Source organism: Cupressus sempervirens, chromosome 2, assembly GCF_028749045.1.
Source record: "Cupressus sempervirens isolate cs-2001-9-10 chromosome 2, ASM2874904v1, whole genome shotgun sequence".
Lineage (NCBI taxonomy): Eukaryota > Viridiplantae > Streptophyta > Pinopsida > Cupressales > Cupressaceae > Cupressus > Cupressus sempervirens.
This window is the reverse complement of record NC_143119.1, coordinates 297,040,861-297,595,945: the sequence shown is the minus strand read 5'-3', so window position 1 is coordinate 297,595,945 and position 555,085 is coordinate 297,040,861. Positions and strand designations below refer to the sequence as shown.

General features: G+C 35.4%; 2 protein-coding genes and 4 pseudogenes across 2 annotated transcripts; 1 reads left to right on the top strand and 5 right to left on the bottom strand.

Moving 5' to 3' along the window:
* Positions 1-9,302: 9,302 nt before the first annotated feature.
* Positions 9,303-18,503, bottom strand: LOC149572255 (aspartic proteinase nepenthesin-1-like; annotated as a pseudogene).
* A 32,094-nt stretch (positions 18,504-50,597) lies between these two features.
* LOC149572254 (aspartic proteinase nepenthesin-1-like) lies at positions 50,598-51,460 on the bottom strand (annotated as a pseudogene).
* A 72,563-nt stretch (positions 51,461-124,023) lies between these two features.
* On the bottom strand, positions 124,024-380,203 carry ISA1 (isoamylase 1). The gene is made up of 18 exons (XM_089813482.1): positions 379,454-380,203; positions 351,603-351,785; positions 351,017-351,109; positions 309,241-309,393; positions 271,110-271,201; positions 265,071-265,212; positions 264,880-264,987; positions 264,549-264,634; positions 220,446-220,517; positions 220,141-220,267; positions 218,267-218,353; positions 194,169-194,261; positions 142,853-143,011; positions 125,822-125,905; positions 125,130-125,210; positions 124,906-124,988; positions 124,698-124,815; positions 124,024-124,436 (listed from the first exon to the last, which is right to left on the bottom strand). The coding sequence occupies exons 1-18, from the start codon at positions 379,841-379,843 to the stop codon at positions 124,173-124,175; spliced, it is 2,415 nt and encodes an 804-aa protein (XP_089669608.1). The 5' UTR covers positions 379,844-380,203; the 3' UTR covers positions 124,024-124,172.
* Positions 346,049-347,600, bottom strand: LOC149572253 (uncharacterized). Its single transcript, XM_089813483.1, has 3 exons — positions 346,861-347,600; positions 346,447-346,733; positions 346,049-346,310 (listed from the first exon to the last, which is right to left on the bottom strand). The coding sequence occupies exons 1-3, from the start codon at positions 347,583-347,585 to the stop codon at positions 346,183-346,185; spliced, it is 1,140 nt and encodes a 379-aa protein (XP_089669609.1). The 5' UTR covers positions 347,586-347,600; the 3' UTR covers positions 346,049-346,182.
* On the top strand, positions 359,242-365,866 carry LOC149572252 (putative LRR receptor-like serine/threonine-protein kinase At1g29720; annotated as a pseudogene).
* A 132,945-nt stretch (positions 380,204-513,148) lies between the features above and the next one.
* LOC149572250 (homeobox-leucine zipper protein HOX32-like) lies at positions 513,149-549,395 on the bottom strand (annotated as a pseudogene).
* Positions 549,396-555,085: the final 5,690 nt, after the last annotated feature.

Sequence of the window (555,085 nt, the reverse complement as noted above, 5' to 3'; positions counted from 1 at the left end):
AGTAGAAATGAAACAAAATATTACTCTAACATACCATTCATGATGTCATTCATGAATGTAATCTGAGGCAGGGTGATATCTGAGGCCCTACTCACCCCAGTTAATCGACTTTTTATTACATCCATAATACATCTCCAATGGCTCTCTTGAATGAAATCTCGTCGTAGTCCTTGACTCTTGGTACCTTTCACAACAGACTCAAATTCCTCTAGTGTGAGATTGTGTTCCACCAATTTTACCCAATACTCCTTACATTATTATGGCAACTTGTGATTCATGGTGACCACTTTGCAACCTCCTTGGCCAGGAATGCCAAGTACTTGCTGAAATCTCAAGCTTTGAAGGAGACTATCATCCGATGCTTCTTTTATACAAATGTGCTTGTTCGGTTGTTCCTTTTGTAGGTTTCAATCATAGTTCGTAGGATTGTCTCAAACAACCTAATGGAGAACACGTGGAGTTGTATAGCCCAATGGATTTGGGCACGAATCAAAATTTGCTTAATTAGGTCTGTATCCATCATTTTTTGTCACTATATCTCTGGCACTCACTACCATTCAACCCTTTGAACTGAACTATGAGATGTGATAGGTCAGCCTTCACCTTTTGTTTCTTGTTGCTTGATGTTATCGGCCCTGCAACTCTTACTCTAAAAGCTAACACTTGCATTATTTTCCATACTAGTTTCCTTCAACTAGTCTTTCCATTGCCTTCTCTTCCCTGCGGAATGTACACTAACCAATTAACAGTCCCTTATGTTGTCTTTATTGTAACACCGATGGTTAGGGCTTCATGATTGTTCTTTGCGAATGGTTTTGTTTGTGGTTGTCTTTTACTCCTCCTTTTTGCTTCTATCTTAATGCGGGATCCCTAGAATCTTCCTTGTTCTACGAAAGTGTATGCAAAAAATGTTTTTCATACTGTTTTGTTCTTCCCTAGGGTTGCTCCTCCTCATTTTCCCTTTCTCCGCAGATGGTTTTTGTAAGTACTCCATGAGTCCTTATTTTATACTCCACCACCATGTTTTCTAACTTCTATTCTGCGGGTTCTTTTTTGCCTCTATTTTGTTGTTCATCTATGGTAGTTCCTCCACTGTCACTTATAACCAACAATTGTCGCGGGAGAATGACCCTTCCTCATACTGTGACAAACACTTAATATGTGGTCACGTCCAAGGGAAATTTCTTGTGGGGCATTTCTATAGACACTTGTCGCAGGACACTTTGTCCATAGGTGTCTTCCACGGGACACTTGTATCCACGGGACAAGCCTATCCGTGGGACACTCCAACAATTTTTTATTTAGCTAGATTTTAGCTACTATCACCCTCGGTCATGCCTTCATGTCATTCATGATAAATTTTTAGCTTAGATCCATTGATGGCATTAGGGATTTCTCGTCCATTGAGGGTACATGGTTTTATGGAGCCATTGTCGCCTACTTCTTTGATTTTATACGATCTAAGCCATTTAACCTTAAATTTCCCTAGTTTTATCTCGATATCAAAGCACTAGTTGACCTGGTTGGAACCTTGTTCTTTTCAAATCTTTATCATGCCATGCCTTTCGATAGGTTTGGGCCACCTTTGTTGCCCATTGCATTGTTAATCTATGTTCATCTTATTTGTTCAATTGATATAGGCGTTCATGTAGAATTTCCATATCTCTGAGTCTATTATTAATTGCAATTTGCAGACTTGGGATCATGAATTTGGTCGATACCATGGCTTCTTGGCCAAAGATTAACTGGAATGATGTCTGCCCAGTTGTGACTTTGAATGTTGTGTGGTAGGCCCACAGCATCGAAGACAACTTTTCTTCCCAATCTACCTATTCTACTCCACATGATTTATATATGATGGCCACAAGGATTTTATTTGTCACTTCCACCTAGCTATTAGCTCATGGGTAATATGGACTTGACAATGAATGAAAAATCTTGAATTCTATTGTTAGCAATCTAATCACACAATTCACAAAGTGACTCCCTCTATCACTTGTCAACTGGATGGGTATGTCATACCATGTGATGATCTGTTCATACAAAAACTTTGTTGTACTTATTGCAAAGTTATCGGGTAGTGCTTGTGCCTCTATCCATTTTGTTAAATACTCAGTGGCCACCACCACATCGGCAACGCTGGACCCTATTTGCCTTTAGCGGACCCACGAAGTCTAGTCCCTGACGTTCAAACAACTCTTGGGTGTGGGGCGGGTTTAATGGCACGAAGTCCCTCTTCAGTGGTTTGTTAGCTCTCTGACATGTATCGCAGCTTGACACCCATTCTCGTGCATCATTGTAAAGTGTGGGCCACCATAACCCAGCAAGTAGGACCTTCCCTATCGTTGTGTTGGGTCCCATGTTGCTACTTGCTAGACCTTCATGTGCTTCCCTCATAACACTCTACACTTCTTCTTCCATTACACATCACCTCGGCACTCGATCAGGACCCATCTTGTATAGGAGACCATTTATCAATTGGAAAGTCTGGCTCCTTAACACTAGCTTCCATGATTCGCCTAGTGACATCTCTTCAAAAATTGAGACATCGATAGATACTCCCCGATAGACTTGTACCATCCTAGAAGAATGACAATTATGAAGAAGTGTTCATCTAGAAAATCATCATTGACCTTGTTCAATGGCTCTCTGGACCTTATTCGGGAGAGTTTGTCTACAATGACATGACTCTTCCCGGGTCGCACAATGATGGTGAAGGTGAACTCTTGCAATAGAAACAACCATCTGCTAATCTTGCCTTGGATAATTGGTTTGTTCACTAGGTACATCAATGCCTAGTGGTCCACGTAAAAGGTAAATGGTGTAGCCAATAGGTAATGTCAAAAATTTTGTACCAAGTACACCATCTCGAGAGCCTCCTTTTCAGTGGTACTATGATTCTTCTCAGTCTTTGAAAGTAGTTAGCTTGTGAAATATACTGGAAGATCCAGGCCATGGCCGCCAGTTTGTGCCAATGTTGCACCAATGGCGAAGTTTGAAGCATCCACGTGGACGTGGAATTCCTTGTCCCAGATTGGATATGCCAATATGGGCACCTCCAACAATCTATTCTTCAGTCCTATGAAGGTAGTCTCCTACTCTGAACTCCAAACATAGGGTTCTCCCTTCTATGTCAACTTGTCTAGAGGAAGAGAAATTCGGGCATAGTTCTTTATAAACTGTCTATAATATCCAATTGTGCCCGAGAAAATACTTGACTATAGTTACCTCCATCGGGGCTTCCAATTCCATGATCACCCTTACTTTATTAGGGAAAGCCTTCAATCCTAACTTGCAAACAATGTGCCCAAGTAGTTTGCATTGAGGAACCATGAACCGACACTTTTTAGGATTCAATGCCAACCTTACCCACCAACACCTCTCCATACATTCCTGGAGTGCCTTCAAGAGGTTGTTCTATCCACTGAAGATGGACCAATCATCCAAAAATGCTCGTAATTGGTGACACCCACTTGCTTGTTTGGACCTTGAATATTATGTTGTCTTCTAACATTTGTTTTATTTCCTCATCTATGCATGTTGCATAGTTCTTGTTCATTATGTTCAGTTGCTTCCACACAGGTATGCCTCCGAGTACCAAGGGTATGCGGTGCACACACATTTCTAGCGAAACCCCTTTTAAATCCTTGTAAGTCCAAGCAAATACATCTTTATACTCCATAAATATTTTAAATGTCGTCGCCTTTAGTATCGAGTTCCAGTCGTCTCCAACAAGTATGTTCCTTAGATTCTCTGCATCGCCAAGATTAGTAGCCTCTACTGACGGCTCTTTATATCTTATAGCTTTCCCTTCAAAGCAATGGGTGGGACTCTTGTTGATCTCTGTGTTAGCTTCTTTGTATTCCATGAACTTCGATGGAAATACCTCCTTCTCATCTTCAGGCTCCTCGATGCCAAGCATGTAAGAATGGAAGTGTTCATAAACTTCCATATGCCAATGGAAAAGTCCATTCAGCGAACTAGTCTCATCTCTTGAACATTCGTCCACTTCTAAAATGCCTTCATTGTTCAGATCCAAAATGACTCTTCCCTCATCTATTTGATTTTCCTTGTTTGACTCAGACTCTAATGATGACATCATTTCTTCACTTACTATTTGAGTTCAGAGATTAATGACAAACTTTTGCTCTCCACTTTCTATCGACAAAATACTTTTCTTCCAATTATGATTCACTTTAACAACCACCAACCATCCTCTTCCAATAATGACATCATATCCCTTTTTTTAAGGGAATCACCACAAAATCTAGCACAAATGGTTGTATCCCGATGGTTACCTGTTGAGCCACTAGGGTCCCTAAGGGCTTCATCCCCTGCTAGTCGACATCAAGAAGGTTGAATGTGGGCGGCCATAGGGTAGGTTTGCCTAGTTTCTTCCATGTCTCTTCAAGGAGAACATTCACCCTAGACCCACCATCCAAGATGGTGTCCATCAGAATGGTTTTGAGGATTCCCATCTCTACCACCTTATTGTCAGCAACATGGGATCTATGGCCAACCCTCCTAGTATAGTTGGTTGTACCTTCATCTTTGACGAGTTTGCGTGGGCATTCAATAATGTCATCCTTAGTTGTGGTACTATTTGTAATAGGTCTTGAAGCCTAATAGGCACCTCCATTTGCAGCATCTGATTCACCAAGTTGTTCTCCCCCTTCGATTGTCTAGGAATAGTATCTTTCATATCCTTCATTGCCCTTTCTATGTCTTCCCAGGCCTCCCACAGTGCCTACTTCTCCATGCGGGGGTTAGGATAGGTGGCCTTCTTAGCCTGCTTGTAGGTGACAACAAGTACTTTTTCCTCATCAATGTTAAGGAGGTTTACTTTTTTTGGGTAGTTGGCGTCTTCGTAGTTCCCTGGACCACACCATCAACATAATTTTTAAGGAGTGTCATTCTTTAGACACTCTCTAGCGAAGTGGCCCCATTGGTTACATGTCTGACATTAGATTATGGGCCTTCCCTTGGGATCATACTATATCTGATTCCTATTGTAATTGTCACCCCGTCCTCCTTAGTGGTTATTTTTATAGCTACCAAATGTGGCATTGTTGTTGTCTTTGGTCTCATTATTAGTGCTAGAGGTAGATGGTTGTTCTTGTGTGAACAATATCTGTTGACTTCATGTCTTCATGTTGAATGGACACTCCTTAGTAGAATGACCCAAGATCTTATAGGTATCACACATTGCCTTCTTAGGGTACGCTCCCTTTGGGTGACCTTTTTATTTGCAATCTATACACCATATTTATCCTTTCTCTATCTGACCAATGACTCCCTTCATGGACTTGAACTCCTTCCTCATTCGCTCCAAGCCCTTTTGGAGGGTTTGTACTTTCTTGCTAGGTTCTTCCATGCTATTGGCACTACTTTTCTCGTTAGAGGACTCATCACTCTCAGAGGATGATGATGATTTACTTTTCTTCTTTTCTTTTTCTTTATCATCTTGCCCTCACCTTCTAAGTTCAAGGCACGGTCATAGGCATCTTTATATGATGTAGGTGGAACTATCTTCATTTTCCTTCTTAATGCCCTGCGGAGTCCTTTGACAAACCAACATTTCTTTAGTTCATCCACAAGGTTGAGTACGCATCCACCTAAGGAGATATTTGAGCCTTCGATTGTAGGCTTGAACAGTGTCCTTTTTCCCTTTTTTATAGTTGTAGATCTCCGCGACAACCTCATTGTCATCCCATAGCAGGTGGAATTCTGCTTGGAATTGTTTCGTTAGATCATCCCAAGTGGAGGTCTTTGCCTTGTCCATGTCAAAGAATAAATCCACTGCTACTCCCCATAGGTTGGCTAGAAAATGGTTCAACCACTCATCGACTTTGGTGACAGAGTTGGTGGTCCATATGGTTTCACATGTATGACAATGTTGTATGACATCTTCCTTATCGTCGCCTGTGAACTTCGAGAGTTTTTGCTTTTAAGACATGGTGTTTCTTGTCCTTTGATGACCACTGGATCGTGTCCCAAAATTATTAGGAGTTGGTCCCGGTGGGTTACTCTGACCACCGTGTAGTGTCCCTTCGACACTTTCTTGTGCTTTGGTGTCTTATGTTGGCCTCGCCTCCCCTCTTACTTCTTCATGGGTTCCCTCATGTAGTGGTGTATGGGATGAATGCAAAAATTATTCTCTTGTCTCCTCTAGCACCATTAATCTATGTTGTGTTTCCTTGAGCAACTCCTTGTTGCTTCGTACTCACTGTTTCGGCAAATTGTGGCACCCTTCGGTAGTTTCGACGCCTTTCGTACGGTTGCCTTCAATCACCCTTGGTGATTCCTTCGACTGCCCCACAGTCTGATCTTTTACGAGTTATCTTAGTCACTACCTTCATTTGACTTAGATTAAATCTCCCCACACAGATTGCAATTCGTCAACATCCTCCCTCAAGTTCCTATTTTTGTTTTAAAGATTGGGCATTTGACATATACCATTATATAAAAATAAAATAAAACACTCTTTTATTTATTTAATTTGTATACATCATGTGTCAACTCATGTGACAGTTGCAGACTCTTGAGTGATCTCAGTACCACGGCTCAAAAGCTCATGGTTCCATTTTGCTACGTTGTGCATCTCTCTCCTCATAGAAATTCTTGAGGGTCTCCTAACAGTGATCCTCATGTTCCACTTCTTCCTTGTGTCTCTTCTATGCCAGGTATACGTGTGCAATTAGATGGGGGAGTTGGTCTAAGAATCTGTTCATGGTTGGGCTTGCATGCATAGCATCCCACACATTATTTGGTGTAACGTCGCTCTCCACGGCTTCTCTCTATACGAAGGTTTCCAGGCTTACACGGTATAGGATGTGAAATTATTGGGCTGCCTCATGCTTATCTTCTAGAATTTTTGTTTCATCGTCCTTATTCATTTTTTGGTTGTTTTGTATAGTTGTTCTCATTTATCCTCTACCTTCCATACTACACCAAATTCGAACTAGCAATGGCGCCAAATGTTTATCCCATAGGTGAACAAGAAAGAAGCATATAATAACTTATCAAAGTAGAACACTATTCATTAATCAAGTGCTTCCTTACATATCAATAATTTTCCATTCAATAATGCCAAATACATAAGTGAAAGCCACATTTATAATATTTGATATAGTGCTTATGAAATGACACAACCCTGTCTACACTAGTAACCACCTAACTACCCATTTTGCTGGACAACTTAATCTACATCTTCATTAAAATTTTCACTATATCAATAAAAAAATTAATCATAAACAAAAAAATTCTATTGACATACACTCACAAAGATCCTCGTGGAAACAATAAGTTGGTGATGCTATAGTCACCTATCAATTCATATGCATGTATCTTCTAGTTATATATTCCATCTTGTTAAGGAGATTTGTGATTGAGAGTACATGGAGATTGATGAGGAATAGGTTGTTAAAGTACGTAACTAAGGCCTAAATCATTGGAATTCTATCACAAGACTTGTTACATATCAAGTTAATATCTTGGTGATCCTCATGCATAGATGATTAATACTATCATATGATTTATCATTAGTACTCACTTAAGAAAAAGCTTAAATGACATTGAAAGTAATTAGGATTCAAAACCATTCTAGGCACTTTTTATTAAGATAGATTTGATACAAATGTGTGTCATTTCTTCATTGTTGATGTTGTTCTTTACATTGCATGTACCTCCTTCTATATTGAGGATTATGTATGGGCCCCATTCAAATTTGTTTTCTAATCATATACACAAGGAAGTGGTTCTAATAGGTGGCTCATCTTATGGAGTTGGAGAAGTAAGTATTTTGAAGAAGTGTGACTAAGATATGTGCAATTGTTTTATAAAATATGAGATGTATTGAGTTTATGATTTGTTTCATAGCTAAAAATGGTTTATCAAAATGCTAAGAAAGGTGAAAAAATTGGTACTTGTTGCCATAAGGGAAGACCATCTTAATTTTTCTTTAGATAAGTTCATCTCTAACTCTCTTTGTTTATGTAATTTATGCCTAATGTATACTAAGAGGAGGACTGCAAAAATAGACAATAGAGGAAACAACGAGGATCTAAGTTCACTATAAGACCCATATTTCTATTTTCTCATTTCCCTCTAAATTATGAAATACGGTAAAATTAGTTCTGCAACTATTTTTTATTGTGTAAATCTATTTTCGAAATTGTAAAATTACCTTGCTTACTTGTATGAATTAAGAAACTAGGATAAAGATGATAATTGTTAAGGTAATAATAAATATTTATTATCTCTACTAACTATTTAACATTTGTGAACTCTAAAAATGTATCAAGCCCATCTTCACTATTTAATCTTGTTTATCAATTTCCCCTTAGTATCATGTTGTTTTCAGCATCATTGATTAGAAAGAAAGACACTTAAAGAGTAAGAGAGGTGTTTAAAGAGTGAGGTTGGTGTTATTGTTATGTTTTCTCTAAAGGGTAGCCCAAGTTTTCCAATCACTGGGTCACAAATAACGATGAGAGGAATGTAAGATGATTGGGTCATTTTTAACCATTTGATGGTCCATTAAAGAAAACTTTCCATGGAATAATTTCATTCTCAAGCTATAATGTTGCATTTTCAAAACGAAAACAATTAAAAGTGAAAAAATGTCACTCACCAAACCAATTCACATAAAAATTAATCAACTATTAAATACAGTTCTTGTCGGCTAAGATCACAGTTGACAAAAAAATTGAAGATGAGAAATCTCTGAGCATTTTTGTTAATCTATTTGGTTAGAAAGTTTAACGCAAAGTACCCTTTCGATCTAGATTATGTTACTCAAATTTCATGAATGAGAGATCATCGATCAATTGGAACCAATCAAGAGATGAGCATCTATCAAATGAGATTAATGAATCTTTTTGGAATTGGGATTGCTTGATACCTTTGAGGAAAATCTATTTTTAAACTTGCAGACTCTGCATCTATCATAGCATGTCTCACCATATTTCTCAGCCAAAATTAACTTCCCTTGGTCTTTCATATCCAACTTGGTCCTTGGCACTTTGAATAATGCATCTCAATTTGTGTTGAATACCAATATGTGCAATGTGATACAGATCAAGCAAGATTGGATTGACAAAATGCAAGGGATTTCCATAGAGATAGTCTATATAGGGGATCTTTCTTAGAATAGCGCTTGCAATACATGTCATTTGTATGGAGATGAAGTCATGGTGAAGTTAATAGTTGGAATCAAAACCAAATTAAAAATGTCACTATTTTGTATGTTTGTATACCACAAGATAGGTGAATGAATTTGGGCCCAAGGGTTTATAGACTGATTAAATTTCAAAAGCCGCATTGGGAATCCTTAGCAATTAGTTCCCCACACTAATCACCTGCAATGAAATATAGTAGTAACTTGATTTCCCTATAAATAATTTACACTGTAAAAGGCATTTTCTAGAAATCAACTTTGAAATGAAAATAAATTGAACTTGAGTTGAAAGTGCATTTTTGGATAACGTATGCTAGATCTAAAAATAGAGTGCTTATACCTTCATAAACCATCTTGATTTAAAAATTCTTATGAAGATTCTTGATTTTGACTTGTACACGACTTTGAAAAGAGAAGATCATGGAGACATTCACAAATGCATAAATATACAAATACTTATACTCCTCAATGCATTGATGTTTTCTCTCTATATAGAAGTGGAAAGTTATAGTTGGGAGCTTGACTTGAAATTGTTGTATATCAAAATGATGGATCATACATTGCTTATATATCTCTCCTAATTGTTTTATTAGGTACAAAACTCAAAGTACATTGATGTGGATTTAATATTCTTTCTCAATCACATTCCTTGAGTTGTCATCCTTTTGAGGATTCTACCACATTGTTCATGTATGTTGTCCATCATTTCACATTTTTTGAGAAAATGTCCACAGGAGCATTTCTAAATATAATAACCAAGTCCATAAATTTTGGCATTAAAGCTTTCATTTTATGTAGATAACAAAGATGTTGGGGAAAACGATGAAATAGATTTTGCAAATATATGGTCTACTTGTTTGGAAATTTTCTAAGGTTGATTCATATCTATTATGTGCATATTTTTGTTCTTTCACCCCTCAAAATGACCTCTCTTTGATACCTTATGTCAAACTAATCATATGTTGCAACTATGCTTCTTTACTGTTCACTATTTTCTACTTCTGGCTTACATTTCTTGAGAGTTTTTAAAGCCTTTTTAACAAATCTATTTTTTGTATATCATTACATTAAATGAGGTCAGATTTCCAAGTTTTGCATGCATGACAAGCACACATTGAGACATTCATTTACCAAATTTTGTCCAATGACTTCCTCTTTGTGTTGTGCAAAACTAGTTTTATACCTAGAAAAAACATCTTTTTGGAAATTTGATGTTTCCAAGGAATTCATTTTGTAGATATAAATGACATCTCGTCATTGCAAAATGCAACATATATTTGAGGTATTTCTATATTGAATGTAACTTAATTTTATGTTTATATGTTAATTCCTATCGACATCGTGTTGAAATTTTATTAGGGAAAGTGTTAATAATATATTTTTCTCCTTCCATTCTTTCAAATTGCCCATGGCACGATCTCAATCTCATCCCTTTTTGATGTTGAGGACCTTGCACTCATGAAGACTTGATTCCTGGTTTTCTCTTTATGAGTCATTCAACTTTACCAATAGACCCGTTGGTCTAGTTTTCACTTCAAAATTAATCCTAAATGTATCTCTAAGTGAATTTTCTAGTTCCCTTTGTGAATATTAGGTTTTTGTATTTAATTTTTTACCCCTAGAAGAACCCTAACTTTTATTTAACTAAGTGTTGCCCTAGAAAGCCTTTGGATTATGTTCACATAACATTCCCTTTCAAAACAAGGAGTGCGTGGGAAAAATATTTTATTTACCCCTTTCATTTTCTTCTTGGGTACCTTTTGAAAAGTTGTTTGCATTACCTAAACATTATCCTATATCTTTGAAATAATTCTAAACCTAGGCTTTCATTTTAATATTTATGCAGGTTATGTCTTATGTTGAAAATCAGTCCAAACATAGTGATCCTTGATCTTCCTTAAGATCAAGGGTTGTTACTTTATTGCCAAAGGAAAATACAAGATCTTTACCTATGGTGACATAGCGACATGAGGACACGTGTTTGTGGGACCAAGTTAGAAGCACAAACATTCAATGGAAGATCCTGCACCATTGATCAGTTTGTAAATCAACGAGCCTCACTTTGTTGCCAAATGAAGTTGATTGCTTTTTATCATTGTGACATAGTGAGAATCCAACATGTGGCCATGTGGGTCCTTCTTCCCTTGAAGCTAGTAGGTGTGTCAGAAATGTAATAGGTGTCTGTCTCCCATTCATTCTATGTAGAAAAGGGCCAATATTTCAATATAACTCTTTCCTCATTGATTTCATATTTGATCAAAGGCTATCACTATGTCATTATTTAGAATTGAACGATCAATACCCAAAGTGACACAACAAGCATTTGACACGTATAAAGTGGCAAGACCAGCCTTTGAAAAAATTATCGTAGGTTCCATGTCATCAAAAGGGTGTCTAGATGTCAGTCTTCAATTCACCATGAGCTATGTACTTAGACAAAAATGAGATGTGGGTTTGCACCATCAAATCTTTTCATGATCAACAATGGTTTCTTTGTCACCAAAAGAAATTACAATATATTTACCCTTGGCGACATAGCGATAGGGAGACACATATCCGACAGGTCCACTTTGTTTATGTTATGATCATCATGTTTTATACTGTATGATGCAAGATGAATCTAGGGTCATCGCTTTGTCACCAAAGGAAGTTACATGTTGTTTACTCTTGGAAACATAGTGAGAGAGTGACACGTCGCATGGTGGGCCACCTTTAGAGGAGTTTTGTAGCATCACTTTGATTGTCTGATGTACACAAAATCAAGGGTTGTCATTATGTTGCCAAGAGGATTTGTTAGTTTTTTATTCTTAGCGACATAGCGAGAACTTGACACATGTCCAGATGTGTAAATAAATAATGTGTAATTTTCCAGTGAGGAGAAAAGGTGCACACATGGAAGAGTTTAATTGGTATGATTTCCAACTAGGAAGGATTAAAGCCAAGTCATAAAATGTTTTATTCCTTAATTGTCAATTTTTAAAAAAATTGTCAGATTTTTCAAAAATCAACAGCTTGTTTTCAAATTTGAAAGGTAATTCCACTCTGTTTCTCTGTTATCCATTTATGAGAGTTAAATCTCCTTGTGCAAAATAAAACAAGGAATATAATGCATAAAGTTGAAGAATTTCTTTTCCTACTAGGTTGAATTGTGAAAATTTTCTATATCAATGATTCATTATAGCATTTAGAGAAGAAATAAGAAAGGCAAGTAAGTATCGCAATCTACATATAATTCAAAGAATTCTAGTTTCTTTGCATTATTGACTAATATGCCTCCAAAAAAGGGTTTTTCTAGGAAAGTTGAATGTGCCAGTAGAAATATCCATGATGATTTCTTGGAACAATTGAGTGAATCCACAAATGAATTAGCCCAAATAAAGAAAATAGTTCCTATAAGTTACCCTAGACTCCGAGTTGTAGATGGATTGTTTGATAAGGGAAATTGGACTAGGGATGCCATAACTTCTTAAACAGGGCTCCAATGTTTTAAAAAAGGTTCTTAGAGAGGAAACTGTTTGCTCCTCATGGGAATATTTGGAATTTTGTTTTAGGTAAGTTAGTAGTTCCTAGGGTTTTCATGGACTTGGACCTTCTCACAGCTATAGCCCGAAATTATGACCCAATAGCTAGGATGGTGAGGAGAATAGATGGGGAATGTTTAATGAAAATCACTATAGAAGAAATGTAGGAAGTTTTTGGAATGGAGCCAATCATGGATTATCATGAGGTCATTGATTTTGAGGGATTAGAGAAGGAGTACGTGTCTCATAAAGATCAAATCAGGTAAGGGGCATTGAGAGGACACTTGGCTACAATTGGTACTTTGAATTTTGTTACAACACCAACTAAAGAGCCTTTCAAGAAGTAGTTTTTCAATTCTAGGGCCATAGACATCTACATGACTTCGTGCAAAATTTTTGGTGAAGATGAACAAGAGTATATGCCAATAAAGTTCATGTATATGATGACACAAATCTCTTCTTTTGGTGTGGATATAATTTTTGGTTTTGAATCCAATCTAATAGAGGAAATTCATAAAAGGTCTAATTGGGATTGCAAAGGGAAAAATTGAGAAAACCTTTGGCTAGTATTCTTTATTGATGCATATGTTCTTGTATAAAGGTGTTACCTTCTTTGAAAAGGAAATGGAGTTGAACAAAGAATATGAGGGAGAATCTTTGCTAGTTCAATTGTGGAGCACATATATGACCTGGGATGCAAAGGAGGCTAGTTTTGTGAGATTAGATAGATACTTCACATCTAGGTTGAGGAGCCTATTTTTAAAGGATAATCCTAGGATACCTAAAGCATTGCTAGATTTCATCAGGCCTATGGATAACACTACTAGTTTGAAGGTTTCCCATAATTGGGTAGATATCATACCATACCCTATGTCAACAATATTCAGAGTATATGAATTCCAAGGAACTCCGCATGTGCTTCCCTATTAGGTACCTCTTAAGGTGGGAATAGCTAAAATGTTATGACAGATAGGTGGATTAGAGGAAGCACAAATGATTGGTTGATCTAGGGGCTTCATTTTCCCATCTTGTACAGTTGTCCATCAATTCATAATCACAAAAGGTGGTTGTTTGTTTTTGTATAAATTCTTAGACCCATACACAATGGTTGTCTATCATGATCGTTTCAATGATAGTGAAGGATTTTTTGAGATATTCAGACAAAGGGCTAAGGTTAGTGCTAAAAAAAATCAACCCTACTTCCCTGAAGATGTAATAAGAAATGAATTCTCTCTCTAGGAACAAGAGATCAAGAAGGAGAAATGAAGAGTTTATTCAAGGGTTTTAGAATTTATTACTTGTTTTGAAAAAGATTACAAGCCTTTAAAAGATGCAAAGATAGAGGTAGATAAATTGAATAAGTTAATGATCACTTTTCCAGAGATTATGGAGGCAATGAATGAAAAAAAATACATTTTTTTATCAATTCTTATCCTGACAAGGTCTGATAAATAATGAAGAAATTCTCTTTTACCCTTACAGTAGGATTAGGGAAATTGGTTATTCATAGGAGATCTAGCTACAATATCATTAAGAATGAAGAGCCTACAATTGACAAGGGTAAACAAATAGTTGGATCAACTAGTATTGTTATGGAAGAGAGGCCTGAAGAACCAAAGCCCAAGATGCAAAATATAGAAGAAAAACAATTGTCCCAAATAGAAGAATACTCACCCACTCAATCCCCATTACATATAGGAGATGAACAACTCACTAAGGAGCAAATGGAGCAATTAGGATCCCAAGGGGGAGTTTTATTACTATTTTAGAATTAGAAGAAGGGAATCCTCAAGAGCCTCCCATGCCTAGCCTTGAGCTAACTATTGTTGATTATAGAGGAAGGGAATTGGACCTTGTAGTAAAACAAGTTAGTCATAAATTTCTTTTTGGTGACAATTTTGTTAAATCAAGAGCCTTTTATTAGTTTGCATGGAGAACACATATTGAACTATTTGAAGAAAGATGTAATAAGAGGAAGGTAGAGCAACTAGAAATGGAAGAAGCAACTCTACAAGATCAAACAAAAGAGGAAATGATGCAAGAATTTAGAGCTTTAACCCCTCAGGAGAGAAGAAAAATGATAAGATCATCTGGGGTTTTTCTCTTGCCAAATTGGGACATCGCAGATGCAATGGTTTTCAACACTGTTACCACGAAGTTAAGTGCAGATGAAAAGGTACAAAAGGAGTTGAAAGGTGCTAAATTCAGTAAGGATCATGCTATATTAGTGATTTGGTCTATGAGAAGAGGATCCAAAGCTAGTTCCTCCCAACCTAATGATACTAACTTGATGGGAAAATTAATTGTAAAAAGGATAGAGGATACTCTAAATGAGGAGGCCAAAGAGCTAGATGTTGGAACAACCAACCTCACCCTAGCCACAACCTTGAGGGAGAAAAAGGAAAAAATAGAATTACAAGAAAAATATGAACAAGTTTTAGTGGCTTATAATAAAGAAGTACAAAAAAGAATGGAGCTTGAGATTAAGATGACAAAGAAGTGCATCAGAAGTGGTCCCCATGAAAGAAATGTTCATGATACAAATCATTTTGTTGTACCCATTTTTGTCTTTTATGATAGTAACTTTTGTAAATATCTTTCTGTCTTAAGGACAATTTTTAGTACTCTCTAGGTTGAAAGCTTGTTGCATCTCATACTATATAAATGAAATCTCAAGGCTAGAAAAAAGGGTCCAAACATTTGTGCAATTTTAGTTTTTGCTAGTTTTATTCGGTCCAATTTCCTTGATGAAAATTTTATGATGTATTTTCTCTGCAAGTCTAAAAATACATTAACATTTTAAGATCATGTTGTCTTGTCTTGAGTTGTTTTGAGTATTATCTCAGTATTATATAATTTTCAAAGAAAATTAATACAAGGATGAAATATCACCATATATGTTTTCTCTGAATCTTGTCTCCATTGTTATTAACTGGTTATTTTGAGGTTGTATGAGCAAAGCTTATTCAATTTGATGCAACTAGGATAGGTTGTATGTCAATTCACTGTTGCTTTTAATTCAACAAATTAATTAAATGCTTTAGCGAATATGATAGGATTTCTAGGCAGTAAGAAGGATATGCATAAGAATAAGTTTTAGGGAGAATTGTTGATAATATTGATTGCAATGAAATCAATTAGGTCAAGAGGTTGGGTAGACTTTGAATTCCAGTGGATTAGACACTGATCAATTATCTCAATTTGCATATGAAGATATCATGGATAAGCATCAAGTAAAATCTTAAAATCAAAATCAATTTTACTTTAAATATATGAAGAGTATCATAGCTTGTCAATACTTGATTTCATTCAATATTTGTGTTTTAAGTTAGCTATTGTTACTCGTAATTACATGTAAATCTAAGAAGAATTATGACCAAACATCTGCTAGACGGGATGAGTATTGTAATAAGATATCAATAGATGAATGAAGTGTGAAGATAGAATCAAGTTTTGAATCCATTTATCCCTTAGGTGCACCTGCCTTGGTTTTGCAGAGCCTACAGAGTAGAAACTATTTATGATTTTGTTGAAGTTGGGTCCAGATTGAAGACCTCTTAGTTGAGTATAGGAAATAGATAGTCCTTAGAATAAATTGCTATTCACTATCTTGGTATCAAGTAATTTGTTCCTTGGTAGTGTGAAAACACCAACAAGACCAAAGACCCTTTGACAAATTTCTATCTTAATAGATAAAGTCAAATAGTTCCTATGCTCATTAATTTTGGATAAATATCAACACACCCTTTCAAAGATAAAGACACAAATTTTAGTTTGGAAATGCTTCATTTACATAGTAAAGATGCTCAGTGAAAATAGACACATCAAAGTCACAAGTTACGTAGTTTGATTGCCAACACAGGGTTAGGAAGGATGGTAAGGAAATAAATGACTCACGATGATGCTTATGTGGCCCAAAGTTAGTCAAATGGATACACCGAATGTGCTATTCCCACATAACAATTTTCTACTCTATGTGTATGGGTTGAGGAGGGAGCTTTAGAGATACAAATATAACACTTTGAGATGGGAGAGATAGGGGAAGAGATCCAATAACTTTCTAGGCTAACTTCATGCATCTAGAGCTTCTAATTTGTACATTGAAATTTGCTGAATTTTTTGGTGAACCTTCATAGGTGTCTAAAGAGTTTAAAGCTAAGGTCTTGACATTTTTCCATTTACAAAGCTCACTATAGAAGTCGTAGAGTGTGAAGGTGTCAAAAAATGTCATTTCAAAAAGTTTGCCTGGAACTCATTATGTTCACCCCCCAATAACCAGTCACCAAAAAATAGTACTTTTTCACAAATGGACCAATCAAAAACCAAGAAAGATAAAATGACCTACTATTATTACATGTGTGATAGACTCTTAGTACAAGTCTTAACAACTACTAGTACATGTGTTATCATTTTTTGAGGCTTTTTAAAAATGGTAATTGGGAGACATGGGCAACTAATGGGTCTCTTCCCCTATAATAGAAACATAGAGGGTGAAAAAATGGAAATGTTAGTATCCCTTCTATTTGGGAGCGTCTATCCATAAAGCGTCTCCTCCATCATAAGCATGAATTTCTTTGATGCCATTCTCAGTGATGCAAGTCATTGATGCTTACATTGGTGATGACACCAATATAAATTATGACAATGCCAAGAGATAACTTGCTACCTTCTTTGCCTATGTCACACACAAGACTAGGGATGTGTGTATATCTTTATTAATTTTAAACACTACAAATATGGTTGTATCAATTTCCCAAAACACTATCATGACCAATGGGAATATTGTGCTTTTGTAGCTATGTGTATACTGAAGAGATTGATGGTACATTGAAGGATTGCTACATTTGAACCAACACTAAGTATCCATGTTGCACAAAAATGTTACTTCCTCGATAAGGACCATGATGACTCTACTATTCAAATACCTGCAGAAAACTCCCACATTGTTGTTTAGTTTCAAGCAAGGCCAAATTACCAAAGAAAATGGTGCTAGATTTTGAAGGGGAATCGATGAGACAATAGGAGAATTTGTAATCGAAGGATTTTCCAAGCTAGGTGATCAAAGAAAGTGGCCCTCTTCCCAAACCAACAATTCCACTCACTTGATCAAATCCTTTTACTTCATTACCAAGGTTGCACCTAAACAAAACTTGCACCTTTGAAGCCCTAATTTTTGATTTGGGGGAGCCAAAAGTGAAAATCTGAGAGGAAAGAATTCCCCCATTAATGGAGAAATCACCAGAAGTGTAAGTGTAGTCACAGGACTTAGATTTGCACGACAATTCAGGAAGAGCTTGGGTTGAATAGAGGGTATGAGAATATGAGAGCTTTTTGTAAGAGGAGGGTAGAGTGAGATCAAAAAGGGTTGTGGATTATGCAAAGCAATCAATGCAAGGTTTGCATTGAGTCCATGTCAAATCGCTTCCTGTGTCTACAATGCCTGCAATGGCTACCCTTGGAGTACCAATTGCCAATTTCATCACAAATTCCCCATTTCCCCTATTTACAGCTACTCCCAAATCTGTCACCTCCATTTTTCCAATGCATCTACCATTAAAGCTCTTCAACCTCTGCTTTCTTCTTTTCACTGCTCATTCCAGCCATTAAATCCAACTGATGTTATGTGTTGAGAAGAGTGGAGAATCAATATGCACCAGTTCTGCTCTGAATCCATTCATTTCCACACTATTGTTCTTCAATTCAGAAGAGCTTGTTGCAACTATAGAATAAACAATTCCTATGCAAACATTATGGCAAAGATTCAACTCAATTCAACCTACTATGATCAACATTGGTTTCTTCATTTCAAAGAATTCAAAAGAATATTTGAGCTTGTTATTGTCAGAGACCTAACACTCGGTGATGATGGTAATGGTATAGGGTTCATGAAATGAGCTCACAGATATTCCTTGTCTAGTGTACAATATCTAGTTTTTAAACATGTGTACATGTACCACCACAATGAGTAGCTGAGGATTTTGGGTGTCCCAATTTAATTGAGTATTGAAGACAATGGTTTGGATAGGATTAATGGCTAAGATTGATTTGATGGTCGTCCAACTCTCTTGGTGATTTTCAATCGTGAAATGTCTAAATCAAGTCTCTCATCTCATAAAGGGAATGCCTTTGGCGTAAATATAATTGATACAAAATGATATTACAATTACATGCATAAAGTCAAACTAAATAAAAAAAATACAAGTTTACAAAATGAAATCATATAATTTTGTGCAAAGCGTATTGATTATCATTTATGTTCTAATAATCATTTATTTAATTTGGCTTATTAAAAGACTTCTAACCTATTAGTGCCTAACTTGCCTATGCACCTCTAGTCTTCACAATGGAATTGGAGATATGAGTTTAACACTATTTGGAATGTCATCATTGAGTTGAGGATTGCACATTTTACTTGGAGTGTTTTTTTCTACAGTTTTCCTTTGGGAACTCAACTCAAGCATTTGGGTATTCTTGACCTGATGTAACACCCTACCACACAACCCAAAAAAAAAAACCTATTATGTCATAAGTTTGCTAATTTTATTTTTTCTAAAGTTTAAAACAACAAGAGATAACATAGCGAAAGCAAGATGTAATGCCCTGCTCGGAGATCCTTGGAACAAGGATTCAATACAAGCCAAGATATTTTTTTTACAAGTATCAATGCACATGTCAACATCATATAAGGATCACATAGATCACAATGGAAGACTTCACCAACAATCTGAGCAACCAACAAATCTCCAAATGCCACTACCGAACAAAACGACTGACAATGGGAGATGCATAACTAAATTTGAATCTGAACATTACGAATTCAAAATGCGACTCTAAAGGATTGAAGAACACCTAAGAGGGTACCCAAAATGCTTCCCAAAAAGTCCAAGTCTTACCGAAAAGTGCCCACTATCTACCCACACAAGTTTTTGCAAAAGCCAAACAATACTTTAAAACAACATTGGGTGATACTTTATAGTATTGTGCAATATTTCTCAAGAAGAAGGGTGACACTTCTCTTAAGGATGTACGATACATTACAAGTATTGTACGATACTTATTCTAAGGGGATGGGATACTGGAAAGTATCGCATGACAAAAATCAAAGAGACATGCGACACAATCAGGGAATGCACGACAGAACTCCAATGGGCATGCAACACTTTATTGTATCACACCAAGCTGACACATGGTTGGCCAGGAAAGTAAGAAAACTACTCGAAGGGTCAAAATGAGGAATAAAATAGGAAAACAAACCTCCACACTAGGGAGTGCCAGATCCACATAGATCAAGGAGTGAACCTTCGAGTGCATAATCAACAATATGCCAAGGAACAAGAAAGAGGAACATCTATCCATCTAAATCATAGAAATAACAGAATGTACTGAAAGCAACATGGCAGTGAACATAAGAAACAATACAATCCACAAAAAAACTAAGTACGTGGTTCCTCCCAACCGTTAATAGCATCATAAGACCATCATGGGTCCTAGCCATCCCTTGCGCGTAACATCCTCAACCACTGATCAAATCCTCGGTACTATCATAATAGGGATGTCACTACTAAAACATACTACAATATAAGCATAAGGAAATCTAACATGATAGTAGTAAAGCATAAGATAATCCAATATCACAATTCACATCATCTAGTCATATGCTAAACATCATAATATGGGAATGCATCAAATAAACTAACATCATCTAAACATGGTATCCAAGCATTCCAATGAAAGCATAAATCACAAGAAAGCATACTCTAGAACCCGAAGTACCAAGTGGAAACATCTAGCAATGGTTGCACTAGGATAAAAGACCATCTCTGTACACTGGTCCCTAGTAGTGGTGAAGGTAGCTATGCCTCCCAACCATGTGGCACCCGTAGGTCCACACCCATCATGTTGATGGAGATAATGATCTAACCACAAACACATATAAAGCACAACATCAATGGCTAACACTCAAGCTAGATAGTATGATGATAGTAACCAAGAACCTAAGACAATGCAAGTCGTACATGTCCTGGTCAGACACTCATAAGGCTACTAAGTAGGGGTTGACATCATGGAGAGTCACTTGGCATCGACAAGCCCAAGCTAATACTGGTAACTCTCCACTTCCCAATGGAAGGAGGACATCCCGAATCCTTTTTATTATCTTTAAGTTTTATTAACACTCACACATTTTATTTAGTTATCACTTGATTACAAAGCTTCTACAAACCAACCCTTAAGAAATAGACACCGGGCTATGAAGATAGAAGCCCCCTCCATATGCTACCCTACCCTACCCATGCTCATCCTATGACAAGTTCCCGTGGGCATGCATACTCCCATCCCAACCCTAATGATCATAACTTTTGGAAGTACCATGGAAGATTGGGCCTTGCAAGTCACCCGAAAAATGTACGCACACGTATTTGTGTGTGGCACACCACCATCATGAAGATCATAACACAAAAACTTAATGCAAAAAAAACACTCAACCAAAAATAACTCAGGAGGATGGATTCTACATGAATCCCAAGAACCATTAAAACCATACCTCGTGAAATCACTTTATCGGCCTCAATCTGAGAATATGGATTCTACACGAATCCTAGTGTCCACGAAACAAAAGCAAAGGTCCAAAAGAAACCATAACATCAAGTATAAAATCACTCAACCGAACACAAAGTTGAGAGTACGGGTGTGACATGCATCCCAATACAACATAAAAGTGCAATAGTAGTTTGACTGATATCCAAATGGATCATCGAGGTCCAAGACCCACATTGTCCCAAGGAAAATTGAGAAAATAGGGCAACATGCAAAACAAGGTAAAAACCCCAAAATTTTGGAAAACTTTGAAATTAAAACCCATTTGACCTTTGGGTACAAAAACCCCAAAAATCCAAAAATAATTAAGTTCAGACATCGTATGCAAAAATGGCCAGCATAACAATGCAAAACCCCAAACTCTCATCTTGAAAAAAAATAAAATGTTCATACTCGACCAATCGGGTAGAACTAGCACATAGAAACGTAGGGGAACACTAGTTCTCAGCCTCCAAACAAACGGCTATCAAAAAAAAAAAGTAGAAATGGAGCTGAAACAATAAAATGGGAAAGCTCTACCTCATATTTAAAAGGGGAAAACAAGAATTTGAACCATAAAATAAATAGCCCACAGAAGTAGCTAGAAAATGCAGCAATCCAAGGTTTCCCTAAGCTGGATCCAACGAGCTCAACCTCGCGACGAACCCTCACCCGTAGCTCACATAATGAACAAAACAATAAATTCTCATGAAGAGGACTTTGGGTTTTACTCTCCAACTTTCTAATTCAAAAGTGAGAAGTCAAGAATTAAATTCATTTTTGGATACTTATTCACTTTTCGAGTGAATAATCGATTAGGGCAAATAACTAGCCAACCTAGTTAAACTCCAAATCAACCCAAAAAAAAAGAGGCTATTCCTAGAAATAGGAATTCATTTATGGAAAAGCTGCCAAAAACTAAAATAAATCAATTAAAAGCTCGAAAACCCAAAAACATAGAAATCTCATTAACAACTTTTGCGACAATGCGAACCTCTAAATGCACAAACACACTAACTGGTCAAATCACATAATGCAAATGAGTTCGGATTTAATAATCATTGAAAGGATTAATTTATTAATTAAAATAAGGATACGTCAACCATACAGGGACGACATTGGTAAAATATGAATGGCTAAATCACTAACTCCATGTGCCACTACCAGGGATATAAATCTTGCACACTAAACAACATGATCAAGTGTAATTGCATATAATAACATAGTCGAAGCAATAAATGCATTAAATTACCTAATTTAACCATTTATTTAATTATATCAAAATAATCTATTTACATCACTCACGTTCGCATTAACCATAATAATGCAGGAATGAAGCAAATAACCATAGCATTAAATCCATCACATAACATAATCAGTGATATGTCCAAATACTAGATAACCAGATATCATCATAAAATACACTGTCATCTCAAAATGGCATCATCATGCAATATGATCAACTGAACAACATAGTAGTCTAACATCTATGATACTGAAATCCAAGTATAACATCTGACCCTTAGGTCATCTCACATGTAAAACATAACATAAGTAGATATCTGCAGCACATAACCAATGAATCCAACATGGACAGCCCATTTCTAATTATTTAAGCATTTAATAATGGTTGTTAACACAACATGAAAAGGAACTTAAAACACATAAGTGAACACCATCATATACATGACTAACCACTGCTATAGGAACCTAGTCTAGTGTAGCATGGTAATATTACATAGTGCAATCTCTACACACATCTCAGGGTAATCATGGAACAACCTCATGATACCACATCAATGCTAGTAACCACTGGCATAAACCTCAGTGAACCGTAAATCACATCATAGTCTCATAAATCAGCCACAACATAATCAAAGCAACAGATACAAAAACATAAATCAAATAACCTCAATGGTGTAGACCACTCATGGTCACAATCATGATCCCATCTCAACAAAAGATCAAAAAGGTTACATCCATTAGGATGACATAAAGAAGTCAAATGGGAGAGGCACTACATCATCCCCCCCAAAGACTAGGCTTACTCTTGGAAGTCTGCAATCCAAGAATAGAAACCAAAACACATCAGGAACCAAAAATCAAATCCGAGCAAAAGGAATGACTCAACAAATTGCCCACAAGTCAAATCAGATCACTCCAACATTCTCAAACCATCACGTCAACCTTAAAATAGGTCAAACATAAGAGAAAAGTTGTCACATTGACACAAGGTCCTCCAACAAGGAGCCTTCCATGTGCTAGGAAAGACCCATCTAGCCATAAAGTCAACAATACAAGGTAAGGAAAAAGCCACTCTACCTCGTCAAAAAGTACCCAATTACAACATGCACCTACCATGTGACCACAATTTAAGGTCAAAACACAACACACTCCCAACAAGAGTTGGAATCATGGGGAAAAATTATCCCAAAATTCCCAAGAACACTATCATGTCACAAATGAACATCCTTGAATCCACGTAAACTCACCCTTAGAACAAAGAGGATAATAGTTTACAACAAAATTACACACTCCAAAAGACTACTCTCCACCAAGCATAGGAGCACAACACCTCTCCAAGGTACAAAAGCTCAACTACCACTGGAAACTAGGGTTACACAACCCAACCAGACAAGATATCACCTTTCTATAAGGTTGCAAAGACTTTCATTAGTGGACACAATCGTGCACAATCTTCATACTAACTCATAAGATGGTAACATGTGTCCAATGATACCATGTCCCTCCAACACCATGCTAGGAATACCACACCCAACCTATCACTAAACTCAATCTCCAACCTCAAGTCAATGGTCAATGAGAAAATCTGATTGAGACAATCCTCTTGAAGAAACAAGCTTAGGGAGAAACAAACTACAAAGTATTAGGACTGAGAGGGAGTCTCACTCTCAACCTCTGCACTAAATTAGCCCAAGACGCATTAGGGAACTCATAATTCTAGCAACCGTCAACATACTCACTTGAAAACACTAACTGAGCTAGTGGCATAACCACGCTAGCCTGCTCTCACAAGAGAGAAAACAATACAAAGATGCACCAAGATCAACATCCAAAAAGGAGAATCAAGACCCATCAAAGAACTGAGTCACCCCCAAATGACAAGGCAACATCAATCTCAAACAAGGAATGCTCACAAACCACACTTCACCTCACAAGGGTGGGTCGATGCAATAGGAAACACACAAACCCAAGCATGAACTCCAACAAGTATCTAGTAGATTATGAAGACTAGATAAATCTTCCATTAATAATAACATGAAGAGTTAAACTTCTCCAATGGCCATAAATATGAGATGTCATGATTGAATTGGCCTCTACTCGATAAAGGGTACTCGAAACATCAATCTGAACCTTCAGAAGTGTGAAAGAGTTGTTTGTTGTTCCCTAGGCAAAATTTTGCATTAGCACAATCTCGTGTGAAGTCTCTCAACAACCCAGGTGAGAAAGTGCATGACCACTAGATTCTCACGCAAAATTTCAAATCAACACAAAAACTTCCTTCACTCTGGAGGCCATAACTTTTACGTCCAGACTCGGATTGACTCCATTCAAAAGCATCAAAAAGATATCGACGAGGCCTACAACATGATGGAGCTTAGAGAGTCCTAAACCTTGAGAGTTGAATCACCACTCAAGACAAACCAACATAGGCAAAAATAATAGTCTTGATCACCAAGACAAGCAACAGACCAAACATCCCAAAACTACTCAAGAACACACATGCCTAGAACAACATAAGACATGGAAAGAAAGGTAATTCACACACTAAAACCATCATTGCTTCTCTTTCATAATTTCATTAGTTAAACCTAACATAAGCACTAATGCACAATGAAATGGAAAGGTTTTCAAAGAAAGGGTTCAAGAGTCACCATAAAACAAGTACAAATCTTTCAATTTCTTTCAAGAATAACATTACGTTTACTCATCTTTTAAACCATCCAATTATATTAACAACTTTAAATCTATCAAAGACACACTAGCATGTTCTCCATGATATTATCCCTTATATGTACTACCAGAGGTTCAAGATGAACATGGTAGAATCAAAACACACAACTGGGTAGAAATTAAAACATATTCAAAATAGTCATCAAGAACCAAAACAAAAAGCCCAAATGGGGAATTATCAATTCCAACAATAAATATCAAAAAGTGCACATTTCAACAATAAGTCAAATGTGACAACTATCACAAAGAGAGCGATGGATAAAATTTGATGACTATTCCAAGAGAGGAAAATACTGAAAACCAATGCTAGCCCAACAACATGAGGAGAGTACCTCCAACCAAATAAAATAAGACATCAACCAATTCACCTTACATGTGATGACTGAGGACAGTCACACAAGAGGGATAAATCAGTGCACAATGCTAAGGATTACATCATCCTAGCAATGTTAGAGAACACAATCACACACATCAAGCAGTATACCATCAATAATCTTATGCATGTGCAGAAAATAATAATTTCCTTAATTATTTTTCCATGCAATACAACATTTAAATATTCATCAATTTAATACAATTTACATAAGCTTATAAAGCATTTAGATTGGGGACTTAAGTCATTAACCCAAGGATATAATGAAAAACCTACTCTTTTGCAATGATTCACAATAAACACTCATTTCTTAATGAAAGGAACCATTTCATTACTATAACGATATAACATAGAATCACAAATAAAATTCATTTATTTACTTACAATTAGGAGGAAAAAAATAGGGAAACAATGCACCTTTCTCCACAAGGAGAAACAAAAGAGGCACTCAAAGCCAACACATGGACACCAATCAGTGGTTCCATCCAAAAAGGTCACACATGCAACCAATGAAACAAAGGCACCTCAATTCCATCTACAAAACAAGGGAAGACTCACTTCCTTCTCCTCATACTGATCTAGTTGCATCCACTGGACAAGCAAGTCCATCACAAGTAGATACCAAAGCAACAAATATCACGAGTTCTCACCAAGACACTCGTACTCACACATGAAGCATCAACCACATGGGCAACATATACACAGAGATCCCAATGTTTGAACATGGACTCTGATACTAGATGTAATGCCCCTCTCAGAGATCCTTGGAACAAGGATTCAATACAAGCCAAGATATTTTTTCTTTTACAAGTATGAATGCACATGTGAACATCATACATGGATCACATAGATCGCAATGGAAGACTTCACCAACAATCCAAGCAACCAACGAATCTCCAAATGCCACTATTGAACAAAATGATTGACAATGGGAGACGCATAACTAAATCCAAATTGGAACATTATGAATTCAAAATGCAACTCCAAAGGATTGAAGAACACCTAAGAGGGTACCCAAAATGCTTCCCAAAAAGTCTAGGTCTTACCAAAAAGAGCCCGCTATCCGCTTGCACAGGTTTTTGCAAAAGCCAAGGGGTACTTTAAAACAAAACTGGGTGATACTTTATAGTATCGTGCAATATTTCCCAAGAAGGAGGGAAACACTTTTAGGGATTGGTGACACTTCTCCTAAGGATGTATGATACATTACAAGTATCGTACGATACTTCTTCTAAGGAGGTGCGAAATTGGAAAGTGTTGCACGACAAAACTCCAAGAGGCATGCGACACAATTAAAGAAGGCATGACAAAACTACAATGGGCATGCAACACTTTATTGTATCACACCATGCTGACACATGGTTTCCCAGAAAAGAAAGAAAGCTACTCTAAGGGTCAAAATGATGAATAAGATGGGAAAAAAAACCTCCACACCGAGGAGTACCAGATCCACATAGATTGAGGAGTGAACCCTCGAGTGCATAATCAACAATATGCCAAGGAAAAAGAAAGAGGAACATCTATCCATCTAAATCATAGAAATAATAGAACGTATTGAAAGCAACATTGTAGTGAACATAAGCAACAATGCAATGTACAAAACAACTAAGTACGTAGTTCCTCCCAATCATCAATAGCATCATAAGACCATCGTGGGTCCTAGCCATTCCCCACATGTAACATCCCAAGCCACCAATTAGATCATTGGTACTATCATAATATAGATGTCACTATTAAAATATGCTACAATATAAGCATAAGGAAATCTAACATGCTAGTAGTAAAGCATAAGACAATTCAATACCGCAATTCACATCATCTGGTCATATGCTAAACACCATAATATGGGAAAGTATCAAATAAACTAACATCATCTAAACATGATATCCAAGCATTCCAATGAAAGCATAAATCACAAGAAAGCATATTTCGCAATCCAAATTACCAAGTGGAAACATCTAGCAATGGTTGCACTAGGATAAAAGACCATCTTTGTACACCAATCTCTAGCAGTGATGAAGGTAGCTATGCCTTCCAACCACATGTCACCCGTAGGTCCACACCCATCATTCTGATGGAGATAATGATCCAACCACAAATACACATAAAGCACAACATCCATGGCTAACACTCATGCCAGATAGTATGATGACTATAACCAAGAACCTAAGATAATGCAAGTGGTACAGGTCCTGGTCAGACACTCATAAGGCTACTAAGTAGGGGCTAACATCATGGAGAGTCACTTGGCATCGACAAGCCCAAGCTCATACTAGCAGCTCTCCACTTCCCAATGGAAGGAGCACATCCTGAATCCTTTTTATTATCTTTAAGTTTTATTAACACTCACACATTTTATTTAGTTATCACTTGATTACAAAGCTTCTACACGCCAGCCCTCAAGAAATAGACATTGGGTTGCGAAGATAGAAGCCCCCTCCATATGCTACCCTACCCTGCCCATGCTCATCCTATGACAAGTTCCTGTTGGCATGCATACTCCCATCCCAACCCCAAAGATCATAACTTCTGGAAGTACCACGGAAGATTGGGCCTCGCAAGTCACCTGACAAATGTACGTGCACGTACTTGTGTGTGGTGCACCATCATCAAGAAGATCATAACACAAGGACTGGATGAGAACACAATGTAAAAAAAAACACTCAAGTGAAAACAACTCGGGAGGATGGATTCTACACGAATCCCAAGAACCATTAAAACCATACATCGTGAAACCACTCTACCGGCCTCAATCTGAGAGTATGGATTCTACATGAATCCCAATGATGTAACAAGACCAAACATCATGAAATCACTCAACCAGCCTCAATTCAGGAGTATGGATTCTACATGAATCCTAGTGTCCATGAAATAAAAGCAAAGGTCTAAAAGAAACCATAACATCAAGTATAAAATCACTCAATTGAACACAAAGTCAAGAGTACGGGTGTGACACACATCCCAATGCAACATAAAAGTGTAATAGTGGTATGACTGATATCCAAATGGATCATCTAGGTCCACGACCCACATTGTGCCAAGAAAACCTAAGAAAATAGGGTGACACACAAAATGAGGTAAAAACCTCAAAATTTTGGGAAACTTTAAAATTAAAACCCATTTGACCTTTGGGTACAAAAATCTCAAAAATCAAAAAATAATTAAGTTTGGACATGGTATGCAAAAAATAGCCAGCATAATGACATAAAACCCCAAACCCTCATCTCGAAAACTAGGGAAATGTTCATACCCACCCAACCAAGTAGAACTAGCACATAGAAACAAAGGGGAACACTAGTTCTCAGCCTCCAAACAAACAACTACCAAAAAAAAAAGTAGAAGCAAAGCCAAAACAATAAAATGGGAAAGCTCTACCTCACAACCAAAAGGGAAAAACAAGAATCTGAACCATAAAATAAATAGCCTGCAGAAGTAGCTAAAAAATGTGACAATCCAAGGTTTCCCCAAGCTGGATCTAATGAGCTCAACCTCGTGATGATCCCATGCTTGTAGCTCCCACAATGAACAAAATAGTAAATCCTCATGAAGAGGATTTTGGGTTTTACTCTCCAACTTTCTAATTCAAAAGTGAGAAGTCGGGAATTAAATTCCTTTTTGGATACTTATTCACTTTTCAAGTGAATAATCGATTAGGGTAAATAACTAGCCAACCTATTTAAACCTCGAATCAACCCAAACGAAAATAGGCTATTCCTAGAAATAGGAATTCATCTATGGAAAAGTTGCTAGAAATAAAAATAAATCAATTAAAATTTTTGAAAACCCACAAACATAGAAATCTCCTTAACAACTTTCGTGACAATGCGAACCTCTAAATGCACAAACACACTAACTGGTCAAATCACATAATGCAAATGAGTTTGGATTTAATAATCACCAACAGGATTAATTTATCAATTAAAATGAGGATATGTCGAATATACAGGGATGACATTGGTAAAATATGAATGGTTGAATCACTAACTCCATGTGCTAGTGCTAGGGATATAAATCCTACACACTAAACAACACAATCAAGTGCAATTGCATATAATAACATAGCCGAAGCAATAAATGCATTAAATTACCTAATTTAATCATTTATTTAATTATATCAAAATAATCTATTTACATCACTCATGTTCACATAACAATGCAGAAATGAAGCAAATAACCATAGCATTAAATCCATTGCATAAAAATATCAGTGATATGTCCAAATACCAGATAACCAAATATCATCATAAAACACATTGTCATCTCAAAATGGCATCATCATGCAATATGATCAACTGAACAACATAGTAGTCTAACATCTATTATTTAGAAATCCAAGTATAAGATCTGACCCTCAACTCACCTCACATGTAAAACATAACATAAGTAGATATCCACAACACATAACCAATGAATCCAACATGGACAATCCATTTCTAATTATTTAAGCATTTAATAATGGTTGTTGACACAACATGAAAAGGCACTTAAAACACATAAGTGAACACCATCATATACATGACTAACCACTGCTACAGGAACCTAGTCTAGTGTAGCATGGTAATAGTAGATAGTGTAATCTCTGCACACATCTCTGGGTAATCATAGAACAACCTTATGATTCCACATTGATCCTGGTAACTATTGGCTTAAACCTCAGTGAACCATAAATCACATCATAGTCTCATAAATCAGCCAAAGCATAATCAAAGCAATAGCTACAAAAACATAAATCAAATCACCTCAACAGTGTAGACCACTCATGGTCACAATCATGATCCCATATCAATGAAAGATCAACAAGGTTGCATCCATTAGGATGATTTACAAAAGTCAAATGGGAGAGGCACTACACAATAACTCACATACATACAAAGAAATATATTTAAAATTGCATCACTTAAGGGTTCCATGATGTTGAATCACATACATAAGTTTTATAAATATTAAATCTGATACATAACAAAATCCACATCAAAGAATAACCATAAGTACAAATCAAATGAAATAATATACAAATACATAAGATTATACATGGCATAACCATAATGCATAATCATCCTCTATACAAGTCATAGGGTATGAAATGCTAAAATAATATACATCATGAATAGATACAACATCTAATAAGATCTCTAATAATCAAGTACATTGCATTAGAGTATGACCAAAGAACATAATCACAAGATTAGAAGAATAAGACAACTGCACAAGTACATCCAACAACAACATCCAGCTGTCAGATCTCAATGGTATAAGAAACACTACCACCCGACCTCATGGAACCTAAATGGCCCACTCCCACTATGCTAAGGAGATAATCTCAAGTCTCATATGGATATCAATCCAAGAGTTGTAATCAAAATCTAGGTCAAGGAAATCCTAATAGCAATATATCTCAAAGGTACCAAGTACACACATAACATCTAATCCTAGAGGCAACAAAGACACGTAGGAAACCTACTATGTAAGTGGGCAAGTGTCATTGCATGAGCCAACTCTAAGGTTATCCTGACAACCTCTCTAGACTCTGCCCCCTAGTGATCTATGCAGCATCAATATCCTTTCATATAGACAAAGCATACCAACAAGGCAAGGTTGTAACCAAGCATCCTCTACTTCCATCCTATTCTGTTCTAGCACTCAAGGCATGGGCGAGGTAAAACACTGACTCTTGTTAATTCATTTAAACCCATTTAATGAAATGTTATCACTTATTAATACAACTTATAATGGGTTACCCAAGCAACCTCTTTAGGGCTCCGGCCTCCATTGCAAGCCACTTCCCAACATACAAATAGATAAACTACCCTAAGTTCATAAAATCACAATATTCACCTCAATCCTATACAAGCAACTAGAAAGCACTAATAACTAACTTATCAAAAACCTCATCACAGAAGTACATGAATGCATCACAATGGTTGGGAATAAAAAATTGTGACAAAATATTATACATAAAATCATCATAGAGCAAACACCTCCCAAGCATCTAGTAGACATACCTAACTAGTCAAGACTAGGTTTAACACAAACCCAACACAAAATAAATTATACATCCCATCAAGTATTTAAACAAGTGTAACTATATAGTTAATATGGTTTGTCAATATAATATTACAAAAATTGATTCACAATAAGGTTTTCAAGTTTTTGTTTTCAAAAGTCACATTTGCTAAGGTTTTCCAAGTACACAGTATTCTAAGAGACCCAACATTCCATTAAAAACACCTTAGTATTAAAATGCATGTTCATATAAAATGAACTATTTCTAAAATAATAATATGAATTTTAAATAAAAAATTCTTAAATAACAATTGAAATTACAACTAATCTTTTTTTTAATATATATTTATTAAATAATAAACTATATAACAAAGTTATTTTAATTAAATATTATTAATATTTAACAATAATTATTAAATTAATAATAATAATAATTAAATTATTAATAAAATAATATGTATTAATATATTAAATAATATAATATAATAAAAAAATTTATTATTATTATTATTATTTAAAAATTGTAATAAAAATAAAAATGAATTTAACATTACCAAATCCCCAAAATATGGGGTGTGGCCAAAGTCGCATTGCCAAAGGCAACATACGATGCCTTGGCAACGACAAACTATCTTCTGATAGTTACACAATGCCTTGATAGGACACCTATTCTTTGGGATAGTAACTACCGATGGTAGCTGGGGGTGGGGGATGGGGTCCCACCCCACAAAAAAAAGAAGAAGAAGATCCCCAATTAAAATTTGCAGTATTATTACCACATCAATAATTTTATTACTGTGGTATTAATACATATTTTTTCATACATTTTCAATATAGTTTTCTAAAAAATCTAATTTTCGAATAATAGTTTTCGATTGATCTCTCACAAACATTTTAGTAACGAAGAACACGAATTTCTCAAACAAGGGTTTCAACCAAAATCGATCTCTGAAACAAGATACACAAACAAACACGAAGAAGACAGAGGGAAAATTCAAAGCAATCTATTGTGATAAATTCAACAAAGTTCCTACCTTGATTTGATGCTAAATAGACAACCGCTCAGAAGTTACAAAAATTCCTATTTCTCGAAACCTTTTCCGGAAACTTGCTCCTCCAAACCTGCGTGTGGAAAAATGAGCTCTAATTTCTTAATAAAGAGCTTTCTCCTTTAGGGTTTCTATTTTACGAACACGCAAATCCTTTTCTTTATTATTTTAATTTCATATGCAAACTTTTTTTTTGTTTTAATTTAAAATAAACTTTATTTAATATATTCTCTCTTGCTTTTATTAAATAATAAGATGCATTTAAAAAGTATATTTATTATTTTAACTAATAATAATATTTAGAGTTTATTATTAAAATGAAACTCCTAAATTAATTATTATTAAATAAAATAAATGTAATTATGCCAAAAAAGGATTTTTAATTAAATCTTTTAAATTTAATTTTTTTATTTAATTAATTTCTCACGTAATTAAATATAATTAAAAATTGATTTCTCTTTATAAAAAAATTATTAAATTAAATCATTTAATAATATCTCTAGTTGATTTAATTTAAGCTAAAAATCACAATAGACCCACATATCTGAATAAGAAAACCTATCTATAAAATAAAGTACATATTCAAACTTAAGGGAGAAAATCTTGAATTCACATCACTTGACAAATTTAGAAGGGTGAATAACTCAGATACTTGTGTTGAAAATAATTGTTCAATTGTATATTGTCTTTGATGTTATACAAAATTTCAAGTCTTTACTAGTTAGTGTTTGTCGAGCTCACTTGAGCGATGAAGACAATTTCCAGTATTTGCCGAGCATTCCAGAGATAATCAAGTTTGAAGATAGTATCTATCGAGTTCACTCAAGCGCCAAAGAGAAGTTGGCAAGGAACCAGTGTTAACCAAGCACACTTGGTTACCTAAGGAATTCAATTCAAGATGTAGAGTTAATCGAGTTCATGTAGTTAACAAATGAAGTTTGAAGAAAGTCTTTTTTGAGTTAGTGTTGATTGAGCTAGGTCAGCTAACGAAGGATTTTTTTGAATCAACATATTTAGTTTAAATTCAAAGTATAGCCGCCTTATGGGATGAATATTAAAAATTGTAAGTGTATTGAAGCCAACTTGGCAAGGTAAAAGATATAAGGTCAAGTTGTGGGATTGAAAAGAGAAAAAGCATGTGATTGAAAAGATAAACCAAGGAAGCGAATTGGAAGAATCATAGAGCATCCTAAGTTGACCATGCTACAAAGCTTTATCCAATCAAGGAGGATAAAGTATTCAAGTCAAAAGATAGATTTGAAATCAACAATTCAGTTGTATCAACAATCAAGTCGTATCATTTTTACTCTTTAATAATTGTAGCAATGTATCAAATCTCTTAATAGAGTTATCTTAACAACTATTTTCCAAATCCTCTAATAAGGTGGCATTTCTAGGTTGAAGTATCTAAAGACCTCTAACAAGGCCAATCCTAATAGGGTGATTAAATCTTTTAACAGGGTCGCACCTAACAGTGTGTTTTGTAACCTTTAACATGGTTGGCTCCTAATAGGGCTCACTTCAAAAGAGTGAAAAACAATAACTAGTTGCAATTGGTGGTTTTTTCCAAATTGAGTTTCCACATTAAGTCCTGGTGTCATATGTGTTCATGTTATTTTCTTTATGTTTTTGCAACAAATTTAATTGTGGTTAATCGTATTAAACATCTCAAATTCCTTACTCATTTTCTCAAAAAAAGATTTACACAAATCATCATTTCTAGTAAATAATGTATTATCCACAAAGATTTCTACCAACACAACCTTCTTATCTAGTCCTTCTTTGATGTATAGGTTGTTGTCATTAGTTATTTGAAAACCAATCTTTATGAGATACTTGTGCAATCTCTCATACCATTCTCTAGGGGCTTGTTTAAGATATGTGTTCATGTTATTTACTTTATGCTTCTACAACAAAGTTAATTGTGGTTAATCACATTAAACATCTCAAATTCCTTACTCATTTCCTCATATAAAGATTTGCACAAATCATCATTTCCAGTAAATAATGTATCATCCACAAAGATTTCTACCAACACAATCTTCTTATCTAGTCCTTTGATGTATAGGTTGTTGTTGTTGTTGTCATTAGTTCTTTGAAAACCAATCTTTATGAGATACTTATGCAATCTCTCATACCATGCTCTGGGGGCTTGTTTGAGACCATACAAAGCTTTGTGTAATCTGCAAACCATGTCCCTTTTTCTAGGATGAATGAAGCCTTCTGATTGCTCTATGTAGTCTTCCTCTTCTAAGATTCCATTCATGAATGTTGACTTTACATCCATCTGATATAATTTGAATCCTTTGTGTGAAAAATATGTAAGGAGTGTTCTAACACCTTCTAGTCTAGCAACAAGGGCAAAAGTTTCTCCATAGTCAACACCTTCCCCTTGAGCATAACCCTTGCAAACTAGCCTTACCTTGTTGCTTGAAACTTCTCCATTTTTATTCAACTTATTTATGAATACCCATTTTGTGCCAATTACATTCTAATCCTTGGGTCTAGGAACAAGAGTCCAAGTCTTATTCCTTTCAATCTGATCAATTTATTCATTCATTGGTTCAATCCAACTTTCATTTTCTAATGCATATTTGATAGATCTAGGATCAAATTTAGTAAGAAAACATGTACCTTTTAATTTGTTCCTTGTCATTGTACCAACTGACTTATCTCCAATAATTTTCTTAGGTGTATGATGACTTCTGACATATCCATCAAGTTTAGGCTCCTTCTTTCTAGATTCACTAGGTTCACCATGATCTTCTAAATCATGCTCGGGTCCCACTGACTGTGACTCAGATCCATGAGACTGCGACTCAATTTCCATTGGCTGCAACTCAGGTTCTTTTGATGACTTGGGTTGCACTAGCTACAACTCAAGTTGAATTGGAGATTTTGGGGACTTGGGTGGTGAAAATTGCTAACTTCCAATTGCATTAGGTAAAGTGTCAGTCTCATAGTAAACAATGTTTTTATAGTTTTTAGGTTCCTTACTACTTTGTTCTTCACTCCTTTTTGCAAACTCATCAATCTTCACATGTGCACTTTCTATAGCTTTATGAGTAGATAGATTCAAACATCTGTATGCCTTGCTCTTATTTGAGTATCCAAGAAACATGCCTTCATCACTTTTCACATCAAATCTTCCTTTTCTAGACTTCTTCAAAATATAACATTTATTGCCAAATACTTTGAAGTAACACACATTAGGTTTATAGCCATACCATAATTCATAAGGTGTTTTCTCTTAATCTTTCTTCAACTATACTCGGTTCAAGGTATGAACTGTAGTGCTAATTGCTTCCTTCCAATATTTGATACAAGCATTCTTCTCTATCATCAGGGTCCTTTCACAATCCATAATTGATATATTCCTTCTTTTAGCAATGCCATTGTGTTGATGTATGCCAAGTGTAGACAATTTCCTTTTGATTCCTCTTTCATTGAATTTATTAGAAATGAATTCTCTTGATCTATCTAATCTTAAACATTTTTGTTTCTTTCTTGTTTCTTTCCCCACTCTAGCTAGATATTGTTTGAACTTTTGAAAAGCTTCTAATTTATCCTTTAGGTACATAACAGTCATCATTCTAGAATAATCATCAACAAATGAAATAAAGTACTTATCTCCTATGTAGCTTTCTGTGCCAGTAGGTCCACAAAGGTCTGTATGAACCATTTCTAGTACTTCTTCAAAATGATAGTTTTTTCTTTTAAAGCTTCTCTTTCCCATCTTTCCAATTTGACAATTCTTGCACATACCCATGTCTAGTTTCTTGAGATTTGGAATGCCTCTAACCCTTTTGTTCTTGCTTATGTTTACTAGGTTATCAAAGTTTACATGACATAACTAGCTTTCTTCTACTTGAGCAATGAAACATGAACTTCCATTAAGATCTAGGTAAAATAGATAACCTTTTGTTTTCTTGCCAGTACCAACTAGATTTCCTTTTCCATCCAATATATTGGCCTTTCCATTCATGAATTCTACCTTAAATCCAATGCTATTCAATTGAGTCACACTAAGTAGATTATGCTTCAGTCCTTCAACCCAAAAAGCATTATCACATATGAGATCATTGGTTAGTGCAATACAACCTTTACCTTTCACATAACATGGTTCATCATTTCCAAATCTAACACTTCCACTATTATAGTGTACCGAGTTCTCAAATTTAGATTTGTCACCAGTCATATGGTGAGAACAACCACTATTAATAATCCATGTATCATTCTTACTAATATGTGAGATAAGTGTCATCTTATCATCCTCATCATTTGATTCATCTTTACAACAATGTAGACCATTTCATCTTCTTCTTCACTACTATCAGAATCTTTATCAATGTAAAAAGATTTCTTACCTTTGTCCTTGTAGTCCTTGTAGCTTTTGAAATCCTTCTTGCCTTTGTATTTATCATATTTATTTCCTTCTTTGCCTTCTATATTTGGACACTTTATAACAATGTGACCAGCTTCTTCACAAGAAAAGCAGATCAAAGGAATTTTACCTTTGTACTTTCCTTTTCCCTTGGGAAGTCTTCTTGCAAGTAGTGCTTCAATGACTTCAAGATCTTCATTAGAACCATCTTCATCCTCACCATAAAATTGCCTTTTAGATTTTTCATCTTTCTTCTTGATTGATAGCTTGGGTAGAAATGCAGAGTCAAGGTTGCTAGAGTTAGGGACATAATTATTAAAGTTATCTAACTCAAATGCTATTAGCCTTCCCACTAGTGCATCCAATGATGTATCATTCTCAGGATCACATCTCATCTCTTGAATCGCTAAAAATCTAATTGAATATATAAGAAGAAGTGTTCTGAGAACCTTGCTTACCACTATCTCATCTTCTATCTTTCCTACAGAGGATTTGGTTGCACACACATTGGCTTTGATTCTATCACTGTATTTTGCAATGTTCTCATCCTCTCTTGTCCTCATTTGATCAAATTGTCCTTTGAGACTTTCTACCTTAGCTCTTATGACATTACCATCTCCTCCATAGATGGCTTTTAGCTTGATCCACATTTCATAAGCAATACCATAGTCTTTGAGTTCATCAAATTCAACATAGTTGAGATTTGAGGCAATATCAATCATCATGATGTTATGATTCTTCTTTTCTGTAATTTCTTTAATAGTCATAGTTCTAGTAGGTGGCACATACTTGGTGTCTAGGTACTTTAGTCTTGAGTCTCTAATGGTTGCCAAATGCAATCTCATGAGTTCCTGCCATGCCTTGCAGTTAACTTTGTTTAGCTCAAGGATCTCCCTTCTATAAGACATCTTGATCTTTAGCATAGGTCCTTGAAACCTTCTCTACAAGCACCAAAAGCTTTGATACCAATTGTTGAAAATATAAGAGGAGTAACTAAGAGGGGAGGGGTGAATTAGTTACCACAAAAAATAATCCTAGATCCCTTAGATGTCAATACAAATCAAAACCAAACTCTGCTAAAACTGAAAATACTGTTGTAACTCGATTAGCACTAAATCACTCGACAAATACTTAGAACTATTGTTACTCAGAAATCACTAACGTAAATTTTTTTGAGACATTTAATGTGATTTACCTTAATTAACTTAGTTGTAGAATAAAACAAAGAACATGAACACATATGACACCACAATTTAATGTGGAAACCCAATTTGGCAAAAACCACCAATTGCAACTAGTTACTATTTTTCACTCTTCTAAAGTGTGCCTTGTTAGGAGCCAACCCTATTAAAGGTTACAAAACACACTATTAGGTGTGACCCTATTAAATGATTTATTCACCCTATTAGGAGTGGCCTTGTTAGAGGTCTTTAGACACTTTAATCTAGAAATGCCACCTTGTTAGAACATTTGGCAAATAGTTGTTAAGCTAACTCTGTTAAGAGATTTGATACATTGCTACAATTATTAAAGAGTAACAATAATACAACCTGATTGTTGATGCAACTAATTGCTGATTCTAGATCTCTGTTCTAGCTTGAATATTTGGTCCTCCTTGATCGGATAAAGCTTTGCAGCTCGGTCAACTCAAGATACTCTGATATCCTTCCAATTCACTTCCTTGATTTATCTTTCTAATTCCATGCTTATATTTTTTAGTCCCACAAATTGACCTTATATCTTTTTCTTTTTTAAGTAAGCTTGAAAACACTTATAAATATTCAATATTCATCCCATAAGTTGGCTATACTTAACAAATAAATTCATCAAACTAAATATGTTGATTCAAGAAAATCCTTTGTTAGCCAACCCAACTCAGTCAACACTAACTCAAAAAAGACTTTCTTCAGACTTCCTTTGTTAACCACATGAACTTGGTTAACACTACATCTTGAACTAGATTCCTTTGGTAACCAAGTGAGCTCGGTTAACAATGGTTCTATGCCAACTTCTCTTACGTGCCCTAGTGAACTCGACAGACATTGTCTTTCTACAACTTCCTTTGGTGCTTGAATGAACTTGGTAGATGTTGTCTTCAAACTTGATTCTCTCTGGAATGCTTAATAGACATTGGAAAATGTCTTCATTTCTTGAGTGAGCTCGGAAGACATTGACTGGTAAAGATTTGACATTTTGTATAACATCAAAGACGATATACAATTGAACAATTATTTTCAACACTTGGGTAGTCATTTGGTAAGGTTCCTTGTAGATTGTTTTTGCCCCTAGTGCTAGACCAATATGGAAATATATATCCCTTTTTGGAGGCATCCCTTTGATCTCCTTGGGATATACATTCACAAATTCTTCTAGCAAGGTATGGTCAAGTTTTGTTTCTACTATTCCTTGTTTAGGGTTATTGATTGTTACTACAAACAATTGACATCTTTTCCTCATGATTCATTTTAACTAGATAGCTAATATAATTTGCAAAGAAATGGATATTTTCAACCCTATAATCTTTCTTTCCCTTCTAGAACCATCCTTACATATAATCTCCTTCTTTCTATAATCTATGTTGGATTCATGAGTTCTCAACCAATCCATGCCTAAAATTATTCCATAAGAGCCTAGTGGGATAACTCAAAGTTCTACCTTTGTTGAAAATGGTCCTAGGTTTATTTCACACTCTTCTACCACCAGGTTTGTGGACATTTTAGTTCCTAAGGCCAATTCTACCTTCCACTTTTCACCTTGCTCCTTAGCCTCTAACCTGCACATACTTACTAAGACAAGAAAAATGAAAGAATCTGTAGCTTTTGAATCAATTAATATAGATATTATTTTGTTGTTCAACACATTTGAGATTTCTACCACTGTACCCTAAAAATTTGCTTGTTACTAGTCTAGGACTACAAAAATATGGTGTGAACACCTAACATTTCCCACTGTGGGTTATGAGACTTTTTGTTTCTAAGTGTAAGTTTGATTTGATTTTCTTCGAACAACTTGCTACATAGTGCCCTTGATGGCCACAAGAAAAATACCTTGTATTTTTGCCAAAGTTTCGGGAAGGAGCACTGGATTGATGGACACTCCCTTTATCATTATTATTGGATTTTTTTCCATGAGTTGTATTTTATATTTTTCTTATCATTCTCATTCTTTCCTTTATTGTTATAAAACTTTTTCCTTTTCTAAAATTTTTAACCTCCCCTAAAAGATGAATTTGCTCGGGAGTCTACTGCCCCATAATTGTTTATGTTTTGAGTATTTTGGCTGCCTACATTACCTCACATTCCTATCATCATATTTATTTCCACTAAAAAGGCTTTAGCTACAACATCCCTTAGTGTCTTACGCTCAAATACTTCTACCCCTCCATATTTGTGATCATTGAGGCCTTTGATGAAGTGTTGCACTAACATAGGGCCATCTTCTTGATGAAGACACAACCAAAGACCAAATGAACACACAGGAAAAGGGAAATATTATTTCCAATGAAAAATTCCCTATGGGTTTACAATAGTATGATTCTAGAGAAAGAAATCTTCCACACAGTACCTTCTCTCTAACTCCATTGGGAATTGCCTTTACAATGCCATAAATGTTCTTAAATAGACCCCAATTCATTTAGGGTTAGGAATACATTCTAGAATACGCCAGTTGGCATCCACCACCAAAATAGAAGGTTCTAGAAGTCACGTTAGAAGTTGGTGTAAAATTAGAATAACCCAGAAATGGTAGTCCAACTTTCGGGAGGCATAACTTTTGATTTGGGACTCCGATTGACAAATCGTTTACATTTTTGGAAAGCTCTCAAAGCGTGCTACAGCCCTATGGACCATACTTTCTAATCCTCCATATTTTGGCCCTATATGAGGCCGTTTAGTGCCCCATATCTGACTTTGAAGCACTCTTAGGAGGTCTCTAGGAAACTTAAAACTGCAATAACTTTCTAATTGTAAAGTCTTTTGACCCGATTCTTTTTCTAAAGCACTTTAAATTACAAGTATAATCCTCCCTCCAAATTACACCCTCTAAGTCATCATAATTTTGACTCTATTACAAAATAACCCATTTTCTACATTTACACGTATCCCAAGGTGCTTAAAAACTCTAACCCAAAAAACTAATAGTGGAACTATGAGAGTTGGAACCTTTATTTGACTCAAATGGGTATCCAAAAATAAAAAACACATTAAATAGAAACTATCTCTAAGCATATTTTTGGGTGATACAAAATTGCCCTTACACCATTGGATGCTCTTGCATCACTTCTCTATAGCCAGATAATGGTTTGAGTTAATAAAATTTTCTTTCATATTCCTCTACCATTATGTTCTTTTGTTTAAGCTAATGGAACTCTTCTTATTTATGCAATCTCCATTGATCAGAGAGATATCTATCCCTGAAAGTCTTTAAGAGCATCTCCCTAGATTTGTTATCCACATCCACTTGTAACCTTTCCTCTTCCTAACACCACCAGTTTGATGTGTTCTTCTTAAAAACATTATAACACACCTATCCTTCACATTAATATTGAATGAGTACATAGTAAAACATCATTCTAGGTCAAAGAGCCAAGTTTGTGCTAAAAACCCACCTTCATTTCCATAGAACTAAGGTTTTTCATCTAGGTCAAAACATGTGTTTGATGGTCTTCTAAGTTCCTTTTCCTAGGGATTCTTTCTTGTTCCCTATGACCACATGTTTGGGAATGATTATTTTCTTCCCTATTCATCCTAGTTTCCATTTGGTCTAATCTTTCCATCATTTCTTGCATCAATCTCCTAAGTTGTATTGCTTCATTTTCCTCCCCATGACTTCCACTACCTATATTCCTATTGCTCTCTTTGGGAGCTCACATGTTCAGATCTTGGAGGTGAGTTGTTTACTCTACCCCTTCTAGACCTTCCATCATTTCTCACATCAATCTCCTAAGTTTTACTACTTTGTTTTCCTCCCCATGACTTCCACTGCCTATATTACTACTGCTTTCTTTGAGATCTCACATGTTTAGATCTTGGGGGTGAGTTATTTACTCTACCCCTTTCAACCCTTTATGTTTTGGGAGGCATCTTGAAGTTTCAAAATTTCATAGATTAGGTAAGAGATGTTTTCCCTAAGGCAAGTTCAACCTAGGGCTTTCATACCAAATGTAATGCTCCTATCGAAGAACCTAATGAAATTAAGGTAATCTTCCTAAGAGTTCACATTTTTTTTTGATAGGTTCCCTTACTATTGAAACTTATTCTAAATGAAAACTTAAACTCAAGAAAGGTATATATATTAACCATAACATTAATAAACTTAAGAGCATAAAATTATTGAAATAAGAAATAATAGACCTTATATTGAAACATATTATTACTTCAAGTTCACATAGAGTCAAAATGATTCATATACAAACATTTCCTTTACAAAAGATAAATAACAAATTTCCCCCTTGAGGATATATATACAAAATATCATCTCTAAGAAGCCAACCATCATACATGGCTTTTGTTTTAAATATATAAATATTTTTCCTTTTACACTATAAATCATTGATTTACCATGAATTACATCACATCAAATTTCATTACATTAACCATTTATCTAGTGCAAGCATCAAGTACATCATTATTTTTCTTCAACATTATCCAAGCATTTATCTCAAAAGTACTTTAACATTAAGCCAAGAGAAAGCCACCCTAAGGAACCACCCCCAAAGCTAGGAGACAAACCATGATCCAAGGGCATAAGGAAAACTTAATATTTAACCTTGAGAAAGCAATGATAAAGGTTAAAACATAAAGGATCACAAGATACTTCAAAATTACAAGAACAAGAGTGAAGGGTGTATCAACCACTAGGTGAATGTCATTGTACCTTCCTATATGTTGGGATCCACTCCTTGGGCTTAAGTCTATCATGTCATGCAAAACATCTTTTCCCCGAGTACTCCAATGGCGATAGGCACAACCAAGTAATGTTGGGATCAACCCCGTGAGCTTAGGGACCTAAAGAATGTGTAGTGAGTCCCTACTCTGAGTACTCCAACAAGACTTCCACAATTATCTTATTAAGTGTGAATACCCATGCCCAACCCATAGTTAATTTATTAATTATGCTATCACTTGTTTACTCACTCATATTGGAGCCAACTTGTGCATGGCTCAAGTATCCTAGCATAGGATTTCTTGGCCACCACTTATGGGCCCTAACACCTATGGTGAGCCACTCACCTAGGGCTTCTACATTACTCAACATTTACCACTCAAAGCATGTTCATACAAGAAGTGTCATCATAGAAAAAAAATGCACTAAAATAACAAGTATGAATTAGAAAACAATCAAAAGATCCACTTCAAAATACACCCAAATGATAAAGCAATTGTAAAACTGCACATATATTCTCTATATCTATGAATTTTTTGCATTTCACTATTATTTCATTAAAATTGTGAATGTATTCATAAAAAATGCGCACTAGTATCATAAACATATGCAAATGTTTCATTTTCACTAGACTTGCACATCCATTCAACAAAACTGCACATAGGTGATGCATAATTGTGCTTTAGTTATATCTGCACTTTGGTTCAATCATGTTGCAGATACATTAAAAATGGTTGCACATTTGTTTAACTAGGCTGATAGAAAGGTTGACAGGTAGTAGTTTGAAATGCCACACATATAAATTGTATAGTTGCACATGTGTGCAGTATAACTGTGCATGTGTGTAGCATACTTGCACATTTGTTCTAGTGGTCTCAAAAAAATATAATGAAGGCTCTAAATTGAATTTTAGGACTTGTTAGGATGTAGGAGGGTTTACCAGTGCTTCCTGGGCTAAGATCGCAGGCTGAAATCTCCCCAACCATTCCTATTCAAGGAATTCAACTCCAAGCTTTCTCACAAAACATGACTCCCACACAATGACTCCACTATAAATAACCATGTTATGCAATCATACAAAATTTCAAACACAACATACTGAGACATAATTACACACTCAACAATAGTTTATTAGTTTTATCCTTCTTATCCATGAATTATAAAGTTTCCAAATAAAATGAACTAACATGACTTACTTGGGTTCCTGTGTAGGGATGAAGTGAGGTCTTGAGTGTGTGAGGGTGCAAGCTTCTAGCCTCCAATCCAAGTCTTGGTGTATACCTCCTTCCTTTCCCCAATCCCAAGTGTCTCCTTGTGCCAGTTTCTTCTAGATTTTTTGTAGGTTTAAATCTCCAAGATTATTTGACTACAAATATTTCTCGTTATTTGGTTGCCAGGAAAGTACTTATTTTATAGGAGGTTGAAGTCATTCATGGATATTTTTTCCCATTGGAAACAACTTGTATAAGGTTTGATTAGATAAATCTATTTTATTTTTAAAAAAAAAGTATTTTTTTTTGTAAATTAATTAATGTCTCCCATAGGTTCCTAGTTACCAAACTCTAGTGAGAGAGAGAGAGAGAGAGAGAGAGAGAGAGAGAGAGAGAGAGAGAGATTCAAGAAGGTTCTATGATGTAGTGATTGAGTTGTGAGGTTCTCCCTCCAAGGTCTCGAGCTTAAATACTTTGTCATTCACTTTTTACCCTTTGTGAAGTCTATTGTAGATTCAACACCTCATCCTAAAGGAACCTCTTGAAGAGTTAAGTAGGAGAGTTGGTTGAGGGTGGGATTGAATGAGTGGTAGGTTCGAGGTTCAAATATTTTTACATATTTTATTTTGGTTAATATTACTTTAACTATTTCTTTATGCAATAAATCTCATACACAGACATAATATATATGTTTATTTATTTGGGCATATACGTGTGCACCCATATATACTTGAATAAAGAACCAAGACAATATGCACATAAAGACCAAAATAAATCATTAAATCTTTTAAAACAAGAATCTTCCCCTAGCTCCCAAAATTATGATAATTGACTCTCCTATAAGAAAATTCCTAGGCTTAAAATGCCCATATGGATCATGGTGCTATCTATGGATCAATAATTATTATTGAGGCTTTTGTACCTATACCTACACAAACCTCCATCAAAACTACAAGTAAAAACATATCCACAAAATCTCATGATAAGCATCTTACAATACTATAAGCTTTGAATGGGTTAGCAGGGTTAGAGTCCATAACACATAAGGTAAATCTCATCTATATATGTCCATGGATAAATAATGTTTCTCTAGTATCATATGTAAGGTAACATCACATCTCCTATCTCTAGTACAAAAATGTGAATCCAGTACATAACAAATCAAGTCACTGGGGTGGGCACTATGACTCATATCGGAGAACAAAAGACACTATCAAAGAAAGCAATAGGGAGAATTTTATCAGAAGACTAGAACACTATTGGTACAAAGGAATACTATTAGAATAAAGGAACATTCCAAAAAATAAAGTAAATGGGTTAAAGCAAGAATAGTTTGGTAAAATTGAGGCACAATCACTAAGGAGTAAGATTCATTGAATCTAGATAGAGGACAAAGTGAAGGACACAAGTCAAAGAATCAGAGAAAATGGTTCATGGAAATAGGTGAAGATATTTAAGTGATAAATTCGAGGAAGTTTTGGAAAATGGAAGTAAAGTTAGTTTTATAAAAAATAATAAAACAAGATTTGAGGACGACACCCAAGGTCAAAACATTTATGGAATATTTTAGAGGAAGTCTCCTAGAACCCTAATAAGGTTTAGGTAAAAGAAAATTAATAAATAAGAGATCAATTAGAGAGGTTATAGGTTGTTGAAGGATACTAAAAAGAGTAAGATATAAGTAACAATTACAAAATTGTGGAGCAGTTATAGAGAAAAGTAGTTGTAAAGAAGAGGAAGAGCATAAAGAATCTAAAAATATTTTGGAAGAGGCAATAATAGGTAAACAATCATGTTGATTTATTCCTAACAATTTAGTAATAGGATTATGAATTCCTTTAATGGGGTAGTCTCTAACCAGACTTAGGATTTCCATTTGGAACTTATTGTAAATCTTTTAATAGGATGAACACTACATAAGTGGGATAAAATATCTTAATAAAATGGCCTCTAACATAATTTTAGATACTTTTACAAGGTATCAATCACTCCTAACAAGGTGAAGTCATATAGAAGATGACATTATTGTAAGCTCTTAACTGAGCACCTTATTACTACAATGATGAGTTGTGGGTTCCATCACCACCACATGTATTCCCTCTAACTAGGGTTTTCTAGAAGACCAAAATAATGAGTTATGTAGACAAATTTACATTTTAGTAATAAGTAACAAGTTATTTCATATCGGTAATATAGTTGCTTGTGCAACAAAAATCAGTGAAAGTGAAATATAGTTTATCAATTTATGGTTAAATGTTAAAAAGGTGAAAAGTTTGTGGTATTGATTCACCCCCCTCCCCTCCTCTTATTTCCTTACTTGAATCTATCCAACAATTGGTATTAGAGCACAATATTCTAGAGAAAATGTTTAACAACTTAAGAGTAGATATAGGGAAATGGAAAGCTATAGGTATCAAAAGAAACTAGAAGAAGCTCTAGAAGATGCTAATGAGAATATAAAAGATCTAAGAAACAAATTGAAGAGAAGACCTAATTTTTAAAGAGGGAGGAATTTTTGAAATGGTCATAGCTAAGGCTTGGTGACCTTGAAAAACTATCTAAAGGAAGTCTCAATTTTGAGAAAGCTAATGATGCTATTGCAAATCTATTGAGAAAGAACAATGACATAATTGGGCAAATTTTCCAGATGAAGAGAGAACAAGAAGGTCAATCTTTAAGGAAAACTAAAGTATATGATAATATGAGAGATACTGAAAGTGCCAAAGGAATCTTGGAATTAGAAAAGAGAAATGTTGAAGAAATAATTAGAAACAAAGAATCACTCATGTAGAGACAAAGACATGAAATCCAAGCACAAAATTAAAAGTGATAAGGAATAGGTGACAATAACCTACAATTACAAGTAGAAAATCAGAGACTAAAGAAAGAGAATGAATAACTAAAGAACAATCTAAAAGTTAAAAAAGAAATCAATGAAAGACTCATCAATTAAGAATAAAGTATGAAAAAGATTGATGAACAACTAAAAGGTTAGAGGAAATCTTATGATACAACAAGATAGGATATATAGGTAACAAAAAAATTGAAGTTAGAGAATTAATAAAATATAGAACTAAGAAACATGTACATATGTTTGAAGAATCTGACAATATGCAAGGTAAGAAGCCCTATTAACCTACCTATTACAATCGTGAAATTTTTGGTCATACTGCAAATTTTTGTAGAAGAAGACAAGTGAATATTATAAGAGGTACTTCTTTTAATGGTTATTTTTATAACTAAAGTAAGTATGGTCACAAAGCCTATGAATATAGATCTAGAATAGTCAGTGGGACATCTAAGAAAAAATTTACTAGATACTATTATAAATATAATTACTATGGATATAAACATGAGGAATACAAAACCAAGATGCCACCAACAAGGAAGTTTAACAAATTGGTGAACTATATGAGAAAAGAAGGCAACAATCCTATTGTGTGTTTTAAATGTGGAAAAGCATGGCATCTAACATTATAATGTAGATTGGGAGATAATGGAAGGGAATCTAAATCCTGGAGAGAAATGGGATTTTCATGTTATATTTGTCAAAAATTTGGTCATGTAGCATACAATTGTAGATATCGGTTCTCTACAAACAAAGATAATAAAGGAAAATGAATTGTCAACCAAGAACAAGTCAGAGAAGAAATAGCAAATATGGGTATACAAGGATGAAGATGAAATCTCAATAGAAGATACTTTGTCATTAGGCATGGGGAATTCATCTACCAACTAAAAAAGTAAGTAAATACTTAGGGACTTAGGACTTCATTGAATTAGGTCAATCAATCCCTTGGATCATTAGAGTTGCAACACCTATTAGCATAATTAGATGCATTGGTGATAAAAGTAGTAATGGAAGATAGTAGTAACTTGATTTCCCTATAAATAACCTACACTGTAAAAGCATTTTCTAGAAATCAACTTTGAAATAAAAATAAATTGAACTTGAGTTGAAAGTGCATTTTTGGATAACATATGCTAGATCTAAAAATAGAGTGATTATACCTTCATAAACTATCATGATTTAAAAATTCTTATGAAGATTCTTGATGTTAACTTGTACAGGACTTCGAAAAGAGGATATCACGGAGACGTTCACAAATGCATAAATATGCAAATACTTATACTCCTTAATGTGTTAATGTTTTTTCTCTATATAGAAATGGAAAATTATAGTTAGGAGCTTGACTTGAACTTGTTGTATATAGAAATGATGGATTATACATTGCCTAAATATCTCTCCTAATTGTTTTATGATGTACAAAACTCAAAGTACATTGACGTGGATTTAATATTCTTTCTCAATCACATTCCTTGAATTATCTTATTGAGGATTCTGCCACATTGTTCATGTATGTTGTCCATCATTTCACATTTTTTGAGGAAATTTCCACTAGAGAATTTCTAAATATAATAACCAAGTCCATACATTTTGTCATCAAAGCTTTCATTTCATGTAGATAGCAAAGATGTTGGGGAAAATGATGAATTTGACTTTGCAAATATATGGTCTACTTGTTTGGAAATTTTCTAAGGTTGATTCATATCTATTATGTGCATATTTTTGTTCTTTCACCCCTCAAAATGACCTCTCTTTGATACCTTATGTCAAACTAATCATATGTTGTAGCTATGCTTCTTCACTGTTCACTATTTTGTATTTCTAGCTTACATTTCTTGAGAGTTTTTAAAGTCTTTTTAACAAATTTATCATTTGTATATCACTACATTAAATGAGGTCACATTTCCAAGTTTTTCATCCATGATAACCACACATTGAGACATTCATTTACCAAACTTTGTCCAATGACTTCCTCTTTGTGTTGTGCAAAATTGGTTTTACACCTACAAAAAATATCTTTTTGAAAGTTTGATGTTTCAAAGGAATTCATTTTGTAGATATAAATGTCATCTCGTCATTGCACAATGGAACATATATTTATGGTATTCCTATATTGAATATAACTTAATTTGATGTTTATATGTTAATTCCTATCAACATCGTGTTGAAGTTTTATTAGGGAAAGTGTTAATAATATATTTTTCTTTTTCCATTCTGTCAAATTTGCCCAAGGCACAATTTTGACCTCATCCCTTTTTGATGTCGAGGGCCTTGCACTCATGAAGACTTGATTCTTGGTTTTCTCTTTATGAGTCATTCAACTTTACCAATAGAACAAGGACCCTTTGATAAATGTCTATCTTAATAGATAGTTAAAGAGTTCCTATGCTCATTAATTTTGGATAAATATTAGCACACCCTTTTCAAGATAAAGACACAAATTTTAGTTTGGAAATGCTTCATTTGCATAATAAAGATGCTCGATAAAAACAAACACATCAAAGTCATAAGTTATGTAGTTTGAATGCTAGCATATGGCCAAGAACAATGGTAAGGAAAGAAATGAGTCATGATGATGCTTATGTGGCCCAGATTTAGTCAAATGGAAACACCGAATGTGCTACCCCTACATAACAATTTTCTAGTCTATGCATATGGGTTGAGGAGGGGGGTTTAGAGATACAAATATAACACTTCGAGATGGGAGAGATAGGGGAAGAGATCCAATAGCTTCCTAGGCTAACTTCATGCATCTAGATTTTCTAATTTGTACATTGAAATTTGATAAACTTTTTGGTGAACCTTTGTAGGTGCCTGAAGAGTTTAAAGCTAAGGTTTTGGCATTTTTGCATTTATGAATCTCTTTGTAGAAGTTGTAGAGTGTGAAACTATCAAAAAGTGTCATTTCAAAAAGTTCACCTAGAACCTGTTATGTTCACCCCCCAATAACTAGTCACCAAAAAAAATACTTTTTCACAAACGGACCAATCAAAAACCAAGAAAGCTAAAAAATGACCTACTAATAGTACATGTGTGACTAACTATTAGTACAAGTCTTACTGGTTACTAGTTAATGTGTTATCATTTTTTGAGGCTTTTAAAAAATGGTAAATGGGAGATATGGGAAACTAATGGGTCTCTTCCCCTATAATAGAAATATAGAGGGTGAAAAAATGGAAATGTTAGTATCTCTTCTATTTGTGAACGTCTGTCCATAGAGCATCTCCTCTGTCATAAGAATGGATTTCTTTGACACCATTCTTAGCAATCTAGGTCATCGATGCCTACTCTAGCTGTGACACCACTATAAATTATGATAATGCCAAGAGATAACTCGCTACATTCTTTGCCCATGTCATGCACGAGACTGGGGATGTGCATATATCTTTATTAATTTTAAACACTACAAATACAATTGTATCAATTTCTCGAAACATTGTCATGACTGATGGAATATTGTGCCTTTGCAGCTATGTGTATACTAAAGAGATTGATGGTGCATTGAAGGATTGTTGTGATTGAACCAACAATGAGTATCCATACTTTTTCAATAGGGACCACGATGACTCTACTATTCAATTACCTGCAAAACAATCCCTTATTGATGTTTAGTTTCAAGCAAGGCCAAATTGCCAAAGAAAATGGTGCTAGATTTTGAAGGGGAATCAATTAGACAATAGGAGAATTTTTAATCAAGGGATTTTCCAAGTTAGGTGATTAAAGAAAGTGGCTCTCTTCCAAAACAAACAATTCCACTCACTTGATCAAATCCTCTTCCTTCATTTTCAAGGCCACACCTGAACAAAACTTCCACCTTTGGAGCCTTAATTTTTGATTTGGGGGAACCAAAAGTGAAAATCTCAGAGGAAAGAATTCCTACAGTGATGGAGAAATTTCCATAAGTGTAATTGTACTCATAGGACTTAGATTTGCATGACAATTTGAGAAGATCTTGGGTGGAACAAAGGGTATGAGAATAAGGGAGCTTTTTGTAAGAGGAGGATAGAGTGTGATAAAAAATGGTTGTGGATTGTGCAAAGCAATCGATGCAAGGTTTGCATTGAGTCTATGTCAAATCGCTTCCTGTGTCTATAATGCCTGCAATGGCTACCCTTGGAGTACCAATTGCTAACTTCATCACAAATTCCCCATTTCCCCTGTTTACAGCCTCTCCCACATCTGCTGCTTCCATTTTTCAATGCATCTGCCATTACAGCTCTCCAACCTTTACTTGCTTCTTTTCACTACTCATTCTAGCCATTCAATCCAACTGATGTTATGTATTGAGTAGAGTGTAGAATCGATATGCACCAATTCTTCTCTGAATCCATTCATTCCAACACTATTGTTGTTCAATTCAGAAGATCTTATTGCAACTATAGAATAAACAATTCCTATGCAAACATTACAGAAAAGATTCAACTCAATTTGACCTGCCCTGATTAACATTGGTTTCTTCATTTGAAAGAATTCAGAAGAATATTTGATCTTGTTATTGTCAGAGACGCAACACGCGGTGACAATGGTAATGGTATAGGGTCCATGAAATGAGCTCATAGATAACCCTTGTATGGTGTACAATATCTAGTCTCTAAATATGTGTACATGAACTGCCACAACAGTAATGTGAGTAGTTGAGAATTTTGGGTGTCCCAATTTAATTGATTGTTGATGATAATGGCTTGGACATGTTTAATGGCTAAGATTGATTTGATGGTCGTCGAACCCTCTTAATGACTTTTGACTATGGATTATATAAATTAGGTCTCTCATCTCATTTAGGAAATGCCTTCAGTGTAAATATAATTGATACAAAATGATATTACAATTACATGCATAAAGTTAAATTAAATAAAAAATACAAGTGTACGTAATGAAATCATATAATTTTGTGTAAAGTATATTGGTTATCATTTATATTCTAATAATTATTTATTTAATTTGGCTTATTAAAAGACTTCTAACCTATTGGTGCCTCACTTTCCTATGCACCTCCAGTCTTCGCAGTAGAATTGGAGATACAAGTTTAACACTATTTGGAATGTCATCACTGAGTTGAGGATTTCACACTTTACTTGGTGTGTCTTTTTCTAGGGTTTACCTTTGAGACCTCAGCTCAAGCATTTGGGTATTCTTGACTTGATTTAACACCCTTCCAGGAAACCCAAAAGAAATTAACCTATTATGTCACTAAGTTCGCTAAAAAAGCTTTCTTATAAAGATTAAAACAACAAAAGGCAACATAATGAAAGAAATAAGTCACATACACACAAAGAAATACATTAATAGTTACATCACTTAAGGGTTCCATGACATTGAATCACATACATAAGTTTTCTTAAGATTAAATCCGATACATAACAAAATCCACATCATATAATAACCATAAATACAAATCAAATGAAATAATATACAAATACATAAGATGCTACATGTCATAACCAAAATGCATAATCATTCTCTGTACAAGTCATAGGGTATGAAATGCTAAAAGAATATACATCTTGAATAGATACAACATCTCATAAGATCTCCAATAATCAAGTACAATACATCAAAGTATGACTAAAGAACATAATCATAAGATTAGAAGAATAGGACAACTACACATCTAGCAACAACATCCAACTATCGAATCTCAATGGTATAAGAAACACTACCACCCAACCTCGTGGAACCTAAATGGTCCACTCCCACCATGCCGAGGAGATAATCTCAAGTCCCATACATATAACAATCCAAGAGTCATAATCAAAATCTAGGTAAAGGAAATCTTGATAGCAATTTATCTCAAAGGTACCAAGTACACACATAACATCTAAACCAGAGACAACAAAGACATGTAGAAAACCTACTATTAAAGAGGGAAAGTGTCATTGCATGAGCCAAGTTGAATGTTATCCTAATAGCCTCTTTGAAATTTTCCCTCCTAGTGATTCTATGTGGCATGGGCAAGGTAAAACACTGACTCTTGTTAATTCATTTTATGCCATTTAATGAAATGTCTTCACTTATTAATACAACTTATAATGGGTTACCCAAGCAACCTCTTAAGGGCTCCGGTCTCCATTGCAAGCCACTTCCCATCATACACATAGATAACCTACCCTAAGCTCATAAAATCACAATATTCACCTTAGTCCTATACAATAAACTAGAAAGCGCCAAAAGATAACTAAATGAAACCTCAGAGGCTATACCAAGAAAATCACACTATTCACCTCAGTCCTATACAAGAAACTAGAAAGCACTAATAAATAACTTATCAAAAACCTCATCATAGAAGCACGTGAATATATCACAATGGTTGGGAATAAAAAATTGTGACAAAATAATATACATAACATCATTATAGATTAAACACCTCCCAAGCCTCTAGTATACATATCTAACTAGTGAAGACTAGGTTTAACCCAAACCCCAACACAAAATATATTATACATCCCATCAAGTATTTAAGTGTAACCATATAGTTAATATGGTTTGTCAATATAATATTATAAAAATTGATTCACAATGAGCTTTTCAAGTTTTTCTTTTCAAAAGTAACATTTGCTAAGGTTTTTTGAGTACATAGTTTTCCAAGAGACCCAACATTCCATTAAAAACACCTTAGTATTTAAACCCATGTTCATATAAAATTCAAACTATTTCTAAAACAATAATCCAAATTTTAAATAAAAATAATCCTTAAATAACAATTGAAATTACAACTAATTTTGAATTGAAGGGTACAATTCCCCTATATACAAGATTTGCAATGAATTATGTTTTTAATTGATCAAAGGGTGGGGGCATGCTCTTAATTGTTGAGCTGTCATTTTGTATGATGCTTAACAACAAGAATCCTTTCAAACTCCTCTCTTGAAAAGTTAATTTGGGATCAACTCCAAGGTTTTGGGTGGTCTTGTGACCTATTGGAATCTGCTCAGTTGAAGATAAATGTGTTAGTTCACAAATAGGCCTTTTCTAGTTCGAACCAATTTTGGATAAGATGACCAATCTGCTTGCTATTTCAAAATCCACAAAAGGAATGTGTTTTTGTATTTTCTATTTTTTTAAATTTTAAATGAATGTAATATAACAATGCAACTCTATGAGTTTCTAATTTAACCAAGGGTTTGTAAAAGAAAATAGCAAAGATAGGGTAATGAGAAGTTTAAGCAGATAACTTGAAAAGTAAATTCCTAACAAACATAAGCTACATAAAAAATACGTCTATGAGTTAAGCCTTTGAAAAGATCGATAGATAACCACTGAAAATAGGAGCAACACTTCATCAATTCCACTGATGCAATTGTCAATGGGAATTCATACCCGTAAGATGTTTCACTTTTCATCAGATCGCAAGGCCACAGAAAGTGCACTCATGCGAGAAAAAAAGCTACGCAACAACAATATGGTGATCTCTTCTCCAACTAGGTATGTCAATGAAATTTGTAAACGCGTGAAAAATACTATAACTAAAATATCACTCAATCAAAATAATAGAATAAAACTATTGGCTCAATTACACTCCATGAATATACCTTCACAAAATACAACACACTCAAGCAAGAATAACTACACTTAGAATGAGAGCACCAATAGCATATATTATTGCATCAAAATGACGATGGCTTGGAATATAAATTACCTTCCTGAATTTATAAGAAATTCTCTCCTCAATTTGTGTTGAGAGTGAGAGATCTCTTTATGAAAACATATGCTTCTAAACTAATAATTTTTATTTATTTATGTACAAAATGACTCTCTAATTGGTGCTAAGTAGGACTTCACCCTTTTTTATATCATTTAATGAGTGCATGAGCCTTTACATGTCTTAAAACAAAGAAAGCATAAGAGAATAAGAAGAAGAAAGCCATTAGATGATGTAGGATTCTCTAGAGATGCCAAAAATAGAAGCTTCATCTTCACAAGGTGTTTGTAGGAGTTAAACTACTGCCAAAATGCATTTTCGATGCATGGAAAGCTCTAAATTTGGATCTAATAGTTAACTGTCAATGTACCTCTGAAGAAGTGCACCTTGCACACCTGCACACTTGCGCACCTTGGGAGAAATTTGTGCAAGGTGCTTAATTCACCAAAAAATCAAAGTTTTTGATTTTAAAATGGTTTCTAGGTTTTCCTCAAATGGGGTTTTAGATCACTTTTGTGTACTTACTATAATCCTTTTGATGATTTATGCCCTCTTTATAGCCAAAAACTTTCGTAGACCTAAACTCCTTTTGTTTCTAAAATCCCAAGGCATCTGTGTTGAATCTTGTCATTAATAGTTGCATAAGATGAAGAACCTATTCTAGTTCATGATTCCAACCTCTGTATCTTTGATCTTTAGTGTAAATTTCTTGATTCTTTCTTCTCTTCGACTACCTGATCCTTCCCAGTTAGAGACCAAATGATCTGAATTAGACAAAATGATAAAATCTTTAAAGCTTTTTCATACTTTTTTACAAGTTTTTCTAGGTCTTTTTAACTGGCTTTTTTGGAGGTCTTCTACTCAAAATTTCAAGTTGAAACCTTCGTTGGTCCCTAAAATTGGGTAGTCAAAGGCTCTCTATTTTAGGGATTGAAATTAGATTTTTAGTTCTTCTTTCCAAAAGTGTAAACAATTTTGAATTTTGAGCTCCAGGTCTAACGTTATGACCCCAACAAGTTAATGATGCATTTTCATCTACACAAAGAAGAAAACATTAATTATCTTGTATTGAAAAACCCAAAGGAGGACTCCCAAGGACTCAAACTGACAAAATTGTGTCAACACGAGTCAAAATAGTGGATTTTTCTCCAAAAAACTAGTTTTTCACACCAAGGCACCTTGGAAGAAGTGCAAGTGCACAAATTTACCTTAGCAAATTGGAAAAGTGCATAGTTGTGCACTAGTACACATGCACACCTTGACAAGGTGCACATGGTGCACAATTGTGCACATGTGCATCTTAGCATTTTGCAAGTTAGAAAAGGGGTAGGATCTTAAGTGCACACCTTTGAAGGTGTGCAAATTTTAAGGTGTACACTTCTGAGTGTGTGCACATGTGCACATCCCTAGAATGGGGTGAAGTGTGCACTTGCACACTTGGCACACCTATGCACCTTGTCAAGGTGTGCATGTGTGCTAGTGCACATGGGCACACTTTAAAAGTACATTAAAATCTTTAAAATTGACACTTTTTCTCCTATCTGATTACCTGACCCTTCCCAATTAGAGGTTAGGGTTTAATCTAGACCTAGGACAAGATCCAAAATGACTGAGGCTTTAGAATAGATGCCTCATAGGGAAATTTCAAACTAGGGGGTCCCCATTTTGTGACTCAAAATGGGGCATGCATTGTGAAACCACAACATTAACCTAAGAGAAAAAGAGGATTTAACCAAGTTACTCATAACTATAAGTAACTCAGGTGGGTTTATGGTCTACAACTAACACTACTCCTACTCCTAAATGCACATTAAACCTATTGAATGCAACCAACAACAAGAAAGTAGAAAAGATTAAATGATGCAGTAAGACTCAGCTTACCCTGCCAAGTTGAAACAACTCTCAGATTGCCCCTATCTTGAACAATTTCTCACTAACTAGACCCACTCTTTGGTACTGTATGAAATGCATCCAAGGAAAAGACAAAAATACATGTGAAAGATAACAGTATGACTACTATCATTGTTAACACTTATCAACTGTCTGATCAACTAGACATTAACAACTTTATATGAACTTATTCTATAATTCTAAGAAGAAATTAATCTACATGCATGTTAGCTCGACAAATAAGAGATAGTAAAAGGAAAAGACACTCACAAACACCATCAAATACCTCCCTATAACCTTTTGATTCTCACTCAATAGTCCCAGCTACAGGGGGAAAGATTGTAGAATAAATTGTCGATCCTTTACATTATCTATTAATATTACATATATAGGCCCCCTCTTAGGGTTCTTATCCAGTTAAAAATTCACTAGTTACCTCAAAGAAAGAAAGTAGAAATGGTCAAAAACCCTCAAAACCCTAATAGTTTGTGTCAGCCTCCCAATTAGATCAATAACTTGGTTTACAAACACAACTCACAGATTAGACATCCAAAATGAGCAGTTATATTTCTAATAGAGAAGGTTCATTTAAATTTTCAACCCGAGGACATATACTTGAAAAAAGTCTGCAAAGTATATGCACCATGAAACTCTCTAAGTTATTTTATCATTGCAAAAATAAACTATAACAGTGCTGAAAATAAATCTAAGTACACAGTAATGGCTGCAGGAACTGTATACTACAAACTACAACTTTTCATATATGTCTGCATCTATATCTCCCTCTCTACCTCTACCTCTATTTCTACCTCTAACAACCCTCTCACAACTTAACAAGTTTCCCCATCATCCTTTTAAATAAGGAAGAATCTTATTACAAAACTAATGACAAAGTGCTGAATTTCAGTTCCACATTTTCAGTAGTCCACTCAAATGCATGGCTCTGCTTCATTATTGAAAATTATGCAAAACCACTTTACCATGTTATTCTCCTCCTTTTAAAATTTCCAAATAATTTTTAAAATCTTAATTTCATTAAGTAATGTGAAAGTTATGGTCATTTTGCTGAAAGTGGTTTTATGCTGCTTGAAAACGCGCCACTTCTTCCTCAACCAAATTCTGATGCGTGTTGCTCATTAACTTCTTCGAACCAACTCAAACGCTCAAAAGGGTTTATGCTCCTTCTTATTAAATTTACAAAACTGAAAGCCATTCTTAATTTCATTAAGAATTGAGAAATATATGCCTATTTTTTTGGAACTGGTTTTTAACTTTTTCTTTATTTCCTGCACTTGCTGAATATTGACAAGTGTCAACTTTCTTTTCCTTCTTTCCAGCTGCATGAACAACCCAAATAACTCAAATACAACATGTTAACCACCTAACCACCTCAAAAATATTATTATTCAATGTTAACCATTTTTCACAATAAATCATCATTTCTAGCATCAACTAGCTATACATGCAATTGTTAATCAATACATCATTTATCATAATTAATGCTTCATAAACCAAGTTAATATGTGGAAATGGCTTGGATATATATTGAAACTATGGGTTAAAGTGTTATAAAAAATGGATATAGATATGACATTTTTTAGGCTCATTAGTTTGGCATCATTACATGGTTTTGGTAATGTTCCTAAATTTGGATTTGACAACCTATTATTCCTTATTAACCTCTAGCATCCTCCATGGCTTCTACAATTCATTATCATTTTGGAATGTGCTTTAAATGTTTCATTTTCCCTTACTGGTTCAAAAATACCCTTCACACCACCTTTTCCATTTCATATTTCTAGTCATTTCTTTGATTATAAATCTCTTTCATCAATGTACCATCTTCAATTACCAAATTGATTATCAAGATTGGTCTTCGTGCTTTAACTGGGCCTTTAACTTTATCCTTCCTTCGTTGAGAAAATGGATGACCATGATTAATCCAGATCAATGATCATGATTGAGTCTTCGCGCTTTGACTGGAAACCATGTGTTAATAAATTGGGTCCACACCCCCATGTGGCATTACTCTATTTGATTTGGGTCCACACATTTTTCTTTTCAACCATTTCATGAGCATCGTTCACTTCCTCAAAATCTACGACCAAGAACACTTGAGCTCTTTGCCTTTATAATCTGAATCTACAGTTCCCGTTTACAAGTCAATTTTGATCCTTTTAATGTTTGGCCTGAATTAGATTTGAGCATGGACAAGTTTTATTATTTTGGAGACTTTATCCAAAAAAATTATCCTTCAACATTTAGGCTTGAAACACAACTAGGGTCATTTGACCTTTGTTGATCGAACGGTGTGTAACACTTGTTAAGGATGTTGATACCATAATAGCTATTATGTCAAGTATGCCACATGTCCTCTTTCTAGAGTATATGTGAATAAAAGATGACTCTTGCCCAAAATTAGCCCAAAATTCATTTGGAGTCATTGATCTAAGTTGATTGAACGATGGTTAACCCGATGCCTTGTCTCACAGTTTTTTTTTAGAACCTGCCCATTGATTTGTGCTTGGGTGGATGATCACAATGCATTGTCAAAGTGGGCCCATCCTTTATGAACAAATGAGATCAATGACTCCTGTCTCATGGAACTTAACTGGTTATGCATCTTTTTCTTATGGGACAACGAGGATTGTTTGATCAAATTAAACGTTAGTTTGAGCTTACAAGAATCTTGCAGGCCCTTTGACTTTTCAATCTCAATTCTCATGTGTCGATCTTCATACATCTAAAATTTTGGATCGATCAATGTGTTGGGACTCTTGAAACACGAAAACATCTAACTAGAGATTGACTATTCAACCTTCTGACCACATAAACATTAGATTAAAAATACTAATGTTGATTAAACCTCCATCTGATGATCTAGATTAATTCTTTGAATAGTTTGAATTTTCTACCTTTGCCACATAGATATGAAGATCAAATCTGCATTGTTGATTCAGTTCCTCATGCAAAAATTAGAGTTGACCATAGGATTCATCATTGCTGATTAGTTCATTTTCTTACTTTCTCTAAGTGACTTTGTGCTTGATTTTATTGAACTTGATTTCCATTCCTCAATCACCAAGATAAACTCTTTGACTTTGACCATGTAGTTCTATGTTGTCTTATTCTCTTGTGTTCATGTGATCTTCTTGTCCAACTGGAACCTTTCTCAAAAAGAGAATTCATTGAACATATATTAGAGTTTATCAGAGAGATAAATTTCTTCTCATCTTAAGGATATGCTTGACACTTGCCCACCCATCTAAAATCACCTAGTGGACTGATAAGCATTGTTTTCCCACTTAGATAGGCTTTGAATGGGAGGAGATGGGAGAGAAAGCATCCTAGTGACCACTTAGACATGAACCTTGACTTGTTTGATCTTGAATTGACAAAAAAAAGGAGTTTAAAACTATGAGACTGAAAGTGGACCAACATATGGATAACTAAGTTAATATCAGTAAAGAAAAATCATGTCGGATAAGAACATTTAATATTTGGTACAAATAGTCATTGAACAATGTTTTGCTACTATATATGAGAATATCTATTTTACTATTTTCACATTTCTTCAAGAGCTATTGTACAAACATAGATCATTGCCAATTTAATATGTAATTGAGAAAATCATCATTTAAAAGGAATTTGAAGGTATCAAATTGATCTAGTTGCAAACCCTAGTTGTACAAAACTTTTGAAGAAATTGAAGAAGTGAGGAAAAATTGTGAACAAGACTCAAGAATTTATCATGGCACGAACATCCTAGTGATGATCAAGAAGACACAACAATGTGGAACTAAATACTAACTACATCCATTGAAAGCTATACATAAAAACAAAGCTGAAGCTTTATCTTCGATCCCACGAAGAGTCATGTTGACTGAAGATATTATAAACTTTACTCATTGTAAATTAATTGAACTTGGCAATGTGGACATCAATGAATCCTACAAGGAAATGTGTGATAACAATGGAAAAATGAAGGAAGAATTTTGACATATGGAGACCAAAGGATTGATACATATTATTCATCGACCTAAGACATTCAAAAATGAATGGATCAGATACATGTTGAGTTAAATCCATGGAGAATACATTTGGGTGGAAAGAGAACAATCAATTAAAATTACAAAAGAGATCATTCATGCAATAATTGGTTTATCAACTGCCAAAGGGGAATGCATTATGCAATTGGATCCCAAAAGAAAAATAGAGGAATTGACAAAATACAAGAAAGATCATGGATCAATTACTCTAGGTAGTATTATAGATTAAGAGGTAAGATTTTCCTCAATGGTTATTGGTTATAAAATCTATTAGTTGAGTCAATTAGACAACATACTGGGAGGAGTGGTAGAAGTTGCACATGAAACAACTAAATGAGGAAACATATATGATCTAGAAAATATGGTGTGGAATCAACTGATGGTGAACTTGAGAAAGATAAAACCAAACAAAAGGTAAGAAATGAATTTTAGAGCATTATTGGTATGTATCTTCCTCTATCCAAAAAAACTATTTTTTGGGTATTGATAAAGTAAAGCGGAATTTAGATAGAACAACAATTTATCTGATAGATAAATATATAAGTTAATTGGGAGGAAAATTCAATACAATTATGTGGACACATTTCAAATAATTTCAGGAGAAAAATGCATAACAGATATAGGATTCCACCTCATGTTTTGGAAAAATATAATAATGACATGTGCTTTCTAGTGAAGATACATTCATGCATAATCGAAGTTGTAGAGTTGAGGACATCATGGATACCACCCCTAGGATATGATGCAAATGAAAATTAATTAATATCAAGTATCGATAAATTACTAAGTCTACCAAAGGACATGGAAGTAACAAAATTTGGAACATATGATGAAGTTTATAAGAGGGTAACATTAGAACAAAATAAACCATATGATGAGAAAGGTGAAGGAAGTAGCAAGATAAGAAGACAAAAATCTATAGTGATACTAAAGAAATTCTAAGATAAAGAGAAAAATAACTAAAAGACATCCTACCAACAAAGAAGTTGAGGATGATACACTTGCAAAAAGAATGAGATCTAAGACTTCTAGAGCTACCACATCACAACCTAGAACAAGAACAAGAAGCCAGAGGAGAACATCAACTAACTAAGGAAATTGGAGGAAGGATACCTCACATGATGAAGTAGAAAAAGGTAAAGAACATATAAGAATAACAAGAACAACCATACATATTTTTGAACCCATCAAGGAATAGGGAACTCTCACACTAATAAGTGTAATAGATTATGGTCCGATGAAGATGAAAAGATGATAGAAGATACAATAATATATTTTTAATTTTCACAGATCTAAAAGATTTCCCAATGAACTTAGGCACATTATTCCTAATGAATTACTTGACAAAATCATGATAAGATGATGAAGAAATAGAAATTTCTTCCACAAGTCAAATACATTGATAGGAAAAGATACCATTCAAAAAGAAGATAAAAATAAAGAAGATCAACCTATTAAAATCCAAGATGACATTGATGAGATGATGAGAAAGAAGAATAGGATGATAAAAAATAGTTAGAAAAAGAGGAGAAGGAAATCATAGAAACATAAACACATACAAATATTAAAACTGAGGAGGGACAAACCATCAATAAGGAATGGGTCCCAAGTACTATCAATAAACAAATAGAATATATAGAGAAAAGAAAAAGAAAAATGGTTGAAACAGAAGAAGTAGAAGTGACAAGAACCATAAATGGAATAATCACGATCATTGATTATAAAGAGAAAAGAAAAAGAAAAGCATAATAAGGTTAAGAGGATGAAGACATTGATAATGACCCCAAATATTTCATTCTAAAGGGAAATCAAAATGAACTGAGTTACAAAGAGAAATAATATTATTAGTTGAATTAATAAATATATTATTAAAGCATCTCATGATTTAATGAGAGAGAGAGAGAGAGAGAGAGAGAGAGAGAGAGAGAGAGAGAGAGAGAACATAAATTTAATAAAATTAATTTTAATTAAATTGCATAAAGCTTATGCATGAAATTAAAATATAATAAATTAAATAAAGAGAGAAAGCTAATTATTTAAATTAAGATATTTTGTAATTAAATATCTAAAAGAGTTGTGCATGAAAAGGTAAAAAGGTAGTAAAGTAATAAACAATAATTGATAAATGAGTTCCCTCTCATGATTGCACAATCAGAGCCCCAAATTAAGGGAGAACTCAGTGTGTGATTTTTCCACATTGATGTTTTTGTTTTAGAACAATAACACATTGAATGGTTTTGAAGCTAAGTTAAATTTGTTGTTTGAAATCTATTACAAGAAACACGATTTTTTTGATTTAGTTGAATGTAAATTTCTATTGTTTTGAGAGTCGTACCAGTTAATGAGAGTCTTTTAGACTCGCCACGATCTACTTTATGGAATCGCAGTGAATTGTGTAAATATGTTGTTATCTCTTTTCATGTTTTGTGTTTTATTCATTTATGTCTATGGCCACATGGAAGAAAGCTATTGAATTTGGTGAATATCTTTATATATTCACTGAGATGCTAAAAATTGCATGATTAATATATGATGGTGTTAAAGTTTGGTTTGAACCATAAATTTGCATATTCAAAAATGACAATGAAGGTCATGTTTAATGTTTTGCATGTTATCGGGTTCTAAAATAATGCATGTAGAAGAGGTGGTATAAATCTGAAAAATGGATTTAAGTTGCTGGGTAGTTAGTCTCCATGTATTTTAATATAAATGAGGAAGTGGTCGGGTTGCACGAATTTGATGCGAAAAAATTAAAATGTTTTGATAGGAGGTTAAGAAAGTTCATGTCGCATGTTAGTTTTCAATGGGTATTGAGAAAATTAGTTGTTTAAAAATTTGAAATAGGTAGAAAATTGACCCTGGAAGGTGTATGTGCCCCTTGATGTAACTTAGTTGAGTGATTGATTTCCTCCTAAGTTTTCCAAGGTGAGGCTCTACATCATTTTCGGTATCAGAGCTTAGGGAAAGGTTTGGGAAAAAGTGGTTGTGTGTGTTTGTGCAGTTATAACAGGTTGAGAGAAGAATTTGAGAAGAAGTACAAGAGACTAGGCAAAAAGAAAAGATTCTAGGTGAGGCAAAATGGAGCAAGGGGATGTAGCTTTAATAGCGGGGTTGTACCTCTTTAGAAGGAATCAATAGAGAAAGGATTCACAACTGAGGAGAGAGGAAAAGAATAAAAGAGAAGAAGAAATGAGAAAACAAAGAGAAGAGGCAAGCAAGATAAAAGAGGAGATAAAAAGTTTGAGAAGGAAACTTGAAAAGAATGAAGCTAAGTTGAAAGAAAATAAAGTGCAACAAGAAGAAGTGCAGCAAGTAACTGTTGATGAGAGGAGTAAAGAGAAAAGTCCTATGAGATTTGAGTGTGAACAATTTGTGGATGGAACAGTAATGTGTCCTTTGAAAATAGAGAAGAGTACAATGTTGAAAGGTATTCCTATGAAAGAGAGTTTGGAGGAAAATGATGAAGCCTTAAAATTATATGGTGAAGTGAACTACCAAGAGGAATGGCATGAGGATGAAGATAAAGATTGTGTAGCAGCAAGTTCTTAAGAAAAATCTAATTTATGGGAAGAGTTTACAGCCATCATAGGATAATGGAAAAGGAATGGTGGTAGTATGGAGACTCAGCATGAAGAAGTTTCCAAAGAGGAGATATCTATTGATGTTATGGAAAAGGAAGATGAGACTAAATATGTTTATGGGAAGGTAAAAAATTCTGATTATGTTTATGACAAGGTTGAAGAAATTCAAATTGAGAAATATGTTTTGGTTCAAAGAGAAGAGACTATAGAAAAGTTGGTTGTGAGCTATGAAAGGGATCAAATATTTGTGTATCCTCTATGTATGGAGATATGGCATGTTTGTGAGGACAAGGAAGAGGTATTTCATTGGAAAGTATATTTGGCGGAGTTACAAATGTATGCAGTAGTAAAGATCTTACATATGATAAAGTTATTACTGGAAATTAATTATCAACAACAAATAGTTTTTATGTTACGAAACAAAGACAAACCAAAGATTAAGATGAAGAAGGAAAAACAAATACAAATGAGTCAAGGCCAAGAAAATACAAGATTGCAATTGGAAGATGAATATAAGCTGAAAGTAAAGATGAAGAAATGTTTTTCTTTTCTAATATTTATTTTTGTAGGTGTTTATAAGAAGACTCAAAGGAGACACGATATTCAGTATTTAGTTAAATGGAAGAGCACACCTGCACTAGAAGATATTTAGATGGATGAGGAACAAAGCAACAAGCATGGTTCATTACTACAACACCTCATCTCAAGAGGACTTGAGATTCATTCTATAGGGGAGTATGCTACAGTGGCAGACTAGATAGTTTCTGCTACATGAACTAACATGATTAAAGATGCTACAAGAAGTTATGTAGAAAGTTAATGTCATGTTTTAAATTTTAAATGTTTGTAATGAAGTCCAATGATGTGGTGGCATAAATGGAATAACGATCATATAAGCTCTCCAATTATAGCCACTTAGGACAAAGTGAGTTTTCATTTTAGTTTAAGTCAATTTTCTTTAAAATGTGTTTAATAATTAAGCCAACTAGAAATTGATAGCTATAGGAAACTTAAAACAATTGGAAAAAAATCAATCTTTCATGATTCCAAAATGGGTTTCAATTTCTTATTTTTAGTATGGACATTTCAGATTCCCAGTCGAAAAAGATGGGAAAGTATTCTAAAAGGCATATATTTAAATGTAAAGGAGATTGAGTTTTAGCAAGAGAAATAGTAAGTTTGAGTTTTTTTTTGATTTTGGTGAATTTGTGTTCAGAACAACAACAATTGAATGGTTTTGAAGTTAAGTTAAATTTGTTGATTGAAATCTATTACAAGAAGCATGATTTTTCTAATTTGCTTGAATGTAAATTTCTACTATTTTGAGAGTTATACCAATTAATTAGATTTTTTTAGACTCATCGCGATCTACTTCCTGGAATCGTAGTGAATTGTATAAATATGTTGTTATCTCTTTTCATGTTTTGTGTTTCATTCATTTATTGGTGAATATCTTTATATATTCACTGAGATGCTAAAAATTGCATGATTAATATATGATGGTGGGAAAGTTTGGTTTGAACCATAAATTTGCAGATTCAAAACTGATAATGAAGGTCATGATTAATGATTTGCATGTTATTAGGCTCTAAAATAATGCATGCAAAAAAGGCGGTATAAATCGAAAAATGGATTTAAATTGCTAGGTAGTTAGTCTCCATGTATTTTAATATAAAAGAGGAAGTGGTCGAGTTGCACTAATTTGATGCAGGAAATCGAAATGTGGTGATAGGAGGTTAAGAAAGTTCATGTCGCATGTAAGTTTTTAGTGGGTATTGAGAGAATCGGTTGTTTAAAAATCTAAAATAGGTAGAAAATTGATCCTGGAAGGTTTATGTATCTCTTGATGTAACTTAGTTGAGTGATTAATTTCCTTCCAAGTTTTCCAAGGCGAGGCTTTGCATCATTTTTGGTTCACTATTTTTTAGGATAATTGGCTTATGTTAGGATTTTGACTTAAGAGTTATCTCCCCACTTATACCATTGAAATACCACTATAGTGTACACTCACCTTGTCAATTTAGGGCAGTTGATACTCGGTACCTACAATCTGCATAAAATCTACGCATGTACAAACACAATATTCTAAACTAAATAGGCAATGGTAGGAAGTGGTTTGTTGTGTAGATCCTAACTAGTAGGTCACTACAAATCCCTTCCTCAACCACATCAGAAACATCAAATTGAAAGTCAAAGAACAAAGTCAAACTCTAGGGTCAAAGTCACAAATTCATGTCATTTGACAAATTCAAAAAGGTGAAACTAACTCAGATACTTGTCCCATTTTCTAGGACAATTGGCTTAGGTTAGGATTTGGACTCAAGATTTATCTCTCCACTTATACCATTGAAATACCGTGATAGTGTACACTTATCTTGGAAATTCAGAGAAGTCGATACTTGGTACCTACAATCTACATAAAATCCACACATGTACAAACACAATATTCTAAACTAAATAGGCAATTGTAGGAAGTGGTTTATCATGTAGATCCTGATTAGTAGGTGACTACAACTCCCTTCCTCAACCACATTAGAAACATCAAACATAAAGAAAAAATACACCATACACATGCAAGTATGGGGTAAGTATCCACAAAAATTGCATAAAAATCATTCATCTAACTAACATCATTAAATAATTGAAAGTCAATACATGAACATATATATCATAATTGAACAATCATGAGATAACTAAAATAACTAAGTAACTCAATATATATATCAACTAAATATGAAATACATTTAATCTAATCCAGTAACCAAGTACCAATTATCATAAAATACAATAAAAAAATTGGCCTAAAAGAATCTGACACTACAACAAAAAAGTCAAGTAGGGGTAGGCATTACACTCTATTTATAGAGAGAGATGGTCAGAAGAAAAGGTTATCATGTATGAGAACCTAAGGAAGACAAGGAGTCTAGGGTATTGCTTCATTCAGTAGCCAAATAGAAGAGATTAATATTGGCAAGCAAAGCGAGAAGGCTTAATAGTATGAATGCTTAAAGGGTGAAAAAACTATTAGAGATGAAGTGTGTGGAATCCAAGTAGAATGGAGGACTGAAAAAAAGATTTGTAACCTGCAAGTGAGTTGTAATTTGTTATCAAATCAAGCCTTACTGTTACTTTCTAATCATTGTATTAGTTTAGGGTAAATCCTTTAGATTAAGGTTGACCTAATAGTCATTTGTAAATCCTTTAGCTAGGTGACATCCCAAGTGAATGATGTAAATTTTTCTAACAAGGCTCACTCCTAACAAGGTGATTGAAATCTTCTAACTAGGTCACATTTAACAGTGTGTATTGTAACCTTTAACAAGGTTGGTCTTTCATAGGGCATCACTTCAAAAGAGTGAGAATTAGTAGCATGTTACTAGTGGTTTTTTCCAAATTAGGTTTCCACATAAAATCCATGTGCCAAATGTGTTATTAAATCTATTATGTTTCATGTTGACATTTTTGCAAAGTTATTTTGACCTAAGATAGTAACCTACAAAGTTTAAGTATTGTATGATCTAATGGATGCATGCATAATAAGGTTTTATGGATGTGGGTTCACTAAGCTATGAAATTTTTTATTTATACATATGGATCTTGAATAGCTAATTCACCCCCCCTCTTAGTTATTCTAAAGAATTCCAATAATTGGTATCATAGTTATTTGCTTAAGAGGACTAGTTTGAAGGTACTAGAAGCAAAAGATCAAGATATCAAAAAGAGAGGTACCCAAGCTTAATAAGGACAACTTCCCTGCATGGTAAAGTCTGATGAAGCTACACCTAGGAGGTCTTGGAGATCATGCACAATCTACCAAAATCAATAAGCATGTCAATCCTACTAGAGCCCCAACTATTTAAGATTTGAAAAAGAAGAAAGAACATAAATAGGCAATGTTGGAGATTGCCCCTGCCCTAAGTTATTCTGAGTTTAATAATATCAAGGGTTGTGATAGTGCAAAGAAGATGTGAGATTCTCTTCACACCATTTATGAAGGAGACACAAATGTTCTGAGAGCCAAATCTAAAAGTCGTAGAGGTAAGTTCAATGATATGAGAATGGAAGAAGGTGAAAATGTTGCTCAATATTGCTCTAGAATAAAAGATTTTGTTAATTCTATAAGAGGAGCTACTAGTGTTATTAACGATGATACTATATTAAGAAAAGTACTGAGAACACTGCTACCTCTCTATGCTATTAAACTTTCTACCATTCAAGAGCTTAGATGTATATTAGGTTCTAATTTGACTCTGGAAGGTTTGGTAGGTAGGCTCATTGCCTTTGAGCTCTCTAATTTTGATAATTTCAAACTTGACAATGTTGAATCTGCTTTTAAAGCTAATTTGTCATTGAAGGAACCTAAAGAGAAGAATAAAAAGGTAGAATATGTTTCCAGTGACAATGATATGAATGAGGAAGATGAAGAATAGCTTGAAGCACTGCCAGCAAGGAGATTTCATAGAGGCAAAGGAAAATTTAAAGGTAAGTTACCTATCCTATGTTTTAATTATAATGAGGTTGGTCATATTTCTAATAAATGTCCAGAGAAGAACTCTAAAAGTGGAGATAAATACAGAAGTAAAATAAAAAGAGATGAGGACAACAAAGATTACAAAGACAAAGGCAAGAAGTCTTGGTACATTGTTGAAGAAGAAACCAAAGATAGATTTGATGATCATGATAATGAAGTGGTGTGTGCTGCAATGAAATATGAATTTGATGAGGATAAGGCAAAAACATTGGCATCTTATGTGAAAAAAATGACAGATGGATCATTGATAGTGGGTGTTCACATCACATGACTAGAGATAAAAGTAAGTTCATTACCCTAAATTATTATGATAGAAATAGTGTAAGATTTGGTAATGATGTACCCTATCTGATAATAGGAAAAGGATCTATCAAACTCACATAAAAGATTTTATATGAAAATGCTTATTATGTTGAAGGACTTAACTATAATTTGTTGAGTGTGTCACAACTAAATAGTTCAGGTTGCAAGGTTGAGTTTAAGAACAAGATAGCTAAGATCTATGATACTGATGGAAAACTAATTGGGAAAGGTGATCAAACTAGAGGTAATCTATTTTATCTTGATATGGATAAAGCTATTTGTCTTGTTGTAGATTTTGATGATGTGTCTGCCTAAGCTGAAGAAATGTGACAATATAATTTACAACAATGTTAGTTAGGCAAGATGAAAAAATATAGCTTTAAGAGTAAGAATCACAACTCTAAAAGGAATTTTGGAGATTGTTCATATTGACTTGTTTGGACCAATTAATGTGCAAAGCTACAAGGGTGACAAGTACATTATGTTATTTTTTGATGATTATTCTAGGATGATGACAATTATGTTTCAAAATTTGATGCTTTCCAAATGGTTAAGTGGTACTTAGCAAGTGTTGATAAGGAGATAGGTAAAAGCTTGAAATGTTTGAGATCTAACAAAGGAGGAGAATTCACATCAAATGAGTTTGAGATGTTTTGTAATGACAAAGGAATCAAAAGACATACATCTACACCTAGGGTCATGGCTATACAACCACGAAAATGCACTCCCTTTACATTGTTTTTTCTAACTTTTCAAAAAAAATTCTAAGTCCTCTCCTTCGTAAGAAAGTGCATTTTCATGGCTGTATAGACGTTGCCTACACCTAGGACCCCTCCATAAAATGGAATTTCTGAAAGGAGGAACATATCTATAATGAAATGTGCTAGGACACTCATGATGGAGACTAATATTGCTTTGAAACATTGGAGAGAGATTATAAGTACAATTGTCTATACCTTGAACCATGTGCAAGTCAACCTTTTGAATTATGGGATGGAAACTCACCCAATGTAAAACATTTTAAGGTATTTGGAAGCAAGTTCTATATTCATAAAGATTTTATAAATGGTAAATTAGATGCTAAAAGTGAAGAAGTGATATTTCTTGGCTATTCCACAAGAAGTAAAACTTATAAGTGTTTAAATACTAACACTAACAAAGTTGTGGAAAGTGCAAATGTGAAGTTCAATGAATATACATAGGTACATGAGGTTGAACCTATAAAGAAACCAGATGAATGAAAATATTTTGTATACTTTTATGAGGGTATGCATACTGATGAAGATGTTGTAAATCAAGTTGCAAATCAACAACGTGTTTTAATGACTGCCAAGTCAAATACAATGAATTTTGAGTTGCATTCAGGAACCGAGCTACAATTAGGTGCCAAGTTGCAGAATAAAGCTAAGACACATTCTGATTTTGAGATTAGTGTACATGAAATAAATGTTGAATTATTTGATAGATAAGTACATAGCGATTCAAAAATTGACATATCTAATGAGGAAAATAGAGTAGAACCAAGATTGTCAAAGTATGTCAAAAGACATCACATTGCTAAACAAATTATTGGAGATAGAGATGCTAGACCCATGACAAGGAGCAAGATAAGAAGTGATACATGTTTTCTAAGCATGCATGAACCTAAGTTAGTGAAAGATGCCTTAGAAAATGAGGATTGGAGTAAAGACATGAAAGAAGAGATTGAACAAATTGAGAAAAATAATAAGTGGACTCTATTTCCCAGACTAGAAGACAAAAATGTGATTAGAATCAAGTGGGTGTATAGAAACAAGTTAGATGATAATGGTGAAGTCACAAGGAATAAGGCAAGATTAATTTGCATGGGGTATGAACAAGAAGAAGGGATAGACTATGGAGAAACATTTTCCCCTATTGCAAGATTATGAGTAAGAACTTTGCTTGCTTACTCTACATACAAAGGTTTCAAAGTTTATAAAATGGATGTGAAATCTGCATTTTTGAATTACATATTAGAAGAAGAGGTCTATATAGAACAACCATAAGGATTTGTTGATGCTAAAAATAAGAACATGGTATGTAGACTACACAAAGCTTTATGTGGTTTAAAGAATTTTTCAAGAGCATGGTATGAAAAGCTTCACAACTATCTTGTGAAAGTTAGATTTGAAAGGACTAATGATAACAACAATCTGTACTTGAAGACAAAAGGAGGTAAAGATATTTTACTAGCTGAATTTTTTGTTGATGATATCATATTTGGAGGTCAAGATGGATTCTATAAAGCATTTGCAAATGGAATGAACAAAGAATTTGAGATGTCTATGTTTGGAGAGATCAAGTTCTTTGTTGGTTTGCAAGTATATCAGATGAAATATGGTACATACATTAATTAGTCTAAGTGTGTGAAGAAAATATTGAAAATTTTTAGATTGGAATATTCAAAAACAATTAGCACACATATGATGACATGGCACAAGTTGTCAAAGAATGATGATTCAGTTGATGTGAATTAAACATTGCATAGGTCTATGATTGGCTATACTGTAAACCTACCATTGCATTATCTATTGGGATAGTTGCAAGATTCTTTGCTAGTCCTAAGGAGAATCATTTGATGGCTATTAAGAGAATAATGACATATCTAAAAGGAATAGAAGACTATGGTCTATACTATAAGAAAAATGAGAAGTTTGAGTTGAGAGCCTACACTAATGCTAATTGGGCTAAAAAAATTGATAACAGAAAGAGCACTAGTGGAGGAAAATTTTTCTTAGGAAAGAGGTTGGTCACCTGGACCAATAAGAAACAAAATTGCATATCTCAATCTATTGCTGAGGCTAAGTATGTTGTTGTTGTAGTAAATTGTACAAACATTGTATGGATCAAACAACTACTGAAAGGTATGAAGGAAGAAATCACTGAACCTATGATACTTTATTGTGATAATACAAGTGCTATAAATATATCAAATAACCCTATGATGCACACAAAGGCTAAGCACATTTCAATGAAGTATCATTACTTGAGAGAGTTAGTTCAAGACAAAGAAGTGAAGATGGAATATGTGAATACAAAAGAGTAGACAGTTGATATCTTCACAAAAGCATTACCTAAGGATGCTCATGAGTATCTAAGAGGTAAACTAGGGGTGATACTCCTATCCAAAGCTACTTAAAAAGCTAAGTAGTGCCCTGCATCAACTAGAGCTAAATTTTGTATCTTACACATTGATGCAGTGGATATTACTTTCGGAGCTACCTAAAGTAATGAAGGAACTGTAATAAAAGATTAGTCACAAGTAAGGTGAAATAGGGCAAAATTGAAATTGTTAACATCTGCATGTTGAGATGACAAGTCTTTGGCATTGTTGTCAAAGAGGGAGAAATAGACAGAGGGATAATATAGAATACCAATCAAAGGGAGAAATATGGAATATCTACTCAAAGGGAGAGAGGAAAATATAAGAACAGAGTAGAGATACTTGAATATCAGAATGAGGGAGTGATCAAGAGGGAGTCATAAGGATGAGTTGATTGTCTATTGATCAGAATAGAATTTTATAGCCTATATAGAAGATGAAAGCTGCTAATAGAGGGAGAGATTTCAATACAAGGAATTATTTTCTTTTTGGTATTGTTGTTGGTAAAGTTTGCCATCAATGCCAAAGAGGGAGATTGTTGATATGGGATTATTTTGAAGTGAGGAACCTGTAATAGAACAATCACTATTTTGTCATTGATGTCAAACCTGCTACTTGCTGGTAAGACAACTTCCTAGTTCATTTGAGTACTATCATTTGTTTGATTGATGAAGAGGTTTTCATCAAATATGATAACGAGAGCACCTAGAGGAAAAGTTGAGTATATGAAAAAGGAGTACAAAGATAAATTAAGATAGTGATGATATAGTGTATTGATTATCTACTTAGGGTTGCAAAGGTTGGATACACTAATTAAGTCTAGAAGAACAAGTACAAAGAATTGAGTTTCCCAAGCTTGACCGAGTGGACAGTAGGTGTTGAACAAAGTTAGTGCAAGTTGACCAAGAAATCAGCTAGAGCTAAGTAAAGTGAAAATTCAGTGTATGCCGGGTGAACTTAGTGTAAGCCAAGTAAAGTTTAGTTGATGTTGAGCACCAATAAACTTTAGTGTTTGTCGAGTTATCTAGTGGAAGATGAGTGGAAGAACTATATGGAAGCTAAGTAACAACATATTGATGTTGAGTGCACGTATTCATGTTAAATCATCAATTTCATGAATTTGAGCTGACTATTTTATTTTCTTGAATTGTGTGAAGTGTGTGGAAGATAACTATGATGAGTTGGTGGCACAAAATTCAAGGTAAACCATTTTGAGGTGAATTCAAAGAGGATTGAGGAACCAAATGGAAAAGTGGGTAGATTCATTGTATCCTACCTAATCCTACCTAACCCTAAAATGGATGATTGGGGTTGAACGACAAAAGATCTTAAATCTCTATTTATAGAGAGGGTTAGTAAGAAGAAAAGGTTGTCATGTATGAGAACCTAAGGAAGACAAGGAGTCTAGGGTATCGCTTCATTCAGTGGCCAAATAGAAGAGATTACTATTGGCAAGCAAAGCAAGAATGCTTATTAGTATGGATGCTTAAAGGGTGAACAAACTATTAGAGCTGAAGTGTGTGAAAGCCAAGAAGAATGGATGACTAAAACATAGATCTATAATTTGCAAGTGAGTTGGAATTTGTGCTATTACTTTCTAATCATTGTATTAGTCTATGGTAAATCCTTTGGATTAAGGTTGACCTAACAGTCATTTGTAAATCCTTTAGCCAGGTGACATTCCAAGAGAATGATTCAAAGTCCTCTAAAAAGGGCCTCTCCTAACAGTGTGATTGAAATCCTCTAACTAGGTCACATTTAATAGTGTGTATTGTAACCTTTGATGAGGTTGGCCTTTCACAGGGTATCACTTCAAAAGAATGAGAATTAGTAGCATGTTATTGGTGGTTTTTCCCAAATTGGGTTTTCATGTAAAATCCATGTGTCAAATGTGTTATTGAATCTATTATGTTTCATATTTACATTTCTGAAAAGTTATTTTGACCTAGGACAGTAACCTACAAAGTTTAAGTATTGTATGATCTAAGGATGCATACATAATAAGGTTTTATTAATATGGGTTCAGTAAGATTTGAAATTTTTTATTGGTACATTTGGACCCTGGATAATTGATTCACTCCTCCTCTTATTTATTCTAAAGAATTCCAATAGAATGTTCTACAAGAGTATCTAGATAGGTTAAGAAGATGAAATAGTTTGAAGACAAAGAATGTGAGCTTGAAGAGATTTATGCCCTTATTTCTAAGAGATTACCTAAAGGCATTGGTAACTATGAAAGAAAATTACCTCTTAAATAAATTTTATTTCAATATGATTGGTCATATTTCTTCAAGGTTTTTGGAAAGACTTCCAAAGCATAGACCTAGGAAAGTCCAACCTAGATATCAGAAGAAAGGTTACTATGAGATATGTGAAGGTGTGAGAGATGATGAGTCTGACAATGGTGACTTAGAAGATGGTGAATAGGTATTTATTTCTATCAAGGAAGAATATAATCTAGTTTTTATTGGTTCTACAAGCTACATGAATGAGGAAAGAGATTTAGCTATGCATGTTGAATAGAAGGACTAACTGATGATAGATAATAGATGATCACATCATATGATAGATGGAAAATTTGTGAGTTTGGAAATGTATGCTGGTGTGGTTGTAATATTTGGTGATGATACTTGTTGTCTAATGAGTAATACAGAATTCATTACCCTTGATTGTAAGAACAATATTGATGATGTCTTTATGTTGAAGTCTAAAACATAATCTCTTGTGTTGAACAATTAGTTGACAAGGGTTATGATCTGCAATTCAAGAATGGGAAATATTAAATTTAGGAAGTTTAGTTGCTCAAATTTATCAAGTACAAAAAATAAAGTTAATTAAAACACTCATACAATATAGTATACAACACTAAAATATAACCAATAAAACTATACAAGTTTAATTAACACAAATAGGGCCATAAATAATAGTCTAAAATACAAGAGAGTTAAATGTCTAAGTTTTAACTTTAAGTTTAATTGTTTAGACATCTAATGGGCATACAATACTCCTGGAGATCCAAGTGTAGAAACTTGTGCTCTGATACCAAATGTAATGCCCCACTAGGGGACCCAAGAGAGATTAACCTAGATAATGCAACTAAGTTTATTGAAATTTTTAAAGAGTGTACAAACAATAATGTGATAAATAATGTGGAAGCAAATAACAATAAGATAAAAAAAAATGCATACATTGTAACTCAAATATGGATTATAAATCATAAGGGTTTCATAACGTAGAATTATGTATATATTAAATTCCACTAAGTATAATTAATAAACATAACTCACATAATATAGATGAATGCCTAAGAACATCAACACATATGAGAATCACAAATCCCACTAATACAATATCCAACTACATAAAACTCTACATCCACAACATATGTCATAAGGTATGAGATACAAATGAAATTATATTTACATCTTGTAGAGATATCATAACCAATACGTAAACTAATATACAAGAGTAAGATGAGAAGATATAAAAAATCTCCAAGATGAATCATGATGATGTAACTTCTATAAGGATCATCCAATGCCAGCATAGGAAGTCAGAATATATCTCAATAGTAAAGATTAACTACTATCTAACCTCATGAAACCAAATGAAGGCCCACTCCCTCTGTGTTGAGGATATATCAAAAAAATCCATACAAGTAATCAATCACAAACCAATCTCAAGCATTAGAGGATGGAATCCTAAAAATTGTCTAATCTCAAGATCAATACTCAACTATATAGGTAGTACACACTAAACCAGAGGCAACAACACATCTAAGAAGCCTAAGATGTATATATGTAAGTGTAAGTACATATGTCTAACCCTTGAGTTTTGTCTTCGAATCCTCTTTGGACCTTGACACTCAAGTGACCATATATGATATCAATAAAGCTCTCATATAAACAAGGCTACTAACCATGTGAGAACTCAATCACACATCTCATCTCACTTCCACCTAGTCAAGACCTCAATCAAGTACTCATGCATGGTCAAGAAACATATCTTATTAATTTATTTTAAAACTTCCCATTTAATGTATCATGTTACCACTTTACTAAGTTACTTAGATTGTGGCAACCACTTGTTGGCCCCAACGATTATTGCAAGCCACTCTCATCCATACACCTAGATAACTTGCCCCAAGCTCATAAAATATAAAGAATCTCGTAAATTGAATAATAATAATGAATCCATAAGAAGATAAAAGGAACAAACATAGGTCCTCAAACCATAATATGAAAAGTCCAAGATAGGTCCTCAAATTGTCACATAACACACTCTCAAAGGTACAAAATACATGAACTTAGAACATTGGTTTGGAAAGAATAATAATGACTAAAATATAAATAGAAAATAACTCATAGAACTATTGTCACTAAAACTAGACACTTCCCTAGCTTCTGTGTACAACCCTTATGGCTAACATAAACCCTACAAATATGAATAAACACACATACAATCACATAATTTATTCTTGATAAATAAATGTTTACTATTTTCTAAGGTTTGGTTTGGCTATAAACATTCATATTAAACCTCATTAAATATAATTCATATCATTATTTATATCTATATTTTTTTCCTAAAAACTATAATTGTTAAAAATATAATTTCAATTTTTTTCTTCTAAAAATAGATTCTTTCCTAAAAATATAAGTATCTAAAAATACCTTTTTAACAGAAATTTATAAAAATCAAGATATCAATAGATAGAATCTCTAAAAGATAGATATTTCTAAAAATAAAAGTTTATAAAAATTACATGCAAACTCTAAACATCTGAGCCATAACTTGATTAATTCTTTCAATAATCACAAAAAATTCTCAAATCTCATACTAACACAAAGAACATGATGCAGGAGCATCAAGCTTGAATTTTCTTGGAATTATGGTTTTCATGATTGGGGATGTGTTTGAGGACTATTGAGGAGCCTTTCCTCAATTGTGCATGGGGATTGGATGGATCGTGTTGAGTTAGAGCCGTTTTATCTTGCAACTGGAGTTGTATTTTCTGGTTTTCGCAGGATACTTATGGGTTGTGTAAATAATTGTAAATAATTACTCTTAATTAAGATAGGATGTGCCTTTCAAGGATTGTAGAGGGTCTATATTAATAAATTTAGTTAAAGACACAAGTCCTAATTCATTATGAGTTGGGAGATATGACCATTCTCTTGGGGTATCGATTTTCTTTCAGTTTACACATTTGATTTTCGCACGTGACTTTCAGGATGTGTAGAAAATTATCCTTAAGGGATCAGAATTTTGCACTTGGGTTATTAAAGAGGACCTAAAATAATATATTGGGTTAAGAGCACAAATCTTAATTCAATCAGTGTGAGGAGATATCACGATTTTTCTTGGGTATCAATTTTCAGCCAGTTTTCGTGAAAGGTGCAGAGTTTTTCATCTTATGCAGTCTTTTATGATGAAATGGGATCTTTTTAAGTTAGATAAATTTTATTGGGTCATGTGTGGACCTAAATATAACTTGGTATTGAATTTTTATAATGTTTTCTATAGTTTTGGTTTACTCTTCCAAGGTGGACCCATAATGTAATTAAATGCTTGACTAGCCAACTTGTGACTTAACTAGCTATATAAGGAGCTTGAGTTTGTAGAAATCATTATGATGGAGGATTAAGGTGGATTATTTGAGAATTCCACATCCTTATTAGAGGAGTATCTAAGATAGAAAATTTGGAGAAGAGCTAGTGGATGTGGTTTAGAAAAAAGGAGGTTGCTTGGTGGCTTATGAGCACAAGTTGAGATCTTGGAGTTTTCTACTAGATTTTTGTTGTGTTATAGATCTAGGCTAGCTAGGATTTGAGTTGGATCTTGAGGGATCTTATAAAAATATTGTAATTTCTTTGTATTTGGCCATAACCGGGAAGGCCTTACAGCCTAACACATTGATTGTAATAAGTTGTTTTATGAATAAAGAGTTGTGAATTGGTATCAGATATTGTGTTATTGTTTATTTTCCAATGTGTGGTTATTTTCTAGGGGCTAGGACATCTCCATTGGGGATTCTACTACCTTGCACTACACCAAGTGGTATCAGGGAGAAGGTTGTTCCTAACCATGTAGATAGATCACCAAAGTTGAGGTAGTTTGCACCAGGACCTTGGGAGGACATGTAGATGGATCTATGGTTGTGAAGATGGAAGGTTGATCTTGTTCGGGAAGATTGATATATTTGTGATTTATTGCAAAGGGTTTGCAAAAATATTGGGAGATGGCCCCAAGAGTATTAGACCCTGGTATGATTGCGAGTCTCCATAATGTGGTTAACAAGAGGTTTTCTAAGGTATCCACTCAGTTTGAAACTAGCTTGGATGATCGAGTTAAGGATGGGGTGATGAAGGCATTCCATAGATGTTTGTGGAGATGGAGTCTACGAATATGGAAGAGAGTTGTTTGGCTAGTTAGAAGACTTGTTCAAGAGAGAAGATGACATTGTAAGGTTGAGGTGGAAGTTAGTTTTGTTGATTAGTTTGTGGAGTTTGATGCAGACCATGTAGAGAAACTTGAGGCTGTTGCTGAGGATATCCCTAACCTTGTTGATGTTGGGATAGATATTTGTTTTCATGATTGGTTGGTTGAGTCTGATATGGAAATTTTAGAGCACTTGGTCATGGATAATTAGGCTACTATTGGTGATGAGTTACATGTTGTAGAGCATCTTGTTGTGAGCAATGAGATTGTTGATAATGAGGATTTTCATATGGATGAGGATATGAATATGGTTGCTGAGTTGATTGAGAATATGAATGTTCTAGTTGATGTGGAGTTTGATGTTGTTGATGTGGATCCACTAGTTGCTGATTTGGTTTTGGATCTACATGATACTACGGGTTTGTATGTTCTTGATTTTACAGTGGTTGACATGGCTAAGGATTTACATGTTGTTCTTATTAGATATTAGAGATTACATGTTTATAACTTGGTTTTGAAGTTACATGATATCGCTAACATGGATTTCATATTTGAGGATATTGTTGTTGCTGGTTGTGATTAGTTGTAGAGATTATTGGTGAATCATTATGTTTAGTTTGTTCTTGGGAGTGAGCATGCTGATTGGGTTGCTGAGATTTACTTGATTCTGATGTTTCAATGGATGAAATGTAGAAGGTTTATTTTCATATTTTTTCTATTAAATTTTATGGAGTGGAAGCCTTTGGTAAAGATGAAGTTGGTTGTAGATCTTTCTTTGGGCATCAAAGTATGGGACATACTTTTCTATTTACTTGGGGAGTATGATGCAGGAGCATCAATCTTGGATTTTGTTGGAATTATGGTTTGTGTGATTTGGGATGTGTTTGAGGAATATTGGAGAGAATTTCCTCATTTTTGCATTGGGATTGGATGGATCGTGTTGAAGTTAGAGCCATCTTAGCTTGCGACTGGAGATGTATTTTCTGGTTTCTGTAGGCTACTTGTAGGTAGTGTAAATAATTATCCTTAATTAATGGGAGGATTATCCTTTCAATTATTGGAGAGTTATTATATTAATACCTTCAATTAAAGGTGCAAGTCCTAATTCATTATGAGTTGGGAGATATGACCATTCTCCTGGGGTATCAATTTTCTTTCAGTTTACACATCTGATTTCTATGCGTGGCTTTCAGGATGTGTAAAACATTATCCTTAAGGGATCAACCTTTGAGAACTTGAGTTCTTAAAGAGTACCTAAAATAATATATTGGGTTAAGAGTGTAGGTCTTAATTCAATTGGGGTGACGAGATATCACGATTTTGCTCGGGTATTGATTTTGGTCCAGTTTTCACAAAATATGTGGAGTTTTTCATCTTGCACGGTTTCGTATGATGAAGTGAGATCTTGTCAAATTAGGGACATGTTATTGGGTCATGAAGGACCTAAATATAACTTTCCACTTATTTTTATTCATGTTTTCAATAGTTTTATTTTACTCTTCCAAGGTTGACATATAATGTAATTAAATGTTTGACTAGCCGACTTGTGGTTTAGCTAGCTATATAAGGAGCTTGAGTTAATGTAAAAATCATTATGGTGGAGGATGAAGGTGGATTATTTGAGGATTTAAAATCCTTAGTAGAAGAGTATCTAAGATAGCAAATTTGGAGAAGAGCTAGTGACTGTGGTTTACAAACAAGGAGGTTGTTTGGTGGCTTACAAGCATAAGTTGAGATCTTGTAGGTTTCTACTAGATTGTTATAGATCTAGGCTATCTAGGATTTGTATTGGATCTTGAGGGATCTTGTAGAACTATTGTAATTTTTTTGTATTTGGCCATAACTGGGAAGGCTTTATAGCCCGACACATTGACTGTAATAAGTTGTTTTATGAATAAAGAGTTGTGAATTAGTATCAGAACTTGTGTTATTGTTTATTTTCTATTTTGTGGTTATTTTATGGGGGCTAGGACATCTCCATTGGGGATTCTCCTACCTTGCACTGCATTAGAACATAATAATCAAAATTGAAGAAAGAAAATTTCAAATAATCAACTTCAAAAATAAAGAGACCAACCTTAACCCAAAAATTAAAGTTCTTTCTTTTTCTTAAATTGATATTATAAATGTTTCAAAACCCTATCTCAAAACTATAAAGCAATCTGAAAAGAAGAGAGAACAAATTTTCACCCAAAAATTCTAGCTTTGAATTACTTCCCAAGCCTCTGTGTAGAACCCTTATAGCTAACACAAATCCCACAATACTCCACAAATACGAGTAAACACACATACAATCACATAATTTGTTCTTGATAAATGAAATTTTACTATTTTCTAAGGTTTGGTTTGGCTCTAAACATTCACACAAAACCTCATTAAATAAAATTCTTATCATTATTTATATCTATATTTTTTTCTAAAAACTATAATTGTTAAAAATATAATTATTTTTCTTCTAAAAATTGATTCTTTTCTAAAAATATAAATATCTAAAAATAGTTTTTAAAATTGATATTTCTAAAAATAGTTTTTAAAATAGAAATTTCTAAAAATAAAGATATTTAAAAATAGAATCTCGAAACAATAAATATTTATTAAAATAGAGTTTATAAAAATTACATGCAAACTCTAAATATCATAATCGTAACTTGATTAATTCTTTCAACAATCACAAAAAAATCTTAAATCTCATACTAGCACAAAGATCACAATAATCAAAATTGAAGAAAGAAAACATCAAATAATCAGCTCCAAAAATAAAGAGACCAACTCTAACCCAAAAATGAAAGTTCTTCTTTTTCTTAAATTAAAATTACAAAGGTTTTGAAACCCTATCTCAAAACTATAAAGAAATTTGAAAAGAAGAGACAACAAAATTTCACTCAAAAATTCCAACTTTGAATTACTTCCCAAGCCTCTGTGTACAATGGTTATAGCTAACATAAATACCACAATACTCCACAAGTACCAATAAACACACATATAATCACATAATTTGTTGTTGATAAATAAAAGTTTACTATTTTCTAAGGTTTGGTTCATATAAAATATCATTAAATAAAATTCTTATCATTATTTATATCTATATTTTTTCCTAAAAACTATAATTGCTCTAAATATATATATTTTTTCTAAAAATATATTCTTTAAAAAAAAATAAAAAAATAAAAAAATAGAGTTTATAAAAATTACATTCAAACTCTAAACATCATACCATAACTTGATTAATTCTTTCAATAATAATAAAAAATTCTTAAATCTCACATTGGCACAAAGAACACAATAATTGAAATTGAAGAGAGAAAACTTCAAATAATCAACTCCAAAAATAAAGAGACCAACTCCAACCCAAAAATTAAAGTTCTTTCTTTTTTCTTAAATTGAAATTACAAAGGTTTCAAAACCCTATCTCAAAACTATAAAGCAATTTGAAAAGAAGAGAGAACAAATTTTCACCTAAAAATTCTAACTTTGAATTACTTTTCCTTTTCTCCAAAAAGTCTTCCACCTCATAATAATGAATCCCTACAATGACAATCTCATCTAATTTATAGAAAAATCTATTAGATTTTGTGAAAACAGGGCACAACCTTCAATTTTTTTTTTGAATATTTTAATAATCCAATTCTTAAGTTAAGTCACTTAACTCAACTTTATTTTTAAAAGAATAAGTTCTAATTTTATAATAAAGTAAATTTTAAGCTAGATTATTGAATTTTAATTAGTTTATAATAAAAAAATCAACTAATAACCACTCAACTTGATTTCTTAATGTGTAATTAATTATTAATTCTTATTTAATTAATGTGCATTCAAAAAGCATAATTCTAACTTAATTTAGAATTAATATTTTTAGCACAATATTATGGAATAAGTATGATTAAATTATAATTAACAACTCTAGATAAATATAATATGCAATTTGATTTTCAAAATTAATTCATATTATTTGTGCAACTAAATTAAGATTTTTGATTTAATAATTAATCAAATATTTTAATTCCACAATTAGACTTTTAATTACGCCTTTTAAATTAGATAAAGGTATTTAATTACTTTACCACACTCAAATGTTTTAAAATTTAATACTCCAATAATCATAAGATTTAATTATTCCGGAGTCATAATTAATTTTAATAAATTCATTTCACGAGGTAAACATACAACAAAACTCACATGAAAATAACTCAAAAGACTATCATGTTCAAGGCTAGATTCATGAATTTATGTCACATTCACAAATTTGAATAGGTAGTCAATCATATACTTGTTCATATTTCAAGACAATGATGGCTTAGGATAGTATTGAACCTATATATTATCCCCTTTCCTACCATTGAGATATTGTGATAGAGCACACTCATCCTAACAATTCAGGAAAGTCGATGCCCGTTCCCTACAAACTGCATAAAAAACAAACATGTACAAATATGTATGTACACACACACACACACATACACATACATATGTACATATATGTACATATATAGATATATATTTACATATATGTACATATGTATGTGTATATGTGTGTGTGTGTGTGTGTGTGTGTGTGTGCACACACACACACACACACACACACACACACACACACACACACACACACACACATATATATGTACATATATATATATGTATGTATGTACATATATAAATTATATATGTACATATATACATATATATATGTACATATATACATATATATATGTACATCTATACATATATATATTTATATATATACATATATATATGTACATATATATATATATATACATATATATATGTACATATATATATATATATGTACATATATATATATATATGTACATATATATATATATATACATATATATATGTACATATATATATATATATATATATATATATATATATATATATATATATGTACATATATATATGTATATATATATATATATATATGTACATATATATATATATATATGTACATATGTACATACATATATACATATATCTATGTGCATATATATGTATATATGTACATATGTGTGTGTGTGTGTGTGTGTGTGTGTGTGTGTATAAAAACAATGGTAGGAAGTAGTAATTTGTGTGGATCCTAACTCACATGTGACTACAAATCCCTTCCTCAAGAAAATTAGACACATTATGCAGAGATGTAAAACAAACACACACACACACACACACACAAGTATAGGGTAAATAATATGTAGTCATAAACATAAAGCATCACAACTTATGCATAACCCTCATGAAAATAACCAACTCACACAATAATAGTTGTTCAAAATATTTTAACATCAATACTGAAAAGTGAAATATGGGAGGCGTATTACATGAGTTAATGACTTGTGTACCAAAATTTTCATATTTCTCATAATCTCTTGAGGAATTACATAACTTATGGATGTGTAGAATCTTGTGAAAGTTGTTAAATTCAATTGTATCATGCATTATGTTCTTACATAGCACCATATTTATTTCACATTGAGTGCAATAAAGCAATAGTGGCCTTAGAGAGTAATCAAAATATTTATGTAATATTAGTATTGTTTCCATAGCCTTGGGAGGAATGTATGTAATACCTTGTGTTGTTATAACTATTTTGAATGGTGTGCTCATGGTTGTGCATTGAGCATATGTATGTGGACAGTCTTAATAATTATTTTGTTTAAACACCTTGCATTATGCAATTATTGTATTGCATAGAAATTGTAGATGGTAGTCTTAAGAAATAACATTGTTGCTTGTATTAGTGTCTCAATGTTGCATATTGTTGGAATTTTTAATTCCTCTCCCATTTGATTTCTGTAAGTCATCCTAATGGATGCAAACTTGATGATATTTCTTCATAAGTGATCATGATTGGGACCCATGAGTGGTCTACACCCTTGGGGTGATTTGATTCTATTGTTGCATTAGCTAGTTGTTTATGCTTTTGCCTGATTGATGAGATTATGGTTCAAGATTATCAATGTATATTATTAGATTTATTATGACCTATTTATGCTATGAATATTTATATTATTCTTGCAGTAAAAATTTATTATGGTTCAAATGAATAATTTAAATATATTATTTGAATACAATTAATTAAATGATTATTTATGCAATTTAGCACATTGTTGCTTTGACTATATAATTATCGTGCATCTACACTTGATCAAGTTATTTAGTATGCAAGATTTATATCCCCAATAGTGATATGTGGAGTTAGTGATTCAATTGTTAATACTAAGCCAATGTCGTCCCTGTATGGGTGATGTATCCTATTCATTAAAATAATAAACCCTCTAGTTAATTAGTAAAATCCGGATTCATTATGCATTTGTGATTAGACCTGTGAGTGTGTTTATGTATTTAGAAATCCGCAGTGGACGCAAAAGTTATTAAAATATTGCGGTTTAATAGTTTAATGAGAATTTTGTAATTGATTTAATTTATTTTAATTTATCGGCCAATTTGTCATAGTTGTATTCCAATTTAATTGAAATTACCTAATTTTATTTAGGTTAAGGGAGCCAATTAAATTATTTAATTTAAATAATCTAATTTATACATCACTTTGTAAAAGTGCATATATTAGTTAAAAGTGAGTTTATTCTCACTTCTCACTTTTCAAATTTAGGATTTTTTTGGAGCAAATCCTCCAAAACTGTCTTGTGAGCATTTTGAGATTTGTTCATTGTGAGAGCTATGCTCATGGGATCATTACAAGAATAGGCTCATTGGATTTAGAGTGGGAAAACTCCTTCTTTGCCAAGAATTTCATCATTTTTGGTGCTCCTGTTATTTTGTGGCATCCATTCTTGTTTTGGCCATTTGGCTATGAAGCAGGGCTCTCTCGTTTATTGTTTTGGCTTTGTTTTAGTTCTTGTGTTTAATAATAAAATGATTGGAGGTTGAGAACCAATGTTCCCCTCTGTTGTGGTATGCTAGTTCTACTTGATTGGAAAGGTACACGTACTTAAGCATTTTTGTGGGTTTTAATTTAATGTCTTATGTCATTATGATCGCTATTTTTGCATACGAGCTTGGAAATTGATTTTTATTTGATTTTTGGGAGTTTGGAAACCATTTGGATAATGGGTTTTTAATTTCATCAAATTTTGAAAATGTTGATTTTTTAGCAATTTTCACATTGCCTCGTTTTATGTGCTACCAAGTTTTCTTAGGTATTTATTGACATTTGTTTTGGTTGTTGATCTCAAATTTTGTTAGGTTTACAATCAAACCTTAGTTGATTCGTGTAGAATCCATACTCCCGAATCTAGGCCAATTGAGTGAGTTCATGATGTTTGGTGGTTTGTTTCTTTATTGGAGTTCATGTCGAGTCCACACTCCTGGATATAGGCCGGTCGAGTGAGATTGATATAATTTATCATTTTTTTCATTTCTCATATCCAACCCTTGCATTAGTATTATGTGATTACATTCATGAAGTTGGTTGTGCCCATATACGAGCACATGCACATGCATATGACGAGATCTTGTGAGACTGAACTTTTGGATATACGTTGGTTGAGGGATTGTTAATTTGGGGATTTGGTTGGGAACTTGCATTGACTTTGGGAACTAATCATGTGATGAGCATGGGTATGTAGGGTAGGTGGTGGAGTGGCTTTTCTCATGTACCTCGATATATATTCTGACAAGATAGTGTGAATAATTTCTAACAAGTGATAACTAATAAATGGGTAATAAAACTCAATGATAAGATAAGAAAGCATCTATGTGATTAATCCAAGGGTATGTGCCTGTGCGATTAATCTGAGGGTATGGTGTGATGGTTTTCTAAGGGATTCATTTCGTACTGGTATGATGGTTTCCCAAGGGATTTGTTTTGCACCATATTTAGCTTGGGCTTTTTTATGCCAAATGACTTACACTCCATTTGAGTCCATACTTCATTATCTTTAGTGGGTATGACCAATGACCTGATGGACTACATTGGTTTCATGGACATATAGATGTTGGTATCATATACTTTATTGGCATGTGTGTTATCCATGGGTTATTGTTTTATGTAATTGTGGTTGGTTCATTATCTCTATGAGCATGGCGGGTGTGGGAATGTGGGTACCACATAGTTGGGATGCATAACTACCTATAGCACTATTGGGAACTAGTGTACAAAGATGATCTACTTCCAATTTGAGGCCGGTGGTGGATATTCACTTGCTACTTCAGTGTATCCAAAGTATGTTCCCTTGTGATTTATGCTTTACTTTGGATGCATTTGATATCATGTTTAAATGATGTTTAATATGTTACTTGACGCATTCCTTTATCATGATGTTTTATCATAGTTCTTAGTTGAGCCTTCTTATAATTTCTTTGGACTAGTGATGCTATTGGTAGATTAGCATGTTAGATATTCTTGTTTCATGTGATGTTATTGGATGGTTACTAGAAAGAAATATGTCATGAGACAACTCCAATGATCTTGTTGGAAAATTGAGGTTCATGGTTAGGGGTATGGTTAGGATCCCTGAGGTCTCATGATTCCATTATGGTAGGGAGGAAACAAGTACAATTTATTGGATTTGATTGCATCATATGCTCTCTCTTTCCTTCTTGAGATGTTGCTTATGCACATTTATCTTGTGAGGATATTGATTTGCTTCACTATAATGCAACTTATCATGGTTTAGAGTAGCATGTTATTTATGTGAGTTATATAGATCTTCTTTATGATTTTGATGATCTTGAGTGTTTGTTCCTCGAGTTTGGTGGTTCTGGTACTCCTTGGTGTGGAGGTTCTAACCTTGTTTGCTTCCTAGTTCAACCTTTTAACCTTTGTATTGTTCATGGATGATAGGAGGGCAACATCTCATACAATACTAGTGAAGTATCATCCTAAGTTAGTAGAAGTATCACACTAAAATTATATGAAATGTCATATGATACTGGTGAAGTATCGTACAATAGTAATGAGAAGTATCATATTGCTTCTTTAGGAGCTTGGGTCATATATACAATATATCATTTAATCATAGGTGGCATACTTTTCTTCCTTATAATTAAAATATATCATTTAAGTATAAGTGGCATACTCTTCTTCCTCTTCTTCCTTATACTTTAGATATATTTTATATATATGCTGATTCATTTGATATAGGTTTAAACTCTCTAGGAGTTAAGATAAAAATTCAAAGATTTTAAAGTTGACAAGATTTCAAACTTAGTCTTATTTCAAGAGTTTAGGGTTTAGCATTTGTCCTTCAACATTGTGTTCAGTAGATGAGTGGTTGTACCTTGAGCCCTCAACTTTTTTAGGACCTCTTGAGGGCCTCTATTTACCATTTCTTGATTATGTTATGGTTAGTTGAAAATGGACTTGTATGTTTAACCATGCTAGGAACTTCTACTCTGGGCTTAAAAAGAACATCTTTTATGGGATTGATAGTTCACCATTTCCCTCTTGGGATCTGTGGATGTTATCCATGTCTCCTTTGGGTATTCTCATGGTTTGTGTGATCTTTGATTTTGAGCTATGATTTTGTGCTTGGGGATCTTTGGAAGTGTTTGTAACACTTCAACATGTGTAAGTGAACATGTGAGTTTAGCCATGTTCCCTATTTTATTATCTTGATTAGATGTTTCATTCTTGCACTTGGATATTTTATGTTGTTTTTAAGTAACTTATCTCTAGGACAAAATTATTTAGTGCATGTTTTATCCTTGTGTTCCAAGGATCTCCAGGCGGGTCATTACATAATTAAATATGGTTTATTATTTGTTGTGTTCTCTAGTGTTGTAGGTATGTTGTATTCCTTGGTATTGTTTAACAACTACTCTCTTATGTGTGATTGATAGTATTCAAAATGTTACATGAATGTATTTCATGTTTGGTAATTTGCTCTATGATATTCCTCACGAGCCCCCTCTCCATCTCATCCTCTCCCCCACCCGTTGTCACCTCTTCTCCTTTTCCCACATTTAAGAGGTAGTTAGAGATATTAATAGTAGTAGAACTCTAGATGAGGAAGGATTCCTAGTTGAATTCTTCAAGCTGGTTATCTCTATTTTGGATCCCTTTCTTACATTACTCTTTAATCAAGTGGTTTGTGTTGGCTTTCCTGACTCTTGGTCAGGACATATTATCTATCCAATCCATAAATCTTGGCTACCTTTCAACCTCAAGAACTATAGAACCATCATGGTTGGGCATACCTTTGCCAAAATCTATGTGACTGTGCTGAATGGTATTTTGTCTAGAGAGCTTGATCATCAACATTGTTAGGCTAGAGGTCAGGTTGGATTTTGTACAAATTTTTAGACCACTAATCACATTTTGACCTTATGAGCCATCATTGAGGAGGCTTGCCACTGCTCGACAAAATTTTACTATTGTTTTGTTGACTTTCGCAAAGCTTTTGACTCTATTCCTTGAGCAGCTCTCTTTTAGTGTCTTAGGGACATTAGGATCTCAAAGATTCTCCTTACAACTATTATGAGGTTATACAAGTGTATTGTGGGCAGATTCAGGACTCCATAAGGCTTCTCTGACCTTATCCAGAGTACGATTAGGGCGAAATAGGGCTGCCCTCTATCCACCACTCTCTTTGGCATCTACATCAATGAGCTTGAGGTATTTCTCTGTGATTTTTTGCTCCCTAGTGATGGTTGTTACTTACATCAGGTGTTGATCTCTATTGTTCTATTTGTTGATGATGTGATTCTCCTAGCATCTTCCTATGATGGTCTTCAACGGCTCCTTAATGGCTTGGCCTCTTTCTATGACTCACGTAAGCTAGTTGTAAATCTGGGCAAGACTCAAGTTATGTTCTTTAATTCTTTGAGGACATCACACCTCCATTTTTACTTCTAGGATACCAAGATCAAGATTTCATCTTCATATACGTACTTGGGGGTTAAGTTTTCTAGACTTCAATTCAACCTGAGACTAGACATGTAGCCCAGAGTCAACAAGGGGCTCGAATCCCTCACTATTCTTGAGAGACAATGCTTTTGACACCACTTCTAGGACACCATGACTAAGATGTCCTTTCTTGATTCCCTAGTCAAGCCGACTATCCTCTATGGCTCTACTATTTGGGGACCCTCCCTCTTGGAGTTTGATTGGGCCTCTATTGAGAGAGTCCAGACTCTTTTCCTTTGGCACATTATCAGATGCCACTGATCCACTCCGCACAACATTATTCTGATAGATTTTGGTGCTCGCCCTTTCGGATTGGGGACCATCTTTATTTAGTTTGGCTTCTGCACCTGATCTGAAGCTTTGCTGATTCCTTCGATGGTCATCATAGATATTCCTACTTGGATTACTATTCCTCTATGGAGGTTGTGGGTTTGGACTTTGGGCACAGGTCTCATTGCTGGTACACCTAGGTCTTTTCCCTCTTGGGTTTGATTGGTATTAGTTTGGATCATCTTCCCCCCTTTCAATTTTCTCTAGATGCTCCAACCCATCTTCTTCCACCTTAGTGAGAGTTGAATGAGCATGTTAGACTTGACATCTATAGATAGTATGTTATCACAACTTGGAGGAATTCCCTAGGTGGGCTCCACCCACAGATGGCCTTCTATGAAAAGCATTTTCTTGATATCCAAGATGAGATCATCTTATGCCCCTGGTATCTCACTCATTTTTGGACTCACACTCTTAACATCTCCTTGGGATCTTTTAGAGTGAGATCTCATTGACTATGTATTCAATTTGATCACCAGATCAGCAGGGAGGATAGGATCTATTGACTTTGTCACCTCAGGGAGGTTGAGACTGAGTCTCACTTTATTTTTTGTTGTCCTATTTACTATGAGATCTGAGGGAGATTCAACTATTTGTTCAGAGAGTGTCGGTCTCTTTCCTCATTCTTCACATATATTGACCAACACTGTCTTGCACTCTATCTTCATGAGACCATGCAGCTTCATGAGCACACTATGTAGCTCTAGCTTTTCTTGACATCAACCCCTACATAGCTCATCACCTCTTTCTTCAGTCCTATAGTCCCTACCTAAGGATTGAAATAGCCTCCCTATACTATCTTGGTTCACACGAGATTTGTGAGACCCCGCAGAGATCACACTCGACAGTGACCTTCCAAAGTACCTGATTGCTCTAATGCTCACCTTTCCATTATGGACTACTTCTTGCCTGTGAGGAGTTCTTAGTTGTTGTTGTTCCTTTTCTTGGTTCTTTTGTTGTTTTGCTTTCACATTCTTTACGTGGACACCATTTGGTGCTCCCCCTTGCTGGCATTTTCCCTTTGTACTGTTTCTAGTCCCTTAGACCCTCGTTGATCTCCTATTATACATTAATAAATTTATCTTATCTTATCTTATCTTATCTATTCATTTTATGGATTAGAATCCATGTGATGTATGGGATAGCATTGAATTAAACATTTTATGTATCTTGTACTAGTCACTAAGATTCTCTATCTATTTATTTGTGACACCATTACAATTGGCCTATTGTTGAATCATATGCACTTTTGGATTTTGATGTTGGAATTATTGATTCTCCCATTTGGGTTTTCTCTTTTTAAATTCATGTTTTTTTTGAATCTTTGGTTACTTTATGTTGTTGTTAAGTAACTTAAGGAAAAAATAATTTAGTGCATGTTTTATCCTTGTGTTCCAAGGATCTACAAGTGGGGCATTACAAAATTAAATATGATTTATTATTTGGTGTGTTGTCTAATGTTGTAGGTATGTTGTATTCCTTGGTATTGTTTAACAGTTACTCTCTTATGTGTGATTGATAGTAGTCAAAATATTACATGAATGTATTTCATGTTTGGTGATTTATTCTATTCATTTGATGGATTAGAATCCATGTGATGTGGGATAGGATTTAATTACAAATTTTATGTATCTTGTACTAGTCACCAAGATTCTCTATCTATCTATTTGTGACACCATCACACTTGGCTTATTGCTGAATTCTATGCATTTTTAAATTTTGATGTTGGAATTCTTGATTCTCCCATTTGGGTTTTTTCTTTTCAAATTCATGGTAATTTTTTTGAATCTTTGGCACTGCTAGCCCTATTTTGAATCTTTGGTTACTTTATGTTGTTATTAAGTAACTTATCTTAAGGAAAAAATAATTTAGTGCATGTTTTATCCTTGTGTTCCAAGTATCTCTGGGCAGGGCATTACAAAATCACATATGATTTATTATTTGGTGTGTTATCTAATGTTGTAGGTATGTTGTATTCCTTGGTATTGTTTAACAATTACTCTCTAATGTGTTATTGATAGTAGTCAAAATGTTACATGAATGTATTTCATGTTTGGTGATTTATTCTATTCATTTGATGGATTAGAATTCATGTGATGCATGAGATAACACTGAATTAATTTTTTTATGTAACTTGCACTAATAACTAAGGTTATTTATCTATTTATTTGCGACACCATCTCACTATTGGAAATCTGATTGAAAAGATCATTGTTGAAGATCAAAGAGGGAGATTGTTGTTAAAAGAATGTTTTCAATCATTGTTTTGTCATTGATATCAAACCTACTACTTGTAAGAATGACATTTGCTTATAAGATCTAAGTACTATCACTTAGTTGATTGATGAAGAGGATTTAATGAACAAGATGTAACAAGAGAACCTAAGGGAAAGGTTGAGTTATGATGTTGTAATAAAGTGCAAGGATAAGTTAAGACAATGATTAAATGATGTATTGATAGCATACTCAAAGACACAAAGGTTGGTCACACTTAGAAACATTGGAGGAAGAAGTTGTAACAAGGTTGACTACAAAGCTTAAACTAAGATCTTTAGTGGGTGTTGAGCAAGTTAGTTAAAGCCGAGCAAATTTTTAGTTGAAGTTGAGTAATATAAAATTCTAGTGTGTGCCGAGTGAAGATTAGGTGTTGAGCATCAGAAAAAACACAGTTGATGCCAAGTAACACAATATGTGTCGAGTACTAGTATTTCAATAGTGTCGAGCTGCTACATTATTTCAAATAATGAAGATTCACCAAATCTAAGCTGACATAGTGGTTACATTAAATTTTGTGAATGAGTTGGAGGATAAGGATGATGAGTTGGTGGCACAGAATCCTATGTAAACCATTTTTGAGCGAATTCTAAAGGATTATTCAAGAATTTTCTAGAGGAAACAAAATATGGGTTTGATGAAATGAATCCTACCTAATCCATGCAAATTAAAATTAAAGGATGGAAGAATCAAGTGGGAAAAGGAACTCCAAGACTTCTATTTAAGAATTCATAGACCAAGAAGCAAAGAGTTGCTGATATTGTTTCTGCTAAAGAGCCAAATCTATGAAGTAGTTAGAAGGGTGTCAAGGAGGAGGCATCTAGGAGAAGGAAGAGCACAGAGGCTCTACTTCTATGAGTGGTCATGAAGATATGATTGCACTAGTACATTGAGTATGGAGACTCAAAGAGACTAAGCTTGAAAGGAGGGCAAGCTATTAGAGTTGTAGAAATCGAAGGCCAGGCAAGGGTATGAGTTGAGAAGTGATATGAGATTTGCAAGATAAGTTGTATGTTGTAGTTAGGTCAAGATTTTCTAATACTCCCTAGCAATTGTATTAGATCTAAAAATCCCATGGACTTAGGTTGGTTTAATAGGAATTTGTAAATCCTTTAATAGGGTGGCATTCCAAGTGAATGTTTTAAAGTCCTCTAACCAAGACCACTTCTAACAGGGTGGTTAAATCCTCTAACAAGGTCATATTTAACAATGTGTTGTAAGCCTTTAATAGGGTAGGCCTTTCATAGGGCATCACTTCAGAAGAGTGAGAATTGAGTAGCATGTTACTGGTGGTTTTTTTCAAATTGGGTTTCCACGTAAATCACTATGTTATGTGTTGATCTCTTATGTGTTATGCTTGCATGTTGATTTACAGTAACTTGCTGATTAGTATAGTTAAAGATTCAATGAATGAATAGTTGAATGGGCTCACTATACTTAGTGAAAAGTTTGAATAAGACATTTGGACCTTGAATAATTGGTTCACCCTCCCTCTCAGTTAGTCTAAAGCATTTTTAACAATTGGTATCAGAGCCATCTGCTGATTTAGTTTCAAGGTACTAGAAGCAGGAAGATCAAGATGTCCAAGAGAGAAGTTCCCAAGCTCAACAAAGATAACTTTTCTGCATGGAAGAGTATGATGAAATTGCACCTTGGATCAATAGGTGACTATGCACAAACCTCAATTGTAATAGAACATGTAAATCCAGTAGGACCTCTTATTGCAGATGATTTGAATAAAAAGAAGGAGCACAATCAAGCAACGCTGGAGATTGCCTCTGCACTTAATTATGCAGAATATGATGACATCAAAGACTGTGACACTAGATTCAAGATGTGGAAAACCTTATCAAAAATCTATGGAGGAGATCAGAATGTCTAGAGAGCAAAGAGAGAAAGCCTAAGAAGAAAGTTTGATGACACGAAAATGGAGGAGGGAGGTGAAAATGCTACTCAGTATGCTGCAAAAATGAAAGAAGTGGTAAGTGCAATAAGAAGTCTAGGTGGTCAATTGGAAGAAGAAACAACCATCAACAAATACTTAAGAACTCTGCTCCCTATCTATGCTATTGGAGTTTTAGCCATCCAAGAGCTAAGGTGTGTACATGGAAACACACTAACCTTTGAAGGAATAGTGGGAAGACTTACTGCATTTGAGCTATCCAATTTTGATAACTACAGACCTAAGAACCTTGAATTTTCTTTCAAGGCCAAGATGACAAAAAAGACACTAAGGATGAGACATCAAGCAAAAATAGAAGAAAAGGAAAACATGCATCTAGTGACAGCAGCGCAGATGAGGAAGATGTGGAACAATTAGAAGCACTACTAGCTAGGAGATTCCATAGAGGTAAAGGTAAATTCAAAGGTAAGCTCCCTATCATATGATTCAATTGCAATGAAGTAGGTCATATTGCTGCAAGATGTACATAGAAGAAGAACTAAAAAGAATGAAACAAGTATAGGAACAAGATAGAAGATGATAACAACGATTATAAGGAGAAAGGCAAGAGATGCTACATTGTTGAAGAAGATTCTGATGAAAATGATGATGAAGTAGTCTATGTGGCCATGAAGGATGAATCAAATAATGATGAAGATGAAGCAACAACATTGGTTACCTATGTGAACAAAAATGACAAGTGGATCATAGACAGTGGATGCTCACATCACATGACAGGAGATAAAAGTAAGTTCATTACCTTTACTCAATATGATGAAAATAGTTGAATTTGGAAAAAAAACTGCCAAGATCTATCACATTGATGAAAATTTGATAGGAAAAGGTGAACAAATTTTACCTAGATATGGAAGATGCAACATGTCTTGTTGTTAGACTTGATGATGCGTGGTTGTGGCATAAAAGGCTGTGTCATGTTAACTTTGATAATTTGATTAGCATCAACAAGAAGAACAAAGTCAGATGATTGCCCAAATTGAAGAAACCTAAAAACACAATGTGTAAACAATGTCAACTAGGGAAAATGACTAAGTCTAGTTTTAAAAGCAAAAAATACACTTCCAATGAAGTACTAGAGTTAGTCCATACAGAATTATGTGGTCCAATAGAAGTGCAAAGCTACCTAGGAGACATATATATAATGCTATGTGTAGATGGCTATTCTAGGATGATGATTGCTATGTTTTTAAAGCAAAAATCTAATGCATTTAAAATGTTTAAGTGGTATCTGGGCAGATTTGAGAAGGAAATAGGAAAGAACTTGAAATGCCTAAGGTCAAATAGAGGAGGTGAGTTCACATCAAAAGAATTTGAAATATTTTGCAATGACAAAGGCATCAAAAGGAAAACATCAGCACCAAGAAATCCACCACAAAATGGTACTACTGAAAGAAGGAATAGGTCAATGATTGACTATGCTAGAACTTTGATGATGAAGAAAAATGTTGCACTAAAGTACTGGAGAGAAGCTGTAAGTACTACAGTCTACACACTAAATAGAGTTCAAGTCAAGAAAGGTACAAATGCAAGACCTTTTGAATTGTGGTATGGTCACTCACCTAATGTTAAACATTTTAAAGTATTTGGTTGTAAATGCTATATTCTAAAAGATAATAGAAATGACAAGTTTGATGCAAAAAGTGATGAAGGCATATTCCTTGGATACTCCACTAGAAGTAAGGCATATAAGTGTTTGGATACTAACACTACCAAGATTGTGGAGAGTGCAAATGTAAACTTTGATGAGCATGCAAAAGTTCAGGTTGATGAGTCCAAGCAAACAGAGGATTATAGATCCTTTGTATACTTCTATGAAGGAATGACTATTGAAGACAATGCTGCAAATCAAGTTGGGAATCAACAACAAATTACAGTATCTGTTGAGTCTCAACTAGTGAATGTCAAGTTGCAGAATGTAGAAGATGCTCATTCTGATTCTGAAAATAGTATACATGAAAGGAATGATGAAGTTCTAGATGAAGAAGAAAAACAATGACTTTGAAGCCGAAGGATCAAATATGGAAAGAAGGATAGAACCAAGATTAGCCAAGTATGTTAGAAGACATCACCCTGCAGATCAAATCATTGGTGACAAGGATGTCAAACCAATGACAAGGAATAAGCTCAGGAATGAATCATGTCTGTTGAGCAAGGTTGAACCTAAAACAGTGAAAGATGCACTACAAGATGATGACTGGTATAAAGCCATGGAAGAAAAGATAGATTAGATTGAGAAGAATAAAACACGGTCTCTAGTTCCAAGACCAGCTGATAAGAATGTGATTGTTACCAAATGGGTGTTTAGAAACAAACTTGATAAGAATGGAGAAATAACAAGAAACAAAGCTAGACTAGTTTGCAAAGGCTATGCACATGAAGAAGGGCTTGATTATGGGGAGACATTTGCCCCTATTGCAAGAATGGAAGGAGTAAGAACATTACTTTCATATGCTGCATATAAAAGTTTCAAAGTGTACCAAATGGATGTAAAGCCTTCTTTTCTGAATGGTATACTGGAAGAGGAAGTCTACATAGAACAACCAAAGGGATTTGTAGATGAGAAGAATAAGGACATGGTCTGCAAACTACACAAGAAACCTTATGGATTGAAGCAAGCACCTAGGGCATGGTATGAGAGACTGCACAAATATCTTGTGAAGATAGGATTTGAGAGAATAGATGACAACAACAACTTGTACATCAAAGCTGAAAAAGGTAAAGACATTTTGATATCAGAGATCTTTGTTGATGATATAATATTTGGAGGTAAAGATGTACTTTGCAAAGATTTTGCTAATCAAATGAAGCATGAATTTGAGATGTCAATGTTTGGAAAAATTAAATTCCTTATTGGATTACAAGTAGATCAATTGAAGCATGAAATATTTGTGACCCAATCCAAATACATCAAGGAGGTACTCAAAAAATTTGTGTTAGAAGACTCAAAACCAGTCAACACACTTATGGCAACTGGACATAATCTATCCAAGAATGATGAATCTGCTGAAGTGTATCAGACATTGTATAGATCAATGATTGGAAAGCTGCAATATGTTGTACATAGTAGACCAGACATTGCATTAGCTATTGGAATAGTGGCAAGATTTTCTGAAAATCCAAGAGAAAATCACTTAATGGCAGTAAAGAGAATACTGAGATACCTGAAAGGAACTGATGACTTTGGTTTGTACTACAAAAGGAGTGATAAATTTGAACTCAGAGCCTACATTGATGCAGATTGGGGAGGTAACATTGATGATAGAAAAAACACCAGTGGAGGAGGACTTTTCTTAGGAAAAAGGTTGATTGCATGGACTAGCAAAAAGCAAAGTTGCACCTCACAGTTCACTACTGGAGCTGAGTATGTTGCAGCTTCTATAAATTGTACCAATATTATATGGATCAAACATTTGTTGCAAGGTATGAAGGAAGAGGTAACTGAGCCTGTGATACTTTCTTGTGATAATACAAGTGCTATTAACATATCAAAGAATCCTACAATGCATGCTAAAACCAAGCATATTGCAATCAAGTATCACTATGTAAGAGAGTTGGTGGAAGACAAACAAGTGAAGATGGAATATGTTAGCTCAAAGGAACAGATTGCTAACATCTTCACAAAAGCACTACCTAAAGATGCTTTTGAGTATCTTAGAGGTAAGTTAGGGGTGATACCCCTAGCTAAGGCTACTTGAAGCACAAGCAAGTATGCCCTACATCAAATAAGCTGATTAATGAAGATTTCACACATTGATGCAAAGGATGTTTACTTTAGGATTCATTTCTAAAGTAGTAGAAGTGCTGAAATTTCAAATTAGTCACAAGCAAGGTGACAGAGGGAGAAATTGAATGAACCTGTAAAAGCTACACTTGCATACTAAGATGCTAATATGTCTTTGGCATTGTTGTCAAAGAGGGAGAAATAACAAAAAATTGATCAACAATTCTTGAAGATGGAGAATCAAAAAAGAGGGAGAAGTTGTGAGATATTGATCAAATGAAGATAGAAGGAGATGTTGATTAGAACAATAGAAGATGAGCAATACAGAGGGAGAAAGATAAAGAACAAGGATACAACAAAAAATAGGGAGAAGCAGAAATAAAACAATCAGAATAATAGAAGGAGATGTGAAGCTACAATTTACTTTTTGGCATTTGACTTACTGTTCTAACCTAGCTAGCATTTGGTTAAATAGTTTAGTCTGATGGTTGATTAGTTTGGTTTGCCATCAATGCCAAAGAGGGAGATTGTTGGAAATCTGATTGAAAAGATCATTGTTGAAGATCAAAGAGGGAGATTGTTGTTAAAAGAATGTTTTCAATCATTGTTTTGTCATTGATGTCAAACTTGCTACTTGTACGAATGATATTTTCTTATAAGATCCAAGTACTATCACTTAGTTGATTGATGAAGAGGATTTGATGAACAAGATGTAACAAGAGAACCTAAGGGAAAGGTTGAGTTATGATGTTGTAATGAAGTGCAAGGATAAGTTAAGACAATGGTTAAATGATGTATTGATAGCATACTCAAAGACACAAAGGTTGGTCACACTTAGAAACATTGGAGGAAGAAGTTGTAACAAGGTTGATTTCAAAGCTTAAACTAAGATCTTTAGTGGGTGCCGAGCAAGTTAGTTGAAGCCAGGAAAATTCTCAGTTGAAGCCAAGTAACAAGAAATTCTAGTGTGTGCCAAGTGATCTTCAGGTGCTGAGTGAAGATCAAGTGCCAAGCATCAAAAATTTCTTAGTTGGTGCCAAGTGATCTTCAGGTGCCGAGTGAAGATTAGGTGCCGAGCATCATAAATTTCTTAGTTGGTGCTGAGTGATCTTCAGGTGCCAAGCATTAGGAAAAACACAGTTGATGCTAAGTAACACAGTATGTGCCAAGCACTAGTATTTCAATAGTGTCGAGCTGCTACATTATTTCAAATAACAAAGATCTGCCAAATCTAAGCTAACATAGTGGTTACATTGAATTTTGTGAATGAGTTAGAAGATAAGGATGATGAGCTGGTGGCACAGAATCCTATGTAAACCTTTTTTGAGCAAATTATAAAGGATTATTCAAGAAGTTTCTAGAGGAAAAAAAATATGGATTAGATGCAATGAATCCTACCTAATCCATGCGAATTAAAATTAAAGGATGGAAGAATCGAGCGGGAAAAGGAACTCCAAGACTTCTATTTAAGAAGTCATAAACCAAGAAGCAAAGAGCTGCTGATATTGTTGCTGCTGAAGAGCCAAATCTACGAAGTAGTTAGAAGAGTGTCAAGAAGGAGACATCTAGGAGAAGGAAGAGTACAGAGGCTCTACTTCTATGAGTGGTCATGAAGAGATGATTGTATTGGTACATTGAGCATGGAGACTCAAGGAGACTAAGATTGAAAGGAGGGCAAGCTACCAGAGTTGTAGAGATTGAAGGCCAGGAAAGGGTATGAGCTAAGAAGTGATCTGAGATCTGCAAGATAAGTTGTATGTTGTAGTCAGGTCAAGATTTTCTAATACTCTTTAACAATTGTATTAGATCTGAAAATCCTATGGACTTAGGTTGGTTTAATAGCCATTTGTAAATCCTTTAACAAGGTGGCATTCCAAGTGAATGTTCTAAAGTCCTCTAATCAGGCCCACTTCTAATAGGGTGGTTAAATCCTCTAACAAGGTCACATTTAACAATGTGTTGTAAGCCTTTAATAGGGTAGGCCTTTCACAAGGCATCACTTTAGAAGAGTGAGAATTGAGTAGCATGTTACTGGTGGTTTTTCCCAAATTAGGTTTCCACGTAAATCACTGTGTTATGTGTTGATCTCTTATGTGTTATCCTTGCATGTTGATTTACAGTAACTTGCTGATTAGTAAAGTTAAAGCTTGAATGAATGAATAGTTGAATGGGCTCACTATACTTAGTGAAAAGTTTGAATAGGACATTTGGACCTTGAATAACTAATTCACTCCCCCTCTCAGTTACTCTAAAGCATTTCTAACATTCACTTGGACTGTTTTTGAATTGTATGCATTTTGGGATTTTGATGTTGGAATTGTTGATTCCCCATTTGGGTTTTCTCTTTTCAAATCATGGTATTTTTTTAAATCTTTGGCACTACTGGCCTTATTTTGTATTTTCTTTAATTATATCATGTTTAGTGTGGACCTTTGATAGTATGTGTAATACAATACCCCTCTTATCTTAACAAGTATTAAGCGGGGTTTAGAAGATAGTATAAGTACACTCAGAATCGGTTGGGAGATCATATTACTTTTGGTACTCCTTGATTCCACAATTTTACAAATTCATGCATAGGTAATACTATAAGATAATATCTCACATTATTTACACAAAAGAATGATACATATTTACTCTAAAAATAGTAATAAACCAAGTTCTTATGCTATAATATGTTTATACTTATTATACATATTCTTTCTTTCTTATGATGTTAGATATTGATTTGCATTAGACAATTGATCATGCTCTATATAAGATCTTTAGGAGATTAAGTATATGGTTGAATTGTATTTGATTTATATGTTGTTCTAGATTCATTATTTATGCTTTCAGTACCTTGTTTATAATGTTTTGATTATTATTTGTTCTTAAGCTATCCCAACTAACCCATGTGTGTGTTTACTCTTCTTGGTGTTTTTTTTGGATGAGGGGAGACAATTGTAGTCACTTCTTTGGGAGATCTACACCATGTCACACTCCTCCTTCCTTGTTTGTCACTCTTTGTATGTATATATGCATATATATTATATCTTGTCAGTTGGTGATGCAGGTGTATATAGGTTCCAAGCATCGACTCCGCCTAACTACATAGGTCTAAGCATGTCTCAATATCCTTGAACTAGTTGTTGTTAAAAGGAGATGGAACCATGATCCATATAGGAACCCTTATATCCTTAGAAACCTAATGGGAAGCCAATCACCTAGTCTAGGGATTTTATTTTTATCATTTATTTGTATGGTTTGATCAGTGGATTCTAGTGTTTAGAATTATGTGTTCATGATCTAGATATTTGTATTTTCATATAAATTGTCTATGATATTTGTTTGGTATATTTATGTAAGCATATCTAGGTGCACATATATATACCTATATAAATATACCTTGTTACATAGCTCATGCATCTAAGTATTTGTGTATGTTATAAATTGTTGTGAGCAATATATTTATACACTTAGATATAAAGAGAAATATATTGTAATATTAAAAATTAAATTAAAAGGGATAAAATAAAAAGTATAAGTATTTAGAAAACACGTTATAACATGCATTTAAGAGAAAAAGGCAATATGTGTTAATCATGTGGAAGAATATGAGATCAAAACATAAATATAATGACAAGGAAAAAAAAAGGGTTACAGAGCACTAGAGAGGGTATTTACATCATATTTGGACCATTTATTCACTATATACCCCTAAAATGCCTAAATAACTTATAAAATTGTAGTTAATTACATAAACTAAGGCAACTTTGGATTTTGGAATCACTTATATTTTAAAGGGTGGTGTCTTTTGCCTAAAGGGATATGAAAGCTATTCAAGAACATCTAAATGTGATTTAAAATGTAAATATGAGGGAGGAGGGGGGTGTGGGGGTGGGTTGGGATGGATGAAAGTTAGAAGAGAGTTTGGTTGTGCATTTTATGAATATTTTTATGGAGAAAAATGAATGATATGTGAGGGTGAGTATAATTCTTTTAAGGATTTTTAAGTTTCTTTCCACTTTGGAAGAGAGATTGTATATGATAATTTAAATGGTTAACAAAGGGATTTATTACCATTTGATTTCTTTTCCTTCCATGGATATTTGTGAAAGTGGACAGGGTTTGAATGATGCATCTCAAATGGATTTATTTTATTCTATTTGTCTCCTTGCTCTTGCTTCCATTGAATCTTCGTAGAACTCGAGGTATGGATTGAAATTATTAATTACATTATTTATCTAATAAAAAATAGATCTATTTATATGTTATCTTTATGTACTATAATTGTATACTCAATTCCTTGAGTTATTTAGATGTTTTGAGTTTCTATTTGTGAAAATTGCTATGTATTTTCCTATGGTATTCAGTCACTAGTTTTTGGAGATACATTATTTTTTGTTACAGGGTTGTTGGTAACTCGAGTCATGGAATATTATATTGTGATATCTTTCTTGTGTTCTTATCCATGTTTTGTTATCCATGCTACATGTTTCTATAATATGCTTTGGAAATATATATGCTTGATTTAGGGCTCATGTCAAATTGTTATGTGAGGTGTACCATTTAAGTTTAGCGTTAAAAATTCTTGTAAAGATATATGGTTATAGTTCTTGTGCCTTTTTTTATCATTTATGCATTGTGATGCTTATATAATGTGGTAAGGTTTTGTTTAAACTAGGGACATGAGACCCTAAGAATGTTGTGCTCTTAAATTTCTACGGTTTTGGTTTTGGATTTTTTAGTAGGGTAGAGGCCCTAGGTGAGTGGCTCACCATAGGTGCTGGACCAGTTAGTGGTCATTGGAGAATCCTATGTAGTAGAGACTAGAACTTGAGCAGGCTAGATCTACATGTGAGTTTTTACTCAAGTAAAAACATTAATTAAATAAATGGGTTTTTGGGTTTTTTTTAATAAACTAATCAGTAAGAGAAATTTGAGGCACACTTATCATGTTGGAGTATTGGAACTATATCTAATATTTTATAAGGCCTTGATGCACTATGGTGACAATGGTTCATGAGGTTGATCCCAACATTAAGGAAAGTGTTATAAGGTCACATACACCCCATTGGAGTATTGAGACCATATGTCATTCTGTATAAGACCTGGACGTGACAAGATGACATTGGTTCAGGAGGTTGATCCCAACATATTGAGGGGTATGTGATGAAACTCACTTAGATGCAGTTGAACCCCTAACTTTTCTTTTGTCTCTAGTTGTCCATTTGCCTTGTGATTTCATTTTGGGGCATTATTCTTTGTATGGATATATGTTACCTTTGTACTTTAATTTTGGGGTATAAGCCTTAGATTACCCTAGAACCTATGTAGACCACTATCTTATCGCCTAGCTAGGAGAGTGGACCATTTATGGCTCCAAGTGGTTGGGTGGTAAATATTTTCAAGGGACTATATATGATTATATTCATTGTGCTTTTTTATCGTTTATGCATTGTGATGCTTATATAATGTGGCAAGCTTTTGTTTAAACTAGGGGCATGAGACCCTAAGAATGTTGTGCTCTTAAATTTCTACGATTTTGGTTTTGGACTTTTTAGTAGGGTAGAAGCCCTAGGTGAGTGGCTAACCATAGGTGTTGGGACCAAGAAGTGGTCACTAGAGAATCCTATGTAGTAGAGACTAGGACCTTGAGTGGGTTGGCTCTACATGTGAGTTTTAATTAAATAAATGGGTTATTGGGGGTTTCTATTAATGCATTAATCAATGAGAGATATTTGAGGCACACTTATCGTGTTGGAGTACTGGAACTATATGTCATATTGTATAAGGCCTTTATCTAGTATGGTGACAATGGTTCATGAGGTTGATCCCACCATAAGGAAAGTGCGATAAGGTCACATATGCCCCGTTGGAATACTAAGACCATATGTCATTTTGTATAAGGCCTGGATGCAGTAGGATGACATCGGTTCAGGAGGTTGAGCCCAACACATTGAGGGGTATGTGATGACACTAACCTAGATGCGGTTGAACCCCTAACTTTGCTTTTTCCTTTGGTTGTCCATTTGCCTTGTGATTTCATTTTGGGGCATTATTCTTTGTAGGGCTTTATGTTACCTTTGTACTTTAATTTTGGGATATAACCCTTAGATTACCCTAGAACATATGTGGACCATGGTCTTATCTCCTAGCTCAAAGAGTGGACCATTTATGGCTCCAAGTGGTTGGGTGGTAAATATTTTTGAGGGACTATTCGAGTTTTCATGGATGACTTATATGGATCCTTGTTGAGTAGTTGTTAAAGATTAATTCTTGAAGTCTACATAGTTGCATCTCATTGGAGGAAATCTATATAATATTGTAATATAAACTCTTGAAGAAAGTAAAAGATCATATGTATGTGTATTATGAATTAAAAAGCTATGTAAAAGGGTAATGGGTATCTCTCCGAGAAATAAAGGGAAATGGGAGCATATTATATTATTTCAAAAGATGAATGAGATTATTATGATTCCATGGCATTGTATATTTCCTTGTATTTAGATGAATGTATAATGAACAAATACTCTTCATAACGTTATCAAATGAACAATCTAAGTAATTAGCAAATAAAAGATGATTAAGTTTACATGTATGGTTGATGGTTTAAATCTATTTCATGTATCTTTATTGCACATTTAATAGATACATTTGATTACATGTATTAAGACATTAGTTCCTAGTTTTGAAATGGATATTAGGATAAATAATGTACCAAATCATAAGTAGACGTGAAACTAATAGACTGTTTAACTTGAGTAAGGATAAAATGTTAGAAAGTGACATTAGGGAACTTGTTAGGACTTTACACCTGTGATTAAGTGAACTAAGAAAGAAAAGAATGTTAAAAAAATTTATTCACCAAACTTTTGTATCAATTTGTCTTACCCTTTCAGGTTCTCGGTTCCCTAGCAGGACATTATGTGTAAGGAAAATATCATAGAGAATGTAACATGTGTGTGTGTGTGTGTGTGTGTGTGTGTGTGTATTGTTGTTAACTATTAGGATGTTAGATTAGAATGTATTTTATTTGAATTATGAATAATATATGAAAATAAGTGCAAGTTATCAATGTTATATATGTATATTGACAAAATTTGAATTAAGGTTGCATCAAAACGTAAATCTTCTTTGTTTGGATGTTATTATATGTATTATAAAACTAATTAAAAGATGCTTACCATTTTAGAGTGAGATTGAAAATTGTGTTACCATTATGTAAATTTTTAGGGAATGAATGGTTAATCTTTTACAAACATCACTTTGGAGCTCTAGTTACAATCATAATGTGATTATTTTTCTTAGTAAATGATAAGGCACATCTTTTGTAGATACGATTGATCTTGAATACTTATATTGGATTATGTATTGATTTGTGAGTGAATTCTTCTCTGTGTTCTTATGTTGATTCTAGTTTTCTTTCTTACTTGTTATTTTGAATATTTCTTGCTCAACATTATTAGCCTTGGATGGATGGGTGTGAATTAGTCCATCTATGTTGTTCAACCCTTGTTTCCAACTCAAGAATATTTCTTTATTTTATGTTTTCCTCTCTGGTAGCAATTGTGGAGATGCTTTTATGCACCATTCTTTTGGTTATTTGATTGCTAGTGGGTGTTCTTTGGGCCACTTTTTTTTGTGGGTCCCCTAACTTCTGATGGGGACACAACCCAACAACAGAATGGACACAATAGAAAAGGGAAATTATATTAACTGAGAAGATAAGCTAGTACAAACAGTGCAGAGAAAATAAACTTCAAAACATGACCTACGGGCTTACAATAGCATAAATCTGGAGAATATTTCTCCTTTTAGCACCTCCTCTCAAGCTCCAATCCGAACTACTTTTTACAATGCCAGAAATCTCCTTAAATAGACCCCGGAGGGTTAAGGACTAGGAGTACATTCTAGAAAGTGCTAGTAGGCATCCATCGACAAAATAGAAGGTTCCAGAAGCTGCGTTAGAAGTCGGTGCAAATCTAGAAGATTCCAGAAACAGTAGCCGAACTTCCGGGAGACATAACTTTTGAACCGTAGCTCCGATTGACGAACCGTTTACATTTTCGGAAAGCTCTCGAAGCGCTCTACAGCCCTATGGACCAGCTTCGCTCGTCCCCCATTTTTTGACCCTTTTCGAGGTCATTTAATGCCCCAAACCTGACTTTGAAGCATTCTTAGGAGGTCTCCAAAACCCGAAAAATTGCAATAACTTTCAAACCGTGGGGCCTATTGACCTGATTCTTTTTATGGAATGCTCTAAATCATGATTACATTCATCTGGCCAATTCACACCTAGTTTACCGAAATGATGGCCCAAATACATGCTCCTATTTTTTCAGAATTTTCAAACGCACTGATAGTTGAACTATGAGAGTTGGAACCTTTATTTGAGCCAAATGGGTATCCAAAAATGTAAAGACATGAAACAGAAACTAAGTCTAAGTACATTTTTTTGGGTGACACAGGATTGCCCTTATACCTCTGGATGCTCCTGCATCAACTTCTCTTGTAGCTGGCATTGGGTGGGGAAGAGAATCTCATTTTCTTTGATTCGAAAATCCATAGCCCATATCTTTATTTGATTATATATATGTTTATTATATCTACTATGTTGTCCCTCTTTATGAGATTATGTGTTAGACATCAAATTTTATCAAATGATTTCTTGGTAGTTACGCTACTCTTGGCTTAAAGGTAGAAAATGATATGATCTTAGAGGATGTATATTTCCATCTTGATCTTGGTTATGGATGTGAGTTTAGGATGATGAGCCCCATTAGGATTGAGTTCTTGCATTGTCAACAATAAAGTCAAGATCTAGATGAGTTGGGTAACCCTTGTTTTAGCTATAGTTGGCTTAGATTTCAACACCACTATCAAATTATAAACTCTTTAATTTCTTATCACAAGAGAGGAACCGAGAATATATGTAGATCATTGACAAGAAATTTGCAATCATTTCTTGAAGTAGCCAATCATCAAATTTTAATGAAAAGAAAGTAATTCATGAAACAAATAGTCACAATGTAGACTAGACAGAAAAATTACTCTTCAACAAGATGACTATCATACACTAAAGAACCAACAACCTTGAAGCTAGTGCCTTTGATTCAATACATTATCCTCAACCACCTCCCCAAAGATGCATAGACAAATAATTCATTATAATTAAATGTGAAGCAATTTAGTATAATAATTGAAAAATCTTAAGCTACAAATTCCATAAAAGTGATTATGACTTGAAAACTTGACAGTGGGTAGAAAATATCTATCAAATTAAAAAACCTTAAACCACACAACCATAAGACACAATGTGGTTAAAGTCAAAGAAATTACTGTCATAGCCATAAGGAGATGCATTGATTCAACACTAGAGAGTTTCTTCAACCTTTCAAATGGGAATTTGAGGACAAACATTAGGGCCACACAACATCTAGATCATGTAGACAATTACAAAGGTGATTGCAACATGTACAAACACGACAAAAATCAAGAGTATAAACACCTTGGTTCTAGATAGATACACTATTATTTGACGAGCCTTTAAAATTCTTTCGCTATCTCTAACCACCACATTGACATGACACAAATTCTCTCAAACATATCTCAATATAAATTTTATGAATAGAAATAATTTATCTCCTATAATCACCAATCATCAATTACCATAGAACATACCCTATTATCCATCTTAGTTTTAATACACATTGTCATGCATTAGTTGACAATAATGACAAGACATATTACCAACAATCGACCCATTCGCCAATGGTGATGCTGAACAATATATATGTACAAAAACTACATCGATACATACTATACTCTTTCACAAATATCTCTCTCCCTTGTACATCAAGTATAAAGAATACAACATCTACCACATGTACAACATATACTCCCCTTATTAATGAGAATATATTTTAAATTTCCCCCATAAGATGTAGATTCCAAAAGAAAATGTATATACATATTTGTATGCATATAGATATAGATATAGATATATATATACATATACATATACATATACATATACATATACATATACATATACATATACATATGATCTCAAAATAATTCTAACAAAAAGAAACCATCTCAACCTATTTTTTCTGCACTCTTAGACAATAGGATGTCTTTATATTTCACCCTTAGATCTATCATATTTACATATGCCTTTGCTGAGGTGAGAATCTAGTTTTAACATTCAAACTACATGTCCTCAATTATATCAATATCGTCTAAATGTTAGAATGTTTAGAACAACTAAAAGAGGGGGTGAATCAATTATCCATGGTCCAGATGTACCAATTCAACAAATCAGCACTTCAACTACTTCAGATCTTGACATCCATTAGCTCGACCTCTATAGTAAACTTTCAGTAGCATAAGCTAGCAGTCCACTATCCTAGATATAACATAATTGTAGAATGTAAATATTAAAAGTAAACCATCACAAATAACATCCACACAAGTTTAACACTAGGATTTAACATGGAAACTCAATTTGGAAAAAAACCACCAATGACATGTCACCAAAGTTTTCACTCTTCTAAATTGAGCTATGTTAGGAGCCAACACTGTTAAAGGTTACAAAACACACTATTAAATGTGACCTTGTTAAAGGATTTAATCACCCTATTAGGAGTGGCCTTGTTAGAGGACTTTAGAACATTCCATTAGAATGCCACCTTGATTAAAGGATTTACATATGACTATTAGGTCAACCTTGATTAAAGGATTTCAATACTGATATAATGGTTAGAAAATAACAAGAAGGTTTTATCTAACAAGTGCAACTCACTTTTCGAATACATATCATAGTTCGGCTCACATGTTGATCCACTGATTGGCCTTCATTGTTATCTTTGTCTCTAATCTACTTGACAACCCTTCAAGCAGCCACTCTTCACTTCTTCACAACTCTTCCTAGCCTCCTACTCAAATTCACCAATCAATATCATCAACAATTGCTACAACCTTGTTAGGTTAGCAGTTGTACCTCCTTAAATAGGTAACTCTAATCTTTTGCACGTAAACACCACCGTAGATACTAGGATTTGGTTGGATTCATCGAATCCTTCCAACACTTTGTTTCCTCTTTTTTGTTCTAGAAAATTCTCCTCAAATCTTTACATAGAAATGTACAAACATGGTTTCCCTTGATTTAAATGTTCTAGGTCATCCATCATTATCTTCAACATGCTTTACATATTCCAAGAAATCAACTTGGCTGAAAATCATGGTTCTCTCCTAAATTGTTAAATGTTGTCCCTCCGTGAACACTATGTTTTGATGCTCGATCATCAGTGGGTTACTCTATCACTACTAACATTCTTGTTCAACACATACACTAATGCTCGATCAATACATATGCTCAATTGACACTACTTTTGCTTAACATATACTACCACTTGGTCGACACTAGCAACACCCAACATATACTTCAAGTTCCTTAATCTTCTACTCTGCTGCTCAGTCAAGCCCATGCATTTAGTCAATCTTTGATCACTTCTTCAAGGGTTCAATACAACTGTCTTCTTCACTTATAACATGATAAAACAATCACTTTATCATGTCAAAATCTAACTAATCAAGCACTCATTGTAGTTTCCTCACATAACTCAATCTTTTCTCTAGGTACTATTGTTATGACCTACTTTTCAAATCCTTTTCATCAATCATCTAGATATGACACTCAAATTAGATAGCAAACTATCTTACCAATAATATTTGACATCAATGAGAAAATAACAATTGTTGCAATTGTAGTTTCCAACAATCTCCCTCTTTGGCATTGATGGCAACACTTCTACTTACCATGAAATCCAAAACATGTACTACTTCAAGCAATCTCCCTCTATGTTTAGTATCATATCTTCATCAATATCCTTAGTTGCATTCTGATTCTCATCTCTATGTCCAATAATTTCTCTTTTTCAGTTTCATTCTAATTCTCATCAATGCAACTTTGATATGCAACACATAAGTTCCATCTATCATATCAGAAAATGAAATCAATCAGATTCTTCTGTATTGCTTGCAACACCTTGCATACATTTCAATTCTTTGCAACATCTCTTGTTGAATACTCTTGCTCCCTCTTTCATGTATGATTTTTGTTCACTTGATATACTTTGCCTTTTTCTCTTGTTACTCCATGGTAACTAAAAATCTCTCACTCTTTGACAACAACGCCAAAGACACTTCATTTGTCTCTTATATCTTGATCATGTAGATATCTTTATGTCATTACTAAATTCATCATCTGTCACATGTGGATGACTGATACATCATTCTATTTCTTTTCCTTGACTACTTTAGGAAACTCCTAAAGTAGGGCTATCTGCATCAACTTGTAAGATATTTCGATCAACACATTTGATGTAAAGCTCCATCTCAAGTAACCTTGTCTAGGGGAATCACCTCTAATTTTTCTTTTAGATATTCATGAGAATCCTTGGGTAATGCCTTAGTGAAAATATCAACTATTTTCTCTGTAGTGTTCACATACACCAATCTCACTTTTTTGTCTTGAACTAGCTCTCTCAAGTAATGATACTTGATAGCAATATCCCTTTTCTTTGTGTGCATCAGAAGATTCTTTGATATGTTTATAGCACTAGTGTTATCACAATAGATAACAACTGGATCAATGATCTCTTTCTTCATTCCTTTCAACAACTGCTTGATTCATATGATGTTTGAATAATTCATCGCCGCTGCCACATTTTCAACTTCAGTTGTTGATTGAGAAATACAATCCTTCTTCTTGCTTGTCCATGAAACTAGTCTCTTTCTTAGAAAGCAAACTCCTCCACTCGTACTCTTTATGTCATCAGCATTGCCTACCTAATCAACATGTGTACACTTTCAATTCAAACTTGTCATTCATTTTGTAATATAAGTCATAGCGGGGCGGCCGATGAGGAGGGTTTTCAAGCTGAGCTCTTCAAGCTCGGTACCTCAATCTTGGGTCCCTTCCTTTGTACACTCTTCAATAGAGTAGTTTGTATTGGGTTTCGAGACTCTTGGTCGACACACGCTATCCACCCGATCCGTAAGTCTGGGTTGGTTTCAGACCTTGGCAACTATAGGACCATCATGATCGAGCATACATTTGCCAAACTCTATGCCACAACTTTGAATACCATTTTCTCTAGAGAGCTTGACATGAGTGGGTGCAGGGCCAAGGGCCAAGCAGGCTTTCAGGTAGACTACCAGACCACGAACCATATTTTCACACTGCGAGCTATTATTGAGGAGGCTCGCCACCGCAAGATGGAAGTCTACTGTTGTTTTGTGAACTTTTGTAAGGATTTTGACTCCATCCCTCGTGCGGCCCTTTTTCAGAGGCTTAGAGGTATTGGTATCTCTGAGATCTTACTAACAATGATCATGAGGTTATATGAGAAGGTGGTTGTTAGCCTCAAGACCCTCTAGGTCCTCTCCGATCCTATCTAGAGCACTATTAGGGTGAAGCAGGGTTGCCCACTTACAACCACCTTGTTCAAGATCTACATTGATTAGCTTGAGGCTTTTCTCAACAACTCCTCATCCCTGAGTGGCAGCTGCCATCTACACTAGGTACTGATCTCCGTCCTTTTTGTTGGTGATGTGGCTCTTCTAACTTCTTCTCGCGAGGGGCTTCAAATGCTCCTTGATAGACTTGCATCTTTTTGTGACTTGAGACAGCTGGTTGTGAACCTTGAGAAGACCTGTGTTATGGTCTTCAACAGTCTGAAGACCTCACATCTCCATTTCCACTTCCAAGGTCGAGAAGTTGAGATTGCTTCATCTTACACATACCTTGGGGTTAAGTTTTTTGGGCCTCGTTTCAGCTTGCGACCAACCATTCAGCCTCGGATTTGTAAAAGCTTGGGTTCCTTTGCCATGCTCAAGAGACAGTGCTTTACACATCACTTCTAAGACACCTCGACTAAGTTATCCCTCTTGGATTCCTTAATTAGACCCACAATGCTCTATGGTTCACGGGTATGGGGGCCTTCCCTGCTAGACTCAGATTAGGCCTTGATCGAATCCAAATTTTGCTCCTCCATCGAATTATCAGATGCCAGAGATCCATCCCCCACAATTTTATTTTGGCTGAATTTAGTGCCCACCCTTTCAAATTGGTGGCCATTTTCAACTAGATCTGGTTCCTCCACTGACTTCGTGGCTTTTTGGACTCTACTGAAGGCTAACACAAATACCCTTACTTGGCATATTACTCTTAGTTGCTATTATAGACTCTGATCCTGCCTCCAGGGCCCGTTGTTGGTATGCTCAGGCTACTATCCTACTGAGATCGATTGGGATAGACATCAACCGTCTCCCTCCCTACCAGTTCTCATTGGATGCTCCAGCTCACCTCCTCCCCTCTCGACAGGAGTTGAACAAATATGTTAGAATCAACATCTATAGACATTATATTATCCAAACCTAGGTCAATCCTCTAGGGGGATTTCACCTGATGATGACATTCTATGCCGAACACTTCTTGGATATTCAAGATGGGATCATTTGGCACCCTGACTACTTACATAGACTGTGGACCCCTGCCCTACGCATCTCTCTTGACTCCTTCATGGTGGGCTCTCCCAATTCCAGATTCAGACCGACCACTATATCGTTAGAGAGGATCAGGTTTGTAGACTTTGTACCATCGCAGCTGTAGAATCTGAGACCCAATTCCTTTTCAGACACCCCATATACTATGAGATCAAAGGGAGATAATATTGTTTGTTTAGAGAGTGTAGATCTCTCTCGAACTTCTTTAAGTACATAGACCAGTGTTGCCTTGTGCTCTATCTTCATGAAGCTATGCAACTTCCTGACCACATTTTGTAGTTACCTTCCCCCATGGGACAGACCCACGTACAACTTATCACAACTTTCTTCTTGCCTTTATCTCTTGCCTGGGGTACGAAGAAACCATATAGTTTACCTAACATTGACCACTCTAGATTAGTGAAACCCCATAATGCTCCTCTTCGCTAGCAACACTCCTCCCACAACATCCAGCAACGGAACAAAGCCCCTGTTTGTCCTCATCCATCTCATTCATTATTGTCCTTCCCTTCAAGGAAGGATCCCTAATCCTATTTGGGGTGACTAGTGCTCTCTTCTTCTTCTTCTTCTTTTCTAGGTTTGTGCTTGCTCTTTTATTGGCACTATGTGGTGTTCCATCTAATGCTATCTTATTGGTTGTAAGCTTCCAATCCCATAGACCCGTGTTGTGGTCTCTTGTTGGACATTAATATATTTATCCTACCTTATCTTATCTGTATCATAGCCTTCAATTCCTTTCAGATATCTTAGTATCCTTTTTGCTACCATCATATGATTCTCCTTATGACTTGTAGAAAATCTTGCAACAATCCCAATAGCTAATGCAATATCAGGTCTGATGTGAACAACATATTGTAGTCTCCCAATCATTGATCTATACAATATTTGGTTCACATTAGTAGAATCATCAATCTTGAATAATTTATGTCATGTGGGAATGGGTGTACTAATTGGTATTGAATCCTCCATTCCAAAAGTCTTCAATATCTCCTTGATGTATTTTGATTGAGTAATGAAGATACCTTGCTTCATTTGATATACTTGCAAACCAACAAAACATTTAATATCAGCAAACATAGAAATTTCAAATCCCTTTTTTCATTTCATCTACAAATGATTTGCATAATGCTTCCTTTCCTGCAAATATGATATCATCAAAAAAGATTTCAGATAACAATATCTCATTGTTACTACTGGTCTTCAAGTATAGATTATTGTTATCATTAGTTCTTGCAAATTCAATCTTCACCAAATAATTGTGCAACCTTTCATACCATATTCTAGCGGTTTGTTTTAAACCATATAGAGCCTTGTGCAACTTACATATTACATTCTTTTTATTGGGATCTACAAATCCTTTAGGCTATTTAATGTAAACTTCTTCAAGTATTCCATTCAAAAATGCAAATTTGACATCTATTTGGTACACCTTAAGAATATGCAAGTAGTGTTCTAACTCCTCCTAATCTTGCAATTGGGGCAAATGTTTCCCCATAATCAATTCATTTTTCTTGTGCATATCCTTTGCATACCAATCTAGTTGTGTTCCTTGTGACTTCACCTTTTCGATACGCTTGATCTTGAATGCCCACTTTGTTCCAATAACATTCTAGTCCTTAGGTCTAGGTACTAGTGCCCATGTTTTGTTCTTCTCTATATGCTCAATTTCTTCATCCATTGCTTGAATCCAATCCTCATTCTCCAAAGCTTCTTTTACTCATTTAGACTCAAATTCACAAAGTAAACATGTCTCACTTCCGAGTCTTTTCCTTGTCATAACTCCAGATTATTTGTCTCCAATGATTTGCTCAGGTGCGTGGTGTCTTATCACATATTTTGCTAGTTTTTCTTTCCTTCTCTCTTCTTGCATAGGTCCATTTTGTCTCTTTGGTCTAGGTTCTAGTTTAGGTTCTGTTTGCTCGACATTGTCTCCCTGATGTTCGACATCTTCCGTATGTCTCTTGGCATCATTTTGCTGTTGCTCGACAACCATAGTGTGTAGCTCGACAATCTGTTGTTCCAACCTGACATTCACATTTTGTTGTTGATTCACAAAGTTTTTCTCTTGTTCAATTAGGGTGTTGGGAGCACCTTCATTCACATATATGAATGTTCTCTAATATCCAGGTTCCTTTTCACATTCAACTTCATTCTTCTCTACATATTCATCGACTTTCACGTTTGCACTTTCCACAAATTTGTTAGTGTTAGTATTCAAACACTTATAAGCTTTGCTCTTAGTGAAATATCCTAGGAATATACCTTCCTCAGTTTTAGCATCAAGTTTTCCATTTCTGCTATCCTTGAGTATATATAACATTTGCTTCCAAAAACTTTAAAATACTTCACATTAGGTGCATATCCATACGATAACTCAAAGGGTGTAACATTTGTACCTTTCTTGACTTGCACTTTGTTCAAAGTATAAATTGTTGTACTTACAACTTCTCTCCAGTGTTTTTGTGATACATTCTTCTCCATCATCAATGTTCTAGCACAATCCACGATTGATCTATTTCTTTTTTCAACTATTTCATTTTGGGGAGGGGTCCTAGGCATTGGCATTTGCCTTTTGATTCCTCTATCATTGCAGAATATTGTGAATTCATTAGAGATGAATTCTCCACCTCTCTCAGATCTCAAGCACTTCAAACTCTTATCTGTTTCCTTTCCAGCTCTAGCCAAAGACCACTTAAACAACTGAAAAACATCAAATTTCTCTTTAAGAAACATCTCAATCATCATCCTAGATTAGTCATCAATAAATAGAATGAAATATTTGTCTCCACAATAGCTTTGAACATCAATAGGTCCACAAAGGTTAGTATGAACCAATTCCAAAATATCATTAGATGAATATGTCTTGCTCTTGAAACTAGACTTTGTCATTTTTTCGAATTGACATTATTTACACATAACATTATAAGGTTTTTTCAATTTTGGAAAACCTCTTACTAATGCTTACCAAATTGTCAAAGTTTCACATAACATAATCTCTTATGCCATAACCATATATCTTCATATTGTGCAAACAAACATGTTTCATCAGATAAATCCAGATAGAACAAATTACCTCTTGTTTGATCACCACTTCCAATCAGTTCACTACTAGCATCATATATCTTGAACTTCTTGTGATGGAATTCAACCCTGTATCCTAATTTGTTCAACCGTGAAACACTCAACAAGATATAGTTAAGTCCTTCAACCTAATAAACATTGTCACACTTGATCTTATTAGTCCATTGTATTGATCATTTACCTTTCAAAAGACATGGTGTATCATTAACAAACTTGACACAACTACCCTTGTATGGTTCCATGGTTTCAAATTTACTTTTATCACCAATCATGTGATTTGAACAACCACTATCAATTATCCACCTATCACCTTTACTCGCATAGGAGATTAAAGCAATTTTCTTATCTTTATCAAAATCTGCTTTCATAGCAACATAGCCAACTTCTTCATCATTACTTTTTGATTCATTATCAGTTTCTTCTTCAACAATGTAACAAGATTTCTTACATTTGTCTTTGTAGTCCTCGTTTCTCCTATCGTCTCAGTCATCTCTTCTTCCTTTTTACTTGCTTTCTTTTCTTTCATCTTTGTCTTCTCTGTCAGGTCATCTTGCAACAATATGACTAACTTTGTTACATGAAAAAACAAACTACAAGAAATTTACCTTTGTATTTTTCTCTACCTCTTGAAAGTCTTCTAGCCATCAGTGCTTCAATCTCATTAAGTTCATCATCGGATACATCACTGTCACTTTTCACACATCTTTCTTTTCCTTTCTTACTAAGAACTAATTGTGATTTAAAAGTAGATTCAATAATAGTAGGGGTGAAATTATCAAAATTTGACATCTCAAAAGCAATAAGCTTGCCAATCACACTTTTTAGAGTTAGATTATTACTAGGAGTACATCTCAATTTTTGTATTGCAAAAACTCTAATAACATAAATAGGAAGTAGAGTTCTCAATACCTTGTTGATCAAAGTCTCATTATCAATTGTCCCATTTGCTCCTCTTATAACATTAACGACGTCTTCAATTCTTCCACAATACTAGACAATATTCTCACCTTCCATAATTCTCATTTCATTAAACTTACCTCTCAAGCTTTTTGGTTTTTCCCTCAAGACATTTTGTCTCCTCCATAGATGGTCTGTAGTGTATCCCACATTTCCCTTGCAATTTTGCCGTCTTTTATGTCATCAAGCTCAATGTAGGTTAGGTTTGATGCAATCTCCAACATAGCTTGGTTGTGTTCTTGCTTCTCCTTCAACTATTGAGCTATTAAAAGAAAAACCGTTATCTCCACATATGCATTATCCACAAAATGTATTGCACCATCTCCAATTCCTGCTAGATGTAGCCTCATCAAAATTTGTCATGCAAGGAAGTTCTCTTTGTTTAACCTTGACACCTCTTTTTTGTACATCTTGATCTTTAGCTTCAAGTACCTTCAAACTTTTCTCTACAAGCACCAATGCTCTGATACCAATTATTAGAATGTTTAGAATAATTGAGGAGTGGGGAGGTGGGGGGTTCATCAGTTATCCAAGGTCCATATGTACCAATTCAACAAATAAACACTTCAACTACTTTAGATCTTAACATCTATTAGCTCAACCTCTATAGCAAACTTTTTGTAACATAAACTACCAGTCCACTGTCCTAATAATAACAGACTCGTAGAATGTAAAACATTAACATCAAATCATCACAAATAACATCCACACAAATTTAACACTAGAATTTAACATGGAAACCCAATTCAGGAAAAACCACCAGTAACATGTCACCAATCTTTCACCTTTTTGAAGTGAGCTCTGTTAGGAGCCGACCCTATTAAAGGTTACAAAACACTGTTAAATGTGACCTTGTTAAAAGATTTATTCATCCTGTCAGGAGTGGCCTTGTTAAAGGACTTTAGAACATTCCATTAGAATGCCACCTTGATTAAAGGATTTACATATGACTATAAGGTCAACCTTGATTAAAGGAGTTTAGTACTAATACAATGGTTAGAAAGTAATAGTTGGGTTTGATCTAACAAGTACAACTCACTTTGCAAATACAGATCAGAGTTCGACTCACATGTTAATCCACTCATTGGCCTTGATTGTCATTTATGTCTCTGATATGCTTGAAAACTCTTTAATCAATCACTCTTCACTTCTTCACAACTCTTCTAGCCTCCTACTCAACTTCACCAAGCAATAACATCAACAGCTTCTCCAACCTTGTTAAGTTAGCTCTTGTACCTCCTTAAATAGGTAATTATGATCTTTTGTCACTTAAACACCACCATAGATCTTAGGGTTTGATTAGATTCATCGAACCCTTCCAACATTTCATTTCCTCTTTTTTTTTCTAGAAACTTCTCCAAACTTCTCCTTGAATCCTTGCCTAGAAACATGCAAACATAGTTTCCCTTGATTTATATGTTCCAGATCATCCATCCTTATCTTCAACACGCTTTACAAATTCCAAGAAATCAACCTTATCAGCTGAAAATCACAGTTTTCTCATAAATTGTTAAATGTCGTCCCTCGACCAACACTGTGTTTTGACGCTTGGTCTTTACTGGGTTACTCGGTCGCTACTAACATTCTTGTTTAGCACATACACTAACGCCCAGTCAATATAGATGTTTAGTCAACACTACTTTTGCTTAGCATTTTACTGGCACTCGGTCAACACTAGCATCACTTGACATATACTTCAAGTTCCTTAATCTTCTGCTCTATTGCTCAGTAAAGCCTATGCATTTAGTCAATCTTTGATCACTTCTTCAAGGCTTCAGTACAACTGTCTTCTTCACTTGTAGCATGATAAAACAATCACTTTATCTTATCAAAGTCTAACTAATCAAGCGTCCATTGTAGTTTCCTCATGTAACTCAATCTTTCCTCTAGGTACTATTGTTATGACCAACTTTTCAAATCCTCTCCATCAATCATCTAGATACGACACTCAAATCAAATCTCAAACTATCTTACCAACAAAGTTTGACATTAATGACAACATAACAATTGTTCCAATTGTAGTTTCCAACACCAAAGCCTTCATTTTATATTATGTTTGTTCAACTCCTCTCAAAGTACCAGAGAAATAAGTTTGCCTCAAATCCAATACTCCTTTTAGCATACACAACTATTTCTTTATCTAATCTACTTATTCATCTAGTAAGAATATTTTTTCATGAACTAGTCAATATATTACTTGATTTTCTTCTGAAATCTAAGCACCTAATGTAAAATTAATACAACACAACATCATTAGTACAACCTTTGTACTTATTCAAATTATCCTATAGAGAAATGTGTGTTAGAATATTGATCAAAGACTTTGACCATTCTCTTCTCTGTTATCCTTCTTAGAGTTTCTTCCTCCAAATTCTTCTCGACACAGGTTAAATGATACTTAAACGAGTTCACTAATATCTTTAGCCTTGTATTACCTAACTATACCATTAATCAAACTTGTTTTCTTTACATTTTCTTACACTAATTCATTTCTTTCCAAAGCATGAAAAAAATCTCGGAACTAAAATTAATGTGGAGGGTAAATACTAGACAAGTCAATTTTCTCATCATGTGTTGGTATTGTAAAAATTATGGGGTTACCATACGCTAAAATTTCATTTGAAGACCCAATTGGTCTTTGAAGGCTTCAAAATATCCTTCATCTCGTGCTTCTCATCAACCATTGTAGAAACCTTCTCATGAACATTTATTTTTCTCCCTCTCCACTATTAGTAGTTCTTTTAGTACTAGGCTCATATACATTTATGAGATTTTTTTAATCATTTTATTTTGCACAATGATCAATACTATCCAGAGGAAGAATATATTCCTCATTTTCTTATTCTACAATAGGTGTATAAGTAGAGGTTGTCTTCCTTGTTTCGGTCTTATCATCTACTTCATGTGTGTATGCACGTGTGCAATAGAGAAGTGTTATAATTATTGTACATAGGATTATAATCCTTAGTCATTATTTTACCTTTTTAAACTCTTTCAAAACTTTCATAATGATTCTTTCTATTTCTTTCTTTACTTGTTCTATATCTTCCTCTCTCATGCTCACAAGAGCGTTAAATTTTTATTTTGATCTCATTTCTTGAGCCTATCTTAAAAATTCTTTGTCCTTTCCTGCTTTTAACAATGCAGTGTTGCCTTCCATAAAAGATTTCTTACTTTTTTCTCAAGTTTTAATGCTTTGTTTCTCTTTTATGTCAGCACATATATGAGACACACTAGAAGTTTATCCTAAATGACACTTAATCTTAGGTTGCAATTCATCATGTACATTATGATAACCTACTCTATAATTCATGTGTGTATAATTAATGGGAAGATATGGCCTTAGTGCATTCCCTAGACCTCAATGGAAGGAGATGGAATTGGGGACCATGTTACACTATTGTTAATCCGTGACACCACTTGGCACTACTTCACGAAGGCTTTGCATTGCGACCTTTGAAAAATGAAAACCCAATTGCAATTGTGAAAAGCTTTTAATATATCCAAACATTGCTAAGCTAATTTCCGATACAACCATAATATTCCACGCCTTCTTGGAACAACTTAATTGCATGTTTGTAGATTATTTTTGTGTCGAGGAAATTCAATTCTCGTCAAAATCACCTTTGAGGAGATTGCATAGTTGATATGTTTTTCTTGGTCAATTGCTTAGGCATTACAATTAATCAAGTTGCATTCAAACTTCTGAGCATCATTTTGTTCCTCCATAAACCTTCTATTACAACCTGCAATATCTATTTTAAGAGGGCTCAATAATTCAATAAACACAATTAACCTAGGGAACTTATATTTCTCAATGAGACAATCTCTCCGATTTGATATTTGATTGGTCTCCATGTTCTGAAAGAGGAATGGGAAGATAGGACCTGCCTAGACACGACAACAATTGAGACAGAACATCACTTTGTCATGGAATGCCCGATGTACAACGACATCAGATCCAACTATTCAGAGATGTTAGAAAACAACAATATTGGCCACCTCTTCGAAGAAAAGCAATTAGATAAGACCGCAAACCTGATCATCAAAATGCATTGAAGAAGAGAAGAATTAGTCAAAGGATCACAACTAGATTAGGCTAGTTATTAGCAAGCGAGTCCCATAGGCTGCTTTGGCCTCGTGGACGTTATTAAAATCCTTCATTCATTCATTACAAGAGCCCACAAGAAATTCAGTACTTATTACATAATTTCGGTAGGCATTTGAATACTCCTTTTTGATGATGCAACATTTTTTCTAAATTGAATTAGCTTGTCTATTTATGAATAATTTGTGAACGCATCATTTATTTGAATCTACTTATTTGATCAATGTCTCACAAGTCAATACCTCCAATAGCATCCTTGCCTATATCTAAATCCCCTTGCATAAATTCATATATTGCGATATTGCCGTTTTCATGAGCACAATTCCATCAGTTTGAATCATTTTATTTGATCCATCTCTTACAAGATACAATACCTTATATAGCACCATTGCCAATATTTGAATCCCCTTGTTTATTCCAGTAACACAAGAGCACTGCCTCCAGGAGCACTCTCCCCTTTCCTGCATGGATCGGATGTTCATCAGCTGCCACGTACCTAATTTATAACTGCTCAATGGAGAGTTCTATAATTCTTTAGACTGGGTGAGAGAATTGCCTAATACTCCGGAGTTCGAAGCCTTCATTCCCACTTAAGATGATTCAGCACTGTCATAAACTTGTAATTCTCATGATCTTCAATGCCGAGGACTGAGTGAAGCCAGTCTCAAATCTGAGTCTGGGCTTACGTGATTTTTAGTATTTTTTTTTTCTAATTGGATTTCATGGCTATTAGAGTTTGTGCCATTTTTTCTGCAATTTCTTTTTGTTAGAATCAATACTTATATCCAATTTCGATACATGATATGTTTTTCCAATTTGGATAGAATCTAGAAATTGTATTCTCGTCCTCTAGGATTTATGGCGTATTACCCAGTATGACAGGACTTTTGGAAAAGTTGATGTTTACTCACAGAATACTTGTCAGGCAGTTCTGTTCTGTGTTTGCATGAGGAAATTTATAACCCAAGATTCTTGAAATTTATAAGAAAAGAAAAGAATTTAATAACTACTCATACCAAAAGATTGATAGTATTGTAAAGCACTCCTAGTTGGATTCATTTACTTAGATATTGGACAAAATATGAATACCTTTTTGTCCCATATTCCAGCGTATCTGAGTTTCCTCAAATCCCTGCTCTGCTGGTTAAATGAAGAATCATATCTTATCTTTCTGCCCTTGTCTTTTTTAAGAATTTGAGATTTGTTGGGCACACTTAAGCTTCCATTGATCCAAGATATGATTTGCACTATTTCAATTGGATAATCTATGACATATCTATCATCTGGTCCATGCAATTCTCAGTAGCTCTAGCTGTCAAGTTACTTGCTTTGATTAATAGAAAATTTTGAATGCAACGGATACATTAATGGATTCCTTTTTTTAGTCTTGGCTCAAATCTAGTGACACATTGGACTTACGGTTCATTTTTCCTCTTGCTGCAGATGTTTCCACGATAGCAATGGATGCATGTGGAGTGGGTTCATATTCTTTTTCTTGTTAGCTTGTTACAAATAGGCTAGGTTATGTACGAGTGGAGCTAGCTTGGAGAGGTTAGTGGTTGCTTTGTCACTACCTTGAATGATTTCCATGTTGTCTATTCACTGATCAGTGAGGGCCTATAATCTGAATTGCTAAGTTCATTGGTTTGATCCTTCTCCATCGCTTACATATACCTTTCAAAATTTATGTGTACCCTAAGTCCGAATTGATGTTTTGATTCATTCATTAAATTGAGAGGTGTTTCTCTTCTTATTTGGTGCAGTATTTTCCACTTTCCCTCTAGAAAGTCCCCACAATAACACATTAAGACATTCATTATAAGTAGCGATAACCTACTTTGCATTTAATCCATACTGGTTTTTCCGTCGCTATTCTCATCTTTAGTTGGGAAACTGAGCTTTAGCATGGTCCTGTGGACGTCGTGTTGAATAAGCACAAAAAGATCTTTTCAGACCCTATTTCAAACAGTACGATTAGAATTTCTGAGATAGTTTGTATGTGGAGGGTATGGACGATGAGGCCATGGCCTCCTCTGGGGAGGATAGTCTGATTCTGTATAGAGGCAAACTGGGGTAATCTACTCAAAGCACAGAAGGGGTTTCAGCTACAATCCAAACACCCCTAGTTTTCTGAATACCTGAGCTTACCAGATAAAGACAGGAGGCCTAATAGCTTTACAGCCCTGTTAGCCTCTTTGAATGTTCCATTAGGTTTTTGTTCTACTCTACATGTCTTAAATATCATTAGATTTGCAAACATGTAAAGTAGAATAATAACCAATAGGTTCAAAATTTAATTTACATAGTTTCTGCAGCAATGTCTTTCAAAAATTCAGTTCATACTTTATTGTCATCCTCCATTCATAGTACGAGGGTATGGATAATTTTGAGTTTCTCTAATTCAGTTGTTAATATTCATGCAACTAGGATATCCACACAGAATATAAAAGAGAACAATGATACTAGCAATGTCTTTCCAATTCAGTTTATACTTATTGTCATCTTCTGTTCGTAATATGAGTGTATGGATAACTTTTGCTCTAACCCTGAGTGTATGCATAGCTTTAAGTTGCTCTAATACAACTTTTACTAATCATGCCACTAAGATATCTGCACAGAATATAGAAGAGAACAATGATTCCTATGTTAGTCAGACAAAACAAAATGAATTAATCAGAACCAATAAATCTAGTGAAACACAGAACTACCACTGGGCCACATCCAGATATGGCGCTTCTCAACATTCATAATTATGAGACATCACTAATATAGCACCCCATATATCATCTCCTCCATCTACCCCCAAACATATAAAGCTAATTAATACGCATGAATACAAGTATGCTATTTTTATATATGACAACTATGCATTGCTTTGTAGAAAATTAAACATCATAAAATGAGTCAAATTCTAATAGATCCTGAAAGCGCTTAAAGATTCATATCAACACCCCATGCATTACCTTAAATGCGATCTAACCAAATCTATTATTCTCTCAAGCTAAATAACTCAGCCACAAACAAACTATGTCATCAGGAGTCGTCTTTATTGGGATCCATTTAAATCCTTTGTCCCATGAGCTAGATCACTAAACCTCTACCTCGCACATCATGGCCAGAACAAATCATGTAGACATCCAATCTGAATAGTCTTGTAGATGTGGAATATTAAGGGTACTACAATTCAGAATCTTCATCCAAGACTGTATATGTTGTGACTTAATGAATCCTGTGGACTGCTGCAAACAAATTATATGGAAATGAGCATAGAGGAATCTAATATTCAGGGAGATCTAAATCTTAGGGCTTTCTAATCCTCGGGAATAATATACTCGTAGGAAAAAGCAATTCAGACTTTCTTATTTGCTAATTTAAAATTTTAATTCCACAGCTTAATATGTAATTTTAAATATCAGAAGTCCTCTTTAGTTACCCAGCTTTGACTTAAAGCAGTGTAAGTACTTTTATTTCTTTTGATTTTAGTTGGTTATCCGTTATTTAGTAACAGGTTTCTGCCAACAATATAGCACAAAGCCTAGTTCTCATCATGATGTTACCAACTCCAAGCAATCATTAACGATTATGAATTATAGGACATGAAAATAAACACAGACTATATGATTAAAACTAGCATATTTGTTGCCTCCCTGTGCTTAAAACTTTACATGCAAGATTACCACATATAATTTACAGAAACAGTTTGACTATAGACAGGTCAGATACAGCATGAAGACATGCACCACATTTTAGGAATTTCCATCCATAGATAAAACAAGAATTATGGAAGAGTAGCTTAACATTGGATATACCCCGGCATTGAGAAACTGATCATATTGTTTAACGACTATTGCCCTATTTGGTAGATCATCAACAAGAAAATCATATGGAGAGACTTTGCTTGTATCAACATAAGGTTCCCATCTAAAACCCGGTCGTTCAGGTAAAGTGATAATGACTGGAAGATGACTGGTATTAAATGCAACATAAAGCTCTATTCTTTTTGAATCAACCTGTCAACAATCAGAATGTACAATTAAGCCTTTGAGAAATATTTTAAAAAGCATAAGAGATACTACCTCAAATTTGCCTCCTTTGTGCAGATTGATAGGACTTAAAGCTTACCTATTTCAATGAGTTGCTTCACTATACACAAGCACTAAGCATTTAAAACTCCAGTTTAGCAAAAACACAGTACAATTAATTTAACTGGATGGGCTTCAATTGTAGACATATTATTAAAAATTATTGCTCAGTGCAACTGAGATACATACCATGGTGAATGCAACGAACCGACTTGACTCGGACCAATCTGGTGTCTCAGGCTGGTGACCATGCCATTGCAGTCGTTCTGCAGTTGGGAAATCGTCTAACCCAAGTGATTCACATTCCCTATCAAAACAACCATAATGAGCATGCGAAATAATAAAACATATATTTCAGTGTCAATTTATTTTTTCCATGGAAAATATGATTAACCACCTCCGGAACATTGCCATAAGACAACAGAATTTAAAAAATTCAGCCTGAGAAGTGCCTTTCTTGTCCCAGCGAAAATAATTCACCTGTATCACATGAGACCACATCAACAGCAACCCATATGTTAAGTATATATCCAGTTGGCTAATATTGAAATTTTCTATTAATGAATACATTCCAATTGAATGAAAAAGAATTAAATCCAACTGCAACTATTTTCACCATACATTATTATCATGGCAGTAGGTGTTGTTGTTGCCTCCTTTTGTGTGGCCATATTCATCACCCATGGTTAGCATTGGTACACCCTGGTAACAAGAGCCAGGAGATATTGAGCTAAATTATGATCCATATTTACTTTGAAGTTTAAAAGGATATAAATTTCCATTTTTTGTTAACTCCACTTCCAACCCAGCAGAAGCTTGTAAAACTTAATCTCTATTATTTTCTCATCTTCTGGTGCTAAGGGTCTAAAACGGTTCAATTTTATGCTATCCCTGACTCTTTTCTTTACATAGTCCCTAAAATGCAGAGGTCTGAAACCACCCAGTCAATCCTCAGCATCATAGGATTACACAACCTCAGTGTATGGACCCTTTATTCTAACCCATGACCATATCTTAATCTCTATTATTTTCTCATCTTCAGTTGCTAAAACTGTTCAAACATATGCTATCACTGGCTCCTTCCTTTAGAAAGTCCCTAAAATGCAGAGGTCTGAAACCACCCTGTGAATCCCCAGCATCGTAGGATTACACAACTTCAGCAAGTGCACCTTTTATTTTAACCTATGCCTATATCTTAAGAGGGCTTTAATTTAATGTTCACATCAGAAAGAAAAGGTTACCATGGTGTACATATGCAACGAGGAAAAAAAACCCCATGTTTCCAGTCAACCTTAAGTGGGCTTATACCTTACCTGAGAAACCATGAGACAAACAATGAAGTTCCGCATTTGTCTCTGTCTTAGTCGTTGAACAGGAAGACCCACAAGTTCGCCTTCCTGAAAATTAAAACAAAAATCAAATTATATTTAAAAGAAGACTTTTGCTAATTATTATTATAGGAAAATATTAAAAATCATAATTTAACTATATTAGTAAAGCTAATTTAAAACAAACAACTCATAAGACACCCAAAATCTTGAATTTTAAAACGTAAAAAGATTATTTTCCTTGAGCATGATGAAATTTTATATTCAGAAACACTAAAAAAATGACAGAACCAATAACTATTTTAAACTTTCTCAAGAAATCTCAGGCTATCATAGCATATGAACTCTAAATGCCAAATCTGTAACAAAAAGCAGGTACGATGTAATGGTAAAATTTTGTTAACCTTGAGCTGTAAGAATTCAACATTAGTTATAAACTTATACCCACAATAATAGTGTATTGTTCAGAGGCAATTACAACGAAATATTATTAGGATATATTGAGCCATCCAGAGCCAAACATCTTGTTTGACGAGTTTCATCAGAGTGAGTCCCCAATATAAAGTTGCACTGGAGCACATTATTCAGCTGAGACTGCAGAATATAAAAACCTATGAGCTGGGATTGGCAGGTTGGTTTCCAGATGCTTTTGATTCGGTTGTCATAGGTTTATATATTCTAGTTTAAAAAAATTTGACTATCCGGTTGCATAATGACTTAAGCCCAGATGCAGGCAGCATATGGGAAGCCAAACAGTGAATACTTAAAACATATACAAACACAAGCATGTTCAGCTGTATACACACAAATGTTATCATAAGCACATGACAGTTCTAGTTAAATTTATGCCACACAAAAAAGGAAAACATCAAGATATCAACTAGAATAGGCACAGTCCACCTTGAATTGTTGCCATGAAGGGGAAGGGATAATCATAAAATAAAATTGCAGAACAAAACGTGCTGGAACTAATATATCACAATTATAACACATGCCAATATGACAATAGTCATAGCTTTTGTGTATTTTGTATATCAAAGTGCAGTTTTTCAATGCTTCATCAATTACAGGTATATGGCTGCAGTAGAGACTTTCAAGAAAAATAATACAAGCGCAACAGTTCCCTTCAAAAACAAAAAAACAACGAGCATACAGGTTCAACGTCTTTAACAAAAGACTCTCAGTCATTATTAACATATATTTAACTTTTGAATAAATGCAAATCTTAGCAGCAGCTAGGAGTGTACATAAGCATCAGCACCTACCAATGGGACTAGCATATCACTCAAAGATGTTCCAGGAAGCAGTAGCGGATTATTCAACACATGCTGTAAAGAGTTTGTTCAGCATTGGCATCATCACTATCTTGATAAGGAGTCTGTGGTGCACACCTATCACTTTGTCTTTGGGATTTTTAGCTGGCGCAGGAGATCAATGGCCATGCCCTGACAGGTTTTCATCACTGTAGACTCACTACCATGTACCATAGACTCACAAATTTGACAAAGGAGTAGTTAAGAGGAGGCACTAGCTTTGCAAGTTTACTGCAAAGCTTCAAAACACTGCAACACCAGTGATTTCTTTATCCAAGTGAGGATGTCAATTTTACTGGGAGAAAGATTATGGGTCTGTTTTACAAAAGCTGTAGTAAAAGATTTGAAATTTAGCACTAGCATCATGACTGTCTTGATAAGGAGTCTGTAGTGCACACCTATAACTTGTGTATTTGGGATTTTTAGCTGGTGCAGGAGATCAATGGCCAGACCCTGACAGGTTTTCACCACCACCATTACTGCAGACTCGCTACCATGTACCATAGACTCACAAATTTGACAAAGGAGTAGTTAGAGGAAGCACACCTATAACTTGTGTATTTGGGATTTTTAGCTGGTGCAGGAGATCAATGGCCAGATTCTGACAGGTTTTCACCACCACCATTACTGCAGACTCACTACCATGTACCATAGACTCACAAATTTGACAAAGGAGTAGTTAGAGGAAGCACTATCTTTGCAAGTTTACTGCAAAGCTTCAAAACACTGCAACACCAGTGATTTCTTTATCCAAGTGAGGATGTCAACTTTACTGGGAGAACAAAAGTTGTAGTAGAAGATTTGTGCAATGCCAACATTTGGCATGCTGATTGTCTTTTGAAATTGAGGCATCTCCCAAGTGTAGTGCTCATGCAAAAAGGTCAGATCAAAGTTGGTGAGTACATGCCAAATTGTCTAGCTAAAAGCTTGCAAAAGCTCTTTTGGGAAGTACTTGCCATGTTTTTGGTAAGTTTATTCAAACAACTTGGTGGGTTGGTGCCACTAACTCAGTCAGTCCCGCCCAAACAAGAAAAACAAATCATTTTTATAAAAAAAATATGTCAAATACCTAATTTCTCCCTAGTGATAAAATTGTGAAAATGGTGCGTGACATGAAGATTTGTGTGGTTTGAAAGGCCTGATAGCAATATCACAATTTGACATGCTGTGGAAAATATCCCTTATCAACACTATTGCTGTTCATGCATTAAGTGATCTACATTGAGTCTGGGCAGTGATTTATGGTATGGAAATACTTTGTAATATCATCAAGTGAAAACATAGAATCACTCTGCTATTATTGTATTTCAGTATTAATGATCCAAGATTGGTTCCAATTTCTCTATTGTTATTACAGTAGTTGCAATATAGGAAATTCCTGTGTTGTGTCAATTCTATATCTATCCCAACTACTGTAAACTCGGAAATAATCAGGAAAAAATCATAAGTCTTCACCTAGGGGTTAGCCATTACAGTTTCTATGCCACCCAACCCACATTTACAGGTAGAGAGGAGGTTCAAGTTGTATTAGGAGACCAGGTTCCTAAAGGAAGAAATGAGGGCTGGATATGCTAAATATGTCACTGTCTGATTGGAGATATGTGTCATTTTGACATTACAGTTTATATATCAGAAGAACAGGGGTGGTGGAGGAAATGAGAGTAGGGGTCTTCTTGTGCAAAGAGGCTATCAACAAACCTTGCAAAAGGAGAATCTTCCACATTACGATTCAGGTTTATATGATATCAAATATCTATCACTTGACCTTGTGGATTGCATAAACTGTTTACAGATCCAATTTATGATCTCAATCTCCCATTGGAGATATGTGACATTTCAACATTGAGCAATTCATGAATTAGAAGAGGGGCGGTAGAAGAATTGAGAACAGAGGTCCTATTGTGCATAGGTATGACCAACAAACCTCAGGAAAGATGAATCTTACACATTGTGGTTTGAGGTCTCAAGATATCAAATTTCCATCTCTTAATCTTGTGAATGGCATAACTGTTGGCAATTTGGCTAAGGGTAGTTGATAGGGTTGTCATTTATGGCAACATATCACTCATTTTGAGATGGCAGAACTTAAGTTTAAGTTTGGAGCTTGTAAACTTAGAAAATTGACTAAGTATAATTCAGAGTAATAGGGAACAGATAGAGTTTTGTTTGGTGAGCTTCACTAGAAGCACATAAAGTTATGCGGGCTTAGAGGAAGGTAGCACAAACACCAGAGATCACACGTGCAAGACCGTGGAAAGAAATGTTAAGTTTTGGGCAAGTTATGAACAGTTTACTAGAAACAGGTTTGACAGGACAGAACGGGGTAAACATCAGAGTATTGGCATTTTGGTTAAGAAATTATTTTGGCTTGCCAAAATAATTACTTGACAAGGTTGGGACAACATCCTCGATGTTAACCCACACCTGACAGAAGTCAGTTTTGAGTTTTGGTTAACATGCAAGCATTGCAAGGCCGATAGACTAAAGAATTTGGTATAAAGGGCTCATCTTTTGTTTAGCGAAGTATGGCATTGTATTGTAATGATATAATGTTTATATGCACACTTCGTATGATTGATATAGATGTGAATTTGATGTATGAAGAAGCGCAGAGCAGTATTATGATTGTTTTGTGAAGAGGAACAAGGACTGATCAGACATTGAAGATATCAGCAGCATTCAAGTTTTGGTAGTACTCTACATTACTTGTAAAGTTGTATATCTTTGTATGAGCACTAACGTCCTATTTTGTATTCTAATTACAACTCCTAATAGGGTTGAGGCTTCTAACAAGGCCTAGTCTTCTAACAAGGACATATACACCATATGGATGTAATAGACTCCTAACAAGGTCAATATCTTTCACAAGAAACTTTTGATTAGTGGATCATTTTGCGGGTACCATCCCCACTGGGGTTTTCCCTTGGCTAGGGTTTCCCTAGTTAACAAACAACGGTGTTATGAGTTACATAGTGTTATGCTTATGTTTACTTTTCAATTTGATCATCTATGCAAGTTTAAAGATTGTTAATATTATCCATAATTGGGCAAAGGTTTGTATAACAATGATTCACACCCCCCCACTATTCCCTATTTCTAACAATTGGTATCAGAGCACAGCTACTCAAGGAAGGCCTAATAGCTTGAGTAAGATCACTATGGATTGAGAGCACTTGCAGAAGAATCTTGAAGAACTCTCTTGAGGAACTAGACATAGTTGCTAATGAAAGGAACAAGTTGAAGATCAAGCTTAAGGATGCACAAGACATTATTCAGAAGTTTAAAGATCAGATTGAGAGCACAAGATCTAAGAAAGAACTAGTTGAACAAATCAAGGATCGTGAGTCAGCTACAAAGCTTATGAAGGAGAATGAGATTCTAAACATGAACTTTGAATTACAACTTTGAAGATGAGTACGATGGAAGATGAGAAGAAGAGTCAATCAAATTTGAGATTTGGGACTGCAGATCTGAAATCTCAACTTACTAAGGTGACATCTGAATTTTGAGACTACAGAATTACAGTTTGCAGAACTTGAGAAATACAACATTATTCTTAAAGGAGAACTTACACAAACCAAGCAACATCTTGAGAAGTTGTACAGAAGCACTGAGAAATTTGATGAGCACATCGTGACACAAATACCTGTTGGAGATAAAATAGGAATTGGCTATGTTGAAGGAGAGTCATCTAAAGGATCTGAAATCAACGAAGAACAAGAAATTGTGAACCATCAACCTAGTCAACAAGAAGATCTAAGAAAAGAAGCACCAAACCAACCTAAAGAATCTAAACATCCAAGGAGACAAATCAATGGAAGAAGTTCTGCATGTAATGAACCTAGACACATGAAGGACTACACAGGTAAGTATTATAAACCCTTTTTTGGTTATTGTTATAATTGCTTTATTTATGGTCATAGATCTAATGAATGTAGGAAACCAAGATTTAATAATAGAATGCATGAAAGGACTAACAATGTAGCAAGTAGACCTTTGGGAGTAAACAACATCATTACCATGGAGTTATGTATTATAAATGCAACAACTTTGGACATATTCTAGACAGTTCAGACTACAGACTAATCAGTTTGAACCTAGATATGGAAAAAGAGTTATGACATGTCAGATTTGCAATAACTTAGGACATACAAAAAGCTTTTGCAGATTGAATAGTTTTAACAACATGAGGAACATGAGATCACAGAATATGAGAACACCTAATCCTAGAAGAAACATGAACAACAGTGCAAGGAAGAATGAGAATATAAAGGGAAAACAAGTAGAAAGCATTGATATGACATTTGTTAGAGAAGGAACACTTGCAAATACTAAAGTATGGGTTGAAAAGCCTACGATACATCTAAGAACAAGATGGGAACAATACCCACTAGATCGACTTAATGAAGCACACCAATGACATTGAAGACAGATAAAGCAAGAGAAAGTTGAAGAGTCACCAAGGAAAACAAAAAGAGTAGAAGAAATAGCACAACATCCAGGCCCTTAGAAGAAGCCTAGGATTGAAATTGTTTATAAGGGCAGAAAGAGTCAAGATGAGCCTAAAGTTCCACCTGCAGTGAAGCTTAAGATGAAACAACAGATATCAAAGCCGCAAGATCAACCCAAGCCTAGCAAGAGAAAGAGAAATTGGAAACCATTGATTGGAAGAATGAATCAAATGATTATGGATGATGGAAATTTAGATCAATTAAGGAAGTACTATGACAACTATGATCCCAATTAGATGAGAAATCATGATATACTTGTTATCAAGTATATGACTAAATTCAAGCAATATCCCATTAATCTTCATGGCACTTTACCTGAAGATATGTACAACAGATTATACACCTCAAGACTTAGAGCAGTTGAGGAAGATAAGAAGTCAACAGAGGCCACCATTCATAAATTTTGTGATATTGAAAACCAGAAGCAGATGGACAACATTCTTAAGAGGTCAGAGCCACTCTTGAAGAAGATGACACTAATTTTGATTATGGGAGGTCACTATGATGAGGTTAAAGCAAAAACTGAGGCAGCAGTACATCAAGTACTTAGTGAACCAAGAATCTTGCTCACCACCAAAGTAGATGGCACACAAATTGAAGACACCACTTTACCTGCTAAGAACACAATTGATCAACAAGATGGAAGCACGACAATTAATGTGTAATGTTTCGCTGTTTGTCTACCCCTCTGGAACATATCTGTACCAGTATATCCTAACAAATGTCGGAATCAATTTGTCCTATTACACATGGAAGAAGGCCTGAAAGAGGCTGTACGGAATGAGGTTGTACGATAGCTGCTGGGAGGCCAAATTGATGGCCGTACGGTGGAGAGAATGCAGTACAATATCTTCAGATTTTGGTCCTACGGTGTCAATGCAGGTCTGTACGGAGGGAGGGAGCAATAAGGCTGTATGGATAGAAGGTATGGGAAGTCGTATGGTGGAAGTGTTTCAGAACAGTCGTACGGTAGAAAAAGGGAGACCGTACGATGACCTTGGGTTGAACTTGGAGGTTGTACGGTGTACGATAGTGGTTTGGAATGGAAGGCAGGAGTCCATACGGTTACAGAGTGATTGTAGACCAATAGATAGTATGAACAAACAATGAGATTTAATGCAGATAAACAATAGATGGAATTACACAGAACAAGAGTAGAACCAATTAACAACAATGATAATTCGCAATATGATGGTGCTTCGATTTGCCAGATTCGAGCAAAGTGTTATAGGTGACGAAATAGGGTGAGGGTTGAATCCCATTGAAACCGGACAATCCAAATAGGAAAAGTCTTTCACTTCCAAAATGGCTAACAACAGAAAACTCCAACAGGAATTCACAATATAGAGAAAATAATCCAAATTGCGTACTACAAGCCATGCTTTAATACCTGTTGAGGAAAACTTCCCACGGGTGTACAAAGATAGTTGGCAGAAACACAAATTACGAAAACAAAACAAAAATGGGTATGAGATATATTAAATCAATCGGCCCATTAACAAAAGTTTGATTAATAATTATATTTTATGACGGGGATATTACAGTCCTCCCGTCCCAAAGTTTTCTTGTCCTCAAGAAAATGCAATGCTGAATGCTGTAGAATGTGCTCACCTTCCTAGGTTGTGTCGTCCAGTGGCAAGTGTTTCCAGCATACTAAATATTCCTTCACCGTTTAGTTCCACAGGGTCTTCTCACGTACTTCAATAATCTTTGCTGGTTCCAATATGAGCTTTCCTTCTTCATTGAGCGACGGAAGGTCTGTAGCTACTATGACGTTCTGTCCCATAGCTTTCTTCAGGCAGAAAACGTGAAAAACGTTATGAATACGGCTCCCCTCCAAAAGTTCCAGCTCATAGGCGACTTCACCAATGCAATGCACTACACGAAAAGGACCATAAAAATGTGGCTTCAGTTTTCCTTTTCCCCTTTTTTCAATGAGGATTGTTAGTATGGTTGGAGCCTGAGGTAAACCAAGTCTCCTACTTCGAAACTCCTCTCTGATTAGTGTCTGTTGGTGTACATCTTTTGTTGATTTTGTGCCCGTTGTAAGTTTTCCTTCAGGTATCTTAGGATGTCCTGTCCCTCTTGAAGCCAGTTTCTCGCCCTTGGTGAGCGACTATCTCCCAGAACTATGTCGAAGAAGGAAACGGGTTCGTACCCGTATAGAGCTTTGAATGGGTCCATCCTAACGGACATGTGGTACATGGTATTGTAACAATATTCCCCTAGCTGTATCCATTTGACTCACACCTGTTGTGCCAAAACGTAGTTTCGAAGGTAACCTTCGAGCCATTTGTTCACAATCTCCGTTTGTTTGTTTGTCTAAGGGTGGTAACTAGTACTTGGTGACAATTTTGTCCTTGCCAACCGAAACAGTTCTGTCCAGAAGATACTAATGAATCGCCCATCCCAATCACTGACAATGTTTCCGAGTAACCCGTACAGACGAAAGACTTCTCTAAAAAACTGATCGGCAACTTGTGTGGCCTAAAAATTTGAGGGGATGGCGAAGAAATGTGCATACTTTGTCAATTTGTCAACCACCACGAAGATATAATCCTTTCCGTTCACCTTGGGAAGTCCAATTATGAAATCCATCGAGATACTTTCCCACTTATGTTCTAGAATTAGTAGAGGTTGTAGTAACCTAGCAGGTAAAGTATGTTCCGATTTGTTTCGTTGGCAGACCGCACACTCCCTTACATATTGCAATACGTCTAGTTTAAGTCATTTCCATGAAAACCTCTCCTTGAGACATTCGTATATTTTGAGGAAGCCCAGGTGTAATGCCAAAGGTGAGTTGTGTACCTCCTTCAATATTTTCTCCTTCAATTTCGATTCCGACACTAAAAATATCCGATTCTTATAGTAAATGATGTCATCCACCACTTTGTACCGATCATCTTGGGCGCTGCCATCCATTAGCTCACAGGCAAATGTGTTTTTGGAATATTCTACCAACAAATGTGCTTTCCAATCAACTGAAATTTGGGTTAGTAAGTAGATGGTGGGTTTCTTGGACAGAGCATCTGCAACCACATTGTTCTTTCCTTTCACATATTCAATGTCAAAATCAAAAGCCTAAACCTTGCTTACCCATTTTTGTTTCCTTTCGTTCAAATCCCTTTCCTCCAAAAAATATCTTAAACTATTGTGATCTGTACGAATGACAAACTTGGCACCCACAAGATACTATCAGAACTTGGTTAATGCGTGTACTAACATCTCTTTGTCGTAGATGGAATATAAGCATTCTGCTTGTGTAAGCTTCCTACTCTCATAGGCTATGGGGTGTCTATCTTGCATCAATACTGTGCCAATGCCTTCTCCGGATGCGTCGCACTCCATAATGAATGGTCGAGTGAAATCAGGTAAAGCAAGCACAAGACAAGTGCTCGTTGCTTCCTTCAGCTTATCAAAAGTGAGTTGTGTCATTTCATTGCAATGGAAGGACACCTTTATTGTTAGATCTGTTAGTAGTGCGCTGAGCCGATAGAAACCCTTTACAAACTTCCAATAATAACTACATAGTTCAAAAACTCCTTGCAACTCTATAAGTGATTTTGGGGGAGGCCAATCAAGGATAGCCTGAATCTTCTCCTGATGAACTTGAACACCATATTTAATGACAACATGTCCCAAGTACAATAATTCTGTCATACCGAATTCACACTTGGATTGCTTGGCGAACAAAGACTGATTTTTCATGATCCTTAGGACTTCATCCACATGCTTCAAGTGTTCTTCCCATGTCCTGCTATAAATAAGAATATCATCAAAAAATACTAGCAAGTACTTATGCAATTGTTTGTTGAAGATGCGATTCATGCATGATTGGAATCTAGTGGGTGCATTTGTTAATTCGAATGGCATGACTCGGAACTCATAGTGCTCGTAGTGACAACGAAAAGCCATCTTTTCCACATCTTCCTCCCTCATGCAAATCTGATGGTATCCGGAACGAACATCTATTTTTGAAAAATAGACCGTGCCATGTAATTCATCCAACAACTCATCTATCCTTGGAATGGGATATCTATTCTTTATTGTTTTTTGTTCAACGCACGGTAGTCCACACACATGCGCATCGTCAAGTCCTTTTTGACCAATATCACTGATGACACAAAGGGGCTAGAACTGGGACAGATCCATCCTTTCTCTACTAATTCCTGAATCGTCTTTTTAGTCTCATCTTTGAATTTCTTGGGATGGCGATAGGATGTGGTTATGACTGGCTTGGCCCTTGCTTCCAACTCGATAGTATGTTCAAACCCTCAATGAGGCGGTTTGCCAGGAGGAATGTCTATAAAAACTTTATCATGTTCACTTAAAATATTCTAGAGATCATCACCATGGGGAGGTGTTCGTTGCCCTTTTATAGGTCCTGTCCAAACAAAACAATGTGCAGCCCAAGCAACATCATCATGCTGAAAAATTACCTCCATCCGATGCGCAGAAACTTCCTTCAAACCCTCACTTGCCATTTTGCGGAGAACAACCTTCTTTCCATCGGCAACAAAAGTGAAATCCATCTGTTTGAAGCATTGAGTGTATTCATCAAGTGTCTCCATCCACTGTATGCACAAAACAACTTCCATGTCATCAAGGTCCACTATGAAGAAATCCTCGATCACCGTGTGATTTGCCATTGTGATACATAGCTTTGGAACAAGGTGCGTAGGGAAGAAGAGTTCCTCCGACGACCTTGACTTGGAATCCTGTGTGCGTCTCCATAGGTAGACCTCTTCGCTTCACCAAAGAGGAGTTTATGAAGTTTAGAGTAGCCCCGCTAGTGAGCATCACCATAACCCTTTGTCCTTGAAGAGTTCCCCGTACATGAAACACCGTGCACCTCGGGCTACCGGCTAGGGCGATAGTTCCTCCGTGTCGTACCAATGCTACAATTATTTCTGTACGGTAACTAACCATGTTAGTGTCATTATGTTGGTTGTCTTCAGAGGGTATTTCTTCTTGTTCGTCCTCATCATTGGACAAGACCTCAATGTAGTGGATCTTTCCTTTTCCGAGGCATTTGTGCCCAGGTTCCCATGGCCCTTTGCAGATGAAACATAGTTTTTTCCTACGGAGCTCCTGTCTGATAGCTTCGTCCACGTACGACTTTCTCGGTGGAGGTTTGTTATCTTTGTCCCTCAGAAACATCGCGGTTTGGAATGTGAGTAACTTTGTGAGGATGACGCCGTTGATGATGCCATACTCCTTGCCTTCTTAATGGCTTCCGATAGGGTGGTAGGACTGAACCTTTTTACCTAACCCTTCAGTGGTTCTGTCAGTCCGTCCATGAAGAGCACTATTTGTCTTCTTTCAGAAGTGTCCATGACCAAAACAAAGAGTTTCTGAAATTCTGTAATGTACTAGTTGACTGAACTAGTTTGCTTCAGTTGTGCCAAATCTTTGAAATTGAGTTCCGGATCTTTACCGCCAAATCGATCTAGCAATCTCTCAGTGAATTCTGCATAGGTATTTATTTGATCATGCCCCAGTGTGATGGTGCCATGATGCCACCCTTCATGCATAACTCCCTCCAAGTGTAATGCCGCGAATTTAATTGCTTCTTCTGGCATAGGATTAAGCTGGAAGTAAGTATTGGCCTTCATTACCCACACTTACACAGATATGGATCCAGATCTGTCAAATGGAGACAAATTTAGCTTACTCAACTTTCTCCTAAGATCATTGTTAAAATATCCTCTATTTCTGCTTCCCAGATATCTCATTCTCAGATCTGCATAATCTTTGTAGGATATATCTTCCTCCAAATTCGCATTCTTTCAGTCTTCTCTTAGCTATTCTTGCATTTCTTCAAAGGTCGACTGCTTCCCTCCGGTTGGTGCCTCTGTCCATGTGGGAAAAGACGGCATGGAAGGTCGAGAGCATGCTAGATGAGGGTTTTCTTTACTCGACACCGAGTCTATGCTGTGACCATTTTGTTCTCCGAATATTTTATTGTTTGCCAACTTCTTGAGGGTCTCTTCCATGAGTCACTAAGTATCATTGATTTGTGTTTGATTCCTTGCAAGTTCTCTCAATAGCGCCACGAGTTTGGCGGCTATGGGTTCCAGTTCAGAAACCACTCTATCAACGAAATGGGTTCTTCTTCTCTTTCGGCTATAAACTCTCATTCATCGTCCATAGGCTATCAGAATTGAAGCTTTGATACCAATGTAATGTTTCATTGTTTGTCTACCCCTCTAGAACAAATCCGTACTAGTATAGCTTGACGAATGCTGGAATCAATTTGTCCTATTACACACGAGAGAAGGCCTGAAAGAGGCCATACAGTAGCTACTGGGAGGCCAAATTGATGGCCGTATGGTGGAGAGAAAATGTAGTATGGTATCTTCAGATTCTGGTCGTATGCTGTCAATGCAAATCCATATGGTGTCAACGCAGGTCCGTATGGAGGGAGGGGGAGCAACAAGGCCATATGGATAGGAGGTATGGGTGGTTGTACGGTGGAAGTGTTTTAGAACAGTCATATTGTAGAATAAGGGAGGTCATACGATGAGCTTGGGTTGAACTTGGAGGCCGTACAGTGTATGGTAGTGGTTTGGAATGGAAGGCAGGAGTTCGTACGGTTACAGAGTGATTGCAAACCAATAGGTAGTATGAACAAACAACAAGATTTAATGCAGATAAACAATAGATGGAATTACACAGAACAAGAGAGTAGAACCAATTAAACACAAAGATAATTCGCAATATAATGGTGCTTCGATTTGCCAGACCCGAGCGAAGTGTTACAGGTGACGGAATAGGGTGAGGGTTGAATCCCACTGAAACCGGACAAACCAAATAGAGAAGTTGTTTCACTTCCGAAATGGCTAACAACAGAGAACTCCAACAGGAATTCGCAATACGGAGAAAATAATCCAAATTGCATACCTAATGACTACCTACAAGCCGTGCTTTAATACCCATCAGGGAAAACTTCCCACGGGTGTACAAAGATAGCCAACGGCAACACAAACTATGGAAACAAAACAAAAATGCGTCCGAGATATATTAAATCAATCGGCCCATTAACAAAAGTTTGATTAATAATTATATTTTATGACGGGGATATCACATAATGAATTTCAGATTACAATTGATACCATTGAGGACCCCTTCAAAAGCCAATCAAAATTTCCTGCTTGCAATTTGGTAAGTGACAATGTTTAAGATTATGCCAGTGATGAGAAGGAAGAGAAGGAAAGAGAAGGTCATTAGGACCAAAACATTTTGCGAAGTGAGGAAACACCTAAAGGACTTTTCTTGACTTGGCCTTATCCAAGTATATTCACATTGGCACTAGTTTTGAGAGCATAGACTCTAGTTTGAATGGACAGAGACAAGAGGACAAACAACAAGATATCACAGTTACTGATTTATCAGTACCATCTGCACAGCCACTAGAGCAACAAGAAGAGGAAAAGACAGTGTAAAAGGAAGAGAAAAAGGAGGGAAATGATGAAATGGATCAAGAATCAGAGCAGAGAACAGAGGATACTCAGAACAAACAGATAGAGATCTTGCAGACTCTTGCAAAAAAATTAGCAAGGATACACCAAGCACTTCAAAATCACCTTTTGAAGGATTATTTGCCAAGTTGGGAAATGACACCGCAGGCTTAATGGCTGAGGTCATGGATGTGGAGAGATATATTCAGATTACTGCATTTCACTCTCCAAGATAGCAGAGAAGTCTAGTAAGTTGAGCAAGAATGCTCAAAATGTTTTAGAGAAGGTAACTAAGAGGTTATAAAGCACAATTCCATTTTCTACACAGCTCACAAAGCAAGATGTTGAAAAGAAAGCTGAAAAAGTGTACAACACTTGAGGAGGCAACAAATATGAAGGTACATGCTGAACATGATGCAAAGTTATTGAATATAGTATGTGACAATATTAGAAATGACTTAACTATATTGGATGTTTGTATCAAAGAAATGAGAAGATGCATATTATAGGGTAAGGATTTGTATGTGAAATGTGCTTTAGCCCATAAGTATACCCAAGGCATCTCTAAAGCTATCAAAGATAAGAAAGTTGAATTAGAAAGAATGACTGAAGAATTGAAGAAACAAGATGCGGAGATCATTGAATTCGAGAAAAGAATCAGTAAGCCATATGATGAGTGATAAAGAAGGAATCCTAAAAAGATTCAACTTACTAAGAGAGCACCTAATTCTAAAAATTGATTTAGTGCAGAAGGAATTGGATACACTGTTAGAAGCAAAGGCATCATATGAAAAATTTGCTTATCCTGACTTAAATGCAGCAGTTGGAGCAGCTTATTGCTTGTGTGGAGTCACAAGCATTGGTATAGTTGTCAAAAATTCTTAGGACACAAACTTTGAAAACCTCAAGAAGAAATTTCCTGATTGTATGACACTTTTGATCACATTTTCAGTTTGAGGAAGAAGAAGGCACCGAAGTTTTGATATATACATAAATTTAGAGTCGCCTTTGTCATTGATGTCAAAGGGGGAGTGATGGGCAAGAAAAAATGTAAGTATACATTACATATGCATGATGGACATATTGTAAGGGGGAGTCAGATAGAGTATAATCATAAGGGGAGCACAATATATAATAATGATGGTACAAATTTTAAATGATCCACAATTTTGTAAATTTTCACAAGGCCACAATTTTTGCAATTTTGAGATTTTGAGTACTTAGCCAATTTTCCCCATATGTTGCCATCAATGCCAAAGGGGGAGATTGTTGGCAATTTGGCAAAGTGCAGTTGATAGGGTTGTCATTTATGGCAACATATCACTCATTTTGAGCTGGTATACTTAAAAAATTGACTAAACATACTTAATGCTAAGTTTGGAGTTGGTATACTTAAAAAATTGACTAAATATAATTTAGAGTAACAAGGAATAGATAGAGAGTTTTGTTCAGCAAGCTTCACTATAAGCACATAAAATTATGCAGGCTTAGAGGAAGGTATTATAGACACCAGAGATCACACATGCAAGACAGAAAAAAGAAATGTTAAGTTTTGGGCAGTTTACCAGAAACAGGTTTGACAGGACAGAACAGGGTAAACATCATAGTATTGGCATTTTGGTTAAGGAATTATCTTGGCTTGCAAAAATAATTACTTGAAAAGGTTGGGATGACATCATAGATGTTAATCCATATGTGGCAGAAGTTAGCTTTGAGTTTTGGGTAACGTGCAAGCATTGCAAGGCCGACAGACTAAAGAATTTGGTATAAAGGACTTATCTTTTGTTTAACGAAGTATGGCATTGTATTGCAATGATATAATGTTTATATGCACGCTTTGTATGATTGATACAGATGCAAATCTGATGTATAAAGCAAAGTACAATAGTGTTATGATTGTTTTGCAAAGAGGAACAAGGACTGTACAGATATTGAAGATATTAGCAACAGTCAAGTTTTGGTATTACTCTACATTACTTGTAAAGTTGTAGATGCTTTATATTAGCAGTGAGCTCCTATTTTGTATTATAATAACTCCTAATGGGGTTGAGGCTTTTAACAAGGCCTAGTACTCTAACAAGGACAGATACACTATACAAATGTAATAGACTCCGAACAGGGTCAATATCTTTCACGCAATACTTTTGACTAGTGGAGCATTTTGTATGTATCATTCTCACCAGGGTTTTTCCTTGGCCAGGTTTTCCCTAGTTAACAAACAATGATGTTATGAGTTACACTGTGTTATGCTTATGCTTACTTTTTAGTTTGATCATCAATGCAAGTTTTAAGATTCTTAATGACATTCAGAGTTGGGGAAAGGTTTGTGGAACACTGATTCGCCCCCCAGTATTCCCTATTTCTGACTATAACTTGTTTAGAAATCCAATTCATGATACAAAGCTCTAACAACACAATACAAATTTCACTAGAGATAGTCCCTCCTGTTCACCAACAAACAATATCTCCTCAACGACTCTTATGGGTGCAAACTACAATATCAAGTGTTAAACATTACACAACATAAAGGAAAAATGAAAAGTAGGGAATAAAACTTGCAAGGAACACACACAAACATGATTGCACCAACAAAAGAACCTAGATAAATGCTTAAGTGTGAAAACTCCAGCAAACACAAGTGGTTTTCTCCTCATCCTACTACCTCAGTAAATTTCACAGATTTTAGAAATGCTTTCAACCTTAATTGGAGACATCAAAATGTGTTCAAGCTCTTTCAATCTCATTATGTAAACCTTGCCACTCAAAATCCTTATCGTTTTTCCTTATAGTCAACTATAAACATGAAAAATGAGGGTTGCATGATGGCCTAACACTTCTAATTTTGGGTTTGCAGAATATTTAACACTCATCTATCTTCCCATGGCACTAAAGTGGAAGAAAAAAGATCAAAAAAGTTGATTCAAGAACGAAACCCTTCAAATTCCACTCACTATCTACGTCCAAATTCACCAATTTTTCTAAAAAAAGTATTTAGCAAACTGCATAATATCTTAGCTTGTGTCTTGGTTAATGATGATTCTTCTGCAGTCACTGACACTTCTGCCACCTAAAACAACCAGAAATAAGCATCGTTTTAGATTTTAAACATAGGACTGAAGTATACAACTTGTTTTGAAGAACCCTTAGATGCTCAAGATTACCTCAATCACTGCTTCAAAATGTTACCAATCTCTCTCTCATTATACAATGGCATTTTTACAATGATAACCTTGTTCTAGGCCATCTAATACCTTGCCTTGACCTGGAGACCCAGCATAGCTTGACCGGAGTTTCAGATAAGGTCTTTAGACATTTGAGTGTCTTTCTTTCATTGATTTGTTTTAACTAATGTATTCTCCAAAATAATTTATTAGAACAATATTACAACTAATATAATAAATTAACTCTTCATATGATTTATGTGAAAACTCAAGCAAAGCATTTTAAAATCAAAACCTAAAATTACAACAAACTCTTTACCATATTTGAAAATCTTCATGATAAGAAACATAATTGTGATCCATTAACACCAATTAAATAGGGTAATGTATTTTACAAATGTTTACTAATCCTAAGAAGACTAGTAATATATAATAATACTTGGCGCACAAAATGAAAAAAAAAAAAGAAAAGAGATATCTTTACAGATTCCCAATAATTAATGTGATTCAAATGATAGAAAGATCCTAGATAACATTTAGTTTCATAAAAGGCATACAGCAGAAATGTTACCTCTCCACAGTTCCAGCTATTATTATGGTCATCGCCATCATTATTGTCTTCACCATTTGCCAAGTTGTGCTTTTGATTGTATGATACAAGATCTGCTAGCGAAAATCCATCATGGGCACACACAAAGTTGACACTATGCCATGGCCTCCTTCCTCCTTCCTAAAGAATAAATGCTTTTCATAAATAAGAGAAGCACCATTGCAGAGACCATTAAACAAGATAAATATATAAATAACAGTCAGCTGAATCGACTAAACCATACAACATTAATTAATCAATATACACAGCTTCTAAATAGATGAACTAATTAGGTTAAAATTTATAACATTAGGGAAAAAAATTATTGCATGTCAACCACTAGGCTCAAGTAGCTCATCTGTATTCTTGACCTCTCGTCATACAACAATTTTGGACCTTACTGATGCTACTACCACAATTGTCCATCATTTTCATTGACAATGTGACATAGATAGTTTACAATAGATTCTAAAAAGCCTATGAGCAAATTTCCAATATCATCTTCTGCCCACTTGTATTACTATCATATCTCCCTTATCAGCATCGTTGCAACCTCATGTTTGTCAATTTGTATCATACCACCCATACCAGCACTTTTGCGACCACACCTTTTTGATGTCCCTATACTTTACCTAAGGGGTGGCAGACCGTGAACACTTCTAAATGGGCAGTGAATAGAGATAGAGAATTTGTAGCTAGCATTTAGAAGTTCAAGTAGATAGTTTTGCATATTCTAATTAATAAAGCCAGTGGCATCGGGATCAACATAAAGATCCTATCAAGGAAAACTGTCTAGAATTTTTCTACCCAGGATCCGGTGTAGTATGGGCAATAAGGTGCAGTATTAAGATTGTTTTGAGATCAGCAGATGTTATTCGACAATAAGAACATTTGATAACATCATATCAAGCATGTTACTAATCTGACTATCGTGCTGACAATATCTTTATTGGTCCTGCAAATCTCTACTCAAGCATATCCAAAGAATGAACCTGGATAATAAATCGAGAAAAGTAATCTGGATGGTCACTATCCACATCACTGTTAAGAATTATGCTTATATATATATATATATATATATATATATATATATATATATATATACCATTGAATACATCATGATTGACTTCATTCCAGATATTGATCATCATTGAGATAAAATGGTATAGGGCGTATGATGCATATTGAAGATATGAAAGTGATCTAGCAATGATCAGAGATCATAATATCAATGCCATGCAGATCTATATATCGTAGAGTATATTCATGATTATATCAGGCAAGGATAGCAATCATTATAATTGCTGCACATTCATTGATTACCTTGTATGGACAACATAGTCCCCAAGGAAGTATGGCACCAATCAGCAATCATAATGATGTCATCATTTACAAATATGCAGACGTAACATACATGTTTATTGTGACCAAAGTCTCTGTAATGATCCCACTGTGTCAAGAGATGGTGACAGAAGAAGCAAACTGTAAGTTAAACAATTATTATACTCACCATAATATCAGTTATTCATGTTCAAGAAGACAGTAACAAATCAACCAAACAAATACTATCCTTATTGCAGCTCAAGGAAAGAATAACTTAAGTACAAATAAACTAATGCAGTGATTAGAAGGAAAGGTGTGATCCCTAAAAGTTTGTTAATCATTAGCCAAAGAGATGTTATCTGTTAATGAAGAGTTGCAACTTTCCTCGTCATGATATATAAATGAAGTTTCAACAGTGTTGTTGGGAGATGCATCTGCCCCCCTCCGAGACGCTTCTCGGAGATGGAGACGAATCTCCAAGACTTTTAAAGTTTCCAGAGACTTTGAAAAGGGTGGGAGACTTCATGACGGAGTCTCCAAAAGTCTCCTCATCTCCAAACCAAAAAAATGGAGTCTCCTACGCATCTCCGCCTTTAAAATAAATTTTAAAACATAGTATTATCATAATACTAGATACCGTATAGATTCCAATTTTTGTTTACAGTTCAGTTTTTTGTTTGCATATCAGCAATTTAGCATCAAACTATATATTTTTGAATTTCAAATTTCAATATGTAATGAATCTGCCATTATTAATCTGATACGATGATCATATACAGTATTCAGAAATCACATATGACTATGAGATATGAAATGTGTTTTTTGAAATGTGCAAACTTCTACTGTTGAGTGTAAATATTTATAACTTTCCAATGTTCATCATTGTTTTCAACGCACTATGTTATGAATCTATGGTATTTCTAGGGAATTTTAAAATTATATTAAAAACAAAAATTGATGTCTCCAAAAGTACCCCTGTATCCTGTTTGAAAAATAGCTGTACAAGTGCCAGTACCAGTACTGGAGACCTCCAAGTCTCCTGGTAACCTAGGCACTAACCAATCATTTAAGAGGTTCTTTCAGTCCAGCCAAGAATATGTGAGTGTCTGTCTTCGTCTATTCTTGTCACTCGTACTGATATTCTTTCAAATTCATTAATGTAATTTTCGACTATCCCATAATATTTAATATGTGTAACCCTTTTGAAATCTTCTTGGGGATGTTTTCTAATGAATCTTTTCATAAATCTGTGTGAATTCTTTATATGAGGTAAAACTATCATGGTCGTGGGTGTTTTTCCTCTGGTGCCACCATTCACGTGCTATGCCTGCTAGATGAAGAATGGCAAATTGGAGTGCATCTTCCTCAGTCATGGGGTTGAATGTTAGGTGAGTGTTCAATGTTTGTAGCCAATCATATGCCGTGATCTTTTCCAATCCATCAAAGTTCAGAACATTCATCTTATTTGTTTTATGTTTAAGATCCTTATTAACATGTGTCCTCGGTGTTTCTTTTCTCTTATCTTCACAAAATTCCCTAAATGATTCTATTGCCCTAATATGAGGTTCTAGTTCTACATATGATCTTGCCATATCCTCAATTTGATTCAAGGGTTAATCTATCCCTTCTTCCTCTCTTAATAACCCTCCCCTACATAAGAATGCGGGTTGCGGTACCTCGGCCCATGAAGACATATTGTTATTTTTTGAGTGATTTAAGCCAATGTCTCTTATATGCGTCAGTTGACCTTTCAGATTATTACTGATTGAAATCCCCACATGTTGCAGTGCTTGGAGACGTGTTTGGTTAGATTTTTCCATTTGATTAATTGGTGTTTGATTGTTTTGCTCCATGTATGATCTCATTTCATTTTCTAACTCGTTTACAGTGGTTCTCTTTGTTCTTGCTTCGTGAGTTTCCATAATTCTCTATTCACATGATGGTGGGATTATGCTCTTGTGCCACTTGTAATGATCCCTACCAAAAATACATGTTTCATGACAAGAAAGGAAAACATAATGAATGCTCTACCAAAATACATGTTTCATGAAAGGAATTAAAAACATGAACCATCTATTAAGCTGACAATAGTGATCCTATTAACTAGATAGATATTTCTTAGGCATTTTCCATTTCTATAATGAAGCTAGAATTACTGTGCTCGGGTAGAAATAGGCTCCAAGCTCCCTTATGAATAAAGCTAGTTTTGGGAATCTTCTCTTCATTATGCCCAAATCACACTACCTTTCACAAACTCCCACTTCATTAGAAATATGGAAAGACCTAGTTTGAATATTTGAATAGTTATGGTATTGAGATATGCAATGACTCATTCAAATTGAATATTTAGTCTTAATGCATGTGTGAGTTAGCATTAGAGCTTTCATGGTCTTAATACTAGTTACTACTATTAACTTGTGATGTTTCCTTGTATTAGAAGGTTATTCTTGAAAATATTCAATTGGCTTGTAAAAATCATAATCTCATATTATCAACAATATTATAGTAGTTTCAAAATATTTTTATCGAACTTATATATTAATTGTTATGCATAGTTTAAATACCATGTTATTATATATGAAAGCGTATGTGTTAATCATTTTTAAAAAAGGTCAGTCGGATTATATGAGGGAGACATACCTTTAAAATATTATTTTGGGTCCACTCTTAAGCTTGGGTTATATGAACCTCGCCGACCGGTTTAAGAATCGTGTTGATCGGGATTTAGAGGGTCCATACTCTTGTGACCTAACAGAGTAATGTCACATCAGTTGTCTTGCCGATTACTTGGGTAGTGTACAATGTGATATACTTTCCTTGTTTGTGTTTTTCGATTTTTAATCATCCAAATTTGCTTATTGCCTTTATTTCTATGCAATGTGATTCAATAATGTTGTGCTTTCCAATTATTAATCATTCAAATTTGCTTATTGCCTTTAAATCCGTGCAATGTGATTCGATAATGTTGTTGACTATAAGTTCAATGAGAATCTCCTTTGATTGGTCTTCCTTGCTAACTGTATATTCAATAGTGATCTAATTCGATTATTCCTTTATAATGTGGCTTATGTCCTATTTATATGGTGGGGTAACGTGTGAGGGAAAGATACGTTCATCCATTCAATGTGCTACTTAGTTAAATGTAATTAATAAGTGTTTTGAATTATCTTAGAGTTTGATCTTGTCAATGTTGATTACTAATAATTACATTTTAATAGCAATTAACAATAAATCAAAGTAATTATGTTTTAGTAATGATTATATTTAATTGATAAAGTAATGACAATTATATTTTAACAATTTATAACATAAGTTAAATCAAATGTATTATTAAAATCTGTGTATACATTATTGGGGATTTGTGACAAAATGGCAACGATACAGGTTCTCTTTGTTAGAAAGGACAAGGTTGTTACACCAAAAGATCGACCTATCAATGCCCGATACAACCAATAGTCTTATAGAACCACAGGAGGCGATTAAGCCATGTCGCAAATCTTGCGAGGGACTTTGGCCCACTACTAACAATGCCCCTCCCAACGTCACTTGCCGTGGCCTGTGAGATTCGAACTTGTGGCCAAGCTCTGATACCCATTATTAGAAAGGACAAGGTGGTTGTTACACCAAAAGATCGACCTATCAATGCCCGATACAACCAATAGTCTTATAGAACCACATGAGGCGATTAAGCCATGTCGCGAATCCTGTGAGGGGAGCTGGCCCACTGCCAACACACTCTTGGCAATACTCTCTAGAATTTCCAATTGCACAACCCATTGCAGCCCCAACTACCACATGAGCAACTAGTAGGAATCACATTGCTCTTTCCTTTATAGAAGCATGTCCACAAATTATGGACTTCAATTCTGAGAAATGACAGATGTGTAACACGCTGCCAAGGAAATAGTAAGGACAAGACTAAATGTTACTAAACTTAGTGAATAATTTTTTGTTGAATTTCTTTTTCTTTTTCGTTAAAATCACTACCAAGTGTAGACGCTCATAAATGGTTTGCGTCTATTGTTTAATCACTTTTTCATATTAACTCGTCCTATTTTCTCATTTCACTAATTCAAATCTTTTGGCCAATTTGATTATCATTCACACATATTGTGATAATATCCTTCATCATTCGTATCCCCTTTCAAATCAATTGCAGATCATTTCGGAATCGGTCTCTATTTTACCCGAACTTTCTGAAATTCAACCCGAAACCATTTCAACATCATTAGAATCATCCCAAATCAACCCGAGATCATCCCAAATCAGTCCTAATCAACCCAAAACATGTCAAACATCTCAAATCAATCATCATTTGTCCAACCCTAGGCAATGTCATGTCCCTCAGTGCCTTGGCAACCTATCAATCTATCAAACCTATCAAATCTGACCTTAGCACTGTCATGTCCCTCAGAGCTAGGTAAAACTGTCAATTTCAACATTCAATCATTGACATTGTTGAGTCCTTCAGTGTCGGATTGTAACCCTGCCAATCAATTTTATAACATTGACATTGTCCATCAATGTTATTACGATCAACTCTATTAATCAATTTTGATTCTGCAACATTTAAAATGTCCGTTAAAATGTTACATGTTCTTAATCCATGTCATGTGTCCTTGGCATGTTATCAATTCTAATCAATCAATCAATTTGATCATGGCTTTGATCTACCCACCATCATCTTAGTCGATCTACATAATTATCGCATTTCATCAAAGGGATAATCTTGCATTTATTTCATCAAATTGGCCAATCATTTACTAATTTATCCTATAGGATTAGATAACCCATGATCTTATCCTATGTTCATTCAATCATTTTCATCCCACATTACTAATTATTCTTCCTAACTAACATTCTCAATTAATTGATTCATCGGTGCAAACTATGGAAATTCTCAATTTCTTAAGTCCTATTTTCCACCTCCAATTTCCATTTGTGTGTATATATGAATTTTTAATTCAACTATTCCACCTATTCTTGACACATGGACATGACGCGTCATAGATATTATCCCTACATTTGGCTAAAATATGTCATATTTGATGTATTTTATTCCTTACACGTCTATAATAAGCCTCCATTGTCATAGATTCTTGGCTACTAGTGGCTTTGAGGTGTCATATGCACGTCATAGATTCTCTTCCACTTTTAGCCATGTTGACTTTCATGCGTCATAGAATCCTACAAGTGGCTTTGAGGTGTCATATGCACGTCATAGATTCTCCTTCACTTTTAGCCATGTTGACTTTCATGTGTTATAGAATCTTATATTTGGCATATTGTGTCATGGTTGTCATAGATATTCTAAGGAATATCATGCCAAGTTGCACATTCAAAGTGATGAGTGTCCATCCTCTCATTCAATTCTCTCCTCTTGCACTTTGGCTATAAATTGAGCCATCTTGCTCTCATTTTTTATTCTTAAGAACATCCCTAGAATCCTTTAAGAGCCATATCTCTTAGAATCCATTAGGCCTTCTAGTACTCTCAATAGCATCATCATAGCATTAGTCTTTGCTTTCAATTGTATAGGCACTATAGGCGATTGGAGCTACATCAAATGGAGAAGAACGGACATGGGAGCTACAATTGTAGAGGGAGTTTCATTTCTTTTATTTGCTTTATGCTTCAATTGGTTTTCCTGGTAGATTAGAAGGGTTTAGTGTATGTTTATTGAGTTTTATTGGTTGCTCATAGTATGCTAGGTTTTGATGGAACTCTAAAATTTTGGCAAATTTTAGAGTCCTAAGCACTGTGTCAAAGAAAGAATTTTCAGATCTTACACACTACTTATATTCAATCAATATGCTTCATAACATTGAAAGGTCGTCATCAGAAGAATATGGAAAAGGAAGTTTCATATAAGCACACATTTCGCATTTCCACACTATTCAAGTGCCTTGATATCAGACACATCATGATGAACCTTCTGATGATGCTCTGCTAAGGGTTATCCATTTTCTCTCCAACATTTTGGTTCCAAGATGCACAGATGTTTCAAAGCCTTATATTGATACAAGCCTCATGTAGCAAATAGGTCTATTACTAATTGTGTGAAAGGTGTGTATTCATCACATTGAAGGAACAAATAGCATGATGTTGGGTTGACAGCAGACAATTATGCTTGTGGTGATCAAATGGCAGAACATTCTATTCAGCACAAAGATTCAGAGACATATCAATTCTCTACAGACTGATATACTCTTAATAGAAGGAAGCCTCAGTGAGTTTAATAAGCTTGGGCAGTGAAATGCTGGAATTGACATTGCTGTTGATCAAGAACATATGAATTGTCAGGACTTGGATAGTCCTGACACAGAAAATTCACTATATTATTGCAAATGTGGACTGTTGTTCAGGCACCTCTGATCAGTCTGGTAAAGAAACTTTTTGCTCTGCATAATGGGATTTTTTGTGTTGTCAAAAGAAGTTCAGTTCTCTACAACCTGAGACTTCTAACTCAGAAAATTAAGTAGCAGTGGCATCAGTGATTTCTTAACATCCATAGCTGACAGTTATTTTCAGCTTCCTACAGGACGCTTCTCTTAATTCAGAAATAAATATCTGACACACAACTGGTAGAGCATTGCAGTCATAATTGTTAGCAGCAGATTTATCTCATATTAAGCTCACTGCAATGATATTACCAGACATTTTCCACATTTAATCATAATGAACTTTGGTCAAAATTTCAGATCAGGACATCACCTTTCACATAATTATTTTCAGAATAATTAGACGGTATTGACAGATGGTGGAGCATGAGGCAAAATAGGTGTATCAGAAATGGCATTGAGAACAAGAACCACATCACGATCTTACAGTCATCATACTAACTGATATTGAGGCTGAGTGAAAATTACAATTCAATGGCAGTGGTAGATTGTTCGATGAACTCTAAAAAAAGGATATATTTATGGAGTAATGTCATCCTTGCAAAATTCGGAATCTACAGATCTATTAATTTGTGACAGCCCACAAATGTAATCTTCAGCGTTAGAGACTGGAAGAGTTACAAAGATTATAAATTGGAAAATACAAACATGGCAGAATATATATCCGACATGGACCAAAAGACTGAGCTTTTACTATAAAGAGGAGTCATCAGTATTTGCACTCTAATGATAAAATTGGAGTTTTACGGCATTGAAAACCATCTGAAAATGTTTTACTTTTTCCATCTAGTAGATTGCCGGCATATAGCATAGTGAGATTGGCATATGGACAACATATTGAAAGCTTATGTGAACCAATACTGGAGAAGACAGAGACGTAAGGCACACATAAGCTCCTCCCGATAAATTGTTATGAATATTTCGCCATCCATGGGCTTGGCCAACACAAAAGGCTCTCCAGAATTCCATTTAAAGCAGGCAGTATGCAACCACCAAGAACATACATAACAGTACATATATAATGGTTTCTTCAAACTATTGGCATTGTCATAGTCAACAGAGATGTGTCGACTATCCTCCTGCACCTCCCAGTGATAAAGAGACTCTTTAGTTTCTATGTCTGCAGGGCTGCTGAAGCATTGTTTCTCACGATTCGATATCTGATGATGTTTTGTGTTCCTTGCAGATGTGGAGGCGTATGCGGGAGAGGAGAAACATGGCCCAACAATTATATCGTAAGTCAGCTTCAGACAAAGATATGATGGGAGTATAATATCTTCACACACCACATGCCGCCCAGTCCACAATTGCGTCCAAGAATTCATGAGTTTATCTCCCGTTCGGACTAGCCATGGGCTGGAAATACACAGAGAAAATAAAATGAAGATACTCCTATGTCTTGGATACCCCGCGACAAGTCTTTGTCAAAATATGGATTTGTTTCACCGAAAAATCTCTGAAAACTTATTATATATTCCTAGCCGCCTTTATTTCATATCGTAAATCATTAAGTTATTATTATCGTTTAGGCAGTTGTGATTAGGAAATGGGGAGAGATGTGCCAGTTCATACTTACGCCTTTTCACATTTATAAATATAAGATGCAAAATCATACAATTCATATATACTTTCCACAAAATTGCATACTATACCGAGAGTAGGCATTGACTCAGGCAACGCGCGCCGGCCCAATTCATCATATTGTTCGTGAGATTTAGACACAGTATGCTCTGACAGTGCCAGTCGCAGGAGGAAGACGAGGGAAATAAAATAACTGCATGGAATAGTAAATAAATGATTGTACTTGGAACATCGCGTAAAAGGGAAGGATATTCGCCAGTGTCATTATTATACGTGATGAAATGGTAAAGTTTATAGTAATGGGGGTAGAAAAGATAGGGCACTAAGCATCTAAGGGCACAGTGGGACCAGGACATCACATCGGAGCATCAGAGTGGAACCAGGCAGTAGACAGGCTCGTTTCCAAAGGAAAAACAAGGCTGGGCCCAGCCCGCAGCAAGATAGGGGTAGGCTTTTAAGCCAGGGGTTTCCAGGTGCACTTTCCGACTTTTTTTGTTTTATATATTTGCTCTTGTTAGTTTTGTTTCGTCCTTCTTTCCTTTGATCAATGGAAAAACCAATTGTGGATACACAAACAATGGGAAAACAAACGGTGGATATGCAAGCATTGGGAAAACAAACCATATCATTGGTAAAAAACGGTCAAGAAATTCTGGTGCACTTTGAAACTAACCCTTTAGGTCAAGTCAAAATGGCATCACTCGGCAAGATAGGGAAATATATTTGGGTCAACGTTATACAGTTCAAGGGCATTTTAAAACGTAGACTTGCTCGCTTGAAAGGGTCACATAGAAAGCAAAAACACAGGCAGAGATTGCATAAACCAGAGAAGAAACAAAAAGATGTTGTCAAAATGTACCCCCCTCCACACTTAGATGGTGACAGTCATTTGCGTGGTAGCAGCAACTTTGTCGATTCTGTCACTTACAGCCCTACCTCCACACCTCTCGCATGGTGCCCAGATCTTTATGTACAAGAACTATTGAGGGCCAAGAGGAGGTTGGAACTCCTAGAGGCTAAGGAACAAGAAAGTTATCGTAATATGTAGGTGTTAATTGCAGCAAATAAAACTCTTGCAGATAATAACAACATTTTAAAAGCTCAAATCTCAACGCTGCAAGAAACACTTTTAGCAGGGAAGCTTGAATGGCAGAACATGAAGGATGAATGGAAAAATCTGAATGCTACATTGGAAACAAACAAGGTCACAACAAATATCGAGTCATCTCATTATAAGGAGAGACCGATTTTTCACACTAATTCGTTGGGAAAGGCAGGGGTTGAAGAGGAGAGGAGAAGTTTTTCAGAAGTCACCAAAACTTGGGACAAAAACAGCAAACACCTTGATATGGCAAGAGAAGAGGCAAAGATTCGTGTGAACACACAAGACGGAGAGGTCAAGGAAAGGCAGCGTAGGGCATCCAATATAATTATCAAAGGGATAAAAGATTATGGGGAAGGCGAACACACTCTCGATTTAACGAGGGATTTCCTACAAGATGTGTTGTTGTGGCAAGGACAAATTTGTCAAGCTTGGAGGGTTGGCAAACCACAAGTTGAGAGAAATAGGCCAATCAAGGTAGTCATGCCCAGCATTAGCGACAAACAAAATTTACTTAACAAAAAACAGCTCTTGAGGGGTTCTCGCTTTGTTATAGAGGAGGATTTAACCATGAGACAACAAGTAGAAAGAAGAATGGAAATGGAAAAAATCAGAACAGCTAGAAATGAAGGCAAAAGAGCTTGGATGTTCAAGGGAAAAGCAATTATTGCTCATTTTGGCTACCGCTCCAATGAAGGGCAGCAAGAAGGCAACAAAGGTGTGACAACAAACACATTAGCATGCAGCGATACAACAAGATCAGCAATCACGCTTAGTGATAATAACTCAACTTCGAGTCTTTCACATCAAAACAAATAGCAATCAAACTTAACCCAGGCGTCCTTAAGTCTAGTTTGTTGGAATTGTAGAGGTTATCCATGGAGACGTGGGCCTGGGTTAGGACCTATTGCGGAAGACAAAGACATTATTTGTCTCATAGAGACACATGAGCATGAGGGATGTAAGACCCCATTGTTTGAAGGCTACTGGAAGATGGCAGTGTGGAATGAGGTAGTGGGAAATGGTAAAGGTTATGGAGGTATAATGGTTCTAGTAAAAGAAAGGGAAGGTCGTGCCATTCAGTTGGAAAAGACTGATTCTAATAAACAATTCATATGGCTCAAAATTGTGGAAAATAACACTCTTATCAGGAATGCAGCCTGTTACTTTGCTCCACAAGTATCTAAAACTTATAAAAAGTGTGGTTTAGATCACAATGACCCCTATGCTGCGTTAAAGAAAGATGTTGCTATTTTTTCGTAGCATGGGGATGTTCTTCTTGTTGGAGATTTCAATGCTAGGACAACAAATTGGCAAGCAAGTATTTTCAGCTCCAAAGTAAATGATAACCCTATTTGGCTCACAGAAGAAACAAATCATCAATGGGAAAGAATATCCGAAGATGCTAAAGGCTGCAATCGTTTTGGGGAAGAATTGATCACTCTATGTGGCACATTTGATCTCATAATTTGTAATGGTTTGGCTAGATGGGCTAAGTCAGGCACTTTCACTTGCAACACATACAACGGAGCAAGTGCGGTAGATTATTTAATTTGTTCGCAGAATTTGTATGAAAATATTGAAGAAGTTGCAATTGGAGAACACATTTGGGATCTCAAATCAGATCATAGACCGCTATACGTAAATTTGTATTGGGCAAAGGATAGGCGGATTGAAGCAAAAACCCAAGGCCCTCATTACCCCCCTTCTCAGGGCAGAATTTTGTTAACTTCAGAAAACAGTAACACTTTCAGAACTACTCTTGAGGAACTTTGTATAGGACACCCTCTGTATAAACATGGTGTTAACAGTTATGATTTATCAAATTTGATTCATGAGGCTCTTTCAAAATGCAAGAGAGCAAAACATAGAAAATCTGAAACTAATTGTTTTCCAGCCAATGCTTGGTTTGATAAGGAATGCAAGAGGGCTAGAAGAAACCTACGGGAGTCAAATAAAACTAACCTTGACATTAAGGCCTACAAACAGATCCTAAAGAAGAAAAAAACTGATTTTATGTTCACAAGGAGAGAGGAGTTAATTTTCTTGGGCAGAAATAACCCCAAACGTTTTTGGAAAGAACTCCAACCAAGGAGAAAACAAACTGAAAATAATAATATTATTGCCACCCAATGGTTTGAATATGCTAAGAAACTTTATGAACAAGAGGGTGGAGTGGGACAGCCACCTTTGGTCAATGATGATACAAATCTTTTCACTGTGCAAGAGATAGAGGCAGGGATTAAGAAGTTAGGTGGAGGTAAAGCAAAAGACCTTGTTGCGCTCAAAGCAAAAGACCTTGTTGCGCTCCAAGCAGAATATCTGAAGTGGGGTATGAAAACTCTTGCACCACACATCACTGAAATTTTCAACAAAATTTGCCAAGAAGGGTTTCCGAAAGATTGGACAATTAGCCTTGCAATACCACTTTTTAAGAGTGGTGATATTAACAATCCCTCCAACTACAGGACTATAATGATCAATCCCCTCTTTGCTAAACTTTTTGGCAGCATGATAGAAACTAGGATCAGGAAATGGGCAGAAGAAAACCACAAACGTGCTAAAGGGCAAGCTGGTTTTAGGCCAAAGCACTCGACAGTGGATCACTGTGTCACTTTGAGACACATTATTGAAAAAGAATGGGAGGAAAAGGAAGAAGTATTTTATTGCTTTGTCGACTTTAAAAAGGCTTTTGACACTGTCCCGAGAGACAAGCTTTGGTTTAGGATGGAAGAATTGGGGATTCCTATGCATCTCAGAGCTGTTGTTCATAGGATGTACGAAGAGGTGAAAGTTAAAATCAGAACTTCAGATGGCATTTCAGAATGTTTTAGGAGCGATATTGGGGTCAAACAGAGCTGCCCTTTATCTCCTACTTTGTTTGGTTTATATATTGACAAACTGGAAGAGTGGTTAAACATGCAAAAGGGTGAAGGCATTCAGCTAGGTGAATTTGTAATAAAGCTGCTCCTATATGCGGACAATCTCATTTTAATTGCCAAATCTGCCTATGGTTTGCAAGATCATCTATCTTCTCTTGAGCGCTTTTGCGAAATGGTGGGGATGCAGGTCAATATCAGCAAGACTAAGGTTATGATTTTCTCTAATAATAAAAAACAACACCAACATGAATTTTATTACAATGGAAGTGTTCTTGAAGAAGTTGCGGAGTATAAATACCTTGGCATCGATTTCAACAAAAAACTAAGCTGGTCTAGCTGCAGGTATAAAAGGATATTAGGTGGGTGGAAGGCTTTTTATGCTCTTCAGAATAGGTGCCGTGAAGCAAAGTTGTGGGATTGGAAAACTATTCAAACTTTGTTCGGTCTTCTTGTGCTGCCAGTTGTTCTTTACGGGTGTGAATTATGGGCCAGCAACACTACTATAGCACAATGGAAACAAATCGAAGGAATCCAAAAGCGCTTGATCACAAGCAAGTTTAAAATCAAAAGCACTGTTCCATATGATATCATGCTAAGTGAAATGGGGGCTGCTCCTATTGAGGCACTTGCTATGGTTCGCCTTCTAAGTTATCTAAAAAGAATCGAAAAAATGGAAGAGGATAGATGGCCTAAAGTGGTCTTTAGTGACACACTATGTCAGCGAAAAAGGACATGGATGCAACAAAACATCAAATGGATGAGTAAATGGAATATTCAATTCAATATGTGCCCCACAAATAATAAAGAAATAAAGGTCTTTGTCATGGAGAAATTCTACAAGAGAAATTGGAGAAGCGAGATCAGAAGGAAGAAATTATATTATATAAATGAGTTCAACCTCGCTTGTGATCAACTCCAAAAAGCATACATAGGAGCCAACATTTCTTGGAGGGCTAAAATTCTTATTGCTCAGCTGAGAACCAACTCTCACCAACTTCGTTGTGAGACCGGACGTTGGAAGAGGCCAAAGGAGGCTTGGGAAGAAAGAATTCGCAGATTCTGCAATTCTGGGAAAGTGGAAACTGAACAGCACTTTATTTTAGAATGTGAAGCCTACAAGAGTAGTAGAGATAAATTTGCGGACACTATATGTGACAGTTCTTGGCATAACCTATTCAACGAAGAGTACATTGAGCAATTGGGTGGACTCATCATCATCCTACACAAGCAACGAACATTGTTACTTAAGTCTGCTTGAGTTGTCTTGCTGTCCCATAGGCTATTTTTAGCTTCGTGGACGTTAAAATTTTAGCTATCTATCTACACATGCCTATTTGATGAATTATAATCTTTCATTGGCAAATGAATGAGTTTTTGAACTAAGCCTTTGGATTGTGGATTATTGAATAAATTCTTATGCCTTTCTGGAGTCAAACTGCATTGGATAGATAATCCATAAGGAGTGTTTCTAGTGCAATTTTATTTCTGGCATGATCAGTAAGAAATATTTATTTTATTTTATTTGCATGAAGCTTTAGAGTTAAAATATTATATAGTTTCGTCCTTAATATTTTTTTTTAATTTTATAAATAATTTATATGATAGATAAGTGGACAGGATCAATTATAGCATTTTAAAATTGATCATAGATATTGAGAAATATTTAATTGTTTCTGAATCTATGTCTGGTTTGTCTCCGAACCACAAGAGTTAAAGTACATTCTAAACTATTTTAAAATTGCGTCCATATATTTGATCTGTCACATCTTGACTACTAAATTGTTTATAATAAATGTGCGTAGAATTTTATAAAGTTGTATGTTTTAAACTTATAATATTGACTCTATCACCCTTCGACACTAGTCTTTTTATTTTTCATAATTCACAATCCATATGCTGGAAATTATTTCATATCTTCCCTTTGAGGAATTAATCTATTCTTTTGTTGCATTAATCCATACTTATCCTTATTTCAAAAACATTCATGTATTGATTCGTTATTCTTAATTTGTAATTTGCAAATTTGAAGTTTTCTATAATTCTTGCCATTTGGAAAACTTTCATTGTATTCATGCTCTAACCAATTTGCTTTAAGCATCTTGGATTTAAGGTTGTTGTCCAAGATTAGGTACACCTACCTTGGTTTGCAGAGCCAAAAGCACAAGAGATTTGGATCGCATTGATCAATCCCGTCAAGTTGGCCATAACTGGTTAGATATCCCAGCATCGAGTTGGCAAGACTCGTAGGATTCCAATTTGCGGTTTTGGGAACCAACAAGTTCCAAAACTAGTTTTCTAGTCCTACAAGGGGTGCTGGCCAACTGCCAACACACTCTTGGCAACACTCTTTGGAATTTCCAATTGCATAACCCATTGCAGCCCCATCTACCACATGAGGAACTAGTAGGAATCACATTGCTCTTTCCTTTATGGACTTCAACTCTGAGAAATGACAGATGTGTAACACTCTGCCAAGGAAATAGGAAGGACAAGACTAAATATTACTAAGTTTAGTGAATAATTTTTTTGTTGAATTTCTTTTTCTTTTTAATTAAAATCACTACTAAGTACACAAAGGAACATAGTACTTAGGAACAATAATTAGAGGAAAACCTATGAAGTGTTTTATTTACAACTCGAAGCATCGCTAATAATCTGTTAGGGTTGAAGAGATATTACATCCTCCACCCTATAAGTAGACTTACTCATAGAAGTCAGCATTATCTTGTCATTAGTACCAATGGTTACTAACCCAAGCAAATGCCTATGACAAATAAACATAGTTTTCTCTTATGATTTCAAAGTCAAAATTTTCATATAAGAAGTTATCATAATATATGCCTATACCCATGTCTATTATCATGTGTTATCTATCATAACCACTTCCTTCATTCAGTATTTTATGAAAAGTCCTTCCTTCCTAGTAATTCTGAAATTCTAGTCTGTGTATTAACACGATTTACCTAGAAACCTTTATTTTTCCTAACTTTTGAAATCAAGAAAATATACCAAGACAAAATATTAAGTGGATATCCCTAAATGATCCGCAAGATAAAGTATCTCCGAGTTCAATTAATTTTTTATGCGACCAATTTGATCACAAATTACCTTTTACTAAACCTAGGAAAGGGACATGAATATCTAGTCCTTAGTTTCTTAAAAACAAAAAGGACAGCCCTGTAGCATAGTTAACCCTTACACTAGGAAACATAATAGTCACATAATTCTGAAAAATATTCTTACAAAGAACACAATCCAACTAGTTAAAGATAATTGTTTTTTACCCAAGGAAAACAATCACAACCATTGCTACAAGTTGTTACAAACTTAAAGAGTTTTTCTTAAACTTTACTATTTTACTTCTACATTTCACTAGCTAAAGGAGTTCTTTTAAACATGTTATTTGTAAAATTAAACATAAACTTATTTGAAAGAATATCCTTCTAATCCCATCTAATCCTTTGATCATAATTAATTCTTTAGTTGTCTCCAACATTCCCAATTGAAGCAGTTTAACTTACTATACATTCTTTGTGACACACTAGGGAATTTCCGATTCATCTTTCAACTTAAAATTAAGTACAACTTCGATATTATCAATTTGTTTTCTTATACATTGTTGTAGTTATTTTTATACAAGACATTGTTATTTACCTTAAAACTCAAGTGATAAGTATATCTACAATTCTATTTGATCTATTTCAACAAGGGACATATTCTATAATCCTATTGTATTCTTACATTCTATTTGAGTTACCCAATTTTCAAATTTATCTTAAAAATATTTCTATAGTAAGGAAAACTTCTAGAAGAAAACTAACATGTTAGTGACTTTCCTAATAAACACGGTTCCAAGATAGTTTAGAACTTTCCTAGAGAGAGAGAGAGGGAGAGAGCCTTTAGTCTAATTGTTTTTCAAAAATTATATTTACCAATTGCTCAATTCAAACAAGAATGCAATCTATCCACAACTTCTCGTTGCTTAAAGAGATAAGTCATTACCCTACGCCAATATATTTTCCTTTTATACTGAAGATAGGGATTAAAATGTATACACTCCCTAAGATATTTATCAAGCATTACTATCAATGTAATTCTTTACTAAAGTCAAAACAAGATATATTGTTGGTTGAATTAACTTACAAATCCACAATCCTCTAAAACTAGTTGGTTTTGTCGGGCTAGCATACATAGTTGGAACTTGGATATTTACTAGTCTTAGATGTAGTCTTAGGATCTCCTAATTCTATAGCTTTTCTTCCAAGAATGCATACAAAAGGATGATTATCCATTAACAGTGTATTATTGCATTCTCATAGTTTCCCTTATACTATGTGTAACTACTTAATATCAACATTCATAAATCAAAGGAACACAACTCAAGGTTTCAAAAAAGCTATATTATCCTGCAGAATAGTGAAAACAACTCCAAAAGTAAAATATTTCACATTTATAATGAAGTAGTTCAAGAAGGCAAGGTGCTTAAAATTTTAAGTTAACTTAGCAATCTTCAAATGGTAGAAGCATAAGATACACTAACGAACCCTTAAGTTTCGCATAATTTAGAAGAAATAGGACATAATTATCTATAGACCTTAACCGAATTCTTATGGCCTAGGATGTCATACTTTAATGTTTGAAAATGTAAGTCCATCATGACTAATGAAGAATCTGTTTTTCATTTATAATAGCAATTCAGAAAACATTAAAAGGGTTCTACCCACTACTAAGGTTATGAATGAGCCATATTCAAATCCCAAGAGTTCCCGGTATAGAATTCTAGGGCTCTGGTACCAAATGTAACACCCTCTAAAGGAAATATGAAGGACAACACTAAATGTTACTAAGTTTAGTGATTTTAAAATTAAAAAGAAATTCTTTTTCTTTTTCAATAAAATCACTACCAAGCTAAACCAAGGAACATAGTACTTAGGAACAATAATTAGAGGAAAACCTACCAAGTATTCTATTTACGACTCAAAGCATCACTAATAATTTGTCAAGGTTGGAGGGGCATTAAAGTTAAGAAGGATTAATATGATTTGGGAAAATAAGCTCTCTGGATATCGAGATGAATGCTGACCAAAATGAAGGTCAGCTATTCGAAGGATGCAACAAGAATCACAATATATCTCTAGTGCATACAACATACATACTTTAGTTTGACGATTTAAGGGCGGGAAGAATATGAAAAGGTTGTTATTACATAAGGAGACAATAACCAACCCATAAAAGAAGATACAATCGCCAAAAACGCATGAAGCATAAAAAAAGCGTAGGAAAATTCTCACCGGGATGAATAATGTCAATTGCACATGCATTAAGTTAGAAGGAAACCAATATAGCAGTGCCGAAACGGTATCATATTGCATGAAATTTCTTTACATTTTCTTGTTTGTGACCATAATACTACTACATACTTTGAAACATTTCCTGCATGTTCCTGCTTGTGCTCAGGCTTTTGCTTTTGTATATGCTCGAGCTCTACAACCTAAAAAATTGTCATCAAAAGAGAAGTTTTCAAATACAAATCCACACGATCAATGCACGACTCTAGAATCATTCCTCTTCTTATGATTATGCAAATAGTCATCAATGGAGCAATGATAACTATTTGCATGTCAACATTTCACTTTGTTCATGCATGGCCATGGGACAAAACTTTAGCCAAGCAATTTGATGATTTGATATTTTACACCAAATGGACCAACCTATAATCTTTGGCCCTTCAATTTATTAAATATCTATAGTTGAACACCCAAAAAGTTGGCTCTAATATACAAGTGCATGTTAACAAATGTAGATGTTCATGCAAAATTTCATACAAAAATCTTAGAAAACTGTAGAGCCATTAAAGATCCCTAGATAAACGAAAGCAATGACAGGCATCCTTATATGTTGTAATGGAACCTAGCTTTGATACCATGTTAAGTTTTACCAAGAAATAAAGTTAAGCAGCAATAAGGAAGAGCGCAAATAGATACAAGAGACACAACAGATTATCCTAGGAAAACCCTTTTGGATGAAGGGAAAAACCCAACCACACAACAGAATGTCACTTTTATTAATCATAAAATGTTTTGATATACAATACTTTTCACTTGATAGAATATATAAAGAATAGAGAGACTCTTCACATTACAACCAAAGGTCTCTATGATTTCCCAAAACACGGCTCTTTGTATTTCCATATGCATGCCTCAACACCTATAATAAGACACATGTCTCAATATTTAATATTATCTCAATTATTATCACAAATGTCCTCTTCAACTGAAGGTGACCAATAACGATCATATTCCTAAAGCTAGAGATAAAGATCTCTATTGCAGTTACAATCTTCAATAGATTCCTTGTAGCTATTGCTCCCTTCAAATGAGTCATCATCATTTGACCAGTTCTTCTTTGTTGAGGTCTTGTTGTCACTCTCTATATGCATGGCTCTATTGTAAGTATCATCATATGACATGGGCAAGTCAACCTCCATCCTCTTCCTCAGAGAGGATTTTAGTCCCTCCACAAACCACCATTTCTTCAATCCATCCATTGATTGATTCTCCATCTTCCCTAATAACTCCTCCAGCCACCAACTGTAGGCCCTTACAGTTTCGTGTTTACTTTACTTCGTGCTGTATATCTCGGCAACAATCTCATTATTGTCCCAAATTAGGTTAAACTCGGCCTCAAATACCACCTTCAATTCACCCATATGCTAACCTTGGTTTTGTTGACTTTCGAGAACTAGTTGGTTGTTGCCTCATGTAGTGTGTACGAGAATAATACTACCCAATCATCTTGGTTGGTTTGCCCATTGGCCGACCATATCATTTCACATGTCTTACACTATCATACGAGACCTCTAATCCATTGCCTATAAACTTTTGCAATTTTTGATGTTTTGACATGGTATCTGCTTCGTGTGACCTACTTCATATACTGCTTTGCTTACCACATCAAGAACAAGGTCCGGTTGAAATTGCTCCCAAATTTGGTGCACTTGACCTAAACAAATCATTTTGACTAGGATACCCTTGTGTCCTCTCGACAACCTCATTTGGGATTGTATCCCCTTCGTGTTTGTCTTCTTCTATGTGCTCCACACTCTGTGTTCTACTAGCCTTTCATCCCTTCGGTATGGAATTTCTAGTTCTACTCCTCGACAGTCCCTACTTCCTTGTTGTGTAAGGGCTTGGTGTCCTAATCGGCGTTGAGCATTTTAATCAATTTAAATACCTTGTTACCTTGTTACCTTCTGTCAATGTCTTTGAGATGCGTCTCCTAGGGGGGAGACGAGTCTTCCCGTAACACTGTTTAGTGCACTAAAACCAGAAAATCTTGAAGATGCCTATGAAGCAGCACTAATTTGGACTCTTCATCAAATAATAGAAGAAGCAACCATAACGAGACATTCCATAGCAGAGATGAATCCTACCCAAGGGATAGTTTTTGCAATAGAGAGGAACCTCTTACAGAAAAGGAAAGAGAGATACTAAGAAGGAAGAAATAGTGCTATACATGTCAAAGACCATGGGAAAGAGGACACATTTGTAGAAATGTAAATATGGAAAGGAGGAAGACATATTTTAAATGGGTGGTAGGACATAAATGTCAAAAAAGAGGAAGAGCACACAATATTGAAATTGCCTCTGATGGAAAAGATCATCACTCAAGCAAGAAGTCAAGACAAGAAGAGGATCGGGACAAAGAAATTGGGATAGTGTCCGCTTTCACAAAATCAACTAAGCACCAAGTGTTAAGAATCAAAAGCACTTGTCAAGGGAAAAAAGTGGTAACCTTAATTGATAGCGGATCATCCCACATCTTTATTGACGAAAGGCTGATTGCAAAAATGAGGTTGAAAACCCAGAACTTCAAAGCGTTTACAGCAGTTCAAGCCACGGGATCCCTAGTAAGATGCACAAAATTAATTCCCCAACAAGAATTTATGTTGGGTAACCATCAAGGAAGGCTTACATGTAGTAACACTAAACAGTGATAAAATCTTAGGATCACCTTGGATTTGCTCCTTGGGATGCTTTAAGTTCTATCTCTCTAATTTAAAAATCCAGTTTATGCATGAAGGTCAAGAAAAAACCTTAGAAGGAATCCCTGATGGATCACTCTAATTAGTTTCATGTAAAACCATTGAGAGAATATTTAGGCATGGGTGAGGTGAGTGGGTTGCCCAATGTCTAGTCTTGGATAAAGCTATAGAAAAGAGACCAACTATCCATATCGATATACAACTTATCCTTAAAAGGCACCAAAAGGTATTGGATGGCATTCTGTCGGGCTTACTCCCAAAAAGAGGTTTTGAGCATATCTTAGAATTAGGTAAAGGAACAAAACTAGTAATCAACACCCCCTATAGGCATCCACAAAAATAGAAGGATGAAATTGAAAAGATAATAATGAACTCCTGGAGATGGGCCACATACAACCAAGTTCCAACCCCTTCGCATCATCGGTAGTACCTGTCAAAAAGAAAGATGGAACAATGCGTATGTGCATAAATTACAAAGCTGTAATGTCCCCATTTCCAAGATTTATTTTTTATAATAATAATAATAAAGTTAATATGAGATAAATAAATCAATAAATATAATTTATAATTATGATTGCATTTGATAAAGTAAATAAACAATGATACCCAATTGAACTTAATAAACAATATTAAAATAAAAATAATAAATAATAAATAAACAAATATTAAATAAATATCATTTATTGTTATCCTATATCAAATGGATATAATATTATATTATATCAATTGATGAAACATTGAATAAAGAAAGAAAGAAATAATAATAATTATAAACTTTATATTATTCATAATAATAATAATTATAAACACTGATTACATTAATGTCTATAAACACTTAAATATAAATCAATAACTAAATCGATACATTTAAATTAAACAAATATTGCTAGGCATATCAAAGGACACGTCTACTCACAGCCGAATCAATAGTATTAATGATGATAGGAGTTGAATAGGAGAAAAAAATCGAGGAAGACAAATCGAAGGGAGGATTTCGAATAGGGAAGGAAAGAAGCGTTTTTACCTGTCGGTTACTATCCACTGTAACGGCAGGCACCAAATTATGTGCGGGAGATTCCATGTGCGAAGATAAGTAGAAGAATACATTTCAGGAAAGAGGAAAAAAGGAGGTAGAACGTCTAAGAACAAAAGGGATAGAAGGCAGGCATCGTCCACTCCCAAAACACGTCACCAATCTACTAAACGTGGACAACACAACAAAGGAAATTGATAACAAGTTGTCACCTGAGATTAAGCAAGCTCACCTCCTACAAGGCACGTCAACGCATAAGACAAGGAATTCCCAAAAGTGTTTTGTAGCAATAACCTTAACACGACAAGTTCATCTTTAGAAGGAATCAAACAGTTAGAACTCAACATTTTCACTTTCCAATTCAACATTACATTATCCCATCACAAAAGAAGGATTAATCAGTCATCATAGTTTAAGAAGGAGAGATACGATTATCAAAGGGGAAATAGCTATCAAATTGGGATCATTACGGATAGCAGATGCAAAATAATCTTTCCTCAGTGAGAAAGCACTTCGATAGTAAATACAAATAATAATCTTGTCCAATAATTTTAAAAAAATCTCTTTAGTATGCAATAGAATGACGAGTGAGATAAGCAACGAGCTTGGTAACATCAAAGGGCCAAATTATCACAAGGAAGTTTGATCAATAGTTGTTGGTATCTGAAGAAGTCAACTGATAAGATTCAAAGAACCAATACAACTCAATAGTGTGATTTTATATAGATTAAAGAATAATAATTGATATAAGACTATCCAGCATATAACTATTGCAAATGTCAGATATCTTCCCTGATAAATAAGATTGGACTCTTTACAAATTAAAATCTAAGTATAAAACATATATTTTTCGAGGGAGTCCCATATTGGGAACATTACAAGAGCATTAAACAAGAAAACTATCAAGAATCGCAACTCCCATCCCAAGAGTAGATGAACTCATTGATCAGCTTGATGGAGCCAAATACTTTTCAAAAATAGACTTGAGATCAAGATATCACCAAATAAGAATGAGAGGAAGATGTACCCAGAACAACATTCAGGTGTCATTATGGGCATTTTGAGATTTTGGTCTTGCCATTTGGACTTACTAATGCTCCAGTCACTTTCCAATCAGGTATGAATCACACATTCTGAAAACAATTAGGAAAGTTCTTATTTATATTCTTTGATGATATCCTTATTTATAGACGAACATGGGAAGAACACCTCCAACATGTCGAAAAAGTACGAAGTATCTTAGAATCCAAGTCCTTATATGCTAAAGCCTCAAAATGTGAGTTTGGACTAAAGGAAATTCTCTGTCTAGGACACAAGATCAATGAAGGAGTTAACGTAGATGAAGGGAAGATTAAAGCAATAAAGGAATGGCAAAAACCTAAAACCTTAACACAACTTTGAGGTTTTGTAGGATTTTGTAGTTACTGTAGAAGATTTGTAAGAGGGTTTTGCAAGATAGCTGCCCCATTAACAATTTTAACTCAAAAAGGAGCCTTCCAATGTAGCAAGACCGCACAACGAGCTTTTGAAAGACTTAACGAAGCTATGAGTTCATGCCTGGTATTGGCCATTCCGAACTTTTACCAATCCTTCAAACTGCAAAGTGATGCTTCAGGAAAGGGAATTGGAGCAGTTCTTATGCTCAATAAACACACTATAGCCTTTGAAAGTCGTAAGCTGATAGAAAATGAATGCCACTACTCTATCTATGATAAGGAAATGTTAGCTATCATGCTTGCATTAGTTAAACTAAGACAATATTTGGTTTGTGGGAAGTTCAACATTAAGAGTGCTCATAACAGTTTACGATTTTTTATGAACGAAAAGGATCTCAATAATTGACAACGAAAATGGGTAAGCAAGATATAAGCATATAACTTTGACATTGAATATGTTAAAGGCTCTAATAATGTTGTTGCAAATGACTTATCTCGTCAAGTACATGCGAACTCCATAGTAAGCATCACCGAGGATTGGAAAGAAGATATCATTATAGAATATGCTAAAGATCCCTTCACAAGTGCAATAATAGAAGGGAAATCTCCAAGTGAATATACGATAATGGAAGAACTCATATTATACAAAGGAAGGATAGTTCTTACAGCCAACTCCAAAATCAAAAGAAGAAATTTGAAAGAATATCATAACAATCCTTTGTTAGGACACCCTGGATTTTATAAGACCTACAAACAAATTAGAGTAAAATATTCATGGAAAGGACTCAAGAAGGAAATTAGGAAGTACTTTCAAGAATGTATCACATGCCAAAAGAACAAAATTGAGAATAATCACCCATCTGGTCTTCTGCAACCATTACCAATTCCGAATCAAAAGTGGGAAAACATATCCATGGAATTCATCACTAGGTTACCCAAGGTTCAGGATAAGGATTGCATTTGTGTGGTAGTAGATAAACTGAGTATGCACATTTCCTTGTGATATCCACTTACTACAAGGCACCTCAGTTAGCATTGATATTTTTCAAAGAAGTCTTCAGATTGCATGGATTATCAAAGAATATTGTCAGTCACAAAGATAGTAAATTTCTGGGCCTATTCTGGCAAGAACCCTTCGAACTAGCAGGAACCGACTTAACTCCAAGCACAAGTTATCACCCCCAGACAGATGGGAAAACTGAGATTGTTAACAAATGGATAGAAGGATATCTCACAAATTATGTAATGAGACAGCAAAATGCATGGGTCAAATGACTACATCTAGGAGAATGTTGCTATAACAATGCTCATCATATATATGTCTACTAAAATGAGTCCATTTAAGGCATTGTACGGGTAACAGGTATCCACATTTGGAGACTTGATCATTCAAGGAAACAATGTACCAGGAGCGAAAGACTTTGTCCAACAACATTTTGATATCATGAACACCCTTAAGGATAATTTGCATCATGCTCAAAATCAACAAAAAAAATATGCAGACCGAAAGGGTGTGGAAATAGTATTCGAGGTCGGTGACTTAGTATTCCTAAGATTAAAACCCTACAAACAATCAACTCTTAAAGAAAATGGAGCAGAAAAATTGAAGTCGTGTTTCTATGGACCCTACAAAATTAGAAGAAAAATACGAGTAGCCTATGAGATCGAATTACTTGACAATAGTAGAATTCACAACATCTTTATGTGTCTAGACTCGAGAAGGTTTTGGCATTACAAATTAGTCCATGTGCCGACTTGCCACAATTGGATGATGAAGGGAAACTAATTTTAGAGCCCAAAGCCATCCTCAATAAAAGAGAAAGGAGATTAAGGAACTAGACTATTCCTGAATACATGATTAAATGGAAAAACCTATCAGAAGAAGATGCTACATGGATGGGAAAACAAATCATGTCTCATCCCAAATTGCTTCAGGACAAGCAAATTCAGGAGGGGTGGACTGTTACAGACCACCAATAATGTATATACAAATTTTAATAATACATTTGATTTAACTTATGTTATTAATTGTTAAAATATAATTGTCATTATTTTATCAATTAAATGTAATCATAACTAAAACATAATTACTTTGATTTATTGTTAATTATTATTAAAATGTAATTATTACTAATCAACATTGACAAGATCAAAAAAAGATAATTCAAAACACTTATTAATTATGTTTAACTAAGTAGCACATGGAATCGACAGAAATGTAGTTTCCTTGCACGTCACTCCACCATATAAATAGTACACAACCCATGATGTATAGGAATCATCGAATCACATCACTATTGAATATACAGTGAGCAAGGAACACCAATTGAAAGGGGTTCCCCACTGAATGTACAATCAGCAACATTATCGAATCACATTGCACAGAAATAAAAGCAATAAGAAAATTTGGATCACTAAAAATCAGAAAACACAAACAAGTATATAACATCGTACATTGCTGGCACAGCTGATATGACATTACTCTGCCAAGTCACAAGAGTACGGACCCTCTGAATCCCGGTCAGCACAATTCTCAAACCAGTTGCTGTGGCTCATATAATCTAAGCTTAAGGGTAGGCCCAAAATAATATTTTACAGGTATGTCTCCCACTTATATGATTTGACCGACCTCCTTTTTAAAAAGTGATTAACACATGTTTTCATTTATAATAACATGGTATTTAAACTATGCATAACCATTAATATATAAGTTCAATAAATGTATTTTGAAACTATTATAATACTATTGATAATATGAGATTATGAATTTTACAAGTCAATTAAATATCTTCAAGAATAACGTTCTAATACAAGGAAACATCACAAGTTAATAGTAGTAACTAGGATAAGACCATGAAAGCTCTAATACTAACTCACACATGCATTACGACTAAATATTCAATTTGGATGAGTCATCGCATATCTTAGTAACATAACTATTCAAATTCAAACTAGGTCTTTCCGTATTACTAATGAAGAGGGAGTTTGTGAAAGGTAGAGTAATTCGGGCACAGTGAGGAGAAGATCCCCAAAACAGGCTTTGTTCATGAGGGAGCCTCTTGGAGCCTGTTTCTACCCGACTATAGTAATTCTACCATTCATTATAGAAATGGAAAGTGCCTTAGAAGGATTCATCTAGTTAATAGGACCACTATTGTTAGCTTAATAGATGGTTCAAGTTTTTAATTCCTTTTCATGAAACATATATTTTGGTAGAGATCATTACATTATGTTTTCTTAATTCCTTATCATGAAACATATATTTTTGGTAGGGATCATTACACATTTCCTCTCCCACCCATTTCTGACACTAGAGGCATTTCTTTTCCCTCAATCCCTGCTACCATATTCCTTGAACCATTCCAAAATAGCTTGTCAAAGTCGAAGCATTTTATCCATGAACATTTTCTTTTGTTTGAGCGCATATTCTATGATCCCGGTGAGAGATATTTATCGAGGCGATGAGCACATGTTCTAAGATCTTGGTGAATGATATTTTAGCGGCTTATGGCAATTGCTAGCTGGAGTTATAACTCTGATGGATGTCAGTGGTGGAAACAAATTCATCCTTTCTATTATTTCCCGCTCTTTTCATGATATCAAATGTTTTAATCTCCTTGAAGTAATTTCAAAAGCCCCATATGAAACGTTTTGACTATGGATGGATTGGGTTAATTCTTTACTTTGCCAAGTGTTGTTTATGGATACTAGATCATCTTGCATATTTACTGTATATGCAGAAAAGGATTATGTTCTAGGACATTTGTTGTGTAAGTCCTAGCTATTATCTTCTTCCAACAATTTATTTAGCATCACCTCTAATGAGGTTTCGTACATGTCTATGTGAAAGAGATAAGTATTTTATGATATTGATTTTTGTCATTTCACAATGAATAGTGCATGACTTTAATATTGATCTCTATTAGAGTTGATTTATGAGTCATTAATATCTCTTTTGGTTGCATGGTGCAACAAGATAAGGACTACATATTTAGAGGGAGATATTGAGCTCTAGGGGGACGTTATATCAACTATCTTATTGTGGTGATCAAAGTTGAGAGGGAGTCCTTATAGAAACCCTGCCAGCCTTATAAATGCTGTTAATGTTTTTGGTATTCTAGAAATTGAAACTCTTGTTGGAAATGAAACTCAACTATGTCTTTCCTTATTGATTATGAGTTCTTATTCATGCAAAATTAATAATTAATACTTGTAAGAACAACCTTGAAAATCCTTTCAATTATGAGGAAAATCATAGTGAACATCATGTAGAGAGAGTCCATGATATCATGTTAAGAGATTTTGTGATGTAAGCTAGTTGGCAGCCTTGTAGGCTTGCAATGTTGAGAGATTTCATGACAACATCCTGTTAAGAGAGTCCATGATGTAAGAGTCTCGCAAGCTCGTCATGCTAAAAGATTCCATGATAACATTACATAGATAGATGGAATGATGTAAGCCAGTTGGGAGACTTCTTAGTTTTTCATGTTGAGTGATTCCATGAATTATGTTATGCTGAGATATTGTTTTTTTTATGAGAATCTATGACATTTGTCAAGTATTGACACACTTGATGTAGTGCAAGGAAAGAGAATCCCCATAGGAGATGTCCTGGCCCCCAACAAATAGCCACACAATACAAGAATAACAATAACTCAAAGATTTAGATCAAAAAAAAATTCACATAATAGAATAATCAGATTTACATCTAACATGCCCAGTTGTAAGGCCTTCTAGATCACAACCAATTAGATAAGCAATTGCAATAACAGTTCTGCAAGACCTCGCAACATCCAAACCCCAGCTAGCCCAGACCCACTATCTGGCAAAAACCCCGTCAAGAATCTAAACTTGTGCTCGCAAGCCACCAAGCAACCTTCTTGTTTCCTAAGCCCGCACTTAGCTACTAGTTCACTAAACTTCGCTCCTCTTAGCTACCTCATCTTCTCCATGCCAAAATCGAATGACTCTAGAGTCCTAGACATCACAAGACCCTCTACTTATACTTAACTGAGCCACATGTCAGCATAGCAAGTTACATTAAATAAACACTCCCATTAAATGAACACTCAAGCCCCAAGTTAGCTTAGCAGATTAAATAACACTTAGGACAAGCTCCAAGTTTACAATGCATGACTAACTCATAAGATAAAATGGCGTTATACGGCCTTAGACATAGGACCATACGCAATCCAATGATCCACATCTATGAGCACACAAGCCATCGCACGGACCAAAGCTCGTGGAAACAATCTCCAAAGTTTGCCTAGGAAATAGGGTCACATTAGCAACAACCACCAAAAGAGCTCTAACGCCAATATGATCACTCCAATCCTTATGCACACATAGGAAAAGGTCCACAAAATCCAAGCTTGATGCTCCTACAAGATTGCCCACTACCCCAGGATGCTCCTGCATTAGACACCCCAGGTGCAAAAAGATGTTCTTAATATCTAGAAGAACATCTTACAGGGTTCAACACAAAAACCCCGAAGTGGTCCTTTACATACATTTCTTCCACCACATCAACTTGTACACTCTTTCCTTTGTTCCACTTTCAAAACTCCTTTCCTATAACTATCATCTTCACATCTGTCTTTGGTGTGCCACATGTCTGTTTCCCATGTTGATCTCTAAACCGTTGACAATCCTTCAACTCAACTCACTTACCAATACTCATGTTCCTCCTACCAAGTTCTGCATTTTGCAAAGGAATCAGTGAAAAATTCCTACCACCCTTCTCATGAGTAAACACATTCTTGACACAATCATGCATTGCACTGCAATCATACTGCCACAGTCTACTCATGTCCACAATATAACACAACACCTAATCAACATACTATCCAATCAGGGAATTAACAAGACATTGATCCCTCACTTCTAAAGTATGTTCATCTTGTAACCAACTAATTCTATAAGGAGAAGGATGTCTTACTCTCTTCAAACCAAGTTTTTAAGTGATGTCTTACTCTTTTCAAACCAAGTTTTTGAGTATCTCCTCACCAACTAGGTTATCAGTACTACCCTCATCCACAATCACATTCCAACATTTAGCTCTAGATTTACACTGAGTCCTAAACAAATTCCTCCTTTCCAACATCTTTTTAGCTAGCAACACTCGCCAAACTAGCAAGTTCTCCTCCCACTTGGGCTCATTCATCGAGTGATCACCCTCATTTACTACAACGATTCTTTGATCACCAGCCTTTTGGGAATATTCAAAAGATCTATGTCCTCCTTCACCACATCTGAAACAAGAACCTTTAAATCCACCTCTACCTGCTCTTCTCCTTTGCTCAAAAGGTTTCGGTTCATCCTCAGTAATTTGTTTGTTCTTCACTTAATATTCCTGCTTCTCCTTCACTCGAGATACCTTGATGTCTTCTCTTCAACTTATCTTCTGCCCTTAGAGCATACTGATAAGCATCCTCAACTGAATCAATCTTTGGCATACTAATCTCATCCTGAATATTGATTCTCAAACCACTAAAATATCTAGCCACCTTTTCCTTAGATAGTTCTCTATGTCCAGACTAAATTGTTAACTTATAAAACTCCTTGGTATAATCCTTCATAGTCATATCCTTCTACTTCAGATTTTGCAATCTCTTAAACAACTCAAGTTCATAATCAACAACAATGAACTTAGCCTTCAACTTAGTCACCATCAATCTCCACCTAGTGATCTTCATTTCACCTTCCTCTTCTCTATCTCTTTGCAATTCTTTCCACCGCAAAGCAGCACGGCCTTTCAACTTAGTCTGTGCCAACCTCACTCTAAGAGGATCTTCAATATTATCTAATTCAAAGTAATCTTCCAACTCACCAATCCAATCAATCAGGTCTTCAGGATTCAAAGTACCTGAGAAATTAGAAACATCCATCTTGTGCTTCAACTTTAATTGAGCTCTAGATCTATCCAACTGACTAGTTTTGTCTTCCACAGATCTCTCCATGCAATCAACTCTATCTTCACCACTTGATCCAACAACCTCATACTCTTCAGTGGCTTCTTCATAACCATCTTTCGTACCTATGTTCCTTGGTACACCAACTATAGCTCTCATGATCCCAGCGATCGTATCATTCTTCATCTACTCCATCTCAGATTTGCAATCTGATCTAACCTTCTTTGAAACCTTAGTCTCCACAACATCACAGGGATCTGCAATCACCCTAGGGTCCAATCTTCTCAGAAGCATCTTCCAAGATCTTTATAAACCCTTTGCAACAAATCCCTAATATTTACTAATTAGATCAAACCTTTGCTTTGCTTAGCTAATTATTTAATCATTCCCTTACATGTTAATTGCTAAATGCATTATGCATTATCTGCTAAGTTAATTCTTTAATCACTCATTAACACAACCAAGCAGATAGAGAGTTCTTATAGGGGAAGGAGTAATTCGGTCATGTTGAGGCAAAGATCCCCAAAATGGGCTTTGTTCATGAGGGAGCTTGAGATAGATTGTTTCCTCTACCATCCGCCTTAGGTTTGCCGGTTAGGAGAGGAATGAAGAATTAAGGCTTGTATGTATTAAAAGTGAACTATTATTTCTAATTATGGCATTGACAGAGATTTGGGATTCTCTTATATGAAACAAACATAATGCAAACCCTATTTAAGAATTATAGAGAAAATCAAGACCCTAGTAGGGGTTATTACATACCCATACAACATGAAGACACGAAGTGCACAAGTGGTCTTCGTAAAGTAATAACAATCCATGACACGACAGCTAAACAATACAATTGCATCGTTTGGTTGTAATAGAAACAATAGAAGAGGCAAAAAAAATAACACTAATAATAATAATAACAACCGTAGCTGGATACAATACGATGCTAAGTGTCATCTTATAATTCAATGTCGGACTTGTAACCAATGGGGGTACTTCACTTGAGATTACAAGGAGAGCCCCCAACATCTCTGCACATGAAGTAGTTCTAGCAAACACGAGGACACAAATTGACCAGAGCCAAGAGTGAACCTGTTGAATATTGGCAAGTGAGAAAGGGGTGTTGGCACTCACAAGGGCACAAGAAAAGAAAGACATGCACCCATACCCTCGTATCGAAAAGAATAGGTTACAAAAGGCCAAGGCTAACATTGAGAGAGAGCTGATGTAATGTTTCGTTCGTCGCTTTGTACCTAATAGCCAGTTTCAAAACATCAAATGGTTGTACAGTTTGGAATTGTAGATAAACTGTACGGAAGGAAGGTATGGGTCATACAGTCTCTAGGACAGATGTACGCTGAACATGAGCAGATAGTGTGGGCCGTACGGAAGACACAATTGGTCGTACGATAGAGAAGGGATAGGTTGTACAGTGTTTTAGGCTGAGGGAAGTCGTATGGTGAGGTTTCACACTCCATATGGTGATGATTAATGGATTTGTCCCATTGCTCGTAGATCGTGTATAGGTAGAGGGTGACGGAATGTGATTACTACGCCAGAGTATTTTACACATCCACACAAAAACACCACTCGTTACCAATAACTATTGTAGACGATTGCACATAGAGAAATAAGTATAATACTTCAAATTTACCAAATACAAATGATAGATAAAATGTCACTTGGATTTGCCAAATCTAAGCCAGGGAGTACACAAATGGAAGAGGATCAGGGTTGAATCCCACCGAAACCGGAAAAGCCAAGTAGGGAAGATCTCGCACTTCCGAAATGGCGAATAAAAGAGAATCCCAACAGGAATTTGCAATACAAATAATAAACCAAATCACCTAATAACAACTACCTACAAACCATGCTTAAATACCCATCAGGGAAACTAATCTGAGGTTGTACAAAGATAGCCGACAGCCATACCTACCTACCGAAACAAAAATTAAAATGGGTCCAAGATATACTAAATCAATCGGCCCATTAACAAAGGTTTGATTAATTATTTATTTTATGACGGGAACATTACAGTCCTCCCATCCCATACTTTGCTTGTCCTCGAGCAAATGCAATATTGGATGCTGCAGAATGTGTTCGCCATCCCAAGTCGCGTCGTCCACAAGCAAGTGTTTCTAGTGTACTAAGTATTCCTTCACAATACGGTTCCGTAGGGTCTTCTCACGAAGATCAATGATCTCGGCCGGTTCCAATATGAGCTTCCCTTTTTCATTGAGCGACGGAAGGTCTGTTGTTACCGTGATGTTCTGTCCTTGAGCTTTCTTTAGGCAAGAAACATGAAAAACGTTAGGAATGGCTCCCCTCTGGAACTTCCAGCGCATAGGCAACTTTACTAATGTGGTGAGCTACACCATAAGTTTCATAAAATTGTGGCTTTAGTTTTTCTTTCCCTTTTTCCTTCAATGAGGATTGCCTGTATGGCTGAAGTCTGAGATAGACCAAAATCTTCCACTTCGAAAAAAACTCTCGATTTGGTGTCTATCGAAATAAATCTTTTGTTGATTATGCACCCTTTGTAAGTTCTCTTTGAAGCATCTTAGGATGTACTACCCTTCCTGAAGCTAGTCCCTCGCCCTTGTTGCGCGACTGTCACACAACACTATGTCGATAAATGAAAGGAGTTCATACCTGTATAGTGCTTTGAAGGGTGCCATCTCGATGGACATGTGGTAAGTGGTACTGTAACAGTATTCCCTTAGATGCATCCATTTGACCCATGCTCATTGTTGTGCCAAAACGTAGTTCTGAAGGTAGCCTTCAAGCCACTTGTTCACAATCTCCATCTGTCCTTTTGTCTGAGGGTGGTAGCTAGTACTTGGTGACATTTTTGTCCCTACCAACCGAAACAATTCTGTCTAGAAATTACTGATAAATCGACCATCCCGGTCACTAACAATGTTTTAGAGTAACTTGTGTAGACGTAAGACTTCTTTGAAAAATAATTCGGCTACCTGTGTAGCCTGGAAATCTGAAGAGATGGCAAAGAAGTGTGCATACTTCATTAGTCTGTCTACTACCATGAAGATACAATCCTTTCCATTCATCTTGGGAAGTCTAGTAATGAAGTCCATTGAGAAACTTTCCCACTTCTGTTCCGATATAGGCAAAGGTTGCAGTAGCTTGGCGGGTAGAGTATATTCGGATTTGTTTTGCTAGCAGACTGCACACTCTCTTACATACTACAATACATCTCTTTTAAGACCTTTCCATGAAAACCTGTCCTTGAGTTGTCTGTAAGTTTTGAGGAACCTTGGGTGTCCAGCGAAGGGTGAGGCATGTATCTCCTTCAAGATTTTTTCCTTCAGTTTGGATTCAGGCAATAAGTATATCCAATCCTTATAGTAAATGATGTAATCTACCACTTTGTACCAATCATCCTCAGTGTTGTCGTCCATTGGTTCATAGGCAAATGTGTTTTTGGAATATTCCACCAATAAATGTGCTTTCCAATAAGCTGAAATTTGAGTCAGTAAGCAAATGGCGGGTTTCCTAGACAATGCATTTGCAACCACATTGTTCTTTCCCTTCACATATTCAATGTCAAAATCAAAAGCCTAAATCTTGCTTACCCATTTTTGTTGCCTCTTGTTCAAATCTCGTTGCTCCAAAAAATACCTCAAGCTATTATGATTAGTACGAAAGACAAACTTGGCACCCACCAGATACTGTCAGAACTTAGTGCATGTACGATGGCCAACATCTCTGTCATAAATGGAATATAGATGCTTTGCTTGTGTAAGCTTCCGACTCTCATAGGCTATGGGGTGTCTATCTTCTATCAATACTGCGCCAATGCATTCTCCAGACGCGTCACACTGAGTGAAGTCAAGTAAGGCGAGCATTAGACAAGCGCTCATTACTTCTTTCAACTTATCAAAAGTGTGTTGCACCTTTTCATTCCACTTGAAGGAGCCCATTTTTGTGAGATTTGTTAATGGTGTGCTAAACTGAAAGAATCGTTTTACAAACCTCCGATAATAACTGCACAGTCCAAAAAACCCTCGAAACTCAGAGAGCAATTTCTTTTTTTTTGGGGGGAAGGGGAATCAAGGATAGCCTAAATCTTCTCCTGGTGAACCTGCACCCCATATTTACTAACAACATGCCCTAAGTACAATATTTCTATCATCCCGAATTCACACCTATATTGCTTGGGGAACAAGGATTGAGCCCTCATGATCCTTAGGACTTCATCTAAATGCTCCAGGTGTTCTTCCCACATTTTTCTATAAATAAGGATATCATCAAAGAATACCAATAAGTACTTACGCAATTATTTGTTGAAGATGTGATTCATGCATGACTGGAAAGTAGCCAGTGCATTCGTTAATCCGAACGACATGGCTAGGAACTCATAACGTCCATGGTGACAACGAGACGTCATCTTCTCTACGTCTTCTTCCCTCATGCAGATCTGATGGTCTCCGGAACGGAGATCTATTTTTGAAAAATAAACCGCACCATGTAATTCATCCAACAATTCATCGATCTTGGGAATAGGATATATATTTTTTAATGTCTTTTTGTTTAACACATGATAGTCCACACACATGTGCATCGTTCGATCCTTTTTAACCAATACTACTGAAGATGCAAAGGGGCTAGAACTGGGACGGATGCATCCTTTCTCAAGCATTTCTTGAATCATCTTTTCGATCTCATTTTGAATTTCTTAGGATGGCGGTAGGGTGTGGTTCTAACTGGTTTGGCACCTGCTTCCAACTCGATGGTATGCCAAGAGGAATGTCTATAAAAACTTTATCATCAACACTCAAGATATTCTGAAGATCATCATCTTGGTGACGTGTCTATTGTCCTTTTACAAGTTCTACCAAAACAAAATAGTGTGCAACCCATGCAATGTCATCATGCCGAAAAATTGCCTCCATCCACTCTACCAAAACTTCCTTCGGTCCCTTGTTGGCCATCCCATGGAGAACTACCCTTTTTCCATCGACAACAAAAGTGATGTCCATCCGTTTAAAGCTCTGAGTGTATTCATCAAGCGTCTCCATCCACTGTATGCCTAGAATAACCTCCATATCATCTAGGTCCACTATAAAGAAATCCCCCATCACAGTGTGGTTACCCATGGTGATGCTCAGTTGGGGAACAAGGTGCACACAAGGCAAAAGTGTCCCTCTGCCGACCTTGACCTAAAATCCTGCGTGCGTCTCAATAAGTAGAGCTCTTCTTTTCACCAAAGATGAGTTTATGAAGTTTAGAGTGGCTCCACTATCGAGCATCACAATGACCCTTTGTCCTTGAAGGGTTCCCTGTACAAAAAATACCGTACACCTCAAACTCCCGGCTAAGGCAATGGTTCCTCCACGCCGTACCAATGCTACAATTCTCTTCGTACAGTTCAGATTAACCATATTTGTGTCCTCATGTGGGTGGTCATCATCTGAAGGTATATCCTCTTGATCATCCTCATCATCGAATACAACTACATTGTAGTGTATTTTTCCTTTACCGAGGCATCTGTGCCCAGGTTCCCATGGTCCCTTGCAGTTGAAACATAGTTTCTTCCTTCAGAGCTCCTGTCTGGTAGCTTCGTCCAATGACAACTTCGATAGTGGTTTATTATCTATTCTTAGGAAACACCAATAGTTTCGAATGTCAGTAACCTCGAGAGGATGATGTCAATGATGATGCCATGCTCTATGCCTTCTTTATAGCCTCCGAAAGGGTGGCAAGATTCAAACCTTTTACCCAACTCCTAAGTGGTTCCGTCAGTCCATCCTTGAAAAGCACTATCTGTCTCCTTTCTGAAATGTCCATGACCAAAACAGAGTTTCTGAAATTCCGTGATGTAGTGGCCGACTGATCCTGTTTGCCTCAGTTGTGCCAATTCTTTGAAATTAAGTTCTGAATCTTTACCATCAAATCAATCTATCAATCTTTCAGTGAATTCCACATAAGTATTTATTTGGTCATGCCCTAGTGTGGTGGTGTTATGATGCCACCATTCATGCGCCACTCTCTCCAAGTGTAGTGCTGTAAGTTTGATTGCTTCTTCTTCTGGCATTGGATTAAGCTAGAAGTAAGTATTGACCTTCATTACCCACGCTTGAGCAGATATGGATCCGGATCTATCAAATGGTGACAGATTTACATTACTCAACTTCCTTCTGAGATCATCATTAGAATATTCCTAGTTTCTGCCTCCAGAATATCTCATTCTCATTTCTGCATAATCTTTGTAGGATATATCCTCCTCCAAATTTGCATTCTTCCAGTCTTCTCTCAAATGTTCTTGAACTTCCTCAAAGGTTGTTTGCTTTCCTCGATGTGGTACCTCCGTACATGGAGAGAGACGACATGGAAGGTCAAGAATGTGTTGGATAAGGGTTTGCCTTACTCGACACCGAGTCCGCAATATGACCATTTTGTTCACCCGATATTTTATTGTCTGCCAATTTCTTGAGAGTTTCCTCCATAAGTCACTGAGTATCATTGATCTACGCCTGATTCCTCGAAAGTTCTCTTGGTAGCACCAAGAGTTCAACAGCAATGGGTTCTTATTCCGCCATTCTATCAACCGAATGGGATCTTCTTTTCTTTCGTCTATAAACTCTCTAATACCACTGTAATGTTGCATTCATTGCGTTGTACCTGGTAGCTAGTCAGAGAACACCGAATGGTCGTACGAAAGGAAGGTATGGGTCGTATGGTCTCTGGGAGAAATGTACGGTGAACATGAGAAAATGGTGTGGGTCGTACAGTATTGGGTGGGTGGCCGTATTGGAGACAAAGTTGGTTGTACGGCAGAAAAGGGACATGTTGTATGGTGTTTTAGGCCTTGGTTGTACGATATGGCCATATGGTGTTTTAGGCTAAGGAAGGTCGTACGGTGAGGTTTCACACTCTGTATAGTGATGGTTAATGGATCTGTGCAATTGCCAGTAGATGGTGTATGGGGTGGAGGGTGATGGAATGTGATTGCTATGCCAGAGTATTTTACGTATCCACTCAGAAAGACCACTCGTTACCAATAACAATTACAGACGATTGCACACAGAAAAATAACAATAGTAATTCAAATTTACCAGATACAAATGATAGATAAAATGTCGCGGATTTGCAAGATCTAAGCCAGGTAGTACACCAACGGAAGAGGGTGAGGTTTGAATCCCACCGAAACTGGAAAAGCCAAGTAGGGAAGATCTCTCACTTCCGAAATGGCAAATAATAGAGAATCCTAACAAGAATTCGCAATACAAATAATAAACCAAATCAGCTAATAACAACTACCTCCAACTCATGCCAAAATACCCGTTGGAGAAACCTTTCCGAGGGTGGACAAAGATAGCCGTTGGCTATACCTACCTATAGAAACAAAAATAAAAATGGCTCCGAGATATACTAAATCAATCAACCCATTAACAAAGGTTTAATTAATTATTTATTTTATGATGGGAACATTACAACTGATGGCAAAGAGAAAGGAAAAAATGATATTGCAAATACTTCGCTACATACAAAGTTTTAGAAAAACATTTTAAGACGAGTGTTACAAACGAAATTGCCAATAAAACTAAAGAACATCTTCAATGCTATGCCTCGACTAAGAGTTGTTGTCCTGAGCGCCACACATGTGCCTACCTATACATCAATAACCCATACATAGTTCCCATAAGCTCTTTAGCAAACCCAATGCTCCTCACTGTGAACTATGGAAGGCACCCTGCCATGGTGGCGACAAGCATATTGGGTACCATCTTCATGGACACCATTGTGGGTGTAGGCTCAGGGGCGAATGTGTTACCAAAGGACACATGGAAGAAATTGGGGAAGTCGACACTGTGGCCATCAACAATCTAGTGGGTATTGACCAACACATTATTGAGCCGATTGGAACCTTGATGGCACAAAGGGTAACCATTGGTATACAACCTTTCATCCTAGATTTAGTGGTAATAGCACTAAAGAAGAAAGTTTACGATATTATCCTACAGAGAAGGGGGTTCATCACAAACAAGGTCAACCAAAACTGGAAGCAAAATATGTTATCTATGGAGAGTGAAAAAATATATTTGAGTTGAAAACACAAGTAGATGAGGGAAGACAACGGATCGAGTTAAATGAATTAGGCATCCTAGAGTTGGAAGGGTGTGCACAGGATGAGGTGGACTCACTGAATGGGCTCTCCCATTAAAGAATGGAAGATTATGATCTTTTTCATCTATCATGTAACATGTTACAAATAGAGGAAGGGGAGCAAGACATCTTTCCCCCTGAGTACGCAGATACAAAAAAGGGTAGCTTGAGTGACTGAGACAATGGCGCAACAATTTGCAAAAGATCAACCCATAAGGTAAGAGGTGTCTAAATTAAAGTCTACTAATCTCAGGGATGAAACCAACCCGAAGAACATACTTGTACAGGGTGATTGGAATCTAGTGCTAAAAGCAACAACCTTCAAAATTATTATGGAGTATAAGGAAACATTTGTGTGGAAATACACGGACTTGAACAGGGCCCCATAGGAAATGCGCGTTCATAGGATATCACTCGTACCAAGAGCACAACCAACATGGAAGAGGCCATATCAAATGAACAAGAGCTACGTTGCAAAGGTGTATGATGAAATTGAATGGATGGTTGATGTGGGCATTATATCTCGTGTGTACAAAGAGAGTGGGTCCCACCCACAGTAATTTCATAGGAGGAGGTGAGTCAAATTTGCATTTGTGTGGACTTTCGGTGCTTGAATGCGGTCACCATCATGAACCAATTCAATGCATTTTATTGATAGTATTCTTGAGTAGGTAGGACACAAAATGTACTCGTTTGTTTACGATTTCTTAGGGTACAACGAAACCTCCATTGCAAAGGACAAGTTCAAGTAATACATTTGTGGTTGAGGAAAACATGTATGCCTACAACCAAGTGTTGTTTTGGTTGGGCAATGCCCCTGCAACCTTCCAATGGATTATCTTGCATATTTTTGATAAGATGTCTCTAGGGAATTTCAAGGTATTTCTAGATGATTGGTCCATCTATAGTGAACAAGACACACACTTGGTGGCCTTCAGGTTATATATGGATCATTGTAAGAAAGCTCAACTTGCACTGAATCAGAAGAAATACAAGTTTATGGTGCTTCAAGGGAAGTTGCTCAGGGACACATTGTGTCTAAGGTTGGATTGAAGATGAATCAAGACAAAGTAAGAGTCCTCCTTAAGATAGAGTCCCCTACGAATGTCACTAGAGTCAAGTCCCTTCTTGTGCACAATGGGACTACCAGAAGTTCATTGAGAACTTTGCACAAATTTTCTAGCCGCTATATAAGTTGACAAGGAAGTGTGGGCCATACGCATGGGAGACGACAAAAGGAGAGCTCTTCGAGGAGCTCAAAACAAGGATGGTAGTACGACCTATTTTGGCATATCCAAACTCAATGAGTTCCAAGTTCATATGGATGCCTTCAATTAGCTACCAGTGCCACATTAGCACAAGTAGGGGATCATGGGCTAGATCATCCAATCTGCTTTGCAAGTAGATTGTTAATTAAAAGTGGAAAAATAACACAATGGAGAGGGAAGCCCTCGAGATGGTGTATGCAATGAAAAAGTTGTCACTACCTACTCGCAACCTTTGTAATATTCCCAACAATAGAAAAATACAATATTTATATTTTTAGTTATAATAGATAGGCATCTAATATAAGATCAATTAAATATATTAGAATAACAAAATATAGTTGTCAATACATACAATCAAATAATATTTATTAGATAAATAATCGGTTAACACAAGAAAAATAATAATAAGATACCATAATAGTTACTATGTACTATTTTCACAATAAAAATATTAGATTAAATGAATAAGTATTAGAAATTAATATAATTAATATATCACACACCACTTCGAATAGTCGTGTCCAAAACGTACTACCATATATTTAAGTGGACAACTATACTAAATGGAGGGGGTATCGAAAGAAAAAATATCTCTCAGATCATTTGTTAAACAAAGGGGTGATTTTTCATATTCGTCAAGCCCATTATTATATGGAGCAAAATAAAATAACCCCGCTAGAAAATATATGAAGAAAAAGCAATCTTAAATGAGCGGATCGAAAATGAGAAAATAAAGTGCAAAGTAAAATGAGGGCAAATTAAGTATAAGGTATTATTATATAGAGCAAATAAAATAACCCCGCTAATAAATATATGAAGAAAAAGCAATCTTAAATGAGCGGATGGAAAATGAGAAAATAAAGTGCAAAGTAAAATGAGGGCAAATTAAGTATAAGGTATCTTCCATATTAAGGATTTCATATGTGGATTTCATATTATAGTCAAACCTTGACTTTGAAAAAGGTGAGGAGATAAATCATAAGATGAAACCCGAAATTGTAGGGAGTGCATAAAAGGTACATAATGCAAAGTTAAGTGATTTTATTAATTAGAAGGTTGCTTTATTTATTAAATAAATTTTATTATATGATTATATATATTATTATATTATTAAAAGATGTTATAATTCATTTTTAAGTGGTATTTAGAAATATAAATAAATAAATTATTTGGTTTGTATAATTTTTCACAAAATAAATTAAGAACCTATAGTGCCAGTACAAGGACTTGATCACCTATATAAATGGTTTCATGCCAGTATAGAGTTAGGAGTCGTCTTTATGTAAATGGCTAAGATGGGATTGATGAAATCTTGTAGTGCCAGTGTAGGAAGTGAGATCCTCGTATAAATGGCTATCGTGCCAATGTGAGAATGAGTAACCCAGTATAAATGGCTAGATGAGAACAAGATATAGTTAGAAATAAGGAGAAAATAATATATTTCTACCTTTTAGTATTTAATCCTAACATTTATTTTGCAAGTATTAGTGTCCCAATCTAACCCTAATAGTGGGGACATTACAATGGTATCAGAGCAATGGTCTTGCCATCCTGTAGGGTAAGTGCAATTATAAATATTTCAACCAATAAAATATCAAACTATTGAATACAATGGATAAAAAACCTAGAAAAGTAATGAATGTACAAGTGATTCATTGTCAAGACGGGAGAGGAAAAGTGAATCCACTCGAGATAGGTAGATTCCAAGATAGGTAAAGACATGAGTTCTAATGCCCTGAGGAAAGAGTCTAAGATGGGTAAGGACATGGTTTCGAATTCCTCCAGGAAAGAGTCCAAGATAGGTAAGAACATGATTCCAAAATCTCTAAGGAAAGAATCCAAGATGGTATGAACATGCCGTCCCAATGCCTTGAGGGAGCCTACTTGTAGATAGGTATCTAGCGCCCTCTAACATTGATATTTTCATCCTCTTAAGGAGGTAAGGCATGAAACACAAAAGAACTTGAGTTCAATATGCTAAACTATTCAATATATTTCATTAAATGAATCATCAAGGAGGATATATTGAAACTATAAGGATCAGTCAATACTTTATCTTTTGATCCATTCACCATCTAATCATGAAGTCATTAATCAAATTACTCTTTAGGTACCTCATAAGCCTAATTATGAAATTCATACTATAAATCTAATCACTTAACACATTTGATAAATACACTTCTCAATTTATCTTGTAAACTCGTGGTTGTGTTAAATAAAAACTGTATAAGAAGATATAACGAATCAATTGGAAATTGGAATTGCTTGAGGACAAGCAATTTTGAAAAGGTAGAACTGTAATATTCCCAACAATGGAAAAATATAATAATTATATTTTTAGTTATAATTGATGGGCATCTAATATAAGATCAATTAAATATATTAGAATAATAAAATATAGTTGTCAATACATACAATCAAATAATATTTATTAGTTCCTGCCACATGGTAGGATACTACAGCATTCAGGTGCATGTTATGTGCAAATTAATATCTACCAATGGTAAAATAGTATCAAATTCTAGCACACTATTTTCCAATGTTGTTTATTTTTCTCACAATTTTCTATAATATAAATTTACAATATTGTCAATTTCTTATTGGCTCGTACTTTGAACAGTAGGGTTTTCACTCTCTTTTGACGTACGAAAAAGTATGTATTTTAGTTGTCTTTATTATATATTCAATGCTATGTTGTTTTAACAGTGGACATAGTACAATAATTACCATTTTCTTCGCTCATAGCTTGGACTCTCTAATTTTCATAATTTGAACTATCTTGTCATCTGATTTTCTTCGCTCATACATTGGCTCGTTGAAAAATGGTTAAGAAAACCAAACCAAAATATTTGGTTATGTGGATTGCATTCATGGCATGACATGTTTAGTAATAGATGACGCCATTTCTGTTTTCCAGTTGGGAAAGATGTGGTCCTGATGCGGCACAGCTATCCAGCAATGAAATTGGTTGTGGCTGGATGTCCATGCCTCATGCGCGGCATCTTATACTTATTTATGACAGGTGCAGTCACTCCTGTCCACTTCCGTCATTTTTAATTAATAAAACAATATAGTGCTTAAATGTTGGATTTATAATTATTTTATTAACCAAAGCTCCATCACCTTATACCTAGATTTTTTTATACTTCCTTTTTTCAATCAAATCATCCATAGGAATGGATGGCATTTAATTTGTCTAGTATGTATAACAATTTTTTTATTGATTTAAAAAATAAAAGATAAAAAAATTATAATTATTATAAACGGCCAAGGCCTTGATTAATTTTATTAATATAGAAAACAAAGTACAATAGCTTATCTCCGTTCAAATGGGCATTGGTAGGAAAGAACAGAGAAGAAAACCTCCAATCTAGCCTGGGACAGATCTCCTATATTATTACATCTTTAAAGGGGCATACCCTAGTCTAAATTCCAGTACAAAATTATAAATTACAAAATATATCAATCAATCATACTTGAATTATTATGATTCACCAAGGTTAGAGAACATATAACCAAAATCTCAAAATAGTGCTACATCCTATGATACCACAAGTCCTAATTCCTAACAATGTAACAAAAATTTCTAAACCTCATAAATTTGATAATCACAGTTACCAAATGAATCACCAAGAGAAAGAAACTTGAAAAATTACTAAATTAGCAGAACGGAACACAAAACAGCTAAAACCTGCAAAAACTACATCTATCAAAATCACAATCTACCTCAATCAATTGGAAGAGAATGAGGAAGAAATTGATCCCACACAGATACACAGATTACAACAAGACTAAACAGATAAGCAAGACAAAATAATAACAAAGAAGAGAAACAAAGGGGACAAAAAAGGCTAGCAGGACCAGAAGTTTACTCACTCCAAGCCACAAGCTCGAAATCAACAACAGCCCAAAGCAACCAGAAAGGATGCAGACAAGACCACGAAGACCACCCAACCGAGCAACTAAACCCGCAAAAGGGCCCAAACAAACAAAAGAACGAAACAAGAAAAGACAAGACCTAAGAACACAAACCTAAGAACATGAAACCAGAAAAGGAGATCAGAAGGGAAGAACAGCAAACCAATAGCCAAAGGATCCAAAAAGAACACGAATGAGGGACCTCATCCCCATTAGATTTGAACCTTGATGGCAAGGATAACAACTTAACCATCACAACAAGCCACTATTGGCGTTTTCAAATATGCTTTAACTTGTAATACCGCTTGTAGAATTTTATGTGTATTTCAAGTTACCTTCTCAATGCATATGTATATGATATTAAGACACATGTCTCAATAGAGACATGTCTCTTTAATTCATATTTGTTATCAATAACATTTTCTTATTATCATAATTAAGTATATGATAATAACTTATATATATTATATGAGTTAAGTATATATCTCATATATACATAAAGTGTATATATATATATTCAGTGAGTTTTACCCAATTGAAACTACGCTAACATTAACATAACGTGTCTCTGACAGATATGATTGGAGTTTAGGGTGGACATAAAAGTCAGCTTTTTAGTACCAACATTGCAATATTATAGTTTCATTCTCAATTGGTACATTTACTCACATATTCGACAATTGTAGAGAAGGCTAAAAATTGAAAAGACAACCAAAAAGTTGTCCATGGAGCAGAAGCAAAAACTTGCAATTAGTGTGCCAATGAAATTTGAAAATTTCCCTTTTTTTAAATTGTCCCTTGTCCCTTCACAAACAACCAAAAAGTACCACCATATTGGAAACACGTCCCACTGCCCTTGTCCCCATCCCCAAAACATGAGGTTTTTGATTCTAGGGTTTGCACTTTGCATCCAAAGGCATGAAAGTACAATCCAAAGCATTGGTAGAAAGGATACACTTGGAAAAAATGGAATATCATTACTATCCATAAGAACTATCACCTGTAACTATTGTGATTTGAGGATGAGCAAGGCCATTAGTCACCTCAACTACCACCTCACACACATCTTAGTCACAACATTAAATTATGTTCAAACATGATGCCAAAGATTGAATAAAGAAGAAAGTGGCCTCACATTGACAAATTGAAAGGACTAGAAAGGATGAGGACAATTACAACTAATGAAACAAAGTAAACAGAACATGGAAACCAAAGATAGATATTACAAAGAAAGTGGATTTAATTGTGGTCAACAGATTTGTGTTAAATGCATTATATAAAGTTAGAACAAAATCTAGTCCTAAAAATGTATGTTCCATGGAACAAACCCTTAGGTGCATATCTTGATAAAAGATCACACATAAGTGTAAGAGTTGGTGTGAGATGGAGCAACACGTTTTGCAAGTGCATCACCTTGCAAAACATGTAATGCCCCCAATACAATTAAAAGTAAATGCTCGTATAGCCCCGAATTTAATAAAAATATCTTTCAGGCCCCTTTTTATTTTATTAGTTGGTGTTTTGTTGTGTCATCCTATTTCTAACCCTTTGGGAAGTTTCCTAGAGCTCATTTATAAGGCCAAGTTTGGCATAGTTGTAGGCATGGTGAATTTGATATTTTCTTTGTATTTGCAAATTCTAGTTGGAGTTCAACTTGTTCACTTTTTTGGAGGTGCCAGAGCCATCCTACTCCAGCACTTTGCAGCTTCCATGGGAATCATCACTCACCTTATTCTGCCTACGAATCTCAGCTACCATAATCACGGATATATTTTGTGTGAAATTCTATATTTGTTCCTCTGTGTGATCGTACCTCATTATAATTGTGCAATTTATCAAACATTGTCTTCTAGATTTGGTATAAACAATAGCAGTAGGTTCCTTATCTTGATCGCGCCCATGTCCATGTGCCTTATCTATGTTTGGAGGTGTGCTTTGTCCGTAGGTGTGCCTTGCCTACACCCAAAGATGTGTCATGTCTGCATCCACAAGTGTGGCTTCTCTGCCTATGTAATTTCCCCATTTTTGTCAGCATTGGAGTTTCATGAATTAGCCTATTATTGTGATCCTCGTAGGCTAATTATTGTGGATAGAGGGTCTTCTGAGGCAGTGGCTTGGCTTGGGAGGATCTTGTCTTCTCCACAATTCAGTAAGCTATGGGTTGGTCTTTGTTTGGCTGAAATTGGACTTTGTTTGGGCTTAGTTTTGTGTACTGACTATTTGTGGTAAGTGGTGTGTTGATTGAGATGGACCCTTTCTATTTTTGGAAAGTGCATTTGGTCACATTGAGAAATAATAGGTATGATTCCTATTTCAAACGACATATTTAAATGATGAGTATTTTGGGAGTTATTATATTTTTAGTGGCCAAATTATTTTTAAATTATTAAATGGCTTATTATAAAATTATAATTTAACTTTATAATTTCACTTAAGTTGAGGGTTGAGTTATCATTGGAAAGAGCCATTTATTAATTAGTTAAGCCAAGTCAAGTGAGAGAATGTAATGGAAGCTTCTAATTAATGTCGTGTGGTGAAGCTTCTTGAGTGAAGTTACATTTTGGCAAAGAAAAGGGCATCTGGAGGTTATAAATACACGCCCATTCGTTGAGAAAAACAAGTGTCAATATTTATTTGCTTTTATTGTCTTTATGGTGTTTTTTGAATTCTGATTTTTGTGCCATTCCTGAAATATGAGAGCCTGAATTTTGAGTTGTTCCATTGGATCTACAGTTGAAGTATTGTAGATTCAAATCTAAGATTTTGTTCTGAGTTGCATTGTCAATTGTGCTGAGGTATACAATTGGCCATCTCTCCTACTGTATTTTCCTGTGGCTAAGGAGAAGTCTATTGCTAAAGGTTGTGATCACTCCATTTCCATTGCTTCCATGTGGGATATTGGTGGAAGACTGGTGTCTATTTACTGCATAAGCCACTCTGACTTTTGGTGGTCTATTGCTGCTCTTAGTGTTCAGCCATAACAAGTGTTCATGGCTCTATCGACAGTAAGTTTGTGTATAAGATTAGTCTTTGCATTCTGATTGTATACGGATTGATGGTTTGGCATGCAAAGCAAGGACTGTGGAATGGCTGCAATTAGACCAAATGCTGGAAGTTAATAGGTTTGTTAATTTGTAATTGCTTCAATATTGTTGCAGCAGTAGTATATGAAAAAACTAAATTTATTTTGTATAGAATTAAATTTGAATTTCTAAATGATAATTGGAAGGTCAATATGTCAGTGCCCTATTAATTTTCGTATTAATTATTTAATTACTCGTGAACTATTGGAGGATGATTGCCAAGTGTTTGATTAAATGTCAAATTATGGAGTTGTAAAAGAAATTGGCTGATTGTGTAAGTTATAACCAGCTGGGGTTATTACAGTGGTATCAAAGCTTGCTTGCAAAATGTTTGACAAAATGTCAAACAACTGAATTATAAAGAATTTGCTGTTTGACGAAGTTATAACAGGTTGAGGTTATTACAACCTAAGGTGACAGAAAGGTCGTATGTTGAAGGACTTGTGTTGGTTCTACAAAGGTGGTTTGTGCTGTCTATATGTAGTGGCATTGACCACTTGAGAAAGTGTCGTAAATCGTACGAGATATTAGAAATTATCTGTAACATGTTAATATCTTTGAAGCAAATGTTTGCAAGCCAACAATGGGTGGATTCCACTTCCTCAAAAAAGACAACTAGACAAAGAGTCACAAAGACAATTTCTTAATTCCAAAGAGTACTATAATATTATCATCAAAGTATGTTCAAACTTCTACTGGAACTTTAAATTATATCAATCAATTTTACTTTACTAATTTGTAATTACAAGATATTTTGAAGTTTTACTTTGAATAACAATTCTAATCTGCGCGTAAATGTTAAATCCTTTATTCAAGATTGTCCTTGACAATTGAGAGATAAACTTAATGGTTTACATTTTTTAGGCCATGGACTAGACTGATAAGGCCATCCAAGAACCAAAACTATTGCAAGGGAGAAAGAAAAATATTTTAAACTCTGTTTAAATGTCAGCAATTGGAGGCAAAACAATCCACTCCACCAACCCATTCTTGTACCAAGGTACTATCTCAGCTCCAATTTTTTTCCTTAGATGACTTTAGAGATGTTAATGGAAGGTCCTGGAGGGCCTTTCAACATGTAACATGAAGATGTCACTTGAGGCTCAAGTCACCTTGTAATTATGGAGATGTAAATATATGGGCATGTTCAAGGGAGATGCACTAAAAACCACTCAAGATAAGATAAGATAATAATATTGATGTCCAACAAAAAACCACAAGGGTTTATGGGACTGAGCATACAAACAAAAGAGTCAACCAAAGTAGGAGCACCAAACAATGTTCGAGAAGAAATGAAACAAGAAAAACCAAGGTAAGGACTAGGTATCCTTCCTTGGTACAAAGAAATCGATACAGAAGGGTATAACCGTGGACAATCCAGACTCTTAGATTGTCGCCAAGAACCGCTAGAGGAGCGTCGCTGCTTGGAAAGACTGGTGCAATGTCTCACCTATCTAGAGTGAGTGATACTGGATGGCCTTTTTGCACCCCATGGTGGAGACAGGGGGGAGAAAAAGGCGGTGATGAGCTGATCTGAGATATGACACTAAGGTAGAGTGATTGCAGGGTGTGCTCACGGAGCTAGGTGGCCTCCCAAAGATAAAGTGCAAGGCACCGATGGTCAATATAGTTGAAGAACGCCGAAAGAGAAAAGCAATCTGTGAATAGGTAGTAAAATCTAGCTCTAATCTCATAGTAGATAGGACAACGAAATTTAAAAAGAGTCTCAGTCTCAACCTCCAACAAAGTACACAACCGAGAGATCCGATCATCACTATCCATATGGTGATCGGTCTGGACTCGAAGACGATGGGAGCCAACTCTGAAGGAGCCCAAGGAGAAATGTAGGGCGAACAATAATTCCCTTCTGAATCTCAAGAAAATGCTCAACATAAAAGGCCATCTTTGGACATAATCCACGTAGAGGATTATGCCAAGTAGTGATAATGTATTGTCTATAGATATCCTGTCTGACATGCTCATTCAACTCCTGTCGTGAGGGCAAGAGGTGAGTAGAAGCATCCAACAAAAATTGGTAAGGAAGAAGACGATCAATCTCAATCTCAATCGAACTCAACAGAGAGATGGCCTGGGCGTACCAACAGCGAGATCTAGTACTAGTATTGGATCTCATAACCATAACAAAAGAATAGTAGGCCAGATAAGAGTAACTATGTTAGTCGACAGCCGAATCCGACAAACCCCGAAGCAAATGGAGAAACCAAATCAAGTAAAAAATGGCCACAAGTTTGAAAGGATGAGCTCCATACTCAGCCAAGATAATGATGTGGGGGGTGAGCCTGTGACATCAAATGATACGTCGTAAAAGCAACGTTTGAACACGCTCTCTAGAGGCCCAATTTGAGAGAAGAGAAGGTCCCCAAACCACCAGGTCATAGAGAACAGTCGGCCGAACCAAGTAGTCCAAGAGGGACAGCTTGAACAAAATGTCCTGAAAATGATCTCTGAAACATTGTCTTTCAAGCGTGGCCAAGGAACCTATGCCCTTACCAACTCTGGACTGAATAGCCGGTCTCAAGCTAAAGCAGGGTCCCAAGAACTTCACCCCGAGATACATGTAAGAAGTAATCTCAACCTCCTGCCCCTAAAAGAAGAAATGAAGATGAGAAATCTTTAATCAGTTAAAAATCATAAACCGAGTCTTATTCAAATTGACCACGAGTTGACGCTGATCACAAAAGGAAGCCAAACCATCAAGGAGTCTCTGTAAATTGTTGGGAGAAGAGGCCAGAAGAACCACATCATCTACAAAAAGGAGAACGAAGATCAAAACCTGATGCAAATAGCATCCATCGTTGAGTTGTGAGGAGTTCATAAGGAAGTCCTCGAGCTTGTCGATATATAGCCCAAACAAGGTGGGAGAATGGGGGCAAGACTGCTTGACCCCAATGGTGCTCTGGATCGGAACAGAAAAGCCCTCAGGAGTCTTGAATCCACCAATCACCTTCTCGTATAGTCTCATAATAGTAGTCAACAGCATATCTGAGATCCCAATCTCACTAAGTCTCTAAAATAGGGCCATCCTAGGAACATAATAAAAAGCCTTCCGAAAGTCCACAAAACAGTAAACTTTCTCAGAGCGGTGCCTAGTCTCCTCAATAATGGCCCACAACGTGAAGATATGATCAATAGTCTGGTAGTCCGCATGAAAACTGGATTGACCTCTTGCTCTATGGCCTCTTCTGTCAAGCTCTCTGGATAGCATAGTGTTCAGAGCAGTGGCATAAAGTTTGGCGAATGTATGTCTGAGCATGATGGTCCTATAGTAGCCAGGATCGGAAGCAAGCCCAGACTTATGAATAGGGTAAATCAAATATTGGGACTAGGACTCACGAAAACTAGTGCAGACCACTCTATTAAAGAGTTTAAAAAGTTCAGCTTGGAAATCTTCCTTGTCAGCTGCTCTACTGCATCTCATGGAGCGAATGGCCTAAAGAAAAAAATAACAAAAAATATCAATCCTATCTTCACTTGCCTTGTAAAATTTAAAGCATTAATTTATGAAATTATTCAATTTGTAAATGCCTTCTTTGAAACTACTTGGTGAGAGTATTTGATCAGAAAACCCCAGATCCTCAAAACTTAGCCCTTGAATATTTTCCCTTCCTTGTAAGACTTATGGATGTGGGAGCAACTAAAGTTAGTTTATGTCCATTTATACAAATCAGCACAAGTTCACATTGATGTGAGGCAATGACATCACCTCTGCACCATAAAGCTTTTACCATCATGCAAAAAAGCTGGATACCACTATCATGATCTACTTGAAATGGATGACACTAATCTGTATAGACATTAGACTATCAAGATCCCACATTTGCAACAAATGACATTACTGAATTTGAAAGACATATTGAAGACAGCTACTTGGGGGATAACTTCTATTTGGTTTTTGATATAAATTGCATATGCCTTAATGTGTCAAAACATATATTTCGCATTGAGCCAGATTTAGTCCTTAATCGTAGCATGCAGTTTTCTTTATTGTTCACAATACTCTCTAACTTCTAGTATGTTGTTGAATTTTCTATTTATGTGTACATACTACATCCACACAATTGCATGGTGTATATGAGTGCATTTTTGACATGGAGGAAATGCTAGATGTTCTAAGAAATCAGATAGAAGAGACACCATATACATGATACATTAGATCTGTCAAATAGTGGAAAAATACCTGATATAAATGTGGACTCCCACAAAGGCATTGAGCAAAAGCTCCTGCAAGTCCATCTGTGCCCTTGATAAACTGGCGTGTTATGTCTCGATACTGCCAAAATCATCATAAAGGCATGTCTCAATAAAAAAATGTTAGACAAGAAATTGATTCGACAGTTTACACTTTCTAGTCTAGCAATATGCATGAATGATATATCATTAGACAAATTCATAAAATTGAAATAATTTAAGTCTGGAAGAATAACATTTTAACAAATTGTAAAAGATAATTTAATGACTGTTTGTGTCTGTGACTATAAAAACTGAATATATTATAGCCCTAGTGTTTGCTATGAACAACTTAAAGATAAATTTTGTGGACCCTTATTTAAATAAAGCTGGCCTGGAAAATAAAGTGGCCGCATATCACCTAGAACAAGGGAATTAGGAGAAGAAACTAAAATTACAAATCGATAAAAGACTCTTAAAGCTATAAGGCAGCCCACAATGGAGAAAATAGGAGGGTATTATAATTACAAAACTTTGAAATTCCAAAGATCCATTGAAAGGAAAACAAAGGAATGGCCTTACCTTCCCTAGGAATTCCAAGACACAAGCCACAAAGAGAAGGATAAATATATTCACACAAAGCCCATTGAACAGGGCAGCTGCAAAACAGATCAGTGTCTACATCTAGATGGCACCAAAAATGGAAAATTTCTAGGACACCCTTTTCCAAGATTATTGATAAAGCATTTTCTCTACTACTACAAGCAGTAAATTTGTTGCAGCCAAGAAAACCAAGCACCCTCATTACATAATTTCAAAATTCATAAAAACGTTTTACAATGTAAAAATAAAGTCCTCTGCCATATCGTCTTTTACAAAATTATAAGAAATAACTATATTTTAAATTGGGCCCAATGACTTTCATCTCAAATGGGCAAAATAAATATTATTTTAGGTCCTATGTAATATTTTTAAAGTGTCTTTTAAACTTTTACAAATGTAATTCTAAAAGTGGAAATTTTTAGAGTGAAAAGGCAAAATGAATAAAAATTAAATAAAATAGAGGGCCCAAAGTTAAGCACCTGAAAAGCAAGGTCAAGCCGCAAAGCAAATCATTCAATTACGCATTGGCATTCACTATTCCTTCCAATTTAGAGTTTGGTGTATTTAAGGATGAAACCCCTCTTGGATTTCCCAAGTTCGATTTCAAGACCAAACCTCTCATCTCCATTTGAGGAGATTCTATTCAAAAATCATACTTAGGCTTATAAACTGAAGTCATGTCAGCTTGCTATAGTGCACCTACAAGGGTTTATTCGAGATTTCAACTTGCGGAAATTTGGGTTGGTTAATATTTGCAAGAAACTTAGATAAAGATATTTTATTGGCTTTTTGAAAGGCATTTTCAGATTCGTAGCAATATCACACTATGTTGAACAAAATCATTTATTACAGTCATATATTTATCGATTTCCATAGTTTCAATTTTCAAAGCCAATCAGCAGTTTGGTTTAAAGAATATTCTTACAAAGACCAATTTGTAAACAGAAGATCTGTGTTGACAGATTATATACGTTTTGGTGCATAGTTTATATTAGATGATTTGTATACAATCATCATAAGTGCATACAATCGGCAGGACATAAGCGCATACAATCGGCAACATCTTTGAAGCTGACATACACTTGTTGCCCACAGCAGTTGGGGTTGGACGTAGTCTTACATTTGACATTAAAAAAATAAGTTAATATAGTCATATCTTTTCGGTAATCGAAATATCAAGTGAAATCATTGTTACAAAGGATTTGTTATGTCCGTTTGAAAAATTATCCTCTGTAGTTTATTGGTACATAGTAGAGTTCTGTTCCATGTACTTGATATTTCCATGTTCATATCATTTCGTACAACTTCATCTTTATACGAACATTGATTTTCATAATAATTAGGGCTTGGAATTAACTGTAAGTTATTATTCTTACTGAATGCACCAAATCATACAAGTTACGTAATACATAACTTGTATGATTTGGTGCACTCAGTAAGAATAATAACTTACAGTTAGCAGCGGAGTCAGGACTTGTTTTAAACAGTAATACTAAATGAAGAGCAATTGTGCTTTTCACAATAGCAATGGAGACCTCAAATTGTGTCATTCTAGTTGATCATTGGATCAGTTAATTGTTTTACAATTACCAATTATTAAATATCATTAGCACCACAATGCAGTCACTTATTCCTAACAGAAGTTCTACTTGATTACTGCTGTTGAGCAAATCAGAAAATTCAGAGATTTATTCTGGTTGTTCATACTTTAATTTCCATTATGCAGTTGTATGGTTAGGAAATAATTGACATTCGACTTGGGTAATTTTCTGCAATAGATACTCTATTTTCCAGTTATAAGAAATGTACAAAAAAATTACATATTTCCAAAAATCTTCTGAAGGAAACATTACAATCCCATTCCTTCAGAATATAAAAAGACCCAAGAGACTCTAAAGTTATTAAGAACATCAGTAATGTTCTCCAACAAAATCATTGGAGAGTGCAGCTGCAGAGAAGATCAGTTACTTGATTAAGGTGATACTTATCATATAAAATTTAAAAACAAGCTATTTCTAGAATTGTTGAGACACATTTCACCTTTTTCTGAGGAGTTACTCCAGTGAAAAGCTGTAAAATTAGTGCAACCAGCATACTAAGGGGTTAACTTCTATAATGATCAATGATGATCCACTTCCCTCATCCAATACATGCTGACATGTTTATCTATAAAGTAAGTCTACTTGTTGTCACAATAACCAAAGTTAAAAAGTCAGAAGCAATGGTCCTACATGGTAATGCAGTTGTGTGAAATGGCCGAGGAGTTGACATGCTTAAGAGATCCATGGAGCTATGAAGAACTAGTCTGAACTACTTATCTTGTCCAATGAAATAATATTGCACAGTGGGAAGCACTTCCCAAAAACTGACAGCCCCTTTCTTCTAAACAAGAGTGAATCTGTTGTCATGATCATTAACGAAGTTCTGATTTATCTCTTTACTTTTCTAATACACCAATTGTGATTATATTGATCTTATTCATAGGCTGTGCGAGACAAAAATCATAAGATAGATCCAACATAGACAGGCTTAAGCTAATATTTATCTACGAAAATAGGCATATCTGTCTATAGAAAAAAACAAGGACATGTCAAAGAGATGAACTGAGTCAGAAGAAGATAAAGGATTGTACTGGTGATATGTATTGGTGTTGATCCAGTAGGATCTCTGAATATGACTTTACTGATACCCCTATGCCCTTTCCCATGGTATATGATAATTGTCAGCTTATGTTTTAGGATCTACAATACTGTTGAACAGTCTCTAGAGATCATTTGTATCTCCAAGATCATGAATTCATCTTATTTCATCAAAGGCCACACACATATTTCTGCTGCATGAGAAAATCTAAACAAATCAAAGATGGAATTATCATTTGACTTTGTTAGGATTTCAAATACCAACCCAAACCACTAAGTTACAGTCAACAACAAATAATGCAGCCAAGTCCTGATGGTGTTACTTCCTTTATGCATAAAGGAGAATTGACCTCGTTATGACCAATACAGTGATGTCGCTCAGCTTAAACATCAAAATGTAGATACTTAAATGGAAGCTCAACCATTTTAACTTCTGTAATAGTTTTTCAGCCTACGCAGATTTGTAACATTATTATACATGTCTTCTAAGTTACCGTGTTAAGCTGTTCAGGCCTGGGTTCTGGTGCAAGTCCAATCCAGGATCTTAACCAGTCCAGGTTTGTCCCTCGGTTCGTCTTGGTTCCTAGGGGTTCAGGTGCACCAAAACCAAGGTTGCACGGTGACGGGTGTACTTGGGTACTTAGGGTACTGGCACAGCTATTTTTCAACATAAGCAGGTACTTGGGTACTTTAAACTTTATTTTAATATAATTTTATATTTATAGAAAATCTGAAATTATGAGTCATGACAATGGTTTTTCAAAACAAGAATAGTGAAAACTTTGCAAACATTAAATGCACTGTTTTCAGTTTCAGATTTGCAATATGTTTGTAATAATAATATATGATAAATGTTTCCATGCATAACATTGAAGGCAAACTTTAAACATGACCAAGAAGATCGTGAATCATATAATAATGACATATTGCAAATGATAAACTTCTGACTATAAAGTATACTATTAATCAATATTGTATCAAAGTTTCAAACTAATTACATATTGAATTGAGCTTCATAAACAACAAGCTGATACACAAACAAAAAATTGAAACGAAAATCAGAAGTCTTAATCAAAGGGCTTAGCTCTGATGCTTTCCATTGAGTACCCGGTACTTGGGGTACATGTACCTACTACTGTGTACATGGCTATGCGTACCAGAGGTGTCGGTATGTGCACCCATGTCACCTAGACCAAAACCCACAACTTGGATGTCTTGGTTCACCGGCGATAAACTCGGTGATACCTAGGGGAAATCATGGTAGTGAGTGTTTATTGTACAGGGTAAACAGATACATATCGCATGTAGTATAGTAAGATATAACATAGAACAGATACTTTATTCATATACGCAATATACACTCCAAGTACAATGCTTACAATGATAATGATTATGATGATGTCTCAATAGTCTCTTCTAGACGGTATACATATACTTTCCCAAAAGGGTGTCTCAACCATCACGCGCCCTTTCGGATACAATTCTACCCGTTGGCTATAACATAGAATTTACCGACAACATCATCCCCCCCAAAAAGTAAAGTCGTCTCCGAACGACAAAATAAAAACAACCCTTACAAATAAACTTAAATTACACTAAAACAATTAATTACATCAATGTTTAGACACTAAGAAAAGGGATGCATCCTTGGTGTAGTAGTCGTCCATGCTCTAAGCTCATTCAACTTTGCTCGTAGCTTATACACTTGCTCCTTTCATACTTTCAATTCTGCTTCAGCCTACATCTAAAGCTTCAAAGCAGATTGCATCATTTCAGCAATCTCTCCAAGCTCTCTCTCTCTCTCTCCTCTGCCACCCACTCCTTTGCTGCCAACTGTTCCTTCTCCACTGCCACCTTCTATAGCTGACTCTGTCAGGCTAACAGTGCTGCCCTCTCAGATTCCCAGGCTGCCCTCTCCGCAGCTAGCCTAGTAGCTGACTTCTTCCGAGCCCTCTCTGCTGCTACTTGGTCTACCTGGCTCCTCCGAAGGGTGCAATATGCATCCCTGTGTATCTCAACTATCTCCTGAGTTAAAGCCTCTACTTGGCTCTCCATACCTAGATCTCTTGTAGAGGCCCAATCCTAGTGCATCCTTGCAGTCTCCACACTTAGCCATCCTTGCTCCTCAAAACAAACTGTAAAGCTCGTTGGACATCCTAATCTCATGAAGGATATCACTCTCTCCAGCTCCTTTACTACTAAATCTAAGGCTTGCATCTCTGTAGAGGCCACTAGTTCACAAGCCAGAGTCGCTATATCAACGAAGAGTCCCTCTCTTGTCACTGTTTCTAGCGCTACTGGAGTCTACTGCTGAGCACCCACAACCCTCTCTACTGCTTCTGCCATCCACTCAACAGCACTATGTGGTAGTCCATCAGTTTGTGTCGGTTGACGCTCCTCCACCCGTGCCTGTAGAGGATCTTCCTCTGGAGCTACTTCTCGTGTAGGTGTGAAGGTATGTCACTCGGGGTGCTGGTGTACGGTGAAACCTCATACTTAGGTACATGCTCAAACTCTAGGTTCTGCTCTCTCTGTCTAGCTCTACAAGCGATGCTAACAATGTTGTATCCACTGTAACCACTACATTTGAACCCACTACGTCCAAATGAACACCTGACGTCCTCACACCCTCGCCTATTGGTATCTCCATCACTCCTTCCTGAGTCTCCATCTCCTCATCAGGTACTAGCACCCCGACCCCTGCCTCTAGTATAGCTGGCAAAACCTCTTGAGCAAGCTCAATCATTACCTCTAGAACAGTTGTCTCCGTCGATGACGGATGTGCCTCTACTAATGTGTAATGTCCCGTTTAGGACATTTACAGATCTTCTCCAATTTGTATCGTTTCCATTATATTTTCATCTGATTTGCTACTTTATTCCCCTAAGCCTTCATGATAATTCATATCTCCCATATCTTCATCTATCATTTGTTCTTCTATTTATATATATTATTACTAGTGAATAGTCGTGAATGGTTGCATACCTTCAAATAATAATTAACTAGTTGTTATGGTTAAGGTTTAATAGTTATTAATTAACATATATTTAACAATATATATTAATATATATTATATGTATAACATTTATTAATTATTAAATTTCCTTGTTTCTAGTGTATCCTTAGGATTATGAATAATATAAGCTATTTAGACAACATAATAATGCTATCACCATTCATTTAGTACTATCCTTATTTATTATCATTATCATAAGATTCTTATATTGGTAGATATATATTATAATATTACTATATTAGTAGAATTATATTATCATTAGTAAATGATAATATATTATCATTATATTTAAATATATCATAAAATGTATTAGATGATTTATATCATATATTTATCTATATAAATATATTAAATTAATAGAATATTATTGTTTAACTCTTATTAAAACCTAGTCTAAAACTGGGTACATCACATAATGCCTCTGGAATGGATAGTGCCTCTGCAGCAGGCCAAATCGCATCTAGGGCCGGAGTCATTACCACTGGCTATCTAAACTAACCAAACCTTGAAATGTTGTGTATACCTACTTGGACCAAGTGTGTCGTCGCTGAGAGTGCACGGTGTGGAATTCTCAACGATGTAACTGTAATTACTTCTACTTCCTCATCCTCTTCATCCTCCCTATCGGTCTCACTCTCCTCAAAAGAAGTCTCCTCGTGACCACTGTCAGTATTTCTGTCGTCCGGTCTCGGTCGTTTCTATTGGACCGTGGTCTTGGTGCCAAGTGTATTGAGATGCCTCCACTGCAAGCAATGCTAACAATGTTGTATCCACCATAACCACTACCTCTGAACCCACTATGTCCAAATGAACACCCAACGTCCTCACACCCTCGCCTGTCAATATCTCCATCACTCCTTCCTGAGTGTCCATCTCCTCATCACGTACTAGCACCCCGACCCCTACCTCTAGTATAATTGGCAAAACCTCTCAAGCAGGGTCCATTGTTACCTCTAGAACGGTTGTCTCCATCGGTGACGAATGTGCCTCTGCTAATGCCTCTAGAATGGATAGTGCCTTTGCAATAGGCCGAATCACATCTCGGGTCGGAATCATTACCAATGGCTATCTGAACTAACCAAACCCTAAAATGCCGTGTATACCTACTGGGACTAAGTGTGTCGTCGCTGAGAGTGCACGGTGTGGAAATCTCAACGATGTAAGTGTAATTACTTCTACCTCCTCGTCCTCTTCATCCTCCCTGTCGGTCTCACTCTCCTCAAAATAAGTCTCCTCACGACCACTGTCAGTATTTCTGCCGTCTGGTCTCGGTCGTTTCTGTCCGACCGTGGTCTTGGTGCCAAGTGTATTGAGATGCCTCCACTGCACAATTAGGGGTTCGCTTGCCGCAAGTGGTCCCAGTTTGACCTCCAATGCATCAATGGGGATCATCCGCATCATTGCCTCCAAGAATAGCCCAATGGCATAGTGTGGCATATAGAATGTCTTGTGCTGCAGTGTCATAAATTCGTACATCCGTTCTGCCAACAATGTAGCCCAGTCGTACACTTCCATTCAGAATCCTGTTCATCATTGCCACCTGTGAGAATGAAATGTTTGAAGCACGACTAGATCTTGTGAGGTGACTTTTTACTACAGCGATAAGACAACGTCAATGCCCTTCCTGCACCTTGGATTTCTTCAATCCTCTACCCTTTGACGTGTCCGTGAGAGTTTCTTGCTCCGTCTACATCAAATCCCCACATATCAGATGTATCAGTTGTGTCTTTAACTCTCGACTCAACTTTTTCAGTTTGTTGTCTATTTTCCTTCCCCCTTGTGCGTAACCAAGTATCCTGAATACCCGTGTGAAGTCCATCGATTTGAATGATATTACCAAGTGGCATCCAAGATAGCCAAACGTGCTGGTTTGAGAGAACCTATTGTACGTTTCTATCATGAGGCAAAAAAACCCTTCATAATCTCGAAAACAAAATACAGGCATTTGTATTACCCATTCAACCTGTGCCTTTCAAATGCTAGCCTTCACTAGATGGTTATCAAGTGTCTCCTGCCACCACTTCTTGCATTCTGCTCCATTTAACCCTTCAAATGAAACATTTTGCAGTGTGGTATTATCTGCAGTAGCCAGTTGTGCTATTTGCTTCCCTTTCTTTTTGCTTGGTCCTATACTTGTGCCTCCTGCAACACGTACTTCAGATCATAAAGTCATTACGTTCCTATTCATGGTTGTAGTTGTTGAATCTTCTTCCAATTTCCTTTCCCAATCCCTTTTACTAGCTGAACGCATAATTGTCACCTATTTGTCTTATTGTGCAAAGAGGGTAAAATCCGTTACAAATTATTTCCAAGGTGTCCGTACGGATTCTAGCTCTTGTTGCCGAATCAAGACGGTGCTTTGCTTCTAGTAACTCTTTATTCTTCTAGGTTGTATTGTCTATCTCTTTCTCTTATCCTGACTGTTGGGTTCTCCCAAGGCCGTACCTCCGTACGATATTATTAATAGACTCCTTCCTTCTATACGACACTATACCTTCATTTTGTGTCCGTACGGTATGTTTATTGTCTCCATCTATGTATGTGTTGCTTGTATGGTGTACGATGATGTTCTATGACTCTTCTTTAATACCGTGTGGTGTACAACATTCTCCTTCCCACTCCTCTGTAATACCATACGGTCGTACAGTAGTACATGCTTATTTCCTGGCAATTCTATATTCTTCCCAGCTATACGGTGATGTTTACGCTCGACATGTAGGTCTTATGGTCATATGGAAGTAATATCATTGGTCTACTTCCCGTCAATCACCGTACAATGCTTTTTACTTGACTGTACAGTACAAAACGATCTTTATGCCTCTACACTACTTTCCCATGACCGTATGATGTGTTCCTATCCTTTTTATTGTGGTTCGTACAGTAATATTGTCAATTTTCCCTTTTTGAAACGTACGGTCCGTACGGTAATGGCCCCACAACCTTGTTTTTGTCATACGGCCATACAACCATCCTCCTTCTAACTATATTCCTTGGTTGCTCGACTGCTTCTCTTTCCGCACAGTGTTTGCCTTACTACAATACGGCTAACAATTTAATGTACTGTATTGACTCCTTTTTAAACTTTTCCATCGTATGGTTACTCCAGTTATGCATTACTATGGAAATGTTTAACACTATATTATTATTTATACTTATTTATTATACATATATACACTATCTATTATTACTTTTATACTCTCTCTGAGTTTTTCGTTAGCGGAGGCATGTTTTTTCTTATATAATCAATTTTCAGCTTCGACCCATTCACTACATCGGCCACCTCCTTCCTATCGATCGTCCATAGTTTTATTGCTCCATTATCACCAACTTCAAGGATTTTATATGGCCCGACCCACCTTACTTTAAATTTGCTTGGTTTGATCTTGTTGTGACCATTATATTTCAATACTAGTTGGCCTAGTTGAAATCTGTTCAACTTCAAGTGCTTGTCATGCCATGCCTTACACCTATTCTATGTAACTTTTGTGGCCCATTGTGCTTGCAGTTGTCGCTCATCAAGTCTATTTAAATTATACAATCTTTTGCTCAGGCTTTCCATATCTCCTAGCTTGTTTTCAATCATGATTCTTAAACTTGGTACCATGAATTTCGTCGATACCACAGCCTCCTGTCCATACATCAACCGAAATGGAATGTATCCCGTGGTTACCTTGTATGAAGTATGCTACGTCCATAACGCTGATGGTAGCTTTTCTTCCCAATCTTCTCCCTCAATTGCGCAAGACTTATAAATCACTCCGACAAGGATCTTATTAGTGGCTTATGCTTGTGTGTTAGCTCTCGAGTAGTACGGGCTCGACAAAGAATGGTAAATTTTGAATTCTATAGTGAGCAGTTAGATTACGTGATTGACAGTGTGTCCCCCATGGTCTTTTGTCAATTGCAGCGGAATCTCGTACCTTGAGATTATCTACTCATAGAGTTGTCTGGTAGTTACCTGTGCCTCCACCCACTTGGTTAGATATTTTGTAGCCACCATGATGTACCTACATCTTCTAGTTTTACTTACCTTAAGGGGTCTGACAAAGTCCAACCCCCATATTTCAAATAGCTCTTCTGCCTGTAAAGGATTAAGAGGCATGAAGTCCCTCTTATGTGGTTTCCCAACTCTCTGACATGTGTCACATGCAACAGCGCACTCCCTGGCATCATTGTGCACAGTTGGCCATCATAAACCTGCCAGAGGTATCTCCCGCGCAGTTGTATCCAGCCCCATGTGTCCTCTTGTTGGTCCCTCGTGCGCTTCCTTCACTTTCGATATTTTCTCCTCCAGAACGCATCGCCTTAAAATTTGGTTGGGTCCCATTTTGAACAGTAACCCTTTGATCAATTGAAATATCTGACTCCTTAGAATCAATTTCCTTCTCTCGTTCGGCAACATTTCGCTAGGAAACTATCCCGTCGAGAGATACTCTCCGATACACATGTACCAAGATGGTGGTAAGGCAATCTGAAATAGTTGTGCTTTAGAAAATCATCATTGAACCCCTCCAGTGGCTCTCTTGATTTTATCCTCGACAAGTGATCCGCACTTACATGACTCTTTCCTGGCAGTACCACAATCTTGAATGTAAATTCCTACAATAGTAATAGCCATCTACTTATCTCTCCCTATATGATCGGCTTGTTCACAAGATATAACAATGCTTGATGATCCACATAAAATATGAACAGTGTTGCCAGTAAATAATGCCTAAATTTTTGTACTGCATACATCATTTCGAGTGCTTCTTGTTTCTGTCGTACTGCAATTTTTCTCTGCTTTAGATAGCAGTCTACTTGCAAAATATACTGAATGATCCAATCCATGGTCACTTGTCTATGTCAATGTTGCTCCAATCGCGTATTTCAATGCATCAACACGAACATGAAACTCCTTATCCTAGTTCGGATAAGCCAAGATCGGTGATGTGGGCAACCTTGTTTTTAGTCCATCGAAAGCCTTATTCTACTTCGCTTCCCATTTACAAAGTTTGCCCTTGCAGGTTATTTTGTCAAGCGGGTAGGATATTTTTGCAAAGTTCTTGATGAACCTACAGTAGTATCCAATATGTCCGAGGAACAATTTTACCTCTCTCACATCCGTTGATGGTGGCATTTCCAAAATTACCCAAACTTTGTCAAGATCCATCATCAACCCTTCTTTGCAGACTGTTTCCTAATAGCTTCCCCTATGGCACCATGAACCTTCATTTCTTTGGATTCAATGCTAGTCTCAGCCGCCTGCATCTTTCCATGCATTCGCCGAGTGTTGTTATATGCTTATCTTCTGCACTCATCCATAACATATCCTTTTGCAACGCTCGAACCTTCTTACTTGATTCTTCATCGCTGCAGCTACTTTTGGAATATGAATTGTCTAAGTCCAACGATTTGTGCTTCTTTTTTTTGCTCATTTTCTACTCACTCTCCAGATCCATCGCCCGATTATACGCATCTATGTACGATGTTGGAGCTACAATTTTCATCTTCTTTTCTTTTTTAGTGTTGGTCGTAGCCCTTCAACAAACCATATTTTCTTTAATTTGTCTGCCGATGGCCTCTCCATCTTCCCCACCAACTCTTTCAGCCTTCTTGCATATACATGGATCGCTTCATTCTTTCCCTGCTTCGTACTATATATTTCTGCCACAATTTCATTATCGTCTCTTAGTAGTCGAAACTCTACTATGAATTCCTTCCTGACTTTTGTCCATGTAGTTAATTTTTGTGGATCGACATCCGAAAACCAATCAATCGCTACATCCCGTAGGCTCCCCGGGAACTATCGGACACAGTCATCCTGATCTATTAGACCATTCGCCTATCTACTTGGATTTGTCGTCCCATCACCGTTGAACTTCGGCAATTTTTCCTTTGGTCCTGCCATTGATACTTTCTTCTAAAGTGGTGGTACCTGTTGTGTACCTACGTTGTTTTGAGTACCTGCGTTGTTCTGAGCACCCGTGTTGTTCTGCACAACTGTGTTGCTTCAGACAACTAACCTACTGTGGACAACCACGTTACCCAATGAGAAAAGATCTTCCTCAAGCTAAGTTGTTTGATTCTCTACTTGTATCCATTCTTCGAGTGTATCGTGAACGAAGAGTTCACTCCACGCTTATGCTCCTTCAGCACTTCGATCCATGCAAGTTACTTCCATTCCATTTGGATTCTCTAACCTCGGCGTATACAAGTTAAGGAACTCCTCCCTTGTCTCTTCCACCAAATTCAAACGTTGTTGAGTTTCTTCAAGCAATTCCTCGACACTCCTCGGTCTACTAGGTGAATGCACTTCCTCCGTCTGTGCTCCTTCACTTCCTCGGTGTCCGTCAGTAAGTTGTTGAAGCTTTTGTCTACCTGTTGTGTTAAAATTAATACTTCCTATGTTGTGCATATCTCGTCCTTATCTTTTACCTTATTCCTATCTTCATTAAGCAAATTCAGCATTAATCTTCATAACACTTCCTTTATTCCAGGATTGACTAGCAGCAGTGCCAAATGCTTAGCATACAAGGTAAACGGATACTTATCGAATGTAGTACAATATGATATAACACAAAACAGATACTTTATTCATATACGCAATATGCACTCCAAGTACAATGCCTACGATGATAATGATTATGATGATGTCTAAATAGTCCCTTTTCGACAGTGTACATATACTTTCTCGAAGGGGTGACTCAACCGTCACGCGCCCTTTCAGATACAATTCTACCCGTTGGCTATAAAAGCAGCTATAAAAATAAGCCACACTTGCCCAAAAAGCAGCTTTTGAAAACATTAAAAAACCAATCCAACCATAATAGCTCATTTTTGTGCATTTTTGCTCGTTCCATTCATATTTCATCAAAACTCTGTCATTTTTTACCACTTTTTCTCAAGCTTGTTTTGAAGGTTGCTATGTTTTTCTTCAAAGATGAACACTAGAAAGGAGTGAGACACACAACAAAGGCTTAAAATTGTTGCAGAAGAAAGATTTAGGAATCTAAGGTGAATGAATTTCTATTTTTTTCAAATTTTTAAAAAGAATTTAAGTTCTTAAAATAAATTAAAGGAGTTTTGAATTGTTTCAAACTTTATACACATTAAGGGGTTATAATGCCGAATTTCTTTTCACTTTTTTTTCAATGATGTCTTGACATTTCCATTTTAAGTTCATTACTCATTCACAATGGCTCAGGCTGCAAGTGGAAGTTCTACTTCAATTGCATAGATCCCTTTTGCAATTTATCGAAATTCACAACTTTGGAATTATAAACTGATTAAGCAAATAATTGGTGGTTGGGGTAATCTTTGGTGGTTTAACCACTACAACATAGAGTATATGAGCTCATGCTTTTAGGCAAAAGCTCACTTATGTGCCATGCCTAGATATGGAATGAAAGTTTGTAAGGGGTCAATTAAGAAAGGGCTGTCAAACGGTCCAATCTTGCAATATATTAAAGAACAAGATGAAACAAACCAAGAGATTATTCATCGCCTTGCCAAGAGAAGCTTGAAGGCCTCCTAGTGTTCTGGGAAAAAAAGTCAGCCCACATCCTTTCATGTTGTAACGTACCAATTCCAAGGTGGCACTAAAATGTAACCATAGTTGAACTCAGCATTTTGGGTACCCACTCTATGCTTTACTATCACAACTATATGGCACTTAATGAACATTCTGCCCACACACATAGGGAAAAACAAGGCTCGGCACTTGGCCTTTGGCATTCAATCTTCAGGACTCCTTCTTTAACACTCAACCTTCAGTGGCACCCAGCACTCAGCGTTGGGCATTCTTTTGGCATCCGTTTGTGCTTGACACTCAGTACCCTTCAGCAATGTTGTCATAGTCCTCCAATTCAATCTGCAGTATTACTGGAAGGCTTCACAACTGACAGTAACACAATGTGCACACAGATCCAACAAACAATAATGTATAAATTTTATCAATATATCTTCACCAAAGCAAATATATTTATCTTGGAGATAATCTCCAAATTTTTCTCCAAAAAAAACTTTACAAATTTGCATATATAGGCAGTTTAGGGTGAGGAGCCACTCCCACCAAACTGCAAATGTCAGACTAGGAAGGGTCTTTCAACTCTGAAATGGCACACTAGAAACCTCACTTATACAAAAGATATAGGTAACTACATGATGATTGCATATGATGCCAGCAACCTCCTTGCAAAGGGCTCCAAGAACTATCTAGAAGGTCAACATATTTTACTATTTTGGCCCTTGCTTTATTTTATAACTAAACTAATTAATTAAAGAAGTCCTTCATAATATCATTTAAATTTTGGGACCAATTAATTTACTTAATTAATTAATTCACCTTCTATTAATTTGGAGACGTTACACATGCCAATGTCACAACCTTCTCAACCAAAACTTGTTACATAAAAAAGAGGCCCATAGGATAGGCCCTTAAAAAGTAAAATTAGGAAGGTTGTATATTAGAGTTGTGCCCGTTGCCTTTATGAGAATGGGCTTTCTTTCAACATTGTTAGATCATCTTATTAGCAGGACATGGTGACTGGGCTTTGCAATGCACCTTGTTACATCCCAATTTTTGCCCTAAAAGTTTAAAGCTAAATATAGCCGTTGAATCAAAATATTTTTTCTTGTTCAAGTGAAATTAGTTCATAATAGTCGTTGTTATATCATGGTAGTTATAGCCATTATTTATTTATTCATGTTCATGGGAAATTGAAGCAGTTATATTTTAGCCATTACATCGATCTAATTATCATATGAAACCGAGTCAGTTAAATCTAGCCGTTGTGTTCATGTGAAATGAAGTCGGTTAAATTTAGCCATTGTACATTTATGATGAATGAGTTAGTATTTATAATGAAATTTCCTAACGATTTTATCTAACAAATTATGAATCATGAATTGATGTTTTGGCAAGAATGTTGATTTAAAGGTTGAAGGATGAAGACCAGAGAGAGAGGGGAAGCATTACGAAATGAGGTCATCAGAATGGGATGGTCATAAGATTCAGTCATCAGGAATGACAGGTTTGACCTAAAAATCACCTTGGCAAGTTTATTAGCACTTGACAATAAATTTCTTGGTGGAATCCGCATGAGCTAAAATTAAAAACTAAAAACAATATAAATATTAAAAATAAACAAAGCTCTTAACTTGCTTAAATTTATCAATAATAATCTTACTTACTATTATTTTACTCTCTCGATTAAGATCATAAATAAATAAATACAAAGTGGCACCATTACATTAGAATTATTAATCCAATAATGCCACCTTGCATATACGTATTTATAAACTTAATGAAGATTATAAAATAATATAAAATAATACTATTAATTTGACCCTTCATCTTTCCTCTTCATTTCTTTTTCTTTTTCCCTCTTTTCTTATTTGTTCTTTTCAAAACGAATTGATAAAGAATTCGAAATGTAATCTTGTAACGGCAGGAAGCCGTAAGGACAAGTTTAACTTAATAAATATTACATAGCCTTGTTGTGTACTGACATTCCCTGAATCCGACTCTCTACTTTTCCATGTGACTTCTCTCTGTGAGTTATTTTTATCTGCTAAGGTGTCGTCAATATCTGTTTTCCATCATTTTTCATCCCATCACCTCCTGTATGCCCGTGGGAGTCTGAGAAGGAAGTGTTGAACTCAATAATAGCAAATCAACCGTAGAGCTTTGTGTCACGTAAGAACTTGATTTGCAATTCCTTTTTTTTTTTTCTTTTATCATGTCTATGCTGAGTCAACTTTGTACTATTTCTTTTTGTTTATGCCTTCCAAATAAAAATATAGCAAGCCGTTTATCATATGTATTATTTTGAGTAGTTGTAATCTTTCTTAGAGTCCGTGTTCTCATCCACGTGAACAGCAACACAACAAAACCTCAGTTGAGTACAAACCTATGTCTAGAGCAATACAAACCAGTCATATGTTTAGTCTAAATAAGTATGCCAATTCTTGTGAATAAAGTCTAAAGATTCATCTTTAAAACTTTACTTCTAATCTCTGAAAAAGTGACACAATAACTGATAACAGTATAAGAGCACCAAGGATATCACTCAGCCAATGCCAGAAAAGGTGATGACGGTGCAAGCTTGCAAATAAGGATAAATGTTCAGGCACCAATGAGTCACCGGCATGATGGCCCGAATTATGGTGATGAGGTGTAGATGAACCTGTTAAAAGAAAAACAAGAATGAAATCAGTAACTGAAACTACACAAATAAATCTAATGCATTTAGCTCATGCAATTCCACTTTAGAGAATTAGTTGTCAAGTTGAGTGGTGGAGAACGGGTTATAAACCCACATCTGAAATCCTTGGCCAGGGTGGTATTAGGCAGACTTGCCACAACAAATTGATCGCGTTGTTGTCCTGATGCTTCAGTTAGTCATCCGAATAGCGATTGGGACCTCAACCCACCTAAATACTCCAATGGCTGGATCAATGAACGTCCCATGCCCAACCTCAATGTAGGGAAGAAAATTCTATTAATTTAGAACCTGTGGGGATAAGTAAAAAGGTCCGCGGTTGGGAGGTTAAGCCTATGATAATGCTTCTCCTCTCACCAAAGTCAAAGCTCGGACAACCAATTTATAAAGTCGGCCAACTAAAAACAGTATGTTCTAATTAACCTTTAAATTAGTGTTTTCTTTTCAAGCTGAAAGTTTCTTTTACTGAAAAGTTAGACGTTATCCTAAAAATCTAGTTAGTTGTTCATGAGCATTTAACTACATTTTCATTTCTTTAATCTATGGTTAGTTTAGATTTATTTTCAGTTGATTACATCAAATATTATTTAATGACAAACTTGATCGAATAGAATGGCAATGTAGAATAATTTCAGTTTCTAACCGTTATTGAATTTTATGTCACTGTGAATTATAAATCAGTTAGTTTAATACTGAAAATTAGTTAGTAAGAAATCCAGCTGTTACACACCTCCTGATTATGTTGGTTTCAATATGGAAAAGTATGAACCACCTTATTGACAAAAGAGAATGCTTTAGTACAAACATCATTGAGAGTGATCAAAGATCAATAGCCAAATATAGGTGTGTATATAATTTTGGATGGATGCAAGGATTGCAAAAAGAAGGCGTTGATCAATGAAATAGGAGTGTCTCCTAAGGGTTAAAAATCTTAAAGGCAGTGGATTCTAAGGGACAAGTGGAAGATGCAAGTTGCATTGCATATATCCTCATAAAATACATTGAGATGATGGAACCTACAATTGTTGTCCAAGTCATGCCAAACAACGCTAAAAATTGTAGAGCAATTGGGTCAATAGTGGAGGCTACATATAATTAAACTTTTTTGACACTACAGGTAGTCTACTATCTCAACACAGTCATGCAAAAGATTGGAACACAAATTGAATGGGTCGAACCATAGTTGGAAAACTCGTCAAAGGCAAAAACTCACCAAGCCCCCCAAAAGTTTAATCGGGAAAAACTCAGCGATTTTAATAAAAAAACTCAAGAAAACTCGAGAACCTAAACAAACGGCTGAAATTTAATTAAAAATACATTTAATTTGAAAAATTTAATGAGAAGATGCATCTAATAAGTTAATTAAAGAGAATACAAAAGAAACAAGCAGAGTTTAGATATATATAAATGCATAGTGCGTACAAAATTGCATTCTCATGCAGAATGCTCATGGTAGGAAGCAAAATAGTAAAAAGTTTCAATTTGTCCAACTAGAAGTAAATACTAAAAGTCTAAATACATCAATACAATCACATCTTAATCTTTCCAATTGCACTAGCAGGAATGTGAGGGGGTCTAGTCCTCAAAGAAGTGCCCCGCACTGGGACAGGTCGTGAGCTGCGTGACTGTGAACTCTGTGGTTGTGCCCCCTCACTCAACATCCCTACTGACTGGCTTGGCGTCCTGGAAGAGGATGTATCTCCTCCTATATGTGGCATCGGTAATGCCTCATCCTCTGAGCCTAAATCATCATCGTCCTCGTGCTCATCCTCAATGTCATCCATTGTGTAATGAAAATCAGTTCCAACGTCCCCCTCCATGGCCTGCCTCTCCAAATCAGTGATCTCATCTGGTGTAAACAATGGACCTGGCTCCTACGCTGTCGAATCAGAATATGGATCTATCTCATCTAGATCAAGTGGACCAAGTAGTGCTGAACTCCGTGCCTTTTCTATGCGCAACTTAAGATTATAGTACACATAAAAAAGGTCATTAAGCCGTTTTTGAGTCATTCTATTTCTTTTCTTTGTGTGGATGGACTCAAATAAGCTCCAATTGCACTCACAATGGGATGAGCTACAAGGTTGACATAGGACTCTAAGAGCAAAATTCTTTAAATTGGGGGTATTGCCACCCCAACTTGCCCACCAAGAATCTGCAAAACAAAATATAAAAAGTTATAAAGCAATGAAAAAAGATAATAAAAAACACAACTTATCAATTTGCAAAAGTCTTAAAGTTTGACGCTTTACCAGGTGTTTGAGTAGATCTTGCTCTCTTTGCTAGCATAGAAGAGAACAAATTACCCTTCAATTCCACAGACCTGTTGTTCGGTCACAATAAGGTCTCTTTCCGCTTCATTGGATATCATTCTCTCAATGCATTTAGAGAGACCTTCCATGACCTCTCCATTAGAATCTGAGTAGGAATCATCAGCCCTAAAACAAATAGAAAATGATATCCAGTCTTACTACACAACCTTAAAAAGTAAAGTAAAATAAAGTCTTAGTAAAATCTCAACTTCAAGGACAATCATAGTACTGAATATGGGTTGAGGAAGTAGCCTACTACATGAATGGGTTGGTGGAGCATATTGTTCCACCTCTTATCAATTATTTCCCAAATGGGGTCAAATCTGAGTCTATCCCCATGATAGTAATTTCTAACAACCTCTTTGGCCCTATCCATGGCCTCATAAAGACCTCCCACTGAGGATTGTTGCCCATCACATATGCGCAAGACTCTAACCAGGGGCATAGACATCTACATTTGAAATTTGAAAAATACAAATTAGTTAATAACATAGTAAGTTATGAATTAATAATGAAAATTGAATCAATTAAAAATATAATGTTTTAATTCTTGAAGTTACCTCCACAATCTCCTTAGCCTTTACAAAAAAGCTATCATCAAAGACTATCCGTGCCACAGCCTCTCCTTCGGGCTTCTTTGAGTAAGATGAAGCAACCCAATCAGCACACACAAACATTTGTTTCAGAGCCAATATGTGGTCGAGAATACTTTGCAACGTCAAGAACATCATTGCAAACCTTGTCATAGCGGGTCTCACCAAATCTTTGCCTTTAGTGGTCTTTCTCATCAAACTGAGAACCCATGGGTGATTATAGATATATTTGGTGACTCGCCTAGCATCTATCTCTCTTCCCACCTCCATGACAACATTCTCCAACATTAAAGCCAATGTGTGCGCATTTTTCACTTTGTTGGAGGCGTCAACAGATTTCCAAAACACCGCATCATCTTTGCAAGCAACCAAGAAATTAATAATGGTTTTACTTCTTCCATCTGTCCACGAATCAAATAAAATGGTGCAGCCATACTTCTTCCACTCTTTCTTTTGGTCTTCTATGAATACTCTTGCCCTACCAACCACATTGTCAAGCAACCTACAAAATTTATGTGTAATAAAGTGTTAGTAAAAAATAGGAAATAACAATTAAGATTTAAAATATAACAATGAACTGAAGTGAATCACAATTATTTAAAATTAGTAAACAGTAAAATACTAAATACTAACCTTCCACTCATATCCTTGTGATTAGGCGGCTTGTACCCTTTGCCCGATATTGAAATTGCATTCACCATATTGACCCAATAGGGACTATCAGCCGCATTCATTGAGATATTGTTGAAAAACCAAAAATCAGTTGCTACAATATCAGTTTGCTCATGCACCTCCTTTAACCATCCAGTGCCCTCTAATGATGGCTATGATCCAGTTGTGTTCCTAGGCACAAAATAACTCCCTATCCCTGATGTGGATGGTGATGAAGAACTAGGACCTATAGAAGAAGTAGAATTGGCAAAAGAGACATTTTGCTTGCGGATCCGTGGGCCACGAAGAGATCCTGGTATGTTCTCAAGTGCTTCTTCTTCTTCTTGCATATCAAAAGGAGCTCCTTTAGATTCAGCTATGGCTGCCCTCATGGCTAATTTCTCCCTCTCCCTATTCAATATTTTCTCTTCAGCAGCTGCAAGTAGGGCATTGATGAATCTTTTTTCTTCTTCACTTACCTTGAGACAAGGATTTGAATCATGTTTCTTTATGCCTACAAGGTGGTATTTGAAGCAGTTTATGCCTCCAGAAATAAGCCTCTCACATGGAATGCATATCACCTTCCCAACATCATTTGTAGCTTCATAGGCATACCGCCATGCCTTATCTCTTGCATTTTTTGGCCGAGTGCCTATATATCCAGATGGGCATGGTGTTTGTGGCCACTCTTCTTGCGGGTTTGTCATGTTTATTTAATGCTTGACCGCTGCCTTACACATAAATTTATAGAAAAATGAATAAACAAAGTTAGAACAACTAGGGTTTGTTTTTAGAAAATCTTACATGTTACTAAAAAAAATTGTGAAACATAGAGCTGAATGTCTTTCAAATGATTCAAACATAGAGCTAAAATGCTTTTAAATGATTTGAAATCATTTACAAACAACAACAAAAACAATAGAACATTTGTTAAAACTATAAAAAGTTTTCACACTATGATAAAATGAACATACCTTGAAAGAAATTTGTCTTGTAAAACAAGTTAGAATCTTCTAAAATCCACTCAAATCCACCTTGAATCACTTGCAATCAGCTAAGAATGTCTCCAAACCTTCTTCTCTCCACACCTCAAGGCTCTAGAGAACACAAATGCAACAAACAATAAGAAAAAAATGGGTTTTTGCCCTTTTAAGCCGTCACAGGCCGCGGGCCAGGCAGATCGCGAGTTTTTACTAAAAACTCGCCGAGTAGTCGGCAATTAATTGGTGATTAATCGTTTCCAACCGGGTTTTTGAATTCGCGAGTTAAGTGGCAAAAAACTGGTCGGGCTGAAAAGATCAGCGATTCTTTAAAACTCGCCGAGTATTCAACGATTTTTCCATCTATGGGTCAAACAAGTTTACATGGAGGCTAAGGAGATCAAACTGTTTGTCACTGATCACCACTTGTCAAAAGCAATACTTCGGACCTACATGTTGAAGTTGAAGGTAATTCAAATTTTTCATTTTTTTTTTATGGTTGATAAATGATGGGCATTTTTTATGCCACATTAGGTTGCCTAAACATGATTTGCATCTCATACAATCATCTTAAGACAATTTATTAAGCTGTGACTCGTGAGAGACCTTGACTGCTCTGCGTATCAACACCTTGTAGGGTGTATGGAGGCAATCAAACAAAAAACCCAAAAAGTATAAGCATGGATCCTTGATGATGAATGGTAGGATTGTGAAAAGTATTTTTGAGTTTCATTGAGCCCAATCATGAACATGATTAGGTATTGTGATACTTATGCCCGTGTTTGTGTGAAATTTATGATGGCATGGACACAATGGCGGAGAACATAAGAATAACAATAGGGACTGAGAAACATGACACAACGGATGCATTTTTTAAAGTTCTGGCATGAATTATTGTTGGCCATACGAACAAGATGACAACCCCCTTACATCTCTTAGCATTTGTTTTGTCACCAAGGTTTCACAGCCAAGAGATACTAGCATATTCACAACTCTTTTCCTTATTTACCATGACAATGGCAAAAATAAAGATTTTAAACACCATATACAGATATTAAAAAAAATACAAATTGAGCCCTATTGAATAATACTCCAATAATAAGAATTCTAGTTTGACCTTTTATTTTCCACACTAGCAATAGACGTAGGATGTATTCATGAAATATTATTCCTTCAAACTTCAATTACTCTGTTGGAATATTTACTGGCCAAGCTGTGGGAAAATTCAGGAACTTCACTCAACCTCTCTGATAGTTTTCTCTTAAAAAATATCCATTTTTATTCCTAAATCAATCTTCAAATTTGTCTCCAAAATAGACTTCATCCATCACAAATCCATCTTTTTTGGAAGTGATAGGTTTTTGTCCAAACATTTTGTCAACTTTTTAAAGGTTTCCATCCTCAGAAATCATAAATTTCCATTCCAATTCACCATATCTAATCAATAAGCATGCTTTGCTACAACCCCAAGAAATTCCTTATAAAGGTCTCTAGGAAACATCTAGAAAATTAGATCAAGTTTAATTTTTGTCACAGATAGAGCAATTTAATTAATGAAGTGACTTGTTTTATTATTTTCAATTTATTTTAAGATTAAATCTTTGTTACCAGATTTGCTCTTGGACCTAGGAATTCCCAGTTCAGTTTTCTCAAAAATACAATCTCTTATCAGATTCAGTCAAAAGTCTACCGCAGAGACCAAAATTTGCTCGGAATTCTTGCAGATGAACCCGGGCAGAATTTAGACGAGTTTTGGGCGACTTTGGTTCGAGCAAAGGAACCCGGAAAGGATTTTGCATAATTTTGAAAAAAATTGGTTCAAAAAGACCTTTTGTTTGACTATTTCAAAAAGTTCTTTTTGCCAATTCAGGTCTAGGCAACCCTCCAACCCTAAAAGTGACCACTAAAAAGACCAAAAAGGTTGTTTTATATGTCATTTGGACTATAACATTAATATAATAGTGGTGTATTTTGCTATGTTGCTTTAATATTAGCACAGTTGTAAATGAACTTATTTGCTGCCACATATAGATATTTTATAATAAAAAACATATACTCTTGTACGGATGGACCCAAAACGAATCCAAACCTAACTCAAAATATTTAGAACGAATTTTAAACTCAAATCCAAACCGGCAACATAGCATTAAATTAATCAATTAAAGTCATCCCTTTAGGAAAAATATTAAAATCTTGAAAACTTGATTAATTTGATTCACTTTTTATAAACTTAAGACATTAGAATGCTTAGGTCTAACGGTTACACACAATTTTTTCGCTTAACCCAAAGTATGAGGAGGCTGTAAAATTTGCAACCCTTCATCTGGAAGGCATAGCACACAAGCGATCGTACTATGGATTGTTTATTTGAGGGCAGAGTTTGATAAGTTCGTGCATCGATTTCAACCAAAGGCTTATAGACTAATTTGACAGAAACGACTCCGAGTTTTCAAAAAATACAGCATAGTGGACAGCTATATCACAAAGTTTCAGAGATATTTGTCAAATGGCATATAGTTATAATGCCAAATAAGGAACCTGAGATCTTTAGCAAGTGGCTACAGAAGTAAAATAGGTACCTTGAAAGGTTTTCAATTGGCAGATTTCCAACTTTTGACAGCAGAAAAAGACCTGTTTTAATCACCAAAATCAGCAGTGCTTCACTTCATCATAAACCTATTTTCAGTGGTTTAGAATAGAGAAGTTTAATATTTAACTGGCCATTTTAAATTTTAACCTATCCATGTGTCCATATATTTACTAGCAATATGTCTTCCTGCAGTTAGAAGCCATGGCGGAAAGTTGTTGAACTGCCTCACCATGATATTGTATTGAAAATTACAATCAAAAACAACAATTCACAATTACTATTGTCTGGGTAATTCTCTTGCTTTCACATTGTCAAGGATATATTTAGGAATATTAATATTCCTCATAAGGAAACAATAAGAATGTTTTCACCAATCACAGATGCTCTCTTACAGGGCTGTACAGTATCACAATCGTCATTTTGTAAGTTTGGTACAAATACAAAATAGTGAAAATTGCATTTTCTCAAAAAAAATCATAAACATCTTAACCATTTAGAAATTAATGGAAAATAAAATACCTGCCCATTCCACTCTGACCAAATGCCCCAATGAGGAAAGTTTCCTACTTGATAAAGGCCGCCTGTGTCCCATGCTTCAGCTATAAGCTGCTCCAAAAAATATAAGGAAACGAAAATCAACATAAATGAATAAATGGTTTTATATTCATGGACCATAACATGTGACTAGTGGATCATATAGACATCTAGATTCTACAAATCAAGAAAATTTGAGGAGTGAATATTGCATTAAAGGAGATAGGCTTGATTTGCTCTTATTGTATCTTAATCGGCTAAATCATAAATATACTCAAACTAGCATAGCTGATAATTCTACAAAGATACAAATAAAAAAGACCTAATCCAAAAAATGTGACAAAACAGCTAAAACATAACATTATGTTAGTTAGTATAGTTCATTTTCTGAAACCAGTTCTCACGATGCCTTAGTACACATCGAGTGGATACATGTTGAGCAATCAATTTGATAAGTTTCAACTTTTAGTCTGTTAACAATAAAAATAAGTTCCTTGCAAGATAGGGCAGTGTTGGATTCCCTTTCTGAAACGGCTGATCCACATAGGCAAGCACAGCAACCTCACATAAGTTTTATCTTCTTGGGTCATTCTTCTATCTACTTTCCCAGTGTCTGCCTCCCTAGCTTGGAGAAATGGCTCTACAAGTGAATATACAATCTCTTCAAGCTATGCTGCTCTAAGCGGGGAATACCTGGCATCTGCTGAAGGATAATTTCGAACTAATATGGCAACCTGCTATATGGCCCAAGGTGACTTTCTTTGTATGCCTAGTGTTAAATGAAGAGCCTAAACTAGAGATAGGTTCATGAAACATGATTTTTATGCCCAATTTTGCTGCGTATTGTGTTGGCCAATGAAATGACAATTATCCACTTATTTTTCCAATACCCATGGGCTGTCTCCTTATGTCAGTTTGTATCCACAGTGTTTAATCTTCCATTGGTCAGCATTCAGCGTTTTAAATGGCTAACTAAAGCATGGTGAAGGCATTTGCAAGGATATCAGTTGTTTTTGGGAGAATATCAAAATGAATATACCTAAATCTATCAAGGCTACCATTTGTCTACCTCAACTTCTAACTCCAAAATGGGAGCATCTATTTGAATTTTGAACAGCTCTCTTTGCAACTCAAGACTTTAACAATAAATGTTCTTCAACCTTTAAACAAAAGTCAGTTGGATACACCTAGCACAACTCTTTTGTGTATGGTAAGTTGAACACTGGTGCTACCATGAGGGTCAACTTGGGTCAGGCTAGTATGGGAGGAATTTGTATATATTCAGATAAATTGGCAGCCTTCTTTGCTGAAAAAATGGGACATACAACCACTAATTTAGCAAAGATCAATGTTGTTTATAAAATGACACAATAAACTTTCAAAATTGTGTGGCAGAAATTCCAAACTGAATCCAATTCAAAGGTGATCATCAGCTTCTTATCCAATCATAAGGGATTCCATAGCAAAAGTTGGCTGCAAGAGAATCTGGAAAATTAAAGCTTGCAAGTCAAGTTCCAGGAGGCTCAATTCAACAATATCCTAGACAACACAATAAAGTAGCTAATAGGTTCGCCAGTTAGGCTCTTGACAACTACAATCTAATATGTTAAGGTTTTCCCTCTCAGTAGTGGTAGACCAAGCTTCGAGAGGATCTCAGAAAGATTCTGGACTCTGGTTTTTCCTAATGAATTTTAATATGTATCATTTTCTTTATATTCCCCAGCTTTGGAGTAATTGCTTCCAGGCATTGCATAGTTAAATATGTACACTTATAATGCTATCTAATATGATGAGGTTCTTATTTTACAGAAACAAATAAATAAGTTCAAAATATATGATAGCGTAATTTAAAAATTCACCTTGACCCCACGAAGGACTGGATCATTGCTAATCATATCAATTAAGGGAGGTTCATTTAGAGGTGTTCCCGTTGTTAAGAAATCTCCTTCAATATCATTGCCGAAAACATTCTCCCCGTTCCATAAGCTTTAGAACCATAAACCAATAGTCAATTATTTGTGACTAAGAAGCAATCAGAAAAACTAGAGATTGACATTTGTTATTCATGAATCACTATTCTAACCATTACAGAAAGCAACTACATATTATTGATTAAAAAAGAATCTTAAGATTCTTCTCTTGGCAACTCTATAAAGACAATGACCTGCTAGCCCGTGTCATGATTGAAGCAAGATCAAACCGGAAACCATCAATATGCATTTCAATAACCCAGTACCTGCAAATACCAAAATTTAAGTCAAGAGTTGCACCATAGTATCTCAAATTCCAACCCAGCAAAGGTCATAAGGAAAATATAATAAAAAACAGCATACATATAAATAAAAGGCCCACATCAAATTCCACAACTCTTCCATTCATCTCCAGTCTTTCTTGGCCCACAGGAGAAATCTATTTCAAGAGAAACTTCAATTGTTGCATACTAATGATTTGAGTCAATCATTAACATTTTTACATTAATCAACCCTAGGCGTTTTTTATGCTGAATCAGATTCAGGTAAAAGGAAAGGGAGCTGAATTAGAAAGGAAATCCGAAATAAAAGCATCTAATAAATCAGAGTGGTCATTTATTTCTGATTGTCCACCAATCAATGACTTGAGTGTCTATGACTCCTACAGAATAACATCCATGAAAACATTGACCTTTGTAGTGATTCTAAGAACATACAACCAAAGCTCATGAAGGCCACAACAAAATGATGTAATAATATTTATGATATTAATAGTGATGCAATGAGTGGTCGAGTGACTCCTACAGAATAACATCCATGAAACCATATAGCTTTGTAGTTGTAGCAACAACTTACAAAACAAAATTCATGAAGGCCACAATAAACTAATGTAAGAAGATTTACAATGATATAATGATGCAATAACGAACTAATCTAATCTGTTAAACTATTTAGTAAATGGCACAAAAGAAGCCACAATGAGGAGAACAAATTGGACTGGAGCAAAGTTTGGCATAAAAGATGAACTAAACCAACTGATGGAAAAGGATTGAAGAAGAATTTCAAATGTATGAAGAGATAGCATCCCATTTATTGCTATCCTTGGAATCATAGGTGCAAATTGTTAGATAACAAATTTGTCCTTTTCGATACAGATGAATTTTGAATCTTATCTGTAATGTCCCCATTTTGGAGGTAATTTGATTTAATTAATTTAATTAATTAAGTTGTCCAAAATAATGAATATTTTATGAGGATGACTAATTAATTATTTTAATGAAATAAATAAGTGGTATTAAGTTAATTATTTATAAAGTTATCAAATAAATAAATATAACAAGGTAACTTTATATTTAATTAATTTAATAAAGTGACTTGAATTATAAAATATCTTATAAAGTCACTTAATAAATAAAATAAAATAATATTCTAGAAGTTTCTGGAGAAAGTGGAGAAAAAGAATAAATAGGCATCCTAGGATTCATTCTCACCAGGCAGATTTGTTGTTGTTGATGTTGATGTTTGATAGTTGTGGAGCCTAGGGTTTCTGCAGTTGTCTTTGGCCATTGACAACAAAAACTCTCAACTGGTGAGCAATTTTGAGGGTGTGAAATATCACTTGAATTATTGCAAAGTTCAAGAAGTTGCTTCAGACTTTCTACTTGTACTTCAAAGCAAACTTTTATGGCCCTTGGCCAAATTTTGGTGGTATCGATTTGAGGAAATCTATTGCAGATTTTGGAGGCATTTTTGAGTTTTGGAATTTCATCATTGGGTCGATTTCATTTATTGCACATTGCTGTTATAGTTACCAGTCTTTTTCAGATTGTAATGGAGGACAATTTTGCATATCATATTCAGATTTTTGCTTGTATGGCCTCATTCGGGTATTGTTTCTTTGTGGGTATTTGAGCATTCATCTTGGCAGAGCTTGGCAATTGTTTTGCAATATTTTGGAGTAGCTACCAGGTTGCTAGTAAATAATTTCAGTGGTATGATATACTATAGAAAGGGCACCATTGGCAAGACATTTTGGTTCATAGCTCATCATTGAAGCATCCTATGGTTCTAGGTATTGTTGCATTCAATTGCTATCACCGAGACAATCATTTCAAGAACAAATTCGAAGAGCCTAGAGTCTGCATTTATTTATCTAAAGTATTGTCAGGCAAGAATAGGGGAGACACTTCAAGGGAGTTGATTTCTTCATTTGGAGGGGTCTTCATCATCAACAAGTGTTACAATCAAGTCTCCAGCTCTTCTACAATTTGTGTACCAGGTTTCTCAAGTCAATTGTTGCATATATATTGCATTTTAGATTTCATACTAAGGCTGCATTTGTACTCAGAAAATTACATAGTATGCATATGTTGTAATGCCAAGAGTCTTGGCCATTTCATACTAGCATTGTAGTTGACATTACATGTGCAATAAAGGAGACACAAGTTGCTGGTTTGATATAGTTGGAATTGAATATGTTTCTATCATTCATGATCAGCTTATTAGTTTGCATGCCAATTGTTTGACAAAATGTCAATTGGTTGTAGGTTCTCTTTTTGGCATAAATAATGTTATAATTTTGCATACCAAGTGTTTGTATTAATGCCACTCGGTTGTAAGTGCATTAATGCGATCCTAAGTTGCATCCAAAGTGTTTGTCATAATTACTAGTTGTTGTAGCTGCATCTTGCAAGTAGTTTCAGTCACATATATGCATTGAATATTGTCAAAATAAGTTACACATTAATGTTAGGTCATTGTTTAGTCAATTTTGAGTCTTTTTGCAAGCATTCTCATTGATGCTAATTGAAGAAAAGAGTCATTAAAGAAAACTGAAATGTTATATCAGTCATATGACCCTTGTATGTGAAGTGTTTGACAAAATTTCCAAGGCAAAAAATCAAAAGTTTTCAATTAGATTTGAGCAAGGTCATTACATTATCAAACCACAAAGTGAGGGAAAACATATTAATAGCAATTGGGTCAGTCATCCTTTAATTTCCCTCTGAATTTTCTCAAGTTACAACTCACTTTCAAATTAGGTTTTTACATTTCCAAAATTATAAAGTGGGGGTATGCTTTTAACGAAACAGCAGGAAAGAGAATTTACTTTTATCCATAGCCATTAAGATAAATGCAATAAGAATCCATCTTGAACAACTATATGGGATAGGGGTTGGGCATGATATTATAGATCCAGATCTATGGGGCAAGGGAGAATGGAGACATAGATATCCGGATGGAGAATCCAATCTCCCCCAGAGAAAGAAGGCAGAAAAGTTCTCGCCAATCTACCAATCCTGTGGACTCTAGTCCTTCAAATCCATCTCTCCAATAACCAACCCCCAGGAAAAGTATAGTTCCCACCCCCATTGTTCCCACCTTTCAGCCTACTATATGATAGACAGGGATCTCACTTTAGGACTGAATACGGAAAAAATGATGAATTTCACCCAATAATCCAACACACAGATTGATATATTAGTGTATATGAATATAATCTTACAAATAAAACATTTCAGCAGAATGAGAAAGGAAATTAATGCTTAGAAAGAAGATAACACACTCACAAAGAAAGATAATCATTAGACATAAATTGTAACAGACAGGCTTGCAATAAATATCATAACATGGGAATTCAAATTTACAGCCACACAAACTTGTAAACTCCTTCCAAACGGGAATATGAAAGATCCCGGATGGATCTCTGCTGCTAATCTGCTGTAGCTTTATTATATGTTTTCTTTTTAATTTTCTTTTTCCTATTTATTAAAGTTTTCTTGCAGAACTAGACGGAAATGCAGAAGAGTTGTTTGTTTTTGCGTTTTTGATGATTATTCAACATAGAAATGAGAAGGAGCAAATGATATGAAAAGAGTCTGAAAATAAATAACAATATGCAGCAAAATCAGAATTGATACAAATCGTACCAGGCAGATCTCTGAATTATAGAGCCAAATAAAGGATCCAGTGCATTTTCCCTAACAATGACACCAAACTGGCTAATGGAAAAGGACTGTGAACATGCAAACGTCTGCTGCTGATTATCCGACTCTCTATATTTCAAAGTGCTGCAAATGGCGGCTACTGCTGCAAGGCTCACTTTCCCATGTACCAATAATCGTACCCAGCTAAACAATACTGCAAACCTAAGCTGAAATGGCGTCCTCCTTCCCTGATAACAGCTGATACCACTGAAAATTCCAAGACCAAATACTGCTGAGGGTTACGTCCCAGCCAGTAAATACCCTGGGGTTTGCGTCCTAGAATAAAATCGTCCAAGCAGAGCAAATTTGTAAACAAGTTTAAAATGCATAATATGAATGAGGAATGGTGCCTCCATCTCCTTATAACCCTTCCAAAGCAAATCGAACCCTAAAGTGACTCCAAAAGGCATTGGGTTACAAAAGTGATTTAAGTCTTATTTTAAAGTGGCAATGTTACTAAAAATGACCCTTTTTCTCCATAGGCATAAATCCATTCACTGAATCACCCTGAGACCAAAGAGAAAGATTTAGAAAAGTTCAAGACCTTTCCAATGAGCTATCACACCAAGGGGTACGCATCCAAATGAGGTCAAAATTCCCCTTATTACTCCAAAATGGCTATTAACTTAGCCTTATTTAATTATTAAACGCTAACTTAGGAAATATTAAAAATATAACCCAAATAGCTACAAAATGCCCAGCTGACATCACAAACCATAAAATCATCCTGTCACCTGTCTGTGACTAAAGTCGGAAATCAAGGATCCACTGGCAGTCTCATCCCTAAAATCTAGGGATGCTCCTAAATTTTAGGAAACAAGCTCTATCCCTCTGAAACTGAACCCAAAGAGCAAACTCATGGAAACCCAACCCTGTGCATGATCATACCTCCTAAAAAGTAGGAATGAACCCCATAAATATAGGAACTGTCTCCTAAAAACAAGGAACGTCTCCCAACTGCTCAATAAACGCCAGAACACCAAGTCCCCAACACTGAATAACCATACTGGGTCTCTATCCAACCCTGTCAGCCTACAAGACCCCATAATAAGCTGACTCACATGTCTCTGCTAGATTGAGCTAGAGTGGGGACATGATAGAATAACTTCTGTTAAAAACAATAGTCCACCAAGATAATTGAGAGGGGAGGGGGTGAATCAGTTATCCAATAATTAAAACATTTATCAACCTTAAATAATCTTAACCATTCAACCAAAGTAATCAGTAACCATAACAAAATGCACATATACAATTACACCATATATGTTAACTAGGGAAACCCTTGATCAGAGGGAAAACCCCGGTGGGAATGATGCCCACAAGATGATGTACTAATATAAATATTCCTTGTTAGAGGATGGACCTTGTTAGGAGTCTATTACAACATTTAGTATATATGAGTCCCTATTAGGAGACTTTGAATCCATGTTAGGAGATCCCAACCCTGTTAGGAGTTGTGGAAGACAGAAGGACCCACTGTCCAAACAGCTTCTAGGGCAAGACCACTGAACTCACTGTCCAACTGATCTCTCAACTATTCCTTGCAGAATAACTGTCTGTACTGAACTTCAACTTCTTTCCTAAGTCCTGTCAACTGAACCAATCACTGTCAAACCTTGTAGACTAGGTCATGAACCTCGGATCCAAGTAGCAAACTTTAGATCATATACTAAAACCTCTACAACGAAATTTCCTTCACTTTCGCTCTACTCTGCTTAACTTCACATTTCGCTCTTTGTGTTGCTTACAATCATAGATGGAAAACTCGCCGAGTTTCCTAGCTCGACGAGTTTTTCACCAGTTAACTCGCCGATTTAAAAACTCGCCAGTCTGGTAAAAACTCGCCGATTAATCGGCAAAAAAGTCGAGTTTTTATTAAAAACTCACGATTTACTGGTGAAAGTTTTGCCCGCGGCCTGTGACGGGTTAAAGCAGCAGTGAGTGTGTTTTTTCTCATTCTTTCTTGTATTTGCATTGTTTAGAGCCTTGAGGAGTGAAGAGAAGAAGGCTTGGAGGCATTCTTGGCTGATTGCAAGTGATTCAAGGCGGATTTGAGTGGATTGTAGAGGATTCTAAGTTCTAACCGATTTTAGAAGAGTAATTTCTTTCCAGGTATGTTCATCTTATCATAGTTTGAAAACTTTTTATAGTTTTATAACAAATGTTCTTTTGTTTTTGTTGTTGTTTGTAAATGTTTTCAAATCATTTTAAATCATTTTAAATCATTTGAAACCCTAGCTTCTAAGGATATGGTTGAAGTTTGAAGTTTGAATCATTTTGAATCATTTGAAACCCTAGCTTCTAAGTTCTAACTTTGTTTATTCATTTTTCAATAAATTTGTGTGTAGTGCAGTGGTCAAGCATTAAAAAAACATGACAAATCCGCAATAAGAGTGGCCACAAACACCATGCCCTTCTGGATATATAGGCACTCGGCCTAAAAATGCAAGAGATAAGACATGGCGGTTTGCCTATGACGCTCCAAATGATGTTGGAAAAATGATATGCATTCCATGTGAGAGAATTATTTCTGGAGGCATAAACCGCCTCAAATACCACCTTGCAGGCATAAAGAAACATGATTCAAATCCTTGTTTCAAGGTAACAGATAAAGAAAAAAGATTCATCAATGCCCTACTTGCAGCTGCTGAAGAGAAAAAATTGAATAGGGGGAGGGCAAAATTAGCTATGAGGGCAGCCATAGCTGAATCTGAAGGAGCTCCTTTTGATATGCAAGAGGAAGAAGAAGCACTTGAGAACATACCAAGATCTCTTCGTGGCCCACGGATCCGCAAACAAAATTTCTCTTTTACCGGTTCCACTTCTTCTACATCTCCTACTTCTTCATCACCATCCGGATCCCCATCAGGGATAGGGGGTTATTTTGTGCCCAGGAACACACTTGGGGCACAGCCATCATTAGAGGGCATTGCATGGTTTAAGGAGGTGCATGAGCAAACTGATATTGCAGCATCTGATTTTTTGTTTTTCAACAATATCTCAATGAATGTCGTTGATAGTCCCTATTGGGTCAATATGATCAATGCAATAACAATATCAGGCAAAGGGTACAAGGCGCCTAATTGCAAGGATATGAGTTGAAGGTTAGTATTTTACTATTTAAATTTTAGTAATTGTAAATAATTGTGATTCACTTTAGTTCATTGTTATATTTTAAATCTTAATTGTTATAACTTATTTCCTATTTTTTACTAACACTTACACTTGATTTAATATTACACCTAAATTTTGTAGGTTGCTTGACAAAGCAGTTGGTAGGGCAACATTATTGATAGAAGACCAAAAGAAAGAGTGGAAGAAGTATGGTTGCACCATTTTATCTAATGGGTGGACAGATGGAAGAAGTAGAACCATTATTAATTTCTTGGTTGCTTGCAAAGATGATGTGGTGTTTTGGAAATCTGTCGATGCCTCCAACAAAGTGAAAAATGCAGCAACATTGGCTTTAATGTTGGAGAATGTTGTCATGGAGGTGAGAATAGAGAATGTGGTGCAAATAATCACGGATAATGCAGCAGCATATGTGGCAACAGGTAAATTTAATTTTTTTTATTCGAATAAATATGAATCATAAATGTAATGCTATGGTATTATTCAATTTATATTTGATGTAATTTGTAAATACTAAATATGGAAAGTTTGTTACTGATTATTGATTTTTTGCTAATCTTTTAAGTAGAATCCACCAAGAGAGGCATCCCACACTTTTTTGGTCACCTTGTGCAGCACATGTCCTTGACCTTCCTTTGGAGGACATAGGAAAACTTGATTGGGTGAGTCCAATTGTGGAAGATGTTAGGCGAGTCATGAAATATGTCTATAATCACCCATGGGTTATCAGTTTGATGAGAAAAGCCACTAAAGGCAAAGATTTGATGAGACCTGCTATGACAAGGTTTGCAACGGTCTTCTTGACATTGCAAAGTATTCTTGAACACATATTGGCTTTGAAGCAAATGTTTGTGTGTGCTGAATGGGTTGCTTCACCTTACTCAAAGAAGCCCGAATGAGAGGCTGTGGCACGGATAGTCTTTGATGATAGCTTTTTTGCAAAGGCTAAGGAGATTGTGGAGGTAACTTCAAAAATCAAAACATTATATTTTTAGTTTATTCAAGTTTCATTATCAATTCAAAACTTACTATGTTATTAACTAATTTGTATTTTTCAAATTTCAAATGTAGATGTCTTTGCCCCTAGTTTTAGTCTTGCGCATATGTGATGGGCAGCAATCCCCAATGGGAGGTCTTTATGAGGCCATGGATAGGGCGAAAAAGGCTGTTAGAAGTTACTATCATGTGGACAGTCTTAGATTTGACGCCATTTGGGAAATAATTGATGGGAGGTGGAACAATATGCTCCACCAACCTATTCATGTAGCAGGCTACTTCCTCAATCCCAAATTCAGGTACTATGAATCATGATAATTGATTGTCCTTGAAGTTGGGATTTCACTAAGACTTTATTTTACTTTACTTTTTAAGGTTGTGTAGTAAGACTTCATATCATTTTCTATTTGTTTTAGGGCTGATGATTCCTACTTAGATCCTAATGGAGAGGTCATGGAAGGTCTCTCTAAATGCATTGAGAGAATGATATCAAGTGAAGAGGAGAGAGACCTTATTGTGACCGAACAACAAATCTATGTGGAATCGAGGGGTCCTTTGTTCTCTTCTATGCTAGCAAAGAGAGCAAGATTTACTCAAGCACTAGGTAAAGCGTCAAACTTTAAAACTTTTGCTAATTGATAAGTTGTGCTTTTGATTTTTTTTTTTATTGCTTTATAACTTTTTTTATTTTGTTTTGCAGATGCTTGGTGGGCAAGTTGGGGTAGCAATACCCCCAATTTAAGGAAATTTGCTCTCAGAGTCCTACCCCAACCTTGTAGCTCATCCCATTGTGAGCGCAATTGGAGCTTATTTGAGTCCATCCACACAAAAAAAAGAAACAGAATGACTCAAAAACGGCTTAATGACCTTGTTTATGTGCACTATAATCTTAAGTTGCGCATAAAAAGGCACAGCTCTTAGAACTACCTGGTCCACTTGATCTAGATGAGATAGATCCTTATTATGATTGGACAGCATAGGAGCCAAGTCCATTGTTTGCACCAGATGAGATCGCTGATTTGGAGAGGCAGGCCATGGAGGGGGAGGCTGACGCTGATTTTCAGTTCACTATGATGACATTGAGGATAAGGACGAGGACGAGGATGAGGATGATTCAGGCTAGGATCAGGCATTATCATTATGAGGAGATGCATCCTCTTCTAGGATGCCAAGCCAGTCAGTAAGGACGTCGAGCAAGGGGGCACAGCCACAGAGTTCACAGTCACGCAGCTCACGCCCTATCCCAGTGCGGGGCACTTCTTCTAGGACTAGACCCCCTCGCTTTCCTGCTAGTGCAAGTGGAAAGAGGAAGATGTGATTGAGTCATTGACATTGTATTGATGTATTTAGACTTTTAGTATTTACTTCTAGTTTGATAGATTGAAACTATTTACTATTTTGCTTCCTACGATGAGCATTCCGCATGAGAATGCAATTTTGTACGCACTATGCATTTATATATATCTAAACTCTGTTTGTTTCTTTTGTATTGTCTTTAATTAACTTATTAGATGCATCTTCTCATTAAATTTTGCAAAATAAATGTATTTTTAATTAAATTTCAACGGTTTTTTAAGTTCCCGAGTTTTTTTTTTAAATCGCCGAGTTTTTCCCGATTAAACTTTTGGGGGGCTTGGAGAGCTTTTGCCTTTGGCGAGTTTTCCAACTATGCTTACAATCATTCACATTTCATCCATAAATGATAAAAGAAAGTGTCCTTCCTTTAGACCGAATCCATAAAACAATTCCCTAAGTCGGTTGTTATACCTTCTCAATTAATTATTATAGGACCACATTAATAACACGTTACACTTAGCGATAACATTAATCTTTTGCCTTGTAACTCGAATAACTTTCCATACATGTAATATTATGACAAGCAAGCTTAACCACATCATCTCCAACATGTCTTCTTCACATCTTTATCTTCGGCTTCTCAGAATAAAAACTCTGAGAAGACAAATAACAAGTTTACCAGAACAAGCTTCTGTAAACTCTCTCAGAACAATCTTCACCGAAACTTGCATAACTTCTTCCAGACTTAATATCTTATGCTTCCGAGGTTAGCTGCATATACTAGACACTTAGTATAATCTCCCTTTAACCTCGCCAGTGAAAGTACTCAACGATCTGTCCATACCAACTTTATTTTTACTGTTGTTCTTCTGTCAGATACCACAGAAAACTACTATGTTGACATCAATGACAAACACAGTCATGAATGTAACATATCATTATGATGATCTAATCATGTTACTAAAATACTTCCCCATAGAAATATCATCAGCATTCATGCTTTCAACAATCTCCCCCTTTGGCATTGATGGCAACATAGATGAAAAACATCTAATTCAAAAAATACCAACTACAAAAGACTATTAACCTTTCTTTTCAAATCCTCTTCATCATTGATATACCTCAAAGTGCTTTATATCAAACTGATACTTCTTCCAAACTATTTTTCATGTTGTACTTCTCCCTCATTGACATCAATGTCAAAGGTTTCAACAACCATCAAACTCTGTAACAATTGTTTTTGACCTGCTCAAGTGTCCAAAGACACTATTCAATTACAAAACAACATAAAAAGAATCCTAGACGACTCTATCCATCATAGATACTCCCCCATACAGGAAACATCAACATTCAGTCCAAACAAACAATAGTGCTCTATTACACTGGACTGATGCACTCTTGCAAAATCTATTCTGATGTAGGAAGGGGCATGACCCCTACCATACCTCACAAATACAATACATGACAATATAGAATGCAATATTGGATTCTTAGACATATTTATACTAGATACTTGATAGAAATCCAAACTCTAGTGCTCCTTTTAGGTATCTAAATATCCTTTTGACTGCTACATAATGTGCTTCTCTGGGATCAACTTGAAATCTTGCAACAATTCCAACTCCATTTTCTATATCTGGCCTTGTGTGAGTCAGATATTGCAATCCTCCGATCATAGATTTGTACTTGTTCTACTCAACAGTAGGTATCTCATCCTTTGTAGATAACTTGTGTCCAGTTACCATAGGTGTTCCAACTAGTTTACATGTTTCCAAACCAAACCTTTTCAGTAAATATTTCGAATAATTAGTCTGAGATATAAAGATTCCTTCGTTGTCCTACACGATCTATAATCCTAGAAAATGTTTCATTTCTCCTATCATGCTCAATCTCGAATTCCTTCTTCATTTCTTCTGCAAACTTCTCACTTTCATCATCATTTCCTCCAAATATGATATCATCAACAAACATTACCAAAATCATCAATCCATCATCAATTTCTTTCCAATAGAGATTACTATTTTCCATACCTTTGCTAAATCCAAGTTTTGTCAAATGCTTGTCCAACCTTGCATACCAAGTTCTGGGTGCTTGCTTTAAGCCATACAATGCTTTCTTCAATTTGTATACTATGACCTTGTCATCTAGTAAAGGACAACCTTCAAGCTGTTCTATGTATACCTCTTCTTCAAGTTCTCCATTCAAGAATGCTGACTTGACATCCATTTGATACACTTTGAATTTCTTATATGCTGCATATGCTAAGAATAACCTTACTGCTTCTATTCTTGCCAAAAAAGCATACCCTTTGTCATAGTCTATTCCTCCTTGCCTTGTTCCTTACAACTTCACCTTGTTCATTCATCTTGTTCCTAAATACCCATTTTGTTCCTATCAAATTCTTGTTTGTTGGTCTAGGAACCAATTCCCATGTCTCATTCTTTACTCTCTGATTCAATTCTTCTTTCATAGCTTGCTTGCAATAGTCATCTTTACATGCTTCATCTGCATTCGTTGGTTCAACTTGAGATATCAAACATAGTTCTTCATTGATTCTGCATCTTGTCATTACACCTTTATCTCTGCTTCCGATGGTTTGCTCAGGTGGATGATTCTTTGTCATATTTTTACCCGAAGTAAGAGTTAGCTCTCCTTCATTCTGCAAATCATTGTTAGTCTCAAAGAATAATTCATCATTCTTTGGTTTAGTAACAACATCATCATCTAAATTGTAATCAAATACTCTTTCTTGTATCCTAAATTTCTCATCAACTCTTACATTTGCACTATCAACAAGAGTCTTAATTCTCAGATTATAACATTTATAAGCCTTGCTCTCCAATGAATAACCAATAAACATACCTTCATCACTTCTAGCATCAAACTTACCAATATCATCATCTCTTTTGATATAACATTTACTACCAAAAATTCTGAAATATTTAACTGTAGGTAAGTAACCAAACCACAGTTCATGAGGGATCTTGTTTGTGTTTTTTTTGACTTGTACTCTATTTATAGTGTAGACTGTTGTATTTATAGTTTCTCTCCAAAACATCTTGGATACATCATTCTCAGCTAACATAGCTCTTGTTGCTGATGTTACTGACCTATTTCTTCTCTCTGTTATGCCATTCTATTCAGGGGCTCTCGGAGCTGATAATTGTCTTTTGATTTCATTAGCTTGACAAAAGATGTTAAACTCGTTTGAAGTAAACTCTCCTCCTCTATCTACTCTTAAACATTTAATCTTCATACTTGATTCATTGTCAACTCTATTCTTGAATATCTTCAACTTGTCAAATGTCTCAAATTTTTCTTTAAGAAATGCAACCCACATCATTCTAGAAAAATCATCAACTAAAATCATGAAATACCTTTAACCATAGAATCCTTTAGTCTACGTAAGACCACTAAGATCTGTATGTACAATCTCCAATTTTGTTGTCGTAGTAAACTTCGTGCTCGGAAGATTTTTGTTATGCTTTGCCAATACACACTCTTTGCAAATTGTGTTAGTAGGATTAACAATCTTAGGCGAGTCTCTCACTGAAAAAATACTACTAGTCTTCACAATGTTGTCAAAGTTTATATGACAAAATCTCTTATGCCATAACCAACTGTCGTCTACCTTTGCAACCAAACATGTCATTTCAGTAGGATTCAACTGAAATACATTACCTCTAGATTTGGTTCCTGTTCCAATTACCTTTCCATCTTTGTCTTTGATCATGGATGTCTTCTCTATGAACTGTAACTAATAGCCTTTATCCACTAGTTGTCCAACACTCAAAAGATTGTGCTTCAAACCATCAACAAAATATGCATCCTCAGTGTTGGTTTTACCATCAAAAGTTATAGATCCAATACCTTTAACATGACACACTACATTGTTTCCAACTCTGACAATGCCTCCATTATGACTTTTGAAGTCAACAGATTTGTTCATATCACCAATCATATGATGTGAACAACCACTGTCAATTGTCCAATCAGATTTCTTTTCAATCTATGATACCAAAGCTATTTTCTCTGCACTTCCTTCTTTAATTGCTACAAATCTTATTTCATCATCACTAACACTTACTACTTATTCATCATAATCTTCTTCATTTGCATATAAACACTCTCTCTCTTCTAGGTTTGAAATTTCCTTTATACTTTTTCTCTCTTTTAGGACACATAGATACATAATAACCAAATTCATTGCAAGTCCAACATTTAAAGATTTTCTTACCATCATTTTCGCTTCTTACCAAAAGGGCTACTCCTATCCTTTTGTCCTCATCAAATCTGCTATTGCTAGCAAAGTCTCCTCTAGCACTTGTGCTCCTTGATAAACTAGGTCGAATATTCAAGGCACTGAAACTTGTTTTTGTTCTAGTCAATTCTCTAAACTGTCTAAGTTCAGTCTCAACTGCTTCAAGTCTCCCAAGCAATGTCTCCTTTGTGAAATCTTTGGTACAAGATATCAGCAGCTGTATCATTTGAATTGCTTGCTTAACTTCAGATCACACAATAAAACCTCGGCAATGAAGTTTCCTTCACTTTCGCTCTGCTCTGCTTAACTTCGCATTCAACTCTTTGTGCTGCTTAAAATCATTCACATTTCATCCATACATGATAAAGAAAAGTGTCCTTCCTTTATACCGAATCCATAAAACAATTCCCTGAGTCAATTGTTACACCTTCTCAATTAATTATTATAAGACCATATTAAGAACACGTTACACTTAGCGATAACATTAATTTTTCAACTTATAACTCAAATAACTTTCCATACGTGTAATATTATGATGAGCGAGCTTAACCACGTCATCTCCAACATATCTTCTTCAAATCGTTATCTTCGGCTTCTCAGAATAACAACTCTGATAAGACATATAACAAGTTTACTAGAACAAGTTTCTGTAAACTCTATCTCAAAATAGTCTTCACCAAAACTTGCATAACGTCTTTCAGACTTAATTCGTATGCTTCCAAAGTTAGATGCATATACTAGACACTTAGTATAATCTCCTTTTGACCTTGCTAGTGAAAGTACTGTAATGTCCCCTTTTTAGCATTCATAGCATGATGTTGTCGTTAGCCTATTTCCCCACGGTCCCGTAGGCTAACCAGGACATTAAAGGGGCTTAGAGGTCATTTGGCGTAGATAGTTTCAGTTGCAGGTCTTTCTAAGGGGTTTTGAGGCAACTTTGGGCATACTTACTATTTATAGTAAGTCATCTTGGGCATGGGTGAACATCCAGTAGCAGCGGTATGTCGATGGTAATTGTTTAAAATCAGCAAGAAGACTTGTTTATCATTGATAAGATTTGTTTTGCATTGATAAAGCTATTTTATAAAGTTAAATTTAAATATTTAACTTTATTAATGCATAGACTATAGTTTGTGGGAAACATCTAAATTAAAAGAGTCCCTTTTATTTTATAACACATTGGAGACATAAGTTACATAAAGGGAGTTATGTTTTATCTCACATTGAAAAAACGAAGGATGGAGCTCTTGTGAGAACACTATAAAAGAAATGGAAGAGTTTCTTTTAAGCATACTTGAAAATATCAAAGAAATTGGAAAATTTTCTGGAGATTATGTCTCAATAGTTTGGAGGACGAAATCCCTTCAAGCTTAAAATCTTGACGTCATTGAAAGATATGGTCTTGAGATTCAACATAGTAGCAGTCCGAAAAAGCGGAACCGAAAAAGCAGGCGGAAAAAGCGGGTATGAAAAAGCAGTCCGAAAAAGCAGAACCAAAAAAGCAGGCCGAAAAAGCAATTCGAAAAAAGCAAAACAAAAGGGGCAGCATTGAAGGAAATTATTACAGCCATCTACAACCAGGTTCTTTGTTAGTATTGCTTTTTAGGGTGTTATAAGTTTCAGCTGTAAGTGTGCATTGTACCAGCATTATCATTTGGTAATCCATGTAAATGCCAAAGTCTTGGCCATATTTCATGATCCTTGTATTTTTTATTGCAATTAAGAAGATAATAGTTGCTGGTGTTATTTAAGCAATTTACTATCATTATTTATCAGCTAGTTAGTTTGCATACCAACTGTTTGTAAAAATGCCAGTTGGCTGTAAGCGTTTATTTCTCATGCTTAGATCATATATATGCACTGAATATTGTCAAAATTAGTAGCACACTCATGTTAGGTCATTGTATAGTCCATTGTAGTCTTCTAGCACAATATTCTCATTGATGCAAATTGAAAAAAAAGTCATTTGAAGCTAGCTGAAATACTATATCAGTCATACGTCCCTTGCATGTGAATTGTTTGATGAAATTCCTTGAGCTTTCATCAGCATTTTTTGAAGGCAGATTTGAGGAGGGTTATTATAGTGGTATCAGAGCTTACTTGCAAAGTGTTTGACAAAATGTCAAACAACTGAAGTATAAAGATTTTTGGTGTTTGAAGAAGTTATAACCTATTGGAGTTATTACAGTGGTATCAGAGCAGTTTCCTGCCATCCTGTAGAGGTCTTATTGGGAATTTAGAATAGCCGGATAAAGAGAAAAATGTTTGACAAAATGAATGCCGGTCCAGATCAGGGAAAGGAAAGATTCTTACAATTATTAGACACCTTAGCACAGGGACAGCGATCAGCAGAGCAAAGAGCACAGGAACAAAGTCAGAGATTTGAGCTTATGATGCAGATGATGGCTTGTCAAATGGGGTTGAATGTTAATGTGGGTGGAGGAAATAATCTGAATGGTAATAATCAAGATGGGGCACATAATGGAGGCGAACAAGTTGGGAACAATTTCGGTCATGCACCCCAACAAACTAGGACAGTGAGTTCGCGGCCCATGATTCCCATATTTCCTCCTAGAGCTCCAGAGCAACCCGTACCAGAGCCCCAGATCACTAATATACAGGACCAGCTGAGGAGAGATTGGGAAGCCGGAGGTCCAAATTTTATTGCTGCAATTACCTTTAGGGAGTATATAGATGTGCGGATGAAGCATATGCCATGTGGACATGACAAGAACCAGAGCTATGAGCTACAGAAGAAAGTAGGGAAACTTCAGTTACCATATTATGATGGCTCGGGGAAGTCTACAGCAAGAGCTTGGGTTCAAAAGCTTGACACATACTTTCAAATGAACCCTATGCCTGAGAAAGAAGCTATTAAGTATGCAGCAATTCACCTGGATGGGTTAGCACACAAGTGGTGGCATCATGGTATGGTCACTATGGGTCATGCACACATTACCTCATATGTGGAGTTTTCGGAGAGACTGATTGAATGCTTTGATAGGCCTAAGGATCATACCTTCCCTATGACAGGCAGAAACTTGTATGAGGAGCTTAACAGACATGTAGATTCGATACAGAGAGACTTCAACACATCTTCAAGTAATGGTTTATCTGCATCATCTTCACAGGCAAAAGGGGTTTTAGATGTTGTGCAGGTTGAGCCAGTTGCATCAGAAGGTGATATCATAGGCACATCGGATTGCATGATTGACACAGATAGTGATTCCAGTACAATTGGGCTGGATGAAGTTACAGCAGTTGAGGATACTGTCATGTTTGAGGATAGTACAGTTGATCAGAAAGTGAGCATTCAGGACTTTGCAGAAAATGAGTATCAAGCACAGTTGGATGCTTCTTCACATGAGATAGAGGCTAGTAGCTCTTCACTTGGTTTGGCAAGCCAACTGAAGACAAGGGACAAGGATATTGTCGCAACTTTATCTCATCATGACAGGATGTATGGATTGATTGAGAATCACATTTGGATGATTCAATTGCAGGAGAGAGAGAAAGGAGTCACAACAGGTTCTTCTTGTGACGACTTACAGCAGATCAAGGAAGGCATGGAGGCAATGAAGGTAAGTTACATACACCGACTTTCAGATCGCGATCATCTCCTTAATCTTGCAGGGATCTATTTAGATGCATTGAAGAAGGAGGAGGAGGAGGTTGACCAGCTTTCTCATGACCTAGAGGATACTCGGAATTCCTTGGTGTGTATTCAATTGGCTCTCCGGGATTTTGAGAGACATGTGGACGAGCTTTGTCTTGAGGTGAGCTCAGTTCGGGAGTTAGCGCTTATAGCAGGGACTCAGTTCTCTTTTACAGCCAGGTCGCATGTTGATGATTTCTCAAAGATGACAGAGTTTACAGGAGAGTCCCAAGATCTAATTATTACAGACGACACCTAGGGGGATGTTGTGGATAGTTTTGAGGACTTAGTTTCCTCAACAATTTTTTATGGTACGGAGGGGTTGGACAGCGATGCTACAGTTTTTGATACTACGTACGTTGATATGAGCTTTGGAGTTGATTCGCAGGATATGGATGGTAATAGTCTATAGACCAGTAACTTTGAGGATGCTCCTTTAGACAGTGTGTCAAAAGAGGTTTGTAGGAGACAGTCTAGCCAGTGCCATCATGTGTCTAGTCAGTTGAGAGTTAGTGAGCGAGACATTCCTATCGCTTGCCAGCATTTCGACGCTGCTCGTCAGTTGTTAGCAGTTTATGGCTGGGGTTGTCCTACTAGTGATAGCAGGGAGGTAATTATCTTTCCTTGACAGAGATCCACTCTTTATGGGAGGCTATTCGGATTCTGAGAAAGGATTATATGCAGTTGGTAGCCGACAGAGATTATCTTATGGAGTGGGGGAGTACAACATACGATGCATTATTGGCCAAGGAAGATGAGGTGAGTGAGCTTACTCAGCAGCTCGAGGTGACTTATGAGATTCTTGAGAGTACACAGTTGGCTTTCGAGGAGTCACGGTTTCATTTGGCTAAGGTGACCATAGAGTTAGAGAGACTGCAGTCTTTACCAGATTCTGTACAGTCACAAGCTGTGGTGTCTGGTGATCCGAGGATGTCCATGGTCGAGATTGTTAGAGACAGTAGAGATGGGGATGCATCCATCCTTAATACTAACATTGGCATATCGGTTCCGTTCCTACTAGAGTCAGGTTCAGTTGAGTTGGGTGCTATAGCAGATTGTTGTGGTATGCCTGACATGGTGGTGGCCTCTAGTACTGATGGCACGGAGACTAGAGATGTTGTATCAAAGATCATGTGTGATGTTGGTGAGCCAGCAATTGGCATGGTTCCTGCTAGTGATACTACTCGCTTGGCGATGTCTTCGAAGGTAGTAATCAATTCCAGCTTGGTTAGTGATCGATTGCAGTTAGTTTCATCTGGGTTGCAGTCTGAGCCACTGACTAAGATTGGCGCATTCTATCGGCATTACACTGTGAGGTATGCTCATCAATTTACCTTTGATGACCATGTTGATGAGATGATGATATGGAGATATACTTTGATTCCTAGTGCTTGTCATCAGTTATGGGATGGTTTGATGCCACAGGATGACAGTTGTGATGGGCATGACATGGCAATAGGTTCTGCGGTTGATAGCTTGATAATACATGACTTAGAGCAGGAGTTTGGGAGTGATGCTTCAGCGGTTGTTGTTATTGATTCTACTCCTTTGGTTATGACATCTCCTGACTTAGCTGGTGATCAGTCACAGTGGGTTTTATCACTTGTTCATGGTGAGCTGTTGACTGGGGTTGGTTCTTTTTATCAGCATTATACTGCAAGGTATGTACATCAGTTAGCATTTGATCCTTGTGTTGAGGAGTTGGTGGTAGGCAGATTTGGTTTGGGTTCCATTTCTTGTTGTTTATCTTGTGATGTCTTTTCACCATCAGCGGTGCATGGGAGTTATGGTTATGAGACAGTGGCCCGTAATCTATAGAGTTGTGTTAACTGCAGTAGATGTACAGTGTGTGGATTCTTTGTATTTGTTGCAGTTTCATGTGGGAGTGGTCACCATTGTTGCAGAGTTGGATTGTACATTCCATATAGACCAGTGGGATGCGTTGATGGTATTTACTGTGTTGGCAGTTTGGGTTATCTACTCTACTTGGGTTCTGATATTTCGAGAGCTTGTTTCTCATGGGTTCCTGACTTTGGAGTTTGGGTGAGTTGTATTCGCCAATTTGATTATGGATTCCTCTTGGTTAATTTTCAGAGGTTGTTGCAGGAGCCTATGTTGACTAACAGCAGTATAGTTCATGACTACATTTGGGATCCAGGTGGATTGATTGGGTTGTTGTTCGGCCATTGCTTAGGGACAAGCAATTTTGGGAAGGGCGGACTGTAATGTCCCCTTTTTAGCATTCATAGCATGATGTTGTCGTTAGCCTATTTCCCCACGGTCCTGTAGGCTAACCAGGACATTAAAGGGGCTTAGAGGCCATTTGGCGTAGATAGTTTCAGTTTGCATTGATAAAGCTATTTTATAAAGTTAAATTTAAATATTTAACTTTATTAATGCATAAACTATAGTTTGTGAAAAATATTTAAATTAAAACAGTCCCCTTTATTTTATAACACATTGGAGACATAAGTTACATAAAGGGAGTTATATTTTGTCTCACATTGAGAAAACGAAGGATGGAGCTCTTGTGAGAACACTATAAAAGAAATGGAAGAGCTTCTTTTAAGCCTGCTTGGAAATATCAAAGAAATTGGAAAATTTTCTGGAGATTATGTCTCAATAGTTTGGAGGACGAAATCCCTTCAAGCTGAAAATCTTGACACCATTGAAAGATATGGTCTTGAGATTCAACATAGTAGCAGTCCGAAAAAGCAGAACCGAAAAAGCAGGCTGAAAAAGCGGGTACGGAAAACCAATCCGAAAAAAGCGAAACCGAAAAAGCAAGCGGAAAAAGCGGGTATGAAAAAGCAGTCCGAAAAAGGACCAAAAAAGCAAGCCGAAAAAGCAAAGCAAAAGGGGCAGCATTGAAGGAAATTATTACAGCCATCTATAACCAGGTTCTTTGTTAGTATTGCTTTTTAGGGTGTTATAAGTTTCAACTGTAAGTGTGCATTGTACCAGCATTATCATTTGGTAATCCATGTAAATGCCAAAGTCTTGGCCATTTTTCATGAGCATTGTATTTTTCATTGCAATTAAGAAGATAATAGTTGCTAGTATCATTTAAGCAATTTACTATCATTATTTATCAGCTAGTTAGTTTGCATACCAACTATTTGTAAAAATGTCAGTTGGCTGTAAGTGTTCATTTCTCATGCTTAGATCATATATATGCACTGAATATTGTCAAAATTAGTAGCACACTCATGTTAGGTCATTGTGTAGTCCATTGTAGTCTTCTAGCACAAGATTCTCATTGATGCAAATTGAAAAAAAAGTCATTTGAAGCTAGCTGAAATACTATATCAGTCATACGTCCCTTGCATGTGAATTGTTTGATGAAATTCCTTGAGCTTTCATCAACTTTTTTTGAGGGCAGATTTGAGGAGGTTATTACAGCGGTATCAGAGCTTACTTGCAAAGTGTTTAACGAAATGTCAAACAACTGAAGTATAAAGATTTTTGGTGTTTGAAGAAGTTATAACCTATTGGGGTTATTACAAGTACTCAATGATCTGTCCGTACCAACTTGATCTTTACTGTTGTTCTTCTATCACATACAACAGAAAACAGCTATGCTGACATCAATGACAAACACAGTCATGAATGTAACATATCATATGATAATGATCTAATCATGTTTCTACAATACTCCCCCATAGGAATATCATCGACATTCATGCTTTGAACAACTTTATCATACACTTTTTTTTAACCAAGTTTCACAATCACAAAAAAATATGATGGGGATCAAAATTCAAAATCCTTACCAATCGATAGGTTGAGGCAACAAACAAAATATTGTATCGGTTATTTACAAATCATGTGGAGTAGAGCAAAAGGACTAGGAGGAAAATTTGCCTTCAGTCTTGTGGACAAATGGTACTACCAATGAGGCAACAGCTGGTAAGATGCCCTTCCGCCCACTATACGACTAGAAACTCGTTGTGCCAATGGAATTTATGGTACCAAGTTCCAAGATAGAAATAGAAACAAGTTGGGCAATATGGAGAGTCAAAGGGAACGTTTGTACACATTTAATAAGCTTGATGAGCGCCAAATGATGGCACAATGGGCAACGGATGTAGACCAGCAACAATGGAAGGCATGGCATGACAAGCACCTGAGGAGGATGAGATTTCAACGTGGTCAACTAATGCTAAAGTATAATGGATGAAAGGAGATCACACCAAGCAAATTCAAAGTTAGATGGTTGGGCCCATACAAAGTCAAGGAAGTTGCAAAGAACAAGACGATCAAGTTATGGACTCCTGATGACAAGGAATTCCTTAAGGCAATGAACAAATCGAAACTAAGAATATATCATGAAAGGTGTCAAAAAGACCCAATTCAACTCTGGAGGTCGGTTAGAAAGTGAATGAAATATTAAAAAAAGGACAAAAAGGATAAAAAATGGAAAAAAAGGGAGAATTGTTACACTGTATGGGCAACTGAGGTCACCATATAGTTGGCCCCATCCTATGGGAAACCAAGGTCATCGTACAGTGGCCACACCGCGCAAGTGACCAAGGTCATCGTATGTTGGACACACTGTGTGGGTGCCCATGTCCTCGTACGTTGTGTGGTGACTGAACAGACGAAACAGAAATAATCGCGAGCTGGTGGATGGAAACACAAGTATGGTCGTGTATGATGTATGGAGGTTATAAAAAGATCGTTCAAGTCAAAAAAAAAAATTTCTATATGACTAATGTAGGTGCAAAACATAAACATATAAGGTCTAGTGCAAAGATGATGTTGAATTCATCAAAGCACAACACACAGGGTAGTCACACAGTGAATGAATAATGTAAAATAGAGTTTCGTCGAAAGAACAACTGCAGGTGCAAGGTCAACAATAAAGAGCTGCGAGTTAGAGTTGGCAAAGGTCGCATGCAAGTCTAGACAACAAGGGCTTGCAATACAAAACAAATACCTATGGAAGTGCCTCGGATGAAATACTAAGCACCAAGTTCAAAGGCCTGCGGAGACAAAATAGCATATAGTTATAAAATCTCAGCAAACTAAATAATGACACAGAGAAGACTCAAAGTACTAGAGCTAGTGGCAAAATGCCTACAACATAAGTGCAAATAAGGTGAGGTGCCTATGGTGGTAAGAAGGCCAAGTGTGTAAGAAACACAAGGAGAAAAAGGTCATGTGTCGTACGATAATGACAACTTTGAGAAAACACAAAACAACAGCAAAGTACCAAGGCTACGAGAAGAGAAGGCAATGGTGGTTGCACGACAAAAAATAAACAAGTTCAAATTACTTCTGGTGTCCATAGACCAACTTCTTGAATGAGGAAAGAAGCATAATAGTTACGTGCACATACATGCCTCATGCGAGAGAGAAGTTTTGTGTACTTCTGGGATAAGCTTGATAAGTTGGAGAATGAAACCTCAGCTGAAAAGGAATTTCAGCGTCAGCTTGATTTGTATCCTGACATATTCCTCCCTTTGAGAGAGAAGTTTGAGGTGAAAGCCATCGTTTTCACACTCTGGGATGAGTCATGGTAGATCCACCCTCTAATATGTTTCGTGGTGGATGTCATGAGTATGATTCCATGACACTTGTTATTATGGATACTATTGTAAGGTGATGACTTCACAATAGCTTAACCTTACTATCATGATGGATATCATGTGACTTGATATCCGTGGACATGTCACGAGAGTTCATCTCTTACATAATATTAACTAAGTTATATTACTGAGATATTTCATGGTGGATATTATACAACGTAATACTCGTGGAAATAACACGAGTAGATATTCTTTTAATAGGCATCATGTAATTCGAAGCTAGTGTAAAATGCCAGAAATGATGTTGTTAGTATGGTGAATATTATGTGACTTGATATCCATGGACATGCCATTACTCCTAATGTCATCATAGTCGACATCATATCATGATGGATATCATGTGACTTGATATCTGTGGACATATCATGATAATATCTCTTAGACATTTTGATAGATATTATGACACTTGATAGCATTTGGTAGATCATAATGATCTTTAAGAGATAATCATGGTGGATATTGTATCCATGGATATACCATGATTTATCATCCATATGGTGGACATCATGAGACTTGATGTCACTACACATACCATAATATGGATTTTGGACTTATGAAGAATGTCATGTGACTTGTCTTAAGTATATAATATCTCTTGATATCACGAGTAGGGTGATATCTCTTCTCACGATAAATGGATTTATTGTGCTACATACTTAGGATAGATTTTTATCTTCCCTAGCTAAAAGGGAGTGTTGAAATGGTAGCTTCAGTCAGACAATTATGTATGATAACTATCAGTAGAATGATTTATATATATATATATATATATATATACACACACACACATTGTGTATATTGACAGATATACATATTAAAAGTTTAACTTTATATCATTATATTTAACATATTTGTAAAACTATTTATCATCCATAATGGTCTGATTATCATTTATATTATTTCAAGTATAATCTAGATTTTCAATCTGCATTTTGATCGATATTGATTAAAGCAGTGCCATTGCTATTTATAAGTATCAATACATAATCGATAAAAAGAAAATTTGCATTGATTAAGAATCAGATTCAAATCTGATTAAGCCTTGTAATTCTGCCGATAACTATCAGGCCTGAGAGAATATGTTATTTGTTTGGAACAGTGCATATACTAATCACCACTTATTAAGGAATATAATTATCGATGGAGAGACATATCTCTCCACATGGAGAGTGGAGAGACATGTCTATCCACCAATATGTCTTGTCAAACATATATAAATATTCAAATGCAGATTGAATCATGACACGTACCGAAATCCATAAGTGCAAGTCATAAGCATTCAATTTATATATTCAGATATTTGTTCCACAGTCTGAAATAACTGAAGCATTATCAGATCAAGAATATTTATGTTGTGAAATATCATTGCATTCCCATTCTGATTGTAATATGTGACAAATCATTACTCGACATGGATATTGTTCAAGAAATAGAAAATTAAAAGATGTATATATTCTAATCTGCAATAGATGTAATCTACATTAACAGTTATTAATGAAAAATAAATCGTCTTTGGCAACTAGGGATTCATTTTACTAACAGTAAGACACTCCTCATAGGCCAGCACTCCTGGTGGAACTATCTTCCGACGCCTTGGAAAGACATGAGCATTATTTTGGTTTTTTGAGTGCGGACTACAATCTTTTGACATCACATGGCCATAAATCCAATAAGGATAGTGGTGACAAGAACTTTAGCAAGGAACACATTCATGGTGGGTTGATAAGTACAAGGCAAAGATTGAAACTTAAAATTGCCAACCATCTGATTTTATATCAGCAAATGAAGACAGGCATGAATCAATCTGTGTTGATAGAACACTCTTGTGATGTTGATACCTTAATTGGGTATGGTGATGGAATAACTTCAAGATATGAAATGCTACAAGATAGGACTTCCAAGTCTTTGAAATTGATCGCCCCATAACTTTGGGGACCCCCCTTTTTAGGCAAGCCTTGGCAATTTTCGTGGTTTTTTTAGGAATTTGTTCAATTGCCTTAGCAAAATTTGGAAGTTGTCTAGAGGTTTCGAATTGAAAATTTTATACCTTGGATGCCTTCGGGCTAGGAGGAATTTGATTTGGTTTAGTTTTCACTTGGTGCAAAACTTGATTTTCCGGGACAAGTAATTTTATCCTTTGGCCAAACAGAATTCAAAAACAAAAAACGAAAAAAAGAAAACATTTTTTTGATGTTTAAAACGAATAACTGGCATGATAAAATTGCAAATTTTTGGACTTCGATGATTTTTTGAAAATTTGAAATAATTGTACACGCTTGAGCATTTTCAAAATGAATTTGTTAGATTTAGTCATTTCGGAAAATTTTGAAATTTCTTTGATGAAAAAAAATTATTTTGATAGTGAAATTGAAATTGGAGTTTGAATTTTGACTACTAGGGAAATGATTTATTTTGTTTAGAAAAAAAAAACAAATTAAAATTGTATTGCAAAATTGAAGTTGGATTATATTACAAAATCTCATTAAATTGGTTGAAATTTAGCCTAGAGGATTTTAGAAATATTAAAGAAAATTGGTAAATTAGAATTCAATATTGATTTTGGCTTGCTAAATTCGATTTTAATGATATTTTAATTGCCAAAACGTTATTAAATGAAAATTTTGACATCTCCTAAGCTTACCTTGTTTCTAGTTTCCAATTTTTGATCAAAACTAGCAATTAAATAAGCCAATTTCACTATGGGCTAAATAATTTTAATGTTGGATTTAAATATGGGCCATTAATTAAGGGGCTAATTTAATTTTTTTTTTTCCTCCAGGAAGGTTGGCCCACTTGGAGAGGCAAAAAGTGTGGTATAAGAGGGGCTTCCCCTCCTCTTATTTTCTCATTCCTTTTTCCTCCTCCTTGGGTGTGGGATTTTTCTTCTAAGGGAAGCGAATTTCCAGCTTGGCCGATTTTTGGGAAAGATTTTTCCATTTCTTGGCGGCATTTTTCTCTTTCTTGCTTGGGCGAATTTTTGCCCTAGGATGATTTTTGGAGCAAATCTAATTTTTTCCAGCTTGGGCGATTTTTTTGAAGTCTGATTTCTCCATCTTTGGCAGTGATTTCTCCTTCTAGAATTGGGCAATCTTATTTATTGAACAGGCTATATGATTTAAAGTCTGATTTTTGGCAAGTGTAGGTAATTTCGAGGAACTCGAAATTCTGATTTTTGCTTGGGCATCATTATTTGCAAGGAGGATTGAAATTTCGAGATCTGATCCAAACTTGAAGAGGGTCCGGTTATTGGTAAAGGCAGATTTAAGATAAAATTCTATTCGTTTTTTAGAGGTGAAGATTGGTTTCAAAGGCGGATTCTATTCCTTGTTCTTGCTTGGTTCGTTTCCCTTATTTTCTTCTTACACTCATCATCCACCACTTCATCATTCCATTGATAGGCTGAAGTTGGGAGATATAAGTGTACATTTCATGATAGGACACTTGGAGAGGCAGAATTAAGCTAAACCATCGTAGGATTGAAGTTGGGAGATATAAGTGTAGTCCATCTTAAGGTAACAAAGAGGCGTAAATAAGTGGTAGTCCCACCCATAGGTTGAAGTTTGGAGATTGATAAATGTAGAGATAAAACTTGGAGAGGCAGAAATAAGCTAGATTCCATCAATAGAAAGAATGTTGGAGATTGATAAGTGTAGTCCATATCATTTAGAACGAAGGGGCAAAAATAAGTGTTTAGGATGGTAGATGTTAATGCAAGCAAGAACCCAAAAGGAATGAATACCAAAAAAGACAAGGAAGACATGATGCCTAGGACCACCTTCTTCTTGAAAGTGAGGCGAATAAATGACACCAATATTGATACAGTGAACATGATACAGTTAAAGGACAAATTGAAAGAAGGACAATCCCCCATGGCGAAGAAGATCTACAAGAGCGAAATTGTACACGCGGCGGCTTTCCCTCCTACCTTGCCTTCTTCGGAATTGGTAATGAAGTGTGCATCCCAGTTTGATATTGTTACCAAGTCCATCATTTTTGATGAAGAGAAGAGAGTGTTAGCCAACATCAATGGACAAGTGGTCGAAAAAGTGTTTAATATTCCCCAATATAAAGGCATGACAGTGGTAATGATGGATCAGGTGGCCAAGTTATTTCAGGATAACCAAGAGGCTTACTTCATTCATCTAAAGCAGAATTAGTTACACGAAGGCAAGAAAGAAGTTACCAAGTTATCAGAGCTCACCAAGTCAGATTTCAAATCAGAGTACGGCAATCTTATTGTGCTTTTAAGCCGAATCATGAGTGTGGCTCAAGGTATGCAATTCGAGAACTAGATGTACTACTTTATTGATGAAATTGAAAATGGAAAGAGAAAATTTGATTGGGCTAGAATTATAAGTGAACATTTAGAGTTGCAACTTAGGATAGCACAAAATCAAAAGCAATTCTATATGGGATCCTATCTTTTCTCTCTGATTGTGAGACTATATGAAAATCCTAGACTTAAGGCCTTAGGAGTAATTGGCAATGGGTCGGGGCAATATTTGGTGCATGAGTGTTATCCACAGCTTCATTTGCACAACACCAAAGACTACAAGATGTTTTATGACGCCTTTTCCATGAAGATGGTAAGGATATTACAAGGGACACTTGCTAGAAGGCTCTCATCGGATGCGGAAGCAAAAGTTAAGAAGTATGGGAGTTGGTTCATCCAATTTCCACAATTCACATATATTAGAGTGGCAGGAAGTACAGTTTGTCCCAAGAGACTTCCAAGGTATTCACCTGACAAGATAGTTTTGATGGAGTTGGCTAGGCAACTTCAGCATTATGACAAAATGATGAAACTTAAAGGTGAGACAAGGATTACCTTCTCATTTGGAATAGGCAATGATACTTGCCCCAATCCTGTCGCTTTTGCAGCTGCAGAGAAAGAGTTAAAATGTTATCATCTATGATGGTATAGAGCAAGACAAGGATTCGATCATAATGGTCTTATCACAGCATCTCATGAAAACACATTCAAACATATTCCTACTATAGAAGATTTTTGGGCCAATGCACAGGATTCATGTGAGCAAGCTAGCGTTCTCGAGATTGTCAGTGGGCATGATGAGGGCAATCAGATGGAGAGGCCTTGATATTCCTGATCAACTGGAAGATGATGAAAATGTGCTAAGAGAAGATTATGATACAGTGGATGGAACAGAGTTAGGTCTAGTGGATTGGGATGATCATTAGGATCTTTCTTTAGAGGCAGTTACAAGGACAGTCAATCTACACACTGAGTCGTGGTACAATAAGAAGTTACAACAATTACAAAGTCAAAAGGTATGCCTTACTTATGAGATGTAACTAGAGGAAGAAGGTCTAGCGGAGTCATTCGGACAGAAAGGTGGGGACAATAGCCAGCAACAAAGAGTAGTTAAGAGCAAGAAGAGAAATTTGGAGGTTGAGATGAGTAAAGAACATCAGGAACCTCCAACAAAGAGACAGAATGCAGCACCGTCACAGGAGAGCATAATTGAGGCTAGAGGCCAAGATGATAATACAAGTGGACAAGGGGTCGCAGTAGAGGTGAGCTCTGATTCGGAATCAAGTAGCGAGCAACATGATGAATTTAGCTAAACTCAAGATGAAGCACACGCTTTTCCCTCCCATGAAGGAAGTCAACAACAGGCTAGCCAAGTTCATCGCTTTGGCTAAAAAGATGAAAGAGAAGGGTAGAATTATATTAGATCATTTGATGTAAGCCCAAGTGGCAATTTCTCCTTCTTGGGTAGGATAGGTGTCTAATTCTAATTGGCTACCATTTTGGTGCCTTCTCATTGGTTGCCACTTTTCCCTTTTTTTCATTGGTCCACTAATGAGTTGGCGTCTTCTCATTGGCCGATGGGGTGGCAACCCTAATTAGGGTTTCTAGGCTCTAATATGGATCATTGATTTTGCCTCTTAATCTCTACCGTTGGTTGTAATTTTGGCCTCAATATAAGGCCATTTGCTCTCATTTGTAAAGGGTTTGTTGGGTGTATATTTTGCAACCAACAATTTTGGGTAAAAATTCAGTCGCAAAATAGGATGACCAGCCACAACATGTGAGACAAAGTCTCTCCTACTTTAAAGGGAAGGCTCCCCCTTCTCACCGTTCCTTGGATCAACCCAAGGTAAGCAAGAAGTTGAGAGATCTCGTAAACAAGGTGTTACTAATATCCTTTCTTCTTAACTTTCAAGAAATGATCCACTTACTCGTAGAACAAATAATGGGCAAGGTAAATCTCTAACTACACTTCTATCAAGAGCTGGAAACAGTGATACCGATAAATCTTCAGTAACTCAAAGGCCAACTAAAAATGTATCGGTTTGGCTCTAAGTCCGGTCGTACTTCTATATGGAAAAACTTTACAATTAGGGCACAAAGACTCATAAAAGTAAAAATACTACTATTTTGCGAATCAAGAAGAAAATATAAGCTACAGACAAAGCTTCTAGCTATACACTTTCACAATTGCTCTTGGTCAAAGCTCTGGCTTCAATTGTTTTTTAACTCTTTTCTATTTAATTCACTCGAACAATTACCAATAACACAAGACAATATGAATCAAAGACAACTTGGATGAATTATAGACAAAGCTTACAATTTACACAAATAACAATCTCACTTCATCAAAGTTAAATCTCAAATGCTCCTTTGTATTCACTTTCTCTCAAAATAGTGCTTACAAAAACAAAGTTATGCTGGCACAATTTCTCCAGAGTTTTCTTGCACAAATGATAATGATGATTTTACAATGAGGGGACACTTTTTTATAAAGGCAAAAAAGTTGAGAAAAAGGTGGAAGAAAAAGTGGGAGCAACTCAACCAACTTTGACCAAGTGTAACTACAAAAACTAAAAGGTTACATGCAACTCGCATTACATCTTTTGCATACACATGTAACTCACATTACACACATCTTCATGCAATGCAACCTCTCCAACCACAAATATGAAAAAAGAAAGAAGACAAAAGAGAAGGAAACAATCCTAGGGATTGTCCTAAAAGGGCCTTGTACTTGGTGATGCAATCCCAAATGATAACAGGATTGGGAGTTTTTGTACCTTGTACCGCTGCATTCACCTTGGTAACCTCTAACTTTGATGAATTGTTCATTGTCATTTGAAAACTTGATGTGATCCAGCTTTTCTTGCTCAAGTTGTCATGAATTCTCCTTTGTAGATCAGCACAACTGGAGTCTCTAAAACTTTGAAAAACTTCTTAATGATGTCCAGATGTACACTCAGAACAACTTTCCATCAACACTTTTAATTCTTTTCTTTTTTTTGAAATAAAGTGCTTGGCACATGGGAATGCGTGCAAATGGAGATTGCTAATTTTCGAACGTGACTTAGGATCTTCAAGATGTCATTGCACGAAAAATGATTACATGTAAATGCAACATGTAATGAGGAATGGAAAGTGAGATGATATGCAAATGCAGATGGAGGACGAGCTTTTACATGTAAGTGCAAATGGAAGATGAGGTGCAAAGCATGGAAAGATGCAAAAAAAGGAAAAGTATGCATTTGCTCATGTAAGCAATGCGTATGAGGAGATGGAAATGAAAAATGGAGGTGAGATAATGAATTTTATAGTGACTTTTGGAGAAAATGAGAAGTCAAAGTACACGGGAAGCAAAAATGACATCTTTTTGTCTTTTCAAAATTTGACTTTTGATCAAAATCGGACCTTTTGGATGCAATTACACATAACGCATTTCGTGCAATCGTGTCATGCGAATGGAAGCGAAAAATGAGATGGAAGAAAATGGAAACGGAAAATGGAATTACATGCATGTGCGGATCGCGAATGAGGTGAAAAACATGTAATCGCATTTGTCGGATGAGATGTAAGATGTAATGATATGGAAATGGAATGTGAAAAATGATAACGCTTTTGCATGTAATGAAAGAAAAACAAGTTTTTGGGGAAAAAAACTTGTAACTTCTCCAAATGGAGAAAAACCGACAAACAAGCACACAAAACCAAAACAAAAGAAAAAACATACCTTTGAAAACAACTCAAAACATGCCGAGATGCAATGCACTCCAAAGTTAAATTCGAATTTGGAACTTGGAGAAGAACCAAAAATATCAAAATGAAGGAGAAATTCATATTTAAAGGAAAAATGCACATTCTAAAGCAAAGATTTTTACAAATGGCATCCATTCAACGATTTCATGCATAAAATCAGCAAAGATAAGCATGAATTAAAATGCAAGAAAGAAGAGGTCCACTTACATGAAGAATAAGTGCCCAAAATGAAGGAAAAGATGCTCTTTGTTTGAAATCTTCTTCAAAAATGGTGAGAACTTTTCCAATCTTCAAAATTCGAATGATGAAAAGCAGCAAATAAGGAGATTATTGTGCAAGACGCCAAAACGTGCCCTAGATTGTCTCCTTTTTGCAATGTTTCGAAGATTTCAATCCCTTAAGATGTTTTTGCAAAAACATCTTCTTCCAAGAAAAAAACGTGATTTTCCAATCAAGTCGATTTGTTGTTTAAACACCAAAATGATGATCACAATGCAATGTAATTAGCTAATGAGGTAAAAACGATTTGATTCCAAGCAAAAACATGATCCAACTTTGAAGATTTATGAAGTTTTATGCAAACTCGTGCCCTAGATTGGGAGATTTGAACACGTTTTTGAGCTCAATAAACTGATTTTTAACGAGGGCAAAATGATCACCACTCCAAAGCACCTTGAATGCAAGTGATTTCATCCAAATCCATGGAGAAAATCTCTAGTTATGATCAAAATCGGAGGTTTTTGGAGCAAGAACATATTTTCTTCACAAAATAGGACATTTTCATGTTCATTACATATTTTAAAACATGTTGGAAGGTAAAATCGGACCTTTTAGAGTCCATTGCATGTTTTAAAATGTCTTCATGCATAATCTCACTTTTTGAAGCTCATTGCGTATTTTAAAATGTGTAAGAGTCCAAAATCGGACCTTTTGGAGTCACTTACATGTTTTAAAAACACACTTTTTTGATGCACAAGCACAAAAAATCAGCTTTTCATGTCATTGCATCAAAAAGGTCCACTTTTACAAGCTTTTGATGGTATGGCATGAAAAATGTCCTCAAAGTGAGTTTTTATATGCAATAACATGAAAAGTTTCCACTTTTCATAGTTTTTTACATGCATGTGCACATAAAAAGTCCACTTTAAGGCTTTTAAGTTATGCATTTCACTTATTTTTATAAAAATGTCATCAATATGGATAAAAAATAACATTTATGCATCATATTAATCAATATAATTCCTAAACATTAAGTTAAAGTGACATTTATATAAGTATTTGATTTAAAAATCAAAAATTTAAAAAGTAACTATATAGTTCTATAGTCACTTTAAGTGAAAAATTAAAAAGTAACTCAACTTAAAATTATAACATAAAGCGCACTATAGTCACTTTAAGTTATAAATTTAAATGAAAAGTAACTTCAAAACATAACAAAAAGTGAGTAAATGTTATATTTTTAAAAAAGTGAATGTCAAAATGAAAATATATCATTTTTTTTAATCCATGTTGTTGCACCTAAAATGTCCACTTTTGAGGCACTAAAATGACCATGTCTCTTGACTGACAACTCCGATTGACCCCTAGGTTAGACCGAATCAAAGGGAAAAACGAAAAGCATGACATGAGCAAATCCAAAGGACCAAAAACAAGCAAACGCAAACTCAAGAAAAGAATGTACTATGAAGGCTTCAAAAATCAAGCAAAAGCTTGACAGAAAGCAAAACAAAAACGACTTGACGACAGTATTTAGTAAAACAATTTGATATTTGAATTAAAATGGATCAATCAATCAACATTAAGCAATTGAATATCAAATTCAAGCTTAGAGAAACGCGAAACTAGCTTGAAAAAGTTTTGTGCTGTTACCTACACTTTGTAGTGACAAAATGCAGGACAAGGTTAACGAAAATTGTTGCTAAGATGATACCAAAATTGTTTCTTTATCATTGTTGTGACTTGCATGGTGATTAAGAACACTTGGTGTTATTGCATGGTTTCTACTTCCAATAGTTAAAGTTAGATTCCCTTGAAGTTGTTAAAGTAGATTTTATTTTCAAGAAGTTGTTAAGAGTAAGAGTAGATGGATAGTTGTATGGTGATATTAGTGGATGTTTTATAGGGATCTATAAACTAGGCCACTAGCATCCTAGTGGCTGATTAGGAAGCCCTGCATGGTAATCTAGTCTTTTTTCCTTCAATCATTGCATCTATGGAGGTAGAGCCACTAGTAAGCTTTCATCAAATTCGATCCCCTTCCATTTGCTAATCTTTCCATTTATAGGAGTAGGAGTAGAGCAGCAAGTAGCTGAGTAGTCGGAGTTCATTCTTAGAAAGTTAGAAAAGGAGAAATACCATTGGCACACATACCCTCCATCATCATCACCATCAACATCATTTGGCACTATTATACATTGCAAAGCTAGATTCATCACCATCACACGAAAGTCCGACAATCCTTGAGTGAACAACGTAAGGCTGCCTACATGATTAACCAGCAAATCACATTAATATAACTGAGTTAATATCCACAGGTGTAAGGAACATTGGAGTTTTTCTCATGTCCTCATGAGTATTTACTTTTCAAGAGAGGGATTGAGTGTTTGATATTCCATATCAAGTATTCAATCGCTATATGTTATGTAGTGGTACAAAACTAACATCAACACTATACTATTATAGACTTCAAAGGCAATGAAAGAAATTGTACAATCAGTCCTAAATCTCAGATTAAGGACAGCCACACTATATCTCTTTAGACTTGTGATTTATCTGCCTGTACTCATGAGAAAGTGAGTAATATTGACTCTCAAGTTAATGGTGTACAAGATGCAGGTTAGACGTAATATTTTTTATAATAAATCTTTTGAGAAGACTAAATTTGTTCACTTCAGGATAGCAGTATTAAATCATTCCCAAAGAATGAATGAGAGTTGGCTTATGAAGGCAAGTAATGCCAAGTTGATGACTCATTTGTTAGGATAGTGTCTCAACCTTTGAGTCCAAACATGTTATTTATTTATTTATTTATTTTATGTGCTGAGAGTTACTGCATACTTAGGCTCTCTTAACGGCAACCACCAGTATTTCGAGTCTCTCCATCTCAATCCCATTCCGCATTATTTATTTTGCATATTCACTAATACTGTAAAAACTGCCATTAAATCTTCAACGTGTAGCTTAAAGATCACAGGTTTACAGTCATAAATATAATGCATGACCATTAAATTCTGAGTTCAATTTCTAGTTCAGACTTGCTGGAAGTTATGGCATCTTTGGTTGGCATAGCCATTTCATAGCAGTATTTTCGGCAAAATAAGTTTAATGACGATACAATAATAATTTTGCTTGAGGACTTGTTTACATAACAACTGTTTGACGAAATCCTTGTTAGCCCAAAGTCAATATTTTAATCCACATCCAGCAGAGATTATTACAGATTTTGATCTGAGTCATTTTAGGACTGTACTCTCCTTGGGTCTACTCCAACTTTTGAGTTGTTCTTTTTCTATTCTGATTTAAATTTCACCCTTTATTCTTTAAGTTTCACAATTTTCATATTGCATTTCACCTTAGTCTGCTAAAATTTGCAACTGTCTGCTAAAAATCAGGTTATTTCAAGGAGTACTTATAATTCACTTCAATTATGCTTGATTGGCCTTAACCAGATGCAACTCGACTTTCAATCAATCCAATTTCGTCCTTAATGCTTAGTCAAATCACCTCCAATTCTAAATTTCGTCCTTGACTGCTCAAGTTTGCACTTTGATTTGTATTTGTATTGTGTTTGACAGGTGTTCATGAACCTTTATTTATACCCCTTGAATGGAGAGTTGACCCTCTTGGAATAGAAGGCCAACATTGCCTTTAAAATGACAAAAAAAAAATTAACTTTCCTGAATCACGTTTCATCACTTTGCTTTTGCAATTTTTAAATTTCATCCACCTCTTAGGGTGGAAATCAAACCCCTATTTGTTGGGTGGAAATGAGAAAGGGTCATGGATTTGTTTGGATGGAAATGAAGAAAGGTCAGAGAGATTTTATGGGTTCAAATGAAGGGAGGTCATGGATTTGGAGGACAGAATTTTGCTCATGAAAAAATAGGGAGGAAAATTGACTAAGCCTAGGAATTTTAGGTGGATGCCTTGCTCATAATAAAGTTTGAGAGAAGAAAAACTCTCTTGCAATTCGAGGGGGGAAATTTGGTAAGACAATGGAATTTCAAGTACATAGAATTTCAAGTACAGAATTGATCATGTCATGTAAAAATGGGTGGAATGTTTCCCTTTTTAAAGATTTTTACAGTGGAAAATCAATCTTCTTGTGAAATTTGCAAGAAGAAATTTGATAGGCTTACGAAAAGAAAATGGTTGGAAATTCAATCTAGCCATGGAATTGAGGGTAGAAAAATAGGGCCCTCTTGAAATAATGAGTGGAAAATCGGCCCAAGCAAGGAATTTAGACAAGAATTTGCATTTCCAGTTGGAATTAACTTCTCAATTTTCATTTTCATTTTCTATTTTTCTTTGCATGTAGGTTTTTATATCGAATTTCAGTTTCCCTTGGTGGAAATTCGCTCAAGCTTTAAATGTCAAGGGAAATTTTGACTTGGAAACAAAATAGTGAGTGGAAATTCACCCAATTTATGGAATTGAGGAGCAGAAAATTTGAGTCATCACACTAACTCCCATTTCTGGCTTCAACAAGTCCCTAAAAATAATCCCAAATTACATCCTACAAGTCTATAAGATCTTCCACTTCCAAAATGGCAAACCATCCCGAACTCCATCAGGAATTCACTATACAATAAAAATAATCCCAAATAACATCCTAAAACAACCTACAAACTGGCCTTATAAAGGGCTCCTGGAAAGCTTCCCAAAGGATTACAAATAAAACCTCGACCAACAAGCTTTAATTACTATTTTATTATTTGGGCCATTTATTAATTAAATAGGTCTTTGTGATATTATTTAATTTTTAAGACGTTTTAATTAATTAACCTAATTACTCTATTTTATTAGAAATTGGGGACATTACAAATCCTCGTCGCCCAAAGATTTGCTTGCCCTCAAGCAATCCATCATCTAACAGTTTGCCCATTGCAGCTCCAAGATCCCAAACCAAGCGTGGACATTGATAGCTATATCTACTGAAGTCTTCATGCCACATCATATCATGTACACACACTCGGATATAGGTGAGAAAAATAAATATCCATTAAGCTTTCGCGGCACCACTCTAATATAAACATGGTCTTGCCTCGAGTAATTAGGATCCCATTGAGACAGCTCAATGATCAGATTCGAAGTCTTATATCATCATGATCATAAATTTCTTTAGGGATCTCATAACTTAGGTACAACTTATAGTTTCCATGAGGATGCCACTCACGCAAAGTGGTGGCAATCATGTATGCCTCATGCCCGGCCAAATGGTAAACTCCATATTCAACCAACTATAAAGATTGCTTCTGCAAATAATCCTCGATCAAGTTTGCATATTCAACCAACTACCTGTAAAGCCTACTTATTTGGAGAGCCACTCGGAGAACCCATATTTCCATCTAGTTTATCGTTGGGTGTTGGTTCGACGATATTCGTGCAAGTATCTCGTTTAGAATACTTTCCTTCATCTTGTACTTGAGTACCAAATAAATTTTGTCTTTGTGGTAAATGATGTCGCCAACCACCTCGTATTTGTCATCTTGCACTTGACCATCCAACAGTTGGCATGCAAAAGTATTCTTGGAATATTCAACCAACAAATGTGTCTTCCCATCAATTCAAAACCATATGGCATTGTTGGGTGCCATAGTGTGATCCGAGTCCAAATTTTCAATTCTTCCAACAGGCTAGTAGAATCACTAGCTTTGATGACACTGTAATGTCTCAAAGGTGATCTCTATCTGAAGGTAATCTTGGTACGAAGGGGATCTTGGCCTGAAGGCTATCTCAGTCCAAAGGGGGTCTCAATCCAAAGGTGATCTCTGTCCGAAGGTGATCTGAGCTCCAAAGGTGATCTAGGCCCAAAGGTGATCTCAGTTTGAGGGCAATCGTGGGCCGAAGGATATCTCGGTCTGAAGGAAACCTTGAGTCGAAGGCTATCTTGGTCCGAAGGCAATCTCAACCCAAAGGCTATCTCGGCTCAAAGGAAATCTCAACCCGAACGCTATCTTGGCTTGAAGGCTATCTTGATACAGAGGTAATATTGGTCTAACGGGGATCTCGGTCTAAAAGGCTATCTCGGTCCAAAGGGAATCTCGATACCAGGGGACCTCAAAGACTACCAATCGTACAATGATGTTGGCTTGGTCATACAGGTGGTGTGAACAATCATATGGTGGTACTGTAAAAGTCGTATGGTGGGAGTGAGTAAGGGGTTTTGTGTCACAGAATGCTGAAAATGGAAAAAACGTATTGTGCGGAGGGAAAATATGTATTGGGAATTTGGGATAGACTTTTCGAAGCTACAAATGGGAGTTAGTGTGAAGCCCACAATCCCAAATAGATATGATTCACCTCAATGCCAAACACTTACAAGATACTTGCCAAATTGTGATTTGATAGCCAAAGAGAGAGATGTATGCAATTTGTCACAAAACAAAGAAATATATTCTCAACAAAGATAGCACTCTTGATGTGCCAGGTCCAAAGCAAAGTAATACACAGAATCCTAATAGAGTAAGGGTTGAATCCCACCGAAACGGAACTAGCCAAGTAGAAGATCTTCCACTTCCAAAATAGAAAACAATATTGCACTCCAACAGGGATTTGTGGTACAATAAAAATAATCCCAAATCACATCCTACAACAACCTACAAACTGGCCTTACAAAGGGCTTCAGGGAAGCTTCCCAAAGGATTACAAATAGAACCCTAGCCAACAAACTTTAATTATTATTTTATTATTTGGGCCCTTTATTAATTAAATAAGTCCTTGTGATATTATTTAATTTTTAGTACTATTTAATCAATTAACCTAATTAAAATATTTTATTAAAAACTGGAGACATTACATGGTACAGAACCAGTTGTATGTTGGTAGGTGTAGTGTCTCTCCCATTTGATTTTTGTAAATCATCCTAATGGACGCAACCGTGATGATCTTACCTTGTGATTGATCATGATTGGGGACCATGAGTGGTCTACACCCTTGGGGTGACTAGATTATGTTATTTGATCAACAAGAATAATTATGCTTATACCTAATTTTCGAGATTAAGATGTATGTGATGGTTTCACTGAGGTTCTGTCAGTGCTAACCTGAATTTATATGGTATCACGATGTTGTTTTGTGATTCCCCTTAGATGTGTGCAATGATTGCATTGTGTGTTATTTGTCCTATTGCACTTGACTAGGTTCCTACAGGAGTGTTTACTCATGTGTTTGACCATGTTGACTTATATGTTTCCCATTTATGTTGTTGGGTAATTGTAATTACTTCCATTGTTAAACGCTTAAATAATTAGAAAATGAGCTATCCATATTAGAATCATGGAATTATGTGTTACAAATATTTACCTTGTTCATTTCAATAATTTATGCAAATGGGTTATTTAAATGAACTTAATTAAATGTCTTAAATAGATGCTTTAATGGGATATTTAAATGAAATAAATTAGATGCTTTAATTACGTAATTTCGCGTAAATGTTGCTTCGGCTATTATTATTGTGCATCTATGCTTGATTGTGTTTGTTTATTGCACATGACTTACATCCCCAACAGTGGCACGTGGATTTAGTGATCAGACCTTTCATGTTGAGCCAATATCATCCTTGTATGGGCAATGTATCTTTATTATTATTATTTTAACCCTGCAGTAATTGGTAAATCCGGATTCATTATGCATGTGTCTAGAGCCATAGCTGCCACGGAAAATATTAATTAAATGTTGGTTTAATGGGTTACAAGGATTTTCTTTAATTGTTTATTTATTTTATTTACCAGCTAATTTGTCATAGTTGAATTCCAATTTAATTGGAGTTGCTTGATTTTATTTGGGTTAAGGGAGCTAATGAGATTATTTAATTTAAACAATCTCATTTATATGTCACTTTGTAAAAGTGCATATATTGGCAAAAAAGTGAGTCTATTCTCACCTCTCACATTTTAATTCAAGGTTTTTGGAGCAATTCCTCCAAAACCCCTTGTGATCTTTTTAGTGTTTTGTTTGTTGCGTGAGTCATGCTCGTGGAATCACCGTTAGAATAGGCTCGTTGGATTCAGAGCAGGAAACTCCTCCTTTGCCGAGCGTTTGATCGACTTTGGCACCTTTGTTATTTTCTGGCGTCAGTTCCCATTTCTACCCTTTTGGCTATGAGCTAAGGCCTTTATGTTTTAATAGTTTTGACCTGTTTCAGCTTTTTTTTTTATAGTAAATCGGTTGGAGGTTGAGAACTAGAGTTCCCCTTCGTTTTGGTATGCTAGTTCTACCTAGTTTGGCGGGTACGAACATTTGATTGTTTTCTAGGATTTTAATTTGAAGCTTTGTCCCATTATGTCGGTCGTTTTTACTTATGAGCTTGGAACTCATTTTTTATTCGATATTCAAGAGGTTGGAAACTATTTGGATAATGGGTTTTAATTTTGTCGATTTTCGACAACGTTTAATTTTTAGTGATCTTTACCTCGCCTCATTTTGTGTGCCACCTAGTTTTCTTGGGTATTTCTTGGCACTTGATTTGGTCATGGATTACGAATGTATGTTAGGTTTCCAATCCGACCATAGTTTTAATTTATCCTCATCAGGATTCATATAGAATTCATACTCTTGGATTAGGCTAACTGAGTGAGTGCATGATGCTTGGTGATTTGTTACCTTATTGGGATTCATGCCGAATCCATACTCCCACATATAGACTAGTTGAATGAGCTTGTTATGATTGCATCACTGTTGCATTTCTTTTATCCAACCCTTGCATTGGTATTCTGTGATTATATTCGTGAAGTTGGTTGTGCCCACACACGAGCACATGCATGTACGTATGAAGAGATCTTGCGAGACCTGAACTCTTGAATATAGGCCGGTTGAGGAATTGTTCATTTGGGGGTTGGGTTGGGAACTTGCATTGCCTACTGGCATTCATCGTGTGAAGAGCATCAGTTTGTAGGGTAGACATGTGGAGTGGCTTCTCTCGTGTTACCTGACCCGAAAGTGGCCGATAAGGTAACATGCAGAGGTTTTAACAAGTGATAACCAAAATTAATAAATGGGATAATAAAACTTAATGATGAGATAAGTGAACACCTATACATCTCTGATGCATCAATGCCAGGGTGTGGTGTCTGTACCTCTGCAATCTTCTAGGGAAGCTATTGCGAGGGCACGATGCAATGGCCTCCCGAGGGAGACGAGTTTCGCACCAGGTGTGATGGCCTCCCAAGGGGAGTTGAGTTTCGCATCATATACAACTTGGGCTTTCCAAGCCAAGCGACTTACACTCCACTAGATCCCTACATAGTTATCCTATAGTCGGTTTGACCAGTGACTTGATGTGTTGCACTGTCTTCATGAGCATATAAATGTTGGTATTATACTTGATTGGTGTGTGTGTGTGTTAGCCATAGGTGATTGTCTTAAATGATTTTGGTCAGGTCATTATCTCCATCAGCACAGCGGGAGTAGGCCTACAAATACTACGTGGTTGGGAGGCGTAGCTACCTATACCACTGTCGGGGACTGGTATACAGAGATGGACTAGTTTTTTTAGGCCAGTGCTAGATGCTCACTTGGTACTTCGGTGTATCTGGAGTATGTTTCCTTGTAATTTATATTTTACTTTAGGATGCATGGGTATCATGTTTTAGATGATGCTTAGTATGTTTACTTATTGCATTCCCTTACCATGATGTTAGATCTTATTGATTTTTTAATGTTCTTACCACTACTATGGATTGGTGATGCGATTGGTAGATTAGGATGTTAGATGTATTTGTTCATGTGATGTTTATTGATGGTTATTGGTAAGAAAACTCAGGAGACAACTCCAACGACCTTGTTGACAAATTGAGATTCATGCTTGAGGATAAGATTAGGATCCTTGGGCTCTCATGATGCCATTATGGTAGGGAGGAAAAGAGCATGGTTGTTGTTATTCGGTTGTATCTCTTGTTTGTAGATTTCATTTTCTGCAACGTTGTTTATGCACCTTTGAATATTAATGACATTGATCTAATGGATGTATATATTGAGATGTGTATCCTTATCTTCATTTAAGTTCTTAGATTTATTTTTATGCTCTCGGGTGATCATTCCATGATTTATGTGGATCCAGTACACCTCGATGGGGAAATATCATGTTTTCACGCGTTCCTTCTTGCATTCTTTTCTTTCTGTAGATTTATTTATGTACTCACACGGAAGAGCTAAGTCTCGCGCAAGTGTGTGTATGCCCGTATGGCGGAATAAAGTCTCGCGAGCCTAGTTGGGTGTCTCGCCTGGTTCATGAAGAATACAATCCTGTCTCGCGCGAGAATTGAGGTTGTTTTGTCACATGGGAAACAGTGAGTGTTCCACACACTTCAAGAAGATGTAACTTATACTTTTGGATACCCTTTTTTGTCTTGCGTCTTCTCGGAACAGAACAAATCAATTATAGGGTGTATAAAATATATCATTTAAGAATAAGTTGGATATATTTTATAGATGCAATGATTCATTTGAGATAGGTTCCAACCCTCTACGAGTTAAGATAAAGATTCTAGAAAATTTCAAGTATTCAGAATTTCAGACTTAGTCGGATTTTTAGGCTTCAAGATTTCAAACTTAGCCAATGTCAGGGTTCAGCATTTGTCTTTCAGCATGGTGGCCAGTAAATGTGTGCGTGTAACCTTGAGCCCTCGCCTTGTACATGACCATTTGAGGGTCTATACTTATAATTCTTAATTATGTTATGGTTAGTTGGATATGGACTTGTATGTTTAACCATGCTAGGAACTTTTACTCTAAGCTTGAAAAGAACATCTCCTTTGGGTATTCTCAATGGCTCGTGTGATCTTTGGTTTGTAAGTTATGGTTTAGTGCCTGAAAATCTTTGGAAGTGTTTGTAAAGCTTCCGCTTGTGTAAGTGAACATGTGAGTTTAGCCATGTTCCCTATTTTAATAACTCGATTAGATGTTTCATTCTTGCACTTGGTTACTTTATGTTGTCGTTAAGTAACTTATCTTTAGAGGGAGAAAAAATTTATTCAGTGCATATTTTCTCTGTGTTCCAAGGATCTTCGCGCAGGGCATTACAGTATGCTACACTCGCCCATCATCACGCAATCAACATTCATGGTTGCATATAAGTCATAAATTTTCTTTCATATTCCATTTATTCCACAAGTTTCATGCCAGCCATACATTTCTATATTCCACCATCATTGTACAATCATATTCCAATTTACATCTTTTATTTGTGGTTATGATAATTACCAGGAAACTGTGATGTCTTATAAATAAGACAGTTTCCTTGTGATAACAAGGAATACCACTGCTTGGTATTGATTACCATTCTTCACATGCATATCTCAGATATATTTCATATCTACATCCATATTTGATTTTTCTTTCTTAGTTGATCAGCTATAGAAATTATTAAAATAGATTAAGTCAATAACCTGAATGTCTTAATCGACCAAGTCAATGGCTTGGATATCTTTATTTGACTAAGTTAAGTCAAGTGGTATAATGTACTAATCAATGATATGAAGAGATACCCTTTGTATAACAAACCAATTTGTTTATGATTTGGAAGAGATACATCTCTTCAATAATCATGAGGTGCAATCTGTTCGATATTGCAAGATATAAAGAGTTCAAACTCACTCCATGAGTCATCATCAAGTATTTAATATTATATTTTTATTCTATATGGATTCTCTCTGCTTAGATAGCATTACCTTACGGCATCTCTAGTACAAGTTCATAAAGCTTTATTCAGAGATGGCATCTACACAGTGCATATATATATATATATATATATATATATATATATATATAGAGAGAGAGAGAGAGAGAGTTTCAGACACAGCCATCGTCGTTGTTGCAAGGACATAGTTACAGATCAGAGACCGAACCCATATTGCTATAGCAATATCACTTTCAGACTTTGTATATATTAAGGGCCATTACTGGAAACAGCAAGCATATATAATGATTGTCTGCACAATCTTTTTATCATTTCACATGGTAAGAGATAGTTGTCATTCTATGTACCAAAGCTGTATATCAGACATTGCAGTTGTTATGATCAACTTCACAATTCTATATCAGATACTGCAAATTTAAGATATTGTCATTTTGCATCAAATGTATTTTACAATCGCATTAATATTTCATTGACTTCCACTATCTGCATCAATTCATACATTGTTAACATAGTAAGAAAATTAGATCATAGTGATTGTCCCTGCAGATCCAGAAAGGGACATTACACTTCATTCTAAACCCTAATCTATCATACTTGATTAGAAAGAAGGGATATCTCTTGATACTCAACATTATCCTTCCAGCTTTGATTAACTCTTCTGATAGTATCCACTCCTTTTGAATGGCTGTGATGTTGTATACATACAATATACAACTTCAGAAAAGTGATACACTTCATTTTAAATGCTTTAGTCCTATTGTCTCTTTCTTTATTTGAAAGCAAATTTGCATTCATGCCATGCTAAAGCCTAAAAAACCTACATATCTTATCTGCACTGTCACATCTGACTAACATAAAATAATCGACAGAAACAACAAAGCAACATATATTATTCAACATAATCACAATGGAAATAAAAACATTTGTATCATATAAAATGTAAAAACTTATACAACAAAGAATGTAGAATGGAGAGATGCAAGATGAAAGACGAGAAAAGTGAAAACATTTAAATATCTCAATAATCTATCATTGAGTCCTCAATCCCATAAATCCATGGCCTAAACAAATTTATTTTGATAAAGAATACAACATATTATATCTAAGAAGTCAATACTCAAATGACTTAGATATAAGGAAGAAGTTCAATTTTCAAACAAAAAGAGAAAAACAAAACAAATTTTAACATTTAACAAACTTATTCTCTCTAGAAAGCCCTTTCCTTTCTTCTAAATTGTCCAGTCCGTGTTCTGAATTTTCCATAGCAAAATAGGGATATAGAAGTGTCAGCTCAAGAAAACAAATAAGAAGTCACTAATTCAGCAGATGATATTTAAATTGTAGTTCAAAAGCCTATAGATGGAGATAAACACATGTGAGCAAGATGCATAGCTGCAGCAGATGAATACGTTCCATGATTTTGTGACTGGTTTTCATGCTAGCTCTCTAACTAATATGCAAAAGCGTACCCAAGGGTCATCAGTTCTTGGGCACCTGAGGCAATCCACTATAAAGCGGCGAACTATTGGATGATTGCAATTGAATGTGTTGCCACAGCCAGAATAATTATAGAACTCGCCCTGCACACCAATTTTCATTGTGGCAAGTTACAAAATGAATAAACATCAAAGCCCATTTCTTGCCCTGAAATATGTAGCCAAATGACTTAAACAAAACAATAATAAATGAAAAAAAAACTAGAACCAAAAATCAATATGGTACTAAAGATACACACGTGCTTGAAACTCTTAATTCAACATAAACCATTTGAGGCTCAATATATAGTTTTGTTTTTTTATAATGTGACAAAAAAACATTAACTCACCCTAGGTGCAAGCATGTAATACACACTATTATCCAGGCCTCTAAAAGATAATGTTGGACCCATATCGTTTCCTTCTGCAGTATGGTTGAATACCACATCCATGAACACCTATCAAAGGTAATGAATGAAAGACTAAGGTTAATGAGAAGAGAGCATGCTAAGAAACAAGGATGTTATGTACAATTGCCCACCTCAATCCCATGCTTGTGTGCTTCTCTTACAAGTGTTTTGAACTCTTTAATTGCATCATGTCCACAATTCCTTACACCTGAGGCAGCATATCGGATCATTGGAGAAAAATAGTTTATAGTTGAATACCCCCAAAAATTCATCCTGTAAGGCAATTTATCAAGAAAAAAATCAATGACATGAAACATGTGACAATAAGTAATGTACAGTTCAACTTTGACCATGTTTAATTAAGATAATTTAATGTCAAGTGATCTACAATATATTGTGCCTTATTTTCATTTGAATGAACCAAAACCATCTACATCTGAAGTCCCATTAAAAATTAATTATTATTGGTTCAACTATCTGTAATCTAAATGTGTATTCATTAGCGTGTCCAAAGTTCGTAAAATGATCCTGACAAATGCAGCTGGATGTTGGGTGATAACTGTTGGGTGATAACTGTGCTGTACAAAAATATGACAATGGTATTTTGACTACTAGTATCTCTACCTCCATAATTCATTGGTTTCTTTCTCCAATTCCAATTCTTTCATCATTTGGAGATGTCTTCCCAAAGTGCTTGTACCATTCCCCATACATTATCACTATTGTTGTTAGAAAACCTTTCTATATTTTTCTTTTACTACACAAGGATATTTTATCTTTAACTTCTAAGCCAATTATCTAATTGTATGCTTCAGAATAGGACATGAGTGGTACTACCTTCATCTTTTTTTTCAATTATGGAAGTAGACCTTCACGAAACCACAAGTTTTTTAGAATGTTAACCAATTCTATTTCAAATTTTAATAATGATTCTTTGAGTCTATAATTATTAGCTCGTACGTCTTTATGTTTACCTTGTTTCAAATTGTAAATTTCTACTTTTATTTCACTATCATCACAAAGCCACTTAAATTTTTCTTCGTGGCCTTTAATCTCTCCATGCATTTTGAGATGCTTGGTCAATTTCTATGTACCAATCAATCACTAAACCTCGCAAGCTGGTTCTAAAATATTGTATAGCCAAACTTCTTTATCATCTTACCTATTTGTCATCTAGATTGTTTCACGGGTCTTACAATGTCGTACAAAATCCCATGATCCATCACTTGTAAAATTATGCAAATTTTTCTTTTCTCCACCAGGGTTTGCCTTGGTTTTATTATGATGCAAACTTAATGCATGGACAATATTTGTTAGAGAATTTTGCTAAACACATTACAATGTATCTCTCACACTCTCGGCGACATAGAAATATTCAACTCTTCCTTTAGCGTCAACCCTCCACTAGACTATTTCGTATTCAAATTTTATTTTATACACCCTTGGCTCAACTTCTCCTTTAGTTGACAACCTTTCAATACCCTAAAGGCTACTCATACAATTCTATAAAAGAATGTAAGTTTTTCTTGTAATGTTCCGAAGGCGAACTCGACTTGTGGGCGAACTCGACTTGTGGACGATCTCAACCCGAATGCAATATTGGTCCGAAGGGGATTGCTCTGATACCACTGTAATGTTACGACCTAGCCGTGCGGTAGCCGTACAACCTGACTGGAGAAAACTACCATCTGCATGTTGCAACGCGGGATCCGTACGGTACAAGAGGGTGTACCAAGCAAGTCGTACAGTGGAGGTGTTGCCAGGAGTGGTATGGAGGAGTCCGTATGGAAGATGTGAAGGTCGTACATTACAAATGGAGTATTTGTACGATGGAGATACTTGATGCACCATACGGTGGATCTAAAAATGAAGGGTCGTACAAAGGGTAGACAGCCTTAGGGAGTGGCAGAAGGTTGTACAATCAAACTAGGTGGCTGTACAGTGGCCTTGGGAAGGCTGTATGGTATAGGAGTGGTGTCGAATAAGATGATGTGAAGTGTGCTTCTGAAGTGGGGGTTGTACAATGAGCTTTAGGGATTGAACTAGGAGGCCATACAGTGTACAGTAGTGGCTGGAAATGGATGGCAGAAATCCGTACGGGTGATGTACAGAGAGTGATTGCAGACCAATAAATAGTGTGAACAAATAGCAAGATTTAATGCAGATAAACAATAGATGGAATTACACAGGACAAGAGAGTAGATCAAATTAAACACAATGAATACTCACAATATGATGGCGCTCCGACTTGCCAGATCCAAGCGAGTGTTACAGGCAACGGAATAGGGTGAGGGTTGAATCCCACTGAAACCAAACAAACCAAATAGGGAAGGTCTTTCACTTCCGAAATGGCAAACAACAAAGAACTCTAACAGGAATTCGCAGTACAGAGAAAATAATCCAAATTGCATACCTACGACTAACTACAAGCCGTGCTTAGATACCTATCAAAGAAAACATTTCTGAGGGTGTACAAAGATAGCTGACGACAACACTTACCAACGGAAACTAAAATAAAAAATAGGTCTAAGATATATTAAAATCAATCGAAACCACAAATACAAATAAATTAACTTGGGCCCCATAATAATTAACTAAAGTAACTAACTAAAGGTCCTTTTATTATATTATTTAAATTCTGGGGCCAATTAATTAATTAATTTAATTTAATTATTACATTAAAATTTGGGGACATTACAAATCCTTGCCAGCCAAAGATTGCTTGTCCTCAAGCTATACACAAACTCCAGGATCCCAAACCATGCGCGGATGCAGATTGCTATATCTGCTAAAAACTCCATGCTTCTTCAGGATCGCAAATTCAATTGAGATGAGTAGCCCGACATTCGGGCTCCGCTACACCACTCTGATATAAACATTGTTATATCCAAGACCACCAGGATCCCAAGGGTGTCAATCATTAAACACATTGGTGTTCAAATCCATCATCTTCATGTAATCATCGATCTCCTTAGAAACTTCACAACACATGTAGATTCTATTATTTTATGAGGAAGCACTTCACACGAAAAAATTGTAGTCATGCACGACTTAGGCAACACTGAAGAGTAAACTCCATATTCAACCAACTGTGGTTGCTCCGGCAAGGAATCGTCCATAGCATCTCCAGGAAGTTGAACAACCACTGATGGAACCTTCTCATTTGGAAGGCCACTGACAGATCCCAAATTTCATCAAGATGATCATTGAATATTGGTTTGACAATATTTGTGTTGTTATCTTCCTCCAGCATCCATTCCTTCATCTTCGATTCGAGTACCAAATAGATTTTACCTTCGTGGTAAATGATATCGTCAACCACCTTGTATCTGTCATCCTACACTTGTCCATCCAATAGTTGGCACGCAAAAGTATTCTTGGAGTATTCGACTAACAAATGTGCTCTCCAATCAGCTGGAAATTAAGCCATAGTGTTATCCAAGTCAAAGCTCTTCATTCTCCAAATAGGCTGGTAGAATCACCAACTCAAATACCACTGTAATGTTCCGACCTAACCGTGCGGTAGCCATACAACCCGACTGGAGAAAATTACTGTCTGTATGTAGCAACATGGGATCCATACAATACAAGAGGGTATACCAAGCAAGTCGTATGGTGGAGGTGTTGTCAGGAGTGGTATGGAGGAGTCTGTATGGAAGATGTGAAGGTTGTACACTGCAAATGGAGTGTTCCTACGGTGGAGATACTTGATGGGTTGTACGGTAAATCTGAAATCAAGGGTGGTACAGAGGGTAGACAGCTATAGGGAGTAGCAGGAGGCCATACGGTCAAACTAGGTGGTTGTACGGTGGTCTTGGGAAGGTCATACTGTATAGAAGTGGTGCCGAATAGGATGATGTGAAGTGTGCTACCAAAGTGGGGGTCGTACGGTGAGCTTTGGGGATTGCACTGGGAGGCCGTACGATGTACGGTAGTGGCTGGAAGTGGATGGAAGGAATGCATATGGGTGATGTACATAGAGTGATTGCAAACCAATAGATAGTGTGAACAAATAGCAAGATTTAATGTACATAAACAATAGATGGAATTACATAGGACAAGAGAGTAGATCAAATTAAACACAATGAATATTCACAATATGATGGTGCTCCGACTTGCCAGATCTGAGTGAAGTGTTACAGGCGACGGAATAGGGTGAGAGTTGAATCCCACCGAAATTGAAAAAACCAAATAGGCAACGTCTTTCACTTCCAAAATGGCAAACAATAGAGAACTCCAACAGGAATTCGCAGTACAGAGAAAATAATCCAAATTGCATAACTATGACTACCTACATGCCGTGATTAAATACCCGTCGGGGAAAACCTTTCCGAGGGTGTACAAAGATAGCCGATGACAACACTTACCAACAGAAACTAAAATAAAAAATAGGTCTGAGATATATTAAATCAATCAGAACCACAAATACAAATATTAACTTGGGCCCCATATTGATTAATTAAAGTAATTAATTAAAGGTCCTTTTATTATATTATTTAAATTCTGAATAATTTATTCAATTTAATTATTACATTAAAAATTGGGGACATTACATTTCTCCCAACTTCTCTTGTCTAGAGGCAGTTGTCTTGACTTTTTTAATTGACTATGTTCTCAGGAAGGACTATGACTTGTGAATCATATGGTTCTATTTTCCTCAAGTATTTCTCATATAATCTTCGTCTCAATCCCTTTACACAATGATGCTTAAAGATTGCTTGATCTCATTATGTTGAGCTCCTTGTGGCCTCTTCCTGCCTTCATTGGTATCTGAGGGCATAAATTGCTCAAAAAAGATACAAATTTATTCAACAACAACAACACCAAATATTCACTATGCCATCTGATAAAACATATATATGAATCAATAATTGAAATTGCAGTGCATGTCAGATAGAAGAGTAAAATATATTTTTATTTGCACGTGAAGTTATTATAGAAGGGCAGAGATGGTCGGCCAAGAATTAGAGTTGATCTGAGTAGATCATGCTACTTTCCTTGATGATATACAATTTGTTTAAGATACCCAACACTTTCCAAGAGGAACACAACCATCAACCAACCAATGCTTATAACTATCCAATGCCAAATAACATTTAATACATAATTAGATAGCCAATATTATCAAAACATAATAATAGACATTGTCTACTTACTACAACTATAATGGATACAATAGTAATGACTATTTCTGCCAAGGTCTAGAAAAGGAAACTAGTGCTGCCATGAAAGTAGTTGACAAGTGCTCATCGTAGGACAAGGAATATATCTTCAATCTCAATAAATCATCCCTATTATTCAGGGTCTAGAATCAGTACACCTGAAACTACAAAGAACTACCTAGCTATGTTAAAGGGCCTAATAGATATGAAGGGTCATATCATCAAGCATTTAATGGAAAACTCCTCTTCATTAATGGGCATAATAAATCCTCTTCACTCTTTGTCAAACTAGAGCATTGGGCTCTAAAGTATCCCCATATATAGCTGTGAATATCCTAAAGAATTATATCAGAAACTTGTTACATTCTGTGCAGATATTCAAAACATATTCTCTCAAATACAATGTCTATAGTTGCAGCATTGCTAGACTTGAGCAACAGCCCCACAAGATATGGTTCTGGCAACCTAGTCTACCGGTAACAATATCTGTGGATATTATACAGTTTGTAGCAATATGATTATTGCTGAATAGCTATATCAATATTTTCATTATTATGGTCCAACTTTGTAGATAAACCATATTTTCAAGTAGAGCCTATTCTTGATAAGAAGTTTAAGACCAATTTTGGAAACTCTAAAGCTCAATGGAATGCCCCTAATCAGTGATTATCTGCTGACAAACAAGCTATTTTGAGAACCTTGTTTTTCATACTACTTCTAAATATATAAATGTTCTTAAATTATTCCATTCACGGATATCATAGTGACAATGTAAATATTTGTAAATACATTTATTAAGCTCGATATTTTCAAAAGAGAAAAGGATACTCATGACATGGTAACTATAAAGAAATCTGTATTCTAACCATGGAAAAAGATCAAATGTGATCTTTCAGTGATGTGTATATTAGAGGGGGGGGCAAGTATCTCAATGTGACAATTATTTGTTTCTTCAGCAACAAACTAAACTAAAATGAAAACTCAATATGGTAGGTTTAAGTCACGTACTTGTAGTCACCCATAACAGAGTTGTATGAGTAATACTCTAACTCATTAAATTCTTGACAGGGCATAAGTTCAATGGCCTTAACTCCCAATTCCTGTTCATGAAAAAAAAAAATTAGTGAAGATAAACATTTAGGTACAATACCAATTGTTAAATAAATATACATCAAACAGTATGGCCAAGCATAGGCATTTTAGTAAATCTCAAACAACCTCAGAATATTTCTAGTGCGGATTAAATGTATAATTGCTGATAAAATGCTCGACTTCCATAAGAAGATTCAAGAAACTAGCTACTGATAACATATTCTTTTCACTCATCATTACAAATGAAATTGTGAAACATTTGTTCAAGAATCCAGAGGCACTGGACAGAAAAAGAAACTTTAGAATGAAACTATACTATATTAATGATGAACTCTAAACTGGATTATCAACTTTCTTCCTGTGAGTATATGGTACTGGGTTCAAACTTCAAGCTATGAAACTAATAGGAAACAAACAAAAATGGAGAAGTTCTATCACACCAATTTCAATATAAACCAAAGGTTGCAAGTCATTAACATGTAGAAAACCAATAAAAAATAGAAAATCATTTCACGAAGCACTCTATATGTTAAGTAGAAGAATTGTAAGAACACAATATAAAGGCTATACCCCAGCCAACAAGACATAGCACAACCTCAGAATATTTCTAGTGCGGGTTAATGTATAATTGCTGATAAAATGCTCGACTTCCATACGAAGATTTAAGAAACTAGCTACTGATAACATATTCTTTTCACTTATCATTACAAATGAAATTGTGAAACATTTGTTCAAGAATCCAGAGGCATTGGACAGAAAAAGAAGCATTAAAATGAAACTATACTATATTAAGATAAACTCTAAACTCAATTATCAACTTTCTTCCTGTGAGTATATGGTACTGGGTTCAAACTTCAAGCTATGAAACTAATAGGAAACAAAAATGGAGAAGTTCTATCACACCAATTTCAATATAAACCAAAGGTTGCAAGTCATTAACATGTAGAACACCAATAAAAAATAGAAAATCATTTCACGTAGCATTCTATATGTTAAGTAGAAGAATTGTAAGAACAAAATATAAAGGCTATACCCCAGCCAACAAGACATAGCACCATGTCAACAAAGTGTGAAGGGGTTGTAGAGGAATTATACAAGGAAAATTGTCAAGACCACAATATCAAACTTTCATCTACCATAAGTGTCTGAAATCTAGTAATAAATGGTCCGTCTGCAACACCACTATTTTTATTAATGAATGACAAGGATGTTGGAACATGGGTAAGTGATAATTAATCATGCAACCCCACTAGTCTGTTGATGGATGATCATAAGCACATTGAAATGCTAATTGGAAATAGTCGGGGATGCAACAGTATTTGTAGTTTTTAGGAACAAATGCAATGTATTAGCATCATAAAATATACAATATTTCCTAGTATACTAGAATGGGCTCATCTGAGAGTTGTGTTATTCATGCCATTTGCTAATACAAGTTCCACAATCTCGATAAAGAACTGAGATGCTAGAGGCAATGGGAACAAATAATAAAAGAAAAACAAGTGTATGATCTTGTCGTTGAAATATCCCAAACACACAACAGCAAAAGAAACATATGAAACCATGACATGTCTGAACAGAAAATGGGCACTGATTGAAATTTTATTCAGAACTGAAACTGATTATAATAGCTTGAATACTGAAATTGTGTGCACCTTGGCCTACAAAAGATGAATCCGTGTTCAAAAGCACGGAAAAAGAATATCAACATATCTGAATTGAAGAGGACTCCTTGGATATCCACATGTGCGGCACATTACTGTGAGTTCTGAATCCTGACTACAGAATCATGTGCTGCCCCATAGCACCTCTTTTCTGGTCGGTTGCAAAATGCCAGATTATTTAGACTTGTTCACTGGTAATAATAAGACTTGATTGCTTTGCAAAACCTTCAATTGGATGGTAATTTGTATTGCAAAATCTTGCTGCTTGTATGACCTCCAACTGTATTTAACATGGTATCTATATTGGCTTTCAATATGTCACAATGGTTCAAACTGTTTCTATCACAAGCTGTCTCTTATCTTAGATTCCATGGGGTATAGCTCCCTATCATAACAATAGTACAAATCTCTGAACATCCTCATGTTTCTTCAATCTAGGTACACATTGCTATAACAATATAACAAAAAGCCGAACATCTATTATCTGAGATTTATTATATTGTTATGACAGTGATTTATCTTATATATTGTTAGCATTCTTCTCTTCATTGTTAATCTAATTGCCAAACAATATTAACAATTTATGTTAGCAATTTATATTGATAATGTGTTAGCCAACTAGGCACATATTATCTATGCATGTAGTTCCTAGATTGAAGCAGAGTCTATCCATACATACATGCTTGCATAGTTGGCTAAAACATTATGAAGTACAGTGTGAGTTGCACTGATCTGATGTGGCATAGGTCTAAGAAGATAGTGTTTCAAGACAGATTATGGAGATTGGATATTTTGGCTTAGTAAATTGAATTGTCTTATCGACTGAATTACTTAGCAATAGCTCCCTATCATAACAATAGTACAAATCTCCAAACATCCTTATGTTTCTTCAATCTAGGTACACATTGTTATCACAATATAACAAATCGCCGAACATGTATTATCTGAGATTTATAATATTGTTATGACAGCGATTTATCTTATATATGGTTAGCATTCTTCTCTTAATCATTAATGTAACTGCCAAACAATATTAACAATTTATGTTAGCAATTTATATTATCAAATGTGTTAGCCAACTAGGCACATATTATCTATGCGTGTAGTTCCTAGATTGAAGCAAAGCCTATCCATACATACATACATACATATATATACACCCACACAACAAACCTTATCAGAGTCGCATTAAAACTTGCATTGGTTTGATATAAACAACCATAATAACAGCATTTCTACAAGTCATTACACATTTGAACCATAAAAATCACAATCCATCCCTCTTTAGATGCAGATCAATTTATCATATCAGAAGATCAAAAACTAGAAATATATATGATTGGTTTCAACCAAACTCTTCTTATAAATTGATACCATGGAAGAATGGGCCTTCAAATGTTTAAATTAGTTTGGGATCAGTTTATTAAATTATGTACAAATCTCCATAGAATAGGAGCATCTTGCAATTGAAACAGTCCCAAATACCAAGGGGCCTAACAGGTTACATTACAGTAATATCAGAGCATGAGCCTGCCATCCTGCCGGGTAAACATAAAACAAGCAACTTAACCAAAGAATGTGATTAAGAAACAAAGTCGAATGGATGGTGACAAATATTATACATGGATGATAAAGCACAATTTGTTAAAGGGTATCTAAAAAAGACACTGATGTAAAAAAGGGAGATTGATTAGATGAAGAGAGGGATACATACAGGATTCCATGCAGAAATAAAGTAGACTTAGTGTTGGCAAGTGAATGCCCAGAGACAAATCAGATGTTGTCATTGATGGCCACATACTTCATTGGCATGGTCAGCTCTGTTGGTTATTAGTTTTGATATGATTAGCATGTGAAAAATACCTAAGTCAGGGAAAGAAATATAGAGCAGTCGGACGATTTTGGTGAGCGACAGCAGAAGACTTATCAGGTAAGGATGTAATTTTGGGAATGTGATATATATGTATCTGAGCTACTATTATGATTGTGAGTGTTAGTATGAAGTACTGTGTGAGTTGCACTGATCCGATGTGGCATAGGTCTAAGAAAATAGTGTTTCAAGACAGATTCTGGCAATCAGATATTTTGGCTTAGCAAATTGAATTGTCTTATCAACTCAATTACTTAGCAATGTTGGGACGACATTCATATACTTAACTCTTGGATAGCACGGTTTGATAGTATATTTGGTCAGTGTGTGAACACATTTTGTGAAACCTAGTTGAAGCCAAAAGAAATAAAGAATCAGAATGGTATGAAGGAAGGTATTTTGCTATGCGAGGATATATTGATGTAATAGTAATGTATTGCTATGCTATTGTCATGTGCAGGACTGGATACTGAATGTCAGAACAAAGTAGATGTGAATTTCATTGGAACTACTCAAGCATTATGATGCTATGTGTAGTTCAAGTGTTGTTGTAATAATTCATTGTATTGGTTAGTGATTCCTTGAAGGTGGCTTTAACATTCATTCTTGAGCAGTGAGTTCTTTTTTTATTCTCTCAACTCCTGATAGGGTTGTAGACCTTTAACAAGGTCTTGTCTCCTAGCAGGGACTTAGCCATGCAAGCAAAATTTGAAGCTTCCACTCTGCAAAGTTAGTTGAGGAAGAAAGCGTTGAGCCTAAACCATTGGAAGTATCGGATTCACTGTTGGCAATGTTCTATGTATCTGAGATAACTCATGCACCATAGAGAGTTACAAGAACCACTAGAAGAACACCTCCTGCCAAGGTAGAAGAGAAGAAGAAAGAGGCAGCCCTTATTATGGCAGCGTCAATAAGACATTCTAGAACACCTAGACTCAAAGCCATGGCTAAGGGACCAAGACCTAAGAAGAGTAAGATAATTGAGTCGCCACCTGAGGAGCCTATAGAGAAAAAGTCTAGGACAGAAGAGAAAAGAGTGGAAGAGAAGACAAAATGGAAACCAGACATGAAGAAGATAGTTGACAGAATTGAAAATCAAGCACTGGTCAATCAATTGAACAAGTATTATGACAAGTATAATTCTTATGAGCAAAAGATTTTAGAAGATTCTATTATAACTTACCTTTTGAATTTCAAAAGAAACCTTATAGAAATTCAAGGCAGCATTCCAGATGATTTGTTTTAGAAACTTGATGTAAGAAGACAAAGAGCCCTAGAGGAATACCAGAGACTAAGAGAAGATATTACATGATTTCTGTACTTCAATAACCTCTGAGGAAATGAATAGAATCCTCAAGAGGGCTAAGGATTAAATAAGATCCAACATGAGGATCATCAAGATCATGGCAGGGAAATATGAAAAGATTGGAAAGGAAATCAAGGAAGCCATTTCTCAAGTATTTCTGGGAATTGATTATAAATGTACACTTGTACCACAGGCGAAGGGGATATCCATCAAAGACCAATTAGAGAATCCTACTGAGCCCAAGGACAGTGAGCAATGTAAAGATGAAACTGATGATGTTAGTAATATGAAATTGATAATGTTAATCCGTTCTTTAGTACGATTCAACAACTTTATTTCTTTGTAACAGAGGTACCAATTACGTTAGATGAATCTAAGGAAGAGCAAGAGAAAGATGCTTTCATGGGTTAATTTACTTCAAACGAACAGATCAGAGAAATAATGCCTGAATCCCAAGATATGATTAAGGAAGAAGAGGTAGAGCGGGAAAGGGAGGAGAAAGAGAAGGAAGACATAATGACTGAAGTAGAGATAAGGTAAGTGATTATGAAAGTAAACTTTCAGTAATCACTCTTGATGAGGCAGTCTATGATACTGATCAATTGGATTCTAGATCTCCTAATTACTGAACCTCATGTCCCTACTGATAAGGGAAATGCATCTGATAAGGCAGATTGAGTGACAAAGAAAACAGAAAGTCTCTTGGAGACTCCCATTACTTCAGAAAAGATTGAAACAAAGGCAATGTTGGTAAGTTACCTTAGCAAGGCACTCTCAAGTGTTGAGAAAGGTGAAGACCTTGAAACTTCTGACGAAGATTGGTTGATGAAAATTTCTCTGATGGCCTTTGTAAAGGCTAAGGAAATGTCTGAGAAGAAATCAGAAAACAAGGCAAGAGTGTTGAGCAGAACACTGGATACCATGAACAAGCTATTGCCTATTCCATATACATTTCAGGGCAGTGATGTTGTAGATCATTTAGATAAGGTACTTAATGATTTTGATACTCATTTTCAGACTGTAGAGAAGGTAGCAGAAATGAAGGTATGCAAAGAATATAAGGCTAAGCGACTTTCAAACGTATGTGCTTCCATAGTTAGTGACACTAAGCTAGCTAATGAGCATATTAAGGATGTAGCTTGTATCTCTAAAGGGAAAAAGATGCATATTCATCTTATAAAATCAGATAAGTATGTAGCAGATCTTGAGAAACTCGTTAAAGAGGATGAGGAATGCTCGAAGAAACTGGCAAAATATATGAATCATCTAATCAAGCAGTTTCAGATTTTGATAAGGAAGTGTGCAAGATAATGGCCAAAATTGGCATACTTCAGCATGAGAATGATTAAATTCTGAGGAGATTTGCAGAGTTAAAGAGTCTTCTCAATCCTAAACTCAAAGTCATGCAGAAAGAACTTGTTCTGTTAGAAACTACTCAGAAATCATATGTTGCATTCAATCCAATAGACCTTGAGGCAGCAGAGATAGCTGCATATGCACTATGTGGTGAAATTCAGGTTCCAGAGTCCTTGAAGAAGTCATGGTGTGATGTCCCCTTTCTAGAGTGTAATTTAATGATAATAAGGATTAAAATTTAAATATAAAAGTAAATAGTTAAATAATGAGAAAATATATATAATTAGACGAAGTGAATATTAATGCATTATAATTTATAACTATTCAAATCATAATTATAATGGAAGAGTATGTTATATTATAAGAATATACAAAATAACAGTATTGAATTGGCAACAAGTAAAAGAAGAACTGGCTAGGTTTAAATTGGTTGAATGTGAGGGGCGTGGTGCAGTGTTAAGGAACGTTCCCCGTCATTGGAGAAATCATCATGTGAGGAAGTTTGTTGGTGGGATGTGAGAGGTTTAGTGTTTTTTGATACTATTTTTTGGCACTTTTGAAGAAATTTGGAGCAGAATGGAGATTCAAGGGAAATTTATGCTAACGTTAAAGATGGGTCGAATAGATACCAGCCAACAGTGAGGTTGTGTCACTGATGGAACCCAGTGAAATCATGGGGCTCATATTGAACGATTCAGGTGCAGCAAACAAGATAGACGAAGTTCAAAGACAATGTCGGCAACAATCCATGGATTAACATAATATTTTGAAAGCACTAGTTTGGTTATATGTTTTGATGGTTGGTTTGAACCAGAGCCACGAATGATGGTTTTAAATTATATGTGAATTTCAAATATGGATGTAGTTAGAATTTCAATAGATTGGTAGGGTTGTTTAGGGGTGTGGTAGGAGGAAGCGTAGTGATTTCTGGAGGATAGTTGTTTTTTCAGTTGTATGGAGGTTTGCACTATGTATTTTCCTTTTATCAATAATATATATACCTATTGTTGATGTTTCGTAGCTGCAGTCAGATAAAACTATGGCTAAATATAATTATATATGAGATATAATTATATATAAGATATAAGTTTATTATGTGAGAGAAATTAATAAGATAAGTATATATATATAAAACTATGATTATATTTATTATAATATTAGTTATCAAATTATTAATTAATGAATAGACATGTCCCATGAAGGGACATGTCTCTTCATATGATTTTCTCATTATAAATAAGAGGTTGCTGCCATTTGGAACACACATAACAAATATTATGGCAGTGCTTAGTACATTGGCAGCGACCCTCTGAAAACTAACATGGTATCATAGCCATGTTCCTTCTATAAAGTCTAAACAGCTTGAAGGTAGCTCAACAAAAGATTTCACAGAGATGCTAATGGGCAAATTTACAGAGCAGCAGCAATGAAAATAAGAATCACCTCTGTCCAAAACAAACACAGTGAATGCAAATAAAGGAGGTTTAAACAAGCAGTAAGAAGAGTTTCTGAAGCGTCGATATGTATTATCAAAATCAAAAGTCATTGCAAGGTTTAAGTGCAGGAAATAGAGAACGGGTTCTGCACACGGGCTAGTTGAAGTGAAAGGTGTTTACGTTTTTCAAATACTATTATTCAGATAAAGAGTTGAGTGAAGATCTGGTTTGTGCTGGAATTTTTTGACACGGCTGAGATTATCGCTCATCCATCTTTGTCTATATGCATCAAACGAGGGTATCAATGTATTCAACATTTCTAATATGCATATGATCTCTATTGTTGGAGAGAGATAAGATCGCATTCCTCGCAGTTGGTCTTGATCTGTATCTTGTACGCTCACGAAATTTACGTTGAGTGACTTTGTCTCCGAAAGACTCCTATTAATATTTTTTTATACTCTTCCCTATTACCGTAACCATTGGAAAATTGGTGTAGTATTTCTTGATTTCGCATGCCACAATATAATACGCAGATCTTTCAGGATGTCACAAATCTTTTCTAATGCTTCAATCAACTTACGCCTTGTATGGTCACATGTGGAGGATCGCTTGCCAAGAGAAGCCAAATCATTGAGTAGAGTGGAGATGAAAACAAAGATTTTCTCAATGCCTTGCTGTATTCAAGAGGCGAGAACCTTGCATAGTACAGTTTTACAGAGTGTCAGGCACATAGACTGCAGAACAAGCTGATTTCATTGACCGTGCCTTGACTGTAGCCACACGCTGATCCAAACTGATAACGTGCTGTTTGGGGAAGCCTTTGGACACTGACCCAATAATCATACAACACTCTGCAAGCCCTCAAATCCCAATAAGCCCCAGTTGAAATAGAAAGAAAAAAAACAAAGTGGTACCCGATAATTCTGAAGAAAAGGGACCTGATTACTATTGATGGGACTGGGGCAGATATCCAATGCATGATGAATTGATCATAAATTGAATAAACTGCAGATAATAAAAAAAATAAGAAGTGGGTGGAAGCATATGATTATAAAGTGTTAAACAATGTTACCCCAGTACTGGGGTACGTTGGGATGGCGGGACGGCGAAATGACTTTCCGAGATGGGGGAAAAATGGGCCTCATTTTCAGGAAGGGGGGGGGATGGCCAGGGGATGGTGGCAAGGGGAGGATGAGGCAAGGAGGAGTGTTGTATGGTATACATATATTACTTGAAATGCTTGTTATGAAATGATGTTTCAGTAAAACATACCAAATTAAAATACTTGAACATAGCCAAATCGCAACATAAACTAGAACAATTGAACATTCAACATAGTAACATATTACATACCCACTAGTAACATTCAAAAAACAAAAGTCAAATAGAAATCCACATCCCCATACTAGCGGCAGCATGGTTGTGGAATGGCGGAGGTGGGAGTACTTGGGTACATGAGTACCCGGTGTGAGGACATCTCGGGGATGGGTACTTCGAGGTTTGGAAGGGGGGTGCAAGTCCCTATGTAACATTGGGGTTAAGGGCATGGGACACCAACCAAATCATGGTGGGTATGAAGTATGTTTTATTTCTAATATTCATTTCATAAATATATGATTATAAAAGATACATGTGGTAATATATATATATATATGAATGAATGTATACTACCAATATCAAGAAACTTTTAAAATTGAAAAGTTCTAGTAATAATAATTGATATTTTATGAGATCAGTATAATATCTTATGGGAGAGATTGATCTAAAGATAACAGTGAGAATGATATAATCACCATTAGACTAACACGACTATGTTTACTATAATCTCTACAATGTTGGTGTTTGAGATTAATGATCTCCATTTGATGAATGTGTCTAAGATTAAGTATTCTCCAAAAAATGTCAGAATAATCTAAGAAATTTTACAAGTGTACAAAATATAAAAGATATAAATAGTTTAAAATTATAATTTCAGAGGGAGTATTTATATTAGCATTAAGAGGACAAACCAAGAAGTACAAAAGATTGTATTAGAGATACTGATATGCAGATAAGTATTTCCTTGAGTATCACATTTGTATATTCATTTTAGTCTCTCTCTTATTCATATTTCTATACGTAAGAGTTATTTGCCTTGATCTTTTCCTCTGAGAATGTTCTTGCAGGAAAAGGGAGATTGATATAAGATTCAGAAGGAGTCTGACACTTCATCAAAGGCCCAACATTGGGTAAGGAGCACAAAAGCTTGATGTTCAAGGAGTCTGACACATCCGTTTGAAGGAGTAGATAGAGGATATGATTCAACCTTCGGTGATTCAGAGGGAGTAAACCATGTTGAGATTGATTCTCCAGTGATCATTAAGTTGTAGCAGTCAAGAGGACTATGATTCATGAATATACCTCGTGACTGTGATTTTTAATGGGCTTACCCCCTATGTACATCATGAGGAAGTAATGACTTCAAAATGATGTCACTTGTATTTGTAGAAGTTACTGAAAGGTGGTGATCTTACAATAACTTAATTTTCTATTATGATATCTTACGATATCAATGTAGATCATGATAGAGTATACTTTTGCATGTTGAATGTTTAAATGGTAAGCATTATGAGAATGTATGTGCACATACCTTATAAACATTTTTTGAATATATGGCGAATGTTATGAAAATTGATGTTCTAGAGGCCATTACACAGAGTGCGTGGTGAATATCATACAACTTGATTTCTGGAGGCCATTACTCACAGTACTTGGTGAATATCTTGCATCTCATTCTAGAGACCATTACTCAAAGTATCTGGTGAATATCATTTGTTGATATTCTAGAGACCAATACTTAATTGTGATATCAAAATGGTGAATATCACATGTTTATGTTCTACAGACCATTACCTTATTCAGTACATGGTGAATATCAAGTGTTGATATTTTGGAGACCATTACTAAAAGTATTTGGTGAATATCATATGTTGATATTCTGAAGGCCAATACTCATGATATCAAATGTGATATCAAAATAGTAGAAATATTTTAATCAAATATTTCCTTAATGTGTCATTTGTCAAGATTGCTAGTGGTGTAATATGTCTTGTGTTCATCCTCCCTAGCTAAGAGGGAGTGTTGATGTTTGGTAGCTACAGTCGGATAAAACTATATCTATATATAATTATATATGAGATATAATTACATATAAGTTTATTATGTGAGAGATATTAGAATATTAATTATATATACATAACTATGATTATATTTATTATAATATTAATTATCAAACTAATGAATAGACATGTCCCATGAAGGCACATGTCTCTTCTTATCATTTTCTCATTATAAATAAGAGGCCGCTGCCATTTGGAACACACATACCAAATATTATGGCAGTGCTTAGTACATTGGCAGCGACCCTCCAAAAACTAACACCTATTACCAACCAAAAAAAAATGAAACAATAATATAATGTAGGATAAAGTTATAAATGAATTCAATAATGCAAAAATTAAAATATATCAATAACTAATATAATAATAAAATATTATTAAACCCACTATAGTATCATTGAAGAGTTGTGTTTCACAGGCTGTTGATTGAAATCAATACATAATCATGTCTGTGATACTTAGAGATTCATGGCAGAAGGTTCCATGTGATCTGCATACACCATTCAATAGTTAGCATCAATATTAAGGAGTGCAAGAGGCCCTTACAAGGAGTATATCCATCATACTCGCGTTTGGAAATGGACTTATATGGAAGAAGATAAGAAATATAGGATAGGGTTATATGAAAGCTGGAACCGACCTTTAGGAATTATCAACGGACACAAATCATCTCAAAAGGATGAGTAAGGAATCAATGCTATCAAAGCCAATTAGTTATCAAGTCCTAGATTCTGATTGAAAGGAATTTCAGGATGTTGGATATGCAGATTGGCCAAAATCTCAGAAAAGGGATTCAAGTCAAGGGGCTCCTGAAATATGTTAAGGTTGAAAGGTTCTTCCTCTGAGGAGGATGAAGATGTAGGCAGGTTTTAAGTAACATCAGCAAAGGGGTTCTCCTCTTTTTCTTTGTCTTCTTCTTGCACAAAGACTTCTCCTAACTAGATATTGGGGTTATTGGAAAGAAATCTCTCCTACTAATGTAGCTTCAATGATTCAATACTAACTTAGAGTGGGATGAAGCTTCAAAAATGTTGAATACAAAAAACTAAAGGTTACATGAAATGATCTAGACACTTGACTCATGACGGCAATAGGTCTTTAGCTAGACAGCATCCCCAGGAATGCTGCCAAAAATGTAGGCCTTTCCAAATGGATTAATAACTAGGTACAACTCCATACTCACAGATTGGACATCTTCACTGAGCAAGCTATCTGTCCTATGGCAAGGTTCACTCAATATGTCAACCCAGGGGCATAAGCTTGAAATGGTTTTGCACAATATATGCACTAAGTTTCCATTCTAGCCAACTAACTATTGCGTGTAAAGTAAAGTTGCAGGAAAGTAAGTGCTTGGAATTAAACTTATCTAAGTCCCATCTACAAAGCATAACTAATCATGAAAACTAACTGAATTCAAGTTCACTAGGCAAGAACTACTCTGCCTGCTTTGGCTGCAGGAAGAGACACAGGAATTGTTTTTCTGTGGCAGCAAGTATAGACAAAGGAACGAACAGCAACTATGAAAACAATTAAAATGTGAAGGATCGCTCCCCAAGTGGGCCTCCTTGTGTGAATGAATCCAAGTTCTTCAACACACTATATACTTGGAATAACCATAGCTTTATTCATATAAATGAACTTGATTAGACATAGTATCATGAAACTAGAAGCTATATTGCTGAAAATAATTACATCAATATCAATGTATTGTTGATTGATTTCTCCTTAACTAGATTACATACGAAGAGTGCTTTAGCAACTTATTTTTAATAAAACTTACAACTTTGATGTATTGACCACTTCCAACAAAATGCGTGGATGCAATTATTACATTAAAGCACAAATGAGAAACTTCCTCAACAAAAAAAGAGACAATCTTCTTCTTATCCATGGGAGAGAATATTCTTCTTCTTATCCATGGGAGAGAATATAGGACAACTACTTGCTAGATCTATTATACATTAAAACATCACTAACGGATCCAACCAAGAAGTGGCTGAATCAACTCAGTCTTCAATCTTGTCCTTACTTCTGTCTCCATGTTGAATGACTTAGTCCAAGAATTTGATGACATCCACAGAATTTCTGGCTAGTTCTTCTTCCTTGTTGATCTGTACTTGCAACGATGGGTTAGGAGCACAACACATGCAGATACATTCATTTCCACATTGCATTCATTCAGTAAATCTCAAATCTCATAAATATGCATACATCACATGGTTGCAAGAGAATAAACTACTTGGTTGCAGGAACCCATTAAGCTTCAATCATTCACAAATGAATAACAGAAAGATAACTATGGTTTAAAACATCAAGTATTCTTCTAAAAGCAGATATAAGTCTATAGCTTAATATGTTCAAAGTCTTAGACCTATAATAGTAGAAGAGTCTTCAAACACCATAAAACTTATAACAGTTTTAAAACAAAGCAGCAGAAACATAGATAAACTTGGCCATTATTTTCGCTTGTGACATGCTCAAAAACCCTCACTTCCATCGTAGGGTTATTCTTACATCTAGCACCTTATGCAGCTTATTATCAATACCCCTCAAACCCATTTGGATCTCCAATCCCAAACCTCCACTAGTTAGTGTGATCTCTTGCCATATAAAAATTTTGATCACAATGAGGGGGTCTCGGACTGCAGGCCAGAATCAAGAACTTAAACAAGTAAAATTAAACCTATTAAACTTTAATTCAAGTACCTTGCTATCAAATGTATGTAACTTTACATTTTGTATATTCCTTTAAAAAACTATATTAAGAAAGCTTACAAAAGAGTTGTACAGTTGTTATCAGCATATAAATATGGCATGACTTTTAATACATTGTGGCATCACTAGATAATATGGACACCTCTGTGTGTTTTCTTGCGAAGAAAAGGTAGATATCATTTTTATTACAGAAGTAACTGGTAAATACTTGCTTGTTATTAACAGAGACCGAGAGGTCAATTTATACAAAAGAATAAAGCGATGTTTCTCTAGGAAACTATCAAAAAGAATAAAAATATTCTATTCTAACAGATAAAGCTAAAAAAGTGAAAGCTAACTAAAGCTAACTAGATATTTACAATAGATAACCATTAACTAATAATAGACGACTTATCTATTATTGTAATACCCTCCCTTAATGGTTAATCTATCTAGAACACCAAGCTATCCTTTGAATCTAACAAACTTATCAGGACCAAGAGGCTTGGTGAGAATGTCTGCAATCTGATCTGTGGTAGGAACATACTGCAGATCTATAGTCCCGTCTTCAACCAGCTATCGTATGTAATGACAATGAACATCCACATGCTTAGTTCGTTCATGGAAGATTGGATTCTGTGCTAACTTGATAACGCCTTCGTTATCAACAACCAGACGAGTCAGTCCTGCTGGTGACATCTACATATCCCCAAGCATCCGACGAAGCCAAACAGCTTCACATCTTGCCTTAACAGTCCCTCTGTATTCAGCCTCTGTAGAAGAGAGAGAAACTGCCTGCTGCTTCTTGTTGGTCCATGTGACTACACCAGATCCCAAACTGAACACATATCCAAAAGTTGACTTTTTATCATCAACAGAACCTGCCCAATCTGAATCTGTGAACCCACTGAGTTTAGGATTAGAACTCCGAGAGTACAAAAGTCCATAATTTGAAGTGCCCTTCACATAACGAAGCACACGATTTGCTGCCATCCCATGATCAGCTTAGGAGCCGTCATAAAGCGTGAAATATAGCTGACTGCGAAGCTGATATCAGGCCTAGTAGCTGAGAGGTAGATGAGGCTACCTACCAGTTGCCTATATGTAGTATCATCAAAGGAAGGAGAATCAGACTTTGCTGATAACTTGAGACCTTTCTCCATAGGTGTAGATGCAGGTTTGCAATCCTGCATTCAAAATTTGTCTAACAGAGATGAATATACCAGAAGGTTGTTGCCTAACTTCAACACCCAAGCAATAATGCACGAGTCCAAGGTCAGTGATATCAAAAGACTGGCATAAGTTCTGTTTGATTCCCTGAATCAAAGATGCCGAACTGCCAGTGATGATCAGATCATCCACATAGATAACCAAAAGAAGGATGTCATTGTCAGTAGTCTTGATGTACAGATTTGACTCTGAAGAACTCCTCTTGAAGCCTTAATCACTGAGATACTTATCAATCTTGATGTACCGTGCCCGAGGGGCCTGCTTCAAACCATAGAGAGCTTTTACCAATCTAAGAACTTGATGGTCTTTACCAGCAATCGTGAAACCAAGAGGCTGTGTAGACCTCTTCATAGAGATCACAATTCAGGAAAGCACTCTTTACGTCCATCTGATGGACCTTCCAGCCAAACTGTGCTGCCATGGCTAGGACTAATCTGATGGTGCTCATCTTTGCAGTAGAAGCAAAGGTCTCCTCATAATCAATGCCCTGACGCTGAGAAAAGCCCTTCGCCACTAAACAAGCTTTGTAATTATCCAAAGTACCATCTGATTTGTATTTGATTTTGTAGACCCATTTGCAGCCAATGGGTTTCTTCCCTGGTGCAATATGAGAAAGGACCCAAGTGTTGTTCTTCAGCAGCCTCTGGTGTTCAGATGTCATGGCCTGTTCCCACTCTGGAATTCCTTTAACCTCAGAATATGTTTGAGGTTCAAACACACTGTGAATGTTGCCCATAAGAGCAAAGTTAACAGAATCTGTAGTTTTGCTCTTTTTCTGAGCAGTTCTCCCATTAATGAGCTCATCATCATGAAGATCAGCAAGTGTCTTAGCCCACCACTTAGGCCGGATAGGAGAATGACCAACAGTAGTACTAGAAGATGCTTGATCAGCAGGAGCCTCATTAGAAGAAGCTGGATCAAACTCAGGTGAAGCATCTACAAAGCGAGGTGATCTTGCAAGAGAAGCCGGAGGTGTCTGTATAGGTATCACTGGAATAACTGGAGCTGCAGGAGCTAGTGGAGCCCCCCCATCAAGTGGACCTAATGGAAGCCGAACTCCCAAATCATGAGCCTACATAGGCTGGTCTGCTAGATCAAGAACATGAAAAACAGGCATGAATGGTCCTCGTTGCTTATCAAAGACTACATCACGACTGTAGATGAGACGAGATGTCTCAACATCAATCAAGCGGTAGGCTTTGTGAAGACTACTATATCCAGCAAGCATCAGTTTCTGACTCTTGGCATCCAACTTGGTGCGTGAAGCATCAAGGATCCAGACAAAAGCAAGAGAGCCAGAAACCTTCAAGTGATTGATTCTAGGCTTGTAACCTGACCAGGCCTCTTCCGGAGTTTTACCTTTGACTGCCACTATGGATCACTGGTTCAACAGATAAACAGCAGTATTAACTACTTCTGCCCAAAACTGCTCCGGAACATGTTTGTGTTCAAGCATGGAACGAGCCACCTCGATGATTGTCCTATTCCAACATTCAACTACACTATTTTGTTGTGGCGTGTGCGGTGTGGTGAACTGGAGTTGGATGCCATGTGTATCCAAGAAGCTGGAGAAAGCATTAGAACAAAGTTCCCCCCCATTGTCTGATCTAAGAGTAATAATAGATTTCCCAGACTCTTTTTCAACTAAGGGTTTAAACTTCTGAAATACAGTAAATGCATCTGATTTCTTTTTAAGGAAATATACCCACATTTTTCTACTGAAATCATCTACAAACAATAGAAAATACTTGGACCCAAGAACAGAAGGAGTGGCCATAGGGCCGTAGATATCGGCATGAACAAGCTGAAGTACTTGAGAAGCTCGCCAAGAATCGCGACTAGGGAAAGGTGTGCGATATTGCTTCCCAGCCTGACATGCGTCACAAACTCCAAGGTGTTGAGTCTGAATCTCTGGCAAACCAAGAACAAGCTCATCTTGAGCAAGCTGTGAGAGATAATGCACATTTAAGTGCCCATATCGTTGATGCCAAAGTGTGCTGACAAAAGATCATCGAGCAGCCATAGCTAAGTCCTGAGAATCACCAGAATTAGTAAGTCTGAAATGCCCATGATCCTCAAGATCTACTGCAAAAGTAGACTTAGTCGCCTGATCAGTGATGGTGCACTGATGTGAATTGAAGGTAACTGCCAATTGTGGAGAATGTCGCAGGAACTGACTGACTAAGAGTAGATTGAGTTCCATCCCTGGAACATAGTACACATCAAGGAATATGAGATTCCTCCCCACAGATTGAATCTGAATGTTGCCTTTACCGACAACTGTGTACTCTTCTCCGCCACCAAAAATAACAGAGTCTGAATAAGGCCGGTAGTCAGTAAACCAGTCTCTGCGGTGAGTGAAATGACGAGAGGCACCTGAATCAATGTACTAGGTAGACGACTTAAAATGATCTGTAGGTCTTTTAGCCATAAAGGCGTAAAAAGAAAATTCCGCCTGCTTAGTGTGCTCTGCACTATTTGCTTTGGGTTGCAAACCTGATTGCTTAGACTGGGCAGCTAAGCATTTCCGACATTCAACCTTCATGTGACCATACTTGTGGCAGTAGTTGCATTGAATGTTCTTCTTTCTGGTACCATTGGATTCTGCAGCAGAAGACTTCTGCTGAGATGGTTGCTAAAACTTGCCCTTATCCTTTTGAAAGGATTTCGCAGCAAAGGCTTGCTCAATGGAGGTGGAACTGGAGCTACTACCGAACTGTTGTTTCCACCGATCTTGCTGAAGCATTAGGGTGCAGATATCAGTGAACTTCAGATCAACACCAGTAGATGTGATGTTGAGTCTCGATAAAATGCTCATAGGATTTTGGTAAACTCTGAAAAGTGATTACCACAATATTCTCTTCCTCCATCTTGCGACCGATGGCAAGTAGTTGATCACGAATTTCCTAAATCCTATTCAAGTGTGCGTGGAGCGTAGTGCGCTCATCCATGACAATAGAAAACAAAGTGCTTTTCAGAAAGAAGGCTTTGCTCCTGTCAGAAGTCTCATGAAGGCCCTTCAAATGTGTCCAGATTTCGGCAGTTGTCTTGCCAGATGGAATCTGAGAAAGCTACTCATCAACTACAGATAATTTGAGAAGCATCACTGCCTCTCAATTATTCAAATCCCATGTATCTTGATTAGGACCCGGAGAAGTAGGATGCTTCGTAACACCCAAAACAAGTTGATCAGTGTTCCGATATTCGAAGATTGCAATGATGCGCTACTTCTAGGTTCCATAATTGCGACCCTTGAATTTGGAGTTATGCTCGAGCAGAATATTTGTCAGAGATGCCATGACACGTTTTTCAATGAAAAACTGTGAAAATCTACGAAGGCACGTTATTTGAGGCAAAAATATAGAAGACCCAAAAGAATCAGAGAATGACCCAGAAGAGAGCTCGAAAAACCCAAAAGGAATCTACTGTCGTTTTTTGGATCCGCTGGCTCGAAAATCGAGGCATGAAAAATGAGGCACCCAGAAAAAACGAACCCAGTTGAGCTCTCGAAAAACCCACCAAGAATCTGTAAACAAAAAAAATTTCCTACCCCAAAAATTAGGGTTTTGAGCCAAAAAACCAGTCAACTGATATGAAGGTCAAAGCAACAGAAAAATGGTGTTTGCAGGTCTGAAAATGACGATTTTGATCAAAACAAGGACATTTTTGTTTGAGACAGCATAGGCAAGGAGATTTTAGCAAAAAAAACTGTGATTTCACCCTCTATAATGTTGTTCCGTGACTGCAGAAAAAACAGATGCCAAAACTAAAACCCTAGCTCGCAATTTTCAAATGTGATGAGGATCCGAGTTGCAGAAAAACAACCTCCAGATCTGCGATTTCTAGTAGACCTTTTTTCTAAGAAACCACTAAAAAAAAAAGTGAACAACCGAATTCTTCATAAAAACGAAAAACCCTAGCTTGAGTTTTAGACAGTTTCGAATTTCTCCAGGTAGAAAACCCTAGGCGGGTTTTTGAGAAATTCGACTAAAATTTTTTTTTGAAAAAAATTAAACAAATAATTTCCAGAAGAAATTATTAATTTTTCCAAAAAATTTGAAGTATTAGCTTTGATACCATATTATGGAAGTAATTGGTAAATACTTGCTTGTTATTAACAGAGACCGAGAGGTCAATTTATACAAAAGAATAAAGCGATGTTTCTCTAGGAAACTATCAAAAAGAATAAAAATATTATATTCTAACAGATAAAGCTAAAAAAGCGAAAGCTAACTAAAGTTAATTAGATATTTACAATAGATAATCATTAACTAATAATAGATGACTTATCTATTATTGTAATAATTTCATGGAGATGTCTCAGAAAGTCGAGGTTGATGGAGATCAATATAGGACAGACAGTAGTCGCTCTTGTTGATGTTATAGCGTCAGGAGCTATCTTTCCTTCCTAAATTTGAAATATATTAAAAAAAAAATTTAAAAAATTTAAAGACAACAAAGGGTCTTGCGTTGAAGAGTCAAGACAATGAAGGATCAAGACAACAAAGGGTATTCACTTAGTAATGGTAAGACAATGAATTGTCAAGGCAATTTTATATATTCTTCCAATAGGAATTCATATAGAGATTCAAATTACTTGCTTCATTGTGATGCTTATGTAGGAGAATTCAAGCTACTGGTTCTATAATCTTTGTTGAGTGATAGTATCAAATGGATATTTCATTTATTGTCTGCAGATCATAGTGGTGATGATAATTGCTTCAGTTTTGACCTAGTTTTTTGGGTACTATAAAGCAGTCTTCTGCTCTTTCATTAATATATAAGTTATATTTGTGGCTAGGTTTTTCTCCCTCAAGTTGGAAGGTTTTCACAGGATAATTAGTTGTGCTTTTGTTCATTTATTTTGTATGTTATTTTTCTTTATTTTTGGTATGAATCTCCAACATGGTATCAGAACAAGTATTATGTCCTACAAGCTGTAGAAGAAATCGTTCATACATATGTTGATCCTTGCAATGTTCTCAAGTTCTCTCAAGTAAATTTTCTTGTTGAATTGTGTTTTGTTTGAATATTATTTTCATTGATTCATCGTGTTGATGACATCGAATATTCTTGACCATATCACATAGCATTTATCTTAACTGTCTCTACTGAAGATGTTGGTATTGGCCTGCAATGCAATCAAGCTTTAAGTGAGATTTTCGTCCATGTACGCATCTTCTTTAGTTTACCTTCATTTTCTTCAATGGCCTTCATATTCCTCCTCCAACTCAGGCATCAGTTGTTATAACTTCTGTCACTTTCCCTCATACTCAATGTTATGTCGTGGATGGTGACACAAGTTTAAAGTTCAAGTGCATCACAGTTTCTATGGTTTATGTAGCATCTTTATATGCGATTGCTGCTGGTTTCTTGTATTGGAACAAGCATGGGATGACTCAACCTCATGACTCCTTATGGTTGATGTGTCTCCCGATTATGTCTCATGTGAATACAACTTTCATCTTTACTGTTGTTGGTTCATGTAGTGAAGTGCCGTCTCTTTTCCTTCCATGAAGGAGTCTATTCAAACTTGGTCGGCCTTTGTTAGCAATGGTCGGTTGACTCTTGTTGTGTAATTTTCAGAATGTACAGCAAAAAGGATGTGCATGTCTTGTTTCAGAAACATTGAATGGGATTTTTGTTTTTCTACTGTAGAACTATGTGTTTTGATTATTATTGACCGATTGTTACATGATTGATTTAGGAGTGTTAGATATTATCATTCTCAAAAGTATCTGTAAGATACTTTGTAAGATTGAATATTTTGCATTTGGGTTGCAAGTTTGATCAAACTGAGTATTAGACTTATTAATTGATTATTAAGTGTCAACAATCATAAGCTTGAGATAATTGTATTTGTTTTAGCCAGTGTTACGGGACTCCGAGAGTCCGAGCAGGACTCTATGAGTCCAAGGCACAGTTAGCCTTTCCAAGGCAAATGGCCTCTAGACTCAGAGTCGGCCGAATCTAAGCAAAGTCCACGTGGACTCGAGGAGTCTCAAGCTCAGGACTCTCGCTGGCGACTGAGGCCAAAAAGTGAAAAAGAAAACATTAAAACGAAAAGTTAAATTGCATTTTTTTAGTTTGTATAACATCTATTTGACCTAAAAAGGTCATTCCACCATTTGCTAATGCTTGTGATAGAGAGGAAAGAGTTAGAGAAGAGTATTGGGGTTTTGAGAGAGAAATTAGCGAACTTGTTGGCTCTCCCATATCGATTATTGATGGTTTGTGCAACTTTGTAGCTTGCACTTAAGCATTAAGAAGAGCTTAAGGAAGCATTTGGAGGAGGCTTCTACAAACTTACTTGCATTTCTATTGTTTGTGCAAATTTGAAGAGGTAAGCAACAAGTCGCATTTCTTTGTGTTGTTTTGTAAATTGTTTTACATTCATATTTTTTACTTTCCATTTTGTTTACACTTGTTTTAGTCTCTACTTCTAGTATCTACTATTTAGATTTATTCTAATTTATCTTGATGACAAACTTGATAAGGAAGAAGGCCCTAAAGTTTAAAAATCTGATTTAATGCTAACTTTTTTCTATTTATAATATATTCATATTGCAGCAGCAAACAAATTGACATCATGCCTCAAGGTGAGCCTTGTGGAAGTGGAACTAGGGTTGCATGTATCCCTAATGGAGACCCAGTTGCAATAGCAAGGGATAGGGCTTGGAAACATGTCATCTTGGGCCACAAAAAGGGAATTGTTACATGTTGGCATTACAGTGTAATATATAACAAGGGAGGCATAAATAGATTGAAATATCACCTAGCAAATATACCTAGGCGTGATGCTAAAAAATGCAAAGACATACCCCAAGATGTTATGCGAGACATGCAAGCTCTTCTAGAGGAAAAAATGGAGAAATAAGAATTAAAAAAGAAGGAACAAGAAGAAATGACACAACTAGCCAAACAAGGATCTTCTAGTTTTCACTCTCCATTATCCCCTACTCCACCTGCTGCTGCTACTGCTTCTATGAGTGTGACCATTGGGCCTCGCATTCATCTGCAAAGATCGACACTTGATTCCATCTTTGTTCTATGCACGGCTCTAGGTGCACAACCATTGCTTGAGAGCATGAGTTGGAACAAGGAGAAGCATGATAATGCAAAATTGGCACTTGGAGACTTCACCTACAACAACATTTCATTCATTGCAGCAAGGTACTTATTTATTTAAATTTAAATTTATGTCTTACTTCTCTTGCTTTCAAGTTTCACGAGACAATAATATGCGATGTCATTGATAGACATTGGCACAATCTACTTCACAGGCCTATACATGTAGCAACCTACTTCCTTAATCCAGCATACCAATTCAGCCCACATTTCAAGGCTGATGATGAGGTGTGGAGCGGCCTCCATCATATTTTAGAGAAAATGTCACTTGATTTGAGAGTTGGAACAATTATAGTCCATGAGATTGAGTTGTTTAAGAAAGCTCAAGGAGACTTATTTGTAGGGGAGTTTGTGCAAGAAAAATAGGACAGAATTGATGCCTGGTAAAAATCTATGATTCTACATCCTAATTTCTAATTCTATTACCATTTTAATTTCATACAGTCAAAGTTATTGAATTGATCTAAAATTTTCTTTTTTTAGATGCATAGTGGGAGATGTTTGGCACTAAGGTGCCAAATTTACAGAGAATTGCGATTTGCATCTAGAGCCAGCCCTCTAGTGCATCAGGATGCAAACGTAATTGGAGTCTATTCGAGCATATACATTCGAAGAAGCGCAATAGGTTGGCAGTGCAAAAATTGAACGATCTTGTCTTTGTTCATGTTAATAATTGGTAGCTTTAGTTGGATAAACTATACTGCAAAAAAAAAAAAAAAAATATATATATATATATATATATATATATATATATATATATATATATATATATATATATATATATATATATATATTAATATATTTAATATATGAGATATTTATTTGTCATTATATTAATTACATTCTAATGAATAAGCATGTCCCGTGAATAGACATCTGTATCCATACTTCATCCTATATTAGAGAGATGACTGCCATTTGGAAAGTACATAAAAAATACAATGGCAGTGCTATTCTGTTTGCAGCAAATCCTAGTGAAATCAACATGGTATTAGACCCAACTACAAATGTAACTTAAATGAATTTCTACATAACTACGGGAGTATAATAACACGTTAGGGTGGAAATTGGAATTTTTTGTTTTCAAAGATAGACACTGTTAATGCTGTATTTTCCTTTGGTCTAAATCAAAATTCAATATTTTTATGTTCAAGTTGACACAAATGTTTGTCCAGCTATGTCCAATGTTATTATGTTGCTCACAAGTAGTTCCATGACATTGCGAAATCCATCAAAGCCTTCTTTTGTAGAGAAAAATGAAAGTTGTGCTTCAACATCGCAGATATATCTAAAGAGCAAGATAAGTAGAGCAATCGGTTGGGACTATTAGCGAAGTACATGAATGTATAAGGGGACGAAGGCTCACGTTAGTTATTTAAAGCATAAATGGTTGAACTATAGTGATTATGCTTGGAGAGAATGGAAGGAAGTGTCTTCACTGTGGAGTTGCACCATGTTCAGATCTATGACATCCTACATAAACTAAGTGAGCTGCCCCGTGTGAGTAGGAGCTCGGGATTTATGGTCTCTATACACACCACTTGCCAAGAGCACTGTTATATGTATGCCGGAAAGGGTGATTGGGAGAGAGCCTCACAAAGAATCTCAGTTGTGGTGGTATGATTGTAGAAATCAAATCTAATCGCGTAAGATGCATTATGTGTACTGATTGAAATCCTTGTGCACTATGCAACAAGGATTTAGTTGCGTTGGAACAAAATAAGCAATGTCATCAAATCAAGATGTCTCTTGTTGGTTCCATAGTGAGATGTAATCTAAGAGGAAACCATCTCCATGGTCGGCTTTGAGACTACAACATAAGCGGAATATACGAAATATAGAGACGATGATGATATAGGGATAAATGTCCTCTGGTGACAATAAAATCTGGAAATGGAAAACGTATTTAAATGTCTTTCACTAATGACAACTCAAGGAAACTGAAATAGTTTTATAACACGCACTTGATGCTTTATCTATCAAGATTAAAAGAAAAAGCCACACAAGGAATTGGGAGCTAGTAATATCATCTATCGCTAAATTTTTATGGCTAAGACGATTTGCAAATTCTGGTGGTTTTGGGTTCATTGAATAATTAAAGAAGTGATTATATAAATAATAATAATATGCTTATAATTCCAAACCATTCCAAATAGTTTGAAACTCAACGACTGAAACTTTCATAGCAAGATGTACTTTCATAGCAAGATGTCATTGTTGATTAATTATACATTGTTGATTGTGTAATATGTTGGTGGGACATGATTCTTGCCTGATATGTTTCACCTTGGGATTCTCTAATCCCTCAATAACGAGAATTGAGGACCCACCACGAACCAATAATTGTGGATGAAGTTAAAATCAAAGTACTTGTATGCCTGCGATATATTGTGGGGGAAAAGGTTGGAGATAAAATAAGAAACAGAGACCATATATCCAGTCAGCGAATGGTCTACCCAAAGCGCTAAATATTCATGAAGGATGAAAATTGATTCATGCGTTATATTTCCTATATGGGCTCACCTTATGAAAGGAAATATTTAAAACACAAGGACGAAAGCATATGGAATTCAGATTCAGAGGGAGTATGGCATCTTCAAAGAGGTCAAAAGGTTGATGAACTCAAGCTTCAAAGGGAGCAAATGGGTTCAGTCAACTTGTGACAATCTCGATCATAGTGATTGAGAAGGAGTTTCATTGTTGAAGGTGAAACACTTATGAGGTAAACTTGATTTAATTGATTATTATCCTAATGAAATCATTTAATGTCTTATGGACCCTGTGTATATCATGAGGAAGTGACGACTTCCAAATGGTTATTACTTGTATTTGTTGATGTTATTGGAAGATGACAATCTTCAATAACTTAATCTTCTATCATGATAGACATCTTGTGATGGCTGAAACAAATCATTACAAATGATTTCTAGCATGGTGGATTCAATTCCTTAATCAAACCATGACATTCTAGATTGTGATAGACATCGTGTGATGGTTGAAACCAATCACAATAGATTATGAATGTTCCTATGGTAAGTGCACATTACCTTTGAACAATTTTGAGTTATGGTGAATATCATGAGACTTGATATTCTTGGTCAGACCATATCTCTAATATCATATTGAGATGATATCTAAAACTGGGTATCATGTGCTAGGTGGTTCCTTCATATCACGAGTTAGGTGATATGTAAAACTAGGTATCACGTGTTAGGTGGTTCCTCATATCAAGTGTCAGATGATATGTAAAACTAGGTATCACAAGTTAGGTGATTCCTCGTATCACATGTTAGGTAATATGTAAAACTAGGTATTATATGTTAGATGATACTTCATATCATGTGTTATGCGATCACAAGATATGTAATATGATTATATCATTTATCTTCCCTAGCTAAGAGGGAGTGTTGATGTTTGTAGCATCGATCAGATGTCAAATGAGTTGACATTCAAATGTCAAATGAGTTGACATTCAAATGTCAAATGAGTTGATATTCAAGAAATCAGATGTCAAATGAGTTGACATTCAGATGTCAAATGAGTTCGCATTCAAATATCAAATGAGTTGATATTCAAGAAACTAGAAAGTCAAATGAGTTGACTTTCAAATGTCAAATGAGTTGACATATGTCAAATTAGTTGGCATTCAATAAACTGGGAAGTCAAATGAGTTTACATTCTAGACACCATTATTTACGTTGAGGCAATATGTTATTCATATTGTGTATGAATCTTGTTTATCCTCTCTAGCTAAGACGGAGTGTTAATAATTGGTAGCTTTAGTTGGATAAACTATAGTCCAAATGAGATCTAATATATATATTGATATATTAAATATATGAGATATTTATTTGTCATTATATTAATTACATTCTAATGAATAGACATGTCCAATGAAGAGACGTGTCTATCCATACTTCATCCTATATTAGAGAGATGGCTGTAATTTGAAAAGTACCTACCAAATGCAATGGCAATGCTATTACATTTGCAGCAAATCCTAATGAAATCAACAGTTCACTACAACCTTCGCCTTCACCATAGACAAATCTTGGGCACCGATTGTATTAGAGAATGTTGATCCACATGCAGAGTGGTACACAGAGATTGCTGATCTTATCTTCAATGATGAAGACGTGGAGTGGGTTGATCAAGTGGATCAAGAGGCTGAGGTAGTAGCAACGGCAGTCAAGTAGGCTAGAGCAAGGGGAGACAGAGTGCATGACCCTGAGGCTAGGAGTGATGGATCCGAGTCTGATGATGAGGATTATGTGGGTGAGGTTGAGGATGAGGATGATGTTCATCCCCAAACAGAAGGAGAGAGGATGGCTCTACAATCTTCCATGACTTATCTTAGGCGTACTTGTAGGAGGACATAGGCTACTATGAGCCTTAGTCTTCTACACTCTAGTTGTTATTTTGATATATGTTTTGAACTTTTGATACCATGGATTTCGTAATCCATGAATATTGTAGACATTTGACACTGCAGTGACACTATGGTTATTACTTTAAGTTTATATTGTAATTTGTGTTATTCAGTTTTTTTTCCTTCAAAAATTCACTTTTATACTTATGTGATCTATGCAAAATTGTGTATGTGTCTTAAGTAACTTCTATTTATCTCAATTATTGTGTATTTGATGTTAATTGACTTAACGATGCATGAAAAAATCTTAAAATCCTTAAAAATCTTTGAATTTCATGAGTTTTTAATTTTCCAAGTCCGATTTTGACTACTTTCTGAGTTAGAGGCAAGTCAAAGTCCCGTAACACTGGTCTTTGGCATACAATAAAGGATCTATATTTTTGTGGGCTAGGTTTCTCACCCTCAAGTGGAGGGTTTTCCAGGGATAGTTTTGTGTCCTTTGTTATTGTGTTTATCTATGGATTGTATTATAACATTTTGGTTCATAAAACTTAACATTAAGAATGTTAGTGGTGCGAGCATTTGATAATTTTACACATCAATATGATGGGAAATAAAAAGGTTAATCCCACTCCTACAAAAAACTTCAGTACGACTCATTTTTTTGTGCAGAGAATCAATACTTATTATGTTGACAGATGATGTTTTATTGTGATCTGCCTGAATATATGGAAGTTGTGCAAGGAAATATAAACGCGTCAGTCAAATGTTAAAGAGTAAATAGAAAATACACTGCCAGATTAAATTGAACATACATGCCATTAGAATCAATAATTTGTTAAATATTATTGTTGGTGTTGAAGTTGTAGCTTCAGTTGGATAAATTCGATCTGAGATTCATTGTTATTATTGGTAAATAATCATTTTCTATATATATGTATTCATGTAATAATAATAGTATATAATATATATATATATATATATAATACATATATATAAATCAGTGTTACAGGACTTGGACTCGCCTCTGACTCGGAAAGTCAAAATCCGACTCAGACTCGGACTCGACGACCGGACTCAGCCAGGACTCGGCAAGGACTCAGAAAATCATACAAGTATAATAACAAACTTTTGAAGGAAAAAATTGAATAACATAATATAAAGTTGAAGATTTAAGATTTAAGATTCAATCCTTAATAGATTCTTGACATGCCACATCATTTTCAGAATTCATATACATTGTAAAAAACATCTTCCGGAAATCTCTATCTTTTAAAAAAAAAAAAAATTTAAAATTTAAATTTTTTTTTTTAAATTTAAAAAATCAGAGTCCTGGGCTCTGGACTCGCCCAAGACTCGGCAGAGTCCTTGGACTCGGCGAGTCCACGTGGACTCTGCCAGGACTCGGCCGAGTTCGAGTCCAGAGGCAGATTGCCTCGGAAACATGGACTCTGCCTCGGACTCGCAGAGTCTTGGCATGACTCGACGAGTCCTGTAACATTGATATATATATATATATATATATATATATATATATATATATATATATATATATATTCCTATACATATGCATATGTATATACATATATACGTATATATAGATATATATTATACTAATTATTATGAAATATATATATATATATATAAATTAATAATGATGATTAAACCTTGGGAGACATGTCTCTTCATGAAACATGTCTCCTCCTCTCATATTTATATGAGATCCAAATCTGCATTTGGAATATATCAATTACAATGGTCATATTATTACATTTGCAGAAAAGATCCATGTTAATCATCATGGTATCAAAGACTGGTCACAAATGTAAAAAATTATAAGTTAACCAATTTTTTTAAATATATGCTCAAAATTTCAAATATTTGAAGTTAAGCGTGGATTGCCCACAAAATTGATGAGACTCGAAGAAATCAAACCTTAGAGAAATGCTTAAATCGTAGGAAATCTGCGATATTGTAATCTATGGGTTGTGTCTTATACTAATTACTCAAGAATGAAAGTCGATTCATTGAGTATTCATCTTGGCACATTGATAAAATGGTTATTAAATATAGTAAGACTACAATGGATAGTGATCGAATTCATATTGGATATCTCTCTATCTCTTTTATTTTTGATCAAGAAGAGCTTGAAGTGGGTGACTTCATACCACATGAAATTAAAACTGCAGTGGATAGCACTCGAATTCATATTGCCATATTTTCCAGAAGCTATGTTGAATTGCCTTGATTTAGTAGAGTTGTTGCATATGTTAAAGACTCAAGCTGCAATTATTCCTATTTTCTATTATGTCCAGCCTGCTGAACTCAAATGTAGGGATTATATACTGACGCCTTTTCTAGGTATAAAACTAAAGGTGAATACAAGCCAAAAACACTTGAGAACTGGAGACAAGCACTCCATGATGCTTCCTTTCATAGAGGCTACGAATACAAGATGTAGAAATCCTTTTTAGAAATATAAATAAATTGTGAATCGCATATACAACAGGAGATGAAGAATGTCAAGGTGCCCTTGGATGTAGCTCCATATTCAGCTAGACTAGATGATGCCATAAAAGCCTTTGAAGATACAGTAGTCGATCTGCTCTAGCCCATGAAAAGGCACATATGAGTTGTCATAGTCAATCAAATATCGGAGGGAGGTGATGACAAGTCTCCAGGTCAAATGCACCACATACAAAGATGCAACGAAAATGAGTCAATAATAATACAAAAATTAGACAAGACAAATTTAGTTTGTCATATTCAAAGATGAAGGAAACACAATAAGAAAAGAAAAAATTTATTAAAAAAAGGATACAGTATGGTTTGGACTCTTCACGGGATGGTATCTATTAATTTATTTGTATTGAAAATCTCTCACGACGCACATAAAGACAAATACCATGATGTGAATTGTCCTTAATATTCCATGAAACTTCACATTCGGAGTTCATAAGGCAGAGACTTAAAATTTCAAAAACATTGAAGGTTGTGTTTTCTCCAATGACATCCATCAAATCTCTAAAAATATATATTTGTATTTGACTTGGACATAATATCGTTGAAGAATGTATTAATAGCGGAGAGATACAAAGATCATATTATTAACTTTGTTCTTCGTCAATATAAGAAATTCTTTACAGCTGCGATGTTGAAAGATGAGTGAGTCACACACTTGTTACAGACTAGGATTCAATGGAAAGAGGCAAAGGGTCATCCAAACAATCTATAGTTGTACCAAAGTTGTGAAGTCTCCATCAGAGACAAATTTGGAGTAATATGTTTATTTACAATTCTAACACTTTTTATTCATTGCGAGGATATTATATTAGCTTATCTGAAAATGGCGCAAAGTATTTTAAGTCATGGAATAAGGAGTAAAAACATAATGAGACGAATCATTCCTATATTCTAGTAAGGGAAGGAATTATCATTAAGGATAAGTGAAAAGGTATTAAGAAGTGATTAATAAGTTGCATCAAATAAAAGAAGATATTAATAAAGCAAGACATGCGTATTTCCATCAAAGAGAAAGGGAAGTAATATGTAGCGCTTTGGATTGTAAAGGAGTATGAAAAGCAACGTGGACCCATCATATTGAAAGGTATTACTCATCCCAAGTTAACTCCAGTGGAAGGGACATTACTTATTCCTATTGGTAGAGGTCGTTGAAGAAATATTTTTACATGCAATGTATATTTTCCTATGGACTTCGTTGTTGCAAGACATTGAAAAATGAAAGATATTCCATATGTTTTTGTTTGAAGGACAAGTAGAATTTTTTCCATGGAAGAAGCATTTGCATTTATTCTCCATTGAATAATGCATGAATATATTCACAAAATCATTGGTTGATAATTAAATTATGTACGTTGATGAAGCAATAATACAAATTGATATGCAAACCACATTAGTATTTAGAGAATTCATGAGGACATTCATATCTTAGATTGTTTTCAAAGACATGAAACAAGTTGGCGAATATGGAAGGAAGACACATCGACATTAACCTTGTATATAAAAGGAAAAGAAACAAGTGAGATGTCAAGGCATGAGAAAGAGGTTGAAATATGTGGCCAAAATTTATTATTATAAATAAAATAAAGAGAAGAAGATCGCATATATTGTTAGGGTCATGCTTCAGTCCCTGCTTCATGCTGCAACTTGAGCTTAGAACTTCGCCCTCCTATGCCTACAAGGCCCTAAACGCAACATCTTTAAATTTTCTAGACTGCAAGTTCAACTTGGAGGGGGGAATAAAATGGAATGAATGAGAATCTTACATTATGGGGGGGAATAATAACAAATGGTCCATTCTCATTTGAACCATCTTTAGAAAGGAGATGTTCCATTCTTAAATGTCTATGGGCCCTCATGTGCATATAAGTATTCTTATCTTTTACATTTATCTACTCATTGAAGTCTATCTCTTATTTGTAATTCTACACATACTATAAGGTTATTTGTCTTGATCTTTTCCTTTATGTTTGAGGATGTTCTTACAGGAAAAGAAAGCTGGTACTTTACACATGCTACTAGATATTGTGCAAACTCAATCTAATAATAGTAGCTCCAAAGACCCTTATGATCAAGATGGATAAAATGAGGCTCTTGAAGCAAACATCCTTGATGATTGAGGTTATGAGATTCTTCCATATTAAGAGGGAGTATGACACTTCTTCAATGAGAATCTTACATTATGGGGGGGAATAATAAGAAATGTTCCATTCTCATTTGAACCATCTTTAGAAAGGAGATGTTCCATTCTTAAATGTCTATGGACCCTCATGTGCATATAAGTATTCTTATCTTTTACATTTATCTACTCATTGAAGTCTATCTCTTATTTGTAATTCTACACATACTATAAGGTTATTTCTCTTGATCTTTTCCTTCATGTTTGAGGATGTTCTTACAGGAAAAGAAAGTTGGTACTTTACACATGCTACTAGATATTGTGCAAACTCAATCTAATAATAGTAGCTCCAAAGACCCTTATGATCAAGATGGATAAAATGAGGCTCTTGAAGCAAACATCTTTGATGATTGAGGTTATGAGATTCTTCCACATTAAGAGGGAGTATGACACTTCTTCAAAGGCAGTGCAAGAGCTTAGAAGATTGATACTCAGAGAGAGTCTAGAAATACGTGTATGACTACATTATTTTGATGGGCCTACTCTTGAGTGAATCATGAGAAAGTACTGACTTATCGCTAGAAAATCAAAAGATTGATATCAGATTAAGAATGAGTTTGACAGGCATCCTTGGGTGAAGAGAGCTTCTGAGAAAGTAACTAGAGGACCTGACATCCCAGGATCGATGTTCAAAGGGAGAATTTTGAGGTACAATCCTTTGTAAATGATATCTTCTCTTTGAGGAGAAGTTCTAAGTAAAATTTATTGTAATGTATTCTTCTCTATGAGATAGAATTGAGGTGAATGCTTTTGTACCACCCTTTGACTTGGTTCATGGTGGTTACGATTTCACATATGATATGTAATGAAAGGTGATGATCTTTCATTGACATATACAAAAAGAAGGTAACCATTGTAAGGTGATGATCTTATAAATGGTAGACCTGTCATGACAGACTTCATTAAGTTGTTTTCCTAGAGTGTTGGAAGTCATGATAATGAACGTATCAACCAGAAGGTAGCTATTGTAAGGTGGCGACTTTATCAATGGTTGACCTATCTCCTAACACCAAAATGTGTTGGAGCAAGTGTTATCATGGTTCTTCGGGCTAGATTTTTCCAGACACATGATAACCAACTTATCATGGTTCTTCGAGACGGATTTTGCCAAACACCTTGATAATCAACTCATCATGGTTCTTCGGGCCAAATTTTGCTGGACACCATGAAAATCAACTTGTTATGGTTCTTCAGGCCAGATCTTGTTGGACACCATAACTTAAATCTAACATAGACACACTTTAAGGTGGTATTCAAATCTTGTATTATAATTGCTGAAATTCTCTCCTTGCTAAAGAGGGAGTGTTGAGAAATTTAGCCTCATAGTGAATTGAAGTAAATTTCATATGTAATATATGTTAATATGTGTGTGTGTGTGTGTTGATGGATTTATGTTGATATCCTTATATATGTCATTCCAGGAATATCATACCGAGTCGATATCTCTTCATATACTTGAGACCACAAGGTATTCTACAAATCCTCCCTAGCTAAGAGGGAGTGTTAAAGTTGTAGCTTCAGTTGGATGAATTCAATTCGAGATTCATTGTTGTTATTGGTAAATCATCATTTTCTATATATACATATTCATGTAATAATAATATATAGTATATTATATATATATATATACACACACACAAGCACACACATATATATTATACATATACATATATTATTATATATACATATGAATATACATATATACATATATATTATATACTAATTATTATTATGAAATATATATATATATATATAATGAGATTAAACCTTGGAGACATGTCTCTTCATGAAACATGTCTCCTCTCATATTTATATGAGATCCAAATCTGCATTTGGAATATATCAATTACAATGGTCATATTATTACATTTGCAAAAAATATCCATGTTAATCAACACTCGGGACATTGTAAAATAAGGTGGTCTTATATTTTGGCACATGATTTTCATATTCTAGGGGTTGAAATCATAATTCAAAGGCATGAGGCAGGGACATATGGAGTTTGGTTCTTTACTGTTATGCGAGGTAACATTGAGGCCTATAGAATTGAAATATTTGTCTTAGAGAGTTCTTGATTGAACGACATTTCATCTTCAAAGTTATGGGAACCAAATTGAAGAAGATGGTATTGGTGGATATGTTCTCCAGTTTTGAGCTGTTGTGTTTTGATAATTGTCGTTGTGCGTTACAAATTAGAAGCTTAATTGGAGGATGAAATTGCTTGGTTTCTGGGAACTGTATATGTTGGGCATTTTATATCACTTGTTGAATGGGACATCTTATTGTCAAAACCTGTGGATGTTGGTAATGTCGTGTTATTTGTGAGACCTATTGGCGTTCTTCAAATATGCAGGCAGGAGTATTGATAATGTTAGTGGGGGATTTATTTGCAGTAGCAAGACATTGAATTGAATGTAATTGGAAACCGTTTGCAGAAGACTTTATTGAGGGAGCACCATACCTGTACGGGGAAGGTGTCTGGAAAACCATTCAAGGAATCTTTTTGTTCATGATTGAAGGTGCCACTCCATCCTTCCTTTCCAATTTCAAAGCTTCAATACTCATTGCTTTAAGAATCAGTGTTCGGAGTTGATATACACAGCTAACAACAAACCAGCCATTCATATTGCTGGAATGGGAGTTTGGTACAATTGAGAGTAGTTCATTTATACTTAATAATCTGCAGTAGATATTTGTACCTATCTAGCATCAGCAATAAAAATTGCAATCAGGGGAGAGTTACAGGAACCTTGTGATTTCGAAGCAGCTGCCTGTACTTGGCCCAAGGTTATTGATAGGTTGAGTCTCTTATAGGTTATCTGAATCTTATAATTTTCATGTGACTTGTGGATCACTATTTCTTGATTTGGTCTTCTTGGCTAGAAGTAATGCTTCACCAGCATAAAGGTAATGCACTAGTTTTTCTGCATTACGGAACAGACCTTTCCAAAGAGAAAATTATGGCCAAGTACCTGAGAAACATTGTCAAGGCATTCTCCACATATGCCTTCTATGAGCTATGTATAATGGATGGGAAAGAGAAAGTTGTATGCCTGAACAAGATGTGGTTTCTTAGACAAAGATGATCATGGGGCAAGCACAGGAAAAGCGGAGTGCAGAGCCTCTGGAGCTTGATAAAGGAGAGATAGCAGTATCAGGCGTACAGCTAGATGCGGAAACATGATTCAGTGTTCTTCCTGCATGTGTAACTTTGGCTATAGAAGATTCACCATTATTTTTTCCTAGGTTGCAAAATAGAAATATTCAACACATGTGGGAAATTAAAGGCAAAGCCCACAATGTCCTTCAATTCACCAAAACACTCGTACTGTGTTCTCTCTCAGAATTCACACGGTGCCAGACTTGTACAAGAGAAATTGTTTCAGTAGGATGTATGTCTCAATGGATGTTTATTCTTGTTGCTTTTGCTATATGCGATTCTAAAGTCAGACAAATTTGCAGATAAGTCCTATTATCAAGTCTACTATTGTGACTGATTGGAGAGTTATATTTTGATTCAGGATATTTTATTTTATTATATGTGGATAGATCTGTGACAAGATCATGTAATTTTATTGAGAGAAGTATTAAAGATTACAGTTGTCGTAGGTCAATAATTATGATTGTGACGTAATGAGACGATCTGTAATTGTCGTTATTCATATTATTTGATTTTTAGCTCAAATATTCTAATGGAAGCTGTCTTCTATTATAAGGTTTGATGTTTTAAATTTATCACCCAGACTTTCTAAATGTTAGCTGTTAATAATGATACCTTTGGTCAGATAAACATGAATGATAATTATCAATAGAATGATCTATGATTCTCTGCCTTTATGTATATCAATATCTGTTGAGTATATTGATATACATACATACATAATTAAATATTAAACCAGAAATCATTATATTGATTATTTGTGAAGTAAATTATCATTCGTGATAATCTCATTATTGTTACTGTTTATTCCAAGTACTAATCTGTAGTTATCGATCTGCATTTACTCAATCTTGAAGATCATTATCTTTTCCATTTAGATAAGTATCGATTTAATTGATATTGACATGAATCACTACCATCGATAATGTATATATTGCAGGGATTACAGATCAGGTTCATATCTGACTAAGGTTACTAATCACCGATAACAATCAATTATTACTATTAGTTTGAATAAGAGATACCGATTGTGAAACGGTATATAGACACGATGGTGGAGAGACATGTCTCCACATATGTGGAGACATATAACCATCATCGGGTCTCTCCAAATTAATATATATATTCAAATCTGATCGATGAAGTGAGATGTATCGAAATCATTAGTGTAAATCATTTGGAGATCAATCTCTCTTTTCTATATTCAGAAATCTGAGACAAATTCAGAAATAAATAAAGTATTATCAACATCAGAATCATCTACATTTCTTGGGACATAGCATTGTCTCATTATCCTGATAGCAATCTGCAAAGAAATATTAGTAAGAGCATTATTCTAGAGAAAATAAAATTGAAAATAACTATATTCCTAATCAAAAATAAATCTAATCTACTTTAACATTAGCAATTGAACATTATTTACAGATAAAGACACTACAGTGATATAATTCAAGACTTACTGAACTGGCATTATTAAGGAAACCTTGGCAGAATTAAGAAAGCCATCACATTGGGCATTTGTGTTGTATTTACTATTGTATCAGTTACTGAAAATGGAAACCAAATCTCATCAACAAATGCACTAAATATTCATCTTGCATGAGGTCTGGGCAAGAATTTACGAACAGTGGGCTGGCATCTGGATGTGACCGCAATCCGTGGGTTCTTTCTTTACATTGGGCAAAGCATGTCTAATATATTGCCTGCTTTGGGTGTGCAAATACTCTGCTGTGACTCTTCCTTCATATCAGGTTTGAGATTTATTGACATTAGAATCTATTCATAACCATCTGATACAAGCATGGTCAAAGGAAGAGATTTAAACCAGAGGCAATCAAGGTGACCTATCAAAGGGTTAATGCACTAGAAAATATGATGAAGTCGAACCTGGAGAATACTATTAATGATATAGTGGGAGAACTTCATGAGCTGAAGAGAGGGGATTTCTTTAAGATCAAGAAGATTTAAAGGGAGCTTGAGTGGCAGATAGACAATGCCAAGTCCTTTGCAGAGGATCAGCAAGCTCAAGTAATGTGGCTTCAAAATCTCCTTGTTTAGTCAAATATTAGAGCCAATTGTAATTTCTCTGTCATTCCAGTGTGACAATGTTGCCCTTGTTGAGAGGGAGTCTCAACTATGTGTTCTTTAATGCATATTTCTCTGAGATGGAGATGTATCAGGTAAAATCCATTAAGATATATTGCTCTTTAATGCAGTTTTCTCTAAGATGAAGAAATATGGGGCAAAAGCCCTTGAGAGATGTTGCTGCTCTTTCCACACATGGGAGTAGCCATGGTGGACATCAAGTTGAGTGATTTTGTAATGGGCACTTGTGTATATGCTTCTTTCCACACATTGGAGTAATCATGGTGGACGTCATATTGAGCGACTCTATCACATTATCACATTGAGAGATTCCATGATAAAACTATTTTCAACAAATGAGTGAACCATTATGGGTATCATGTTGAGTGACCGACTTCATGACATTATCATGTTGAAAGAGTCTCTGATAAATTATTTTCCACAAATGGGTGTTACCATTGTGGGTGCCAGTGAGAAACTCCATGACAGGGAGATCTGGAAAGATACCTTCCTAGCTAAGAGGGAGTGTTAATGTTATTGCATCAGGAGCTATCTTTCCTTCCTAAATTTGAAATATATAAATTATCTATGTTTTATTAAAGACATCAAAGGATCCTCACTTTGAAGGGACAAGACATTGAAGAGTCAAGACAATGAAGGGTCTTCACTTTGTAAAGGCAAGGCAATTTTATATATTCTTCTAGGATGAATTCGTATAGAAATACACAGATTGAGACTCCTTGTTTCATTGTGATCTATATGTAGGAGAATTCAAGTTGTTGGTTCTATATTCTTTACTGGGTGATTGTATCAAATATATATTTTATTTACTGTCTACAAATCATAAGGGTGATGATCATTGCTTCAGTTTTGACCTAGCCTTTGGGCCCTGGGCATTGTAAAAGAAATTTCTGCTCTATCATTAATATACAAGTGATATATATTTGTGACTAGGTTTTTCTCCCTCGAGTTGGAGGGTTTTCCCAGGATAATTTGCTGTATTTTGTTCATTTATTTTGTTTTCTGTCTATCGTAATTTCTGCTTTAAATCTCCAACAATTTTAAGTTTCCAGAAGGTAGAATGGTAAATAATGACAATGTTTAAGAATATAATTTCGAATCAAACAGCTATAACAGTGCTGGTATGTTCATAATTAAAAACAGCAGTGATTTCATTATTTGCATGAATAACAATGATATGAAAGCAAATAAATAGAGATGAACTACTCAAAATAAGTCAAGTGAGACAAATCAGCAGTGAAGAGGTGCCACGTAATGAGGAAAGTGATTCATGACAGCAATAGCATTATCCAATACAAGTTAGACAAATGATGAAATTTATATGCAATGCAGAGACTCATTATAATAAAGGTGTGGTTTAATTATTGTTTATGAGAAAAAAAAAAATATGTGCTAACCATTTCTATAATCAAAGAGGTGTGATGCTTTTGAGGAAAGCACAACTCTTGAGAGAGCATTGTGTCCCTCTAAGAAAGTCACATTCTTTGAGTGAAATATGAAGATATACAAGGAGAGAAGAATGAGAGATGAATATGCGTATGTTTTGCTATGTAAAGACAATCAAGAAGATATATACACACCGGATTCAGATAGGGCAACATAGTTTTAAAAAAAATTCAGAGTTGAGGAGAAGAAAATGTGAGGAAGTAACAACAGTTAAATGAAGATTGCGATTTAAAATCAAGTATTCATAGAGCTACCAAAGAAAATTATAGCAGATTATTTTTGAGGTTGGTGCCTCTAGTATATTTGTATGCTCTTCACATATAAAACTACAAAAAGGAGCCAAAACTATTTCTATGGATTTATTATAAAGAAAACATCAAAAAAGAACATGATTCCTAATTATAATCAGAAGGAGAGTAGACCTTTAAGTGTTCCAGTTTTTCAACTAGACCAAGGTATGTCCCTGGATGATTAACATTGCTTGATCCATGTTTGGTAAAACCACGAACATGCATTTCATAAATAAAGAGGTCTTTTTGTGGAAGTTTCAGGGGCAAGTCCCCTTGCCAATCAAACTGAAATCACAACCAAATCATAAGAATCAATCATATTTCTTTTGAACAAAAAATTAAAATGTTAACTAGTTGCATTAAAAAAAATATATGAAACTCTAACTCATCCATTTAACTTCACGAGGGAAAAATGAAATAGAAAATTAAGTATAACTACTTCAACTACAGAATATTTGGTTGTATAGTGTCATAAATAAATATAAGTAGACACTTGGATCCCTTTGAACTTGCTAACCATTATAGGCATCCACCGTCCTAAACTCATTTTGCACACATATGAAAAATGTAGTTAGCTAGGGGTAATAGATAATTTCTATTTAGTGCATATAATTCTTCTATTGCAATGAAAATGAGAATGGCATGTGCTTTAGCCGCTATCAGGGAATTTATGCAAGTTCTCATCCTAATTGTTGTGGGCTTGATTATTAAAACTAGTATCAACAGTTTCCAGAATCTACCCTAGTCTCAAGCTATTTGTATAATATTCAATTCTCATGTTAGCAGAAAATAGGAAATAGGTACCAAAAGATCCCTTCAAAAATATCTATTATTTAGTACAGAAATCAATAAATGACTTTAATGTACAAAATACAAAATATGACAAATCAACGGATGCCAAAATGTCATCACCAAACAGTTTAAATGATATACAAATCAAGATTTAAAAGATAACTATACCTATGACAAAATGAATAGAGATGTTTCTCATAATAGATGTCTTCTATAACTTCCCCACACGGATATTATTTCATGGGAAATGGGAAAATAAACACTACAAAGGAGCTATTCAATTTTTTGTAGCACAATTTGTAAGTATTCAAGAGCAATATCCCATAAATAATAAAAAGGACATATTCACAACTTGCAAAATAGAATACAACCACAAATTAATTAATTGAGGGAATTGCCCAAAGATTCCAATACCACTATAATTAATAAGAGACCAGAATTTAAATTATATGACAAACAAATAGGCATGGCCTCTATTAAATACTTCCAAGACTTCCCAATATTTACCTAGACTTAGCAAGTCACAAGGCAGGCAACCCTAAATGAGTTGGGGAGACTCGGCGGCCCAATACCTACCATACTTGCTAGAATAAAAGAATGTTTATGGAAAGACTCGGCAAAAGGTGGTTAAAGAGAAAGTCATGACAAAAAACCAATTGACAACAACAAATTTGTCTTCTACACCCTAAAAGCAACTTCATTTCATTTTCAAGCCAAAAGATAAGGAAATAAGAGAGTTTTGAGCCAAAATTGGATTGCATTGAAGGGAAACCAACAAGAAGATCGAACAAAAATCAATGGTTGAATTATATTCAGGCAGGTATGTAGCTACGTTTCTTGCATCTAAAGAAGTCTAAACAAGATGGGGGAAAGCTCACCAATGATTTCAAGCAAGATTTAAGAGGGTTTGTATTTTAAAGCTTTTTCAAACAAAAATTTGATCTCTTTTACATTTTTCCCCTTTTTGTATTTTGTTGGGGGTTTGTATTTTAAAGCTTTTTCAAACAAAAATTTGATCTCTCTTTTACATTTTTTTCCTTTTTGTATTTTGTTTTAGTAGGACCAAAGAACATATCCTAGGTTTCTTTTTGTTGAACAAACCCTAGGTGCTTTCGTACAATGAGATTTTCTTTTATAGTTGCAATCTCTAGACTTTCCATATTAGTTTTATTATAAACCATTAATGTCAATTTTTTTCTATTTATACGTTACTGCAGCATTCTTTAATGTTAAAAATAGGATCATTTTATCTTAGTTGTAACTTGAAATAGCACTTATGTATTTTCTGTGTGGTTCAAACAAACTAACGAGAATCGAAATCGGATCAGAATCAGCAAGGCCAAATCGAATCACAAATCAGCCATAAATCAGAATCGAATCGGCTATGAATCGATGTATTTAACAAACCTTGAAATTTAGAGATTTTAACAATTTAAAACTTATTTCATGCACCCTCTATCAAATATTACTTAAACACACTATAACATCATCAAATAGAATCTAACACACATATACAAGGAACATAAATGATAAATCCATCACATATGTAAAGTACAAAGTTTAGCTTAAGTAAATAGAAATCAAAGGATCATAATGAGTCACGACATAGATATATAGAATTCTAAATGTTGTCAAATCATAAATGTATGTAAGATAAAGATCCATAAAACCAATGACATCAAATCATAAACGTCTATAAGATGAAGATATATGAAACATATGTCTATCTATAAACAAAATGAAAAGACAAGTCTATCTGCTCTAGATCTAGCTCAAGTCTATCTCTCACTTTTCCTCTCTTTTTGTCATACTCAACAAATAGAAGGCCTTGTAGCGTTATAAGAAAAAGAAATGTGAAAAAAATCATTAAAAATGTTATTTTTACTGTTTTTAAGTTACCCAATTTGGCTGCCTGATTTTTCCAGTCGATTCATGGCAATTCATGCCAAGAAATTGTTGATTTGATTCACTAATTCACAAAAAATTGCCTAGCTTGAATCGAACCACCGAATCGCGTGAATCGCCACAATTCTCGTTACTATGGTTTCAAGTTACCTTCTCAATGCATATGTATAAGATATTAAGAGGCATGTCTACATAGAGACATGTCTCTTTAATTCTTATAAGTTATCAATAACATTTTGCCTATTATCATGATTATATGATAATAAATTTTATATATATATATATATATAATGACTGAAGTATATATCTCATATATACATAGAATATATATATATATATATATATATCTTCGCTGAGCTTTATCCAAATGAAACTACAATAACATTAACAGTCCCTCTTAGTTAAGAAGGATAAACACATAAGTAAACATTACACCATTGGTAATATTTAGAAATCATACATCAAGGAAATCTTTGATCAAAAGATTTCCATTAAATAATATCATATGGGTAATTGGCCTTTCAGAATATCAACACATGAGATTCACCAAATACTCTTTTGACATCATATTAGATAAGACGAGTATTGGCCTATCAAAACATCAATCAAATGATATTCACCAAGTACTCTAAGTAATGGCCTATCATAATAGAAAATCATATTCACCAAGTACTCAATGCAATAATGTCCTATCAGAATATCAAGGCAAGATATTCACCAATAACCTATCATATATCTATACAAACAACTTATAGACAGTCAATTAAATGGCATCTAACACTTAGTTGTTGATTTACAAGATAAAGCCTTTCATGATTTCTTTCAACACTAATGCAAAATGTATATCATGATTTAAGTTATTGTAAGATCGTCACCTTCCAATAAATTCTGCAAGTACAAGTGATAATCATTTGGAAGTCGTCACTTCCACATGATGTACACAGGGGGCAAGCCATACATACATGACATTAGAAGATCACATGAAGTCACCACAGATACTATTATGCGGTGTTGTCATGGAATCTACCATGAAACATATCAAAGAATAAGGTTTCTCATCTTTAAAATATCTCTCATAGACAAGAATGTATTACAAGCGATTCCACTTGGAAAATCTTCTTCATGAAGAAACACTAACCTTTTGACCTCCTTGTCAAGGTTACTAATAAAGTGCTACCTCTAAGTTTGATATCAACTTTTCTGACCTCTTAGTACAAGGTTCTCTCCGTTGAAGTGTCAGACTCACTTTGAATCTGTTATCATCCTTCTAACCTCTTGGAAACAAGTTGTGCCATGCTCCCCTAGTTCAATAGGTATCCTAATAGCATAAGACCTTATAGCCTACATACATGAAACTTTATCACATGAATCATGGTCCTTTAAATTCTTTAGTTTTCGATCACTAGAGAATCCATTTCGACATGGTCTACTCCCTCTAAATAAATATGACCAAGATCATCAAAAGTTTGACTGAAGTATATCATCTATTTGCTCCCTCTCTTTGTCCAAGATTGCCTCTAATGAACTGTCAAGGTCCCTCTTGATAAAGAAGGATACTCATAATCTTAATCATCAAAGAGATTTTCTTAAAGAGCCTCACTTTCTCTTGCATGATATTCAAATGACTAATGAATCCCAGATCAAAACATCTTTGGAGCCACTGTTATAAGATTGAGTCTTGCACAATATTTGGTATCATGCCTAATGTACCAACCTTCTTTTCCTTGAAGAAGGTACAAGAATTGAACATCTGCTTCAAGATGGTTCAAGTGGGAATGAAACATTGTTTATTGTATTTCCCCCCACAATGTATAATTCCCACTTTTATATCATTGAACAATTTTTCTTCACATCACATATCCCAGACTCCTTTCTATTCTTCTTTGTCTTCTTTACAAAGAATCAATCTTGGGGATCAATGAAAAAAACAAGAGTATAACAAAGAAAATAACTCTTATATTACATGCATGGATAATGTTAAGAGTTTAACAGCAATATGCAAACAAAATTAGTATCCAGAAGGTAGTAACTAACAATTCTTATCTCAATATGCTTAGCCTATATGAAACAACTGAGAAGAATCTTGGTTGTATGTGACAACCTACGGTTCTATAATATGCATAAGTCATCCCACCACATCAACATATAGTCTTAAGTGTTATAATCATCATTAATCCGCCAATACCGTCTTTATCATAAGTTTATCACATGAGGCAATACTATTTATTTGCCTATCATTTTACTTTGTTTCCTTCTTTTGGGAAACTAACAATATTATGTACATTCTTCTCAAGCATTGATGTAATTATCCTATCAACTTTGGCTCTATTAAAATATAGATCATTGTCTTCTAAACACGTTGGATTAGCACGCGATATTCATGGGAAGATCAAGGATTATGTTGAGAATTTTAGAATGTGCAAAATAATTTCATATTTTTGCTAGGGAAATTTGGACAGAAGAAACACGTGTGCCACATTCTTTTGCTATCTCTGACCAATAATAAGTCGTCACATATAACATTTGAGCCACGACCACCTGTCAGGTTGTTATAATCCAGCAGGTTCTAAAAATACTATGCAGGCACTTTGGGCATTATAGAATAAGAGTCGATGTGCCAAGAAGTTTTTGAAACTCGTACCAGATTGAAGCATATCTTATAAACCTCCTTTCAATGTTACCGCACAACATTCAACACAACAATTCATTGGGTTAGATTATCTATGAATTAACGTTCTGGTACCGTGGATAGATGTTTTCCAAGAACAATACCAAAAAACATTTGTGACTTTCACAATGAATCGTGTCAACTCAAAATAACTGTTTTACCAAAGGTAGATTATCATGTTAGATTATGTGCTATCATTAATTTGTCTTTATAAAATGGTTACTGTCGTCTAAAGCTTTTCCTGCGTTAAACCAACATCGTTCACACTTAGGTCACTGCGAGGAATTTTCCTAGTATTTATTTGCAGCTGTTGGATATGGTTGATGCACCCATATTTGGCAATATGGATTCAATCACTGACTTCCGTCTGTGCTTTTCCAGTATTTTTTATGATCTTCGGACTTTCTTAATGCCTTATTGTATTCCTTTTGCGTCCACTAAGACACAACATCACTCAACCCATTAAACTTCTAAAAAAAATCTGAGTGCGATCCCTTAAGCCCAGTTAAGAATATCTGATGCATTCATTCTCAGGACAGTATTATTGGTCAGATTGTAGTATTTTAATAAATTCTTCCACAAATAATATTCTTTATCTCTCCATTAATTTAGGCGATGGAATTATATGTGGGATTTTGCAGTATATGTTTTGGTAAATACTAAATTATATATCTGTGTCTAGTGTCCAGAGATTAAGCCACCCAAGAAATATGTCTATAGTACACAGACTTTGATAATTCCAAGTGCAGATGAAATATTCAGGTGCGCCTTCTACAAATAAATGTACTAAATCTTCACACTGAATCTCTCTCTATTGTTTTGCCCAGTATCTTCAACCCAATTATATAATATATAAAATAAATAAATAAGGCAGCCCCCACATATAACGTCAGTAATGATCTTTGGAGATAACATAATCATAAAGCTTCCCATAAATACAAAGGCATTACATCTTCAAAGTATCCTTAAAGTAATTTCGCAACTTTAATATTCACCAAACCGCATCCAACCATATATCATAAAGTTACCTTTATTTACGCCAGTTCTCAAATTTAATATTGGATGCCAAAGCCACCATGAGTAATATTATTATCCTGAAAACTATACCGATATATAGTTCAGCAGAGACATTTTCAATTCATAGTCAGGCACTATCAAATCAATGAGGCAATGACAGATTACACCAAATTTGCAGTCTATGATCACCAAATTGTAAACCTGCTCTGATATTTCTGGATATAATTGGTCTAGTTCCAATTGCAATCAAAGATGCTAGGGAATTCTTTACAATCATCGTCTATCATGTAGCTTCCAACCCAAAATGAAGACTGTACAAGTCCGCACACCCTTAATCTAACTAAAGAAACTCTTTGGAAATTTCCCAAAGAGAATTGTGTCATCTGGCTCTGTACCATGTTAAAAATAGGATCGTTTTATCTTAGTTGTAACTTGTAATAGCACTTATGTGGTTTCTGTGTGTTTCAAGTTACCTTCTCAATGCATATGGATAAGATAGGAATATGGATTAGATATTAAGAGGCATGTCTACGTAGAGACATGTCTCTTTAATTCTTATTAGTTATCAATAACATTTGCTTATTATCATGATTAATCATATGATAATAAATTTATATCTATACATATATACATACATATATATATATATATATATATATATATATATACACATATGTATACATATATATATACACATATATATGTATAGATATATATGTATACATATGTATATGTATACATATGTATATGTATACATATATATATATATATATATATATATATATATATATATATATATATTCAATGAGCTTTATCTGAATGAAACTACACTAACATTAACATTTAGATTTATAAACCATAAATATCACAGTATACAAAAGTTAACACCCTAGTTAGAAGTGACTCTTGTTGGAAACAAGCTATCCCTAGGCAGAAGAAAGGAGAGAGCTTATTTTTATTGCAAAATAACTATGCTTGCGGGAACCATTAACAAATTAAAATAACATCTAGCATATATATATCCTACAAAAATCCCAATAGAGATAAATACTTCTAGTATTGTACGATGGTAATAGAACATGAGAATATTTGAACATGTATGGCAATAGGTACGTGTCCATACGATAGAGCTTAGATTTCAATAAAACATTGAATGGTGGTATTAATGTGAGTTTGTTCCACTACAACGTGCAGAATCAAATAGTCAATTTTGCAAGATGAAACATCAAACACCCAATCCTCTCTTATTATAAGGTCACTCTCATACTAAGCTTGCAAGGTAAGATCATGAAATGATTTCAAGGTTCCATTAACTCTGGATACTCGCTTAGTGATATAATGTGATTTGTTGGTAATCACTTAGGTGACTTACGTTATTCATTCAATGGATGTCAACTCTCAACTTCTTAAAACATTCCCAATCAACTGAATTGTAAGGAAAGAAAAACTCAATTTAACACTAAGAAAGCAGGATAATGTTGATGATAGCGAGAACCTCTAACCAACCCTTGCTTCGCCAAATCAACTAGGCATAGGAGGGTGTTATCTCCTATGAAATTAAGAATGATTTTCACACTAGCAATGCTCATCCAACTACCCTATGAAGGCACAATCTAAATGAACATCTCCAATAGAAGCTAAACACTTGCAATTAGGCCCAAACTAACATTACACCTTTAATTATGATCAGCAAGTTACAAAAGGTATGAACACTAACTTCACCATTGATTACCATTCCAGAATATCTTCCATTCAATCTACTTCTATTAACATGAAATAAAATCTAATCTGAGAGAAGCAAAGAGCCATGCAATACGCCAAAAAGATTGTGTATATCAACCATGAAGACCAACAATGAATAAAGAACAATTTTGGTGGTACTTTGGCAAAAATTCTCCAACACCAAATGATGTGAGCAAGACTTTATATAGAGAGCTCAATTACAATGAATGGTCAAGATTGATTTCAAATCAAGGGCCAAGATTAATCCGCATAAGCTTTAATTAGGGTTTCAATGACCATAACTACAAATATTAAATGCCCACTCAATTACAATTAGGCACCACCATGTAGACCAAAAGAATAATTACATTGATTTCCAAGAACCAATGAGAAAATTCAAATGCATAACAACCGGCTAAGGTGCAATGAAAAGCTGACCAATGAGAAGGGAGCATTCGTAGAAGAAGCCACCAACTGGTAGACCAATGAGAAAATTGAAATGCTTCCAAAAGCCAACTAGAAAAAAGAACGTGTGGACCTATGCCACTTGGGGCCAAATTGGTCAATCATAATTAGACATTTATTAATAAACCGATGAGCAAATTTAGCACCATGTGGGCCTATGCCATCTCATCACCTTGGGAGTTGTGCTTCTCATCCTCATCCTCCATTTCACACTCAATGAAAGGACACAATCTCATTAATCATCTCAGTACAACACTTTACATGTTTTTATTGGCTGAGCAAAGGGCTGCCACCTCAACAAACTCATCTAGAAACATGATAAATACCCCCTACTTGCTATCATTGTTAAGCTTTAATTGTAATGGCACATATTCTTAATTGCTTCATCTTTTTTGCCCTAGAGACTCTCTCTCTTGTCTCAATGTAATGTCCTACCCTGTTATACTAGTTTGTTGTTCACTAACTCTACAATGATTTCTGCCAACTGTTGATGTTTTTCCAATATGGAACTTGTATCGTTTCCTTGTTGTTACAAATAGAGACTTGGTTTTTGTGTTTGTTTTAATTCTTTCACCTCATACAGATAAATGTCAACTAACAGGTATATATAACTATTAACAGAACAACTGTATGATATTAAAATGGAATAGCAATTTATTACAATTTCTTTCTTGTTGCATGTGATGGAGTATCATCTATGATCCCACTTCTACAACCATTCTAGAAGGACCCTTCATGAACAAGGAACAAAATCTTCTCACCAACCGAACACCAGTCTGCAATTTCTGAGCTAGCTAGTAATTCCAACAATCTGTGTAACATCCCAATCTTGGTATTCGTTTGGTCATGGAGGCAATCTTCATGACAGTAATATATAATCCCAAACATAGTTCAACTTATGTATCCAACCCTCTCCCATAAGAGCAACTCCACAACCACACAGTTCCTGATTTTGTTTTCACGTCACATGATATCCTAGATGTTTCTCTGCATATGACTATGTGAAATCGTCACCTCAACCCCTCCTAGCATACATCTATAATCTTAGACCACTCCAATGATTTTCTCTTCTTCCACTCGTTGCTCTTTCCAGTTTGACACCAACCATCTCCCACTAATTCCACACACCAAGACTCAAGACACTCAGGTACCATGGCATCAAGTCTATTAGCTCAATGGATATTATGTCCCAATGGCCCAAAGTTGTATAAAAAAGATATTTGTAAAAACTCTACCTTCTTCGCACAACCTAAAAAATTTCGCTACACTCAATAATTTCTCTTCTCTTTGCATGTCCGCTATGACTACCTCAACGCCTATTTCGACTAATGTGGCTCCTCATCTTCTGTAATGCCCACATATTTCCAAATTAATCTTTTCATCCTCAACCTTAATTATTTTCGTTTCCATCGTTCCCATTTCAAGTGGCCTCGATGTTGTCATATTCTCAAAATATTTTGTGAGAGCTACCAAGTATAGTACGGGAATTAATATTTAACATTGGTTCATAGTTTATAAAGGCTACCATCTTAACCAATATTAAAATATTTAATTTGAATGGTCCCTTATAATCTTGACTTCAAATATATTAAAAATGTGGCAAATAAGCTCGGAATCCTATGTATTTTAGCTCGTCAAAAATGGCTTGACAATATGCATTTGTTTACAACCTCCATGAGGACACAACAAGATTCCTTTGAAGCCTTAGCTAGCCCTTGGGATCACAAGAGTAGGGCTAACAACTAGTCTCGGTGGCCAACTCAAAGAGGGGCCATTACAATCCACCCCCCTTGAAATTACTTGTCCTCAAGTGGTCTCAATTCTGAATGCTGCAAGATGGCCTCGCTCTTCCATGTAACATCCTCACGCGGCAGATCCTTCCATTGCACTAAATATTCCCTAATAGTCCTTTCTCAGAGCATACACTCTCTAGTATCAAGAATTGCCTCATTAACAATACCAATTTCCCTTCATCGTCTAGGGGAGACGACTCTATTGAAGGTGTCACATTAAGTCTCAATGCCTACTTGAGGTGTGACACGTGAAAGACATTATGTATCTTGCTATCCACTTGTAACTCTAGCTCAAATGCCACCTTTCCAACCTCCCATTCAACCTAAAAGGCCCATAATGTCACAGCTTCAGCTTCTCCACTCCACTCCTCTTAAGTGAGAACTGCTGGTAGGGTAGTTGTTAGCCAACCGGATGGGTCTGGCGGTGTTTTTGTAGCCGACGGATTGACTGTTGTCGGTGTTTTGTATTTTGTAGCCGACGGGTAAATAGTTTGTAGCGGATATAATGTTGTGGCCAACAGACTCCTTCGGGAAGGTTCGGCGGTAATATTTATATCCCGTCTGGGATCATTGTAAAGCATCATTCATCTACTATTGCGAATATAATTCTGCTGTTCGTGTTCATTGTCTGTATGCGTTCATTTTCTTTACCTGTACGGTAAACATTTGGCGTCGTTGCCTTATGAATCTGGAAGGTGGGAGGAATGAAGATTAATGCCAAATCAGCTTAACAAAGATCGGAATAAGGCGAAGGGAGAAGATGGAATCCGTACTGCGCAAGAGAATTTAATTCTGGCACAGCAAGCCGAACGCCAACGAAGATTTCAGAAGATTGCCGACGGAAACCGAAGTGTGGAGGAATTGTTGGAGGAGACTCGGCAGCGGGTGGAATTGGTGGAAGAAGCACGGGAGGAGTTCTTGAACTTGTGTTCGCCAAGGGAGGAAAACTCTGACGGAAGAGCATCAACTTGCACGGCTCATAGTGTCGACGGAGCACGAGCGTGGAGTGATCTCTTCGTCCAAGATAGACTTCCGCGGGAAACAATTTCAGAGGATCTTTCTACTTCACCAAGGTTCGCAGCTATTGACACCTCCGGTGCGGGAGTGCCGACCGCCAGTGTGGAAGTGTCGACCGCCAGTGTGGGAGTGTCGATTGCCAATGTAGGAGTGCAGACCTCCGGTGTAATAGTGCAGACCTCCAATGTTGCGATGGCGAGATCCAAAGAGAAACTGCCAAAGTTCAATGGCGATGGTACGGCCGATCCCACTCGACATTGTAAGACATGTGAAACGATCTGGAGGGCAAATGGCATAATTGATGAAGACGACTGGATGAGACAATTTTCGGCAACCGTACGGGGCGTGGCAATTGATTGATTTTCGGATACGGATCCACAAAAGCTAAATAGCTGGGATAACATTAAAAAGGAGTTCCTGGCGAAATTTAAACTCTTGCGGGATGATAATGAAATCGTAGCAGAAATTTTCAATACCAAACAAGGGAAGCACGAAACTATCAATGTCTACGCCAGGAGATTAAAAGACTTAATAAACAAAATGGAAAGCAAGCCGGCGGACGGATTGCAGAAAAGATGGTTCGTGGACTGCCTACGATCGGAATTGCGGAGGAAAATGAAAATTGTGCCACCGTCGTCGTATGTGGACGCGTATAACAAAGCACTGGACCTTGAAAGTGAGCAGAAGACAAAAAAGAAGAAAACTAGCTCCTCTGATTCGGATGACGACGAGCCTGACGGAGATGATAGTAGCGACGACGAAGGCAGTAGCAAGAAGGTTCGTGCCCTACAGAAGGATATGGTTCACATGATGAAGGAATTTAAAAACATGCAGAAGGAGCCAAAAGGTAGTGAGCTGTGGTGCATGGAGTGTAAGGCAGACGGGCATACTAAAGGATTGTGTCCAAAGAACCAATTCTGTGACATTTGTCAAATCATGGGCCATTCGACAAAGGAGTGCCCCTTTAACATGAAGACAAGAGGATCTCCGCAGGTGTTTCTCACACAGGAGGCTTCCCCATCGGGTAGCAGCGGAAACACGAATACCACCGGTGCTACATCCGAAGGATACAGGAATAATAACAGAGGGCAAAATAACAACAATGCAAACAATAACAATAATAATGGTAGCCGAAGTCGAACTCAGTATGATGCAAACGGACGGCCGATCGTTCAATGCCGAGCGTGTAATTTGTGGGGTCATTTTGTGCGGGATTGTATAACGGCAAACACACCAAAATTATTATGCAAATGGTGCGGACCCGACGATCACGAAGATTCCAAGTGTCCAAAGTCTGGAGTAAACTTGATCACTGTCGACACGGATGTAGAGGAGGTTCTGGCAATTACACGGAAGCAAGCAGAGGAAAAGAGGAGATTGGGGGAAGCGCAGGCGGAAATTGCAAAGGCATCGTCGGCAGGGACATCTCAGTTGAAGGATATCACCGGCACATTGGCAAGGAACTTCGCAGAACAAAACATTGTACGACAGGTCTTACAAACGGAGATATCGGTCAAGATAAGTGACCTCCTTCTCACAATGCCCCAGTTACGGACGGCCATTCTGAATCATACACCATTTCCGAAAGCACCGGAGGACACAGGAAGGGATAGTAGGGAAGTGATGACAACAGACCCAATGCTGTTGGCACTCACCTCCGGACGGCATTTGGCGGTCGTCGAGATGGGGATTTTGGGAAATGTTTTGACAGAGACAATTGTTGACGGAGGGTCCGGCGTGAATGTCTTACCGGAGGATACCTGGAAGAAGTTGGGGAAGCCGACGCTATGGCCACCTACATTCCAGTTGCTCACGGCGAACCAGCACGGGATCAAACCGTTAGGAACCTTGAGGGCACAACCGATAATCATTGGTACGCAACCATTTTTATTGAATTTCGTAGTCATTCCATTGAAAAGAAAAGGATATGATGCTATTCTGGGACGAGATTGGTTGGTGCAAGCAAAAGTAAAACATGATTGGAAACGAAATACCCTATCAATGGAGCACGGAGGCAAAAGATTCACAATTGACTTGCATACACAAATGGTCGGTGAGGAGGCAGTATCGTCAGATTTAGAGAGTGACGACGAAGCAAAGAGGAGAATGGAACCAGACGAAGGAGTATTGAGACTTGATGGAGGATCGAATGACGACGACCTGGACTCGATGAATGGCTTGTTCCACTAGCAGATAGAAGACTACAAACTGTTTCCGAGTTGCAATATGTTAACGGTCGACGAACGTGACAAAACACAGGAAAATGAATGTCCGGAGGAATGCAGGGAAGCGGGAGAAGGAAAAGCTGCCATGGTTGAAGCTAAGGGGAAGAACATACAGTTTGAACACAAAAAAATGAAAGATCCCACTGTCTGGTACATGGTGAATAGACCGCGCGGAAAGAAAAGGTTACACCGCAGCATAAAATTAGTGGAAGGGCACCGATAGCAAGGAAATAATCCAGTTGCGCGACGATCGCAGGCACAGTGGGCGACGGAGGTGGCACAGAACAAACGTAAGGCGTACGACAATCAAAATGAAATCAAAGTGGAAAAGTTTCAGGGCAGATGGGTTGGACCATATCAAATTCGAAAGGTCGGCGACAATGGAGCGATCAGATTATCAACTTTGGACGGGCAGAAGGTACCTCCGGCAGTCAACAGATCCAAATTCAAAATATATGGTGCCAGGAAGACTCCGTCGCTATCACAAGATGGCCTGCTGACTCCATCATCGTTGCAGAATGGCGACGCCTGGAGGCAAAATGGAGGTACCTCTGTTATTTGATTTCTTTGAAACACAAAAAAAATAAAAATAAAAAAAATAAAAAAATTTAAAAGAAAAAAAATAAAAAATTAAAATTAAATAAAAAAATTAAAATTAAAATTAAAAAAATTAAAAATTAAAAATTAAAAAATTAAAAAATAAATAAAAACAACGGGGGCCCCACAGACAGAAAGGCCCCATGGGCAAGTCTGTCCGCGAGCGTAACAGACAGAGGCCCCGCGGGCAATAGCTGTCCGCGGGCGACAAAGGAAAGACCCCGCGGACAATTTGTCCGTGGGTTAATAAAAACCCCGCAAGCAACCTATCCGCGAGCTCTCAAAACTTGACGCCCTCCGCCGAAGCAGGCCCCGCGGACTTTAACATTTTTTTGTTTTTTCCTCCGGAACCTCCTAAAACCTCTTTTGCGTGTGCAGTCTTCGCCAATAAATAGTAAGGCCGCGGGCTTAAAAGAAAACAGTCTCACCAGAAGTCTCCGCCGATAAAAGGAAGAGAGACCGCGGGCATAGAACTTAGAAAACTCCTCCGGCCAACAGACTTCTCTGTGGGAATACAAGATTTCGATGCGCTTTCTTGGGTTTTCTCTGTGCTTCAATTGAACAACGTAATTGGCATCGGCATACGAGGGAAGGTTGTTCTCGGGCAGTTGGCCATCATTCTTTTGCTGATTGGCGGTTCTCAATTTGTGCGCTCGCCAGTTTCCATCCAGAGGATTAGGATTTCCGCCAAGAGTTTCGAGAGGCACACTAATTGAAAACAGAGAAAGCAGCACAGGTGGCTATCAAGGTCAGCTTTAAGAGACAATATTGTGTTAGCAAAGGCTATAGGCACAGGACGAAGTGAAGTGATGTGACAGAAGCAGATTTTTCTTGTTGTAGTCACTCTGATGATATTTTTTGTTTGTTAAATTGTCTCAGATATCTTGTAATTGTCGTTCGGAGACGACTTTTCTTTTTGGGGAGGATAGTGTTAGCCGACTGGATGGGTCTGGCGGTGTTTTTGTAGCCGACGGATTGACTGTCGTCGGTGTTTTGTATTTTGTAGCCGACGGGTAAATAGTTTGTAGCGGATGTAATGTTGTGGCCGATAGACTCCTTCGAGAAGGTTCGGCGGTAATATTTATATCCCGTCTGGGATCATTGTAAAGCATCATTCATCTACTATTGCGAACATAATTCTGTTGTTCGTGTTCATTGTCTGTATGCATTCATTTTCTTTACCTGTACGGTAAACAGTAGTAGCATGAGATAAACCATGTCTCCTACCTCAAATGGTCACTCAACTCTATGTTGGTTTGCATATTGTTTTTGCTAGTTTTGTGCCTTATGCATATTTTCTCTCAAAGACCTTGCAATATCCTCGTTCTCCTACAGTAAATCCTTGGCCTGAGGCACTCTCCTATCACTAACAAACAAGTCTAAGTAGTTTGGAGGATCATACCTATAGTGACGCAGTGCAAGGCAAGAGAATCCCCAAAGGAGATGTCCTGGCCCCCAGCAATTACCACACAGTGCAAACACAAGATAACAATAATGCAAGATCTAATACCAAATCACAATTCTTTATTTATAAAATAACACCAAATCACAACTTTTTATTTATAAAATAATTGTTTACATGCAATATGCCCGGCTATAAGGCCTTTTGGGTTAGGGCCAAATAAAACAACAAATACAATAACAGTTCTGCAAGATCCCACAAGATCCAACTCACAACACTAATCCCAGCAAGTCCAGATCTGCACTCTGGTATTAACCTCCAAGGAAGATCTCAACTTGTGCTCGCAAGCCCACCAAGCAATCTCCTTGTTTTCCAAGCCACAGCTACTAGCTCTTCTCACAAACTCGCAACTCCCCCACAATCCTGCCGTAAACTGCCTCACATTCGACGCTCTATCCATAGACTCAGGAAAACTCACCCTTAAGCTACTCTCCAGACTCACTCCTCTAAAATGAATGAATCACTCCATGAATGAATGACTAAAAGACTCCACAAGACCCCTTATACCCAACTAAGCCACAAGTTGGCCTAACAATTACAAATTAAATAAACCCCTTGCATTAAATGCAAATTTAAGCCACAAGTCGGCTCACAACAAACATTAAATACAAAAATGTTAACCCTCGCATTAACCCGCAGTTAACAAGTGATAACTACACAAAAATACTTAGGACAAACCCCAAGTTTACAACCAAGACCACACCTAGGTTCACACACACTCCCAGATCGATCCACGACACGATCACATGCCACATGCATTAAATGCACCAAGAACTCTAGTCGGCACCAACACACTACCAAGTGATAGCAAACTCCCAAGCAAGTCGAACTCCCAATACATGTCGCGCACAACAGACCATGTCGAACTCAAAGACCATGCCGAGCTCCCAGAGCATGCTGAGCACCAGTCCCTCTACGACCGAGTACCAGTCCAAGAACCCTCCAAAGCAACTACTGAGCCTCCTCCCATGAACTCCAAAGCAGTCACCAAGCAAACCCAAGATGCTTCTACATCATATAGAGAGCCATGAATGGTGTCATCTAGATAGACATGTGATATGTGGTGTTGTAGTAATACTCACCAAGGTGTAATCACTTCACCCATGTCTTTTGTTGTCTTGCTATGTAATTGCAAAGATATCCCTCAACCCATTTATTTACTATCCCAATTTGTTCATCAATTTAAGGGTGGTAGCTAGTGCTCGAGGTGAGCTAACTCCCACATAATCTAAAAAGATCCTACCAAAAAGACTCATGAAGCTGACATCCCAATCACTAACAATAGTATGTGGCAACCCATGCAACCTAAATATCTCCTTGAAGAATAACTCAGCCACCTGTATTATTGTATATGTAGATGCAATGGAAAAGAAATGTGTGAACTTTGTCAAATGATCTACCACCACATAAATATCGTCCTTGCCTTGGACCTTAGGCAAGCAAGTGAGAAAATCTAATATACGTTGTCCCACTTCCTCTTCGGAATTGCCAAAGGCAGCAACAACCCACTTGGAAAAAAGTGCTCATGCTTATTCTATTGACAAATTGCAAACTCCCTCACATATTCGAATACATTTGTTTTGAACCCCTTCCATGTAAAGTGCTCTCACCTGTTAGTATGTCTTAAAATATCCCTAATGCCTTGTCACAGGTGAGCCATGAAAGGCCCACAAAATCTTTTGCTTAATAGAAGATCCAAGTACCAACTATATCTGATTCTTATACATGATCAGATCATTCACCACACAATAGCCCTCATCCTGTGCAATACCAGCAATGATACTCATAGTCCACTTGTCCTTTGCATATTCTGCTGAAATCAGCTCTCTCTAATCATTTGATATAGATGCCAAAGCACATAAGTGAGATCTCCAAGACAATCGGTCAGCAACTATGTTTTTCTTCTATTTCATGAAAACAATGTCAAAGTCATACGACTGTAATTTGCTGACCCATTTTTGTTGTCTATCATTGAATTCCTTCTCGCCAAGAAAATGCTTTATGTTGTTATGATTTGTTTCAACTGTGAATTTGTTTTCCACAAAATATTGTCTAAACTTAGCCAACATGTGCATCATGGCTAATATCTCCTTGTCACAAATGTACCTCTTCTCAGCACCTCTTAGTTTCCTACTCTCAAAAGCAATAGGGTGCTTATCTTCCCTTCAAAACACTCCAACCCTTCTCCTAAAGCATCGCAATGTAAGTTGAATGACTTGTCAAAATCTGGAGTTGCTAAAATTGGGTAAGTACTCATCAACACTTTGAACATGTCGAAACACTATTGTGAACTATTTATCCACTCAAATGCATCCATCCAAGTGAAATCTATGAGAGGAGGTGTTAACTACGAATACCCTTCACAAAGCAGTGATAAAACCCACATAACCCCATGAATCCCCTAAGACATTATAAATTCATGGTGTCAATCCATAATAGCTTGGATCTTCTGAGGATCCACTTCAACACCCACAACACTAATGATAAGTCCTAGATATAACAACTCAATCATCCCAAACTCACATTTACATATTTTAGCATACAAGGACTCTCATCAAGAATGCTAAATACAATATCAAGGTGCTTCAAATGCTCCTTGCTCGGTACAATATCAAGGTGCTTCAATTGCTCCTCCAAAGTCTTACTATAGATAAGAACATCATCGAAGAAAATCAACACAAAACTCCTCAGTTGATCCCTGATTGTCTAGTTCATGCACGACTAAAAGTTGGTGCATTAGTCAAGCCAAAAGCATGATTAAGAGCTCAAAGTGCCCATAATGGCTCCTAAAAAAATTCTTCTCTATGTCATCCTCTGGCACATATCTGGTGACACCTTGACCTCAAACCTATCTTTGAAACGTAGCAAGTTCCATACAACTCATCAATAAGCTCATATATACAGGGAATTGGAAACCTATTTTTTGTCGTCCTCGTTTAATTCCTTGTAGTCTATGCACATCTGAAAAGTCTCATCCTTCATTTCAACTAAATCAACTACTAAAGCAAATGGACTCTTACTAGGTTTAATATGTCCCATCTCAAGTAGCTCTTTAATTGCTTTTTCAATTGCATCCTTATATTTCTTTGGATGCATGTAGGGAGTAATAATCATCGATTTAGCTCCTTCCTCAAGCTCTATCACATGCTCTATCCCCTTTTCAGTTGGCCTACCAAATGGGTATATCTTTAAACACTTTAAGAGTGTTTTATCAAAAGCTCCTAAACCTACGGGGGATAATCATGTTTCTGTTGCACAACCTCCTCTAGCATCATTACAATCCCTGTTGCCCATTATACCTGCTCGTGCTGAATCAATCTTTCCATCTATCTAAGTGATACTACCTCGAGCCCCGCATCTAATAGAGCTCTAATTACGACCTACTTACCTTGACGCTCAAAATTCATGTCAATTCTGCCAAGGTTGAAAGTCAACTCATGAAGTGACTTCATCCAAGTAATGCCAAGAATACAATCATAGTCCTCCATGTCAACAACGACAAAATTCCCAACCATATCATACTCCCGCATACGTAAGTGCATGCCATTAATAACATGATTGTTGTGCAATGTGTGACCACTAACTAATATCACTTTAAAGCCTTTGTGTCCCTCTGTGTAAAGTCATGTCCTCTTAACCAACTTCTCTGATACGAAATTATGCGCAACACCTATATCCATCAAGGTGATCACTCGCTTCCCCTATTTTACACTTCTCACTCTAAATGTTATCACTTGATCATCACTTGAGACTTGTGCAATTGTTTTCCTATCACTTGATTCACCTATTGAGGGTTTTGACTCCTTAATGTCCTTTGAATCAGATCATGTATCATCATCCTCTGAAAAAGATTCATCTACTAAAAAGTACTCTATTTGGGCTGCTTTGGCCTCCATAGGACATTGTGAGATAGGTCACATGGTTCTCTGCATTGGAAGCATACTTTCTTCCTCAAATAATTAAGCTGATCATAATCCAATCTTTTTGTTTCATTCTTAGGCTAGGGGGGATTGCTTTTGGATTGTTTTCTTATCCTTGTTTTTTTTTTGAAGTAGATCCCTTAGTCTAAAATTTATCTCCAGAAGATGAAGGCTCCATGTCTCTAGCCTTTTTATCGGCTTCCTACAATGTGACTCAGCTTATCCCCTTAATCCATCCCTTCAAAGGCTCTGCAAGGCCATCCATGAATAGCACCAATAACCTCCTCTGAAAGATATTCGTGACCAAAACTAAATGCATCTAAAACTCCACAAGGTAAGTATCTCTTGAACCCTGTTGTTTAAGTTGAGTTAGTTCCTTAAAATGCAACTCGAGGTCCTTTTCAAAATGATCAATCAGCATCTCTTTAAAATCAATCCAAGAAGTAATTGATTATGGCCCCCATAGTGACCATACCATGGTGTTACCACTCATGCTAGACCATCCAAATACAATGTTGAGAATCTAATCCATACTTTGAACACTCATCCCTCATGGATTCGTTGTTGTAACTCAAATCTCAAAGATTTCATGGATTCAATCTCATTGAAGATTTCATGTTGCCGAGCACTCTTCAAGATATGCCAGAATTTCTATAAAGAATGAAGACATCCATTAAAGAAGGCGTGATTCGAATCAAAGAAGCAATAATTCATTTGGTCTCCATTTTCCCAATGATTGTCCGAGGACCTGAGTTTGTGTGGGAATGCACCAAGCACTTTAATTCAAAAGACAAGCAAAAGGAAAAAAAAATTTAAAGGTGCTGATAAAAAGTTATTTCGAGTTTACATCTAGACACCTTCAAGAAGGTTTTCAAAGTGTCAAAGATTCCAGAATGTGCCAATCTACAAAAGAGAATTCACGACAACTTGAGCGAGAAAAGCTTGATCACATCAAGTTTTCAAATTACCACAGATAATTCATCACAGAGAGTCGGAGGCTATCAAAAGACATAATACCATGATTATCAAGGTGGATGCAGTAACACAAAATACAGGAACTTCTGATTTTGTGATCGTCCTAGATAGCATCGCCAAGTACAAGGCCCTTCAAAACAATCCCTAGAATTGTTTTACTTCTCTTTCGTCTTCTTTCTACATGTAATACAATTTACATGTGTAATGACATGTAATCCAATAATTTCTCTTGTTAGTTAGACAAGGTCAAAGTTGGTTGAGTTGCTCTCACTTTTTCCTCCACTTTTTTCTCAACTCCTTTGCCTATATATAGGAGTGCCCCCTCATTGTAAAAACCATCTTTTGTTGTATGCAAGAAAGCTCTGCCAAACTTGTGCAAGCATAATTTTGATTGTGTAGTACGAACTTGGGAGAAAAGTGAATAAAACAAGCAATTGGATCCAAAGCTTTGACTAGAAGCAATTGTGATCGAGCAAATTAGAAGCTTTGATTATAATTTGTGCCTATTATCTTTGATTCATGTTGTTATTGCGAGTTCAACAATAGAGAGTAGTAAGTTGAGAAGCAATCAGAGCCGAAGCTTTGACTAGGAGCGGTTGTGGTAATACATAGACTAGACGCTTTGACTATAGCTTGCATTAGCATCTCAAATTCACAAAAAATAGTTGGAATTTCCCTAATTCTAGAAGTCTTTGCGCCCCAATGGTAGAGGCTTTTCTTACAGAATAGAGATCATCTACTTCTGGAAGTCTTTGCACCCCAATGGTAGTGATTCTTCTTATAAATTAGACAAACAGAACTTTGAGCGAAACCGGTACGCTTTCAATCAACCTTTGAATTGATGTTGGTTTATCGATATCACCATTTCTAGCGACTAGACAGAAGTGTAGTTAGAGATTTTATCTTGTGCCCATTATTCGCTCCGCGGGTAAGTGGATTCTTTCCTAAAAGTTAAGAGGAAAGAATATTGGTAACACCCCTTACAAAATCTCTCAACATCTTGCTTACCTTGAGTTGATCCAAGAAATGGTGAAAAGGGGGAGCATTCCCTTTAATGTAGGAGAGACTTGGGTTTATATGTTGTGGTTGGTCTACCTATTTTGCAACTCGATTTTACCCAAAATTGTCGGTTGCAAAATATCCACCCAACAGTTTTTTGGCGACTCTACTGGGGACTCGACGCGCATTTGAGAACCTCATGCTTTCATTTGAAGCATACCCATGTCCTTTTTCATTGTAAATATTCTTTGTAATTGTTTCATGCATTTACCAAGGTCATGTAAATGGCCCAAGGTCCTTGGGGAAATGGATTTGGACCGTTGAATCTAGCTCCACCTCTACATGATCTTCCTGATAGCTCACCAAACAACTTTCCCAAGTTTTTTGGTGATGAACATATTGTTGCTTTCTACATTGCATGCAGAGTTGATGCTATTGAACATGAGGACGTGTCTGTTAGGTTGCTCGTGGAAACTCTACAAAGGAGTGGTTGCTGACTGGTTTTACAATTTACCACCACATACTATCACACGCTGGGCTACCCTCATAGCCATGTTTGAGGAAAGGTTCAAGCCTCCTGAAGATGTCCATTCATTGTTGGCCCAACTTATTCAACTAAAGAAATCATCTCACATGCCTATGCATGAATTTGTTGCTCATTTCAACAAAATGATACAAAGAATTCCAGTTGTTGCTCAACCTACAACTGCCAATTTGAAGTGTTTGTATGTCAATGCTCAAATTCCTGAAGTTTGTTTTCTATTGAGAGAAGCCTTGACTACTCTCACAGTTGCACAGACATTGGCGATTGAAATTGAATATGATCTTACTCTAGCTGGGAAGATAATAATTGAGGCAAATGGGTTTTAGGAAAGTCATTATTCTTCTAATTCATGTTCTTCCAGTAAAAGCACAAATCCTGCGGTGCAGAGGATAGAAAATGAGTTACTTGCCCTCAAAAAGAAAAGAGTTGAAGGGATGTTCTTCATTCCTCGAGAAGATGTACAAAGGAGGTCTTTTCAAACTATTCATCATAGTTTTATTGTTGAGAATTGACAAAAATTGGTTTCACCATAAAAGAAGCTTGGTTTTGAGGGACCATTAGCGAAGACAACAATGACGCATCTTGTGTTTGAAGCTAGTCATCTTGCTATTCTCTTCTAGGAAGAGGAAGAAGACATAGCTAGTGACTCTCATATCTGGTGCACATAGTCTCAAAAGGCCAGTGATGAAAAGATGAGGAAGGAAAAAAATTCTTCAAATGTTCAAAATAATTATGTCATTGAAGTGGACATGCAAGCAAGTTGCAAATGATGTATTTGTGTCTCAAGGTCATGAACTTGAGTAAACTTTAAATAATTGTTCTACCCCGAAGCTTGTGAGTAATATGTTAAGGCAGGTAGTGCAATCATGTCATTACTACAATCACATCAGCAAGGTTTTCTTGATCATTCTGAGGTGCCAATAATTGATGAACCAGTAAAGCAAATTGTAGTTGGCAAGAACTCAAAATTTGTTCGATCAAGAGTATGTCCAATCTGACATCTTGCTTGGTTGAAGGCTAATGGAAAGCTAGAGATTCCACATGTACCTGAACATGAAAATACCATTTAAGAAGACTGTTCAGTTTCCGAGGAGTAATCTCAATTCATGGACCTTTCTTGGAGCAGTGGTACACGTGATTCATCTCAAAAGGATGTTTTCTTCTATTTCTTCCAAGAGGTGTTACATTAGGCCTTGACATTATTGCTCCAATTGTTCATGTTCCATCAATATGAAGTTTCCTGTGAGCATGTAAGGTACCACAAGCTACTGAAAAAAGGTAGCTATCTTGTTGAGCCAATAAATGGTTTCATCTGAGAGTTTGCATTATCAGCTAGTTTTAATTAGGTAGGATTTTCTTTTCTTTTGATAAGTGCGCTTGCACATTTTTGTTTTACTAGATTTTCTTTGCTTTAGTCGCATTAGTTTTGTTTTGTTTTTGGTCGCTCGACTCTATAGCCCAATGGAGTGGATGAAGGCACTTAGAGATCTAGATTTTATATTACTCGTTGTTTTCAAGAACAAACAAGTAACATTCCTCAGACAAAGTCGGTTGTTGACCTGCATTTTGTCAACACAAAACGTAGGTAACAGTACGAAACTTTTCAACTTAGTTTCGCATTTCTTTGAGTTTAGTTCATTATTTAATTGGTTAGTATTGATCAATCAATCAACAAAATAATGAATCCTTTTACTCAAGGCTTTCATCAAGTCTTTTTAGTTTTTCTATTTGTTGCGCCTATGCTTGATTTTTGAAGCCTTCAACATCCATTTTCGCATTTTTTATTGTGTTTGTTGGCTTTTGGTCCTTTGGTTTTGCTCAAGTCATTAGTTTCGATTTTCCCTTTGATTTGTTCTTAGGGCTTAATCGGAGTTGGCAATCAAAAGATATGACCATTTTAGTGCCCAAAAAGTGGACTTTCCAGGTACAACTGCACGAATTAAAATTTCATGTTATATTTTGAAGTTGACATTCACTTTTTGAAAAATATAACAAAATTCACTCTATGTTATGTTTTTTAGTTACTTTATCATTTTAATTTTTCAATTAAAGTAACCATAGAGCACTTTATGTCATATTTTTAAGTTAAGTTGTTTTTTTATTTTTCACTTAAGTGACTATATTATCTATATAGTTTGATTTAATTTTTGAATTTTAATTCAAACATCTTAGTTAATATTACTTTTTGAATGATATGTGCACATTATATATTTATTATTTATGTAGTGTAAATATTATTTATGATCCATTTAAGTCATATTTCATCAAAAATTAAGTTGACATGTGCTTAATTCATCACTTAAGTTGTGCATACCATGTCTACAAGCACATTTACATCAAAATATGTAATTGCCTCTAGAAACCACGATTTCATATGAAAAGCAATTTTTAAACACATAACTCCCAAAAGGTGAGACATGCATATTTAAATGTTTTCAAAACATGTAGTCACCTCCCAAAAGGTGTGATTTTGCACTAAGTGTCATTTGTAATCAAATTTTAAAATATGCACATGCACCCAAAAGGTGTGATTTGCATTTGGTTTTCTATTACGTCTTTGAAAGATGTAATGCACCCCAAAAGGTGTGATTTTACTCTTGGACTCCATTACATGTTTTTAGAACATGTATATGCACTCCAAAAGTGTGATTTGAATAAGGAGACTCCATTACATATTTCTAAAACATGTAATCTCTTCCAAAAGGTGTGATTTTCCTTGAAATACATGCATATGCCCTCATAGAACCCGAAATTGAAGATTCAAGGGCAAAAAAACTTGATGTTTTCCTCCTCCCAGAACACATTTTTCATCAAAAATGCTTAGATCTGCCCATATGATGGCTTGAAATTCATCACAAAGGGGTTGTTTTTAAGTTTTATGCATTTGGGGGTCATGATTTTGCATATCCAAGACAAAAATGGCCTAGATTTTTGCATTTATGAGCCACATTTTTGTGAAAAATGGCAAGATTTGGGGCAATTTTGATCACATTTTGGCTCAAATAGAAGTCGTTTTGAGGTTTTGATCCATATATTTGCTATTGAAGAACACATTTTTGCCTTTAAAGGTCAAAAACACTTCATTTCATGCTCTCTATGAATCACGGTTTTACTATAAACGCCCAGAAAATTGGATATTTTATCCACTTTTATGTGTTTTGAAGCCATGTTTTTGCTTTTGGATGCATATACATTCATTTGGGAAGTCTTTTTTGCATTCCCAAGCCAAAAACGATCAATTTATATGCATTTGTGAGCAACGTTTTTGCAAAAACGACCCAGATTTTTGCATGAAAATGACACATTTTCATTAAAAACACTCAAAAAATGACATTTCCAGCCCATACGTTTGGATCAATAGAGGTCGTTTTTTAGTTTTAATGCATGTTATTGCCTTTGAGACCACATTTTTGGCATTCTCATGTCAAATTCGACCCTTCATTGCTCATTAATATTCTTTGAATGCAAGTGTGGAAGAAGTCGAATTATTGTTTGAGAATCCGGAATTGGAGGAGAATCGGTCTTCAAAATCTATGATTCTTGCGATTTTGGCTCTTTGATCTCCATGTGGACTTTTTCAAAATTGCTCATCAATCGAAGCTCATCTTGCTATTTACATGCATATTTTAGCTTGAACTTGCACACTTATCCATATATATGCAATGAAAAGAGCATTTTTCCTTTAAATATGATGAAAACTCTCATTTTCACACTTCTGGAGTTTTCTCAAATTGCAAATTTGAATTTGTACTTGAAAGCAACATGCTTGTTGACATGTTTGAGTTTAAAACCAAAGGTATGTGTTTTTTTGTGCTTGTTTTCGTTGTTTGTTTGCTTGCTTTCTCATTTTTCTTCTTTTGGAAGAAATTGTAAGTTATTTCCCAAGAGCTTGAGCACGTTTCACTTCACTCCATCTTTCCACATTTCATGCAAGTGCATCATTTCATTCCACATCCATCATTACATGTCATAGCACATTGCATCTCATTCCCCACATGTGATTACATGTAATCTCATTCTCCATCCGCAATTACATGTAATCTCATCTTTCATCTGCATTTAAATGTAATTCCATCCTTCATATGCATTTTCATATAAACCTATTTTCCAAAGCCACTTACATATAATCTCATCCTTTGAACTTAATTACATGTTTGTATCGAGTCATAATTACATATAAATCACTTTACATGCGATTTCATCTTGAGAACTCAATTTTGATAAAGGTCACTCTTTTAAACACCAAAGTCGCCACTTGCACACATCCATATCTATCCTAAGTTGCATTCTCAGCCATACCCACAAAAAACCATCATTGCTCATATGAAATCCATCCTTCCAAATCCAACTTTGGCCCTTTTCATGCAAATACATATGCTTTCCGGTTCATTTCCAGCCATCATACGTCTTCCATAAGTATCTAATCCATACTTCGAACACTCATTCCTCATGGATTTGTTGTTGTAACTCAAATCTCAAAGCGTTCATGGATTTAATCGCATTGAAACTTTCATGTTGCAGCGCACTTCAAGATATGCTAGAATTTCTATAAAGAATGAAGACATCCAGTAAAGAAGGCGTACTTCGAATCAAAGAAGCAGTAATTCATTTGGTATTCATTTTCCCAATGATTGTTTGAGAACCTGAGTTTGTGCACAAAAAAGAAAAAAAAACAAAGGTGTTGATAGAAAGTTATCTTGAGTTTACATCCGGACACCTTCAAAAAGGTTTTCAGAGTGACAGAGATTCCAGAATGTGTCAATCTACAATGGAGAATTCACGACAACTTGAGTAAAAAAAGCTTGATCATGTCAAGCTTTCAAATGACAACGGATAACTCATCAAAGAGAGTTCAAAGGCTATCAAAGATGTAACACCATGATTATCAAGGTGAATGCAGTTGCACAAACTAAAGGAACTCCCAATCCTGTGATCATTTGGGATAGCATCGCCAAGTGCAAGGCCTTTCAAAACAATCCCTGGGATTGTTTTACTTCGCTTCCTTCTTCTTTCTTCTCTATTTCATGTTTGTAGATTGGAGAGGATGTATTACATGAAAATGTGTAATTACATGTAATACGATTTACATGTGTAATGATATGTAATCTAATAATTTCTCTTGTTAGTTAGACCGGGTCAAAGTTGGTTGAGTTGCTCCCACCTTTGATCACTCTATGTGGCACATTTGATCTCATAATTTGTAATGGTTTGGCTAGATGGGCTAAGTCGAGCAATTTCACTTGCAACACATACAACGGGGCAAGTGTGGTAGATTATGTAATTTGTTAGCAGAATTTGTATGAAAATATTGAAGAAGTTGAAATTGGAGAGCACATTTGGGATCTCAAATCAGATTATAGACCGCTGTACGTAAATTTGTATTGGGCAAAGGATAGGCGGATTGGAGCAAAAATCCAAAGCCCTCAATACCCCCCTTCTTAGGGCAGACTTTTTTTCACTTCAGAAAATAGTAACACTTTCAGAGCTACTCTTGAGGAACTTTGTATGGGACACCCTATGTATAAACATGGTGTTAACAGTCATAATTTATCAAATTTGATTCATGAGGCTCTTTCAAAATGCAAGAGAGCAAAAAATAGAGAATCTAAAACTAATTGTTTTCCAGCCAATGCTTGGTTTGATAAGGAATGCAAGAGGATTAGGAGAAACCTAAGGGAGTCAAATAAAACTAACCTTGACATTAAGGCCTACAAACAGATCCTAAAGAAGAAAAAAACCGATTTTATGTTCACAAGGAGAGAGGCGCTAATTTTCTTGGGCAGAAATAACTCCAAACGTTTTTGGAAAGAACTCCAACCAAGGAGAAAGCAAACTGAAAATAATATTAGTGCCACCCAATGGTTTGAATATGCTAAGAAACTTTATGAACGAGAGGGTGGAGTGGGACAGCCACCTTTGGTCAACGATGATACAAATCTTTTCACTGTGCAAGATATAGAGACAGGGATTAAGAAGTTATGTGGAGGTAAAGCAAAAGACGTTGTTGCGCTCCAAGCAGGATATCTGAAGTGGGGTATGAAAACTCTTGAACCGCACATCACTGAAATTTTCAACAAAATCTGCCAAGAAGGGTTTCCGAAAGATTGGACAATCAGCCTTGCAATACCACTTTTTAAGAGTGGTGATGTTAATAATCCCTCCAACTACAGGACTATAATGATCAATCGCCTCTTTGCTAAACTTTTTGGCAGCATGATAGAAGCTAGGATTAGCAAATGGGTAGAAGAAAACCATAAACGTGCTAAAGGGCAAGCTGGTTTTAGGCCAAAGCACTCGACAGTGGATCACAGTGTCACTTTGAGATGCATTATTGAAAAAGAGTGGGAGAAAAAGGAAGAGGTTTTTTATTGCTTTGTTGACTTTAAAAAGGCTTTTGACACCGTCCCAAGAGACAAGCTTTGGTTCAAGATGGAAGAATTGGGGATTCCTATGCATCTCAAAGCTGCCGTTCATAGGATGTATGAAGAGGTGAAAGTCAAAATCATAACTTTAGATGGCATTTCAGAATGTTTTAGGAGCGATATCAGGGTCAAACAAGGCTCCCCTTTATCTCCTACTTTGTTTGGTTTATATATTGATAAACTAGAAGAGTGGTTAAACATGTAAAAGGGTGAAAGCATTCAGCTAGGTGAATTTGTTATAAAGCTGCTCCTATATGCGGACGATCTCATTTTAATTGTCAAATCTGCCTGTGGTTTGCAAGATCATCTATCTTCTCTTGAGCGCTTTTGCGGATTGGTGGGGATGCAGGTCAATATCAGCAAGACTAAAGTTATGATTTTCTCTAATAATAAAAAACAGCATCAACATGAATTTTATTATAATGGAAGTGTTCTTGAAGAAGTTGCGGCGTATAAATACCTTGGCATCGATTTCAACAAAAAACTAAGCTGGTCTAGCTACAAGTATAAAAGGATATTAAGTGGGTGGAAGGCTTTTATGCTCTTCAGAATAGGTGTCGTGAAGCGAAGTTGTGGGATTGGAAAACTATTCAAACATTGTTCGGTCTTCTTGTGCTGCCAGTTGTTCTTTACGGGTGTGAATTATGGGCCAGCAACACTAGTATAGCACAATGGAAACAAATCGAAGGAATCCAAAAGCACTTGATCACAAGCAAGTTTAAAATCAAAAGCATTGTTCCATATGATATCATGCTAAGTGAAATGCGGGCTGCTCCTATCGAGGCACTTGCTATGGTTCGCCTTCTAAGCTATTTAAAAAGAATCGAAAAAATGGAAGAGGATAAATGGCCTAAAGTTGTCTTTAGTGACACACTATGTAAGCAAAAAAGGATATGGATGCAACAAAACATCAAATGGATGAGTAAATGGAATATTCAATTCAATATGTGCCCCACAAATAATAAAGAAATAAAGGTCTTTGTTATGGAGAAATTCTACAAGAGAAATTGGGGAAGCGAGATTGGGAGGAAGAAACTATATTATATAAATGAGTTCAACCCCACTTGTGATCAATTTCAAAAAGCATACATAGGAGCCAACATTTCTTGGAGGGCTAAAATTCTTATTGCTCAACTGAGAGCCAACTCTCACCAACTTCATTGTGAGACTAGGCGTTGGAAGAGGCCAAAGGAGGCTTGGGAAGAGAGAATTTGCAGATTCTGCAATTCTAGGAAAGTGGAAACTGAACAGCACTTTATTTTAGAATGTGAGGCCTACAAGAGTAGCAGAGATAAATTTGCGGATACTATATGTGACAGTTCTTGGCATAACCTATTCAACAAAGAGTACATTGAGCAATTGGGTGGACTCATCATCATCCTGCACAAGAAGCGAATAGTGCTACTTAAGTCTACTTGAGTTGTCTTGCTGTCCCATAGGCTATTTTTAGCCTCGTGGACATTAAAATTTTATCTATCTATCTATCTTTTCTCAACTCCTTTGCCTATATAAAGGAGTGCCCCCTCATTGTGAAAATCATCTTTTGTTGTATGCAAGAAAGCTCTGCCCAACTTGTGCAAGCATTACTTTGATTGTGTAGTATGAATTTGGGGGAAAAGTGAATAAAAGAAGCAGTTGGACTCAAAGCTTTGTCTGGAAGCAATTGTGATAAAGCAAATTAGAAAATTTGACTGTAATTTGTACCTATTGTCTTTGATTCATATTGTTATTGTGTGTTCAATAATAGAGCGTAGTGAATCGAGATGCAATCAAAGCCGAAGCTTTGACTGGGGGCGGTTGTAGTGGTAATACATAGACTAGAAGCTTTGATTATAGCTTGTGTTGGCATCTCAAATTCACGAAAAATAGTTAGAATTTCCCTACTTTTGGAAGTCTTTGCACCCCAATGGTAGTGATTTTTCTTATAAATTAGACAAACGAGATTGAGAGTCAAACCGGTACACTTTCAATCAGCCTTTGAGTTGGTGTTGGTTTACCGATATCACCATTTCCAGCTACTACATAGAAGTGCAGTCAGAGATTTCATCTTGCGTGTTATTCGCTCCGCGTGTAAATGGATTCTTTATTGAAAGTTGACAGGAAAGAATGTTAATAACCCCCCTTACAAAATCTCTCAACTTCTTGCTTACCTTGAGTTGATCCAAGGAACGGTGAGAAGAGGGAGCCTCCCCTTTAATGTAGGAGAGACTTGGTCTCATAAATTGTGGCTGGTCTACCTATTTTGCAGCTAGATTTTACCCAAAACTACCGGTTGCAAAATATCCACCCAACATATATGATCTTTCATCTTGTTGGGTGCATGTTTCAATCTGATTGTTCTTGCTTGGGCTGATATCAAATATGCTTTGAGCGCTTGCAAATGATTATTAAGATGTCTAAGCAGCTAACTAATTTGCAAAAGCAACTTATAATGTCTCTCTAGATAGATATTGGTGCTGGACTACCTAGCGATTTGGCTTCTCCCTACTCAAATTTTGGCTTGTAAGTGGTCTTAGCCAAACCATTGAAGAATAAGGGCTTAGACAAGTCCATAAGGTGTGTTTAAGTAGGTTAGGGCGGGTTGACAAGAGGAGTTAAGTTGTCTTTGGCATTTGGACTCAAATAGGACATAGGTGAGCAAATGTTGCTTAGGAGTGAAAACCTGGGCAAAGGGGTTGACCTTGATTACAAATGGGTGGAATAGAATAAAATGTCCTTACTTAGTCCTAAAGGATCAAATTAGACAGATTTGGGGTTCTAGGAAAAATTATAAGCAAAAAAGCAAAAAGTTGCTCATGACAACTTTGCAACTTTGCAAAGTTGTCATGACAACATTGACAGCTTTTGTGCAACTTTGCACATAGGAGTTATTTGGTAGTTTCTACAACTGCCACAAGTGCACAAGGCTTATATAAGGCCATGCCACGCCCAAGACAAGGGTTGGCATTGATATTTGTATGGAGGCAAAGTGAGTTAATAGCAATTTTTCAAGTAATTTACCACAATGCGGTTGGAAACTACTCCTCCAGAGTCCTAGGGATTGAACTAGTGGTTTTTACAATATGTATAGTTAGTTCTTATTGTTTTCTTATGGAATCCATTCTTGGTTTTGCAAATTAGTTGATTTTGATAGGAGTTAGGAATTGTTCTTAATTTGGCCAGTTTGCTGGTTTGTACAAATCTAGTTGTGGAAATATGGCTCCAACTTGACTTCCAATGGTTGAATCCTCATGGCCACTTGGAATCAAGTAGATAACTGTATATACATTGTAAATATGCAATTTTGTGGTGTATGGAGTGGGATAGCTATTTTTACCACCAAGCCCTAGGCAAGCCCTAGTGTGCCCGAGAAGGTAACTTGGTGATTGCAAGAGCAAACAAATGGAGAAGGTGCATTGGTTTGTGCCAATCAGGTTGTGATTTGTGTAGCTCATAAGGTGAAGGAGCCTAGGACTGGATTTGGGCAGGGGTTGAATCCATTTGGTCAATTTAATCCTCTAGAAACAAACTGACTGCAGCGAACCCCTAAAACCCTTAAAAATAGGATCATTTTGGTATGTTGTGTTACGGATGAGTTGGGGGTCCTAAACCAATTGAATCTTGGAGGTTTCCCAAAAGGGTATCAGGTTCCTAAGTTAATTTGTGGGCCTGTTAAGGAGTTTGGGAAGTTAAGGATCAAATTCCCTATTAGGAGACCTAGCTGGGGCAAAAAGGCTACAAGGCCAATTAGTAAATCTGACGAGATCATTAATGAGTAGAAGCATATGGCCACCAAGAAAACCACAAGAACCTTGGAAAGAGTTAGCATTGAAGCCTTGAATGCTCACTTGGTCAGAGAAAGTCCTGATTTCTTGAAACAACAAGTTGGACACCTACAATGCATGGGTGTGTTTGCAAGGGTAGAAGAGTAGATTAAATTGATTGGTGAGGATCAGAGAGTAAGAGGGATAGAAGAGAGGTTATCCCTTGGATTATGGTGAAGAAAGAGACCCTAAGAAGCTAGGAGAGAGCGGGCCTAGTGTGGACCTAAAGAAAGAGTGGTTTAGGTCTTGGTGGTTGGATCCACCCCATCACATATGTAGGACCTACACATTAAAATGTGTACCTACTATAGATAGACATTAATACAAACACTTCGCATGCAACTTTTACGAGCTGGAAAAGATTTTGTTTCATATAAGAAATATACACAAGTTCTTCTATGCCAAAACATACCCAAGGGCCAAAAAGACAAGTTTTTTATTGAAGTCCGGAAACACACATTTATCCAAGAATGTGACAATCGAAAGTGATCAATCAGCTTATTCATTGACCTCTCCACCATCAAATCAACTAAATTCCCACACCATTGCAACCATCCATAGTGGTGATAAGAAAGCAACCAAATGCTGGGCAGTTCGGCCTTGATACCTAACACCAAAGTTGTAACTGCTCGCGTGAGGCTTGGGATTGGTACAGCAGCCTCAAATACTCTATAATCAGTCTTCAGTAATGTTGCAAATCGCAGCTACTGGCCTGCCATAGCTAGAGCTGGAATAACTTCATTTGATGCTCAAACCTTCTAGAAACCCTTTGATTGTTAACTAATTAACATAGCTTGGACCTCTAAATCAAGCTGACTGATGAGCACTATTTCAACTCATCTTTCACAGTCTCAGAATTGCATAAGCACTCGAAAATTAACGTCCTCCAATGCTGAATAGAGTAGAAAACTTAGGTTATAGGCTCAATGCCCAAGAACTTCATCAACAAAAGCAAACAAACCAAATGCATAATGAATTAATTTTCTCCTTGGCTTTTTATAATATCCATATGAAGTTTGATCCAGAATCTTCAACAATAAGTCACTTTAATGACAACTTCATTTGCCTTTTGATGCACAATTGACTTTATAAAACAAACTTATGTCCTCCTTGGTTAAGCTGCCCACTTTAATGATATATTTACTGCACATCAATGATGTCCTTGGCCCATTTCATTTTACAAAATTTATAGAGTTAATTAATAAATTTATAATACAACCATTAATAAATAATCATTTATGTCATTATAATTTTAATATCTCATTGGATACTCATTATCTCTTTGTTTCGTCTAGACCTAGAGGTCAACCAATGTTTCCATTGCGCATCCAAATGCCTTATTGAAAATGTTTAGGGTCCATCTTTATCACCCTTGGCTTACTATACTAGTAAATCTCGGAATACCTGATCAAACAAAGGAGCCAAGGGTCATCACTACAACTAAGGCCGGTCTAGGTGCTTTGCCAAAGATATAAATACTAGATAAGTGACTTACTATAAATAGTAAGTATACCAAACTGACCCAAACGAAGAGAAATCTTGAACACTTCTGATCTCTAAAAGGGAAGGGGAATCATATTCTACTGACTAGGACCCTCTAACCAGCTGGCTTAGCCTACAAGGACCAATGATAGGCTAAACCAAACCAGCAACCATGGTAAGCTTAAAAGGGGGCATTACATGAGGCACTATCCAAGATGAGAGGTATACAGTGATCAATGATCTCAAATTTTATAAGGGCACTATCTACTTGGTGCCTTCCTCGCACGATAAGGTGATGATTTTGAGGACATTCCATGATGCGCCATTGGCTGGACATCTAGATTTCTTTAAGACATACAAGAAAATTCGAGATAGGTTCACATGGATAGGACTCAAGAATGGAGCCTTTATGTATGTTAGAAAATGTTGAGGTTGCTAGCAGAACAAAAATGAGCATACCTTTCAAGTTGGTTTACACCGGCCCTTACCCACAAGATTGCCCAAAGTTCAAAGTAAGGATTGAATTTGCTTAGTGGTTGACAGGTTGAAAAACATTGTACATTTCTTTGCTATTACGGCCACCTTTAGAGCAGCACAAGTGGCAGACTTGTTCTTCAGAGAGACCTTTAGACATCATGGGATAGTAAAAACAATGTGAGTGACAAAGACAACAAGTTCCTGAGTTTGTTTCGGCAAGAAGTCTTCAAATTAAGTAGTTGAGCTCACTCCGAACACAATTATCACTCACAGACCAATATCCAAACGGAAATTGTAAACAAGTGGCTTGAAGGGTATCTCAAGAATAACATATCAGGACAGTAGAAGGCATGGCTCAGATGGTTGCAAATAGGCAAGTATTGTTATAATACCAATTACCAAATGATCATTAAGATGACTCAGTTTATGGTCCAATATGAGTACAAGACCTGTAGCTTTACGGACTTACTTTTCAGTGATAGCAGTGCCCAAGACAAAGGATTTGTTGCAAGAAAGTAAGGACATCTTGAGGTCATTGAAGGAGAATATCCAGCACGTGCACAACCAACAGAATTTGTATTCTAATCAACACAAATTTGAGTACAGCTTCAAGGTGGGAGACATGGTTTATCTGAGGCTTCAATTCTACAAGAAAACTATACTTCGGAAAAATCATGCAGAGAAACTTAATCCTCGATTTTATGGCCCATTCAAAGTTTCTCAGTGCATTGGAGAGGTCACCTACAAGCTAGAATTAACAAGAAGATGAGCTCAAAATGTATTCCATGTCTCAAGGGTCAAGAAGGCTCTGGGGTCATTATGTGATTTTATCAGCAAAGTTACCGCCATAGTTGGAAAACTCGCCAAGCCCCCCAAAAGTTTAATCGGGAAAAACTCGTCAACTTTAAAAAAAATCTCAAGAAAACTCGAGAACCTAAAAAATTGCTAAAATTTAATTAAAAATACATTTATTTTGCAAAATTTAATGAGAAGATGCATCTAATAAGTTAATTAAAGAGAATACAAAAGAAACAAGCAAAGTTTAGATATATATAAATGCATAGTGCATACAAAATTGCATTCTCATGCGGAATGCTCAAGGCAGGAAGCAAAATAGTAAATACTTTCAATCTGTCAAACTAGAAGTAAATACTAAAAGTCTAAATACATCAATACAATCACATCTTCCTCTTTCCAGTTGCACTAGCAGGAAAGCGAGGGGGTCTAGTCCTCGAAGAAGTGCCCCGCACTAGGATAGGGCATGAGCTGCGTGACTGTGAACTCTGTGGTTGTGCCTCCTCGCTTGACATCCCTACTGACTGGCTCGGCGTCCTGGAAGAGGATGTATCTCCTCCTATATGTGGCACTAGTAATGCCTCATCCTCTAAGCCTAAATCATCATCGTCCTCGTCCTTGTCCTCAATATCATCCATTGTGAAATGAAAATCAGTTCCAGCAACCCCCTCCATGGCCTGCCTCTCCAAATCAGCAATCTCCTCTGGTGTAAACAATGGACCTGGCTCCTGTGCTATCCAATCAGAATAAGGATCTATCTCATCTAGATCAAGTGGACCAGGCAGTGCTGAACAAGGTGTCTTTTTTATGCGCAACTTAAGATTATAATGCACATAAACAAGGTCATTAAGCCGTTTTTTAGTCATTGTGTTTCTTTTCTTTGTGTGGATGGATCAAATAAGCTCCAACTGTGCTCATGGGATGAGCTACAAGGTTGGTGTAGGACTCTGAGAGCAAAATTCTTTAAATTGGGGGTATTGCCACCCCAACTTGCCCACCAAGAATCTACAAAACAAAATATAAAAAGTTATAAAGCAATGAAAAAAGATGATAAAAAACACAACTTATCAATTTGAAGAAGTTTTAAAGTTTGATGCTTTACTTGGTGCTTGAGTAGATCTTGCTCTCTTTGCTAGCATAGAAGAGAACAAATTACCCCTCGATTCCACATAGACTTGTTGTTCGGTCACAATAAGGTCTCTTTCCGCTTCATTGGATATCATTCTCTCAATGCATTTAGAGAGACCTTCCATGACCTCTCCGTTAGGATCTAAGTAGGAATCATCAGCCCTAAAAAAAATAGAAAATGATATCAAGTCTTACTACACAACCTTAAAAAGTACAGTAAAATAAAGTCTTAGTAAAATCTCAACTTCAAGGACAATCATAGTACCTGAATATGGGGTTGAGGAAGTAGCCTGCAGCATGAATGGGTTGGTGGAGCATATTGTTCCACCTCCTATCAATTATTTCCCAAATGGGGTCAAATCTGAGTCTGTCCCCATGATAGTAATTTCCAACAACCTCTTTGGCCCTATCCATGGCCTCATAAAGACCTCCCAGTGGGGATTGTTGCCTATCACATATGTGCAAGACTCTAACCAGGGGCATAGACATCTACATTTGAAATTTGAAAAATACAAATTAGTTAATAACATAGTAAGTTATGAATTAATAATGAAACTTGAATCAATTAAAAATATGATGTTTTAATTCTTAAAGTTACCTCCACAATCTCCTTAGCCTTTGCAAAAAAACTATCATCAAAGACTATCCGTGCCACAAAGTCTCCTTCGGGCTTGTTTGAGTAAGATGAAGCAACCCAATCAGCACAAAAACATTTGTTTCAGAGCCAATATGTGGTTGCGAATACTTTGAAACGTCAAGAACACCGTTGCAAACCTTGTCATAGCGAGTCTCACCAAATCTTTGCCTTTAGTGATCTTTCTCATCAAAATGAGAACCCGTGGGTGATTATAGATATATTTGGTGACTCACCTAGCATCTTCCACAACTAGACTCACCCAATTAAGTTTTCCTATGTCCTCCAAAAGAAGGTCAAGGACATGTGCTACACAAGGTGACCAAAAAAGTGTGGAATGCCTCTCTTGGAGGATTCTACCTAAAAGATTAGTAAAAAATCAATAATTAGTTACAAACTTTACATATTTAGTATTACTATTTGCATTAAATCTAAATTGAATAATACCATAGCATTACATTCATGATTCATATTGAACATAAAAAATTAAATTTACCTTCTACTGCATTATCTGTGATTATTTGCACCACATTGTCTACTCCCATCTCCATGACAACATTCTCCAACATTAAAGCCAATGTGTGTGCATTTTTCACTTTGTTGGAGGCGTCAACAGATTTCCAAAACACCACATCATCTTTGCAAGCAACCGAGAAATTAATAATGGTTCTACTTCTTCCATCTGTCCACCCATCAGATAAAATGGTGCAGCCATACTTCTTCCACTCTTTCTTTTGGTCCTCTATCAATACTCTTTCCCTACCAACCGTATTGTCAAGCAACCTGCAAAATTTATGTGTAAGTGTTAGTAAAAAATAGGAAATAACGATTAAGATTTAAAATATAACAATGAACTGAAGTGAATCACAATTATTTACAATTACTAAATAGTAAAATAATAAATACTAACCTTCCACTCATATCCTTGTGATTAGGCGGCTTGTACCCTTTGCCCGATATTGAAATTGCATTCACCATATTGACCCAATAGGGACTATCAGCCACATTCATTGAGATATTGTTGAAAAACCAAAAATCAACTGCTGCAATATCAATTTGCTCATGCACCTCCTTGAACCATCCAGTGCGCTCTAATGATGGATGTGATCCAGTTGTGTTCCTGGGCACAAAATAACTCCCTATCCTTGATGTGGATGGTGATGAAGAACTAGGACCTGTAGAAGAAGTGGAACCGACAAAAGAGACATTTTGTTTGCGGATCCGTGGGCCACAAAGAGATCCTGGTATGTTCTCAAGTGCTTCTTCTTCTTCTTGCATATCAAAAGGAGCTCCTTGAGATTCAACTATGGCTGCCCTCATAGCTAATTTCGCCCTCTCCCTATTCAATTTTTTCTCTTCGGCAGCTGCAAGTAGGGCATTGATGAATCTTTTTTCTTCTTCACTTACCTTGAGACAAGCATTTGAATCATGTTTCTTTATGCCAAAAAGGTGGTATTTGAAGCGGTTTATGCCTCCTAAAATAACTCTCTCACATGGAATGTGTATCACCTTCCCAACATCATTTAGAGCTTCATAGGCATACCGCCATGCCTTATCTCTTGCATTTTTAGGCCGAGTGCCTATATATTCAGATGTGCATGGTGTTTGTGGCCACTCTTCGTGCGGGTTTGTCATTTTTTTTAATGCTTGACCGCTGCCCTACACATTAATTTATAGAAAAATGAATAAACAAAGTTAGAACTTAGAAGTTAGAGTTTAGAACAACTAGGGTTTCAAATGATTCAAAGTTCAAACATAGAGTTAAAATGATTTTAAATGATTTGAAATCATTTACAAACAACAACAAAAACAATAGAATATTTGTCAAAACTATAAAAAGCTTTCAAACTATGATAAAATGAACATACTTGGAAATAAATTTGTCTTCTAAAACCCGTTAGAATCCTCTAAAATCCACTCAAATCCGCCTTGAATCACTTGCAATTAGCTAAGAATGCCTCCAAACCTTCTTCTCTCCACACCTCAAGGCTCTAGACAACACAAATGCAACAAACAATGAGAAAAAAATGATTTTTTGCCCTTTTAAGCCGTCACAGGCCGCGGGCCAGGCAAAGCGCGAGTTTTAACGAAAAACTTGCTGACGACTTGTCGAGTAAATGGCAATTAATCGCATCCCGGCCGAGTTTTTTTTTGGGCGAGTTAAGTTGCCAAACACTTGCCGAGCCAAAAAACTCGGCGAGTGTTTGAAACTTGCCAAGTACTCTGCGAGTTTTCCATCTATGGTTACCACCACTAGATGAAGAGAGGAAATTGACATTGGCCCCAGAGGCTATCAGGGACTCTAGAGAGAAGACGAATTGGAAGAGGACCATCAAGGAGTACCTAGTCAAATGGATGAAGCTACTAGTGAAAGATGCCACATGCGCAAATGAATAGATCCTGCAGCATTCGAAAATGAAATTGCTTTAGGACAAACAATATTAGGAAGAGCAGATTGTAATGTCCCTTTTCTAGCATAGGTGATATTACATTGTCATTAGTCCATTTTTCCATAGTCTCATAGGCTAACCAGGATATTTAAAGGATCTTGAGAACATTTGGCTAAGAATTTCAGTTGCAAGCAAATCCAAGGTGTTCTGGTGTGGTTTTGGAATACTTGCTATCTACAGTATGTCAATTGGGCTAGTTCAGCATCCTCAGTGACTCCTAGATGGTATCATGTCAATGGTAATTGTTTTAATATCGACAAGAGGTTTTAATAGTCATCGGACTTATTTATTTGTTTATCAATAGAATTAGGTTATGAAGTTAAATTGAATTATTTACCTTTATTAATATGGGAATTAAGGTCAAAAGGCAAAGTGATTAAAAAATTAAATGTTCCCCTTTATTAATGGTACTAGTACATCAATTGGAACAAAAAAAGTTATAAAATATAAAAAGAAGCATTTATGTTCATCCCACATTGGTTGTTGAAGGTGTGTGGTCTCTCTTACGGATGTTATAAAAGACTCTTGAAAGTTCCTTTTGAGTATACTGGATTGAAGTCAAAATTTATGAATTGTTTGGAGAGTTTATCTTCAAGAGTTTGTGAGAAAGCAATACCTCATGAGCAACAATCTCTACATTAGTGGACATTAACTTTCCACAGTCCATTACAATTATGTTGTGTGTTTCTGGATTTTACTGTGTCCATTTTATTTGCACCAACATTTCGGATCGTACTCAATGATCCATCATCAGGATGAAGAGAGCTGCATGAACAGAGTGATAATTGATTATGATCCGAAACGTTGATGCAAATAAAATTGAGATGGTAAAATCCAGAAACACAACATAATAATCTCTACATTGTTGAAAGATACATTCTGGGGATTCAATTGGAGCTCACAATCTGGTAAAAACCATAAACCAAGGGCTCTTAAACCGGGTTTGAACTTCATAGAAAAATTAGTGGAGTTTGTGAAGGAGTTTAGAGGTTCTGTTTACCAGTCAAAAATTGGAGGGCGATTTCAGGAGAGAATTGAAGGGTTTATTCGCTGTAAACAGGCGCATAGTGGGCCCTACCAGACATCTGGGTTGTGCTCATAGTTATAGCTACATTAATACCACTGCTGGCAATCCCTAATTATCCTTGCCGTCTTCCACATAGCTCAAGTTTGTGCCTTAGAATGCCAATACAGTGAATGAAGAGGGATTATCGATATTTTGAGTTTGTGCCTCTAAAGTGATGTAGCTGTCCTTTGGCAGGCCATACCTGTGCATAAAGTGAATGGACAGTACTTTGGGTTTCAAAGTACAGATTTATATTCAATATCAGAGGTTGGGACTGCAATTTAAGGATATGCTGTAATTTGAATGAGCAGATTTCTACGTAAATGTACAAAAATATAACAAGCTGGGTTGACTAGCTGTTTTGGTTCATGAAATTAGTAGGGAAATTGTTTACATTTACATTTCGGTCAGCAGTTGCACGCTAAGTCACAAGGTTTGAGTTCGAGTTCGAGTTCGAGTTCGACAACCATGAAGGAAAAAGTTTGGCAAGGCAAAAAAATTGAAAAAAAATAGACAATAAATTCGCCTTCTATAATTTTCAAAAAAATAGAATATATATCCTTGATTCCTAACTATGGGAGTGTTTAACTTTGTGGAGATGATTATAGACTGATATTTTTTTTCACTTTTCTTTGCTAATAAAAAGAATAATAATAATATTTTTTTCCAATCTTTACTAATAAAATAAAATTGTGAATATTACAGAAATAAAAAATAATAATAAAATATTGTTATAATAAATTAATTAATAACCATAAATAAACATACACAATATTAATATCTTATTGATAATAAATAAATAAATATACATAAATTATACACAATATATAAATGTTTTTGTACATTAAATACATACAGATACAAATATTTTACTGATAATACGGAAATAATAAACATAAAATTTATTATCATAATCTTTTTTTATGGGTATTTATTATCATAATCTTATATAATATTAAAACATAATAATAAAAATAACAATGATTATTATAATCTTATTAAACTTGCCAACCTCAATAAATAAATGCAAATGTTATTGAAGTGAGACCATTGGGCGCAAATGGCCATTGCAGATGACACAGGATTTGTAAATAGGGAGCGAATGGAGCAGACAAAGAGTAAAGAAAACGCAAACAGAAATGGAGTAGATGAATGGCAGGAGGCTGAAGTAGACGAATGCCATCAGACACAACCCTCCAACAGCACTGCAATATTCAACAACACCGTGATATTCAGACAATCATTTCTGCCCTAACCAAGCTTCATATACGCAGGTGAAGGGTATTGTTTTAGAAGCTTTTAAAACCCAGAAACCCCAAAACAGCTTCATAGGAATTTAATGACGAATTTAAACATTTTTTTTTCCTTTTTCACGAATTGACCAAATTTCAAACCTGAAGCCGAAAATTCAGCGAACCCTGTGACTAAGGTTGTAAGCTTTGTTGAATGTATTTCAATGTCAAAAACTCTGATTCATGTCTAAAAAAATCAAACAAAAAAATCAATCCAAGAGAGCCTATTATAATCATATAATTTTTAAAAATTCATACCTCATCATCAGGAACAGGCACCATACCAGCCATTTGAGGCCAACAATTTCCTCCAGGTCCTAAAACCCCATACTCTTCTCTGCTAATTATTGCCTACATAATTCCATACCGACAACATATTATTTTTGAAACCTTCTTCAAAGAAAACATCGATGATTATGATGTACCAGTCTATTTATTGTCTAAAGGTGTCTCTCTAAACAACTTTTTCTAAATCTTCCAAAAAAAAACATAGGAGACACCCAACTGAATTCATTACAAGAAATTTACCAACGAGCCCTACAGCATAAAAAAAATTATTATCCAAGTTTTGAGCACTCACAAAAGGATCAAAATAATAGAATCCTGACATTAGTTTTACTTCTGGAAGATAACTATTTTCCATTGTGAAGAACAATTGTCCAAATAATTGACAATGAAAAAATCTTTTGTAGCATTGGGAGTTTAAAACAATAACATAATCAAATATTATACATTTTTGTAAATATTAATTGAAATGAACATGATTTACAAGAATGGCACTAATGTTGTCAAAAACAGAATGCATTTTTCATATATCACGAAAAGAAATCTGCCATCAACATACCCTAGCATAAGGATCAAGCAATATGCATGATTGGTCGTAGCGATGTCCTTCTTCAGGACAATACTCTCCATCAACTTGATAACCATACAGCATACCATCAAACTTTCCAGCAAGGAATGTGTGCCATACATCTCCTGTTTTGTTAAGCAAGGGATCAAGAGGAATTTTCTTGGTTACCTTACCCTGCCATAAAAAGTGAAACATTGAAACTTTAGCAAAATCTTCAGTAAAATAAATTTATGAGTAAATTTGTTTTTATAAGTAATAAAACCAACCTGCTATCCAAAAGTACAAAGAAGTGATTAAAGAGATTTAAAATTAATAAATGACATAATTCGCATTAAAACTGAATAGTTTTTTATAAAATTAGAAGGCCAATTGGCTGAGTCAAATTCTTGGTTAATTTTGGATATTTTAACTTGTCGTGTTTCGGGCAAAAAATCACTCTTCTTCAAGAGGTTAACTCAGCAGGTCCATGTTTAGAACTTCTTCGAGCACAGCAAAGAAAAGGCCCATTGAGCAAAAACAAAATATTTTACATCGATGCCTCCAATTTTTGCTCTCCAATGCAGAAAACCCTCCCCAACAGAAAACACACCATTAGCAATAAATATTCATTGAGGAAAGAAGATCGAAAGAGAATTTTAGGTGACCTTGGAAGGCAAATCCGAAGCACAGGTGGGTTTTTCATTTTCCATATTTTTCTTTTTTTAAAACATTTTGATTGCATCTAGGTTTCAAAAGTTCATCAATCTAAGTAGTACATTTATAGATATAAATTCCATGAAATAAGATTCATCACCATTTTTTGCAGCTTTTTAGCTTTTTCATAACTGTCTTTCCATATCCAACCTTTCTTTAAATTTTATACCATTTTATTCTGGAGAAAATGTTTAGAATCTTTAAATCAGATTAACTTTTTACTGGTTAAAACTTTAAAGTAATCTACATTGATTTAATCTAGTTGGTCAATATGCTTCCCCAGTGAGTGTTGCTCGCAACTGAAAAAGTTCTCATCCTGAGAAGTTATGTTTCGTTCATCAGAAACAAGTATTCTCTGTTTGTTTTTATCAGTTTCCCCTTTAGTCTTTTCCTACCATTTTCCCTTTTAGTTTTCCTATTGCCATTGTTCGCACATTAATTTTGATGAGACACATGCACTTATTAATGTCGTAGTAACTACCATGTCACATGTTTGATTCAGTCTTCATCATTTCCAAAATTCCTTTTCGTCTCAATTGACTTGTGGAATTATTGGATTTGCTTTCTGGTATTTGTTTACAGCGGTTGGGTTTTCAACTCCAAAAACACTACCAACAAACAAGTTGATGATTATTAAATTTGATAAAATTGTGCAATATAGAAATAACAGATGAAAAGGATTCTTACCCTCGGCTAAATTAGGGTGAGTAAAATGTTTTTAATGCTAAGTTTTTCTTGTTTTTGCCATACAAGTGTAAGTGCACCAAAAATCAAGCTTTTATATTTATTTTTTACGGTTGGGAGCTTTAAGGTAGATGTCTGATATAATGAATCTTACATTATCAATATAAAACATTAAAAAATAATAATAAATTTAAATAATATAAGATAATGAAATATAATATAAAATATATTGTCATAATATAACAATAAAATAATATTAAAATTCACAAATTTCACAATACAACAATAATATAAGATGGTATAATAACATTCAAATATAATATTAAATTGTTATATTGTAATGTTCCCTTCCTAATTTGCCCGAGAATCTCAATTGCAAAAAATTGGGGTTAGGGTTGCATCTAACTATGTAAGATCTCTTTAAATGATTTTCTAACTTCCAATTATCAAGGTTAGACAAGATCACATCATATTCAAATAATATCAAGAATATTATACAAACACATTGGATTTGGAGGAAGAAAGATGATGCAATGCAATCTCACTCTCCTCCACAGAAGCAAAGTATCGAGTTGTTGTTAAGGTAGCTTGTTAGGTCGTTTGGCTTTGTCAGATGCTTACAAATATGCATTTATCTCAAGTAGGTCCGACTCCCTTGCTCTTTGATAATTAGGGAGTTTTCAAACTTACCAAGAATTCGGTCTTCCATGAAAGAACCAAACATGTGGGTGTTCATTGTCATTGCATCCGACACTTGGTTGAAAACGAGACATTTTAGTTGCAGTACGTTCCGACAGTGGATCAGACTGTAGACATTCTCACCAAACCTTTTGGTCTAGATAAGTTTGCTAAATTCAAGGGCCAGTTTGGTGTTGTTGATAGATTGACCATTAGGGGAGGGTATTAGAATATTATTTAATTACTTTAATGGTCATCTAATTAATATTTGTAAATCTTTGTAGATAAGATGACACAATCAAGAAGATGAGTGACCTTGCAGCTAGATTAAACTACACTAGAAATGGTTGAACAAACTAACAAGCAATGAACAACAAAGGAAGAAAATCACTGGATTACCATCAAGTTGGCCTGCAAATGTAGCTATTACATCATCATTGTCAATATACAACTGAAATAAGACAGATACATTCACTACCTTCACAGTTGATCATTCCTCAAAATTATAAAACTTCAAATGAACTCTAGTTACCTCAATTGCTTCCATTGAATATCTTCTAATCATCTAGCATCCATGTCATCTAGCATTACTCAAACAAGGACTACCAACCTACTTATATGCAAGATCATCAACCATAAGTCAACTTATCCAATCATTAATTTCCAAGAAAAAGGAAACGTATTACAAATAGATAGGTTGGGACCCAAATCCATAAGAACAACCCCAAATGGATACATTGTGTTGTGCGAACAAACAAGAGACACATTGTGTCATGCGAACATACAAGAGTGTTGATCAAATGTATTGCTACATAGAACAATGTGCCATTACGCATTGCATGTCGTGAATCTTCACCACAAGCCGCAACTCGCCACCTTGGCCATTAGAATAGGAAAGCCAATATGAGACCAAACCAATCTTAAGACAACTTCATCTAGAAACATTAGAACAAGATGTGAAGCTAGACAAAGGATCTCGATGATGCCTAGACCATGCTCCAAAAGGTTACATAAGAAAATGAGCCAACTAGATCGATTGCAACCTAAAACAAGGAAGACTATCCAAATGAACAGTAAACAGATAAACTGAAAGGACATATTTTAGGTGATGCGAGATTACCAATGACCCAAGGATGCTCCTACATCAAACACCCTAGGTGAACAGAAGATGTTCCATAAAAGGAACTTATGCACATCTGACAAGATTCAGAACATAAATCCCATGCTCATTCTTGACCCACATATCCTCTTCATTAGGAAGGAAATGATTGTGTCAACTCTACAAATCTTGAAGAATACATTCCATCATCAAGTACCTTACTATTATTGCTTCCACAACCATTCTTTTGGCAAATTTTACCACAACAAATCTTTCATTTGCTATCACTTTGGCAATCACCAAAGTAATACCTATTTCAACTTTTGTTGTTCAATTCCACCTCTGACATTATTCAACAAGTTTGTGCTTTCTAATCCACCCACAAGACTTTATTGCTCATATGATACCATTCCACCAGTAACCTATTGTGACATCATCTAGTTGTCACCAATGTTCAAGTTCACCGGTTCACATTTACTCATCAAATTCTTTAACCAATGCACAACCTTAGTAACCTTTTCAGCCACCTGTTGCAAATCCATCACCTTCTGATCTGAAGCAATCTGATCTCCTAAGGTGTAAGTTCTTATCATGCTTAGCTTCTTAGCTTCCATTCGTTCCTCATTTAAAGAACATAAAGTAAGTCTTCTACCATCTTTGATGATAGAAACAACATTCCTTTAACAATCATGAATAGCACAAATGTCATATTTTCAAGGTCTACCCAATAAAACATGGCAAGTACTCATATTAATTGCATCAGACAATAACTCATCCTGGTAAGGTCTAATGTTGAAATTAATCTAACATTTCTTTCACTTCCACCATATGATCATCTTGAAACCAATTCATCCACCAAGGACAAGAATGTTTGAGATTCCTCAATCCTAAATTCTATACCATTCCTTGAATACAAGGTTATTAGTAATTCCACCATCCATAATCACTTTGTAACATTTGCCTCCGAAATTACAAATAATTTGAAACAATTGCCTTCTTTGCATAAGCTCCGGTTCTTTTTTGCTTAACTCTTCTAAACATCAGAGATTCTCCCATCTTAGGTGCAACTTCTCTTTCAATAAGTTCATCTTTCTTGGCTTGTTCCTCATGTTCCCCTCGATTTTGTTTTCTTTTGCTAGTAGCAACCAAACATTGAAAAGTTTCATGTCCAACATTCTCACATTTGAAATAACTACCTTTGAATTCTCCATTAGCTCTGCCCTTTCCACGAATCTTTTAATCAAATTCCTCTTCCATAACAAGTTTATCTTTGCCCTTATCAACAACTGGTTTATCACTAGCCCTAGGGCTAAGTTGTCTCTTTCTCAACTTATCTTCTACCTTCAAGAAATGTTGATAAGCATCTTCAATTGTACTAATCCTCAACATACTTAACTCATCTTGAATGTTAAGTCTCAAACCAGTAATATACCTAGCCAACTTTTCCTTAAATGACTCTCGATGTCTGGATGTGCTTGTCATCTTGTAGAACTACTTTGTATGCGCTTTAATTGTCAACTCCTTTATATGCACTTTAATTGTCAAACCCTTTAATTTAAGTTCTACAATCTCTTAAACGATTGCAGTTCATAATCCTCTAGTATGAACTTGGCTTCAAGTATAGAAACCATAACTCTTCATCTAGCGATCTTAGGTTCACCATTATCTTCCCTATCTTTCTACAATTTTTTCCACCATAAGGTAGCATGACCCTTCAACTTAGTTTGTGCTAACCTAACTCTCTGTGGATCTCTAATATCTTCAAGCTCAAAGTAATCCTCTAGTGCATTATCCAATCTATCAATTCCTCCAAATCTAAAGAACCTGAAAAGCAAGCAACTTCATTTCTATGACTTATACCCATTTGTACAATTGCTCTCAACAATTTTTCTTCTTCAATAGGAATATCAACTTCAACTATCTCCAAATCTTCAGCAGCTTTCTCAAATTCATCTTCAATAGCAAGGTTTCTCCTAGCCCCAGCTAGAGCGTTATGGATCTCAATCCTTATCTCATTTCTAAAATCCTCCATTTTCTCTAGTCTTCTAGAATTCATCCTTCTAGGCGACATGTTTACCAAGATGCCAAACTTCAAATTTGCACATTTGGTAATCTAATTACAAGTGTTGATTGCCCTAACCCAATCTGACAAGCTACCAACACCAACAGTCTGTCTCAAACAACTAGGTCTATTTGGTTACCAGGAGACTTCCACTTGTCAACCAACCAATCCTTCTTGTGCAACCCTCTGCAATTGCAGGTTAGACTTGATCTTTTGCCACCCCACAACCACGTTCACAAGTGTGCACTCCAATTTTCCAACCAACCAATCTTTCTCTTGCCATCTTCCACTATCCTCTTGTTGAAGTGGATCAAATCCTCAACTTTTGCTACTCTACAACAACAAAGCATGCAAATCAGAAACATCAAATTCCAAGTGCTTGTTCATCTCTAACGTAAACCATATTGTAATACCACTTGATGCAGTCAAGGAGAGAGAATCCCTAAAGGACATGTCTAACCTTGAAGTTAGATTAAACCATGACGAAAATGCCCAAACAAACTAACAAGAAAGGAACAACAAAGGAAGAAAATTACTAAATTATCATCAAGTAGGCTTGTAAATGTAGTTATTGCATTGCCATTGTCAATATAAAATTGCAATAAGACAGATACATTCACTTCCTTCGGCAACCTATTCACAAGTGATCATTCCTCAAAATTATTTAACTTCAAATAGACACCAGTTATCTCAATTACTTCTATCAAATATCCTCTAATCATCTAGCATCCTTGCCATCTAGCACTATTCAAACAAGAACTACTAACCTACTTATATTCAAGATCGCCAACCACAAGTCAGTTTGTCCGATCAATAATTTCCAAGACAAAGGAAACATATTACAAACAGATAGGTCAAGACCCAAATCCATGAGAACCCTAAATTGATACATCGTGTCATGAAAACATACAAGAAGATCGATCAAACGTATTACAACATAGAACAATGTGTCATTATACGTCGCATGTTGTAAATCTTCATTGCAAGTCGTAACCCACCACCCTGACCATTAGAACTGGAAAACCAATATAGGATCAAACCAAACTTAAGATAACTTCATCTAGAAAAATCATAACAAGATTTGAAGCTAGACAAAGGATCTTCATGATGTAGACCACGAGATAAGGATCGCATAAGAAAACAAGCCAACTAGATTGATCGTAACCTAAAACAATAGGAAAAATTGTCCAAATGAACTAGTAAACAAATAAACTGCTAAAATAAATAAATAAATAAATAAAATATTGGGTGATGCAAGATTGTCAACAACCCAAGGATGCTCCTACATCATATGATCATTTCTTAAGTTTCTTATTATAAACTTTCTATTCTTGTAACTGTTGGGACTCAAAATTGAAGCCCTAATTTCGAGTACCATCCTGAAAATCAAGCCCAATAAGCGCTTTTTAATGATGTTTACCCGGCTGTTTGTTTGAGGCCTAAGAGGTGTTTAATGTTTCTAACACCTTGCATTCAGTATATCTACTCATCCCATGAAAATAAGTTGCCATTCTGAGTCATTCTATGAAGTTCTGTTTTGAACAATGTCCAAATCTGCATTTTTGCCGTCTCAAACAGCTTCCAAGAGGCCTTGTTTGCATTTGAATATCTTGCACCCAGCAATATTTCATGACTCGCCGCTTTAGGAATGTTTAATATCCATACCAAAGAACCTATGTTTTAGATTTCGAGTCGTTTCAATATGTTTTGACTAAATTTTGAATTGCTCAAAGTTGGTTGTTTATTGTTGTCCTGCTGATGCAAATTGTTCAAAATTTTGAGAGGCCCTGTTTGACTTGATATAACTTTGACCCAAATGACCAAAATGAGAAATTATCTTTTGCATTGCATTCTAGAGGTCAAAGACTTGCTATGTTTCAGTTTTGAGCTTATGATGAATCCATTTGATCAGTTTTCAAATGCAATTTCAAGTGCAATTTATGATGTTTTATTGGTGTCAATAAATACAGATTGGTCGATACTCCTGTTCGTGATGTCATAACTCTGAATCCATGATAGGTGAGATCGAATGGATTGTATTGATGCGTTCTACTTTGAAAAGACTTCAGGTGTGCCAGTTTGTAAGTCTTGACGACTCCGTCTGCACACTTTCCCAGGTCCATTCTGTTTGCAAAAAATGCCTTTCTGCCAGTTTTTCCAATTCTGCAAAATCAAAGTAGCCTACTTTGACCACTCGCCAAACATGCCTAGTTATTCGTCATGAGTCCTAATCACAGATTTATATTGTCCTCATGACGGTGAACGAATACCCCAATTTTCATTTCCCCAAGTGTCAGTTTGCCCTGTTTTCAAAGCCGAATCCAAATGCATTTTATGGTTTCCTACATGTTTTCTTGCAAGCAGTTCTGAGAAGGCAACTTCGACAATCAATATCTTTTGACTGAGAATTCGTCATGAGACGAGATTCGACAGGGTAAGAGTACGTGGAACAGAGAATCAAAGCTCCTATTTTCAGAGTCCGGTCAAGTGTTTTTGTCGGTTTTTAAGGCCGGTCAAAAGACCTCCTGGCACGAAGTTGACAATTTGAAAAAAGAGGCATATTGAAAATAATCAATTTAGTGGACACATGCCTAAAACCTTTTCCAGATTCAAGGTTTTGATTGATTTTCAAGCATCTAGCAACTACTTCGAGGGTGACATACCGGATTTTATGGCTAAATGGAGGAAGATTTCAATCTTGAGACTTGAAGCTACCTCTCGAAGGGTCCAATTCCATCTAAATTTTCAAGCTTGATTAATTTGAAGGATTTGAGAATAACTAATCTAACTGGTGGTTTATCAGATTTGTCATTTGTGACCAAACTGAAGAAATTAAGAATATTAGTGCTATGAAATGCCTTGATTTATGGAGTTATTCTACCAGTTATTGGAGAATTCCAGCATTGTAAGACATTATACCTTGGAAACAATAACTTGACAAGAAACCTTAAACCATTGTTTGAACTTCGGGGAGAAATGTCTTGTAGACTTGTCTTTCAACGACTATTCAAAAGATTTTCCTTCATGGGTGACTCCATACACAAAAAAGAATTTGATAGGGAATTCATTTAACTTCAGTCTTTCTGAAGAAAGAAATGAAGCTTATCTTCAACAAAATTTCCAATGCAACAAAAGAGATCAACATTATGGTTTGGCTATTAACTGCGGAGATGAGCCATGGAATGCTTCTAGCCCATACCTAAATTATGAAGGAGATGAAAATTCATTAGGTCCTTCATCATTCTTCTTGAGTCCTAAAAAAATGGGTTATCAGTAACACAAGGCATTTTATGGATAATTCAAAAAAAAGACATTACCAAAGAACATGCTCAACCTACAGTTTTACACAAGAAATAGTAAAACTTACAAGACCGCATGGTCTTCTCCTACTTCCTTGAGATACTTTGGATTGTACCTTCACAATGGACCATATAAAATACAACTCCACTTTGCTGAGATAGAGTTTTCCAGTGACAAATCATTTTCAAGTCTTGGAAGGTGCATCTTTGATGTCTATATTCAGGTGTATATTTGACAACATTTTAAACATTTTAAAGCTTATACAGGGAACTAGGAAATTTAATAATTTCAACATTGAAGAAACTGCTAGAGACCCCGAAAAGAATTTACAGGTGGTAAACAGAACAAAGTTCCTATGATTGTTGGCGTAGTTTTCGGGGTATTAATTTCTCTAGCCTTGGCAGTGTGCTTGTCATTCATCTTTATGAAGAAAAGAAAGGAGATCCATAATGAATTTAATGATGCTCATCTGGGTAAAGAATTGACAAACATGAAAGCAATTCCCAATCATTTCTGTCTAGAAGACGTAAGAAATGCCACATGTGATTTTCATTCCAAGAATAAGATAGGAGAAGGTGGCTTTGGCGTTGTTTGTTTTTAGGGGTATCCTCCACGATGAAAATATGGTGGCAGTAAAGCAAATGTTTTCTAAATCAGCACATGGGAATCATGAATTCCTAAATGAAGTAGCTACTATCTCTGCAGTGTAGCATCCCAATCTGGTAAGACTCTATGGTTGTCGTATTGGAGGGAAACAGCTGATCCTGGTATATGAATACATTGTGAACAACAGTCCAGCTTGTGTTTTATTTGGTCCCCAAGAATTCAGGCTTAATCTTAATTGGCGTGCACAATATAATATTTGCCTTGGAATTGCACACGGTTTGGCATATTTTCATGAAGAGTGCATCGTTTGGAGAACTACTATAGCTGCAGCAGGAAAGGTGATGCAGAGATTTTATTCAAATGCAATTCCAGTTGTTCTCAATGAACCATGGGAGGGAGAGATTGAGATCATGGATTCGGTTGGGATAGTTCTGAATTGGAATCATCCATTCCTACCATTCCATTGCCATTTCAAATACCTAATTGCCATCAAATTTTTGCTCTTGCTAATTCATCTGACACATGGTTGGATAATAATTTGATCAATTCATCGGCTTCAATGTGTGCTGCGGATGAAAGAGACAAGAAAACCAAAGTAAAAAAAACATGGGCAGTGTAAATAGCAGTTGACATATATATGCAATGAAGCAAAAACCGACCAAAAGGGAAAGCCGCATGGAAGAGGAGACATATATGAAAGTTTTCTCTGATGTCTTTTGAACACGACACGGCATGTAGGGAGCTCCATGGCATTGAAAGACAGAGCACAAAGCATTGATGCATTAAACGTCTCCATCACGGTAGGAAGACGAAAGACAAGAGCCCCTCCTATAAATGCATTAAGACTGTAAGGAGTTGTGCCAGAATGATGGAGACACCATGAATGAGGAGCAGAGCACGTTTCAAAAGCCACATAGAGGTTAATGGTTTTGAAAGAAGACACCATCTACCGGAAGGAGGTAGTCATTTAGGTAAAGGTCTTATCTAGACCATTATCCCACATTTCATGCGGTAGTGAGCTTTTTCGCTATTTAAAAGCTCTAGCACTAGGATAAAAAGTGTCTTAAAAGACACTGGATTTTGTAAGCCACACAAAGTAAACTCATGGTGGACCCCAACCAGCCGAAAGGAAAAACAAGTTAAATTTTGAAAAAGTGCACTGATGTAATCAGATGATGTGGAAATCCTGACAAATCGCGAAATGACACGTGGCAGTTGACTGGATCTGATGGACGAATCGGATTGCAACAAGTGGCAGAGTCTTCTAGACATGGTGCAGAAATCGAGGCACTGATGTGGCGAAAAATGACACGTGTCACGTGGTCACTATGTCGCAATGACGTGGCAAAATGCTGACTCATCATGCGACATAGCGACCGATGACGTGGCAGGCTAAGTTGGCACAGTGACATGGCGATGCTGACTGGATGATGACGTGTCCGAAAATGCCACGTGTCGCGACGTCGTTATGTCGCAATGATGTGGCACAATGCTTACTAGGATAGCAACATGGCGACCAGTGACATGGCACTGGCATGGTGCAATGATGTGGCCACCACGTGGCGAAATAGGTAACCAATGAAGTAGTGACAAGTAGCGTGTGTTAGGTGACTATGCAAGAATCCAACAAATCACACATCGACACGTGTCAAGGCCGGTCAAATATGTTTGACCCGAATGGAAATTCTAGATGGAATATCTTAGAAATTGGAAAGTGAATATTTCATTATATTTTTCTTCAAAATCACATTAGGGGCTTTTAAATCAAAATGGCTTATAAGATAAAGTTTTAAACTTTAGAAAATATTAAATATTTGCAAATAATGTTGTCTGAAGCCATAGAAGGAGCCTATTTTTCATTTTAAGATTCTGGGTGTTTTCGATAAGCGGATATGGCACTATTATATATCATCGGAATCAGAAGAGAACGAACTTTTTGTTTCTAGAGTTTGTTTTCGCACAAGGGGTCACTGGTTCAAGTTATGCAAGGATTTTTCTCAGGTGCCCAGTATTCAATTTCATTCAGTTGGGGCAATCCAAATTTGATTTCTATAGAAATGGTGAACTGATTGAATGGAAAAGGCAGCATGAATGCACTTATGGGCGAATTTTGTCACATCCAAATCAGTTGAGTCAAGGTATCATCAGCATTTTATGATGCATTTCAGAAATTTTAGTAGCAGAATGGTTTTCATCTTGAGAAAGAGATATTTCGGGTTTGTTAAAAAACAATGATGAAAATCAAATCAAATCTCATGGGTAGAAAGATGAGAGAGGCATTACAATTGTAGGGAATGAGGATTCAAGTGGACACATGTTACCTTCAAACAACATCAATAGATACCAAAACTCAAGGCAGATCATAACGATAGAAGCCAAGGAGAGCCTCACAACTACCCCCTATCAAACAAGGTCAATGAAAGATCATAGGAGAACACTTAATGCTTTGATGGCTATACCTTTATGGTTCTTCTGAAGGTTAGCTCTACTTCGACAAATCCAAGCAGAATTGCACATTAAATGTTGGAGATAATTATAGTTGCTTGACACGTCTCATATTTGAAAGATCGCAATATATTCATGTCAAAAGGACTGATGAAGGGTTTTTCTTTTTCTTGTGTTTGGTACACGTTCTGGCCCGAAGTAAAATAAAAAAGAATTTGTAATGTTCCCTATCCCAGATTATACCCTACAATGCAAATGAAATAACTAGAGTCAGGAATAGTGTATCACCAACTGGAATATTTCTTCCACTTTGCTTTGGGAGTGAGTCCTGCATCCACCAAATAAGATACAGTGCACATACCAATATATAGATATATACAATTGTCATGTAATCTTTGCAAAACCTATAATTATATAGATGCATAACTTCTAGTATTAGAATAATAAACTGTCCTCTGTAAATATTTTGTAGCCGACAGGGTGTTGTCGTCGGTAAAGATTTTGTAGCCGACGGGTTGATATCGTCAATAAAGATTTTGTAGCCGACGGGTAGATTAGGATTATTATGTAGCCGACGGACCCATTCAGGAAGGTTCAATGGGAAGTATTTATACCCCATCTAGGATCATTGTAAATCATCTTATAGAAGCATTATGTAATCTTTTGGCATATGCGAATAATAAAAGGAGTTCTATTGTTCTTATCTATTGTCTTTGTGCGTTAATCATTTGATCTATGCGATAAACATTTGGCGCCGTTGCCTGATGGACCTGGAACAAAGGCTGGAATGACGACTAATGCCGAATTAGTTAAACAAAAATAAGAATAAGCCGAAGGATAAAGATGAAATCCGCACAGCTCAAGGAAATTTAATTTTGGCACAACAGGCCGAGCGCCGAAGGAGGTTTCAGAAGATTGTCGACGAACACCGTGGCGCTAAGGAATTGTTGGAGGAGACTCACCAGCGCGTGGAATTGGTGGAGAAAGCAAGAGAGGAATTTTTGAACTTATATTCGCCGAGGGAAGAGAATCCAGACGGAAGGGAATTAACTCGCACGGCTCGAAGTGCCGAGGGAGCACGAGCGTGAAGTGAACTCTTCGTCCGCGATACACTTTCGAAACAGGAAGACCCTTCTTCACCAGAGAACACAACTGCCGGAGATAAGACAACTGTTGAAGAGAGCGCCGGTGTGGGAGTGCATATCGCCAGTGTGGGAGTACAGATCGCCCATGTGGGAGTGCAAAGCCAATATGTGCGAGTGCAAAGCGCCAGTGTGGGAGTGAACAGCACCAGTGTTGTAGGACCAAACAACGCCCGTGCACAAAATTCAATAGTAATGGCGGGACCAAAGGAAAAGCTGCCGAAGTTTGATGGCGATGGTATGGCCGATCCAATCCGACATTGTAAAACATGTGAAACGATTTGGAGGGCAAATGGCATAACAGATACAAATGAATGGGTCCGACAATTTCTGGCAACCCTATAGGGTGTCGAAATTGATTGGTTCGCTGACGCAAATCCACAAAAGTTAAACAGTTGGGACAACATCAAGGAGTTTATCACAAAATTTCAACTGTTGCACAACGACAATGAAATTGTGGCAGAGATATACAACACAAAGCAGGGAAAGAATGAAACTGTCCGAGTATACGCCAGGAAATTAAAAGACTTAATAAATAAAATGGAGAATAAGACGACAGATGGGCTACAGAAAAGATGGTTCATTGAAGTTCTACGCCCGAAGTTGCGAAAGAAGATGAAGATTGTGCCGCTGTCGTCATACATTGAAGCACACAATCGGGCCATGAACCTAGAAAGTGAGCAACAGACAAAAAAAAAAGAGTAGTTCATCCGATTCAGATGATGACGCGTCCTCGGGAGAAGATAGCAACAATAATGAAAACAGCAGCAAAAAGGTCCGAGCTCTCCAAAAGGACATGATTCGCATTATGAAGGAATTTAAAAACATGCAGAAAGAAACGAAGGGAAGTGAACTATGGTGCACGAAATGTAAGGTGGAAGGTCACACAAAGGGATCCTGTCCAAAGAACCAGTTCTGCGAGATCTGCCAGATCATGGGACATTCCATAAAAGAATGCCTCTTCAATATGAAAACCAGAGGACCTCAACAAGTGCTCCTGACACAGGCAGCTTCCACATCAGAAGGGAACGGAAACACAAACATTGATGGTGCCACTTCGAGTGGGTACAGAAACAATAACAGAGGGCAAAACAACAACAATGCAAACAATAACAATAACAATGGCAGCCAAAGTTGAATTTAGTACGATGCAAACTGTCGACCGATGGTTCAATGTCGAGCATGTAATTTGTGGGGCCACTTTGCCCGGGATTGTACAACGGCAAACACACCAAAATTATTATGTAGGTGGTGCGGACCCGACAATCATCAAGATGCCAAGTGCCTGAAGTCTAGAGTGAATCTGATCACCGTCGAGACGAATGAAAAGGAGGTGCTAGCAATCACGCGGAAACAAGCAAAACTATACCTCGACCTAGCGGAAAAAAAGAAGAGGCTAGAGGAAGTATGGAAGGAAATTGAGAAAGCAACACAGGCGAAGACATCTCAATTGAAGGACACCGCGGGCACCTCACCAAGGAATTGCGGAGGAACAAAGCATTGTATGGCAGATACTACAAATGGAGGTACCCATCAAAATCAATGATCTGTTGATCACAATGCCTCAGCTGTGATCGGCACTCACAAATATCATGCCAACTGCTAAGTTACCAGGAGAACCAGGAAGAAGGAAGGAAATTGCCATCGGTGGAGAAGACCCAATGTTGTTAGCCCTCACATTCGGACGGCATCCGACAGTCGTCAAGATGTGGATTTTGGGAAATGTGCTGACGGATACAATTGTCGACAGAGGGTTCGGCGAGAATGTCTTACCCGAGGATACCTGGAAAAGGTTGGGACAACCGACGTTGTGGCCAACTACATTCCAGTTGTTGACAGCGGACCAACACGGCATTAAACCTCTCTGCGTCTTGATGGCACCACTGGTGACAATTGGCACATAGTCGTTCCTGCTTGACTTTGTCGTGATCCCGCTAAAGAGAAAAGGATACGACGCCGTTCTAGGCCGCGGATGGCTTATTCAAGCCACAAAGTTAAACACAACTGGAAGAAAAACACTCACTTGAAAGCAAAGGGCAGAAATTCGTCATTGATTTGCACACCCAGATGGTGGGGGAAAAAGCTTCGTCATCAGATTTTGAAGAAGAAGATGAAGGGAGGCAACATATGGAACCAGATCAGGAGGGAGTCCTACGGTTGGAAGGAGGATCAACAGACGACGATTTGGATTCTATCAACGGTCTTTACCACTGGCAGATAGAGGACTATGAACTCTTTTCGCGCTGTAATATGTTAAAGGTGGACAAAGGTGAGAAAGAAGAGGAAAATGAATGTTCGAAGAAATACAGAGAAGCGAAAGAAGGAAAGGCGATTATGGCTAAAGTTGAACGGAAGAACATACAGTACAAACCCAGAATAAGGAAAGATCCCACCGTATGACTGCGCAGAAAGAAAAGGTTACGACGAACCACTGATATATTAGAAGGGTGCCAGCAGCAAGGAAAACACATCATACGATCTACAGAGGAAACAAAGAGAATAGGCTTGATAAAAACTTCAGCAATACAGAGTGAAGGTTCTAAAGTCAAGAATGCAGTTATTGACGGCAAGGGATGGTAGCCAACGAAATTGCAGGCACAATGGGCTACAGAGGTGACACCGAACAAACGCAAAACGCGGCGTGATAAGCACCTGGAACTTAATAGGTTTCAGCCGGGGTAGTTGGTGTTGAAGTATGATGGACAAAATAAAACAAGAAAGTTTAAGGTCAGGTGGATCGGGCCATACCAGATCCGAGAGGTAGGTGACAATGGAGCAATAAAATTGTGGACTTTGGACGGACAAGCAGTGCCTCAAGCAGTGAACAGGTCGAAGCTGAAGAGGTACTATGCCAGGAAGATTCCCACGTCGTCGCAAAATGACGAAGCTTAAACGAATCTGTCATCGTCGCAGAATGGCCAAGTCTGAACGACTCCCTCGTCATTGCAAAATGGCGAAGTCTGGAGGGAAAATTAAGTTTGTTGTATTTGAGAGAAGAAAAAAAAACAAAAAAAAAAAAAAAATTTAAAAGAAAGAGCAAGTGTGGCCCCGCAAACAGCTCCGCAGGCACCTGTTCCACGACAAGGTGTTCCATGGACAGCTCCGCGGACAACCCCGCGGATACCTTTTTTGCAAACGAGGTTTTCCACGTGTGATCCTCCCGCGGGTGTCACGGCTTAACTTTCTCCTCCGCGGACGTTTTGTTGTACAAGATGACTTCCTATTTCCCGCGGGTTGCATCTTGTTTGTCCGCGGCCTCATCTTGTTTGCCCGCAGCTTCACTTTATTCACCTACGGCTTAAATTTTTCTCCCCTGCGGACATTGTATTATGCAGGTGGCTTTCTAATTTTCGTGCAATTGTTTTTTTTACCGCACCTTGTTCATTATTCCCATGGATGGTCTTCTCTATGCTTCCGTAGAGGTGTTTATAAGTTCGGCGGTAGGTGTTATAAATCCTATGGAATGAGCTGTCAATTCTCGTGGCTGATGTTGTAACCTTCCACAGATGCATCTTAAAGCAACAGGTGAATACGACACATTATAGAGGCAAAACAGATGAAAAAGGCACAGCAACAGACGAGCAAAGGAAGGAGTAAAAAAATAAATAAATAAAACAATGACAGATTGAAACAATTCGGAATGAGAAACACAATGTCAAAGGGAAGGGAAAACATAAGCAATTGCTAAAAAGAGTGTGGAATTGGAAGAAATCACGAAAATAGTGTGTTCCATGCAATTTTGTGTGGGTTTTGGAGTGCTAATTTGGTCTTGGCAGTGATTCGACCCCACCCTGTATCACGACAGAGAGTGCGCCCGAGGCGCTGCCCCGGCACCTCGCAAGGGCGCTGCCCCTCGACCCCGCTAACCCCCAGTCGCTGCGGTTATCAGTCATGGGAAGTTTGACCAGTTGATGAGACATGGAGCTGCTGCAGGCATGGAGTGTCTGTGTACCAGAGGCACTTGGAGTAGGTGTTGAACGTGAGGCTGTCCTGGTGGATGCGTAGAGAGCTCGGGAGGAGCTGATCATCCAATTGAAAGCAGTTCAGCGACCCTTGGCTCACGGTACCCAGGAGTTGGAAGCAGAGAAAGCAGCATGGGTGGCTATCAAGGTCAGCTTGCTTAAGGAGATAGTATTGCGTTAGCAAAGGCTGCAGATGCAACGTGATTTGGAGACTAGTTTGGTGCAGGCACGGGATGAATGTGAAAGTGATGTGACAGAAACAGATCTATCTTGTTGTAGTTAGTCAGTTAATGTATTTTTGTTTGTTAATTTGTCTCAGATATTTTGTAATTGTCGTCTGGAGACGACTTTTTCTTTGGGGGGGATGATGTCGTTTGTAAATATTGTATAGTCGACAGGGTGTTGTCATTGGTAAAGATTTTGTAGCCGATGGGTTGATGTCATCGGTAAAGATTTTGTAGCCGACAGGTAGATTAGGATTATTATGTAGCCGACGGACCCCTTCGGGAAGGTTCGATGGGAAGTATTTATACCCCGTCTGGGATCATTGTAAATCATCTTATCATAAGCATTATGTAATCTTTTGGCATATGCGAATAATAAAAGGAGTTCTGCTGTTCTTATCTATTGTCTGTGTGCATTAATCATTTGATCTATGCGGTAAACATAAACTACATAGGGGGTCTACTCATAGCAACTCTATTCTGATGAATTATCTCCTCACAATTAGAGCTTTTGTATTATATAGTCCATGCCCATTTCATCGCCTTTGAATGGTGTAGCTCATGCCCATTCCACCACAGGCTTCCTGCCTTTGTATGATGCAGCATGGCCCATTCCACTGCAAGCTTATCCTTGCCCTTTGTATGATGTAGCACAAGCATTCCGCCAAAGGAGATATCTATCTTGTGAGGAAATGGTCTGATTCAGAGAAATGCATATAATATCCTAGCCTAACTACTCATCTCATATGATTATTCGTTATAGTTTAAAATTTATACAGAATCTGATCCTTTGAATTTTGTATATAAAATTGCATGCAGGGAATTAAGAGAAAACAGTGTCTATATATTTCAAATGAATACACGTCTATAGAAATGGAGACTATTTATATTCTCAACATGCCAGTTTAATCCTGTTACCTTCAAAGTTTATGTACTTGTATGATTGAATCGAATAGTGTCTTACCTTTGGGATTTAACAGTGATCCCCAGTATACCAGTTATGTGAATTTTCTACTACTCCATTTTTGTCATAGGTGTGTATTGTTTCTGGTGTTTAATGTTATTGTGGCCCGATATAGTTTAATTTATGCCGATTGTCCTCCTTTTTGTCTTTTTCCTGGTTATCTGAATCTTGGTGTTTTCCTTACTCTAAGATCCCAATGGGGAAGTGGAACTTCCCTCATATATTCAGGTAAGCAATCACATTCGTTTGGGGACTGCATTTAGCATGACTCTTGAATGGGTCGATCAATATTTGATCCACTTAACTACTGTGGGCTCCTTTAAATATCAAAAATCAAATATAATTGTTGTTAAGCATATTTGTGTATTAATATTAAATTACATTGTTATTAGTATATTGAATATAATATAATATAAATGTGTTAATGATAAATGTCAAATGAATTGTTATTAAATGAATATAAATATTATCGAGTTTACATTATTAAGGTACCAAACATAATAATATATAAATGTTATCATTGACGAATATTTGAATATATATATACATTCCCAAGTTGAAACCAATTTTTAAATTCAAGGGTATATGACAGAGTTGTGTGGAAAGCGGGCAGCTTTATGGCAAAGGTCGAAGGTAGATGTTCCTATTGTTTGGCATGACATCTACTGCTTGTGCATCAGCTTGGCATGGGCAGTGCTTTAAAGAATATGCAGCCAAGCCTATGAAGCATGGCAGATACATATGTTGGGAACATATATGTAGAGATCATGGATCAGACTGAATGTCAGAGTCCTATTTCTAAGCCTTGTCTATATTTTGTGCCCCCAATATTAAAACTGTTTGGGCAGTCTGATGAAATTTCAGAGCTTGCAGAGTTTTCCATAAGGATGCTTCCCCAATTATTTCAATATGCTCCGAGTTTCCCCATTCAGAAATTTTCAGTCTCCAAGAAAGGTCATAGCTATGGCCCCTTTTGCAGTGATTGCCAATCAAGATGCTCTTCACATCCTGTGCCCAGTCCATCCTTTGAGCTTCGAAGCTACATTGTCGGAATTGTTAATTGTTCCTGTGGCCCACCAGTCCCGTTATATGCACCTTTCCACTAGACTGGAACGCCCCGTATTTCGTCTACTTCTCTACCAAAGATATGGTAATGTCTCATAAGCCTCTCTCGCCCAACAAGCAACATGCACCACAATTATCAAAGGTGCTCGAGATGCCCACCATGATTGTCCCCAAAGGATTCCAACCCATACATGGTCCACCACACTCCAAACAAATGCACAAACGGAGACAACAATGTTTCCAAAGATCATGATGCAACAACCAAACCACCATGGTCAAGACAAATTAAGACTTTGTTGTGGAACAGCAAATCGTCCCAAAAACATCTACTCGACCACAATTACAAAGAAAGAAAAATAATCTGCAGATCCATACTATTTCCAAATGGATGAACATTAGCTAAAGATTGCATTTTGTGCTAATAGATAATACTTGCTGGTATTGGGCAACACTATGATCGATGCGACTATGTCCTCCACAACAAATAGTTTCCCTACAAAACAACACTACCACTCTGCTCTCCTGGAACTTATATTGGCTCTAATACTATGTTAGAGATCCATATCAGAAATGAGAATAAACAGCAAACAAAATAAGTGAACAAAAGACACAGCAAATTACCCTGGGAAAACCCTCCAACTTGAGGGAGGAAAACCCAGCCACAAATATATCACCTATATATTAATTAAAAAAAGACTGCTTTACAATGCCCAAAACTAGGCCAAAACTGAAGCAATGATCATCACCCCTATGATCTACGGATGATAAATGAAATATTCATTTGATACAATCACTCAGCAAAGAATCTCAAACCAGCAGCTTGAATACTCCTACATATATCTCACAGTGAAAGAAGGAATAAATAAATCTATATGAATTCCTCCTGGAAAAACATATAAAATTGTCTAGACCCTTCATTGTCTTGTCAATACAAAGTGAAGACACTTATTGTCTTGACCCTTCAAAGTGAGGACCCTTCAATGTCTTTAGTAAAAATAGATTATTTATATATTTCAAATTTATGAAAGAAAGATAGCTCCCGACGCTATAACATCAACACCTATGAAATATTGACTGACTAAAAATCAAAATGTAAACAAACACGAGTAACAACACGGCAACATGGTTCAATCAAGAGGTAAGATCGAATATGATTACAAGAATCTTGGCAAAGATATGGATAGGTATCCAACAAATACTAGCAGGAATAAATTGCAAGCTGTTGGAGATTGTAGTTGCGATAGAGATCTTTATCTCTAGAAATATGAACGTTATTATCATTATGGACACCTTCAGCAGAAAAGGAGGCTTATGATTAAATTGTAAAATCAAGGAGACCTATGATTAAATTGTAAAATCGAGGAGACATGCGTTGAGGCATGGAAATATGAAGAGTTGTATTTGAAAACAAGGAGTTATGTTTTGGAAATTGAAGAGACCTTCGGTTGGCATATGAAGAGTACCTCTTTTGTTACAATTATTGCATCAAGCGAAGGACTTTGTACACTTGAATTTATTATCAATAAAATGATCTTTTGTCGTGTGGCTGGGTTTTTCCCTTAATTCTAGAAGGGTTTTCCCAGGATAATCCTATGTGTTTCTTGTATCTTTTCAGTCTTCCTTATTGTTGTTTATCTTTGTTCCTGGGTTAAATCCAACATGGTTTCAAACCAATAAGGATATTATACGATTGATATGATAGTTGTGAGAGAATTTATTCATGTCTCTTTAGGAGCATTCTCAATTCTCCTTTGTGTTTGCATGTGCAATATTTGCTTTCTCTCTCGATGATTCTAGAAGTGGACAATATTAGAGAATGTAGCCAAGCATGAGCAGGATCTATATTATGGCAGAGATCCCTTCTATCCTGAAGATTTACGGCATCTTTTGAAGTTATCCGTCTTCTTCACGAGGCATATCTAAGTAAGTCTTGATGATATCGTGGCATCTCTCCTTTAGCCAATATTGTCATTTTTGGTTCTAGCAAAGGTCTCAGTTGTTGCTGGTTTTTTCTATGTTGTTTGATTCTCAATCAAGAGAAACCATAGACATTATGAGGAGCGAGTTGCTTCAACGGCATGGAGAGCGATATGAGCATGCATGATTGGGATTCACATACTCAGACGGTGCATGATCAGGATACATATACACAAACCATGCATGATTAGGAGTTGCAATCAAGATCATATTATTCCACTCCCTTCATCTATCAAAAAGTTTGATAAAAGTTCTCATTCATATGCTTTTCATTATCATATTTCTATGGCAAATGGTGTTTAAGCTGCTGACGAAGAGAGACCGGGAGATAGTGCCTTATACAACTTCTCAGATATTTTTTGATGTTGTGGATTAAGCCAGATATATGAACTATTTGTCAAGCTCATATTTTACCTTTGTATTAATCATGGCGAGAGCTCTAAGTGTTGCATGGCAAAATGAAGGAGCGAGAAATTTTTTCGTCATCAATTTTGTATAATTCTTTGTCTGTAGCAGAGGTTGTCTTATCTTAACGGAAATTGCCTTAGTAAAAAAGGAATCATGCATTTTTGGCATTTCTTTTATTAAATAAATGTATCTTTTCTGTACCGGCAATTTCTTAATCATGACTGTCAGTTGAGTTTCAAGATAATCAAGTATTGCTCAAAGAGGAAGTTGGGTCTATGCTGGGAGGAAATATGAAGTCACATCTGTGCTAGGAGGAAATATGAAGTCGGGTATGTGCTAGGAGGAAATATGAAGTCGGGTCTATGCTGGGAGAAAACTCGACCATCTCCAGTTGTGTCGAGGATGATACAGCATTCATTCAGAGTGTGAGATTGTATCTTCAATCAGTGGATTCATTGTGCTATGAGATATTGTTTTGGAGTGATCTCTCCAACAAATAGAACAACCTCTTGTTCAAGGATAATGACCTAAGCTTTGGTCAATAGGATTTTTTTGATGAGTTTGATATGATTTTACCACCATATGCAATGACTTGGCATCGTGAGCTTACTAGTTGGTGTATGCCAAAAGAACAATCATGTATGTTGGAGATTACATGAGTTTCTCTCTGCTTGGCACAAGGGAAAGAGGATTCGAAATGGCTTCAAACGTCAACAATAGTTTACTGTCTGACTGTCCTCCCTTATGATTTATCTCTAGTTGAAATAACCTTCATATTTTCAGAATATTATTTATTTTTGAGCTTAATCTTTTGTTTTAACTGATTTGGAGTCATAGATGACACCTATCAGTCAGTTCTTGGCAATGAAATTTTTGTGTTGAGTCTTCACAGGTTGTGCTTGCATGAGCGAATTTGAACGATATACGTCTCCTATTCGCCTCCTTTGCAAAGCATGAAGATAAGTTTCAATTAATTATTTAGTATAATGGATTGGATTGCCTCCAACATAAATATGAGTATTTAATGCATTGATCATAATACTTCTATTACTAGTAATATTGTTTTCTTACAATATTCATTTCTATTTAATAGATTTATCTCTCTTGGTTGCAATACTAGGATGCAATAAGAAGCTATGTGATGAGGTGATATTATGAACATGATGATGTTTCTTCATTGATGATTAATATTTGCGTTTAGAGGAAGCTAGTGATTTAGAGGGAGATGTTCAGCTTCAAAGGGAGATGTTCTTGGTTGACATGGAGTCTTTATAGTATCCCCTCCTTTCTTATACATGCTATTTTTGAGAATCTTGTTGGAAAAGAGTTTCAGCTATGATTTCCATTTATAATAGGTTTTTGAGACTCTTGATGGAAACAAGTCTTAATTGTGATTGCATTTATTGTTGACTATGAGTTCTTATCCATAATAGTTATAAGGTCAACCCCATAACTCTTTCACTCTGGGAGTGAACATCATGTTGAGAGAGTCCATGATGACATCACGTTGAGAGATTTCGTGATGGAAGTTGGAAGTCATGTTGAGAGAGTCCATGATTGTATGGCGTTGAGAGTCCGTGATAAAATGCTGGTTGTAAACCTTACTAAATTGTCATGTTGAGAGAGTCCATGACAGCATCACATTGAGTGAGTCTGTGATGAAAGTTGATTATGTTTCTTTCAGGTTTGTCATGTTAAGAGATTCCATGACAACATCATGTTGAGCGAGTCCATGATGAAAAGTGAATGTGATCTTTGCAGGGTTTTTTTCATGTTGAGTGATTCCATGATTATGAGTAATCGTTATCTATCATGTTGAGTGATTCCATGATCATTAACAATGAGTAAATTGTTCTCTTAGTGTCATGTTGAGAGATTCCATGACAACATCATGATTAAAGTTGGTTGTGTTTCTTGCAGAGTTTTTTATGTTGAGTTATTCCATGAATTTTATAGGATCTAGTGATTAGATTTTATCATTAACAATTTGGTTGCAGCCCTGTTTGACTATTCAGCTAAAGATCTCTCTCTAGCTGAGGGGATGTGTTGGAGATTGTATCTACGATAGAGATCTTAATCTTTAGAAATTTGGACGATATTATCGTTATGGACACCTTCAGCTGAAGACGACACTTATGATTAAATTGTAATATTAAACATAAAGACGTGTCATTCGACATGCGTTGAGGCATGGAAATACAAAAAGTTGTATTTGAAAATAAAGAGTTATGTTTTGGAAATTGAAGAGACCTTCGATTGGCATATGAAGAGTCTCTCTTTTGTTATAACTATCGCATCAAGCAAAGGACATTGTACACTTGAATCTATTATCAATAAAATGATCTTTTGTAGTGTGGCTGGGATTTTCCCTTCATTCTAGAAGGGTTTTCCCAACATAATCTTGTGTGTTTCTTGTATCTTTTGGGTCTTCCTTATTGCTGTTTATCTCTGTTCCTGCGTTAAATCCAACACAAGGAACATTACAGAGACCAAGTAAATTGTCATTTCCAAGAAAAATCAAAAGTCTAGTTGAGAATTTTGAGGTAAATCAAGTAGAGTCCTAGTTGGGGGACATTACAATAGTAGAGAAGAGTTATTATATCAAAATGGTTCCATACCATTGCACATGTTCAATCACCATTTATAATGATAAAGACGAGATGAAAGGTGCAAAGTGAAGGGGAAATACTCTCTAAGCTCCAAAATATCTCATGGATGATGTTGTGGGATCCTAGTGTTTCAACTAAATCCAATAGACAGATTGCAGGAAAAAATCATTATAGATCAGTCCATGAAGGTCTAACATTTCAACTAAATCCAATAGACAGATTGCCAGTAAAAATCATTATAGAACAGTCCATGAAGCTCTAAGATGTCTAAAGTTGAGGTTGATTATGAGCCTGTTGTTGTAAATTCTTGTGATGCATATTTTAGCACAATGGAGGAATAAGTAGCTATTTTTGAAATACATATTTCCAGTATTGGAGAGTACATTGACTCTTATAACAATTCTTAAGGTACAGAAAATCAGATTTATATAATAGGGTGAAGTTAAAGGAGTTTCTTGTTAAACTTGTCTAATGCTAGTGCATATACACAAGTAGAAAAGCAAGTTGCTAAAGGAACAAAGATGGATAAAACGGAATTTTGTAAATTTCTTTGGAAAGATGTGGTTCAGATTTGGAATTGGAGTGCATGTACAAAAGGTTTGAATGGATATCTTTGGTGGTTTCATAGCAGTGTCACTCAGGAATTTGACCATTCAAGATTGCATAGTGTCTCTCAGTGTAAGATGTTACACCTGATAGAAAAAGGATCCAAGTTTGGTATACAATTTTCATGAAAAAACATTGTGCATTAGGACCTTGGAGTTCTATGCTCGTAACTGCTTGAGGACAAGCAATTCTGGGAGGGAGGATTCATCATGTCTCCTTTTGTTAAAAATTGGTTTTTGGTCAATATTAACCCATTTTATTCTTCTATGGGTTAATTATAAAAGATTAAAGAGAATAATTAATTTAGTATTTATGAATGTCCAAAGACTATCACTATCAAAAGGGCGCTCAAATATCAAATTACATATTTGGAAACACTTACTAGGAACTTGGATTTTGTGCCAAATTAGAAATATATCTAATTACCACTTTCTCGCCAAGAGTGGAGTCAGAAGTTGAAATATTTCTAATTAATGGTTTTCCCACCAAGCACAAATTTGGAAAGTAAGAGTGGAGTGGGAAATTGAATTGTTGATCTGATAGTTTCTGGATTAGATTGTGTAGAAAAATTTTCATCAACGTTTTGAATCACACTATGTGATCCATCATCAGGATATGCAAGAGAACATAAGAAGGAAAATGGTAAATTGCAGACCTAGATCAAATAAGGAGGAAAGGGGAAGAGAGAGAAAGAAACACACAAAACCAAGAGCAAATTTGGAAAGTAAGAGTGGAGTGGAAATTTGTAATATTTCTAGTTAATGATGTTCCCTTCACATCTGCCAAGGGCAAGATAAATACAAAGAATATTTGAGAACTGGGACTTTATGCCATTTCTACTTCTCAATTTCTCAAATGAAACCCCATAGTTCACAGAGAGCAATTTCATCTAGAGGCTGCATTCAAGCTTCAAGACTATAGCAATTTCTAAAGTTTTTTATTTTGTGTTTTAAGTTTTTAACGACATCATTAATATTGATGCAGTCATTCTATATGTGTTTGGAGGGGATTGATGTTGTTATTGATCTCGTATCAGATCATAGACTATGTATTTGATTTTCATTTGGAAATCAAACGAAATCTATGTACTTGTTTGTGTGGTTACAGTGGCTATTAAAAAAACTTGTCAGTTTTTCTGTCATATCCCCCCATTTGAAACCCTAATTACATCATCCCCATTTTGAAATAAGATTTAATAAAAAACAAATAATAAAACTAAAATATTTTTAAAAAATAACAATAGTAAAATAAGAATAAATAAATAATATAATATAAACTATCATAAAGATAATAGATTATTAATATAATAATATAATTTTAAACAATAATATTATTATAGTAATTAAATAAAAAGACCTTTGATGTCCATCAAGAAAATACCATCACGATAATCTCATCAAAGTAATGTATAACAATGAAATAGGGAAAGCCTATTTAATTAAGTAGCAATTCTAATTGAAAAAAGTTGAGATAAGGAAAATCATTAATTAAGAAATGTAAAAGGAAATCAGCGATAACAAACAATCATTAATACTATTTATTAAATAGAATACACAATTCCTACTGAATCTACAATTAATCAGCGATTATGTGCAAATCTCAAAGAGTGTATAGGAAGGGAAAATGTTTCAAAGCACAAGTCTGCAGTAATCTGATGACATCCGCCTTGGCCATAGAAGATGAATATGTCAAGTATTGAAGGCTCTAAGTGCACAAATGAAAATCGGGAAACCATCTAAACAATGTTACAAACCCAAAACAATAGAAATCACAACGACCACATTTATCAGGAGAAGACGTTACCAATATCACTGAAGGATGGGTATAACTGCATTCTCATCAACCATTAACATTAATAGTTTTAGCAGTCATAATCAAACATATCGATGATTGGAGGAAGCCTGAAATCACGTGAACAGTGTTATGGGCAGAGATTAATATTGAAATGGGGCAACCAGTAATGCTTATCATGACAAATATGAAAAGGCATGGGACATGACTTATCAATCCCAACATCGGATTTAACAAGACATTCTACCTCATTCATTCAAAAGAAAAAAAAGACATCAATCTGAAACAGCATATTAAGAAAATCCAGATACAATCAGGTTAGAGAACCCTTTATAAATATATTTTCATATTTGGAAATGCTGAGAGGAAGCACCTGCTGTTCATAGATTGAACAGTATAAGCACAGCTCAGAATAGTAACACGTTACCTAAAGTTACAATTCTTCATTTGCGTATTTAAATTACTATATCAGCAATAGTAAAACCAGTTGCTGGAAGCTAGACAGAACAATTGCAGGAAGAGTGTTTATATATCAGAAGGGTCATCATTGTACATAATTATATGAAGCAGCAAATCTGTCGCTATGTGACAACAAGATCATATATCAAGCATCAATATATTTGCCATCATATTAGACATAGTGAGGACGTTGTCATATTACATACATATATTGTTGATTCAATCGGAATTAGCAGTTGAGATTGGTATAAATTCTGTTACTTAGATTAAGATATGAAAATTCAACAGAGTGAGAGAGAGAAATTGAAGCAGTTGTCCTGATATTCCAAGTTAATGAACTCGGGGGTATTCCGTTCTTGTGAAATGAAATTTGAATACATTAATGATGCTGCTGTAATAGATCAGTTTCAGACTTGATTATAGGATGCACGCTTAGAAAAATCATGTTGATTGGTGTTACAAAAAGTTCCATTAAATTAAGCCCTTTCTATCCAAGAGTAGCTAGCTAGTTTGGGTTTGTTTCAATGAAGTTTTGTGTAATATTTATGAATTTATTTTCCAGATTTAAGAGTATTATTAAATTTTGGGTTGAAGACATTACAGCCTACTCGAGCATGTTACATCAATGCCGGTGTCGCAACTTAGTCCTGATCATTAATTTGCCACTATGATAATCTAATCCCAGCCTAAACCCCACATTTCAGTCCAATAATTGCATTAAGAGAAATGCTCTTATAATTTCACGATGTGAAGCAATCATCATTCCCAGAAACTTGAAAACACTTGCATCCATGATTTAACTTTATTCCTATACCTCTCCCACTAATGCACAAGCTCTTCAGCACCAAACCTACTCAAACGTGTTACAGCAGTGCTGATGGTAGCAACAGATTGTTCCATACATTTAATCCACCACCATTACAAGCTGAATCCCGACCTTCACCGCAAGTTTCATCGCAATAACCAATTAGAGTGAAATTTTCTTACATTAAATCCATGAATTAACTTTATTCCTACAAAGTCTAACCAAAAATATTATCATACACCGACAGTAAAACTGCAATTAACCTTGTGCAAATCAGAAAGGGCAAAGAAGCATATAGTCACGGAAGTTGCTCGAGAGGAATGAACAGCAAAGTTAACCCCTCCATCTCTCGCCGTGGCACCGAACGGAAGCGGGCTACCTTTCAAAACCTTCACAGCAAAACCCTCCTCTTTCACGGCCACACTTCCGCCAGTCTCCGTCTCTGTTCTAACGCTTCTGACAGCAACCTCCATCGTCTTCACCTCATGTCCACCCTCAAAACCGCCTCTGAGGATATAACATTGGTGTTTTCTTGGGGCTGAATTGCATAGAACAGGCTTGTAGGCTCTCAAATTCTTCGACTTAAACAGGTGGCCGTGAGCAATTGCAGGCACATTATATACAACACAATGCGTAGCTCCCATCTTTAGCATTTTTCATTCCATGATAAATCTGCAGCCAAAATGCCTGAATTTGAGCTCAAATGAAAGCCCCTGAAACTTATGACGGTGTGAATTAGGGAAGACGAGGAACTTCAAAAAGAGTGTGAGATTGAGATAGCGTGAAGAAGCGGCTGAGATTATTTATTAATCACGTGGCTGCGCCTTTGAAAGCAATGGTTGCTAGCTCACAGATGTGATATTCTGTTTTTGTTGCTTTCACTTTGCTCTTTATGCTCTTTGAGCCCATCCCTCCATTTACACATTTTAGCCTGCGTTCTGAAACATCCGAAGATGGAATAGCACGCTCACTGCTATCACCCTTATAACTGCAACGTTAAGGGACACGTGTACATGAAGTTCGGTATATTTTTATGTTTAAATATGGGATAAGTTTTGAGTTTGATCTATTGAAGAAATAAATTTATATGAATAGATATAAAAAACTATGTACAACCGAGGCAAAGCATAGAAGAAAATAATATGAATTTTATGCAATAGTAAAATGTATAAAGTTTCTAAAATAATTTGAAAATAATATAAATTTTATGCAATAGTAACTCTAAAATAAATTGTTACATTTTGTGTATAAAAAAATTAACAGCCTACAACAACAGCTAATAATGATAAAAGAAAATAATATTAATTTTATGGTAAAATGTATAAAGTGTCTAGAATAATTTAAAAATAAAATGAATTATATACAATAAATCTAAAATAATTTATTGCATTTTGTGTATAAAAAATTTAAAGCTCTACAAAATAACAATCAATAAATATATTTTTATGAATTATTTCAAATATAATATAAATGAAAACTAAACAAACAAATAAAGGAAAAAGTTGTATTCTTGTAGCACAAAACAACCGCTCAAATTGTCAATAAACATTTTGTGTTAAATTATTTTAAATATAATAAATATGAGAACTTTATAGTTCAAATAGTAATTGAATAATAAAGAGTTCTAATTGGACAAACAAATTAAAAAGTAAAAGTGCATTGAATGCTATAGTTTCTTGTAGGAAGTAAAAATAATATTGTGGAGTGTCGATAAATATAGGAAATCAAATCATACAATTAGACATTTGATACTAATATTTGGTTCAAAACTCTCTTCTACTACTTTTGATTCATACTAATATAATATAATATAAATGAAAACTAAATAGTTGCAAAAAGTAATTGAATAATAAATTATTTTGATTGGACAAACAAATAAAGGAAAAAGTTGTATTCTTGTAGCACAAAACAACCGCTCAAATTGTCAATAAACATTTTGTGTTAAATTATTTTAAATACAATAAATATGAGAACTTTATAGTTCAAATAGTAATTGAATAATAAAGAGTTCTAAATGGACAAACAAATTAAAAAGTAAAAGTGCATTGAATGCTATAGTTTCTTGTAGGAAGTAAAAATAATATTGTGGAGTGTCGATAAATATAGGAAATCAAATCATACAATTAGACATTTGATACTAATATTTGGTTCAAAACTCTCTTCTACTACTTTTGATTCATACTAATATATGTTTATATCTCTCTTCTTTGAAGTCATTTCTTGATTGAAGTTAGTTGAGGATTACGAAGTTGTTATTTTGTAGTTTTTCAACAAATGTATATACTTGTGTAGCTTATCTTATTTTCTAGGCTCATTTTGTGTTAGTTATTACATTTGGTTAGCTTTGTTAAACACAAAAATATACTAAAGGGGGAGAGGGTGTGAGACACAGGAGAATCAATACATGCTAATTTCTATTTCATTAGTCGTTAATTATCATTAAATACTTTCTCGAAGCAACAGAGCAAAACCTAAAAATTGATTAGTAGCATTCACTAATATTTATTTAATTATCCAACTGCTTACTACTAAATGATGAACAAATCAACGTAAAGAAACACTAGATTTATGTAGAAAAATCATGAGGGAAAAAATGGAGTGAGAAAATTGCTTCGATCTACCTAGTCCCATAGGAAAATAATAAGAAATTTACAATATAAAGTAGGCAACAACCTACCAAAGGCACCAATCCCCAAGTATATTTGTAAACATTAACTTATAGGAGGCTCTAATCCACTAGTCAAAGATTTGAGAATTAACTTAGCATGTGAGACACCAATTTCACTAGAATATAAAAGATATGTAATGTGCACCTTCAAAATTGAAGCTTAAATTATTTTTTATCTAATCAACTTATATACATCTCCAAATTATGCATAGGATCTTCACATGAAAATACAACAATAATCATGCTACTCATTTCGCATCACCAACATACACGTGCACCAACCCTAACAAACACAATCTAGGAATAAAACTAAATCAATAACATTTATTGTTGGTCCACACAATTTTGATTATACTGAGAGGGGGGTGAATCAGTATAATACCTATCAATTCAAGCTTTTACCTTTTACCAATATGTGATATTCTTACCATTTTCTTAAGCATTCATCAAAAAAACAATATAACTATGCAAGACAGGAAGGCATTCACAGGTAACACCAATATATCTTGTCGAAACCTATTTTTGGTGAAAACCATGGTGTGAGGTGACACACACAAAATTTGCACCATTATAGAGGGCACCCAGTCAAGAGCTTATCCTTGTTATAAGATTACAACGCCATTGTTAAGTGGAACTTGGTTAAGGGATTTTTAAGGGATTTTAGAGAGACCTGTTAGAGTCTTTACACAGTTAAAGGTAGCCTGGTTAGAGGACTTAGAACACATGTGAATGTGTTTCCTAGCTAAGGGATTTAATATAAAGGACTTTCTAGAGTCCACCCACAATGGCATTTGTTGTTGTAATTGCAAGAGAACAACAAGAAGATTGATCTATGAAAGATAGTTGCTTAGCTTGATTCAGATCTCTTTGATGCTCATACATCGGTCTGCAACTTTCTCAACTCTTATTGACTCTACAACATAGACTTTACCACTCCTCGGCTCTCTTGTGCTCAACTCCTCTAACTTCATCATTTCTACTTATTGTCTATGTTAGCATGAATGCTAATGGTATTCGCTTGGGGAGTATCGTAAGCATTGCTAGAGCAATTGAGAATATTGACATGTTGCATTCATGAATGTGTTTGTCATTGATGTCAACATAGTATTGCTTCCTGTATTGATGATGTGGTCAAGTGTAGTTTAGGATATATTCTACATTATGTCCTAATGAAGTGGACAAGTGTGCATGTAGAGAGTCGACAACATGCAATTGTTATTCAAGCATTACAAAGGACAGTGTGTAGATACAGTACCTGAGAAGTGTTAGAAATTGGGAATACTAAGAGGGGGGGTGAATCAATATTCTACAAACTTTTGTCGCCAACTAGATATTGTTTATTACTTTGAACCATGCATAAGGAAGTAAACAAGTATTGTTGAATAGTAATAATAACCATGCATAAAGAGAACTCATAACACCATATTTTGTTAACCAGGGAAACCCTGGTCAAGGGAAAACCCCAGTTGGAATGATGCCCACAAAGATATATTGATATATATGTTCCTTGTTAGAGGATGGACCCTGTTAGGAGTCTATAAAAGCATTCAGTATATAAGAGTCCTTGTTAGGAGACTTTGAATACCTGTTAGGAGATTCCAACCCTTTTAGGAGATGTAGTACAATGGATGTAAGAAGAGATCACTACGCAAACATGCACTTCCAATTACAAGAAGAGCTCACTACCCAAAAAAGTAATTAGTCCTCAAGTATATAGATGTTGTACCTTCTTTCTAGTTGATCTCTGACCTTATCTCGATCTCGGATCACAAAATCACTTCTGCATATGATGCAAAACTTTGCATTTACATATAACATTACTTCTCATTAAATTCATATAATTTGCACATCACTTGCTCTAATGACTTCTCAAGATGTCTTTGCATAAATACCATGCCTTTTCACAAATTTTTGCTAGGTTGGCTAAGACCACAATAAACTTTTCCAACTTAGAGTAAACATCTAAGATGTCGGTCCTAATTGGTCAAGTAATTATTTTGTAAACAAGATAATTCCTTTACCTTTCATTCTAATGTCTTGTACATCTTAATTATTATTCTTTTTGATGCAGAGGCTAGAGTAGTGGGCTTCTTGACAAAATGGTGGGATCAAACATAAGGAAAATACAAGGTCCAAAGACACCCTTCCCAAATAACTCAAAAGGAGATTTCAACCCAACACCTTGACTCAAAGCTTCCAAAACCACAAGGGACTAAATTCAAACAAATTCAAAAGGAAAAAAATTTATATGGAGTCAAATTCTATGGGCTATGCATAAAAGACTTGAATTCTACCAAGAGGCCTAATTGTATTGCATTAGGACAACAACGACCTTCCAAAGCCCATAGCTCCAAAACTTTATGAATGAATTGGAAAATAAATTAGGTTTTTGGATACCCTTTATCACGTTTTAAAATATATATAAAACAATAGGCAGTTTGTCTTGGACCATACCCTTGCTATTACAACATTGGGACCTAAAAATGCATAAAAATGGGCACTTTTACAAAGGAACTATATCATAAACTTAACCAAAGGACTCCTACTCTTGTAAAGTGGTTAATTATGTCCCAAAACACTTAATTTTGAAATGAATTAATCCCAAACCCTTTGGAACACTAAAAGCCCCAAATTAGGCTTCCCAAATCCTCCAAAACTAGGGCTCCTTCAATCTAGACTCTCCAAGCGAAATCTCAACCAACCAAAGGTTGATTCACCATCCTTTCAACATAAATTTAGTGTTTCCCAACATAAAATATACCCCTCACGAGGCCCAATATGTTGCTGCTATAGCATACCAAGCATTTTCATGCTCTTTAACCCTGCAACAAACACCCAATGAAGATCTCCAGCAACATCTGAAGGGTTTTATTGCATATTTAGTGTTTATATCTATGATAAAAATGTGTTATTCATCCCCAAGTTGTAGTGATTACAAAAAGGGGATGAATCTCATTCCATGCCTCTAAAACAATGCAAAACTATGCTCTATCAAAGCACAATCTGAGACTTTCAATGAAAAGTTAATTTAAATGGATTGAAAATGAATTTACAGAGATTCTAAAATACTCATCGATGACTATTCAATGAATTAGACTCATTACAACTTTCGAGAATCAAGAAAATTGCAAAAACTACCACTTTACTGCTTCAAACTTGTGAAATTTGTACAATCTTTGTTCTAGGTCATACTATGTGTTTTTCTAGCCATATTCAAATCATATATGATGTCTAGTAACCATATCAACCAACTAAATTCATTTTTGGTTTGGTTACAATTGCATTTAGTCATTAAAACTTCATTTCCCTCTTAAACTAAGTAACCGTTAAGATTCAAATATTTGAATTTTCAACTTACAAATTATTGAAATAAAAGTATTCTAACTTATTTAATTTCACTGCTAGGGTCTATTTGAGTCCCTTAGATAGTTTATAAATCCTAATTAGACCCTTTGGGGACTATTGACCCAACTTACAATATTTTGGTGTCCTAGTCCTCTACTTGGACAAATAAGACCTGACAACATTTTATTACAAATTGTCATTATTAATTCCAATACGTCCCAATCCACAATTCAAGATGATTTTATTCCTTTCTCTTTGACTGGATTCATGGTGACCTTAGGTGACTTCATAGGTGCTCTTGCACCATACATCCCTCCTCCAAAATGACTCTTGTCCCAAGAGTGAAGGAAAGATGTCTTTTTGCCACCCATTCTCCTAGATGGATGTCTGCAACCTAGCACCCTTCATATGAGTAGTACCTACATTAAAAGCATTAGAAACAAAAGAAAAATCCTTGTTCTTGTCACCACCCAAGGCAACTTTGTTTATTGTTGATTGAGGACAATCAACTTGTGGCTGCACAAACTGCCCCTTCATCTTTATCTTAGGATCAATTACACCCCTTTTGTTGTTATCAATGGTAATGAAACTATCACCCTTCCTTGGTGATACCATAGGACACCACATAGTCCCCACCATAACTCCTTTATTCTTCTCTGTTTGTTGTTTAACAATCAATGCATTGTGACTGTAACAAATTTCTAATTTCATGACCAGCAAAGTGGTCCTTTTCTTATGATTTGATGCTATAGATCCCTACACTTCTTTCCTCTACAAATCAACATAAGTCTTAGAACCAAACACAGTTATGTTCCTACTTTCATCAGCAACATGGTTGGGTAGGGGTGTGAGAGTATAAGTCTTTCCATCCTTCTGCACAACATAAACATTTTCCAATCCATAATGAATGATCTGCCTTGAGGCTTGCCATGGTCTTCCCAAAATGACATGACAGCAAGTCATAGGGACCACATCACACAAGACCCTATCATTATATATCCCAATAGAGAAATCAACATATGCTTGTTCCTTTATGACAATGTTTTGATCATTGCTGACCCATGATGCTCTATATGGTCTATCAATTGGAAATGTGTGCAAATTTAGTTTATTCACCATCTCATAAGACACAAAATTATCAAAAGAACCAAAATCAACTATCATCTTGCAAATCTTACCATAACTTTGGCAATTGGTTATGAAAAGTGATATCTTTGATTTCTTTTGCTATTGCATGTAGGCTCCTTTTCTCACCATGAGAAAATCTCCCTCTATATAAGGTTCTAGAACAAAATTTTCTTCTTTTTCTTTGGTATCTTCCTCTTCTTGAGCTATATTGATTCTCCTTTCATTCTTCCTAGCCTCTCTTTTAGGACATTTGTAGAATGGATGCCCTTGTTCACCACACTTGTAGCACTTCTCAGGAACATTCTTTCCTCTGCCATCCTTTTGTTCTCTTCTCTAATCTGAGACTTTCTCTTTTCCTTTCTCATGCTACCCCTGGCTTGGATTCACTCCCTTGCCCTTACTTGTTTTTCCTCTTGGATTACCTTGCCTCTCTTACCTGCTCCTTAGCTTTCATAGCCAATTTGAAGCACTCCTCCAAGGTCCTAGGTGTAGCCATGCTCATCTCATTCTGGATATTATATTTCAATCCTCCAAGATATCTAGCCACCTTCTCTTCCACATCTTCATCGTGAGATGCCTTGATGTCAAGCTTGTGGAATTGCTCTATATACTTTGAGACATCCATGTCCTTTTGTCTCAGTCCTTGCATCCTCTTATATAACTAAACTTTGTAGTCTTCAAGAAGGAGCTTTTCCTTCATCTTCTCCATCATTCTTGACCATGATGAGATCTTTGACCAGCCCTTCTTCATCCTGTTAGCCTGCAAGTTATCCTGCCATAATAATGCATGTCCTTTCATTCTAGACTTAGCAATCTTAACTTTCATTCTATCTTCAACATCATCATAATCAAAGCAATTTTCAAGAGCTCTAAGCCAATACAATAAAATTTCATCATCCATCCTTCCATCATACATGGGAAGTTCAACTTTTACCTTTGAGTCCCCAAGCTTTATTGCTTTCAAGAGTCTTTCCAATCTTGCATCCTTAGGATCCACAAGTTCCTCTCTTGCTGCTGCAAATCTTTCCTTATCATTATGGTCATCTTCATTTCCTTGTTTATCCGTAAGGTCTGTCAACCTCTTGACTTTTTCTCTTAACATTCTATTGTCTGCCATCTGCTCTCTTACCAACTTAGCAAGTTCAACATTAGTGACCCTTTGTGGGATCTCCTCTCCTTCTCCTTATGACATCTCTGAAGCAAAGATCTCAAAAGAAACTCCTCAAACCTTCACCTAGGATGCTCCTAGGGTCTGATACCAATTGATGCAGAGGCTAGAGTAGTGGGCTTCTTGACAAAATGGTGGAATCGAACATAAGAAAAATACAAGGTTCAAAAACACCCTTCCCAAATAACTCAAAAGGAGATTTCAACCCAACACCTTGAATCAAAGCTTCTAAAGCCACAAGGGACTAAATTCAAACAAATTCAAAAGGAAACAAATTTCTATGGAGTCAAATTCTATGGGCTATGCACAAAAGACTTGAATTCTGCCAAGAGACCTAATTGTATTGCATTAGGACAACAACAACCTTCTAGAGCCCATAACTTCTTTCAGAATGACTTGGAAAATAAATTAGGTTTTTGGATACCCTTTATCAAGTTTTACAACATATATAAAACAATAGGTAGGTTGTTTTGGACCATACCCCTTCTGTTACAACATTGGGACCAAAAAATGCATAAAAATGGGAACTTTTATAAAGGAACTATATCATAAGCTTAACCAAAGGACTCCTACTCTTTAATAGTGGTTAATTATGTCGTAAAACACTTAAATTTGAAAGGAATTAGTCCCAAACCCTTTGGAACACTAAAAGCCCAAAATTAGGATTCCCAAATCCTCCAAAACTAGGGCTCCTTCAATCTGGACTCTCCAAGGAAAATCTCAACCAACCAAAGGTTGATTCACCATCCTTTAAACATAACTAAGTGTTTCCCAACATAAAATATACCCCTCATGAGGCCCAATATGTTGCTGCTATAACATTCCAAGCATTTTCATGCTCTTTAACCTTGCAACAAATACCCAATGAAGATCTCCAGCAACATCTGAAGGGTTTTATTGCATATTTAGTGTTATTTATCTATGATAAAAATGTGTGATTCATCCCCAAGTTGCAGTGATTATAAAAAGGGGATGAATCTCATTCCACGCCTCTAAAACAATGCAAAACTATGCTCTATCAAAGCACAATCTGAGACTTTCAATGAAAAGTTAATTTAGATGGATTGAAAATGAATTTATAGAGATTCTAAAATGCTCATTGATGAAAATTCAATGAATTAGACTCATTACAACTTTTGGGAATCAAGAAAATTGCAAAAACTGCCACTTTATTGCTTCAAACTTGTGAAATATGTACAATCTTTGTTCCAGGTCGTACTGTGTGTTTTTCCAGCCATATACAAATCATATATGATTTCTAGTAACCATATCAACCAACTCAATTCATTTAGGTTTGGTTACAATTGCATTTAGTCATTAAAACTTCATTTCCCTCCTAAACTAAGTAACTGTTAAGATTCAAATATTTGAATTCTTACAATTTATCAAAATCAAAGTATTCTAACTTATTTAATTTCACTCATAGGGTCTATTTGAATCCCTTAGACACTTTATAAATCATAATTAGACCATTTGGGTACTATTGACCCAACTTACAATATTTTGGTGTCCTAGTCCTCTACCTAGACAAATAGGACTTGACAACATTTTATTACAAATTGTCATTATTAATTCCAATACACCCCAATCCACATTTAGGGATGATTTTATTCCCTTATCTTTGATTGGATTCATGGTGACCTTAGGTGACTACATAGGTAATCCTGCACCACTTTTGTATTGTTCGTACTAATGTCGGAGGTTATACACGTCATTACCAACATGTATATTGTCTCCATCTAACCTCGCTAGTCATAATATGATGTCACAAACATTTTACATATAAAACAATGTACTATTGTAAACCATTTTCATACTTAGACAATTTTCTAAGTACCAAAAGCTAAGTATCTTTGTTTCTAAGGTTCTCTGCAACATGTTCATCATGTGTTTCCATTAATGACAACAATTGCATCACTACATATAGCCAATTGTCAACAATCTCCCCCTTTGGCATTGATGGCAAAAAAGTATGAAAAATTGGATAAGTGACAAAAACCTTAACAAAACTTAGAATACTTATCATCTATTACATTACATATACTTCATATTACAAATGCTCCCCCTTTTGATATGATTACTACATACATAACTTACTACACAATTTTATTCTACAACTTCTCCCCCTTTGACATGGATGACAAAGGTTGGAAAGTCAAAAACTATCAAAATTATCTATCTTGTTGCCTCAAGCTGTTATTATCTTCATACAATCATCAAAATTTACCTTCAAACTATTCATACCTTTCTCCCATGTGTCTTTTGCTACTTTAGTAGTAGTGAGCATTGCACATAAGGCATATGATGCAATCTCAACTACATTAACATCGAAGTAGGTGAAATTGGCATAAGTGTCCTTTGTTGTGACACATTGTTCTAACTATCTCTCAATGGTTGATATCTTCAGAGCAATAGATTCTCTGAATTCTGATAATCTTCTCAAAATTTTCTCTTTTTCAAGTTGCAGTTTCCTAATGTGTGTGTGAACACCAACAACTTGTCCTTCAAACTCATCAACTCTACGAGAAGGTTGTTGTATTTGACTAGTTAGAACTTCTAGCTCACTCGGCTTCCCTTGAATCTTACTATCCAAATCTTCGGTCAACTTATGAGATAAAGTACATTTGATGTACAGTACCTTGCCAACTTGTTGACATCTTCAGAGTTCATTGATACAAGTATCAAGACTCATCAAATCATTCCAAATGTTTTGATAAATGGTGCTAAAAATATTAGCATCATGTGAAATTTGAACCTTAGACTCGACAACATTCAAAAAAATTGTAAACTCATCATCAAATGATTTTACAAGTGCTTGAGCTCTCTATTCAGGGTCTGCTTCTATATATTTGGTTGTCAAGGTGTTGTGCAATCTGTCAATCACCTCCATTGATGCTCTTTGTAGATTCTTGACTTTTCTATTCTTCTCTCTTCTTCTTCCTTCTCCTCTCTTTCTTTTCTTTCTTTTTCTTTCTTTTCTTCTTCCAACTTCTTCTCTCCTCTTTTCTTCTTCTTTCTGCTTCTTTTCCTCGTCAAGTAATTTCGACTTGGCTTATTCAATCTTATTTTTTTCTTCTTCTAGTTGTCTTTTCTATTCTTCAATCAATCTCAATTGATCCTGAATATCTTTAGAATGGGGCTTAGGTTTATCACAACTTACGAAAGGATTATCATCGATGTTAACTGTAACAATTGTTTGATCAATTTGTACAGTATCACCACTTATTGATACTTCTGAAGTTTTCTCTGTAGTGATAGGAGCTGCCTTTACTTCAATCATCATTTTATTGATAACTACAACAGTTTCACTTCTTATTACATTCTTTTCACCACCCATAAATATAATTGGCCTCATTTTGTTTCGTAGATAGGGTGCTAGTTTACCCATCAATTTCTCTACTTCTTCTTCATCTTCAGTCTTGCACATAGTTCTTATCGTTGATTTCCAAAGTTCCATATCTTCTTCCCATAATGGTGCCTTCTTTGTTATAAGTTTTTCATAGGCTTTCCGATTGACAAAACCGTTAATGTCTTCAAGTTTCAAGTTACTAAGAATCATATATCTCATTAGTAGAGATATTAATCGATTCTTTCTCTGTCATTTTACAAATCATATCACTTATTCATCTATACAAAGTTCTCTTCATTAACAATGGTTGTGTCAATCTTCTCTATCTTTGGTTTCTAGGGTTGTCTTGTTTTACCTGTTGGCTGTTTAGAAACAATAACCTTCTTTGGTTGTTTGACTTCTTGTTCCTCTTCTTCTTCTTCATCACCAAAGTCTTGAATTGTCAACAATGTCTTCTTTCTTTTCTCCAGTCTAGTAGCTTGCTGCTTAACTCTTTTTGACTGCCTTTTAGATCCACTTGGTTGCTCGACTGATGTTGAGTCTTGAATTGTCAACAATGTCTTCTTTTTTTTCTCCAGTCTAGTAGCTTGCTGCTTAACTCTTTTTGACTGCCTTTTAGATCCACTTGGTTGCTCGACTGGTATGACAACATATGGGATGCTCTATTCTATAGGAGTTTCTATAATGGATACACCAAATGCTTGGCCAATTGATAGAGATGTCACATACATTAAACCTTGTTCACCAATTTGTTTCAGTCTAGAGATTGTCTATGATTCTTCTTCTGACATATCAGCCTCAAATAATGCTTTCTTCATTATAGTTGCAATCTTCTTATGAGATGCTTTCTCTAATGATGCTTGGTAAGCTGACTGAGTTATTTCCTCATACATTTCAAATATGTATGATGCGTGATCTATTTCAAATTTCAACTTTATATCAATATAACCAATAGATATATCATCACTTAACTTATTACCTAAGGGCTCAAGAAATATTTACTAAGGTTCTACTGCTTCAATATAAGTTAGGTCTATATCCACCATAAAACATATATCATTCTTAAATCTATCAACAATTGCAGGGGCAATTCTAAATCTCTATTTCATATCATTCTGAAATATCCTTATAATCATATGTCTATTGTCCAAGATTTTTTTTGCAGGGTGCCTTCTACACATATTTTCTATCTTGTCCATTGTGCATCTTTCAATGCTCATAATATCAGTAACTGATATAAATGGAAATTTATTAAGTGTATGAAAGAAAATATGATTAATTAGAGACTGAAATCTAAATACATCATTCTTAGTTCTCTTAATCTTCTCCAAATTCTCAAGGAGATGTACTCTCAGAATCTCACTTAAATTTACTTGCTCCTTCTAAATGCAAATCTTATAGGTTGCATAGATAAAACCTGTTGACAACTCATCACTCTTAGAACTTGCACAAATAGAATATGTAATGATTCTACTCAAGAATCTCACATCATGTTGTCTGATGGTGCTAATCACCATTGCCTTGCCATTATAAACTGCTTTGGTAGAACTTTCAACTTTTTTCTTAACTAGTTTATTGCCAATAGGTACATTGCCTTGTTTGCAAATACCAGTGATCTCATGAATAAGGTCAACAGAGATGTCAACTACATTTTCTCCCATCTAAATCTTTCCATTATGAATAATGCTTAATATGATCTGAGTCCACTCTTCAATATCAAGTTCATAGTAAAAGTGATACCTAACTAAGTCTAAATCCTTTAGATGCTCACATCTGGGCTTAATAGTCATATCATTATTGAAAAAAATTTCCATATCTTTATTCATAAACTCACTTCCAATAGTCTCAAACTTACTACACAAGTAGCTTCCTACGTCTTCCAAGTAAACTACATTGTTTGGAGTAATTGATAAAGCCAAATTAGGGTTTTCCTCTAGGGGTTTCACAAGAACAACCTTTAATTTGGGTCTCTCAACATTTTGAACTATTGACATGTCCATGATTACACCATATGAAAATTTATTGAAGAATTTCTAAGTGGAAAATGGTAAAGTACCATTTTCGAAGTAGGTTTTTGCTCGAAATCACTTTTTCCAATTTGCTTATGGGTTCTCTAAGCTTATGAGTTGATCATAATGTGGAAATAATCAAGTTCATACTCTATTTATTCAGTTAGAACTCACATTAATTGTGTATTAATTGAAATCAAATATCTACTTAAGATCTTATGTTTGATCTTCAAATGCTATCTGAGGTTCACCATAGCTTCCTTTCATCATGGCAATGCTCCACAAAACTTCACTCCATCAAATTTTCTGTAAAAATATAGATTTCATCTTCAATCATAGAATAAACTTTCTCTGTTATAACAATAACTCTTATTTCCTTCTTAATTTGTTTCAATAAGCTCCAAATTGCAAGTGAGCTCAGCTATAATCCAAACTCATTAAGATACACCTTCTCTCAAACTCACTACTCATAGCTCGATCTCTAAATGAAGTTTTAGATTCTAGTGATGTGGACAAGCTTAGTTCAACTTGGTTGAATCAAACTTGATTGTTGACTTCAATTTTCATGTCTCTCCATCATCTAACTTTTCCCTTGAAATATCTAATCCCTTTGCAATTGCCTCATCAAGTTCTTCTTGAAGTTCACTTACTACATTTGTTTGATATTCATTGTCTTTCTTAGTTCCAGAGTTACTTTCATGATTCCTTCTGTCATTTCTGAAGTTTCTTCCATTGTTGCTTCAGTTTCCAAAGTTTCTTTCATGATTACTTCTATCATTTCTGAAGTTCCTTCCATTTTTCCTCTTGTCCATTTTGCAGTACTTTGTTGTATGTCTGAAGTTGTTGCATAACTGACATACTAGGGTCCTACTTCTAGGATTATGTTGATCAATAGGTGCTTGACAATTCCAGGCTATGTGTCCAAATTTGTTACACTTATAACACACGATTTACTTTCTTTCTTCATAAGGTCTTTTTTCTCTTAATGTCCTTTCATTAGATCTTCTTCTATCTACAAGGTTAGTGCTTCTAGACATTCTACTATTTCTTCTATCATTATCATATTTAGGTTTCTTACAATCAAATGCTTTGTGACCAATACCATGACAATTATGACAATAAAATTTTGTAACATGATTAAATGACTTATTTGTACAATCTCTTTTCATATGACCTATTTCATTACATGAAAAACATTTACCTCAAAATTCTTACCCAGTTTTCTTAGGGCATTCCACTTGCTTAGGTTCATCCAATTTCTCAGTTTCCTTCTCTTGTCCAACTTCTTTGGATTTATCAGAAGATTGACTAGATTCAATCTTATCATTAGATTTATCTTTCTTTTTTAGAGCTGATTTACTTTCAAGTTTCTTTGCAAACATGTTAAATAGATAACCAGGGCTAATCTTATCATAGGTAGGTCTTTGTATTGACAATGATTTGTCAAGCTTTTCTCTGCTGGTATAAAGCTTTTCAAGTTGTAGCTTTCTCTGAGTTAATCCACCTTTCACAATAGTGTTGTACTTTTGAATTTCTTCCCAATTGACTTTCAATGCTTCAAGATTAGATGTTTTCTTTATTGGATTGGTTCTAAGATCTCAATTTTCAGTCTTCAGATCAAATTAAACTTTGCTAGGATCATTCTTCAAACTCAACTTTAGATTGGTAATCTTCAATTCATGCTTCAAGATCTTGTACTCTATTTTCAGTTTTAAATATTCATCATCACCAGTTTTAGATTTAGTAGATTCAAGCTTGGATTTGAGATGTTCAATATTGTCCTTCAATTGTCCAATGTATACTTTGGAGTCTTCATATCCATTTTTCAACTTATCTATTTCTTCAGGAAGGAGACCAATCTTACTCAAGTTGTTAAGCCTCTTTTGAGTAACTGAGCTCTGATACCAATTGTTAGAAATAGGTAATACTGAGGGGGAGGGGGGGTGGTGGGTGGTGTAGACACATAAAAACCTTTAGAAAATAAAGTATTTTTATTTTTTGAAAAATTCCTGATGACATCATCATTAATTAATTAATTTATTTATTTATTAATTTATTTATTTTTATGCCATTAAATCCCTTTATCTTAATTAAAAATATTTAATTAAGGAATCCCTCCCAAAAATTTTTAAATCTTATTTAAACATTATTTCCTTATTTATTTATTATTTAATTAATAAATTGACCAAAAAACTCAAAATAAATAAAAAATTTATTTTTTGCCCAAAACTTGGCCAATTTCCTTAAGACCACTAACCTCTTCCAAAATCTTCTAATCCTTCTTTAATTTTGATTAAAGGCTAATCCCATCATTTCCTACCCCTAATCCCAACTCAAAATATTTAATTAAGATTAAATATTAATCCTCATGTTTATTAAAAAAAAGTTTTAATAAATATCTCCTCAACCCAAACCCTTGAAATAAATAAAACTTTATTTATTTCCTAAAAATCTCATTTATCCTCATCCTAAGAAGTTCTAGACTCTTCTAGAAAGTCTTCATCCTCATCCTAGGAAATTCTAGACTATTCTAGAAAGTCTTTATCCTCATCCAAAGTCTAGACTCTTCTAGAAGATGTCTTTGAACCGAATCCTAATCCCCTCCTAACCTTGTCACATTCCCTAAAAATGGGTTAAGACTTACTAACCCAAGCCAAAGTTAACAAATATCTCCTCCTTCACCCACCCTCATTAAATGCCATCCACTTGCCTATCCCTAAGCTAATCCTAAACCATCCTAATCCATCCTCTAATGATTTGCACAATCCTAAGCAAGCTTAAAACCTTCCTAATCAAGCCCAAGTCGAAATTGCTCTCATCTCCTTCAAAATATCTCAACAATAAAACTTTATGAAGTCCACTAGGTCATAAATGACTCTTACAAGCCCTTTTATGACTCTTACAAGTCATTATGAGGGTCTTTATGAAGATTTTATCCCTTGAGCCTCCTTTGTTGACTCATCCTTCCCCTTTCCTCCATCCTCTCACCATGTGACATGTGTCACTCCTTGATTGGCTATAAGGAAGCACAATCCATGTGCTCTCTTCTCATGCAATCTGAGCCCTCCATGAGCTTATTCCCATCCTTGCATCTTAGCCCTCAATCCCTCAAGCCTCTTGCCTATAAATTGGATCCTTCCCCTTTGCAAAATAACACAATCCATGAAGTAAAGTCATAATGCCATTTTGAGAAGCCATTTTACATCAAAACCATACACTCACACCCAAATTCCAACTCCATTTGAAGCCATTTTTGAAGCATAAGCTTGAGCATACATTCTATCTATTTAGACAAAGCTACTCAACAAGAGAGCTTCTCATTGAGAGAGCCCATTAATGGCTCATATTCTCAATTGAGAGCTCATCTTAGTCTATCTTGAAGTTTATGAATTTGTTTAGTTTGTAGAAGCTTTATTTAAATTTGGTTTCTATTAGCATTCTAACATTGCTCATATACAGGTGGCGGGGTGAATCAGTATTCTACAAACTTTTTTCGCCAACTGGATATTATTTATTACTTTGAACCATGCATAAGAAAGTAAACAAGTAATGTTGAACAGTAATAATAACCATGCATAAAGAGAACTCATAACACCATATTTTGTTAACTAGGGAAACTCTAGCCAAGGGAAAACATTGGTGGAATGATTCCCACAAAGATGTATTGATATATATGTTCCTTGTTAGAGGATGGACCTTATTAGGAGTCTATAAAAACATTCAGTACATAGGAGTCCTTGTTAGGTGACTTTGAATCTTTGTTAGGAGATTCCAACCCTCTTAGGAGTTGTAGTACAATGGATGCAAGAAGAGCTCACTACCCAAACATGCACTTCCAATTACAAGAAGAGATCACTGCCCAAACAAGTAATTAGTTCTCAAGTATATAGATGTTGTAGCTTCTTTGCAGCTGATCTATGACCTTATCTTGATCTTGGATCACAAAATCGCTTATGCATATGATACAAAACTTTGCATTTGCATTCACTTCATATAATTTTCACATCACTTGCTCTAATGATTTCACAAGATGACTTTGCATAAATACCATGCCTTTTCACAAATTGTTGCTAGGTCGGCTAAGTCCACAATATACTTTTCCAACTTAGAGTAAACATCTAGGATGTCGACCCTAATTGGTCAAGTAATTATTTTGTAAATAAAATAATTCCTTTACTTTTCATTCTAATGTCCTGTACATCTTAATTATCATTCTTTTGTATTGTTTGTACTGATGTCCAAGATTATACATGTCATTACCAACATGGATGTTGTCTCCATCTAACCTCCCTAGTCTTTATATGACGTTAGAAACATTTTACATATAAAATAATGTACTACTGTAAACCATTTTCATACTTTAGACAATTTTTTGAGTACCAAAAGCTAAGTATCTTTATTTTCAAGGTTTTCTACAACATGTTCATCATGTGTTGCCATTAATGACAATAATTACATCACTACATATAGCCAATTGTCAACAACAAGTGCTTTCTGATGTTTAGATTGTATCTCTTAATAGGGATAGAATCATGATGAGCAAAGTTAGATAGTGATAGTAGATAACCTGATGATGATGTCAGCGAGTGCACAAGATCAGAGGTCACATGTGTGAGAATTTATATTTACTCTGAGCCAACAGTGTTTTGTAATTGGGAAAAGATGTAATATTTTGTAATATCTTAATGAGGTCCTATTATAATTAATTGGGAAAACCTTAAGGCTAACTTAAAGAATTATTTTGAGGAAATGTATCAAGGAAAGTTATTTTCCTTACGACGAAGTGTATGTATACAAGTGTAAGTAAGTTGTGCAAGTGTGAATTATGCAAGTGATACACAAAGTTGGTAAATGTGTGTAAGCGATTAAAGGGATAAGTATGATGCAACTTTGAATATTTGGTATTGAGATTTGAGAGGTTTGGTCTGATCAAGAGGATAGAGAAGGAGTTCAAGTGATTCCAAATTCTATTATTTAGTAAGGCATAATAAAAAGATCAGCTGGACAATATGTTCGATGGTCTTACACCTGAAGTTATTTGGACAGTGGGTTCGTCTACCTTCTACAACTCCTAACAGGATTGGAATCTTCTAACTGAGACTAATATGTTCTGAATGTATTTCATTGGCTTCTAATAGAGTTCATCCTCTTACAAGGAACTTTAATTTATATCAGTACATCATTTTGTTGGTATCGTTCCCACTAGGGTTTTCACTCTAATCAAGGGTTTCCCTAGTTAACGTATCTAGTGTTATTGTGTATGTGTATCTTCTTATGGTTGTTGGCTATATTGTTCACATGCTTAAGGTTTAACAAGGCTGATAAAAGTTATATTGATCTGATAACATATTCAACACACCCCCCCCTGCCTCCCTAGTTATCTTGGTGAACTTTACTTTCTAACAATTGGTATCAGAGCATCACGTTCTTGAAGGAAAAGCTTAATAACTTAAGGAGATCAATGGTGGGTCATTTCATAAAAGAAAGTCCTAAATTCGATGGAGTTGACCATGAAAGCTAGAAAGAGAAGATGAAGACACATTTTTTATGTATGGGTCCAGGATATTGGCTAATAGCGAAGAATGGAAAGACAGTTGTGGAAGAAAGAAAACTTGAGGAATGCAATGAAGTTGAAAGAGATCTATTTATGTGCAATATGCTTGCCAAAGAAGCATTATTGTTAGTTCTTCTTGAGAATGAATATAGTCAGGTAAAATCCTTAGAAATATCTCATAAAATTTGGATAGCTTTAGCATCCACTTTTAAAGGTGATGTGCATGCTAAGAGAATTAGATTATAGGATTGGATATGTTTATTTCAAGATGCTCAGATGATGGAAGATGAATCTATAAGAATCTATATTGGTAGAATATTAGAAATTGTTGCAAGAATTAAGTCTTGCAATGGATCTAAAGATGAAGATGAGATTATATGAAAGATCTTGAACACATTGACACCACCATTCAAGCAGACAATGCAAATGATTAAGCAAGTGATACCTTGCATTGAGAAGTTCACTAGAGAGACTCTTCTTGGAAGATTAGAACAACAAAAGTTGGCTTGAAGCAATATGGATATTTTCCTAGAGTAGAAACAACTTTTAGTGCATTAAGTGTTCACCCTTCCTTCTTAATAAGTACAAGCACCAATGGAGACTATACTAGTAGCAACATATCTAGATCTGAGGAGGGTAGATGAATTGAAGAAGGAATTTCCCTGCTTGTAAGGAGAGAACTAGATAGTAAGATAATCTTTGAATGTTAGACTTGCATTAAATTTGGTCATTATGCTTCTAAGTGTCCTAAAAGAGAGAAAAAGGTATAAGAATAATGTTAAGTCTAGAAGGCCTACAAATTATTTGTATGCAAATGAAGATGAAGAATTTGATGAAAGAGTTTAGAGTGAAAGTGATGATGAGTTAGGATTTGTAGCTATAAAAGAATAAGTTAGAGAAGAGAAAGTCCCAGTTTCATTGGTTAAAAAGAAAGTTGATTGGATCATAGATAATGGTTGCTCACATCATATGACTGGTGACATGAATAAATTTGTTAAGTTCCGTAGTCATTATGGAGGGATTGTTAGAGTTGGTAACAATGTGGCTTGTCATATCAAGGGGATTGGATCTATTACTCTTGATGGAGAAACTAACAGAGATGATGTCCACTTTTTTGATGGATTAAAGCATAACCTATTGAGTTTTGGGAAGTTGGTTGATAAGGGATATTAGTTACAATTCACAAAGAAGACATGCATTATCAAGGATAAGGATGGTAAGTTGATTGGCACAAGTACAAGATCTAGAGGTAATGTTTTTCAACTAAAGATGACATGTTTGATTGCAAAAGTGGATAACAATTAGTTGTGGCATAGAAGGTTTTGTCATATAAACCTTGAGAGTGTTGTTAAGGCTAGTAGTACATTTGTTGTCACAAATTTACCTAAAATTGTGAAGCCTACTAATGTTGTGTGCAAAGAATGTGTTATGGCTAAGTAGAAGAAAAGCTCCTTTCCTAGAAAGAAGTTCTCTACAATAGACAAATTAGATATTTTTCATACAAATTTGAGTGGTCCTACTAGGACAAGAGGATTTACAGAAAAAGGTACTTCATGATTTTTGTTGATGACTTTACTAGGATGATGTGGGTAGTGTTCCTCAAAGAAAAGTCAAAGGCATTTGATAAATTAAAGTTGTTTAAGAACAGAGTTAAGAATGAATTTATAGTGAAGATCCAAAGTTTAAGATCAAATAGAGGTGGAGAATTTACCTCAAAAAAGTTTAACACCTTTTGTGAAGTAAATGACATTAAGAGACAACTATCAACACGTAAGACTCCTGAGCAAAACAAAATTGTTGGAAGAAGAAATAGGTTTGTAATAGAAGAAACAAGAGCCATGATGTTTGAGAATGATGTATCAAAGATATTTTGGAGAGAAGAAATCAATACAAAAGTATACACAATGAACAATGTGCAAATCAGAAAAGGTACAAACAAGATTCCTTATGAATTATGGTTTGGACATGCACCCTCAGTAACGTATTTTAGAATTTTTGGAAGCAAATGTTACATAAAGAGAAATAATAATATTGGTAAGTTTGATGCAAGAAGTGATGAGGGTATGTTCCTTGGTTATTCATTGAAAATTAAATCTTATAGATATTTTAATCAAATAACAATGACTATTATTGAGTGCACAAATGTAAAAGTGGATGAAAAGTTTGGAGTCAAAGAAAGAATGTTGGATTATAATTTTGATGAAGAAGAAGCTAATCCTAAGCCTATCATAGAAAATTTTGAAACTTTCTTTGAGACTAACAATGATTTACAAAATGAAGTTCAATTTGTTGAACAAAGAGAAGAACCAAGATCTAAGCCTAGATAAGAAGTAAGAGTTGAGTTAGTAATGCCTACACCTAACAGGAATTTGATAAAGAATCACCCTACTATTCAAATTATTGGAAGCAAAGAAAAAGGATTTATGAGAAGAAAAAAAGTACATAAAAAATTGTGCTTGATTTCTCAAGTTGAACCAAGGAGTGCAGATGAGGCATGCAAGGATGATCATTGAATTCAAGCAATGAAGGAAGAACTAGATCAGATTGTGAAGAATGAGACATGGGAATTTGTTCCTAGACCTAAAGGTAAGAGTGTTATAGGAACTAAATGGGTTTTCAGTAACAAGGTGAGGTTGCGAGAAATAAAGAAAGATTGGTATATAAAGTACATTCATAGCAAGAAGGTATAGACTAGGAAGAGACATTTTCCCCTGTTGCTAGAATTGAAGTAGTAAGGATGTTCTTGGCTTCTTCAACAAGTAAGAAGTTCAAAGTCTATTAGATAAATGTGAGGTTAGAATTTATGACTGGAGAACTTGAAGAAGGAGTTTATATTGAGTAGCCTGAAGGATTTTCTTTGACAATAGAAGGGGACATGGTATGCAGATTGAAGAAAGCATTGTATGGACTAAAGCAAGCACCTAGGACCTGATATGCAAGGTTGGACAAGTATTTGGCAAAGTTGGTATTTGCTAAAGGTACTACATATAGTAATTTATATTTGAAAGAAAATGAAGATGAATTGTTGGTTATTGTGATATTTGTGGATGACACAATCTTTGGAGCTAATGATGAAGCAAGTGACAAATTTGTTGATGAAATGAAGAATGAATTTGAGATGAGTATGATTGGTGAGATGAAAATCAATTCAGTGCATATGAATTATTTAATTGAAATACCTAAAATTTGAATGATTCAATCTGGTTCAATCAATTGGGATGAATTGAAACTATTTATTTCACACAATCAAGGAACAGAGGATGTTGTTAAAATACTGGAAAAAGGACTGGCAATAGGATTAAGGTGAATATATTTCAATAGGAATGATCTCCAAGGATTATAAACTATGAAGGTGGTCATGAATATATGATTTGAATATCTGGAAGCACCTGTCAATGACACGTTTCAGAAAGATGGAGTGCCTGATAAGTCCTATGTTCACCAACAAATGCAAATTCAATTTGAAACTTATTAAGCACCTCAATTTGATATATCAAGAAGTGTTATGAAAGTAAGTTAGTGCCACATGTCAAATGTAGATATGAAACCTTTCAAAAGCCCAAATTGGAGAATATATCATTAGAATGTTCCTATAACTGAACATAAGGAAATTCCTAAGTTCCTTAATCTCTAAAAAGAATTAAGTTGAAAAAAATCAGTTTTAATAACTGAAAGGAAACAAACTCATCAAAGGAAATAAATATGTGAAAAAACAATAGAGTTGGGGTTTCTATTTTGGTTCTAGCTTTTCAAAGTTTTTTTCCAATTCTTCCGAGGGGAAAGAGAGCAGACTGTGGGCTGTGAAAGAGCAGAGTTTTTGTCATTTTTTTGAACTGTGTGTTAGGAAAAGGGGGGAATCTTGATTTTTGCATAATGTAAGGGTGGAATTTCTATTTCCTCTAGGTAGTGATTTTGATGCATATGTGTAATAAGGTCTGTGTAATTTTTTATGCTTTAGAGAAGGGAGACTTGGAAGATAATTGCACATCAAAACTTTGAGTTTGGATAGTTTTCTTTCCACTGATTGTGATCTTTGTATAACTTTCAATTTTCTCTAAATGCATTTTAATGTCACCATTTTCTGATCATGTTATCATTTCAAGATATCTTTAAAAGCTATGATTCTTCACTATCTCAGGAAGATGGAAGATTTATTCCTTGTTTTTGTTCTTTATGTTATGTAAAATCTGAATAAGTGGACTTTGTGTCATTTATTTTCTTTTAGCCGCTTAGTCTTTCCACATCTATCTTGTGTTTACGGATAGATGTTTGTAAACCTTTTATTCTTTCTAGTTAAAAGCATCCATATTTGTATTGCTATGAATTCATTGTAAATTATGCACGAGGAGTTGTACTTGAATAAATTTAAAGGGTGCTTACACTTTTCAATAGCGAAGTGATCCAAATATTAGTGCATATTTAGTCTTCCTACTTGGGCTTTTGGGGTTAATTTGTATTTATTTCCTTGGAGGACAATCTGTTCACTAACAAAAGGCTATGTAGTCATGGTTTAACAACTTCAAGAAGAGAGTGGGCAAGTTGGTTCTAGGTAAAAAACATTAATGGTTTTTTTTTAATTGAATACTATACCAATAATGTATTCAATAATAATGCACATGAAATTGGAATGAAGAATGTTGCTTCAAGAGAACAATCTTCAAGTGGCGAAGTCCCCAATTTGGAATCTAGGACTATAGGTAATCATTTTCTATTAAATTGTTTATGCAATTATTACTAAAATTAACCATCTCTTAATTGAAATTGGTATAGTAATTAATGTAACATTTTTTATTACTATTATAGAGTGTGTAGTGTATGTTGAACAAGTGGAGCATGACCCATGTACAAGTGAATTAAAGAGGATAATTATTATTCATTTAAACAATTTAAATTGCAATTGATTTTTTATTGATGTAACCTTTCCTATTTCAGCTACAGAGGGTATTCAACAAGATGAGGTCGATAGGAGAGAAAATGATGTTGCCTCCTCAAGTAAAGAGAAATAAAATTACATTCAGGTTAAATTTTTTAGTACACTTGTAACAATAATGAAAAAATCTCATGCATTTAACTCATTTCATTCTTATTGCAGTGAACCCCACTTTGCAAGAGCAGCCTCATCCTCACACTAGCCTTACAATGAGGATAGTAGATGAGGAACATGATGATGAAGATAGGCTAGACAGAGCAATTGTTTCTTACAAGAAGATTAAAAAGAAGAAAATAAAAAAATTATTCAATCTTTTATGTTCTATTGAATGTTCATGAATCATATGTGCTAATGAGTATTGGTGAATGTTGTGTGTTGATGAGTGGTAATGAATGTTATGTATTAACAAATGTCATATGTTAATAAATGAATATTATATTTGATAGATAATAAAATAATGAATGAATGTTAGATGTTAGCTTTGGATATTATGAGATTATGTCATGGATGGTCATAATTTTTTTACTTCATGTGATAATGAATTAATGTTATAATTTATTAATGGATGAAAGAATGAATGAATGTTAGATGTTAATGGGGAATTTAGATTTATGTTGGGACAGGGGACCAGTTGCACTTCCACCTTCACATAGTTGGCCCTATTAAGTAGAGAATAGTAAACTATTTTTGAAACAAAGAGAAGCTCAATACTCAATCACTTTCTCAAAGTAAGATTGTACCAAATATCATTCACATTCAAAAGACCTTTCAATGGTCAAACACTCACTCACCAAATAGAACCTTTCATCACTCACCATACCCAATATCACACCCTAGAATGGATCCATGCCTAATAACTTGACTATCCAATACACTTCCACATGGAGAATCTCTTAAACTTTATGTTGAATCACAAAACAGTTAACGTTGCCTAACTTTATTTGCAAACAACTTGATAGCATAATCCTTGTCCTTGTGACAATTACCAATACCCCTATTTTTGACAGTCACAACTAACCCTCTAACTTTATGTCACTCACCCCTAGGCTTAGAAATATCTACTAGGTTCCTTTAGACTCTCATATGATGGAGTGAGGTGGATCCAATCAATGGTCCCATTTAATAAGGACAATTTTTTAAAAAGTTTTTGTCAAATAAAATTTCTCACATCAAAAATGTCATTGCAAGACACAACTCAACTTCTCCCAACAAGGAACAACTCCAAGATCCCCCCATCCACTCTACTAATTCAACTCAAACCTCCAATAGTCACAAGATCCTTAAAAGGATCATTCCACATTACAGATACAACTTTTACCATTATTTACTACATTTACCTCAAAGTTGGAAATCCGAGAGTTCTATTAGCATTTAAGTACTTCAAATCCACCTTTTATGTGGTGACTTTATTGCTTTTTCTGATTTCTAGGAGGGTTTTAGAACCGTTGATAAAATAACACCTATAACTCTTCTAGTGTTTTAGTTGTTCTCAAATTCTTGCTTGTTGAGGGTATCCCTCTCCTATAGTGGTCATAATTACAACATCATAATTATGATTTCTATAATGTTTTATAACCTTAAAAAAATATTGACCTCTATTAGGATTGAAAATATATGTTGGAACTTGTATTTTTTCAGCTCCACCTATTGTCCATACATATGGATTACGATTTTATTGCCCCCAGCTTGCTTCCTCGAAAGTAACATGCACAGATCATCAAACTTCCAATGCTACATGAATAATTTTGACAAGAAAATTGATGATGATGTCATATTTTTGATAGTAGCATCATTGGTTATCCAATGACACAAAGATGGAGCAATTCTCCTTCTCCATGTTATTTTCTGATAGTGGGTGTATCAAGATTGCGATGAAATAAGGTTTTTGACAGATTCTTCTAGATGTCAGAAGGTTGATGTTGATGGCCACGATCACATATTTTGATGCCAATTTAGTGATGGTCATTATCGTCAGATGGTAGACAATATTTCATCATTTGGTTTGACGAATTGATGTCATAAGTTGATGCCAAATGTAGTAGTATCTCATCCCTATCTATCAACTCCTATTAAGCCACAAAAAATCAAACATTCGAGGAGTAGTCAAGCACACTCAAGTAAAAAATTAATTCATCTCATTAAAATGGAAAGCCTATCATTCATTATACATGAACACCATTTGTGGAGTCATGCTATTGCAACAACACTTGTGATTTCATTTGAAGAAGTACTTGCATCATTAAGGTATACGACATGTATCAATCTTGTGCTACTAAAAAGATGCTTCCTTTCCTTTCATGTGATTTTATTTTAATCCCAATTATAATTCCTAAAAAGGGTTTGATTGATGCAAACCCCTTTCTTCCAAAATTATTCCCATTTTCAACATGGAGGTAATAGGTTGTGGAGTTTCAAATTTATAAATTTTAATAGTTTTCCTCATAGGCATATCTTGTAAACATTTTTTTTTTTTAATCAAGACTATCTCCTAACATTAGGGATGATTATAGTCAACCCCCACACTCTTGGTCACCCCATTTAGGTATTTTGGGGTAAGATTTGGTGTGCAAGTTAATCTCTATTTTTTTGTTATGTCAGGTTTTCAAATTTGGTTTTTCACACTTTTATTCCTCTATGTAATAGAAAACCTTTATTTCTCTCTATATTTCACTTTCATAGTTTCAACACTTCACTTTTATAATCAATAATTTGTATAGCCAAAGATAACCCTTACATTGTTTCAACACTTCAATCTTCTTAAGCTTACTAGGTTTTTCTCCGTCCTAATGTAGTGACAGAATTTTAGGTGTAAGATTCCTAGTTTGACTATCCATTCCAGTGACTCTCTCTCTCTCTCTCTCTCTCTATTATTTAATTTCTTTCATGAAAAAAATTGCATTGAAAACATAACATACCTATTATGATTTTTTTCTAAACACAGATACAATCTAATACTTATTTATTTAAATATTTATCTAATAACTAAATTTTTTTTACTTATATATTAAATCACATGCACCATAAAATGGAAAAATAGTATGGAAATAGAATATGAAAATAGATATGAAGGCACATGAAAATGCATAAAATAGGTCATAGAGGGATCTCATCAAGAAAATAGTGTTTTAGTGATGGCAGAAAGGAAGGCACGATTGTAGCTTTATATTGTATTCTACAAATTACAAAGAAAACATAATAGAACTACTCCTATTATTTCTTTTAGAGTAGCATGGTGAATCCACTTTAAGATTTTATGAGGAAAAGCTTCCAAACTTTCCTAAGGAAGAGAGAGTAATGAACATAATTGGGTATAACTACAACATTAGCTCATTTATTGTTAGTGAAGTAACAAAACTAATCCTTACATAGTTGACTCCATAGTAGAATGGTGAATCCACTCTAAAATTATCTGAGATAAAACTTTTAATATGTAGTGTCTCTCCCATTTGATTTTTGCAAGTCATCCTAGTGGATGCAACTTTGATGCTCAAGTTTTGTGAATGATCTTGTTAGGACCCATGAGTGGTCTACACCCTTGGGGTGATTTGCTTATGTTACTATTTCAACAAGTTGATTATGCTTATGCCTAATTTATGAGATTTTGATGTATGAGATGGTTTCACTAAGGTTTGTATGAGTGGTTACCTAGATTAATATGGCATCACGATGTTGTTTCCTGATTACTCGAAGCTATCAATAGTAGGTTAACTATGTATTATTTGGTTTGTTACACCTAACTTGGCTCCTGTAGTACTGTTTACTCATATTTTGACCATGTTGACTTATTATGGTGTCATTTTCATTATTGAGTAATTGTAATTACTTCGATTCTTAAATGCTTAAAATAATTAGAAAATGAGATATCTATAGTGTATTCATTGATTTATGTTCTATGAATGCTCATCTTGTCTCTTTCAGTAAATTTATGCAAATGGATTAATTAATGACTATTTAATGATTATTTAAATGAGATTAATTTGATGGATTATTACATGATTTTATGTTATTGTTGCTTCAACTATCATATATTGTGTATCTACACTTGGTTGTGTTTGTTTACTATGTGAGACTTATATCCTCGACAATGGCATGCGGAGTTGGTGATCAGACATTTCATATTGAGCCAATATCATCCCTATATGGGTGATGTTTCTTTATGATGATTATTTTAAACCTCTAATAATTTGTAAATATGGATGCATTATGCATATGTGTCTAGAGCCATGAGCATGTTTGTGCATTTAGGAATCCACAGAGGTCAAAGAAAATGATTTATTATATGTTGAATTAATGGGTTGGAGGGATTTGATTTATTTGATTTTATTTACCAATAAATTTTTGGTAGTTGAATCCCAATTGAATTAGAATTGTCTAATTTAATTTGGAAGAAGGGACAAATTAGTTATTGAGTTATTTTAATAACCTAATTTATAAGTAACTTTGGAAAAGTGCTTCTATTGGCAAAAAAGAACTTTATTGTTCACTTTCCATCTGGTTAAATTCATGTTTTGGAGAGAAAATTGACAAACAATATTCTTGGGCCATTTTCTTGATTTGTTCATTAGGTGAGATGGGCTTGGCGGATTATTGCGAGTTCTCATTGGATTCATAGTAGGGAAATCTTACTATGCTGAGTGCTTCATCACATTTGTAGCCTCATTATTTTTTGGTTGCAATCCCCATTGTTGTCCTTTTGGTTGTGAGGCAGGGCTTTCTCATTTTTATAGGTTTGATCCATTCAAACTCTAGTTTTTTATTTCTAAATGTTAGGAAGTAGATAACTAGTATTCCCCTCTATTATTGTGCAATTCCATCACCAGGTTAGATGAGTGTGAGCAGTTTATGCTTTCAACATGTGGATTCATGAGTTTTCCTACTATTATGTTGTTCGATTTCTGTGAAGTATCTGGGTCCAAGATTTTATTTTAAGTGTAATGTGGGGGAGATTTAGACCAATGGGTTTTAATTTTGTCAATTTATTTTATGTTTTATTTTTGCATGTTTTGGCATTGTCTCATTTTGTGTGTCATGGACTCTTCACACATTTCTTTGTTTGGCTTAATTAGATATTTGATCTTGTATCCCTTGCCTCAATGACTAGGATCATGGAATCAAAATAGTTATAGGACATTCTGGAGTATTTTATTTCACAACTTGAAGTCATGTCTATGTATGGATTTTTTTGGACTTGGAAATTTTGCCAATTTTGCTTAGTTATGAATTTAAGCCTATTTGTGAATTTGATTGGACCCTTGGTCTTGTGACAATATTCTTGTGTTAGGGTTTTAGTTTCATTGTTATCTAAGAAGTTTGAATTTTGGGCTTTTTATTCTTGCCTCATTTTACATGTTACCCATATTTTGTTAGGGTTTTGACATTGTCTTCTTGTATTATCGAAATGGATTAAATTTCATGTTCCCTTTCATGTTATGCTTGTATTTCATGAACATCAGGATTCATGTCGAATCTATACTCCCGAATTTAGGCTTCTTGCGTGAATTCATGATATTTGATGATTTGATGCCTTAGTAAGATTTGTGTTGAATCCATATTCCCAAATTTAGGCCGACTGAGTGAGATCATTATGCTTATGTCATGTTTTACATTTATCATATCCAACCCTTGCATTGGTATTATGTGATTATAATTGTGAAGTTGGTGGTGCCCACACACAAGCACATAGTCATGTGTATGACAAGATCTTGTGAAACCCAAACTTGTGGATATAGGTCAATTGAGAGATTCTTCATTTGGGGGTTGGGTTGGGAACTTGCATTTCCTATGGGCATTTATTGTGTGATGAGCATGAGTATGTAGGGTAGACATGTGGAGTGACTTCTCTCATGTACCGAAGCCAGAAGTGGTTGACAAGGTAACATGAAGAGGTTTAAATAAGTGGTAACCCAAATCAATAAATGGGATAGTAAAAATTAATGATAATATAAGTGGTGTTTGTCATTTTGTAGTCTTCTATGAAGCTATTGCAAGGACATAGTGTGTGACCTCTCGAGTGAGTTGATGTACTGCACAAGGTGTGTGGCCTCCTGTTGGAGTTGATATACCACACTGGGTATGTGGCCTTCAAAGGGAGTTGATTTACCATACTAGTTTAGCTTGATCTTTCCAATGCGAAGCGACCTACACTACACTAGAGTCCCTACATAGTTATCACATAGAGTATTTGACTAGGACGTTGTACTCAATTGTCTTCATGAGATCTTGGTATCATTCTTTATTACAATGTGTGCTAGCCATGGGTAATTATCTAATGTGATTTTGGTCAGCTCATTATCTCCATTAGCACAATGGAAGTGGGCCTAAGGGTACCACTAGGTTGGGAGGTGAAGCTAACTATACCACTACTGGGGACTATTATACAGAGATGGTCTACTTCCAATTCGAGGTTGAAGCTTGATACTCACTTGGTACTTTGGTGTATCTGGAGTATGTTTCTTTGGGATTTATGTTTACTTTGGATGCTTTGATATCATGTTTTAGATGATGCTTAGTATGTTTTATTATTGCATTCCTTATCATGATGTTATACATTATTGCTTAGTTGATGTTACTTACCATTGTTATAGATTAGCGATGCAAATGATAGATTTGCATGCTGGATGTTCCATGTTTTATTGATAGTATATATGATGGGTATTAGTATGTTAGAACTTATAGGGTGACACCAATGATCTTGTTGGTGAATTGAGATTTTGTGCTCTGGGTATGTTTAGGATCCTTGAGGTCTCATGATGTCATTAAGGGATTTAGTTTAGTTGCATCTTATACTTGTACTTCCCCTTCATTGTGATGTTTCGTATGTACATGTTATTTTATGAGGAAGTATATTATCGTGGATTATAGTAGTATGATGTTATGTGAGGTATGTTGATCCTCCTTATTCTTATTTATGATCTCAAGTCCTTGAGCTTTTTGGTTCTAGTACTCCCCGATGTGGAGATTCTACTTGATTGATTGCTTGCTTCATGGCCCTTTAGCATGTCATTGCCCAAGTGTCATATCAGAATGTGATTCCTTGTACAAAAAAATATTTCTTCTTGTAAGTCATGCATTCTCTAGCATGTTAGTGCAAAGTGTCATATGATACCTTGTTATCTTGTACGAGCATGTAAGGTTACTCATACAACTCATGGGTGAAGCTTGTCCAAGAGCCATTCTTGGATCATACAAGCCTGACAAGTTATTTGTTTGTATGAAAAATAATGAGTGTTTTCACTCACTTTGGGAATAGCTAACATATACTTTTGGATACTCTTTTGGGTCTTGCATCTTTTAGATCATAACATATATGATAATTGAGTATTTTTGGGAACTTGGTCTGTAGGTTTTGTATCATGTTAATTGGAATGAACTTGTATGGCTTAATTATTTATGAATTGTGCTTTGGTTTTTAAAATGAATGTTTTTTAATTGATGAATTCTTGGGGATCTTTGGTTGGTTAGTTAGTTTGTCTTTTTTTATGATCTTTGTGATCTCCTTATGTTTGGTGTTGCATGTATCTATACTTATCCTTAAAAAAATATGTTAGTCTATGTTTATCCTTATTTACTAGGATCTCTGAGCAGGGAATTACATCTAGTATCAAAGCCTGTGTTCAAACATTGGGATCTATTTGTATATGTTGCCCACATTGTTGTTGTTATCATGTTGTGTGAGTGTCTATTTGTGAGCTCGTAATGTCTTATTACTTTGGTATGTACTTGGGATAGACTTGTTTATTTGGTATATGCAATTCAATTAATGTAAGGAGAAGGAAGTTGATCTTTAAATTCTTTCACATTTCAATGATACCCCTTTTTAAGATCCCCATTTGAGCATACTAGACCATTTTGTGGGTTGTTGCTCATGGATTTAAGTTGTTAGTGACCCTGGTGTGGTTCATGTTGTGGATGCCTTGGCAACTAGAGCTAGGTTGTTCCTTAGTTTATCATGTCTTTTGATGCATTGTGTTAACCCTTGTTATGTGGTTGGAATTTATGTTCATTAGTATGGTTGGTTGCTTGTGTGATCCCTTAGTCAAAGTCACTCATTGGTGTCCTTGTTTTGGCCTTGATTGCCTCTTATGTTATCCCTTGTGGAGTATGGTGTACTATGCTCCTTGTGCTCTCCTATTAAAAGTAATAGAAAGGGAATGAACTTTTAATTCAATGTTATTTCATTATAGTAATGAAATATTTCCTTTATGGTGTACTATCTTATGTGCATGAGTGTGTTCTCTAATGTTACTAGGATGATGTATTCCTTGGCATTATACGATGATCTATCCCTCTTGGGTGATTTTTCTATAATGTGACTTGGCTAATGTCTTATTTCATTTGGCTAATGGATCTTTCCACATGTTGTTTTAAGCAACATTAAATTTTAGTAGTTTCCTTGCTTGGACTAGTCATCAAATTCCTTTATCTCTCTTTGTGATAGTTGTTGCACATAAATTATTGTTGACATTAAATATTTTAATGATTTAATATTAGGATTGAAAATTCCTCCATTTGGGTTTTTTCTTTTATTTCATAATGACTATTCTGAATGTTTTCTACTATTGGCTAGTCTTGTGTTGTGACTCTATCATGTTCATTTCAAACCTCTGGTAGTATGTACAAGGGAAATATCATAGAGAACATACTAGTGTGTTTGTGAATAGATGTAAAGGTGTTAATGAAAATTCACTTTTATAAATAATAATTGAGTGTAATGTTATTCTTGAAGGAAATTAAAAAAGGATTGTACTTGTTTTATGGTAATTGATTCTTGATCCCTTGCTTCAAATTGATATTGATGATAGTCAAACCAGTACAAAAGGGTATGCCATGCAGAATAGAGTTGCAGTAAAGAGCGAATCAAGTGAAGGAAAGTGATTTGGATGGATTGTGTGTATTGATCAACCAATAAGAAAGAGTGTGAAGAAGTCAATAATTAGAAAGTAGATCTTAACAGGAAAAAGTAGTTGCTATTTTAATAGATCATTTTAATGTTACTTTCTAACCATCGTAGCATAAAATCTCTTAACATAGTGGATTTAAAAGACCTATTTGTATGTTCTTTGTAAGGTTGAATTATAATGAATGTAATAAGTCCTTTAATAAGGCTAGACATTGAAGAGTGACATAACTAATTGATCTTTGGTGAAAATACCCTAATAGGGCCACATTTAGCAAATGTGCTTGTAACCTTTAACAAGGTTGGCTCTTAACCGAGCTCACTTCAAAAGAGTGAATTTCTTTGAGGGTGAAAATTCCTACGATGGTTTTTACCCAAATTGGGTTTTCATGTTAAATAATAGTGGTAATGTGTGATTGGATGTGTTGTATGTCATTTCATATTTTCATATGCATAATATTTTAAATTGTTGTTGGTTGGTTGCATGTTGAATCTAACTAGGAAAGTTTATTTCTTGATAAATTTAAGAGTTGAAAATTGTTTTAAAGGGACCTAAATAATTGATTCACCACCCCTCTTAGTTACCCAACCAGTATGTTCTATGATCATTAGGATGACCCTTTTTTAATGAATTTTTCTTGTTGGCCTAGAAGAGAAGTGTTGCAATACCTACCTCTTTCCACAACTAGTTTGTGACAGCTAGTATGTTTCCTCTTCAATGAAACAGTATTTTCGACTCAGTTAATAGAAACAAAGACATAATTGGATTGTTATTTTTATTTTTTATAATGATTTTTGTTTCTTTGGTGTCATCTACTTTTAGAAAAATTATAGCCATAAAATTTGGATGGGTTACTTTTTCAAAAAATTAATTGTGGTTTTGAAAATAAAAAGAATGAAATACTTGGTTTTATTTTGATAACTATGTATGCATTATGCCTTAGATTTTTTTAGCCATAACACTTTTATGTTATTTAAATTTTATAACCCCAACATATTAGTCTCATTTTTGGGTGGGTTTGGTGAGTGGCCACTCTTCAATTCAACATCTTGGTGTGCATGCCCTGAAGATTGTCAACTTGTAACCCTTGATTCATCAAAGAAGTAGATGAATGCATCACACTTTTATTTTTGAATATGGAAGGAAAATAAACCTTTTTATGGATCAAAATGATCTGGGGGATAATTTTTAGTGAAATTTGGAAGTATCCCCAATGCTCCTAGAATCAACATCATTACAAATTGTTCTAAATTCTGACTCCAACGCAACTTGAACGGGCAAAATTAGATTTCAAATGCCAAAGTTATGGCCAGTCAAACTTTGGTCAAACTAGGTATAGAAGCCATCAAAAAGGGAGAAATTTGACCATCTCAAAAGTGGTCAATAATGGGTTTCAAATTAAAGAGATCGTAAGTGTTCGTTTCATAAAAAATGGAGATCATATGTGAAAGTTATGCTTGTTTGAAGTTGGAGGGAAAAGACAAGTGATGAATGCCATCATGACATCAACATCATAGTCAGCTTGGTGATGTGGCATAACAAATGACATGGAAACTTTCATTCAAATAGTGTGGTGCTACATGACACACCCAAACTATAATTCTTGGCACCTTAGAATAAGGATAAGGTTTGGAACCCATGACCACGACTCACCACACTATCCATTGTCACCGATGGACCACAAGCCCATGTTACTACTATTGGATGTTGCATTTAATATTGCCACCAATGCATTTATTAGTTGAACTCTTGACTGAACACTTCCTAAAAGGGTGGATGGCCGTTATGCCATAGATAGTGCTTAGACTATTTTTAGACAAATTTAATTATAAATGTTATTGCATGCCGACAATCCTTACTCAAATAAGGATTATTTGTTAAAATATACCCTAAAATTAAAATAAGGCCATATTGTAAAATGGAAAAGGGGATATTTTTAGGGTTATCTTCCTTGGGACAATTTATTTTGTTTATTTTTGGTGGTTAAAGCCTAATTATGGCTAATTTTATGTATAAAAGGGTTTGTATTAGGCCTTTGAAAAGGCATCCCAGTGAGGAGAAGGATTTTATGATTTTGAAGTCTTGATGATTATTACTCTACATTAGAGAATAAAGTTTTCATTGTTCTTGAAGGGAAGATCTTGTAACACTTGTAGTTGATATTTGGATCTAACTGGATCAGTCCCCCTATTGAAGTAGGACCTGAAGACGTAGTCTAACCCATGGATGAACTCTATTATCAATTGTGTTTTTCCATCTATCTTTTTATTCTATTTCTTTTAGTCATTACCTTATTATGATTTGTTCATTTAAACATTGCAATTAAGTTAATTTTCTTATTTAAAGACTGGAATTAACTTTTATGTAATTATGTTAAGCATTTCTCTGTAATTGTCCTAGATCCTAATCAGATCAAGTTTGGTATTAGAGTTCTTGTGTGACTAGTATTGTAGATTTGAATGCTAACGAGATCTAGGATATAACAAGGCAAAGGAATGCTCAAGGAATACAATCCTAAGATCGGGAAATAGAGGACTAATCCACTATCACAAATGGAAGACAAAGGTGGTGGACAAGATTCAAAAGACAAGAGTATCCAAAAGATGCTTCAAAATTTGTAGAGAATGGTAAATGGATCCATTTTTCCAAATGAAAATATCATGTGTGATAATTATTATTAGGTTCGAGGACTCAAATAATTTTTTTTTTGAGTGTGTCACAACTAAACTACACATGTCATCGACTGGAATTTTAAGACTGATGGGGTCAAAATCTATGATGCTACTAGAGATTTGATTAGAAATATTGTTAAGCATTCATTTCTAATCTTTCAGATCATTACATTGTTATGCTTTGTTCATTTAAGCATTACAACTACGTTAATTTTCTTATTTAAAGACTTGAATTAACTTTATGTAATTATGTTAAGAATTCCTTTGTAATCATCCTAGATCCTAATCAGATCACAAAATTATGAACACAGACAACCTCAAACTAATCCTCTATAGTAAAATTGTTTGACTTAGCTTGTACCAAAATTTACACCCTGTCCTCTTCAACAAATTTTTTTTTGCTTCAAATAGGCTTCCAAAAGGATATCCAAAAGACTTCATCATCCTCATCATTTACATAATCCATTGGTTATACAACTCCATATCTATCAAAAAGAGATAGAAAAATTTAATATAAGGAGATAAAGGATAATCTCTTTCCATTTCATGTCAATCATAAGAATCAACATGAATAAGGGTATTATTAGCCTCTGTAGAAGGAATAACACTAGAAAGGAGTGTCAAAATATGGGTATTGTGCATCCAATCCCTTACTTCATATTGTCTAGCTCTTAAATATTCATCTTCCTTGGCCTTTCCATCTTCTTCCACAATTGAATTTGACCCTATTATTTTGGACGACCTAGCTATCCTATAAGAGCAAGCATCCTCAAATAAATGCCAGCTGCATCTCCATTTTCTACTATTATCTTCTTTTCTTTCTAATTTTTCTTACTTATTGCACATAAATATAATATTATTTTATAGGACTAAGTTTAATAATATTTATGTGACACTTCAAGTGAACTTGGATGACTTTCATCATTGTCATCACTAGATTTTTTAAATTTAGCATAGTGTACTGATCAAATTATACATGTCTATAGTGGAATTGAAGGTGTCAAACATAACATTTGTGCATACCTTTAAAAATTGTCATGATATACATATTGTTGATATCTCTAACTATTGTTGTCTATTAGTGTTAAACACTCAGTCATATACTAGAAAAAGTCAGATGGTCATCACTGCGATTGAGCTACTCTACATAGGATGAGTCATGTAAAGACTTATATATAAACATGTATATACCAAGCTCTATAGGAGCTGAGCAAGTCTTTGGTCGCCGAGTATTTTCAATGAAAGTCAATTCTAATGTTTGTCAAGCAATTCAAGCTTATTGATGCCGAGTTACAAAGAAGTGTCAAGCATAGTAGAGACCGAATGTCAACAACATATATAGTGAATGTTGAGTGTCAGAAATTTTAAGCGCCAAGCAACACATAATTAACATTCAAGTCAGGAATGACACAAACTTTGAGGTAAACTATTTTAGGCCAACATAGACAATATATTTAATACATGTAGAGTTTGTTATAGAGATAATTACACATTTTATGATGTGGATCATAGATCCCTATGTTTTGTGATGAATGATTCAGATGGAGAGGAGAAACAAGGAAGCATCTAGAAAATTATTTATGAAATCTTTAAATAGAGATGATTTAGACCTATTTCAATATAGGATATAGGAGAAAAGATATATAGATGAAAATAAGCAAATAGCATATTCATGTGATTCAACTGTGAATGTCTAAACATTGCAGAAGAGGCAAAGAGTTATGTTATTATAGAACAAAATAAGTGACCTAGTCAAGCACTAAAAGACAACAAAGCTATATTAGATTGGAAAGAGGAGATCCAAGAATAACTTATCAAAGAAGACTAAGGATCAGGTGCTAAATCATTTTCAACTGATTGAGACAGGGTAAATCTCTTTATAGAGTGGTCTTAACATATCTTTGCAAATCTCCTAATAGAGTCCTTACTTTGTTGTAAGTGTGAAATCCTCTAGCAAGGTGAGATCTAACAGTCTTAAAAGCTTTTAACGGGACAAACCTCTCACAAGATAGATGATTGGATATGGTCAAACATTGTAACCCTAATAGGTTAACTTTATTACTATAGTAGTGAAGATTTATGGTTGTCATCCCCATACCAGTTTTACCTTCACCTTGAAATGTTTCCAAGAAACCAAAATCTTTATGTCGTGTGATTACTTTTCATGCATGTGATTGATAGACTAGATCTATATGTTATTAAAGTTTGATTTTATAAGTTATGCATGCATAAGAAATTGGATATGAGATGGTAAATGTGGTGAATCCACAAGTATCGTGAATATTGTTAAAAGTGTTATAGATCTTGATTCACCCCCTTTTCAGTATCTTGGTTTCCAATTAAGACTTCTAACACATATAATGCCCTGAATTACATGAAAACAAAATTATGAAGACAATTTCCTTCTGACTAGGTTATAGAAAATAATATTGATGACAAAACCCATATTTTAGGTCACATTAATGCTAAATTAAATAAAAATGTAAGTAATTTCCTATACTATCTTTTGTAGAAAGTATCACATGAATGTTTTGTAAGATATTAACACATATTTATATTTTTAATAATTTACCATTTAACATACTTAAAAACATCATTAGGTTGTTGGTATTATAGTGTTTTACCTTGTTCCTTGGTTGAAGACTATTGCATCATTTTGTCATTTATAGGGTTTTGATTGTCTATTGCATTCTCCATGAGTTTTTTATTCACATTTTTCTATAATGAGGGTTTCTCTTTATTTAAACCCTTCCTCTGATTGCTTCTATGTTTGTAGATGGATTAGCAGCTCACTTATTTTTGTAACACCTGTTTGTCTGACTATTGATTTTAATCCCATTGGGATTTCATTTTCACCACTCGGGCCCAATTTTCTTGCTAAATAGATAGAAACATTCAAGCACAGATGTAAAAAGTGCATATTGATGAATGTTAACAACATGATTCCACTTATTATATTTGGTTCCTTTATACCTAACAAATTTAGAGTTCTCTTTAAGAAAAAATATGAACTTCCTTATGTAATATTTGATTACATGAAAACAAGTTTTGAAGGGGCCCTAAAACCCTTTTACAAAATAAAGCTAGAGACATGCAAAATTATAGCACAAGAAAAAAAAGCACTAGACACAAAACATGCCAAAAAATGACATAAAGCTAGCCAAAAAGAGACACAACAAGAGAAAGGACTAGACCCCCAAAACAAAAAACCCAGAGACAACAAAACACATAATAGAGGGCACAACAATAGAAAAATACCCAAGACTATTAAACAACTAAGAAATATCTTGTTCTAGCTTTTTCATTTTATCAACCACTTTCTTAGGTCTTTAACCTCAGTGGCAACAATAATATCCTTCTTCTTATACCTAGCTCTAGTTCTTCTACTTGGGCTAGCTGGACAATCCGCAAGAGAATCCTTTTCATTAGTGAGTTAAATGATAGCTCTATCCTCATCAGGGTTCTCTGTATTTCCAAGAAGGATCTAGATGTGCTCATTAGAAGCCTTCAAAACTTTATAGCTTTGGTCAACAATGCCCATGAAAGAGAAATTTAGACTTGACACCTTACCTTCTAGCACCCGAACCATGTCTTCCAACTAACTAAAAGAAGATCTACGTGAGTAGTGTCCTTCTGAGTAGAAGGCTTCTTTTCTTACTTTTTGTGCCATACTTAGGAATATGCTTACTCTATTTCTTGCCCTAAATCCCAGGACCCTCTCTATCTATATCCATATCATCCTCCTTCTCACTATAGACTTTATAAAAAGAAATAGCCCCTTAAAATTTTTTGTGTTTCTTGCTCATAGTCTTGTTAGTCTTGGGGGATTTCTTAGAGGTTGACCCTTTTCCTTTATCCTCAAATCTTTTCATAACAATTTTCTCAAATAAGGATTCCCCACTGACTTCATTTTTTGAAGAGTTCTCCTCATTATAGGACTTTGAATCATCCGTGTCTTCCTGAGAATCCACTTTCTCCTCAATAGAAATCCTACAAAATTATCTTGAATGTGTTTGTTGATAAGGACCGTGAGCACGTCATTGAGCCAAGGATCAATAACCTCATGGGATAAAATTCCAATAATGCCAATATTCAATGAGTTGTACATATTGAAAGGAATGGAAATTTTCATGTCATATCTAAAATGATTTAGCAATACAAAGTAATAGGTACAATTTCTAGGAAATCTTCCATCTAGGGTAACATAATACATAATATCCCTAAACACAAACCTCCAAATTTTCTTGATAGATTATGGGGACTAATAGGTCTTACCAAACTTAAACAATTCCACACACTCTTCCTCATTTTTGTGAAATGCATCAAGTGCAGTTTCAAAATTCTTCCTATCTCTACAAAACTTCTTGTCAACAATGTGAATACTCTTGACCTAAGAAACAAATCCTTAGTGACTATAATTTTCCTTCCTTGGTACTCTAGGATACATTTTTCCCAATTCTTATGAAATAACTTAGTAATCGTTGGGTTTCCACTATGGAGGCACTCCATAAAGGGGTTAGGACCTCTAGCTTTCAAGATGTCCTAGACCTTTGTTGTCTTCTTCCATTTCTTGCAAGAAACCAACTCTCTACATTTCCTTTGCCCTCCCATCTCAACACAACACCTTCCTAACTCCAAACTTTTAGCCACAAACAAACATATCCCATCGTTATCATAGAGTTGTGAGATCCAAATGTAGAGAAAAAATAAGGATTCGTAGAAACAAGAGAAAATAATTAAGAAAAAAACCCTTACAACTTGCAAGTAAGAAAAGTAATTATTGTCACATTTATTGCCAAGGTATCTCACTAGCTTTGTAATCATTAAAGTATCATCTTGAGGTACTAACTTATTCATTTCTTAAAACCACCTCCTTACCATTGATCTTATCATAATTAATGCATGAGGTGACCTCATTCAGGATAGCTCCTTCACCCTGCCATCTCAAATGCTAATTAGGCACACAATCATATTAACTAAAAAGTCAACAACCATACTGGACTCTATATACATATGGGATATATAATATTTATTAATGGAATGTAGAATATCCTTGGCATCTTGAATAATATTAGAAATTTTCTAAGAGGGGTTAGATAACTCCTTAAGGTAATTGACAATTTATTATTTGAGTCTCCCTCCAACCATAGTTTAGTAGCCCCCATATTCTTAGCTAGTCTAGTAGTTTGAAGACCCACCATCACCTTAGCAAAGTGATTAGTCTATTTTCCCAAGGGGAGCACCACAATAACAAGGCATTAGCCAAAATGATCCCTTGACACTCCCCCACACCCAACCAACCTAAAATTTCTTTATCACAATATTAAAAAAATGACATATTCCTAGATATATTGAGCTTTTAAACATATCTTTTTAGTTTACAACATTGACCCCTAGTGAATTTACATCTTCTCTATGAAATACATGATAAAATTTCTTATTTCTTATAATGAAAAACTAATATAAAATGTTATCAATTCCCTAGCCATGTAAAGTATCTATAGATTTTTATCAATTATTATTTTGTTCACAATAACCTATATATTTTTGAAGTTAGTTTCAATATATGCGAGTGCAGATATGTTCAATCTAGATTAGCTACTTGAAAGTTTTCATTGATCTAGAGGCTTGCAATAATTAGCATTTATGGCTTGGAAGACAAGATAATGATTTATCATTTATCACCTAGAATCCTTTTCAAAATGGTTTTACTCATTATAATTAAATTCTTATATGCCTAAGAAATGCAGAGTTCATTTTATGATAAAATACCAACCTCCTTATATAGTTGCTAAAATTAGGTATGCATAATATTCAAAACATTATCTTCTTTGAGGTATTAACCACCTTAACATATCTTTTAGTTTAAAACATTAGTCTTTAATGAATTTATATCATCTCTATGAAACACTTGCTAAACTTCTCTCTCTCTCTCTCTCTCTCTCACACACACACACACACACACACACACACACACACACACACACACACACACACACACACACACACACACACACACACACACACACACACACACACACACACACACACACACACACACACACACACACATCAATTGTTATAATGATCTAACCTCACAAATTTGATCGATTATTATTTTATTTATAATAATATAAATATTTCTAAATTTACTTTCAATATATGTGATAGTGTATGTATATGCAGCATGGATTTATGACTTGGAATAGAAAACTATTATTTATCATCTCTAGTCCTCAAAATCATGTTTATATAAGCTTCCATGACACATGTTTTTTAAGAGAAGAAATTTCCACAGTGTGTGATAATAATTTGTGAGAGTTTTTAAATATTTAATTATGTTTAATAATTGTGCATCATTGTGTGAAATCACACTTCCTATCCATCATTGGAAAAAACAAAAGTAAATATATAGAAAAATAAGAGAGCACAAGTGTGATTTGATTTATTGAATAAAAAAATTAAATAACATACATGCATGTTTATGCTCTATTTATCTGATTTTTTAATAACAACAAATAAACATCTTTCTATTTATATTGTAGCTTGTATTATGCTTATCAGTTCACCATTTTTGCATTTATACTACAGCTACAACAACACCCTTTGCTATTAAATTCTCTTTTGTTCATGCTTGGAAATCTATCCCTAATGTATACTTGTAAAGATCTAATTCCTTCAGCTTGTAGACTCAGAATTCTATATGCCCTCCATGATTCGACTGAAAGGTTTCATACCTGTAATACATGTACGTCCTTTTAACAATCTCCTCGTGTCTTCAATCTCCTGCTATGGTTCAACTAGAAGGTCCTACACTTGTAATTTACGTATGCCCCCTCAACAATCTCCCCATGTCTTTAGTCTTCGCCTCTACATGATTCAGCCATAAGGTTTCACGCTTGCAATTTATGCGTATTCCTTCGATAGCCTCCTCGGTCCTTCAGTCTTGGCCTCTACATGATTCAGTCAAAAGGCTTCAAGCGTGTAATTTATGCAAGATCCTTCAACAACCTCAAACTTCATACTTGTATCTGCACATGAAACAAACTCATTAGCATAAGCATGTTTTATTTTCATATTTCTCTGTTGCCTTCTTGTCTTTTAATATAGTTATTTGAATAACCATGTTGTAGGAACAATAGAGTATAGATGATTGGAAAGATTTCCATTGCTTAGTTCATATGAACTGACCCTCCTCTTCTTTCACTTTTGCAGGGCTATTCCCAAACGGAGATGTGGGCTCAACCCTTCAACATTCAGGACAACAAATCTTCCGTTCAGGAAATGGATGCCTTTCCTATTATCTTCTTCAGTACTTTTTTGTTTATACAATGTGTTTATTTAGATATTATGTTAGGAGTTGAGGATGCTTGTGTGATATCTGAGTGCATTGTATTTAAGTACTGTGTAAAACTTGAACACTTTGTACCTTGTCAAAATAGTTTTAAATATTTCAATAAAAATGTACTGTTTTGATACTTGTATTTTGAATAAAAGTGATCAATTTTCTTGTTTACTGATTCCTATACTTTACTTTTTGCATTCTTTTCATTCTGTAATATGTATTCTCAGCAACTAAAACACACTTAGCTCAGTATATAACATAGCAATTTAGGAGGTATGTTAAATTGGTAACAGTTAAGCACTTGACAATTTTTTTCAAAAAAGTTGTCAAAGTTGTCGATGTTGCATAATGCAACTTGAATCCCAACATTCACAACCATCTCAATCGGTTGGAACTACTTGGGAATGGTCAAATAATTTTGAGAAACCTTTCTCCAATAGAGGAGGAAATATAATGTTATCCATTTTGCTGAAATCAATTAAATTCAATTATTTTCCTGTAGAATCTGCCTGAGAAACAAGTTGTACAAAATTGTATGGATGTCTATGCACCACTAAAGGATTGGAAAAGTTGGCCTGGTGTCTTATGAGAATTTTGCAAGTGTTTTGAAGTTCTGAAGGTAGATAAAATGGAAGTTATCCATTTTTGTGTAGTTGCTGGTCATAGGAAGGCCCTATCTAGGGTTTCAAGAGAAAATTTCTCTTTCCCAGAGACTCCACCATGGGAAAATTTTGAGCCTTGGTGGAAAGAAAGAGGGGAGGATGTCATTTAACATTTTTGGGGTCTCAGATCAAAAGGCAGAAGATGGGAGGAGAAAACACTAAACCGTATGGATAGGCATCTAAATGTGATTGTCCAAAATTTGGTTTTTAAGGCACAACTCGGCCTAGGGGTAGAGTAGAAGTCTGAATCCTTGGATTTAGATGTTTTGTGAGATTCCTCAAGTGTTACAATTGGTTTTATTGGAAGGTGATTTTAAATTATAGTACTTGCTTTGTAAAAGTGACCTAATAGCCCTATTAGGCCTAGGAGAGAATTGAAGACAACTGGAGTTAGGGGATTGGTCAAGAGTCCTAACTTGGAAGGGGTTGTTGATTAGTGGATTGATGACTTTGGAGGTGGTCAAGACTTTTTATGGAGGAGTTTGAATTAAGTTGCCTTCAAAGTCCATGATTTCTTCTTGTAGCCCTATCTAAAGATTTGGGTGTGTTTTAGAATCATTCTTGTGGAATCTTGTGTTTGCCCAACATTTGAGATTTGTGTCTTGGTGTTGATAGAAGTAATATTCCATCCCTAAAATATTTGGTCTTAGTTTGTGTCCTATCATGCCATAAAGGTGTTGTAGACTAGGAAGATCTAGTCAAGTGATTGTAGGTTTTGGGAACTATTGTCAGAGCCCCAGATTGTATTAGGAAAAGTGGTATTATGAATCCCTAAGTCACCAATTTGAATATAATTTGGGGCTTTGCTCTAGAAAACCACATAAAAAATGCCTCCATCAATACTTAGGACATCCTCCCACATTGCCATCTTCCAAATCTCAAGCTCCCATGACTATCCTTGTGCCTTATGTAGCGTTAACTCTGGCTGTCTGCCCGCTAAGCACATCAGATGCTTAGCTCCAATGCTATCAGAGACCTCCAAGTAGGTGGGTGGTGGAAAAACAAAAAATAAAATACTCATCTCCATCCTATACCCCTTCTGTACACCAAAAACTAGGGTTTTCCACGGTGGGGATTAGGAGGGAGACTTCATTTTAGTTAAAAACCCTAACCACATACTAGGTTAACCAGCAGGCACAAATAAAACCAAAACAGTTACATGCTTTTTCTACATGACCAAACCAAATTAATACATACACAAGTAAACCAAAACACAACTTTCCACAATCACATCATGTACTTACTATCACTCTGCAAGGAGTTCTCAAGTTTGTATTCATTGTTTGTACATAGTTTCCCACCAAAAACTTGCATTACTAATTCAAGTTATGTACAACACAACTCCAACCCTTTCCTAGGTTGAAGACATTCATTTTATAGGCCAAGCCTCTTGATCTTACACATTCACCCTTACATGTTCAATCAAAACAACAATCTGACTGTTGATATTCCATATTTGCAATAAAAGTTGCATGACAACTTTTTTTGACAATTTTTGCAACTTTTCCATATTTCCAAACAAATGACTTCAAATGCCTATTAAAACTTAATGAATCATGCAAGAATACTAAAAACATGAAATTGAAGATTTTTGGTCAATTCACAATGTTGACTAACCTCTGACTTGTCCATAGACCTTATTGCAACATGCATGAAATTTGCCTAAAATGCATTCTAGTATGCTTGAGATTGACTTAATGCCTTGTGTCATCTTGGACACATATTAACTCCCTCATCTATCAAAAATTGATGTTTGACCATCTTGTTTAGGAGCTTGGGCCCCTACACCACTCATAGAATAATGATAGAAGATTGGAATTTCCTTTAAGTTGTGATATAAACCTTGATTTTTATTTTACATATGAACATGATATTGATCTCTCTTAAGATTAAACTACTACTCCCAAATGATGTCTTCCATATCATGGGCATGTTCTCTCATATTTGAAATATAATTAACCTTTGTCTTACTATTGCTTCTAATTTATCTCTTTATAATGATGTGTCTCAAGGTAAGGTTTTTCCTTCACTATTGGTGAATATGAAATGATATTCATTTTACTTAACTTATTCATCATTGGTGTCTAATCTCATCATTGTATCCATTTAAAAATATACATTAATTGATCTTCAGTCATCCTTAACTTCGGTAATGTTAAACTCTGATTATTGAAATCTTCTATTCTATTAAATAATTGCTGATTGAATGATAGTTCTAGTTGTCATTTAGAATGTTTGAGTGTATTCCTTCGATGTAACTTCTACCATTTGATGAGACTCTATTTTTCTTCCCTGCTCTTATATGAGTGAAGTGATTGTTGCAGACCCTTGAAATACTCTTCATGATGATGTTGGCAATTTTGTTGAAGGTCTATCAGTTTGGTATTCATTGCCACAACGTATTCCTCAATCTCTAATGCCAATATGGGTTGTCTTACATTTGTTGCATGCTGGCTCTAATCATTTAGACTCTGATAAAAACTGTCGATGGATTGGTCTCCCTCCAATAATTTTTGACAAGTATTATCATCGTCTCTAGTATACGCGGCAATAACTATGTTGTTTTCTTCTAAGTAGTGATTGCTATTACTGTTCAAGTGGTATTCAAGAGTAGTTATGATAGATATATGGTGAAGGTGTACCTTTCGGATATAGGACTCTGAATATTATACATTGAATATATAAACTTATTGCTAATCTTTTCTTTGTTCACTGACTGATCTCATCTTAAAATTCCTGATTGAAGTCTGTGCTAGAGACCTCCACTGGGTTGGATGCTGAGTCGACTATCCTCTACTGAGTCCGGCTTTCCAATTGCTGATTGTAATGATATCTATTGTGACTGTCTTGGCTACGATCAGATTTGAATGGAATTCATGTACCTTCTACTTTGTTTGCTAACAATTCTTTCTCTGCTCTTTGCTAACTAGGATGGCTAAGTCATCATTCAATCTCCTCCGTGTGTTCTGCAACCTACTAACATGTGGCATTATACTCCCAAAGCCCTTTCCAAGTTTGCACTATTTTTTCTTCTATTCCTTTTGCCTGGTAGAGTTATTGATGGCCCCTTTTTCCTCGTGTTTCTTTAACGTCTGCTTTCCTGTTAAAACACATCGTTATCTCCTTCATGCATCACTTCACTGGTCACTGTTCATGACATGGCTATTTTGTCTTCTTGAAGACGATATTTTCTTCCCCCATGTCTTGTGCTCTATATATGTCCAATGGCCTTTGGTGAAGTGGCAAACTTGGTTGCTGACCTTTGCTCGTAACCTTTGCTCACTATGTTTATTATTTTAATAATGAATATTACTTTGTGTTAGTAACAACCAATTTGGGTATTAATTTAATTATAAATACATGTGTTTTGAGGTTATATTATAATCTTTAGATAGTATAAATTTTTTATGTTAGAAATATCTGATATTTTTAATTGAATTATTATCATTTCTAATGTAAGAATATTGGATATTTATAACTAATTGATATAATATTATTATATAAATTTGATATCTTATCTTAATATAACTAATTATTATTATTTTATTCTTATTTCTTTTATTATTATTTTATTATCGTTTATTTCAAAACTCTATTAGAGAAAAACAGGGGACATAACAACTTTTTACAAATGACATCCTAAGACTCTAAATTGACCCCTCCAAATACAAAGTAGTATAAAAGACCTTATCCCATCACCAAAATGTAAAAATCAATTTAATTTGCCAAAATGGCCTCAAGGAGGCACAAATACACTAGGTGCTCCTGCACTAGTAGGACCTCCTAAGGCGCTTTCCCAACACTTTTAGGCTTATTTATTGAATCTTCAATTGCTGCACTATCTCAGTCATGTTTGTTTTCATATGACAGTCATGTTTGTTCTCATATGATAGTCCTTGCAAATTTGGTTTCAAGTACCACAACATTGTCAAATACACATTGGGACATATCTATTGGGTCTTTTACACAATCCCATCAGATTCCCCAATCACAAAAATCCAGCACCATGCCTTCTTCCCTCCAAACCTTCCATACAACTATGAAGACAGTCTGATATATCTAGAAAATCATACTTACAATTAATTAAAACATGTGCAATCTCCATTTCAGCAGTTGTAAATCTCATATAATGCAGAAGATACTGACACAATTTTTGTCCTTTGATAATTTTCTACTTGTGGAGAGTATAATTGTACATTTATCTGGACTTGCTAGTTTCACTAGGCAAGGTTTTGACTAACTTTTAGGGAAAATGCAATAACTTAATGTAATCTCCCCATTTTTGCCAGCATTTGAGTTCCAAGGATTAGGCTATTATTATGATCCTTGTAGGCTAATTATTATGGATAGAGGGTCTTCTGAGGGAGTGGCTTGGCTTGGGAGGGTCTTATCTTCTCCACAATTTAGTAAACTACAGGTTGGTCTTCATTTGGCTCAGATTGAACTTCTTTTGGGCTTTGTTTTGGGTACTCACTATTTGTGGTAAGTTGGTGTTGACAAAGATGGACCCTTTCTATTTTTGGAAAGTGCATTTGGTCCAAAGTAATGTGACTCAGACCCGGCTCAGACTCAGCAAGGGTAACTTGACTAGTGACCAGGCTCAGACTCAACAAAGTGAAGAAACCTCAAAATTTTTGATATTTTTTAGCATTTAAAGAACATTCCATGCACCCATTATTGAATAAAGATTAAATATACAATAACATCATGAAATAAAAGGTAATTTGATCACAATGCACATACTTAAGAGTTAAAAGTTAAACATACATCGATTACATAAGTACAAAGGTAAATTGCTAAATACCAAAATCTAAATAGTAGCTGAAGGAAATAGAAAGGTAAAACATAGAATCACAGATATATAAAATGATAAATCCATGAAACCCATCAAAATGTATATCAAATCCATGAAATCCAACACATCAATAGTTATCATCAAATGTTCCAAATCCTGATCATATGTTAAACACAAAGTTGAAAAAAGACTATAGCCATGGTTCCTAGTCCTCATCGTCATCCTCATCCCCAACCTCAACCTCAAGCTCAGTATAATCCATAAAGTGCCTCTTAATAAGGCGTCTAAGGTAGGTCCTAGATGACTGATTAGCCATAGCATCAGCTTGTGAGGTGCCTCTAGGATCAACTGTAGTCTTTGCCAATGCCTATGAGGTGCCATTAGGAACAAATGTAGCTCTCTGGTCCTTTGCTGCCATAGCCACGGCTTCAGCCTCTCTATCTGCCACTAAGAGCCTCATCATCTGGCTTGAAATCTTCACGAAAATAGTATGCTGGATTGAGGTAATGGGCTACTGCGTGGATGGGTTTATGAAGCGGATTTTGCCATCTCCTATCAATTATGTCCCAAATATGGCCACACTTGTCCTCAACCCCTACATATTTGGCCTTAATAGCTTCTTTGGCCTTATCCATGCCCTCATATATGTATCCCAAAGCAAACTTTTTCCCATCAGCAACTCATAGGAGGGCTACAAGAGGCTCAGCGATCTACAAAACAATTAAGTAAAAAAATAATTTAGTGAATGATGAAACTTTGCAAAATTGCACAATGAAAATAGAACAAAAATATGTACGAGATATATTAATTTATAAAATTTTAAGACTTAAGCTTTTAAAATTTAAATTACTTGCTTGAAGTCTTGGTATTTTCACCTTCATTGTTTGGAATTCTTTTGTCTTCTTCATCTTCAGATTTGATCCTTGGAGAAATCCCTTGAAAACATTAACATCTTCCTTGGCATATTAAGTCCATTTCCTTTTGTGGCTCAACCATTATCAAGATCACGCCCCTTGTTACCCACATTTTAAGTCTTAACCTTTTAAACACTTTTTTGAGTCGTTTGTGAAAAATCAGGTTTGCGTTTGAACCTTGAACTTGAACCAGTAGGTTCAAGGTTCAAAAGTTCAATGTCACCAAAGTGCCTTGAGAATGTCTCCCTTAGTTTTTGGTTTCATGACATGTTCTTCCCAAGTTTGAACCTTGAACTTGAACTCTTGAACCACTAATTCGAGGTTCATAGTTCAAGAGTTCAAATCACAATGGTATGAGTAAATCTCAACTGTGCTCATGGTATCAAGTAGATCTCAGTGCTCTTTTCAAACTTTAACATTGAACCATTAATGTTCAAGTTCATAGCTCTATGTTTAAATGAAATCTTTCGATCGGGTCAAGTCAATACATAAGCACCATATCCTAATATTCTAAGAGTGTTGAACTTGAACCTTGAATCTTTCCCTATGGTTCAAGAGTTAAAAATTCATTGGTTTGAAAGGCATGAGAATAATGACAAGAGGTGGTACAGAAATGATCAAATATTTTTTGAAAAGATAGAAAGGACATGCATTGATGGCTAATTGGTGTGAATCGTGGTGAAAAGATTTGGTACATGCAATGTTAAGATACACTCATTAATGATTAGAAAGCCTTGTCAAATTGGTACTTGTCTCATTCATCCAGGATGTGCTTTCCTGTTTAAACTGTTAAAAGTTTCCCTTCTTGTTCATTTTGTTGTCCCAACATAAGGTAAGCATTCTGATTTTCCTGGAGATGCAAGCAGCCTGAAACATAGTCTCTTTCGTTAGGAGATTTGTCATGTCTTCCTTTAGGTGAGTCTCATTCCTTTTCCTCATTAGTTACTATTAATTCTACTTAAAAGTTGGTCCATTTCATTTTGTCTTTTCTTGTCGTTCAATTTGTAATCTACCTTCTATCATGGCTGCTTCCTGCCCTAAGTTACCTAAAGGAAAGACAACCACCACCCTAACTAGTTTCTTACTAGAACTAGGAGATACCTTTCTTGCTAATGAGGATATCAGGAAACTAATGAAAAGGTTTTCAAGACCTAAGCCTGAATCTATTGCAGAAAAGGTAGCTAAGAGTGGGTTCTTGCAAACGGGGATTTTCCAAAAGCAGTTCATCATCCAAAGATGGTTTTGGCATATAGAGATAAGTATGATGCTACCCAAAGATGCATTAGAATACAAATAGGGGAAGTGTTGGTGTATGTCAACAAAGTAACAGTAATGGGTGCCCTGAGAATCCTTCCGCATAAAAAATATAAAGCCTGAACCATCAGTCCGTCTAACTCCCAATTCGCCACTAACCCTAGCCAATTTAATTATGTCATACCTAAGGATTGGTTTCTCAAACCCGAGAAAGGAGGTTCTAGTCTTCCTCACCCCATAATGCAAGAACACATGATTCTTGAGATAAAAGACATAATCACTCTTTTGAATAGAATCAAAGGGAATAAGAATGCCTTTTTCTAGGAAAATTGGATGTATTTCTTTGTTCAGACCATTCTAACCAAAGGAAAGTATATTAACTGTGTGAAGAGCTTTCACAAACATTTGGGGTTTTTAATTTTTATATGGCTTCTTATCCGTTTTATATCCTAGCATGTTTTAAAGAATGGGAAGGTTTGCCCCACTTAGATTGGATAAATGATATGGCTATCTACAACTATGTTCTCCTATTGCAGAAAGAGAAGAATCCCAAGGATTTCAAAAGGGTACAAGATACTATTACTTTCCTTTCCAAGCTAGTTTTTGAGCTCCAAGGCAAAGAGAATAGGAGATTATCTAAAGAAGCAACTTAATTTGTCACTAACTATGGTAGCTTCTTCACCCAATTTCCCAAATTTACGTACATAAGGGTAGGCGGGTATAGAGGTAAACCTATGAAATTACCTAGATATTGCCTAGACCACTATGTCCTGATTGAAGTTTGTAGGAAGGTAGCTAAAGAGGATAAAAATTGTAAAGATAAATAAGACTTTGGTTTTATCTTCCCTATCGAGCTTGGCCACTATCAGTGACAAAGCATTCAAGATGCTTTCGGTCTTGAAATTGAATTAGAAACTATGAACTTGGCATTCTATTCTGCACGATCAAGGTTCAATAGTAACGGTTTCACACAATCTCAGTTTTAATTGCGCCCATCTTTTATCCATATTCCTTAGATACAACATTTTGGAGCAGATTGCAAAGAAGACTATGAGGTAAGGAAAAGATGGTGTTCCGGATTCACCTTGAAGCAAATTAAAGAGTTCAAGCTACAGATGGGCATTAAAAGGGTAGAAGAAGATGAGAGTGAAGAAATAATTGATCCCTTCTATGCAGCTCAGGTAGAAGTTTTTCCTATACCTGAAATAGATTGGAATTTACCAGAGAAAGATGATTTTCAAGCTAGGACTATCCCTATCATTGAGAGAACTAAGAACTAGCTAGTAGAGAAAATAAGGAATTTACTAGAGGAAGATGATCTTTAAACTAGGACTATCCTTGTCATTGAGAGAACTAAGAACTGACTAGTAGAGAAAAGCTAGGACTATCCCTAAACCTGAGGTTGAAACTAAAATTGTAGTTCAGAGTTCAGTTCGACCTTCAACTTCAGCTAGGCGGAATCATTCCCGCACTCAGAAGTGAAGAGCTTAACAAACCACCATGATAAATCCCTTTGTAGAACCAATTCAAATCAAAATTGTAGTTGGATCTATAGGAGAAAACTTAATTGAAATCATGGATCAAAACAACCAACAAGCAGTGGACAGATCTCATGCCTTGAGTGCACTAGTTGTTGGGACTTCCCTTGTTCCCCAGACTTCTCTACCAAAGAGTGGCGCTACTACACCAAATTAGTTCAATCTGTCTGTAAGCAAGAAAAGAAGCATAGTTTCGGTGAATGTCTTAGTGGAAGACATGGTTGGAAAGTGCCTGGGTAAAACACCAGAAAGTAAAAATTCCAAAATAGAGATCTTATTAGAGGTAGATGAACAAACATGACACTGGGTAATTGATGTTTATAAACCATCTGCAGATAAGAATTTGGATGATATTACACCTTAGGATTATATAGTCAAGAAGAGGGTTCTTGGGACGGCTTCCAGGGTTATTGACATGAAAATCCTTGATGTTAGTCATGCAAGAGTCATCAATTGAGTCTGGAAAGATTGGAAGGAGAAGAAAGAACTAAACCAATCTATTTGATTGCTCACAAACTATGTCCATACTCTACAAAATTTTGAAGATAAAGCTCAACCCCATACCATCTCTATGGTTGATGTGACTTCTCCTACGAATCAAAAATTCATTGACCAAGTCAAAAGGGATGGATCGATTTCTTGTGCATTTGATGAGTGGATTGAATCAATCATCTCCCGTGAAGTCAATTACATTGTTCACTTTGCTGAGACAAGGATGAAAGCTAATTAGATGATGGCTGATCTAGAATCAAAGCTGAATGCTTGGGAAGTAGAAAAAGTAAAATGGGATGAAGTGATCATCCATATGACTAAAGTCCAAGAGTATGGAATAGATAAGTTCCTAGCAGAGAGACCTAGCTCTAGCTTAGATGTTGATTTCCTATATGTATCAAGGACTAATCTAGAATGGAGAAATATGGTGATCAAACAATGCTTGGATGATTGCTCAGAATTGGTTAAAGAACTAGAATGTCTAAAGTAGATTCTAGACAATGACAATAAAATGCATTGATGTAGAAATCATGGGGAACAAGGATCAACCAAATAATGTTTTGAATAATATGTGTGCTACTTGTCAAGACAAATTGAGAGCCATGAAAGAAACCAAAGAGGTCTCTATTGTGAACTTTATCATCACAGCTCGAGCAGATTCCATGATTATCATTTGTGAAGATTAGCTGATGGTTCAAGACAAGAAATTAGAGCACGCTTGCAAAGTCATTACTATCTGGAAATTAAGAATAGAGCAACTTAGAATCCCACAGCAACAAGAAATCATGGAGTTTGAAGTCACCTTTAAGGAGTGGAAAGAAGCAGGTGGGACAACGCCTAAAGATCACGAATGTAATGTTCCCATCATAAAATAAATTATTAATTAAACTTTTGTTAATGGGCCAATTGATTTAGTATATCTCGGACCCATTTTTGCTTTAGTTTTTGTAGGTAAGTGTAGCCATCGACTATCTTTGTACACCCTCGAAAAGGTTTTCCTGATGGGTATTTAAGCACGGCTTGTAGGTAGTTGTTGGTATGCAATTTTGATTATTTCTTTGTACTGCGAATTCTAATTGGGATTCTCTGTTGTTTTCTATTTTGAAAGTAAAAGATCTTCCCTATTTGGCTATTCTAGTTTCGGTGGGATTCAACCCTCACTCTATTCCTGTTGCCTGTAAAACTTCGCTTGGATCTGGAAAATCGGAGCACCATCTTGTGGCAAATATTAATTGAAGGTTATATGTGTTCAATCTCTATTCTTATTTGGTTTTTATTTGATGAATTTTGGTCTCTAAGTTTATTCATTGCATGCCTAGACATTTCCTCTCCATCCATGCACCATCTACTTCCCACAATGTGAAGCACATCTTTTTTGTATTGCTACATTACCCTATTACACGACCCATTTTTACCCTCCTCCCTACTGTACGGACGATCACGCCTTCCCACCATACCTCACATCATCCAATTGTATGACCTATTTTTGGATATGGTACGGACATCATCGTATCTACCGTACGACCATATATGTTCCTCCCGTACAACCCCAACCTAGACATCCTACAACCAGTTCAACTACACTGCACGACCAATCTGCACCGTACGGACCATACCAAATGTAGTGTATGGCCATCCAAGCTGCCAAAATGCTCTCCCTACTACACCACTCGGCGACTTGACAGTAACGAATGTAGTAAAAATTTGTCTTCTATGCAGTTGGAACATTACAGTGGTATCAAAGCCTCAATCCTGCCAGCCTATCGACAGTCAATGAGAGTTTATAGCCAGAAGTGAAGAAGCTCCCATTCTGTTGATAGAATGGCAGCATAACCAAAACCCACAACTATCGAACTCATAGTGCTACAAAGAGAACTTGTGGGAATCGAGCACAGATCAATCATACTTAGCGACTCATTGAAGAAACTCTCAAGAAATTGGCAGACAATAAAGTATTCGGTGATCAGAATGGTCATAGCATGGACTCGATGTTAGGTAAATAAAACCCTCTTTTAGCACGCTCACAACATTCCATGTCATTTTTTCCCACACCAACGGAGGCACCACACGGATGGAAGCAACCAACCTTTGAGGAAGTTCAAGAATAGTTGAGAGAAGATTAGAATGGAAATTTTGAGGAAGATATATCTTACAAAGACTATGCAAATTTGACAATGAGATATTCGGAAGGCAAAAATCATGGATATTTTAAACAATGATCTTAGAAGAAATTTAGGCGAAGTAAATTTGTCTCCATTTGATAGATCTAGATCCATATTTGTGCAAGCGTGGGTAATGAAGGCCGATACTTACTTCCAGCTGAATCCCATGCCGAAGAACACACAATTAAATTTGCAGCATTACACTTGGAGGGAGTAGCGCATGAATGGTGGCATCACAACACTATCACACTAGGGCATGACCAAATAAATACTTATGTAGAATTCATTGAGAGATTGATAGATCAATTTGATGGTAAAGCTCTGGAACTTAATTTCAAAGAATTAACACAATTCAAGCAAACTTGATTGGTTGACCAGTACATTATCGAATTTCAAAAACTCTTTGTTTTGGTCATGGATATTTCTGAAAGAAGAGAGATAGTGCTTTTCATGGATGGGCTAAAAGAACCACTGAAGGATTGAGTAAAAGGGTTCAATCCTACTACCCTATCAGAGGCCATCAAGAAAGCTCAGAGTATGGCATCATCATCGATGTCATCCTCTCAGGGGTACTCACATTCCAAACCGCTGGTGTTTTCGAGGGACAAAGATAATAAACCTCTGCTGAAGAAGTCATCGCTAGACAAAACTACCAGACAAGAGCTCTGAAGGAACAAGCTATGTTTCAACTACAAACGACAGTGGGAACTTGGGCACATATGCCTAGAGAAAGGAAAAATTCACTACATTGAAGTCGTGTCCAATGATGACTACGAATGGGATGATATACCCTTTGAAGACAACCAACCCCACAAGGAAACGAAAATGGTTAGTTTAAACTATACGAAAAGAATTGTAGCATTGGTATGGTGTGGAGGAAATATCACCCTAGCCAGGAGCCTGAGGTGCATGGTGTTTCATGTAGGGGGAACCCTTCAAGAACAAAGGATCATAGTGATGCTCGATAGCAGAGCCACTCTAAACTTCATAAACTCATCTCTAGTGAAACAAAGAGGTCTAGCTACTAAGACACACACAGGATTCTAGGTCAAGGTCGCTCTTCTTCCCTATACACACCTTGTTCCCCAACTAAGTATCACCATAGCCAACCACACAGTGACTGAGGATTTCTTTATAGTAGACCTAGATGATATGGAGGTTATTCTAGGCATATAGTGGATGGAGATAGTTGATGAATACACTCAGAACTTCAAACAAATGGACATCCCTATTGTTGTCGATAGGAAGAAGGTTGTTCTCTATGGAATGGCTAATGAGGGACCGAAGGAAGTTTCAACACATCGAATGGAGGCAATCTTTCGGCATGATGACATTGCTTGGGCTGCATGTTGTTCTGTTTTGACAAAACCCATAAAAGGAAAATGAACACCTCCCTAGGATGATGATCTTCAGAATATCTTAGGTAGTCATGATGAAGTTTTTATGGACATTCCTCCAGACATACCACCCCATCGTGGCTTTGAACATACTAGCGAGTTGGAAATAGGTGCCAAGCCAATCATTACCACACTCTACCACCATCCCAAGAAATTTAAAGATGAGATTGAAAAGATGAATCAAGAACTACTTGAGAAAGGATGGATCCATCCTAGTTCTAGCCCTTGTGCATCATCAATGGTATTATTTAAAAAGGATGGGGCGATGCGCATGTGTGTGGACTACCATGCATTGAACAAAAAGACAATAAAAAGTAGATATCTTATTTCGAGGATCAACAAGTTACTAGATAAATTACATGGTGTAGTATTTAAAAAAAAAATAGATCTCTGTTTCAAATAACATGAGATCCACACAAGGGAAGAAGACGTGGAGAAGGGGGCCTTTCGTTGTCAATACAAGCATTATGAGTTCTAGGTCACGCTGTTCGGATTAACAAATGCACCTGCTACATTCTAGTCATGCATGAATCACATCTTCAACAAACAATTGTGTAAGTACTTACTGGTATTCTTTGATGCTATCCTTATTTATAGCAAGACATAGGAAGAGCACCTAAAGCATCTAGATGAAGTCCTAAGGATCATGAAGAATCAATCTTTGTTCGCTAAGCGATCCAAGTGTGAATTTGATATGACAAAAATATTGTACCTAGGGCACATTGTCAGTAAATATGGAGTAAGGGTTCATCAGGAGAAGATTTAGGCTATCCTTGATTGGCCCCTTCCAAAATCACTTTCTGAGTTGCAAAGTTTTTTTGGACTATGCAGTTATTATCGGAGGTTTGTAAAAGGATTCTCTCAGCTCAGTGCACCATTAATAGATCTGAAAAAAAAGAGATCCTTCCAGTGGAATGAAAAGGCACAATGCACTTTTGATAAGTTGAAAGACGTGATGAGCACTTATCCAATACTCGCCTTACCTGACTTCACTCGACCATTCATTCTGGAGTGTTACGCATCCAGAGAAGGCATTGACACAGTATTGATGCAAGATTGACACCCTATAGCCTAAAAAAATAAGAAACTTACACACGTAGAGCGTCTATATTCCATTTATGACAAAGAGATGTTGGCCATCATTCATGCACTAACCAAGTTTCGACAATATTTGGTGGGTGCAAAGTTTGTAGTCCGTACTGATCATAATAGCTTGAGATTTTTTTGGAGCATTAGGACTTGAATGAAAAGCAGCAAAAATGGGTAAGAAAGGTTCAGGTTTTTAATTTTGACATTGAATATGTGAAGGGAAAGAACAATGTGGTTGTAGATGCTTTGTCTAGGAAATCTGCTATTTGCTTACTAACTCAGATTTCAGCTAACGGGAAAGTGCATTTGTTGGTGGAATATTCCAAAAACACATTTACCTATGAGCTAATGGATGGCAACACTTAGGATGATCAATACAAAGCGGTGAATGACATCATTTACTATAAGGATCAGATATACTTAGTGCCTTAATCCAAGCTGAAGTAGAAAATCTTGAAGGAGGTACATGACTCACCCTTGGCTGGGCACCCAAGCTTCCTCAAAACTTCAGACAACTCAGGGAGAGGTTTTCATGGAAAGGTCTTAAAGGAGATGTATTACAGTATGTAAGAGAGTGTGTGGTTTGCCAACAAAACTAATCCAAACATATTCTACCTATTAGGTTACTACAACCTCTACCTAGACCAGAACAGAAGTGGGAAAGTATCATGATGGACTTCATTACTGGACCCCCTAAGGTGAACAGGAAGGATTGTATCTTCATGGTAGTTGACAGAGTGACAAAGTATGCATATTTCTTCGCCATTTCCTTAGTCTTTTAGGCATCATAGGTAGCTAATCTATTCTTCAAAGAAGTCTTTCATGTACACGGGTTATGCCAAAACATTGTTAGTGATCGAGATGGATGATTTATGAATGTCTTCTAGACAAAACTGTTTCAGTTGGTAGGAACTAAGTTTTCGCCAAATACTATTTACCACCCTCAGATAGACATACAGATGGATATTGTGAACAAGTGGTGAGAAGGCTACCTTCAGAACTACGTTTTGACAATACATCAGATGTGGGTCAAATGGATGCACCTCAGAGAATACTGTAACAATACTACCTACCACATGTCCATTGGAATGACATCCTCAAAGCACTATATAGGTATGAACCCATTTCATTCATCAACACCATATTGGGTGATAGTCGTGCACCATGGGCAAGGGATTGGCTATATGTGGGGCAGGACATCCTAAGATGCTTGAATGAAAACTTACAAAGGGCACAAAATCAACAAAAGATGTACGTTGATAGACATCGAATCAAGAAAAGTTTTGAGGTGGGAGATTTGGTCTATCTTAGGCTTCAGCCATACAAGAAATCCTCATTGAAGGTAATAAGGAAAGAATAATTGAAACCACGATTTTATCACCCTTATCGTGTAGTTCGTCGCATCAGTGAAGTTGCCTATGAGCTGGAACTCCTAGAGGGGAGCCACATTCATAATGCTTTTCATGTCTCCTGCCTTAAAAAAGTTGTGGGACAAAACATCAAGGTAGCTATAGACCTTTCACTGCTTAATGAAGAAAGGAAGCTCATATTGAAGCCAATGTGATCATTGAAGTTTGTGAGAAGACCCTACAGAATTGCACAGTGACAGAATATACTGTATGCCACAGACACTTGCCGATGTGGGTGTAATGTTCCCGTCATAAAATAAATTTAAATTAAGCTATTGTACTTGGGTCGATTGATTTAATATATCTTAGACCCATTTTTATTTTGGTTTCCATAGTTTGTGTTGTCGTTGGCCATCTTTGTATACCCTAGGAAAGTTTTCCCCTATGTGTATTTAAGCATGGCTTGTAGGTAGTCATTAGGTATGCAATTTAGATTATTTTCTCTGTACTGTGACTTCCTGTTCGAGTTCTCTGTTGTTTACCATTTTGGAAGTGAAAGACCTTCCCTATTTGGTTTATCCAATTTCGATGGAACTTAACCCTCACCCTATTTCGTCACCTGTAACACTTTTCTTAGATTTGGCAAATCAGAGCACCATCTTTCAACATATATTAATTCAAGGTTGTTTGTGTTCAAATCTCCATTCTTTTTTGGTATTATCTGATGAATTTAGGGTTAACAGTTTAAGGTATAGGGCTAAACCATTTCCCCTCTGTACCACTCAATACAATTTCCATCTGCAACATTACTCCGCATATAGCCTTACCTGTACGACCTCCAAGATAAGTCGTACTACCCTCAAACCTACTGTACGGTCCTCCAACATCACTATATGGCCCTTCCTATTCCCACCATACGACTTCCCTATTCCCACCATAGGGGCTCCTTACAGACATTGTATGGCCTTCCTTGTGGCAATTGTACCTTCCTACAACCTCATTGTACAACAACCTTGGCTCCCCCATATGACCATTCTCACAATCCTCATACCATCTTGTACATCATCCCACATCCTGTCATTGTACGACCTCCACCTTGCATCATATAGACTCATCCGTACTTCCCTTGTACATCTCTCCCCTTTCCACCATATGACCTATTTCTAGCATAGCCACCTCCACCATACGAACCCCATTCAGGAACACAAAGATGTCCATTCATATCTAACAATTTGTTCATTGTGTTTTAAACACTACACTGCTAGCATGAAACATTACAATGGGAAGGTGAGCACATTCTACAACATCCAACATTTCCTTTTCTTGAGGACAAGCTAAATTTGGGATGAAGGGACTGTAATGTTCCCATCATAAAATAAATAAATAAAACTTTTTTTAATGGGCCAATTGATTTAGTATATCTCAGACCCATTTTTGTTTTAGTTTTCGTAGGTAAGTGTAGTCATCAGCTATCTTTGTACACCCTCGAAAAGGTTTCCCCGATGGGTATTTAAGCACAGCTTGCAAGTAGTCATTGGTATGCAATTTGGATTATTTCTTTGTACTGTGAATTCCAATTGGGTTTCTCTGTTGTTCACTATTTTGGAAGTGATAGATCTTCTTTGCATGGCTATTCCAGTTTTGGGGGGATTCAACCCTCACCCTATTCTGTCACCTGTAATACTTTGTTTGGATCTGGCAAATCAAAGCACCATCTCATGGCAAATATTAATTGAAGGTTATATGTGTTCAATCTCTATTCTTGTTTGGTTTTTATCTGACAAATTCTAGTCTCTAAGTTTATTCATTGCATGCCTGGACATTTCCTCTCCATCTGTACACCATCTAATTTCCACAACCTAAAGCACATCTTTCCAATACTGCTACATACCCTATTGTATGGCCTATTTTCCCCCTCCTCCCTACTGTATGGATGACTGTCTTCTCACCGTACCTCACCACATTATCCCACCATATGGGTTGTTTCTAGATATCGTACGGACATCATCCTATCTACTGTACAACCTCTGCTTAGCTACCATACGACCATCTTTGTTCCTCCCATACAACCCCAACCCAAACTCCTATGACCAGTTCAACTGCACTGTATGGCTAGTCTGCACCATACGACTCATACCAATTGTAGTGTACGACCATCCAAGTCACTAAAGCACTCTCCGTACCACACCACTTGGCCACTTGCCAGGAATGGATGTAATAAAAATTTTTCTCCTGTGGGATTGGAACATTACAATGAACAACAAACCACCTTGATCAACATAGCTAGCAGTTAGATAGAAATTAAGGGCTTTAGCCAATAGCTATTCTTATTTTTGGTTAGCTGTGTTAGGCTTTAAGTTAAAACTTTTTAATAAATCCTTATGGAGTTAGGTTTAAAAAATACTTTCAAAGGCCCTTCATGGCTATAAAGACTTTTTTATTTGATAATACAGGGGTTGATACTCTGGATATTTATTTTTGATAGTAATTAGATATGAGACTTAGTTGAAAGGAAGATTTATGATGATGTTAGTTTCATATAAATAAATAGAAAAGTGATGAATCTGTTGGTTTTTCTGGTGATATTGTCTTTGACTTGAAATCTTATGGTTTTGAGTAAATTGGATTGGTTTCATAAGGAATGCAATCTTAATTGTGGGGGATAGATTGTCTATTATTTCTATGAATGTCATTTGAATCAATTATGTTAAGTGGAATTGATTAGTTCGTATGATTCTCTTTCATTTTATAAGTCTTAAGGCTTATTTGTGGAACATTTTCTTATCAGCAATGCTTTTATATGTTTATGGAAAAGTGCTTTGAATGCATTTAGTTATTTCTAGTTGAAAGAACTATTTTCATTCCATTCTTTTAAAATAAAGGATATTATTGTTGAATTTATCTTGGAGGGAGCTTTACCTCTAAACATAGAGAATTTCAAATGGAGAACTCATTTGTTGTAGAGTAGTTTTTCTTGCTATCAAAATAAAGAGCGCATATCAGTTAAAAAAGAAAAACTATTCACCAATGACCTTGATGAGAGTCTTGTCCTTGAATTCCTTCTTGCTCTCAACCTTTCAATTGATTTTCTAAAAAAATGCCCATTTCCAGACAGTCTCCAGATCCAGGCCTGCAATAGTCCAATTCAGCCCCTTAGTGCCCCCAATGTTACAAGAAAATGGTCTTCTTTTAGCCTCAAATCAGTCTTCACTCATGGGGATATCAGTCTCCTTTCCAGATCTTGGAAGTTCTCTACCATCCACTTCCATCTGCCTTGGGCTGGAATGATGTCATCCCCAGCTCTTTTGATCCAAACTTTCAGCTACTTGGCCCTTTGCCTTTATAAATCCTTGTGATTTCTTCTCTTAGTTCATGGCCTTTTAAAGGGGTTTAGCTTGTTGATTTACCTCCCACAAGCAACGTTGGATAAAAGTTGATACCCTTCTAGAGGCTTCTTACTTTACTTTATCAATTTCCCTTTATTTACTTTATTTAATGATTAAAAAGGCCATAAAAGGGGAAAATGACCCAGGTATGTTTTCCCTCTAAAACAAGGCTTAATTCCACATTTCCCTCTCCAACACATCATCCATGGATATAAAGGCCATGTCCACACTCAAATTTCATCCATGGAAAGTGGGAAAATCAATCTTGCTTTGCTATCACGAGGGGGAAAATCCACCCTACATTCAACACTTAGAAAAAAATTCCACATTTTGCTCTTGGCGAGAAAATCCACCTTAGTCCAGGCATTTCCAGCACATCCGAAAATTTCCACCCTTCCAAACTCTCCTTGAGGGAAAAATCACTGTAGTTAGAAAAAATTTGACACTTATATATTTGTTCGAATCCATACTTGCCTCCTAGGCAAAAATGGCCCTAGTTTGGATAGCTTCCACAATTTGAAAAAAATCAATGTTCCGCTCTTGGTCTTGGGGAAAAAACAACCCCTGTCTGGATAAATTTCATACTTCAAATTTTTTTTAGCTCACTCATGAAGGAAAATCACCCCTTGTCTAGATTATTCAAACACTTGGAAATTTTCAAGGCAAGATCCCTCAAAGTAGTGGAAATTCACGGTATGCTCGGATTTTGACTTCCAACACTTAGAATCTTTCTTGAAAATGCCAAAATAATAATGGAAATTCGTGTGTAGTCTGCATTTTGGAAAAAATATGAATGGAAATCCATATGGATTTTAGCCAAAATATGAAGGGAAATTCATGTGCAATCCGGATTTTGTGTATTTTTAAAAAGAAAATTTGATTTTCCTTAGGATTTTAGCCATTTTAAGTGTGGAAAATATGCATGAAACATGCCTTTATATTGAATTTTGGACTAATTGAATAGCCAGAATTTAAATACACTTAGGATTTTATGTTCAATCGATCATAACATGATCCCAACAGACTTCAATTTTAACATTCTCGCTTTAAAATCACAACTTGCAAATTTGGTTTTTTACGTTACCGCTTAGTTTTAAAGCTCTAAATTGCCAGGCTTACCACTAAAACCTTACTGACCTAACAACTACTAGCAAAAAGAGGGAGTCCCCTTTTGCAATGGGGTGATGGTGTGAAAATCTCAGAATAGGTACCTCTTGGAATTCAGAGGGAAAAAATAAAAAAGGCATTTTAGGGACTCATTTTGATTATGCAAATTATGTTATTTCTCTCGTGAAAAACCTTGTGATTTTGGGAATTGATTGTCTCAACCTGTTGAAGGACATAAACCATCTCGAAGAAGATTTGAATACAGTGGCGAAGTCCCACTGTGGTTATTATGGAAGAAATTGGAAAATATTTTCTTTTTATTAACTGTGATCAAAAGATCAATTTATACAAGAGACTGAACGATGTTTCCCTAGGAAACAATGGTAAAGAACAGAAACATTTTATTCTAGAAACAAAAAACTAATTATTAGAAACATTATAATATTTATAGGAGATTAGAATAGATAACCATTAGAAACTAAATAGAGATAATAGAAACTATCTATTTTCCTAAAACCTTCCCTTAATGGTTAATCTATCTAGAGCACGAACCTATCAAAAAGTGTAAAAGCCAAATTTTGTGTAATGTCTCCATTTTTTAGCAGGTTCTTGTAATTGACCAAATCAATTCACCATCGTGACCCTTGTGAGTTGACAGTGGGATTTGAGGGTCTCAGTTGTGTGGTTAGAGGCTTTCTAGTAGCCTATGGTGTGTTTTGGTTCTAATTGAGGGACTTACTATTTATAGTTAAGTTAATCCGTTGGTTCGAAGGAGCTCAGCTGAGTTAGAGGAGTTGGGTGATGCTCTCAAATTTTATTTTGAGCTTCTAGTTTGGGCTCAAAATATTGTTTGGGCTCCAAGAATCTTGGAAGGAGCATCTATTTATAGTAAATCACCTTGTCAGGTTCATTCATCATCAGGATCACTTTGGTGTTGTAAGATTTTGATTCTGATGCTTCTTCAGTTGTTTTCACAAGATGAGTGAATTATTATTATTATTCATCTAAATATGTTGAGGTTATTTTTTTTGTTGGTGTTGTTTGTTTGTCACCTCAGTATCATAGCTTGATGGAACTGAGACAAAAATGTTTTAAATCTTGGGAACAAGAAATAGTGGCTTTGCATGTAAGAATATTAAGTTATGGTGGAAAAGGTCATTTTTGGAGCCAAAAGAAATTAATAAAATATATTAATGACACTTTATTATATTTTAATGTTGTGTAGAGAAAGCTTCTTAAGTGGAGTTCTTTTGGGAAACTGGTGACATTTGGAGATTATAAATATGAGTACAGTTGATGAGAAAAAATTCAATTGTTTGATAATCTTATTTTGCTATGTTGTCCTTGTGACGTTTTTGAAATTTCAAATTTTCTATGTCGTTGAAGTATAAGGGTTTGGGATCTACAACTGAAGTATTGTAGATTCAATTCTGAGAATTAGTTCAAGATTTCTTAGCAAATTGTGCTGAGGTATACAATTGCCTTTTTCTCCTACTATATTAACTGTTGCTAAGGAGAAGTTTAATTTTTCTTGTTGCTGGGGATTGTTTTGGAATTTCTAAGGCATTCACTGGAATTGTTATATCAAATTGTGTGCTGGTTAATTTGGAGTTGGTTAGGCACCGTTTATATCTGTTGTCTAGCATTATTTTCTTCCTAGACTTTGGAAGCAACATATTTGCATTTGCATTTGTTTACTAGAGAATTCTTTTACTATTTCTAGTCTTCATTTCAAGAGGTTTTCAAAGCATGTCTACATGTAAGTTCATGGACTCTAACTTATAATCTTTATGGGTATTATTGATTTAGATAATAGGGGATATTTTATCAATTGGGTTGTTGATATTTTGTGAAAATAATTAGTATTTAAATTGGTTTTAAAATATGAAATTTTCAGCTATATATTCCCTATGTAATTTCCAAAATTTTGAGTTCAAATTATTATTGCAATATCTTCTATTTTGCTGCTATATTGTTATATCAAAATTGCAAAACATCAAAAACAAAAAAGGAATCACTTTTTCATCACAAATTGTTTGAGAGCCAACAAAACTCATTACATTTTGTCTGCTCAAGGTGCTCCACATTGTTCGATGTGGCTGTGAACCAAATTGCTTAGATAGGGCAGCTATGCTCTTCTAACATTCAACCTTCATGTGACCAAACTTGTAGCAATATTTGCATTGAATGTTCTTCTTCCAAGAGCCTTTTGAAGCTGGAGCAAAAGATGTTTGCTGAGAAGACTGTTGATGGTACTTTGGATAATGCTCCAAAACTTTGCAGATGAGCATAATGCTCCAAAACAATCTGCAAAAAGCCATGATTTTCAAGGTGAAAAATAAATCAAAACCCAACATGATTTTTGCGGTGAAAAATCAATCAAAACCCAAGATGATTTTTGAGGTGAAAAGACAATCAAAATGTAATGTTCCCCATCTTTTAGACCCTCAATGGAGTTCTTAGTTTTTTGCTCGTTGAAGGCTAAGTGGAGACATAAGGAGAAATAAATTAATTAAAGTCAATAAATTAATAAATCTAAAGGTGACTTTATATTTAATTAATTTAATTTTCTAGAAGCACAACTAATTATTGTATTGGAAAGAGGGAAGCTTCTAGAGAGTGCATTTTCTAGAAGCACGATTAATTATTGTATTGGAAAGGGGGACGCTTCTAAAGAGTGAAATTAAATAATATTTTATTTCCTTCTAAAAGGGTGAAGGAAAGAATAAATAGAGGCGAAAGCTTCCTTGTTAGGCATCTGATTATTGTCAATTGCATTTGATATGAACTTGGGAGAAGAAACTAAGGGTTTTTTAATTTTAGTTAGCCATTGAAGAGCATCAATTCTTCAATGTGGCAACCATTTGAGGTAGTGAAATATCCACTGAATTTTGCCTTTAGGAGAGCTTCATTTTGGAGTTCTATTTGTGTTTAAAGTTAGAGAATAACCGAAGAATTTGAAGAATATTGAAGGACTACCGAGTGTAGACCTGAAGATTCATCTTTGGTAGCCATTAGTAATCATTTTTTTCCTTCCTACTACAATACACATGAATAGTGTCGCACTACAGTATTTATGCTTGATTTTGACTGCAACTTTCATCTCCATCCTTGGGCATCACTGTTACCAGGTTCCTCTTGCAACTATTAGTAGTTAGCATTGTAATCTTAGGCATATAATTTTGATGTTGTAAGTGATAACTCAAAATCAGATTTGGTATTGTTGTAGTCATTACTGTAAGGCCATTTGTCTTGGCAAATTCATAGAAACATTATACATGGGAATGAATTCAATAAAGGAAATATATGTTGCATACCATTTGTTTGAAGAAATGTCCATCTAATAGCATATATGATCAACATAATAGTTGTATGCCAATTGTTTGTCAAAATGTCAATTGGCTGTAGGTATTCATTCCCTATCTAGTTTTCATGTATATGCATTAAAAATCCCAAGAAGAACTGCACTTGCATATTAGTTCATTGTAAGAGGTATTGTAATATCATTTGCAAACATTCTAAATTTTTTAGCATCATTCAAACTGTATCAAACAATTTGAAACACAAAAAAATTAGAAAAGAGAAAGGCAACATACAAGTGTTTGACAATATTCCTTGAGCTAAAATCAGTCAGTTTGGGCAAGGGTTATTACAGTGGTATTAGAGCTTGCTTGCAAACTATTTGACAAAATATCAAACAATTAAATTTGAGAAGGATTTGGTGTTTCACAAAGTTACAACCGATTGGGGTTATTACACAAAACATGACAATACAAAGCTTCATTTTTTTCTTTGGAAAAACAGTAGTACCCAACAAATATTTTTTGAGGAAAAAATTATAAACCCAAAAAAGAAATCCCACACAACTTTAGGAATTATAGAATTATAAATTTTTAGCAAAAAATTATAGAAACCCATAAGAATTTTATTTTTTTAGGGGAGAAAAAATCTGAAAGCCCATCAATTTTTTTTGTTTTTTTTTTGAGAAAAACAAATTATGAAAACCCACCAAAATTTTTAAGGGAGGTAAAACATGAGACTTTGCATGGTAAAGAAACACATGCAAACAACATGCAAGAACATGCAAGTACATGCAACCCTCAAAAAGTAGAGACCCAAAAACTTTGAAGGGTGACCCAAACGAGAGCTTGACAAACTCAGAAAGAATATGTTATCGGTTTTTGGATCAGCTGGCTTGAAAATAGAGGCACAAAAATAGAGGCACCCACCAAAATAGATGACAACCTAGTTGAGATCTCAAAAAACCCACTAGGAATCAGAAGTTAGCGGATTCGGATCTCTTAGAACAGAAACCCTAGTCAGATTATAGAGAGAGTTAGAAGCACATAGGCATGTAAATAATTTTGAAAATAAAAGGCACATAATTTCAACCACAGAATTATAATTATTTCCAAAAATATTTAGTGTATTGGCTGTCATACCATATTACGAAGTAATTGAAAAATTTTTGCTTGTTATTAACAGTGATCAAGAAATCAATTTATACAAGAGATTAAACGATATTTCCCTAGGAAACAATCGTAAAGAATAGAAACATTCTATTCTAGAAACAAAAAACTAAATATTAGAAACATTCTAATATTTATAAGAGATTACAATAGATAACCTTTAGATACTGAATAGAGATAATAGAAACTATCTATTATCATAATAGGTTGATGCTGTGAGATAGATTCAAAATCTCAGCTTGGGTGAAAAATAGTTTTCAAAATTCAAAGTTGAAAAGTTTGGTCTTTGATTCAGCATTGTAGTTTTGAAAGTTAAGATGTGTGAGGTCATTTTGAGAAGTGTGTGTGTGTGTCATATATTGCTTTTGTTGGTTGGTATTCCTAAGAAGGAAATTAGTATCATTTATAAGTTTGAAAAAGACGTAAGTTTTTATGAAAGTGACATGGTTTAACAGACAAAAAAGGCATCGAGAATGATGATCTCGAAGAATATTAGATACTATGGTGAAGTCCCGCCCTGGTTGATGCTGTGAGATTGATTGAGAGTCTCAACTTGGGTGCAAAAGGAGTTTACAAAATTCAAAGTTGAAAAGTTTGGTCTTTGATTCAATTTTGCAGGTTTGAAAGTTAAGATTTGTGAGGGCATTTTGAATAGTGTGTGCACACTGTATATTGCCTTTATTGGTTGCTATTCCAAAGAAGAAATAAATTAGTATCACTTATAAGATTGAAAGAGACATAAGGCTTTATGGAAATGGTGGAAAACACAAAAAAGGCGTTGGTTTGAGGAATTTCCAGTTAATAATATTTCCATTTAAGGATATTACTATAGCTACCTTAAGGATATTTAGGTCCCATCAAGGAAGTTGAATGAAAAAGGAAAGAGAACTTCTCTCTTGATTTTTGGTTCTATAATAATGGAGGTAAACTCATGTTAAAATCATGGGTATCCACCTAAGATATGCATTGGATTTTATTTGCATATGTAAAGTGATATTCTAATATGAATCAGGTTGCTAGAGAAAATGTAGAAGAAGAAGAAATTATTTGGACATCCATGAGGCTAATCTTAGCCTATGGGACATAACCTCACAAATTGATTATCTGCATTTCAATCCTTTTTCTTATGTAAATTGATGATGAGTGTCCTTAGTTGCTTAACTGACCCCTTGCTGAATAAATCAACCCAAGAGTTAGTTGTGAAGATATTTACAAATTTGTCCATGTTGTCCTTGAAGAAATCACACTCTAAAATGAATCATTTTTCACTTTCCACTTTTTCATAAATGCAAAAAATACACTCTTTCTTCCCACACTTCTTTAGATTTTTCCAATGCCCAATTTCACAATGAAGTTAATGAGAGTTAGTTCTTAACTAAGCAATACAAATTTTGGCTCTCTAAGAGATATTGGCTCCTATGTACACTTTTCAGTGATGATTGTGAGTGGGACTGAGCTCTTCCATATGATATTTTTGCTTTCTCCTTAGCCCTGTGCCTCGAGAACATTTGTAGAACTTATCCATAACAAAAGTCTTTACCTCTTTACTATTCATGGGCCATGTAATAAAGTAAATATCCCATTTACTAAATGGTAAACCATTTGTTGCTAAGCTACATCAAGTCTTATTTCTCTTGTACAATATGTCATTGAAGATAACTTTAGACAATCTCCCCTCTTCCATTTTCTCAATTCTTTTTAAATATCTTATAAGTTTCACTGTGACAATTGCATTAGTAGTTGAAGCCCCAATTTCACTCAACATGATATTGTAAGGGACTGAATTTTTAATTTTTAATTTGTTTATAATCAAGTAGTTTGAACTTTCTCAATTTCCTTTCATTGTAGATTAGAGGTACTACCAACATCAATAACGTAGACATCATTAAAATGTGTAAAGTTGGGAGTTTGGTACCTCAAAATGAAATCATTAATAGTGTGGGAATATAACTCCAAGTCAACATGTGCTTCACCAAATAAAGATAGTGATAAAAAGACATGGAGATTTTCCTTGCTATAGTTATGCATATTACATTGCTAGGCATGGGTTATTGCAAGTTTAGAGGCATTGCGATGTTTCTTAAGGATGTGTTGATTGATTAGGATAGGCTCTAAATATGCCTTTGGGTGTTTGAACTTTGGAGCTTCATCCCTGGAGATTCTCCTCTTGGACTAGCAAGTGCACTGCTGTGAGTAATTAATGATCTCTTTGATATTCAAGGGTGAATGCCTACACAAGGAATGTAAGGAGAGAATAAACTCGGTGCAAGACTTTGGAACTTGATGAATGTCTGCAGTTGTTTGTGCTAGTTCAAATGTAAGGGACATAGGAGATTATCAACTAATTTGTGGGCCTTTCAGTGGCAAAGAATATAATATGTCTGTAGCATTCTTCCAAGTTAGAAATTTGTCAGTATTCATATTAATTATATGCTCATTATTTTGCTGATTTGTCAAAATTTTTGTTATACTCAGATTTATGCCAATCTCTATCGAAGTTATTTGTGCAATATCTGTCTAGTAATAGCTGATCAAAAATAAAATCTAGTTGCTATTTGTTGTGCAAATTCCTCTGTTATTGGATAAAGATTGAATGCAAATATGTTGAAAGGAAAACACTACTCTACAAACTCTCTAAGTTAATATCACAAAGGCTGCAACAGAAATTATAGAACAGTAAATGCAAACCATCAATTACATAATGCTCTTCATTCAACTTGGGAAAGCTAAACATAGGGAGATCTCAAACAAGTACACACACACACACACACACACACACACACACACACACACACACACACACACACACACACACACACACACACACACACGTGTGCATGTGTGTGTGATGGTGATTCAAAGCTATAAGAAAACTATCAAAATCTAAATCTGAAAGCTTTCCAATAGAATGCCTCAAAAGTTGATGCGGGGCAATAACAAAATTCATAAAATTAGGTGAAAACATGTGGAATAAACTCAACTCAAACCTTCCAATACCACCCTGCTCAGAGATGCACATAGAGGCTACACATAATTCAATGAAACCACAGAGAACATAAGGCCAGATGCAACATATTTTGTAGGTGTAATTATTTCAGTTCAAATAAAAAGAAAACACAACATGCCAGACTATGAGGCCTTCCGAGTTGTGGTCTTGTATAAATGAATTTAATATCTCAGAGCCTCAACTCACATCTTCTATCTTTTATCCTATAATCCCATTCTATTTGATGCTTTCCAAAAACTAACCAAGCTTCTTTTATAGCTAGGTAAGCCACAAGTTGGCTAGTGAAGCATTTAATTACAATATAGGTCCATACTTGAAAGAGTAAACTATTATCCACGCAAAGGACAATATGTAACCATGCAAACTTAAAGGTAGGTCCACACATGTGTTAGGAATATGCTCCTAACTACAAAAGATGCCATTTAATCAATAGAAACATCATGCTTCACTGGATGAAAATAGAAGGAAACAAGGACCACAAAGAACAACATAGAAATTGAGAAATATAGAACGTCAACACTCGCGCACTTAGGATAATGATCTAGGATAGGTCTCCGACATGATGAAAACTACGAACAACATGAAAATAAAAGCAAAAATGGCTACTTCACGAACAACATACTGGAATAGAAAACAAGAAATATTTTTGGTTGATGCAAGATTGCTCAAAGACCCAAGATGCTCCTGCATCAGACACTTGGGGTCAATAATGAATAGATGTCCACATTAGGCATAACTAGTATTCTAACCTAAATCATAAAGATCCAACTTAGCTTGTGTAATCCATGAACTGTCTTCAACTAGTTTGCTTCTCCAGTGAACTAGGTATTCCATGTAGTCTTTTCCCCTGGTGCTCTTAGTTATTCTACTATTCAAAATCCTTTCAATGCTATCTGTCTTCTTCTTAGGATAATCCAAGCTATTTCTCAACTCATCATCAAATTAAAAATACTTGAAGATATCTGCAATGTTGAATATAGGTGAAATATCCATCTCTCCTGGCAATTCAACTCCAAAAGCATTTCCACTATCAAACTTTTTCAGAATCCTACAAGGACCAAGCTTCTTCATTTTCAGCTCACTGTAGGTACCAACTGAAAATCTGTTCAAATAAATCATGTAGTGCCTGCCCCTAGTTCGCATTTACGTTATCATTGTCAAATTCTTTTAGGTTGATTTTATGCATTGATTAGTTTAGAGATATTGGATTTACAATATTATGATATTATTTCATGTCTTGAATTACAAATGTATCGGTTATTATTGCTTAGTTGATTTCATTCATGTGTTGTTAATGGTATTTTGATGATTCCTAGTTAGTAAATGTGGTTTCTTTCATAAAAATGTTAACATGATGTCTTTAATGATGATTATGTTGTATTGATAGAGATGCATTATTATATTTACGCATCTGATCTTAGATTTGTGATTTTTATACTTACCCCATACTTGCATGTGTATGATGTGCGTGTTTATTTTATCTTTCTGTCTGACGTGTTTGATGTGGTTAAGGGAGGGAGTCGTAGTCACCTGCTAGTCGGGATCTACATGATGAACCACTCCCCGCCATTGTCTGTTTAGTTTAGATATATTATATACATGTACAGGCTCGTCTTTTATGCAGGATGCAGGTACCGGACATCGACTTCCCTGAATTGCCAGGATGAGTGTGCCCTATTACAAATACTCAAATGGTGAGAATGGGAAGATAATGATCAGGTCCAATCCTAGCCATAAGCCTATAATACTTGTCCTGCAAGGAGGGCTCGTAACAGACTGTCTACCCTTCTTAAACCCGTGAGTATTTTATGCGTATGTTGTTTTGTGAGTGTTTGATGTATTTTCTATTAAATTAAGTCTAATTAAAAGATTAAATTAATGATTTAATTTAATGGAAAATTATTATGATATTATGAATATTTAATTATATTTAATTAATTGAGAAATTAATTAAATATAAAGAATTAAATTGAAGATAAAAGTTTTTAGATTAAATTTAGAACATGATAATATTTATTTAATTTAATAATAATATATTTAGAGTTCATTTTTAAATAAATGCTAAATATTATTGTTATTTAAGTTAATAAATATTTATCAAATTAAACGTTCTAAATATATTAAAAAGTTAAATAAAGTTTAAATTTAGAACGTGATTATATTTATTTAATTTAATAATAATATATTTAGAGTGCATTTTTAAATAAATGCTAAATATTATTGTTATTTAAGTTAATAAATATTTTATCAATTAAGTTTCTAAAAAAATGAAATTAAAAGTGAAAAGATATTTAATTATCATAAAGATTATAGTTCGCATGATTTATGCATGAGTTTAAAATATAGAAATTAATTTAAAAGATAAAAAAAATGTGAACTTAATAAAGATATTCTAAGCAAGTGTGCATGAGATTTTAAAAGGTTATTAAATTAACTTAAAAGTAAAGTGGAAAGTTAAATAAAGTAATTTAATAATTCACTTAAAGTGCATGAAGGAATAATAAAAGAATATTTTAGTTTAAAAAAAGAAAATTAATTGTGCATGAAAGAATTAATTAAATTAAATTATTATAATTTTAGACTGGTGGTGATAGAAACCCTAAAGGGTAATTAGAGTCTATATTAGAGGTTTTTGGGGTCATTATTTAGGGGAGAGTTTTTCAGACACAGATTTCAGGACACACACAGGTTTGAAGAGAAAATCAGAGGGTTTGGAAAAGAAGGGAAGTCTTTCGTAGCTTGAAGGTTTCGCTTGCAGTGGGAATTTTTATCTAGCTGCCACTATTTAGCATCGGATCCAGGTAGGATCTCGTGGTTTAATTGTATAGTAGTTTTTGCTTTTCAAATTTCTGTCTGCTCCGTGTCTTTTGCATGTGTTGTGTTTCGGGTATGCAATATTGTTCTTGTTTAAGAAATATCTGTACATGGCTTAGATGGATACTTCGTTGAATTTATTTTAAAGGATTGCATAAGATTGAATAAGAAATCAAACAATACGAGAATCTATTAGATAATTGAAAGAGGGTTTGAGGTTTAAAAGTAAATTTAATTGAGAAATTCGAATGTTAGACAAACCTTTTTATCGGATGGTTGGAAAGAATTTGAAAATTGAAATAGGACTTTGTACATTATATATTTATATATATGGTTAATAGAAAAATCTTCTATTAGACCATAATTGCAAGATAGGTTTAAAATATATATATATATATAAAATTTAAAATTTATGGGAATGGTTTTATTTATTTTTCATATAAAAAAAATTAAATTAAAAAAAAAAAAATATATATATATAAAATTTAGGGGGGGAGGCAGGGCCACCACATCCCTACCTCCCACACCCTATCCATAGCCTCTAGGGCTGAGCGCGACAGGCAAGACTGCTGCGCAACAGCAATCGTACCTGCGACCGCAAAGCAGCGCAAGCCGACGGGCCTTAAAACACGTCCATTCTCATTTTATTTTATTTTATTTATTATTTATTTATTATTAAAGTTTATTAATACTTATTAATATTTAATAATAAATTTTACATAAACTTTATTATTATTTATTAATGAATTTTTAATATGTTAATTTTATTAATATTTAATAATATTTTATTAACAAGTTTTTATAATGTAAATTATATGATTATTTAGTATTTGGTCTAATGAATGTTATTATGAATTTATTAACATTTATTATTTTTATAAATGAGTAAGATTATTTTAATTTTATATTATTAATTAGTTTAATTAAATGAAATTTAATTAAAATTAATTAATATAAGAGAGTACTTAGCGGAATTCAGAATTATTTTAATATTAATGATATTGGCTTTAATGAAATTGAAATAATTAATTTTATTGGAAGAACAATCATTATTATTTTAATAATTAATTGATATTATATAAATGGGGGTAATTTTATAGTTTATCCAAATTAATTATGAGTTGACTTGTAGGATAAACTGAAAATCTTATACACTTAAACGTTCATTGAAATGCAAATTGAAAACTTTATTTTTGACTCTATTGTGTCTTTTCAAATCAAACCCAACTATGAACTGTATTGTTTGTTTGTAATATCTATGCATTCGGATTTTGGAGTCGAGTAGGTGTTGACCAGTCTAGGATGTACACCAGAGGTTTTGTGAAATTTTTTGTTATACCATTTATGTGGCTAGTTGTCATGATGTGTTTTGTGATTCATATTGGAGATTATATTTAGGAGGTTTACTTTATGAAGCATTTATGTGTACTTGGGTGGGAGAACCATCTTATTATCAGGTTGCCTGTTAAGGAATCGAGTTTGATCTTTATGGGTGTTGTGGTATGGGACGCAACTGTGTTTATATGTGCTTAGGAGACGTTGTCTAGGTACATGACTTGGGAGTGGCTTGCATAGGGGTCCGGGACCCAAAGTGGTCAGTACCAGGATAACCTAATGCAAGTTATGTAATAAGTGATAATCTAGTAATTAAAACTTATGGGGGGAAACACACTAAAAAAGATAAGTTAGAGATTTTTGATCTACCCATGCCTTGAGTGCTTGTATAGACTAAGGATGAGAATGAGATGAGTGCCTCGTCTTCTTGAGAGGGCTTTCTAGGTTTCCATATGTGTGATGTTGAGGGTCCGGGGTTCAGAGTAACTAGTCCAGGGTAACTCAACGCTTGAGGGTCCGAGGTCTTTTAAGAGATCAGTCCAAGGTAACTCAAGCAGCCATGTGATGACACTCCCTAGTATGTAGTCTGAGTCTCCTCTGTAGATTATGTGTACCTCTGGTGGTGTACTTATTGTTGGATGTGTTTATTGTGGTTACTTACTTTCATTGATGATGATTGGTGATTCATGATGTTGTACTTTTGACGTGTGGCTTTTGACTTGAGGTGATTATCTTTTGTTGACTTTATCTTGTGATCTTGGTATTTGGTTTATACTTGGTTTGTAAATGATGTTTGGTTATGTGGTATCGATATTGGATTGAGTGTTCTTACTTTTGGATTATTTTATCTTCTTGATTAGTATGTGTTACCTTTGAGGTAGTTTTGGCTATTAGGGGTACCTTGCCTAGGAATGTTTTTGATTAGCCGTATGTGGATCGTTCATTATCTTCCCTGCACGGTGGGAGTGGAAACCTGACTAGGTAACCACGTGGTTGGGAGGTAGTGCCTTCTTACCATTTGGGTCCCCCTTCACATTGCCAGCTATTGGATGTTCATTGCTGAAGATGTAACTTTATCATTCTTATTTCTTATCTTAGAGACTTCTTTTCAGTTGATGTATATATGTTATCATGTATTCTGTTGTACAGTATCTATTCTCACATAACCTGCAACATGTGCAGTGGATGTTATTTAGTGGACGTACTTTCATTGTATTGTTATACTTATGCATTTGCTTATGCGATTATGTATCTGTTATTTCTTTATGATCTTGAGACATTGTACTTGGAAACTTAAACTAATTAATTTAAAATTATTAAATGTGACTCAACGTAAAGGAATCCTTGAGGAATTGAAACTGTATCTGTAATTGCAAATGTGTATTTGATATGTATGTTCTTATTGCTTCCGCATTAATGTTATTTGATGTTGTTTAAACTTTAAAAAAAAAAATAGTTCAGTAAACATTGTAACATGTTAGGTTTAATTCTCTTGGGTTCCCGAGCGGGGCATTACAAATCATAACCTCATCACCAACTTCAAAAGATTTGTCTCTTCCTCTTATTAGCTCTCTATTTGTATTCCTAATTACTGTCCTCCAAGTTGATTTTTACTTCCTCATGCAAAGTCTTCATAAAATCTGGAAATTCCTTAGCTTCAGCACATGTCTTTGTCTCAAGGTTCAAATCTCTCAATTCAGAAGTTCACTTATGATTTATTCTAGTAGCAACCTTAAGAGGTGTCTTCTTAGTGCTCCTGTTTACATAATTATTGTATGCGAACTCTGCTTGTGCCAAAATCAAATCCCAATTAGTAAGTGTATCTCCGACCAAACATCTCAACAAGTCACCCAAACTTCTGTTCACAACTTCAGTTTGTCCATCAGTTTGTGGCTGAAATGTAGAACTAAATTTTAACTTTGTATTTAGCTTCTTCCAAAGTCTCCTCCAAAAATAACTAGTGAACTTAGTATCTCTATCTGAAACAATAGTTTTAGCCAAAGCATGCAATCTTCCCACTTCCTTAAAGAATAACTCAGCTACATGTACAACGTCATAAGTCTTCTTACAAGGTATGAAATGAGCCATATTTGAAAATTTTTCCACTTCTACCAAAATAGAATCATTACCTCTTAGAGTTCTAGGCAAACCAAGAACAAAATCCATACTAATATCTTCCCAAGGCTTACCAGGCACAAGCAATGGTGAATACAATCCCAAATTTTGACTAGTTTCTTTTGTTGTTTGACAAATTCTACAACTTCTCACCATCTTCTACACATCCTTATTAATATGTGGCCAAAAGTACCTATTTGAAATCAATTTCACTATCTTATCAATCCCAAAATGTCTAGCAAATCCACCACTATGCTTCTTCTTCATGATATTCTCTCTCTTAGATCCTCTAGGTATACACAACTGAATTCCCTTAAATAACATATCTTCTTGAATTCCAAGCAACATGATATAGTTTAGGATGTCTCAATCTCTACAACTGCAACTTTCTATCTAGCTCCTCTGATGCCAAATTATGAGAACTTCCATTATCAATGATTACCTTGTAGTATTTCCCATCTATTTTACATATGGTTTTGAATAAACTTTTTCCCAAACTAGGTCTCCATCAATTTCCTCATTCCATAAGATCCTTCTTAACATCAGGTTCTCACCATTTTGAGGTTCATTAGATGTTTTAACAACTTTTTCACAAGCCAAAGTGCTTCTACTATTACCTCCAGTCTTCCTTCTAGAATTAGTACATTGAAAGGCTATGTCCTTCACCACATTTATAATAAGTACCTCTAAAGCAAGATCTTTTCTCTCTTTTTCGACCATTATTATTCCTAGTGTAAACAATAAAGCTAACTCTAGTGTAATTACTTCTTTTACCAGCACATTCTTCCATTCATTCTGATTTTCCTATATCTTGTATTGTGTTGTCAGATCTGCTACTTTCTCCATATGTTCTACCTTTGTTTCTTTGAAATCTTCCACCTCTTCCTCTCTGTCTTTGATCATGTCTCTTCGTTAATATTTCTTCAACCTTCAAAGCATATTGGTATGCTTCTTCTACATTGCCCATCTTAACATAGTTGATCTCTCCTTAAATTAATGTTGTCAAACCATTCAGGTATCTAGCCACTTTCTCAACCTCATCATCCACATGTCCAAATTAAATATCCAATCTATAGAATTCCTCAGTATATTCCTTCACAATAAATGTCCTTTTGCCTCAAATTTTGCATTCTCCTCAACAAATTAACTTGGCCATCTGTAGGGAGAAACTTATTTTTCATCTTTCTAATCATCTTCATCCATGTCTTGATCTTTTCCTTTACCCTTTTTTGTCTCTCAGTTTGCAAGTGATCCCACCAAAGTGAAGCATGACCCTTCAACTTTGTGACTACTATCTTAACCTTCTTGTTATTAGGAGTACCTTCATACTCAAAGTATTTATCCATCTTAGTGATCCAATCCAATACAATGTTAGTCTCATGTCTTCCACGATAATGGGAAACTTGAACATCAGGTCTAGCATTTGCCCTAAACAAAACTCTCAGAAGCCTTTCCTCATCTTGTTTAACCTCAGGTTCAAGGTTAGGATTTGGTGTTGCCTCTTCATCATCACTAACATCTTCAAGATGCACACCTCTTCTTTGCTCTATCTCTACAGCTTCAAGTCTCGCTGCAATCTGCCTCAACATGGCCATAATAGCATTATTAGCATTTCCTCTGCCACAAACCATCTTGACAATAGTTCCTCTAAGATCATAACCTTCTGCATGTTATAGGTCAGATTTCAGATCTGCCACCCTACAACCAATTCAACAAGGTAGTCACAATCCAAGCCTCAAGAAAACACTCCCTCTCATACTCCTCGACGCAAGGAAATAACATAATTCATGAAATTAGGTGAAAACATGTGAAATCAACTCAACTTAAACCTTCCACCACCTTGCTCAGAAATGCACACAGAAGCTACACATAATTCAATGAAACCTAGAGAACATGAGGCCAGGTGCAACATATTTTTTAGGTGTAATTATTTCACTTCACATAAAAAGAAACCACAACATGCTCGGCCATGAGGCCTTCTGAGTTATAGCTTTGTATAAATGAATTTACAATCTTAGAGCCTTAGCTCACATCTTCTATCTCTTATCCTCTAATCTTGTTCTATCAAATACTTTCCTACAACTAATGAAGCTTCTTTTATAGCTAGCTTAGCCACAAGTTGGCTAGTGAAGTATTTAATTATAATATAGGTCCATATTTGGAAGATTAAACAATAATGCACGCAAAGGACAATATGGAATGCCCACTTAAAGGTAGCTCCACATGTCTTAGGAGTTGGCTCCTAAATGTGCAAGATGCTACATAATCCGTAGAAACTATGCCAATCGAAACAACACGCTTTGTTAGATGAAAACAGAAGGAAACAAGGATTGCAAAGAATGATGCAAAAATCAAGAAATATAGAACATTAGAACTTGTGCACTTAGGACAAGGATCTAGGATAGGTCCTCGACATAGTTACAACTACGCACAACATGAATATAAAAACAATGACTACTTTGCAAATAGAAGACAAGAAATATTTATGGTTGATGCAAGATTTCTCAAAGACCCAAGATGCTCTTGCATCAAAATTGTTTTTCCTAATGACAGTTCAACCTTGGGAAAGAATTGCAAAAGAATGGTGTAAAAACTGGGGTGGCATCTTACCTGGTATTATAGTATTGTATCTTGCAAGATTGAGGGGTTAATGAGGAAACATCATATCACATTTGCATCTTATAACTTTATAAGTGAATAACACATATGCATATTAGTTGCAAGTGAGAGTTATTCAGTGAGAAAGATAAAGTCTATGGAAAACTTTCAAAAATATTAGAAGAATATAATAAAATTGTTAGGGCATCTTGAGTTGATGGAATCTTATTAGTTGACAAGAAAAATTAAGAGTTGTCATTAAAGGAAAAAGAAGAGTCAAAACAGATCATTGAATAGGGCCCAATATCTATTGATAGGATAGAGTAAGAAGATAAGGAGTCCACTAATAACAAACAAGACTTAATTTCATGGAGCTGATATTGTGGAAATGCCTAGTGACTTGGTTGATTTGGATCCATAACTTGCTATCAAAAGTTGTAATAGAGAGGCACAAGAGACTCGGGACAGTCATGGAGTCACTGCTAAAGTGTATGGAGTTCTAATTTCTACATGCATCATAATAGTAGTCCACTATCCTTGTGTAAATGTCCCCATTCCCTAGGTTGCTATCTTTTGTAATCATTAACTTATCAGTGGAGGTCCCATAAATTAATACAGTGGATAGGAGACTATTTAGGGGTCTTGTGGCCTTTTGGATGGTTTTTGTGGCATTTCAAGAGCTCAAAGTTAGTCTCCTATTTTTTCAAAGACTGCTAGTTCACATGTTGACCATCCAGAGCTTGAGGAGCCTTGTAGGGGGCTTAATAAGCCATTTTAGTTGTTTGAAGACCACTCTTTAGTGGGGGACTCTATTTTTTAGGAGTGACCCTATGTTTTAGAAGAGTAGGAGATCACTTGTTATGTTTTATGGGCCATTTTGGATGATCAAATACAATTTCCTATTTTTTTGGAGTAGACTAATAGTTGGCTTGCTACAGTTAGAAATCACTTGAGGATTAGGTGCAACATTTGTTTTTAGTTCGAGAGGTCGGGCTATAGTGGCAAGGATAATTTTTTTAAACATTAAAGTTATTTATAGTCGACATGACTTTTTAATTTAATAAATTAAAGTTACGTTATAAAGTGACTTTAAAATAATTTAAGCTACTTCAAAATAACTTATAAAGGAACTGTAGCTCACATGATTTGTAGCAGATTTTCCTAAGTACTTATATATAGATGTTGGTTCCTTCTCTATTGTTTTTTGGTGTTCAATATTAATTGTGAGTGTTTTGATTCAAATATTGTGTTTATCCCTTTGCTTGATCAAATTTCCTTTTAATATTAAATGTGGAATATGATATATCATGGTGTAGGTCTGCAATTATGTCTTCCATTTTAGTTTCTTGATTTGTGAAAATATTAGGTTTTCCTCCTCAAGGATTAGGATAACCAGGCCTTTTGTAAGAGACAATTTTGTAGAGATTGTCCGGTTGAATTGTGAACCCTAGGTGTCCTATTTGTAGGTGGTTTTTGTGAAAGGTTTTAGCTGTAAGTCATATCATCTTGGTGTACCACCCACATAGATATACCTCTTTTTGGAGAAACAAAATAGAGAAAATTTAATAAACATTTTATAGTTTATTCAAAACTAAATTAAAGATGCCACGAAAGGGTACATGCAATGCCCCCAAATTTATGGTATAGTGAATTAATTAATCTAATTATTTAACTAGTCCTAAAATTTCAATAATATTAATAAGAACCTTTAATTAAGTAATAAAGGTGTGCCCAAATAATACAATAATAAATAAAGTGTGTTGACCTATTTGCAACCCTTTTAAGAACTTTCTAGAGCCCTTTATAAGCCTATGTTGGCATTGCAAAGAGGTGTTGTGGGTTTTATATTTTCTTTGTATCTACGAACTCCAATTAGAGTTTGGCATCATTGCAAGTTTGGAGGTGCAAGATCCTACCTTTTTTGTGTATGCAATTTCAGTGTTTAACAACCACCCTAGTCTGTTATTGGAGGAATCACTTAAATATTTCACTTTGTACTCCATTTTCGGATCTATATTGTGAAGAGATTCTATACTTTTTGTTGAAGATTCATTCTTGCATTTGTGGGATTTCCTCCATTAGAACTATGCAATTTACTATGGTGCTCTTGAATAAATATTGATTTGGCATACATTGATAACTTCTCGATACTTGGTGGTGATAGTATCCGAAGATGTGTCTATATTATCCACCTTCCTCTACCAATTTCACATCATCCAAAAGAGTATGAAGGATGTAGGTAATATAGTCCAAGTTTGAGCACGCATGGAGAACTATTTAGACATCATGCGGGCGACATATCATCACCTACAACATCGAAGGCATGATATGGGTGACTCGTCATTACCGTACAATAACAAGCATTCATACGAGTGACTTGTTATCACCATATGTAAGAGTGATCACCATACAATGTCAAGTGGACTAAAATCACCATGCGGGTAAAGAGGTGGGTTCCACATATAAGCTTGAATGCCTTGTTGTACATAGTTGCTAGTCGTGGAGGCCATAGAGTCCACGGATAGGAAACAATTCCCTTTGAGACATCACAAGGATATCAAAGTTGGTGAGCTTGCCACCTTATTGGGGTGACATTGAAGATCTTAATATGGCGACTAGTGATGGAATATGGTGGTTTAATGCGCTACAAAAGATGAACAAAGAGCTCAATGATGGTGTTGTTATTCCATTAGATATATTAGAAGCATGTTTGAGTAAGGTGAACCAATCACTTTCAAGATTTATTCAGAGGATCCTTACTCCAATCAAGATTGCCTTAAGGCAACCCAGTTTGTCGAGACACCATGATAAGTAAATCAACCTAGTAACTATAACATGTCTAAGTGAGATTCTGAGAATCTTAGCTCCTCAAGTACCATATGATGATGACACCATGATAGAGATATTGTACTTGATTATTGACAAATTTCATAGCCTTGATGGCATTAGTATTCATCCATTTTCTAGGAGATTTACAATACTAGAGATTTGTGCAAAAATCAAAGTAACCTCCGCTTAGATATATATTACAAGATTTGATCCATGATATGTTTCATCACTTTGTTGTCACAATAAAGAACCATGATAATAAGATTTTCTCCACCATGGAGAGTATTATGATTTCATGTATTGAGGGGATGGATGTAATATCTCAATCTATCATACTACACTATGGGCTATTCATAATGCAGAATGTATCCCTTCTATTCTAGCATGTAGATTGGTCAATAATTTAATCAAGCATTGTGAAGATTAATAGAAGTCTCAATCGCACAAGGATAAGAAGGTTGCCACATGAGGACATGTAAGAATCTACAACTATAGCCACAAGTAGAGAAAAACTAAGCCTACGTGATAACAAGGTTGAAGAGGGTATTTCCATGGAGCTTGCCAAGCTAACATTGATCAATCAATTGCATAGAGATGGGAACACTACCAGTGACCCTTTTCATGGGCAAGGTCTATAGTTTTTTGTGCATGGAGTTCTTCTTTTTGTAGAACATGTGCTATACACGATCAATGTTTTTCAAAAAGAGTGACATCTATATGGGAAGAACAAGTTACAATTGAGTTTTGAGATACAAGACCATCATTTTTGGTGATTGATTAGCATGATGACATAACAAACTGGAATCCAAGCATCGTTATGTTTGAAGATTGGCTTCACTGTGATCCTGCTGACACAGGGCATATCAATGTTTATAGGCATATCAATGTTTATATCAAAGTAGAGCAGTGAAAGCTTGATAGAGATTTACTCTTCTCGATTTCTTCCAAGCGCATGCACGTAATCTTCTTACCACATGGAGATTTTAATGAATATGGCTATGGGTGTCTGTGCTTGGTTCGGATCCCTAGGGTTTTGCAATAGGAAAACCATTTGATGATAGATTGCTTGAGGGAAAGAAATCTTTGCATGATGAGGATTTGTAATGTTCCCAAATTTTTAGTAAAGAAACTTAATTAAATTAATTATTCGATAGGCTTTTCCTATGAGAATGCTCACAATCAAAATTTGACTCACGCTAGAGAACGAATGCCGAGAAAATGGTTTCAGATGAAAAATCAAGTTTTGCGAGTGCATGTTTTGCAAGTGCATTAAAATAAGCATACTACTGACCTCTATTTAATGACTTCTCCTAGCTAGACTCATAATGGGAAAATTGCGAGAAATCCACATTCATAATGGGAAAATCTTGAGAAATCATGTTTACAGATGGTGATATGATCGTATATTTGTGTGAGGATTTTTACTAGTTCTTGGGAGAATTCTTTGACACCGTCTCATAAGCAGGTAACATTATGAACCCTAGCTTGTACTTGTTATTACCAAAATTTTGTTGATAGCAGTACTAGTTATTGGGGCAGGCAATGCGTAGAGTCAAACAGCACTGCATCTGGTAGCCAGCCAAGGGCACAAGAAAATTGTTCGAGAGCTTCTTGAAAACGGAGCCCATCCTGAAGAATAACATGATTCTGATGGAAAAACAACTTTGCATTATGCCTCTCAAGAAGAAAAATATGAAAACAACTTTGCATTATGCCTCTCAAGAAGAAAAAGATGCAAAGGCAACGGTAATAGCTAAATTGCTTTTGAACTATTGTGAACCAGATAAATGTAAACTCCTACTTTTGTTTGCGTCTATAGTTGGAATAGGTACTGCAGAAAAAACTGTAAGCTCCAATCCCCTATTTAAGGAATATCTTGAGAAGGAAAAAAAATAGACTACAGCAAGAAAATGGAGGAAACAAATTGAATTTGCTTAGAATCGCAAAACGGAGAAGACAGATGGACCACCAAATTTCAAAGTCATGTCAAGTGACCAAATGTGACGAGGAGCAGGGGAGATTTCTATCACTCCCCCACATTGCACTTCTTCATTTTTTTGTGTATGCATCAAAATTTGATTGTACTTACTTTCAAATTCATCTTAATATCACTGACCAAAACAAAAATTCATTAAAAAAAAGAAGCTTCGAGTATACTAGAGCGGTACTTATACAGGGGTACTCGTAGCTATTATATGGTTAATGTTGATTCTGTATCTCTGTATCAAAGACTAAAATGAAATCCCATGGAGTCATCAGTTTTTAGTATGCTAATGCTAGCTATGCTATGTGTCCAGTAGAGATTGTTTGATCTTCTTGTCAACTTATGTCATAGGCAGTTCAACATCATTTTTTGTCATTTGTTTGTATACTTCAGAAGAGGTTAAAAATTTGTTTCTTAATTTCCTTAGAACCATCTAAGTCTGTACAAGGTCTTCTGTAGGTGCTAGGAGACAAAGCAGGAAGCCTCGTCATCATGGAATCCTCCTGTTGCTGGATAAAAATAATTATACAAATGATCTCGTACTTTTGCATAATAGTTCTAATAAATATTATTTTTTATAGATTAATCTTTATTAGAAAAATCTAATAAATGGAAACAAGGACAATAAGTAGGCCACTTCCCTCATCTTCATTTTTATAAAATAAATAAAAATAAAATAAAATTTCTACCACTCACTCACTACAAAATTCACATATGACCAATAATTGAAAATAAGGTAAGTTTGGATTTTACAACTTCACTTAATTTTATAATGTAAGACACATTTGTATGAAAAAGAATTTGATTATTATTATTATTTATCAATACATTAAATATACATCTTATGTGGATGATTCTAATTTGTAATAAATAAATAAATTAGAAAATTTTAAACGTATGGAGACTTGGTAGATGTATTGAATGAATTTGATCATGATGAGCTTGAAACCACTTAAGAATTGCATTGGTTAAGGGTAAAGAGTAAAATTGAGAGTAATTATGATGTGGGGGAAACAATATAAGTGATACTATTTGATAAGTAATTATAAATAGGTACCTAACAAGGTCTTGAGCCAAGACCCGTCGCTTCTAGATTATGAGTTGGGGGGGGGGGTCTAAAACATTTTGATAATTAATTTATGGGTGTGGATGTTAGAAAGGATAAATTAATTATCCTTACTATTTTCCCAAAGAATCTATATTTGGGCTCATTCCCATGTGAGTATGCATTATTCAAGTGACACGTGTAGCACCTCATGTCACCATATGTTACTTCTTTCTTGTAGTAGTACTAATTCTAGCCTGTGTATATCAATACATATGCCAACAAACTCTCTCACTCTCTCTCTCTCTCTCTCTCTCTCACACACACACACACACACACACACACACACACACACACACACACACACACACACACACACACACACACACACACACACACACACATTCTCTGTTTAATATTTAATTCTGACTTTATGAATCTAATATTTTCATACTTTTTAAATCAAAATTTCTAGACTTTATAAATTTAAAAAAATTAAATTTAAATAATAATTGATAAGCATTATTAAAGATATTTTTTAGAAAAAATATCTTTAAATTTCTTATAGAACTAAATTGTATTAGGTTAAATTAAAAAATTTCATAATCTTACTTTATATAATTTAATGAATTTGATATTTTAAAATTAACATTTTTTATAATTTAACTTTATATAACTTAACTTTAAATAATTAAATGAGATTTAAGTTATTATAAAATTTGATCTAATCTACCATGTTCCACCTGTATTGTTGTAAGTAATGACAACAACTTTTTCTTAATATTTAATTCTGATTTTATGAATCGAATATTTTCATACTTTTTAAATCAAAATTTCTAGACTTTATAAATTTAAAACAATTAAATTTAAATCATAATTGATAAACATTATTAAAGATTATTTTTAAGAAAAAATATCATTAAATTTCTTATAGAACTAAATTGTATTATGTTAAATTAACAATTTTCATAATCTTACTTTACATAATTTAATAAATTTTAAGTTTATATAATAAAAAATTGATATTTTAAAATTAACATTTTTTATAATATAACTTTAAATAATTAAATGAGATTTAAGTTATTATAATAAAATATGATATTTTAAGTGTTCTATTAAGTTACATTCATAGTTAATTTTATATTGAAAGATTGATTAAATAATAAAAATAAAAAATATTATTATAATATAAGTAGAATATAAATACTTAAATATGTAAAATCTTTATATCATAAGTATAAATCTAAACTAAGTATTCCAAATAATGCATTTTATTAGTTAAATATAATATTAAAAGTTTCCAGTAATGACAACAACTTTTTCTTAACATTTAATTCTAACTTTATGAATCAAATACTTCCATACTTTAGCTTCCAGCGAATAGAAGTATATAGATGTTTAGCTACTCTATTGTTATGGCATGTTTAGCTATTAAACAAATAAAAATTTAAATCATAATTGATAAACATTATTATTTTTTAAATATCATTAATTTTTTTATAGAACTAAATTGTATTATGTTAAATTAACAATTTTCATAATCTTACTTTATATAATTTAATGAATTTTAATTTTGTATTAAAAAAATTGATATTTTAAAATTAACATTTTTTATAATTTAACTTTATACAACTTAACTTTAAATAATTAAATGAGATTTAAGTTATTATAATAAAATATGATATTTTAAGCATCCTATTAAATTACATTCATTGTTCAAAACTTAGGTGTATAATTTTATATTGAAAGATTAATTAAATAATTTTTTAATATATTAGAAATAAGAGTTTCAGAACCAAAAAAGAAAAACACCAGAGTATCAATACGAATATACACAAGGAGGCCAAGCCTCACCCAGAAGAGAAAGTATCAGCTGTACATACAAAGCAACAAAAGGAGGAAAAGCAAAACTATCTAGCTGAGAAGATCATAGTGATTGTCAACCCAAGCAGTCCAGCCTAAGGGACCTTCCATCCAAACTATACTTTTATGCCCTTGAATCTACACCAACATAAATAACTCTTCTTTTTTGGCATTCCCTTTTTCTCTAATATCTTTGTTCAATCTATTGCAAGCTTGCTCAAAAACATGCAGATCATCCAAAGTACTACGCCACTGGTACCCACGCTTAAGCTCAAGGTAGTAAAGAGTAGCATGCCCATCACGAAGGAACCTCCTCATTTTGTCTCGTTCAATCATCATAGTAGTCTGCACCTGCAAGAAGGTTTTAAAGTAAGTGAGTTTTCGAAAAAACTCAGTAAGATCCCTATGCTTACCTTGATACTTTTCCTCGTTCCTACACTTCCAGATCTGCTAGAGAATGTTAGACGAAAATATATTCCAAAATAAATTGGTATCTTTAGGAAGACCATTAATATGACCAGAAATAATATCAAAAATATTAACATTAATAGGATAAACAATGCCAAACATTTTCCATATTTCTTTAGCAAAAATACAATCAAGAAGGATATGTCTACTAGTTTCAGGAACTCTACACAAATTACAAATATCAGAATTAACAAAATCTCTCTTTATAGGTGGCTTGTCCAACAAAACTAACCATTTGAAACATCTAATCTTGGGTTCCACAGGATTCTTCCATAAGATATCAAAATACTTTTTCAAAGCATCAACATCATAAAAAGAGTACCAAACAACATTAATATGATCGATAATATCAATATTACAATCAATGATTTTATAAATATTCTTAGCTTTGAGCAGAGTAGTAATGATACCACCAGGCTATTTGCACTTCAAGAACCTGAGAGAATCAATGTGACAAACAGTGGGAAGACCAATAGAAGCTTGCACAATCATGTTATAAGTTCTTCTATGGGAATTCGGGATAGCATATGTATCCTTAAGAACATCCCAAGGCATAATTTGATCATACTCAAAGAGATCCATAAATTGTTTAATATCTTTATTAGCCCACTGTCTAGCAGAACACCCTTGGGTAAGGGCCAAAGGTTTACCATTTAGGTGGAGATTCCACCAAATGAATTAAATAATTTTAAATTTTTTTTACTGTAATATAAGTAGAATATAAATACTTAAATATGTAAAATCTTTATATCATAAATATAAAACTAAAATAAATATTCTAAATTTTATTAGTTTAATATAATATTAAAAGTTATAAATTAAAATTTATAAATTCTATGTCAAATACCTAACAATCTAATTTTTTTATTTTTTTAATATAGATTTTTAAGTATTTTATGATAGCATTCATAAGAATTTTTTATTTTAAAATATTATATTGTGTTATTTTATTCCCTTTCTTTTTATATTACTAAACATTTTTAATATATATTTAAAATAAAATAAAATTAGAATGTACAATTTTATATTAAAAAATTACATAATAAAAGTTATAATTTCTATTATAATGAATAAATAAATAAAATGAATATGCTTATACAATGCATATAATTTTAATTAAAATATAACAATTTAATCTAATATTGAAAATGTAAAATAAATTTTTACTCTAAATATGTCTATATATACACATAATTCAATTTTTCTTCATTATTATTATTCTAAAATCATTAGATTTATAACTAACATTAAAATAGTTATTAGAAACAAAGTTATAGTTTCCATAGTTCCTTTCAAGAAAGGCATGGTGCACCAATTAAAAGATTATGTTGAATATCAATAAACGTAAGACATAGAAAGTTAAAACCCTTTGACATGCTCAAGCTCAGAGTGGATTTATAATCTTCAAATATGAAACAATAATGAATGCGAGAGTGTAAAATTTAAGAGTGGTGTTATAAGTTGAAGATGTTTTTAATAGCCTAATTACTCTTTTAATTTAGTTCAAGGTTAGATTTACTAAAATAAAATCCTCTCTTTACTAAAATAAAATTCTCAATTGTGAGACCATATACAATAACTTAGGTGTAGCAAGCAAGTAAAAGAAGTGATCCTAATATTATATCCCATCAAATTAAATTTTTAAAAAAATTCTATATATAATTTTTTTATTCATTCTAAAATAAAATGAGATGGGTATAATTTTATATTTGAAGAAATATTTAACAATTAATAAGGGCTATCAAAGTTACTAGGATGTGAATTTCCATGATATTATTTTTCTCAATATGTCACTGCTAAAACATGTGACTTCATTATTGTTAAAGGCTTGCATCTACACTAAGAAACAAGGAGTGTCAAAATGGTTGATGGATGCAACATGAATGGACCATTGATCATGAATTGGTGGGCTTATATTCATTTTTAGTCTTGAATTAATATTCAAGAGGTCATTTCTCAAAGGTTCCCTTAATATGATATTTAAACCATACATTAAAAATCCTTCCACCCTTTATATGCTTGGATGGATGACCATATTTGATTGGAAGGTTCTCATCTTCATCACATTTCAATTTGTGTGAGATTCCCAAAGTTTTTTCAAAGAAATTGGATCTTATATATGATCTACAAAATAAGCATAGGTAACATTTGAGATCACATTTCTTGAGGTATTAAGCTATTATTTTTTATTTATATACCTACCTATGTTTGTTCTAGACTTACTTTCTTATCATTTCTCTTATAATATGTCCAAGTCTATGAAGTTACTTTTACACCCATATAAAAATCTACCTCCTACAAGTTCATAAAATATAGAGAAGATCGAATGCTAAGCTTTTTAAAGAGTTACAAAAAACACAAAACACTATTATATGCTACTACGTACAAGATTACTTTCTATAATTATATGTTTTTGTAGATCTAAACTTTTATAAACTTAGTTTTATTATATAAAGCTTTAGTTATGCTTTCAAATCATACATCTATTGGCGTATCCTTGCACCTCCTTTTGGTGCAAGTGCTGAAATTCTAGTAGCATTGATAGTTATTATTATTCATACTGTTGATAGTTTTCTATTTTCCTAATTCTCTATTTATGCATCCTCGAGCGATGCTTCCTTCCTCCATAGAGATGTCATTGTTTCTATCTGCTGATACCTTTAGAGGAAGATTCATATTAGTTGGAAATGGTTAATGACTTCTCTCTATTTTTGTTCCACCCCACTAAGTCATTGTTTGGATTCTTCGTCATGGTCAAGTTATTGGTGAAGATAGATAGATAAAATTTTAATGTCCACGAGGCTAAAAATAGCTTATGGGACAACAAGACAACTCAAGCAGACTTAAGTAACAATGTTTGTTGCTTGTGTAGGATGATGATGAGTCCACCCAATTGCTCAATGTACTCTTCGTTGAATAGGTTATGCCAAGAACTGTCACATATAGTGTCCGCAAATTTATCTCTACTACTCTTGTAGGCTTCACATTCTAAAATAAAGTGCTGTTCAGTTTCCACTTTCCTAGAATTGCAGAATCTGCAAATTCTTTCTTCCCAAGCCTCCTTTGGCCTCTTCCAACATCCGGTCTCACAACGAAGTTGGTGAGAGTTGGTTCTCAGCTGAGCAATAAGAATTTTAGCCCTCCAAGAAATGTTGGCTCCTATGTATGCTTTTTGGAGTTGATCACAAGCGGGGTTGAACTCATTTATATAATATAATTTCTTCCTTCCGATCTCGCTTCTCCAATTTCTCTTGTAGAATTTCTCCATGACAAAGACCTTTATTTCTTTATTATTTGTGGGGCACATATTGAATTGAATATTCCATTTACTCATCCATTTGATGTTTTTTTGCATCCATGTCCTTTTTCATTGACATAGTGTGTCACTAAAGACCACTTTAGGCCATCTATCCTCTTCCATTTTTTCGATTCTTTTTAGATAACTTAGAAGGCAAACCATAGCAAGTGCTTCAATAGGAGCAGCCCCCATTTCACTTAGCATGATATCATATGGAACAATGCTTTTGATTTTAAACTTGCTTGTGATCAAGCGCTTTTGGATTCCTTCGATTTGTTTCCATTGTGCTATAGTAGTGTTGCTGGCCCATAATTCACACCCGTAAAGAACAACTGGCAGCACAAGAAGACCGAACAAGGTTTGAATAGTTTTCCAATCCCACAACTCTGCTTCATGACACCTATTCTGAAGAGCATAAAAAGCCTTCCACCCACCTAATATCCTTTTATACCTACAACTAGACCAGCTTAGTTTTTTGTTGAAATCAATGCCAAGGTATTTATACTCTGCAACTTCTTCAAGAACACTTCCATTGTAATAAAATTCATGTTGGTGTTGTTTTTTATTATTAGAGAAAATCATAACCTTAGTCTTGCTGATATTGACCTGCATCCCCACCATTCTGCAAAAGCGCTCAAGAGAAGATAAATGATCTTGCAAACCATAGGCAGATTTGGCAATTAAAATGAGATCGTCCGCATATAGGAGCAGCTTTATAACAAATTCACCTAGCTGAATGCCTTCACCCTTTTGCATGTTTAACCACTGTTCCAGTTTGTCAATATATAAACCAATCAAAGTAGGAGATAAAGGGCAGCCCTATTTGACCCCGATATCACTCCTAAAACATTCTGAAATGCCATCTGAAGTTCTGATTTTAAATTTCACCTCTTCGTACATCCTATGAACAACAGCTCTAAGATGCATAGGAATCCCCAATTCTTCCATCCTAAACCAAAGCTTGTCTCTCGGGACAGTGTCAAAAGCCTTTTTAAAGTCGACAAAGCAACAACATATTTCTTCCTTTTTCTCCCATTCTTTTTCAATAATGTGTCTCAAAGTGACACAGTGATCCACTGTTGAGTGCTTTGGCCTAAAACTAGCTTGCACTTTAGCACGTTTATGGTTTTCTTCTGCCCATTTGCTGATCCTAGTTTCTATCATGCTGCCAAAGGGGATTGATCATTATAGTTCTGTAGTTGGAGGGATTGTTAACATCACCACTCTTAAAAAGTGGTATTGCAAGGTTGATTGTCCAATCTTTCGAAAACCCTTCTTGGCAAATTTTGTTGAAAATTTCAGTGATGTGCAGTGCAAGAGTTTTCATACCCCACTTTAGATATTCTGCTTGGAGTGCAACAAGGTCTTTTGCTTTACCTCCACCTAACTTCTTAATCCCTGCCTCTATCTCTTGCACAGTGAAAAGATTTGTATCATCATTGACCAAAGGTGGCTGTCCCACTCCACCCTCTTGTTCATAAAGTTTCTTAGCATATTCAAACCATTGGGTGGCAGTAATATTATTATTTTCAGTTTGTTTTCTCCTTGGTTGGAGTTCTTTCCAAAAACATTTGGGGTTATTTCTGCCCAAGAAAATTAACTCCTCTCTCCTTGTGAACATAAAATCAATTTTCTTCTTCTTTAGGATCTGTTTGTAGGCCTTAATGTCAAGGTTAGTTTTATTTGACTCCCTTAGGTTTCTTCTATCCCTCTTGCATTCCTTATCAAACCAAGCATTGGCTGGAAAACAATTAGTTTCAGATTTTCTATGTTTTGCTCTCTTGCATTTTGAAAGAGCCTCATGAATCAAATTTGATAAATCATAACTGTTAACACCATGTTTATACATAGGGTGTCCCATACAAAGTTCCTCAAGAGTAGTTCTGAAAGTGTTACTGTTTTCTGAAGTTAACAAAACTCTGCCCTGAGAAGGGGGGTAATGAGGGCCATGGGTTTTTGCTCCAATCCGCCTATACTTTGCCCAATACAAATTTATGTACAGCGGTCTATGATCTGATTTGAGATCCCAAATGTGTTCTCCAATTGCAACTTCTTCAATATTTTCATACAAATTCTATGAACAAATTACATAATCTACCACACTTGCTCCATTGTATGTGTTGCAAGTGAAAGTGCCTGACTTAGCCCATCTAGCCAAACCATTACAAATTATGAGATCAAATGTGCCACATAGAGTGATCAATTCTTCCCCAAAATGATTGTAGCCTTTAGCATCTTCGGATATTCTTTCCCATTGATGATTTCTTTCTTCTGTGAGCCAAATAGGGTTATCATTTACTTTGGAGCTAAAAATACTTGCTTGCCAATTTGCTGTCCTAGCATTGAAATCTCCAACAAGAAGAACATCCCCATGCTGCGAAAAAATAGCAACATCTTTCTTTAACTCAGCATAGGGGTCATTGTGATCTAAACCACACTTTTTATAAGTTTTAGATACTTGTGGAGCAAAGTAACAAGCTGCAATCCTGATAAGAGTGTTATTTTCCATAATTTTGAGCCATATGAATTGTTTATTAGAATCAGTCTTTTCCAACTGAATGGCACGACCTTCCCTTTCTTTTACTAGAACCATTATACCTCCATAACCTTTACCATTTCCCACTACCTCATTCCACACGGCCATCTTCCAGTAGCCTTCAAACAATGGGGTCTTACATCCCTCATGCTCACGTGTCTCTATGAGACAAATAATGTCTTTGCCTTCCGCAATAGGTCCTAACCCAGGCCCACGTCTCCATGGATAACCTCTGCAATTCCAACAAACTAGACTTAAGGACGCCTAGGTTAAGTTTGATTGTTATTTGTTTTGATGTGAAAGACTTGAAGTTGAGTTATTATCACTAAGCGTGATTGCTGATCTTGTTGTATCACTACATGCTAATGTGTTTTTTGTCACACCTTTGTTGCCTTCTTGCTGCCCTTCATTGGAGCGGTAGCCAAAATGAGCAATAATTGCTTTTCCCTTGAACATCCAAGCTCTTTTGCCTTCATTTCTAGCTGTTCTAATTTTTTCCATTTCCATTCTTCTTTCTACTTGCTATCTCATGGTTAAATCCTCCTCTATAACAAAGCGAGAACCCCTCAAGAGCTATTTTTTGTTAACTAAATTTTGTTTGTCGCTAATGCTGGGCATGACTACCTTGATTGGCCTATTTCTCTCATCTTGTGGTTTGCCAACCCTCCAAGCTTGACAGATTTGTCCTTGCCACAACAACACATCTTGTAGGAAATCCCTCGTTAAATCGAGGTTGTGTTCACCTTCCCCATAATATTTTATCCCTTTGATAATTATATTGGATGCCCTACGTTGCCTTTCCTTGACCTCTCCGTCTTGTGTGTTCACACGAATCTTTGCCTCTTCTCTTGCCATATCAAGGTGTTTGCTGTTTTTGTCCCAAGTTTTGGTGACTTCTGAAAAACTTCTCCTCTCCTCTTCAACCCTTGCCTTTCCCAACGAATTAGTGTGAAAAATCGGTCTCTCCTTATAATGAGATGACTTGATATTTGGTGTGACCTTGTTTTTTTCCAATGTAGCATTCAGATTTTTCCATTCATCCTTCATGTTCTGCCATTCAAGCTTCCCTGCTAAAAGTGTTTCTTGCAGCGTTGAGATTTGAGCTTTTAAAATGTTATTATTATGTGCAAGAGTTTTATTTACTACAATTAACACCTGCATATTATGATAACTTTCTTGTTCCTTAGCCTCTAGGAGTTCCAACCTCCTCTTGGCCCTCAATAGTTCTTGCACATAAAGATCTGGGCACCATGCGAGAGGTGTGGAGGTAGGGCTGTAAGTGACAGAATCGACAAAGTTGCTGCTACCACGCAAATGACTGTCACCATCTAAGTGTGGAGGGGGGTACATTTTGACAACATCTTTTTGTTTCTTCTCTGGTTTATGCAATCTCTGCCTGTGTTTCTGCTTTTCATGTGATCCTTTCAAGCGAGCAAGTCTACATTTTAAAATGCCCTTGAACTGTTTAACGTTGACCCAAATATATTTCCCTATCTTGCCAAGTGATGCCATTTTGACTTGACCTAAATGGTTAGTTTCAAAGTGCTCCAAAATTTCTTGACCATTTTTTACCAATGATATGGTTTGTTTTCCCAATGCTTGCATATCCACCATTTTTTTCCCATTGTTTGTGTATCCACAATTGGTTTTTCCATTGATCAAAAGAAAGAAGGACGAATAAAAACTAACAAGAGAAAATATATAAAACAAAAAAAGTTAGAAAGTGCACCTGGAAACCCCTGGCTTAAAAGCCTACCCCTATCTTGCTGTGGGTTGGGCCCAGCCATTGTTTTTCCTTTGGAAACGAGCCTGTCTGCTGCCTGGTCCCACTCTGATGCTCCTATGTGATGTCCTGGTCCCACTGTGCCCTTACATGCTTAGTGCCCTGTCTTTTCTACCCCCATTACTATAAACTTTACCATTTCATTTATTTTCGTCCATCTATTCATTTATCTATTCATTTTCGTCCATCTAGCATTGGTTATCTTTTCTATTTAACTATTGATTCACAATGAGTTGTCATCTTGGTCTCTATGTGCTTTTTTGACAATTCATGGTTGGAGGTGTCGTCAAATTGTGTTGGCATTTACTATCAATGTTAATGAAGGCATTGTCGATCGATGTCACTATCGACTGTTGGCTTTCCGCAAGAGACACAATATTACTTTGTGGTGTCAATTAGTTAAAGCATTGTTGAGACATCAAATATCCTATTTTGATAATGTGTAGAAGTTGTATAATCTTTTTGTGTAGTGTTTGGGTAATAATTGATGAGAAAAACTACAACAACCTTAGATGCGATTCTTGTGAGATCATTATTCACACCTTGTGAGTTTCTTTCATTTCATTCATGCGAAATTATTGGTGACTATTATTTAAAGATATAAGGCTTATTGATTGATTGTAAAAGTGTCCTCAATAATAAGCAAGAAAATTTTGTATTTGGTTTTAGAATCGAATAAAGGTATCATCTTTTGTAGGCTTGGTTTTTCACCTTCAAGTAGAGAGTATTCCTAGGTTAAGTCTTCTATGCCCTTTGCTATTTCATGTGTTGCATTTATTAGTTCCTTCCTATGGCAAGTAGGTAACTTATGCTTTCGCTTAGTCCATTGTATTAATAGCTGCACCAATCATATTTTAGATTTCATTCATATAGTAATGTTTGCAAAAGGTTTTGTAATTTGCATGATTTTTTGGAATTGAAAAATACAATTTTTTGAAAACCTTATTGGCTCATGATGAAAAAGGCAATGAAATTTTTTAATTTTCTTTAACAAAAATAAAACTATTTTTTCCAACACCTCTATTAATGCAAGCATTAATTGCAACTTTATCTTTTCTTTTCTTGTGACAAGTGGATAAATTTTATTAGAAAAAAATTATTTTCCTAACACCTCATGAATGCATTAATTTCAATTTTATCTTTTTCACATTTGTGACTAGTGGACAAACTTTTTTTTAAAAAGACAATCACTTTTAATTGATGTTTATTTTTGTAATTTGTAAAATGCTATTAAATATAGATATTTTAATCAAGTATAGGTATTTTAATCAAATATACACATTTTAACTCTTTTAAATTGTCAATTTCCAAAAATTATTTTTTATATAGCTTAATTTCATATTTATTTTAATTTTAATTTATATATAAGTTTAAATTAGAATTTAGTTTCTTTTATTTTGACATATCTAAACCAATTCTTTTAATAGATTTATTGTTTATTTTTTATTTTTATATATAATTTTTATTATATTGATATTTTTAATTTATACTTTAAAATACATAATACTAATTTTGTATCAATTTTAATAAAGTTCAGATTGTTTAGCTTTGTATATTATCAACTTTATTTATGATAAGTGTGTTTGGTTTTTTTAAAGCATAAATGTTATTTTAAAATTGATTTATGTTTATTTATTTTTATGCATTAGATTTAAGTTTAAGAATATTGTCCACCTTTTTCAATTAGATGAATTTATCGCTTAAACAAGATATATAAAACAATTTCATCATTAAAATTAATCAATTTAACTCTTTAAAAAAAAAATTATATAATTTTATCTATATCTTATATATAATTAGTTCATAAATATCTTTGGTATCATAAATGTTCTTTACGATGTCATCTAATTTTAATTTACCATGATACTATAATATTTATTTATATATTCTTTTACTATTTTAATTAATATATATCATTGCAGTTATATAATTTAATAATATACTGACTATACTCTATAATTTAATTTAGCTTACCACTATAATATTCTATTTGTCATTCCTATTTATTTGTTATTTTATTAAACTAAATACATTATATTTTAACCAAAACCTACTTCAATTAACCATAAAATCATGAAGGCAGGAACTTTGGCGCTTGCGCCCCTTGTTTGTATCTTGGTTCGAAAACATTAACAATTAAGTGGTTCCAAACTTTAAATAATAATATTAAGGACCAAGGGGGGCTCAAGTAATCAAATAATAAATAAAATAAGTTGGCCTATTTGTAACCCTGAGGGACATTAAGGAAGCCCTTTAGAAGGCCATGTTGGTATTGTAGGAAGGTGTCATGGATTTTATATTTTCTTTCTATTTGTGAATTCTTGTTAGAGTTTGGTGTGATTGCAATTCTAAAGGTGCAAGGCCCTCCCTATTTTGTATTTGTAGTTTCAGTGGTTAGTAGTCACCCTAGTCTGCCATTATAGATATCACTAAGATATTTCATTTTGTACTCCATTGTTGGATCTATACGGTGAAGAAATTTTTTGCTTGTCAAAAGATTCATTTGCACAATTTTGTCCATTACAACTATGCAATTTAATAACTATGGTGTTCTTGAATAAATGTTGATTTGGCATACATCAATAACTTCCTACTATTTGGTAGTGATAGTATTGGAAGGCATGTCTGTAGCATCCACCTTCCTCTCCCAATCTCCCAGACCATCCAAAAGTGCGTGAAGGACGTGGGTAATATACTCCAAACCTAAGTGTGCACAAAGAAGTATTTAGACACCATACATTTGACATATAATCATTGTACAACACCAAAGTCACCGTAGAAGTGACTCATCATCATCGTACAACATCAAGCACCCGTTAAGGTGACTCATCATCACTATATGATAGAGTGATCACCTAGCAACATCGGGTGGACTACCATGCAAGTAAAGAGGTGAGGCCCACATCTGGTGCGCATATCTTGCCGTACATGATTTATAGTTGACAGAGGAGGCCATATAGAGTTTACAATGTTTTGTTCCCTCTTGAACCATCTTTAAAGGGAAGATGTTTTATTCATGTGTAGATATGTATTTTTTGTCTTTGAGTATTACATTTATTTACTCGTTGTATTCTCTCTTAATTGTATTTCTATATGTACTATAAAAATGATGCAGGAGCATCCAGAGGTATAAGGGCAATCCTGTGTCACCCAAAAAAATGTACTTAGACTTAGTTTCTGTTTCATGTGTTTTCATTTTTGGATACCCATTTGGGTGAAATAAAGGTTCCAACTCTCACAGTTCCACTATCAGTGTGTTTGAAAATCCTGAAAAAATAGGAGCATGCAATTTGGCCATCATTTTGGTGACCTAGAAGGTGTGAATTGGCCTGATAAATGTAATTGTGATTTAGAGCATTCCAGAAAAAGAATCAGATCAAAAGGCCCCACGGTTTGAAAGTTATTGCAATTTTTCGAGTTTTGGAGACCTCCTAAGAATGCTTTGAAGTCAGGTTAGGGGCATTAAATGACCTCGAAAAGGGCCAAAAAATGGGGGACGAGTGAAGCTTTTCCATAAGGCCATAGAGTGCTTCGAGAGCTTTCCAAAAATGTAAACGATTCATCAATCGGAGCTACGGTTCAAAAGTTATGCCCTCCGAAAGTTCGATTACCATTTTTGAATTCTTCTAGATTTGCACCGATTTCTAACGCAGCTTTCGAAACCTTCTATTTGGTCGGTGGATGCCTACTAGCACTTTCTAGAATGTACTCCTAGTCCTTAACCCTCTGGGGTCTATTTAAGGAGATTTCTGGCATTGTAAAAGGCAGTTCGGAGTGGAGTTTGAGAGGAGGTGCTAAAAGGAGAAATTATCTCTAGATTTATGCTATTATAAGCCCTTAGGGCATGTTCTGAAGTTTATTTTCTCTGTACTATTTGTACTAGCTTATTTTCTCAATTAATATAATTTCCCTTTTCTGTTGTGTCCATTCTGTTCTTGGGTTGTGTCCCCATCAAGTGGTATCAGAGTAGGTTTTCTTGAGTGTGTAGACAGAGCGCCGATTGTGAGGTAGTTTGCACCAGGACTGTGTGGTTGTGGGTTCGAGTTAGAAGATGCCTCCATGAAGAGAGTGTGGTGGAAGGGCCAGATCTATTAATCCTGAGGAGGTTAGAGCCCTCCAAAGGCAAGTGTAGGCATTGCAAGAGGAGCTCCGTAGAGGAGCAAATGTTGCCGCTGGTGACAACAGTGAGGATGACAATGAAGAAGAAGTAATGGGACCAGAAGAGGAATTTGATGGGGAAGTTCTGAATCATGCAGAGGAAAGGCTTTTTAGAACCATTACTAAGATTGGGAAAATACCCACAATTGAAGTGGGTGTATTTTCAGGAAATCTGAAACTAGATGAGTTGATCGATTGGATCAATGAACTGGACGAATACTTTGAGTATGAGGATATCGGGGACCCAGATAGGGTTAAGTTTGCAAAGGCCAAACTGAAAGGCCATGCCAAAATTTGGTGGCAAGAGGTTCAATTGGAAAGAAATAGAAGAGGAAATGAGAAGATCACAAGATGGGATCGCATGGTGGACAAATTGAAGAAGTAGTTCATTCCTGTGGACTACGAGCTGGATCTGTTTAAGAAGATGCATGCGTTAAAGCAAGCAGGAAGATCAGTCCAAGAATATACAGAGGAGTTTACCGACTCTTGATTAGAGCAGGACATGCAGAAGCAAATAAGGAGAAGGTTGCTCGTTATATTAGTGGGTTGTGACCTAGCATCCAGGAGGAATTAAGTCTGGTAAGAATGACCAGCATTGAAGAGGCATACCAGTTTTCCCTACGAGTTGAAGAGAAGCTGAATAAGAGGTTTGAAGGAAGACAAAGAGGGCGTGGTCAAGGAGGAAGGGGAAGCAGTAGATCATCTGGAGGCTGCAATGAAACTCAAAAGAAAAATGAAGATGAGGGTACTAGCAGGAACCAGAGGAATGAGGGTTTCAATCGCTCCCGCGATCAAGACTTTGGAAATTAGAGAGGAAGAGGTAGGGGACGTGGACAAGGAAGAGGAGGCTTTTGTGGTACCTGTTTCCATTGCAATGAAGAAGATCATCGTGCCTTTGAATTCCCTCAACGACAAGGAAGGACAGATAGGAGAACTGATAACTTGGTATCAGAAGAGATGGTCTCTAAGCTCAAGAGGGAGAAACATCCCCAGCCCTATCGAATTTCTTGGGTAAAAGATGATCATAAGGTCCTGGTAAGTGAACAATGTTTAGTAAAATTCAAAATTGGGAGTTACCATGATGAAGTTCTCTGTGATGTTATTTCGATGGATGTTTTCCATTTATTTTTGGGTAGACCATGGTAGTTTGATAGACATGCAATACATGACGGACATGCAAACACATACTCTTTGACAAAGGATGGAGTTTGCCACAAATTGAAGCCCATGTAAAAGGAAGGTGAAAAGGTATGTAGTAGTGCTAGGATTTTTCTTGTTGATGGAAGGAAGTTTTTAGATGGCATGAAACATCAGCATATGTGCTATGCTTTGATTCCTAGGAAAGATAAAGAAGGTAGTAGTGAAATACCATTTGAAGTTTCAGATTTACTAGGGGAGTTTGGAGATATTATCTCTGATAATGTTCCAGATGGATTGCCACCAGTAAGGCAAATCAGTCATCAGATAGATCTGATTCCAGGAGCTAGTTTGCCTAACAAGGTTGCTCATAGGATGACTCCTACTGAAACAGAGGAGCTAAATAGACAGGTTCAGGAGCTATTGAGGAAGGGCTTGATTCGAGAGAGCCTGAGTCCATGTGCAGTACCTGCAGTATTTGCACCAAAGAAGGATGGAGAGTGGAGGATGTGTACAGATTCCCGAGCTATAAATAGGATAACCATCAAGTATCAGTTTACTTTGCCAAGGATGGATGATCTTATGGACTGCTTGAGTGGAGCTCAGTACTTCACAAAGATAGATCTAAAGAGTGGCTATCATCAGATACAGATTCAAGAAGGAGATGAGTGGAAAACAGCCTTCAAGACCAAGGAGGGTCTTTATAAGTGGTTAGTCATGCCCTTTGGATTGACGAATGCCCCAAGCACCTTCATGCGGCTTATGAATGAGGTACTTAAGAAGTTCTTGGGAAAATTTGTTATTGTCTATTTGGATGATATTTTAATTTTTAGAAAGACTTTGGAAGAACATTTACTGCATATTCGTAGTGTCCTTGAAAGGCTAAGGGAAGAGAAACTGTTAATTAATCTAAAGAAGTGTGTCTTTGCAAAAAGAGAGTTAGTCTATTTGGGATTTGTTATATCACCTGAAGGTCTCAAAATGGATCCAGAGAAGGTAAAAGCCATCTTGGAATGGCCTACTCCAAGGTCTGCTACTGAGGTAAGATCATTTCATGGTCTGGTTAGTTTTTATAGGAAGTTTATTAAGAATTTCAGTGGCATATGTGCACCCCTAATTGATACAATAAGTGGGGATAGAAAAGAGTTCAAATGGACTGCAGCAGCTGCGAGAATTTTTGAATTGCTAAAGAAGAAAGTGACAAAACAGCCTATGTTGGCACTTCCAAATTTTAGAAAGGTTTTCTAGGTGGATTGTGATGCTAGTGGCAGCACTATTGGGGCTGTATTAAGCCAAGAAGGTAAGCCTATTGCATATTTTAGTGAAAAATTGAATGATGCAAAGAAGAAGTATTCTGTTTATGATCAAGAGTTCTATGCAATAGTTTAAGCCTTAAAAAAATGGAGGCATTATTTATTGCCAAAGGAGTTTGTTTTGTATACTAATCATCAGGCATTACAGTACCTAAATAGCCAAGGTAAATTGAATCAGAGGCATATGAAGTGGGTAGAATTCTTGCAGAGTTATACATTTGTGTTGAAGCATAGAAGTGGAAAATCTAACAGGGTTGCAGATGCACTAAGTAGGAGACAATCATTGCTTACAGTAATGCAGGTTGAAGTAGTTGGGTTTGATGAACTCAAGAATTTGTACCCCGAGGATCCTGATTTTGCTGAAGCATGGAAAGCTTGTAAAGAACTTGTTGCTGTAGATAGAACCAAGTGGTTAGACTATTTGATTCAGGATGGCATGTTGTTCAAGGGTAGTCAATTGTGCATTCCAAGGAGTTCCATGAGGGAAAATCTGATTAAGGAGAAACACAGTGGAGGGATGGTAGGACATTTTGGTCGAGATAAGACCATTGCCATTCTTAGAGAACATTATTTTTGGCCTCAAATTTCATAAGATGTGAAGAAGTTCGTACAAAGTTGCCAGGTTTGTCAAGTTGCCAAGGGGTTTAGTCACAATACTGGTCTATATCAGCCGTTGCCTATTCCATCAAGGCCATGGGAGGACATAAGTATGGATTTTGTTCATGGATTGCCAAGGACACAAAGGGGTAATGACTCAGTATTCGTGGTGGTTGATAGGTTCTCCAAAATGGCACATTTCATTCCATGCCACAAAACTCACGATGCTGTCCATATTGCAAACTTGTTTTTCAAAGAGGTGGTAAGACTACATGGTCTTCCAAGGAGTATAGTTTCTGACAGAGATACTAAATTTGTGGGGTATTTTTGGAGGACATTGTGGAAGAAGTTGAGAACAAACCTAAAATTCAGTTCTACGCATCACCCGCAGACTGATGGTCAAACAGAAGTGGTAAATAGAAGTTTGGGCAATTTGCTGAGATGTTTAGTTGGGGATAAGCCCAAGGGATGGGATTTGATTCTACCATAGGCAGAGTTTTCTTATAATAACTCTATAAATAGGAGTACTGGAAAATCACCATTCCAAATTGTATATGGGAGTAGCCCAAGGACTGCACCAGAATTGAGAAAGATAGAACAAGGGGAGAGGACAAGTGCTGAAGCGAAAGAATTTGCTGAACATATCAAGCATCTACATGAGGAGGTTCAAGCACACATTACCAAGATGAATCAAGAGTATAAAGCTAGGGCTGATCAAAGGAGAAGACATAAGGAGTTCCAAGTAGGGGATCTAGTCATGGTGCACTTACGAAAAGAAAGATTTCTAGCCGGTACTTACAATAAACTAAAAATGAAGAAATTTGGCCCTTGCAAAATTTTGAAGAAACATGACTCAGGAAATGCATATGAAGTGGAGCTGCCAGATGGTATTCACATTTCTCCCATTTTCAACATTGCAGATTTAACAGAGTATCATGATGATGGTGCAGATGATGAGCTAGTGTTAGAGCCATGTCCAATTCCTGCTTCTAAGAAGGAGGAGATAGAAGACATTTTAGATCATCGTGTGGGTAGGAGTACCAGAAACAGGCGGTATGAAGAGTATTTGGTCAAATGGAAAGGACAAACGATCGAGGACTCAACTTGGATTTCAACAGTTGAGGTTTCCCATTTGGGATTTCCTCTACCATCCATAAAGTGACAGGGTCACTTTTCAATCTACCCTGGGTGTCTGATGCAGGAGCATCTAGAGGTATAAGGGCAATCTTGTGTCACCCAAAAAAATGTACTTAGAATTAGTTTCTGTTTCATGTGTTTTCATTTTTGGATACCCATTTGGGTCAAATAAAGGTTCCAACTCTCACAGTTCCACTATCAGTGTGTTTGAAAATCCCAAAAAAATAGGAGCAATTTGGCCATCATTTTGGTGACCTAGAAGGTGTGAATTGGCTTGATGAATTTAATTGTGATTTAGAGCATTCCAAAAAAAGAATTAGGTCAAAAGGCCCCACGGTTTGAAAGTTATTACAATTTTTTGGGTTTTGGAGACCTCCTAAGAATGCTTTGAAGTCAGGTTAGGGGCATTAAATGACCTCAAAAAGGGCCAAAAAATGAGGGGCAAGAAAAGCTCGTCCATAAGGCCATAGAGCACTTCGAGAGCTTTCTGAAAATGTAAACGGTTCGTCAATCAGAGCTACGGTTCAAAAGTTATGCCCCCCGGAAGTTCGGTTACCGTTTTCGGATTCTTCTAGATTTGCATCGACTTCTAACACAGCTTCCGGAACCTTCTATTTGGTCGGTGGATGCCTACTAGCACTTTTTAGAATGTACTCCTAGTCCTTAACCCTCTGGGGTCTATTTAAGGAGATTTCTGGCATTGTAAAAGGCAGTTCGGAGTGGAGTTTGAGAGGAGGTGCTAAAAGGAGAAATTATCTCCAGATTTATGCTATTGTAAGCCCTTAGGGCATGTTCTGAAGTTTATTTTCTCTGTACTATTTTTACTAGCTTATTTTCTCAGTTAATATTATTTCCCTTTTCTGTTGTGTCCATTCTGTTCTTGGGTTGTGTCCCCATCAAAAAAGCCATTTGCCTTCATTTTTTCCTTTATGTCTGAGGAAACTCTTGTAAGAAAAGAAGGTTGGTACTTTACACATGCTACCAAATATTGTGTAGACTCAATCTTATGATAGTAGCTTCAAAGAAGTTATGATCTACATTGCATTAGTCATTTGATGATCAAGCTGGATAAATTGAGGCACTTGAAGTGAATTTCTTTGATAATTGAGATTATGAGTATCCTTCTATATTAAGATGGAGTCTAAAAGTACACGTGTGTGATTGCATGATTTTGATAGGCCTACCCCTATATACATCATGAGGGAGTGATGACTTGTCACCAAAAAGTTGAAACATTAATATCAGATACATAGGGATTTTGACAGTTTATCTCAGGCACCCTTGGATGAAGAGAGCTTCTAAGGGAGCAACTAGAGGATGTTACTTCCCAAAATCTTTGTTCAGAGGGAGAATTTTGATGCGCAATTCCTTGTTAATGAGTTCTCTATGAAAGAAAAGTTCGAGGTGAAATTTGTTGTAATGCATTCTTCTTTGTGAGAGAGAAGTTTAAGGTGAAAACCCTTGTGCCACCCTCTAGGAGTAGCTATGGTGGATCCACCCTCTTACATGGTTCATTATAGATATCATGAGTTTCGACATGATTATGATGGAAAACATCATGAGAGGTGATGATCTTTCATCGATGTTTGTGTTGTGAGGTCCCTATTGTAAGGTGACGATCTTAACAATGACTTGAACTATTATCACGATGGACTACATTAAGTTGTTTCGTGGAATGTGCTGGAGATCATGATACTATGTTTGTTGTTCTTGATTTCTTGATCTATTATCATGATAGACTACATTAAATTGTTGTCCTAGAATGTGTCAGAAATCATGATAACTAAAGTATAATGATAGACTACATTAAGTTGATATCCTGAAGTGTGTCAGAGATCGTGATACTTGTCAAAATGGAGACTACTTTGTTGTCCCTCTAATCAAGGTTCTTATTTGATAGAGTACATTCAACTATATTCTTGGAGTATGTCAGATATCAAATAACCCATATCCCTCTAGGATATAACATATTATTTTGGTAGGCATCATGAACATGATGCCAATGCACATACCAAGAGAATATAAGTACGATGAATATCAACTGATTGATATTTCTTGTTGAATCATGCTTTGGATGATATCAAATGATAACATCTAAGTGGATGGATACATGTTGATATAATTAAATATGTCATTCCAAGAATATCATATTGAGATGATCTCTCTCTATATGCTTGAAAACCTAATATGTTCTATAACTATCCTCCCTAACTAAGAGGGAGTATTAATGTTGCAGCTTTAGTCAGATTGAATTGACCTAGAAATAATCCTTCTATGGTTATTGGTTAATCATCAATTAGACAAACCATCATATATCCACTTATATATATTATATATTATCATATATGTAATATATTTAGATATGTTATATATTAATGTTAATATTATCTAATCGATGATTAATTTATAAATTAACATAAAAATGTGTTTGTTCACGAGAGATGTCTCTTTTATGCATATTTACATAACATTCAATCTGCATTTGAAACACAGAAATAATCAGGAGCATTATTACATTTGCAGAGATCTTTCCCCAACACCAATATACTACCAAAAATGCTCTATATTCATTGTTGTGTTTGTATGGTGAATATTTATAAGATTTTTTGAGTTCTGCATGGTTTCCTACATCCTTAACTTAGTTCATAATTTTCTTTATATATTTAGTTTAGAAATTTTGAGTAGTTTTATTAGATGAAAGAAATTTGTGAATTAGTCTTTGTGAACCTTGCATATTCCATACCACCAACAATAGATTTCTAAACCCATATATCATTTGCATTTTATTCCAAATCAATGATAGAATTAGTTGTTGCACTTTCACTACCATATCATTCACAATTAAGATTGATAAGTCTAAGTGGACTAGCATAAGTGTCCTTGCAAAACTAAAATACATGATAGTCAAAGAAGCTCATCTCCACATTAAAGTCACAAGTTCATAGTTTGAACTATGGATTTGCGTCTGTGGTCTTTTGTGTAATCTTAGCATACATGCTCATTTTGATCAAGGGAGGATAGATTATTTTGGCACTTTTTTTGTGTTGGTGTGGTCATAAAACACTCATCAAAAATAGTAGTAAGTTGATGCCATTATTATCGCAATCCTGTGTTAAGTCCTCCATTTCATTATTTTTTATTTTTTTATATAACAACTTGTCACAACGATCATAAACATTGTGCAGTGTCATGCCTTTGCATTTTGTTATGAATGTTTAATTTTTCATTGATCAACAAATCACAATTATGGTTTCATATTATTGATGGGGATGTGAAGGCACATTTTGTTATGTTGGAAATGATGGTCTCACTATTGTGAGACAATCTATAATTAGAGTTTGGTTGGGGATAATGGAAATACATAATTGCTTTACTATAATTGGTGATTGATTGATTGATTGATTGATTGAATGCATTCAAGTGATTTGATGATGGAAGGTATTGAGGAGTGATGATCAAGTGATTGTTGATTTAATAGATTCATACTTGATATCTTAATTGTTCCCTTTCTTGATCCCAAGGAAAAGTGGTGATTGATATGGATTTGATGATTGTTTTCTTGATCTTACTGATTGATTAATATCATGAGGGATTAGTGGTTGTTGAATTCAAGAGTGATGATTGATAGGTGATTCTTTGTACTTTCTTGGTGAAAGAGGCATCGACTTTCATAGGGTCTGAGTCATCACCTTTTTATAATTGTCTTTTATATTAAAAGAAGCATAACTAGGGTGTTATCCCTTTACACAACCACCCCAAGGGTCTACAGTAAGTAGGATATACAATAGTAACACATTATCACTAAACAATCAATATCAAAAACAACAAAACATAACAATCAACAGCATCAACAAAAGAAACTATGACCTCTACAACACTTGTCCAGTGAGCCATTTAAACTAGCATGTCTTACAAAAAAGCCACTTAAGGATATCCACAATAATATTAGTAATTGATCTAATTAAAGTTTCAAAACTATAAATAGAAACAACTTTACAAGTCTTAACATAATGCCAACTATTTCCATTAACAGAAAAAGAAGAAAAGATAGAATGGATGTCATTTGTTGGGTGGATATTTTGCAAACCATAATTTTTAGGATCAATTGCAAACAGTGGTTCCAACCACAACATGTGAAACACAGTTTCATCTCATCTCCAACTTCTCTGGGAAGGCTCCCTCTCTTATTACTACTGGAATCAACAACACACTTAACTACTATTTACAATAAGCTAAACCAGGGAAGGACATTCATCACGTTCTCTTATCTTAGACTAGATGTTACTTTACAATACAATCTTAAAGCAATAGTGTAATTTACTTACAAAGCATCAGTTGGGGTAATAATTTCAATAAACAGAAGATCAGACATAAGAATAGTCTTTAGTGTACGGACATTTTATGTAACTAGGAAGCTCATGAAATATCAATGTTTTTCCATGGCTCCTTATGAGATTTTGAGATTAAAATGAAATAAATTTGCATCAAAAAATCTTCAATATGTATTTCACCTTGCATGTTCAAACAAAGAGAATGAAGCAACACAAAGCCACCAATCGATTCCCTTGCTTGAACATCCTTGTTAACCCTAGACTTGATAAGTAACTCAAATTCATAAAGAAAGTCAAATAAATAAAATAGATTAAATAGAAAAAACTCTCTTATACATTTCCTTCAAAATTGGAAACTCCTTCTACTGAACAATAGAAGCCCCTATTCGGGCACACAAACTATCACACTTATCCAATCTCTCAAATGATTTATTCCAGTTCAAAAATTGTCGGTCATACTTTTGTGAATCAACAAGGATTCAAGTAACATCCTCCAACCAGACCTCTACCATGTCCTTTACTAACCAAAAAGTCTTTATTAGGTTTTCCCTTTGTCTTTGTAATAAAAACTTTGCCTATAGCTCACCAACTCTAGTCCTTTAGTTTCTTTCTTTGTCCTTGAAGTAATCATATGACCCAAGATCATTCAGTTCTTGCTCAATCACTTTACAACTCCATCTAAAATTGTCTACAACAGCAAGACACTGAAGATTGTATTTGTATATTTATGTTATTTCCGTCATACAATCCTTTGTCTCATCAATAAGTCTTGAAATTTTCTACTTTGCATTCTTACTTTTCTTCTCTATAGACCTCTACACCATACAAAAATTTCACCATATTGTAATAGCTTGACATAATAGACACTAGATACCATAGTCTTTTTATTGATCAAGTGATTAGTCAACAATTCTATCACAAAGTCTTGTTCATCGATGAACAATCAGTATGTGGACTATCAATCTTGTCAAAATCATCATTTTCCATTAAAGTTTTGATCTCATCGGAATCCACATGCATAAATCCTATCAGAGAAACATCTTTCTTTACATCTTCTTTTTTAACTACTTCACTCTCTTCCTTAACTTCTTCATCTTCTGAAATTGTAACTATTTTCTTTCCTTTGTCACTTGTTTTCGTCCTCCTAGTTCCATAGACAAACCATCAAAAATAGCTTCCAATATTTTCCATCTTGAGGAGGATCCCTTCTCAACATGACTTACTAGTACATCACCAATAACTGTCAAAATTGAACTCATTCTTACCTATAAAGACAAGAAATATGTCTTACAAGCATCTTCTCTATTTTCCAACACATCCATGTATCTACAAATTTTCTTACTGACTGGGATGCTAGTCTTCCATTTAAAATTCTCCCTACTAGGTGAGACCTCCAGAAATAAAAAATCAAACACATGACTGATGACCCAAATCTAAAACCATATTAACTTTCAACAATTATATTCACATTCTCAAGAAATTTTTTGATCAACATTTTACAAAGATCCATTTATACATTCTCCCTTACAATTTTATGTGAAATATAAACAACCAATGATGAAGTACCACCATCGCAATTTCAAAACTGAATTATATAAGAAACACCATAAGCAGAATGCCTCAAAATTGAATCTTCTATGGTATTGATAAGAAGTGCATTTTGATCATGACCTATTTTGGTCAGTTCTTCTACCTCCTCGTAGCTTATTGACTTCTTCCCAGGTAACTCAATGACATTGCAAAATCCTATAATAACTTCAATTATCTCCTTCATCACTAGTACTGGGTTTCACCTGGAAACTAACTTATCACGAAAAATAATACACTCTTTGTTGTCACACCAGGGAAATTCTCCTAAAATATCCATTCCAATATTTGTTTGCATATCTTCAGTAGGAGATTCATACCCTAATTTCTTCATTCTTCCATGATCAAACTCCTTTATCTCAACCTTCTTCATTTTCTTTCTGACAATGCACCGACACTTAGAACAACCAATTGAGATTCCATTATTACTCACCATTTCTTTCTTAACTTAATCCTCTTGCTACAATACCAAATAATTTGAAACTTTTGCCTTTATAGCCACAATCCATTTTAGTTGATATTCCCACCAAATTTAAATATCATTGTTACAATGCAATTTTTCTATGCACATCAATCAACTAATACATCTATCATCTTTATTACTTTGTCCTTCCTATTGGAAACAAGCTTGTTGCAACTGGTATAACTTGGGAGCAAGGGAGGTGTATGATTTAGCATGTTAATACTCTCCTTGTGCCAAAGTATTTGTCTTAGTTGTTGGAAGAGCTAATACCATAGGGCTCTCCACATCAATAACATCCTTCTTTCATTTCATAATTGTCTTTTGAAATTCACTCGAAACTATGTCAGTGTTACCATCTTCAATATTTACCTCAACACCACCAGATCCGCATGTGTTAGCAATAGCATAATGACCAATTTATCACATTTGAAACAACTAAAATTCCTCCTACCAAATCTCACCAATTGAATTCTAGATCTACACCAATGAGCCATGTGACCATAGCTGTGACACAAATAGAAATTCCCATGAAAGATATTATTCACTACATTCTTCTTTTCCAGATTTGAAACTTAACTTTGCATAGACTTTCCTTTTGACCAACCTTATGACAACTAAAGAATTGATCATTTTGTTCCTTCATCATTTTACAATCAACTACCTTATGAACAAAATTCTTGCAAATGTAACCATTAAAAGATAAAAACCTTTGAGCATTCAGTTGTCTTACTGGAGGCTTTCTTGTGAATGTGTTTTGATTTTTGACCTTGCTTGTTTTCCCAACCTTCACTTCACTTTCAACTACTTTCTCTTTTCCCTTGTCCTAATTTGGGATTCACCAAAAAATCCTAATCCTTCTTTATCCTCGTGACTATTCTATAGGGATAATAATTGAGCAAAGATAGTACTTCTCTCACAAACCTTTGCTTCAGATCTTGGCTTTTTAAATTCCAACTCTGTCTTCTCATTTTTGTTTGTCTTAATTTTGATAATGATTTTGAGATTCTCTTCTAATTTCATCCATTCATCCATTCCAATCTCTAGTTCATCTCTAGTCTTTCTTATGTCTTTCATTTTATGCTTCAATCCATCTTTAATAAACTCCTCAGTATTTTTCTTGACATACAATTTCTTTTCCAAATCTGCCACCTTTTCTTTTGATACCCTCACTTCCTGTTCCAAGTTTGCTAGTTTTTGCTTTGATTCCTTCAATTTCGGACTAACTTCCATATGTCTTGTTTGACTTCCAAATTTGATCTCTCATCTTTTTGATAAATGCATTTTCTTTTTTGGGATTCTCTTTTAACTCCTCTTTCTTTGATTTGGTACTCTTAATGTCACCCATCATCAACATAATATCCCGCTTCCATGTATTCAAACATCCAACATCTCCCATAAGGAGTTAAGCTATATCTAAAAGGAACTAGGATTTGATACCAATTGTTGAACAAGTCAAATGAATGAGAAGGGGGGTGAATCAGTTATTCACAAACACTTTATAAAACTTTTACCAAGTTCGTAAACTCACAAACCATACAAATGATAGTAGTAGTTATATCATTGTTAACATATGATCTATTGGTAACCATGTCAAACAATTATAATAGATGTAAACATAAAAAAAAACCACCAACACAAAGACTAGTAGAATTCACCTCGAAATTGAAGTTAGAAAAGAACCACTAAGAGCTAATTCTCATGAAATGAAACACTTGTTCAGGTAGTTTTTACAAAGGTCTGATCTCGTTTTCTCACTCTTGGTTGGGCTTACTATGTTGATTATGAATATGGCTAATTGCCAATAAAAGGTTCTTTGATAAAAGATGAACTGATAGAATTGCATCTACCGATGCATGAAACAACTTCAATTGATAGTACACAAAATTACTGACAACAAAGATCCAATACAGATCCTTTTCTAGTAAATGCCAATCTTTTGCAGCTCAATATATAAAGTCTTTCTCTAAAATACTCATCTTCAACCACTCTGCTACCTAACAACCAAAGCAAGCTCCCACTATGTCACCTTCAAATCTATGTTTTATAGGCTCACACTATACTTCACTTACATTATCTCATGCTACACTCCTCTATCTTGGATACAAAAAGGTTTTATTTATTTATTTAGGTATCCAACCATACATATGTCGATCAAACCAAACATGTGTTGGCCCCAATTCAAAAAGACATTACAATTGTATCAAATGTATTACCAATTAGTCCTAAATGTAGGACATACTTAAGAAGACTTTACAACATGCTACCATGGGACCCAACTATAGGTTTCACATATAATGCTCATTACATTTACTGAAACTATAGGAACTCCACAACCAAGTACATGTCTTGATAACCAAATCTCTAAACACACAAAATGCTGAAACTAATAGACCATGTCCAGAATACTATACCAAAAGCCAAGCAATAAATTGCAAACTGGGACTTTACAACCTATAGTAGAAATTAAAGCCAAAGTGATTCAAAAAAAAAAAAAAACTTTGAAGAAGATTATGCGTTTCACCAAAAAAATAATGAAAATGAAAATTAGAGTGTAAAATGCTAATTTATTTAACTAAATTATCACTTCATGCTCACTTAGCTTAAGTAGCTCCAAAGTCAAAAATGTTTTGAAAATTGCTTGAGTCATGTGGTGGTCGGTGATGAACATCCAGGTGTCATCAACCTTTGCATATACCTCTTTGATCCACCCAATTTGATTACCTATGGTTTGTAGTATAAGATTTAGTCAATGGATTGTAAAGGCATCTAAAAGGTATGTTGATATTTCTCCTCAACTAACCAACCACTTGCTCTACACGTCTTTGCAATTATGACTTGAACAATGTTTCTAGGTCACACTGTCTCAATGACACAGATGAGGATATTAACAACAAATTGTCCTTTTACTTGCCCCTCACAATCCATGTCAAAACTTAGGGCACACACTATGAGGTTAATCAAGAGATGATTTCTTATATCTTTCCAGCCATCTAAAGCAATAGATACACCTAGCTCAATTGATGACTCCCTTATGGGCTTCAATGCATCTCCAACCCTATTGACCTCTCTTTTCAACAAGGTGTTGTGCAACATCTAATAACCCCATGCCCTTATACCCTCTTGAAGCTTCATTAACACTTTTCAACATCTTGTTCCAATATGGGGAGTGAAAAACATTTAGAGACAACCCATTGCATGTATGCATCTTCTCACATCATGGTCAACAATGTCTTGACTCTTTTTTGAAATAAAGTTTCAAAAGGTCCCTTTCTTTTTTGGGCAATGGGTGGTTCACTTTTAGTTCCAAGCTCAACTTTGGTAGTAAGAAACGGGTTGTCATCTATCACAATATTAGAAGATAGTGGTTGCATTCCTTTTTAAATTTCCTTAGTGGGCGAATTTTGTTGATGTGCTTCTCTCTCTCTTTTTCTTCTTCATGCTCCCTAATATATTTTAACGTTGCATCGGTTGGTATAGGAGTATTTTTAGGGCTTTTCTTGACTCCTCTTAAAGGGAATCCACACAAATGGCATACAACATGATAATATGAACTATTTTTCTTTACATCACAACCTGGACATTTCCAATAGATCACCCACCTTCTAGAAGCATTTTTATAGATAAACATACTTGCACATAGGAGAATTAGTTGGATCTATTTTTTGTTGTTGATTTTTGCCTATGGAGGAAGAGATAGATGTCATTGTAGTTCCTATGACAAGAAATTTTACACACATTCAAAATTAAAACTAGAGAATAGAAAACAAGGTAGATCTCTTTTAGTTTGTAATATAATTAAACTTCAAATCTAGAATTTGTCATTTTTTAAAACTATATAGCTTAAAAGGAGATAAGATGACTAAGAACTATCATTAACAAAACAAAGAAGACGTACAAAATATATAGATGAATGTAAGAAGCATTTGTTTATTTAAAAATTGAATTCAAAGTACATAGCCTAGATAATAAGTCAATCAGTTGGCATAAAAGAAGGGGATTGAGGTTCTTCCTCCTCTAGCAGCCCTTCATCCTCTACTGCTAAGTTATCCAAACATCATTGCCATAATTAATTGCCTTTTTAGCAAGATCCCACTCACAATTTTACCATATTTGTCAGCATATTTATCCCTTTAATGACATTTTATCTTCATTAATATATATCCCCAATTACTTTGGCTATACATAAAATCTCTATCGCTTCATCATTATGAATGTTGCATCCTATACTAGCCTTACCAAGATTACCCTTAGATGCTTCGTCGAAATTGAGCTTATACCATCCTCTCTTAGGAGCCTTTGAAACACATTCTTGCCTGCTTATATGTTACTTTGAAGGTCCCCCTTTTCCAGGAAGGGGGGGATTTTCAATCCAATCCAACTACCACACATCTTCTCATCCCAATGAGACATGTTTTTCCATTTGGGGTCATAGACATCAATTGATTGTCTGTTAATTCAATGTTCGAGCCTTCAATTTTATTGACAAGATGATCAACTTCCATTTTCTTGTCCAGAAATATTTTTTTATTTCTCCTTCCATAGTTCCCAAAGATCTATGGAAGGAGAGGAGATCCAAAGGTTCTTGTAAATGCTATTCAGTTTTAGCAAGGGCAAAGTTGAAAGAAAACTTACGATGGAATTAGGGAAGACTGAACTCTACCTAAATTTATAACACAACCACCGCCAATAGTGGTTTGAGAAAGGACAATTAAGAAAAAAGTGATCTGTGGATTCCTCTTTTGATTCATAAAGGGGACATCTACTAGGACCCTAGTAGTGCATTTTTCTAAACCTATCTGCTATAAATACTCTAATGTGGAAAACAATCTAGGTGGACACTCTTGCCTTGGGAAGGTAGTATTAGTGTAGTTTTTTATTTCCTAGTAGGTTATTTATTTTTCCCTATATTGCAAGGTTTTTCCTACACTTTTAATAATCTTGCTTAGGTTAATAAAGGATGTCTTATTAGGTGAATGGTTGCGAGGTGTCACCTTCCTACATGTGAACATTGATTAGCTATCTTGGAAAGATACTTTGTGATCTTTAGTTCGATAGATGGTTGCTCCTCATTGGTCGGTGTTGCCACCTCCTCCCTCTTTCTAGCCTATATAAGCATGCTACTTGGCTTGTATTTGCATATCTTGTTTTTGCATCCTCTTAATGCTGTTTTGCTTCTAGCATTTGCATTACTCTCTTAGAGACTAACTCTGTGTTGCTGTTTTGATTTTGTATCATTTGCATTCATAGTTTAGATATTTATTCTTTGCACTAGTTTTCTAGGTTATTAATCTTTTTTGATTCTAATATGGTATTAGAGCTTTTCTATGTGCAAGAGTAGATTTTAGTTTCCTTATTTGAGAGATTCAGGGGGGGCTAATAAATCTTATTGTAAGTTTTTAAAAAACCCAATATGCTCTTCTCTCGCATCTTTGGATGATCTTGAGAATTAGAAAAGTTTGACAAAAATGTTTTTACTCTCTGAGTGATTGCAACATTTTTGATTGTTCCAACATGTCTAGTAGGCTTGAAAAATATCAGATTTGGCTTTCATTTCACCAAGATTAGAGATTGTCATACAAGTTGCAAGACTAGGGTTTCAATCTCAAATGTGACAACCAACTTGCATATTTGGTGTTTTCAATCAATATTGTAGGTTCCAGCATGCCATTTATTGACTTAGGTAGCTGATTCAATCTTTCATGATGTCTTTTGGTTTCTGGGGTCATTTTTTGGTTGTTGGGGCCATTTTTTGTTGTTAAAGGCGTTTGATTTACACTATAGCTACATCTTTTGTACATCAGCAACAAAAATGCTTTTTAAGTTTTGTTCGCAGCCCCAAAAAACCATCTGGGTATCTTTTAGTTTTTGCATGCAATCTGTATATTTAGCAGAATGAAGTGCAAAAAGCTACAACCATACCCCTCCCATTGGTAGTTGCCATTTTGAATGCAGTTTTCAAATGCCTCATTCTTGCTCATACGGACTCCGATTTTAACGATTCTTGTTATGATCTTGGCTTTTTTTTGTGCTCTATCCACTAGTGCAGTCATTTTTTGATTTTCATGCATAATTTTTTTAGAAATTGCAGATTCTCGGCGATGACTTTGCACAGTTCTCATTTTGGAAACTTCAAAGGATCATAACTTTCTCATACAACCTCGTATTGAGGTGATTCTTTTTTTGAAAGTGCATGATTTTTCAAGTAGATCACAGTAGTGCTATTTGTTTCCTTGAGTATTGTGCCCAAGTTTCACTTTCAACATATGCTCTTTGTGAGGGCTTTTGTAATACATTGAAATTAAGACCACTTAGTATTTCTTACTAGTGGTAGTTGTAAATGCACTAAAATAAAGTGCCAAATCATATTTCTTTGGGGGGGTTCTTTAACTGAGTAAAAAGGAGGGGGGGCATTGTCGTGGCTAGGTTCTCTTCTTTTTAGCATTTCTTCTCTGCATTTCTTCATCATGGATCAAACAAATATGCCCATCCTAACTTCATACAAGTACCTTTAGTGAAAATCACGCATGAAAATTCACTTAAGGAAAGCTGGATTAAATAGGATAACTATGGGACTTGAAACTGAACCTGATAAAGATGAAGATAAGCCTAAGTGGTTTAACAAATGTGATGAGGCATATGGAACATTGTGTTTGTCCATTTCTCTTGACTTTCTATTTCACATTGAGTCTTTGGATACACCAAATGAAATATGGACAAAGCTAGAAATACTATTTGGCACACAAGATTCAATGAGGGGTCATATGTTGGAAAATGATTTAATTAGTTTAAGTCTAGGCAATTTCAACACAATCCAAGATTTCTTCACGAAATTGAAACCACTAAGGCTATAGTTAAAACAATGTGGAATTGAAAATAAAGATGAACGACTGATTCTTAGTATTCTCTTTAAGCTCAGCTCAAAATATTCTGTGTTTGTCTCTACCTTCTATGCTACTAAGGGTGCACTTGGTACTCAATTCACCATGCCATCTCTAGATATTTTGCTATCAATCTCACTTGAGAATAGTACAAGCTAATCTAGATGGGCACTCTTAAGTCCTCTAAGTCACATGCCTTGGCTGCCAAGGCAGGCACAAAAGAACAAAAATGACAAAGTAGTAAAAACAATAGTAAGGATGAGAAATAAAATAATAGCGAGGAAAAGAAGGATCAGATACCAGTTGCTTCAAAAGAAACTATTGATACCCCATCTTCCAAGGGCGATAAGCCTAAGAAAGAAAAGGTCAAATGTGCCTATTGTAAAAGACCCGATCATGATGAACATAAATGTTTGAAGAAACAAATTGATCACTTGACATTCATTCTCGAGAAGAATAATATTAGTGTTCCTAAGTCTATCAAACAAAGTTCTAATGAAGGGTCTAACAAGGGATAATAAAAAAACTAGGGGAAAGGAAAGGGCAAGGCTCTTGTTGCAGTTGCTTCCTCACCATCTACTTGGGTTCTTGATTTGGGTGCTTCACACCATATGGCTTCATCTAAGGAAGAACTTGAATCCTTGGAGCTATGTACTATGCCTTTTATTTTGATGGGTGATGACACTACTGTTGAGGTGTGTGGGAGAGGGTCTGGTGATGTGGGGGATGGCATTTTCCATGATGTTCTTTATGTACCCTCATTATTAACTAATCTCCTATCAGTATACCAGATCACTCACATATGTTCAAGTGGGTTGAGTTCACTCATGATTCAATGGAGATACATGAGTTGCACAATGATTCTATAGTTTCCATTTGGAGAGCAGATCATCAGTCATGACTCTATCTACTTTCTTGCTTTGTTCCTGATCCTCCTTCGTCTATTTTTCTCACTCACTCTAATAATGTGAGTAAATTATGGAATGAGTAGTTTGGCCATCTTAACTTCTGCTATTTTCATTAGCTCAAACAACAGAGCATGGTCACAGGGTTTCCTTCGGTTCAGTTCTCAGGCGGTGTTTGCTAAGGTTGCATTCTTGGTAAGCATCCTAAGGAAAATTTTGACAAAAGTAAGGCATGGAGAGCTTCACAGATACTAGAGTTAGTTCATAGTGATTTGGCTGGTCCATTTCAACATCCTTCTTTCAGCAGGGCTTGATATGTCCTCACATTCATTGATGACCTTTCTCGATATACTAGGGTGTACTTTCTCAAACAAAAGTCAAAGGTATTTGATCATTTTTAGGACTTCAAAATTTTTGTAGAAAAGCAATCCAGGAAAGCCATCAAAGTTTTGCGTATAGACAATGGTGGTGAGTATGTCAACCATTAGTTTGAAAGATTTTGCACTTCAGAGGGGATTGATTTACAACATTTAGTTCCATAAAATCCTTAGTAGAACGGTGTTGTAGAATGGAAGAATAGATCCTTGAAGGAAATGGAAAATTGTATGATTCACTCTAGATCTCTTGCACCACAGTATTGGGTAGAGGCCATTAACTATGCTTGTTATATCCAGAATAGTGTTCCTCACCGAGCCTTGAAGGGAGTTATTGCTTTTGGAGCTTGGAGCGGTAAGAAACCATTAGTTAAGCACTTTCAACTTTTTTGCTCTTTTGCATGGGCCCACATTCCTTTAGAGAAACGTAAGGCCTTGGATCTGCAAAGCAGACCTTGCATATTTGTGGGTTATCCTGATGGTGTGAAGGGTTATCGGTTGCTCCACCCTACTACACATGAGTTATTCATTGAGAGGAGTGTTTAGTTTGAGGAGGGATCTTCAAGCTCACTTTCTATCACTTCTCCAACTCCTTCTACTTTGACATTGGAGTCATTTGGAATACATGACAGATCTTCTGATGAGTCAGATTCACCTGAACAATCTTCTACCTCCACTTATGATGTAGAGAGTGATTCAAAGAACTCACTTCCTTCCTCTTCTAGTCATCATTCAGAGGTTAATGATTCCTCTCCAAATTCTGCATCTTCCCGTCCACTTTGGGCTAAACAGACCTTGTAGTCCGCAGGTGACTGGGTTGGGGATCTATCAGACACTAGGCAGACTCGTTCAAAATTCTAGGATGCTCCACATGTCTTCATTGCTACTGCCTCAGATCCATAGTCCTTTCATGGGACTTCTGATATTCTAGAGTGGGATACAACTATGCAGGAAGAGTATAGCTCCTTGATGAGGAACCACACTTGGGATCTTGCCCCTCTTCCTAAGGGAAGAAAACTTGTTTGATGTAAGTGGATCTATCGGACAAAATTTGTAGTAGATGGGTCAGTTGACAAACACAAGGCTCACTTGGTCACCAATGGATTCTCCCAGGTTCTTGGGATTGACTACTCTGAGACTTTTGTGCCAGTTGCCCGAATGAATTCCATTTGACTTGTTCTTGCCATTACTGCAACTAATCGTTGGGAAGCACATTAGATGGATGTGAAAAGTGCTTTTCTTCACTATGATATCCACAATCTCAGAGGTCAAATTAATTAAAGAACACAATATAATATTTAAATAATAAATATAATATCTAAATGATTAATAAATAGCAATAATATGATATAATATGATATTTATATCCTTACAACTAAATATAACTTTATGACCAATTATTAATAAAAAAAAATGATAAGATATGATTAGCATATAACAAAGATAATGTTTTACAATATTATCAATAAAATATACTTTAAATAATATAGATAAATAATTAAAAATATCAATATTATAGCTAAACTCATTATTCGAATATAATTGTAATCTCATTATAAAATAATATAATATTTTAATATTATAACATAATTTATAATGTCAACCCATATAGTAATATGAATAACAATATAATAAGACTACGATTACAAGGGACAACATTATGCAGTCAGTAAAAGAAAAAATAATAATAATCCTGATATTATAGTATAATCACGGCGTAGAGTATACTGATAATCTTGTTTTCAGCAAGAATAGTCAACGTTGTGGAATCACATATCAAAAGCATGATGTTGGCAAATGAAATACCTAATTCAAAATGTGGAAGAAGGAACATTACAATGCGATACAAGTTGTATATCACTAACGACAATCATCATTATGAGTATATGAAGGGATACATGGATACGCCTATTTATCACACCTCTCCATTCACGGCTCACACGTATTTTAGAGGATCATACGAGTATGATAGGGGATATAATAGACAGTTTTAGAAAATCTATACGGGCAGCTTCAATGCACATAAGAGAATCACCAAATAAAAGATATCCGAGCAATAAAGAAGGCAATTAAAATAGAGCACACTCTGTTGGGCACCCAACATAGAGGAAAGTCAGTAGAAACAAAATATAATTTCTGCTCAGAGGTCAAGTGCAATGGCATATGTAGCAATAATAAATATTCAGCAATGACAAAAAAATTGGATCAGCGAAATACAAGGGAGAGGAAACTAACTCTTCTGACATCGGAGAAGCTAGATTTGGTTGCACAGATATGTCATAGTAGATGACACATAGTTATGACTGACACTCCATTATCAAGTTTTACAATCGACTAGTATTTCATAACTAATAACCAAGGTATGAACAATACGTTGAATCCATTTCTAAACTAGTCGAATCCTCCAGATATAAGAATAGGTGTTCATATTATCCATACCCAAATCAATATCTTCTTCTGCCATGCTTGGAAAAGTGGTCTGAACTGGCAATCAAACAAATAGAATACTAAAACAACGTGGAGAAGAATTATTAATTGGGATATTGTATAGACTAGTTGTTGGTAAACCATCACAAAATATAAATATTTAATAGAAAAAGAGCATTTAGACAAGTACCAATAAAGAACTCATTTAGAATAACAACTTCACAATCTCATCGATAATTGCCATCAACCATATCAGATTGGGGTATTCACAAGATCTATTTAATATTGCTTTCCCTCTATAAGAAGTTCAACAACTAAGTTTATTATAAAGGAATTTAGATAAACCCTAGAGTGGTTTAACAAATTTCTATAACCAATTACATAAATTTATGTAACTTTTAGAAATAACTTATTGTTTGCATTATTGGATCCATTCAAGTTTGAGGAGGCAATCTAAGCTAGTCCATTGGGGACATTACATTCATGGTGACCTTCATGAGGAGATCTACATGGAGCAGCCATAGGGCTTCCTTCAAGATTCTTCACTTGTGTGCTATCTTTGGAAGTCTCTCTATGGCCTTAAACAGGCTCCTCGGGCCTGGTATGCCAAGATGGACTCCTTCCTTCTATCAGTTGGGTTCACTTGGTGCCATTTTGATCCTAATGTCTACATTTTGCAACAAGGTGATTCACTTCTATTTTTGGTTTTGTATGTTGATGACTTGCTGATCACAGGAAGTTCTTCACCCACCATTAAGGCTATCAAAGTGGCTCTTCAAGACAATTTTTTGATGATTAACTTGGGCTTGTTTCATTACTTTCTTGAGATTGAGATCTTTCAGTCTCCTTCCGGGATCACCATCACATAGTCCAAGTATGCTCTAGATTTACTCTCGAGGTTTCATATGGTTGACTGTAAGCCTACTCTGACTCCCTTCCTTTCTAGAGTCAAACTTGAGGCTTAGTGTTCTTCTCCACTTGTTGATGGCACTTTGTACCACCAAATTTTTGGGAGTCTCATTTATCTAACTCATACAAGACCTGACGTCTCATATGCTGTAGGCATGGTCTCTTGATTCATGCAGGAGACCCATGAGATACATTGGAAAGTAGCCAAGTGGATCCTTCACTACATTCAAGGTTCTTATAGTTGTGGGATTCACTACGCAATAGGTATTGAGCTTGATTTGGTGGGCTACATAGATTCAGATTGGGCAGGTGATTCTCAGGATCACAAGTCTACTTCAGGGTATAGCTTCTCAATTGGTTCAGGTTATGTTTGTTGGTTGAGAAAAAAGCAGTGTGGTATTACTCTATCTTCTACTGAGGATGAGTATTGAGGGGCTATAAATGCCACCACTATGGCCATTTGGCTTCAACATCTTCTCACTAAGTTTTGTATCCAGATTAGACGACCATCAGTCATATTTTGTGACAACCAGAGTGCCATTCAGATCCCATGAAATTCGATTCATCATCAGCGGACCAAACACATAGAGGTACACATGCAGTACATCCGAGAGCTCATCTATGGTCACGTCATTGACCTTCGCTATTGTTCAACTTTCGAGGAGGTTGCTGATATCTTCACCAAACCCTTCACTGAGAGCAAGTTCCTTCATTTTCCAGCTTTACCGGGGGTGCGAGATGCTTCATCTTTTGGGGGGGCCTCTTCCTCTCACTCGGAGTCCTGAATTTTTTTTGGGGGGTCTCTTTTCTCTCTCTTTTGGGGGAATCTTATGTACATGGGTACCTCATCAGGCTTGACTTCTTGTGACCCATTTCTACATCCACCTAAGCTTCGCTTATGGGGGGGTGTTAGTGTAGTTTTTTTATTTCCTAGTAGGTTATTTATTTTTTCCTATATTGCTAGGTTATTTATTTTTAGAAGAAATGAAAGAATTTGAGATGAGTATGCTTGGAGATATAAAATATTTCTTGGGATTGCAAATTTTACATAACATTGGTGGTATTTTTATATCACAAACAAAGTAACTTAAAAAAAATTCTAAAATGATTTGGATTGGAAAGTTGTAAACATGTTGGAACACCTATGGTAACTTGATGTAAGTTATCTTGTGAAGATGAATCCCCTACTGTTGAACAAAAAAGTAAAGATCTATGATTGGTGGGTTGTAGTATTGTACACACACTAGACTTGATACAGTTAATGCAGTTGGAATTGTGACAATATTTTAGAAAGATACTAAAGAGATACATTATACAACAGTAAAAAGAATTTTCAAATATTTGAAAGGCACACTTGATTCTAGATTATGGTATGATAGATCACATTATTTCACTTTTATGTGCATACACTGATGCTAATTGGGTAGGAAGTGTAGATGATAGAAAGAGCACCAGTGGTGGAACATTCTTCTTATGAGGAAGATTGGTTTCTTAGCTAAGAAAGAAATAGGATTGCATTCCATGGAGTATGATAGAAGCAGAGTATGTAGAAACAACAAACAATTGTAATTAGATTATTTGGGTGAAGTAAATGTTGAAAGAATTTGGGATAGAATTCATTAAACTTGTTGTCATATTCAAAGAAAAAGCATATATCTATTATCACTTTTTGAGAGAGAGTTGCAAAAAAAAATGATCAGATTGGAATATGTTAGTACAAAGGAGTAGATAGAAAACATATTTACAAAACCTTTAGCAAAGGACACATTTGAGTAGTTGAGAGGTATGCTTGGGGTCATGGCCCAACCTACTTCAGACCTACTTTAGAGTAGTTGATGCAGAGGTTGCACCAGTCCATCTGGTAGCAGAGCACTATTATTATTTGGACTGGATGCTTGATGTTTCCTCCATGGGGGAGTATTTGTGCTTGTGCTGAGTCATTTAAGACTCTTGGTATTGTTATTCTATAATGTCTTTGGACACTAGAGCTTGAACAGGTTGTTTTGACAATGATTGAACTTTGAGAGTTGACATAATGATACCTTTGTCATTGATGTCAATGGGAGAGAGATATGTTCCATGAAAAACATCCTTTGGGGGAGAGATGTGCATAGTAGTTGCTAGTATTGTTTACTGTACATGAAAAACATTACATTTGGGGAGAGATATGTACCTAGAAGAGAGATTACTGATTGATGCTATGCATTCATGAGCAACATGAATGGGGGATCACAGACAGATGAGGAAGAAGTATATTTCATATTCTTGGAACTTAGATGTTTTTCATCTATGTTGTCATCAATGCCAAAGGTGGAGATTTTTAGCATGAATGCTGATGATATTCCTATGGACAAGTATATTAGCAATGTTGGAGAAATGATTTAGAGCTTATGTGTTGCATTCGTGACAGTATTTGTCATTGATGTCAACATATTTGTTATTCTATAAAGACTAGCAAATTTATAGAGGTAGAAGCATTTGGCATGGTTCAAGGATTGAAGATCAGCTTATGTGCACTTGAGGTAATGTTCTACAATATGTGTAGATGCTACAATTAAGACCGCATACATAAATATGAAGACTAGACAGAGTAATGAAGATTTTGGTGAAGGTAGCTTTCAGATAGCATTTCTAGAAAAAGGGTATTGATCTTTTGATTCTATCTTCTCACAAAGATCTAATTGACTTATGCGGATTGAGGTAGAGGTTGAAGACATGTTAAAGATGTTTTGGTTTAGAGGGTATAATCTAGAGATCATAGAGTGAAAAGTTATGAAGACTGTGAGCCGACAATTTGTGTATAATCTTGGATAAAGTGTAAAATTGTAATGTAATGTGTATTTTAATATCTTAAGATGGTCCTATAGTATTATTGTAAATTGGGAAAGCCTCAAGGTAGACTCAATAACTTTTTTTAGGACATGGTATAAAGAAAATATGTTTTCCTTGGATGTATGGTATGTATGCAATCATATATTTGTAATATTTATTTACTTGATGTGCGAATTTGTGGAGATCAGAGAAGAGTTTGGTGCAATTGAGGCACAGTGAGCTCAAAAGAAATTGTAGTTGGCAAAACAAGTTGTTGGTTGGATAGTTGTTTCACATTTTATTATTCAAAAGGAATAGTACAGAGGCTATTTGGACAACAGGTGCAATGGTCTTCCTTTCAACTCCTAACAAGGTTGGAATCACCTGACACAGATTCAAAGTCTCCTAACAAAAGCTCATATGTACTAACTGTATTTAATTGACTCCTAACAAGGTCTATCCTCTAACAAGGAACTTTTATATTAGTACATCATTTTGTGGGTACCATCCCCACCATGGTTTTCCCTCTAATCAAGGGTTTCTCTAGTTAACATAAATGGTGTTATTGTGCATGGTTATCTTTTTATGGTTGTTGCATCTACTATTTACATGTTTCAAAGTTAATAAAGATACTGAGAGTTGTTTTAATTATATAACTAATACAACCCCACCCCCTCCCCTCTCAATTATCTTGGTGGACTTTACTTTCTAATAGGGAAAGAGGTAATGAGAGTTGTAGTATGTAACAATGTTTTCAGATTTTGATCTCCATTTCAAATGTAAAAGCTCTTTAACTTTGTTTTGTAGTTGAACTACTGTGTGTTTTAAATGTGTTCTCTTTGTGTCCTTGTTTGGGCATTCAGCTCAAATTGTAACTTGGTTTCTATTAGTAATAAAATCAATACAAAAAAATTAGGGCAGCCAGAACTAGAGTCAAGCAAATGGTTATCTTAGCTTCCCCAATACCCTTGTCCTTGAAAAAAGCTATGAGCATTTATGCTATGCTACCACAATTCTTTACAAATCGAAAATAATAATTTTTAGTTCTTGCAATCAACCATGAACGAAAGTTTTTTCATCATATTTTTCTCATTGTCCTCTCTTTTTGAAGCCCTGAGAAAGTCCTTTAGAAGTAACCACTTTGACACTTCTACAAGAATCACTTAAGAAGTATTTAATAAACTTATTGTATAATATTTATTTTATATTCCACTTAAGTCAATTAATTATATTAATTAAAATAAAGTTATCCTTAAGATTTTCTTCATTGGGAGAACTTTAGAATAATTAATTTGATTTAATTCATTCCCTTATAATAGCCCACCTTAGCATAAAGGAACAAAATAAGCTAGAGAATATCAATGGATGACCACTTGAAAAAAGATGACATTACACTCAATACCCCACTCCCATGGAAATGTCTAAATAGTAAAATAAAAAGCATGACCTACCAAGCACATACTTTTATTTTATTTTCTAATCCTTATATACCATGATGTTTAGTTGGTTGGATAGCCACTGGTCACTCTCTTGTCTAATGCACCCTCCTTTCCCTGCTCACCATCGAACCCCACAAATGACTAGAAACATCCACCCCAATACAACATTATAAAGACCAAGAAAAAACAAACAATAACATAATAGTGGAAGGCTTGTGTGGAGTGAGATCAAGAAACAATTTTGATCATGGTTCACTCTATGACATTGTAATGTTCTCTTTTGGGACATTAGAAGATTTAAAGCCATATTCTTATAATATTAAAATCTGTCTATGAGAATGTGAATAAGAGGGGCAATTTAATATTATAAGGTGGGATAAAGGTGACAAGGAGGGATAAGACGAAAAGCTAGGAGGAGAGTTGAAGAGTCACAACATTGTGGGTTAAAAGGAGAGAGGCCCTTTCATTCGGTATGCTTGATTTATGATTTAGATTTTAGTTTCTCTCTTGCGAAAGTAATTTGGAAAGCTTCAACTTTCAGCCAGTGTGATGATATAGCCCCTCGTGTTGGTAGACAGTGAATGCAAACCCATTGTCCGTAGAGACATCATATCAGGTATCTCGCATGTGCTTACAGGTTCTTCTCTTAGTGTTCCAATTTGACTATAAAACTGTGTTTAAGATTGGATTTTCAATGTTGGTTATTGTATTGCTGTTGTATAATGCAATAACACATTTTAAAGAATTTTATGAGGGTTTACTGGTTTAATATTGTTGGTTTGTAATACATTTTCGTATGCTTGAATTTGGAATATTATTTTGAGAAAGAAATAAGATAAATATCTATGGGAATATTTCCTATGGTTTATATTACTAGGTTTTGATAATACAACTTCATATGTTTATGTTTTGAATGAAATTTTGAGAAAGAAATCAGGTCAATATCTGTTTGGGATATCTCAGTGGTATCAAAGCTGTGTATTCTGCTAGCTTGTGTGGTTCTTCAAAATTATTTATCCTATGGATTTTATACAGAAACAATCTTCAAATAAGGGGATTTATCATTTTCAAAAAAAAAAAACCTAGAAATTATTTATCATAAGTTATTTTAGAAGAAGTTTCTAGGAAAAGTTGGGCTTTATTCTGAAATAGCAAATATGTATTTTAATAATGCCTCTAGGCAACAGAAGGTTTCATCAAGGTGTTAATATTCCTCCAAATTTAGATAGCTAGAAGCTTATCTACAACCCATGTCTATTATTTTCAAGGCCATATTATTTCAAGAATTGTGAAGGAAATACTGTCGTGAACAATGGTGTGAAATTTTACATGAAAGAGTATTTCAAATATTAGCGAACATGATTACTCGTTAAATCACACTTCTACGAATGATATGAAGTTTATCGTAGGGGGACTTTGTATATTTTATGATTCAAACTTTTGAAGGAAATATTATTTTCCTTCTATTCCCATGGGTGTTGTGTTGTTTTGATATCAAACCACCCAATAACGACCCAATCTAATAATTAGCGGTCTATTCTAGAGTTTGTCTGTCGTAAAGCACAGTACAAGCGAGAGGATAGCAAACAAATTCTTCCACGTGTGTTATTCAAACCATTTCAAAGATTGTAATACGAGGGTCGTGAGAAGCTTAACAGTCTGAATGTATCAATTAGTTCCATAATATTATTCACACTAAGGTCCTTAATATGGTGGCAGAAGTAGAATAGATAGACTGCAATCAATAGTTTCTGGAGAGGAGAATATTTCTGAGGGAGTTTGATTTAAAATGAGATTTATTAACCATCATAGAGAATGCCTTTACCTCTAATGGAATAATAATAAGTTTTAGTGGGAAGATAAAATGTCTACTATGTTTAGGATTGTGTGGATCCCTTGAAGTCTGCCTTATCGTGAGATCTTAGGGACACTTCTATCATGGTCTCCAATGAAAATTCTCACTTCACAAAAGGGAAATTGTTATTTCTTTAGAATAATTGAGAGTTGGGGGGGGGGGGGGGTGGGGGGCGTGAATCAGTTATTCAAGGTCCAATGATGTCTAATGCAACTTTTTCTACAAATCCTTAATGGCACATAACTGAAACTATCATGCATGCAATTGAACATTAAACAATCATGAAAAGTAAACATGTATCACACCATAACACTAAGGATTTGATAACCCAAAAAATCTCTAGGAATAAGAAGGTAAAACTAGAGTGGGGATCATACCCACAAAATAACTGCACAATTGATTTCAACCACTTCTGATGGTCTACCCTGTTAAAGGCCTACCATGTTAAAGGCTACAACACATTGTTAAATGTTACCTTGTTAGAGGATTTCACCATACTGTTAGGAATGGGCCTGGTTAAAGGACTTGGGAACATTCACTTGGAATGTCACCCTGTTAAAGGATTTACAACATGGCTATTAAACCAACCTAAGTCCATAGGATTTATTTTAATTGTTACAATTGCTAGAGAGTAACAATAATGGCTTTTGATTTGATACAACTTACAACATATCTTGCAGATTACAGATCACACTTCAGTTCAATCCTTTGCTTGGCTTTAATTACTGTAGCTCTGATAGCTTGTCATCTCAAGCTTTGTCACTTTGAGTCTTCTTACTCATCATACCAATACAATCATATCTATGGTCACCTATCGAAGTAGAGTATCTATGCTCTCTTCCACCTTAGTGCCTTCTTTAGCAGTTCATGCTTTCATGCTTGACCACTTTTTTGCTTCGTGACCTTATGACTCCTTAAATAGAAATTTGGGATACCTTTCCTGCTCAATTCTGCCTCTCCAACTTTAGGGTTTTAATAAATTAGGTAGGATACAATGTATCTATCCCATATCTTGCTCTTATCTAGAAACTTCATCTAAAATTCAATTATATTTTCCAAAAATGTTTTACATAGTGTTCTATGCCACCAGATCATCATTCTTATCTTCTATCTGATTCAAAAAATTCTAGATAGCTACCATGTCGGCTCAGATCTGGTGAATCTTTGATTTTCAAAATAATGCAGCAACTCGACATTATTGATTTACTGATGCTCGACTTCTTTTGTATTACTTGGCACTTGTATCTTGCTCGGCACCCATATCTTCACTCGACACCTGTTTCTTGCTTAGCACCTGAAGATCACTCGACACCTGAAGATCACTCGGCACCTGATCTTCATTTGGCACACACTAAAATTGAACTTTCTCAACTTCAACTAAGAATCTGTTCGACACTAACTAGAACTTAGTTAATCCTTACATCATGTGTCTTAGTGTGTCCATCCTCTATGTCTTAGAGTATGTCATCAATACACTATTCCATCAATGGATTAGCTGATCCTTATACTTCATTACAACATCATAACTTCAACCTTTCTCTAGGTACTCTAGTTACATCTTATTGATTGCCACCTCCTTGTCAATCAACCAACTTATAGTATTTGGGTCACTAAAGCAATTGTCATCCTTGCAAGTAGCAAGTTTGACATGAATGAAAAAATAATGATTGAAAAAATTCTTTACTAGTTCCATTACTCTTCATTCATGAGCTTTTCAATCATTTCCAAAAAAAATGATGTATTTGGCTTGATTCAGACGTCAATGAGCTTATTACCTTCGAGCTAGACTCTGCAATTTTACAGGAGAAGCTATTTTATTGGAAACCTTGGAATCAGATAGCTTTGTTGATATCCATAGAAATCGTGCGAAATTCCTAGTGGTTGATTTTGAAGAGTGGGCACTGCTAGAAGGAGTCTCATGCAATTCCATTATCATCTATAATCTAATTGGGCACACACATATAGGTTAGGTGTCTTATGAAATAGTAATGATAGTTACGAGTACATGTGTCAAGAAAATTGTGTAACTAAAGGAAGAGTTTCCTTATTCTGACATCAACAAAGATTCAAATAGTTTGGTTTGAATAAGTGTTGGCTAAAGGAATCAATGTGGTAAGAGAGCACAAAGATGAGAACTGCTAGCCAAACTGTTACAAGGTAGGGCTAATGTGTCAATTATTAAATTTTGGAGTAGCAGTAGCTAAAAAAGTTTTTCTCATCAAGGTACAATAGAGGAAAAATTTTAGTTGCCAAACGCAAATAGAAGGTTACCACAATCAGAACCCTGAGTCGAGGACACCAGCTATAACACCTCAGTAGAATGGAGAAACTATTAACATGGGGGTTGTGAAAAGAATACACTTGTCGTTACATATTTGCAAAAGGAAAATGCTGGGTTTGTATTCGTGGCATCGATTTCTCACATCGCAAAAAGTGCAAATAATGGATAAAAGATGCTAGTTTTATTGTAGTGTTAAAATTGTGTCATATCCTTACTTTAGTCCTGGAATATTTAGGCAAAAGGAGAGATAAAATGAAGTGCTATGAATATAGTTCTAAGTCAGAACCAACACTTTGGGAATTATTAAGTCTAGGACAAATAACGCTCAAAGACACTATTTCCAGTTTTTAGCTCCTTGGTTAAAGAATTCTGCTAATTGGAATAAAAAGGAAAATATAACACTTGCAATTCAGAGATTGCATCGTGTTATTAAATTTTGGATGTCATCCTCATAACTATGCACATATTCAATTAATTTTTTAATCGAGGAAACAAGTAACAACAGTTGGCATAGGTTTGAAAATCCAACAACCATTGTTGGGAACGAATCTAGGAAAGAGTTGTTGAGTATGAAGAAATATATTTCTGAAGTTGATTCTAGATTGCACCAGTATGATATTATTCATTCAAATCAATAATCATCTCTCTAGGAACAGGCAAACAGTTGTGAGTGCAAGGAGGAACCTTGGAGGTGTGCATTTAGTAAGGAATATTTCCTTGATGAGTATCTTTCAAGCATCATAAAGGATACATGCACTAATTTTTACAGAGAATTATAGGCATTAGATCTTTCAAAATATTTAGTTTTAATTGGGTAGTAACAAAGATCATCTCCTATACCAAATTTGAACTCTTCAAACTTAAGAATATCTTACCTTGAATGGCTAGCAAGCTATTCAGGGTAGGAGATGAGTCGAGTATCAAATTATTTTAACTTGGAGAAATTTCTATTGTAGAACATGTGGTAATTGCCTTGGTAACTCAAATTATTTCTTGGATTTAATGCCTTACAAATGTTGATAAAATAAAGTCACAATCAGAGTAAGGGTTCTCTACGAGAAAAATCAGCTTACGAAAATTGATTAAAAATATTTCAAGGCAGTAGGAAAACTTGGTCCAAACACTCAGGACATCCCTTTGGTAAAGCATTCTTGAAAATGCTACAACAACATTGTTAAAGATCTCTGCCTGTCAATTTTCTACTTTATTGAAGGAGCATCCATCTTAATAATTTGGAAAATATAGGGTTTGGGTAAAATTAGGAAAGACACTATGAAGCTACAAGAGCAATTAGCCTAGCATTTTGAATCCGAGATCAGAGTAGAAATACTTGACATTTGTAGAGAATATAAAAAACTTCCTACCCGAGTTCAGAATGAATTATCATTCAGTGATTATATGGACTTTCATCCAGAGCAAAAAAATAAGATTGATGTGGCAAAATGGAAGTATTTTGAATTGGTTCAAGATTTCCTTTCAAAAGACGAGTGCAAAAATGTGTATGAAGAATTTTCAGCAGACCAAAGTCATCTAATAGAGGGTCTTGGAAAGAAGTGCAGTTAACTACCATTGATTTGTAGTTTTGTCATGATCACATAGAAGATGTTACATAGGGTGCAAGTTTCTATGTTTGTGATTTTGAGGTTAGCTTTGACAAACATGTTGATGAGGTCAGGAACACATGAGGTAAAAACAAGTTTGGGTCTTTGTATGATGAGCCTTTATATACAAATGATAACATGGCAACACTTGGGCCCCTGCATAGAAATCAAGAGAATGGGGGAAGGAGGCTCGTGTTTTTGAGAAGTGTGAGGAACCATTTATTTCTTATGCCCATGACATAAATTTAGACGAACAAGCCAAGATGACACTGCAAGACGATGAACCACTTCAACATGACAACAATGAAATGCATACGTTAAAGAACTAGCTAAAGGTTAGTGAAGACATGGTTCTGGCATCTTTGGTACATTATGACAACACTCACAAGATGGTTGAGGATCTCTACAGGAAGGCTCAAAGAGAAGTGGAAGGAGATTGGCCTGTTGCTGGTTTGTAGGTGGTCAAAACAACCCTTGAATCTATGAAATCAAATTACTTATGTTTTCTTTCTGATAGGGATTATATTCTTAAGGTGGCTGCAATATATGTCGATCAGTTGAATAAAGAAAGGAATGAGATTAAGGAGCTCAACAAGGAGCTTAAGTATGCTCGTTACTCATTGGATGATACTCAATTTTCTCTTCAGGAAACAGAAAATCAGATTAGGATGACGAATCATTTTCAGGAAAAGGAGGGTAAGGAGAGGCAGGGGTTTTTCCAAAAAGTAATTTATGGACTTGATAGCATTCAACAGACGCATGACTTGGATAGTTTCTCGAAAAGACCAAGTACCAAAGTTTCAGATCACATTTAGTTCATAGACAACCCCATGTTTGAAGTAGATGTTGATTGGATGTCCTATAATCCCCTTTTTGAGATGAATGAGGGAACTCTTTTTGATTTTCATGAAGAGGATGATATTGACTAAATAAACATGAATCTAGAAACAATTCCTAGTAGTGAATCTTGGTCATAGGATTGGTGTGGTGAATTGACTACATTCACTCTCTCTTTGATTAGTCCAAATATGGTTCTTGATTTCAAACCATACAGGAATTGGGTGAATTTCATACATCAGCCATTGTATAGATCCTAGTGGAGTGTGGGTGAGAGTTATATTTAAAAAATGGGGTGTGGTTTTTCAGCTTCATTTCTACTCATAGCACCTATGTACTTGGAGGTTCTCCAGATTGATGATGACAATATTATATTTGATGTGCCCATGGTGTTATTTTCCCCTTTTGAGTAGCTTGTTTCTTATATCATCTATTTAGGTCGAGTCATCACCATCTACTGGGTTATACATAGCTCCTTGATACATTTCTACCTCATCATATCAGCTGGTTATAACAATAGAATATGGGATCTAGGTGTTGACCAGATGTATCTATGGTTTGTTGAGGATTTTTTTATAGTTCTATTAATTTTGAGATTGAATGAGATGATAATTAGAGTTGTACAGCCTATAGATACAACAATATTTCATAGATTAACAGGGGATCCGAGGATCTGGTTGATGGATGGGTTGCAAGTTGACACCTTGCTTCGTAGTGTGGCAGGATTTGTTTTCAGATTGGACTATAGAGCTACCTGTAGATTCATATGGGATCCTGGTACTAATTGCTTGAGGACAAGCAATTTCAAGGAGGGGAGATTTGTAATGTGTCTCAGTGGACAGTGGACGCAAACCCATTGTGTCTCGTGTGTGCTTACAGGTTCTTTTCTTAGTGTTCCAATCTGATAGTAAAATTGTGTTTAAAATTGAACTTTGAATGTTGGTTATTGTATTGCTGTTTAATAATGCAATAACATGTTTTAAGGAATTTTATGAGAGTTTATTGGTTTAATACTATGGTTTGTAACACATTTTCATATGCTTGAATCCTGAATATTATTTTGAGAAATAAACCAGATAGATATCTATTGGGGATATTTCCTATGGTTTGTATTACTGGGTTTTAATAATACAATTTCACATGTTTATGTTCTGAATGATATTTTGAGAAAGAAATTGGGTCAATATCCGGTTGGGATATTTCAGTCATTTTGTACAACTATTTTTTCTTGCTAATATTTCCTCTTTTTGATTTCATTTCTTTGCATATTTTATATTCATTCATCTCAGGTTTTGCACACAAATAAAGCTCCCAGTTTTAAAAAGCTAGTCCAACAAAACTTATGAAAATAAATTAAACTCTGTAAATGTCTAATGGAATCTATTATTTAACAAAATGTTGGAACTTTTCTACACGTATTGTCTTTTTCAGCCTAGTCAAAGAGCTGGGTTTGTAACTTCAATACTATTTTCACTTTTATATACTTTTGTATCTATTTTAATGAATCAAATTATATCATGACAACATTGTGTAGTTGCACAACCCTGAGCACTAAAATAAGATTTCAAGTACAAACCTTGCATATGCAACAGACAATTGCATTAGGATGATGCCACAACATCTTGAACAGTTCATCATTGTTTGAAGGCTATTCTGCTAAAAGATTTATTTCAAATTTTACCCTGATACAAAAAAGTTAATATGATATTTTAGAAATTAAACAAATGATTATTGAAATTGTAAAGAAGTCAACTAAGCATATTCTCAGATAAATAAAAGTAGATGAATAGAAAACACTTGTAGCTTGAAACTATTTGTTTGACCAGAGTCATCATTTCTATTGTATCACAAATATTCCTTAAACCCAGTGTTGAGCCCACTTGAGGAGCAATAGCCATTGCAACAGGTTGAACAAAAGCTATAACAGTACACATGTATTTGCGAGCAGAAATAGATACTATCATAGTTATGAGTATCATACCGAAATTGAAATGCTATAGTTACAACAGAGCATAAATGGTTAGATGCAGTTCCATTTTCGGTGACAACCCTGCCTATGTCTGAGTTAGCTTCATGTGTGGAAGCTAGATTAAAGTTGTAGGATACACCATATCCATCCTACATGGTGAAATATTAGGACATGAAAACAAGATAATAAATTTATAATTCACACCAAATTGTCCAAAACAACAGATAAGAGAAGGATAAATAAGGTCAATGACCTTATCGTAAAGGCTGTGTCCAATGGTATGATGCGAAAACCAGATGGCAATAATGGTGCATCATCAAAAAGTACACCATTGATAGGTGCAAAAACTAATTGTGCAGAGTCACCAATAGTAGTTTCATTAATGCCATTGAAAAGCTGAGATAAAGTAATACACAATTTTAGTGCATATAAATATAGAAAACCCATTAGCAACTATTACATGCCATAAGGAAATCAAAGATGTCCGTTGTGAAACCTTGGAGTAAGTACATCTCCTTCGACACCAAGGGCACACCATCTCTAACAAGATGATAACCTTCATATTTCACCAGCTCCATTATCTACAAACATTGTATAAAAAGGGCAAAGATACTATTCAAGTGATTATAAAAATGTAATTAGATCTCCAAAATGTATGGTTATGAGTGTCATAGTATTAGAAAAATGTAGGATGAAAATTTGAGCTAACAAGTGAAACTATTAAACCTTTTGTTACAAGTTAACTTCTAATGGAAAATAAATATTTTTGTACTTTCCACATGTTAGCACAAAAAATCACCTCTTCATGCTCCATAGAATGGGCTAGAGGCATTAGAATTTTTTGTCTTCTGAATTCAGCTCCAACTACTGCTGAGGCACCATATACATGAGTTTTCCAATTGTTTGAACAACCTGTATGAAGATCACAATCCATCCAATCTTCCCATTCTAATTGATGTTCCCAAAGAAAATGTATCAACACTACAGGAGGAACATTCTGCACCACAAAAAATACCCAGTTAATAGGTGGAAGATGTTGAGTGAAAGTAATTTTTGAGCTATAATTGTAAACAAGATAGCATCTGAAATTTGGCATACCTGTAAAAGCATTGAAGCTTTTGCACATAGAACACCACCATCAAAATATAACTTATTAGAGGGTGCACATTCAAGACCAGCTAGTTTAGGGCTCAAAGATGAATTGAACACAATACTAACATCATCCATCCCATCACTAGCAATAGACAACCATCCATCTTCAGAAAACATGTTTATAACATCATTGAAACTCCTGCATTAATGTCACTAACAAAATATCACATATTGAGATCTAGTAAGAGGAACACCCATTGTAGAGAGCATAATGAATTGTACTTTTTATCTAAATGGAGTTACTACCTAGCAATTCGAAGGCTCAACTTGCACAATGCAACTGGTTGCAGTGTGGCACCAGTTATAACCTCACCAACAGCCTCTTGTGCCAATGAACGCAAATTTTGTAATGCCTAGGGAAACATGTAGAGAAACCAATTAAACCTATTGATATTTAAGCTTTTTTATTTAATAAAACAATAATCCTTTAGATTTTCAAAGCTTTGTATGACATGTAGAAAAGGAAACACATTTTATGTGTAGTTTACAAATCTTTATACTTACAACAATAGTTATCTTTTGTGTCATAACAGTAGATGACTCATACATTGGTCTTAGCACCTTCGGGGCTTGTCCTGCCTATATCAAATAACAAACAAACCACAATTTGGTCTTTCAAATGCCTAGTACATCTATCTAGATTCTATATTAATATCAAATAAAATGTATCATTTTCTTGACCAAAGCTAGCAATATGATGTAGTATTATATACTAAAATTTCTAATGAGAAGAGCTAGGCATCCTAACTCAATAGTTAATAACATTATTGTAATCAAGGAGAGAAGAAAAAAAATAATTAGTTGTAAAATCATTGTAATATTATTCGTTGGGAAATAAGTGATATTTAGGTTGTGCCTCTATGCCAAAACTTCAAAAAATTAAACATGATATTTGTAGAAAGGTGAAGTAGCCTTTTCCATCTAAAACAAGGGAAAAAATACATAGAAGTTAAACAAATCTTCTATAGGTGCATATAATGTTATGTCCTATAGTGAATTAAAACTTGGCACTTTTTTGGGCGTATGTCACTATATTGTTCTGCAAGTCCATGGTTTACAAACAATATCAAAAAGTCTAAAAAGAGCTTTTGCATTTAACAGAGAGTGAGCAATAACTTGCTAGAGTTGACATAAGTACATATATGGTTCTTATGATCCTAACATTACACCTAATGTTCATTTTCTTGCAATTATAATTTGTAAGGGCATTCAGTTGATACTGAGAAATGCATTAAACTAAGAATAGTGAGAAGAGAACCCTACCAAGATGACGATAAAGGTGTAAAGAGCACAATAAGTACATATGAGCTAAATGTAAATAGAATTGACAATATATTGTTCATGGGAGAATTAAGTTTTCATAGACTACATCAATGATTCAGATGTAAGTTATCCTGAATTAATGATGGATAACCCTTAATGTAATTTGATATGTTGATAGAAAAATCTGTTCTTTAGTTTTCTTCAAAATCTTTACAATCCATATATGATTCATGTTAATTGATCCTGACTCCTAACTTTATGCATCATCCTAAAATACTAACATATAGTGGTGTTAACTTCATAATGAAATGACATTGACTTGAGTATTCTGAGTGAAATGATTTATTAATGGAGAGAAAAAATAGACAGATGAAAAAGGTAGTGTGATTAATATTTGGAGCACTATGTTCGGTGGATATTTTGCAACTGACTATTTTGGATAAAAATCCAGTGGCAAAATAGGATGACCAGCCACAACGTGTGAGACAAAGTCACTCCTACCTTAAAGGGAAGACTCCCCTTTCTCACCTTTCCTTGGATCAACTCAAGGTAAGCAAGAAGTCAAGAGATTTTTATAAAATGGGTGTTATCGATATTCTTTCTTCTTATCTTTCAAAAAAGAATCTGCTTACTCATGGAGCGAGTACTAGACAGGTGAATCTCTAACTACACTTCTATCAAGAGCTAGAAACAATGATACCAATAAACCTTCACTACCTCAAAGGCTAGCTAAAAATGTACTAGTTTGGCTCTAAGTCTGGTTGTATTTCTTTATGAAAAGCTTTACAATTAGGGCACAAAGACTCTGAAAAGTAAGAATACTTAACTATTTTGTGAATTAAGAAAAAAGTTACAGACAAAGCTTCTAGCTATATATTTCCACAGCTGCTCCCAATCAAAGCTTTGGCTTCGATTGCTTTTTAAATCGCTATGGTCCTTTATTGAACACACAATAATAACATGAATCAAAGACAATAGACACAAATTACAGTCAAAGCTTCTAATTTTCTCTATCACAATTGCTTCTAGACAAAGCTTTGAATCCAATTGCTTCTTTTATTCACTTTTCTCCCAAATTTGTACTACACAATCAAAGTTATGCTTTCACAAATGTGGCAGAGCTTTCTTGCATACAACAAAAGATTATTTTTACAATGAGGGGGCACTCCTTTATATAGGTATAGGAGTTGAGAAAAAGGTGGAGGAAAAAGTGGGAGCATCTCAACGAACTTTGACCTAGTCTAACTAAACGAGAAATTAAAGGGTTACATGCAACTACACGTGCAATTCACATTACATCTTTTAAATACACATGCAACTCGCATTACATGTAATTACACATCATGTAATACATTCTCTATTTACCATATGGGGCAAATATATTAATGCACACAGACAATAGATAAGAATAATAGAACTCCTTGTATTATTCACATATGCCAGAGACATTACATTATGCTTATCATGATGATTACAATAATTTTCCATGGTGCACATATACCATTCCAAAGAACCTTCCTGAAGGGGTCTGTCGGCATAATAAATACTGATGACATCAACCCATCGGCTACACAATATCTATCGACGACGTCAACCCATCAGCTACACAATATTTATCAACGACATCAACTCGTTGACTACATAATATTTACCGACATCATCCCTCCCCGCCAAAAGAAAAAGTCATCTTCGGATGAAAATTACAAAATATCTGAGACAAATAAAGAAAATACATTAAATGAGTAACTACAAAAAGATAGATTTGTTTCTATCACATCACTTTCACATTCGTCTCATGCCTACAGCAAACTGGTCTCCAACCCATGTTGCATCTGCTAACACAATACTATCTCCTTAATCAAGCTAATATTGATAGCCACCTATGCTGATTTCTCTACTTCAAACTCCTGGGTACCCTGAGCCAAGTGTCCCTATACTACCTTCAACTGGATTATCAACTCCTCTTGAGCTCTCTATGCATCCACCAAGACAGCTTCATGTCCAACACCTACTCCAAGTGCCTCAAAGCATAACATCCCTCTTGAAAGACTTTCTCTAGTGCTCTCTCCACCTCTAGTACACTATGCCTACATTAGCTCCAGGTCTTATCAACTTCAACTAGTCACACTTTTCACGGTTGATAATTGCATCAACTAGGGGTTTAGGGGGCAGCACCCCAGGTGAGCTCCCTATCACGATACAGGGCAAGATCAAGGGGTAGTGCCCCTGCCACCAAGACAAAATTAGCACTCCCAAAGCCACACAAAACTCCATGGAACACACCATTTTTGTGACTATCATCTGATCCCAGACTCTTTCTAGCAACCGCTTAGTCTTTACCTTCCCCTCGACATCATACATTATTCATTCTGAACATCTGTGAGCTGTCATTTTTTTTTTTGTTTTTTCTCCTTCCTCCACTCATCTGCTATTGTGCCTCTTTCATCTATTCTACCTCTCTTTAATGTAGGGTTCCTCCACTTTTCTTCTATCTTCTGCGGCAAAGGTTCTGACAATGTTCTCCTAGCTAGCCGAAACTTTCCGAAAGATATCCTTCCCTTAATATTTTTCTTTTTCTTCCATGATTAATGGTAGCCTGGTAGTCTATAGGATTCTTCACCATGAATTGGATATACCTGCGGGGCTTCAAAACTCTTACAAAAATCAATTACTCCCTTAGCTATAGAGATCAAAAGCAAGACAAGCTGTGGTCATAGAAGACATATCCTATGAAAAGAACATTGGTCGCAACAATGGAGAATGTAAGCCATAGAATGTTGAGTGCTCCCTTGGTGGTCTCGACTACCTCTAGAATCCTGGCTACAATTCCTCAACCAGCCTTTTTAGAATCCCCCTCCTCACAAAGCACAAGACATAGCACAAGTTCAACACCAAGAAAATGTTAATGATTCTTCCAAAAGACATCGTATAGTGGCAAGATCAATCCAATCTTTCAATAAATTCTTTCCAACCACGGATGGTGTCTCTCTGCTTATACACATGGCATCACAGACTTCTTTATCAATTGGTTAAATTACCCATCCCTAGTCGACCCTTGCCTTCTCTGCAACCCAGTACGAATCCCTCGAAATGAATAGCCGCAGAAGAGGAGCTTTGTTTCTTAAAAAAATGAAGTCGTGGGCCAACAAGGATGAAGCTATGGACTCTAAAGGCAACCTGTGGAAAGATCACACATGAAAAAGCCTGTTTGCAAAAAAAGTATCCATGGGACAGTCCACGAGACAGGTGGCTACAGAGCTATCCGCGAAAAAGCTCATCTGCAGAACAGGTGCCTGCAGGGCCATACTTGCTTCTTTTTTTCTTTTTCTCCATTTTATTTATTTATTTATTTATTTTTTTCAATTTTTTTTGATAAACATATACATCTAATTCTCCCTCCAAGCTTCGTCCTTCTCTGACGATGAGGGAATCATTTTGGTATGGTACATCTTCAACTTTGAACTGTTGACTACCTCCAGTATTGCTTGTTTATCTAATGTCCACAACTTTATTGCTCCATTATTACCTACCTCTCAGATCTGGTATGACCCAACCCATTTGATTTTAAACTTTCCTGGTTTGATTTTGTTCCGTCCATCATACTTCAACATCAACTGTCCTGGTTGGAATTTGTTCAGTTTTAGGTGTTTATCATGCCACACTTTGCACCTGTTCTGTGTCACCTCCATGGCCCATTGTGCCAATAATCGCTTCTCTTCGAGCTTGTTTAGATTATGCAACCTTTCCCTCATGCTTTCCATGTCGCGTACCATGAATGTCATCAACTACCATTCCTTGCCGTCAATAGCTGTATTCTTGATTTTAGAACCTTCACTTTGTACTGCTGAAGTTTTTATTAAACACTTCCTCTTTTTTTCCTGTGCAGATCGTATTATGTGTTTTCCTTGCTACCAACATCTTTCTACTAATTTTGTGGTGTGGTGTAACCTTTTCCTTTCATGCGATCTGTTCACTGTGTTCCATATGGTGGAATCTTTCCTTTTTTTGGGTTTGTACTGTATTTTCTTCCCTTCAGCTTCTATCTTAATCGCCTTTCCTTCTTCTGCTTCTCTATATTCCTTCGGACATTCATTTCCCTCTTCTTTTTCACCTTCATTGACCCTTAACATATTACAGCTCAAAAAGAGCTCATAATCCTCCATCTACCAGTGGAAAAAGTCGTTCACCAAATCTAAATCATTGTCCATCAATCCACCTTCCAACCGTAGGATTGCTTCCTTATTGGGTTCCAATCGATGCTTTCCTTTATCCTCCTCTTCGAAATTAGATGATATGACTTCTTCACCCACCATTTGTGTGTGTAAATCTATAATGAATCGTCGTCCCCTATTTTCCATTGATAGTGTATTCTTCTTCCAGTCATGCTTAATCTTTTCTTGTACAAGCCATCCACAGCCCAAAATAACATCATATCATCTCCTCTTTAGCAAGATAGTGACGAAGTCGAGTAGGAATGACTATGTTCCAATCGTCACTAGTTGTGCCATCAAGACACCGAGAGGTTTAATGCCATGTTGATCTGCTGTTAGCAACTGGAATGTAGGTGGCCACAACATTGGGTGTCCCAACTTCTTACATTAGTTTTCATTTGAGGAAAAATAAAGTAGCAAATGTTGAGGCAACTCAAAGACTAGCCATTGAACTAGAAGACAATCTTTTAGCTGCAGGAAAATGGAAGAAAGAAATGCAAAGTTCTAAAACTCAATCACCTTCCTCAGAAAAGTTAGACCCATTAGTTCAAAAGTTAATCAATGATATGATGACTCTCAAGAAACAACTTCCTAAAATGAACACCCCATACCAAGATATCCCAAGAAAATATCCAGGCCAAAGTAGTTTTTAGGGAAAACAACTTACTTTAACCTCAAGTCAACAAAGATTACAGATTGAAGCTCCACCTAGCAAAAAATAACATGTGTATTTTTCATCTTACAAATGATCACAAGGGAACTTCTTGTCCTGAAAATATTAGATATTAGCAGCTTGAAGCAGAAAAAGTGGCTTCCACCAATGTGATAATAGAAGAAGAATCTTTTGAGGAACCTGGCAACTCCGTAAATTATTACCTTGAGTATGAATCTGATTCTGACAGAGGTAATGACATCTTATTAACCTTAGAAGAAGCTTCCTATTCAGTCTTAACCCGAGGGCAAAAGACTGGAGTAGCTGAGACTCAGAATAAGAACAAGTCAAATCCAATACTAGCCAAGGATCAAAGGGAGAAAAGAGAAAGTGAAAGTAGGTCATCACCTATTGAAACTTCTATTCCTCAAATCCTTAGGAAGGTTGCTGATTCAGATTCTACAATTGACATTGTTGAGTTTTGTAAGACATCCAGGATACAAATTTCTCCTGCAGAATATCTAAGAATGAATCTAGGTGAACTTAATAAGCTGATTGAATATGTCAATCAACCTTCCCTTGACAAGGCAGCCAAACAGATCCATGAAGTTAAAGTATCAGAAAGTCACGGAACAATTGCTCAACAAAAGAAGGAATCCTCAAAAGGAAAGAAAACAAAAGCACAAAAATCTTATAGTTAGGAAGAGATAGTCGAACTAGACCCAATCAGTCCTAAACCCTCTTATAATCACAAGCCTGATCCATTTTATGTTTCTCTCTTCCTACATGGCTTTAAGTTGAGTAATTGCATCATAGATTCAGGGGCTTCTAATAATATAATGCCAACGACAGTAGCAAAAGCTCTAGATCTTCCTTTAACTAAAACATTTGGCAAATGTTATTCCATGGATTCCAAACAGGTACCATTGGTGGGTCAAATTAAAGATGCCCAAGTGGCATTAGCTGCTTACCCAGAGAAAAGGGTTAAACTCACCATCCTAGTAGAAGATATCCCCACAAGCTATGGCATGCTTCTTAGTCGAACTTTCTGTCGAGACCTAGGAGGGGAAGTTAAGATGGATTGGTCTCAAGCTGTGGTACCTATCGGGAAAGAGAAAGTAACCCTATTACCTGAAGCAAAATCTAAATATACAGTCTTCCCATCTGATGACACCAAATCTCAAATCCTTTATCAGGAGACAGATTTTGCTAACTATTTAATTCTGTCTGAAGATGAGAAAACACGTGAGAAGCCATTGGGTGAAGATTTGTTATGGACTCTCGAGTTTGATGGAAGTTGTTGTTCAAATGGATCTGGAGTTGGTATAATTCTCATATCCCCTGATGATCAGAAATTCCCTTTTTCTTATAAGCTTTCCTTTGAAAATACTAACAATATAGCTGAGTATGAGGCCCTACTTCTAGTCATAGAGGAAGGAAAAAGAATGAACATCAAGCTATTAAAGGTGAGAGGAGATGCTGAGTTAATAGTGAAACAAATTAAAGACATATTTTTAGTCAAAAACCCAAGGCTCAAGTATTATAGAAATCGAGTATGGGACAAAATCAAAGGTTTAGATGCTTTTGGAATTGAAGCAATTCCCTGGGAGTTAAATGATAGAGCAGACTCCTTAGCAATATCAGCTTCTTTGTTAATTCCCCATCCTAATTTTATGAACAAGAATTATTCAGTGGAAATCATTCATAGACCAAGTGTCCCTGATAATAAAAATTCTTGGCAAGTATTTAAAGATGATGCTCATATTAATGCTTTCTTGCAAAATGTTGAGAAGTTCTCTATGAACTATTTTGAAGGTTCAGATGTGGGATGCAGAGAGTTTTGTCTTGATCCACCTAAAGAAGGTGACATGGTGCAATTAAAAGGGAATGTTATACCTAAAGGCTTCGTTGAGCTTGAAAAGCTTTTCGATAGGAAAGATACCTTCCTAGCTCAGGATTTAACACCTAGAGAAGATCAAAAAATGCTAATTATGAAAAGGTGAATATAGGTGATGAGCATAACCCCAAAATCATTAATCTGGGAACCTATTGTGATGAAGGTGAGAAAGCTAGATTCATAAAGCTCCTATCAGAATATATAGACATTTTTTCATTGTCTTATGATGATTTGAAAACTTTTAGAAACGGTAAATACAAACACCATATTACTCTGAAACCAGGAATTTCTCCTTTTAGGCAAAAATTGAGAACATATAATCCAAAGGTTTCTGATGCCATATTTAGGGAAATAGATAAGATTCTTAAAGTTTGAATTATTTTTCCAATCCACCATTCCACATGGGTGGTGAACATAGTGCCAGTCAGAAAGAAAAATGGAGAAATAACGATTTGTGTTGATTTCAGAAATCTTAATCAAGCTAGTTTGAAAGACAACTTCGCCTTGCCAATAATGGATCAAGTTCTTCAAAAAGTTGCTGGTTCAAAAATGATGTCTTTCCTAGATGGCTTCTCAAGTTATAACCAGATAGAAGTTGCTGAAGAAGATCAACACAAAATGGCATTTACAACACCATGGGGAACCTTTGCTTACAAAAGAATGTCTTTCGGCTTAATAAACGCTGGTGCCACTTTCCAACGAGCTATGAGTTCAACCTTTGGTAATTTATTGGATAGATGTATTATAGTATATCTGGATGATATGACAATGTTTTCTAGGAGATGAAAGAAACATCTGAAAGACTTGAGGAAAGTGCTCCAGAAATGCAGAGATCATGGAATCTCATTAAACCCCAAGAAATCAATTTTTGCTGTGACTGAAGGGAAGTTACTTGGACACATAGTCTCAAAAGAAGGAATCAAAATTGACCCAGAGAGAGTGAAAGCAATTTAGCAATTATGCCTCCCTGTCAATAGAAATGGTGTAAAATCCTTCTTCGGACAGATCAATTTTCTGAGAAAATTCATGCCGAATTTTGTAGAAGTTGTCAAACCTATGGCTAAGTTACTTAGTGAGAAGCAAAATTTCAAATGGGATGAACCAACATCAAAAGCATTCCAATATGTAAAAGAAGCTATTGTTAAAGCTCCATCCTTATCCCATCCTAATTTCAAAAAGGACTTCATAATGTATTGCTATGCATCTGAGCATACCATGTCAGGCATACTGATTCAAAAGAATGACCAAGGAGAAGAGATGCCTATATCTTTCATGAGTGTACCTCTAAAAAAACATGAGCTCAACTATTCTCTATTTGAAAAACAAGCTTTCGCTGTTGTAAAAGCAGTAAAATACTTTAGGTACTATATTGTGACTCTCATTCTATAGTGTCTGTACCATCCACGACTGTCAAGAGTATTCTCACGCAGCAAGATGTGGCACTCAACAATCGAGCAACGTGGGTGGCAAAGGTCAAGAATTTGACTTAGAAATCCGACCCACTAAATTGATTCGAGGGAAAGGCCTATGTAAAATTATTGTAGAAGGTGAAAAAGAAGAGTCAAATCCCTCTTGCTTGTTTGTAGGTCTTCAAGATGAATGGTATTCATATATCACTTATTTCTTAACTTATGAAAGATGTCCTGATCACCTGAAAGGAAAGGACCGGTGAATGCTCCAACTCAGAGTAGCTAAGTTTGTCATAATTGATGATATCTTGTATAAAAGAGGCCTAGATGGTATGTTTTTGAGATGTGTTGATACTAATCAGCAGGATAAGTTATTGAGAACCTTTCATGATGAAGCTTGCGGGGGTCACTTTTCATCAACAGTAACAACATTTAACATCCTGAGAAGTGGTTACTATTGGCCAGGTATGTATAAGGCTTCTTACCATTGGGTTAGAAATTGTGAAAAGTGTCAATTGTTTACTGGGAAACCATAGTTAGCTGCCTTGCCTTTGAAACCAGTAATCATAGAAGAACCATTTCAATAGTGGGGGTTGGATTTTATAGGACCCATTAATCCAGCTTCAAGTGTGGGACATACACACATACTCACTGCTACCGATTATTTTACTAAATGGGTAGAAGCAGTTCCTATTAAAGTGACAACCTCTCAAGAAGTATGCAGATTCTTAACAGAAAACATTTTGACCCATTTTGGTCCTCCGAGTAAAATAGTGATAGATAATGCACAGAATTTTTCATCCAGGGAAATTCAATTATATTGTTACGATCATGGTGTACATTTGTCTCACTCTTCAAACTACTTCCCTCAAGGCAGTGGGCAAGCGAAATCCACAAATAAAAACTTGGTTAATATTATGAAGAAATTGGTGGATGAAAAAGAAAGAGATTAGCACAAGAGATTGTATGAAGCTGTGTGGGCCGACAGAACTTCTCCCAAAAGAGCCATAGGTATGACACCTTTCGAGTCGGTATATGGAGTTGAGGCACAATTTTCTTTACCCTTAGAGTTGGCAACATTGAATTTGCAAAAGGCAATTGAAGATGAAGTGTTTCAATCTTCCATCGAAAAGAGAATATTGTATCTTCAAAGAATTGAGGAAGAAAGAAGGGAGTTAGTTGACCACATCACACACCATCAGGCAAGAGTTAAAAAGATCTTCGATCAAAAGGTAAGGCCTTGAAAATTCATGAAAGGAGATCAAGTACTATTATGGGATAAGAGGAGGGAACCCAAAGGAGCTCACTCTAAATTTGAAAGTTTATGGAAGGGTCCGTTTGTAATATCTGAAGAACTAGGTCCCAATGCCTTCAAACTACAGTATCTTAATGTAGATGAACTTCCCCTTTCCTTTAATGGACAGGATCTCAAGCTGTACCATTTTTGAGCCTTTTCCCTGTCTCATTATAAATATTCCCCTTTTTTGGCTTTCTTTTCCTTCCTTGTTTTGTTTTGTGTGTTGTGTCGTCATCTTTTGAGTCTGTCTGCGGTCCCTAGTCACTGGGTTCATTCATGATCCTTTCAGTCTCATTCCCCAACAAGAGCCGATTGTTAGAGCTTGTAATCTTGGTCGTCACCTAACAAAGTTTGGTCCCAAGTCATCCCTTTGAAGTTGAACTTGAAGTCATAATTTACTTCAACTTCAGGTTCAAAGTCTTGTTGGTCTGCCATGTGATAAGCACACTAGTTTTATTGAGTCGACCTTTGTAAGCTTGAAGTCCAAGTTGATGTTGAAGCCGATCACTCAAAAATTCAACTTCAATTTTAGTGTTGATTTTGTCTGCTAACGATTTTTGTATGCAGATTAAAGATTGCCGAGCCATTCCAAGGTGGGTCCCAACATAATATTTCCCAAAGCACCTGAAGTCATATGCAAAGAAATTTAAGGTAGCATGTATTCAGTTTGAGCAACACTTAATGGAGTATTAATGGTGTCATTTCATGATTAATTGTTATGGGAAGATGCGTGTGGATTTGATAGGGTATTTAAAACAAGAACACCCACGACACCTTTTCTGATGAATGTCACACGAATGAGCAATTATGATTTTTACTTGCTAAATCCATCCCACGATTCTCTATCCATGTCATTCCTTAAATGCATGCAATTACCCTTTCCCACTCATCTCATTTTCTCCAAAAAAATCTTGGCGCTTCTGGGTAAGAAAGGGGAATTTCGGGCTGTGTCATTGTCAAACTGTAAGTGCATCTCCATTTCCCCTTTGCATTTTGGTTGTGCTTTGCTTCATTTTGAAAGTATTTTAAAACCTGGTCCTATAGATTTGCTGTCATAATAATCATGACGCTTTTTCAGCCAAAAATGCCCAAATTAGAGATACCACCATTACTCAGTTCCTTGCCTGAAATTCATGATACATTTTTGGTTAATAGAAGTTTGTTTGAAATTGTTGAAATAGCCAAAGCTTCTCTGTCAAGTCCCATTTACCAGAGGCTAGATGATTGTGGTTTATTAGAAGCCGCCACTTTTCCTGCTGCAATCCCATGCCCAGAGCTCATCCTCGAATGTGCAAACCACTATGACCTTGTTTCAAGATGCATTAAGAAAGCCTCAGGGGAAATAGTTGTTAAAATTAATAGGACCAGTGTCAATTCTGCCCTCAAGATTCCTCATAAAGAACCCTATGAGCCATGGAAATTCTAAGAAGCTGAAAACCTATATGCTGCAAACAAAAATAGCTACGACACCAAGATTTCTTAGTCTTGGCTCTTGAAGCCTGTAGAAGGAGGTCCTAGGTTGCCTAAACCATTGACCATCGAGCACTTCATCAAGGAGATTGCAGATATTGTATTCTTGCTGAATAGGATTAAGGGAAATGAACATGCTTTCCATTGGGAGTCTTGGATGTACTTCTTCATACCAAAGATAGTTGAAGGTGTCAAATTCATCTATTGGACAGACCTAATGGAAGAAAACCTACATAAGGGCTTGATAGATGTTACCAATTGCGGCCCATTTTTCTTGTCCTCTTACTTGATTGACACCCTAGCCACGTCCAAAGATTGGGATTATCTTCCACATATACCTTGGGTAGATGACATGCCTATCTACCAGTATTATAGAGATCTTCAAGAAGATATATCATGCAAAGAGTTCAAGAAAGTCAATGATGTTTTTCTAGGAAAATTGGTTTTTGAACTACAAGGTCAAGAAAATGATAGGATGTCAGAGGAGGCCATGCAGGTTGTGCAAATTTATGGTTGTTATTTCATCCAATTTCCCAGATTTACCTATATCAGAGTGGGTGGCTTTCCTAGTGAACCTTTGAAATTACCACTCTATTACTCAGATTCTCTAGTGTTGTCAGAAATGTGTCGATAGTTTGCTTCCCTTGTTGAGTCCTTTCAAATTTCCAAAAAATCCTCTTCAGTATTCTTCTCGATTGAAATTGGACATTATAGATGCCCTTGTTTGAAAGAAGCCATATTGTCAGCTAAGTCTTTAACTCGCTTGTGTCTTAAATCTTTCACCTCGTGGTTAGATTTTGACTACACCAGCTATATTAGAAACAATGTCAAAAATGTAGCTTCTCTCTTTCATTCCCCATAACTAGAGGATTTTTGGGCAAACTGTCATGATGAATTTGAACTAAGGAAGAGACTATGGTCGCGCTTGACCATTAAACAAGTCACCATGTTCAATGTGGAATTAGACACCTATGGGCTGAAAGATGATGATTTTGAAGGTGTGCTTGATCAATTTTACATGGATCAGATTGAATGCATGCCTATCCCTGAAATCGATTGGGAGAAAAGGGAGGAAAATGATGTATATGCCTGTACCAAGGATGTAATAGTAAGAACTGCCAAATGGATAAAACCAAAAGCAGCGGCTACTCCAAACTTTCTAAGAAGTCTTCAAAAAGCAAGGGTAAAAGGACTGCTCATAAGAAAACTAATCGAAGTGTCCCTAATTCTGTTGCAGGTCCACTTGAAGTTGAACTTGAAGCCATTCTAGAAACACTTCAACTTCAAGTTCAAGAAGAAACTCCAAAAGGAAGGAGAGTAACCCGCTCAAGCACGAAGAAGGCATTAGCCATCAAAAGTAAAAGCACCATAACAGTGGACTTGGAGATAGTAGAAGACCTACTTATGGTGGATAATATACTCGAATCCCAGAATTCTCCAATGGATACAGGAAATCAGGAAAGTAATCTCCCCTTAGTTAAATGTTCCCCTGCTACTGCAAAGGATCAAACTACTCCTAAATGGCTTGAGAATTCAATGGAGAAGAAGAGAAGTATGGTCCCAATATCCATGCCTATTGACAAACTGATTAGAAAATGCCTTGGTAAAGTGCCCAAAGTAAAAAAAGCAAGGACCGAAGCAGGAATCAATTTTGACAAAAGTTCAGGTCGATGGGCAGCAGAGATAGCTACACCACCTGATGGGAGTTCTCGCGATTCTGTAGTGCCTCAAGATTTCCAAATAAAAAAAATCAATTTGGGAAAAGGAAACTGTGAGGTTGATATGAGATTCTTTGAGGTATCCAATAAGAAGATCACGGAGAGAGTGTGGAAAGATGGGCAAGACAAACAAGAAATGAAGGAGACAATAAAGAACATGGCACAGTATATTAATGCTATCTTGCATCCTGAAGCAAAGCCGATCTGTGAGATGTCAGCCATTGTTGACGTATCCTCTGCAACCAATCAACAATCATTGGAGAATCTACACAAGTGCAAAGCAGTAGCCAAAGTAGTAGGTGAATGGGTACAAGATGTTTTGCTTAATACTGTAAAACACATTGGACATTTAGATCACGCCTCAAAGGAGATATCAAATATTACTAAAAAGGTGGAGGCGAGTAATGATGGATATGAAAAAGAGAAGAATAACTGGGCAAAAGTGGTAATATCGTTAGAAGATGTGCAAGAATTCGGGTTGCAAAAATTTCAAGTTGAATGTCCTGTAGTGGGTCTTGATGAAAAAACTCTGTATGTCATAAAAGATTGCATTGAATGGAAAAATGAAGCACTGGCACAAGGGGTATCTAAAATCAAAGAAGCATTGCAAGAACTTAAGGTTATACATCAGATTATTCAAAATGACCTTAAGTGGTTTGTAAAATAGTTCATGGAAAGAGAAGATGACTCTGTTGCCCAATCAGACGAAATAATCAAAGAAGTCCAAAAGAAATTTTAGGAATGGTAGGACAAGAGGACACCAGCCAAGTAGGATTTCTCCAACATGGCTCACACTGAAGCTATGTTGATTATCAACTTGAAGCACTTGGAGATGCATGAGGAAAAGGCTGCTAAATTGAAGAAGATGAAGGAAATTTGGAAACAATGGCTCACCTACATTGGTCTTCCAAATCAATCTGTTATTTTTGCCTTTTCAGCTGCCTACAAAACATGGAAGTTGGCAAGAGGAGCGGTTGGTGGCGACAGTAAAAACTGATCAAGAACTGCTTAGCTGTAGTTTATTTACCATTTGGTTTTCTTTCAATTTTAGTTATCAGTTATTCCAAAAGACAATTAACTCCTGGTGGGGTAATTTTGGCTTAAGTCTAGCCCCATGCTTATAAATGTAGTAATTAGTATTGTTTTAGGGGGTTCAAATTTCTCCAGTAGACTGGTAGACAGAACTACTTTTGTTTACGGTTTTATTTCTAGTTTAGAAGTAATATTTGAGAACTTTAGCAGATACTTGAAACTCTATAGTTTGATTTTGGATTGAAAGCTTTGTAAGTGGATACTATTGTCTACTTATTTTTGGTATTTCTATAGATACTATTTAAGCTTTTAGCTGCACCTGTTATTGATTTTGAAATTGTGAACTTTGAATTTGGAAATTCTGTGGGAAATTAGTTCATGAAATTTGCCTGCTCGATAATTTAATTATTTAGCTATGTGGATCATTTTGATAATTAAAGTCGAGTGGTTCTTCTACATTAAGGTTTGTTTCATATTGATGAGATAAAATAAGTTGTTTCAACATCTCCAACATATTACATTCTTAGAAAGTTATTCGGTTGAGTTTATTTAGTTAAAACTTTCAATGCAATAAAGGTAGCTACACCTGTTTCATTTGAAGAAATTTTAAGTAGAGAATTCCTAAGTTCTTTGAGTAGGAATTCATTTGTTAGTTTAAATTCTTTTCTTAGTTTTGATATATGAACATGCATGGGAAAAACTATTCACTAATACGAGTTAATTCCCTTTCATCTGGATTCTCTTCCCTCAGTGAATACAAGTTCAAACATTCCTCCCTTGCTTCTTCCACCAATTCCACTCGTTGTTGAGTCTCCAACAATTCTTTAGTGCTTCAGTATCCATCGGCGAGTTGCTGAAACCTGCATTTGCGTTCAACCTGTTGTGCCAAAATTAAATTTTCTTGTGCAGTGTGTTAGGATAAACCATAGATAGAAATAAAAACTACATGCAAATATAACCATTAATAGAATATAATAGATCACATAGAAATGAACACAAGGTACCAAGATTTAATGTGGTTCACCCAATCCCTGGGCTACATCCACCAAACAGCAAGTCTGATCTTATTACAATCCAGTGATTACAACCTGATTACAGTCCGTAATCCCTTACAGCTTAATACCACTGCAAGAAGAAATTTTGTACCACAACATCATGAAAATACCTAACCCTAAACCCTTTTATACAAATATCTAACAAGCTCCCACTTGGGGACTGATCAGGCTCCACACTAAACAACAATCTCCCACTTGGAGATTGATCCTGTAGCAATACCACTACCACATGGGGCTCCCACTGGATCAAACTAACATGGACTCTACTATTCTTTGATTCATGTTCAGTCTAAAAGACCAACCGAAGCTAAAGAGGAGTTTAGCATATCCCTTGTTACAACCTTTGTCAACATATCTACTGGATTGTCATTTGTATGGATCTTCTCCACCTTTAATTGTCCATCCTCCAAAATTGACCGAATGAAATGGTACTACACAACTGTATGTATCTGGTCTTAGAATGCAGAGCTAAATTCTTTGCAAGATGAATAACACTCTGACTATCTATGAATAAATAATTATCCTTCTGAGGATGTCCCAATTCTTCCAAGAAGAACGAAGCCATATCATCTCTTTGGCTGCCTCTGTAGCAGCAACATACTCTGCCTCTGTAGTGGAAAGAGCATTAATATTTTGTAACCTAGAAATGTAGCTCACGACTACCCCACCAACAGTAAAGACATAACATGTAGTACTCCACCTGGTATCGATATCCCCTATAAAATCTGAGTCAACATAGCCCTATAAATCAGTAGTAGAGCCCCCAAAGTGTAAACACTTATTGGATGTTCCTTTCAAATATTTGAGAATCCACTTGACAACATTCCAATGCTCAAATCCAAGATGAATCATATACCTACTAACGACTCCCACTGCATGTGCAATATCTGGCCTAGTACATACCATAGTATACATTAAGCTTCCTATAGCTAAAGCATAGGGTACCTTGGATGTCTTATCCTCCTCTTCCTGTGTCTTAGGACACATCTCCTTAGTCAACTTCAAATGACCAGGTAAAGGTGTGCTCACAGCTTTAGCATTCTCCATAGAGAAATGTTGCAACACCTTCTCAACATAATCAGCTTGAGATAGCATCAATGTTCTATTCTTCCTATCTCTACAAATCTTCATACCAAAGATTTGTTTTTCTGCCCCCAAATTCTTCATAGAAAATGCATGTGCTAATTGGTATTTTAGCCCCTTAATATGATCCATGTTAGACCCAGCTACAAGCATATCATCAATATATAAACATAAAATAATGTAGCTATCATCATCCAACCTCTTAAAATAAACACAGTAATCTGAATGACACCTATTATATCCATGCTCATGCATAAAACTATCAAATTTTAGATACCATTGCCGAGGTGCTTACTTCAAGCCATATAAACTTTTCTTCAATTTGCACACTAAGTTCTCCTTACCTTTGGCCTCAAAACCCTGTGGCTGAGCCATATATATTTCTTCATCCAAATGACCATGAAGAAAGGCTGTTTTAACATCCAACTACTCTAAATGAAAATCTTTAGTAGCCACAAGACTTAAAATAGTATGAATAGAAGTCATTTTAACAACATGAAAAAATATCTCATCAAAATCAATTCCCTTTGTCTGTGCAAATCCTTTTAAACCTAACTTGGCCTTAAATCTTTTCTGACCTCCTTCCTCTTCTTTCAACCTATAAACCCACTTATTCTGTAAAACCTTTTTACCTACATGCAACTTGCATAGATCCCATGTTTTATTCTTTAGCAAAGAGTCCATTTCATCTTTCATTGCAGACTCCCACTAAATCTTAGTATCCACCTGCACAGCTTCATCATAAATTTTAGGTTCACCAGCATCAGTAAGTAAAATAGAATACAAAGAGGGAGAAAATCTTTGTGGAGGTCTAATTTGCCTTGTTGACTGTCTAACATTCAATGGTGTGTGTGGTATTTGTTGTTGCAGTTGTTGCACATCATGAGGAATGCCTGGAACATCAGCTTTTGGAGTATCATCTAGCACTACATAATCATCTTCTTTCTTCTCATGTTGCTGCAACAGATCTTTGTACAACACTTTCTCATTGAATATAACATCCCAACTTCTAACAATTTTATGATTTTCAAAATCCCAAAACCTATAACCAAATTCATTAATGCCATATCAACAAAGACACATTTCTTTGATTTATCTTCTAGCTTGGTTCTATTTTTAGAGTCTATATGAGCAAAAGCTTCACAACCGAAGGTCTTGAGAAAAGAATAACTCACCTTCTTACCAGTCCATGCCTCCTTTGGAATACCATAGCCCAAAGGAGTAGAGGGACCTCTATTAATCAAATATACTGCAGTATTGATATGTTAACCTCATAATGGTTTTTGACACTTGAGTGCCAATAACACTTACCTACTCTGTATTGGAGCCGAGTGATCTTCATGTACCGAATAGTTTTCAAATTTCGAGTGAAGATCATATATCGAGTGAAAATCAGATATCGAGTGAAGATTAGATGTCGAGTGTTAACAAGTGCCGAGCAACATAAGGTGCCAAGTGTTAACAAGTGCCGAGCAACATAAGGTGCCGAGTGTTAACAAGTGCCGAGCAACATAAGGTGCTGAGTGTTAACAAGTGCCGAGCAACATAAGGTGCCGAGTGTTAACAAGTGCTGAGAAACATAAGGTGCCGAGTGTTAACAAGTGCCGAGTAACATAAGGTGCCGAGTGATATAGTTTTGTTTAGACACTGAGCTATCCAGGAAACAACATGTGCCGAGTATCAGCAATACTTTAGGAGCTGAGTAACTCAGAATATCAGCATAAGAGTTTGTAATTGCACAAACTATGATGCAAACAATTTTTTCAGCTGACATAAAGAAAATCTCGAAGAATTTAATGATGAGATCGAATCTTTTATTTTTCCTATGCAATCTTCATGCAGCCAATAAGGAAAATGATGAAGGCATGCAACCAATAGAAGAAGTGCAAATAATAAGCGAAAAATGAAGATTGAATATGGATCGTAGATCCATACCTAACCCTAAATCATCCAATTTCTTTATAAGGAAGATGAAATTTCATTGTAAATATATGAGTGGATATACAAGGGTGCACAAGGAAATCTATTTTCAGAAGTGAGGATTATTAGATCAAAAAAGGATCAAGATCAAAGAAAGTGGAAAAGGTGCCTGCATTCAACAATCAAGGATTGTAATCTATCAGGTTCATTGTATCTAATACTTTCTAACAATTGTATTAGAATGAAAATCCTATGGTGATAGGTTAGCTTAACAGCTATTTCGTAGATCCTTCAAATAGGTGATTAAATCCTTTAACAGGGTGACACTTCATGTTAAGTGTTTGTAAAGCCTCTAACCAGGTCACTATTAATACAGTGTAAAGCCTTTAACAGGGTAGGCCTTTAATAGGGCAGACCATCAGAAGTGGTTGAACAATATTGTTGGAGTAATTTTTGTGGGTATCATTCCCACCCCAGTTTTACCTTCTTATTCCTGGAGGGTTTCTGGGTTACCAAATTCTAGTGTTATGTGTTGTTGATGCATGTGTTTAGTTTCATGTTTACTTGATGTATTTACATGCATGCAATTTACTTTCAGTTAAAAGTTTTATTGGCTAAAGTGTGGTACTTATGATTCACCCCCCCCCCCCACCCCCCTCTCATAAGTACTCTTTCCATATTTGAATATTCCAACATCATAGCCTCTGCCCACATGTGTAAGGGCAACCCAACATGCAACCTCATGCTCCTTGCGCGCTCCATTATAATCTTGCTCATGTGTTCAACCACTCCATTTTCTTGTAGAGTCCTTGAAACAGTTTTCTATCTATGAATACCATTAGTGGAGCAATAATCTTCAAATTCATGACTGTAATAGTCACCACCATTATCAGATCTGAGACATTTTAATTTCTTACCAATCTCATTTTCAATCAAGCATTTCCATTTCTTAAAAGTTTGAAATACATCAGATTTTTGTCTAAGGAAATAAATCCATACTTTTCTAGTTGTGTCATCAATAAATGTAACATAAGAATGAGAGCCACCAAGGGAAGATACTTGAGCTGGTCCCCATACATCTGTATGCACAAGCTCTAATTTCTCCTTTTTGTTTTCCTTCCCAGTCTTAACAAAACTCACTCTTTTTTGTTTTCCATACACACAACTTTCATAGAAATTCATATTAACACATTTTAGACCTGGTAAAACTTTCTTTGAATAAAGTACTTTCATACCTTTCTCACTCATGTGCCCAAGTCTATTGTGCCACAGGGCTATATCAGAATCTACAGCAGCTATGTGTTCTCCCTACTCAACTGCAGCAATTGTTCCTGAATATTCATTTTTCTCTGAAACAATCAAAGTAGAAGGAACAATAGGACCTGTACAAAGATATAAGGTGCCTACTTTCACACCTTTTTCTACTACAAGGGAACCTTTTGAAACCTTCCAATTTTTATCATTAAAAGTAACTACACAACCCTCATCATCGAGTTGCCCTGCTAAAATTAAATTCCTACTCAGCCGTGGAACATGTCTTACCTCATGTAGTAGCCAATGATTCTCATTTTGCAACTTAATCTTAATTTTTCCCTTTCCAAAAATTTGACAGGGTTCATTATACCCCAAATAAACATGCCCAAAATCCCCTTGGACATAATCAATGAAATAATCTCTATGAGGTGTAGCATGAAATGAAGCACCAAAATCTAAAACCCATGAATCATCAACACTTTCTAAAGATAGAAGCAAAGCATCCTCTTCAAATTTGTTACTTACCACATTTGCCTCCTTGTCTCCATCTGATTTATCTCCTTCATTTTTCTTTCGATTCCAAATATCTTTTTTTTTGTGCCCTAGTTTCCCATAGTACCAGCAATCGTTCGATCCTCTCAATTGAGACCTTTTGCCCTTTGACTTTCCTCTTGATTTCTCATGATTTCCAGAGTTATTTCCTCTCTCAATTGTTCTGCCCCTACTTTGTGCATTCAAAGAACTTCCTGATGTAGATCCACCTGAGAATTTCCTACGAGTTTTCTCACTCAAAAAAACACCGATCACATTATCATATTTTAGGGTACTAGATCCAAGAACATAATTACTCACTGCCATTACCAAGCCATTCCAGCTTTCAGGCAAAGAACACAAAATCAAGAGAGTCCTAATTTTTTCATCAAAATTAATACTCACAGAAGATAACTGACTAGTAATTGTATTAAACTCATTTAAATGATCTACAACAGATCCACCTTCTGCCATTTTCATTTTAAATAAATGCTTCATGAGAAATACCTTGTTTGAAGCAGAGGGCTTTTCATATAATGTCACTAGGGTTTTCATCAACTCTTCTATCATCTTTGCTTTTGTAATATTAAATGCCACTGATGGTCCCAAGCATAACCGAATACTTCCGAGTGGCTTTCTGTCCAAAACATCCCATTCAACCTCTGACATAGTTCCCTGATTCTTGGCTTTGCCTTGCAATGACTTCCACAAATCCTTCTGATACATATAGTCTTTCATTTGCATTTTCCATAACTAGAAGTTCTGCCCATTAAACCTATCAACCCTCAGCTTACCCTCATCTGCCATTGCTCTCACTCAATCGTGAGACTCCCACTCAACCGTGAAACTTTCCTGCAAAGGATAACTGAAAAAACAACTAGGCTCTGATACCACTTGTTAGGATAAACCAAAGATAGAAATAAAAATTACATGCAAATATAACCAATAACATAAAATAATAGATCACACAGAAATGAACACAAGGCACCAAGATTTAATGTGGTTCACCCAATCCTTGGGCTACATCCACCAAATAGCAAGTTCAATCTTATTACAATCTAGTGATTACAACCTGATTATAGTCCGTAATCCCTTACAGCTCAATACCACTGCAATAAGCAATTTCACATCACAACATCATGAAAATACCTAACCCTAAACCCTTTTATACAAGTATTTTATCTATTTTAGGGTTACAACATGTTGGCCATAATATGTACAGTACTTTCCTAATCAGTCACCATAATCTAACACAGTGCATATTCCATCTTTTTCCTTGATCTTATTCCTATCCTTGTTAAGTTGATTTGGCATTAGTCTTCATTCCTCTGCCTTCATTCCAGGTCCATTAGGCAACAATGCCAAATTTTTACCATATGGATAAATAGATTGATGCATATAGACAATGAACATGAACAATACTCCTTTTCTTATTAGCATATGCCAAGAGATTACATAAAGCTTACAATGATGATTACAATGATTTTCCATGGTATACATATATTGTTTCGAAGAACCTTCCCGAAGGAGTCCATCAGCAACATAACAATTACCGACGACATGAACTTGTCGACTACACAATATTTATAGACAAAGTCAACCCGTCGGCTACACAATATTTATCGACGACATCAACCCGTTGGCTATACAATATTTATTGATGAAATTCTCTTCAATTGCAAACATGAAAGAAGAAGAAGAAGAAGGACATAAGAGAATTGAAACAATCCTAGGGATTGTTCTGAAGGGCCTTGTACTTGGTGATGCAATCCCAGATAATCATAGGATTGAAAGTTCCTATACTTTATACCACTGCATTCACTTTGATAACCATGGTGTTACATCTTTTGGTAACCTCTGACTGTGATGAATTGTCCATTGTCATGTGGAAACTTGATGTGATCCAGCTTTTCTCGCTGAAGTTGTCGTGAATTCTCCTTTGTAGATTAGTACAAACTGGAGTCTTTGACACTTTGAAAACCTTCTCAATGATGTTCAGATGTAAACTTGGAACAACTTTCCATCAGAACCTTTACTTCTTTTTTTTTCGAAGTAAAGTGCTTGGCGAATGGGAATGCATGCAAATGGAGATTGCCAATTTCTAAAATGTGACTTGGGCTTTCAAGATGTCATTGCACGAAAAATGGATTACATGTAAATACAACATGCAATAAGGGATGAAGGATGAGATGGAAAGCAAAGGCAAATGGTGGACAAGCTTTTGCATGTAATTGCAGATGGAAGAGATTCAAAGCATGTAATGACATTGGAAGTGGAAAAAATGTATTTTCTCATGGAGGTACGAATGCATATGGAGAGACAAGAATGAAATAAAGGTTGAGGGAAAATGAACTTTATAGTCATCTTAGATGAAAAGGTGAAGTCAACGTGCATGAGAAAACATGCATATGACATTTTTGACTTTTCAAAACCAGACTTTTTGGATGCTATTACACGTAAGGCTTTTCGTGTGATCGTGTAGTGCAAGTGAATGCGAAAAGTTAGATGAGTGAAAATGGGAGCAAAAAATGGAATTAAATGCATGTGCAGATGGTGAATGAGATGGAAAACATGTAATCACATTTTTCAAATGAGATGCGATGTGTTGTGACATGGAAAATGGAAGTGAAACATGATGATGCTTTCGCATGACGTGAAGCAAAAATAAGAACCTAGGATACCGATTCGTCTGGAAATGTAGAGGCTTCCGCATTGGATGCGAATGGATGCGGGATGCTTTTGGAAGCCTTGTGGATGCTGGCCAAAAGCCACCTATAGGCTCCCGAATGCGTTTGGAAGCCAGTATCCAGCTTCCAGACGCATCCAGGAGCCTGCGGGTGGCTTCTGGCTAGCATCCACAGAGCTTCCAAAAGCATCCAGGAGCATCCACGGGCCTAGTTGCATGAAAAGTGTAAAAATCATTCATGTTATTTATCTTTCCAACATTCATGTTATTTACACGCTACTTATCTTTGTTATATATATACATATATGTTTTCTTTAAATGCCAAACTTTGATATTGCTAGTGCCTAGAATATTTGATTATTAAACAACATGTAGATACAACTTTGTTTATGATGTATGATTCTTAATATTTTCTGCTAATCAAAATATTTGACCAAAAGTATTCACGTAGACTATATGTCTTTACTGGGTCTTCAATACTAAATACTCATCTTAGTTGTTATATATTAATATATATAGACATATATTAGTATATTTGATATCTCTTGCATTTCTTTCCATATATATATATACACGTTTCCTCCCGGATCCACATCCAAAAAAAATAAAAATCCCCGCATCCTGTATCCGCTTCGGAATCCACATCCGAATCGGTAACTTAGACAAGAACTTGTAACTTCTCTAAAGTGGAGAAAAATGACAAGCAAGCACAAAATACAAAAACAGGCACAAAACAAACACATGCCTTTGGAAAAAGACTCAAACATGTCAAAATGCAATGCTTTTCAACATTTAAATTCAAATTTGGAGTTTGGAAAAATTCCAAAGGTGTGAAAATGAGAGTTTTTATCATTTTTAAAGGCAAAATGCACTTTTCATGGCATATATATGGACAAATGTGCAATTTCAAACTAAAATATGCATGAAAATAGCAAGATAAGCATGAATTGATGAGTGAGCTTGAAAATGTGCACTTACTTGGAGGTTAAAGAGCCAAAATAACAAGTTTTATAGAATTTGAAGACCAATTCTTCCTCAAATTCGGATTTTCAAAGAACTTTTTCACTTTTTCCATACTTGCATTTAACAAAAATTAATGAGCAATGATGGGTCGAATTTGACATTAAAGTGTCAAATACATGGTCTCTAAAAATGATATCATGCATTTAAAACTCAAAAACAATGCCTCTTGATCAAAGGTATGGGTTGGAAATGCATTTTTTTTGAGTTTTTTGAATAAAAACATGACAATTTTTATGCAAAAATCTGGGCCATTTATGCAATAATGTGGCCAAAAAGTGCATGTTTCTGAGTCATTTTTGACTTGTCAATGCAAAAACAAGTTCCTCAAATGCATATACATGTATCAAAATGCAAAAACTTGACTCCAAAATACAAAAAAGTGGATAAAATTCCCAATTTTTTTGGGTGTTTTTAGCAAAAACGTGATTGATTAAAAGAATGAAATAAATTTATTTTTGGCTTCTAAATGAAACAATGTGAGCCAAGATGTATTGCAAATGATTGAAGATGCCAAAAATCCTCATTCCCTTGCAAAAACATGATTTAAATTACTCAAAATGGATTTATTTAAAAATTTCTCCAAAAATGTGTCCTTGGAAGGAGTTTGAAAAATTATTTTTTAGCAAGATAAATCCATTTTCAATGTTGGAAAATCCATGGCTAAGCAAAAACGACCCTAATGGAAAATATTTCATGCAAAATCATCAAGTAAATCTCTCGCAATCTCCAAAATCGGGTTGTGTCATTGCATATATTAAAGCACGTTTTTCATAAAAAATGGACCTTTTTGGGGAACTCACATATTTTAAAATGTGCATCTCATCAAAATCACATATTTTGGGTGCTATTACATGTTTTAAAATATGCTCATAGGCAAAAATGGACCTTTTGGGGGAGGAAACATGTTTTAAAATGCATCTCACTTTTAAGATGTAAAATCATAAAAACTTCACTTTTGATGCAGTTGCATCAAAAAGGTCCACTTTTGATGGATTTTACATGTTATTGCATATAAAATGTCCACTTAAGAAGACTTTAAGTCATTTAATTCATTTAAATTATAAAAATGTTACAAAATGGGGCATAAACAATATTTATTTATCATATTTTCAATATAACATATAAACATCATTTAAAAGTAACATTTAAGTAAACATTTGATTTTTTTTTTTTAAAATTAAACTGAAACTATATAGTTATATAGTTGTTTTAAGTGAAAAATTAAAAAGTAACTCAACTTAAAATTATAACATAAAGTGCACTATAGTCATTTTTAGTTAAAAATTTAAAGTTAAAGTAACTTAAAATCATAACAAAAAGTGAATATAAGTTATATTTATCAAAAAGTGAAAGTCAAATCGAAAATATAACATCATATTTTTTATTCCTGCTGTTGCACCCAAAATATCTATTTTTGAGGCACTAAAACGGGCATAACTGTTGATTGACAAGTCCGATTGACCTCTAGGTTAGACTAAATCGAAGGGAAAAATGAAAGCTATGACATGAGAAAAACTAAAGGATTAAAAACAAGCAAACACAAACTCAAAAGTAAATAACAGATGATGAAGGCTTCAAAAGTCAAGCAAAGACTCAACATAAAGCAAAATGAAAAAGACTTGACAAAGGCCTTCAGTAAAAGGATTCATTATATCAATTGGTACTGATTGGTTGATCAATACTACCAATTAAATAATGAACTAAACTCAGAGAAATGCAATACTAAGTTTGAAAAATTTTCGTGCTATTACCTACATTTTGTGGTGACAAAATTCAGGACAACACGCTAAAAACAAGATACACATATTTGTACAATACGTAGCCAAATATAAATGGATGACCAGTAGCCAAGCATTATTTAGTCATCTCTAATTGCAAGACACTTGGCACTAAATGAAAATCTTAAAAGAAAAAATGTCATGCTAGTCAATTAAATCAAATATTATTATCAGGACATGCTCCAAGAAAAAAGTTAAAAAGCTATCAAATTTTATGCTTCTAAATTAGATTGTGGAAATCTTCTTGTTCTTAGTTAAAAAGTTGTTCTCCTAATGTACCACAAGCTAAGCTACAAGCTAGTACATAAAGATAAAAAATAAATACAATTAAGAAATCAAAATTTGTTTCTTACAATCAATAAATTCTTGAATACTTTTGAAAAAATTCTATCTAGGAATAAAGTTAGATCCTTTTGAAGCCTCAAACATAGCAACAAATATAGTGTAATAACTCCAACAGGTTATAACTTCATCAAACACAAAGTCTTCTGTATTTTACTTGTTTGACATTTCATCAAACACTTTGCAAGCAAGAGATATATTGCATATCTAAATTTTGATTTCTTTATAAATGCCAAACATTAATAAATATACTTGCAAAGAGCACACCAAAAATCTAACAATGAAGATGCAATTGTTTTTGTATGACATTGATTACAAATAGGAAAATATGCATCTACATCAATAAGACATTAGGGCAAATTTTTTTGATATAAATTAGATTACAATAGATTTTGCAAGCCCTACCAATGCTCTAAATATCTACTCTCAAACAATGCAAAATGTAGTAGATAAAAACTTGGAATTCTTCTAAAAATATGAATTTTCGTGTAGCAAATCACTATAGAAAATCACTATAGCAACAACACTGTAGCAGTGGTATTGTAGTAGAGGTACTATAGCAAAGTTACTATAGCAGCAGTACTGTAGCAGTATCCAACTTATTCCTTACTCCACAATTTGGCCCTAGGCCACAAATTTGGCACAATGAAAAAATTGGTTTGTCTTCTCCAACAGTTGCAACCCTTCAAAAGATATTTCACCACCTTAGTTATGCAAATCAATGAGAGTGTTCATTCACAAGGATCAATGTAAGAACTGTAGAAACTCTTGGCTCCACAAGCTATCTAGAAGAGTAGATGACAACACATTCGATGATCAACAATGAGGTTGCTCTCCCTATTTATTCTTTTCCTCTAATAGATGGACCTCCTTCTAGAAGAAATATAATTATATTTAATTCCTCCTAGAAGATTCTTTTAATTTATTTAATTAACTTTAGTCACTTTTAATTAAATTAATTAAATATAAAGTCACCTTTTAATTTTAATAATTTATTTAATGACTTTATAAGAAATTAATTTAATCAGTTTCTCCTTATTTCTCCACTTAGCCTTTGGAGAATGTAAAGGCTACGAACTCCACTAAGAGGCTAAAAAGATGGGGACATTATAGTCCGCCCCTCTTGAAATTGCTTGTCCCTAAGCAATCTCAAGTTTGGATGCCGCAAAATTTATTCACTCCCAAGTGGCATCCTCTACTGGCATGCCCTTTCACTTCTCCAAGTACTCCTTGATAGTACATCTCCTCAAATTCCTCTCCCTGACTCAATGATAGCCTTTGGTACTAAAAAAAATTTCCCCTCATCGTCCAAGGGTGGAAGCATTGTAGAAGGAACAATCTAGTGTCCTAACACCTTTTTGAGATGTGACACATGAAAAATATTATGGACTCTGCTCTTTGATGGAAAATCCAACTTGTAAGCCACTTCTCCAACTTTTTTGATCACCCTAAAAGGCCCATAATAATGTGGCTTAAGTTTTTTGGCACCACTTTTCTTGAGAGAGGACTAGCGGTAAAGCTACAACATCAAATATACCATATCACCTACCTCAAAAGTTTGCTCAGTCCTCTTCTGATCAACTTACTGCTTCTGTTGATTCTGTGCCTTAGTGATATTATCCTTAAGAGCCTTTACAATGTCTTGGCTCTCTTGTAATAAGTCTCCAGAATAGGGTACTCTACTATCTGATAGCAACAAATCCATGAAATTGGGTGCCTCATATCCATATAATGCCATGAATGGTGACATTTGGATAGACATGTGATAAGTGGTATTATAACAATATTCACATAGATATATCCACTTAACCCAAGCATTTTGTTGCCCTGCTATGTAATTTCGAAGGTATCCCTCCACCCATTTGTTTATTATCTCTATTTGACCATCTGTCTAGGGGTGGTAGCTAGTACTTGGAGTGAGCTTTGTCATGCAAAATCTAAACAACTCTTGCCAGAAGTGACTCATAAACCTATTGTTCCTATCGCTGGCGATGCTCTGAGGTAAGCCATGAAACCTAAATACCTCTCTAAAGAATAAATATATGTACTGCGTAGTAGTGTAGGTAGCAGTGATCAGGAAGAAATGGGAAAACTTTGTAACTCGATCAACAACATATATATAATCTCTACCCTGGGCCCTCGGTAGTCCTATAATGAAGTTCATGGACAAACACTCCCACATCCTGTCAGGAATTGGAATTGGCTTAAGTAAGCTTCCTAGGTAAGAGTACTCCTATTTATTCTACAGACAAGTAGGACACTCTCTAACATATTGCAATACCTCAACTTTGAGCCCTTTCCAAGAAAATTGCTCACAAATCTGTCGGTAGGTTTTGTAAAAACCTGGATGTTTTGCCATAGGCGAGTCATGATAAAATCTCAACACCATCCTCTTCACCTCTAACATTGGCACCAAATAAATGTGCCCTTTGTAAATGATGATCTCATTCACAAGAGTGAAATCATTATTCTGGATCGATCCATCTATGAATCCTAATGCCCATGTATCCTTTGCATACTTTGCAAGGATTAAATGTCTCCAATCCTCTGATATATCTATCATCCATCTCAATTGGGGTAATATCAAAATCATATGCTTGTAATGTACTTACCCATTTCTGTTGCTTGTCATTAAGATATCGCTGCCCCAAGAATTGCTTTAGGCTATTGTGGTCGATTTTTACGATGAATTTTCTACCCACTAAATGCTACCTGAATTTGGCCAAAGCATGCATTATGGCCAAAATTTCCTTATCATAGATGCTGAAGCTCCTCTTAGGCCCCTTGAGCTTTTTACTCTCATGAGAAATTGGGTGCTTGTCTTGCATAAGCACCACTCCAACACCTTCACTAGATGCATCATAGTGCAACTCAAAAGGTTTGCTAAAATTTTGTAATGCTAGCACTGGAGAAAGAAGTCATCAACTCCTTAAATTTATCAAAACACTCTTGTGCCTCAAGAGTCCATAAGAAAGCATCCTTTCTCATCAGGTCCATCAAGGGTGCTACATGCCTAGAATATCCACTGACAAACCTCCTGTAGAACCCACACAACTCCAAAATCCTCTCAACTGTGTCAAGTTCACTTAAATAGGCCACTCAATAATAGCACAAATATTTTCAAGATCCGTGCATACTCCCTAAGCACTAATAATGTAACCCAAATATAATAACTTTGATAATCCAAAATCACATTTGGACTCCTTTGCATACAAGGACTCCCTACCCAAAATGCTCAACATAGTGTTCAAGTGCCACGCATGCTCATCCCATGTCCTACTATACACCAGGATGTCATCAAAGAAGACTAACACAAATTTCCTCAAGTGATCCTAAAAAACCCCATTCATTGTGGACTGAAAAGTAGCTAGAGCATTAGTTAGACCAAATGGCATAACTACAAACTCAAAATGGCCACAATGACACTTGAATGTTGTCTTCTCTATATCCTAATCTTTGACTCAGATCTGATGATAGCCCGATCTCAAATCATTTTTCAAAAAAAAAAATGCTCTATGTAGCTCATCTAATATCTCATCAATTTGTGGGATGGAATACCTATTTTTGATAGTCTCCTTTTTGAGGATCCTCTAATCTATGAACATCCTAAGAGTACCATCCTTCTTCACTAAAACCATAGAAGAAGTGAGAGATGACTTACTTGGTCTAATGTGCCCCTTAGCAAGTAGTTCCATGATGGTTTTCTCAATCTTATCCTTAAATATCTTTGGATGCCTGTAGGGTGTGATCATGATGGGTTTAATATCATCCTCTAACTCAATAATATGCTCAATACCTCTATTTGGAGGTCTACCTGGTGGTATTTCATTGAAAACCTTGTAGTGCTTAGTTCTCAATTCTTGTATGTTAGGGTGATATTTTGATTTATGCTACCCTTGTGATGGCATTAAAGTGTAATAGACTGTCCACTCATCCTGGTTATGTCTCAACAAGCTCTCCATGCGTCTGCAAGACATCATCCTAAACCCACTGTCACGAATGACCTTAAGTATATGAGTCTTCCCTTTTGACTGAAATTTCATCTCCATATATCTCAAATTGAGAGTGAACTCCCCTATATCATGTAACCAAGTCATGCCAAGAACTAAATTTGTATCACCCATGTTAACAACATAAAAATTTGCTTTGAAATCAAATTTGTTGATCTTTAGAAGTAGACCTATAATCTTCCTGTCACATTTGAGGATGTAGTCATTAGCTACCCTCACTCTCATACCTTTAAACTGCTCTGTCTGTATCCCATGCCTCTCAATCAATCTGGGGTCAATAAAATTGTGAGTAGCACCTATATCAAGCAAAGTAATAACTCACTAACCAACCAATACCCCTCTCATCCTGAATGATCCCTCTTGTTGTACACTAGTGAGACAAGCCTCCTTAAGTCTACCCTTAGTATTCTCATCACCTACATCATCTATGCCTTCTTTTTCTTCAATTGATTCCTCATTTTTAGATTGCTGGTTTGAATTTTCAGAATCAGAATCTTCATAATAAGCCCACATAACCCTGTTTTCTTTCCCCTTTGGCCTCAAAGGAAAATTATGGTTCATATCATAGGGTCCTTTGCAATGAAAACAAAATTTTTTCTTCCTTAAATCTTTCAATGTCTCTCTATCGAAAGGAGCAAATGATTTATCTTTATCTTCAACCTTTGTTTCATTCCTCTTAGGTTTCTTAAAAAATAGTTTGTCTTTGCTAGATGATGCACCCTAGTAATGGTTTGTCTTTGCTAGATGATGCACCCTTTGACTGAAATTTATTTACTAGAGCTGCTTGTTCCATACTTCTAGCCTTCTTAATTGCTTTTTGTAAATTGAATGGATCAAAGGCTTTTACCCAACCCTTCAGTGGTTCAGATAATCCCTACGTGAACAAAACAACCAATTTCCTATCTGATATATTTGGCACCATAACAGATAGCCTCTGAAAGTCACTAATGAAATACTCCAATCCACCTATCTATTTCAACTAGGCCAACTCCCTAAAGTAGACTTTTGGATCCTTCTTATCAAACCTCTCTACCAACGTATCCACGAAGTCCCGATATGAAGTCACTTGGTTATGCTGAAGGTTAACCATCCCATGGTACCACCAATCATGTGCAACTCTCTCTAAATATAGCATGGCATATTTTATTGCCTCCACTTTTGTAATAGGTATCAGTGCTAAGAAGGTATCAAACTTGTGAATCCAAGCTTGCACTATCATCTTGCTACTCCCATCAAATGTAGTCAAGGAAAGCTTCCCTGTAGCATGCTTTAATTCATTATCCTCACCATGAGGTCTCCTATTCTTTCTGACTATACGGTAGTATTCTCTTCTTTGGTTCACAAACCTCTTAAAAGCCATTCTCTCTTGTACCTACGATGCCAATAATTCCCATTCATCATTAGCAACCATAAGGATATCTACAAATGTCCCATCCTTAGCATCCTCTATTGGCTCCTATATTGGTTCCTCTCTAACAAAGGTAGGATGTGTGGGCCTATCCGCTATTCTGGAAAGAGTTCTATGAGCTTTAGATGATCCCATTGAACTCTTGCTATCCCCTTGTTCTTGATTTCATCTGTCCTATGGGTTCATGTGCTCAACCATGGTGGTGAGTGCCTGCAAAGCCTGAGCCATCCGCTCTTGTCCTATAACTATTGCTCTGAAAAAGTCCCTTTTTTCTTGATCCTCATTCCTATTGTCTCTTGGTGGGCTACGCTCTTTCCTATCACCCATGGTGTTTGACTGCCTATCAAAATCTTGTTCCCTGTCAAACAAAGCTCGCCTGCAAGTGTAAAATCTATGAGATCTAACCCCAGGTGGCTGCATGTGATTGCTAAACCCTTAGGATGGCAGGATTTAGCTCTAATACTAATGTAATAACCCCAACAGGTTATAACCTAATCAAACACAAAGTCTTCTCTAATTCACTTGTTTGACATTTCGTCAAACACTTTGCAAGAAAGAGATATATTGCATATCTAAATTCTATTTTTTTTCTAAATGCAAAACTTTAATAAATATGCTTGCAAAGAACACACCAAACATCTAACAATGAACACGTAGTTTTTTTTGTATAAGACTAATTACAAATAGGAAAATATGCATCTATATCAATAAGACATTAGCACAACAAATTCTGATATAAAACTTTGATATAAATTAGATTACAACAGATTTTACAAACCCTACCAATGCCCTAAATATCTACTCTCAAACAATGCAAAATGTAGCAGATAAAAACTTGGAATTGCTCCAAAAATATGAATTTTTTTTGTAGCAAATCACTATAGCAAATTACTGTAGCAAATCACTGTAGCAGCAGTATTGTAAAAATGGTATTGTAGCAAGTTACTTTAGCAGTATCCAACTTATTCCTAAGGCCACAAATCTAGCCCTAGGCCACAAATTTGGAACAATGAAAAGATTGATTTGTCTTCTCCAGTAGTCGCAATCCTTCAGAAGATATTTCACCACCTCATTTATGCAAATCAATGGGAGTGTTTGTTCCCAATGATTAATGTAATAACTGCAGAAACCCTTGGCTCCACAAGCTATTCAAAAGGGTAGATGACAACACATTCGATGATCAACAATGAGGTTGCCCTCCCTATTTATTCTTTTCCTCCAATAGATGGACCTCCTTCTAGAAGAAAGAAAATAAAATTTAATTCCTCCTTCTAGAAGATTCTTTTAATTTATTTAATTAATTTTAGTCACTTTTAATTAAATTAATTAAATATAAAGTCATCTTTTATTTTTAATTTATTTAATGATTTTATAAGAAATTAATTTAATCAATTTCTCCTTATTTCTCCACTTAGCCTTCGGAGAATGTAAAGGCTAAGAACTCCACTAAGAGGCTAAAAAGATGGGGACATTACATACAGACCTCAAAATCCAAGTGGTCGACAATATGAACAATTGATCCTACCCCTATATAGGGTCAAATAAGATATCCACTTGATAGCATCTTTGCTCTAACAAAACCTTCCCTAGGTGGTACCATGCCCATATTCAGTGAATGCTCACATACCTAGAAATTAAGATAAATATCATTGTCCAATCAAAGGACCTACATTAGGATATTTGAATCCCAAAAAGTTAGAAATATTTGTATCCCATCTATGAGGTACAAGTAAACCACATAGCTTAACAGAAACACATAAGTGAAAGACAGACATTAGAACATAAAATGAATGTCCAAGGAATGTAAAAAGAGACAACTGGTAAATTTAATATTTAGAACATAGTACCACCAAACTTTTGTCCTCAAGAATTGATGTATATTGAAGTGTGCAAAAATCTTGAGCCTGGGTAAGAATGGTTAGAGAATAGATCTAAATCATAAAATTAACTACATTTTTGAATGATATGAATCAAAATAGAAATGAAGGAATACAACATTCTATTTTTTGTCATTTGAACTGCTGCAAGTAAATTCTTGCTCCCATCCTTTTCTTGAATGACACACATGTCATTCTCCATCAACACTTTGTATCCATTTTGAATGACCCGACCAATGCTCATCAAATTTTGCTTCATACCAGGGGCAAAATATACATTTTTTATTTCCTTCTTCTCACCTTTCTTGGTGCGAACCATAATAGATCCTTTGCCAACAACTGGTAGGGTTCCATTGTTACCCATCTTAATTTTTGATTTGAAACTCTTGTCAATGAATGGAAACAAGGTTTCATTACCACTCATATGGTTGCTACATCCACTATCAAGGTACCAAACTTTAGGGCTTCCTTCTTCACCAACATTACACATGATGAAGGCAGTGGCATTGTTTCCACTTCCCATGTTCACATCAGCCACATTTGCTTGTCCTGACTGATCATTTTGCTTCTTCCAGCATTCACTTGCATAATGCCCATATTTATGACAGTAGTAGCATTCTACATCACTCCTATTTGAGTTGTAGTTTTTCTTACCTCCTCTTGAAGTATTTTTTGAGGTACTTGCTCCATCTGCTCTTCTTAAGCTTTTTGCTACAACATTTCTTTGTCCTCCATTACCTCAGCCTTTGCCTCTGTAGTTTTTGCCTGAGCCATTTCTTCCTCTCCCCCTTCCTCTTGGATCTGACTGAGCCTTGAATGCTTGCTCTTGGGAAGAGGAAGATGTAGACCTATTGATCCTATGCTCATGGGTTTGATGAGTACCCATCAGCTCATCCATCGTCAAGATAGTGAGGTCTTTTGCCTCTTCTATGGTCATGGCCAAATTGTCATATTTATGAGGTAAACTCCTCAATATCTTCTCCACTATCCTTTGCTCTTGATAGTCTTCTCCATTTGACTTCAGTTGGTTAATCACATTTGAGGTCCTTGAACTGAAATTTGCAATTGATTCATTTTCCTTCATTTGAAGGTTCTCAAACTCCCTCCTTATATTCTATAGCTTTACAGTATAGACTTTATCAGTCCCCTTGAAGTTTGTCTCAAGGATATCCCAAGCTTCCTTTGCATAATTTGTTGTTGCAATCTTTGGAAAAACTGTATCTGTCATTGTTGCTTCAATAAGACTTAACGCCTTAGAATCCTTCCTCTTTGACTCTTTCAAATGAGTCTTTTGTGCATTTGTGAGGGCAACATACTAAGTTGGGTCTGTCACATCATTGAATCCATTAACCAAAAAATCCCACAAATCATTAGTAACCATTATGGTTTTCGTTTCCTTTGACCATGTATCATAATTTTGTCCATTAAAGGGTGGTGGCTGCTACCAAATCTTTCCTGCATCTCCTGCCATGTCAAATATCCCAGAAAAAAAATGCCCTAACTCACTATGGATGTGGGGCCTCAAAGTTCTAATACCATGTGAGAGATAATAAATTTCAATCACCAACAACCCTAAAAGTTTCTTGCACAACCCTAAAATCAATTTTACCACCCTAAAAGTTTCTCAGCAACAACTATTATCGAGTGAAAAAATTTTGTCGGTAGCCAAAGAAACTAGGTGGTAGGAGAGTTTACCGAGCGATCTCAATAAATGAAAGAAAGAAAAAAACTCAGTAGCAAAGGATGCCAAGTGAGCTCGGTAAAGGAAGAGAAACTCGATAGACACTGGATACCAAGTGAGCTTGGTAGTATGGATGTCGAGTAAACTCGATAGCCACAGGAGGGTGAAGGTCGATAGAAGGTACCAAGTGAACTTGATAGCCACTACAAAATAAAACTTCAAAAAAACTTTACCAAGTGAAGTTTTATAATGTGAATATCTTTCACCATTAAAAACTAGAGAGCTAGACCATGAAGCTTCCAAATAAGCTTTTCAAATGCAATGAACAAGGAAGAAGCAATAGATTGAAGTATGCTTGCTTGATTTCTATTCAACTTTGATTCAAACTAATACAAAATCTAGGAACATTTGGCTTCAACCAGAAAAACCTAAAGTAACCCTAAACTGGTAAAACTTGAACAACTTCAATACTTCAAAAAACTTAAACTTGCAGCTCTAATGGCTTCTTACAATAATGCCTGGAGCAATCATTGCTTCAATAGGTCAAAAAAAAACAAATAAACTATGAACTTATAGGATGACACAAAGAAGTACTTGAAACTGCAGTCACGAAATAAAATTCCTCTAGCCTTGCAACAAATTGGATCTGCTGATCACTTTCTCTACAACTTCTGAGCTCTTCAACTTTAACTTCTTCTACTCTCTCTCTATCTGGTCAAATGAATAAGATCATTCCTTTTTGTCATCTACCACAAAAATTTCCCCCTCTTTTCTAGATTTCAAAAAACTCACCTACCAAGCAATAAATTCTTTTGATCATTCTGCAAGCTATCATGGAGGTAGGTGGGTGTTTGCCTCCAGGGGCAAATGACCATTTCATTTAATATTCCAACAACAGTTTGAATTTTATTTACAAGGGAGATTGTATTAGTTTGAATGTAGTAATAATTGTAGTTGATTTAGAACAAATTTCATCGTGAAAAAGAAGAGGTGTTATTGTACTTGAAACATTTGTTGACAGTTTCATTATTCATTGATAATATTTAATGTGTAGAGATTTAACTGTGGAAATTTGCAAGTGTTTGATCAGAGTTATTATAGTTGATTGTAAGTTTAATTGTTTTTGAGTTGGTGTTTTGAAAGTCTGAGTTAGGGCATAGACTATTGAGGAAAGTTAGTGCTATATAGGGATTATGGAGACTCCTTAGGGTTGGAGCCCTTAAAGATTGTAATTGGAGAGTACATCCTAGCAGCATCACTGAATGTGATTTTTCCCTTTTCAAGTTTCCACATCATATTCTTGTGCATTGTGTTCTTGTCTTGTGATGCTTTACTTCTTTCCAATGTGGCACTTACATTTTATTATGCATAATTGATAAAGAATTGGATTGCATAAAAATGCAAATTTTAGTTACTACTAATTCAACCGTCCCCCTCTCTTACCCCTTTACTAGTAAATCTGTGTTCTACACCTCTATTGTCTTATTAGCCTCTCTCAATAATTTTTTATGTTACTTAATGTTTTGTTCCAAGATGCTACACTTGTAATTTGAGGCTTTCAACCCATATAACATAATGGTTGTCCTAGGCATCTCTGAGTATCTTGTTAGCCATGACAGTGTTTATGCTCACAATCTCTTGGAGCTTGCTCATGATTTGCTCATGAAGAGCATCTTGTTGTTTTGTGGCTTCAATCCTAGAACTTACACAACTCCTAGTTAGAATGAGCTCGTGATATGTTTCATGCATACTATTAATAAAAGAGGATTTTTTATCTTTAATCTTCTGAATCCAACTATGGTCACATGACCAAAGTGATTATCTTCTTGCATATTTTAGATAAATAAGAAATCTGTCAATACATCAACTATCATCTTCAACTCATCCTTATCATATTTATCCCTTTCTATCCTCTCCATCAATTTGATGGCTGTGACCTTAAAAGTTATGCAAATCTTCATCTTTATTTAGGGGACCCATGTAAATGTGTAATTACCATTTGGGTTATCCAATTCAACAACCTGCAAATTTTTGTGTTCTTGCTTGGGTTTGTGATGTTTTGCAATTCATTAAATAAAATGAAGAAGTTTCTCGGCAAGGATAATATATAGAATTTGCAATTCAAATATAATGAATGGAAGAACAATGGCTGCAATATTATCAAGTGTTCAATACATGATCAAATATGCTTTGCAACATCAATGTTCATACCTAAAAGTATTATAGAAGACTTCAAAAAAATATGGAAATGATTATCAACACTCAAGAATTCTGAGATAACAACAAATGATCCAAAAAATTCAAACTCCTAGATTACTAGGTGAACACATGGTACTACTGGAGTCAAATTCAAATTAATATTAAATGCCAAATAAGCTCTTATATGTAGCTTCCTAGCAAAGAAAGCCCTTCCTTAGAAACCTGGGTGAGATTTTAAATTGTAGTTACAAGTTGATGCTTGAAATCTAGTAGAAATGTCAACCAATAATGAACATCTGAGCTTGCAATTGATGAAGTCCTCCAAAGAAATTCTCGAACTATAACACTAGTAGAACTACTATATGTAATTCTCCAACTAAAATCCTTGTTTCAATTGCACAACTACAAAGGCACCAAATTTGTAAAGGAAAATGATCTTCAATAGTGAGAATGTTTTGCTTTTGATGTGCTTTTATGACTCCAACTCCTTAAATGCATGTAATCTAGTTTTAGGTTTTTAATAAAAATTTATAATATGTCTTCAAACTTGGGTGCTCAAGATCATGGAATATAAATGCACTTTTAATATCATTTAGAATAATATAACTTGTGTGCACATTGGATTTATAAGATACTTAAATATTTTAGCCTGTAAAATATAATCCATTAATTGCACTTTAAGCCACTTAAGTGAAGGGTCATGGCCCCATTGAATATAAAGCATAGTTACACTGGCTTGGGGGATGTGGGGATAGGGGGATGAGGGGACAAGTTTCTGGGATGGGGGGGACAAAGGAGCCTCAATTTGGGGATGGCGACGGGGAACAGGAGAGGGGGACAAGGTGTATATAGTATATACTATACATATGTTACTTAAAATCCTAATTATGAAAAGATGTATAACAATATTAGACATGAATATGAAGTATAAGTTCATCAAGACCGTTATTACTAGTTTAGGTTTACATTGCATTTAACATTGAACAATGAACAATAAAAGAGGAGATCTAAATTCTAACATATATCATCTATGAAATTTAAATTGGAATAACTTAAATAATCAAAGATTGAAGATTCAAATAGCATCAAACTATGATTATTATTATCTCATCAATCATTCAATGGCATCATAAACTTAATTTAAAATTACATCAAATAGTAACAACCATGATATGATCACAATGTTCAATGTTCAATGTTTCAAACTTTAAATGAGTCAATGAAAAATATGATAATCATAATATACAACTCAAGTCTCAAGTATAAACTACAAAATCAAAACAGAAAATGTCAAGTACTAAAGGCCCAAGGGCCTCCAAAATGTAGTAGAGGTTTCCTAGAGGCCTCTAATCATCCATGTCACCCTAAGACTCAGGCTTAGCGAACTCGTCCTCCGAACTCTTAGCCTCTTCAAGGGTAACAACCATGAGAGGAATACCAACCAACCCCACATCAGAATCCTCATCAACTTGTGAGGCCTCCTCTGGCTCTACATTTGATCATGTTGTAGGGCTCTCCTTGCATACACGTGTCTTGCAGTCTTTGATACACAAGGCACAATGTACAACCACTAGCTTCTCTGCTTTCTAAAAGGTAAGTTTTTTCCTCTCAAGAGAGTGGATGAAGCTATAAGTAGACCAATTCCTCTAAGAAGTTGAAAAACTAGATACCTAAGATAACAATCAAATGACTAGTATGAGAATGACAAAATTGAAGTTGAAATTCATGACTAAAAGTAAAAGTGAAATTGAAATTTGAAAGTGAAAATAAAAGGTTCTAAATTTGAAGAACATCAAACCTGAGACAAGAGACGAATGACTAGTGTGGTCATTGTTGATTTTGGTCCATGAAAATTCCACCACAAAATAGGATCTTCCTTTGCCATTGCTTTTATGTCGGCCTTTGCTCTAGTTGTATATACCCTAAGAGTAGAAAATTTGGTCCACTCAGTGTGAACCTTCCCTGCTATCTCAATGCCATACATCCTATCAATGCACTTGAAGAATATTTCCTTCACCTAAAATCCAAATTTTAAAATCATGAAATTAAGAAATTAAATATTCATAAGTCCTAGTGTACTAACCTCTAGTTCTAACTTTCAAGTGCAAGTGTACTAAATTCAAAATTGATAATAGATTACCTCATCATCATTCAGTGGTGTAACTCTCGTAGGCCTAGGCATGTACCACTTTGAATTCAATACATAAGCAACCATATGTAAGGGAGTGTTGAGGTTGTCCCATCTACGCTAAATAATAGGCCAAATGTGCTTAGTGTAAAATGCTAAATTTAGGTCCCTCTCTTGCACAATTGCCCTCATCTGGCCAAGCATAGCATCAATGCACTCGTACACCTCTCCAAGAGTAGTTGTATCAACATCCCCATATTTGATGACCTAGAAAATTAGAGTGATGAAAGAGACAATGTATTTTTCATCACTCCAAAATACATTTCTCTTCACTATCTCCTTCACCCTCAACCCTTGCTCTAACCTGGACCCATCCCACCTATTTTGCTCATTTTTCATAACCATGAGTTGCAATGGAACTTGCAACTCAATATGTCTCTCCAAAAGAATGAAGTA

Bases quoted from the DNA above. Each gene is read 5' to 3' on its own strand.
- ISA1 (XM_089813482.1), bottom strand. From the start codon at position 379,843: ATGCTAAAGATGGGAGCTACGCATTGTGTTGTATATAATGTGCCTGCA. The intron at 125,906-142,852 runs GTAACATTTCTG...TTTAATTTTCAG, and splicing joins ATAGCTGGAACTGTGGAGAG to GAAGGCGAACTTGTGGGTCT. The intron at 124,989-125,129 runs GTATGGTGAAAA...CATGTGATACAG, and splicing joins CCTACTGCCATGATAATAAT to GTGAATTATTTTCGCTGGGA.
- LOC149572253 (XM_089813483.1), bottom strand. From the start codon at position 347,585: ATGACAAACCCGCACGAAGAGTGGCCACAAACACCATGCACATCTGAA. The intron at 346,734-346,860 runs GTTAGTATTTAT...TAAATTTTGCAG, and splicing joins CACAAGGATATGAGTGGAAG to GTTGCTTGACAATACGGTTG. The intron at 346,311-346,446 runs GTAAATTTAATT...CTAATCTTTTAG, and splicing joins CACAGATAATGCAGTAGAAG to GTAGAATCCTCCAAGAGAGG.